A 576716-nucleotide genomic window follows, 5' to 3' on the forward strand; every position below is an offset into this window, starting at 1 on the left:
TTCATGAAGTTCCCCTTAGGTATAGCTCTCTAATAGGCTCGAAGGATCTATTTCTTTCTGGAGCTTATGGCCTATACTTCTCTCTGCTCCAAGGTTTCATGATCTCTAAAAGTTGTTTACTTGGTATGGATTTGGGGTGTCTCTAAACTCCTGAACTCTAGTCATATCAGTTGCTGATATTCTAGGGACACCGCAATCAATGGTGATGGGAACACTGGATTTTCTACCCTTGTAAAGATTGTTACTTGGCTGATGGTAGGAGAGAGGCCAGAGAGAGACCGACAGAGATGGAGAGAGAAACAGACAGACACAGTCAAGGAAAGAGATAGAGACACAGAGACAGAGACAGAATCAGGGAACCCTTCTCTCTCTACCCTTCAGCCCCAGGGCAATTGCCTCTCAGGAGTCTATCACTGCTTGAATTTGATTACCACTGGACTGATGGACTCTAATCTAGTTTGATGTTTTTATGCAAAGTCTAAAGAATGTATCTGATTCTTTCAGCTAATCATGAGACATTTGCTATGTGGTGTCCTCTGTCTTTATCCAAGGATCAAAGCGCTTTAGGCTCTTAAATTGGTAATGGCTTGTTCATACCTAATTTTCACTCTTGATAGATTTCAGCTGGGCTCTCTGGGACTTCTGTGACTAATTGGGGGCAGGGGTGGAAACCCACTCCTACATTTACAAATGAAGAAACTGAGGCCCAAACCGGTGACTTGCCAGAACTCTTGTCTTTTAGGCTATTGTTCTTTCCATTGTTCCATGTTGCTTTTTTATACTCAATAAACATTTTGTGATGCTGGTGCTAATGCTACCGATGGAGATCTATGGTCTTCCCAAAGCAGCAAGTTGTCATTGCTCATAAGATTTGGTTTCCAATAGCCTGGCTCTGGAATATATAAAATACTGGAATACATAAAATACACATACAGGCAAGAGCAGCCTCTGTCCTCAGGGCTACATTCACAAGATTCCTTCTGTCCACCAAGGATGCCCCAGTAGGGGTAGGAAGTTACAGTTGGATTATGGGGGAAAGAAAATTCCAAAGTTTTTCATTTTCTTCTTGTAGCCTCTCAAATCTGTACAGCAAAATGAGCTGAGAGTTACCTCATCAAAGCTCTGTCACTGACCAAATCCCTGCCCTTGGGAATATCACTGAAAAACCCCAGGCTTCAGTTTCCTCCTCTGTAAAATGATGGGAGTGGACAAGACTGTCTCTAAAGGCCCTCCCAGCTCTAAGCTTTATGACTCAAAATCACTCCTCTCAATGAAGGAAAAGGGGAAAAAAGGCCATCAAAGGGGGAAGGGCTTCACTCAGGGGAATGAGAAGAGGATTGAAAGTCTCCAGGTTACCCAGGATTGGAAAAAAAAATCAGCTGCAGATGAGAGGGAGAAACAGAGTGGGAAGAGGAGAACAGAAGCCCAAGCTCTGTTTGGATTGGCAGCTCATCATAAGGAAGCCTCACATTGAAAGTTTCTGTTGTGGCTGCTTGCCGCTGTTTACTCTGGTCAATTTGGTCATTTTTGAACTGACCCTTCCCAAACGAGATTGTCAGCGTTCAGCCAGCCTGAGACCAGGATTGTGCATTTGCCAAGGGTGTTTGGATCCTCCGTGGCTCTGGGCCTGGCAGAGTGCCAAGGGCTGCTGACCTTTCCTTCAGGGAAGTGGGGCAACAGCTATGCTACAAACTTGCTGACAGAGACGGGCTGGCTTCAAACCCAAACATCTTCCCCTCCCATGCCTCAGTGCAACAAGCAAGAGTGAAAAGAGATGCCAGAAGGTTTTCAGAGTGGGGGAAGGATCTAGCTGTTTCTCGTGCTTCAGATTATGGCCCTGTGGATGAAAAATTATTGCTACAGGGGAGGAGGCATTTCCCTGGCTAACAAAGACTTTTTTCTTTAAAAAAAAAAACAGAACACTTTTCATAGTGGATAAAGCTTCTCATTTAATGCAAGCTCAAAAGTATAGGTTTAATTATTCCCCATTTTCCTAAGGGTAGTGAGTATGCCCTTGAGTCTTCATTTCTCAAAATTCCTGGGACTATGAGCATCACTCATTGGGGAAATTTTGCTGTATTGTGTCTCCTACAGTGACTGGGATGCTCCCTAAGTGGTGATATTAACATACAATTATTATTATTAGTATAGCTAACAGAGGTTACCTATTTGATCCTTATAACAACTCTGGGAGGTAAGTACTATTATTATCCCCATTTTACAGACTATCTATTATGCAACCTAGAAGACTCCAATTTGAGGGAAAGGCTTTTCAAGGCAGAAGGTTTAAAAAAGAACCAACAGCATTTTTAGAGATGGAGTAGGTAGCCCAAACAAACAAAATAGAGACTAGCTAGGTGGGACAATGGATAGAATGCCTGGCCTGGAGTCAAGGAAGTCCTGAGCTCAAATTTGGCCTCAGATCCTAGCTGTGTCATCCTGGGCAAGTCACTTAACCCCATTTGCCTCAGTTTCCTCATATATAATGGAGGAAGAAACAGCAAACTATTCCAGTATTTTTTGCCGAGAAAACCCCAAGTGGAAGGGGGAAGTTGGGTAGCTCAGTGGATTGAAAGCCAGGCCTAGAGATGGGAGGTCCTAGGTTCAAATCTGACCTCAGACACTTCCCAGCTGTGTGACCCTGGGCAAGTCACTTGACCCCTATTGCCGAGCCCTTACCACTCTTCTTCCTTGGAGCTTGACTCTCCAAGACGGAAGGTAAGGGTTAAAAAAAAAAAAACCTAAGTGGGGTCTCAAAGAGTTGGAAACGACTGAAAAATGACTGAATATCAGAGAAAAGAACAGCTATAGTCAGAAAGAGGGATAATAGAAGGCTAAGTACGCAGCATAGCCACAATAACTCTGAATCCAGGAATTGTGGTTGGCCCCTGATTACTTCAGAAAGGAAGTAAGAGGGAACAGCCACTGAAACCTAAGAAGCTCTTATGAGAGGATCTCTAAGACCCAGCTGTCCCTGCACCCTCAGCATTTATCAACATTAATTGCAATAAGTGACCGTGTCCATTTCTCGCTATGATGAGGAATCAAAGGGGGTTTGATTAGATTATAACTACTTCCTGGAGGCATAGGAAATGACTTCCATTTATGTATAGATTTTACAATTCCTTTTTCTATTTGGCTCCTGTTATTTATATTGTTTCAGAATGCCTTTTCAATTTTAATGACTAGAAATAGAGATTCAATTGGATGAAGGCTCAGATCAGAAGTTGATTATTCAGATTAAATCAAGGTAGGGTAGGGGTAAGGTTTATAGGATGCTACGTTTGTGGGGAGCCTAGAGTCATGAGACCACAATGCCTGGATTAAAACGACCACAACCATACCCCTCTTCATGGTCCTGTTCTGTCTTCCCCTCTGACCACAGCCTTACCACTTTCCTAAATTCTTCTCCATCATCTGCTCCATCTCAGACAGCCCTTCTTTTTCCTCCTCCTGTAAGAAAACTCTCCACCAATCAAAGATAGGCTGGTTGCCCAAGTATTGTGGGCTACATATTCTGATGGATTTCTATCAGAATCATGTTCTCTTAGCCATGAACTTCATGAGAAATGATGTCCTTGGATCATGCCTGACTCATTCTCAACTATATCCATGTAATTATTTTGTGGTCAGGGGAAATAGCTATCTCTTTAGCATCTTTACCTAGATTACCCATTTTATTTGGACATTTGAGTACCTAAAGTCTTTCAAAAACCCAAGCATCAAGACAGGCAGCTAATCTATAAAAGTAATATGGTGGTTCAGTCCTTTCAGTTGTATCCAACTCTTTGTGACTCTATTTGGAGTTTTCTTGGCAGAGATCCTGGAGTAGTTCACCATCTACTTCTCCAGTTCATTTTATGGATGAAGAAACGGAGGCAAATGGGGTTAAGTTAACTTGCCCAGGGTCAGATTTGATCTCACAAAGATGAGTCTTCCTGACTCCAGGTGCAGCACTCTCACCACTGCACTACCTAGCTGCTCTCAAAAGTAATACGGAATACGAAGGACATGCAGCAGGATAGAATATCATTCACTGCAATAGTTTAGACTTGGTAAAGGAAGAGATTCAAGAACAACCACAGCCAACCAGTGACCTACAGGAAGAGTTACAATAAGATACTTGCAAACTCACAGAGATACTTTATTATGAAAAGATTCAGTATAATGAATAAATCTACTATAAAAAGAATAATGTTTGCATTGACTATTTTTCAAATGTATGCAAATGTTTTGGTGGTTAATAAAAATATAGATTTAACTAAAAGTGTTACTGTATCCAGACTGACTTGTCATCAAGCATTCCTTCCATCAGTGGATGCCAATAGCAAAACCAACATCTTGTGGGAGATTGAGGATATATATTTGATTTGAAGGAACCCTCATACTTGAAATGATTAATAACACTGTCCTAGACCTTATCCAGTTCATCCAACTAAAAAGAAATTGAATGACTTGTCCCAGGTCTATTGGCTAATTGGTCACAGAGAATCCTAGAACCAGTTTTCATGACTTCTACTCCAGAGAACTTTCTATTCCATCACTTTTTCCATTTAAAATTCAGCAAACATGTATCTATTAACCACTATATATCTACTCTAACTCTTTCTACTTTCTATGATCTACTACTATATCTACTACTTTCTACGATCTACTATATCTACTATAACTCAGCCAAGAGTAATTTTTGAATTTTTGAAGACCCAGAAAGCAGAAGGGCACAACCATTTATATAGCATCTACAATCAGGTAAGGGCTAAGCAAATGAGGTCAAGTGACTTGTCCAGGATCAAACAGCTAGGAAGTATCTGAGGCCAGATTTGAGTCCTCTCTGAATTCAGATATGACACTATCCACTGTGCTATCTAGTTGCCTTTTATAAGCATTTGTTTTATTACTTTATTTTATTTTTATTGCCATGCAAAACCCACTTCCATATTGGTCATTGTTGCAAGAGCAAAGTCATACATAACCAAAACTTCCAAATAAAACAATAAATATACTGATATGAAAGAGAACTCCAACAGTTCTTTCTCTGGAGGTGCATAGCATTCCCTGTCATAAGTCTTTCAGGATTATTCCAGATCATCACATTGCTGAGAGTAGTCAAGTTTTCACAGATAATCATCATCCAAAATTGCTGATATTGTGTATAATTTTCTCCTGGTTCTGCCTGTTTCACTCTGCATCAGTTCCTGAAGATCTTTCCAGCTTTTTTGAAATCAACTTGTTTATCATTTCTTAGAGCACAATAGTATTCCATCACCAACATGTACCACAATTTATTCAACCATTCCCCAATTGATGGGCATCCCCTCAATTTCCAATTCTTTGCTACCACAAAAAGAGCAGCTAGAAATATTTTTGTACAAGGAGGTCCTCATAAGCATTTTTAAAGCCCCTATTTTGTGGTAAGTACTGAGATAGAGATACAAAGACAAAAGTGGAATGATCTCTTCTATCAAGAAATTTGTATCCTACCAAGTGGATATAAGATAACCTTGGAGGGAGATTCTAGCTACTGAGGATGCAGAAAAAGTCCCAGTGCTAAAGAGAATGCTTGAGTTGAGTCTTGGAGGAAAGTGGGTTGGAGATGAGAAGGGAAAGCATTTCAGATGGGGGCAAAAGCCCAAAGACTTGTAGATGAAAGTTTGAATCTAGTGTATAAGGAACAGGAAACAGACCAGTATAGACAGAACATAGAGATCCTGAAAGGAGCAACATGGAAGAAAACTTGAAAGATAGGATCGGGACAGTCCATGCCATAAGTTTATATTTGATCTGAGAGAAAATGGTGAGCTGCTAGAGTTTATTGGCTGGGGAAGGAAAGGAGGAGAAGGTATAACCTTGTCATTCTAGAAGTTTGGGGGAAATCACTTTGGCAGTTGGCTGGAGAGTGGATTTTAGAAGGGGAAGAGACCGGAGACCAGAGTAACAAATGAGTATGTGTAATAACGTAGTAACAAATAATTATGTATAAAGTGCTTCACATACCTTATATGAGCTATTATTATTTTTATTATTATCCTAAAGCTCATGACAGAAACTATATCGATATTTCTTCATAATTTGAAACCACACAAGGCTTACTGCCAGGTCATGTATTTTTAATAAAATCACATTTAGTCATTGGTGAAACTAGAACTGCCTTTTCTTAAAGATGAAAGCCCTTTCGTACTTAAGGAAAGAAGTTGAGATTCATGTCCCTGTTTATTTTGCTCCTCACAGAGCATAGCCAGGACACAAACCCATCAGTGCAACTGTACCCTTCTCTGGGGTCACCCATCCATCCCAGCAAACAGAACAGTGGAAAAATAGAAAGAAGCAATTTCTTAGTAAATGTCTATTTTCCCCCAGGCAAAGACTATAAATGTAATTTATCTGTGGAGTACCTAGCCTGCAATAAATTCTCCGCCTAAAATCTGAAGCTTTAATGAGATGTGTTAGCCCTGAACCCTGTGGGAATTTCAGAATAACAGAGTACTGCTGTACAGCAAAACTTTTCATTCCTCTTTTTTCCATCTCATTCTCCCAGTCCCCCCCCCCACCCCCCAGCAGCTGTTACAAACCTTCTTTTCTCTCCTCAAATCTGATCCTCTCCTCTCTCTCAGTTAGGGCATTTAAAATGCCTGACAAGATTGAGGCCCCTCTCTGAACTCCTATATTTATCCCTTCTTAATTTTCTAGTGGCTTTCCTCTTTCTCTCATTCTTTCTTCCAGTCTCAGAGAATGAGATAGCTCTCCTCCTCCTGCTCCTCTTTTCTCCCCCCCCCCCAACAAGCTAACTTCGACCCTCTTTACCTTAGAACTCTCCTCCTCTTTCCTCTGTGACCTTGCTCCATCAATCATGTCTCCTCTCTCATTCATGCATGTTCAACATCTCCAGGGGAAAAAGTAGTGGATTTGTAGTCCAAAGATTTGCATTTGAATCCTAGCTCTGTGTGGCCTTGGGTAAATCATTTAAACTCTCTGGGCCTCAGTGTCCTCCTGTCAAAAATAATAGTGTTGGCCTAGAGCAAGCGGTTTTCATCTTTTTGTCTGTCATAAACTCCCTTGAAGTCTGGTAGATCTTATGGATCTTCTCTGAGAACAATTTTAGATGTATAAAATAAAATGCATAAAATTATAAAGAAAAGTAATCATATTGAAATATAGCTCTCTATATATCAATATATCTATCAGTCTATTTATTGATATGTCAGTTTATCTATCTAGCCATCTCTCTATCTATCTCTCTATTTATCCATCCCTCCATCCATCCCTCCATCCATCTCTCCATCCATCCATCCATCCATCCATCCATCCATCCATCTATCTATCTATCTATCTATCTATCTATCTATCTATCTATCTATCTATCTATCTATCTATCTATCTATCTATCTATCTTTCTTTCTATCTATCTTTCTATCTATCTTTCTATCTACCTATCTCTGGAAAGGTTTATTTTAGCTGCTTCCTGTACAGACTTGTTTTAAAATAAAATGCATTTGTTAGTGTTCTTTTTATTGTAGTTCTCTTATTGGCCGCCCTATGTCCAAAACAAGTAATTGCATGCAACAGACATACAAACGAAAAGGACCCAATAATAATTCTCTATAATTTGTTTTTGATAGACACAGGTTTTTTGTGATTTTTTTTAAAATCCTGTTTTTCAGACAGTTATATTGATACTTTTTTAAAGTGAGGTCAGTGTTGTCTTCCAAAATGTTAAAAAGCATTACTTACTTCTGCAAGGGATTTATGGTGTCAACACAAAGATGTGGAAAATCCATCCTGAGCCAGTTTAATCATATATAAATTCATATTTTGAAATTTTTATGCAAACTAATAAGTAGGTAGGTTCAACTTTAAAATTCTTTTAAAAGCATGTTCATTGTAATAAGAATTGTTATGTATTAATACTTCAGTTTTCAATAAAGACTGACTTGTGTTGCTTAAAATATATATGTATGTATATGTACATACATTTTTATGGAGAGACAGAGACAGACAGAGAGACAGAGACAGACAGAGACAGAGACAGAGAGAGAGGAGAGAAGGAGAGAGATTTTATCAAACTGTTCATCTGTCCCAGGTTGAGAACCCTTGGCTCTCTCAGAATTCAGATCTCTCTCAGGTATTAAGATAGTACTTCCATGCTTTCCTCTTCAAGCTACAAGAATGCTCCCTTCTTACTTAATCTTAAAAGACAAGCAATCAAACAACAACAACAAAACCCTTCCAGTCCAGTCCCGGGTGTGCTGGTAAATGTTTAACAAGTGGGGGGCGTTGGGGGTGGGGGTGCTAGGGGTGGATCGAGGAATGTACACAGGATGCCCTTTCAAGTGTGATCTGCATTATTAACGTTTTTGCTATCACTTTCTTCGGTCTAGGCAATTAAAGGAACAAATCAATGACTGATTTAGCCTTTGCTGATTTCTGAAGTGTAAATGTCCACACAGAAAACTGACCAGCTGGCTTTGCCAGCTGGTTGGAGCTGGTTCCAGCATAGCCCTTCTTTTAGGGATGGTGTCCCGACTTCAAGCTGTGGTTCCTTTCTCTTGTCTCCCAGGTGAAATGTGTGAGTTGCTCTCATTAGAAATTCGGATGACACATTATGGGCTCGCATATGCAAAATAAATTAAGCCTTGCTTGGCACTGTCCACATCCAGCCAAGCAACCCGGAAAATAGAGGGAGATATCTAGAGATCAATTGTAAAGTGAAAAGAGTGGATAAATTTAATTAGAGAATGAGAGTTCTTGTGAACTAGAATCATTACTTCTATGTGTCTTGTGGTTTCTGTAGTTGTATCTGATGTTTGCTGTCAGCTAAAATAAATAAAGCCTTCTCCCCACACTGAGGACAGAGAACCGTGTAGCCAGGGAAGTATGGTAAAGGAAATTGGCATGGATAGAGCTAATCATGGAATGATAGTGCTTGGGAAATGGCTTCTGTTTTCTTCTGTCTCTATTAGGGGGCAGCAAGAATGTATTTACCTCTAAATGAAGGCAGCCGAGCAGATTGTGTCCTTTTATTGTCTGGAGCATCACAAACCTACTCTAAATAAATTCAGCTTTGATCAGGAGCCCCCAACAGCTGAGCATATAGTACAGAAAACAGGTGTGCCAATGGGTTGGTCTATGGGAATCCAAGAACTGCCCCAAAGTCAAATGATTATGGATCTTGTTTCACAGCGGGATGAGGAGGATTATAGGTTTGCAGCTGAAGGGAACCTTAAAGGTCATCTAGTTTAACTTTCACTGAAGGTGAGGAAAAATTTACAGTGACTAGCAGAGATTATGTTTATGCTTCTGCAGCACTAACGCCTAAATTTGCCCAAGTGCAAGATGTCCTTGGTCCTGGAGGAAAAAAGAAAGGAGAGAAGGCATCTATATTCCTGAAGTTATGAAAGAGAATAGAATGCTTCTGAAATGAATGGAATAGAGAGGAAGGGAAAGGATGGGAAGAGCCAGAAGGGAATTTTTTATGACATCAATAGGCTGGAAACTAGAAAAAGGTGCCACATGTGAGAAAGAGAAGGACCATTGGCCATTTGAAGCTAAATGGCAAGTATAAAGATCTTGTAGAGAAGGAAGATCTATCACCTCTGAAAGGAGCCCCAAAGAATGATGACAAACCCACATATGCCATCTGGTGAGAGATCAGTCAGTAACTGCTAAAAGAAGAAGAAACAAGGAGTAGTGGTTGCTAGATTTCATACTGAAGGGTTCCCTGGCAGCCTTTTATGGGACTGAAATAAATCAAAGTTCTATCTTCCTAAGGCATATATTTGGAAAATGATGGAGAACTTCTGAGCAACAACAACCTACTTTTTCTGATCCACATGGATATAACATGTACTTTCACAAAGAAACTAGAAAACATTGTTGGACAAAAAATTAATAAAGAAATAAAATCCTGAAGACTTTAGGAATGTAGGTGGTATTTTTCACCCCTAATGATTAATTGCTGTAGGGAATTTAGAAGAGAAAGACAGATTTGGGAAATGAACAGCTGGTCAAGAAGATGGAGGGGGCAGCTGGGTGGCTTGGTAGATTGAGAGCCAAGCCTAGAGATGGGAGGTCTTAGGTTCAAATCTGACCTCAGCCACTTCCTAGCTGTGTGACCCTGGGCAAGTCACTTGACCCCCATTGCCTAGCCCTTACCACTCTTCTGCCTTGGAACCAATACACAGTATTGAGTCTAAGATGAAAGATAAGGGTTTTAAAAAAAGGAAGATGGAGGCTAAGTGATATTTGGGTTTCTGAAGAATGGCGTAAATTATTCAAATAAGGGACTGAAAATAAATACTTGGCTAAAGTCTTTAAACTGAAAAGAGAGGGAGAAAGAGCTCACATAGAATTGTCAAGTTTGGTACCATAAAGAATAGTAAATTTGACACTGAAAGAAAAATAGAAGATAGAATAAATACTTTATTGGAGACAGTATCCAAGAAAACAAAAAAAGAAAATAAAACTTATGTCTAAATGCAAATGTATAATATATGGGTAATTAAAAAGATAAAGTTGATCTCTAAAAATACAGACAAATTTAAACCCATAGGAATCACCTAGTAGTACTTTGGTGAAATTAGACTCAAATACTCAAAGGGATCTCTGATCTGACTGATATTAATTGATTGATAAGCAAACATTTATTTGGCATTTATTAAGTTCTAAGCTCTGGACTAAGCATTGAAGATATAAGGAAAGATGAAAACGCTGTCCCTGCCCTCAGGGAGTTTATACTCTAACTCAGGAGATGACATGCAATCAACTATGGATATATAAGATATATAATACAGAATATATTGAAGACAATCTGAAAAAGAAGGCACTAGTTGTAGGAGAATCAGGAAAAGCCTCCTGCAGAAGGTAGGATTGGGCTGAGTCTAGAAGGAAGCCAGGAAAGCTGCAAGGCAGAGGTGAAGAGGGAGAGCATTCCAGGCAGGAGGCATAGCCATTGCAAAGTCATAGAAAGAAGTTGTGTCATTGTCATTTTTGAGGAACAGTGGATTGATGCAGAGCAAATCGAAGAGAATAACATTTAAGAAAATCAGAAAAGTAGGAAGGGGCCAGACTGAGAAGGACTTTATTTTCTGTTCTGCCAAACAGAAGTCTTGATATTTGCTCTTTGAGGTAATAGAGCGACTAGAATTTACTGAGGAGAGTGCTTTAGGAAAAACCTTTGCAGCTGCATATTCCAAGCAGGTGATGACTTCCCCCATTGGAATGGGCAGATGAGAACAATTTACTCCAATGGCCATAAAGGCAACTGAAGCAGCTGCTATGGAACACTGAGAGCTTGATCAGATATCAAGGATGCCAATGTCATCCACAGCATCCTGGGCCATCACCAGCCATCTTGGTTTTGGTCTTGCCACTGGACTTCAGTGTCTCTGGAAGAGAGTGAAGCCAAAAATTTTGCACAACTCTGACTCACTTAAATCCAACTCATGTGCAAGTTAGGACATCACCCCATGATGTCATTAGTCCTCTTAAAAAATGAAAGACAAATTATGTCAAGATTGATGCCATTCAGTTCCTTCAATATGTTTAAACAGACCAGGACAGAGTTGTTCTAATTGCACCTATATCTTTTTAAAGTTTATTCTTTTATTTGTATTTTTTACATTAAAAAATAATACTTTAGTGATCTCAGAATACATAAAGAGCTGATTCAGGTACGAATCCCATCCTAGAGCACAGATATACATAAATCTTAAAGGACTTCAAGTCTATACCCTATGAGCATCATTTGAAAGAACTGGGGATGTTTATGCTGGAGAAGAAAAGATCTAGAGGTAGATTTAGACTTGGTGTCTGGAAAAGGTCCCCAGCCAGCAGATATATCTAAAAGGGCAATGGAATATCTCAATGATTCAGTCAGTCAATTAGCATTTATTAAGTACCTATTATATGCCAAGCATTGTACTAAGTCCTGGGTATAAAAAAAAGGCAAAAAATAGTCCCTGTCCTCAAGGAATTTATAATCTAATGGGAAAGGCAAGGAACAAGCAAATATATACAAACAAGCTATTTACAGGATAGAGAGGAAATAATTAATAAAGGAAAGTAGAATTAAGAAAGATTGGGAAAGATCCTAAAGAAGATGAGATTTTTGCTGGGACTTAAAGGTCTGGGCAATTTAATTTTTATTTCTTAAAATGTAATACTTAGGTTTGGGGGGATCCCAATATCTTAAATTTTTTTCTCTTCAATTTGCTTTTCCAGGTTGGTCTTTCTTGCTATGAGATATCTTATATTTCATTCTTTTTTTCCCCTATAAGTATTGGATCTTGTTTCCCAGCTCCTCATTGGAGGCCTTCAAGGAAAAGAATGATGACTATTTGTGAGGTATGTGTTAAAGACACAATTACCCAACATTTTGGTTTCAGAACCTCTTAAAAATTATCGAAGACCCCTAAAGAACTCTTTTTAATATCTATCATTACTTCCCATATTGGAAATTAAAACTGATAGATGAATTATTATTTCATTTAAAAATGACAATAAGGGGGGCAGCTGGGTAGCTCAGTTATTGAGAACCAGGCCTAGAGACTGGAGGTCCTAGGTTCAAATTTGACCTCAGCCACTTCCTAGCTGTGTGACCCTGGGCAAGTCACTTGACCCCCATTGCCTAGCCCTTACCACTCTTCTGCCTTGGAGCCAATACACAGTATTGACTCCAAGACAGAAGGTAAGGGTTTTAATAAAAATTTAAAAAAAATGACAATGAACCTATAACATTTCCCCTAAATAATGTTAGTGAAAAATATTTTCCAAAACAAAAAATATTGAGTGAGAAGAGTGTCACTGTTTTACCTATTTTTATAAATCTCTTTAATGTCTGGCTAAATAAATAACAGCTGGATCCCCAAATTTGCTTTTCCTTTCAATCTCTAGCAATATGTTGTTTTGGATGAAGTATTTAAAGAAAATCTGGCATGATAAATACGGAGTTGGAAAAGGGAAGAATATTTTAATCAGCAAAAAACTTCTTAGTTTTATCATGGAAATAGTTTTGGCCCAGGGACCCCTAGAGGACTATGCTTTGAGAAACACTGCTTTCATATATAGGTTGACTAGGTCACCATTGAGAACATTTTTATTACTTGAAGTTTGTGGTTTTCTGAGAGTTCTTCAGGTATATTCCCATTTTCTTGATAAGGAAACTGAGACCCATGATAAAAAAAAAAAGTTAGAAAATGGCAGAGGTAGCTTTGAACCTAGACCTTCTTGACTCCAAATTTCTCTTTTTACTATATTACTTCAGTCAACACTCTTTCCTCAAATCTGGCTGATAATCAATGAAGAGCCCACTGGAAGGAGCTTATAACCGATAGTAATAGAAAAATTCGACCTTTTAGGATTTTAAGGGAAGAAGTAGGCAGCTAACCTATGGAGGCCTGGCTAACTAAAGTGAGTAGAAACTGAGGAATTAACTCTTTCTAGAGACAGAGTGGACAGAAGAAGGAATCAGGAAGCAGATCACAAGCTTGCCTCCAAAGCCTAATAGTGTAGTGATGGAAGACTTCAACTCTCCAGAAATTTGTTCTCTTTTTTCTGTTCTCTCTCTCTCTCTCTCTCTCTCTCTCTCTCTCTCTCTCTCTCTCTCTCTCTCTCTCTCTCTCACTCTCTCTCCTTCTGGCTGTTTTGTCTGTCTTTTTATCTACCTATATATCAGATGTCTGTCTGTCTGTTTGACTGTCTAGATTCTCTGACTGGCTGTTTTTCTGTCTGTTTCTATGTCTTTCTCAGTCTCTCTCCAAATTATAATACCTAATAAACATGATCTTCTCTAAAGAAAAGAAATATCAAAGGTGACTGCTATTCTGGACTCGACCTTGATATATGGAGAGGAAATGATTGCTAAAGTAGAAATGATAAGAATTGGGGCTTTTCATGTCCAAAGGGTATTTTTGAAAGGAATACAATTTTCCTATGCCTCCTAAAAGCAAATAAAAAAGAAAAGATGGGGAAAATGGCTAAAAAGCTTCCCAAGAAAGTACAATTAGCCAAAACAGAAAATAAGCAAAAGAGAGGAATGCAAATATAATTTTAAAAATAATAGAGAGTAATCAATCAATAGGTATTTGTTTAGTTTTTACTGTATGCCAAGATGATACACAGCAAAAAGGAGTTTACATTCTAATACAGAAGGCAACACAGAGAAGTTCTGGTACATCTAACTGCACACAAAGCAGATATTATACAAGGTCCCCTTAGGGAAGAAGGCAGTAGTGTGGGGTAGGGGAAGGGGACCAGGAAAGGTCTCATGTGACAGCTGTTGTTTGAGCTGAGCCTTGAAGGAACCCAGAGATCCCAAGAAGTGAAGATGAGCAAGAAGAGTATTCCAGGCATAGGGGATAGGCGGTACAAAGGCGTAGAAATGACATAATGTGAGAGGAATTGGAGGGAGGCCAGTATGACCAGACTGGACAGTTTATAGAGGGAAGTAAATGCATAGGAAGACTAGAAAGTTAGGATAGGGCCAAGATGGATAAAAAAATTGTCTACCTCTGTGTCTTCATTTCATCCTTACTCATTCTCTCTGCAGCTTCTTACGGTTGGGCTTCTATTCCAACCATGCAATTGAATTGCTCTATCTAAGGTCACCAAAGAGACCTTATCACCAAATCCAGTGTCCTTTTTTGCAGATTTAATACTCAAACTCTTCCCCGCTTTTGTCAATGTAGAACACTGCCTCCTACTGGATGTTCTATCTTCCCTTGGTTTCAAAAACAACATGCTCATCTAGTTTTCCTACTAGGCTTTCCTTCTCTGTCTCTTTGCTGATTCCTTATCATTTTCCAAAGCGCCTAATGAGGATTTTCAAAGGAATTTCTACCTCTGCTCTTTCCTTTAGTAATATGATTTGTTCCCGTAGTTTTAATTACCACCTCGGTGTAGATGACTCTTAAATATATATTTCCAGTCCTGCCATCTCTTCTGAGATTCATCTGCCTAACAGACATCAATCATCAGGGCATTCTGGATAGAGATCTGGACTTGGAGTCAGGATGGCCTCCTAGGTTCAAATTCCACCTCTCATATCTGTGACTTATATGATCTTGGGCCAGCCTCTTCACCTCTATGACCTCAGGTCTATAAAATGAGAGGTGGTCTTGAAAGTCCCAAAAATCCTTTCTAGTTCTAAGAAAATGACTGACATTTTCTACTGGCTACTCAGCCATGAAGTTGACTAGTTCCTGTTTTCTCCTCCATCCCACCCTCAATTCAATCCTCTCCCTCCTTTGCCATATTTATCAGGGGTACTATTGACTTTGTCTTTCAAGTTCAAGGCCTTGATATTCTCTTTGATTCTTCCTTCTTTCTTTTCTTTTTTTTTAAACCCTTACCTTCTGTTGTAGAATCAATACTAGAGCAGTAAGGGCTAGGAAATTGGGGTTAAGTGACTTGCCCAGGGTCATAGAGTTAGGAAATGTCTGAGACCGTATTTGAACCCAAGTCTGGAACTCTATCCACTGTGCTACCTAATTGTCTTTCTCTTTCCTTTTATTCAGGGAAAAATAATTAAGTCAAGGAAAGTTAATTAAGAAGTGCTATAGAGTTCTGTCTCTGAAATGTGGCTTGCATCTATCCTTTCTTCTCTATTCCAGCTTCCATCTAGTAGTCTGGGTAGCTACAATAAGTAGAGAACAAATATGCAGCACAAAGATGAGTGATGTACTGGTTCCCATTCTTTAAGACTGTACTCTAATAATGACTTCCTCCACATCCCATAACCCTTTAAAGGAATTCAAATGATCAACACTGGAGAAAGGGGGAAGTATTATGAGGGCACAGAGGAAAACATTCACCTGCGAAATCATATCACGTATTAGATCAGCCCTGAATAATTCCCTAAGTTTGGATATTTTCATTCAGCTCTTGGTGCATTCCATTTAGCATTCGAGGTTGTTACCACTGGCTTATCACCATTTGATAATGAGTTTTCTTCTTTGGCCCATTTTTGATTCTCTTTGCACTAGCTAGCTAGAGTTTAGAATTCCTTTCAGACAATCTATTATACATTTGCCCTGTGACTGCCAGGATATTTCCCTACTCCAATGAGCAAGACCTTTTTACTTCTTAAAGTCTCCTTTCTTAGCATTTTTCCCTTTGGCTGCCATCTTGGAATTGTACTGAGTTAGGCACCTGGTCAGGGAAGGACTATGAAGGATGGAGAATGGGCTGGGCTGGTGACTTATTAAACTCTGTGGCTTCTTTATCCTCCACAAGACTCCTCATAAGGGGGTGCACTGGGTACTCAGCAGCTTTGTGGTGGGTATCGGTTTGTTCTTCCTCCCCCTTGCTTTCGGTTTAGCTCTTTCCTGTTAAGCTATGAGCAATTCTACCTAACCGCAGGCTCAGCCAAGACACAGTTGCGTGCAAACTGGATCCACTAAGGGGCAAATCCAGGGCATTGGGGTGGAAAGTGTTGATGCCAAAGTGGTTAACTTGAATAAAAAAGGACAGCAATGAAAACTCAGCCAGGAATCTGCAAGCCATAGCCAATTCAGTCTATTTTTCAGAGACCCAAAGGAAAAAGAGAGAAAACAAAGTTGAAACACTAGGATTAATAACAAGCACAAAGGCGTTCCAGTTCACATTTCAAATCAGTTCCAGTTGGCATTCAGCCGTGATAAAAGTTGGTGTCCATCGGTCCTTGTTTAAGTCAATGATAGTTCAAGTTTTCACTGGGAATTTGCCTTAAAATTACTTTTTTTTTTCAAGGCAATAGGAAAGTTTTGGGCTCAGGAAAGAATTCAAAATGAATGAGTCAAGTTCAATTCTGGTTCAAGAGAAATAAAAATGGTATTGGAGGTATGTAGAGTTCAAGCTGATTCAAGCTGAAGGGCCAAGTTCTACAAAAGATCTCAGGATTTAGAGTAGGGGAAGAACTTTAAAGATCTAGTCCATTTTCTCCTCCTTTATTTTACAGATAGAAAACTCAGGCCCAAAGAAATAAAGCGATTTGCCCATGGGAGTCACAACACATAAACCTGAATTTATATTTTGAAGAGTTCTACGAGAGTTATGATCCCTGATTTCATGTCAGGCAGGTCTAAGAAGCCATCAGCCTCTAATTAGAGTAAGCTGGTGAGGCAACTACGATGGGAACTTGGGAAGTCTGACTTCTCCTCTTGTTACCCTCCAGAGCACATTTCTCAGCTGGAGTAAAATGCCCATCCCCTCCGGAGCTCCTGTGCGGGGGTGTTGGGCTGTCGACATGGTGCCAGGCACATGATGCAATTTACAGAACAGGAAGAGGCTTTAGCTGAAGTGGGAAGAGGAGGACTCTGACTCTGACTCAAGAAAAACAGTGTGGGTTTTTTTGGTTGTCGTTTTATTTTGTTTTTAAAGAAAAGAAAACTTCAGAAAGGAATTGGGGTAAAAAGGGGGGGGGGGCTTAAGGAAAGTAAGCTGAACACTTTCCCATCCCTACTTACAAAAAGGGAAAATAAGCAATCTCAGGAAGAGAAAAATGGGGAGATCATTGGAACAGATACTTTGGATGAAAGGAGGAATTACCTTACAAAGAAATGTATGTCCCTCCTTGGTTGGACCTCTCTATTTTCTTTTTGGGGCAAAGAGCCTTCACCTGGGGTCCATACTTCATGGAGAGATCTCAAAGAGTTCATTTAGTTGGATGGGAAACAACAATTACATCTTTTTTTTTTTTCCAATAGCCTTTAATGGAAATTTAGCATTTACTTCAGTTATTTTAGAACATTATTCTGAGGAGGAGTCCCCAGGCTTCACCAGACTGCCAAATGGATCCATGACACATAAAAAATAGTTAAGGCAAAGGGAGATTAGTTATTCAACCCTTGATCATCTCAGTGACAATTAAGCTTTGAGCTGAGGATCTCAGAAAACGGAATGAAATTCTAGAAACACATTTGAGAACAAACATTTGATAAAAGCAACCAAAGAGGATGACATGTTATTCTCAGTACATATGTAGGTACACATTCTGATAGGTGCTCTGACAGCTGATATCTGACTTAGTAGGGTGAGCAAGTTCATATGTCAACAAGCAATTATTAAGGATTTACTCTATACCAGTCTTAGTGCTAAATAAAGGTGGATGAAGGAAAGGAAGCGATATTGAAAGGATTCAACTCAACGCTTCTCATTTTCTTTCTCCAAGCTTCATTCATTCAACTCAAAAGGATGGTTATTAGCTACATATATGTATATATGTACATAGACACACAAGTGTATGTATAGACACACATACATATATACATTTAGATATGTATTTTGCTTTATAAATTATGTTTATATTAAATATAGAATATACTGATACATGATAGACTATATGATGTAATATAATTTATATTACATATATTTTAATCAATGATTATTTATATTTTTATTTTTATGTCTTTATACATAAATATATAAATTTATAATGTATATAAATATATAAAATAAATATATTGATTCATATTTAATATTATATTGATATAACATTATATTGATATAACATTACATTAATAAATATTAAATAATAGTTGATCATAATAAATATATATTTAATGCAGTGATCATCTCCAGCCTGTGATTTGTGCTATTGGAAGGTGTCATTGACCTGACAAAACCCAAAGCTTGAAGTATATAAAAAGTGATTTCCTATAATGGGCTTTTTACTTTAGGCTGCCCACCCCAGAGCCCTTCCTTGACTTTATTCTCACATTCTATAACCCCACTCTGGATACAGACAAGTCACCTTTTGTTGGGGGGAAATCACTGTGGATAGTCAGCCAGGCTATAAAATGCATGCACATTTGCTGCCCTCTTCTGGAAATAATTATTTACTGCCTGAAGGGGAATTTAGTTGGTTCTTTCAATGGCTCATGCACTTGGGACAGTAACATGATCCCAAAGAGTAGCATCACTTTGAAACACTATTTATTTCGGAACTCAGGTGGACGGACAGCCCTGGCATATCATGAGCTTGTGCAGAAATCTGGAAATAAGTTGATTGTTACTAGTCCCACTATCGTTGTTGGTTTTTAGACATTTGTCTTGAATGGATGGATACCAGACTTTGATGGCACTGCATCAATATTTACGAAGTGTATAGTTCTAGAGCTGGAAGGAAACTCATAGTTCATCTAGTTTTTTAGACCTTTATTTGGGAGTTGAGGCTAAGAAAGGTTGTGTCTTGCCTAAAAGTCATACAGATAGGTTAAGTGGGAGAGCTGGGATTCAAAACCAAGTTCAATGACTCAAAATCCAGGCTTTCTTTTAAAAAAAATTTCAAGTAATAAATATTTCTTTTCTTTTTCCATTTTAATTACGTTTTTATTGTCATACAAAATATACTTCCATACTGGTCATTGTCGTAAGAGCAAACTCATACATAACCCAAACCCTCCAAATAAAATCATAAATACACTGATGTGAAAGATGATTCCACAGTTCTTTCTCTGGAGGTGGACAACATACCCCGTCATAATTCCTTCATGATTGTCCCAGATCATTGCATTGCAGAGAGGAGTCAAGTTTTCACAGATAATCATGGTACAATATTGCTGTTATTGTGTAGTATTTATTTTCTCTTCTTCCCACCCAATTAAAAGATTCAACACAGTAAATTTTGTTTTTCTTCTTCATTTTTATTCTCTGGCTTTGCTTTTTTAAGCATTTTCTTGAAAGCAACAGATTGTATTCTTTTATCCAACATGTTAATAATCTCTTTTGCTGGTCTAAAATTGTTTAATGCACTCATACAGAAAATTAGATTTAAATTTTCTTCCATTTATTTCTCATATTGCTTTTTTTACCCTGAATTAGAATATTTTTAGTTCCCCTTCCTCCTTAAACACAGCACTTTGTCTCATCAGTTATTTTTGCTTAATCTACTTAAAGATAACCCTATTCAAAGGCTTTTTTTTTTCTTTCATCTACAAGTCCCTCTCTCTCCTGTTTCTTACCCCTTTCCATAGTTTTGGAGTTATTTTGATTCTGTTTTATGTAAATAAGTTTATTAAGAAATGAAGGGAATGATGGGGAAGCAAAGGAGAAGGTTGATCATCTGATGATCATCTGCCCAAATACTTAACCCAATAAGTTCCTGTACTAAGCTTAACCTGTCTAAACTAAACTAAAGTTAACTAAGGATAAGTCCAAGCCCAGATTCTCACACAGAGTCCTTGGTGGGTCAGACTGCAGACATCCAGTTATAAAGTCCTTAGAAGATCCAGGAAAGGGAGAAATTCTCTACCAAAATCACTCTGTCCACCAGAATGACTGGAAACTTCCTCTCAACTCTTTCTTTTTTTTTTTTTCAAATTTAAACATTATTTTATTTGGTCAATTTCAAACATTATTCATTGAATACAAAAATCATTTTCTTTTCCTCCCTCCCCTCCTACCACCCCTCCCACCACCCCTCCCATAGCCAACAATCGCCAACACGCAATTCCACTGGGTATCACATATGTCCTTGTTCTAAACCTATTTCCATGTTGTTGGTATTTGTGCTAGGATGTTCATTTAGTCTCCATCCCCAATCATATCCCCTTGGATCCTGTCGTCAAGCAGTTGTCTTTCATTTTAATTCTTTTTAAAAAAACAAAGTATATGTATATAAGTCTTCAATCTTTTCCCCTCTTTCAGTAGATATTTGAAATCACCTTCTTCTACTTTAACTTCTGTTGCTTGTTAGGGGTTTTATTTGTCATTTTCTATACCTTTTTCTAAAAAGAATTTCTTTGCCTCACTCTTTTTATTCTTTCCTGTTTCATCTGTTCTTAAACTTGTAATCTTCCCTTCCTCCCAATCAAGCTTCCAACCTTATCATTCTACTGAAATTGCTCTCTAAAGTTAACTAAGATCACTTAGTAACTAAGCCTAGTGGTCTTTTCTCTATCTTCGTTTTCCTTGACCTCTATGAAGCCTGATACTGTTGTTTATCTCTCTTTGATATTCTCTTCTCTCTAGGTTTTCAGGAGACCATTCTCTTCTGGTTTTCTTCCCTATCTGATTGCTCCTTCTATCTCCTTTCTAGGATCCTCCTTCAGATCATACCCTCTAACCGAATATGTCCCAGAGGGTTCTGTTCTGGATCCTCATCTCTTCTCCATCTATAGAACTTTTTTTGCTATCACCTCCCACAAGATTTAATTATCATCCCTATGCAGATGATTCTTAAATCTACCTTTCCTGCCCTAATATCTCTGCTGACCTCTGATCTTGCAACTCCAACTACCTTTGAGACGTCTTGAATTGGATGTCCAGTAGACATCTTAAATTCAAATTTCCCAAATGGAACTCATTACCTTTCCCCTAAATTCTCCCCCATCCTCCTGCTTTATTTTAGAGGGCAAAAACCATCCCCCTGACCCTCAGGTTTACAACTAGGAGTCATTTTAGACTCTTTACTATCTATTATCTCCCTGTTTCTATTCCCTGTTCAATCTATTATCAAGACCTAATTGATATATGACTTCTGCAATATCTCTTGACTATGCCCTCTTCTCCCTTCTGACAGTGCCATTGCTCTGCTGCAGATCCTCATCACCGTCTACCTAGACTATTGCAATTGTCTGATCCTGTGTCTGCTTACTTCAAGTCTCTGCCCACTCCAAACCATCTTCCATTAAGCCACTAAAGTGATTTTCCTAAAGGTTGGGTTCAACCATATCACCTGCCCTACTCAATAAATTCTGCTCCCTATGATCTTAAGGAACAAATACAAAATGTTTTGTTTGGCATTCAAAGTCCTTCATCATCTATCCTCTTACCTTTCAGCTCTTCTTACATCTTACTCTCCAACAAATTCTCTTCAATCCAGTGACACTGGTTTCCTGGCTGTTCTACAAAGAAGACATTCCATTTCTCAGCTCCTGGTATTTTCTCTTGCTATCCCCCATGCCTGGAATGGTCCTTCTCCACTCCAACTACTGACCTCCTTGCTTCCTTTAAATTCCAACTCCAATCCTGCATTCCACAGGAATACTTTTCTATTCCCTCTTAATTCCAGGACCTTCCATCTCTTAATTATTTTCTCCTGTATATAGCTTGCTTTGAATAAACTTATTTGCATGTTGTCTTCCCCATTAGAATGTAAGAACCTAATACCATTACTGGGTTTGTATCTCAAAGAGATCAAAATTAAGAGGAAAGGACCTCTACTTTTATTTATTTTGTAGAGGCAAAGAATTGGAAATGGAGAAGGGTTGAAAAACTATTGTGCCATAATAAATGAAGAACAGGATGAGTTCAGAAAAACCTGGACAGATTTATATGGCCTGCAAAGTCAAGTGATGAGAACCAGAAGAACAGCATATACAGTAATGGAAATATTGTACCATGATCCACAGTGAAGGATTAAACTATTATCAGAAAAACAAGGTTCCTAGATAATTCTGAGGGATTTATGATTAAAAAAAAAAAAAAGCTATCTACAGCCAAGGAAAGGACTGTTGGAATCTGATTGCAGGTCAAAGCATGCCATTCTTCACTTTATTTCCTTCTTGAGCTTTTTATTATATATTGATATGTCTTCAGTCATTGCTGGGAGCCAAGTCCACACTTTCTGACATGGTCACATGTGGAAACCAAGGACTGCATGGCGGCCCCCAGGAAGGATGGAAACACCCACTCAAACCCCCCCCCCCCAGTGACTCTTATATTATTAACACCCCCTTATTATTGGAATTATGATTATTATTCTTACCCAACCCCAAGAAAAATAGATGAGAGCAAAATGCCTGCAGGGTTGAAATAGATGTCCCACTCAATCCCCCTAAAATATTGACAAAAGATTCTACTTACAAAATTAAACCTAAGGATTTATATGTACCCATTTAAATCATAGATGAGACCCCACACACACTTTCCTAGGTATAAAAATTCCTTTAAAAAACTATTTCTCCACCCCCATGACAAGCTTCCCTGACTCAGTATATTAATTGCCTTTCATGCAGAGGCTGGTATGTTCCACCTCACTGATTTGTTTTGTCAACTCTGTAGACAAGGTCAAAAATCTTGGATACCTTAGTGAAACATTAGAAAATGAAAGCCTGATATTGGAATACCTAAAACAAGGTTATGTTTTTTCTACCCTCTGACCATGCACTTGGCAACAGTGTTTTGTTGAATTATCTCCTTAGAAATCTGATTGATCATATGTTTGATTAAAGTAACAAATAATCACTCTTGGCTTAACTGCATGTCTGAACACCTCACAGGGTAATGAGAACTGACCTCTGGCTATCCTGCCTGTGATGAGGAAACATCCATCTTTTGTAAAGCTTTGTGTTTGTTGTTAGAATATATAGAAACAAGGTATGTAGAATAATTGTAGAATGTTAATCAAATGATTTGTTAAAAATTAATGTATGACTTATCCAATTATCTGTAAGGAAACATATAGGTTGAAAAATGAAGCTGTGTCAAGTAGATATGTAACCATGAGGGTATAAAAATAAAGCCAAGCCTGGGCCAATCCGAGTGGTTTTCTGTGAAGCCTGATGCCAGGTTGAAACGTTAACTATTTCCCATCCATTTCTTATCTGCCAAAGTGAAAACTCTTATAATTCCTGTAGGGCAAAGAGGTATTAGTGTTGTCCCGTTAAAAATCTTCAAGTTCTCGATCTTGTGATCCACTTCTGCTCCCTTCTCACCTCATGATCACTTTCATTCTTATTTGTCATGCAATCTCTCTGGATTCACCATTTCCCACCCTTCTGGATATTAACTTCCCCCACAAGCTCTAATTTTCCTTCTCCAGAGTCAGGATACAATCCATAGAGTCAAAAAAACTTTCTGAGAGGTAGTAGTGTCTCTGACCATCAAATCCCTACAGATTGTCTACCTTGTGAGGTCCCCATCTCTCATAAGAGAATATTACTTCCTCCTAATAGGAATGCTTCTTCAGTAGCATCTTTTCCAACCACTGAATTAAGATTTCTCCCTTTTCATGTCTCCTATTTCATTCTTTTTCTTTTTTTAATTAAAAAATTTTTCATTTTTAAATATTTTTCTATGTTTACATGATTCATTTTCTTTCCCTTCCTTCTTCTCTCCCCCTTCCAGAGCCAACAAACAATACCACTGGATTGTACAAATATTATCACTTGATACCTCTTTCTATATTATTCTTTTTTGCTATTTTTAAAGCCCAAACCCCAAATCACATACCCATATATGAGATGCCATATATTTTGCTTTTGTGTTTCTACTTCCATAGTTCTTTTTCTCAATGCAGTTAGCATTCAGTAACGTCCATTATGATTGTTCCACAATGTTTCACTTTCTGTGTACAATGTACTCTTGGTTCTGCTTATTTCACTCTGCATCAGTTCAATGAGGTTCTCACAGTTCATACAGAAATCACCCAGATCATCATTCCTTTACAGCACAACAGTATTCCATCACCATCAGATAACCACAATTTGTTCAGTCATTCCCCAATTGAGGGATAACCCTTCATTTTCCAGTTGTTTGCCACCACAGAGTGTGGTTGTGAATATTTTTGTACAAGTATTTTTTCTTATTATCTCTTTGGGGGGACAAACCGAGTAGTGGTATTGCTGGATCAAAGGGTTTGCATTCTTTTAAACCCCTTTGTGCATAATTCCATATTGCCTTCTAGAATGGCTGGATTAATTTACAACTCCACCAGCAATGTATATGTCCCAATTTTGCCACAACCCCTCCAAAATTTATTATTTTCCTTTACTGTCATATTGGTCAATCTGCTAGGTGTGAGGTGATATCTCAGCATTGTTTTGATTTGCATTTCTCTAATTATGTTTTAGAATACTTTTCATGTGTTTGATAGTTTTTATTTCTCTATCTGAAAACTGCCTAATCATGTCCCTTGACCATTTGTCAATTGGGGAATGGCTTGATTTTTTGTATGATTGACTTAGCTCCTTATAAATTTGAGAAATGAGACCTTTGTCAGAGGTTTTTGTTATAAAAAATTTTCCGCCAATTTGTTGCTTCCCTTCCAATTTTTGTTGCATTGGGTTGGTTTGTACAAAACTTTTTAAACTTAATATAATAAAAATTATTCATTTTATATTTTGTAGTATTTTCTACCTCTTGCTTGGTTTTAAATTCCTTCCTTTCCCATATATCTGACAAGTATGCTATTCTATGTTCACCTAATTTGTTTACGATTTCCCTCTTTATTTAAGTCATTTACCCATTCTGAGTTAATCGTGGTATAGGGTGTAAATCTTGTTTCATTCTTTCCTGTTGCCAACTCATCCATTCTCCCAGACTGTCTCCTTCCTGAAAAAATTAGTTTTTTCTTCATTGTTTATCATTTACTTGATTATGATGCATCACATATTCCCCTCTATTTTCTTGCCTCCCCTTTATGCACCCTTATTCTACAGTTTACTCTCATTAGATTTAGTCCATAGTGTCTCAGGTTTGATACTCCATCACTATTTCTCCAACTTCTTTAAGTTTTGCTTTTATCTACATTGCCATCTATGTTTCTAGAAAGAACTCTCTTTATGGTCCCTCTGTTGTTTTGTCTTTATTGATGTCCCAGTGATGTCTTCCTCTTAATGTTTTCCCTCTAACTGGAGATAAATCTCTCCCTAGAGATTTGTCTACTTGTACTTTCCTTGGCAACTATTTGTTGACCTTTCTTATGTTTTTATTGTCTGTGGTGTTTGCAAATTGCAAACATCTGGGTTTGTTTTGTTTTGTCAGGAATGTTTCAAATGCCTCTTATTGAATTTTTTTTTCACTGAAAACTATTTGTTGATTTTGCAGGGCAGAAGGGTCTGAGTTACATCTTGAAATTCTTTGATTTTCAAAATATATTATTCCATTCCCTTCTGTGATTTCTATTGGGAGCAGAATAATTTCATGTTATTTGAATTTCCTCCTCATTATATTTGGTCTTTCTCCTGCTCACTAATAAAAATTGTTGGTCATTGAAATTTATAGTCACTGTATCTTGGAATTTGCAACAAAGATTTGTGTATTTTCTTCTCTAAAGGTAATCTATGAATTCATTTGATTGGCATGCTGTATTCAGAAGTTCTGGATAGTTTTCTTATATTATTTCTTGCATTATGGTATTCAGGTTTTTTGACATGTTCTAGGAGGCCTCTGGTCATTAAATTGTCTACGAATCATTTTTGAGATCAGTGTATTTTGCTTGTGCAGAGATCATGTGTTCTTTTAATGTTAGTGCATTTTGCTTCTTCCATATTGTCATTTGTGTCAATATATTTGAATTCCTAACCAATTGTTCTCTCTTTTGCTTCTCTGGGGAAGATTTCTCACCCTGGGTTCAACTCATTCTATTTTGCTACTCAGGTCATAAATTCTGCCACTTATACCCTTTCAACATCTGCTTTCAAAATTATTTCTTTATTTCTTGAATCTTTTAGGAACCTTCTACCATGGTTCTGTGCTCTCTGAGAATTCATACTGTGGACCACTACAACCAGGATACGGTCTACCTTCCTATATCTCTCCTTCATCAGCAAGTGGGTGGGCAGATTTGGAGTTGGATGCTGTTGCCACAAAAATGGTGGAGTAATGGCAAGGACAGTATGTGTACTGAGTGGATTTCAGAGTACAAGCTGGTGGATTGGGTTGTGTGCCGTGACAGAGCATGGGAGCTGAGTGTGTTAGAAATTAGCCTTCTCTACTGTCAATTCATAATATTGTTATCCTAGCCTTTAGAGATAGCTACACTTCCACTGACTCTTTCTCACAATTCCTATTTTGGAAAGTTTTGTGAGTTCAGGGGGTTTTGTTGATCATATGACTCATATGTCCTCAGTTCAAGATAATAAATATTGTCAAGCAAAACCAATCCCCACATTGTCCATTCCCAAAAATACATGTTTAATTCTGTACCTGGAACTCTTCACCTCTCTTGTCAGGATATAGGTAAAGAGGTCTTCATCGGTCCTCTGAAATCATTTGGTCAATCCAGCCTCTTTCCATTGCTCTCCAGTGCTGTCAATATCTGAACGTTTTGTGCTTAAACCAAAACCTGCACTCATCGCCGACAGAGTTCCTTAATCATCTAGGGAGGCCAAACTGTCCAGGCAAGCACCCACGGCACCCTTCTCCCCATTAGAATCTGGATCTACCATCACCCGAGTTTTGTGAAGATCTGGGAAGGGCATTCTAATTGGAAGTTTGGGAATGGTCATTTCTTTGCTATAGAATTCCTTATGTCAACTTCAAGTCTCATGCCACCTTCTAGATAAAACCTTTTCTAATTCCTCTAGCTGCTAATTCCTTCTTCTTCCTAAATTATCTTAATTTGTTTTGCATATACTTACCTATGAACGCTTTTCTCCCTCATAAAACGTAAACTCTTTGAGGATGAAAATCCGTTTTCATTTTTCATATATTGTACCTCCCATAATACCTAGCCCATTGTAAGAACTTAATAAATGCTCAAAGATTGGTTTATTCCCCTTCAACCCAGTCCAACAAGCATTTATTTTGATCCTGGTTTTCTGTTAATATATGTATATTGGTGTTAGTCATTTTAGATTATAAATACCCCACACTGGGCTAATTTGATTAGAATCGCTCCACTTGAGTGACAGACATGAAAATAGACATTTGGATGATACAATTTTTAAAAAAGCAAACTCATCTGGCTCTTTTTAACTAGCAAGTTCCCAGACACCAGGCCTTTGCCACCAGGACCAATCCTAGGTAGATTTGGGGGGGAAGGATGGGAACCACACAACCTTGGGACACCATCCCCTTCTTCCTCTATGTCTCCTCATATACTGCTGAATGATAATGGAAGACTCTCTCTCTCTCTCCACACACACACACTCTCACTCACTCACTGGGTCTGGTAAGTTTGTTATCTCATCTCAGCTGAATCTTTGATACTGCATGATGATTATTTATTCTTCCCTATTGAATTCTTTTGCATTTTCCATTTGATTGGACAATTGCTAGCATCCTCTCAGCCCCTTAGGATTCTATGCTCTCATTCATATCTCTCCTTTTGAAAGCGAATCTCCTGTCACCTGAATATATAACTAGTGCAAACCGGCTTCCACAAATATATTGGCTGACAGCAGACAGTCCAATTTAGCCCGATTAAAATCATACCCCTCAACCTAATGGTCATCTTTGTTTTTTTTACATATCCAATGAAGGACAATGACAGTATTTATGATGTTATTCAGATGTACACGGTTTACAAAGTTATTACAAAACATTTTCCATTCAGTAAGTCACGGTAGATTTCACAAAAACATCCTCCTCTCCTGCATATGCTCTTCTCTCCAGGCTTTCCTGACTGTTCTCTTCCTATCTGACTGCTCTTTCTCCGTCTCCTTTATTAAATCTTCATTTAGGTCATCCCCATTAAGCCAAGGTGTCCCTCGTGGATTGGTCCTGGGCTTTCTTCTCTTCTCCCGTTATCTCGTTTGACCTCGTTAGTTCCCGTGGATCCGACACTCTCTGGGCAGCTGATTCCCAGTTCTCTATAGTCTCTCATGAGCTTGGGTCTCATCACCAACCGCCTTTTGGATCCTTCCAACTGAATGTCTCTCTGCCTCTCAAACACATGTTAAAAAGAAAGCGTTCTGGCCTCAAGACACTTCCCAGCTGGGGGACCCTGGGCAAGGTCCTCGGCTTCTCCTTCTCACCCCACCTAGTCAATAGTACCAAATTGTCATTTCTTTCTTCACATATGACATGACACAGCCACCACCTGATGACAGGCTTCCCAAACTCTCACTTGGACTATGACAACAGCAATTCTGACAATAACAGATCCTCTGCCCGGGCTCTGCCTCCTCCAATCCACTAGCAAAGCGATGTTCCTAGAGCATAGGTCTCGTCCTATGGTTGCACCCTCTCACTTCTGCATACTCAGCCAATTCCAGCCACTCCTCATTCCCTTCAGGATTGGCACGGAAAGCCCTCGACAACCTGGCCTGCATCTCCCCTTCCCTCCTCTCCCAGCTCCCTCCGTGTCTTTGCATTGCTTGCCGTGCAGACGTCCATGTTCTCTCATTTCTGCCTTTGGGTTTCTTGGGCTCCCAAGACCTGGACCAAACCTTCCCTTCTTTGTAGAAGTCCAGGCTCCTTTCCTAGCGGCCCCTGCCAGCCCCAGCTTCTCGTGCTCTCCCTGAGGTGACCTGCTGTGTCCTCCTGGTTACTTACACCCCGACTCTCACTAGAATGAGGTCTGGAGGGCCCGTGGTACATGCTGAACAAACGCTTGCTGACTCATGGGCAAGAACAAATCTTGAAAACATTTATAGCCTGGCCGAAACTTCCTGGGCTTTGGCTGCCTTCAAGAGCTTATGGCCCACACCGCCATGAGGCATCCGAAGACAACTGCAAGGGAAGGGACCATGACATCTTCTGCCCCGGTCCAAATGCAGCCAGGGTACTGTGAGGCTTTCCATTTTGTAGCTGGAAGGTTCCCAGAAAAGGGCAAATAGGACAGTGAAAGGAGGCAGCGGCGTGCCATAGAAAGAAGAGAGGATACCTGAAGACTCTGCCTGGAGAGAAGGGGATGCTCTGGGGGCCAGGAGGGAGGAATGGGAAACAGAATAGCTGCTTATAAGCATTCAAAGGGCCACTTAGGAGAGGGTTAGGTTTACTCTACTTTGTGCCAGAGGGGAAGAACTAGGACCAAAAAGGGCAGGCACAAGAACAGTTTTCATCTCAATGGCAGGGAAAACGTTCTGATCCTCAGAACTGTGAACGGGGAAGTGTTCTTTCCCCAGAGATGATGGCCCCATCACTTGAGGTCAAGGGGAGTCTGGAGAGCTGCTGGGTAGGCTAGCATGCCCGAGTCATACTTCTGACTTCTTTCTCTGTCGTCTTGCTATCATGACTGTGATTATAACTGACAAGGACATTACTTCCCTATTTCTATGGCAGGGGCCTAGGGTGAACATAAGCTCTTTTAGGACAAACGCACTTGTCTGGGGGAGGTATGGGAGAGGAGTGCTTGCAAGAAGTCTTGGGGTCACATAGAGATAGAGGGATTCGGGAAAAAGTTCCAGAAAGTCTGAGTACTGACAGCTATGATAAACAGAACCCATAAAGGACAGTTAGGCAGCTCAGTGGAAAGAGAGCCAAACCTAGAGACAGGAGGTCCTGGGTTCAAATTTAATCTCAAACACTTCCTAGCAGTGTGATCCTGAGAAAGTCACTTAAATCCCTATTGCCTAGCTCTTGGAACCAATACACAGTATTGATTCTAAGATAGAAGGTTTTTATAAAAAAAATTAAAATATACCAAAACCTAGTTTTCTGTTACTGGCATGTAGGATCAGAATTACTTCATAAGATCATTCTTATTTAGCACAGTGCCTGGGATACAGTGTGCACTTAATAAATACTTACTGAATTAAATTTAAATAACTTATAATTTTCCCATCTTAAAATTGTGGTAATTCCCTTTAATTTTCTTGCCCCCAAATCCAAAGTAGTGAAAGAGACATGAGTTAGTGTCAGCAAGACTTGGATTCAAGTTTCCAACACATACTGGCTATTGACTATGAACAAGTGACAAAATCTCTTAGGCCACTCTAAGACTATAAGCAGAACAATTGCCAATGTTACAGCAAGAGTGCCATAAGAGGGAGATTTGTTGCAGAAAGAGATCTATATGCCAATGAAATCAGAACTAAAGTCCCACCCCCCAAAGTAGAAATAAATCCTTAAAAAACAAAAACCTAATGTATGCTATATTTAAAATAAACTTAAGCCAGAAAAGGTTGGTATTTTCTTCCCCAGGCTAAACTGGGTGAGTTTTAACAGCAAAACACAAAACAAAAACACCTCAAAACATGTTAATGGGCATAGCAGTCATCATAATTTGACTGCAGATCATATGAGGTCAAGAGTTGCCATAGACTTATATTTTGTAGGGTTATATTAATGTTTAATGCCACAGTCAAACATTCATGGTTTTGAAATCACAAATATAGCAGTTCTCAAATTTTTTGGCACCAGAATCCTTTTATACTCGTCAAAATTACTGAGGACCTTCTACTTCCCAAAGAGCTTTTGCTTATGTAGCCAGTTATAAGGGTTATATCTATTAATGTTTACTGTGGAAGAAATTAAAACAATAGTATTATTAAAAGTTTTGTTCTCACAGACCTCTTGAAAAGGTCTTGGGGATATCCAAAGGGTCCATGAAAGAATGAGACAGCAGAGTAGTGAACTTTGATTTGGGGAGATAAATGAAAGAAATGGGGAGCTGATTACCCAAAGAAAGCAGACTGAGAGGTAGTATAGTATATTAGATGAGATGCTGAACATGGACTCAGGAAGATCTGGTTCAAGTCCCACCTCAAAAATTTACTAGCTATATGACATTGGGCAATCACTTAGGACCTCAGATTCCTGCAAAATTAAGAAGTTGGATATCTAGGCTTCTTAAGGTCCTTTCTAACTCTAAGTCTATGATCCTATGATTTTGGCAGGAGGAAGGAGGCTCAGCTGCTCTGCCTTGAGGGTAAGGGCAATTTTTTTGTCTCTTTTTATAACCCCAGAGGCCCCTAACATATAGTAGGCCCTTAAATGTTTACTGACAATTAATTTCAGTTTTGCCTTAAAACCTGTCCTGCTTGGGAATATTGTCCTTGAACTGGTCTCTGAGAGAACAAGTAGAGTTTTTAAAACTATTTTCTGTTAAATTTAGAAAACATCACAATGAGCATAAAATTAGAAATACTATAGTCTCAAAGAAATCATAAAATTGGAAGATGCTTTAATACTGCCTCTCACAATTCCCAAGAACTTAATATTATTAGATTGCAATCTTCTGGACAGCCAGGACTATCCATATCTTTGTGTTGCTCATACTTAATAATAACCTTGCAAATAACCCAGGCTATTGCATTGGTCTGAGGCAGTGATCTCTAAATATCTATCTAACATCTATATGCCTCAGTTGTATTGGTCTAGGGCAATGATATCTTAACTATATCTATACACACACCCTCTATTTCACTAGTATAGGGCAGTGGTTTCTAAAATATTCTGAGCACTCCTCTCAGTGTGTGTATCTACATATACATATTATAAGGATAATTTTAAGGTTGTGACCTAATCTAAATTAATTTGGTCACCAGAGAAAATCCCAAATAAAATACCCAAATCAGTTTGGAAATTTATGGTGATTTTAATTAATATAGAGGGAAGGAATTAAGGAGGAGAGAGAGAGAGGAGGGTATAGGATCTCTCCTGCCTGACCTGTGCCAGAGAGAGTTCAAAGATCTCTGCCATGAGGTCTTTGGAGAAGATTAGAGGCTTTTCTAAGAGGATAGTGTTTGGAAGGTAAAGGAAAAAAAGAATCAGCCTAAACTCTGAGAGAGATAAGTGAAGATGCCTCACCTGAACTAGGCTACTCAGCTTCTCCCAGTATAGTATCAAGGAAAACTCACCCCCAAAACCGGACAATAGCTGCCACCATGCCAAAATGCCGAAATGCTCAGCAAGCTGCCACCAGAGCCACCTCGCCGGTGAAAGAGCATGGAGAAAGGAAGTGAGGTGAAATATATAGATGGTTTTTACATCTTTCCTGCATCTCACATGTACCAATGGTAGCTTAAGCTTGCCTTAGGATAGCCCAGGGGTCTGTCAGTAGTTTCTGATTTGTCATTTGCTAGCACATGTCTGTCATAGGCCATCCTCCTAAATACTTAATCCGTAAGTATGGGTGTAGATATTCCTATTTTTGTAGACTAAGTAGGGTGGAGTAATCTAAAGTATACACATACACATATATGTCCCTATATTTATAAATTATATGATAATAATGTTCTTTACAAAGCACACAAAATAGAAACTTCTTAAGAAAGGTAAAATATGAGATCTCAGAGGCAATAGGGAACCACTTGAATTTTGAGTCATGAATGACAGTCAGATCTGAACTTTAGAAATACCAATTGGGCAGCATATGTGTAGAGGATGAACGGGGACAGGGAAATACTTGAGGCAGGAAAACCAATTGGCAGTCTATCACCATGAACCAGGGAATAGGCCGTGGGAGTCTGAGTGAAGATGGGATGGATGAGATTTTTTTGGAGGTAGCATCAACAAGACCAAGCAACTGACTGGGTGATAGCAAGTGAAATTTGGAGAACACCAAGACTGTAGATGGTGGCTAACAAAAAAAGGGAAGTTTGCAAAAAAGATGGGCTTTTAGAGAAAAAAAAATTGGGGGGTACAGATTAAAACCAACCCATACTCACTCATCCTGTGCAATCCACCCAAATTGTAAAAAAATAGGGGAAGCCAGGTAGCACAGTGGATGGAGTGCCTGGCCTGGAGTCAGGGAACACCTGGGTTCAAATCTGGACTCAGATATTTCCTAGCTGTGTGATCCCGGGCAAGTCACTTAACCTCCATTGCCTAGCCCTTGCCATTCTTGCTTTAGAATTAATACTAAGGCAGAATTAAGGATTTAAAAAAAAAGATGGATGAGCCAAGGGAAGGGTTAGGGTTCTAAGAAGAACATGAGTTTGCTGCTGGTGTATGTACCTGGGATAATTTAGGTTATAACCACCATCGAGAGGTGAAACCTTGGGAGTAGCTACCAGGGAAGTGGAAGAGTTGAAGAATGTTGGGTGATAATGAAGGGGCAATTGGGGTTACAAAGAGAAAAGCACCATGACTGATTTGTGGGAAGGGAAGAAGGCAACTGACATTCCAAACCTTGAAATGATTTATCCGTAGTGGCTCTTCCCAAAAGGATGAAGTTAACCTGCTCAAGCTGCATGCCAGATTGGGTGAACTGTGACTTGAACCCAGGTTTTAAATAGAAGTCAGTTCTCTATGCTGCTGCTGCTGCTGCTGTTCACAAAATGGATAGTTAATATTTGTAGAATGTCTTAAAACTTATTCTGTCTTGTCTCACTTGGCTACATAAGCTATTTGTCTTCCTAAAGACATTTGATTCTTTAACTGTAGGGAACAAGTGTAGATACATACAAGAAGCAATTTGGTGGAGTGGAAAGAAGACTGGCTTTGGAATAAAACTTGAGGTAGAGTCTAGCTCCAAGTAGACTCTTGTTAATGACTTAAGACTAGTCATCACATCCTGGTTTTTCTCAGGCAACTCCCTAGTAGTTGAGTTGATCTATTTGTGGAGCTAACTTAATTCCCAGCCCTGGAAATCACAATCTAGTAAGGGTATAACATTTGGATGAATGCTCAATAACGATTCTCTAGAAAAAAATACAGCCATGTTTAGTACCTTAGTACCCAAGGTGTTCAATAAATGTTCCTTAAAGAATGTGAAGTCTTGTTGGATATGAAAGTTATGTGCCTCAGTTCTTTGTGTGATCCTGGCTAATTCACAATCCTCTGGGCCAGAATGGGGGATTCTATTTGCCTCACCTACTTCACAGGGATATAATGAGGCTCAAATGAAGCAAAAGATACAAAGTCTGCTTTGCAAGCTTTAAAATGCTCTGGTTATTCATTAAAATTTAATCTCCAATTTTCTTTCATATCAATTTTTTAATAGCTGTCAGCATTCACAAAAATATCTTTCCTCTGACAACAGAAGTAGTATGGTAGAAACGTTTGAGTAACCACACTAACTGCCTCTAATTATATGAATTTAAGGCATGTAACTTGTGATACTGTAATCATAATATATTAAGTTCCTAATCAAAGGCAAGTTTTTGTGTGATCCTGGCTAATTCACAAAAAAAAGTCTTTGAGGGAAGGTACTGGGAGCATTTAACCTGCAAAAAACTTTAGGGGAAAAGATATGGTAGACTTAAGACTATAGAATTATAGCTGTTAAGGGACCTAATTCAACCCTCTCATTTGGCAGATAACGAAACTGAGACCCAGGAAGTTTACATGGCTTGGCCATGGGAGTGTTAAATGGTAATATCAAGATGGAAACACAGAAAGGTATAAGAAGGATTAGATTTCTTTTACTTGGCTTCAAAAACAGGAATTAAGAGGCAAAAGGGCAAACTGCAGAAAGGCAGATTTCACTTCAGTATAAGGAGAAAACTTCTGAATAATTAAGAGTTGTACAAACACGGAATTGGCTGCCTTAGGCAATGAGTAGTGCCTTCTCCATCCAAGGAAATACTTCAAATGGAAGTAGAATGACTGCTGGTTAAAGATAAATGAGGGTTGGTTAGGGGCATGGGTTAGAAAAGATGATCCTTGAGGTAATTTCTAATTCAGAGATTTTGTGATTGGAAAGGTGATGAAGTAGAGTTAGCATGGACTAATTAAAAACCTGGGTTCTAGTCCTAGCTCTGAAATCTTAGGAAAAAAACAATTTACTTTTCCCTTTAGTTTCTTTATCTATTCCTTCTACCTCTTAATACTCTACTCCTTCACCTTGGGAACATACTTCATTCCTTTCTGATAGATTGTAGTTACATTGATCATTCTATGGAGGTTCACAGGTTCCTCTACATAACGGGTTTGAGGTTTTTTTTGGTTTGAGCATTTTAATTAATTCTATTTCGCTCGTCTTCCAATCAGTGTCCTTCACCTGAAGACACTAGGTAAGAAGCCTCAAACTGAAAATCTCATCATCTCATTTTTTATTTCTCCAGATACTAATTTCCCAAATAAAAAACATTTTTCTTCTTATTCCTTTATCTGCTCAACAACATTTTCTTCTAAAATTTGAAACAAAAATGTACTCCACTGAGCTAACAGTATATATGGCAGAAGTATGGCTATGCAATATACTAGACACCAGGAAACTCCACAAGAAAAGGGAAAGATGTTCTTAGAAGTTTATTTCACTGCTGACCCTTAGGTGGCAGCATTTGACTCTCATCAAGCTGCCACACTATTAGAAAGCTATATTGGGTTTAATCTTCAGTCTTTCATAGACCTACATTCAGCTGTGTATAGAAACAAGATTTTGCGGGGGCTATTTCTATCTACAAAGGGTAAATTCTGACAACTCAAAAAAAATCACTGTCTTGATCTGAGGCCAGAATATTGAATGGCTGCTCCTAATACCAGGTTTTCTCAGAGAGTTCTAAGTAAATTAGGAGAGACAAATTAAATCTCTTTCTTTGTGTTATTATATGGGAAACTGATCCACTCCCAATTTTCAATGAAGAAACAGGGTTTGTACCTTGGATGATCCTTTGTAGTTAGAAAGTCACACCTACTGGATTTATTGAGCTAAAGTAATGCTAGTTAATCTTGTTCTACCTTTTCTCAAACAGTATTGATTCTGTGGGCAGGAAGTACTAGATAGACTGCATGAGATCTTTCCTCACCCTGTCTCTGTCCTTATGCACACACCAATTTCTCCATTTCAAAAATGCTAGTTCCAAAAGTAAAAGGAACTTTCTATCATCCCAGAAGTAGGAGAGACAAGAAAACCAAGTGCAGAAGAAAGAGCACACAGGTGGAAGAAAGAGTGGACATGAAGTCAGATTTCCTTCTATTAGCTATTAAAAAAATACAGTAAATGAGATTTCTATCCTTAGAAAGGTAACTTTCTCAGAAAGCACTCACAAACAGGAGGAACACTGATGAGAAATTCTGACAGACTTCCTTGGTTAAAAATATTTGTAATAAAACAGAAAAACTGAAACCAAAAATTGATTTCATACATATCTGAACATTTTCTATTTTCTAATCTAGATTATACTGAAAATGTTGGTCATGAAGCTTAAGACTGTTGATCAAAGCAACCTCTTTTGTCTTTGCCCCTCGCCCCTATCATAGAAATAATACATAGGGGGGGAAAAAATAAAAACTCAACAAATGGAAGCAAAAGAGGAACTCAAGTGGGTGCTGAGCCTCTAGCCATTAATTGTTTTCAGGTGCTAATACTCCTCCTGTGTCATACAAAAGCAGGATATTAAGGAAGAAAATGAAGAACTTCCCAAAATAGTTTAAATTTTATGTTTTAAGATTGCATTATAGAAAAGCCTAATACCTTCCTAATCAGGGAGGGGATACATCATAATTTCAAGGCATCTCAATTTAATATTCATTTAACCCCAAAGCAATTGTGCAATAAGCAAAATATTGGAAAAGGAAAACAACAAAAAGTTAACTTCTCATAGGGAAGTGAGGGTGGGGAGGTGGAGAAGACATTAATATATGTACAGAAATCAGCCTTCACATACAGGAGTCTTGCTTGAGTAGCCATTGAAGATTCAGATTCCAGAAAAAACCCAAACATTACCCACATGAGGAATGTTCATTGGTGCTCAACAGTTTCCATAAGGGCTGCCCTCTCTAAAAGTAGCAAGATGGTGCCAGTACAGGTTGGTTATTGTGAATCTCATTGATGGCTCCATTCCAGAAAGGAAATGCCTTAGTCAATGCTGCCTAAGGGTTCAGAACACAGGGAGGGGGCAAAGTCTACTGTTCCCTAACACATATGGTTTGCCACCCAGAGAAAGTCTTTAGTCCCCAATAAGTCTTTCTTTTAGAGGGTTATGCTTCACTAAATGAGGAGTGGCCTATGGCATTCAGGACACTTCCTTTCTTTCTAGGTCCCCGGAGTCACAAGTTGCATTTGAATCCTAATGCACAGCTCTGTGCGTTCAGCGTCCTGCAAACATACACCTGCCATGTTTCAGGCTCTCCCCTGCCAGGGATGGCATTAACCTGCTCAAAGCCACCAGAATCGTACATACACTATCAACATGATAAAAAACACAGCAACTGCTGCCAGTTTGGCGTAGGTGGAACGCATGTTCAAATACTTCGCATCCTGACGGTATTTCTTGGACAAACTGGACAAATTGTTGGCTTTGGAATCCAGTGCTGTCAAGAAGGAGAAATGGAATAAAACAAATTAGCTAAAGAGACCATTTGCCAAAATTCTTTTAGTTAAAAAAAAAAAAGCATATCCTCCCACCTCCTGTTCTATCTTGTTATAGGATTAATAAAGGAAATCCTTGCCATGAATAGCATGTACTCAACTGAGATTATCGCAGAGGATTCACATAATTTAGGAGTAAGAGGAAATTTGTACCCAGACGAGCTCCAAAGGTTCCTTCCAACTCTAAAATATATAAACTGGCTCTATGGCACGGGTCCTTAGAGTCTCTAAACTTGTCCTTGCTTTTTGGGTTTTTTAAACCCTTCTGTCTTAGAATCCATAGTAAGTATTGGTTCTGAGGCAGAAGAGTGGTATGGGCTAGGCAATGGGGTTTACGTGGCTTGCCCAGGGTCACATAGCTAGGAAATGTGTGATGCTACATTTGATGCCTATCTCCAGGCCTAGTGCTCTACCCACTGAGCCACCTAGCTGCTCCTAGGAATTTATTTTAAATGATTTTGATACCAGTATTTCAATTGAATTGGTTTCCTTTCTAATTCTACATACTTTATTTTATGCATTTAAAAAACATTATTCTGAGAAAGGGTTCAGAAGTTTCACCAGACTCCTATAGGGATCCATGACCCAGAAAATGGTATATAAACATCAATATATTAATATCTCCATATTAATTCTAATGGAAATAAACCCTGCAGGAAATGCTAACCTAGGACATTGCATTTTTCATTTCAAGAGTATGCTGAAACAAAACAGTGAAAAATATAAAGGAGATGCTACCAAAAGACCTTTTAGGTCCCTTTCCGATGATAATAATTTTTTTTAAACTTATGATAAATTTCCATTAACCAAAACCTGAATAGAACACAGATGAATGAGGAAGGGAAGGGAAAGTAAGACTATATACTAATCGTTGATCTTGATGATGGAGACAATACTGGGTCACTGTTAAGATCCTCAAGAACATTCTGAAACATCAAAGACTAAGTTATGTGCATTGCAATGATCACTGTTAGAAGAAAAAGGCCAATGGAGGCCAAGAGATGAAAGCAGGAATTTGTTAAGAAAACACCTGCCATTCTGAGTCCTGGGGCAGTACAGATTTAGTCCTGTCTCTTGCTCATGCTAGATCTAGAGTCCTGGGTGACAAAGATTCATGTTCAGAAAGAGGTGTCATTCTTACTGCCCATGCAACCCAAAGCAGGAAATAGACTAGACATTTCTAAAAGACTCTCCATGAAAAGGGCAGTAAAAAAAAAAAAAAACCTTTACTGGCCAACCCTTATTGAATCAAAAAATACAATGAATCTGAACCCTCTAAACATTTCTTTTAATTTGGATTTGATCACAAACTACTAATTCATGGCAAGGAGTGAGTGCACTAGACTATGATACCAACTACCAATCATCTTATCTTTCTGTCTTAGAATCAATACCAAGTATTGGTTCAAAGACAGAAGAACTAGTAAGGATTAGGCAATATGGGTTAAGTACTTGCCCAGGGTCACATAGCTAGAAAGTATCTGGGGCCACATTTGAACCCAGGACCTCCTGGCTCTCCATCCAGAGTCATCTAGCTACCCCCTGTCTATAGTGTTTTAAGATTTACATAATGCTTTCATCACAACTCTGTGAGGTAGGTGATTTAAGTCTTGCTAATCCCCATTTTAAAAAGAAAACTGAGGTTTAAAAGCAGTTAAGTGACTTATCCATTATCACTTAGGAGTAGGGTGGAATTCTTGACTGAAAGTCCAATACTCTATCCATTCTATCAGCTATAAGTTCTAGGAAATACTGAAATCTGACACTATGAAGCTCCATTGGGGCCTGGAAGGTACTCCCAAATTTTGGAAGGCTATACAAAAGAACAAAACAAACATGGGAACTATCAGGTTAGAAAGGTTTTAATGGACCTAGCCAAGGACTCTTATATCTGCTCCTCAAGATCCAGCTGTTCATAGATGATGAATTACTTTAGCAACAGTAATTCATGAAACTAAGGCATGGAAGAATTATAATGAGTTATATAAAATGATCTTTGGTATATATTACATATGTAATTATAGATGTACATGCCTCCCTTTTTAGGATACAAACAGAAGGAAAAGGCAAATAAGCATAGTGTCTGGCACATAATAAATGCCTGATTGGTGGCTTTGTGGAAAGATTGCCCATCCCAAAGGCTTTGAAAATTTGAAATCAACTAATTAACAAGCACTTATTAAATTCTTTTTTTTTTTTTAAACCCTTACCTTACGTCTTGGAATCAATACTGTGTATTGGTTCCAAGGCAGAAGAGCAGTAAGGGCTAGGCAATGGGGGTCAAGTGACTTGCCCAGGGTCACACAACTGGGAAGTGTCTGAGGTCAGATTTGAACCTAGGACCTCCCGTCTCTAGGCCTAGCTCTCAACACACTGAGCTACCCAGCTGCCCCCTCACTTATTAAATTCTTAAAGATAACTATTTGGTGTATTTTTTTATTATATTCCTTGAAAACTGATCATTTTCTCCCATGTTTGTATTTCTTTGTTGTCCACAGTCTTAAGCCTTAGGAGAATAGACTCAGTTTTTAAATCTAATTCCATTACTGACATAATTAGTATTCTTCAGCAATTCACTGAACTTCTTTCATAATAGTAAATTGTCAAGAAGGTGAAAATGAAGCTGTTTCAGGAAACTTTGTTTTATGGAAATCCTCATGCCTCACTCTAAGTCTAAATGACAACTATAATAGCATATGCTTAAATATCACCAATATTCCATTTGCTAAACTTTGTGGTGTCCTTCCTTATTGACAAGGGCTCCCATTTCATAACAAGAGAAATATTTTCTCAGCATCTTCAGGATTTTTTATGATTAATGGCTAAAATGTTTAGGAGAAAAAACCCTAGGTCAAAGTGGGCACAAGATTAGAAAGTGGGATTCAATCAGAACACTTGCATAGCATGAATGTTATCTCAGCTAATGCAGAAATAGCTTTTCTTAAAGAGTTCAAACTTATATCTCTTTAAAATTTTGCAAAATTTCATTTTTAAGATGGCTCTTTATAATTGTTGCTTATTTTTAGGAACTCTGGTGTTGAGAAGTTGGTTTTGCTTTAAAATGCTGCAATATATTAACTTTAATGTGAGCAAGAACATTGCAAGAACTTCTAAGTTAACTCATTAGATCTATGAGATAAGGCGAATAATGTAAGAATGATGTAAACTGGATAGGAAAAGTAAATGAAAAATGGCAGGCAATGGTACAAAGAACCTTAGAGTTGGGTGCCGAAGTATCTTGTCTCAGATGTGTATAGACTGTATGAAACACAAATGTTTCCTGAATAAAATATGAGTGTTTTCCAATATAATATATGAATGTTTCTGGGGAGAAACTCTAAATACTGAGAGGTTAATGTGTTAAAGAATCCCAAGATGATAGCCTTAACTGAACAACTTTAAATTAAACAAGAACAACCCTTTGTTGTATTAATGAAAATCAGTGAATAAAGAGTGCTGTAGAGTCAAATTACAAAATTGTTTACTTTATACATATTGTCTGGTTATAATTTTTTACCATTAAGAGTAATAAAAATAATTGCCAAATGAGACACCTAGTATAGAAAAGGCACTTCTGTGCCTGCTCAACACCTGTACTGATAAAAAACAAGATGCCATTCATCAAAAGATTAGAGATATAAATGTACTGATAAACTAGTATATAGTTGGAACTAAAAAGAAATCAAGCAGAGAAGCAGCAAGCTAACAGTCAGATCTTATTAAAAGCAGCAAAGATGTTTCTCAAGATTAATCCACATTTATGCCCCAAAGAGATCATAAGGAAAAAGACTTGAACAAAAATATTCATAGCTGCACTCTGTGGCAAAAAACTGGAAAAGGAGGGGAGGCCCTTCTATTGGGGAATGGCTGAACAAATTGTGGTATCTGTTGGTGATAGAATACTACTGTGCTCAAAGGAATAATGAACTGGAGGGATTCCATGTGAACTGGAACAACCTGGAGAACGTTGTACACAGAGACTGATACACTCTGGTACAATTGAATGTAATGGACTTCTACATTAGTGGAAATGCAGTGATCCTGAACAACTTGGAGGGTTCTATGAGAAAAAGCACTATCCACATCCAAAGAAAGAATTGTGGGAGCAGAAACACAGAAGAAAATCAACTGCTTGATCACATGGGCCGATGGATGTAGACTCTAAACAATCACTCTAGTGTAAATATCAATAATAAGGAACTAGGTCTTGTGGTGGCAAAAAAAATCAGAAAATGACAGGATGCGCTCCAATTGGGAAATGGCTGAACAAATTGTGGCATATGTTGGTGATGGAATACTATTGTGCTCAAAGGAATAATGAACTGGAGGAATTCCATGTGAACTGTTAAGACCTCCAGGAATTGATGCAAAGCAAAAGGAGCAGAACCAGGAGAACATTATACACAGAGACTGAATACTGTGGCACAATTGAATGTAATGAACTTCTCTACTAGCAACAATGCAATGATCGAGGACAATTCTGAGGGACTTATGAGAAAGAACCCTATCCACATTCAGATGAAGAACTGTGGGAGTAGAAAACACAGAAGAAAAACAAACTGCTTGATCACATGGGTTAATGGGGATATGCTTGGGGAGACAGACTCTAAACAATCACCCTAATGCAAATATGAATAATATGGAAATAGGTCTTGATCAGTGACACATGTAAAACCCAGTGGAACTGTGTGTCGGCTGGGCGGGGAGAGGAAAAAACATGAATCATGTAACCATGGGAAAATATTCTAAATTAATTAATTAAATAAAAATTTTCAATTAAAAAGATTAATCCACAGACTTTGGGGCTGAGAAAGAAGAGTTCCTAAGAGATGACATTTTATTGTAAAGATGCTCAATATAAAGTTCCTACGAAAATTATTTACAAATTATTCTTTTGAATATGCATATTACTTTTGTCTCTTGGGAGTCAGTAGAACTTTAGCTGGACCTTGAGAAATGGGTAAAATATAGATAGTACAAATAAAGGGGGAGTTACAGCATTAACTACAGTACAGAGATATGGACGAATGAAAGAAAGTAAGGAAACTGGTCTGGTTGGACCAATAAGTAGGTGCTAGAAAAAAGTGGGGGATGTGTTTGGAAGGTACCAGTACCAGAAATGTGGAGGATTTTGAATATCCAGTTAAGAAATTTGGACTTTATTCTGGAAACAACACAAAATCAGAGAAAATTTTGGGGCAGGAGAATGATATGAATCAAGTAGTCGTTGAAAAGTGTAGAATAACCCAAGGGCCTGAAGGACCTTTGAGAGATGACTTCAATAAGTCCTCAAAAGCATCCCTCTCTTCAATTTCTCTTAACTTAGGTGTATTTTTCACATTAAATACTGAAGGTCTTACGAAACTACTCCTGAAATGCATGAGCCCAATATATTTACTTATAGGGCTAAAGAAATATCAATTATTTTGGTAGCTTAATTCTACTACTAACCATGTAAATTAAGATTTTGATATGGAGCAAAAATAAAAAACCCAACTACTTATCTTTCTGAAATAAGAGTGTTCTATTAGAACTCTACTGCTCTTAGAACAAGAGTACCTGAGAGTGCTTCCCCTCGCTGTAAGACTTCTTCAATGTTAGCCACCATGATTCTCTGCACATCTTGTAATTCAGTGTTGATGGAGCCCAGGTTCCTCCGAGCACGGCTATCAATGTACAATTTTTTGGTTTTCTGAATGTAGGTATCTGGAAAGATGAAGCAAGTGGCCATTAATAAATAATTTCATGCGAGCTCACTGAATCCCTGAATCACTGAAGGCCCATATCATCCAGGGGATACAGGATGCCATTTTAGGGCATTTCTGAAGAAGCATTTGTAAAAATATCAAATATACTTGAGGAGAAACTGTCCCCTTGTTTGAACATCTAAAATGTTTGATGAACTGCACCTTCCCAAGAGAGAAGAGGTTGGAGGGAAAAGGGCTCTTATACAGTAATTTGCAGTGTAAAGGAATTCAAACAGGTTGATGGACCAAACTTCCCACTAGACAATGACAAGAAACTTTAAGACTTGGTTTAAGACAAAAATCCTACTTAATAGCTACCTCATCAGCCACTATTAATACCTGGTCTTAGAGATTACTGCATATAATATGGTTGAACATTAAAAACTGCAACAAAACAGAGGGACACAGAGAAACCAAAAAAATTGTAGCATGAATCTCTTCAAAGTAGGACTTTTCAAACTGTATTCTGTAAACTCTTAGTAGTCAATTATTCAAGTTTTAGGAGCATCTTCCACAAGTAACAATGAAAACTTAATTTTTGCCTGCACTATCACATTCAAATCCTGACCTAACATGAAAGAAGGCAATATGTGTATCATTTCAACTTTTAAAGCTGAAAGCTAAAATATTTTCTAATACCTCATCTCTCATATACACACACACATTTTTTTAAAGTTCAGAACTTGCAAGTTTAAATATAAAACACAAATTTTAAAAACAGAGGGAGGAAGGGAGAGAGAAAAAGAGAAAGAGAGAGAGAGAGAGAGAGAGAGAGAGAGAGAGAGAGTGAGTGAGTTGAGGCTAAATTGTTCCTTATTTATATAGAGCTGTATTTTTGTGTACAGATGAAATTTCAAAAACTAAGCTACACATTGCATAACTTTAGGATTAGCTAAGACTTTCTAATTATACAACACAGAATTTTTTTTTTACGTACTCATCATTTCTGAAAAAACAGGCTGACCCACTCCCCATTAAAATTTCCAGAGTTAATAGATGTCTCACACTTTAGGTAGTTCCTTTCTTCCTTATATTTTCAGAGAGACATACTGATGCAGGCCGGGTCAGAAGTTGGATGGATGCTTGACCCAATATGATGTACCATCTTGGGGAATGTTCCACTTATATCCCTAAAGCTGATGATTCCCTCATATCTAACAGGCAACGTGATTTCCATAATCTGGCATTGATGCTGCATCCATGTGCTATTCCTCTACATGTGGAGAACATTTTTTCATTTGTCTTTTTTAAGCAAGTTTTTCTTATATCTTTTTAAAATTTTTCTTTTCTCTTCAATTATATCTATTTTTCCCCCAACAGATAACAAGACAATGGATACTTCGTCATATAGGAGGACAATATCTGATATAGGCAGTCACTGATCTGAAACCATTTCTGGATCTGGATAAATCTTATTCTTAGTGAAGACTCACTGTGCCTAATTTAGCTCTTTGGAGAATGAGTTTAACATTAGGGCTCAGTCATGAATTAACTATCAGTACCATCTTTGTCTATATTCTACTATGACTGTGCCCTTTTGTGATAACTTCAGGAGTAAACACAGGCCAACATTTCTAGGGGAATAAGACCAAGAGATTTTTAAAAAATCATTTAGGCTTTTTCAAAAGAAAGAACACTGACTTTGCCCAATTATATGGCAATAAATACACCAATTTAGGTGACATGGATGAATATATACAAAAATACAAACTGCCTAGACTAACAGAAGAAGAAATAGAATTCTTAAATAATCCCATATCAGAAAATGAAATCCAACAAGCCATCAAAGAACTCCCTAAGAAAAAACCCCCAGGGCCTGATGGATTCACCAGTGAATTCTATCAAACATTCAGAGAACAGTTAATCCCAATACTATACAAACTATTTGACATAATAAGCAAAGAGGGAGTTCTACCAAACTCCTTTTACGACACAAACATGGTACTGATTCCAAAACCAGGCAGGTCAAAAACAGAGAAAGAAAACTATAGACCAATCTCCCTAATGAATATAGATGCAAAAATCTTAAATAGGATACTAGCAAAAAGACTCCAGCAAATGATCAGAAGGATCATCCACCATGATCAAGTAGGATTTATACCAGGGATGCAGGGCTGGTTCAATATTAGGAAAACCATCCACATAATTGACCACATCAACAAGCAAACCAACAAGAACCACATGATTATCTCAATAGATGCAGAAAAAGCCTTTGATAAAATACAACACCCATTCCTATTAAAAACACTAGAAAGCATAGGAATAGAAGGGTCATTCCTAAAAATAATAAACAGTATATATCTAAAACCATCAGCTAATATCATCTGCAATGGGGATAAACTAGACGCATTCCCAATAAGATCAGGAGTGAAACAAGGATACCCATTATCACCTCTACTATTTGACATTGTACTAGAAACACTAGCAGTAGCAATTAGGGAAGAAAAAGAAATTGAAGGCATCAAAATAGGCAAGGAGGAGACCAAGTTATCACTCTTTGCAGATGACATGATGGTCTACTTAAAGAATCCTAGAGATTCAACCAAAAAGCTAATTGAAATAATCAACAACTTTAGCAAAATTGCAGGATACAAAATAAACCCACATAAATCATCAGCTTTTCTATATATCTCCAACACAGCTCAGCAGCAAGAACTAGAAAGAGAAACCCCATTCAAAATCACCTTAGACAAAATAAAATACCTAGGAATCTACCTCCCAAGACAAACACAGGAACTATATGAACACAACTACAAAACACTCACCACACAACTAAAACTAGACTTGAGCAATTGGAAAAACATTAACTGCTCATGGATAGGACAAGCCAATATAATAAAAATGACCATCCTATCCAAACTTATTTATCTATTTAGTGCCATACCCATTGAACTACCAAAATACTTCTTCACTGATTTAGAAAAAAAACATAAAATTCATTTGGAAGAACAAAAGATCAAGGATATCCAGGGAAATAATGAAAAAAAACACATATGATGGGGGCCTTGCAGTCCCTGACCTAAAACTATATTACAAAGCAGCAGTCATCAAAACAATTTGGTACTGGCTAAGAAACAGAAAGGAAGATCAGTGGAATAGACTGGGGGAAAGCGACCTCAGCAAGACAGTATACGATAAACCCAAAGATCCCAGCTTTTGGGACAAAAATCCACTATTCGATAAAAACTGTTGGGAAAATTGGAAGACAGTGTGGGAGAGACTAGGAATAGATCAACACCTCACACCCTACACCAAGATAAATTCAAAATGGTTGAGTGACTTAAATATAAAGAAGGAAACCATAAGTAAATCGGGTAAACACAGAATAGTATACATGTCAGACCTTTGGGAGGGGAAAGACTTTAAAACCAAGCAAGTCATAGAAAGAATCACAAAATGTAAAATAAATAATTTTGACTACATCAAATTAAAAAGCTTTTGCACAAACAAAACCAATGTAACTAAAATCAGAAGGGAAACAACAAATTGGGAAAAAAATCCTCATAGAAACCTCTGACAAAGGTTTAATTACTCAAATTTATAAAGAGCTAAATCAATTGTACAAAAAATCAAGCCATTCTCCAATTGATAAATGGGCAAGGGACATGGATAGGCAGTTCTCAGATAAAGAAATTAAAACTATTAATAAGCACATGAAGAAGTGTTCTAAATCTCTTATAATCAGAGAGATGCAAATAAAAACAACTCTGAGGTATTACCTCACACCTAGCAGATTGGTTAACATAACAGCAAAGGAAATGAATGCTGGAGGGGATGTGGCAAAGTAGGGACATTAATTCATTGCTGGTGGAGTTGTGAACTGATCCAACCATTCTGGAGGGCAATTTGGAACTATGCCCAAAGGGCGACAAAAGAATATCTACCCTTTGATCCAGCCATAGCACTGCTGGGTCTGTACCCCAAAGAGATAATGGACAAAAAGACTTGTACAAAAATATTCATAGCTGCGCTCTTTGTGGTGGCCAAAAACTGGAAAACGAGGGGATGCCCAACAATTGGGGAATGGCTGAGCAAATTGTGGTATATGTTGGTGATGGAATACTATTGTGCTAAAAGGAATAATAAAGTGGAGGAATTCCATGGAGACTGGAACAACCTCCAGGAAGTGATGCAGAGCGAGAGGAGCAGAACCAGGAGAACATTGTACACAGAGACTAATACACTGTGGTATAATCAAACATAATGGACTTCTCCATTAGTGGCGGTGTAATGTCCCTGAACAATCTGCAGGGATCTAGGAGAAAAAAAAAAACACCATTCATAAGCAGAGGATAAACTGTGGGAGTAGAAACACCGAGGAAAAGCAACTGCCTGAATACAGTGGTTGAGGGGCCATGACAGAGGAGAGACTCTAAATGAACACTCTAATGCAAATATTATCAACATAGCAATGGGTTCAAATCAAGAAAACATGTAATGCCCAGTGGATTTACGCGTCGGCTATGGGGGGGTGGGGGGTGGGAGGAAAAGAAAATGATCTATGTCTTTAATGAATAATGCTTGGAAATGATCAAATAAAATATTAAAGAAAGAAAGAAAGAAAGAAAGAAAGAAAGAAAGAAAGAAAGAAAGAAAGAAAGAAAGAAAGAAAGAAAGAAAGAAAGAAAGAAAGAAAGAAAGAAAGAAAGAAAGAAAGAACACTGATTTCTTTTGAGGGACATAATGAAGAAAAATAATAAAGCCCTAAGCCTTAGAAAAATAGTAACACAGAACACTAATAAAGCAAAGAACCTGTTTTTGACTCATCAATAGCACAGTATGAGTTAAAGCTCTCACCAAATTCAATGAAGGAGTAGGGTCTGGAGACAGTGGGCACTTTCTTTCCATGTTGTTCATCAAATTCGGAGTGCAAATCTTCAAGGTAAGCAAATGCCAACTTTTTGGGGAAAGCAGCTTCACACAAAACCAGGTAACACACTCCCTGCTCAATAATGTAACTGGAAAAACAAGAAGTTAAAAAAAAAAGTAACCATATAGTAGTTTCTAGGAACCTTTTGAGTACTTAAGTTTAAGAGGGGTCTAACCTATACCTTCTTTAAGCTAGAGTCAGAAAGAAATTATAAACCATATGCTTTTTTGGCCAGGAAATAGACATTTTTCCATTAATTGGAAATATATCCCCAAAGCAGTAGTAACATATATGTATCCAGCATTTTATAATTTTAATAGTTTTACATATACTCTATTAAAATTCCATTTATCAGTAACACAATTCCACCACTTAACGTCTTTTAACATCTAAGACTATCCCTTGAGAATTATTTCTTGCAAATCCATCCATCCTATAATTACATTTATTGCATTCATATTTAAATCCCTCCCCACTACATCTGAAAATAGCAAAGTGAGCCTTTTAAAATATACCTAAAAACTGGAAGTCAACCCAACAGTGGAAAAAACTTGGGATCATTTAGTCCAACTACTACCCAAACAAGTCATCTTACTGTCTCAGTTCTAAAGCAAAAGAAAGTTTTGTGGATAAGCTAACATTTGAACTATGCCTTGAAAGAGGGAAAGGACGTCAGTGGGAGGACATGTGGATGGAATTCTTTTTAAATTCAAGTATGGTATGCATGACACAAAAGCAGAAAGACTTAGAAAAGGATGGAACAAAAGTGGAAAGGGACTTAACTTGTAGGCAAAGAAGTCAAACAGTGATGTAATAAAAAAAAGATCACTCACACTACAGTGAAAAGTCTATACTGAAAAAGTAGAGACTAGCAGCAGGGAGGCCAGTTAGGAAAGTAGTCTAACAGTGCACTTTGGCTATCTTTTTCCTCCTTCTGGTGGTCTTGAAAGGGCCATCTTCAACAGACATCTTCACTTCTTTTCCTTCACTCTCTTAACTTTATAAAGCCCAGCTTCACATACCTCATCATTCACTTGAAACTGTTCCCTCCAAAGTTACTAATGATCTCTCAAAAAATATGTTTGTTTTTATTTTTTTCATAAGGGAAGGAAGGAGGGAGGAATTAGAAAAAGTTCCAAAACATGTCTAATGTGCAACATTTGTGGACTTCTCTCCTCCATGAAGGAGCAGGCTGGAAGTGTCCTCATGTATCTTCCTTCAGGATATTGTTGATCCTTCTACTTTCACTGAATTTACTTTTTATTAGAGTGGGTATGACCATTCTTTCCTTTTATAATGTAATGATTGGGTATGTTGTTTTCTTGGCTCTGCTGACTTCACTCTATCCTTTCATATAGGTCTTTTCAATCTTCTCGCCATTCATTAGATTGATCATTTTCTTCAGAATAGTAATTCCATTATACTCATGCACCACAATTTGTTTATAACCATTCCTTAATTAATAGGAATATATTTTGTTTCCACATTTTTACTATCATAAAAAGTGCTGCTATGTATTGGTGACTATGGAGATTTTCTTCTACCAAAGACTTTCTTATCAATGACACTTCCACCCACCTCTTTAAAGAGTGATATGTTATGGGACTTTTTCCAATGTACTAATTCCTTCCTTCCATCCAGAATGCTATTTATTACACGAGATGGCTGTCTGGGAAGGGTACTGATAATGGTTTCTTAATTGACAAATTGAATGGTTTTTTCTCAACCCTCACCCTTCTTGGACTCTATAGTCTGAGATTATTCACTAACCTAGAGGCTTTTGTGACATTACTTTCTCTTGGTGCTCCTCCTATCTATGACCATTCCTTCTCAGTCTCCTTAGTTGGATCTTCATTCACTATCAAGCCAACTAAAAATAGCAGTCTCCTAAGGCTCTTTCCAGGGCCCCCTTCTTTTCTCTCTTTAGATTATTTCTCTTGGAGGTCTTATCAGCTCCCCATGGTATTACTATCTCTACACAGATGACTCTCAGATCTGCTAGTCCAGCCCTAACCTTTGTTCCAAACTCATGTTATATTTTAAACTGTCTCTAGAATCCAGTATTTGAATGTCAAACTTTCTATTTATTTAGTTCTGGTTATCTCATCAGGAATGCTTAAAAGTCCTCTATTTCATTGAAAATCCATTTTCTTCCTATAGCATTATACTCAATTTTGCACAGCAAGTTATTCTTGTCTGTAAGTCCCTGTTCTTTGCCTTCTAAAATATTAAATATTCAGACTTCCTTTTCATTACATTGCTAGCTGCCAGATCTTGTGTGATCCTGACTCACTCAAAATTACTTTAAAAATTCTTTCTTTCTGGCTACCTGCAGTATTTTCTCCTTGACCTGGGTGCTCTGGATTTTGGTTATAATATGTTCCTGGGAGTTTTCATTTTGGATTTCTTTTAGGAGGTGAGCAGAATATTCTTTTCATTTCTACTTTGCCTTCTGATTATAAAATAGCTGGATAGTTTTCCTTTACAATTCCCTGGAATATGCTGCTTAGGCTCTTTTTTTGTTCATGGGTTTCAGGTAGTTTAATGATTATTAAATTTTCTTTCCTTGATCTATTTTCCAGGTTAGTTGTTTTTCCAATGGAATGGTTCACATTTTCTTCTCCCTCCCCTTCCCCAGTCTTTTGGCTTTATTTTATTTTTTCTTATAGCTCCTGTTTGACCAATTCTGATTTTAAAATAGTTTTCTCCAGTAAGGTTTTATAACTCTTCCCAAGCTGTTAATTCTCTTTTCATATTTTTCTACCATAGCTTTCACTGGCTTTAACAAAGCATTTTTAGCTCCTTTTTAACTCTTCTAGGAATTTTTTTTTTAACTTTTGTCTCTCTGGCCTAAGTTTCTGTCCTTTTATATTCTGCTGCTGCTCTCACAGCTCAATCTGAGACCCTGATGTTGTAGAAAGGGTAAAAATGATGAGTTTAGTTTTGGTCAGTAACTGAATATGTGCTTTGGAATGTTGAAAATACATGAATGGAAGACCCTGGGGGCTGGAAACAAGGATTTGAGAGTCACTCATATAAAGTGGAAGAACAGCAAAATAAGACCAACATCAATCGATAGAGAAGACATCCCCTCAGGCCATCAGAGGTGGCCCATTTCTCGGGAAACCCAATTTTCAAAGATAGCCTCTCATCAGGGGTATCTCCTTTTACCTCACCAACAGCCATATTCCCCCTCTCCCTTCAACTCCTCCATTCCCTGTTACAAAACCTTCCTTGTCCCCTGTACCTCTTCTGTCCTCTACAATTCCCTTTAAATATTATAATGAAATATGATTTCATCAGAAATACATGCAAAGACCTTTATGAATTGGTCCAAAGTAAGCAAAAACAAGAGAATATATGTGACCAAAATAGTGAAAATAAAAAGGAAACTAAAAGGAAGTTGTGAATAATTATGATTCATCTTAATTCTGCAGAACAGATGATGAAATTCTCTTTCAGTAAAGAGATGGGGGCCATTGCATCCATTGGTTTTGCTTAACTATTTTTCTTTGTTACAAGGTAAGCCCAAATGGAACAAAGGAGGTATATCAGGAAATTATTCATATCAAAATAAAAGTCATCAATAATTTGTTTTTTTTTTAATGAAAGTGCATGAGCTCACTGAACAAGAAGACCAAGAAAAGGATCTAGGATACACACATATATAATGGATAAAAGAGGAGCCACCAAAGATTACAGAGACAGAACAGAGAAAAAGGGGGTGGGGGGAATCAATGTGCAATGCTACATAAGCTAAGAAAAGAGTACATAAAGCATATTAAGCATATAAAAAAGAGGGGGAAATGTGGCTGCCCTTAAAGAATACTCAGAGGTATAGAATAAAGCTTCCTACTTAATGAAGCAGACCACTGAATCTCAACTATAATCTGTTTCAGCACTGTTTATTTATGAACTTCTAAATTACTCAATTTAAAATACTGTTGGAATTCTCATTTATTCACTCCTAACCTTCAATCTTCCCATCCTGTTTTATCTACCTATTATATAAGGGATGAATTAGGAGGTGAAACTTAGTTAATTAGTCAGCAGTTCCAATATCTTATATCTGGCAAGGGGAGCATTTAAAACTGGATCTGTGAATTTATTATGCTATTCCTATTTCTCATTACTATAGATAATAAAGTTAGCTGTACATTTAACTACACTTTGTTCAAGTTCTCTCTGGTGTAGGGTTATCTTCATTTTATGCTAAAGGTTCTTAGCCTTTGATCAAAGTCAAGTACTAAACTGATGATACTTAAAGTCAGAACATGATTCTATTTAAGCTCTGTTCCGTTATCAATTTAGAAAATCACTGGCAATGACCAACACAAATTATACAACTGTTCACATTTGTACATAAAACAGCTTTGCTTTCTTTTTTTGTTTCTTTACCACTTCCCTTATCCTTTGCACATCCATTCTTTTGTCTTTGCTATCCATCTGCATACTTGTCATCTATCACCAGGACCACTGCAATAACATCCTAACCCATCTCCTCCCCTCTTCCCCAATTCAACATCTTCTGCCCAGCTGCAAAATTATTTCCAAAACAGATTTGTGATCATATGAATCTCCTGCCATGATTCCTTATTTTCTACTGGATGAACTCTAAACTCCTCAACCTGGCATTTAAAACCCTTTGCAATCTGGCTCACCACCATCTCCTTGACTTATTTATGAATAAGTTCTTCACACATTCTAGGTACCAAATAAACTAGACTACTAGTTGTTGGCCAACTTGCCATTCCTTCTCCCATCTCTCTGTTCTCCAAGTCTGGTGAACATATTACCCCTTTAGAAGGCATGGGAGAGGAAGGAGTTTCCTCCTCCTCATTTTCTCAGAATTCTGATCTTTCAAGAATTAGCTTAGGTGTCACTTCCTTCTTAAAGTCTTTTCTAAGTTTCCTAAGATTACACTGAATGTACTTATCCGTGGACATATTTACCTAATACAACAGCTTGTGGAGGGCCAAGCCTGTTTCATTTGTCTTTGTATGCCCAGTTCCCTGCATGTGATAGGGACTTAATAAATGTCTTTTGAAATTAATTGCCTTTTTCTCTTCTCAGGTAATTTGTGATGCTCCTCATCTCTTCCTTTCCTATATTTGATACAACATTTACTAAAAACTGGCAAATATGGATCAAATTTGCTTAAAGTTCTCCAATGAAGGTGCTACGAGTCAAGTTCTAAACATTTAGAGGCAGAGCAATTTCCATGGATGTCCTAGAAATTTGTTTGGTTTTTTTTTCTTTTCCTGGACCACAAATGTGTCATTCATGGCATTAAAGATAAGCTTGTTCTTAAAATGTCTCATTTACAAGTGTCACTGAGCAATGAAAGTTCTATTTTTTTAATAATTAAACAGTTCCAATTTAGGTGACATTTGCTACAGTTTTTATTTGCCTAGGTTCATTTTTAATAAATGAAAGATCCACAAATAGTTAAATGTTGCAAAAAGAGGTGAATTTGTTTATTGGGGGAGGGAGGGGAATAATTATTATTTTCTTCTTTGGAATAAGTTGCTGATCTTTAACATTCCTCACTAATATTCTAGCTCCCTTAAGTTCAGATGTTCCAATTAGATTCCACCAGTCTGGACAAATGTCCCCAAACTAGACTGCTGTACTTCATTCAAATGATCATAACAACTAAATTAGAGTCATACTCACTGAAAAGTCATGGCTCCTGCCTCCAAGGTACATCTTGTAGGAGACTGTTCGTTCAATTTGCGAAAAAGTTGCTTGGCCTGGCTCTGGTATTGTTGAAGGTCCCGACCAGACTGAAAGAGAAATTAAAAATTCACATAAGAACAACTTAATATAAAGCTGAATTATCAATAAGCTATCTCATAATCTGTCTTAGAAGAAACACTCTCAATGGAATTGTTCACTTCAAAATCAGAAATAGTAACTTACCTTTACAGAGATCTTTTTAATATTTGCAGAATGATTTACATTCGTTATGCTTTTAGAAAATGGAAAACATATTTCCATAGCATAAAAGAATATGGCCTAAGTGCACTGAAGAAAGTTTACATTAGCTCTCTACCAAAATCCAAATGGATATATTTTAACTATAGATAGTTTAGCAGTCTGACTTATACCATACTAGTCATAAAGTCTAAAAGTCAGAAAACACAGCTTCCAATCCAAGATCCAAAATTGGTCTGCTCTCTAGCTCATGTTCTTATAACCTAAATTCATTCATTTTATTTATTTATTTTGGTAGCCCTTGCTTTCTTCCTTAGTAATAACTCAGAAGGGCAAGGGCTAGGCAATGACTTGCTAGTGACATAGCTAGGAAGTAAATGAGGTCATATTTGAACCCAGGTCTTCCTGACTCCAGGCTTGGTTCTCTATCCACTGCCATGTAGTTGCTCCAAATTCATTCATATATAAGACGAGGAAAATAATCCTTTCAAATACACAAGTATAAATACCATGATTTGAAACATACCATGTTTTATACTTAGTCTACATATCATAGATCACAAATTGTATGACCTAGAGCTTTGGGGGCCCTTACAGCTCATTAATCCAACCCCCTCACTTTATAGATGAGGAAACTAAGGAAGGAAATGCCTTACTCAAGAACCCACAGATAAATAGCAGATCCTGGATGAATATGGGTCATTTTATTCCACAGACTACATATGACCCCATTCAAGATGAATGTTAATTATAACATTAATAAATTAGACTTATCAAAGGACAGTTCAGCATTATGACAGGAACCTCCCTCCATCTTACCCTTTTCATTTGCACTATCACAATCATAGGATGCCATGCAATTGATTTCCAGAGGTTTAGGGGGACACCCTGGGAACAATAAACTCAGGTGAGCCTGACATTCAGATGTAGAAGCTGGTAGGATTAAAAAAAAAAAGAGAGAGAGAGAGGGTTGGACTTAAGAAAATAAGAAAAAGCCATGTAAGAGAAATTGAAATTACATCTCACTAACCCTTTAGAACATACTTAGGTAAATAAGTGACTACGTGGAACTATTATATATAATTTAGTTATATTGTCAAAAAGCCTTTGCTCTGATTCCAGATGATTAATCATTTTATCATGTGACAGAACATATCTTGTCAGAGATAATTAGCTTAAATATAGGAAACATACTAAGATATCTTTCTAGTCAATGAATAATGATATTAAGGTTCCCTACAGAAGTGGTCCCCAAAGTGAAAGCCATACACTGAGGCTACAGGGATCATGATAGACTGATTCCAAGGGTTATATATGACAGCTGACCATGATATGGTGAGACATTGAATTCCACAGAGATAGATAATTGTAGGGCTTTCAATATTATAAACCTCAAAATTCCTTAGACTTATAAATGTTGGAAATTTCACCATTGGGATATTTCATACTTGGAAAATTTCTTACTGATAGTCTATTGGAATGGGAATCCCATTGGCATGGGAGGTTCCTTCTCTTCCCTTCTTAAGATTACTTTAGGACAGAGACCCTTTGCTGAACAATGGAAAGGACTTTGACCTATGCTTAAGCATAGAACAGGAATTTCTTTGAGTCTTGATTGATTTTAGAATTGATACAATGGAGATACTTGGAATAAATCTCCACCCTATTCAGTCCTAATAGGATTGAGTAAGGGTGGCAGCCTAGATCAAAATTTAATTATTCCAATCTCTACCATACTCAAGTTAACAGGATTTAGAAAGGGCTTTAGCAAAGGAGTAAAGATTTAATCATTTGAAAATATGACCTTCAACAGACATGTGCAAAAGCCAGAAACCTCTGGGCGGTCCTGGGTTAAGCGAGAGCCTCCATTGACAGGGAAATTGATGAAGAGTGATTGGTAGATGTGAGGACTGAGGGGAGGCAACTTGGATGGTGTCCTTAAAGATAGGAGGGTCTGGAGACTCGAGGAGGGGGTTGAGTTTTTGGTCGGTGTGGTTCCTGGGCTCTGGGGAAGCTTGCTCTGGAGGAAGCTGAAGGTGGGGGCCCCTGAGACTGTTTCTCCATTTTGGACACGTGAGTAATAGGGACTGATCTTTTTTCTTTGCCCCAGCTATCTAAGGGCTTGGGCCTTTTGGCCCAGCCTAAACAGAAGGGGTATTTAAGCCCTATTCCCTTCTCTCCCCTTTCTCTCTCTCTCTATATCTCTAATTCCTTTCTTACTCCTATTGTAATTAAACTCCAAAAAAGGCTGACGGCTGACTTGAGTTTTTCATTTAGGAATTACATAGCTGATTCCTTGGCGACCTTAAATTAATATATATCAGTCTTTTAAAGTGATTCCCTTGTTACAATATAGATCTCATTATAGAGTCTCCTCAAATCCCTTTCCAAACTTTCCTGCTACTCCTAAGGTACTGTCCTTCCAGTTAATTGGGTTTATAACTTCACTGTCACCTTTAACCTCTTAATCACCCCACATTGCTAATCAGAGGTCAAACCTTGATTGATTCTGCCTCCATATCTTAAACATCTATCCCCTTTACTCTACTTACACAACCACCACCTTACTTCACACCCTGTTCACCTTTCACCAGGACTATTTCAACAGTCTCTGTGCCTCAAGTCTCTCTTCATAGCTGCCATTATGATTTTCCTAAAGCACTATGATGTTCACAATGATGACCCTGAGTGATCAAGAAAAGCTCATGTTCTATGTATTCTACTTAAGAGAACAAGGAATTACAAGATGCTAAAATGTAATAACATCTACATTCAAAAATGGTTAACAGATAGCAATATTGTGGAATGATCAACCGCGATAGACTTAGCTATTATCAGCAATACAATGATCTACCTCCAGAGAAAGAACTGTTGGGAGTCGGATGAATGTCGATCAAAGCATACTATCTTTCACATCAGTATATTTATGGTTTTGTTTTGGGGTTTGGGTTTTATATGAGTGTGCTCTTACAACAATGTGGGAATGTGTTTTGCATGATAATGCATGTATGACTCAGTCCAAATTACTTACCGTCTCTGAGTAGGGGGAGGAAAGGAGACGGTTTGGATCTTATAATTTTGGAAAATGTTATATTGAAAATTATGATGTGTAACTGAGAAAATGAAATATCTTTGAATCAAAATGGACCGTATCCATCCAAATACTCTAGTGCAATTATCTAATTTTATAGACTACATTAAATCTCATGTTACTCTAAGATGGTAAGGAAATAAAAGCAACCCAAAGAGTATAATTTACAAAGCACTTTCCTCACAATAACCCAGTAAGACCAGTAATGCAAATATTAATAGAATTTTAAAGACAAGTAAGCTGAAATTAAGAGAGGAAGTACAGAGTGAACTATGCTTGGATTTAGTTATTACTATTAACAATTGGTATTAGTTCTTTACAATCTCTGTACAACCTCATTTGAAATTATGTTTTAATAGATTTGTATTTTCTCTTCACTGTTTGCATCTGCCTTTACTGACTTATCAAACTGAAAGGTTACATTCTTCTAGGGCAATGCACCAGGAGCCTTTTGTGACCCTTATTCCTCCTTCATGCATCTACAATCAGCTAAACAAGCTGGATGATGACATCTGGAAATGGTGAATAGAGAATTAAAATTTATAAATCATATTTTATCTAACAGTAGTTCCACCTTCACCAAATACCTTAGCAGAACTGCTCTATTTTAAAAGAAAGCTTGCAATGCACTGAGCTTAGTGAAGCAACATTTTCACAGGGGAATTAAAGCATGCCTATGATCAGAGATGCCAGGTGCTCCCTTGGAAGAACAAGGGAAACAAAAGATACCAATGAAAATTAAGTATCAAATTCTTGTTTTACAATACAAAAACAAGCAGGTTCAAAAATCTCATTGAATTGCACAGGCTTCCTCATATATTTTTTAAAATTTTGTTTAAAGGAATGTAATATTTTTGTTGTTTACATCTGTATATATGAATTACAGGAGCAAATGCAATCTCTCTTTTATGTTGCACAAATAATTTATGCCCTCTGAGGGTCATTTGTAGTTTTAAAATAACTTCTGGTCTTCTGATCAATTCAGTATTTAAGCACCCACCATGTGCCAAGCACTGTGCTAAGTGCTAGGGATACAAATACAATGAATGAACTACATTTCTTATTCCCATGAATATATTGCTTAGTTCTAGTCTAGAGGTCCTTGTTCTTGAGGATTCCTTTTATTATTTAATATTCTGGTTCATAGATTAAGCTCAAAAAGCCAGATTAGACAGTTGATATATCCTAATCTCCCAAGTTAAACTACTACTTTACAGATGCTGTTTATTTTCAAGCTTGAAGTACATGTAAGGACCTTACTATGCTAGTGTCCCTTAAAATATGCTATTCTTTATCTTATTTCCTATTGGCAGCATTGTGACAAAAAATCAAAATATGACTGCAGGTGGTATAATGGGGAAAAATGAGTTAAATTTTCAAAATATACTCTAAAACTAAATCAAGGGGCTTTAAAAAAGCTAATTAAGAAATGAACTTTATATTTATTATAAAGATGTTAATAGGCAGTACAAGGCTTTACTGCCTTGGATAATGAACAAGTAGCAGTATCAAATGCCATCTGCTGGCCTCAGAAGAGTATTTAGCTTATTCCATTCCATCTAAAGTTTCTGTTTACCCCACAAGGTGGCCAAAAGCCAGGAGTACCAAGAACATTCCTCTAAAAGCAATAAGTAGATGGTCAAAAACCAGTTTTTAAAAATTAAACTGTACTATGGATGATCTGTGCTTTGTTGCTCTCTCTTCTGCCTCAATTACCTTCTGCTCCACTCTTGGCTTATCTCCTCCCCAAACAAGCTAATTTAAGGGGAGGGAGGAACATAACTCAATTGAGGAGAGCAGGCTAGAAAAGAAGAGGTACCCAAAGAGATCTTTAAATAAAGGGTAACAGCAGCAAAAGGTCAGAGCAACACAATGAGAATGAATACAAAGCATCTCTTTGTGTCCATGACATCAAGGAGTTGATTATATAGCTTTGTCCTGGGCCCTCTACTGTTCTCTTTAAATTCTCATTCAGTGCATTAGACCATAAGGATTTAATTATCCTTTTAATGCTAATAATCTCCAGATCTATATATCCAGTCCTGGTCTCACTCCCAGTCTTTAGTCCCTCCCATCATGCATCTTGGGCATTTGTGACTGAATTTCCATAGGCATTCCCTATTTCTGTTTTGGGTACCACTATCCTTAGTCATTCTGAATTGCAACCTTGGAGTCATCCTCAACTCACTTTTACTCCCTAATGTAGTCAATCAATTCCTAAAGTTGTATTGATTTTTACCTCCACAGTATCTCTCACATCTATGCCCTTCTTCTCTAGTCATACACAACACCCTACAGTTCAAATCTTCAACATCTCTCACCCAATACTGCAATAGCCTCCTAACTAACCTCTCCCCTCTTCCATTCCATCTTCCACAAAACTACTAAAATGGCATTTCTAAAATACAGGTTTTTATCCTTCTGCTGAATAAACTCCAATGGCTCCCTATTATCTCTAGGGTAAAAAACAAACTTCCCCATGTGGCATTTAAAGCCCTCCACAACTTGGATCTAACAAACCTTTCCAGCCTCATTACCCCATTACTCCTCTTCACAAACTACAATTCAACCCAACTGGTCTCATATGGCCCCATTTCTGTGCCCCAGGTCTGGAATGCACTCTTTCTTCATTCTGTACAACCTGGTTTCCTTCAAGGGCCAACTTCTTTCTCCACAAGTTCTTTCCTAGTGATCCCAGTTCCTAGTGTCTCCTCTATCCCATTACTTTATGTATATTCTGCACATGTCTCATGTATGCATGCGGTCTCCAGGGAGTCTATTTTCTTTTTATCTTTATAATCTTGGTGATAAGCAGTCATTGGCAAATGGCAGGTTAACTGATTGAAATTTCTATTACCTACTTACAGAGGTTAGTTCTAACTTCAAACCAGAAATAATTTTTAAATGTCTCTGAACAAAATGGAAATAAATATTCACTATGAGAGAATGCATTCATACCTACCTCTGATTTTATTAAATGGGTCTGAGAAAAGTCCTAATAAGATTTAGTGTTCTGGAACACCTAAATTCAATTATACCAAACAAATATTTAAGTGCTCCGGCATTGGAGACACTAAGATGAAATAAGACATGAGCTCTAACCTTGAGAGCTTTATTACCCAATGAAGAAAAAAATATATCTACAAACAACTTATTATAAAAGAATAATGTGATAAGTGAAAAAAGATCCAAAGAGTTATGAGAAATCTGACCTTTCAATCTAAAGGGCTCAGGAAAGACTTCATGGATGAGGTCACACCTGAGCTGGATCTAGAAGGAAAGATTTTAATAGTTCTCTAGAAAGAGGGAAGAGTGTCTTTACACAGGAAAACAACAGTAACACAGGCACAGATTTAAGAAGATAAGAGGGTTAGATAGGCAGACCAGGAAGCATATAAGATTTATAGTAAGTTATATAGAAGAGTACTTTGATTCTATTACATTGCTGAGGATCAATATGAATCAGCTTAATTCTCAAATATCACATTCTGGATTTAGAAATGTCTTTTAGCATTGAAATAATTCCATTTTATTTAATAACTCATTTTAAAGATGAGAAAAATGAGCCCAGAGAAATTACCTAACAAACAAGGACAGATTAAAAGTCAGCCAAGCTAGGTCTTCTGACTCTATAGGCAGGGATCTTTCTACTATTTCATGACTTCAAAAAATAGGAAAGACACATAACTGTTCTAATCGTTAAGGGAAAAGTTTAACTATTATTAACTGATTTTATTCCTGTCAATTGTAATCCTTGACTCTGTGGCCTTTTCCAACATTCCTTCATCCATATCCATAAGAGATAGTTTCAATCATTTACGTTTTTTTTTTTAACATACTTCATCTTGAATTTTGGTTGCATCTAAAAAAGGACACAAGGAATTTCATTTATGTTGTCCTTTTCTATCTTTTATGTCAAAGCTAAATGGCCAATTTTAATAATTTGTTTCTCAAATATTATGCTAACTTTTTGGATAAATTCAAACACTTTCCATTATGCCTTAAACACTTTTGATTCCAATAAAATCAGCTAATTTAGAACTATCAACTTGCCATATACCTTCTGTTTCTTTTTCCTTAACTTGCCATTTCAAACCTTTAAAGTTTTCACCTGTACAACATATTTTTTCAGTTGTAAAATTAAAAATCAAAGTCCTATCTAAGAAATGTCTTTCAATAGGTGCCAACAGACCAAAGATGCTATTTCTGCCGGTAACTGAAAACATAATAATCTCAGGCCTGGTCTCTAGCTAGGTCCGATAGTACAGACTCTATAGCTCATCAAGGTCTTAAGGCTTGGTGAGAGAAACTGAGAGGAACAGATCTTTGGTCATTTAATCTTTTGATCTTTGATAAAGGTATTCAGCTAAGAACCTGAGTAGGTCACTCAACCTAGACTGGTTACTCCTGGCCACTTTTGTCTTAGAATTGATGCTAAGTAAGAAGGTATGGGTCTAAAAAAAAAGACAGAAAAAGGCAGATTTTTCTCAAAATAAGGAAAAGCATCCTAACAATTAGGAGTGTCCAAGAATCATCTTGGGAAATATGGGGTTCCCTCTCATTGGTTTTCTTTTCTTTTTTTAAACCTTACTTTCTTAGAGTGTTTTGTTTTGTTTTTTTAAACCCTTACCTTCCTTCTTAGAATCAAGATCTCCCAGCTCTAAGCCTGGCTTTCAATCCACTGAGCCACTTAGCTGCCCTCTCTCTCACTGGTTTTCAAAGGGAGGATAGATGACCTGTTCTGGCATTTAGTGAAGGCTTCCTATTCTGTTAAAGTCTTCACTGACCTCCAACACCACTCCCAACTCTCAGATTCCAATCTTCCAGAACTACAGAACCTACCAGGGCTTTGGCTGGAACAAATCTGAAGTCACCTCTACCACCAAAGTAAAGTCACTTAAGTGGAACTTAGAAGAAGTTCCCTGGCTATGGCAGGCACTCAGTCTGATGAACTGAGCTGAAGTCACAAGAAAAAATGTTATTTCTCTCATATTTGGGGATTTTATTCAGGTAAAGATTTAAACAAGTCAAACAAGAAATTAAATCTCATTCTTCAGTAACCTCATAAATTTATATGCCAAAACCTAATTCCCAAGAAGCTTAAAGTAACTCGAAAACATTTCTTCATCAACCACGTAATGATTCCAGCAAGCTGGGTCAAAGACTAGTGGCTGGTCCTACTTTACAGATAAGGGAGGGGAGGCGAAGAGAGGCGGTAACTCGTTCAGGGGTCAGACAGCGTGTCAAGGTTCTTCCGGGGATCTCTAACCAGGGCAAAGAGGTGCCTTCGAAATCAACACCATAAACTCTTGCTAAGCGGTGGATAGGCGCGGCCACGCCTCTGTCCCGCAGGAACCCAGTTCCCGGGGGTGTAACTACTTGTCCAGAAACCAATTGTAACATGTGCGCCCTGAGGACTCTTTCCTCCCCCGGGTGGCCTCTTCTACTCCCTGCCTCCACTCCCAAGACCCTGGGATGAGGACGGAGCCACGGCTTGGAGTTCTCGAAGGGAGTAGGGGGCGGGCTCGCACAATCCCCCCATACCTGCTCGTCCTCCTGCATGGAGGCCGCCAGCGGGAGCCCGTCCGCCACCCGGGCGATCATTGTCAGCAACACCATTTCTTCCAGTTACAGAGGAGCCAACGCCACCCCCTCCCGACAATAGCAGTCACGGTAGTCTTCTCAGCGTTTTCCGCTCCGCGACCGCTCAGCTCAGCTCTCTGCTCCGGGAGTTCCCTCTGCTTGCGTCTCCACCTCCCAGCTGAGGTGGCCGGAAACAGAAGCTCGGGAGATTTTTCTTACATTTCCGGTTCCTCCCTCGCCCGTAGTCCGGTCAGGAACAGCTACTTCCGGCGCACAGGTTCCTGTCTTTCCTTCCGGTCCTAGCGCGAATCCAACAAATCCCGCCCACTTCTCTTCTCCTGCCCCCAGGCCTTGTGGTACGGGCTGGACACCTAGATTGTAGTGTCGGTCTGGTCCCTCGAGAGGGAGAAAGGAGGCACAGAATCAGGTTTTCTGTTTTGAATGAGTTCAGTAAAGGAACTTGGAGGAAAGGAGCGACAAAAATCAGACTTTGAATAGGAAGGGACCCAATGGATCATCTTGCCCAGCCTTCTCCATACATAACGCTCCCAACCCCTCTACAATGCCCCTGACAGAGCCCAGAACTGTTCTAGTAAAGAGGAGCTGTTTTCCCATCAGTAAAAATGAGAGAGAAGCTCCATACAGCTATAAATCTATGATGCTATGGAAGCACTTTTCTTCAACTCTCTGAGGGAAGTAATGCAGTATGATTATTCCCATCTTACAAATGATAGAACAAAGTGAAATTAAATTACTTTTCCACTATCTCACATGCAAGTAAATTACAGAGCTAGGATGGACAGATTATAGATTTAAAACAGGAATGGGCCTTAATGATTATCAATTCCAATTCCTCATTTTACAAATGAAGAAACAGTGGTTCAAAAAGATGACTTAACCACAGTAATTCAGCTAGTAAATATTAAAGGAAAGATTTAAACCCAGATTTTATCAGGCTTTAAGCCCATTACTCTATTCACTATGCTACCTAGATTTCAGGTTTTTGGATTTCCAGATTCAATGCTCTATAAATCCTTCGAGTCTCAACTAAAGTCCCACATTCTACAAGAAACCTTTCCCATTCTCTTTAATCTTAGAGCCTTCCCTATGACACTACCTGATTTATCCTTTATATTTCTTATATGTACAAAATTGTCTGCATATTGCATACTCCAATAAACCCCTACTTGAGAGTAGAGATTGCTTTTGTCTTTATTTGAATCCCCATTGCTTAGCATAGTGCCTGGCACATAGTAGGTCATCTATCTGTAGCACATGATATATAAAAATAAATACCTATTTTCTATTGAGAACATGCTTTCTGGCATTAAAACTATTTGCCTTTAGAAAAATGAATATGAAAAATTGTCTCTTATACTCCTTTGTGATCTCAGAAGATCTCAGGTTTGTAGCATGAACCTATTGGAAGAGAGGAAGAATGAGATTTGTTAAAACTTCAGAGTGAGTAACTCTCCCCTTTGCTTCAATGCTCAGAAAAACCTATTTGAATTGGTTTAAAACTTGAGGAGGTCTTTTTGTTTTTCAGTTGTTTCAATTGTGCTCAACTCTTTATGACTCCATTTGGCAAAGACCTTGGAGTGGTTTGCCACTTCCTTCTCTAGCTCATTTTACAGATGAGGAAACTGAGGCAAAGTTAAGTAACTTGTCCAGGATCTCACAGCTAGTAAGTATCTGAGGACTGATTTGAACTCAGGTCTTCCTGACTCCAGAAATTGGAGGCCTGGCATTTTATTCACAGTACCACTTAGATGCTTATGTGATTTTATATGTCACTAAAATTATTATTATTTTTTTTTTAGAATTGGGTGGTAGATTCTGATTCTGTGATAAAGCCAGATATTTGGAGGGTTTTGATGGGTGATATCAGAGGGATTAGGTCTAACAAGATCATTTTCTTTCTAGATACTATGTTTTTTTTTGAACCAGGGATCTGCTCACTGCTCATGTTGGGTGGGGGGGGGGGTTGAGGTGACCTCCCCGGGGTTCGGGAAGAGTACCTTTTGCAAGGATGCAAGACTCGGAAACTTAGCTTAAAATAAAAAGAGAAATTTATCAATTTACAAGGCAATGTTGAATCTGGCATAGGTGGAAGACTGCCTCCTTGGTGGAACAGCATAGATGGAAAGCTGTTCCCAGATGACATCAATTCTGGAGTCTTTATGCTCTTTACAACAGTGAAGACGTGATTCTAGAGTGGTATGCACTGAGGCGTGGGCACGGGGGAGGTTTGCCTGGAGACATAAGGGGTGACCCTCAGAGTTTAGAGGACAGATGGATATCTGAGATACAACTTGATGATATCAAGGAGGTGTATCTCTGGGTCCATCTAAAGGCGATCCAAGGAGGAGAATTCTCTAAGGATCTTATAGAAGTTATCAGATGTTTGGGGTTAGGAGTCACAAGGATAGAAGGGAGCAAAGGAATTTCCCTGCGTATGGTTTGCCTCAAACACTTCTATCGTTTTGGGGGTACAATGCCCATGCCACTCAGACTTATTGAAAATTTGGCCTGTAGTAATACCACTTAGGATCTGAACTACTTGTAGCTAATGCCTCACTGCCCCTTGGTTTTTTGGGTTATTTTTTTCATATTAGGAGATAATAAGATTTTCCCAATACAGGTTTTGGTTCTGGAAAAACTTCAACATACTCAAGTTTGTGATTGAATTTTCTTTTAATTATTTTCAATTGAATTATATTCAAATTAATTATTTGACTTCTTGTGGTTATTTTCTGTTATGATTTATTGAGCTTCCACAGTGTATTAGGAATGAATGAAATTAAATGAATGAATGAAAAAGCATTTATTAAATATTTACTATGTGCTAGGTGCAATAGGGCCTGTCAAGCAAGCAAAGCAATCCCATCCCTTGAGGAATTTCTATTCTAGCAGTGCCATTGCTCTCAACTTTTGTTGTTCCTCAAACCCCTTTCAACAACAATGACAAAAATATGTTGTGAACGCCAAAGGTAATTTAATATACTACCCAAAAGGGGGCAGTTAGGCAGCTCAATAGATTGAGAGCCAAGCCTAGAGACAGGAGATCCTGGGTTCAAATCTAGCCTCAGATACTCCTAGCTGTGTGATCCTGAACAAGCCACTTAACTCCTATTGACTAGTCCTTACTGTTCTTCTGCCTTAGAACTGATAATCAGTATTAATTCTAGAACAAAAGGCAAATGGTTTTCTAGGGGAAAAAAAGAATTAAAAGAAACAATCTAGCAAAATATTATAATCTTACTATTATCTCCAAAACTCATATTAAATTAATTTTATAAATTTTGTTGGATATAAATAACATTTTAATGAAATAATGGGAAGATGCTTAACATAGCATTTTATATTTATCATATATAAAATAATTTGATGTTGTAAAATTGAGATTTGAACTCTGGACTTCAATCCCCACAAGCCCTTGCTCCACTTCCCCAAAATGCTTTGTAATTCCACAGAATTCTGAGGTGGGTGAGATGAGAAGGTATTTAAGCTGATTACAAAGGCTTTTGAGGGCTCTTTTGGACTTCCGTTTTGGAGCAGACTCATCTCTTTTCATAATGTAGGTGAGGTCTTGTCTAGGACTCTGGCCTGGGCACGTTTTCCTTATCCTGTATTTTCTTTAATCTTTAACCTTTAATAAACCTCTAAAAAATATAATACTTGCAGAGAGAAACTAATTTCTGCCTGCCTCAGTCTCTCCATATTCCTAAATTTTAACTGTTACAATGTTGAACTTCTAAATTTGAATAAAGATTTGCAATGTTTGATTTGATACTTGACAAATAAGTCTTAAATATGTTCCTGCATCATTTATTTCTGTATTTTGATTTCAAACAAGAATAAAGTGAAAATGCTTATTCACCCAAATATTTGATAGCAAGTGGTAGAAGAATTTCACAAACTCTCTTGCTAAGAGATGATTTTTTTAAATTTTAGCTACCTAACCAAATGATGTAAATAAACAGCTAGTTATAATATAAAATATTTACTTTTCTACTGGCAAATGAGAAGTGCTCTATTAAATGATAAATAAAAATGTACAACTAATCATTATAAAGAAAGAATCTCTTCAGTTATAATTTTCTTCTCTTCTATCTCTGGCATGCCAGCTATACTCTCACTGAAATTCTACTGAAACACTGATCAATTCTATCAACCAAGTTATTTGAAAATCTTCCAGATAGAAGAATAGAAAAAGATAGAAGATAAGTTTAAACCTCAAAATAGTCTTAATACTTCAGTGAAAGACAATATAATATTTATTTCTTCAGAATGTTTATGGTAGTCTGTGATGACTTGTATCTAATGATCATAGTTTTCAAACATTATGATGTTTACTCTGCAAAAACTTGAATGTTAGTAATATTTTCAACACATGATTAGATATAATTATAAACAGAGAGGAATATGGGATCTACTTTGGAGCAATGTACCAAATGTAAACAAGGATATATGCATGTGTCTGACCATCAGTTGGAAATTGGTTTGTGCTTGAATGTCAAACCCTTGTGGCAGTTTGGAAACAATTTAGTGACAGGTTGAGAAACTGCAAGACCATATTGCCCTTAATCAGAAGCAGTTAGAATTTGATGTAATTGCTGTATGGACACCAAAAATGTGTGCATGATCTTGGTGGTTTTAAATCACCGTAGAAACAAACCTATAATGCTTCAAATATGCACATACGTCCTATCATATATTTGTAAAATAACCAGGTGATTATTTATTATTAAGGTGCCACTAAAATTTTTTTAGAGCAAACCTTTTGGTCCACAGTCACGAATTACTAACTAGGAATTACTCTAATAGGTGAAGACAACCATCTAGAGGAACCATAGCCAAGGAGTAGTGTTTTGGAAGTGAAGTCAGATGATTAGAGTTAGAGTGTAATTGATTGACATATCCTTTCTAGGAATAGTAGCGTTGATTTGATTAATGCTTTCAGAGTGTTAGGCACTGTTTATAGAGAATTGAGTCAGGCAATCTGTTTAGGCTTGAGTGTCACTGCTTAAAAGTGCTACACATTTTGGAGATAGCATGGTGTAGAGGAAAGAGGACTTCATTGCGAGTTGGGAGTTTCAAGTCCTGGCTTTATTATTATTGCTCATATGAACTTGGATAAGTCACATTACACCTTTTTTTTTTAACAGCATTTAAGAAATCACTTAACTATGAAAAGCACAGTTTCAAGTTCAGAAGTTAGATCACAAGATGTTGAGAAGTAATGCGGTAAAGAAGAGTAGGCAGTGGGAGATAGATGAGTATTTTTAGGCACTTGGTAATAAAAGGGCAGAAAAATATTGGATAATAGTTTGAGTAATGGCAGGAACAAGATAGAGTTTCCTAAGGATGAGGTAGACTTGGTGGAGAAAGATTCATTAGTTAGGGGAAAAAAATGAAGATAAAGAATGATTAATTTGGTTAAGTTCCTAGAGAAGATGAGAGGATAGGATGGAGAGTAGAGGTAGAGAGATAAATCTAGATAGGGAAGAAGGCCATCATTTCCACATATATAGGAATAAAGCCTATTTTCTAGTCCAACCTTCATGTGAAGAGGAATTTCTCATACAAGATAGTCAACAATTGATCATTCAGGTTGTGCTTGAAGGCTTACAATGATGGAGAACTCACTACTTCCAGAGGCAATCCATTTTGTTTCCAGAAAGCTCTAACTGCTGGGGAGTTGTTCTCTAACACAACATGCTGAAATTTCTCTTCATCTTTAATTGTCCTTTCTGCTTTCTGGAAAAAAATGGAAAAGACTAGAAAAATTATAAAAACCTTTGACATAACTGTTCCTCAAATATTTTAGTCAATTGATAAGAATTTATTATGTTACCTACTATGTATTGGACAGGATGCTAAGCCCTGGGAATACAAAGGCAAAAGACAGTCCCTGTTGTAAGATTAAAAATTAATATCCAATACTCCAAGTATTATATTTTTATAAGATTTGTTACTAATAACTTGAAGTAGAGGAAAGTGATAGCCTTAGTAAAGAGAAGCTTCCCAGACCACACATGTGGGAGAAGAGAGGAGAGGGGGCAGAGTTACACAAACATCTTCAAAATGTAAAGACATAAAGTGGGGATGAAGGGAAAGGGATTCTGGGAAATGAAGTCCAGAGGTACAAAATTCTATTTACACACTGTCTTAGAGGAGCTTACAATAGAATGGAGAATTTGGATAGTATTAGTTGATCTTTCCCTAAGTCTTTTCTTTTTTAAGATTAAACCTATCTAATTCCTTTGAGCAATACTAGTGTGGCCTGGTCTCCAGATTTACTATTTTGCAGTAGAAAAGCAGTGATGCATTGGTAAAACAGTTAATCAGTAAAAAAAAAACAAAAAAAAACATTTCTTAAGTGCCTACTATATACCAGACATTGAGCTAGGCACTAGAAATACATAAAGAAATAAAAACCAGTCCCTGCTCTCAGGGAGCTCACAATGTAATTGGAGAGACAAGTAAATAGCTATTTAACAACAGGTTCTCAAAAAAAAAAAAAAACATACACAGGACACACAAATTCAATCTGCATTATTAACATTTCCCCCATCACTTTCTCAAGTCTACACAATCAACCAAACCAAAAAATCAAACCCTGCTTTATATCATTTGTCAATTTTATTTCTTTCCTTCTTTCTTTTTTCCTTCCTTCCTTTCTTTTCCTTTCTTTTCTTTTCTTTTCTTTTTTTTCTTTTCTTTTCTTTTCTTTTCTTTTCTTTTCTTTTCTTTTCTTTTCTTTTCTTTCTTTCTTTCTTTCTTTCTTTCTTTCTTTCTTTCTTTCTTTCTTTCTTTCTTTCTTTCTTTCTTTCTTTCTTTCTTTCTTTCTTTCTTTCTTTCTCTTCTCATACTTTCTCATTTTAATATTAGTTCTAAGACAGAAGAGTGGTTAAGGGCTAGGCAAATGAGGGTTAAAGTGACATGCTCAGGGTCACACAGCTAGGAAGGAAGTCTCGGGCCAGATTTGTAAGTCCTTGTGACTTCTGACTTCAAGTGTAACATTTTATCTGTTGTACCTCTCCTTTTCCTCCTTAGCCAATTTTTGAGGTATAAAAGCTCACACTGAAAATGTAACAATTAGCTTTCCCAAACTCAAACAAGCTGGTTCTAGCTGACCATTGATTCTACCCATCTTGACTCATTCTAATCTTTCAAGATCCTTCATAAATGAAAATAGCCAATTTTACTGATTCAAATCCTATCAATTTCACAGGTTCTCATTCAAAAGCTGGAGAATACAGAGAGAAAAAAAGGAATAATGGAAATATAGACAATTGATGGTCAATACTTGGGTATCTGCCTTGGTTCTGTAGCGCTCTCCTTTCCTTAAGAGGCTAAGGCCTAGGAAGCCTAGCCTTCACCAGGTTCTGTTAACATGCTTAGAACTACCTTGACATTTGCAAAACTAATCTGACCAGGGAACATTTTAGGGAATGAAAGATGTTGACACGGCTCAACATTTTTGTCTTTGAGTATGGGATTCCTCCAAGATATAGGGAATTTGGAACAAAACCAATGTAACCAAGATTAGAAGAGAAACCATGAACTGGGGGAAAAATTTATAACAAATTTCTCTGATAAAGGTCTCATTTCTCAAATATATAGAGAACTGGGCCAAATTTATAGGAATACAAATTATTCCCCCATTGATAAATGGTCAGAGGACATTGTCAATTTGTAATCTGGGGAACCCCAAAGTCTTTGTCAATTTGGGATCTAGGAACCCCAAGTTTAGTCAGCTTGAAAGCTGGAGACCCCAAGTTTATCCCTGTTCCTGTGAGAATTCACCTCAAAGGGAATCTCAGACTACCAATTTCAGATTGAATAATAGACCCTAAAATAAATGATAATCCCAGTTAGGTGGGGCTAAACAAATGCTAAGTACCCTTTCTGTTTTAGTAGTCTCCCCCTTTGTATCAGAGATCCCTTCCAAGAAGACCAGCCTCTGAGCAGGGACCATCCTTTTAGCACCCATTGACACCTTGGCCTCAGTTCCTTTCCCAAGTAGTTTAAACACTCCCACTTCTTTGTAACCATGGTAATGCCAATCAGTCACATTTCCCTGTGCCTCAGTTCCCCTAAAAGGTATATAAATTCCCCCAAATATTTTGTTCCTCAGAGCTATTATCTTGCTCCGTGATTTCTCCCAAGGGTTGGTACCCAGAGTAGCCAGAACCTTGGGCTCTGTGTGGATTTTAAGTGCGACTCTGTGTGAAGGCCTAAGGATTGTACCATACTCCTCTCCTGATTAAAGATGTGTTTTTTTCTGACTCTTTAATACTTCTATGTTTTTTCCAGTTTAACAATATGAATAAGCAGTTATCAGATGAAGAAATCAAAACTATCAATCTTGTAAAAATATTTTAAATCCCTCTTGATTAGAGAAATACAAATTAAAACAACTTTGAGGTACTAGTTCATATCTATCAGATTGGCCAATATTACAATAAAGGAAAGTAATAAATGTTGGAGGGGATGTGGCAAAATTAGAACACATTGCTGGTGGAGTTGTGAACTGATTCAATCATTCTGGAGGGCAATTTGGAATTATGCCCAAAGGGCTATAAAACTGCATGTCCTTTAATCCAGGAATACCAATACTAGGTCTGCATCCCTGAAAAATCAATAAAAAGAGAAAGGACCTACTTATACAAAAATATGTGTAACTGTTCTTTTTTTGAGGCAAAGAATTGGAAATTGAGGGGATATCCATCAATTGGGGAATGACTGAACACACATATGATAGTGATGGAATACTGTTATGAATAGGATGATTTAAGAAAGATCTTGAAAGACCTACATAAACTGCTGCAGAGTGAAATAAGCAGAACCAGGAGAACATTGTACACAGCAACAGCAATGTTGTGGAATGATCAACTGTGAAAGATTTCGCTACTCTCAACAATACAATGATCTAGGACAATTCTACTAGACTTATGACAAAGAATGCTTTCTACCTCCAGAGAAAGAACTGTTGGGAGTCAGAAGGAAGATCAAAGCATATGATTTTTCACTTCAGTTTATTTGGGTTTTCAGTTTTACATTATTATCTCTTATAAAAATGAGTAATATGGAAATATGTTTTGCATGTATAACCCAGATCCAAGTGCTTAACAGCTCTGGGCAGAGGGCAGGGAGGGATGGAGACAATTTGGATTATATAATTTGGGGGAAATTATGTGGAAATTTATTACATGTAATTAGTAAAATAAAATATATTTATAATTTTTAAAAAAGAGAATTTGAAGAAAACTTGGAACAAATTATGTCTATTTCAACACCCCTTCCCCAAATTGCCACATGTAATAATCATTTTTGAGAGAGATAGGGACTTCATAGGGAACTCCTAGATGAGGAACTCTCTTTACTATTCCAGGTGAGTACCTTCCCTTTAACTTATAGTCATAGAGAATTGCCTAGGGCACTAAGAAGTGAACTGACTTACCAGGGCACCATAGCCAGGGTAAGTCAGATACAAGACTTCAACCCAAGCCTTTTGGAATGTGAGGCTTAGCATTAACATTCATGAACAAAGCTCTGTATATCACACTGGGTGAAGCATCAGTGGTATCAGACTCAAGTAGGAACAGATCCCTGCTAGTCATCTAGTGACTCAGAAAACCACAAATGAACATTATCTCAGTTGTGTGGTATTTTGATTTATTTTGTCAAACATTTCCTAATTATATTTTAATCAGGTTTTGACTGATCTTGGGAGTTCTGAGGGTTCCTTGGGGTCTAGGAGCCAGGGGCTTGATGCTACTGCTGAAGAGCATCATAAAATGCACCTCCCCTACCATCACTTCTGCTTTCTCACCTCTCTCATGGACATTGTTCTTTTCCTCTCCTTGTACCTGCCTTAGCATCCTGCATACTTTGCTAGTGAACGGGGATTAATTTTCTCTCCTCTCTTAGCACCTTAGGAGCACACAGCCTCTTGTAACATTGATTAATTAATTGAATGAATGAAAACTCAATCTCTCTGCTTACTTTATTTTCGTAGCAAATGTTATCATGTGGAACTCTAAACTTCATTCACTTTTATTTACATATTGAATGATTCTAAAGCGTTTACTTCTTGCTTTAACCAAAAAAATAACAACAACAAACTTTCTTCTATTGCCTCCCTAGAGTTTGAGTGATACATTAAGGGAGTCAACCATTAGGAGACAGGCATGTCCTTGAGCAAGTCACATTTTTGTGTTAGCTGTACCCCAAACCTAGAAAGTTCTCCCTCCTCATTTCTGCAGATCAGTAGGAGGGGTTTCAAAAGGGAATGACTATGCTGCTACCTCACCTCAAAAGTCTATTGACTTTTGTAAGTCAATGTAAGTTTTGTAAGTAAGCATTTTTTAAAGCAACTACTATGGGTTGGGCACTGTATGCTAAGTTCTGGGGATTCAGAGAAAGGCCAAAAATAGTTCCTGCTCTCAAGGAGATCTAAGTCTAATGGAGGAGCCAACTTGCAAACAAGTCTGCACAGTTTAAATACAGGATAAGAAAAATTGACAATAACAAATAATTAACAGAGTAGAATTAAGAGGGGTTGGGAAAGGCTTCCTGTAGAAGATGGGATTTTAGTGGAGATTTGAAGAAAGCCAAGGAAACTAGGAGATAGAGATAAAGCAATCCAGACATGGGGAAGAGCCATTGAAAATGCCTAGTGGTGAGACACAGCTGTCTTATTTGTGTCACTGGATCAAAGAGTACATGATGAGAAATAAGATGTAAGAAGGCTGGAAAAGTGAGGAGTAAGGTTGGGGTATGAGGGACTTTTAAATACCAGAGGATTTTGTGTTCATTTCTGGAGGTAATAGGAAATCACTTGTGAAGAGAGAATTAGACTCTCTTGGTTTATTTTTAATGTAATCAATCAGCGACCTTTGATTGGTTCCTGTGAAGTGGGGGAGCAACAGAAAGTGATGTAGAGAAAACTGCTTTAAAAAGGCCAGCCTGAGCATTCATTCACTTACTCTGCACTGGTGAGCTAACCTGAAGGGAGAGTCTTCTTGGATACATTCTGCATTGGTGAGCCTGACTAAAGGGAGATTTGTGGAGGCAATCACTTTGTCCTAGACTTAACTGGAGCTTTCTACACTGGAGAGACTTGCTGGGTGAGTGACTTGGTCTGAAGGAAGAGGTTTACGTTGGTGGGATTCTGGCTGAAGAGGCCACTGGGACTTCCATGTGGAGGTCTGGACTTGAGGGAGCCCTTGCAGGGGGCTGAGCTGGAAATTCACCATAAAAAACAAGTAGTTCTTATGGTATCATAGATACCTTGAAAGTGTATATTTATTCCAACTTACCCAATACCCAAGAAACCAGGGTAGACAAAAATTAAAGACAAAGTTTTGGTTCTTCTCCATTGGACAACAGTCAAATGTGAACCATGATAGTTCAACCCAATTCTTTTATTCATTATAGGAGCAATTAATTAATTGTCTTTTTTTGCAGAATATTTGCCAAATACGAAGAGTACTGATCCAGGAGGTTGGAGATCTGGATCCTATTCCTGGTTTTGCCACTAACTAGCTCTGACTTAAGTCAAATCACTTATCTCTATAAATCTGTTTCTTCATGTGTAAAAGAGATTAGAGAAGATCGGTTCTCAGAACAGGGAATGCAGCTCTATCATTTCCTCTCTATACATTCTGAAGCTCTTTTGATCCTTGAATTAGCTTCTCTGTTGACTCAAGGTCCAGAGAGAATAGAAAAATATATAAAAGTTTGTTGAATTAATGTATTATGGTACAATGTAAAGAATGCTGAATTTGGAATCAGATGACTTGGATTCAATATTTGATATTACCTGTAAGAATTAGGGTCATTTCTGTCTTTCTGAGCTCATTTATAAAATGAAGAGTGGGCTAAATGAATTCTACCATCCCATCTAACTAGAAATCTTTGGTCCTCTGAATAAGAGCCTTAAAATATTTGTGTTGGTTTCATTTTACCCATTTATTGAAATTTTAGATTTAAAGTATGTCTGGTTTGTTTAGTGGCCAATTAGTTGTATGTTGCTATGTTCATTAGAGTGCTGGAATTTAAGTTAGAAAGACCTGAGCTCAAATAACACCTCTGAAACCCGTTAGTTATATGATCATAGATCATTCAAACTTTCTGAGACTCAGTTGTGGATGCACATAATACTCTGAGCTTGGAAGTAATTGTTTCCCTTAAGATCAACCTGCAAGTTCAAGTAGGGGTTGGAGCAAGGAGCATGTGGGTAACCCAGGTTTGATTCTTTTTTTTTTTTTAACCCTTACCCTCCATCTTAGAATCAATACTGTGTATTGGTTCCAAGGCAGAAGAATGGTGATGGCTAGGAAATGGGGGGTGAAGTGACTTGCCCTGGGTCTCACATTTAGGAACCAGGTTAGATTCTAGCTATTTAAAGTACTCCATAAAACTTTGAAGTGCCATATAAATGAGTTACTATGAGAAATGGAAGGTGTCCTGATATCAGGAGATTTCATAGTCAAGAGGAGGAGCTAGTAAAGATTGGTAGGAAAGAGTAGAATAGTTAGAAGAGATGGAAAAAGAGAAGTGAAGGTCCTGAGAAAAGAAGAAATTATAAGAAAGACCGGGCTAAAAGATATGGGGGTGGGGGTGCTGATTGGTCAGGTGTATGGGAAGAATTGCTAAGGTAGAACCTGGAGGAAAAGAAAGGGCACTGGTATTGAGAAAACCTTGTTCAGCGTGTGGATATTGGAGGGAATGAGACGTTAGAGTAGGTCCTCTATGGAGGATTCAGGGGAATATATAGAAGAGAGATGAGGAAATCTGGATGGGAAGGAGATGTGGAAGAGAATACACAAGCTGAGAGATCTGGAAAGATTATAACTAAGAAATAATGGCCAAGAAACAATTTAAAGGGGGGAAGACGCAGCTCTGAACCGACAATTCATCCCTTGTGCAGTCACATTGGAAGACAAGATGGTCTATACATCCAGAGGGTCACCTGAACTCCCATGACACAGCCAAAGGTCGCTCATACACCTAGCAGCTGAGAGGAGGCAGAGGAGAGATGGCAGGCAGGAGGGCATAAGGACAGTAGATACCAAGAGGAGGATTCCATTGCATTAGGACCCTGGAAGGAGTGACTTAGAAAAGGTTGAAAAAGTGCCAGACCATGGAGAGGCAGAAGCACCCTGTAATGATGACACGGCCATGTTGATGCCCCCCCTATTTGGGGTGTACCAGTATTCCATGCTAATCAGGGCTCAGGAAAGGAAAGGTGGGATCTTGCCCACACAGGTAGAATCGGATCTTCCAAGAGAGGAGATTTGGAGATGAATAGTTGGCAGAGGAGGATGTTGAAGGAAGACAAGACCTAAAAATGGGGGCGGGGCGTATTTTGGGGTTAAGGATGAAGTGAGGTTGGAGCGGTCGCGAGGAAAGAGGGAGGGGGCAGGGAGCTAGGTCTGGGCGGGGCAGATGGCAGAGGGAGGGATAAGAGAAGCTTGGGCTGGGCTGTCCAGGGCTGTACTATTGGGAGTCCAGCTTCGTCACTGGGAGCGGTAAGGTTTCCCTCAGGCTGCTGGCACTGTCCGGGAACCGCCCGTGCAGACAGGCAGGCCAAGGGTAGGGGACGCAGAGAGACCCGGGGTCCCCGTCCATGAAGAGGCCGAATAGAGGAGCTTGCTGCTGCTGCTGCCGGGCGTCCCGCCGAGCGCACTATGCTCCTTACTGCTCCGGGGACGGTGCCCCGGCCCCGGCCCCGGCATCGCATCCGCAGCGGGAGCGAGAGGTGAGAGCCCAGAACTGGAGCTGGGCGGCGGCCGCCGAGAAGGAAGAGGAGGCGGCGGCAGCGGCGGTGGCAGCTTTGGCTGCAGCTCCACAGCGGAAAAGGTGAGTGCTGTGGAACTGGGAAAGGAAGGCCAGGAGGCCGAGGGGCCCGAGGTTAGGGTGATGGCGCTAGGCTTGGGTAGTGATGGAGAGCTGGGTCCGCTCCCGGATGGGGATGGGGGCGCAGATTTGGAAGCGCCTCCAGAGAGAGGAGGAGAGGACGGACTGGTGGGAACAAGAGCGGAGGGATGATGAGCCAGGGGGAGATGCTGAGAGATGCTGAGCGCAGAGAAGGAGCGGCCGGGGGGAATCGGAGGAGATGTACGGGGTGGCAGGATTTGTGCAGGGTTTGACCCTGGGCAAGATTAGCCTCCGTCTTCAGCCTTCAGCTGATGAGCCTGGCAGGAGGGGCAAGGCTGAGGTTGAACAGAGGAGTGGAAAGATGCCCAGGGAAAAGACCGGCAAGGCAAGGTGGGGCACGTGGGATGGATGGGTGGAAAGTGTTGAAAGAGTGGGGCTTTCTCTTGCTTTCCTTCCCTTTTGGAATTTCTCCTTGGGATGACTGGGGTGAGAACAATAGTCCCCCTCGGGTACCGAGGCTTCTTTTCACCAGTGTCCGTGGGAAGAAGAGCAAATTGAGCTAGTGCCAAGACCGAGTCTGCTAGCTGGCAGGGAGACTGGTGCACAAAACGTACCAGCTAATCCTAACGCTTCTGTTGCTCTTTGTTCGAACGTGGGTTCTTGTTAGGCGGATCCCTTCTGTGGGCACCGATGGGGGTTCGAAGAAGAGCCCCTTTGCTTGTAGGGATTATTGCCTCTTGCTCACTAAGCATTTCTTTTTATTAAAAGGAATGCCACCTATTTCCGTTATCAACCAGGATAATTGACTTCTAGGCCCAGCTCTACCTTTAGCTATGCAAGCATGGACAAGTCACTTTCTTAATCTTGAAAAGTAAGAAGTTGGACTAGATAACCTCATCTGTCTTCCTGATCTAAATCTCTATGACTAAATATTTACTAGACACTTAACCCGTTCTCATTCCTTTGACCTTCTCAAAATCTGTGCAGCCCAATGTAGCCACAACACCCTAGTCTCTTTTATCCTTTACTTTGTACTTTTAAACAGTCATTGATGTCCTTTTTCCAAGTGAAAGAGCAGGGAGGCAGAAGGTTGGAGATTTGTTTGAAAAGACCCAAATGTATATTTAAAAAACCTTTCAATTTTTTACTAAGAAAGTATTACATGAAGCAAATGGATTTTAAAAAATTATCCAGTATACTTTCTTAGATGTCTTCTTCTTTTATTTACTTTTACATTAATTTAAAATTCTTTGAATGGGTTATAATTGAAAGCAAAAATTAATTGATAATGTGAAATATACACATTTCTGTTAACATGATTAATTACTGGAACCTTTTTAAAGATCTCAAGAAATTGATAGATAAAGATTCATGGAATCTGGCATCAAAAACTGGGGTTCTAATTCAAACTCTGCCACTAACAAACCTTAGGCAAGTCACTGCCTTTCTGGGTCTGTTTCCCTATCTGTAAAATTGGGGAGTTGGAACAGATGCTCTCCAAATTCCCTTTTCTTTTTAGCTCCTATCATGGGAGTCAGTGTGGATGGGGGGAAAGTGTGATGAGTTTAGAACTAGAGTATTTGAGTTCAAATCCTTTCTCCACCATTTAACCTCTGTGAGACCTTGGACAAATAAGTCACTGATCATCAGTTTCTTCATATGTAAAAGGAATAACGTTTAACTAAGTGAATATTTTATATATATGTATATATAATATTTTTCTGTCTTGGAATTAACATTAAGTATTGATTCCAAGACAGAAGATCTGTAAGGGCTAGGCAATTGGAGTTAAGTGACTTGCCTAGGGATAGTGTCTGAGGCCAAATATGAGCATAGGTCCTCCAGCTGCCCCTGTTGAGCTCTGTTAAATGACCTCTAATGTCCCTTCTGATTCTAAATAAACAATTCTTTGTCCTACTTTAGTTACTAATATTCCTAGTTCTTTTAGTAGCAAGTGCATGATAGAGCCATGCCCTCACCTATACATCTTATATTCTCCAATATGTCATTGCAAAGATAAAGCAGAGATTGAAATGATGATTTCTTCCTCAGCAGTTACTTTCTCCAACAAAATTTAAACATTTATGAAGTATTAAAATTTATTAAAGTATTAAAATTTATGAAGTATAGACATTTTTTCACATATATGAACCACAAATACATCTACAAAGAGATTAGTTGATATGATGATGGAACATCTAGAAGTTCAGCTCCCTCATTTTATAGGTGATGAAACTAAGATAAACAACACAGCTATGAATTGACTTTTTCAAGGGCACACTGATAGGACTAGAACTCATTCAATCAGTCTCTGAACATTTTATTAAGCAGTTACTATGTGCCTGGTGCTTGACTTCAAATCCAGTGTTTTTTTTAATGGATCCATTTGGTTTAATATCACAGGAAATCCATAAATAAAAGTTTTAGAGATTTCACTGAGGACAGTTATTCCATCCTCGAATTGAAATAAATCTTGAGAAATATGCACAGGACTATTAAAATCTAAATGTTTCCAAAATACAAAAAGGCATCCATTGTTTGTGCTTTTTTTTTAACCCTTACCTTGTTAGAATCAATACTAAATATGATTCTAAATCAGAAGAGTGGTTAAAGCTTAGACAGTTGGAGTTAAGTGACTTGCCCCCTGGGGTCATATAGCTAGACAGTATCTGAGATTTGAACTCAGGTCTTCTTGACTGGAACATGCCTTTTACTATTTAGTGAATCACTACTATAAGGGCTAGATGGCTCAGTGAATGGAACTCTGGGCCTGAAATCAAGAAGACCTAAATTCGGATTTGGCCACAGACACTTACTTGACCCTGGGCAAGTCACTTAACCTCTGTCTGTCTCCGTTTCCTCATCTGTTAAATAAGGATCATAATAGCATCTACCTCAAACTCATTGCCAGGATCAAGCGAAATAATATCTGTATAAGCCTGGTTCATAGTGGGCACTTGGAAAATGTTTGCTCTTTCTTTTTATTCTTTTTTTAAAAACCCTTACCTTCTGTTTTCGGATCAGTTCTATAACAGAAGAGTGGCAATCGTTAGGCAATCAGGATTATATTGGATGTAATCTGTGCCTGGGGTCACAGCTAGGAAGTGTCCGAGACCACATTCGAACCCAGGTTCTCCCCATTCCAGGCCTGATGCTCTATCTACTCTGCTTCCTTTGCCTCCTTCCTTTCTTCTTGAATTTTTAAATCTGGTTTTTAAAATGTTAATTATTACTAGTAAAAGGAAGAGCAATACAGATTATACTAACAGATTATTTAAAAATGTATATGAATATTTTGAATGATTATATGATATGTATAAGGAGCAGATTTACTTTTCTATTTATTAGGCTAGCATTAAAAAATCTTATTTCTTTATGGAACAGCTGATAGCCCGGCAGTCTCTAAGAGGAAGCCAGTGTAGGAGTAAAAATTTGACCTGAATAGTCCACAGATTTACACTTAGGGGGGAGGGAAAGTATCAAAGAATTCCATTCCCTTCAGACACTCTTGGATCTTCCCTGAGCCATGATTTGAGAAGGCATGTTGTTGAGAAGGGCTGCTCCTAGGAACCCCAATTGTATTGGTGACTTAAAGTGGACCAGATGGGAGCTGAAAGTCCATTTCTGGTCTCCAGCCAGAACCACATGTAAAATCATCAAATGTGAGAACAGGAGAAGGACCTCAGCCATCACTTAGCCCACTTGACCTTCTCATTTGACCAATGAGGCTATAAAGCTGAATGAACTACACTAGAATCACTCAGCTCATTTATTATTATAGGGTGAGGACTAGAACTTCATCTTCTTCCTAACTTTCTTCTCATTCTACCACCCGACCTACTGGGGCTTTTACTTTGGGCAAGTGGGTACCCCAGAGGACCTGCTGCATTCTTGTAAGACCACATTTCACAATGATTCATCTTCCCCAGCTTTCCATCTTCCAGAATATTTCCCTTCCCCTCCTTCCCCATTTTGTTCATAAAGAAGAAAGGAGAAAATATATTTCCTTCCTCTCTTTACAGAGAGAGGGCTCTATTGTTGTACATCGAATTGCATCGACTGCCAGACCCGTGTTAGTTTTACTGAACTGCCTTTTTTTGGGAGAAGGGGTTCTTTGTCACAATGGCTAGCTCACTGGATAGGATAATATAGAAAGATATTTGGGGGAGTGAAGATGATGTACAAAATGAAAGATACCAAAAATTTTTTTAAACTGGATTCTGGATTGATTTTTATTTTTTTAAGTTTGAGGAAAATGAGGAATTAGCTCCATCCACCTCAAAGGTTACCAGTTCTAGAATATTGAGTTCTATAACCTAAAACTACAGTTCTTAGATTTCTCTTTAAATTCTAGAGGTTAAAAAAGCAAGAACTCAAAAAACTCATTTCAAGGTCAAGCAGGGAAATTCGTGTTATATAAAAAGATAGATTCTGAAAGTATATATATATATAACCCCATTTTTCGTGACCCTGAAAAAGAAACATTGGATGACCTCTTTGTACATTCACCATAAAAGTTCAAGATAACAGTCATCACAGGAGTGTGCAAAAAAGTAGAAGGATGCTGCATTTTCAAATGAGTGAGAAAACGAGGGCATTTCATGCTTCGAGACAGAATCTGGGACTATGTTCAGACAAGAGACAAAGAAGTATAGTAAACCATTACACACATACACACACACACACACACATACACGCCCCCTCACAGAAGAGGGACCAAGCATGTGTGTGGAGCACATTTTCACACTTATTCGGAGGACACCTATTCCAACTCTGGCTCGGGGAAGCGGAACTAGAGAAAAAGATGAACAAAAATGATCACAATAAATGCCGCTGCACACAGGATGCAAACAGAAATGATAACATATTTTAGCAACATCTTAATTACCAAAAATATTGTTGCATATTCCATCTGTTGAAGTCCATATTGCTAGGTAAACCTTAACTCCCAAACCTCAAAGTATTCTGCTTTGAATTCATAACCTTAATATTAATGTCGAGAATCATTCCCAGCTGAATTGATTTTAGAAGGAAACAAACAAAAAAAATGACCTTGGTAGTGATTAAATGGACTTTCTTTGAAGAATATGCCTGGTGTGATGGGCAGAATGATTGAATGACACAGTGTTGCTTCTCATTCCTTTAATTTCATCATGAATTCAATGCAATTTAATTCAGCAAATGTATATTTGGTGCTCTTTTGGTGCTATTATGTGCCAGGCATTTGCTATGTGCTGGGGATACAGAGACCAAAATAAAATAATTACCTGCCCTTGAGAAGCTTACATTTTTCTAGGGGGAGTATATGTAGAGGTACACATATGCTTATATTTGTACATATATACACATGTGTAAAGATATGTAGGCACATATACTTATATGTATAGATACTATAAATATGTGTATACATATATAAATTGTATATGTGTTTGTGTGTATCTATTTACCCCTCTCTTGTTCTCTCGTTCTCTTTCCTCTCTTTTTTCTTTCTCTCTCTCTCTCTCTTTCTCCCTCCCTCCCTCCATCCATCCCTCTCTCTCTCTCTTTCTCGTTCTCTTTGTCTCTGTCTCTCTCTGTCTCTCTCTCTCTCTGTCTCTCTCTCTCTCTCTCTCTCTCTCTGTTTCTCTCTCCAATATATTTAGCCCAAGTCTTTTCCCTGAGCTTTAGACTTGTGTCACCAACTGTCCATCAGACATTTTGAACTGAATGTCTTTGTTTCAAACTCAACATGTCCAAAATTACTTCATTATTCTTTTCCCATAACCCACCAATCTTGTGTACTTTTCCATTTTCATCAAGGTCACCCATATCCATTTGGTTACTCAGGTTTGTTCCCTGTAATATATTACAAGATTTCTTGTTTTCACTTTATGACGGAAGGAAAAAGGGGTCAGTGGCAACAACTACTCTTTGATCTAATGACATTTGGCTTCCTTCCTGTTCCAAGAACAAGACACCCAGTCTTCTGGCTCTGGGCATTTTCTCTGGCTGAAACCATGCTTGGATTACTCTCAACCATGGCTACTAATTTCCATGGCTTCCATTAAGTCCCAACTAAAACCCCTTCTTCAACAGGAAGCCTTTCCCAACCCCCTTAATTCTAGTGCCTCCCCTCTTAATCGTTTTTTGGTTTATCCTCTAAATAGCTTATTTATACATATTTATTTGCTTTTTGTCTCCCCTTTTAGGTTGTGAACTCCTTGAGGGGATGGACTGTTTTTTACTTCCTTTTGTATCCTTAGTATGGTGCCTAGCACAGAGTTGGTATTTAATAAATGTTTATTGACTGACTGATATCTGCCCTCGGTTTTCTTGAAGGGGTTGGGGGGTGGACTTCTCAAATGCCATCAGACTGAGCCCACACCAATTATATTCTCCCCATTTTTAGGTACCAGTGACTTCATTTAATAGCTTGTTATCAATTAGCTTTTACAAAGGTATAGTTATTTGGAAGATATAACAAAATATAAACATTTCCTCCCAATACTTCAGGGGCAAGATCCCCCTATGGAAAGGGTGGAAGCATGGAATGACTCACTTATATGTAGTGGTATGTCTCTCCCATTGGGTAGGCTACTCCACCCACAGAAAGGCTTAACTTTGTGGCTACAGATAGCAGAAGAAATAATTTTTACTGAATCAAGCCACCCTCCCCAATTTTGTCCCAGAGTCCTTTGACAAGCAGTTCAGTCTACCCTTTTTTTTTTTTAAATCTTACCTTCCATCTTAGAATCAATATTGTGTATTGGTTCCTGTATAAATGGAGATTTTGAACCCTAGACTTCAATCCCCAGAAGTCCTTGGTATTTCCCAGAATTCCCTATAATCTCTCCTGAGTCTCCACGTTGGTGAGATCACAATTGGTATTTAACTGGCAGTAATGTCTCCCACGCTTCTTCTCTTCCTTTGCAATGATGTAGCAAGTAGAGTGGTAAGCTAAGTGTGGGGATTTTAAATGGGCTAATCAGCCATGGGCATGTGGTTTTTATTTTGTATCTTCTTTATTCCTTGATCTCTAATGAGCCTTACTAAATCTCATAAAATATAATATTTTTATTATTAGAGATATAATTTAATTTTTATATTCCAAGGCAGAAAAACAGTAAAGGCTAAGCAGTGGGAGTCAGGATCATAGGGAGAGTCTGAGGATACATTTGAACCCAGGATCTTCTATGTCTTGGTCTAGTTCTCAATTCACCAAGCTAGCTGCTCCCCCAGTTCTTCTTTTTAAGGAGTTATTCAGCTCAACAATTCAGAACAATTCCATCACTTTCAGTTCAACCCTCCTTTTAAAATCCTTACCCTCTGTCTTAGTATCAGTTCTAAGACAAAAGAGCAAGAAGGGCTAGATAATCAGGATCAAGTGACTTGCCTAGGGTCACACAGCTAAGAAGTATGTGAGGCCACATTTGAACCCAGGACCTTCCAGGCTTGGTGCTCTATCTATTGTGCTACTTTAGCTGCCCCTTGCCCACTTTCGTTGGAGTCTTCGGTTGTTAAGATTTGAGCAGAAACTCAGTGATCTAAAAGAAAGCTTCAACATTTGTTAAGGGGCGTCTGGGCCTGGAGTTTAAAAGATTCATTTTCCCCATGTTTAAGTCTGGCCTCAGACACTAGCTGTATGATATTGAACAGGTCACTTTAATTCTGCCTCAGTTTCCTCATCTGTCAAATGAGTCGGAGAAGGGAATGGCAAACCACTCTAGCATCTTTGCCAAGAAAACCCCAGATGAAGTCATAACATGTCAGATATGACTAAAATAACTGAATGATAAAAACCACCATGATTCCAGTTTGCCTCAATTTCCTCACCTGTCAAATGAGCCGGAGAAGGAAATGGCGAACCATTCCAGCATCTCTGCCAAGAAAGCCCCAAATGGGCTGATGAAGAGTTGGGTGTGATTGAAATTGACTCAATAACAACATTTGTGTTTAATAGCAAACTTAGGCAATCAGATTAAACCTTGGAATTTAAACTTCAAGTTACATGCCACCAGGACTACATCCAGAAGGACAGTGAGATTTGAATAAACCCTTTTAAAGAATTTTGCTTTCAAAAGCTGATTACTTAAAGGCAGCATCTCATTGGACTTAAAGTAATAATAATAATAGACATTTACATAGTACTTTAAGGTTTGTAAAGTACTTTATATATGTATATTTGATGTTCACAATATCCCTGTGAGAAAGTGATCATTAGGATCCTTACAATCATCACCACTTGATTATTGAGAGAATAAAAAATAAATAGCCCAGGGTGACTCAGCTAAGTCCTTTCTGACTTAAAGTCCTGGGCTCTATGGACTCCATCACACGACTATTGTTATGTCTGACTCTGTGACCCCATTTATTGTTTTCTTGGCAAAGATACTAGAGTGGTTTGCCATTTCCTTATCCAGCTCATTTTACAGATGAGGAAACTGAGGCAAACAGGATTAAGTGACTTCCCCAGGATCATCTAGCTAGTAAGTATCTGAGACTGGATTTAAACTCAGAAATATGAATTTTCATGACTCTAGACCCAGTGTTCTATCTACTGTGCCACCTAGGTCTGGGTTCAAATGCTTCCTCAATCAATAGCTGTGGGATCATGGGCAAATCACTTAAACTCTTATGTGCTTCAGTTCCCTATTCTGTAAAATGAGGGTGTGGGACAAAGTCTCTGAAGGTCACTCTCCAGTCTGAATCTATGAACCTTTCCAGGTAGATGTCATTTCTTAAAATAGTTGCCTTTTAATACTATTTTATTCTATTTTCATTTAAAAAAAAAATTTGTTCTCTTTTCTACAGTGTCATGGAAATACCCACAAATCAATCAGTGGTATCTTTTCCTAACATAGCTATAAAATAACTCATTGATCTTGGATTTGTCTAGTTGTTTTGGATGTCAACCAGACGTTTTGGATGTCGTCTGGATGGCTATCAAAATTCACAAGGGTTTCATAGACTCTATTGTGTTAGATTCTTCTGTTTTATAGTTACCAGGAGTTCACTGTCAGCCCAATGCAGGTTTTTAGTGTAAGGTAGCCCCGTCTTACAATTGGCCTGAATATTTGGATTTTCCTCAACCAGGAGTTTTCCCCAGAGGGAGATCCAGGAAGGTAGACAGTCTTATACTTGTGATCATTCAATTATCCCATCTTTTTGGGAGCTGGTCCCCAGAGCCCTGCATCAACCAAAAGCTCCCTGTATCTTTGCCTGTAGAACTTAATAAATATTCCCTGACAGTGGGCAAGTACTTAACCTCTTCAAGCCTCACCTTCCTCATCTGCAAAATGGGAATAATAAAACCTATAGTTTTCCTATTTCATAGGGTTATTGTGAGGTTCAAATAAAATGATTTACACATAATGGTCCTTTTCAAACCTTAAAGTGCTCTCTCTCTCTCTCTCTCTCTCTCTCTCTCTCTCTCTCTCTCTCTCTCTCTCTCTCTCTCTTTCTCTCTCTCACTCTCTCCTCTCTCTTTCCCGCTCTCTTTCTCTCTCTCTCACTCTTTCTCTTTCTCCCTCTCTCTCACTCTCTGCTCTCTCTCACTCTCTCTCTTTCTCTCTCTCTGCTCTCTCTCTCACTCTCTCTCTCCTCTCTCTCCTCTCTCTTTCTCTCTCTCACTCTCTCTCTTTCTCTCTCACTCTCTTTCTTTCTCTCTCTCACTCTCTGCTCTCTCTCACTCTCTCCTTTCTCTCCCTCCCTCTCTCTCTCTATATATATAGTAGGAGTAGTCTTCTCTCGGTAACCGAGGATGACGATTGTCTTTGTGCATTTTTGTGCACAAAGACATTTGTGCATGAAGATTTAAGTGGAAAAGTCGATGCACAGAGACAGCCCCACTCTCTCGGTGTTGGAAGCCTGGGTCCAGTGGCACGAAAATTTGTTACGTCTGGAGACTTCCTCAGCTTCACTGGATGGCTGTGTTGTCCTTTGTGCTCCAACATGCTCTAAGCACTCCACAGTGCCTTGCTGTATCGCCATCTCAGCCGTTGAACCTTCTTGTTGGTTTCTTCTGCCTGTTCCGCCGAAACAGTCTTCACATGCTGGGTGAGCAAAGCCCTGGTTCACCAGGGGTCCACGACGACCCGATGGCTACCCTCACAAGGGTTAGCTGGCCTGTCGAAGCCGTTGCCCAGGGTGTGGCTGCTGCCGCATACTAGCAGCTACTGGGAGCCACAAGTGAGAGCTGGGTGTCAGGTGAAGGTCAGAGGCTGGAGAGCTGCCCTAGAAGGGCATGACAAGCCCTCCATACCAAAGATATTACTCCTCCTTGAGCACCCCACACACACCCCTCTCTCTCTATATATATAATTATTATATTTCTCTCTATCACATAACAATAAGCCATTAAAAATCTGATATGTGCACTGTTTTTAAGGGATAGGGCAAGAAAAAAATAGGAAACAGCTCTGTCTTTTTCTATAGCCCCAGCGGTAGGGTTGGTAATCCAATGCAGAGAAGAAAATCCAAAAACCACCAGAGGGAGGCAGCAGTAAGCCAAATCTTGACCCTTTCTTCATTGATGATGTTGTGAGTTTCTACTCTGGATTATTGATAATTTGTCAAAGCTTGTACTAAAAGGAAGCATTTGTAAAGTGCTTTAAGCTTTGCAAAGCATGCTATGTATGTCAGGTGGCACAGTGAAGAGTGCTAGATTTGGACTCAGAAAGAACTGAATCCAAATTCTCTCTCAGACCCTTGGCTGTGTGCTTCTTAAATTTTCTTAGCTCCAGTTTCTTCATCTGTATAATAGGAATGATAACAATAGCACCTATTTCCCAGAGTTGTTGTGAGGATAAAGCAAGATCCTATTTGCAGAGTGCTTTTCAAATCTTAAAGCATTCTTATTATGTCAAGTCATATGCTAATTACAGGGGTACCTATTTGGTTTAGTGGATAGAGTTCCAGGCCTGGAGTCAAGAAGACTCATCTTCCTAATTTCAAATATAGCCTCAGACACTTCTTAGCTGTGTGATCCTGGGCAAGTCACTTAATCCTGTTGGCCTTGGTTTCCTCATCTGTAAAATGATCTGGAGGAAGAAATGGCAAACCACTCTACTATCTTTACCAAGAAAACCCCAAATGGGGTCATGAAGAGTGCAATAATGAAAATGCTCTTAACAATGACCCTAAGGGGTAGGTATCATTACAATGCCCATTTTATAAATGAGGAGACTGAGGCACAGAATTGTTGAGGGTGCCATAACTAGTGTCTGAGGCTGGAATCAAACTCAGATCTATGCAGACTCCAAGCCCAACACTCTGTCCCCTGGACCACAGAGCTGCCTATATTCTGGCATCTTCCCCTAGGCTGAACACCATCATAGTCAAGATTTCCAGATGGGTGTTCCTGAGTTTAAATATGACTTCAGAAACATCCTAGTTGTGTGACCCTGGGCAAGTCACTTAGTCCCAATTGCCTAGCCCTTACTGCTCTTTTGCCTTGGAACCAATACTTAGTATTGGATTCTAAGACATAAGGTAAGAGTTAAAAAAATGATAATGGAAATTTAGAGGAAAAAAGTAGGGATCACAATGTATTAGCATGGCCTCCTTGCTTCCTTTATTCATTGGGTTACTAAAATGGTAGAACAGGGAATCCATGCAGCTGTAGCTTCCCTAGATTTTAACAAACTGTTAAAGTCTCTAACGCTTGTGGGAAAGATGGAGAGAGATGAGAAATTTATTGTTTAGCATATTTCAGCCATATGACTCTTCATGACTCTTTTGGGGGATTTCTTGGAAGAGATGCTGGAGTGGTTCACCATTTCCTTCTTTATCTCATTGGACATACAAGGAAACTGAAGCAAACATGGTTCAGTGACTTGCTCAGGGTCACAGTTATTCAGTATCTGAGGCCAGATTTGAACTCAGGAAGATGAGTCCTCCTGAGTCCAGGTTCAGAGCACTGTCTAGCTGCCCATGAAATAGGAGATATGAGGACACAATTAGCTCTACCCAGGAATGGTTGAATGTGTGCAACCAAGATTAGTTATTAATGGCTCAATGTTAATGTACAAGTTAGTCTTCAATGGAGTACCCAAGTGATCTGGGTTATTTAACAACGTTGCCAATGACTTGGCTGAAGGTATTGATGAAATGCTTATTAAATTTGCAGATTATCAAAATAACTAACCTATTGGAAGATGGGTTCAGGAGCCTAGAAATCTTGGCATATTGGAGCATTTGGTATAAATCTTAGAAGATGAAATTCAATTTGTATAAAAATGGAGTCTTATTTTATTGTTGTCCAGTTGCTTTAGGCATTTGGGGTTTTCTTGAAGTGGTTTGCCATGTCCTTTTCCAACTCATTTTACCAATGAGTAAACTGAGGAAAATGGGGTTAAGTGACTTGTCCAGGATCACAAAGCTAGTAAATGTCTGAGACTGGATTTGAACCTGAGAAGATGAGTCTTCCTGACTCCAGGCTTGTTACTCTATCTGCTGCACCATTTAGCAGTCAAAAGAGTCTTATACTTGGATTTTTAAAAAAAAATCAGCTTTGACAAAATGGAGAGACATGGTTTGTTTGGAAAAGATCTCTGTGAGACACATTAAAAATGCCCTCTGCCCTCCAAGAAACAACTGAGGGCGTCTGAATGAATACTGAAACAGTGTATTTTCCTTTTCTTCCTTCCTTCCTTCCTTCCTTCCTTCCTTCCTTCCTTCCTTCCTTCCTTCCTTCCTTCCTTCCTTCCTTCCTTCCTTCCTTCCTTCCTTCCTTCCTTCCTTCCTTCCTTCCTTCCTTCCTTCCTTCCTTTCTTCCTTCCTTTCTTCCTTTCTTCTTTCTTTCTTTCTTTCTTTCTTTCTTTCTTTCTTTCTTTTCTTTCTTTCTTTCTTTCTTTCTTTCTTTCTTTCTTTCTTTCTTCTTTCTTTCTTTCTTTCTTTCTTTCTTTCTTTCTTTCTTTCTTTCTTTCTTTCTTTCTTTCTTTCTTTCTTTCCTCTCTTTCTTTCTTTCTTTCTTTCCTCTCTTTTCTTCTTTCTTTCTTTCTTTCTTTCTTTCTTTCTTTCTTTCTTTCTTTCTTTCTTTCTCTTCTTTCTTTCTTTCCTCTCTTTCTTTCTTTCCTCTCTTTCTTTCTTTCTTCTTTCTTCTTTTCTTTCTTTCTTTCTTCTCTTTCTTTCTCTTTCTTTCTTTCTTTCTTTCTTTCCTTTCTTTCTTTCTTTCTTTCTTTCTTCTTTCTTTCTCTTTCTTTCTTTCTTTCTTTCTTTCTTTCTTTCTTTCCTTTCTTTCTTTCTTCTTCTTCCTTCCTTCCTTCCTTCCTTCCTTCCTTCCTTTCTTCCTTCCTTCCTTTCTTTCTTTCTTTCTTCCTTTCTCTCCAACAAAAAAGACTAATATGGAAAACCATTTTGTATGATTACACATGTAAAATCCTTATCAGATTGCTTACTGTCTCAGGGAGGATGGACAGTAGGGAGGGATTGAGAAAGAAGAAAGGAGAGAATTTGAAACTTAAAACTCAAATAAAAGTGAATGTTAAAAGAGTTTTTACATGTAATAGGGGAAAAATAAAATACTATTTTAAAAAGATCTCTATGTTTTAGTTGGCTTTAAGTTCAGTATGAGTTAACAGTGTGACCTAGTAACCAAAAAAATTAATATACCTATATGCTGCATTAATAGATGAATAGTACCCAGAGGGAGCAAAGTACTATCCTGGGTTTCCTCTTCTATATAATGGGGACAAATGATCTGTAGTTGGGGGGAGTGTTGACAAATGTCTTTTTCCTTAACCCTTACTTTCACTCCTAGTGATAACTCTAGGATGGAAGAGTCATGGGAGTAGGCAATTGGAGTTAGGTGACTTGCTAAGGGTCACACAGCTAGAAGTATTTGAAGCTATATTTGAACCCAGGTCCTCACAACTCCAGGTCTAGCTCTCTATCCACTATACTACTTAGCTGGTCCTGATGAATGTTTAATTGTATTAATGTAATTAATGCCAATGAATGTCAGTAATATTTGAGGTAGAGAGGCCAATCAGAAGGCTATTGCAATAGTCTAGACATATGGGGGTGAGTGTCTACACCAGGATGGTGGTGGTGGTGCCAGATGAGAGAAGGGAGCATATAGGAGGAAATATAGGTAGATTTACAAGACTTACCAACTGATTGCATATTGGGGGGAGAGTGGAAAAAAGAGTGTGAAGAATTGAGGATACCTAGTTTGTGAGTCTTGATGACTGGGAGGATAGTGGAGCCCTTGATATTAATAGGGAAGTTTGGAAGGGGTAGGAGGAAAGCTAATGTGCTCCATTTTGGACATGTTGAATTTAAGATGCTTACTGTATCTCATCTAGTTCAATTTGTCCAAAAGGCAGTTGTAGATAAGTGACTGGAGCTTAAGATATTGATTAGGGCTGCATAGATATCCAGAGAAATCATTGAATCTATGGGAGTTGATGAGATCATCATGTAAAATAGTATAGAAAGGAAAAAGAAAAGGATCCAGCATAGAGCCTTGGAGACACCATAGGAACATGATCAGCAGACTTGCCCTAGATAAAGATGGAACAAAGGAGTGTTCAGTCAATGAGGAAAGGAACCAGGAGAGATCAGTGCCACAAACATTTAGAGAGAAGAAATTATTAAAGAGAAATATGTTCTAGCAATGTGATCTTGGGCAAGTCACTTAACCCCCATTTCCTAGCTCTTCCCACTCTTTTGCTTTGGAACCAATATAAAGCATTGATTCTAAGAGGGAAGGGAAAAACTTTAAAAAAAGTTGTGAAGAGGAAAAATCAATCAACAATAGTGTCAAAAGCTGCAGATAGGTCAAGAAGGAGGAGGATTAAGAGAACACCATTATATTTAGCAATTAAGAGATTACTGGTAACTCTGGAGATAGCAATTTCAATTAAATAATGAATTCAGACACCAGTTTGCAGAGTTAGGAAGAAAGTGAAATGAAAGGAAATAGAGTCATTGATTTTAGGTAGATTTCTCAAGGAGTTGATCCACAAAGGGAGGAGAAATATAGGATGTTAGCTAGCAGGGATGGTAGATCCAGTGAAAGTGTTTTAAAGATGAGGAGACATAGCTGTATTTGTAGGTAGCATGGTAGCAATCAGCAGGTAGGAAGAGATCTGTAAAAGGTGGAATGGGATCACATGCATTTAGAGAGGTTTGCCTTGGCAAGGAGAAGGGTCACGTCTTTATGTGAGATAGGGGGGCAGAAGATGGTGATCTGAGATGAAGGGAGAAAAGGGAGCTTCTGGCAAAGACCTCAATTTTCTTTTTCAAGCTTTCTCATGCCATGGAGGTTCTGGTCAGGGACTCACCAATTATGAGTTAGCCTGAGGGTCACATTATCCTAGGATGCCAGACAGATGTTGTTCAAGTTCCAGGGAGCAGAGCAAGGACCAGTGAATAAAAATTGTAAGGAAGCAAAGTTCAACTCAGTATAAGGGAGGAGTTTCTAATAATTAGAGCTAATAGTCATAGGATGGAAGGCCATGAAGTGATGCACACCTGGACACTGGAAATATTCGTTTCAATGATAGTGTGGAGGATAGGATAGCTCAAGAAGGGGTTGGATTGGGTGCATAATGAAGTTCCCATGTGGGGATAGGATTTTTAAATGGGTCAATGGAACTCACTATTTTACGGGATCCTCTAGTGATCATTTTGTAATACTTATAATTGTTTCCTAATTCACTGGTATATTTATCTAGCTGTTCATGTCTTTGTTTGCTTCAATCAGGTGTAAACTGTATTAAAAATAATTCCATACTTGTTCACCCTTTTTGTGTTCAGAAAGATCTATTATATTATAGTATTATAGTCACAGTGTGGAGAAGGGAGAAGGGAATAGTCAAAACTATTTCCCAATTCAGGCAGATTCTGTGTTGAGGATGGTATTAAATTTCAGGTCCCATATTTTAGGAAGAACACTGACAGTCTGGAAACTGTCAAGGGAAGGACCCAGGATACTGTGAGAACTGAATACAATGATGGTAGTGATGATGATGATAAAGATTTACAATTATTATCTCATTAGATCCTCATAATGACCCTGGAAGTTGGTACTATTATTATCTTCACTTTACAAATGAGAGAACTGAAGTAAGTGGAGATTAAGTGAATTGCCCAGGGTTGCTCAGCTAGTAAATGTCTGAGACTACATTTGAACTCGGGTCTTCCCGACTCTAGATCCATTGCTTTGTGTATTATGGTACTAACATAGGAGGGTTGGCTTAGAGGAATGATTTGATGTCTAGACTAGAAAAGACTTAGACCAGCTCCCTTCAAATGAAAGAAAGACTGGCATGGGCAAAGAAAGATTCTCCTTTTTCTCCTCTGCCTCTCTACGGGTTCTACCCATTGTTTCTAATTCTCTAGCTCTCTAGGGTCCAGGTCAACTTGATGTAAGGAAAATATTCCTAACGTTAGAGCTGAAAATAAAATGGTTTGCTCTGGAGGAGAATGAGCTCCAGATCACTGGAGGCATTCAGGGGGAAACTAGAAAAGACACTTTTTAGGGCTATAGGAAAAGAGATTACTATTCGGCAACAGGTTGGCTGGATGACCTTGATGACTCCTTCTAACCCTGTGATTCTGGGAAAAAGAAAACCTGCCAAGATCCATCATCCTTGTAGCTCTCTGGCCAGAATGGGAAAACCCTCAGGAGGTGCTGTCAAGGATGCAGCTGTTGTTGAACTTCTGATGGGGCCATGAGTGCTCTTTGCTGTGTGACCACTCAGGTGGTTTCAAGCACCACCTGATACATGACTTCCCTAGGGACACAAAGAACATAGCGGGATATAAATAGACACAGGAAAAGTCACTCAGGAAATACCAGACCTCCTCCACCATTCTCTGTCCCCTCACTGCCCCCACCACCCTGCCTTAACCAAGCTGCCCTGCCATAGAGGTCTCACCTGGCCCTAGTCCAGCATAATGACAATTTACTCTATAGTTTCTATAGTATAGCTCAGTAGTCTATATCTACATATAATATTATAAATAATTTATATATAAATATATTTAAAATAAATTATAAATAAAATATATTTAAAAATAAATAAATATATATATCATAGCATGCATTTTCTTTTAATTCTTCCTTTTGTCTTAGAATCAATACTATGTATTGGTTCCAAGGCAGAAGAGTGGTAAGGGCTAGGCAATGGGAGTTAAGTGACTTGCCCAGGGTCACACAGCTGGGCAGTATCTGAGGCCATCCTCCCATCTCTAGGCCTGGCTCTAAATCCACTGAGCCACCCAGATGCTCCCATCACAAACATTTATTCTTTGCTTGCAATGTGGAAGACACACTAAGATAAGTGTTGGAGCCACAAAGACAAAAAGTTACACACATTTATAAGAATAAGAGTCATTCCCCTGATGGATTACTTTTGAAAGCTACAAACCAGCATTTTTTTTCAAGAGTAGAAAGTCAAGCTATTTATAGTGACATGAAAAAAAAATGTTCCAAATCACTAATGATTAGAGAATTGAAAATTAAAGCAATTCTGAGGTTCTATTTAATCCCTAATGAATTGACAAAGTTGGCCAAGAAGAGAAAATGATGAATGCTGCAAGTTCTGTGGGAAATTGGGAATAATGATATACCTTTGGGCCAGCCTTTTTGGAAACAATTTGGACTTACCTCAAAGTTACTAAACTGTAGACGTTTTGACCTAGAGATACCACGGCTAACCCTACACGCTAAAGACATCAAACAAAGAGGGAAAGGGTCCTATAGGTATAAAATAGTTATAACTGATTTTTTTCTGTAGTGGCAGTTCAAAAGCAAAGGATTCCCATCAATTTGGGAATAGCTAAACAAATTTTGGTAGATAACTATAACAGAATATTACTCTGCTGTAGGGAATGATGAAGTACATGGTTTCAGAGAAGCTTGAGAAGACCTCTTTGAATGGATACAGAATGAAGTGAGCAATACCAGGAGAACAATTTATGCTAAAATATTAAAACTGTAAAAATGAAGTGATATGAAAGATTTATGAACTCTGATCAACTCTAAGCCCAGAGAACTAATGATGAATGCAACCCATTTCATTCTAGAGAGATGCGAGGGAGATTATGGGCTATTACATAGAATGAGAAACACATTTTTGGACATGGCCAATGTGGGAATCCATTATGCTTGACTATGCTTACGTGATACAAAGGTTTTGTATATTTTTAGTGGGGTGGGAAGATACGAGGAAAAAAACCCAAATACTTGATAACAACAACAAAAAAAAGAAGTCTAAAACCTAAAAAAAAAAGTAAGACACAGTCTTTGAACTCAAGGAGCTTACATTCTGCTGGGGTTCTGGGCCACTTCACTTAAGTATGTAGACTATAGGGAGCTTCAGAATGGGAGAAAAGTTGTTGAATGAATGAATGAATGAATGAATGAATGAAAAACCACTTATTAAGTTCTATGTAAAGACAAGAAAGCAAGTTGAGTGCTCCATTTTAAGAGAGGAAAACTATACACAGAGGAAGTGGTGGCCTGGAAAGGATGTTTTAGACTAGAAAGACACAGGGACAGTGAGTGGAAACATAAGTCAGTATGATGGGCCCTTTCCAGAAACAATAGTGTTGATTTGATTACTATTTTCAGAACGGGAGGAAATCATGACACATTATGCTTCTGAGGCAGGGAATATTGCAGAAGGTGTAATTGGAGCTTTTTGTTGACTAAATGTAGTGAGCTTTTACCCATCAGGACAGCATATTCCTCTGTTAGGAGTTCTAAAAAAGCAGGATATGGTTTCTGGGGGGGTAAGGAGGTGGCTTAATAGATAGAGCCAGGCCTAAAGTTGGGAGATCCTGTTTCAAATTCCTACACAATTTACTTGACCCTCATTGCCTAGCCCTTACTACTCTTCTGCCTTGGAACCAATATACAGTATTAATCCCAAGATGGAAAGAAAGAAAGAAAGAAAGAAAGAAAGAAAGAAAGAAGAGAGAGAGAGAGAGAGAGAGAGAGAGAGAGAGAGAGAGAGAGAGAGAGAGAGAGAGAGAGAGAGAGGGAGGGAGGGAGGGAGGGAGGGAGGGAAGGAGGGAGAGTAAAGGAAGGGAGGGAGGGAGGAAGGAAGGAAAGAAGAGGAAGGAAGGAAGGAAGAGAGAGAGAGGGAGGGAGAGTAAAGGGAGGGAGGGAGGAAGGAAGGAAGGAAGGAAGGAAGGAAGGAAGGAAGGAAGGAAGGAAGGAAGGAAGGAAGGAAGGAAGGAAGGAAGAGAAACAAAGGGAGGGGGGAAAGAAGGAAGGAAAGAAAGAAAGATATAGAAAGGACTTAATACTAAAATATTCCTAACTGGAACTATGTTCTCCTATACTATTATTAGATTGTAAACTCTGTAAAGGTAAGGACTATTTTTTGCATCTTTTAGTATCCCCAGGACATAGCACAAGATCTGGCACAGAGTAGGTGCTTAATAAATGGACATTGACTGATTCATTGATTACTACCTTGATTCCTAGAAAAAGTGGACTCACTGGTGGCTACAAAACATTTCTACCACCAAATTCACTTCTGGTTGGGGCATAGTCATAGGACAAGTTGCTCCCTTTCTTGCAGGAAGGGTCTTGGCTGCAAGTTCCCATCTGGCCAAGATCCAGCAGACCACTCTTCAGGCTGCTTTGTCACTGGACTTGGCTACTGCTACTGGTTTTAGTTGCTGAAGAGGACTCAATGTTTCTTCCAATCTTTTGAAGCCCATGAGATCATAACCTAGAACCTAGTCCATTCTGTTTTTAATACTCAGGAAAGAATGAAATGCAAAAAAAAAAGAAGAAAGAGAAATACCACGCATCATGATGTATAGGTGAAAGATGTATAGGAGAAAGGGCAACCATGGCATTACAAGCTCTCTTGCTACCTCTTCCCTGACCTAGAAGCCCACATAATTTTTTTTCTTTTTCCTTACATAAAAGCCACGAGGGAAAAGAGAAAAGGGAAAGAGGGAAAGAGAGAGACAGAGACAAACAAGCAGGCAGAGACAGAGATAGAGACAGACAGAGACAAAGAGAGGGGGGAGAGACAGAGATATACACAGAGAAAAAGACAGACATACAGAGACAAAGATAAAGACAGAGATAGAGTCAGACACAAAAAGACAGAAAGGGGGGACAGAGAGAGAGAGAGAGAGAGAGAGAGAGAGAGAGAGAGAGAGAGAGAGAGAGAGAGAGAGAGAGAGGGAGAGAGAGAAAGAGAGAGAGAGAGAGAAAGAGAGAGAGAATTTACCTATTTAAGCCTTTATTATGTCTATATTATAGGAGCCAATTGGAAAGTTTTTTGTACCAGTGTAGTAAGTTAACAGGAACCTGAGGATACCTGTGTGTGCTCTCCAATAGGGAGGGAAGGATCCTTTTACCAGAGGTAGTCACTCCAAGCCTCCACAGACTCGTTGAACATCCTCTAAGGACTGATGGTTTCATATTGGCCAATTTCCCCCCTAACCCTTCCCCATTACAGGTAATATTATAAAATCAAAAAGGGACAGGAGTTGAACTAATGCTCTTGCTAATCAATAACGGCTACCTTCATTTTTTTTTTTGGCTTAGTAGTCCAGCTTGTTTCGTTGTGCTAACATCATTCTTTTCCTCCTTGGCAGGGTGTTTGTGCTGCCTGGTCTTTCTGCCTTGGGGGGAGCTGACTCCCATTTGCAAAGGCAAAAATATCTGCATTTTGGCCACTAGCCCACAATATGGATGTTCCTTTATCTGCATCAGGGAATTGTTGGTCAACTAAGTACCTTCCTAGTGTCATCTATTTGGGAGAATTAAAAACTTGTGCCATTATCGTTTTTCCTTGCACCTTTTTCCAGATCTTGCTTTCTGCCCCTTTCAAAGGGCTAGCCTATACTAATGATCTTATTAATTATTGCCCCTGCCCTCTCTTCACCTTCAGATTTTCTCTGAACAGGGTAATCTAGTTTCCCTACGTTCATCTCTTGCTACCTGAGGTGTTCGAGGTCTTATCTTTTCCTTGCTCCACCCTCACTCTTGTATACAAGATCTCTAAACCCAACCTATTGACATCAGAAATAATAATGGTCAGTTTTGCTCCCACCGTCAGGTTTTGAAGCCTTGTTCCTTTTCCCCCCGGTGACCTTAGAATGGAAGGATGCTGGAGCACCTTTCTAGGTTCAGTCTTAGGAAGACGCATTTGCTCTGGTTTTGGCATTTAGCACAATATCTGGAAAATAGCGAGCCTCTACCAAATGCTAGTTTACTGACCAATCAATTGAAATTACTACCAGCCCAGATAGCCAGAGTCAAGAGAGCAGAAATGTGAAATGTGAGTTTGACATGACTGTGCCTCAAGAGATTGACATTTTTCAACTCACCCTATTCATCTAGTCTCAAGTCTCTCCTGCCTTCCAATGGACTCTCTTTTCCTCTCTTGTTTCTTGGATTCCTGGCATTCTTGATTTAAATGGTCAGAGGTGCCACAGGCCATGGTCACTCCTGATAGGACTGTACTTTTTGTCTGACTTCAAAGTGCCCAGGATTCGTATAGTTTTCCTATTTGCAAGTCCCCCTCTTTTCCCTGTCTCTTAAGCATTGATTCCATTTTACAGTCATATCTACTAAGGCCTTAAGATTCTTACACAGAGGATGCCCTGTTTAGCCATTTAAACACCCATTCAAGCACTTTTTAATATGCTCTCCTTCCCCCAGCCATTAGATGGCTTTTGCTCAAAGATATGCTGGTAAATATTTAACAGCCACCTCACTGGGGGATGTTAAGGGATGTACATATAACATATTTTTAAATTTAATCTGCATTATTGACATTTTCTTCATTTCTTTCTTTAGTTTAGACCAGGAGTAGGCAAACTATGGCCTGCCCATAGCCTGTTTTTATATGTCCTGTGAGCTAAGAAGGGCTTTTATATTTTTTAATTCAAAACCAAAAAATATCACCCCAAAACCGGCATTAGATTAGATGTGGTCAGGGTATAGTTTGCTAACTGCTACCCCTGCCTGGTCTAGATAATCCACAAAACCAGAGACCAAGCCCTGATTTGTAGAGTTTTCTAATTTCTGAGATGTACATGCTCCCACTGAAAATTTAGCAATCTGCTTTCACATGCCCATAAAAGCTGACTCCAACATACCATTGCTTTCAACTTGCTGAGTTGTCAAAGGCTGCCTTGCCTAGGGGAGCAAAAGCTACATTCCATTTCACCCGTCCTGGAAAAAAAGAAAAAGAAAAAGAAAAAGAAAGCTAAAACCCTATCAAACAGCTCTCCAGCAGGGGGACCCCCTCTTCCATCAGTAGAACTACCAAATCCCCATCCCATCTTCTGCCCATGGTAAAAGCCAACTTTGGCAGGTCTCTTGAAAACATCTGTAGAGACCCCTTAAAGATTGGTGCATTCTAGCTAGAATCTGCCTAGAACATGGTGGTGGAGACACTTGGAGACTCAGACAGCTGCAATACCATCAGAAGATAAAATGTGAGATTCTCAGATATTGTCTTAGAGTCAAGTATGTAGGCTGGGCTCTGCCTGAATTACTGTGGCATCCTTGAAGTCCTTCCTGTGAATTGACCATATGTTCTGGGAAGGTACCAAACCCAACTTCAGTATACAAGATGCCTTGAGTTGAGGAGAGGGAGACACACATACATAACAATTATCCCTTGGGGCACAACCTTTGGGAAGTTCAGGGCAACAGCAGTAAACATGGAAATGCTCTCATGAGGAAAGACCCCTTAGAATATCTGCCCCTTGAGTTAATTCAGTGGAGGGGAAGATAGGGCACCAGTATGGTGGGCAATCCTTAAACTTTACTCTCATTGGAATTGACTCAAAGAAGGAATGATATCCAAACTAAACTCTTAGAAATAGATATAGAAATAGACATAGAAAAAGAAATCTGTCTTACCCTCCAGGGAAGTAGGAGGGGAGGGAGAGACATGTAATTGGGAAAAAATAAAGTATTACTGAGAATATCTGCCCATCTGTGCCCTGCCCTGGGCACTGCAGGTTTATTTTTGTCAGTTCCTCCTACTAGAGATAAAATAACACTGTCCAGAGGCAAGAGAGTTGTGATAGGTCTTATGTTCACCAGCAATAGTAACCACCCTTTCTTCTCCTTAAATACCCATCTAAACACTGTGTCTGCCCCCCCCCCCATGACAGCACAGTTCATTGTAATACACACATTTCACCTGTTTCCTTCAGCTCCACTAACTCCACTCTGCATCACATTGAGACATAATACAATGGATCAGGGAGCACCAGACCCTCCCACAGCAGCACTACTCTTCTTCCTCCAAACCCACTCTTCTGAATTTACCTGCTAATTCACCAGCATCCTTCCAGTTATGCAGTATTTTTTAATCATAAAGATATTCTATTTTACCAATTGCATGTAAAAACAAATTTCCACATAAATTTTCCAAAGTTATATCATCCAAATTGTTTTCCTCCCTTCTTTCTCTACCTCCTACTGGACCTGGCAAGCAATTAGACCTGGATTATACATGTATTATCACACAAAACAGATTTCAGTTATCCAGTTTTATAATTGAGATATTATCATCAACTACTCACTCTCACTCATCCCAAGTATCCAATCAGTTACAAAATTCTGACCATTTTGATCTTCCACAATGCCTCTTCAATATTTTTTTCTTTTTTCATTGCTGATTTACATAGCCACTCTCCTATTCTTACTTGAACTACTGTGATAGCTTCTTAATTTCTTTCCCTGTCTCCAGTCTCAACCCATTCTACTCTGATCTGAACACAGCTACTAACATGTTTCTCCTAAATGAGAAGTTTGTCCAGCCCCCCATATTTAATAAACTTTGTGGGTTCTCTATTACTTCTAGGATCAAATATATATTTTTCTGTTTAACAGCTTCATATGCTCTCTCCTTTCTATGTCTCCAACCTTCTTACATTTAACTCCTCTCTATGAATTACTTTTTATTCCTCTTCCATTTTCCTTCCTCATCTCCCCCCATTTCCTGGTTTTTCTGTTTCCCTTCAAGTCCAAGCTAAAATCCAACCTTCTATATAGTCTTTTCTGAGCCCTCTTAATTCTAGTGCCTTCCCTCTATTAGTTATTTTCTTTTGATGCTGTTAATAGCTTGTCTGTTATAACACCTCTGGTATGAAGACTTGCTGAGCCCTTTTCAGGATTGCTCATCCACCTTTGGTGTCTGCCTGTCATCCAACTCTCACCTGGGGTTTCCAAGAAGTGAGCCCAGAAGCCACACTTCAATAAACCACCTAGGCAGGTGGGCTAAACCAGGTTGAAGGTAGCCTCCAATCTGTCAGTGCATTGGGGGGAGTCTACCCTGTGAAGACTTTCCCTGGTAGAATGGATAAATGAGAATGATTTGTTCTAATGGCCATGAAGGTGGTAGAAACAGCCACTGTGAAGTGCTTAGAGCTTGGTCAGACATCAAAGATGCCAAAGCCATGGGCTTTGTCTGAGGTCATTGCTGGTAATTATAACTTTTGTCCTGCCACTGGACTTTGATGATTTTGGGAGAGAGGGTAAGGCATTGATGACTTTGTGTAACTGCCTCACTTAAATCCAGTTCACAAACAAGTTGGTCCTTTGTGAGCTTAGGATGAACAACAGCTTATCTGAAGTAGCAACTAGGTGGTCCAAATGATATCTTGCTAGGCCTGGGTTCAAATCTGGCCTCAGATGTACACTAGCTGTGTGACCCTGGACAAGTCACTTAACCCTGTTTGCTTCAGTTTTCTCATCAGTAAAATGAATTGGAGAAGGAAATGACAAACCCACCCTAGTGTCTCTGCCAAGAAAACCCCAAATAGTGTCATGAAGAGTTGGACTAAAAATAACTTGTTTGTCCTTTTTCATTTGTTTTCTCTCCCCTTAGACAGTGAGCTCCTTGAGGACAGGGACTATCTTTAGCTTCTTTTTATATCACCAGCACTTAGCAAAATTGATTGAATCACATGATGTTCCATCTCCCATCTCTGTACATTTGCACTAACTGTTTCCCCTAATTCCCCAATACTCTTGATCCTTACTTCCACCTCTTGCTATTCATGACTCAGCTCAAACCCTTCCTTCTGGGGGAGACCTTTCCTCATCCCTCCCAGCTGCTATTGCCATTTCGTCCAAGGTTACTTCAAGGTTCTTATGTATGTGTATCCTGAATTCTATTCAATTTAATAAGTTCAAATAATTATAAATCTGAATATTATTGACTAACACAGCATCATTGGAGTAGCAGCTTTAAAACACAACCTACCTTCCACATTAGACTTTGTTTATTTCCCAGCTGCTTCCAAAATCTATCATTTGGGCTCTGATCTGTCCCCATATATTTATCTTGCCTTATATAGTAATGATGGTAGATGAAAGAAAATTAGACATAGTCTTTTAAGCAGTTCTAAGTGAATGCCCGTCACTTCCCTAGTCCATTCATTTGATGTCATCCCTCAAGAAAATATCCTCATTCAGGAAACAAAACTGATTGAGATCTGTAGGTACCCAAGTAGATTAAGGCTGCAGCAAACATTGGCGGATGTTGGGTGCGTTCGTCATTGCACCGATATTCTTAATGTACTATAACATTCAAGGAGTACATGATTGTAGATTCAGAGCTAGAAAGAGCCCAGACCTGCCTTTTGTTTAAAAAATTTTTTTTAAACCCTTAATTTCTGTCTTAGAATCAAGACAGAAGAGTGGGTGAAGACTAGGCAACAGGGTTAAGTGACTCACTCAGGATCGAAAAGCTAGGAAGTGTCTGAGGTCAGATTTGAACCTTCCAACTTCATGCCCAGCACTCATGCTATCTAGCTACCCCTTCGACCCTTTAATTTTTCAGAGGAAGAAATGGAATCTTAAAAGATTAGAGTGACTTGCTCCAAATCACACAAAAAAAGGCCTTAAGAGAGGAGGAGTTTATTAGAAAGAATCCTGTTTCTAGAACCAAGGGTTTGAGCTAGAATCTCTTCTCTGCCTCTTTCCACTTCTATGATTCTTCCCTGGGTTTCATGTCCATCGTGTATCAAAGCAGAGGTTGGGATCAGATGGCTTCTGAGATTTCTCTAAATTCTAGCTCTGGGATCCTCAGTGATAGAGCTGGAATTTAAACCTAGGTCTTTTAATTCCTATCTGTTATTCTTCCCACTGCATCAGGATATCTCTGTAGGTGAAAAAAAATGAGGAAGAGGAAATTTTCCTCTAAGGTGAAGCTGTTGTTTCTGTACCTTGCCTTTCTTTGGCCTTATAATACATTATTTCAAAAAGCCTTTCCCATTCCCCTTGGTACTGGGGCCTTTCCTTTATGATTATCCCCAATTTATCTTTTTTTTAAAAGTTTATTTATTTAATTAATTAATTTAGACTATTTTTTCATAGTTACATGAATCATATACTTTCCCTCCCCTCCTCCTACCCCCCTCCCATAGTTGACAAGCAATTCCACTGGATTTTACATATGCCCTTGATCAAGACTTATTTCCATATTATTAGTATTTGCACTAGGGTGATTGTTTAGAGTCTACATCCCCAATCATATCCCTATCGGTCCATTTGATCAAGTCCCCAATTTATCTTGTATGTATTTGGTTCCACTTTGGTTCCACAGTTGGATGGGGAGCCTCCTTGAGGGCAGGGACTGACTTTCCCTTTCATTGTATTTCTAACTACTCCTGAAACATGGTTGGTTTTTGGCTTTTGTACTTGAAGAGGACCAAAATGATGTCACTGGTGGTGTCTTTTGACTCGAGCATAAATTGGATTTCAGTGAGGCAGCGTTGCACAAAGTCATTGGCCTCACTCTCTCTTCCAGAGTCATCAAAGTCCAGTGGCAGGAAAAAAGTCAAGATGACATGGTGATGGCATGGAATGCAGTGGATGACCTTGGCACATAGTAGGAACTTAATGAATGTTTATTGACTGACTAGTTGACTGGCATGTAGTAGACTTGTTGACCTATTCTTTGAACTCATCATCCTTCCCTCACCCCAACATCACATTTTATATTTAGAGATCAAATCCAAAAAAGAGAATTCATGCAGTTATCTAAGTAATTCTTGTAACCCCTTGACTTCTCCCCCTTCTTTAGAATAATCATATACCAGCTTTATTTGCACTCATTCATTCACCTCCCCTATTTCCTTTTAGTAAATAAATAAGGGGCCAGATGAAAAAAGATCAGGGAATTATGTGGCTAATAAGTTTATACTGTCCCAGGGTAGAAAGGAATATACTTTTATCCCCTGGTAGTTCCTGATGCTATTAACATCTGAAGCATTAAGCCTCTAGAGAGGAGGCAAAGTCTGGAGAAAAAGAAAATCACATATATCCTCCTCAAAATTGGGAGGAATAGAATATGGAGAAAGGGAAGGAAGAATGTGCGATGTTGAAAATATGGCAATAAGAATTGGTCTCAGGCTTTTATTTTTTGTGAGAGTGGTTTATTTTTTTTTGTCTGTGCAAACACACATTAAATATTTATTTTGCCCAAGACAGTTTGCTTCTTCAGAATATCTTGTGTTGCTAAGAAGACTTGGCAGTGAGAAAAATTGGATGTAAGCCCCTAGATGTGATTTGCCTTTGTCCCTCCCTCCTCCTGACCCCCAGGACATATTGTTGTTGTTCAGGACCTCTGATTTCATGGATAAAGGGAGCTCCCAGTGTGAAAACCTGCCCAATTTAGCAATAACTTAGAGTCTTAAGAAAGTTGTCTAGGAGCCCCAAGAGGTTAAACCTTACCAAAGGTCATATAGGCAATATCTATCAGAGGCAAGACATGATTGACCCCAAATTGCCTCTTAGTTGGTAGTTATTTCGGAATTTTTTTTTCAATTAAATTGGGCTATCACCCTTGCTCAGCTTCTTTCTCAGCTGCCTCTTCTAATAGGGAAGTTGAGAAGCTGAGAAGTTAAACCAATGGAGTTAACAAAATAAAGCCCAGTTTAGAGTGGACCAGAGATTAGAACTTGACTTCTAGGGAGCATCTGGGTAGCTCAGTGGATTGAAAGCCAGGTCCTGAGTTCAAATCTAATCTCAGACACTTCCTAGCTGTGTGATTCCAGGCAAGTCACTTAACCTCTATTGCCTAACCCATACTACTCTTCTGCCTTGGAACCAATATACAGTTAAAAAAAAATAAAAAAGAATTTCAGACTTCTGACTTGCAAACCCTGGCCTTTGTCCATCCTTTTGTTTATAGAAAGCCCAGTTCAGTTAGTAATTGACTACAAGTTTAGTGACTCCCTGGAGATTCACTCAGGGGAGAGAAACACATCCTGCTCGACCAGGGAACATTTAAACTTATAATAAAAGTCCAGAATTTAGCAAACCTAGTATATGATGTGGCAGTGTTATTAGGAGATAGCTCTGCTCCACTCAAAATCCAATAGTCTCACTTAGCTCTTGAGTACCAGGGGAGCACTGAATGGAAAGTTTGGGATGTTTTCACTCCATGAAAGCACTGGTTTTATTACCCTGGAGTCAGTGTAATAGCCCATGGCCCATTACTGAAATGATGAGCTCACATATTGAGAAGGCTTCTCAATGACTCACTTTGGTGCCATCCCCCCAACCCCTACCCCGGTCTCCCTGGCAATATTAGAATCTAGTTCATGTCTCTCAAGACCCCATCCCGTACTGGCAATCAAGGATATTAAAGCATTGATGTAATACAGGCTTATTAAAAGACATGTAAAGAATAAAGAAGGAAGTATTTGTTAAGTGCCTATTTGCATTAAGTAACTACTACGTGCCAGGCAATGTGCAAAGCACTTTGCAAATATCATTTCATTTGATTCTTACAACAACGCTTCGATTCTTGTTCCCACTTTACAGTCGAGAAAATTGAGGTAGACAGAGGCAAGTGCATTAGGGTTTTTCCCCCCCGAATTGAACATGGGAGGGATAAAGGGGCAAATTCCCTTGAAACTATTCAAATTCTCTTGGCACTGATCCTTTCTGAACCTGCTTGTAATATACCCATATTCCTGTTCATTCATTCCACCAAACTTTCTGAGGCATTCTGTATCTACCAGGCATTAAAAAAATCTAGAATTCTGTATTCTCAGGGAGTTTATAAACTAGTAGAATCAATCAATCAATGAACATTTATTAAGCTCATATTATATGCCAGACACTGAGCTAGGTGCTTAGACACACATGTAAAGAATGACACAATCTGTGCTCGTAAGGGGGAAGACAAGCACATAAGCTAGATGCATAAACTGTAAAAAAAGGGAGAACTCCAAGGTTCCGAAGAGGAAAGGCAGAGGAGGAGAGGGCACTTCTAGCTTTGGGGAAGAGGTGGAGGTGGAAAATAAATTACTTTCTAGCAGAAGTTGCATTTGATTTCATATAACCAATGTTCTTAGTGGCTTCTTATTCTTTTTTAATACATAGTAACATATATTTGTATATGTTATATATTGTATATATTTATGTACACATCTACATAATCCATTTTCTCAGCAGTTTCTTAGTTCTTTCTTATTATGTATACATAGTAATATAGAATGAATTTGTTTGTTATATATAGTATATATTTATGTATATATGTATATATACACATACATAGATGTACATAGATTCACATATAATCAACTTTCTCAGCAGTTTTCTTGGAAAGGTGATTGATTCCTAATATAAGCGCGGGTTTATGAAAATCTAACTTTTTCAACACACCGCATGCTACTTCTTTGTTTTCTTGTTAATTTATCTTTCCACTGTTGTGATTCTTGATTCTTTTTCTTGGGCCAGACCATTTTTATAATTATTGCTTTCTAGTGTATTTTGAAATCTTTGTGCTAGTCCCCTTTTGTCATTCCTGCTTTTTCAGTTCTCAATCTTCTTGACTCTCTATTTTTCCATAAGAATTTTGTCATGACCATATCCAATTCTTTTGTTTAATTAGAATTTTGTACCCCAGGACTCCATTTCCCAGAATCCCACTTTTGTCCTCATGTTACATCCTTACATTTTGGAGATAAAGTTTCTGTAACCCCACCTCGAGGGCTTTCTTCTCCCACTAACATTATTGAGAAAACTTCTCTTCATTCAGGCTTTTACTTTCGTCATTCTATTTCCTCTACTTCAACTGATTATTAATAAATCTTATGAAATATAATACTTGGAGTTACTGGATATTAATTTAAATCTTACATTTTGAAACAACCAATTAATATTTAGTTAGGTATTTCATTGTTGTTGAGTTGTGTCTGACTCTCTGTGATCCCCTTTGGGGTTTTCTTGGCAGAGATACTGGAGTGGTTTTCCATTTTCTTCTCTAGCTCATTTGACAGGTAGGGAAACTGAGGCTAAGAGGATTAAGTGACATGCTCAGAGTCACATAGCTAGTTAAGTGTCTGAGATGGGATTTGAACTTAGGTCTACCTGACTTCAAGCTCAATGCTTGATGCAATATCTTGGAAACTATTATCAGTTTTACTATATTTGCTTGATCCAACTATAAATAAGAAATATCCCTCTAATTGTTAAGTTCTTCCTTGGTGTCTAAGTTACTTTGCACCTAAAGTCAGGATGTGAGAGTAATGTAAAGGGACTAGAAAACCTCACTTATAGACATGAGCAAACACATACTGGATCTGCATGGAAAACATGGGATAGTAAACTTTCTCTAAAGTTTAGAGTTTATGAAGGAACCATCCCAACACCAGAATTTCAGAGAAGAAGATGTAAGAGAGAAATAGAAAAAAGACAGAAAGTCTCAGTTTTTTGGGACTTCTAATAGATACAGAGATTATGCTCTCACCTTCTGAACCTTCTGGGAACTCAAGCATTGTTCACCATTCAATGAAGAGCTGTGAGTCACACGCAACAGTAATGACTTCTGATCCAAGTCTTACAATCAGGGAAGAAGCAGTTGGGATGGAAATTATGTAAACCCAGTGGGGAAGTGGTTACTTCCTTTTCTGTTGTTGTTGTTCAGTTGTTTCAGTCATGTCTGATCCTTTGTGACTCTGTTTGGGATTTTCTTGGCAAAGGAATGGTTTGCCATTTCCTTCGTGAGCTTATTTTACAGATAAGAAAATGGAGGCAACCAGAATTAAGGGACTTATCCAGGATCATACACTTAATAAGTGTCTGAGATCAGATTTTAATTCAGGTATTCCTGACTCTAAGCCTGGCACTCTTTCCACTGTGTCACCTAACTGTCCCCAGTGAATAGGTAGGATTCCATTAAATTCTAGGCCAAAATTTAGCCCAAAAGGATGGAAGATGGCAAGAATGAAAGTCTGAAGATTTAAAAAATGAAAATAGTACTTTTCTTAACCCCTACCTTCTGTCTTAGAATCTATATTAAATATTCTTTTTAAGTCAGAAGAATGGGAAGGGCTAGGCAATGGGGGTTGTGACTTGACCAAGGTCACATAGTTAGGTATATCTAAGGCCAAATTTGAATTCAGGACTTCCCATCTCTAGGCCCAGCTTTCTATCCACTATCCACTTAGCTGCCTCAAAAGTCAACATTTCTAATAAGGAGGAAAACACAAATCATTTGAAGAGCTTAATATGAATGCACAAGGAACTCATCAATTAATATTGATTTTTTAAAAAGACATGTATAGAAGATGTAAATAAGGGTGAACAATAACAATATTATGGTAATATCTACCAGTTTAAAGGTCTTATTATAGTAAAAATTAAAATTAATCTCAATAATAAAATATTATATTTTAAGAGATTTATTAATGATCATCAGAAGTAAAAGAATAAAAGGGTTACAAAATAAAAAAACCACGTGCACATGGCTAATCAACCTGTCCAAAATGCCCATGCTTACACACCACCTTGACAGGAAACCAAAGAAGCTTGAGTAGGACTGCCCACTGAATTTATCCCCTGTCTACAGGAAGTATGTAATGAAGGAGACAGTGGGCTCCTGGGAAATGTAGTTCTTTTTTTAGGGTAACAGATTTTCAATTATACACTATGTACCAGGCACTGTGCTAAGCACTTTACAATTATTATCTTATCTGATTAATAAAACACAGAAATTTGATGTAGGCTTGTTGGAATAACAATAGGAACATTAAAACTCAGACGGAAGTTGCATTTTACAAAGAAAGCTAACCAAAAGAATAAGATTTTATTTTAGTTATATTGGGGAAAAGGATAAAAGAAGGATAGGGTCACTGTTTAGTGCAGATGGAACAATGTTAACTTATGACAGGGAGAAGGAAGAACTACTTAATTCTTATTCTTTTTGTTTTCTTTGCCAAGGAGAATGTCCTTTGGATAGGAAAGGACAGAACAAAAATAGCTAATAGATATTATACATTAGTATAATAGCTAATAGATGTTTATATTGATACTCAGAAACATAAGAAAGAAGATGGTCAGGTCAAAACACATGGACCAAATGAACTACATCCTTATGTACTGAAAGAATAACTGATGTGACTGCTAAGGAACAGTCCATGATATCTGAAAGACCATGGAAAAGAGAAGAAGCACTGAGGGCTTGAAACAGGGTGAATATCCTGGTTTTCAAAAAATAAAGGAAAATGGAGTCTGCAAATTACAGCCTACTGATTTTGTCTTTGATTCCTATCAAAATTCAAGAACATACTATTTAAAGGATGGTTAGTGGAAATCAAGAATATGAAACTGCAATCCCAGAGAGTCAGCAAGGTTTTATCCAAGAACAGTTCATACTATACTAAATATGGAAATAAGAAATGAAAGAGTAAAAAGGAAAGGAAGTAACCAATTTTGTTTCTTTTTTTTTAATAGGTTTACAAGACTGGAAAATTGAAGGAATGCTGTATAGTTATCTTTTTATTAAAAATGCTTTTTATTAAAAGCATTTTATTTTTTTTAAACCCACACCTTCTGTCTTGTAATCAATACTGTGTATTGGTTCCAAGAGTGGTAGTGGTAGGTAGAAGAGTGGTAAGGGCTAGTCAATGGGGGTTAAGTGACTTGCCCAGGGTCACACAGCTGGGAAGTGTCTGAGGTCAGATTAGAACCCAGGACCTCCCATCTCTTGGCCTGGCTCTCAATCCATTGAGCTTCTCAGCTGCACTCAACAAAGCATTTTAGAAAAAGCATCTCATTATTTTCTTAAGAACAAGATGGGTAGATGTGGGCTAGGTACTAGTGTGGTTAAATGGATCAGAACCCACTGACTGGATTGTTCCAAAGAGTAACCGGAAATAATTTGACATCAACTTGGAAGAAGGTCTTCAATGGAATATTCTAGGGATCTGTGCTTGGTTTTGTGTTAAGTAATATTTTTACTGATGACTCAGATAAAGGCATAGAAGTCATCCTTCTCAGATGACACAAGTTAGATGGTATAGTTTGCACATTGGAACACAAAAGCAAGATCTAAGAGAATATGGACAGGCTAGATCATTAGGCATAATTGAATAAAATAAAATTCAATACTATATTATGTAAAATCCAGTACTGGGTTAAAAAATTATTCTACAAGATGAGGTAGACAGCAGTTTGTTTGGGAAAAAAAAGATCTGTGGTTTTTAGTGAGTCAACAGTGTGCTATGGCAGCCAGAGAGAGAAATTAATACAAACTTCGGCTATATTGAGGGATGTAGCTTCTAGGAATTCCAGGAATCAGATGATTCTATTATATTCTGCCTTTTTCAGAATCTAGAAGGAATATTTTGCTTAGTTCTGGAAACCATTTTTAGGAAGATCATCGATAAACTGGAAATTTCCAAAGGAGAGCAACCAGAAGTGAGAAGGACCTTAAATTCATGACCTATTAGGATAATTTGAAGGAACAGGAGATTATTAGGTAGAAAAAGACTCGAGGGGTATGATAACTGTCTTTAATGATTGGGAAAGCTGGCTTGCTCTGTTTGGCATCATAGGACAGAGTTGGGGACAGTGGGTGAAAGATGTCAAATTTAGGCTGAAGTAGAAAGTTCCTCACAATTAGAGCCATTCAAAAAACACTTCCTGGGGGGCAGCTGGGTAGCTCAGTGGATTGAGAACCAGGCCTAGAGATGGGAGGTCCTAGGTTCAAATCTGGCCTCAGACATTTCCCAGCTGTGTGACCCTGGGCAAGTCACTTGATCCCCATTGCCTAGCCCTTAACACTCTTCTGCCTTGGAGCCAATACACAGTATTGACTCCAAGATGGAAGGTAAGGGTGTAAAAAAAAAAAACACTTCCTAGCCTGGGCAACTTGTTTAATCCTGTTTGCCTCAGTTCCTCATCTTTACAATGGGTTGGAAAAGGAAATGGCAAACCACTCCAGTATCTTTGCCAGAAAACCCCAAATTGGGTCATGAAGTCAGACACGACTAAACAACAAAAATCAGTATGGGCTGACTTTTCAAGCAAAGGTGCTTTGACCATTGGTTGTGCATGTTGAACTGAGGACACTTTCAGTTATGGATTGGGTTCCTTCCAACTCTAAGATTCCATGATTCTGTGAGGGCACTGAGGAACGTCTACCATTAGCCACATGGCTCAGCAAGTACAGTCAGCTCAGGCTTCCAGAGTTAAAACCCTCAAAATCAAGGGGGAAAAGTAAAAAAGAATTATGTGACACATAGCAACGTCATTCTACATTTTATCTCTTTTTTGCCTTAATTTCCTCATCCACAAAATGGAGATTACAGGAGAAACTTTCTAAATTATTGATGACATGTTTGACAAACATAAGCACTGAAAAAATGATGGGGAAATCTTTTGGGACAAGGACAAGGTTTATATTCTCCAGAGCAAATTCTCTGGCTTCTGCCTTCAGACAACACAGTACATGATCACTTCTCAAATTATGGCCTGCCTGGCTCCAGCCTGTCCACAACCCAAGAACCCATAATTTGACCAGAAGTTAAAACAAAAATAGCACCATCTTTGGGTCTGGAATGGAAATATGGCTCTCACTTCCAAACCAGGGATACATTTTCTATCAGGCAGATGACCTTCAAGCTTCATCTAAGGACCTGCCAGAGATGGGGGAGAAGGCAGAACTTCCACATCTCAATCCACCTTAAAATATAGTATGGTCAATTTTTTTAAACTCCTGTCAAATAGATGTCACATCTTAATAGAGAGCAGCTTTTAGCTTCCATGTTCTTTCTTACAAGGGCTTCCTGCTATGCTGATGTTATAGGACCACACCTCAAATTTGGAAGCATTTAGTTAGACTTTGTCCCATCAATAGAGATATTTAAAACATTTCTAAATATTGAAAATTGGGGTATTTCTAGCTAAGATCTGGAAATGAGTGTATAAAAGGAGTAGGGGATATACTTTGCAGGATGTCAGAGTTGGAAGAGAACTCATAGGCCAGCTAATATGATCTGTACTTGATTGACAATACCCTCTTCAACATGCCCACCAAGTGGTTGGCCATCTAATCTTTGTGTGAAGACTGATTTTTAAAAAAATCCAAAATGTAGAAATTTACATTCTTCTCTGTCTCCAATCTATTTTCATATTATTCATTTTTTAAAGCATTATCATTTATGGGGGCAGCTGGGTAGCTCAGTGGATTGAGAGCCAGGTCTAGAGACAGGAAGTCCTATGTTCAAATCTGACCTCAGACACTTCCCAGTTGTGTAACCCTGGGCAAGTCACTTAACCCCCAATGCAGTTGGCCATCTAATCTTTGTGTGAAGACTGATTTTTTAAAAAATCCAAAATATAGAAATTTATATTCTTCTCTGTCTCAAACTTGTTTTAATATTATTAATTTTTTAAAAAGAGTAATCATTTATTGGGGCAGCTAGGTAGCTCAGTGGATTGAGAGCCAGGTCTAGAGATGGGAAGTCCTAGATTCAAATCTGGCCTCAGATATTTCCCAGCTGTGTGATCCTGGGAAAGTCACTTATCCCCCATTGTCTTGCCCTTACTGCTCTTCTGCCTTGGAACCAATACACAGTTTTGATTCCAAGATGGAAGGTAAGAGTTTAAAAAAAAAAAGAGTAATCCTTTAAAAACCTTAATACAGTAGAATAGTAGAGTAATAGTAGAATAGTAGAGTAGTAAAGTCTTAATACAGTAGAATCCAAGTTATTCTCCACTGAGGGGAAATGTGCTACCTCTAATTGTTAGGAAAAATTTTCTTATAGCAAGTTGAAATCCACCTCTTACAACTTCCATCTGGTTCTGCTTCAGAACAGATCTAATCTCTCTTGCATATAACAGCTCTTCAGATGAGTTAGAAGTCTTCTCTGGCTTATATACTCAGAATTTCATCAAAGAATTTTTCCGTCATGATTTAAAGATCCTTCATGATCCTGGTCACTCTTCACTTTGATTTTTAGAACTTATCAGTGTTCTCCTGAAAATATGATATCTAGAGTTGAACTCTGCATCCTCCCCTCCCCCCTGTGGACAAGAAGAGAGCCAAGTGCTACTGGCACTCCTTCATTTTGGATACTGATATAGCCCAAGATAACATTAACTTTTTTGGCTAGCATATCATACTGTTGTTGACGCATGCTGAACTTGCAGTCCATTGAAACTCTCAGATCTTTTTCAAGTAAAGAATTATCTAGCCGTGACTTCCCATCTTGTATTTGTAAAGTTGATTTTTTAAAATCTCAAGCATATAAAATAATAATTCTATATTTTTGTAGTTATGTGATTTTTTTGTAAATTACAAATTTTACTTTTTTTATTTAACTTTATCTTGTTAGATTCATTTAATTCATCTGTCTAGATCGGCAGGCAGGTAACTAGGAACTCTGCAGAATTAAGGGAAATGCATACATACACATGTATCGATACATATTTATGCATATTTGTATTTGTATATATGGGCACACATGTTCTACACAGCTTTAGGGAAGTGTGGCAAAAGGAGCTGTCATGTGAGGATGCTCAGCTACCTTCCTTATGAGTAATAGTAGGAATAGGATGTCAAGTGATCTGGGAGCATGGGAAGAATGTCTTAGTTTGGGGGTAAACTTGGTCTAGTCCATGATCAGGTCTGTTCTAAGTATAGGGGTTTCCCTGTAGTTGATCTCACAGACCATTTTGGTGGACTGGAGATCTCTAGTTAATCTCATTAAAATGTTTGGATGGGACCAGAGGCATAAAATAGTAGAAGCCTCCTTTCCAGATGGACACAGTTTAAGAGTCTGATGTCGTCATTTATACAACCTTGCAGGCTACATTTCTTTGACCTCCCAAGCTACTGTTTCTAGCAGGTTTTGCCCACTTCCTTCACACTCTACTCTACTAGAATGTAAATGTTTGAAGGGCAAGAACTATATCATTTTTTGCACTTATATTCTCAGTACTGAAATAGAACTGTGTTTTGCAATATAGTAGTAGTAGATACTTACTAACAAACTAACTAACTAACTAAACAAACTAACAAACAAATTAATGTATAGTCAATGATAAAGCAATGATATTGCTAAGTTTGGGTTTTCTAGGATTTTAGCTAAAAATAAAGTCATCATAGATGTGGAAACTCAAGAGTTAGAAGAGATTTTAGATGTCACCTAGTCCAACTCCTAAGCATATCATGAACACCCCAATATCCTAATGGAAGGGTTCTTAACCTGGTGCCCATAAATATGTTTCTACTTTTAAATTTAATTTAAAATTTAAAATATAAATGTAAATAACTATTTCAGGATAGCAAGATGGTACAATGATAAAGCATCAGGTTTAATGTCAAGAAGACCTGAGTTCAAATCCAGCCTCAGACTCTAGTAGTGTGATCCTAGGTAAGTCACAACCCTGTTTGCCTCAGTTTCCTCTAAAATTAGAGAAGGAAATGGCAAACTACTCCACTGTCTTTGCCAAGAAAACCCAAATGGAGTCACAAAGAATAAAATGACTAAACAATAAACATATTTCAATAGCAATTTAGATTTTGGTCAATTTTTTTACCAATTCATATTTGATAACTATATCATGGATTTCCTTAGTAATCCTTTGTATTTTATTTTATACATTTGCCAATATTCCTCTGAGAATTTTTTTACCAATATCATATTTGATAACTATATCATGGATTTCCTTAGTAATCCTTTGTATTTTATTTTATACATTTGCCAATATTCCTCTGAGAACAAGAAATATCACAAGAAATGTTAAGAATCCCTACTTTAATGTACAAATAATTCATCACTTAACAAGATACAATACATTCCATATTTGAATAAGTCTTATCATTTGGAAATTTAACCTTCTACTACCCTTCTTTATGAATTCTACCCATTCATCTTAGTTCTGTTTTGTGGATACAAACAAAACAAGTTAAACATCTCTTACAAAAAAGATTACGTCTCTCCTCATCCGTCCTCTAGAATAAACATTGTGAGTCCCTTTAAGTGGTGCTCACATGTTATGCTTTTTGGTCTGTAAATGACCCAATTTTATCACTTTAGCTGAAAGTCTTGTGTAGAAGAGATTATCATGGAAGAATGAGGCATTACCTAAAATGTCATTTGCAAATAACACAACTTTCCACTACAAAAAGAATGCCACCATGAAACAACAGACCTTCAGATCCTTCAGGACTCTATTTAATAATCACCCCTTCAAGCATGCAAATTGGGCTATGCACACTAATTAGCTACAGTCAATAGAGACACAGATTGAACAACCCTCTGAATCAAGGATACAGAGTTAGGAGTTTGGGCAATCTGAAATTCATATGGTTGAGGCCCCATCTGGAATCATTGACTCATTTATAGCTCTTTCATTAGAAGTAGATAAGGCTCTGAGCTAACTTGACCAGTGCTGAATCCAATGCTGGTGATCTGTTTGGCTCCTTTTACTGATTTGTTGGTCAAAATAATTGTAAAGCTTTAAATATATACATATATATATACATATATATATATATAAATTATCTTGTGATTATAGATATGCCTACTTCTATTCTTCCTGCTTTCCTTGGTATATAGTTTGTAGCTTGGTGGATGTACATAGATAGTTTCCCCTCTACAAACCAAATTGTTAAGCTATAATTATAAACTGTAATTATTGTAATTCTGAACTTCTTTGGAACTCGGCATTGTGCCTTTCTTCCCCCAAGAAATTTATTACTGGGAAATCTCATCTTGTGTTACAAGACTGAACCTGCCCAATACCCACATCTCATCAGTATCCTCTGCCCCTCTGATTGAACTCTCTGACCAGAGGGCAGAGCTATGGGCTCTAGAGTCTTTATTTAAGAGGGAGCTCAGCACAGTTCTCCTCATTTCCCATCACCTACATTGCTTCTGAAATTCTCTATCATGTACCTTCTTCCTCACTCTGCAGCTTCTTTTTGTGTGTTGTCTTCCTCTATTAGACTGTCAGCTAGTTGAGAGCAAGATTGTCTTTGTTTTTATTTGCATACCCAGGTTTAGTACAGTGCCTGGCACATAGTAGTGTTCAGTTGAATCTCTTCATGACTCCGTGGACCATGCTGTCTTTGGGGTTTTCTTGGCAAAGATACTGGGGTAGTTTGTCATTTCCTCCTCCAGGAGCTTAGACAAAAAGAGGATAAGAAATTAGTCTAGGGTCACACAGATAGTGAGAGTCTGAGACCAAATTTGAATTTAGGTTTTCCTTACTCCACACCCAGTATGCTATCCACTAAGCCACTTAGCTTCCTGAATCATAGTAGGCACTTAATAAATGCTGATTGAATGGATTATATTTATATATAGAGTGCCTTAAATTTTGAAAAGTAAAAAATAATTTCATGTATGTCCTGTGCAAGTATATATCTTTATTTTATAAGGTGAAGAACTTAATGTTCACTTAAGCTATTTATTCAGTGAATAAATGGTAGAACTGTGACATATCCAATTTTTTTTCCAGCAAGTCCGGTGTGTTTTCCAAGATGTTATATATACCAACCACTATGAATCACTATGACTGTGAAGGCTAGAATGTGGAAAATATTCTGAGTTCTAATTCTGTCTTATAGCCAGAATAAATTTATCTAGAGGTTTGAGTTTCTTATCAAATAGGGTCTAACTAAACTGACTCTCCTCCATTTCATGGGTGTATTAAAGCTTTACTAACCAAAATGGTCAGAAAGCATTCTGCTAATTTAGAAAGGAGAAGAAGAAATTATAAGTAATCCTATTAATAGAGAATAGATTCAACATTCAGTAAATATTATGCATCTATTTTACACTGTCCCTGGTTTGTGTATTATCTTTTTAACCCTTACCTTCTGTCTTAGAATAGATGTTAAGTATAGGTTCCAAGGTAGAAGAGTGGTAAGGGATAGGCAGTTGGAGTCAAGTGACTTGTCCAGGATCACATAGCTAGGAAGTATCTGAAGCGAAATCTGAATCCAGATTCTCCTGACTCTAGCCTTGGTGTTCTTCCACCATGATATCTAGCTACTCCTATCATTATATTTTTACATCTGGGAGCAATTAGGTGGTTCAGTGGATAGAGAGCCAGACCTGGAGACAAAAGGTCCTGGGTTAAAATTTGGCCTCAGACACTTCCTACTTCTGTGACTCCTTGGGCAAGTAGTATAACCCCAACTGCCTAGACCTTACAGCTCTTCTGCCTTGAAAGTGATACTTGTAATAATTCTAAAACTGAAAGTAAGGATTATTTAAAAAGGGGAAGAAGGGGGGAGTTCCTAGGTGGGAAAGCAACTAATAATGATGGTTAAATTCTGAGAATTTAGTGAATCGAGATCTTCTAACTGAAAGGCATTTTTGACCTTATAAATATTACTGAAACTTAGTGGTATAGGGGGTGGCTAGGTGGCTCAGTGGATTGAGAGCCAGGTATAAAGATGGGAGGTCCTGGGTTCAAATCTGACCTCAGCCACTTCCTAGCTATGTGACCCTGGGCAAGTCACACAAGCACACACACCTAGCCCTTACCAACCTTCTGTCTTGGTTCTGAGACAGAAGGTATGGATTTTTAAAAAAAGGAAACTTAGTGGTATAAAAATCTATAATTCTTATATAGTTCTGGGAATATATGCCTTATTCAAAATAATAATAAAAGCTGGCTTTTATTTAATATTTTAAGGTTTGCAAAGCACTTTACAAATATCTAATTTTATCCTCCCTGTTTTAATGATAAGGACTCTTAGGCAGATGGGTTAAATGACTGGCCCAGTTTCTGAGTGTCAGAGGGTGGATTTGAACTGAAGTCTTCCTGACTCCAGGCCAAGCATTCTAACTACCACGCCCCCTAGATACTTTTGTTTCAAAAGAAATAGGATAGGCAAAATGAGAGTAGAACCATACCACATGAGGAAGTCTAAGATCCAGAAGAGGAAATATTTAAGTAAAGATCACCAAAAGGCAGAAAAAAAGAGGTATTATTGTCTTCAGAGTATCCCATAGTCTCCCTTGTCAGAAACAGTAAATAGATGAGGACCTGGAAAGAGTTAACGAGGCTGACATAGTGCTGCCTAATAATATAGAGATAGCAGACTTCAATTATCTGGACATCTGCTGGATGCCCCTCTCCCTCCCCCACTCCTTGTTTTCCCTTTTTCTCTCCTCTCTTCTCTTTTTATCTCCCTCTCCATGCCTTAAAGCAGATCAGCAAATGATTTTTTAAAAAGCTTTTTAAAGTTTATTTATTTAATTAGTTAATTTTGAGTATTTTTCCATGGTTACAAAAATCATGTTCTTTCCCTCCCCTCCTCTCACCCCCTTTCCTGTAACCAATGAGCAATTCCACTGGGTTTTACATGTGTCATTGATCAAGACCTATTTCCATATTATTAGTATAGCAAATGATTTCTTGACTTCACCTTACTGATAATTTCATCCTTCAAAATGTGAGGGATCAGTTAGGGAAAGTTCTTTTTGGATCTTGTTCTGACCAACAAGGATATACAGGTTGCTGGGATGGAAGCCATGGGAATGTTGGAAGGAAATTACCTTTCCATCTTATAATTTGTGAAAAAGACACAAAAGCTGGTGATAATATGCCTCGATAAAGATGATATTGCTGCTAATAACATTCTAGATGAAGAGAAGATCTTCATGTATAGCCTATATCAGACTGTTCACCATCTGTGGGGGAGAGGGAGAGAATCTGAATTGTAAAATGTCAGAAAATTTCTAAAAACTGTTTCTTTATGAATGGAAAAAAGTAAACAAAAAATAAATGAAATAAAATTGAAAAATACCCCCCCCAACAAAGTCACCTTCTGCAAGAAAAAAAAAAGAGAAGAATTTTATGGGGTGGCTAAGTGACTCAGTGGACAGAGAGTCTGGAGATGGGAGGCTCTGTGTTCAAATGTGGCCTTAGACAATTCCTAGTTGTATGAACCTAGGCAAATCTCTTAACCTCAATTCTCTAGCCCTTGACCTACTATCTTGGAATTGATACTAAGACTGAAATTAAGGATTTTTTTTAAGGAGAGAGAGAGAGAGAGAGAGAGAGAGAGAGAGAGAGAGAGAGAGAGAGAGAGAGAGAGAGAGAGAGACAGAGAGAGAGAGAGAGAGAAAGAGAGAGAGACAGACAGAGACAGACAGACAGAGACAGAGACAGAGACAGACAGAGACAGACAGACAGAGACAGAGACAGAGACAGACAGACAGAGACAGACAGACAGAGAGAAGAGAGACAGACAGAGACAGAAAGAGAGACAGAGAGGAGGAGGGAGGGAGGGAGGGAAGGGTAGGAGGTAGGAAGAACTATTCCTTTAGAGAGAGAGAGAGAGAGACAGAGACAGAGACAGAGAGAGACAGAGAGTCAGAGACAGAGACAGACAGAGAGAAGAGAGACAGAGACAGAGACAGAAAGAGAGACAGAGAGGAAGGGAGAGAGGGAGAGGGAGGGAGAGGGAGAGAGATCTTTATAGTTCAAATGATTTTATTTCAGCCTGCTTGCCACACCTCTATCTGTACCTATTTCCAGAATCCAAGAACCTGCCACCCATGGTATACATGGGTTCATATTTCTCATTCTTTAGAGACAATATTTCCTGATCATGGAAAAGTATTAGGAATCCTGAGACCCTAGGATTTTGAATCTTAGCTCCAGTGATAGTATTGGAAGTATATGGATTCTTTGTTTTTTTTCCCCCCAATTACACAAACCATTTTTGACAATTGTTTTCTGACATTTTCCAATTCAGATTCCTTTCTCACTCCTATCAGGTGATAAATAGTCTGATACAGGTTATATTAGTGCTTTCATGCAATATATATTTTCATATTTCCCGTGCCATGGCAGAAGACATATTACACATACAATAAAAAACTCACAAAGGAAATAAAGTAAAAGATGGCATGCTTGATTTCATAGAGTTCTTTGGAGGGACTTATCTCCAGACCGGTTGCTAAAACAGAGTCAGAAGGGGTATTTCAAAATCAAAAAGAAGTTGTGGAGATTACAGTTGCTTCCTTTAGTGTTTGAAGGACTCTGGATTGGATTTCCCCAAGTGCAAGATAAACCAGATGGTTTTAAAACCAGGCTCAGAGATCTTAGTTGAAGAGACCTCAAAGTCCATTTTGATGAGGAAATGGTGCTCAGGAGGGTTGCCTCCATCATCACCACGCAAGCATTAGAGGCAGAATTTGGACCTAGCCTCTCCAAATCCAAATCAGTCCTAGACTTTGTTTTTGTTGTTGAATTGTGGCTGACTCTTTGTGACCTCATTTAGGGTGTTCTTGGTAAAGATACTGGAGTGATTTTCTTCAGTTCATTTTACAGATGAGAAAACTGAGCCTAACAGGGTTAAGTGACTTGCCCAGAGTCCCACAGCCTAAGACCAAATTTGAATTTCAGACCTGTTGCTCTACCCATTGCACCACATAGCTGCTCCTTAGACCTTTGCTGCCTCCCTTGAAACATGGCAGTTTCAGGATGAAAATAATGCCTCCAGTGATTATCTGAAGCATCCCCCTGGTATTCAGGTAGTGATTATTTATCCACCTCCCTGGCATTCACACTTAAGCCTTCCTGGAGGTATGGCTATGTCCCAGGGCAGTGCTGGCTGGCAGACTCTTGGGAGAACAAGGCATCCATCCTTCACGAGGGTTCCCTCACACCAGATTTCTTTCTTCCCCAGTGGCTCCCGCGGAGATGGTAAAGGAGGCGGATTGCTTTGTGGGGTGTTACTCATGAATCCTCTACCCTTCTGCCAACATCATCACTTCCAGCTGGAGAGAGGGAGGGGAAGGGGAGGAGGAGGATTCAGTGGACATGCAACCTGGGCAGATTCTGCCGTAAGCAAATTGCCTGCCGGGAGCTCCGCCTCCCCTCGTGGCTGACAGCTCAGCTGGTGCCGAGCAACTCGTGCCAGCCAGTCGTGTCTCAGCCTGGGAGCGTGTGTATGTGTGTGTGTTTGTGTGCGCGCACGGCCCACACTAGGACGCCGCGCTCAGTCCCAGCTCCCCAAACAGCTCCCGGCTCGGCTCATCTCGGCTCGCTCGCTCTGTGGGGCTTCCAAAGTAAAGCTTCCTGCCGAGAACAGTCCCTCCCTTGTGCCTGCCATGCAGTTAGAGACTGGCCACGTCGGATCGGTTTTCTGAATCAGAGAGAGAGCTGGGACTTTCCTCCGGTGGAGCAGGAGGAGCTGGGTTAGTAGAGTCTCCTGCCTTTAGCGCCCTAGATCCGTGGGCAATCCCTTCTCCTTCACCTCCTCCTCTTCTTCCCCCGCTGCTTCCTTTCTCCCATGAGAAGCTGCTCCCTGAGGACGAGAGAAAAGAGGCTGAAAGATGGAGCAGATGTGGACGAGGTAAGCGAACTGTTCCTGCCTCTTCTCTTAGCTCTCTCATTTCGCTGCCTAGACGCTGCCATTCTTTACAAAAGGACTTCTCTCTCCAAGTCTTGTGTCTTAAAGCTCACCTGGCTGCTGCTTATCTGATCGCTTCAGTCTTTCTTCTTCCCGCCTGTCATTTTGGGGCAGGTACATCATGAGCTTCTGTATTTCCTCTGTTTTGTCTGTTTCCTCTCCTGTTGATGCTCTGACCTTCCCAGGACGAAAGTTAAAAAAAAAAAAATAGCCATCCATCTTTGCCTTGAAGTTTATGTAAAGCTCTGTTCTTCAGCCAGGTTATGCCTATGAAGAATCTTCCCTGAAGATGCACAGCAGTTAGGAGCTTCTAGATAGGAACAGTTTTTGCTATCAGTTCTGGCTCTTTTCCCCTTCCCCACTTTCTTCTTGTTCTCCTCACCCCCTGCCATGAGCAGACATCAAGGCAGATGGCTGCCTGAATGGTACCCTGCTCTTTCATCTCCAGGGGCCGATCTAGCTCTTAGTATTTGGCAATAAGACAGATTGGGATATGAGAGAGAGAGAGACAGACAGAGAGAGAGACAGAGACAGAGACAGACAGACACAGAAAGATACAGAGACAGACAGAGACAGACAGAGACAGAGAGACAGACTTGTACCATCACATCAAGGTTTTGGTGACAGTAATAGTGGTCCAGTTTTCCCCCCTAGCCATAGCCCCAATTCATCTTTTGCTCAGAAGACTGTTAGAGAGAGTAATTTAATTCTGAAGATGTCCCAGGAAGTTATCTCCTATTTGTTCATACAATCCACATACTCTTTCCAAAAGCCCTGGAAATTCTTGCTTGACTCTCACTCTCCTACCCACACCTAAAACCCAGGGTAATTATTTCCAACCTAGAAGCAGCTAGATGGTGAATTGGATGAAGTGCTATCTTGGAATCAGGAAGCCTCACCTTCTTGAGTTCAAATCTGGCCTCAGGCATTTATTAGCCATGTGAATCTGGGCAGGTCACTTAACCTTGTGTGCCTCAGTTTCCTCATCTATAAAATGAACTGGAGAAGGAAATGATAAACCTCTCCAGTATCTTTTCCAAGAAAACCCCAAGTGGGGACATAAAGAGTCAAACGTGAATGAAAAAAACTAAACAAATTTCTTGCCTATCCCTTCTGTCTGTTCCTGAGAACTTTAAAGGGGAGAGAACAAGAAAATATTTATTTGCCTTAAGTGTTCAATTCAACAACTATGTATAAAGAACTTGCTATGTACATGGCCCAGTATTAGACGCTTGAGATATAAGGAATGGAGAAACCATCCGTGCCTGAGAAAACTTATTGGCTCAGGCAGAAGGATGAGAGAAGGAAGAAACTACCTTCCTGTAGGGTTCCTCTGACACTTGCCTATAGGATCAAATATAAACTCTTTTGTTTGGCTTTTTGAGCTCTTCACAACCTGGCCCCAATCTACCTTTCCAATTGTATTATACATTACCTTGCTTGCCATAGACTGTGGTCTAGCCAGACTGACTTCCTTGCTGTTCCTCACCTATGATAGTCCATTTCCTGACTCCATCCCTTTGTGTTGGTTGTCTCCTGCTTGGAATGCACTCAGAATCTCTGATTCTTAGAATCCCTCTTTTCCTTCAGAATTCAGTTCTAACACTAACTCGTATATGAAGACTTTCCTTATCTTAGTCCCTCCCCAGCTCTGAATACTCTACCAAATTACTTCGTGACATTTTGTAGATATTTTATATATGTTCCTTTCCCCCCCACCCCTTGCATTTGTTTTTAGAATTAATACTGTGTATTGATTCCAAGACAGAAAAGTGGAAAGAGCTGGGCTATGGGGGATAAGTGACTTGCCCAGGGTCACACAGCTAAGAAGCATCTGAAGCAAGATTTAACCCAAGGCTTCCTATCTCCACGCCTGGATCTCTATCTACTGAGTCACCTAGTTGCCCACATATGCTTCTAAATGTACATGTTGTCTCCCTCATGATAGGATGTGTTTCTTGAACTTATCAACTCTAAGATAGAAGGCAAGGTGTTTTTTTTTGTTATTTTTTATTTGAATTCATTTATTTAGTCAATTTAGAACATTATTCCTTGGTTACAACAATTACATTATTTCCCTCCCTCACCTCCACCCACCCTTCCCGCAGCCATAGCGCAATTCCACTGGGCATTACCTGTGTCCTTGATCAGAACCCATCTCCATGTTGTTGGTATTTGCATTAGGAAGTTCATTTAGGGTCTATATCCCCAGCCATATCCCCTCGACCCATGTATTCAAGCAGTTGTTTTTCTTCGGTGTTTCTACTCCCACAGTTCTTCCTCTGAATGTGGATAGTGGTTTTTCTTGTAGATTCCTCCAAGTTGTTCAGGATCACTGCATTGCCACTAATAGAGAAGTCCATTACATTTGATTGTACCACAGTGTATTGGTCTCTGTGTACAGTGTTTTCCTGATTCTGCTCCTTTCACTCTGAATCACTTCCTGGAAGTCGTCCCAGTTCCCATGGAATTCCTTTGAGCACAATAGTATTCCATCACCAACATGTACCACAATTTGTTCAGCCATTCCCCAATCTAAGGGCATCCCCTCATTTTCCAATTTTTTGCCACCACAAAGAGCTCAGCTAGGGCAAGGGTTTTTTTTTTTTTTTAAAGAAAGAAATCTAATGTTAAAAAAAAAAAGATTGAATTGAGAGGCAGCTGAAGGGTGGCTCAGTGGATAGAGAGTGAAATCTGGAGACAGGACATCCTGGGTTCCAATATGACCTGAGATTCTTCCTAGCTGTGACTCTAGGCAAGTCACTCAACTCTTATTGTCTATTCTTTACTGCCCTACTGCCCGAGAAGCAAAACTTACTATCTATTTTAAGATGGAAGATGAGGGTTAAAAAGAAGTTGGGGGGGGGGGGCAGCTGGGTAGCTCAGTGGATTGAGAACCAGGTCTAGAGATGGGAGGTCCTAGGTTCAAATCTGGCCTCAGACACTTCCTAGCTGTGTGACCCTGGACAAGTCACTTGACCCTCATTGCCTAGCCCTTACCACTCTTCTGCCTTGGAGCCAATACACAGTATTGACTCCAAGATGGAAGGTAAGGGTTTATTTAAAAAAAAAAAAAGAAGTTGGTTTTGGAGATGTTTTGATGATCCTTTCTATGGCATATTTAGGCATATAGCCCTGCCCAGGATCCTTAGAGCCACTCTGTTTCATTCTAGAGGGCAGCAATTTTAGACTTCCTGTTCATAGGATGGGAGGCAGCCTGAAGGTAGGTAGTTCCCCTGTCTTGTGGCTAATAAAATGTTCCTAACAGTAGATGCCTATGACTGAAATGCTGTTAGAGGAGCATCTTAGTCCGAGGATAACCCATGGACAGAGCTCTTTCAAATGGAACCTTAAAGCAATATCGACGAGATTATCTGTGAAAACTTGGCTACTCTCAGCCATGCAATGTTCTGGGACGATCTTGAAAGACCTGTGACGGGGAAAGCTGTCCACCTCCAGAGAAAGAACTGCTGGAATCCTTTCACGTCAGTGTGTTTGGGGCTTTAATTGGGGGTTTTGGTTATTTGTAAGTGTGTGTTTTGCATGTCAATAAAAATGACAAATAAAAAAATGAAAAGCAAAGTAACATTAAGGCAAAGCCCCGTAAAAAAACCTGATACTCATTTAAGCAACCTTACAAGCACTACAACCGGGTTGTAATTTGACTTGTTAAGTAAATAAAGTCCTAAAGGTTCTCTGAATTTCCCCCTCTGAATCCAGCAGCTCCCCAATGCCTTTCCCTAAACTACTGAGTAATGTCAGATGGCTGCATAACAGCCAAAATGAGAGAACAGCTAGGTGGCTCAGTGAATTGAGAGCCAGTCCTAGAGGGGAAGGTACTGGGTTCAAATTTCACCTCAGACACATTCTAGCTGTGTGATCTTGGGCAAGTCACTTAACCCCTATTATCTAGCCCTTACTGCTCTTCTGCTGATACATAATTTCAGTTCTAAGATAGAAGGTAAGGGCTTTGGTTTTGTTTTTTAAACAACCAAAAAGAAATGGGGCCGTTACTTAAGGGTTATTCATAATTCTCTTCCCCTTTTGGATGGAAACTTTGTGCTTGTTCCTAATCAGCAGAAAAGCTGAAGAGAAATCCAGTCTGAGACAAATCCTTTGTTTACTTAAAAATTTTGTCCCAGTCAAGTGACTGACACTATAAAGAGATGCCACTATTTGAAGTTCAGTGAGCAAAATTTCTAAATTTGTTCCATTGTTCCAACCTGTCACTTAATCATACATAAAAATGAATCGCTGCTTTAAAAAATGGGGGGGGGGAGGAGGGGGAGTGGAAGAGGAGGGCGGATGGAAATGCTTAATGTAGAATTACCAATTTAGTGCCTGAAGGAATCTCGGAGATCATCTAGTCTAGGTGTTTGTAATTTGTTTTGTTTCATGGACTGCTGTAATAGTCTAGTGATGCCAATAGACCCCTCCCCAAAATGATGTTTTTAAATGCATAAAACATGTTTCCAAAATAATTTTTTTAAACCCTTACCTTCCATCTTAGAATCAATCCTGTGTATTGGTTCCAAGACAGAAGAGTGGTAAGGGCTAGGCAATGGGGGTTAAGTGACTTGCCCAGGGTCACACAGCTGGGAAGTGTCTGAGGCCAGATTTGAACCTAGGACCTCCCGTCTCTAGACCTGGCTCTCAATCCACTGAACCACCCAGCTGCCCCCACAAATATTTTTTAAAGTTCACAATTCTAGGTCAAGAACATCTGATCTAGTCTAACCACTTGGTTTTACAGATGAAGCAACTGAGACTCAGTTGGTCTTAAGAGATCGACATTTACCATGTGTAGGACCTCAGTTTACCTCTTTTGAACTTAATTTCCTCATCTATTTAAACAGGAGGGGAATTCAACTAGAATATTTTTGAGGCTCTTTCCAACTTTAAAACAGTGGCCCAATGTTCAAGGTTAAGGTAATACAGGTAGTGAATAGATGAAGTGAGATTTGAACCCACCAATCCTGAGGGGCTAGATCTAGCATTTCTCTGCTTTCTTTTCTCCTCTCTGTAACCCAGCCCTCAGGGAGTAAAAAATGTCCACTTGCTATACTTAGATTGCATTCCACAGACATCTATTGGGAGTATATTTGTTTTTAACCTCCTCTAAATTAAACTACTAGCCTAAGAGAAGCAACAACTTGGCATTTTTTACTGGCTTCTCTTGAGTCATAATGCTGCGGTTAGAACTCAGTTATTAATAACAGGGTGGTAGAAGATGTCTGGAAATAGGGACTATAAATGAAGAAGGAAACCATTTGTCCATATTTATTGTACAACTAGAAGGGACACGAGAGGCCATCCAGCCTAGCCTTCTCATTTTACAAATGAAGAAAGTGAAGCTCACAGAGGCTAATGACTTGCTCAAGGTCACACAGTAAATGTCAGGTGTGGGATTTGAACCCAAAGCTTCTGACTCTTGAACCAACAGTCTTTCCCCTGTACCATGGTACTCTAGATTTGGTCATTGGTTGATTCTTTTCCTCAGTGTATAAATGGTTGCTCCTATTTCTTATTTTTTCTGTTTCAACAAAAAGCAGCTTTATAAGTTTCATTGGATGGATGAATTTAACAGTACTCTTAGAAGCAAACCCGCTATTACTAGGGTGTCCTGGACCAATAATTATTACCTTTTCATGTGTAAATGACTCTTTAGCCTTTCTCTAACATCATACATTAGTCAAGTATGGATATGTGATTATAATGGCTTTTGCAACATTCACTTTAATAAACAATTATTAACAGTCTATTCTGGAGCAGGTAGGTTGCTCAGAGGAGAGAGAGCCAGGCTCAGAGACAGAAGGTCCTGGGTTCAAATGTGGTCTCAGGTCCTTCTTAGCTGTGTGACCCTGGGCAAGTCACTTAAGCCCAATTGCCTAACCCTTACTTTTCTTGTCTTAGAATCAATACTTAGTAGGGTCACAATTGGCCCCTAACTAGATGACTTCTATGGTCTCTTCCATCTCCAAATTTGTGAGCATAGGAGCTTAATAGTGTTGTGGAGAAAATATTTTGTAAGTCTTAAAGTGCTATTTAATCTTCATTTGTTGTACGAAGGCTGAACTGAATCACAACCGTAGCTATATTTAGAGATTTTAAAAACAGAATTGAATGAAACTCTCTTGGGAAATAGGATAATAATAATAATAATAAACTCACTTTAAATAGAATTTCCAAATTCCAGATTTTGTGACTTGCATAAATTAAACATTGCATCCCTACTATGTCAGATAGGAGCAATTGAAGCTACGATCTGGAAGGGGTTTTAGTGATCATCTAGATCTACTTAAACCTAAATCAAAGCCTTTTTTTTTTTTTTAAAGACAAGGTCCTCCCTATGTTGCCCCAGCTACGATCTGGAAGGGGTTTTAGTGATCATCTAGATCTACTTAAACCTAAATCAAAGCCTTTTTTTTTTTTTTAAAGACGAGGTCCTCCCTATGTTGCCCCAGCTGGAAATAGAGTAGCCACTCTTAGGCTTGGACCCAATACAGATTGGTTGGTTTGACTCGCTCTGTTTCACATCTGGGGTGGCAGTGTGGTGGTACCCCGTTCTATGATCTCAGCATCTTGGTGCCAGCTCTGACCCTCCTGCACTCAGAACTCACAAACTCAAGCATTCGATCATCCATTGCCTCCTGGGAGATTATGGGCAATGCCACCCAGTCAGAAATCTGCTCTGAGATCCTTGACAAATAATTCTTTTGGCTAGCCTCTACTTGAAGGTCTCTGGCGCTGAGGAACCTACTATGCTTTTCATTCCACTTTTGAACATTTCTCATTGTCAGGAAGTTAATTATATAGAGTTGAGCTCGAGCTCTCTGTAACTCCCAGCCGTTACACAAAATTGCAGGATCTTGGGGTAGGCAGAACCATAGCGGCTACCTTATCCAATTTATACCTGACATCTAAGAGCCCCTTTATACAATTCAACAATAGCAGTCACTCAGTGGCTACTTCAGAACCTCTAACAAGGAGCAATTCCTCACCCCTTTGGTAGACCTTTACTTTGGCATAGCTCTAATTGTAAAAGACGTGGTTTTTTTTTAATCGTACAATTTATATTTTTGTAATAATTTTATTTTAATTGTATAATTATAACAGAAGTTTTTCTTTACTTCTAGCAAAAGTTGGCTCCTAGTTCTGTTCTTTGGGACCAAGAAGAACCAATCTATTCCTTTTTTTACATCATAGTTCTTCAGATACTATCATCAATTCCCCAAGTCTTCTCCTCACTTGATTAAACAGTCTCAGTTCCCCTCAACCAATTCTTATAAGGCATGATTTCCATTTCTCTTGTCATCATGGTCTCCTTCCTTTAGTTGCACTCCAGTTGGTCAAAGTTCTTTCTAAAATGTAGGCCCCAGGGGGAAACTGGATAGCTCAGTGGATTGAGAGCCAAGTCTAGAGATGGGAGGTCCTAGGTTTAAATCTAGCCTCAGACACTTCCTAGTTGTGTGACCCTGGGCAAGTCACTTAACCCCCATTGCCTAGCCTTTACCTCTCTTCTGCCTTGGAATCAATACATAGTATTGATTCTAAGAGGGAAGGGAAGGGTTAAAAAAATAAAATGTAGGACCCAGAATTAAATATAATGTGATTTGACCAGGGCATATTTTGAATAATGTCGCTATTCATTTGGGTTAAGATTCCTGTATCTTTTTTGTTTTCTGGCTGTTGTATCATTCTAGATTTCCTATTGACCTTGTGGTCCACTAAGATCTCCAGATTGGTTTTATGTGAACTATAAAGATAGAGCCAAATCTGCTCCATCTTGCACTGCCTTATAAGGCTTTTGTGAGATTCAAATGACATAGTCTATGTAAAGTGCTTAGCTTAGTGTGCTGCACTTAATAGATGCTCGTACCCTTCCTCCTTCCCTCTGGGACAATTGGTTTTTGATCCCAAATATAGATTCCTACACTTAATAATTTTATAAATTTGGCTCATCATTGTAATCTATCAGAAATTTTTGTATCTCAACTCATATCCAATGGGATGGCTATCTCTCATGGATTTGTTCTGTTTGTGATTTGCTAGACAAGTGTTGGAAACTTCATCTGAGTCACTGATAAAGATGTCAACATCAGGACAAGGACAGATCACTGTGGCATGTTGCAAAGAGACCTCCCTCCAGGTTGATATCCATAAATGGCTACTGTTTGCATCATCGGGTTATTTAACAATTCTGGACCAACAGAGAAGACATTCCCTTTGCTGTCATATACTCTCTAGTCTATTAAGGGGGAAAGATGCAAATATTAGACATAAGTGCATCAGAGCATTGCAAAACAACGTGCTATATAAGATTTGAATGGCCAACCAGGAAAATCAGCAAGGGTTTCAAAGATAACGTCATCAGGCAAGGAGCAAAGGGAAAGAAAGTTCAGGCATGGGGAGCTAGAAGTAAAAAATGTGGAAGGGGGAAGAGTGGAATCAAATCAAATTCAACAAGCGTATATTAATCTCTGGGCAAAATACTGGATGAGGTGCTCAGGAAATGAATAATAATGAATAAGAGTTCCTTCTAAAGATCTGGTAATTGACTAGGAGCTGGGAAGTGGCAAATTAGACATGCCCAAAGTGAGATCTGAACTGGAAACCCCAGAATCTGAGATACGTACAGAATATGAGGGACTCAGGAGCAAGGCTCAGGGGGGAACAAAGAGAGTAGAAGGCCAGGAGAATAAGATGGAAGAGACTTCAGAGCAGTCAACCCAGGGAGGAGTATAGAGCTATTTAATGTTATATATGCCAAGAATAGATAGCCCCTTCTTAGTCATTCATTCAGGTGTACTTCATATTTCTAACCTTTCTTCATACGAGTGAAGGCTTTCAAGAAGGGGTCAATAATGAAATTTCATATTATTTGTTAGACTAGGGGATGGATGCTCTTATCCCATTTTCCAGATAGTGAAATTGAAGCATTTAAGGGATAATTGAGTTCCCTAGCTCAATCAAGAAGTCAGAGGTTGTCATGGATTTAGAAACCACATCCTAGAGAGACAGTACTAGCATCAACTGGATTTGGCACTAACCTGGAAGTCCTATATTCAAATCCCACTAGTGTATGACTGACTATGGGCAGATCACTTAATCTCTGAGTCTCAGTGTTTTTAACTGTAGGATGAATACAATGCCTGCAATACTTCCCGAGGTTAATGTGTAGCTGAAATAAGATAATGTAGGTAAGAGGTGTGGCTTTGCACATTTTCAGAACATTATATAAAATATCAGCTATCTTTTGAGCGCAAGCCCAATGCTTTGACATAGAAGGAGCACATTTTCTCCAGAATTAGAAATTATAAAAATAGAATTAGTCAATAAACAAAAGGATCAGCAATGCAGGGAGAGAAGTAAAGTGGGAGATGAAGTGGTGTGGTGTAAAGAACTCACTTCTTAAGAATCAGGAAGGCCGGAGTTCAAATCTGGTCTCAGATATTTACGAATCGTGTGACTTTAGGTTAAGTCATGGAACGTTTGTCTGCCTTGGTTTCCTCAACTGTAAAATAGAGAAATAATACCAACTACTGCACAGGGTCCAGTATCAAATGAAATTATATTTTAAAGTGCTTAGCATATAGTAGCACTTAATAAATATTTATTCCCTTCCCTACCAAAGGAGGTAATTAGATAAATAAATAGAGATAAATAGAGAGAAAGCCTGGGCAACTCAATCTTCCCATGTCTTAGTTTACGTAAGTTAAGGAAAGGACTTATATATATTAAAATATTATGGAGATGAAAGATGTCATTGTTGTTATTATTTGGAGTATCTCATAATAACCAACATTTTTTGTTGTTCTTCTTGTGACCCCATGTGGGATTTTCTTGGCAAGGATAATGGAGGTAATTGTCATTTTCTTCTCAGGCTCATTTTACAGATGAAGAAACTGAGACCAACAGGGTTGAGTGACTTGCCTATGGTCACATAGCTAGTAAATGTCTAAGATTGTCATATTTGAACTCAGGACTTTCTGATTTCAGGCCTAAAACTCTCTCCACTACACCATCTAAGCAGCCCCAATGTTTACTTAGGGATTTAAGATTAGCAAATGGTTTATGTTATTATCTAATTATAGTTCCTCACAGGAATGATATAGAGTGGGCTGATATTTGATCTGTCCATCTCTCTCTTTCTCTCTCTCTTCTTCCTTCCCTCCTTCCCTCCTTCCCTCCTTCCTTTCTTCCTTCCCTCCTTCCCTCCTTCCTTTCTTCCTTCTTTCCTTCTTTCCTTCCTTCCCTCCTTCCCTCCTTCCCTCTTTCCCTCCTCCCTCCCTCCCTCCCTCCCTCCCTTCCTTCCTTCCTTCCTTCCTTCCTTCCTTCCTTCCTTCCTTCCTTCCTTCCTTCCTTCCTTCCTTCCTTCCTTCCTTCCTTCCTTCCTTCCTTCCTTCCTTCCTTCCTTCCTTCCTTCCTTCCTTCCTTCCTTCCTTCCTTCCTTTCTCCCTCCCCTCCTTCTTTCCTTCTCTCCTACCTTCTCCCCTCCCTGGCTTCTCCTCTCCCCTTCCCTTCCTTTCATCCTAGTAACAATTCTAAGATAAAAGGGCAAGAGCTTGGCAAATGAGGTTAAGTGACTTGCCCAGGGTCACACAGCTAGGAAGTGTTTGAGGTCAGATTTGAACCTGTGTTCGTTCTCCTGTCTCCAGTCCTGGCTCTATATCTATTGTGCCACCTTGCTGCCCCTTGTTCAAAGCTAGAAGAACTATTTCAGAAAACAGATTTGCTCATGGAAGGAGGAAGACATACCTGTTTTTACACATAGCTCACAGGGTTCATCTTAGGCAGCAAAGTGGAGAGAGTGATAGACTTGTAGTCATGAAGCCCTGAGTTCACATCCTGCTTTAGGCACTAGCTGGGTGGCACAGTGGCTAGAGTGCCAGCCTTGACACTAAGTGTGTCACTTAACCCTGTTTGTCTCAGTTTCCTCATTTATACAATGATCTGGAGAAGGGAATGGCAAACCACTCTAGTATCTCTGCCAAGAAAACCCCAAATAGGGTCAAAAAGAATCCGACATGAATGAAAAACCACTGAACAACAACACATGACCCTGGGCTAATCATCCTCTCTGGGTCTCAGTTTTCACATGTTTAAAATATAGTTGTGCTACAGGAGCAGGGAGGGAAGAGGGGAGGGAGACACATGAATCATGTAACCTTCTGTGTAGATTTGTTACTGGAATAAAATAAAGAAAATAGAAAATAAAATATAGTTGTGAGGATTGAATCAAATACTATAGTCATAACTGTAAAATGCTTTGTAAACTTTAGCTGCAGAAGTGTTGATTATCTTCACCGTCATCACCATCTTCTTGTGGGGAAAATAGTTTGCCTGCATCCTTGCCCTCCATCCCCCAGTTTTTAGTCCCACAGAATTCATTAAACTACCTCCATCCCTTGAACACAATATAACAGCACTTATAAAAGACAACAACATGCAGCAATTCATTTGGATTCTTCTTAAAAAGGTCTAACAGAAGAGGTGGAAAGCCTTAAAAGTATGATCTCTCTCCTCTCACCCGTTCCCCAAAGGGGATGTTGCAGGTAGGCATTGTTCTCCTCCCATTCCAGCTGTTAAAGATTGCCAACCCAGAAACCAGCCTCCCAGGGTAGTGCATTTGGCCCTTGGCACTGCCGGGGAATAGAGCGAGCTGAGTGAAGGGTGTAATTGCAGTCTGTGCTGCAGGAGAGTGCATTGTTAACATACTGGGGACAAGCTGGGAACACACTTGCTCATCAAGGCTAACAAATGAATCTGTCCCTGTATGAGCAGTCTTGACCAATTAAGTTCACAGGAGTTGGAATGACTGGTCTTGGGTCTGGAGCAATGGAAGCTCATTTTTATAGAAAGGTATATTCATACATAAACATTTTTACTCACATTGCTAGGAGCATTCATTTCCAATGAAATCCTTGCTCTCTGCAGCATTTGCTTCTGCCTCAGAGCATTGGGAAGGGTAATACTGTGATTTTTGTGCCAAAGAGGGGTACTTGGCACCACACAAAGCATAGAAGTTACAGTTGCCATCTCCTGGCACACTGTGTAGGAAAGCAGACAGGAGTATGAAGGAAGGAAAAACTCAGAAGGCTCCCTATTGATCCTTTTTCAGAAGGTTTGTCTTTGTTCCTCTATCTCCTGTGGTCACCAATTTAGATCTGAAAGGGACGTTAGAGATCATCTAGTTGAACCCCATCATTTTACAGCTCAGGAAACTGAGGCCCAACAAGGGAAATGTCCATCAATTTGAACTCAGATCCTCTGATTATGAATCCAGCATGTTTTCCATTTTACTACCCCATCTGATTTTTTATATTTTTAATGCCACATTTGTTTGTTTGCTACATGAAAATTCCTAAGTTTCTCCTTCCATCTCTCTCCTTCCCGAACTAGAGAAGGCATCATTTAACAAAACCAAAAATGTACACAGCGATCCTTTCCATGTCTTGGCAGGGAGGTAGGGGTGAAGCACCCCCTTGATTTGGAAAATGTGTATTATATTTTTTGGCTCTCCCTTTGTACCAGAAAAGAAGTTTGAATTTTTCTTTTTTCTCTTATGTGTTGTTTATAGTATTTTAATGTAAAATGTGGGCTAAATATTTGGTCAGAGGCAATATATAGGTCAATGATAACATTTCTAGCTTTTGTGTATCATCTACTGGCGTTCGCTTTTTTTTGCAAACTTTCACTTTTTTGCTTATTTTCTTATTTAAAAAATTTTTTTTTAATTTTATTTGGTCAATTTCAAACATTATTCCTTGGTTACAAAAATCATATTCTATTCCTCTCTTCCCTTCCCTCCCCCTGCCCTTCCCGTTACTTATTTTCACTAAAAAAAGAAATTGTGTATATTCATGGTATTGAAAGATAAAATATGTAGCTAGTATACAAACACTATACCTACACTTTATGTACTTTTGAGTTACTAAACTTTTTCCATGTTGTCTGCCAGCCTTCATATGTCCTCTTTGACTTCTGCAAAACTCTCCCAAAATTTTCATTTAATTTCTTATGCTGACCACGGATACGATGAAACCTCGATGGGGAAAGTTGTGCTGCAGAAGGGATACCTTTTATGTGAAACTGTCTTGCTTGTTTCCATTTGTCCTTTCTCTGGATGTGGGCACATGCAAGTTATTTTTCAAACAATATTTCTGTTGCTGTATATAATGTTCTTCTTGGTTCTGCTCATTTTACTCCTCATAATTCCATGAAGGTCATTCTTTTTCTTTTTGGAATTAACCTGCTCATCATATCTTATTCTGTGACAATCATATGCCACAATGTGGCCAGCCATTCCCCAACGGATGGACATCCCCTCGATTTCCAGTTCTTCGTCCCCACAAAGAGAGCTGCTGTAAACATTTTAGAACACATAGGTTCTTTTCCTTTTCCCCTAATCACTTTGTCCAATTCTTTATGACCCTGTGGACCATACTGTCCATGGGATTTTCTTGGCAAAGATACTGGAGTGGTTTGCCATTTCCTTCCCCAGCAGATTAAGGCAAGCAGAGGTTGAGTGACTTGCCCAGGGGCACACAGCTAGTAAGTGTCTGGGGTCAGATCTGAACTTGGGTCTTCCTGACTCCAGGCCCAATGTTCTATCCATTGCACTAACTAGTTGCCCCATTCTATCTGCTTGTCTTTTGGTAGAAATGTAATTGGTGACTAAAGGGTACAACCCACTCTTTTGACAGGTATTTAGTGACTTGAATGGCACACCACAGGAGAGGACCAGTGCTTGCCATTCTCTTTATCTACCATCAAAGTAATCATAGAATATCAAATGCCCTGGAGAGGGGTCCATCAAATCATCTTGTCAAGGAAATTTCCAATTGTGTGAATTGTAGAAGAGTTTATATTTGAGAGCAGGGATTGGTTAATTTCCATCTTCGTATCTCCATCACCTGGCAATAAATAGATAGTTTTAAAAAATGAATGAATGAAAACACATTTATTAAGTGCTTCTAGGAACACAGCACTGAGATAAGCATGGAGGATACAAACACAAAATTGAAGACAGCTCCTACCTTTTGATTATTTGCTCAAGACCAGGATTTAAGATTAAAACTCACCTCTAGGCACACAACACTCCTCCTGTTTTGAAACTCCAGAGTCTAGGATGGCAAAGAAGCCTCCATCAGTGGGTCACAATTTAGGAAAAATCCAGAGCGAGCAAGCAGATTGAACTGGAAAGTTATGAATAGAAATGGAAGCCCAGAAATTGGTCCCTGGGGGCACCTTTGCTCAAAATGTCTTTGTTTCTGAACAGGCGCTGCTTGTGAAAGCCCAGAATGCAGGAGCTCTCCAGGCCAAACTTTCACATAGTAAGAAAGTAGGCCACATTTCTCACACGGCTTCCAACCCTTGTACATTTATTTACATGGGCTTGAACTTGGAGATGAGCAGAGAAAAAAGCAAAACGAGATATTTTGGTATGGCAAAAACGATTTTTTTCCATTTCTGCTGAGACACAGACCAACAGTTTTTGACCCTTGTTGATATAAGCTCCCAGAAGATAAAGATTAAGGGATGGGTGTCTGAGGTGTCCCCAAGGTCTTAGGGCAATTTAAGGCTATTACAGCTTATTTAGGACTTCAGAGAATTTATAAATAAATAAGGAAACATTTAGGATGACAGACGCCTTTATTTTTATATTTATTGGATACCCATAGGCATAAACATTGGCTTGTGAGTATTTGGTAAATATTAAATCAAAGGAATCTGATGGTCTTCTTAAATACTTACCTTCTTCCTTATCTTCATGAGGAAAGACTTTTTTAGGGTTCTTATAATCATACACTGACTACTTAGATTTCAATTAGGAAATATAACCTAATAATTTGTTTCCCTGACCACTTTTTAAAAAGCTCTTACCTTCTGTCTTAGAATCAATATTAAGTATCAGTTTCAAGGCAGAAGAGTTAGACAATTTGAGGCTAAGTGACTTACCCAGGGTCATACAGCCAGGAACTACCTAAGGTCAGATGGAACCTAAAGACCCCCCCCCCCCATCTCCAGGCCTGGCTTTCTGTACCACCTAGTTGACTCCTGACTTATTTTTAAAGTATTATATATAATTAATCTAATTTTTGGATATTCCAAAACATCTAACTGAGGTGACCAAGTAGTAGAGTAGATACAGAGAATGGGCAAGTCACTTAACCTCTGCCTCAGTTTCCTCATCTGTAAAATGGGGATAATAAGAGCACCTATTTCCCAGGGATGTTGTGAGAATCAAATGATGTTATTTTAAGTGCTTAGCACAGGGCCTGGCACAATAGAAGGCACTATATAAATATTAGCTACTATTATCAATCAATAAAGATGTATTGGGGGCAGCTGGGTAGGTCAATGGATTGAGTGCCAGGCCTACAGATGGGAGGTCCTAGGTTCAAATCTGGTCTCAGATCCTTCCCAGCTGTGTGACCCTGGGCAAGTCCCTTAATCCCCATTGCCTAGCCCTTACCACTCTTCTGCCTTGGAACCAATACACAGTATTGATTCCAAGACAGAAGGTAAGGAGGAAGAAAGAAAGAAAGAAAGAAAGAAAGAAAGAAAGAAAGAAAGAAAGAAAGAAAGAAAGAAAGAAAGAAAGAAAGAAAGAAAGAAAGAAAGAAAGAAAGAAAGAAAGAAAGAAAGAAAGAAAGAAAGAAGAGAAAGAAAGAAAGAAAGAAAGGGAAGGAAGGAAGGAAGGAAGGAAGGAAGGAAGGAAGGAAGGAAGGAAGGAAGGAAGGAAGAGAAAGAAGGAAAGAAAGAAAGCATTATTATTAAGTGCCTACTATATGCCAAGCACTGTGCTAAATATTGGGGATACAAAAAGGCAAAAGGCAGTCCCTGCCCTCATGGAGCTCACAGCCCAAGGAAGGAGATAAAGGCAAACAAATATATGCAAATTAAACTATATGCAGGATATACAAACTATATATAGTTGTATAATTCAAGGTCTTTGTGTTAAGAGGAGATGGAGAAGGCTTCTTATAGCAGCTAGAATTTTAGTTTGGGTATTTTTTCTTTAACAACTCTGGGATCAAGTGACTTGCCTAGGGTCAAACAGGAAATGTCTGAGATCAGATTTGAACCCAGGTCACCTGATTCAAAGTACTCTATCCACTATGCTATTTAACTGCCCTTAGTTGGGTCTTAGAAGGAAGACAGGGAGGTCAATAGTGGGAAGAGAGGAAGAAAGAGAGAGAGCCAGAAAAAATGCCTAGAGCTAAAAATGGAATGCCTTGTTAGAGCAATACTCCAAGGTCACTTGGATAGCCAGGGTCATTGGATTGAAGAGTACATGGCAGGGGTATAAGATGAAAGAAACCTGGAAAAGTAGGAGGGGGCTTGATTATGAAGGTCTTTGAATGGCAAAAAGAATATATTGTATTTGATCCTGGAGGCAGTAAGAATCCTGGATGTATTGAGGGGGGGGGGGGGGTTATGATGGGATCTGAATTTTAGGAAAAGTATTTCAGTGAGTGAAGAGAAAATGGACCAGAGAGGGGAGAGCCTTGAGGCAGGCAGACCCACCAGCAGGCTATTTCAACACTCCCAGTGTGAGGTAATAAGGGCTTGCCCTAGAATGGGGACAGTGTCAGAGGGAAGAAGGGGGCATATTTGAGAGATGTTGCAAAGATGCAATGGTCCTTGGCAATAGCTTAGGTACGGGATTGGTGGTGGTAGTGGTGAGAGAGAGAAGAATCAAGGGTAACACCTAAGTTGTGATCCTGAGAGTGTTGGTTGCCTTCTAGAGTAACAGAGAAACTGTGGGGAAGGGGGGAGGGAAGAGGATTAGGGGGAACATAGGGAGTTTGGTTTGGGGCACATTGATTTTAAGATGTCTATTGGACATCCAGTTTGAGATGTCTGAAAGGCAGTAGGAGATATAGGATTGGAGGCCAGAAGAGAGACTGGAGCAGGAAAAGTAGATTGGTAAAATTATCAGCATAGTGATAATAATTAGATCCATGGGAGCTGATGAGATCACCAAGTGACGTATAGAGGGAAAAGAGAAGAGGGTTCAAGAGAGAACCCTGAGGGACAGTTATGGTTAGAGGGAGTGAGCTGGAGGGGAATCCAGCAAAGAAGAAAGAGAAAGAACAATCAGAGAACCAGGAGAGACTTCTGAAAACCTAGAGAAAAGAGAGTATCAAGGAAGAGAGGGTGGTCAACAGTGTCAAAGGCTGCAGAGAGGTCAAGGAGAATGAGGACTGAGAAAAGGCCATCAGATTTGGCCTTTAAGAGGTCTTCAGTAACTTTGGAGAGAACGTTTTGCTGGAAAGATAGGATTGGAAACCAGATTGTAAGGGGTTAAGAAGAAAGTAAAAGAAAATAGAAATATTTATTGTGGACAACCTTTTGGAGCTGTTTAGCTACAAAGGGCAGAAGAGATATAAGATAGTAGGGATGGAAGGACCAAGTGAGAATTTTTAGGATAAAAGATCTTTGTAGGCAGTAGGAAATGAGTCAGGAGAGAGGAAACGATAAAACATAAGTGAAAGAATGAGGATGATAGAGTGGACAATCTGTTAAAAGAGATGGGATGGAGTGGGATTGATTGAACAAGTAGAGAGGTTAGCTCTGGTAAGAAAGTTACCCCATCATGTGAGACAGGGATGAAGGAGGAGAAAGGGGCAGAAGATACCTGAGTGATGGGATAGGGAAGAAGGGAGAAGAGAGAGCTCACAACTGATGGTCTCATTTTTTTTCCTATAAAATAAGAGGCAAGGTTCTCCACTGAGAGGTTGGGGATGGGGAGCCATGAGAGGTTTTTGAAGAAGGATGAAAATGTTTGGAAGAACTACTGTGGAGAACGCAATAGTGACTTGATAAGAGAGGTATAAAGGGGGAGGGAAGACAGAGAGACAATTTGAATCATATAAAAGACTTATGTAGAAAATTGTAACAATATTTTTACAAATAGAGAGAGAGAGAGAGAGAGAGAGAGAGACAGACAGACAGACAGACAGATACACAGACACACAGACATACAGAGAGAGAATGATAGTAAAGTTGCTTAGCAGTAGTAAGGCCCCAGATGAGGTTGTATAAAACAGATTTGTAGGTGACCCAATCAGAATGCTTGTGATTTTCTTTACTTTTGTTCAGCAGCACATGTATAGGCACAAAGGTGATGAAGGATGGGAGGCTTGGATGGCTGAGATTTGACTGGGTATAACTGGCAATATGATAAGGGACTTAGGGATTCAAGGAAAGAAGACAGTGTATAGTTGAATTGGTTTACCAAGATGTCATGATGGGGAGAAGAGGAAAAAGAGTTGCTAGTTGAGGGGAGATAGCCTGGGAGAGAATGAATTGAAGGCTCAAGGTATGGCAAATCATGGTGCAGATAAAGAATACAAGGGAAGGCAGAGGGAGAGGTGAAAAGTCAATAGATTGTGGTTGGATAAGGGAGTTTCAGAATTTTAAAAAAAATGTTATTTTGTTAAATATTTACACATAAGGGTATTTACATATAGTAAGTTCTCACATGTAGAAAATTTTTAGATATTCATTTAAAATGTTTTTAGTTCCAAATTCTTTTCCTTTTTCCCTACCCCCCTCCTTAAAAAGGTGAGCGATTTGATATCAAGTATACATATGAAGTCATACAAAACATTTCCATAAAAGCCATGCTGCAAAAGGAGACAGTGATGAAAAAATAAAGTAAAAGGTATGCCTTGGTCTGCATTCATAGTTCAACAATTCTCTCTCTGAAGGTAGCTGGAATTCTTCATCACAGGTTCTTTGGAATTGGCTTAGATCAGAGGGGGCAGCTACGTCTTTCATAGTTTATTATCCTCACAATATTGCTGTTACTGTAAACAATGTTCTCATAGTTCTACTCACTGCATTTTCACATCAGTCTTCCCAGGCTTTTTAGGATTTCAGAATTATTGAATGTAGATGCCGAACATTTGTAGATGATGGCAAGTTGATAGATATGACCATATTTATGTGTGGCTGAAGTGGGGTGAAGAAGTCGTAGCTCATGGGAGGTGAATAGGTTGAACAACTGAGTGTTTAGGGTTTTTAAGGGAGAATCAATATAATATGTATGTTGAAGTCTTCTCTTATGAGGGCAGGAGTTGGGAAGAAGAGGAAAATTGTAAGCCCAGGTATCAAACTCACTGAGGAAGGAAGTGGGGATGACCAGCGGTCTATAGACAATAGCTACTGGGGTTTTGATTGGCTGGTAGAAGTGAATAGCAGGAACCTCAAAAGAAGAAAGGTTCCTGAGTGATAGAAGAAGGGGTAGAACTTGGAAGTGGCGATGGGGAGCAAAGAGTACTCCAACTCTTCCTCCTTGACCAGACCCAAGGAGAATGAACAAACATACAGCCAGCACTGGAAAAGGGTGGCCAGGGAGACTGTGTGTCATCAGGGGAAAGCCAGATTTCAATAAGAGCTAGAAGATAGAAATGAGAAAGTACTAGATTTAAGATGAAAATAAATTCCAGAGGCATTCCAGAGGGCACAGGGGAAGGGCTAGTGGAATTAGGTTGAAACTTTGAGGTAGGAGGGCTGGGAGGAATAGGAATGAGGAATCAAGTAGGAAGGAGTCATAGAAAGGGGTTTGGATGATGATTGACAAGAGTACAAAGTCACTGGGATTTGAAGGATGTGACCAAGTGTGAGAATGTTCATAATTGAATGGAAGGCACTACTCCTCTACCCTCAAAGGGCAGGCATAGCAAGAGATGGGAGCCCTGAATTTAAACTGGAGGTTCTTCACGTCTCCTTTGGGAAATTGGACTAGCAGCCAGAGATGGAAGATGCCTTATGCTGGTACAGATGGAAGTGGTTGCTTCGGGGCAGATAGAAGATGCTTGGCTCGGACCCTAGCAGCTTTTCTTCAGGGAACACACTGCACCCAGAATTATTATTATTAATTATTCCAAATAAGTTTGCTGAAACATGATCTAAGGAAGTAATAAATTATATTGATCTCTTTTCCCATTTTCCACCCTCACTCTCAAACCTGTGTGCAGCTTTGAGATGTGGAAGGCAGGCAAGAGAAAGAAAATGAATAGAGGTAAAGATGGAAAGATGAAGTGGGAGGGATACTCAGGGATGGTTTGCCCTCACTCAGAAGCAGATGGGTGGGCAGCTAAGGTAGCACAGTGGATAGAGTGCCAGGCCTGGAGTCAGGATCTAGATTCAAATATGATCTCAGACACTTGCTAGGATAAGTTACTTAACTCCAATTGCCTGATGGTAGCAGCAAAAAAAAAGGAGCAGGAAAAAAATGGACAAATGAACAACTGGACTATTCTTTCCACTCACACCCAGCCCCATAAAAGCAGGGATTCTGCAAGCAAATGAGCACCCACTTAAGTAGTTTTTCCTTTGAGAACTACAATGATGTCATATACTCCTGAGTTTTCAGAGCGTGCTCTTATAACTGACTGCATCAAAGGCCTTCAGTGGGTTGAGAAGTGTAGCCCCTGGGAGTCTTTGTTTGATATTAGTGGAAACATTAGGTCCAGAAGAAGGCAGATGAGTCTTGCTCTTTGCACTCATCAGACGACATATGAAGAATTGTCTTCAGCTCTGCAAACTACATTGTTAAATAGCAGTTTATCTGGAAGGAAAAACAGGGTTTTTGGTGGACTTACAGCTCAATGTCAATGGACAAAAAAAACTACCAAGCATTTTAAAGTATTTATTATGTGCCAGGAACTGTGCTAAGTACTGAGAACACAAATAAAGTCTTTCCTTCCACATCCCAACTTTCCCATGGCTTCAATATATCACAGTTCAGCATAAAAAATTAAAAGGCAATTTTGGGGGAGTTTTATAGAAACAGCAGACAATACAGAAAAAGTCTAGAAACTTTAAAATGCACACTGAACCAACAATTTACAATAAGGTACTGAAAACACCCCACAAAAGAAAAAGAAAAAAAATTCAGGCTTTTATTTGGTATGGAGAGAGAGCCAAAAAATGTTATGTAGATTTTCCAGATCATAGGGGTTGCCATGTTCCTTTACCCTGTGATGTGGAAGAGATAACTATATAAGGAAAAGAAATGTAGTCCATGCCCTCAAGAAGTTCACCCTATTTTGGGGAAAATAAGATTGTATGTGTGAGATATAGAAAGTATGAACTGAAAGTAATTTCAGAGAGAAGGCACTAGGAATTGGGTTGAGGAGAGGATGAGGAAATGACTACAGAAAGGAGGGCTTTGATCTGAACTTTGAAAGGATGAAAGAGATGAGGAGGAAGAACCTTCATAGCCAGTGAAAAGATATAGTTGTGATGTGGAATATCTTGTGCAAAAAGATTCCTGTTAATTTAAGACCAAGCAGGAGAGAGAGAACATTACAAAATGTAACATGAATTATTTTGATTATATCAAATTAAAAAGGTTTTGTACAAATAAAACTAATGCAATCAAAATTAGAAGGAAAGCAATAAATGGGGAAAAACTTTTATAGCAAAACTCTCTACCAAAGGTTTAATTTCCTAAATATATAAGGAACTAAGTCAAATTTACAAAAAAAATCAAGTCATTCTCCAATTGAAAAATGGTCAAGGGATATGAATAAGCAGTTTTCAGATGAAGAAATCAAAACTTTCAATAATCACATAAAAAAAGTGTTCTAAATCCCTCTTCATTAGAGAAATGAAAAGAAAAACAACTGTGAGGTACTACCTAACACTTAGCAGATTGGCCAATATGGCAGCAAAGGAAAATGATAGGTGCTGGAGGGGATGTGGCAGAATTGGGACACTAATACACTGCTAGTGAAATTGTGAATTAATGCAACCATTCTGGAGAGCAATTTAGAACTATGCACAAAGGGCTTTAAAAAGAATGAATGTCCTTTGATCCAGCCATAGCACTGCTGGGTTTGTATCCCAAAGAGATAATAAGGAAAAAGACTTGTACAAGAATATTCATAGCTGCGCTCTTTGTGGTGGCAAAAAATTGGAAAATGAGGAGATGCCCTTCAATTGGGGAATGGCTGAACAAATTGTGGCATCTGATGGTGATGGAATACTATTGTGCTGAAAGTAATAATGAACTGGAGGAATTCCATGGGGACTGGAATGACCTCCAGGAACTGATGCAGAGTGAAAAGAGCAGAACCAGGAGAACATTATACACAGAAACTGAAATTTGTGGCACAAAAATTTTCTACTAGTAGTAATGCTATGATCCAGGACAATCCAAAGGAACTTATGAGAAAGAAAGCCATCCATATCCAGAGAAAGAATTGTGGGAACAGAAACACAGAAAAAAAACATATGATCAATCATGTGGATTGATGGGGGATATGATTGGGGTTTTGGCATTAAATGATCACTCTATTGCAAATATGAAATGATATGGAAATAAGTTTTGAACAATGATACATGTATAACTCAGTGGAATTGCCTGTCAGAGAGAGGGGAAAGAAAAGGGGTGGAAAAAATCATTAATCATGTAACCATGGAAAAAATATTCTAAATTAATTAATTAATTTTTTAAAAGTTCCTGTCATTGTCAGTTGTATCTGATTCTTTGTGATCCCATTTAGGATTTTCTTGGAAAAGATATTAGTTTGTAATTTCCTTCTCTAGCTCCTTTTACAGATGGAGAAACTGAGGCAAAGAACTTTAAATGACTTGTCCATGGTCACACAGATAGTAAATGTCTGAGGCTGGATTTGAACTAAGGAAGATAAGTCTTCCTGACTCTAGAGCCAATGCTCTATCTCCTGTGCCATCTAAGTATAAGCAGACTAGAAAGGTTAGAAGGTGCTACCTTGTGAAAGACTTTAAAAATTAAAAGGTTTTACATTAGACCCTGGAGGAATAGAGTCAGGGGGGGGGAGGGGAAGGTGATGTTTTCAACTTTGACAGTCGAGTACAGGATGAATTGGATGTGTTGAAGTGGTCAATACACTAACCAGAACACTATTGAAATGGGCCAGGTGTGAGGTGATTATGTACTGTACCAGGATATATGGGAGATAGTGGTTTTTTTAATTAAGTTTATTTAATAAATTAATTTTGGATATTTTTCCATGGTTACATGATTCATGTTCTTTCTCTCTCCTCCTCCCACCCCTCCCACCCCTGTAGCCAATGAGCAATTCCACTGGGTTTTACATGTGTCATTGATCAAGACCCATTTCCATATTATAGATATTTACACTAGGGTGATTGCTTAGAGTCTACATCCCCAATCATATCCCCATCAGCATATGCGATCAAGCAAATGTTTTTCTTCCGTGTTTCTGCTCATGTGGGATATATTGTAAAGAAAGGAATGATAAGATTTGGCAATAGATTAGATATGTGTGTTATGAGTGAAGAGTTCAGATTGATGTCTAAATTTTAAGCCTGGGTAATTGGAAAATGGTACCCTAAACAGCAATAGAGAAGTTCAGAAGAGAATAAGGTTTTTAGGAAAAGGTGATTCTAGTTTTTTCATCTATGGACCATCCAATGCAAGATATCTAATAGTCAGTTGGTGATAAAAGAGGAACTTAGGAGAGAAGTTGGGGCTAGAAATGATCACTGATTCTATGGAAGCTGCTAAGAGCACCAGGCAAGAAAGACAAGGAAGAAAGGGCCACGACAGAGCCTTGGGGATCACCCATGATTAGTGAGCATGACTCCAGCAAAGAAGATCCAGCAAAGACAAAACAAAACCTGAAGAGTGGTCATATGGGGAGGAAGAGAATCAAGAGGTGCAAGTGTCACAAAAACATAGGTGGGAAGAGTATCAAGGAAAAGAAGGCATCAAAGGCTGCAGAGAGGTCAAGAAGGATGAGGTTTGGGAAGGTGCCATTAGATTGGACAATTAAGAATCAATGAGGAGCAGGTAGGTAACAATAGAGCACCAAACCTGGAGTCAGAAGGACATGGGTTCAAATCCAGCCTCAGATACTTCCTAGATATGTGATTCTGGGCAAGTCATTTAACCCCAATTGCCTAACTCTTGTTGCTCTTCTGTCTTAGAATTGATATTAAGACATAAAGTAAAGTTGAAAAAAAAAAGATGACTGGTAACTTGGGAGAGAGCACTTTCAGTCAAATTATGAGGTGAGAAGTTAGATCGTAGAGACTTTAGAATTGATTGAGAGGAAAGAAAGTGGAAGTATTGATTAGAGATGGCTTTCTCAAGTTTTTCCCTGAAGAGGATGAGAAATACAGGAATGATAGCTAATGAGGATGACTGGATCAAAAAAGTATGTTTTTAAAGAATGATGGATACGTGAATGTGTTGGAGAAGCAAGAGGGAATGTTGAGGGGATTGCCTTTGCAAGGGGAAGTGATATTTTATTTGACATGGGAGTGAAGGAGGAGACACTGGAGGAAGACAACTGAATGATGTAAAATCAAGAGATGGGGAGAAGAGGGAGCTCTTGGTGAATGGCCTCAATTTTTCAGTATAGTATGAGTCAAGATCCTCAGCTGAGATAGTGGAGGGAGGGAGTTGCCATGGAAACTTGAGTTGGAATGAAAAGGTTTAGAATAGCTACTATGGTCAGTGGGATTGCACATGAGTTAGAGGGTATGAAAGGATTATTTGGAGTTGAAATAGGTGGGTAGAATAATAGGCAATTAAATAAATAACTTAGAGCTAATTAACTATTTATTAAGCTAAGGGAAGGAAAGGAAGGGAATTGGGGAGATCTAAACTTAAACCCCAAAGTCAGTGTACTAAACCCACTAACTAATGATTTTCACTACCTACAAAGCTATCCAACTATAACTAATTAATTTACCCTTGGAAGTTACAGGAACAGGGTTCAGAAGAAGGTCTTACTGACAGTTGTCCTCAGGAATTTTGAGCATCTCGGTTGAAAATCACTCTTCAGGGGGCAGCTGGGATAAGCAGAATCTCAAGAAAAGCCACAGGAGAGGGAATATCTGGATCTCTAGGTCCACCCCAGAATAAACACACAGAAAACCCTTTTGGCTCTTCTGGCTGCTAGGAAAAGCAACAGCCTCACTCCCCAACATTCTGGAATCTTTCTGCTCTCAAGAACTTCCTACTTCTGCCTCATAGGACTTCCTCCTGCTTTGCAGCAAAGAGCTAAATCCTGTATTCTTCCAACAGGGGCAATGAGGTGACTTAGTGGATTTAGAGACAGGAGGTCCTGCTTTCAAATGTGGCCTCAGACACTTCCTAGCTGTGACCCTGGGCAAGTCACTTAACCCCTATTGCCAGTTCTTGCTTAGAGTTGATATTAAGCTTTTAGTTATTAATTGATTGATTTAATTGGTGTTCTCTTAGAATGGATGTGAAGATAGAAAGCAATGATTTTTTAAAAAAAAGACTTATGTGATGGTAGAATATTACCAAACTTGAGACAAAAATTATTAAAGTCAAGGTATTACACAGAATGCCATGACTCAGTGGTATTCTAATGCCCTAGAACAGAGGTGTCAAACATGCAGGGGAAAACACTCCAAAATAAAATGTAATTAAGAAATATTTATCAAATAAAGATACAATTAAACAGAGATAATATTAATAGATAGTTTTCTAAGGCAATATGCAACCAGCAGGGGCCATATAAAATTTAGTGGGTCTCATTTCTTCTATTTGAGTTGACACCATTGTTCTAGAAAAGCTTTAGAAAAAAAACAAAGATCAAGGTCCTTATGTTCCCATGGACCTATCTCAAATGGACTTGGCCATATTTTGTTTCTAATTTTCTTGGCTATGATAATAGTTTTTAAAAGTGTGTTGCTGAGGAATGATCTTACAAGGAATCATGCCAACAAGGAATACAATACAAAGAATGTTAAGAACCCCTGGGTAGAAGAAACTATTGTAGGGCATGGGAGACAGTATTAGATTCAATCAACAAATATTTGTTGAGCACGTGGTACATGCAAGGCATTTTGCTAGGTGAAATGGAAATCTAAAGAAGACTACGGCTATTCCCTCTGGAGCACCCTTCTTGGGGCTTCTTCCTTCCCCAGAGGATGGTTAACACCCTTGGGTTCAAAGATACCCTATTTGTCTGAACTAGTAAAATGAAAGCTCATGAACTCCCACTGGTAAGCTTACCTTTAGTAATCAACCAGTAGACATAATTGCATAGCTGCAAATGGCCATGGCAAAAGTGGGTGGTGAGGACAAAGAAATCCTCTCCTCTTGCCCAGAATGACTCATTTTTAGAGGCTGAGTTCTTTCTTGGCTGCCACTTCCTACTTCTACTAACTGACATGCTTGGCAAGCTGCATTGTTCAAGGTGACCAAGTGCATGACTAGTCTACGACCATCAAATGATGCGCTGCCCCTCCTGTTCCATCATATTTCATAATGAAGTAGTAGGGTGCGAATACCTTATTAACACGTCAATACTTCCTCTTCTTTTTTACTTCCCTTTTTCCTTTCTATGATTTCATCCATCTTTATTTCAACACCTTGTTACATCCTGGGAGAAGGAAAATTATTTAGTTGGGGATTTACTTTCTACCTCATCCCTTGCATTGAAGAAGTGTACATTCTCTCAGGGAAGCTAGAATCTGTATGTAGATATGTATTATATGAAAGGGAAGGGGAAATAAATGTACTATATGCCATTCTAGCACTGAGAAGGAAAAGTTAGATTTGGTTCTAAAATCAGGAAATAAAAGCTGATAGGAAGGATGGGATGGAAATTGGACTTGAACCTTGAAGAGAGGTTACAATTTCAAGAAGCAGGAATGGGTATTCCAGGCTGTAGATCAGGACAAATGAACATTATAATAAGAGCCAACTCTTTACCTGCTTTGTAACTGTGAAGTCGTCAGATTGCCATGCTCTGGCCTCTCTGAGTTAATATGGACCACCACAGACGTTAAAAGTCAATAAAATGTTACCACCTACAACGCAAATGGAAGTCTAAGGCCATCTCATTAAAACTAGCTTTCTTGGCTACTTGCAGGGCTTTCTTTTGCTGAAGAGGCAATTCAGAGTCACCATATTTAGAACACACACAGGAAAGAATCATCTATAGAAGCATCCACTGGGTCATAGGTCTAGAGCTGGAAGGGTTCCTTAGAGGCCCTCTTGTCCAAATCCCTCATTTTCCAGATCAGTAAACTAAATCTCAGACAAATAGCTTGACCTGTCCAAAGTTCCCATGGACAATAAGGAGCAAAGACTGGACTTGGTTCCAGGTCCAATGACTCCAGGTTTGGGTTTTTTGCCCCCATTGATTGATCCTGCATCCAGAAATTAGCTTGCTAGTGTCAGAAGATCCCAGGGTATTAGGCAACTTTGGGAGAAATTAAATTCAGTTTTTGTAGCATAGTGTAAGGATACTTTTAGTGTTTTGATTTAAAATCTAAATAAGTGGTCGCCAGGGGAAATTCCCAAATATGAAAAATACCCAAGTCAGCTGGGGGTTATAGAGATTTTAATTAACAAAGAGAGAAGGAATTAAGGAAAAAAAGGGAGAGAGAGAGAGAGAGAGAGAGAGAGAGAGAGAGAGAGAGAGAGTGAGTTAATCTAAACTGCTCTGGTTCAGGCTAAGCCAAGCAGTAGTTAAAGGCCTTGGCCAAAGTGGCCTCCCTGAGCCTAAGGGAAAGAGGAGTCAGTCTTATTACTCACCACAAGACCGTCTCCAAGCAATCTCCAGTCCTCCACTGAAACTCCTGAACTGAGTTCAGAATCTAACTCAATTCAACTCTGCACTGAATTTCTCAACTGATGTTTTACCCCTTCCTTTTAAAGAAATTTTCTCTTATGTCACTTACCCTAAATTTTCATGTCTACCAATCACAGTAGACGCTTTTTTCCAGGACTGCCTATTCTTCTCATCTTCTTTGGTTCTCACCTTCTCTGGTTAGATTATATCTTCTGAGTACTTCACATCTCTTTGTTAAGCTTGCCTTTTGTAAGTTACTTGACCTTTTTGTGATTAATTTAACCTTTACAGGTACTTAACACCTTTTTGTATTAGATCTAAAAATAGACTTAGCTTAACATTCTAGCATTACTATAAGGTATGAGTTAGGGACTTTCATTGTTCAATCAGGAGTTTACAACTTTATCTTCCCTTAAGGCACTGTCTGAGTAGGGTGGAGTAATTTCCAAATTCCCAATACATTCCTGATTCTTGTTAGACCAAGTATCTCCATTGTTACAATAAGAGAATAGCTAAACCAAATCTTCTAAGGTAAAGTCTGAGTAGTTTTTAAGATTCACAATAGATACAGGCAGCCTTTCTTGATGTTCTCATTATTTATTTTATTTTTATTATTAAATATTTATATTATTTATTAACATCACATTTATTTTTCTGTTTGTTACATTAAAGTTCCCAATATTCCCCCCTCCTTCCCCTTCCTGAATCATTTGACAAAAAACAAGTATATATAAAACTGTCTTGCTTGCTTCTATTTATCAATTCTTTCTCTGGAGATATATATCTACAATCCCTTCTTCAAAAAATATTTCTGTTGTTGTATATAACATTCCCTTGGTTCTTCTCATTTCACCCATCATAATTTCATGTAGGTCTTTATGGTGTTTTTTTTTTTAACCCTGGCCTTCCATCTTAGAATCAATACCATGTATTGGTTCCAAGGAAGAAGAACAGTAAGGGTTAGGCAGTCAGGGTTAAGTGACTTGCCCAGGGTCACACAGCTAGGAAGTGTTTGAGATCATATCTGAACCTAAGACCTCCCCCATCTCTAAGCCTGGCTCTCTATCTTCTGAGCCACCTAGCTTCCCCAGAGTTCAGATCTTGTTTCCTGGCATCTACTGCCTTTGTGACTTTGGGTCCTCTCCTTGCTTTAGTTAATTTTCTAATACTATAAATACAGAAAAAGTGCCAACTTATACAACTTATACTGGTGAAGGAGTTTCTTTGCCTGGATATTTTTCTTAGTGAAATTTTTGGCCTAAATCCTCTCCCTATTGTGTACATACCTATCTACATACTTTTGTTCCAAAGTTCCTGAGGGCAGAGATGTGTTTTCATTCCCCTTGTATTAGTGTCTAGCATATAGAAAGTGTTTAAACTTTATGTTCTGAGGTAGCTATGTTCAGCGTATAGAGAGCCAAGTCTGGAAATGGGAGGTCCTGAGTTTAAATCTGGCCACTAGACATCTCCTAGCTAGGTGACCCTGGACAAGTCACTTAACCTGAATTGCCTAGCCTTTAACACTCTTTTTGCTTGGAACAAATAAACAGTATTGATTGAATAGAAGATAAGAGTTTTAAAAAACAAATTTTATGTTCAGGTTCAAAAATCTTTCTCTCTCACTCTCCCTCCTTCTCCCTCCGCTGGGACACACACACACACACACACACACACACACACACACACACACACACACACACACGATATAAACATGTATAATTAAAGGAAAACAAATTTCCCCCATTGTTCATTCCAGAAAAAAAAATCCCCAATTTGCACCCTGAATCCTTCACTTCTCCATGTGGAAGTAGGTAGCATGTTTCATCATGAGTCCTCTAGAATTGTGGTTGGTCTTTGTGTTGTTCAGAAATTAGTTTTTGTTTAATTTAAAAGTAAGTGCTTATTAAATGCCTACCCAGCTAAAATGACCCAGTCTTGTTTATATCTTTCTTCCAATTTCCTTTCACCTTGTAGATCAGCAGAAAATTTTGCAAATCCTTTTTGCTAAGTCTCCCACCCCTCATTTTTCCCCCTTCCCTTAGGGAGCATTAAGTTCCTTCCCAATCTTGCTGAGCAACTGAGATAGCCCTACTCTCCCGGCACCAGGGAAGAGAAACATGAGCTGTTAATAGAGTTAAAGTGCTTTCCCCCTACTTCCCCTGAGGAATCACTGGTACCTCTGTTAACTTGACATCCATCTGCATTGACCTTTCTGCCCTACTATTTATTGATCGACAATGGGTAAGTTGCAAGTTAGGGCAGAGATAGAAGCAGAGGAGCATCCAATAGGACTGCTTTCTACTCAGATTGACCATATGTTCCACAGTTAGTCATTCTCTGTACAGATTCGCCCAATCTATAATGTATAATCTAAGATGAAGTGAATGAGTGAGGTCATGTCTGGAAAACAAGAAAGCTACTGAGCTCCTTGGAGAAAGGTCTAATGGATAGTTTGGTTAAATGTCCATTAGAATATGGAGTTGTACAATTTTAGAGCTGGAAATGTCCATCAACTATCTCTATCCCATCATTCTACAGAGAGGGAAACTGAGGCCAACAGAGTTGAAATAACCTGAGGCTCCAAAGCTACTTAATGACTCTCTTTCCTTCTTATACTCAAATTATGATGTTCCTGATATTCATGATGGGGTAGATATTTATGTGACTCTTGCTTCTAGAGGCATTGCATTCCTGGAAACTGGGTTATTAAAACCTGATTATGGTAAAGTGATTATCTTGACTTTTTAATGCTATCTTTGTTTTATCATCACTCAAAATGAATGGAGGACGAAAGGAGCACGAAGCAAATCCTAAAAGTAGGAAAAAGATGATACCCACAAATTATAGAAGATGATTCAGTAGTCTCCTTACCATCAAGTCCATTTGTGTGATTTTATTGTCTTAAAAAAAACAACCACCAAATAAAGGAAGTGTTTGCATATATAGAGTAGAGAATGAATCGCTATTATTTATATCTTGTTTTTCCTTTTAAGTACAAAATAAATGCAATATGTAACTTTCAAAGCTATCCTCCTTGCTTGTGCTTCTTTCTCTTCTGTTTTATGCATTTAAAAATATGCTTCAATGTCTGCTTTTTCTTCCTTTTGTCTTTTTTGGATGGGAGCAATCCTCTTCTACCAGCTCTCTTCTCCCTCCCAAATTCTCTCTCTCTCCCCATTAAACACTTTTGTCAAACTAGTCAATCTTGTACACTCTCAGAAATTTTTTTTTTCAAGGAAAATGCCTAATAGGTGATTAAAGGAGATGAAAGGGAGCAGAGGGACTAGATGAGCCCCAAACTGTATAAACTCTGACTTGCTTCTAGGGCCATTGTTCTTACTATGTCCCTGGCCTAGTAATTTTGGTTAAAGAGAAATGATGTTGCTATCTTTTTTTTAAATTAAAAAAATTTTTTTTATAACAATTACATGTAAAAATAAATTTCTACACCAAGTTTTCCAAAATTTTATGATCAAAGTTGTCTCCTTCCTTTCCCTTCCCCTGCCTAGAGCTGGCAAGTGATTTAACCTGGGTTATAAATGCATTATCTTGCAAACATATTTCCATATTGTTCAAGAAATGAAGTTTTTAGACTGAGTATACTCTCACCTGGATTCCCAGCTTCAGCATGGTGCCAAAACTAATTATAGATATCTAGTTAGATATGGCTGTATGTTTGTCTTGTGTGTAGGTATGTGTGTGTGTGTGCATATGTGTCCATAAGAAAAATTTATGGGAGCAGCTGGGTAGCTCAGTGGATTGAGAGCCAGGCCTAGAGATGGGAGGTCCTAGGTTCAAATCTGGCCTCAGACACTTCCCAGCTGTGTGACCCTGGGTAAGTCACTTAACCCCCATTGCCTAGCCCTTACTGCTCTTCTGCCTTAGATCCAATACACAGTATTTATTCTAAGACAGAAGGTAAGTTTAAAAAAAAGAAAAAGAAGAAAAGTTTATTAATTTTTCTAGCTGAAGTGTTGGTGTACTATGGAAAATGGCACATGAATACACCAAGGGTAGAGTTGTCCAACTTTTGGAAAACACTTTGGAAGTACCCTAGAATAATAATGAGACTCTTTTGCCCATCTCTGCCAGTATTGGGGGACATATCACTGACGAGGCCACAGAGAGAAAGAAAGATCTCATATAAACCAATATTTTCCTAGCACCAATTTTTTGAAAGAAAACTGAAAACAAAGCACTTGCCCATTGTTTGAAGTGTGGTTGAATTTCTTGTGATGGAATATTTTAGCAGCATCAGAAACAGAAAAGAGGAAGAATTTAGAGAAACCCTGGGAATGAGAATAATGTGATATAGGTTCTAGAGAATGGAAAAACCACTGAAAGATAGCCAAACTCAGACCAGTGTAAAGATGAATTTTGATGCCAGAAAACTAATGCCATGTACCTCCATCTTCTTGGTAAGAGACGTGGTAGCTACAGATGGATAATGAAACACACAATCATAGACCTCATAAATGCATCAATTGTTTTGCTTAACTGTAAGACAGGGTTATAAGTTAGAAGGCAGGATTCTATTGGGGGTGGTGCTGGATGCTGTTAACAATATTAAAAAACATCCACAAAATAATTAATAAAATAAAATTTTGATTTTAATACATTTTTATAGATTTATAAATAACTGTATAAATAAGTATATTAATTTTATAAATCATAAATTATAATAAATTTAATTTTAATTTTAAAAAGTACTTTATGAACCACAGAGAAGTATTTAATCATTCATTTCTCCTTACAGGGATTATTTTTTGGAGGATGATGGAGAAATGGTGCCCAGAACAAGTCATGTAGCAGGTAAGATGGTTATAAGCACTTACTTCTCAGTTCATTATGCCCTGGTTGTCCATACTTTGACATCAGCAGCAGCATTCATATTAGTCCCTTAAGGTTTGCAAAGTGCTTTACAAATATCTCATATTATCCACAAAACAACTCCACCAAAGTAGATGCTATTGTTCTCATTTTACAAATGAGGAAATTGAGGCAGACAAAGGTTAATTGACTTACCCAGGGTCACACAGCTAACAAGCATTTGAAGCTGGATTTGCACCCTGGTCGTCCTGACTCCATACAATTCCAATACTCTATCCACTTAAATAGAGGGCTGATTTTTCACACCTCATAGGTGCCCAGGAAAGGTTTGTTAAATGTTAATAAATCTCATTCCTAGAATACTTTAAGGCCATAATGTACTTTTCTCACAACTATCCTGAGTTTCAATGCAACAAATAATGAGGACCTACTATGTTCCAGGGCACAGGTTTAGTGACTGGGGAAATAAAGCTGCTTTTACTAAAGTTATTGATTCATTCAGCTTTGAAATTTCAGTTTATCTGTCTTACTTCTTAAAGTTACAATAAATATTAAGGATTAAGGACTCTTAATCCCTTTACCCCTCTCTCTTTCTCTCAGTGAGTGCCCTGTTTCTGTTCAACCCCAGGGATTAGAGTAGAGCTCCTTGGTTGTGGTCACAATTCCTTTGGCTTCTGGCCTTTTGCATGCCTCTGGAGGTCCAGGGTTCTCTAGGTAGGGTTAGCTGTGATGCAGCTCTGAGCAGTACAATTCCAGGAGACTTTCTATGAATGTGTGTCCACCTCCCCTTTAGTAGATCTGCCCAGTGTGTGGCTCTGAAAATGGTAGCCTCTGTCCTGTTAGTGCTGGGGTGATTCAATGTATTCCAATGAGCCCTACACATCCCTTATGCCTCACGTCTTATTTTCCTTAGGGACAATCATAGTATAATTGGATTTTTTAAATGCCTGAGTCAAATTCTAGAAATGGAATCCTTCTTGCCTTTTAATTAGCCCCCTTAGCTCTCCCCTCTTCCTCAGTTCTACCCTTCTTCTCTGTTCTCATCTGAGCTAGCCTCCTTCCCCAATCCCTCCTGCCCATGTCAGTCTAGCAGCAGGTATTGCATTGATGATGAACAGGCTGCACTCCCTTCAGGGTGCTTCTTAAAATAGCTGCTGCATGTTCAAGCACGTTCTCTGTGGGAGTGATATTGGCTGTGTCACTTCAGGTAAGTCGCTTACCTTCCCTGGGCCCCTCTTCCTCATTTGTAAAGTAAGGGGATTGGACGAAATTATCTTTAAGATCGCTTCCAGCTCTCACATGCTATGATTCAGCTACAATGAGAACGACTGGCTAGCTTCCAAATTAAAAACCCATTCCCCACCTCCACTAGAACGCCTTCTGACTCCAGATCCTAGCATTTATTTCCCTCCCTAATCTGGCTCCAAACCACATTTATAGCCCTACCTCATACTACTCATTCTTGGTGTACTCTAGAGTCAACTTGACCTATCCCGCTCCCACTCTATCTTCTTCCACCTTCAAGATATCATTCATGCTGTCCGCCATTTTTGACATGGATGCTTCACCATTGCCACTTCTAATTGCCTTTTAATAAAGTCCCATCCCTTCAGGTTCCAGTGATATGAAGAACATGTCCCATGTCCCTTGGGTTCCAATTTGTCTAACCATTGCCATGGGATCCTTCTTCCTTCTCTCTCTTCTCCTATTTCTCCTAGGAAGTAATTGGGTGATACAGTGGGTAGAACATTGAATCTCTAGTCAGGAAGACCTGTTTTCATATCAAGTCTCTTAACCTCTCTTTGCCTCAGTTTCTTAATCTATAAAATGGGAATTTTACCTGCCTCACAAGGCTGATGCAAGGATCCAGTGAATTAACACATGTATAATACTTTACAAACCTTTAAGGGCTATATAAATGTTAATTGTTGTTATATTGCTATTATTCTCTTTCTGTGTATCCCACTGTTCCTTGTATTATAATTTCCCACAGAATTACAGAATCACGGAGTGTCAGTGTTAGAGGGATCTCAATGATCATTTAGTCCAATCCTTACTTAAGCTGAATCTCATTTAGAACATATTTGACAAATACTCTCATTCAGGCTTTGCTCAAAGATTTCCAGTGAAAGGAATCTCACTTCTTCTGGAAGCAGTCCATTCCAGTTTGGGATGCCTCTGATCACTGAATTTTCTCTTGCCTAAAGCCTGAATTTCCCTTTCTGTAATCTTTATCCAATTGCACTCAGGTCTTCCTGACTCCAGTTCCAAAATTCTATCCAATTAAATAGTTGACTGATAGTCTTCTCCTGGTACCAGGTTTCTTCACATATTGTAGGTGCTCAGGAAAGGCTTGTTAAATGTTAATAGAGATCATTTTTATAATGAACATATACGCTTTTGTATATACATCTTTTTCCCATTATAGTGTAAGATGCTTTGAGAGCAGGGCTTATCTCCTCCCTAGCTAGTTGTATATTACTAGCATCTAGCACAGCTACTTGCCTAATTATTTAGGAAGGACTATAGATGCTTAATAAGCCTTCTTTTAATTGAATTCTTTATTGAATTGAGCTCTATTGTTAGGCTACAACTTTATAGTTTGACTTATCCTGGTGGGAACCTGATCCCAAATTATTTACCATTCTTTGACTTAGACAAAATGATCTGAGGACAATGGTTTTAAAAGACTGTGTCTTTTTGTTGTATAGTTGAAAGATCACTCCCTAAGCCTATGCTCCAAAGAGATCAAAGGGGGTAAAAAAGATCTTATATTTACAAAAATATTTATAGCTCCCTTTTTTGTGATAGCAAAGAACTAAGGGAAACGAAGGGGGTGCCCATCAATTGGGGAAAGATTGAACAAGTTTTGATATATAACAAAATGCTTTCACACCATAAGAAATAAAGATGATTTAAGAGAAATCTATGAAGACTCATATGAACTGAAGCAGTGAAATGAGCAGAACCAGGAAAGCATTTTAAATCATAATAATGACATTGTAAAAATAAAGTACTTTGAAATTCTTAAGAACTCTGATCAACTCTGATCAACCACGATTGCACAAGACAAATGATAAAGAATGCTACCCACTTATTGACAGTCTAAATTTACAGAATGAGTCACACATTCTTAGACATGGCCATATGGGGATTCATTTTCTATTTTCTTTCTTGAGGGAGGGAGAAATTGGGAGGAAGAGAAAAGAAATTCTTACTCATTGCAATAAAATAAATAAAATGAAATTTACTTTTTAAATTAAAATTTTAAAAACACAAAGAAAACTGGCTCTGGAGTCAGAGGATCAGAGTTTAAATCCCCTCTCTGATAGTTAATTGTGCATGACTTCGGGTAAGTCATTTATCTTTTAGGGGTTCCAATTTTGTCATTTGCAAGAAGAAGGGGCTGAAGTTGATACCTGTTCTAGGTCAATGATCCACTGAGGATCTTGATGATACTGTCCAAAAGCAATATTGAAGAGCCTCTGAAGACTGGAAGAGATGAAGCTTACCATTTACTTAGAGCTATTTGCATGATATCTTAGGCTATCCCATGTTCTTGGTTCCAAATACTCTGATGCTTTAACGAGCTGGAGTTCTGCAGACACCAAAGGGGCAAAAAAATCAATATGGACACCAACCCCAAATTGCTATTAATCATCCCTTTTTTGGGGGGGTTCTTTTTTCTTGGCAGCTTTTCTCAGTGAAACTAAAGAACGGGGTCCCCCTATGCAATCGCACTCCTGGAGAAGTTTTGAGAAGGGTCCTTTTGGGCAGACACATTCCTTGAGGGCATTTGAAAAGGCCCCATTGGGACAAACACAAGCCCTCAGGGACTTTGAGAAGGTAAGTGGTATGGGGTGGCCATTGCTATTCCTAAAGGAGGTGGTGGTATAATAGGAGAGTAGCACTCATAAAATAACCCTGGGGATAAAATCACACAAGAATAATTGGGAGGTTTCCTATAATCCCAAATCTTCTGGCATATAGATCAAGAGTTATATGCTGGGTGAGTTCTTTTAAAAAAAAGGTTTCTTTTGCTAAACTCGGGCAGGATTCTGGGTTCTGGGTTCATTCCCAGGTTATCAGGGCACTGAGGAAAGGCATATTCTTAGCCTGTGCTAGGTTCAAGTTTAAGTTCACCCCAGAGGAGTAAAGTTATTTCATGCCTTAACCTCCTTAACATCCTCTCAGGAATCTCCCAAAGTAGCCTGAAACTCACAAGAGTCCAGAAATCACACTGTCCCTTGGGTGCGAAGCCAGCTTGGGCTAGGAGCAGATGTTCCCACCATAACTGTATGTCCCCTAATCTCTAGATTAATCACAATAATTAGCATTTTATACTGCTTTAAGTGCAAAGTTTGCTTTACATGTGTTACCGTGGCTGATCCTCACAACCAGCCTGGGAGGCAGAGGCAGCTATTAGCTCTGTTTTACAAATCTCTTTCTGGAAAATGCCCAACGGTCATGCTAAATGATGGTACCATCTTCCTGTATATAGATCCTGAGAGGTTTGGGATTCCCTGGATCCTACATTTGCAAATGATTCTCAATGAAACAGGGATGGCTTGGGTTTGGGTGGACCCACAGAGTCATGTGAATTACATTTGCCTAGGTCTCAGTTCACACCTTCCCCTGCTTGACATTCTTTGGGGGCCAAGAGTGTTTCTCTCTAAAAACACTAACCTTCTTTCTGTCCTTTTTGATAAGGGTTACTATGGTAACTGCACAAGGCCTCTGGGAATTTTTGAGTGGGTTTTAAAGACTAGAACTGCAGGATTCTGTAGATCTGTTAGATGGTGGTGGTGAGTCGTGAGCTTTGTGTTTTGGTGGTGGAGGATAAACTGTAGACTTTAACTACTAGAACTTAGAGTCCTGAACAGCTGGGTGGTGGTGGTGGGTGGCAAACTAGGAGCTTTGCCAATATGGTGGACCTGTTCTTCCTCTCTCCCTCTCAGCCTTTGAGATCTGATATAGTGTGAAGAGGGAGATTAGGGCTATGTAGAGTTGTTTAACAGTTGTATCTCAAAAACACACTGCTAGCTCTTTTGTTTCTCTTTTGGCAAAGAGATGTTTGGAAGTTTAGCACCCAGAGCACCCCTTCCCTCATACATGGAGTGCTGGGAGAGCTACCTAGAAAAGGCTCAAGGGATTCTGTAGATCCACATCTGTTTAAAACCAGTTTATGAGCCCCCATCAATGTGTCTGCTTTTCCTCTGGTCAACAAGAAGACCAAATTAGCACAAAAGAAAGGCATTTAATGAAATAGCATAAGAAAATGTGCAATAGGACCCCCACCCCCATCATAAACCTATCCCACAAATAATATATGTGCTATGTAAGTGGAGATTAAGCATATATTGGGATCATACCAGAGGGAGAACATGCAAAGGAACTAAGGCACACATATGGAAGGACATTTCACTTTTTTGACACTGAGAAGGGGGGAATCCATTGGTATCTTTTGGTGATCATCATTCTACTCTCATCAAAACTATTCCCAGGGAATATGTTATCTCTGTGTCTCCCCTAGGTATGTTGCTCCTCTGATCTTGTGGTGATTGCTGGGCACATGGTCTCAGCTGAGGGCTATTCTGGTGACCACTGGATAGGTAGTTTCTGCTGAACACAGAACAAATCTCTGTTAGAAATACCTATCCAGGTTATAGCTAGATAATCTTTGGTTTAATATGCAAATGGATGACAAGCTAAGAAATCAAAGTAATTATTCTTTATTCACCTAGCCCTAGTCTTTGCTTTTAGAATGCATGTCTGCAGCAAAGTCTTATTACCCTGATGTTATACTTTGTCTGTTGAAAAAGAATTTCAGTGTCTCTAGGAAGATCACAGAATGAAAAGTTTTGAAATTCACCTTGAACTCATGACAAGAAGAAATGAGGGAAGAGAAGAAAAAACATCTTTTTTTTCTTTTTCAAACCCTTCCCTTCCCTTTTAGAATTAATATTGTGTATTGGATCTTAGACAGAAGAGTGGTAAGGGCTAGGCAATGAGGGTTAAGTGACTTGACCAACATCATACAGTTAGAAAGTGTCTGAGGTCACATTTGAACTAGGATCTCCCATCTCTAAGCCTGGCTCTCAATCCATTGAGCCACCCACCCAGCAGCCCCCTGAATTGCAGGTTTTATACATTTCAACACCAACTGATGGAATTAATGCTTATTTGGTCTCATTTAAAGAGTTTGATGACTCTCTTCTGAGGAAAATGCTTTATTTTAAGAGATTATAGTAACAGAGTAGCTACTTTAGGAGGTAAGGAAGGTGGTGAGGAAAGGTAGAGACTGAGAGAGTAGAGTATCAAAGGTAAGAGAGTGTAAGGTAAGAGTAAAATGATAAAAGGTAAGAGAGAGAGTGTAGGAGTTTTCAGAAATAGTTTTTATTTTGATTAATGACTAAGGAAGGGGTCGTTTGTTTGGAAAGTCATTGCCCTGTGTCTCCAGGGAACTGATATTACTTTACCCAGGGTCCACTTTGGTCATGTGACTTTACCCATGGTTCCCTCTGTTTGCCCACGTGGGGGGAAGGGGAAGGCAGTAAATTGCAATGCAAATGGAATGCTAACCATACATTAAACACTCTGGAGCAACTTGAGGTTACTTTTGTTCCTTCTGAGCAGACTCTAAAGGAGAACAGTGAGTGTGGACACTTGTCATTCTTTGAACTAGTCCTGTGTGCCTGGGAAACTGAACCCCCTGTGCTTGCTGTCCAGAGACCCCAACCAAGGAATTAGGTTATATCTAAAGATTGATGAGAGGATTTTTCTCATGACTGTGGATCTAAGCAACTCCTATGTCTTTTATGAAACGGAGCTCCATTCTAATCAAAGAATTATTGTTTCGGTGTTCTTTTGATTGTGCACAGTAACTTGGCAGGATTTGTGGGACGTTTCAGTCCACATCACTAACTTCTGTTGAGGCGGGCTTGTTGTTCTTGGGTTGCTGCTTCTACAGCTTGACCCTCAATCAAAAACTTCAATTAGAGGGCCTATTTGAGTAGGTCATCCCAAAAGGGAGTGGGGTACAGCTACTGTAGGGAAAATGCCAATGAGTATGATGAAAATATACTAAGTGCATTTGAAAATATCCAATATGCATTCTGGATATGGCTAAAGCATGACCTCACATGCATAATGGATATCATCTTACTTGCCTTCTCAGTGAGTGAGGAACAGACTGAAGGGAGAATTTGGAACTCAGAACTGAAAAAATTATTGTTAAAAAATTAAAAATAAAATAACATACATGCTGGGATTATTGCTAGCACAGTAGGAAGGGAAAAATTGGATCGAGGTAATGGAAGCAAATCAGTTAGCAAACATTTGTTAAGTACTTACTGTGAGCTAGGCACTATGCTAAGTGTTGGGAATCCAAATACACTAGTAATAATAATAATAATAATAATGATAGCATTTAAATAGCATTTACTACGTACTTGCCTGGAGGCAGATCATGGAGAGAATTGCCTGGAGTTGTGAAGACCTGAGTTCAAATCTGACCTCAGATACTTACTATGTGATCCTGAGCAAGTAATTTACCATCTGGTTGCCTCAGTTTCCTCTTCTGTAAAATGATCCAGAGAAATAAATGACAAACCACTCCACTAGCATTGTCAAAAAAAACCCAAATGGGATCATAGAGAGTTAGACACAACTGAACAACATGTACTTACAAAGCATTATGCAAAGCGCTTGACACATATTAGAGTTTCCATTCTAACGTGAAGGTGGTAGAGGAAGTCTGGAGAGCACAGTCCTTAAATGAAAGTTCCAGAAGGAGAGGCTCAGGGGTAGAGGGTACTCCCTGTGTGAGAATTCCAAGGCTGGAGTGAGATTCAGGATGAATGGGTTTCTGGGACATGATAGAGGAAATCTGAAATGCAATTTAGAGAGAAAGGAGGTAGAAGCAAGGGAGGAGATTGGATCTGTGGGAAGAAAGGGGACCTGCTAAGAGATCTGTTCTATGGCATGATGAGTTTCAGGGCCCACCTAATACCAGTAGTTCCAGCAGAGAATATTGGAATTTCAGAGACACTCTTGTTCCTTCTCTTCCATATTTGCTGAACCGATTGACCTGAAATCCAGGGGGCCAAGACTCTGATTCCACAATTAAAACATAAAAGCCTTAAAATGTAAATGCTGATTAATGCATCTACTGAGTGCTTCATAATGAATTATAAATCAGTCAATCAATAAGTTAAAGTGTAAATGGTTCATGTGTGAGTCTCCCTGGCTTTGAGAGATGATGAAAAAAATGGAAAGATATTGGGTATCTGATAAAAGGGGTAGTCTTCATATTCATTGTTTCCTTTGGCAAAGTAATATCCAATCTCCTTTAGGTCATATGTAGGTCTAACTGATCAGGGACAAATGAAAGCTTTGCATAGATTCCCACCCTGGGAAGGGGGAGAGAAAATATAAATTCTAAAATACTAGAAAACAATTGTCAAAAAATTGTTTCTATGTATAGCTGGGGGAAAAAAGAGGAAAAAGAAAATATCCTGTGATCACTGGCAAAAATTAGTATTGAAAGGAGACTACAAGGGAGGTGTGGAGGAAGAGAAAAAGAATTAAGCCTTTGTTACCGACATTTGATGGTAGTACATATGGAAAGGGCAGGAGAAAGATATGCAGACCAACAGAGGTATCATAGTATTTGGAGAAACAAGAAAAACTTAAAATTTTTGAGTACAAGAGAAAGGTAATTTTTGTTGTTTGTCCTTCATTTTTGAAGAGGACTAATGACATCATGGGTGATATCTTGAACATGAATTGGATTTACTCTTCCAGAATCATCCAAGTGCGATTCAAGATTGACTCTAGACAATTCTAGATGACTGGCAATGGCCAGGAATACAGTGGATGAACTTGGCATCTCTGATTTCTGACCAAACTCTAAGAGTTCCACATTACCTGCTTTAGCTGCCTTCATGGCCATTGGAACAATTTTTTCTCATTTGTCCATTTCACCAGGGGAAGTCTTCAGATGCTTAGCATAGACATCCCTTTAACTCACCAATGGGTTTGAAACCTAGTAGTTACCCTTAACCTGGTTTAGTCCATCTGCCTAGATGGTTTTACTGGAGTGTGGCTCTTGCACATGCTATAGTTCCTTGGAGCCACAGGTGAGAGTTGGGGGAAAGGTCGACCCCAAATTGTAGATGAGCAGCCCCGAAAAGGGCTCAGCAAGCCCTCATGCCAGAGGTGCTAGTTCTTCTAGAACATTCCATATACCTCACACTAGAAAAAAGTAGTATAGTCTAGTAGAAAGAGTCCTAGAATTCCATTCAGGAGATAGCTTGCATTGGAGTCATGATCCTGGGAGATACTTATCTTCTTTATTACTTTATTTTATTTATTTATTTATTATATATTTATTTATTTAAAATATATATATATTTATTTATTACTTTATTACTTTATTATTCAGGGCAAATGTCTTTTCTCCTCTGGCCTTCAGTTTTCTCATAATATAATATAATCTCAATATATTTTTTATTTTATAAATAATTTTATAAATATATATAAATTTATATTATATATTATATATGTCATATATAATATATATTATATATATTCTATAAAATTTTATAAATATATATTTATATAAATATAAAAGGAGGGAACATAATTAGATGATTTCTATGGTCTCTTCCAGATCTAACATTCTGTGATTCTAAATCTAGTAACAGTTCAAGATAACAGGAGAAAAGATATGTTAAGGAAAGTAGTAAGTAACTAATCTATTGCCAAAGGAATGATTCAGGAAATGATGTCTATAGTTCAGGGGCAGATGAGCATACCATATATTGGAACCATCTCAAAGGGCTTCATAGAGAAGGAAAGATACAAGTTGTTTCTTAAAAACGGGTTGAAGGGGCTACTGGGTGGCTCATTAGATTGAAAGCCAGGTTTAGAGAGAGGAGGTCCTGGGTTCAAGTTTGACCTCAGATACTCCCTAACTGTATAGCCCTGGGCAAGTCACTTAACCCCAATTGCCTAGCCCTTACCCCTCTTCACAATTTTTATTCCAAAACACAATATTTATTCCAAGATAGAAGGTAAGGGAGAAAGAAAGAGAGAGAGAGAGAAACAGAGAGAGGGAGGAAGGAAGGAAGGAAGGAAGGAAGGAAGGAAGGAAGGAAGGAAGGAAGGAAGGAAGGAAGGAAGGAAGGAAGGAAGGAAGGAAGGAAGGAAGGAAGGAAAAGGAAGAGGAAGAGGGAAAGGGAAAGGGAAAGGGAAAGGGAAAGGGAAAGGGAAAGGGAAAGAAAGAAAGGAGGGAGGGAGGGCAGCTAGATGGTTCATTGGATAAAGAGCCAGGCCTGGAGATGGGAGGTCCTCAGTTCAAATATGGAGGTCCTTCGTTTAAATGTGGCCTTAAACATTTCCTGTGTGATCCTGGGCAAGTCACTTAACCCCAGTTACCTAACCCTTACAGTTCTTCTGCCTTGGAACTGATATTTAGTATTGATTCTAAGACAAAAGATAAATGTCTTTAAAAAATAAAAAAGGCAGAGAAAAAGGATTTAATTTTGGTAGATGGGAATAAGCCAAAATATGGATGTAGGAAAGCAAAAAATATGTTGTGAGATCTGTGAGTAGAATAATATTTTCAAATTGGGGGTGTGGGATGGTGAGTGGAGTTTGAGGGGAGATACACTCCAGGTATGACCACAGGATCATAATAATATTTACATAAAGTTTTAAAGATTGCAAAATGCTTTGCATCAGTAATCTTACATGAGTCTCACAGTATCCTTGCACTGTAGTTATTACAGTTCAGTCTCTTCAGGTTTTGTTATTGTTGTTGTTGAGTCATTTTCAGTCATTTCAGACTCTTTGAGATGCCATTTAGGGTTTTCTAAGAAAAGGTACTGGATTTGAATTTCCAGCCTTCCCAACTCCAGACCCAGCTCACAGTAGTTAAGTGACAAACCAAAGTTTGAGAAGCAGAATTTGAATCCAGGCCTTTCTCCAGCGACCTCTAGCAGTCAATCCATTGCTCCAGGCTGTCATCTCATTCATTGTAGACTCAGAAGTTTAAATTCAAAAGGACCTCAGAGGTCCTTGGAGGTAAAAGGGTTAAATTACTTGTCCACAGCCATACAGATAGCAGATAACAGAGCAAAGATTTAGACCCAAACCTCTGCCTCTAGATAACCTCCAAGCTCCCTTCCAGCTCAGAAATTCTGATGCCATGACTTTGGCTTCAGCAAAGGGTTCTGGCAAAGAAAGCTGGAGACCTTGAATGCCAGGCTAAGGAGCTACCACCCTCTCTTGTAGGCAGTAGGAAATCACTGGAAGTTTTGTGCATGAATAAATCATAGTTGAATGATGAGTAATCTGGCAGAGACATTCAGAACACATTTTAGAGGGAATAAATCTTTTTCAATAAAAATAAAGAAACCAGACATGGATAGAGAAGGGCATGAGGCAATCAAACTTAGGAATCAGGCAGCGTCTATGGGAATGGAAGAGAAGATACGCACGGAGACAAGAAGCACTTTGAAGAATCATCAGGGCTCAGTGCTTAGCTGGGGGTGGGGATCAGTGGGGGCGAAATAGAAGTCAAAGGTGACTCGTGCTTGTGTGCCCGAGAGGGTGACAGTATAATTAATACATATAAAGAAGTCAGGAGGGAAAGCTAACTGTGTGTGGTGGGAAATATGGGACTAGAGCTAGAGAAAAAGGTCAAGACTTCAGATTTAAGAATAATCCACATAAATGGGATAATGGAAACTCTAGGAGTAGCTCCCTGTGCCCTCTAGGATCAAATACATACACCTGTGTGGCATTTAAAATTCATCACACAACCTGGCCCCCACTTATTTTCCTTTCTGTTCTTTTTTTTTTTAAACCCTTTCTGTCTTTGAATCACTGCTGTGCACTAAGGCAGATGAGTGGTAAGGGCTAGGCAATGGAGGTTAAGTGACTTGCTCAGGGTCACACAGCTAGGAAGAATCTGAGGCAAGATTTGAATCCAGGAATTCCCATCTTTAAGCTTGGCTCTCAAGCTCCAAACTATTTTCCAGTTTCTTAGTCTGTCTGCCTGCCTGTCTCCCCACTTTCTCCCTCCCCACTTTCTCTGTAGTCAAATTGGCCTTCCTGTATGTCTTCACTCATAACAACCTATCTCCCACCTCTGCCTTTGTATAAACTATTTCCCAACTCCTAAAATATCCTCTCTTTTTTCCTCTTCATTGTGAAGTTTTCTCCAAAGCTCAGTTCAAATGTTGCCTCCTAAAAGAGACCTGTCTTGATTCTCTTCTCTTCCTTTCCCCTGCCCTTAGTTCCCCACTGTAGGGACTGTGTCATTTTTTTTTCTTTGTATCTCCAGAATATAGTAGATACTTAATAAATGCTTGTAGTTTGATTGGTAAGATCAGTAGGGAGAATGGAGAATAAAGAGCAGAGGGGTAAAGACTCAAGAGGCAACTGGCAACAGATAGTAAGTTTTTATTAAGTATTTACTACTTACCAAGCCCAGTGCTAAGTGCCAGAGATAGAAATGCAAGAAAAAAAAGAAAACTAGTCCCTGTCTTCCAGGAGGTTACACTTCAATGGGGGATGAAAGCCCACAGAAGGGAGATGAAAAGTTGGGCAAAAAGGTAGCCATTGGGCAACGTGTCAAAGTTTGGGAAACTAAGAAAAAAAAGGATGACCTCTAGATCCCTCCTCAAAATGGAAGCCATGAACAGAACTCACCAATGAGAGACAAGGGTGAAGAGAAGGTTCCAGAGTGACAAGGTTGCAGGGACAGATGGATGCATAAGAAGGCCTCAGGGACTGAGGCAGTTGACATGTTGGCCAAGTCCATAAAGTCAGAAGCCAGCCAGGAAGGGAATGGCCACTGACTTGTGTCCACATCTGGGAGCTGAGAAGAAACAAAGAAGCAGCAGTCAGAGTGGTAGGAGAGGAAGAGAATTGCCTCAGAAGCCAAGGAAGAAGAATTAAAGAAGGTATATTGGAGAAAGCTCAGAAACGGTGTCTAATGCTACTGAGGAAGAGGAATATGGGAATTTTGGAGTCAGATTGAAAGTTCTCAAGGGTGTGTATGTGTGTGTGTGTGTGTGTGAGAGAGAGAGAGAGAGAGAGAGAGGGAGGGAGGGGTAGGAGGTAGAAAGAACTATTCCTTTACATTTGCCTCCTCCAGCAACCTTGATTTAAACACTTCCCTTTGGTTCCTCTCACTGCTTCCTGAAAGCCTCATTTGTTTACCTTCTTTTGAGATTTTGTTCACATAAAGCATTCCCTCAACCTGGAATGCACGCCCCTTTCTCTACCTACCTTCATGCCTCTACCTCCCCCACAATGTCTCCTTTATCCAAAAACCTCCATCAAAGACAGCTGCAAGTACATACTATTTATAGCCAGAAGCTGGGCTTACTCTGGCGGTCTGAGTTCAGCCACAGTGAGTCAGCCTGTTGGGAGCCTAACCCATCCTGGCAAACTTTTCCACTTGGACTATGGTTTAATTGTGTGTGTTTGGGAAATGTTACCATTCGGAGTGTTTTCCTCACCTCACCCTCTCCCATGGAAATTTTGGAAATTGGATGCCCAATTTTTCTGCACTGGATCTGGGTTACTTTATGATCGATTTTCAGGTTGGGTTCTCCGTGTTTTCTGGAGTGTCTCTGGAATTCAGTCATAAAAAAATTTCCAAGCATGATTTCACCAGAAAACAATTTGCATGTCCAAATCACAAAGGCCCCAAAGTCTCATTCCCCCTAGACTCTGACATTCGAAAAGTCAGTCAGTAACCAATGCTCCAAGGAGCCATCACTGATCTCTGAGCATGTTTCCTCTGTTGATTCAGATCAGAACCCCTCTGTGATGCAGTCAATGATGTGTGAGAGTTTCTGTGGCTGAAAAATTAATCATCCTCTGGCCTGGTGAGGAGTGTCCCCAAACTTAACTAGGCTGGCCCTTGCACAGTAGACATGCAGTTCAGCACAGACCCCCGTCCTCAAAACCTTTCCAATTTGGTGGGACCTGGAAGAATTTGTCCTCCATTGGCATGACCTTCTAGTAACCAGTCACTTTCCTACAATGATGACGCATTAGAGGAGGCTTTTAGTGGAGGATTAACCAGTAGAGAGGATGGAGCCTAAACATGGAATAGCCAAGTAGACGGTTCCCCCTCCCTTTTTTAAATGTACAAATCAGGGGCTTCCCTACACACTCAGATTATCCTCAAGATTTCCTGAGACTCTAATTTGTAATTGTAACTCTTGATCCAGAGGTCTCCAGATTTTAAAAAATCAAACAATTCTTTATAGATTTTTTTTAAAAATCTCTTACCTTTCATGGTTGAACAGAGAAAAGAAATACTTGAAATAATAGTGACTGACAACAAGCACAATGGCAAAACTCAGTCCTGAAGAGAAGAGCAGCAGAAAAGATGTTACACTTGTATAATTAGTTGCCAAATGAATGCTACACACTGTACATCCTTTAAGCTAACTAAAGTCAGAAAGGGCTCATTGGCCGGGTATGGGTAGGCAAGCATTCATGGATAGGTCTTGAAGTCGAATGCTTTGTAAAAAATATTTTTAAAAATTACAAATTAACTAGAATCGAGAAAGGCAAATGTTCAAACAAAATACTAAGTAAAATCCCTAATAAAACCATATCATCTAGACAGCATTTTAAGTAGAAAAGATAAATTTACAAAATAAAAACCAATACTAATTTATTTATGCCCAATCTCCTGTGTTTCACAGGTACATTTATACATTATTTTTTTGCTATTTTTTTATAGTCAGGAAGCAGGTAGGTGGCACGATGGTTATGGTAGGAGCCAAACTTAAGAAGTCCTGAGTTCAAATCCAGTCTCAGATACTATCTGTGTGACTTTGGATAAGTTACTTAACCCTGTTTACCTCAGTTCCTGAGGCAATGAGCTGGAGAAGCAAATGACAAACCACTCCAATATCCTTGCCAAGAAAACCCCAAATGGAGTTGCAGAAAGTCAGATCTGACTGGAAATGACACAACCACACAGTCATAGTCATTGTGTATGCCTCTTCTCATTTTACTGTTATATCCTTTTTCTATCACTTTGTATAAGGCTTTTTATTCTTCTTGGTTCACATTCTTATTTTTCATGCTTTAATAAGGCAATAATAATAATAGCTGGCCCATAAAAAAGCTTTAAAACCTTACAAAGTGTTGGCATGCATTTCTTCATTTATTATTTACAATAGCCTTATAAAAGAGATACAGCAAGCATTGAGATTTTCATTTTATGTTAATAACACTCTGACTCATCGAATATCTTATCCATGACCACTCATTGAAGATGTTTCAGAAGCAGGAGCTAAACCTAGGTCTAGCCTGACTCCAAATTCAATGCTTTTTTTTTTAATTATTCCATCAAACTACTTCTTATGACTCTTCTTGATAATCTTTCATTGTATTCTTATCTCACAATCTTTTATAATCATCCCCTAATCATTTGGACATAGACTATTTTTTTAAAAGTATTAAACAGCTATGAAGATTCATCTAAGGAAATTGGAATTACTAGGCCAAAATGTATGATTAATTATAGTATATATATGCATATATATGTGTATATATATATATATATATATATATAAACGTTGGTGATGGAATACTATTGTGCTAAAAGGAATAATAAAGTGGAGGAGTTCCATGGAGACTGGAACAACCTCCAGGAAGTGATGCAGAGCGAGAGGAGCAGAACCAGGAAAACATTGTACACAGAGATGGATACACTGTGGTACAATCGAATGTAATGGACTTTCTCCATTAGTGGCAATGCAGTGATCCAAGATGATTCTGAGGGACTTATAAAAAAGAATGCTATCAACACCCAAAAAACAAAACAAAACTGTGGGAGTAGAAACACCAGAAGAAAAATAACTGCCTGATCACATGGGTCGATGGGGATATGATTGGGGATGTAGACTCTAAATGATCATCCTAGTGCAATTATCAATAATATGGAAATAGGTCTTGATCAATGACACATGTAAAACCCAGTGGAATTGCTCATTGGCTACAGGGGTGGGAGGAGGAGAGGGAAAGAACATGAATCATGTAACCATGGAAAAATATCCAAAATTAATTAATACAATTAAAATAAAAATCACAGAGATAAGAAAAAAATTATGTAATATAGACAATATGTCACAGCTTCACCTCCAAAAAGCAGGCATTACTTTCAGTTCCAGCAACAATGTAAATAGAGTGCTATTTCTAAGGGAACCAGAAATATTCCCTAAATATTCCCACCAACATTAAGCCTTATTAATTTATTGCATTTCTTCCAGTTTGATGTATGTAATATGGTAGTGTCGCTTTCAGTTAAATATGACTTCTTGCGACTTTGTTTGGGGTTTTCTTGGCATATACTAGAATGGTTTGCCATTTCCTTCTTCAGCTCATTTGACAGATGAGGAAACTGAGGCAAGTGGGATCTCAATGCCTGGCTTAATTTTCACTTTTCTTATCCTCCCTTAATGGAAGTTGGTCTAAGCAGTCAACCTGAAACTATAGGAAACAGAGGCAGGAGATAGGAAGCAGAGTCAGAATCCCCTTTACCTTACTGAAGATTCTATACTCTCCCAGTCAATTGTTCAAGCACTCACTTCCTCTTAACTAAATCTTTTTTCTCACACATTAATCACATAACTCATTATTAATAATAATCATCAAAATATTTGACAGTTAGACTTTCCCAGCAAAGCCTAACTTTCCCTTCAATTCTGCTTCTAATGTTGTCTCAAGTCTACTCCATATCCTATTTTTGGTCTTTTAAATGTTATTCAGCTTGCCTGCATCCCTTCTTAAAATGTGATGGTCAATCAATTATCAAATCAATAAAAAAAGCCTAAGCAAAATAGTGAATAGAGCCTTAGACCCTGGAGTAAAAAAAGCCCAGATTCAAATTTGGTCCCAGATACTCACTAGATGTGTGCCTCTGGGCAAGTCATTTAACCTGTTTGCCTCAGTTTCCTCATCTGTCAGATGAGTTGGAGAAGGAAATAGAAAACCATTCTAGTATCTTTGTCAAGAAAACTTCCAACTGGGGTCACAAGTCAGATAGGATTGAAATGATTAAACAACAAAGCAATCAATTAATAAGATTTTATCAAGTGTGTCAGGGCCCTACCCTATGTGCTGGAGATACAAAGGCAAAAAGTGCCTTTGAAGAACTTACAGTTTTAGCAAGAAGAATCAACATGGGAATATATAAGAATATATATGTATAGGTGTGTGTATGCATCCATTGTATTTAATCTATTTTATATCTCCTTTTATTTACTCATGTTGACTCTTATATGTGCATGCATACTTAGATATACTTATACAGGAATATATTTCCATATATATGATAGATTAAATACAATGGAGTAGACATTGAAAGAGAGAGAAAAAGAGAGAAAGAAATGGAGAAAGGAGGGAGGAAGAAAAGAAAGAAAGAAAAAAGAAAAGGAAGGAAGGAAAGGAAGGAAGGAAGGAAGGAAGGAAGGAAGGAAGGAAGGAAGGAAGGAAGGAAGGAAGGAAGGAAGGAAGGAAGGAAGAAAAAGAAAGAAAGAAAGAAAGAAAGAAAGAAAGAAAGAAAGAAAGAAAGAAAGAAAGAAAGAAAGAAAAAGAAGGGAAGGAAGGAAGAAAAAGAAAGAAAGATAAAGGAAGGAAGAAAAAGAAAGAAAGATAAAGGAAGGAAGGAAGGAAGGAAGGAAGGAAGGAAGGAAGGAAGGAAGGAAGGAAGGAAGGAAGGAAGGAAGGAAGGAAGCGGGGGGGAGAGAGAGAGAGAGAGAAAGGAAGAAACTGCTAAGTATTGGGGACCGAAATACAAGCAAAGCAACAAAGCAAGGTAATGTTTATATTCACACAAAGACAACTATACATAAAGGAAAGATGGTAAAGTAGCACAGTGAAGTAGGAAGTGAGGAGGTTGGAAGAAAATCCAAAAGAGTGTTGAGTTCTAAGTGAAATGAACATGGTTAAGGCCCCTCATATATTCTAGGGACTCGACAATCAGGAAAGCAGCCTTCAGGACAGAGGTGCCTCCGGAGTTATTGTTAAAGAGATAGAGAAGAAGTCTGGACATGGATTGAGCCAGGAATTAAGTAAACATGGCTGGGGTCCCTTGTGGAATGGTAGCTTAGCTAAGAGCTGGGAGGATCAGAAACTAGAAAGGGAACACTTGAATGAACAGTCTTAAAGAAAACAAGAGATTCTGAGGGGAACAGTTGAGGATGGAGTATATTCTAGCTAGCAAGGGATATAGCCAGAGGAAAGGTCTGGAGACTAGAGGTGTGTGAGGAACAGTTGGAAGATGTTTGGCTATAACTTGGTATATGAGAAAGAGAATGAGAGATGTATAATCAAACTGGAAATGTACGATGAGATCAAGTTGTAAAGGGCTTTGCTTTCTTTAAATGACAGAGGAGCATAGATTCGATTCTAGAGATAATAGGGATTGTTGGAGTTTTATCAAATAGAGACATAATGTAGTCAAACCTGTGCTTTAGGAGAATCACCCTGGCTCCTGGTAGGGATGGAATGGCACGGAGAAAGAGATTAGTCAAGGAGACCAATTAGGAGGCTGTTTCAATAGTCCAGGCAACAGGTGATAAAGGCCTGGATTAGAATTATGGCTATGTAGGTGGAGAGAAGGAGGTGGTATGAGTGATGCTGTGGAGGTGGAAACAGGATTTGGCAATGGACCAGATATGTGGGGTGAGTGAGACGTCAAGGATAATGCTTTAAAATCTGGGTGACTGCAAAGATCAAGTTGTCCTCAACAGAAATAGAGTAAAGAGGTGGATTTCTGAGAAAAGTTAATGAGTTCTGTTTTAGATATGTTTTGTTTGAAATGCCTAATGGGAAGTTAGTGATGTAGGACGAGAGCTTGAGAGAGATACTAGGGCTGAATATATAGGTCTCAGTCATTGGCATAGAACAAACAAATGAAAATCATTTATTCAGTTCTGACTATGTTTCAGACACAGTACAAAATGCTGGGAATACAGCTTCCAGAGAGTTTCCATTCTAATAGGGGAAAATAAAAGATACAGGGGGAATGGCAACCTGAGAGATTGTTTTAGTCTAGGGATGGTGAATGGAAACATAAGGCAATTAACTGACATGTCCTTTCCAGAAAGGTTTGTGCTGGTTTGATTACTGTTCCCAGAGCAAGAGAAAGCAATGAGGAAGGGTCCTTGAGCTAGATATGGTGAGAATTTATTTTTTAATATACTGTATTATTTTTACATCAGGGTCCTGGATCATAAAGGCTATATTAGGGAGAATTCCTGAGCCAGGCCTCAAGCTCCATGCAGTCTATAGATTAGAACTAACCAAAACCAGACTGGACTGACTTGGGGAGGTGTTATATAGGTGCTGGAGGTCTTTAAGCGAAGACTAAATTACCACTTGTTGGAAGTGGTCTAGAGGGATTCTTTTTATTCAGGTATGGATTGGACTAAATGGTCCACAAGGTGTTTTTCTCTCCCAAATTCCATGGTTCTGTATGCTTTCTCCTAGTGGAGTGTAAATAGCTTGTCCTTGTTTTTATCTCCATCACCTGGCACAGTTCTTGCATGTGCTAGGTAGCTCATGGATCACTGATGTACTAGTCATATCCGGACAGTGATAGTATAGAAAAATCTATGACTATGAACTTTCTACCTATTTAATCTTTAAGACTAGGATTTCCCTTTATAAATTTAGTTGCTATGATATTTGGATTTTTAAGTATAATCTCTATTTCAGAAGCTCTCACAACCAGAAGGGCCCATCCCTTCACTTTGAGGGTTTTCTGAACCCTAACTTGAGATCTTCACCCAGGAAATTTAGGGAAAACACAACTTAGCACCCTACAGGGCTCTAACTCTCCTTGAAAGTATGCAAATACAAAATGACAGAAGGGACATTTCATTGAAAACTTAAAAGATAGCAAAGTAGAATTCATTTAAAAAAAAAGACATTCTCTAATGAGTAAGTAACCCTTTTCCCAAAGATTTATATCATCTCTTTTAATCTCAGTAATGGCTAGGCAGGTTCTTCCTTTGCTGTTCTTAATTGATATCAAAAGGCACAGATCTCCTAATAGTTTCTTACTGGCTTCAGTGATATCTTGTGCTTTCAATAATGGCTCCTTTTACAGTTCCAATAGCTCCCACCAGGAGGTGTCCGACACTGTTCTTCAGAAGTGGATCCTCCTCCAGATCTCAATGGCTCCCAATGGGTGGCAACAGACATTATGGTCCGTCAAGGCACTGGGGGCTACAGACCTCTCACCAAGGTTATTCTTCTTTGCTCAGCTATTATTACCTCTACTACTACCACTACCACCACCACCACACTACTACTACTAGTACTACTACTACTATTAGTACTATCACTAGTATTACTACTACCACCACTACTACTACCACATTTCTCTTCCCCCTCCCCCCTACTAGTACCACGAGTGCTATGAGTACTAGTGTCCTTATTTTACCAACCAGATAAGTATTACTACTACTACTACTACTACTACTACTACTACTACTACTACTACTACTACTACTACTACTACTACTACTACTGCCAGATCCACCACCACTACTATTGCTACTATTTCTACTACCACCATCCCCACCACCACCACCACCAGCACCATCACCACTGCTGCTGCTTCTCCTGCCACCACTGTTACTCCTACCACCACTGACCATACTCTCTTGCCTTGCAAAAGTTTACTGCTGGGAGGAAAAAACCTGCCAATAAAATTAGAACCTGTCATCATTAAGTTACTTTAGCAACCCATTCTAGATTTAACTGTGAAGTGTCCAAATCAAAAAACAGTCTTCCACCTTAAAATCCAGAAGAGGATTTCTCTCCTCAAAGAAACCCATCCTTATTTTTCAGGTTAGAGTACCCCAATTTCTTCTTAATTAAGTCCCAAACATATTAGCTGAGATGTTTAAAGACTTTAAAAATCTGTTTCCAGGCTTCCCTCCCATCCCAATAAACACACACAACTCTCCTTCATTAACTCTTTGTTTGATCCAAATTGGCCTACAAGTTTACTTAAAATTCCATTTTCCATCCATGAGCCTTTGCACATGTTTTCTCCCTTACCTAGAATGCCCTTTCTCCTTACCCCTCATTTTTAGTATACCTACATTTTTTTAGGTCTAAGCTAATTAGTCTTTCCAAATCCAACTAGTAGTTCTCTCTTCCTTCCCATCTTATCATATATTTACTTAACCCATTTATATACTATATACTATATACACTCATTTCCCCCTTTTCAGCCCCACCCCACCCCTATAGAAATTCTTGAGGACTGGAACTATTTTTCATTTTGTTTTTGTATCCTCATCATTCTTCACAGTGCCTTATATACAATAGAAATGTAATAATTGCTTTTGGATTTACTGGATTTGATAGGAAAAGGAAAGGGAAAAGCCTTCTGTTTTAATAGATGGAATAAGTTGGTGTGTTATGGGTCAATTTTTGCTCTGAATTGCAGAAACTCAGCAAATTATTTTCCTGGTCCGGGAGCACAGTGGAAAGAATGATGAACTTGGAAGTCAGAGGACCTGAGTTCAAATCCTGTCTCAGCCACTTACTATCTCCATGTGACCATGGGCAATTCACTTAGTCTCACCAGGCCTCAGTTTCTTCATTTGTATAAGGAGGGGTTTGGATTAAATGAGCTCCATGGCTCTCTCACATTCTAGATCTATATTCCCATGATCTGAAATATGGGCTATTTGACATATCCCAGTTCTGCTATTATTGTTTGTGACAAGAACTGATAAAAGTTCAGCTTAGAGCCTTTTTTTCTGTGCAGCCCACATGACTGCCACCCCCAGTATTACTTTCAGCACCACATCTATTTTTGGTGGCTAGAGAGGTTGTTGTTTATCTTTTGGGAGGTGTTTTTGTTTTATATAGTTCATAGGCATCTAATGTGATACCTTAATATTCTGGGACTGGGGGTGGTTGGTGGGGATATCATCTGAATCCTTCATAAGTTTCCCATGTGATGAAGCTGGCTAATGCAGGATTTATTTTTTGGACTGATGTAATGATTCTTCTGTTGTCTGTTCTATCATTAGTCCTGTTATTTCAAGAAAGAATTGTGAAGAAGATAAAATCCTTAGTGGGACAGTTATTGAGCTTTTGATGGGAAATTGGATATATTTGTGGTGTTTCTTGAATATTTTAAATACTGCTGGGATTTCAGGGATTAGATAGAGATTTTAGAAGGTTTAATGGAAGGAGCATAGCATCGGTCTCATCTCTGCCCCTAATTTATTCTACAACCCTGAGTAGGAAAATTTTTCTTAAGCACCGGCGGCTAACTGGGCTGGTCTTGCAGACAACAAGGTCCCCACCCAGTGACACATCTTTCCCTTTCCCAATACTCTTCTGGGGCTCTGCTACAAGCAAGCTGATTGAGATCTCTTTTACAATTGCCACTGGTTAGATAAATTATTGTGGATAATGATAATAATGATGAAAATAACAACAAGATAATAGCGAGCATTTGTAGAGTGTTTTAAGGTTTGAAAAGCACTTTGCAAGCATTATTTCATTTTATCCTCACACCAATGCTGGGGATGTGGGGGGAGCTGCTGCTTATCATTCCAATTTAACAGATGAGGAAACTTAGGCATACTGACCCCTACAGGCTGAGTACTGACTGGGAAAACCACATATTAACATTATCTATATTCTATTTTATTTCATTTATTTTGTTAAATATTTCCCAGTTACATTTTAACCTTCACTCAGGAATGTTGTCCCATCTTCTCAGTTGATTTGACACCTTTGTTCTAGGCGCCATCTGGGTTGGCATCAAAGCAAGTTGGTATGAAGAGGGTGATTCCAAACCTGGTAAATCTAAACAAAGAAAAACACTAGAGTTGTACAACTGGAAGTCATTTGGGTAGAGATGATAATTGCATACATGGGAGCTCATGAGATTATCAAGAGGGAGATATTATTGACTGTTTAGAATTAGATGGCATTGGGCAAATACCTTGCTGGGCCTCAATTTTCCTCCACTGTGAAATGAAGAGGTTGAACTAGATGGCTTTTAAGATTCTTTCTAGTTCTAGATCTATGAGCCTCTGGCAGAGTGTAGAGAAAAATAGGGAGATCCAGGTCAGGACCTTGGGGTATATCTATAATAATGGGACATGGCATGATGATATGGCAAAGAAGAATGAGAAAGATGGTCAAATGTGTTGGAGAAGAACCAAGAGAGAGAAGTTTCCTGAAAACCCGGAAAGAATGCTCGAGTGTCAATTGCTTCAGAGAGGCCAAGAAGTAGTATAAAAATGTAGAAAAGGCCACAATATCTCTAATCCCTACCTCACAATGTTGTCATAGAGTTTAAATAAGATAGCACACAGAGAATAGAGTGTAGAGAAGGGCAATGAGGCAGTGTAGTGGATAGACATTGGGCTTGCAATCAGGAAGACTCCTCTTCAAGAGTTCAAATCCAGCCTCAGGCACCTACTAGCTGTGTGAGCCTGGGCAAGTCACATAACTCTAAAACTGAGTTTGCTTCAGTTTTCACATCTACAAAATGAGCTAAAGGAGGAAATGGCAAACTCTTCTAGTATCTTTGCAAAAAAAACCCAAATGGGTCACAAAGAGTTAGACGTAACTAAAACAACTGAACAAAATACAGAGAGCACCTTTGCAACTCTTTAATTGATCCATAAGTGTTCTATTCCAAAAGCTAGAAAGGACAGTGTAGTGGCTGAGTTGAATATGCCATCAAAAATAGTTGTTCTTTTAAAAAGCTGATATGATCATCAGGCTATATCATGGGGTTATGACACCTAGCTGCTGGGCAACAATCCAGGTATTATCATCATTGGCCAATATTAGGAGCTATTTCCAGTTTGGAACTCCATAACTTAAGGGAGATGGAAAGATGAAATTAGGGAGGAAGCAAGAAATAGCCATAGATTGCTACAAAAAAGCCTGTGGGGGGTATGAGGTAAATATTTTAGACTTCTATTTTGTAAAGATAAATTGTGTTTCCCTTGTTTAAAAACTTATAATGACTCCCCATTGCTTGGAGAAACAGGTCCAAATTCTTTGTCGTGGCATTCAAGGCTATCCATAGAAAGAATCCATATTACCTCTCTGATTTTCTCTCTCTTTAGGCAGCACCTTCCACTAGAGCCATGCCAGTTGTAAAGATTAAAATTTAGGGGAGAAAGGGAGACTAAGGCAGGTAGAAATTAGTTTCTCTCTGCAAGGAGTATTATATTTTATGAGGTTTATTAAAGTTAAGGATTAAAAGAAAATACAGGATAAGAAAAAACACGTGTCTAGGCCAGAGGCCTAGACCTCACCTACATTATGGAAAGAGCTGTGTCTGCTCCAAAACAGAAGTCCAAAAAGAGCCAAGACCCACTATCAATAGGAAATTTTTCAAGTATGAAATTTCCCAATGGTGAAATTTTCAACATTTATAAGTCTAAGAAATTTTAAGGTTTACAATCCCCCCTGATGATCATTGGGAGACTAGTCTCCCCATTGATCATTTAACATAATCATGTTGTAGTTCTAAATTCACTTCTAACTAAAGATATATACAATATTCAATTTTCTAAGAGAAATTAGAATAGTGAGAGAGGAAATAGAAAAGAAAAGAAAGCAAAACCAATGTTTGCTAGGCGCATTGACAGAAAGCCAAGTTAGGGGCAGTCCCTTTTGGCATAAATGTGTACAGTTACAATAAATGTTCAATCAAAAGTTCAGTCCAATCAATCACATCCAAAGTTCATTCTTGATCTTCTTGATGAAGTGTAGGTTTTTGGCATCTTTCTGCAACAGTTCATTCTCTGGATATAAAAGTTTCAAGCTTCTTTCTTGAAGATCTTTTCTCGAACAAAATCAAAATCTTTGAATTTTTTATAACACAGTCTTCTCACCCTTTCCAGACCATGCCTCCAGGCTTTTCTCTCACTTTCCAATGCAAAAACCTTCTTGGGCTCCCTTTGCCTCTGTCCTGGCATTTAAGGCTCTCTACAAACTGACTCAGTATGCTCATACAGATCCCCCTCATGAATTAATGAATAGCATTAATCAAGCATTTATTTTGTGCCCACCTGAACCAGAAGGCAAAAGCCCCAGGAATGTTTCACTGGGGCCATACGACCTTGGGGGAGAGGGTCTTCCTTCCTGTTGCATAGTCTTATGAGACTGTTGATGAAGGAGTCATCTTGTTCCCTCAGATGCAAATGCAGAAAAGGCCACAGTGGGTGCTAAAGCAGGTCATTTTGAAGGCAGGAACAAATCTAGTTATTTAGCCAATGAAAAAAGGCTCCTTCTGTGTGCATGTTAGGACAATACAAAATGTCTGTACCTGCTCCAGTCCTGTGATTCTAACCCTCTAGTCCTCATACAGCTTCCTTCCAGCCTATCACATAAAGAGATACAATCTCAGGCAGTCTAGAAATGTACCAGGTCCACATTATTCATACAAAGTCCAACTCAAGAACCATCTCCTCCAGGAAGTCTTCCTTAAAAACTCCAGCCTTTATTGAAAGCTCCCTTCCATAGCACTTATAGCAATGTCAACCTTTTTCATTAGCACTTTCTACTTAGAAGTTATGCTAGTCATTTTGGTTCTTTATCCAATCCAAATGAACTAGAGCTGGAAAAGACCTCAGAGGTTGTCTACCTCTCATTTTGCAGAAAAGGAAACTGAGGATCCAGGAAGTATGAAATGATTTTTCCAAGGTCATAGCAATAATAGTAAGTTGTAGAGTCAACATTAAATATTATCTGTATAACTTAAATTTGTACACAAGTTAAACTCTCTTTTATCATTATAGTCTTTTAACTCATCATTGTTCAATTTTCAGTCATATCCAACACTTCATGACACCCTTTTTGAGTTTACTTGTTAAAGATACTTGCCATTTCCTTCTCTAGCTCATTTGGCAGTTAAGGAAACTGAGGCAAAGAGGGTTAAGTGACTTGTCCAACATCACACAGCTGGCAAATGTCTAGACCAGATTTGAACTCATGAATAGGAGTCTTACTGATTCTAAGCCCAATGATCTTTCCACTGCACTGCCTCGTTGCCCTTCTGTACACTCTAGTCTCTGTATACTATAGTGGTCTCCTTGCTGTTCCTCCCTGCTGATGTTCCATCTCCTTTCTCTGTCTTTTTATTAATAGTTCTTTATGCCTGGAATGTTCTCCTTCCTAATCTCTGACTCTTATAATCCTTGGCTTCCTTTCAGATCAACTCAAATGCTGCCTTCTTCTGCAGGAGTCCTTTTCCAGTTTCCCTTGCTCCTTGTGCCTTCCTTCCAAAGGCCACTTCTATGTATATGTTATCTCCTCTATTAGAATGTAAGCTCCTTGGGCGTAGCCGAGAGACTCAGTGGACTGAGAGCCAGGCCTAGAGATAGGAGGTTCTAGGTTCAAATCTTACCTCAGATACTTCCCAGCTGTGTGACCCTGGGCAAGTCACTTAACCCCCATTTCCTGGCCCTTACTGCTCTTCTGCCTTGGAACCAATACACAGTATTGATTCTAAGATGGAAGGTAAGGGTTTCAAAACAAAAAAGGAATGTAATTTCTTAAAGGCAGTAACTGGTTTGGGGGGGCGGGGGTTGCATCTTCATCTTAGCACAGTGCCCAGCACATTCTAAACCCCTAATAAATGCTCACTGGTTGATGAAAAATTGAGGAAATTAGTGTTTATGTGTATGTCTTGTGCCAACGAGATTGTTAGAGTCTAAAGGCAAGGACCATGTGATTTACCCATTTTAGTATCTTCTGAGATACCTTGCACAGTGCTGTTCCCATAGCTCCAAAATATACCAGAACGTAGTAGTTAGTGCTCCAAAAATACTTTTGAATGAATGCTTGAAGTTTGGGGAAGCAGTGTGGACTGAGGAGATGGTGTATGGGAGAGGCAAGATGGACTAAAGACTGACGATGAAAGATTTCATCTTCTTGAACCTGCTTTCCCACCCCAAACCCATGTGCTTGGCATCTTGTCAATGGGCTTGTCTTTCAGTCACCTTCACTGTTCTTGTGATGTGCTGTAAATAATACTTCCTGCTTAGGTCGCAGCTGTCATTCAAAGCCCTTAAGCTGCAGTATCTGGAGATGAGATCTTGGCTTCATTTGACAGGTGAGGGAGTTAAAGCATGGTGCCAGAGCGGGTGGGGCTGGCTGAAAGCTCGGCTCTCCTGGTTAATTGCTTCACGTGCCATTATTTTGTTTTGTGTCCTTTTCATTCCTTTCCCCAGAGAGGATCACTGGGCAATCTTCCCTTTGGGAGTTTGCGTAAATCGTAGACTTAAAAAGTCTGAAGGTTTGAAACCGAAAGAGAGAAAACAGCTCTTCTCTTCAAAATAAAAAGAGAAAACACAGCATTTAGAGAGCAATATTAGAACCATGGACTTAAAGCCAGAGAGTACCATAAAGACATTTTTGTCTACTACCCATGCTTTACTGATAATAGGATCATAGATTTAAAGTTGGAATCAGTCATTATGTATTTATTATACACCTACTATGTTCTAGGCACTGTCTTATGTGTAAGGCTCAAAAATAAGGTGAATCTGAGGGCATACAGGTAGCTCAGTGGATTGAGAGCCAGGCCTAGAGACAGGAGGTCCTGGGGTCAAATCTGGCCTCAGACACTTCCTAGCTGTGTGACCCTGGGCAAGTCACTTGACCCCCATTGCCTAGCCCTTACCACCCTTCTGCCTTAGAACCAATACTTGATTCTAAGACAGAAGGCAAGGGTTTACAACAAATGCAATGAATCCACATTCACAAGGAGTTTATATTCCAAAGGAAGTGGAGGGGGGTGGAGATAGCTTATATATAATATATGTAATTCATTATATATAATGTATAATATAAATATATAATATAAAGAGAATAAATACAAAGTAGTTATTATGCTTCAAACCTTTAACTTGATAGATCATACCTTTTGAGCTGGAAGAGACCTTAGAAGACATCTAGTCCAATCCCTTCATTTTACAGATTAGGAAACTGAGACCATAAAGGGGGAAGCAACTTGCCTTTGGCTGAGCCAAGAATTGAATTCAGGCTTTCTGACCACAGATTCAGTTCTCTTCCTGCCTCATTTTGGATCAGCCAAAGTTCAGATGTCCACTCTACTACTTACTACCTGCTTTACCTTGAGGCTAAGAAGTGGCTTTGCCTTTCTGGGTCGGTTCACCATTTGTAAAATGAGATGGTTTTATTAAACAGCAGATTTCTAAAGTCCCTTCTATTTCCACATGCTCTGATCTTATGATAGGTGATGAAAGGTCCCTAGGGAGCTGCCTCTGTGTGCATGTGTTTGTGTGTGTGTGTTACATATATTGATTTTTCTGAGGAAAGGCAGTGTGATCACAGAAGGAAATTGCAGTCTCTTCTGGATAATGAAATTTAGTAGTGGCCCTTTGAGAGAAAGCACGCATTTGACATATGGCCCCATGTTTAGCAGGCTCTCTTGCCCAGATCTCTTTTTTCCCTTTTTTACTGGGCATCCTCCTTTTGTTTATACTGCTCAGACCACTGTCCCCACCTCTCTCCTGCCCCTTCTCTATCCCACCCCCATTTTCTGATTTCCTGGAAGCTTCTGTGGTCCAGACCCCATTCTCTTCAGAGGAGCTGTTAATTGCCTACAGTTGGGCCAGTGGGGCTCTGGGAGGGTGACAGTCGATTCCTTGCCTGGGATCAGATAACAACACTTGTGTCTGAGTTCATGCAGCATGTTCTCCCTGTCAGAGATTCCACAAATATCTCCCCGAGGTAAAAAAGGAAAGCAAGCTGAACTCTGGCACCCAGTGTGAGCCGCTAAATCCCAAGCAGGGCTGTGGAGAAAGCAGGCAGCTCAGGAGCATGTGTCCATAGTGCCCTCGCCCCTCTTGCCGGCCCAGACCACCCCCCTTGCCGGCCAGCCTGTCTCCTTCCGTAACTTCCCATCTGGCTTGATTTATGCCACTGTCACTTTGACATGTTCCTCGGGTGAGCGGGGGGATTGGTGATGCTCCGCCACATGGGTTGCCCACCATGTCTAATGGATATCGTACTCTGTCCCAGCACCTCAATGACCTGAAGAAGGAGAATTTCAGTCTCAAGCTGCGCATCTACTTCCTCGAGGAGCGCATGCAACAGAAGTATGAGGCCAGCCAGGAAGACGTCTACAAAAGGGTGAGTGAAGTGGACCTGGGCCTTTCCTGCTGGAGGGGAAAATCCTGGCCAGAGCTTTGCATGGGGCCATGCATGGGAAGCACATTTCAAGGTGGGCTTACTTAGCCTCACCGTGCTTATTCTGGCTCTTTTCAGTTCTATTTGATCCATCAGGATCTGGAAGTCATAAAGGGGTGTGCGTGTGTGTGTGTGTGTGTGTGTGTGTGTGTGTGTGCGCGTGCGCATGCATGTGTATGTGTGTGACAGGTGAAGAAAGAAGGAAGAGAATTTGGTTCACTGTGAAATTCAGTGAAGATAAGACGAGTACGGAAATGATTATATAACTGAACACCTCACGTTTTGCAGTCAGTGACTTGGATAATTTTGGTGTTAGACAGACTGAATGGGTTGCTTCTGCCCAAAGAGGAAAAAGAAGCAGAATCATAGAATTTGAAAGTCCGAAGGGCCCTCACAGCCATGTAGTCCAAACGGTACATGGAAAGAATCTCCAGTATAACATACCTGACAGTCCAACCTCTTCTCAAATACCTCCCAAGAAGGGAAAACCATCACTTCCTGAGGCAGTCCATTTCATTCTAGAGCTCCTTCTCGCCCAAATTTGTCCCTTTGCAACTTTTCTGGGATGACGTGTCCCTTTCCCATCTTGGTTGAAGCAGTTCTCAGTTCTAGGTGGGAAGGGAAGTGTCCTCTGGCTAACAGACCTCCGAGGAGGTAGAAGAGAAGGTCACGGAAAAACCTTGACTTCAATGAACCTGAAATTTGGTTGGAGAAAAGGCGTGAGGGAGGGAGAAATCATGCTATAGGAGTCATGGAATGAAGGATGCTAGGAATGGCATTTAGGGCAAATTAAAAACTGGCATCTAGTAGGCAAATGGAGACCCAAGCAGTTATTCAGTGAATTCTACCAATGCCGGCAGCTAACTGGATAACTAACCCTCCCCGACTCCTTCTCCCCACCCTCAAGTTTTAGTCTGATCTCTCTGGGGTCAGCAAGCACGCATTGGATTTACTGGCTAGCTCTGCAAACTGTCCCCAGCTATTGGGGATATTGTGTGGCCAGAGTGTCTTGTTTGTTTGGAAGGGTTTTGAAATGAGGAGAGGAGACAGTCAGACGGGGATTAGGATTCCCTGCAAATAGAAAAGGACTTTTTGCCACTGATCCTGAATGTCACCAGAGGGTTCAAGTTCAATATAACCAAGTTAAGTTTCTGGAGTGTGTCGTCACATTGTATTTGTCTATCTGTTGAAAGGTTTCAGCGTTTCCTTCAATGGACCGTACACTCTTCATTCATAAGGATGGATTTCTTTTTGTCTTTGTGTTTTCAGCGCCTAGCATGGTGGTTTGTACATTTGGGGGGAATGGTATGGCCAGAGAAATCAATAAACCAGCATTTCTTAAGTGGCAACAGTGGGTGACGCACTCTACTATTTCTTGGGGATGGGAGGAATCCTACAGTCCCCACACTTAAAGTGCTTGCCTTTTATGGGGGAGATAACACGTATTCATGTAAGTAGATACAAAAGAAATACAAGGTAATAGAAGGAACAGGATTTGAACTGATACAATTTCGAAATTCTCGCTACCACTCTATAATTAGATGTATAAGGTAATATAGGGCGGTATGTGTTCCGATCCGGGTGGAGTGGGGAGGAACAGAAGAGGCTTCACGTGATTGGGGCAGAGGTAAGCCCAAGGGGTTAGCTAGACAGTCCATGCTAAGGCGTAGCAGTGGGAGGTATCACGTGGGAGAAGCAGCAGAAATCCAGCTAGTGTGACTGGATTTCAGTGTGCCTGTGAAGGAGCAGAGTGTCATAAAAAAGAGAAAGGTTGTTGGAGCTGAGTGGAGAAGAACTTTAAATGCCAGAAGAGCTTGCTTTTTAGGGCAGCTAGGTGGTGCAGTGAATAGAGCACCAGGTCTGTAGTCAGGAAGATTCATTTTCCTGAGCTCAAGTCCAGTCTCAGATTCTTGTTAGCTGTGTGATCCTGGGAGAGTCCCTTAACTTTGTTTGCCTCAGTTTTCTCATCTTTAAAATGATCTGGAAAAGGAAATGGCAAACCACTGCAGTATCTTCACCAATAAAAAGCCAAATGGGGGTGTGGGGGGAGGTGCAGCTGGGTAGCTCGGTAGCTCAGTGGGTTGAGAGCCAGGTCTAGAGACAGGAGGTCCTAGGTTTAAATCTGACCTCAGACACTTCCCAGCTGTGTGACCCTGGGCAAGTCACTTGACCCCCATTGCCTAGCCCTTACCACTCTTCTGCCTTGGAGCCAATACACAGTATTGGCTCCAAGACAGATGGTAAGGGTTTATATAAAAATAAATAAATAAATAAATAAGCCACACGGGGTCACCAAGAGTCAGATATGACTGAAAAACAAGGAGACCTTTGGAATTTATACCAAGCAATATGGCCAGGCTTAGACTTTAGTCATATCACTTTGGAAATTAATGTGCAACAGACATTTGAAGGGGGAGAGACTTGAGGCAACCAAACAGATAGGAGACTATTAAAATAATCCAAAGGAGAAGTGTTAAAGACTTGAACTATAGGGGTGACCCTGTGAGTAGAGAAGGATACAAGGAATATTGCAGAGGTAGACTGAACAAAATGTGGACATCAATTAAATATGTGTGGGGTGAGGGAGACAACCCTGAGATCCAGAGAGGCAGTTTTGCCTAATGGACAGAGCACTGGACTTAAATCAGAAAGACCAGGCTACAAATCCCACCTCACTGGCTGTGTGATCTTGGCTAAGTTGTTTAACCTTTTGAAGTCTCAGCTTCCTGAGCTAAAAGGGGGCTATTAATACCTATAGAATTTATTTGACAGGGTTGTTGTGAGGGTCAAATGAAGTGATATATGTAAAGTACTTTGCAAACCTTAAAAGCATCAAAATGGCAGCTGCTCCTATTTTTTCATTGATGAAGGAACTCTCAGTTTGGAAAGCCCCTCTGATGCAAATGAGCAATTCAGATGTAATCTGGGGTCTTAGAGAGCCATCTAGAATGTTTGCCAAATACTTATGAGATTGAATCGCAAGTAGATTTCTTAATTCTGCCATAGAATTGTGGGGACCCATCTCTGTTAGGCTCTGAAGAACCAAGACAGCATAGAGGAAGTGACCTAAATAATTTGGAAGGATGCAAGGCTTTAGCTTTTGAATTATTTGGACAATCAATTCCCTTTTCATGGCCAAGGACACTCCACCTTTGTTGGAAAGCAGTATATTTCCCCATTTTCTGGAAGTGTCTCCCCAGGGCATTGACATGCATTTTAGGAGCCTAATGGATTTGCACTTAATGAAATGACATGTCCCAAATAGCTTCTTTCTAAGATCTAGGAAGCATCCCTTCGTGTTGTCCGAATCCAACCCAAGTGCAATCCTGCCTTGGATTTGTATTACAGAGAGATGGACAAGGCAGTCACCAGCATGCTAACATTTGAAAACTGCCTCCATCTCCCCTATCCCAACACAACCCTGCTCCACACACAAATACTCTCCTCCCCCTTAGTCTAAAGGCAGCTAGAGTGCTAGGCCTGCAGTCAGAAAGACCTGAGTACAAATCCAGCCTCAGATACATTTTAGTGTGACCTTAGGCAAGTCACTGGGCCTTTGTTGTCTTAGTTTCCTCATTCATAAAATGGCAACAGTAATAGTATCTACCTCCCAGGTTTATTGTGAGGATCAAATGAGATAATTTAGCACAGTACCTGGCTTAATAAACTTGGTTCCCATCCCTCCCCAACTTTGACATCCCCATAGCCCCTTTGGGATAAGCTATTGCTAGTTAAGACTAGTGATATGTGTATGTGTACACACCCTTGTGTCTTTACACATACATGTTATATATGGTTATATGTTAGGCTATGTGTATATAACATGTACATATATGTGTATATGTATTATATATGTAACTATATATGGCATTATATATAATTATATATATATATAATTAAATCTATAAAATGCTCTTTCTAGAGTTTTTTACAATGCTGGGGTAGATACATGGCACAATGTCTAGAGTGCTGGGCCTGGAGTCAGGAAGACTCATTTTTCTAAGTTTAAATCTGACCTCAGATACTTACTAGCAGTGTGATCCTGGGCAAGTCACTTAATCCTGATTGCCTCAGTTTCCTCATTTGTAAAATGAGCTGGATAAAGAAATGGCAAACTATCCCAGCATCTTTGCCAAGAAAACCCTAAATGGGGTCACAAAGAGTCAGACACGATTGAAATGACTGAACAACAAAAATACACTACTATTCCTTTCTCATTATTTAATTTATTTTAAGTCAGAAGATGAAACATAAACAAATATCCAAACCAAAAACAAACTATATCCCTCCTGAAAACAGGTAAGCAGAAAAACAATGGAAAAGACCAAGACATGACACAGTGTAGTTTTACAGTTTACTGTTTGTCAAAAGAAAGGAAGATTGTGGGCCTTAACAACCTAATACTGTCATTGTCCATTTTATTTGACATGAAAAAAAAAATACTGCTGTTACATATTATGTAGTAGGACCAGCATATTAAGTTGTTTCTGTTAGATGGTAGGGGTTATGCATTAAGTTGCTTTTAGCTTAGATTATAGAGTTCCGTTGTAGAGATCTATATGCTGGTCTAATCCTCTTGTTTTACAAGAGGGGATACCGAGGTCCAGACAGCTAAGTGACTAAGTGATTCAGTGTTCCATAGCTAGTAAGTGGGAGACACAAGGATTCTGCTTTCCACTGTACTAGACTTCTTCTTGAAGGTAAATGAGTTTTTATCAAATTGGGCAATCGCAATGAGCCTTTATTGAGTGGCTGCTCAGCTCAGAATGCCATGCTTGGTGATAAATGAACCAGATGCAGGATCAGGTTGATGCCTTTGAGGAATGCACAACCAGAAAGTACCTATTAGGAGCAAAGTACTACTAGGGGAAAAGACCCCACCAAAAATCAAATGAACCCTCCCCTGAGGGCCCTTCCGTCCTGCTTAGATTGAATCAAATAGATTAAATGAGTATATAAATATCGATAAAGCAGAGAGGTGCCAGTAAAAATAGTTCCATCAGTTCATTGAATTTTTACAATAACCCACTAAAGTAATTACTTCAAGTGTTTTTATCAAGTGCCATCCCCTACAGGAGGCCTTTCCTGATTGCTCCTGATTCTAGTGCCCATTTCTAAATTAATTTGTATATATATATTTGTATTTGCTTATATGTGTATATGTTGCTTTCTCCCCATTAGGATATCCTTGATGGAAAACTCTTTGAGGATTGGGATGTTTCATTTTTGGTCTTGTATCCCAAACACTCTGCACATCCTAAGTGGTTAATAAATACTTGGTGATTAATTATCTTCATTGTACAGATGAAGAAACTGAGGCTCAGAGTCAAGGTTTAAACCTAGGTCTCTTTTTAAGGGCAGGTAGGTGGTTTTAATGGAGACAGCATCCAGCCCAGAGTCAGAAAGATTCATCTCCCTGAGTTCAAATTCGACCTCAGAAATTGATTAGTTGTGTGACCTGGGGCAAATCATTTAACTGTTTGCCTCAGTTTCCTCATTTGTAAAATGAGCTGGAGAAGGAAATGGCAAACCCCTCCAGTATCTTCACCAAGAAAACCTCAGATGGGGTTATAAAGAGTTGGACACAACTGAGAATGATTGAACAACAACAGCTCTTCCTGATACTTTCTGCTTCATTACAAGCACATAATGATGAAGCCATTATGAACTTAAATGCTCTCAGACAGATTTGTATTTTATATACTATGACATTTAAAACTGTGTCACCTATTATTTATTCAGGCTACCAACAATACATTTGCTGAAAAATGATCAAAATGTCAAGGCTGAATATTAGTGTCACACATGGATTTTCAGACCTCTTGTAATAATTATACAACTTCATCCCAAATTCATAAATAATTTGCAAATTGGTCTAGAATATGTGACAAAGCCCAATGGTGGAAGAAAAAGGCAGCTCCACAGGGGGGACCCCTGGGTAATCCAAAGAAATACAGATGCCTGGCAGAGGGAGATAGTCTAAAAAAAAAAAAACTTGCAAATATTCTGTAACGCCATTACAAATTCTGTGATGCCATCACAAATATTCCTAATGCCATTCAAACACACATATAAATAATATTCACTTTCCATTGTCATTTAACTCTAATACTTCAGGCTTGAATTTTTGTCCTCCAGATCAGAAGGTCACTTGAGAAGGGCATGAGAATGAGTTAAAGATATTGTAGGGGAAGTAATAGTTATAGTTTAAGGAACAAAATGGTTCCTGTAGGAGTCAGGAGACCTAGGTTCAGATCCTAGCCCTGCCATTTTCTTGTTATGACAAGAAACAAACTTACAAGTCACAGTTTCCTCATCCACAAATAGTATAAATAGCAGCAAGAAATTCTCAAAGACGACATAAGATGAAAATAGTCCATGTTGGTTTATGTTTTATTTCTTCGTATCCTAGCTCTTAACCCAGTGCCCACAAATAGTAAATACTTAATAAATCTTATTAATCATTTGATACACTAAAACACCAAAAGAAACACTGAACAATGTGCATATTTTAAATGAACGTGGACAAGACAATAGAACAAATATTTTCATAGCTTAAAAAAAGAACAACATAACATAAAATAATTTTGCTGATACATTAAAAAAAAAAGGAAATAGTCCATGTTGAAGTTGCAGAAAGACTTAGAAATTCAAATGGCCCTCTGACCTCATTGATATGGAAGTTCCCTCCCACAGCGCAGATTGCAATCCATTTGTGCATGCCCATCCAGGATGACCCTAGTCCAAAGGGTACCAGTGTACTCTGACCATCTGTCATTTCTCCCATGTGAGCTATTTCCTCTTTCTGTTATTCACTTCTTTTTTTGTTTTTGTTTTTGAAAATTTTAATTAGTCTATTCAGTTCTTTGTGGCCATCCTTCACTCTTTAAATTCTTTAAAAATCCCTGCTGGTTATATAGATATTGCTATTGTCCTCTGTATGCTGAGTTCTTCAGTTCTTCTGAGGCGGTGGTACTCCAGATCTCAATTTTATACAGCAATGCTGATAAAATGTTCATATTCAAAAGATGGACTTTTGCTGTTGCAGCAAGCATGTGGTCGGTCAGTACAAGTACTTTGCCATTCTCCAAAAGCACTCTTCTCCTTTTCAACTCTGAGTCCAGGTCATTTTCTAGATTCTTGTCTGCCCCAGATAAGCACATATATGTATATATGGTGTATCCCAAAAGTCTTAGTGCAGCTTTAAACTTTAATAACTCCAGAAGTAAAATGCTACAAACTTACAAAAGACATTTGAAAATATGTGTATTTAAAAATATGTGTATTTAAAATGCCTATGCTTCTTAACAGTGTAACCATTGTCTTGTACTAGGCATTTCGATAGTCCATTTTCAGACTTTCCAAAAACTTTAATTGGTTGCCACATCAATTGTTGCTCATCAGTGACTGAAAGGATTGCATTTGTAATCTTGGCCTTATGATCACCCAAGGAATGATGTTTTTAATGCATACAAGATAGTTTTAATGTGAACTCACAAGAAAAGATAAAACAGGTAAGCAAGAGGATCTTCTCTATTCATCCACTTGGTCCAAGAAAAGGTCCTTCAAAGAATTAAATCATTATTCAAAGTTCACAAAACTAATTAAGTATAAAAGAAATTTGAGTAACCTTTAGATGATGATATGATTTTAAAAAATAAACCCATAGCACCTATATTTCTAAAATTAATAAAGCTTAAAATTGGACTGTGGCTTTTGGGACACCCTGTATATACATCTATAGCTATCTATATCTATAACTGTGTCTATTATTGAACAGCCTCTGTAGAATGTCTGTTCAGATGAACACTGAAATCTGGGCCATAGAGAGTCTTCATTGGAGTTTTCCACTGGAACAGGCCAAACTCATTTGTATGATTACAAATCTCTTCAAAGAGGTTCTGGAATGTTTGGGGATTGGATTGTAATTAATACAATGTCATATAGAAACTGGAATATCTGGAGCACTTTCCATTTGGAAGGAATTCTTTTTCTTTAACCTAAACTCTGCTCTAAATCTCCATCATTGCAGCAAATACATCCCTGTTCTATGCTTACCTGTTCTGATCAAAGTCGTTGAATAGTTATTTCTATTGTTTCATCCCCCAAGGAATGTTGAATGATCTGATGATTTGATTTGGAGACACCTTGTTATAAGAAGCTGTAAGGTGATGTTTTGTTCTACCAAGTTCTGTGTATGTGTGTTTTAAAAACAATAAAGAAGATAAAGAAGGGAATCTTATATTCTTAATATCTATCATTCAATTGTGTGATAGAAACATTTTGGGAGGCAGTTATGTGGCTTAGTGCATTGAGAGCACGGAGAGGTCCTTGGTGCAAATTTGACACTTCTGACAAATCACTTTGACAAATTTGACAAATCAGACAGTTTTCCTAGCTGTGTGACCCTGGGGAAGTCATTTACCTCCCTCCCCCAGAATTGCCTAGCCCTTCCCACTCTTCTGCCTTGGAACCAATATACACTATTGATTCTAAGACAGAAGAAAAGAGTTTAAAATAAATAAGGAACATCTTTCTTTAAAACCTGCTTCTTTCCTACTGAAACCTTTAAGGTGTTGAACCCTAACATCCCCAACTCTGAATTCTTACAGAGGATAGACAAATAGCACTAAAGAGAACAAAGATAGAAAAAGCAGCTGGAGAGGATCATGTATGTGTGTGTGTGTGTGTACACATATGACTATATACCCACAAACAAATTCTATGGCTGTGTCTACTTTTATACACACAGATAAAGACACATTCAAGGAGGCAGGGAGGAAAACATGCACACTATAAATGATAAAACTGTGAAGACACTGAAGGACTGATTTAAAAGATATCTAATGGAAGGGAAGGTACCAAGACGAGGAAGTATTCTCATACTTTATTGATTAAAAGAAGTGGGATGAAGAAAGCATGAAGAAAAAATGGTGACTTGTGCAGAAGAAATCAAGACATACAGTTGGTGGAACTTATCTGACCATTCTGTAAAACAATTTGGAATTATGCACTTTTTTTTAAGTGACTAAATATTTATACCCTTTGACCCAGAGAAACCAATTCTAGGCAGATGTCTTCGAATCAAAAATAAAAAGTTCTTCATGTCTATGATTTGGCTTTTTAATATTTCTTAAATCATATACTACCTTCTCTTCATAATGCATGGTAACTTCTATCTTCTATCTCTCTTATCTTTTCTGTTATTTCCAGAGTACCCTGGGTTCCCTTTAATTTCACAGCCATTTAATGATTCTGAGAAGACTGCCTAGTCTATGCTTTCAACATGGGCAGCTGGTTAAATAAAACTTGACCAACTGTTTAAGGGAGGGAGAGAAGGGAAGAGGAGAGCAGCTTCATTTAATAAAATTAAGACTCATCAATTCAGATCCTACCAAATTAGAATTTAAAATATTTCTAAGGATTACTTTTGAGCAAAATGTTCAAAATAGGTTGTATATAAATCAAAATTTGAATGTTTATAAAATATCATACAAGTTAATTTGCCCGTTTTATTTGCGACTTTCCACTAGCTGATATAATATGCATATGACTTGAAAGTAGATTGTTGTAATTTATTTTTTAAAATTCTATACTTCTTTTAAAAAATAAATTCAGAGAAGATTCCCTCTTTCCAGATCTTTTATTTTTAACTAGACCTTATTGAGTTGCCATAGCAGCTCCTGGTCTCATCTCTCTCTCTCTCTCTCTCTCTCTCTCTCTCTCTCTCTCACACACACACACACACACACACAGGGAGGCACACAGCTCTTTAGAGAAACCAATGATCTGGTTAACTCCAGTCTAGTCTAAATTTAGCTCCTTAATCTAATTTCTGCCTAAAACAGGCGGGGCTTTGGCTTCTGATACCAAAGCTATAAATATAGCTCCCCATGCAGACATTTCCCTTTTGAGGGCATTCTCCTTGGGATTGCCATCCTCTGGGATGATCTGTATCCCACTTGGCTTTCACAAATTTGTTTTTGCCTAGTAGATTACTTAAGGTTAATTTGCTAATAGGAGTGTAATGATGCTCGTGCTACCTCACGGGATTGTTATGGGGCTAAAATTTGAAAAACAGTACTGCATTGAATAAATGTATGACTCCTGGTGGTGGCCATTATCATCATCATTGCAGTTGTTGTAGTAACTTCTTTTACAAGAAGACTGTATGAACCTCTCTTAAGTCTAGTGATTTCCCTCTGATAATTATTTCCCATTTATCTCATCGATAGCTTGTTATGGGGCTGCTGGTGATATAAAATGCAAAGCAAGGCCTGGACTCGGAAAGACATCTTCCTGAGTTCAAATCTGACCTCAGATACTTGCTAGCTGTGCGACCCTGGGCAATTCACGTAACCCTGTTTACCTCAGTTTCTGCCTCTGTAAAATGAGCTAAAGAAGAAAATGGTAAACTACTCCAGTATCTTTGCCAAGAAAAACCCCAAATGGAGTCACAAAGAATCAGACATGACTGAAATGACTAAACAATAACAATGGCTGGTTTGTTTACATGTTGTTTCTCCCATGAGATTATAAACATTTTAAGGGAAGGCACAATCTTTTGCCTCTTTTTGTATCCCCAACACTTAATAGTCTTTGGCACATAGTAGGCATTTCATAAAAATTTTTAAACCCTTACATTCTGCCTTAGAATTGATAGCAAGTATTGGTTCCTAGGCAGAAGTAAGGACTAGGCAGTTAGAGTTAAGTGATTTGCCCAGGGTTGCACAGCTAGGAAGTGCCTGAAGTCAAATTTGAACCCAAGACCTCCCATCTCCAGACCTAGATATCTATCTAATGAGCCACCTATCTGTCCCTTTCATAAATGTTTGCTAATTGCTTTTGATCAGTAATTTGTCAGATTTTGATGGAAGAAGAGAAGTAATGTTGTACAGTGGAAAGATGTGGGTTCCTAATCAACTATAAGCCCTTTGAGGGCAGATATTAATTTGTTTGAACCTTGTATTCCCAGTCCAGTCCTTGTACTTAGTTCACATTTGATAAATATTTATAGAAATGGAGTTAGTATATGTGTGACTTTGGGCAAATCATTTAACCACCTTGGACTTCAGTGTTCTCATCTGTAAAATGATCATAAAATAGTTACTGTTCCTCATAGGTTTATTGTGATGATAAAATGAAATAACATATATTAAAGTATAAAATAAAATATGTTACAATTGTTAATTACTGCATTAATTATCATTAATTCCCTTTCCAAAATATTCCAAGCACAGTGCTTCACATATAGTTGTTGCTATCACTGATTATCCTTTCTTTTTCAAAGAGGACCCAGGATATCATTGGGTGTGGCTGCTGTGCATGCAATAGATTCTTGGAGCCACAAGCAATTCAATCTTGGTTATACATGTATTACTACACAAAACACATTTCTATGTTATCCATTTTGGAAGTGAATAATCTTAAAAAGCCAAAACCCCAAAGCATATACTCAAATAAAAAAGTGATAAATCTTACGTTTTCATCTGCATTTCTACTCTAATAGTTCTTTCTCTGGAGGTGGATAGCACTCTTTTTTATAAGTCTCTCAGAATTGTCCTGGATCATTGTATTGTTGTTAGTAGCAAAGTCTATCACATTTGATTGTTCTAAATATTGTTGTTACTGTATACAATGTTTTATTGGTTCTGCTTATTTCACTCTGCATCAATTCCTGAAGGAATTCTGAAATCCTCCTGTTCATCATTCCTTATGGCCCAATAGTATTCCATCACCATCATAGACCACAATGTGTTCAGCCATTCCCCAAATGAGGGACTTCACCTCAGTTTCTAATTTGTTACCACCACAAAGAACAGCTATAAATATTTTTTCTACAAACAGGTCCTTTCCCATTTAAAAAAAAAAAACCTCTGTGGAATACAGACCTAGTAGTGGTATTGCTAGATCAAAAGGTATGCATTCTTTTGTAGTCCTTTGGGCATATCCAAATTGCCATCCAGAATGGTTGGATCAATTCCCAACTCTACCAGCAATACATTAATATCTCAATTTTTGCCACATCCCCTCCAACATTTATTACTTTTCTATAATATTGGCCAACCCGATAGATGTGAGATAGTACCCCAGAGTTGTTTTAATTTGCATTTCTCTAATCAAGAGGGATTTAGAACATTTTCCATATAATTATTGATCACATATTGCTGTTCTTTTAAAGAATGCAGTGGTACAAGAATATTCATAGCTGCACTCTTTGTGGTGGCCAAAAATTGGAAAATGAGGGGATGCCCTTCAATTGGGGAATGGCTGAACAAATTGTGGTATATGTTGGTGATGGAATACTATTGTGCTAAAAGGAATAATAAAGTGGAAGAATTCCATGGAGACTGGATCAACCTCCAGGAAGTGATGAAGAGCAAAAGGAGCAGAACCAGGAAAACATTGTACACAGAGACTGATGCACTGTGGTACAATCGAACGTAATGGACTTCTCCATTAGGGTCAATGCAATATCCCAGAACAACTTGCAGGGATCTAAAAAACACTATCCACAAGCAGAGGATAAACTGTGGGAGTAAAAACATCGATGAAAAGCAACTGCTTGACTACAGGGGCTGAGGGGAAATGACTGAGGAGAGACTCTAAATGAACACTCTAGTGCAAATACCAACAACATGGAAATGGGTTCGAATCAAGAACACATGTGAAACCCAGTGGAATCACGTGTCGGCTATGGGTGGGGGGGGGGAGAAAATGATCTTTGTCTCTAATGAATAATGCTTGGAAATGATCAAATAAAAAATTATTAAAAAAAAAAGAGTGCAGTGTAAGGAGAAGGGAACTTGAATGGTTCAGGTGTAGACTTTGGGACTTGCTATCTGCCTGACCTCTTTGGATCTATTTCCTCATCTCCAAGTGGAGAGGACTGGACTAGATGACCTCTAAGGTCCCTTTCAGATTTAGAGCCAGGCTCCCTAAACAAAAAATGATGAAAGCCTAAATCACCACCATATTTCTAATCTCCTGTTGCTGGAGTGAGATAATGAATAGAATAAGCTGCAAATACCCTCCCACTGGGTATAACCCACCCCCAGATAGATTGGCTTCTAAATATTTCTGGATTGCAGCTGTTCTTGTGAACAATTTTTGGGTGCTGACTTGACTAACTTCCTTGTTGTTGATTGTCTAATCTCATGTTTTCACACGCTTACTCAGTGTCATCTCACCCTACCCCAACCCCCATCCCCAAACTAAAACATGCCTGACCCTGGAATTTGTGAAATCAGCTGCTCTGCGGTAAATGTTCAGTCTCCAAACAGTAAACACAGCACCCTATTTTACCCTCTGTATTCACTGACCTGCTATTCTGAGAGTCTTTTGGATAACAGCCTGCTGCTATTTTGTGTTGAAAACTGAATTCGTAATATTCGCCACAGTGATAGCTTCAGTTATCATAAAGGCTCTGATAAAATTGTGGATACAAATGCTTAAATGGGTGAAAATATTGCAAAGTGACAGAAATCTAATGAGTAAAACCTCTGAACAAGACTGAGAATGCTTGCATTTATTTGTTGTCTATCTTTAAGCATTTTTCTTAGCTTCCTTGGACCTGATTTTTAATCTGTGAAATGGGTCAGTACTTTTCCCAGAGGAACTTTGAGTTTAAGGTTATCCCTATAGACAGGTTAAAAAAAAAAAAAAACCCTTACATGGTTACTACCTATTGGTTGTTATTGCCCCCTCAAAATTTGTATTGCCCTTTCCCATGATTCTGCCCTTTCTTTCCTTTAGTAGAAGTCATTCCTTCCTTCCTTTGGTTTCCCGTGTCATTCCGTTTTTGTCTGTCTCTCCATAGACAAAGTGGAATGAAAGGCTGAAAAATGATCTGGATAAATCTATGCATTGGAATCATTTAATTGGGATCATTTGGGCCAAACAAATCCTTGTGGTTTTTTTTTTTTTTTTAAATCAGGTTTGGGACCAGAATCATCCTGTTAATTGTCAAACTTTTCAGTTTGCTTCGGTCATATAAACAATGGAAAAAGATAGGAGGATTCACTCCTCCTCCCATTCTCCTGCTCCACCTTAACAGAAATGACTATTTGCTATTAAAAAGAAATTGGGAGTTTCACTTACCAAATTTCTTTTTTGGCCTACTGCCCGAATTCCTTTAGCTCTGGCTTGGTTTCTCTCAGCTCCTGGACAGGGAGGCATGTCGATTTGTGTGCTAAGCCTGTGTCAGAAGGCAGGAGGGTTGTGCAGTAAGACTAAATCCCCTTATGAGCTATCCAGAGGGGATGCCCAATGGCATTAGTTACTTGGAATGATCAGATTAAAATTAAAAACTTAAGTAGCATATACCATGGCAACTCTGGCTTTTCAGCCAAAATTTGTCCATGGACTCTCAAAGACTGTAAGTGCTTCTTATGCCCTAATGGACATTTACATTGACTATTATAAGAAACATTTATCAAGGGTCTCACTCTGTCAATGGCTTGGATCCTAATAGAAACTAATGTAATATATATCACCCATTCCATCCCAGTGAACAAAGCAGAGTCGTAGGCCTAAGTAGCTAGAGAAATGACAAAAAAAAAATATTGCTCATTTACCACTTTGATCATGTTTCTCCTCTGCTCAAAAAAATGTTAACAATTCCACCTTCCCTGTAGAACATAAACCTGATCCTAACATTCAAAGCCCTCCACAATCTGACTCTGATTACCTTTAGTCACACAATCAACCAGCTTTTACTGAGTCTCTACTATGTGCCAGGTACAGTGTTAAGTTCTGGAGCTACAAAGAAAGGCCAAAAAACAGTCAAGGAGCTCACAACGCTATAGAGATATAGCATGCAAACAGCTACATACAAACAAGAAGCAGACAGGATAAATTGGAGATTCGCTGAGAGGGAATAAGCTAATTATTATTTATGATAAAATTATTTATTATTATTTATGATAGTATAATATTATAGTCATATAGCATTCTATTATTATTTGTAAAATTAAGGGAAAGTGAGAAAGGTTTCCTTTTTAAAAAATATTTTATTTCCCCAAATTACACATAAATTTTTTGGCATTTATTTTCTTTAAAATTTTGAGTTCCAAATTCTCTCCTTCCTTTCTACCCTCCCTCCTTCCTTCCACCCCCCACCCCCTGCGTGAAAGTAAGCAATCTGATATAGATTTTACATGGGCAATCATGTAAAACATTTTTCCGTATTAAGTCATTTTGTGGAAGAGATCTGAGGAAAGTTTTTTATAGAAAGTGGGACTATCTGAGACTTGAAGGAAGCTGGGGAAGGCAGGATGGAGAGATAAGGAGAGATAGACTCCTAGGCATGGGTTACACCCATTGTAAACATTTGGAGCTGGGAAATAGTCTTGTGTTACTATGAGAAAACAATCTAATCTCATACTATTCCTGTCCGTAGTATGATGGGTTCATAGATTTAGCGTTGGAAGAGACCTTGGAGGACATCTAGTGAAATCTCTTCCATTTCATCAAACATTGAGGCTCAGAAAGATTAAGGGTCTGATTCAGGGTCTCATGACTAATGAGTAGGTGTCAGAGAAGGGATTTTAACCCAAGTCTCTATAGTTAGCACTCTCTCTACAGTGCCAGGCTGCCTTTCATGGAATCCATGTTCTGGCAAAGCATGCTTAGCCTCCTTACTCCTCAGCTCTCAGGGAACGGAGTGTGTGGTCTGGTCAGGAAGACGTGAGTTCAAATGTAGCCTCAGATATTTTCTAGCAAGCTGGCTATCTTCAGGCCTGGAGCTCTAATAAACACAATCTGACTTCTTCTCTTAACAACAGTTTGTTTATTAAAGATGATAATTAGGATTTTGGGGACGGATGGTGGGCTAGGATTTTCCCCATAGATTTTAAAATCTACCTGTTCCAGATCCCTCTGACCCCCAAGGCTTTCTTCAGTCTCCAGCAGAGCTGGAGCTACTCTATCTTCCTCTCTGTCTCTTTCCCAATAGTCCTATCTAACTGCCTAGTCTGTACCCACCAACAAAAAGTCTTTGATGAAGTTCAAATCTAGTAGTTGGATAAGGAAACTAGTGGCCAGGCTGGTCAAGTCACCAAAAGTTCAGGTTGATGTTAGCAGAGGTACATGAGCAGACTGAAGTAGTCAAGATGATAAGTGCAGTCTTCACAGGAGTTCAAAGATGTCTCTAAGGATGAAGGGATTGCTGGCTGGAGCTCACAGGGATGCAGGATCCAAATAATAGGAGATTAGAGATCTGGATTAGAGAGAGATCTAAATCCAACTGCTATGACAGTCTCAGTTCTCTCTCTCTCTCTCTCTCTCTCTCTCTCTCTCTCTCCTCTCCCTCTTTTCTTCTCTCTCCCTCTCCCTCTCCTCTCTCCCTCTCCCTCTCCTCTCTCCTCTCTCCCTCTCTCCTTTCTCCTTCTCCTTTCTCTCCTCTCTCCCTGTCTCCCTGTCTCCCCTTCCCTCCTTCTGGTTGTCTGTTAACTGTCCCAGAACACTCCCACAGAATTCTAAATTCTCCTCCTGCATTCTGCCCCTTGCCCTCCAAGCCAAATCTGCCTTTTCTGACTCTGCCACACATCACTGTTTCCTGCATTTCAATATTCCTGTCTTTCATATGAAACTAATTCATCCTTGATAACTGTTTAAGTAATATATGTAACTAGAAAGCTAGAAAGTCTAGTCCAAGTTGTTAATTAACTCTGATAGAAAAGGATGAGCTAGCTTAAGGGTTTCTTATGTTAAGTACACATCTTCCCTATCTCCTGTCTCTGAATAAAGATAACAGAAGCAATCCTAGAGTCAGCTGTAAAAGCAGGCCCAGTATGCACTTTTCTAGGACTCTACGTCAATGGAAGGGTCCTCAGATTTTAGCAGTCAGAGACAACTTTATGTATCTAAATTACTCCTTGTGAGTTATTGTCTGTTATAATATCAATAAGTCTTTTTCCTAAAATATTGTCTGAAGATTGTAGTGACACAATAAAGTGCTTGGACCTTGTATTAGAATTTATCAACTGAATATGTGGGTTTTGTTAATCAGTGATTTGTACCAACTGTCAAAATCCTGTAAAAAGAACTGTGAATATACACAATGTGTCTTTCATCATAGACTGGGATTGGTGATGACCCACTGACTCTATTTACCCATGAATGAAATCAGTTTTCAGCTCAGAATTATAGCCCAGAGGTTTCTTTATTTCTTACACTTGGGCAAGTCTCTTAATCTCTATTTGCCTTGATTTCCCCAACTATAAAATGGGGGTGATAATAATAGCAGCTGCCCCACAGGGTTGGCTTGGGGATCAAATGAGATAATAAATATAATACACTTAGTACAGGTGTCTGGCAAATAGTAGATAACTATATACTTACTCCTTTCTCTTTTCCCCTCTCATTCTCTTCCTGCCCTCATTCATCTTTTCCTTATCCTTTTTCTTTTCCTTCATGGCTCAATTCAGTTGCTTCCCCCTCCAGGAAACATTCTCCAAAACCCCAACTGAAAATGATTATTTTCCTCAAATTTCTTTAACCCTTTGCTCAGATGTCTCTTTTGCACTTAATAGACTTGGGTCTTTTCCATTGTTTGATCTCCTTGAAAGCAGATTGTGTCCTCAGGACCAATACAATGCTTTTTTATTGATTTTGCATATGTGTGTGTGTCTATAGATACACATATATATGTAGTATATATGATATATATATATAGAAGTAGATAAAGACACAGACAGATGGAGAGAGAGAGGGAGAGAGACAGACAGACAGACAGACATGATGGTAGAGGTTAGGGCAGAAAGAAGAAAGGACGGCATTCTCAGGTAATATATTTATTTTTTTAAAAATCACTCCAGATGCCTAATGTCAATACAGTTGATGTGACACAAAGCTATAGCCTTAACTAATGTCTACAAATTTTCCTAAGCCCTTGATGGCATTATATTTCCACATTCCCTTTGGCTTTGGAAAAAGTGGATTTTAATGATAAAGTATCTGAAACATTCTTAGTTAAAGGTACCTAAGGGTAGGGGCAGTTAGGTGGCTTAGTGAACAAAGAACCAGGCTTGGAGTTAGGAGGACCTGTGTTCAAATCTGAGGTCAATCACTTGCTATCTTTGTGACCCTAGGCAAGTCACTTAAACCCAGTTTGTCTAGCTCTTACTGTTCTTCTGCCTTGGAAATGATAATTAATATTGATTCTAAGACTGAAAGGTTTAAAAAAGGTACTTAAGGATACTTGTGGTGGTCACTTTTCAGGAAGCACCCGAGACTTGGACAAGAAACCAGGAAGTTCAAGTTTTTTATGTTTGATCTTAAATTTTCCAATGCCTGGAAATAGTTGGTATGTACAAAAGATCATCTGGAGTCATATTAGATGACAGCTGATCTGTGGACTCTTTAGGCCATCTCCCCAATAAATCTAGAAAGAACTGGTAAGAATAAGATAATAATAAATGGTAGGGGTGGGTGAAACTGGATTCAATTCAAAATCCCCCTTTAGTCAACCTGTTAACTATATAATTTGCTTCTATGCATATGGACCATGGTACTTTCTTCTGTTTAGCTGGCACCAATCCCATGAATGTTTGTGTTTCTTTGTATACATGGATCCTTATGCAGCTATAGAGAAATGGAGACAATCGGCTTACTAAATGCTTTGATGCTTTCTGTAGGATGGGAAATGCCACAGAGTGTAAAATAATCCTGGAAATGTTGGCCAATGGCAGAGAAATCTTTTGTTCCCAGGTAGCTGGAATTATAATTAGAATAGTCCTTAAAAGGAAGATCTGTGACTTTCTGTAAGCACCAGAAACAGTCCCCCCCCCCCACTCCAAATGAGGTCATCTTTTTTCCAGGAACATCTTGTTGCCTGTTTTTTTTTGGGGGGGGGAGACTTCTATACTAGCTGTGTGACTTTGGTCAAGTCTCTTAACCCTGTTTGCCTCAGTTTCCTCATCTGTAAAATGAGCCAGAGAAGGAAATGGCAAATTACTCCAGTGTCTTTACCAAGAAAACCCCAAATGGGGTCACAAAGAGTCAGATGTGACTGAAATAACTAGACAACAACAAAAATGTTTCTTTTGTATCTCATACAGTCTCAGGTTTGGAGGGTACCTCAAGAGAATCTAGTTAAACCTACACCTGAAAAAGAATTCCTTCTTGCTTAAATTTATGCCTGTAACTTTTCCAACCCACTGTTCTTAATTAGTTCTTTACTCTGGAACCAAACACGAGTCTGATCCTCCTTCGCCATGGCAGCCTTTCAAATATGTGAAGGTAGTTATTATGTCCCTCTGGTCTTCTCTTCTGCAGGCTGAGCATCCCCAGTTCTGCCTTTCCTAGGGCTTAGCATAGTTCTCTGAATAGGAGAGATGCTTAATAAATGCTTTATGGTGTCTGTTCTGAGATACCATATGTAATCACTTAACAAAACAGACAAATCTGAGCTTAAAATATTGTTATCATTGTTATTAATAAGATATTTCAAAAGATGAAGATGGCAACTAAACTAGAAAGCCTCATGCATGATTGGGCAGAGGGCATGAGCTCTTCAAACTCATGGAGAAATGACTGCCTTCTGGCTCTAGTCACAGGAGTGATTTAGCCCGTAAGCGCATCCTGTTTAATATGTCCCTTTTACAGTCCTAGAGGCAGAGCTGGAAGGCACTCAGAGGCCATCTGGTTCATTCCCTGCCTGAACAAGAATCCCCACCAAAAAAGAGGAGATTTGAGAAGCATCCTCCCCACTCCATTCATTGCTGCAGTGGAAGGTACATGGGCACATTTCACAGTGGAAGATATATTGCACATATTTTCAGACTTTATTGATTATTGATCAGTTTTGCTAATTTCCTCCCTTCTATTTCTTTAAAAATATTATTTGTTAGGGGCAGCGGGGTGGCTCAGTGGATTGAGAGCCGAGACTGGAACTCCTAGGTTCAAATCTGGCCTCAGACACTTCCTAGCTATGTGACCCAGGGCAAATCATTTAACCCCTATGCTTAGCCCTTACTGCTCTTCTGCTTTTGAACCAATACACAGTATTGATTCTAAGATGGGAGTTAAGGATTTTAAATATTAAAATTAAATAAATATAAATTAAATAAATTTAAATAAATATATATAATTTGTTGTATTGGATGGTCCTCAGGGACAAAGAGGAAAGAGGTATTGGAAAAATTTGGTGATAAAGAAGGAAAATATAATGATAAAAATTAAAAAAGAAAAAGAAAGAAAAAAATTAGAATATAAACTCTTTCAGGGCAGGGACCATTTCCCCTTTTTCATATATCCCCAAGTTTACTAGAGTAGGCACTTGGCAAATATTTGGTGATGAATTAGCACAATGCACAGAATAAAAGCCTAATAAAATGCTTGTTGAATGATTGGTGATTTAAAAGGGGCCTGGCCCAAACTGGACTAGGGCCAGTCCCTTCAAACATGAAAGTACAGCTGATCCAGCCTCTAAGAAGGCAACCTTCAGACAGGGTACATGCTGTCCTTTCAGGCGCTAAGTCATGATGAGGTGGCTCTTTGCCAGGCAACTTTAGAAGGGACCTTGGGCCTTACTGGGCAGTGACCATTCCAGTAATTTGGAAGCTGGGCTTGAAGGGGAGGGGTAATGAATGAAAGGCACAGGCTTAGAGCTCAAGGGTAAGTCATCCATCATAGATCAGAGGGCAAGCTTCCTTTTGCAGTCTTAGCAAATGGAAATCTATGTGGGAGAACCAAGGTAGGGGAAGAGAGGATTTCACTAGGAAGACCTTTCTGGATAACTGCAGAAAGAAAAGCTTTGGATCTGGAGAGAGACATGGTAGTTGGTGGGTGACAAGGTCTTTCCTAATCTCTTCATTAGACAGGGTCTGGAATGCCCTTTCTCTGCAGGTCCTAGGCAGCTGCCTCCCTCAAAAGGATGTAGGCTTTATGCCATAATGCCAAAGATATGTGAGTCCACATCAGGGATTTGCACTGGCTGGGGCCTCCCAGGAACATTGCTAAGATTGGGGTGGTAAATCGCTGGGGCTCAGAAGGACTTAGGGGGAAGTTCTAATGATAGGAAATACCAGGAGTACTACCTGTTCCTGAGATGTTGAGAGGGAAGAAATGGGGAATAAGAGATCTTTTTTTTTTCCCCTTGGAACTATGGTGATGGTTAAGACCACTAGAAATCTGCCCATATTAGCTTGCCTTGCCTAATATACTAATCTTGGATCATAGGGACAAGATGTCCCTTCCAGGTTAAGCTCATCCCCATCTACTGTCATCACCATGCTGCTAAGTCAAGACTTGACTTCTTGCCTCCCCTCTGATTAGAGGATTGGAGAGCAGCAAATTCCTCCCAGTGCCTTCCTTTATAGAGGGTAGAAACTGGACCTTTGAACTCACTCTGCATTTGCTCCTCTGCCTGGTTTCAACTTTATAGAGCCAGATACTCTCTTCCTCCTTCCTCTCATTGCCTGCCTCCTTTTTAGTGTTTTCTTCTCCCATTAGATTGTAAGCTCCTTGAGGACAGGAATTGTTTTTCTTTTTGTTAATTGTATCCCTGGCACTTAGCCAAGGAGTGCCTTGTATTCAGTAGGTACTAATAAATGTTGATTGGTTGGATTGGAATTGAGAGGGAGAAGTACAAGTCTGGAAAGGGAGTCTGATAAACTTGGGGCTACATACACATGAGGCAGCAGGTCCACAAATTAACAACTCCAGGACTAGAGAGGTGTTGATGAAAAATAATAATATAGGTCTCTATTTACAGGCTGTCTTTGAAATAAGCACACTTTAATATCTCATCTCTTACACGGTACCTGTTGGATCAACAGGTGTGGTAATACCAGCCTTAGCTGAAGTCCCCAAAGTTAAAAAGATCTCAGCATAACTTGTCAGAAGACATTTGGATATGGCCAGAGAGCTGGCCAGACAGCCAAGAAGATCTAGCTTGAGATTCTGCCTCCGATACAAAGAAGATGCTGAACTCTGTACCAATGAAATCATAAATGCCATTGCTACAAATTCCTGACTTTAAGGCCAGCTTTCGGAGATGAGAAAATTATAATAGCTCATGTTTATACAGCATTTTTTAAGGTTTGCAAAGATGTTATTATTGATTCTATTTTGCAGGAAACTGAGGTTCAGAGACTTGCCTAGGGTCAAACAGCTGAGGCAGGATTCAAACTTAAGAACTCCCAAGTCCAGCATCTGCTCACTGCCACTTTGTCTCCCCAGGGTGAAGCTTCACTGATCTCCCCAGAGGTAGTCAGGATTAGAATGACTATTCTGTCTCTTAAGGGAGATCTTTAAAATGGTGGGTTGGTAACTGGGAGCTTTGGCAGCTCGGTTAAAATTTGGGTTTGGAGGGTTAGGTTGAAAGAGGTTTCCCAGAGATCCTGTGTCTTTGATCTGGCATAGATTTGGCACGGATCAGGCTTGCAACTCCCCCTCACAGCTTCTGTGAGTCTCAGGGGATGGGATTCTAATTTTGGCACCTCAGCTGCCAGGCCCCTAATCTCTTCTCTCAACCAGCCTCCTCCTCCCTCAGCCCTCTACCACAGTACCCAGCACTCATTCTCAAGGGGCCCAAGATTCCCATAAGGCAGGGGTTTTTCAATTCTTTGTGAGCCTTGGACTGCTTTGGCAGTGAAGCCCATAGACCCCTTCTCAGGATAATATTTTAAATTAATAAAAGTAATAAATTATATATTATTAATAAAATTATATATTATATAATATCAAATATATGGATATATTAACTAGAGTATAGAGTATATTATACATAGTATATAACACATATGTGTTTTATATCGATAGGATTACAAAGGAAATATTCAAAGAGTTATTAAAAGAAAAAAGCAAGTTCGTAAACCCCAGATGAAGACCCTCTGCCCTAAAGGACTCAAATATTTAGGGAAATTGAGGACACTGGGTATAAACAAGGTGGTCAGAGCTGTACAGCTTTTGAGAAGACTTCTGGATTTTACAAAATGTTTTGTCAGTCTACAGACTACCCTCTTGGCTTTTTCACTCTTTTCCTCCTTCCCCCTCTAATCCCTTCTATATCTTCTTCACTTCCTACATCTTTTCTCTCCTCCACATACACCCTTGTACCCATGGATGGCAGCACCAGGTAGATAAATACACCTAGTCAGAAAGAATCCATTGGAATCTATTCAGGACTAGAACAAAGAAGAAACTTGTTTATTCCTCCCTGTTCTACCTTCGACTTAATACGTGCTTCCAAGTTATTTAGCTGTTCTAGCTAGGTTTTCAAGCCACAAAATGAGAATCAGCAAGCCTGGCTCTTTCTATCAAAGATGGCGGAGTGGTGTGGGGATAGCTGACCTTTTGCTTGGATCTCCAGGATTGTGGGAGGCCAAGCATTACTATTTGGCCCATATAGTTTTTTTCTTATACAAGAATGGAGAGACCTAATGAAATCTGTAAAGAAATGCTGGGCATTGTTTTTTGTTTTTAAATCTCAACAGAGAGGATGGCAAATAGGTGTCTTATCCAGAAAGAGGACATGGATGTTCCCCCATGTTATTGTCTGACAAACAGTAGGATTACACAGAATTCCCTTACCATGGGATTAGTTGTGGGAGAAAATTTAGGGATCTTTAAAGACATTTTTTAAAAAAAACCTTCTGTTTTGACATTACCTAGATTTTGTCTGTATTCTCCTTCCTGACCCATTCCAAAGAACCATCTCTTATTACAAAGAATTGAGAGAGAGACAGAGAGATCATACAGATAATTAGGTCATTGGAAAAATCAGACATTGTATGGACTTCAACAGTTTTGCTTGGGGGCAGCTAGGTGGCACAGTGGATAGAGTGCCAGGCCTGGATCATGAAAACTAATCTTCCTGAGTTCAAATCTGGTCTCAGACACTTACTATATGACCCTAGACAAGTCATTTAATTCTGCCTCTGTTTCCTTATCTGTAAAATGAGCTGGAGGAGGAAATGGCAAACTACTCTAGTCTTTGCCAAGAAAACCCCAAATGGGATCATGAAGAGTTGAACACAACTGAACAAAAACAATATTTCAGGAGGTTCGTTTAGGAATCTTGTGCTTCGGCTGGGTGTGCTGGATGTCTTAGGGAAATGTGCAACAGAATTATAATCATCTAGTCCAATTTAGGATCTCTGTTACCTTGTGACATCTTTTAACAGATTAAGGAGGAGGGCATGGAGTAAGAGTGCTTAACCTGGGGTCCATGAACATGGATGGGGAAAAATAATAACATCTTCATACTCACTAGTCTCTAGCTGAAATGAATGTAGGCAAGGAATGGGTCTAAAAGTTTTACCAGCTTTTGAAAGGGGTCCATGGCACAAAAAAAGGTTAAGAACCTCTGATTTAGAGGAAAGAAAACTTGACCTGCAGTTAAGAGAGGCCTGGGTCTGGGCAAGTTGTAATTTGCCAGAGCCTCAGTTTCCTAATCTATAAAATGGTAATAATAATAACATCTATCTTACTTGCTCATCAAGTTGGTGTAGCAACAAATGAGTTAATATATGTAAGGTACTTTACAAGTCTCAAAACTGTGAATGCCATCTATTATTATTCTCCAGAATATAAAGTTGGTCACTCTTTCAATTGCAAATGATGGGTGTGACTGAGATGTCTTAAATGACTTTTACTGTTCTGAATACATGAAAAGCCTCTGCTGTAAGAACACCTTCTATTTCACTGAAAGCCAGAGGGAACTAAAAATTTTAATTAGCCCTATGTCTTCCTAACTGAAAAAAATCTAATGTTCTCTTTTTGTGAGGCAGCGGGATAGCAAGGAGTGCCAGACCTAGAATTCCCAAGTTCAAATCTGATTTCAGATACTTATTAGCTGTGTGACCCTGGGCATGTCACTTAAATTTGTTTGCCTTAGTTTCTTCATCTATAAAATAAGCTGGAGAAGGAAATGGCAAATCATTCTAGTATCTTTGCCAAGAAAACACCAAATGGGATCAAAAAGAATTGGATACCACTGAAATGACTGAACAACAACCTCCTTTTATAACTGTGGAAACAGTCATGAATAGGAGAAGAAATTCTCTTGATATCAAAAACTGGGTTGAACCCTGATCAAACTCTTGTTATTTATAGTTCTGGGCCACAATTCAGATAAAACTCAGAAAGATAGCCAGAAGGAAAATGAGACATATGAGGAAAGATTGATGTAGCTGGGGTTATTTAGTCTGGGGAAGAGAAGGATGTGGGTTGAACCAAACACAATTTTCAGGTACATGGAAGATGATTATATTGTAGATGACCTTGGGCAAGTTAACCATTCCTTGGCCTTAGTTTCCTCTTTAAAGAATAGAAATTAGTACTTATAATTCCTGAGAACAAAACAAAAAACAGAATTTGAATGCAGGTTCTGTAATTACAAGTTCATTTCTGATTCTACTGAACTATATCTGCAAAACATCTTGACAATGTGAATAACATTACATGGTTATTTGTACTCAGCTTATTGCCCTTGTTTGCCTCAGTTTCTTCATTGCAAACTGAGCTAGAGAAGGAAATATCAAACTACTCCAGCATCTTTGCCAAGAAAATGGCAAATGGGGGCAAAATGACCCCACACGGGGTCAAGAAAAGTCAGACACAACTGAAATGACTGAACAACAACACAGTCAATACAGGAAAAAATGAGAAATATTTTCCAATATGGCTGGTTGGTTTTTCTATTTACCAATACTAGCTGTGTGATCCTAGATAAATCACTTACATGCTAGCTCCAGTTTCCTTATCTATAAATAAGGGAGAAAATCTGCTTCATTTCTCAAATATATAGAGAACTGAGTCAAATTTTTAAGAATACAAAGCATTTCTTAATTGATAAATGGTCAAAGAATATAAACAGACAATTCTCAGAGGAAGAAATTAAAACTATCTATAGTCATATGAAAACATACTTCAAATCACTGTTGATTAGAGAAATACAAATTAAAACAATTCTGAAATACCAGCTCACACCTATCAGATTGGTTAATATAACCAAAAAGAAAAACGATGAATGTTGGAAGGGATGTGGGAGATTTGGGACACTAATATATTGTTAGTAGAACTGGAAAATGATCCAACTATTCTTAAGAGCAACATGGAATCATGCCTGACGAGCTACAAAACTATGCAGACCCTTTGACCCAGCAATACCACTACTGGGTCTGTATTCCAAAGAGATCAAAGAGAGGGAGAAAGGACCTACAAAATTATTTTTAGCAGCTCTTTCTGTAGTGGCAAAGAATTGGAAACAGAAAGGATGTCCATCAATTGAAGAATGGCTGAACAAATTGTGTACATGATTATAAGAAGAAATGATGAATGGGATGACTTCAAAAAAACCCTGAAACACTTATATGAACTGATGCAAAGTGAACTGAAGAGAACCAGGAGAACATTGAATATAGAAACAAAAATTACATAGTAATCAACTGTGAAGGACTGAATCATTATCAGCAATGCAAGGTTCCAAGATAACCCCAAGAGACTCATTATGAAAAATGCTACCCACAGCCAAAGAAGGAACTGGCAGAGTCCGATTGCAGATGGAAGCATACTATTTTTCACTTTTTTCTTCATGAGTTTTCTTTATTGCGTGTGCAATATATATTTTCTGTCAGGAGCAATATGGAAATATGTATTGCATGACAGCACTGGTATAACCTATAGCAGACTATTTACTACTTTAGGGAGGAGGGAAGAAATATGAATTGTAAAATGTCAGATAAAAATTGTCACAATTGTTTCTACATGTGATTGGGGAATAAAAGAAGAAAAATGTGTCCACCTTGCAGAATTCCTAAGGGGAAAGTACTTGTAAATCTTGAAGGGCCATATAAATGCAAGCTATTATTATTATTAGTGGGTAGCAAGGTAGCGTAGTGGATAGAGTGCTGGTCCTGAAGTCAGGAAGACCTGAATTCAAATCTAGCCATAGATGCTTCCTAGCTATGTAACCTTGAGCAAGTTATTTAACTTCTGTTTGCTTCAATTTCCTCAACTGTAAAATGTGGATAATAATAGCAAGCATATCCCAGATTTGTTTGTCAAAATGAGATGTTTGTTAAGCACTTATTTCAGTGTGTGGTTATCTAGTAAATACTTATATAAATGTTAGTTATTATTATTATTAAAGTTGCTAAAGTGATATTCCTACAGCATAGGCCTAACCAAGTTACTTGGATGCTCAATAAACTTCAATGGCTCCTTGTTACCTCAAGAACAAATAAAGAGACTCCCCTAATGGACACTTAAAGCCTTTTACAACTTAGTTCCACCCTTCCTTTAAAGGTTTGTTCAGTCAAAGTAGCCTAATTTCTCTCCTTCATACATGGCATCCCATCTCTTCTCCTCATGCCTTTCAAGACTGTCTCCATGTTCACCTCCACATCTGAGAATCCCTAGTTTCCATAAAAACTCAGTCCAAGACCCTTTCGAAAGGATCCAGTGGGGCAGTGAGGTAGCTTAATGGGTAAGAGAGCCAGCCCTGGAGATAGGAAATCCTGGGTTCAAATCTGGTCTCACCCATTCTAGCTATGTGACTCTGGGCAAGCCATTTAACCTCCAATTGCCTAGCCCTTACCACTCTTCTGCCTTGGAACTGATGTTTAATATGAATTCTAAGACAGAAGGTAAGGGTTTTAAAAAAAGGAAGATGAAGGAGCCCTTCTAATCCTGATTCTTGGATCGGAAGAGATCTGGAGATCTGAAAAATTACGGGAGAGCCTGTGGCTACACAAGAAGTCTGAGTCCATTGGAATGGCCCCAGCCTCAATGGTGAAAGGCTCATCTGAACAATACTAGATTGAGCCCAGTCTGGCTTGTTTGTCAAAAGGGAGTCTCCAGTAGAATAAGGGATATTATTGCTGCTGAAGAATGTTCTGGGGGAGGGGAAGAGGGAGAGAGAGAACCATTCAGGTCATCTGTGTTTATATATGTGTGTATGTGTTCTGACTTCCCTCCCCTGGCATTGCCACCCTCAAGGGAGAAAATACTGGGACAACCATCAAGACTGTGCCTTGGTTGATCTAGGGAATGAATAGCTACACATTCTGGTAAAGATTTCAATTTCTAGTTATTGCTGTGAATAATGATAGAAGTCTCTATGAAACAGAGGCATCACAGTCTTATGAACGTCGAGCTTCTCTCAGCAAGACAAGAAAAATGAACAGAAAAACAAAATGGTAGGAAGTTCATTGATTGATTCATTCATTAAACACTCTGTGCTAGGCACTGTTGTTAAGAGAGAAAATGACAAACTCAATAGTGTTGCCCTCGAAGACCTTACAGTCTGCAGAATAAGTAACACTGGCCCAGGGTGGGGAGTGTAAATTAATCTGGAGAGAAAGGGAGTATTAACAATCAGGATAACTGAGAAAGGCTTCCCAGAGATGGCAGAAACTGAGCTGAGCTTTGTAGGCTTGTGAGGTTTCTTCTTATTAAAGCTGCTAAAGTGATATTCCTAAAGCACAGGTCCAACCAAGTCACTCTGATGCTTAATAAGCTTTAATAGCTACTTGTTACTTCAAGAACAAATACAGACTCTCCTTGTTTGCCTCAGTTTCCTCAAATGAACCAAAGAAGGAAATAGCAAACCACTCTAGTAACTTTGTCAAGAAAACCCCAAATGGGGTCATGAAGAGACAGACATAACTGAAACAATTCAATAATGATGTAATCTTCCAAAAGGCAGAGGTGAGGAAGGATATATACCAGGCACGGGGACTCTCCTCTGCTAAGTCAGAAGAAAGAGATGGAATGCTGGGGACTGGAAATAGCAAGCAAGATGTATTAGCTTCAAAGTGAGATGAATGATGAGGAAGCACCTGGAGGTGCAGTGGATAGAGAAAAGCACTGGACCTAGAATGAAGAAGAACCTGAGTTTAAATCCAGCTATATGATTCTAGGTAAATCACTTAACCCTCTGTCTGCCTCAGTTTCCTCATCTGTCAAATGGGGGTAATAATAGCACCACTCTCTAGAGTTGTTTTAAGAGAGAGAAGAATTGTAAAACACATAGCTCATGGCATGTAGTAGGCACTATTGGAATGTTTTTCCCCTTTTTCCTAATGTAAAACAACTCTGGAAAGGTAGTCTATAGCTAAACTATAAAGGGAATTTAGTGTCAAGTGGAGTTGTTTGAATGTTATCCTAAGAGAAATAGGGAACCACTCAAAATTCCTGAGCAAGAGAGTGATGGGATCAGACCTATGCATTGTATAGATTATGTTGGCAGATCTGTGGAGGACAAAAAGGAGAGACACTGGAAATAGAGATCAATAGGATGTATATTTTTCCTTTGACTTCTAGAGTCAGGGTAACCATGAATATAAGATTATTCCAGCCTCTCTTTTCCGACTTCCACTGCCCGAGCTTCTACTTTATTATTATTTCTTCATTTAACTTATCTATTTGTTTATATTTTAAACCCTTACTTTCTGTCTTAGTAACAATTACAAGAAAGAAGGCCAAGGGTTAGGCAAATGGAAATAAGTGACTAGGAGTCACACAGCTAGGAAGTATCTGAGGCTAGATTTGAACCCAGGTCTTCCTGACTCCAGTCCTGGCTCTCTATCCACTTCTAAGGGATAGATGAAATGAATTACTGAACTGTATCAAAATACATAAATGGGAGATTTTGAACCTTAGACTTCATTCCCCAGAAGTCCTTGGTATTTCCCAGAATTCCCTATAATCTCTCCTGAGTCTCCATGTTGGCAAGATCACATTACTGGTATTCAACTGGCAGTTAAATTTAATTTTAACTTTTACAAAAGGGAGTTTCCACACTAGGAATTTCCCCACATTGATGAAATCACAGGTCCTGCCTGAGAATATGAAGTTGGAATGATATCACAGAATAGATAGATATCTTCCCTCTGGTGTCTAGAGGTATGTGAGTTATTTAAGTAGAAGTGGGGGGCAGCTAATACTCCCTTTCTCTCCAGATTAATTAATAAACACTCACCCACCTGTGTCAGTGTTACTAATCCTGTAGACTGTAAGGCCTTCCAAGACAAGGCTATTGAGTTTGACATTTTTTCCTCTTATCAACAGTGCCTAGTACAGAGTGTTTAATGAATGAATAAATGAACTTTCTACCATTTTGTTCCAAGTTTCTTCAATTGGTCTTCATATGAAATATACTCAAGGGTCTTTACCTTGGTCGCCCTCCCCTGGACACTCTAGTTTATCAAAGTCTTCCTTAAAATCTGGTTTCCACAAGTGAACACAATTCTGTTGGAGACGTTTGATGGGGCAGAGTGCAGTGGGATGCTCACCTCCCTATTTCTGGAAACTTTGCCTCTAAATGAAGCTCAAGAAGATATTAGCTTTTTGTGGTTACCACTTCACGCTGAGTCACAGTTAAACTGAGTTTACCAGAAGCTCAACCCCTCCAGTCTTTTTTCAGAACAATCTGAAGATCTCCATCTGGGATTGGTGAAGCACTGGAAGGCTAGATGGTCTCTGAGGTCCCTTCCATGCAGCAGAACGCTGGTAAATGTTTGACAACTGGCTCTCCAGCAGAAAAAACAAATGTGCCCATGACACTTTTAACTTGAATCTGCATCATCGACATTTTCTCCATCACTTTATTAAATTTAGACAATCCACAAAACAATAAACCCAAGTTCTGATGTGTGTGCTATTTGCTGATTTTTGTTCAGTTGTTTCAGTCATTTCCAATGCTTTATGACCCTATTTGAAGCTTTCTTGGCAAATATACTGGAGTGGTTTGTCATTTCCTTCTCCACATCATTTTATAGATGAGGAAACTGAGGCAAACCAATGGTTTGCCCAGAGTCACCAAGCTAGTGTCTGAGGCTAGATTTGAGCTCAGGAAGATGAGTCTTCCTGGCTTCAAGCCTGGCACTGTGCCACCTAGCCACCCTATTTGCTGATTAGTGAGGTATAAATGATCACTCAGAAAGTTCAACAACTGGTTCCCATAAGCCTGTACAAGCTGTCTATAGCACACTTCTGCTCCCAGGTCTAAAGCTATGGTCTCCACCTGTTGGAATCTCTCTGCTTTGAAGGCTCATCTCTGGTGCCACCTTCCCTAACCTAATCCCCCTAGCTAAATGTGTCCATGCCCTCCTCATGTTGTCCTAGGCTTCTTTGCCTAGATTTTTCCTTTGCTCCTGCCACACTCAAACCTGTATTATGCTTCTCTAAAGATGTTGTAATTCCCCCAGTGAAATAGAAACTCCTTGAGGCCAGAGACCGTATGATTTTTATCTTTGTGTCATTAGTGTCTAGCGTGTAGTATGGGTATAGATAATTTATTAAATCTATATGTGTGGTGTGTATATACCCCTACAATGTATATAGTACATGCCACCATGATATATAGTGTATATATGTACTTCCAGAGAGATGGGGATATAGACATATAGAACTAGATTTTTTTTAACCCTTTTATAGGGTTTCCATCTTGGAGTCAATACTGTGTATTGGCTTGAAAATCTTCCTATATACTCTGCCCTGGTCAGACAATAAGTGGGATATTGTGCTAGTTCTGGGGGAGATATTTTAAAGGAGACTTGGGGGCACAGGGAGGAATCTGTACTCTGTTTTAAGCACAAGCCTGAAAGAAATAGTTTCTATTCATTTAGAGGCAATTGGGTGATGTAGTGAATAGAATGTTTGACCTGGAGTCAGGAAGACCCAAGTTTAAATCCATCCTCATGACATTGGGTAACACTTAACCTGTTTGCCTCAGTTTCTTCATCTGTAAAATGGAGAAAATAGCATCTCCCAGGATTGTCGAGAGAATCAAACGAGATAATATTTGTGAAGTGCTTACCACAGTTCCTGGTACAAAGAAGACAGTCTAAATGCCAGCTATTCTTTTTCTAATTATTATTATTATTATTATCCAGCTTATCTGTGTTGTGGAAGCAGCTTAAGCTCCCATGACAACTCTGCTTCTCTTTTTTGAAATATGACAACATTTTCCAATCTAATGCTTTTGAGCCCATTTGAAAGATTCTTATAAACATTGGTGCTTAGAGAAAGAATCAATGACAGACAGAGCCAGCTCACAGCTAGAAATTTCTGATTCACAAGTCATGTTCAGGTTGCAAATAATGATATTCTCAAAAAAAAATAGACAAAATTCAACATGACAAAAGAGAGTTAAATGGCTCCGTTTGTCTCCTCAAACAGAACAGCCATTCAATTTTTGGCATACCCATGGAAAATCATTATCCTAAAACCATTCAATCCATGCCTCTTTGGCCACTCTAAAGATGTCCCACTAGAGCTGCCAAACTCAAGTGATACAGTAAGGGGAGAGGGAAGCTAGCTAGCACTGTGGCTAGAGTGGTAGGCCTGGGGTCAAAATTGGATCAGATACTTCCTAGCTATGTGACCCTGGGCAAGTCACTTAATACCATCTTGCTGCTCTTCTGTCTTAGAATTGATACCAAGGCAGAAAGTAAGAGTGGTTTTTTTTTTATTTTATTAGATGAGAGATCGGGAGGGATGTAGGGAGAGGAGACAGAGAGAAGGGCCATGTTTGTACAAGGAATACATAACAAGACCTACTATGGAGAAATATTAGATATAGGGGAACACTTACTAACATATGTAATGTGATTTTCTTATATATATATACACATATAATAAAAATGTTTAAACCCTTACTTTCCATCTTAGAATCAATACTTTGTATTGGTTCAAAGGCAGAAGAGCAGTAAGGGTTAGGCAATGGGGGTTAAGTGACTTGCCCAGGGTCACACAGCTGGGAGGTGTCTGAGACCAGATTTGAGTCTCTAGGTCTGACTCTCAATCCACTGAGCTACCCAGCTACCCCCAAGTATAATAAATTTTAATTGATAAATTAAACACATAAGAGATTAACAACATTAAATGTAGTAATAATAAAGTACATTGTACATTTTTATATAGTATTATCCCCCACCTCCACTTTATCCATGGGGAATATGTTCTAAGACATCCACTTAATGCCTAAAACCGAGAGACAGTTCTCACTTCAACTTTTTTAAGCCCTTATCTTCTGTGTCTGAGTATTAGTTCTAAGATAGAAAAACAGCAAGGGTTAGGCAAATGGGGTTAAGTGACTTGCACAGGGTCACACAACTAAGAAGTATCTGAGACCACATTTGAACCCAGGTTCTCCTAAATCCAGACCTGGCACTTTACCCACTGTGATACCTAACTGCCTCCTCTTCCATTTAACTTTTAACACTTGATAACTTTACAGTGTAGTACTATGCTTTCTCTCTCAGCTCCTGCCTCTCTACATGGTGCTCCACAGCCCCTCAGCAATGCCACCCCCCCCAAATAACCCTTTAAATGAAAGCAGAAGAACTAAGCAGTAGAGAAACCTCTACCAGTGCCTGTGTCTGGTGTCAGAACTCTGAGCAGACAGAGAAGATCTTTGCACCACCTGGCAGCCCACCCATCAGCCCACCAGCACATCTGTCTTTAATCTGTCCAAACTCCATTTTGGCTTTGAATAGTGTAATGATTAGAATGGTTGGTCACCAAAAATTGTAATTAACCCTTAAGTCACAAGACTATTAATAGCTAGATTTATTAATAAGAAAAAGAAAGAGAAAAATATGGAAAGGAGGTAAAAAATTTCCTAGCCTAACAACTCAGTGTGTCTCCAAATCTTGGCCTCAGAAAATAATTCCCCGTTTCCTGCTTGGTTTCATCTTATAAATCCTTACTACACTCACTAGCTCTCTTCTATCACTCCCTAGGAACCAATCACAATTCTTCAATTAGCCTGGCACCACCCAGGGGGATAGACCCTGTGGGATCAATTCCCTAGTTGCTGATTGCCCCAAATTAAAAACAAATGTAAGGTCCAGAGAAAAAACTGTGGGAGTAGAAACATAGAAGAAAACCAACTGCTTGATCACATGGGTTGACAGAGATGATTGGGGATGTAGACTCTAGTGATCACCCTAATGCAAATAATAATGTGGAAATAGGTCTTGATTAATGACAAATGTAAAACTCAGTGGAATTACTCATTGGCTACAGGAGGGGAATGAGAAGGGAAAGAACATGAATAATGTAAACATGATTCTATTCTTTTTTAAATCACATTCTAAAGCAATTAATTAAATAAAAATTTTCAAAAAACAAAAACAAATGCAAGGGAAGTCTAAATCCCCGATTGATCAAATCAAAATTCAAATTCCCTTCTCACAACTCTTCTCTCCCCCACCCCACCCTTGCTGTGATTCTATTGGGAGACAAACATGTTGAAATTTCCTCAATTGAGGGTCTTGAGAGATTAACATGCTTAATCCCCCCAGTGAATCATTTAAAAAAACCAACGTGTGTATCTCTAAGGATTCTCCCACTAAAGGTATATAAAACATTGCCCTTTCTAAGAGAAAATTACAGCAACCTGGGAACAAGAGGGGAAAAAAAAACAAAAATTAGATGCATGACAAAAAGCCAATCGGGGGCATCCCCTTTGGTATAAGAATTTACCTTTAGAATAAATGTGTTCAATCTCCTTTAGTTCAGTTCATTCTAGATCTCTTGATGAAGTGTGTGGTTTCTATAGGCATCTCCATAGCACCCTCTTCAAAAAAATTCACCTTACCAATTTAAGGTGTTGGCAAGTCTCTTCTCCTAAAATTCCTCCAAAAGATTTTCAAACTCTGGATTTTAGGACAACTATACAATTAAAACCATAAACCATACAACCCCCACCCCACAAGGAGGGTGCCAACCAATACCAGGATCACCCAATAATAATAAAATTATAAGCAAAAAAGAACAAACTTGCAACAAGACCTTGGATCATTAACAAGGTCCAATTAAAATGATTTATGACCTAAAAACCTACAGGACAAATATAACAATACTGCATTTACCCAACAGCAGCCAGGACTACAGAAGATTGCCATACTATAAATGAGAAAAAGGGACTAGATTCCAATGTAAACAGGAAATATAATTCCCTGGCCTGATTTTACCTTTGATTTTAGGGATAGGGGAGCCAAAATGGCAGCCAAAGTAAGGTACTTTTCAGCATGTGGCACAGGGGAGTCCAGCAGTCTGACATTGTCAAATAGCTCCTTCCTCGAACCTAAAACAACTCCTCTGTCTTGGCACAGATACTTATCAATCTCACAGGGATTGTTTGTCTCCTTGACCTTGAGCTTCTTCGTACTGTACAGTGGCTCTTTTGTAATCCCTTCTTTTGAAATCAGACACAATTTTAATAAAAACCCCAAAATATTTAAAATAAATGGCAGGTTTCTTTAGTCTAAAACTTTTGGTTATGCATTGATATTAGGGTTAATGGATATTATAAGCTTATCCTTTAAAATAAAAAACACCAATACTGATTCCATGCAAACAAAAGGAAAGCAATAAAAATATTCAGGAATTCGCTGTGTCAGTCAAAACAGTGTCCAACTTGTCTATGGACTTCTATAATGGCATTATCTCCAGTCCAGGCATAGGAAAAGTGTACAAGTAAAGACAATAACAGGATATAGTTAATCAGTGTCAATAGAAGCTACCCATTTTACATGTGAGCAATGAATCCAGGAGTCTTTTTATCCTAATTTAATAGTTTTTGGAGTGATTAACAGTACTTAAAATGGACCTTTCCAGGCAGGCTGAATTCCACCAGTCCTCTGGAAGTTCTTTAAGTAAATCTTGTCTCCTGAGTAAAGGTCATGGAGTGAGAAGTCTAGAGGTCCTGCTTGTATTACAGCTCCAGATTCATGGAGTTCTTGCAATTTGATTTGGAAGTCCTGTATAAACAAAGCAATAGAAGTGTTCCCCCATAGTAATGATGTGTATGCAGGAGAAAAAGACTTAGACTGTATGGGGGGATGTCCAAAAAGCATCTCAAATGGTGAGATGTATAGATCTCCCCTGGGCCTGCTTTGAAGATAAAACAGAACTAGAGGGAGAACTTTAAACCATTTTAAGTGAGTTTCAGTGCAATTTTCTAATCATAGTCTTAAAGTCTCTATTCATTCTCTCAACTTGTCCTGAGCTCTGGGGATGATACAGTACATGGAATTTGGTGATTCCCAAACACGAATAAATCTGAGACAAAATAGAGTTGGTAAAATGAGTTCCTCTGTCTGAATCAATTCATGCTATCAGGCCAAAGTGAGGAATAATCTCTTTTAAAAGTTGTGACTTGAGTGCTAGGAAACTTCTGGCTATCTAGTCAGCTGATCCACTATGACTATACAAAATTTATAAAGTTCCAGTCTTAGGCACAGTAATAAAATCTATTTGTAAGTGCTCAAAAGGTGTGTAAGCCAGAGGATTCCCACCAAAAGCTTTGCCATGAAAGGCACATTGGTTACAGGCTTGACATGTGAACATAGCATATTTGGTGATAAAAAATTTATAGGTTGTTGGGATTTTCCTTCAGATGACACCCATACCACTGATCTATTTTGCTTTAAACCTTTGTTTCCATTTTTTTACTTCTTGTTCATTATAAGAGTGATAAATTTGATTAGCTACTAATTGCCAAAGTTAAAATCAATTCGGGTCCTTGTATGGCAACAAGCTTTGCTGCAGTATCTGCCTGGTGGTTTCCTCTAGAGATAGGGTCAGTTCCACCTGTATGGGCAGAACAATGAACTACAGCTAGGACTTCAGGTAGCTGTAGAGCAGAAAGAACTTCATTAATGATTTCTGCATTTGCAATACATTTTCCAGAAGAAGTTAACCCCCCCCCATTAGAGCCATAGCATACCCACTGTATGACATATTCCAAATGCATATGTAGAATTTGTGTAAATTGTTGCCTTTTTATCTTTAGCAATTATACAGGAATGTTTTAGAGCTATCAGTTCTGCACCTTCAGCACTTGTATTTGAGGGCAGTGAAGCTGACTACAGAGTGGCAAATTCTGTGACTATGGCAGTTCCAGTATAGAGCATATCATCCCTCATGAAATAAGAACCATCAGTGAATAAAACTAAAAATATGTTGTGTAAAGGAGTGTCCATGAGATTATCTCGAGGTTTTTCTGCCATGGGCACTAAAGATTCAGTTATGCAATGGTTCTCCTTAAACTGGAAAATCTGGAAGCAAGGTGGCAGGATTAAGTACTGTACAGCATTTCAAGGTAATAGTTTCATTGCCTAACAAGTTTACTTCATATCTGGAAAGTCTTTGATCAGAAAATGCCTGTGTTCTATGCCTTAACAATAAGGCTTCAACTTCATGTGGGCTCCCCAATACTAAATCAGCAGACTTAGTTACTAATAAAACTATATCAGCTACACCTCAAAGACTCCTGAAGCTACTGGCTCCAGCTAGACTGAATAATAAAGAAATGGATGCTAAACAGGTCCTAAAGTTTGAGTTAGAACAGTCAAAGCTATCCTTATTTGTGTACATACAAGGTAAGTGTTTTTTTGTAATCCGGAATGCCTATAGCAGGGGCAGTCAGAATAGCCTTTTTTAATTCTGAAAGAGCTGACAGGTGTTCCACCTCTAATCTAAGCTGTTCAGAGACTGAATTTTTTGTTAGAGCTATAAGGGGTTTGGTGATTTCTCCATAGCAAGAGATCCACTGTTTACAAAACCCTGTTGTTCTTAGAATTGCCCTCAACTGTTTTAGTGGAGGGGACAGTCAATTTCTGAACATCTTCAATGATTTTAGGGGAAATGAAGTGGGCACCAGCAGTTACAATAAACCCTAAATATTCTACTTTGGGGAGATACACTGAACCGTTGACTTTGAGACCTTATGGCCTCTCTTGTGTAGCTCTAAAATAAGATGCTTGCTATCTTCCTGGAATACTGTGGTATTTGGTGAGATAAAAAAAAAAACAGATAATCTGCAAATTGTATCAAACAGCTATTCTGAAATTTAATATTGTCTAAATCCTGTTTTAAAATATGTGATGACAACATGGGACTGTCCACGAACCCTTATGGCAGCCTGGACCAGGTACTTAGAACCTTTGCAGATTCCCATAGGCAAATATATTCCTGGAATTTTCATTAATATGGATTAAGAAGAATGCTGAGCACAGATATACCACAGTAAAATGTGGCTGTGTTGGGAATAGAGGAAATAATTGTGACTGGGTTGGGAACCACAGGATACCTTTTTATGACATGATTTACAGTCCTTAAATCCTGTACAAATCAATATACATGTTTTCCTGGGCCTGTTTTTAGCTTTTAACAGGTAGAATAGGTATATTATATTCAGATTTGCATGGAATTATTATTCTTTGCTTAATCAATGAATCTATCACTGGGGTAATTCCCTCAATTGGCTCTTTTGATAGGGGATACTGAGGAAGGAAAGGAGGTGGACCACCTTTTGTCTTAATTTGAACAGGAATAGCTAATTTGAGTAGGCCTACATTGGAAGAAGATATGGCCCAGAGAGACTCAGATATATCAGCTAGGATTTCAAAGTTGGGGGGCTCTTTCACCTCTTGACTGTCTAAAATAAATACAGAGAGCAAATTTAAGGATTCCTCAGGCAATTTTAGTGTTATAGAGCCATCTTGAGATCATGTTATTGTGACTAAGTTTGCATTAAAGATCTCTCCTTAACAGATTTAAAGGGGAACCAGGCATTAAAAGGAAAGAATGTTCTACTGTTAGGGGTCCCATAGACACCATTCAAGGGGAAAGCTTTGGGAGTCTTTAGAGGTATATACACCTCCTACATTTAAAGAGCCAATAGAATTGCATTCAGAATCAGGTTTACTCATCAAAACTGACCCGGAAGCTCCAGTGTCTAAGAGGTAATCATAATACATGTTTCCAACCTTTAGAGTTACATGAGGTACATTACTTGGGGTTGGGTGGGAAACTGACTGGGATAACTGACATTAAAACATCAGGGTCTAGGAAATCAAAGATTTTGCTCTGATTCCAGAGCCCTCCTCCCCACCATCAAAAAGATCCTTGGCTATTTCTCTGGGGTCCCCTACACATAGGGGGATTCCCACCCTGAGTATAGTATGGATGGGCCCCATTTGGGGTGTTTTGTTGTGTGTCTTGATTTGTCTTATTTGAATTACTATTTCTATACGAGTTTCTATTATTTTTAAAGCTTATAGTTCTAAATACTTGATTCTACTTCTTACAGTTCATCATTATGTGACCCCTTTTCTCACAAAAGTAACACATTACTGGTTGATTTGTGGATTCCTGCAAAGGGGCTATGGTCACTCCTTGATTTGCTTTTTCTTTTTCAATTTTTTTTAGTTAAAATTCTTATTTCCTTCCTTAATGCCTCCACTATGTCACTATTATCTTCATCTTTTTTTTTTCATGGCCAAAGACATAAACTACTACTCTTCTTAATTTCTCAAGATCCATATTAGCCCAGTTTGGGCAGTTAGTCTTAAAATAGTCCTTAACCACTTTACAACAGTTTTTTCCACAAACTGTCTTATTTGTCTGACATCCTTTTCTCTGGAAAGATCCAGGTCTATATCTACCTCCCATCTCAATAAGCCTATCCATAAACTGGCAGGGGCTTTCATCATATTTTTGTTTAACATTTTCAATTTTTGTCTATGTACCAGGCCTTTCAAAGCAAGTTCTCATTGCTTTTAGCAATGCCTCCATACCTTGACATAATGTAAGTAATCTCCTCCTACATTCGATTCCCATTTTGGGTCTTCCTTTGGTCAATCAATTGCTCCTCTTCCCTGAGCCTCATTAACAAGAGAAACAATTTTATTTCTTTCTCTTTCTGTAATAAAGGCTTGGAGCAAATTTTCCACATCAATCAATGTGGGATCATAAGTGTAGTAAATATTTTCCAGCTTTTTTATGACTACAGTGGGATCATCTTCAAAGGAAGGGGGTATTTGCCTTGTATCTCAATATCTTTTGGAGTGAAAGGCAAATGTTGTTTAATATTTGCAAAATATTCTTGTTTATTGTAAGTGGATACTTAGGGGGAATAGGCCTTTAATTGAATTATCTTAAATTTTTGTTTGGGTTGCAATGGAGTAGGTGAAGGGATCAGGAAGAGTAGTAGGGATAAGGGGAGAGGTAGTTTGGGTAGAGTGAGAGGTAATTTGAGCAGGATGAGAGATGCATTTTTCAAGGCATTTTATCCAAGTCTTGAGATCAATCAAGCTATATTTTTGTTGTTTTTTCTTGGGGAGGAATGAGTAAACTATTTGGTAAATTTGAAGGTATGCTATCAGTACAATTACACCCAGAAATGGTAATAAATGAAGACAATATAGAATCGAGACCTGTGTGAACTCTAATGCTCTTTGGAAACAGGAGCTGTTTGAGATAGGCAGGAATCTGCTCTTTCATTGTGTGGGCTATGATTTTCAGCACCATATTCAATCACCTATTTAGGTAGATAGGTAAAACCTTCAGGGTATAGCCCAAGTTTAGCTAAGAGTGTCACAGGTTTGGGGTATAAGCACAGGGTGTGGGATGTTGGGATTTTCCCCTTAGTAGGCTCTGAAAGCTTAAGGGAGGGTTAAGGGAACAGTTTTATTTATCTTTACAGTTGCTCTCCTTAAGTCCTCCACCTCCACCCTAAAGTCAATGCTAGAAGCACGTGGGTGCTGGGTATCCTTCCCCAAGGCAGGGAGTCAGAGAAGTGAAAGCGTTTCACCCCTACCCCCACCCCACCCTCCACCCCACATACACCAGATGAAACCCTGAGGGAGCTGACTGCTGCTTAAAAAAAAAAAACAACCCACGGGCTTACCAGGCAGCAGCAAGCACTCAGGTGTTCTTAGTTAAAGGGAAAAGATCTCACTTGCCTGTGCAGAACTCTCAGGGAATCAGCAGTAGTCAGGAGGCAACAGCAGCACAGCTTCCATAGAAGTGAAAGGGGCTTCCAAACTGCTCCACAGCACTAGACAACAGCTGTAGCCATGAGGCTAATCTGCTCCCTTGTCTATTCCAAACTGCTCTACCAACTTAAAGAGGAGTAAGAACTCCTAACTCTAGAATTTAGCTACTAACAAACCTACTCAAGAATAGCTTAGGGAGAGAAAAAGTACTGAAGAAAATGAGAGTACTCATTGTCCCATCTGGGTCACCAAAATTGTAATGATTAGAATGGGTGGTCACCAAAAACTGTAACTAACCCTTAAGCCACAAGGCTTTTAATAGCTAGATTTACTAATAAGAAAAAAAAATAAGAGAATAATATAGAAAAGAGGTGAAGAATTTCCTAGCCTAATATTCCAGAACCTAACAACTCAGTGTCTGTCTCCAAATCTTAGCTTCAGAAAATAAACCCCAGCTTCCTCCTGGGTCTCCTCTTATAAATCCTTACTATACCCACAAGCTTTCTTATATCACTCCCCAGGAACCAATCACAATTCCTCAATTAACCCACCCAGGGGAGCAGTGCCTGTGGGATCAATTCACTGGCTGCTGATTGACCTAAATTAAAAACAAACTGAAGGGAAGTCGAAATCCCTGATTGATCAAATCAAAATACAAATTCCCTTCTCAATAGGTATTGGGATTGTGTGCCAGCTCCTTTTATTAAAGAGGCAGGCCCCTTCCTGCTTTCCTTCTTTCCCTGGAATTCAAGGTTGACTATGGGAAACAGAAACCAAAGAAAACAAAACTGCAGATAAGGGAGGAGGAGGTGCTACTGTTGTTCCATTAACTGAAGCAATCAAAAAAGTTCTCTCTTTGTTTAGTCTGATCATCACCCTAATCCGGTTGAGGTCAACTGGTCGCTGCTCTAATTTCAGGGAGGAGTCTTTCCTGGAATGATCTGGAAAGAAGGAAGTGGGACACTGGGAACTAATAATTAAGGAAGGATTTATAACAGTTTCTCTTTTTGATTAGCCAAAAGACTTCAGATTGTTATAAATGGAAATACTTTAATATTTCAAAAAGGAGGAACAGAGCTGGTTTGGGGGCTTAGTCTGCTTCCACAACACAGACAAGCTGGACCATATCCAGGGGAGAGTAAACTGGGTGAGAGGACCATGGCTCCCTTAGGGATCTCCAAGACCCTTTCAGGGGTCAGAGAATGCAAAACTATTTTCCTATTTCTGAGATATTTTAGTTTACAAAACTGTAAATGTTGATAGATATATCCTATATAAACAAATTCTTTGAGGACCCTTGATATTTTTAATAGTTTAATGGAGTCCCAAGACCAAAAATTTGGAGAAATATTAGACGAATACAATATTCATGAAAGAATATATAATGTGCATGAAAGATAATATTGTGAAGTAAGGCTCAAAAAATATGTTGGAGTCATATCTCAGAGGACTTTAAATGCCAAGCCTAGGAATTTGTATTTTCTCTTAGGGGTCATAGGGAGCCCCTGAATAATTTTTGAGCAGGGGTGGGACATGATTGGACCATTGCTCTAATTTGAATATTAGCAACTTCTCTGAAACTCAGATTCTTCCTCTGTAAAATAAGGGAGCTGGATGAGGTAGCTTTCAAAGTGTCTTTGAATTATACACCTATGACCACACTGACACCCTCCCCTCCATGTATACATGCACACACACCACTCTTTATCACCCATTTCAAGTATTCCCTTTTGAATGCTATTCCAAACTCAAGGTATGTTGTTGGTGTGGGTCATCACCACTTCAAATTAAATAATTGAAGAGGAAATAAAGTGGTAACAGAGGGACCAGCCTCAAAACTATTATTGTAGATGAGTGGTGGTGAGGGTCCTAGTTAGGGGGATGGATAAAAGAGAGGCAGAATCAGCTGGATCTGGCAACTGACTGATTATATATAGGTTGAGAGTCAAGGATGAACATAATTTCAAACCTTCTTGACTTTGGATAGTCATACCCGCTACAAAAATGGGCAAGTTTGAAGGAGGGACACGGTTGGTGGTGGGGAAAGATAAGCTCATTTTTGGACTTGTTGAATTTGAGGTATTGGGAAGATCTCAACTCAGATATGGAAGCTTAGAGCAGAGATTAAGGTTAGGTAATTGAGTGATATTGGGGTGGGGAAGTAATGTCCCAATTCCTTTCCTCTAAACTAAGCTAGTTTTAATTTGAAAGATGACAAAACTATTACAAGCTAAGTGCTGGAGTACCCTTGTTGAATATTGATGCTGTTTTAGAGAGCTAAGTAAACTTCCTCTTAAATTGTTAGGAAGCTAGCTAGGTGGTACAGTGGATAGAGCAGTGGGCCTGGAGTCAGGAAGATGAGTTCAAATGCAGCTTCATTGTTCAGTTGTGTCCAACTCTTCATGATCTTATTTGGTTTCTTGGTTTGTTTGTTTTTTACAAAGATACTGGAGTCCTTTGCTATTTCCTTTTTCAGCTCATTTTATAGATGAGGAAACTAAGGCAAACAAGGTGAATTGACTTACCCAGTGTCACATAGGTAGTAAGTGGATGAGATCAGATTTGAATTCAAGAGGATGAGTCTTCCTGACTCCAGATCCAGCACTCTATCCACCATGTCACCTAGGTGCCCCAAAATAAAGCCTCAGACATTTACTGTGTGACCTTGGGCAAGTCACTTGGCTTCTGCTTGCCTCAGTTTCCTCATTTGTAAAGTGGGGATGGTAATAACAACACCTATCTCTCAAGGTTGCTGTGGGAATCAAATAAGATATTTGTTATATTTAACATAGTACCTGACTCTTAGTAGATGCTATGTAAATGTTGTCATTATTACTGGTCTCAAACTAGAGCTAAGGAGGTACTGATCTGAGTTAGCCTTATCTCTCCCACATATGAAAATTATGATTTACCTGAACCCTAGGAACAATTAAAGGATGAGCTCACTAAAGGAGAAAGAGCATCTCCTGACTGCTGAACCACCATCCCCTACCCTAATGCTTAGTCAATCAATATTTACCCAGTATGGGTTTGTACCCCAAAGAGGTAATAACAGAAAAGAAAAAATACAAAAATATTTATAACTGCGCTCTTTGTGGTGGCAAAAAAATGGAAAATGAGGGGCTGTCTTTGATTGGGGAATGGCTGAACAAATTGTGGTATATGTTAATGATGGAATACTATTGTGCTGAAAGGAATGATGAACTGGAGGATTCCATGTGAACTGGAAAGACCTCCAGGAATTGATGCAGAGTGAAAGGAGCAGAACCAGGAAAACATTGTACACAGAGACTGATACACTGTAGCACAATCGAATGTAATGGACTTCTCTACCAGCAGCAATGCAGTGATCCAGGACAATTTGGAGGGACTTATAAGAAAAAATGCTATCCACATCCAGAGAAAGAACTGTGGGAGTAGGAACACAGAAGAAAAACAACTGCTTGATCACATGGGTCAATGGAGATATGACTGGGGATGCAGACTCTAAGTGATCACTCTAATGCAAGTATCAATAATATGGAAATAGATCTTGATCAATGACACATGTAAACCCAGGGGAAGTGCACATTGGCTATGGGGGGGGAGGGGAGAGAAAGAACATGAATCATGTAATCATGGGAAAATCTTCTAAATTAAATAAAAAAAGTTTTTAAGAAAAAAATATTTACCTAATACCTTGTGTTCAGCATTGTTTTAGGCTTGTGTGTGTGTGTGTGTGTGTGTGTGTGTGTGTGATGAAAGTCATAAATTAGTCTCCATTCTCAAACTCAGTATTATTGAGAAGACCATCCAGCTGATCCTGCTTTAGATACTTACTACCAGTATCACCTTGGGCAACCTCCTTGAGCCTTGTACTCTTCCTCTGGTATGAAGGGGCTGGTAGCTTTCAAGTTCCCTTTAAGCTCCCCCACACCATCCTTCAGATCTGTACACATACACACATACCACCATCCATATCCCATTTCACATGCTCCCTTTTGAATGCTATTCCAAATTCAGGGTATATTGTGGGTATGGGTCATCACCCACCCAAACATTCACAAGCTCCCTTTAGTGATTTTCTTTTGCCAGACAACTAAAGAACACATTAGTTCAAAGTAAAAGCCATTTAATTAAATAACATCTAGCAAGGTAAATGATAAGGAAGATTCCCCCCCCCCCCAATATATATAACAATTTGTTTTCCTACAAGCTATAGTATCAACCTTGGAGAAGGAGACACAAATTGGCAACACATTTGACCAGGAAATATTTATCACAGGATACATGCAGAAGAAACACAATTAGCCAGTGATCATGTTTTAAGGGGCATAAAGAAAGAGAGCACATATGGTTAAAGTCATTTATTACTGGCAATGCAAAGCTGCCATGTTGTCCAGTGTCATTAGGAAAACCTGCTTTCTGTGTTATTTTGAGGTCAACTGCTCTGGCACAGTGTTACTATTGAGTTGCCCTCTGCTACCCTCTGCTGGAACTCCACTGTGGGGTATCTCTTCTGCTGGGGAAGGGCTCTGATCTTTAGCAATCAACCCAAGTTCTCTGTCAAAACCTATTGAAAACATGATCAAAAACAAAAATAAAACAGAACAACAGTGTAAGACCTCAGGCTAAAAATTAAATTAAGATCTTTCCAAAAGTTTCTTCTTCCTTCTAACTTGTTAATCTCACACTCCCTGACCCCAGTCTTCTCTCTGACTAGGGGTTAGAAAATTCTTTCCAACTCTTCTCATATCCTTGTTGCTATTGTTCTTTCTTCATTTTCTTTCTTTTTTTTTAACCCCTTACCTTCTGTTTTAGAATAGATATTAAGTATCTATTTCAAGGTATAAGAACAGTAAGGGTTAGGCAACTGAGGTCTATGTGACTTGCCCAGGGTCCCATGACTAGGAAGTATCTGAGATCAAATTTGAACCCAGGACCTCCTGTCTTCAGGCCTGGCTCTCCATCCACTGAGCCACCTAGCTGCCTCCTTCTCTCATCTTAGAAAGAGAACCAAGACATCATGGGGTGATGCTTTGACATGCCCACAAATTGGACTTAAGTCAGCCTTACTCTCTTCCAGAGTCATCCAAGTCCAGTGGACAAGACAAAAATCAGGACAACTGGCCCAGAATGCAGTGGATTACCTTGGTATCTTTGATGACTTCAATGTTGACTTAGAGTGACAGGTTTCTTTTAAAGTCCCATAATGCCCTTGGTTTCCATATAAATCAACCTCTATCAAGATTGAAAGGGCCAGGTGGAGCCAGATGAATTGTTGACCTTCACCCCAAATCCTTTGTCCTGCATTTCTATCTTTGTTTTGCATTCCTGCCAGCAATTCAGTCACTCCAAGTTCTTTTAGTCCTTAAATAACATAAGACCTGAGGACAGTACTTAATTAATTTCTAAATAAGTTATTTAAAAACTGAAGGTAAATGTAATAAAGTCAGAAAATGGTTAGGTCACTGGGGTGTGAAATGTTCTGAAACCCTTCATGCTGCCTCTTCCAGGCCATGCCACTCCCGCTAGAATTAGAATAAGGCTTTTGTGTGTTCCTGGCAAGTTTAGAAAATTGCTTTCTGTGTGTTCTTATTCACTAGAGGCATGAGCCCTCACTGTGGCACAAAATACATACCTAATAACTGGCTCAGGATGCAGTGGATGACTTTGGTGTCTTTGATGACTGCAGTGTTGACTTAGAGTGACAGGTTTCTTTTAAAGTCCCATGATGCCCTTTGTTTACACATAAATAGACCTCTCCCAAGACTGAAAGGACCAGGTGGAGGCAATTTTTTGTAGTATTGAGTTGCCAACATTTAGAAAAAGTAGGTTAAAAATCATTCTTAATTGTGGCTTCTTTCCCCTTCTTATTGTTCTGATGCTGATTCCTTCTTCACTCAGAACTTTCAGCTACTGTCAGTGATGGCAACAGAACAGTCTACATGTCATCAACTGTGTTCTAAGTTGGAAAATGACCAGGGTTTAAACAGGGAAAATATGGTGGGAAGGACACAGACAGGATAAAAAGAAATGGGAAAATGAGTGGAACAATTAAAGAGACAGAGGATAAGTCACTTCCTAGGCTTCATTTTCCTTATTTGCAAAATGACTAATTTGGATTAGACTGCTTTGAAGGTCCTTTCTGTCTCTCTAAATTTAAGGTGAGCGATGGAAACAAAGAACTACAATTTGGATAGCTCATTCAGATAGTTGCTTCCCATAAACATTAATAAGTCACATGACCTAGCCAACTTCACTCCTCAAAAGACTTCCCTGAGATTTGGTTCATCCATATTTCACCCCTTCCCACTAGAATTCTTGGGAATAAAGGCTGGATCTGTGATTTTACTGGTATAGGGATTTCCCAGATGAGGAAAAAATTTTTCATTTAAATTCCCATAGCTTCCATTTAGGGAAGCAATTAACTATGAAAAAGGAGCTATGGATCCTCACTAATTGTCAACCACAACACAGGCAAGCTAGTTTAGCTGAAGGAGTAAGGTACCCTGAGGGAAGATAGGCCATACTGGGCTCAAATCTGGCCTCAGATACCTACTAGCCTTTTGACCCTGGACAAATCATTTAACCCCTTTAGCCTCAGTTTCCTCATCTGTAGAATGGAGAAGGAAATGGCAAACTACGCTAGTATCTTTACCAAGAAAAACCCCAAATGAGATCACAAAGTTGGACACAACTGAAAAGCAAAAAATAAATGAACAACATATCCTATTTTTATTTTATTGACTATTTCCCAAGGGCATTTTAACCTTGTTTCCACCCTATTGAGAGGGCTGGTAGGTTCATGTTTGACACCTCTGGCTAAAAGTACTGAGGAGAAAAGACTTGTCAATGGATGCCACAGCCAGTATGTGTCAAACACTCACACAGAGGTCAGAAGAATCAATACGAGGAAGCTCTTGAGGTCTCTCTGAAGAACTTTGGTATCAGTTGTGAGACATGAGAAACACTGGCACAGGACTGCCCAGCATGGCATACTCCCATCAAAGAAGGTACTGTGCTCTAGCAGTAAAGTAGAATTGCAATAGCTCAAAAGAAATGTGAGATATGCACATTTAGAAATATTTACATCCCAAATGTTCATACAGAGCATTTCTTTCTGTTGGTTGGTTGGTTCATTTGGTCTTTGTAAAAACCCTCACCTTCCATTTTAGAATCAATACTATATATTGGTTCTAAGGCAGAAGAGTGGTGAGGGCTAGGCAGTGGGGATTAAGTGACTTGCTCAGGGTCATGCAGCTAGAAGATCCAAATTTGAACCCAAGACCTCCCATCTCAAGGCCTGGCTCTCTATTCACTGAGCTGTCCCCCGATAAGGGGTATTTGTGTCTGATGAACTATGGTAGAACCTTCCAAGCTCATATTGATCTGATTAACCACCTTAACATCATGATGTCATTTTGGTCCTATTTGAATATGAAAGAGAACCAACAAATTCAGCTCTTTCTGGCTCCGAAAGCACTTGTGAGTCTGACTTCAATACTGTAAAGATTAAAATTGATATCCAATAGACTAAGTATTATATTTTATGAAGTTTTATTAATAGTAACTAAAGTAAAAAAAAAAACTACCTGGGGGCAGCTGGGTGGCTCAGTGGATTGAGAACCATACCTAGAGATGGGAGGTCCTAGGTTCAAATCTGGCCTCAGCCACTTCCTACTTGTGTGACCCTGAGCAAGTCGCTTGACCCCCATTGCCTAGCCCTTACCACTCTTCTGCCTTGGAGTCAATACACAGTATTGACTCTAAGATGGAAGGTAAGGGTTTAAAAAAAAAAAAACTACCTAAAACCAGCCTGGTCAAGAGAGAAGAAAGGAAGAGGGAGGAGCTACAGAACATAAAGCAATAACTTGACCATGCAAACATGCACAAAGGGAAAAGCATTCTGGGTAATGTAGTTTTGAGGGTTCAAGATTTTCTAACTATACACTACATAGGGATATATATATTCATTCATTCATTCATTCATTTATTTATATAGAAATACATGGGCCCTGAGAAACCTTTCAGTGATCTAGGCAACTCTAAAACTATATGAGATGGAGAGATGGTACTGAGCTGTATTGGTTGAGGGGGTTTCCTCACCTGGGAGTGCCCTATGCCAGCGAAATCCCAGGTTCAGGCTTTATCCTCTGGCCCTTTCCTTCAGATCAGAATCTTCAGCTCCTCAGCCTGTTGAAGGAGAAGGTGATGGTATTCTCCATACTGCTTGACCTTGAAGAATATTCACTTCCCCCCTCCTCCACCCCAGCCAGGCATATCAAACTACCAGGGATGGAAGGAAGCCTTCTAGAAGTCGGGTGGGGGTGGATTAGAGGGAAGCTGCTAAAAGGAACAGAGCCTCCCCTCCCACCTATGTTCTCATTTGTGCTTGGCATACATCCTGGTGGAACAAGGAAAGAAAGAGGTATTTATTTGCCTTGTAGTTATTAAAATGCCCCTTTAACAGCCGGCAAAACTCAATTCATAATTCAAGGTCTGGCTGAACCAGGATGGGCTAACCATACCACAAGTCAAGTCCCAGCAGCTTTTAGACACGTGAGATGAAAGAGCAGAGCTGGCAAGGCTGGGTTCCATTAGAGGTCTGCGAATGACTCAAGCCATTAGCCTGTGCCAAGTGATTTCCCTTTTTTTTCCTTTTTGCCTCAGTTTAATGACCTTTCATCTTTAGTGGGATAAAATACCTCTTAGGAAGGGATCTTCAACTGTAAGTGCCAGTAAAGTCTTTTAAGAGTTTTAGATAAAAGATTCCGCTTATTTGTACACTGGTTATCCCAGCATCCCTCTTTTTATCTAGTTATTCATCTATTTATGCACCCAATTCAGCTGAGTGTTCTAGAGCCTTACTGGGTGTTGGCCTGAATAATTCAAAGATGCAAGACTCATCATAACCTCAAGGAGCTTACTAGGGACAACGTTCAATGAATGAGACACAAAGTTCTGTGGGAGCTGGAAGGAAGCCAGTGGAATAAAGAAGTCTTTCTCTAATAAAGTACTTTGTATATAGTAATGGGGTGGATAGAGTACTAGACACATGGAAGCAGGAAGACTCATCTTCATGAGTTCAAATCTGGCCTCAGATACTTAATAGCTATGTGACACCAGGCAAGTCATTTAACCTGTGTGCCTCAGTTTCCTCCTCTGTCAAATGGTCTGGAGAAGAACATGGCAAAGCACTCCAGTATCTTTGCCAAGAAAGCCCCAAATGGGGTTACAAAGAGTTGAACAAGGTTGAACATGATGAAACAGAAGTTCTATTAAACACTTTAGTGAGAAGTATTGTTGTGCAAATCACTTAAACTCTCTGTACCTCAGTTTTTTTCATCTTTAAAGCAATGTGGATAGATTCAATGACTTCTAAGAATGCTTTTAGTTCCAAATCTATAGTCCTGATTAAAAGGAAAAGCAAAGAGGGGGATGCCTATCAATTGGGGAATGACTAAACAAAATGTTGTGTGGTAATGTAATGGATTATTATCACATGACCATAACAGAAGACAATTTTAGAAAATCTTGGGTAATGTGGAATGCGTAGAACCAAGAGAACTATTTACCCAAGGATTTGGGTATTTACCCAATTATTTTTACCCAAATATTTACCCAATTACTGTAATAGTTAAAAGAGTATATGGCTTAAACTGTAATAATTAAAATAGTTGATGTTGTAAACTGTAGTGAGTTAAAATAGTGGAAGATATAAATTGTGATAGATATAAGAGAGGGTGAGTAAATTTGACCGCAGAAAATATGTTTCACTACAGTGTCTTGGTTTTTAAATCAAATATAAGGTGGTCACCAGGGAATATATTCCCAAATTATGAATATGCCCAAGTCAACTGGGTTTTATAGAGAATTTAATTAATAATACAATGAGTAATCAAAGAAAGAGAGAGAGAGAGAGAAAAGTATAAGTATGAAGGGCCTTAAGCCAACATGGCCTAGACCTGAGTCTTAAGAGAGAGAAATCAGTCAGTCAGTCTTTTATCACTCACCACAAGGTCTGTCTAAAGCAAGGATGTCTGGGGAACAGAGTCTCCCCAGAGGGAGTTCCAGCCAGAGTCAGCCTCCCAAGATCTCAAGAGATCTTCAAAGGGCCTCCTCCAAAAGGATCTATCTCCAAGGATCCAAGGATCTATCTCCAAGACTCTCAGGATCTCTTGCTCAAGAGATTCCTTTTCTTATATAGGGTTTTTTTTTCCTATGTCACCTCCCTTAAGTTCTTCCATCCCATCTACCAATCACCGTAGATGTTTTCTAAAAGACAGCCCATCTGAATTCAAGTTAAGTCGACTAATCCCCTCAATAAGTCTGAACCAGAGAAAACACAGCTGAGTAGACTAATCCCATCAAGAGAAAAACTGTCCGACCTTTATAGGTACCTAGCATCCCATTGTATCAATTCTAAAATCAGGCATGGCTCAAAGAACTCCTTGCCTTATTATAAGCATGGGTCCAAGTACTTTCATTGTTTAGCAAGGAGTTTTCTCCCCTAAAGCAGTCTTAAGTACGGTTGGAGTAGAGGTCCTCCCTTTTCTGATCCTGGCAAGTTCTCACATCAGAATGGGGAATGTTTCCAGTAGGGAATTGTTCCAATTGAGAATTCCCCATTGGGGAAAATTTTTAACATTCACAAGTCTGAGAAATTTCAAGATTTATATTACCCAATTTTACTATTTACCCAATTCTAAAAAACAACTTTGAAATATTTAAGAATTCTGGTCTTGAGGGGGCAGGTGGGTGGCTCAGTGAATTGAGAGTCAGACCCAGAGATGGGAGATCCTGGGTTCAAATTTGGCCTCAGACACTTCCTATCAGTGTGACCCTGGGCAAGTCACTTAACCCCCATTGCCTAGCCCTTACCACTCTTCTGCCTTGGAGCCAATACACAGTATTGGCTCCAAGATGGAGGGTAAGGGTTTAAGAAAAAAAAAAATTCTGATCTTGAGTATAGTGATCAATTCTGTCTCCAGACTAGCTATAATGAAGCATGTGTTTGTTACTTCCAGACAGAGAGGTGATGGACTCCAGATGTAGAAAGATATACATTTTTAGTCTCTGAGAGTAGATTCAGTTCTCTTGAATATGTTAATTTGTTACAAGGATTTTTTTGCTTTCCATTTTGGAGTGGGGTAGGGTGGGAAGACAAGTTAACAATAGAGAGGTTTGTTTTAAAAAAGAAGGCCCCTGAAACATTTCTTAAAGGGTACAGAAGAGAAAAGAAGGAAATTCAGAAGGAACTCTAGACAAGCGGAGAGTTTTGAAAGTAATATATGGAATTGATTATATATTTTAAAAAGTAGTATAGAATTGCTATTCATAGTTTTAGATTGAGTCCTCTTTTCTGGTTCTGTTCTCTGTCTATAGAGATGCTCTCTTGAGGTTTAAGTTCAGAATTTAAACATAAAATAAAATCTATGATCCTATAATCTAAACTCAAATCCCAATTGTTAACACTTGCCTAGGAACAAATAATTTAATTTCTGAGTCTGTTTTATCATCAGTTTGGACAATAATTCTTGTTTTGCCACCTCCCTGGGTTACTGGAAGGAAAGTATTTTGTAAATCTGAAAGCATTATAGAAATGTGAGTTATTATTAGCTACTCCTTTTTTCAGCCCTTTTGCTCCCCTTATTAGCTCGACTCTGGTATGTGGCTAGAGCTTCTGCTACCCTTGCTGTGTATCCATCCTGTCACAGCTGCGAGCAATGGGCTCCTTTCCCAGGAACCCTTTCCCAAGTCACTGCTTCCCTCTGGTGGCCCCAAGAAAGTCTTTGGCTTGAAACAACCCAGTGCTTACCCCTATGGAATCCTGCCAGTCCCAAAACCCTGACTGGGGTCCCAAGAAAGAGGAGCTACTAGAGCTTTGGGGGCAGGGGAACCACATGCTCCAAGTTGTCCATTAGGAAGATTATTCTGGAGTCAATTTTCAGGATGGATTAGAAGTCCAAGAGAGGAGATGGAGAGACCAGTTAGAGCTACTGCTTTAGTACCAGTGAATTACAATGGAGAATTAAGCTACAGTAGTGTCAGTGGGAATAAGAGAAGGGATGGAGGGAAGGAGGCAAGAGCTATTTCAAGGGTTGGGTAAAATTAATGAAAGAACTCAGAGCTGAATTTGGCCTTTTAAGTTGGAGTGACTGGGAGAATGATGGCATCATTAATGGACACCAGCAATCCAAGAACTATTTTTTTTTGTGTGGGGGCAGGGCAAGGTGAAGAGAATGAATACAGTTTTAGACGTGAAATTTGAGGTTCTAATGGGACATTTGAGGTAGACATGTCTATCGGGCAATTGGAAATGTAGTTCTGAAGTCTGGATTTGAAGTACAACACATGGCCCATAGTAGGTGCTTAATAATTGCTTGTTGATTGAGAGAAAGAGAGAGAGAGAGAGAGAGAGAGAGAGAGAGAGAGAGAGAGAGGAGGACCAAGGATAATCCATGGTTATTTTATTGTGGGAATCAAATGAGATAATAATTATAAAGCACTTAGCACAGTGCCTAGTGCTTAGTAAGTGCTATCAGCTGCTATTGTTGCTATTATTATTTCTGCTCCTCTGCGATGTTACATAAGATCTCTATTTCTATACCTTCTTTCAAAGGAGCACCAAGGATTCAGAAAATTTCCTGGGAACCTTAAATAGTAACTCAATTGGAGTAGCAGGCTGTGCAGTTTTTGCTCTGTAAGTCAAAGAGCATCATAAGAAATTCAAAGAGGATATTAAATAATTCCATTTACTTCTCTGTTACAAGGGAAGGCTCATTGGTTGCGGAGGGAGACAGGAAAGAGCTATATCTGGAAATGGCAATGATAAAACAACACAAGACACAATAAAATTTTTAAAAATGAAACCCTACAAATTCAACTCTTTAATTCAACAAATCTTTATTAAGCAACTGCTACAATAATTTTTGATGATTTATATTATGTTTAACGACTTTCTACGTGTTTTCCTCTCAGAAGCCATAGGTCATGGGTAGCATTTTATAGCTGAGGAAACAGAGACATACAGAGATAAAGCGATTTGTGTATAGTTACATAGCTAGTAAGTGGTAGCATTAGGACCCGAACCCCCATCTGATTTCAAGTCAGTGAACTTTCCAGCATTACATACTGTTTGGTATAGTGTTGTTCTGAAACTTCATTGCATCGAATATTATTTGAAATAAGTAGGCCAGTGGATTGAAAAGGAATACTTTGGTTATATTGTTGTTCAGTCACCTCAGTTGTATCCTACTCTTTGTGACTCCATTTGGAGTTTTCTTAGCAAAGAGTGGTTTGCCGTATCCTTCCGTAACTCATTTGACAGATGAGAAAACTGAGGCAAACAATTAAATGACTTGCCCAGTGTCATATAGTTAGTGAATGTCTGAGGTCAGATTTTATTGGTTATATAGATTAAAAAAAATAATAATTCCTTACTTACAATGTTCTCTCTCCTCTGTCCTCACCAAAATTCTCATCGTCCTTCAAAGTCCAGATTAAGCTTCATCACTTCCATGAAGTTTATTGTTTTTAAATGTCATGCTGGCTTTGAAAAGAAATCATATTTCAAAGGCAAAGTCTTAATATTTAATATTTTAATTTATACCTTGTTTTTAACATTTTCATTTATATTTTAAGATTAAAATATAAAAAATGAAGCTTTATTGCTGCTCTCTTTTTAACTTTAGAGCATAATGAGGACTTTGAGTTTGTAGGAAGAAAATTGGATTTATAAAATAAGGAAATTATTTGGATAACAAATTTAATAAAACTGTCATGAATATAAAAAGAAAGGAATTGGAGAAAATTGCTCAATGAAATGAAAACATTGACAAAATGATTCACTTTTACGCAAATAAAGCAAGAGTGAAAGGTAGTGGAAAATAAGGAAGATCTCGGTTCCAGCCTCAACTGTGAAGCAAAGTAGCTGTGGAAAATTGGGCAAGTTTGCTTCCAACCATCTCAAATAACTAAATTTCTAAGGCAGCGCTTTGCAGGAAGATTGTATGGACAGAGGGACTTTTCAATGGGATTTCATTGTACCAATGAAATCACAAATCAGGACCAAAATGATAAAAAACTGTTAGAATGATGGTTTCACATACAAACAATGAAAGTAACAATGAAATATATAAAGTAAATAAAAATATAAATAATAAAATTGAAGACAAGGAGAAGAATGGAAAAGAAAATGACACATACTATAATTACTTTATTAGACTAGAACAGGCAGTATATAAAATCATCAATACATTTTTCATTAAATCCTTACCTTCCATCTTAGAATCGAAATTATACATTGGTTCTAATGCAGAAGAGTGATAAGACTTAGGCAATGGGGTTAAGTGACTTGCCCAGGGTCACACAGCTGGGAAGTGTCTGAGGTCAGATTTGAACCTAGGACCTTCTGTCTCTAGGCCTGGTTTTCAATCCACTGAGCTACCCAACTGCCCCTCATAAATACATTTTTGACATTGATTATTTGTCACTTAGGGAAGCTAAGTGACTCAATGGATAGTGTGCTAGATCTGGAGTCAGAACGATGTATCTTCCTGAGGTCAAATCTAGCCTCTGACATGTACTAGTTGTGTGACCCTGGGCAATTCACTTAACCCCACTTGCCTCAGTTTCCTCATCTGTCAAATGAGCTGGAGAAGGAAATGGCTAATCACTCTGGTATCTCTGCCAGGAAAACCCCAAAAGGAGACACAAAGAATTAGACATGATTAGAAATGACTAAAGAACCACAAAATGTATCACTCAAAGGTGGTTGGTACATACATAAAATTCTGCAACAGCATGATTTAGAGTAAATGCTTCTGAGACACTCTTTGTAATAATTTTCAAAGATGAAAAATTTTTAAATGTTAGAGGTATTTCTTTTCTTTTGATCTCTTATGGTGTCAAATGCAAACAGAAATGGAGCTTTCTAATCGAAATGAACACAAAGATCCTAGCTGGCTATATTGACTTAAGTTTAAAATGTGATGTTATCTTGTTTTATTTATTTTGTTAAATATTTCCCAATTACATTTTAGTCTGGTTCTGTAGCCCTAGGGAGTGTGGCTGTGGCCCATCTATGAGTTATATGTTTGGTATCTCCAGTTTATTGAATATTGTGTGAGCTATTTCCAAGCATGAATTATTTCTTTATAGGAAGTGATGTTCAATGTAATTTTACATACAAATCATTTATCTAACATCTCATTGGAAATAAGAGACGGGGAACAAGTCCTGGGGTTCAGGTTGTGAGTTGGCATAGATGGGTAGACAATATAGCAAGAGAGCAGATGGTTTGGAACATGTCCCATGCAGCAAGGCTTCCCCTCATCCTTTGCAAGAAGCCTTGTATGCTAGTTACCTAATCCAAAACTGTGTCCTATTCGTGTCCTATTTTACAACAACATTGACAACTGATGGTACAGCCTCTGTGTGAACCCCTTCAGGGAGAGGAAAATCCATCTTAGTTTTGGACATCATAATTGGGCTAGTGAGTTCAGTGACTAGACCTTATGGGACTGCTGTCAAAAGATCCAACTTCAAGGATAGCCTCAGACTCTTACTTACTAGCTGTGTGACCTTGAACAAGTCAGGTAACCCTCATTTATCTCAATTTCCTTAGCTGTAAAATGGGGATCCTAACAGCACTTATTCCTAGGGTTAATGAGAAGATCGAACAAGATAATTTTAAGTGTCTAGTACAGAATAGGGGCTGTATAAATATTATCTCCCCTGTGGATTTGTACTGGCAGAATCAGAAAAGGAAGAAAGTGGCATTTGAGCTGAGTTTTGGAAGGGAACTACCAATTTCTTTTTTTTTTTTTAGGGTGCTTTATACGTATATTTTTTAAATTTAATTTTATTTTGTCAATTTAGAACATTATAAGAATCATGATAAGAATCAATATTCTTTCCCTCCCTCCCGTCCACCCACACTTCCCATAGCCAACACACAATTCCACTAGGAATTACCAATTTCAAGAAGCAAAAGTGACTGAAGAGTGAAACTAAGCAAGGGCAACATTTCCTAGGCAGAGGCAGGAGATGGAATATTGTATCTGGGAAATAGCAAGTGGTCCCAGTTTGGGTGAAATGCAGAATGGACAAGGAACTGGGAAGAGCCATCAGTCTGGAAAGATAGTCTGGAGCTGGGATGTGAAGGGCTCTAAACGTCAAACAGATTCATTTGTGTTTTATTTTGGAGACAGTCTTTGCTGAAGTTTCTGGAGTAAAATGGTGATCTTAAAGCACTATGTGAAGGGGCAGCTAGATAGCACAATGGATAGAGCATCAGGCCAAGCATCAAGAGGACCTGACTTCATATTTGACCCAAGTAACTTTCTAGTTTTGTGACCCTGGGCAAGCCACTGAACCCCCATTCCCTAGCCCTGGCCACTCATCTACCTTGGAACTAATATGATTCTAAAACAGAAGGTAAAGTTTTCAAAAAAATAGAAGAATTGATGATTTGGCCAAAGCAAAAGAGACCATTCTCTTAAAAAGACAATTGGGGTTAAGTGACTTGCCCAGGGTCACACAACTAGGACATGCCTGAGGTCAGATTTAAACCCAGGACCTCCCATCTCCAGGACTGGCTCTCTATCCACTGAGCTACCGAACTACCCCTCCTAATTACATTTTAATCTGGTTCAAGCAGGTCCTTGAACACCTCTGCCCTAGACTGTAATAAATAGCACTGTTGGTCATCTGCTGAGATAAAGAGTTTGGGCATCGTCCTCCCAGATTTCTTCTCATTCAGTTTCACTTCAGTCACTAAAGCTATTCCTCGGATGACAGAAAGATGCTTCTTTTCTAGTCTATAGAAAAGAATGTTCTTCACACACACATACACGCACATGTACACGCACACATACACATGCACACGCATGCCTTGCTTGCCTGAACACATGGAAGGCATGACAGAGAACTGACAAGCCTTTGTGACAGCCAATTTGGGATCTGCTTAAGCCAGTTAAACTGGGGGCGATCTCCATGTGAATGCATGCAGATGGAGTACGAATGTGCTCCTGAACAATAATGGAGTGACTTTATGCAGGAAGAGGCTAAAGAACTTGACACTGAATGCAGACGGATGTACACTTGCATGTCCATGTGATGGGGCTGAAATGACTTTGAACCCCTGTAGGGAGAAGACTTCCAAGTTTCATGGCTTGTTTTGTAGAGGGAAGGCTAGTCTGATAATCGTACAGGGGACTCATTAACCCTGTGGCCAGAGCTGGGATGAGAGGAAGACAAGGTCGACAGCCACTTAGAGTGTGAATTGTTATGGCACAAAGGAAGAGAGACTTTTTAAGGTACCCACTGAGCATGTGTGGAAATGCTTCTGTAAGAGGTAGCCAAGGATCCATGCCTCTGAAGTTCCCAGGACATTCCCTGGCATGGCTCCTAAAACGATGCAGCCTCTACTACACTACTATTACTTTTTATAAATGTGCAAAGTTTTAACATCTGAAAATCTTATACTCTTTGGTTCAGATGTATTTATTTTGTGCTGTCAATCTGCTGCAGGCTGTGCGTTGAATGTTGTGGGGGTTTTTAACCCTTACCTTCTGTCTTCATATCAGTCCATTTTTAAAAAACCTTGATCTTTTGTCTTAGAATCAATACTAAGGGGGGCAGCTGGGTAGCTCAGTGGATTGAGAACCAGGCCTAGAGACGGGAGGTCCTAGGTTCAAATCCAGCCTCAGCCACTTCCTAGCTGTGTGACCCTGGGCAAGTCACTTGACCCCCATTGCCTAGCCCTTACCACTCTTCTGCCTTGGAGCCAATACACAGTATTGACTCCAAGATGGAAGGTAAGGGTTTAAAAAAAAAAAGAATCAATACTAAGTATAGATTCCAAAGCAGAAGAGCGGTAAAGGCTAAGCAATGGGGTTAAGGGACTTGTCCAGGGTCACACAGCTAGGAAGTGTCTGAGTCCACATTTGAACCCCGGACCTCCCATCTCTATTCCTGGCTCTCAATCACCTAAGCACCTAGTGGCCCCCAATCAGTGCACTTTTGAGGAAAAAAAATGGCGGACTGAAAGCAGAGAAGGAGGATATGGAGGAAAGTCATGATCTCAACAGACATGTCAGATTTAGGGGACCCAGGCTGAGGAAAGCTCCACGGAAACATCAGCTCTTTCCCCAAATCTGCCCACAGCATGACTGCCTGCTAAATTTGAGCGCAGGTCCTTCCATCTCCAGACCTCTTATCACTGAGTTACCTGGCTGGCCCTTAGTATCAGTTCTAAGACAGAAAAGTGATAAGGGTTAGGCAATCAGAATGAAGTGACTTGTCCAGGGTTATACAGCCAGGAAGTCTATCCACTGAACCACTTAGTTGTACTGCTGAATATATTTTTAATACATTTCAGAAAATGCCCAAATATTCTCATGAAAACACATAGGATGCAATTGTAAATGTGTTTGAAGGAAAGGCAGTGGTGGAATGTTTAACCCTTGTCTAGCATTCAAAAATTCCTGTTCTTGGTTCTGTGGTCTCTCTGGTCTATAAAGACATTATAAAGACCATAAAAAGTGAATACTCCTCTTTCTTTTCCCTTTTCTCCCCCACCCCCACCCCTTGACTGCTGTATTTTTTTTCAAATGTTCTGTTATAACCAAGAGGAGTCCTTGGGTTGGTTGTTGTAAGTGGGAGAAGGGAGTGGGGTGGACAGTAGAGAAGGGGAAGACTAAACCTCCCTCCCTCCACCTCTACTTCCAGTCCTCTTATGGTCATTTAAAGGCAGGAATTCTTTCCACCCTGTGACATGTAAATATTTTTTTAATGCATAATTGAGGCTGGGAATTTCAGTTCTCCCTACTCAGGCTATGGCTGGTTTATGTGCTAGCTCAGCACATTTTCTAGAATTCACCCACCAGGACAAATTTAACCATGTGTAGACAGGCAGATGTTGTTGATGGGACTGAAATGTTGAACTAGAAGCTGGTTCCTGAGTTCGAGAACCACAGTCAGAGAGGTCTAATCTTGGGATTCCTTAGTCAAGTCACTCAATAATTTTTATTTCTCCCCTGCCTTGTTGAGGGTTTTAATCAGGTGAGAGTGGTCAAAATATAAGACTCGGTGCCTTTTGTATTTTTCTGTTTAAAGTCAAGTCTCTTCCACATGAGGGGACTGAGGACTGGCCTTTGGACAGCATTAGGAAGGTCCAGTTCTTTCTTTTCTTTAAATGTCAGTCTTCTCACCTAAAGGACTATTTCAAATGTTTTAAGGCCTCTTATATGGCAGAAAGACTAGACTTATTCAGAATGGTTCTCAAGACCAGTGAATAGATATCATAAGGATTCAGATTTTGGCTCAGTGTAAGGAGAAGCTTCCTAACTATTAGAACTGCCCTAAAATAGAATGGGCTAACTTGGGCATTTGTCAAAGATTCTGGAGGAAGCATTGATGCTTCGGAAAGGGGTTGGAGTAGAGGACATCTAGGAGGACTTCCAACTGAAAGATGCCATGATTCTACAATAGATGCTGATAACTTCCTTAGTGGACTTTGCATGGAGCAGTTCAGGACTTGGATGGACCTCTGATCCCAGTGATGAGGGCACTGCCTCCAGAGCTACAGATTGCAAGGCATCCAGGTCCACACATCTTGGGCTACCCTTGACCATATCCTCTTGTAAATCTCTGAAGGGAAGTCATGTTGGTGGCCTTCTTATAGTTCTCTTGAAATTTCATGGGTAAAAGGGAGAATGGAGGCCAAGTCTCCTCTTTGCCATATGACCATTCCCTAGCTATACTGAATGCCAAGAGTCCCAGATTTGGTAGTACCATTCGTGTGAAAATAGTACAAGTAGCCACACATACGAAAACCCAAGCACTATGTTACCTGCTGGGGAAACAAACAGAAACAAAAAGAAAGACAGATCCTGTTCTCAAGAAGCTTCCTAATGGGGCAAGGAAAATCATAAAAGACTAGATATAGTTTAACCCTTACTTTCCATCTTTGAATCAATACTAAGTATTGGTTCCAATATAGAAGAGAGGTAAGGACTAGAAAATAAGGGTTAAATGACTTGCCCAGGGTCACACAACTAGGAAGTTTCAGAGGTCAGATTTGAATCCAGGAACTTCCATCTCTAGATCTAACTCTCTATACTCTGAGCCACCTAACTTCCCCAAAGATTATATTCAATGAGGTACTACGTAATATAATAGGGAACTGAAAGTAGAGTGGGATTGGGGGATGTTGAAAGGGAGAAACCACCTTTGAGAGGGTACAGTGGCAAAGCATAGGTGGCCTGGATCTTTTCCTCCTTATCATAGGCTCATAGACCTGGGCTAAAAATTGATCCCTCCAGCTCCTTCATTTTATAGATGAGGAAATTGGTCTTGGAAAGGGTGACTTTGCCAAGGTCACCCTGGTAATGAGCATCATAAATGGTCCTCTGCTTGAAAAGTCTCTGATTCTTTCCACTAATCTATGCTGCTGTCCTCAAAATGCCTTTTTAAAAAATGTCTTTCCTCCCAAGTCTCTGTAGGTAATGTTGCTAAGTGTTGTATTATGAAGGCTTTTCCCAGCCTGTGGGTATCATGTCTAATCTGTGGCATTCGTGGCTCCTCTGCTGTGCTCTCTCGTGTCTGCTGATTCACATTCCTCTTATGTCTCATGATTTGGGGGAGGAAGAATTACTTCATTCTCTTTGAGAAGAATCTCCCAGGTCAATGCCGACTTTCCAACTTGCCTCCTCCACTTTGTACACATACCAGTTTATATGTAGATACCCAGAGATGTCCTTGCACACGTGTATAGTCACATTCATTAACACTCACATACACATCTTCTTTTAACATTTTCTTTTTTTTAAACCTTTATCTTCCATCTTAGAGTTAAAACTGTGCATTACTTCCAAGGCAGAAGAACAGAAAGGGCTAGGCAATGGGGCTTAAGTAGCTTGCCCAGAGTCACTCAGCAAGGAAGTTTCTGAAGTCAAATTTGAACCCAGGACCTCCCATCTCTAGACCTCTCTCATTCCACTAAACCACCTCGCTGTCACTCTTTTGACAATTTCTTAAATCGAGTCAGTCTGTTGTCAATAGATCTTGCCACAGTATACCTTGGTTTTGCTACTGTTTGAATGGAGGTTCACATATGTGAACATGTATCCACAATCTCCCCCTAACAGTATGACCAAGGTTACCTTGAATACTCTGATTCCCCTTTGAATAAAGCATCATTTGAAATACCATATCATTAAATGGTCATGTTTAATTTTTAATGGATGGATCCAACTGTCTGCTTCTATTTATAGAAAGGACAATATGATGCTGGTAGAAGAATGTACCTTGGGAAAAGGAGAGGATAATCTTTGTTTTTTAGAAGATATGGCTGAAATAGTTGGATTTGGGGATGATTGTATTTATTGGTCCAATGGAAATCTGTTTTCTTTGGAGCTGTCACATTTGTCAGAGGAAGAGAAAGGCAGTTAATAGATCTCAAAAAGGAACAGTGGTCTTCTGACTTCAACCAAAAGTTTGCCTTAAACCCAGCAATAGAGCAAGTTTTTCTTTTCTCCCTTTTGTGATTGCTCAAAGGCATAATAGCTAGCCCAGATCTGGCCCCAGGTGCACTTCATGTTATGATGATTCATTATTATTATTACTATTATCAACAACAACAATAATAGCTAATTTTTCATTGCACCTACTAAGTGCCAGGCAGCATGCTAAGTGCTTTACAGATATCTCGTTTGATTAAGTAAACCATGACCGAATTTCTGGTCTGAATATAGGCCACTCCTAAATGTAGGTCACATCTTGAAAATAAGCTTTCTTTGAAGAGAAAATAGGTCTGTACTCAAAAGCCATGCTGATTATGGGCCATAGTCAAGTTAATACAATCCAGATTTGGAGGGAAATGGTGCTTATTATATTTGAGCTAATGGAGTGTATGGGAATCCAGATTTATACAGATGGCAAATTAGGGGGTGATTATTTGCTTTCCAGAAGGCTTTGCTCTAGGATTGCTTTAAGTAGCAGGATTTCTTAGTGCTCTGAAAATATAATTCTCTTTGCAGACATTCCACAGAATAACAATATCCTGTTAAATATCATTGAGTTCATTTAAAAGATTACTTTAGATAAAAAGTAGATTTAAAAGGGGGGTGGGATTAGGGCGCAGATAGGTTGCACGGTGGATAGAGCACCAGGCCTGGAGTCAGGAGGACCTGGGTTCAATTTGGCCTCAGAAACTTCCTAGCAGGGTGACCCTAGACAAGTCACTTAACCCTATTTGCCTAGCCTTTACCCTTTTGTCTTAGAATTTTCTGTCTAAGACAGAAAGTGAGGTTTAAAAAAAATGGAGTGGGGGGGGCAGTTAGTCTCATGAGAAAAATGTTATAAATATCAAGAATCTGGTGTCTTTCCTTCAGGGTTTTGTGAACTTAGAGTTTGACATTGAGTAAATGAATGAACAAATGAAGCCCTGAAGATGCAAATACAAAATGGGACATTAATTGGTCCTTACTGAGCTTAAGTTCTAATGGGGAAGACAACAGATAAAGGAGATGCTGGCTAGTGTGGGATATTGGGGGTTTGAAAAGTTATCAGGCTAGCAATCCATATTGGCTGTAGTATCCTGGGAAAGTTGTTTAACCATTCAGTGCCCACAAGTAACTCTCTGAGACTCTAAATTGAAGAGCACACGTCTATGTCTGAACTTGGCTTCAGAAGTGTCCTGTCCCAGGAAAATCACAAATCTCATTTACCAAAAAGATTATTGGATCAAAATCTATTTAATCATTCTTTATGGCGAGTCACTAATTCATAGGTTGTTGCAATCCCATTCAGTGCTACCATGACAATCTTTAATGTATCATCAAAGCGATTATGGAATAACATTGTTCTAGACAAGGTTATACAGGGTAATGCTTTACATTTGTACATTTGTCTGCTCACAAGGCATCGTCATCTATTTTATCTCATGTCCTCGTTACAGTAACACTTCGGTGTCTTAGTAGATTATCTAGATGTGTGGACCTAGATTTAGGAAGACCTGAATTCAAATATGATCTCAGATAGTACTTACTAGCTAGGTGACCCTAGGCAAGTTACTTAACCACTGTCTGCCTCAATTTCCTTACTTGTAAATTGACATAAAATGAGCTAGAGAAGGAAATGGCAATCCACTCCAGTATCTTTGCCAAAAACACACACACACAAAAAAAAAAACACAACAAAAACCCAAATACAGTTACAAAGATGAGGAAACTGAGGCCATAAATATATTAAATACATAATATGCAACAAAGCTGGGAGTTTGAAAGTCATCTATATGATTCCAGCTCTCCATGCTGCCAACTTTTTGGGAGCTCATTTATTATGTAGATCAAGAGAACATATAGTCTACAATAATAACAATATTAGTGATGATGGTAACCAACAGGTCTCTTTCTTCCTTAATAGCATGAAGTTATTTGTAATCTTGGTGAATTAAAGAAAAACTTGGATCATGGATAAAGGATTGAGGAGATGTCCAAGGCCTTGATCCATTTACCTGTCCAGTGCAGGGTCAGGATTTTGAGGATCCAGGAGGCCCTATGCAAGAGTAGAGTCTGTAGAGAGCTTGGTTCCAGGATTAGAAATTGGATTACAGGCTGTAGCAACCAAGAATAAAGATTGTGAGGGAAATTTCCAAGCACTGAGTGATGGCTAATGTCTGTTTTCCTTTCAGAACATCGAACTGAAGGTGGAAGTAGAAAGCCTGAAGAGGGAGATCCAGGAAAAGCAGCAGGATCTGGATAAAACTTGGTGAGCTTTCTCTCAATGAATATCTGAGCTCTGGTTCTTCCTTCCCCCCCCCCCCATTCCCCCAGTGACTTCATACACTGCTACTGGTTTGCAGATGTTCACAAACAAAAACAAAAACAGCACAAGATCCCAAAGAACACCTGACTTATTCCCCTAACCCTTATTACACCAGTTACTATTGGGTGCTGTATCAATATGGCGGCATGATCCAATACAACCCAGTTCAGTAACAAAAAATTGTTACCTGCCTACTTTGTCAAGGTACCATGTTAGATTCTGCGGTTTTATTTAATCATTTTTGAGTCATATCCAACTCTTTGTGCACCATTTTGGAGATCTCTAGGGAAAGATACTGCAATGGCTTGCCATTTCTTTCTCCAGATCATTTTACAGATGAGGAAACTGAGATCAGCAGACTTAAGTGACTTGACCAGTGTCACACAACTAGAAAGGCCACATTTGAATTCAGGGGTGCCTTGTGTTCTATCTACTGGGCTACCTAGCAGAACTGATGATACAAAAATGAAAAATAATAGTCCATGACACTTCCTCACTCACCAAGTGTCAGTGGCTCCTATCTTTACATCAGTGGTTCTTAAATTTGAGGGGCCTAGAACCAAAAGTGATTAAGGACCTCCTCTCCATCCCCCAAAGAGCTTTTATGGGGGTTATAGCTTTAAATATCAACCCTATCAGAAATTAAAACACTTTAGTTTTGTTATGGAAGCAGTTTTGACTTTGTGGACTCCATGAAAGAGTCTTGGGTACTCTCAGAGATCTCTAGACCTTACTTTTGAGAACTGTGAATCTTAAAACTGCTCAGACTGTACCTTAGAAGATTTGGTTAAGCTATTCCCCATTTTAAACAATGGGGGTACTTAGTCAGGAATGTATTCAGAACTTTAAAATTACTCCACCCTGCTCAGACAATGCCTTAGAGGAAGATAAAGTTGTAAAATTCCTTACTGAACAATGAAAAGTCCCCAACTCATACTTATAGTGAAACAAAAAAACCCTAAGCTAGGTCTATTTTTAGATCTAATACAAAAGGGTGCTAAGTACCTATAAAGGTTAAATTAATTACTAAAAAGGTCAAGCAACTTACAAAAGGAAAGAGGTGTGAAGTTTTAGTCTACCCAGAGAAGGTGATAACAAAAGAAGATGTGAACTAAAAATGGACAGTCCTGGGGAAAAGGTCTACTGTGATTGGTAGATGTGAAAATTTAGGGGAGGTGACATAAGAGAAATTTCTCTTTAAAAGGAGCTGGCTCTCTCTGAACTTAGTTGGAAGTTTGGAGTTAGTTTGGAGGAGCTGGCTCTCTTAACTTGGTTGGAGTTTGGAGTTAGTTGGAGGAGCTGGGTCTCTGAACTCAGTTCAGGAGTTGAGGATTTCAGTGAAGGACTGGAGTTTTGCTTTAGGACTATCTTGTGGTGAGTGATTAAAGACTGACTAGTCTCTCTTAAGGCTCAGGCCTAGACCCTTCCTACTATTTCCTTTTACTCTCTCTCCCTTTCCTTAATTCCTTCATTTGTATTAATTAAAATCTCCATAAAACCCAGTTGACTTGGGTATTTTCATATTTGGCAATTTTTCCCATGGCGACCACTTATTTTTGATTTAAGTCAAGACACTAACATTTATCTTTACAGTTTTGGCAATTCATAGTCTTAAAAGCCGCATTTTTCGCGGTTACAGAACTTCTTTTTGAAACAAGAAAAAATTTCTCTTTGGGGTATTTAAATCCTGTCACTATCTGTTCCAAACATTGTTTTCTAGATTGAATTTACCTTATTCCTCCTTATGTACTATCTATAAAAAATATTCAATCTCTTGCTTCCCTGCCCAGAATGTTCTCCCTCTTCACTTCCATCCTTTAGAATCCCTGCCTTGGGAGGACTTGCCTGATGTCCCCTTCCCCTCAATCATCAGGACTCCACCTTCTCCTAAAATTCCTTTGTTTTTGCTAAAGATATATTTTGTAATTTATTTCTATGTGTGCACATTATTATTTCCCAGTAAAAGGTAAACCCATAGATGGGGTTCCTTTCCTCTTTCTCTCTCCCTCTCTGTGTCTTCCCTCTCTCCTCCCCCCTACCCCACATCAGCACCTATCACAGAGCCTTGCACATATGATTAGGTACTTAAGAAATGCTTATCAAATTGAATTGGCATTTGAATTGATATTTGAAGGAAAATCATGGCTATAAAAAGTGGAGATGAGGGAATCCTTATTATGATTCTCAGGTACTCCAAGATTCTGAAGATTCAAGAAAAATTCACTTATCCTCAGTAAAGAATCCTTTCTTTTTAAATAATTTTAATTGATATCTTTTGGCTTTTGCATCATTTAAATATCTCACCCAAAACTTGCTTTTCTGAGCACTGATATCTTTAATAAAAATTAAAAGTGGACTAATGCTTTTTGGAAAAATGTGTATTAATTGAAATAAAATAAGGGGTTTGGGGCTAGCATGGAAACTCAACTAACTCTAACTGTATTTTGAAAGGATTCCAGATAACCAAGTCAAGAAGTTAAAACACAAAGAAGCAAATTTATTTCCCAAGTTTTTCTCTTGAAGAGTCCTAATGCATTCCTTTGATTTTAACCCTAGGATTTTAGCAATTCTTCTATCCCCTAAAAAGGCATCTAGGTTGCCCAGTGGGTAGAGCACTGTACCTAGAATCAGGCAGAACTAAATTCAAATCTAGCTTCTGACATTTACTAGCTATATGACTTTGGACAAGTTACATAATCTTTGTTTGCCTCAGTTTTCTCATCTATAAAATGGGGATAATAATAGTACCTACTTCCAGGGTCATTGTGAGGATGAAGTGAAATAATAATTGTAAAGCACTTAGCACAGTGCCCAGCACAGAGTGCTATATAAATATTAGCTATGTTTAATATTGTTGTTATGACCTATAAAATAATAACATAATTACACCTATAATAATAACACCTCTCTCCCAAGGGTTTTTGTGAGGTTCAAATGAGACAGTATCTGGACTTGAACATAGTAGGTAATTAGTAAATTCTTGTTCCTTCTTTTCCCTCTCCAGTAGGTCCTCGATTGGCAAGGGAGTCTAGGAGGGACTGTTAAGTAGTTCCCTGAGAATAGGATGAATCTCTGCTGCTCTATAGTGGAGGGTAGTTAGTGGGCAAGAGGAGGCACCAGGTCCCTAATGAGCCTCTCAGCAGGGGCTGGAGCAGCCTTGAGCAGGGTCAGCTGCCAGCAGGGAGTCTTCTCTGGTTGCCTTGGATACAGCCCCCACCAACATGGAAACAGAGTTTCCATGGAGTCAGCATCTCTAGCCAATATCCCACAGCCTTGTAAGTGAGGACTTGGGTGGAAGTGGATTGTAGTTAAGGAATCATTTAGAACTTGGAATAAGAATCCAAATTGTAGTAAGGACCACTCAGCAACTGGCACTGAAAATGCTGACTCTCTTCCTTTCCTTCTCTCTTCCCTGAATCCCCTTAAGTTTGAGGGCAGCTGTCTGCCATCCAGAAATAAGTCAGTGGCACCTGATCTAATCACTCCAGGGCCTCTGGGCATTCCTGTGGACAACAGAGAAGGGTAGCTGTGCCAAAATCCTGAGCTCTGCTGGATAACATAGTTGCACTCCACCCAAAGAGAACTTTATAGAGCTCTGCATGGAGGCTGTATAGATTTCGAAGGGCAATCAGCTCTGGATTGTCTGCAGTCAGAAGCAGTAAGAATTCAAGTAACAAGATGGTGGGGTGGGGTTAGAAGGCAATAAGAAAGAAGATTCCAAGGGCAGAAATTTGTGAATTGGGGATCTTTCTTCCATCTTTCAGATAAAAAAAAAATCTTAACTTCTGTCTTAGAATCAATATCAAGCATTAGTTCTAAGGCAGAAGAGCAGTAAGGACTAGACAACTGTAGTTAAGTGACTTGTTCAGGGTCACACAGCTAGGAAGTATCTGAGGTCAGATATGTACCCAAGTCCTCCCAAATCCGGGTCTGGTACTCTATCCACTGTGCTTACCCATCTGCCTCTCAGATGTTTTCTAAAAGCCTCCTTTCCAGTGTTTCGTCTTGAACCCATTGTAACAGTGAAATTTCTGGGGAGATAAATGAAATCTGTATGATTTAATAAACAGTAGGGAATTTTTTAAAAGATTATCAGAGTGGAAATTGGAAAGAAATTTAACCTTGAAATCCTTTCCCTAGCCATGATCCATGAGGCAAATGGATCTCTGTCTTCCCAGCCAAAGTGACTTAAAATAACAAAAACAAACTTGATGGCTTCACGTACCAGCTCCATGAGACACGAGTGCCTCTCAGTGAGCCAGTCCGTCAGCCAACATACATGCAGGGCACTGTGCTAAGTGCTGAGAATATAAATACAAGGAAAAAGATATATAGACCTTGCCCTCAAGGAGCGTATAATCTAATGGGGAGGAGACAACACACAAAAGGAAGCTGGGGAAGGGGAAGACCAGAAACATACATATTTGACTTGGGGGCATAGTGGAAAAGTCAGCAAAGTAGTACAGAAAAGTGAGTGGTGAGGAGAGATTCTGATCAACCCATGTTATGTCATTCCAGGGCAGCAGCAGAGAATCTGACCACCCATAATGAAACTGAGCTCCGGCGCCATTATGAAGAGAGGCAGCAAGAGACTGAGCACGTGTACGAACTGCTGGAGAACAAGATACAGCTTCTGCAGGAGGTGAACATGAGCTCCAGAGCCCCCGACAAGAGACTTCTGACACACTCATGTATTCCTCTGTCTGCAGATAGGACAAATAGCCCTAAACATGGATATTTACACACACACACACACACACACACACACACACACACACACACACACACACACACCTGCATGTGTATATGCGTATCACCTCCTCCCCACCCCTGACCTTTCGTCTTGTCCTCATCCCAGGGTCCTTGGTTTTCAGACATGGTAAAAAGAACATGGCTCCTGGGGTCCAAAGACCTTGACTTGAGTCTTAGCTCTGCTGCCAAGTTCTGGGTTACTATGGGCAAATTGCTTAATCCTTCTGATTCCCAACTGTGAAATGGGAATATTTCTGTTTTCGATATCCATTCCCCACTGGGTTTTTGTAAGTTCTATATACATGTAGGCTTGTATGTAGTTCTGCATAGATTGGGGCAGCTAACTGATGCATCAGACGTGGGATCAGGAATACCTGGGCTCAAATGCAGTCTCATACACTCATTAGCTAGGTGACCTTGGGCAAGTCAATTAACCTCTGTTTACTTCAGTTTCTTCACCTGTAAGATGGGGCTAATAATAGCACCTACCTCTTAGGGTTGTTGTTAAGATCAAATGTGATAGTAATTGCCCATGCCTGGTAGATAGTAAGCTCTGTATGAAGTTAGCTGTAATCATTATTCTTTTTTTTTTAAACCCTTACCTTCCGTCTTGGAGTCAATACTGTGAATTGGCTCCAAGGCAGAAGAGCGGTAAGGGCCAGGCAATGGGGGTCAAGTGACTTGCCCAGGGTCACACAGCTGGGAAGTGTCTGAGGCCAGATTTGAACCCAGGACCTCCCATCTCTAGGCCTGGCTCTCAATCCACTGAGCTACCCAGCTGCCCCCCATAATCATTATTCTTAAATTGAACTGTAATTATTACTGTAAAACTGTAATAAATACTCTAATTATTATTATTATTAGCATTATTGTTCTTATTACAAATTTTTGAATATTTGAATAATTGGGCTATTATGAATGCAAGGCCTTAAAGGATCCTCCTTGAGATCTCAGTTTTTATTCTCTATGCAGGAAACCAAGCTTGCAAAGAATGAGGCTGAACGCATGGCAGCGCTGGTGGAGGCTGAGAAAGAATGCAACCTGGAATTAACTGAGAAACTGAAGGAGGTCACCAAAGATGGGGAAGAAATCCCAGGAATGAAGGCTCAGGATAATAACTACAGCACCACCCTGGCTCAGAAAGATAAGTAAGTGACTTGGGCCATCCTTTAACTTACCTACTCCCTTTGCATGGTCCTATTGATGACAGAACTCATTCCACTGAGGTTGATCCAAAGGAGGATTTAGGATATCATAGCAGTTTTCAAACAGTGTACCCTGGAGGTTCAGAGGTTATGCCACAAGATATCTGGGACTAGTCTCCCAACTCTCTCATAGTACCACCACCTTAAATATCCTATGGATTGCCATTCTTCGCAGCAAAGAACAGTACCGAGTTGCAAACTTTAAAATCTCTCATCTCCTATTGCCTTTCAGACATTTAGAAATGGATACCCAATAGATGTCTTAAACTCAATAAAGAACTTGATATTTCCCCCCTTAAATCCTACCCCTTTCCAATTATTGTAGAGGGCAACACCATGGATATACGTCCAGTATATCTACCGTATCCAAGCTGTTGCCAAGGTCTCTTGGTTTCACCTTTGTCACATCTCTTGAATACAGCCCCTTCTCTCCTCTGATGCTACGACCACCTTTATCATCTTGTGCCTGGACTATTGTAGCCTGAAAATGGGTCTGCCTGCCTTAGGTCTTGCTCTACTCCAATCCATCCTCCATTCAGCCACTAAAATGATTTTCCTAAGGTGTGGGTCTAATTGTATCACTCTCCTCAACTACTCAATAAACTCCAGTGGTTCTGTATCACTAGGATCCAATATAAAATGCTGTTTGGCATTCAAAGCCCTTCATAACCTAGCCCCCTCCCACCTTTCCAGTCTTCTTACACCTTACTTTCTCACCTGTGTTCTTCCATCTAGTGACAATGATCCCCTGAGTGTTCCATAAAAAAGATGCTCCTTCTCTCCATTCTGGTCATTTTCTCTGGCTATCCTCCATGCCTGGAATGTCCTTCCTTCTCAACTCTGCCTCCTGGCTTCCTTAAAGTCCCAACTAAAATCTCATCTTCTTCAGGAAGCCTTTCCTAGCTGCTTAGTTCTAAAGTTTTCCCTCTTAATTATTCCCTGTTTATCCCTTATATAGCTTGCTTTGTACATATTTGTTGTTTCCCCTATTAGATTGTGTAATTAGAGTGGAATAATTCCACTACTTAAGTGTAAGGACTGTCTTTTGCCTCTTTTTATACCTTTGCATATAGTAGGCACTTAATAAATGTTTTATGACTGACTGACCAGTCTCCCATGGTACTTTGTTCTGGGCTGGGACTGACTCAGGAGAGTCCCCTGGTAATTTAGGTTAGATAGTGGAACAAAGTGAGACCCTCATCAGTCATTCAGTGGTTAACGAAAGATTTCCTGAGTCAGAGCAGGGGAAGAATAGACAATACAAATATATATTAAAGGCACCATATTCAAGAGACATTAAGGGGGCAGCTGGGTGGCTCAGTGGATTGAGAGCCAGGCCCAGAGATGGGAGGTCCTAGGTTCAAATATGACCTCAGATACTTCCTAGGTAAGGGCTTTAATTGAGAGAGAGAGAGAGAGAGAGATTAAGACGGTAATATTGAACAGCCTTGGCAGTAGATTGACTGTTGTGATAGAGACATGAGAGAGAGAGGTTTTGCAGGACTTGTAGACCAAGATGCAAGGCTGAAGACCTAGCTGTCAATCAAGAGAAGATTCCAACAGAATGTTCCCAGGAAGGGCAGTTGGGGCTTTTGCTGGCCACACTGAGAAGAGAAACTGGATTTTTGGACTTGGTCTCTGTTTCTCTGGCTCTGAGCAGTTGAAGTTGACACTGAGAAAAAAAAAAACAAAAAACTTGGCTTTTGGACTTGGTCTCTGTTTCTCTGGCTCTGAGCAGTGGAAGCTGACCAGGGAGAGAAGCTTTTGAGTTGGTGGTCTATAAGAGAGTTGAGCTGGCCAGGAGAAAAGGAGAGATTTTGAACTTTGTTTCTGGGCTTAAGCTGAGAGACCTTACTGATTTGTGAAGAAGACGCAAGAAGATCTTGAAAAGCCATTGACCTCTATCTCCCTAACTGTCTCATAGTCACAGTTTGTGACTGGAATACTTCATCAAACCTTTCTAAAATTATCCCTATAGTCTAGGGAAATCCTCATCCCTCTTACCTCAGTTTCCCATCCTGTTATCCCAATAAACCCCCTGACTAAGAAAGCAACTGGAGTATCTTTATAGTTCACTCAGGAGGGAGGGAAGAAGCAAAGGCTTCAAGAAGATTTGGGAGGCAAGGGAGGAAAAAGGGAGAGGTTGGTTAAGGGAGGGAGTGAGGGAGGAAGGGGGTTAGGAAATAGATTGATCCATCAGCAATCAATAGGGATCAATAGGTAAACCCCAAAGTAGATCCCAGGGCATTCCCTTATTAGTACCCTGTGTACCAGCATTCCTGTGTAGTGGCATCCCTCAGCATTTCTCTGTTCTACCTCCATTACCAATAAGCAGCCTCAGGTTCCATTAGCAGCCCTCTCAAGTCACAGCCAGCCAGAGCATAACAGCCATAGCTGCAGTAACAGTTTCCCCCTCAGTTTACCTCTCTATTTCAAGTAGTAATAGTTACTTTCAGTTTACATCTTTTATTACACTGTGCAGGAGTGACAGAGTGAGGAGTCCAGGCTAACACCTATGTTGGAAGCCTGGGTAACTGGAAGAAGGTGGTACCCTGGATAGTAATAGGGATATCAGGAAGATGGGAAATTTTGGGGGGAAAGATAGTGAATTCAATTTTGAATTTTCCCTCTTCTGTCTCAATAATCTGGGCTTAGACCCTCTCTACCAAATCCATAAAACTCATTTACTCCTCTGCTCTCCATACCAAAACAAAGCTCACCTGTCCTGAGTCCCAACCTCTTTGCTGTTGTTCAATTGTGTCTTACTCTTTCATGGAAATGATACTGGAATAGTTTGCCATTTCTTTCCCTAGCTCATTTGATAGATGAGAAAACCGAGGTAAATAGAGTTTAGTGACTTGCCCAGGGTCACACAGCTAGTAAATGTCTGAGGCTGGATTTGAATTTGGAGAGATGAATCTTCCTGACTTCGGACCTAGTACTCTATCCACTGTTGCAAATAACTGCTCCAAACTAGTTCTCAGGTTTTTCTGAAGTAACTAACTTTCAGATAGTTTGATTCTGGGCACGAGAAGCCTTTATCTGACTAGGTGCACAGCAAACAAGGATTTCGATTTATGATTTAAGTTACTTCTTGGTTTCCAGGATTATGGCTCTCAATCAAAGGAGAGATTAATAAAATTTAAAATAAAAAGCCATTGAACTAATAAATTAGACAAGCAGCTGGTTTTATGAGAAAAAAAGAAAACAAATAAAATAGATAAACCACAGGAATGTGACTCTACTTGTTCACCAGCCTTTCAGTATACCCAGCTCTAGGTCATTTATTTACCTCACTTATCCAGGGGCCAGTATAGGCTTGACCAGAGGAGTAGGAAGTCTAAAAACTGGTTTATCTATACCAATGAGGATGATGCATTATATTTTGTATCTGAATCTTACTTTTTAGTTAAAAGAAAAGTTTTTACTTTCACGATCCTAGTTCATCATCATCATTCATCATCATCAAAACAAACCTGTAAAATAAATAAGGGAAGTATTTTGGTCCTCTTTTTATAGGAGGCAACATAGTAGAGTGAAAAGAGGACCAAACTTGATGGAAGGAGATGTGAATTCTGATCCCTAATCTTGTCACTGACTACTTTGGGCAAGTCATTCCCTCTCTGGGTCTCAGTATTGTCATCTGTAAAATGAAGGGTGTGGGCAGAGGTAATATAGCATATTAGTTAAAGCACTGGTTTTAGAGTCAGAAAGACCTGAGTCTGAATAATGCCTCAGTTGACTATTAGCTGTTTGACCTTGGGCAAATGTCACCCAGCCTTGGTTTCCTCATCTGTAAAATGGGTGTTGTCTTTGAAACACTGTAAAACACTGTAAACACTGTTAAAAAACATTGTTGTGAGGATTAATGAATGTATAAACCCTCTATTACAACAATTATCTTGTTTTAAGCCTAAGGGACAATCTAATGGCCATTGAATTCTATTTGATACCTTCCTCTTCAGTTTTAGGGAGATTATATAGATGAAAAGTTCTGAGTTCAGTCACGGTGACTTTTGAGCCTACCTGTAGGAACTTTTCTAACAATTAGGTAGAAGTTATTATATTACTTTCTGATTACATCTGTCTCTAGTTAACCCCATTCCTCTCTGGTTGGGGGCAAAATTCAGCTTGCTGAATGTTGATGAAATGAAACAATCTGATTATATTATAATTTCTGTGGGTAGGCAGGCAGTCATACTGCAGGGAGAGCTGGGGAAAGAGCTGTAACGTTTTCTTGGAACTTCTCTCAGCCTGGATCCTCTAAATCTGAGATGCTTGTTGAGAAGATGACTTTCTTCCATATCAGCCTTCTCTTCCACAGTTCAGTCCTCCATTTTCTCCTCAAAAGCACATTGAATAGGGGCAGCTAGGTGCTCAGTGGATTGAGAGCTGGGACCAGAGACAGGAGGTCCTGACTTCAAATCTGGGCTCAGATACTTCTCAGCTGTGTGACCTTGGACAAGTCACTTAACTACCATTGTCTAGCCTTTACCACTCTTCTGCCTTGGAACCAATATTCAGTACTGATTCCAAGATATAAGGTAAGGGCTTTTTAAAAGTACACTGAAGATACTGTTGTTTAAACCTTTTGGTTCTAAGATAGCTTCTTTTTTAAATATACAAGTTGATTGAATAGGAAGATGGCTTTGATTGAGTCAGGGTTTTATGGCTCTCCTTTAGGTTGTTTGAATCAATCCTACCAATGTTGACAAGGGCATCAGAGTTCAAATAAAGTGGTTTCCATGTTTTTAACCCAATGGAATTGCTTGTCAGCTCTGGGAGTGGGAGGGAAGAGGGGATATAACCTTGGAAAAATATTTAAAATGGAATTTAAAAATAAAATAAAATAAGGTGGTTTCATCCTCACTCTGGGGTAGCTAGGTGGTATAGCAAGAGTCCTGGGCCTGGAGTCGGGAAGACTCACCTTCCTAAGTTCAAATCTAGCCTTGGACACTTTCTAGCTGTGTGACCCTAGGCAAGTGCCTTAACTCTATTGGCCTCAGTTTTCTCATCTGTAAAGTGAGCTGGAGAAGGAAATGGCAAATATATGTGATGTGTATTTTCAGTCATGGCACAAGGAATAAGAAAATATATATTGTATGAAAGCATTGGTATAACCTACATCTGACTATTATCTTCTTCAGGGAGTTGGGAGAGGGAGGAATGAATTGCAAGATGTCATGAGACAATTGTCAAAAATTGTTTCTAAGTGTAATTGGATAAAAAAGAATAAAAAGGAAATGGCAAACCACTGCAGTATCTTGCTATGAAAACCCCAGATGGGGTCACGAAGAGTCTGACACAACTGAAAAAATAACTGGACAAAAACAAAACCTCACCTGTACAAATGAATGAATGAGGGGAAGCTAGGTGCTTCCGGTTTATCTTGCATGTAGCTTCTTTGAACCTATTCGTTTGCTTGTTGCATCCCCATTAGATTATAAACACCTTAAAGGCAAGGACTTTCTTTTGCCTCTTTTTATATCTTGGCACAGTGCCTGGCATATAGGAAGTGCTTAATATCCATCAATTAATAAAATAATTAATAGGTATTGACTGAAGCCTATGATTCCAGCTGAGGAAAATCATCTACAAGTAAGTTAGGTGACTTGTCTCAAGCCACAGAGCTAGTCGGCAGCAGAACTAGAAAGAAACTAGAATCTCCTGATGCCCTCCCCAGCCCGGGGCTCTTTTTGCCAGACTATTTGTTCTGTCTTTTGAGTTAGCTTTAAATCAAAGGTGATAATATTTCCATCATCGCCCTCATCATTATTGATATTCTTTCATTATTCCAGAAGGATTGATGAGCTAAGTGAATGCCTGGCTGCCCAAGAGAAGCTTGTTGAACAGCTGTCCAGAGAAAAGCAAGAACTTTTGCAGAATTTGGAAGAACTCAAGGGCATGGACATCCAGGTAAGACTCTGATTGCCTGCCTGGAAGATCATCTTCATCTTTTCTCTAACCCCAGTTCCTGGTCATTGGGACCATTTGGTGTCTGTATGCAGCCAATAGCCTTGCTCCACTATCTGAGATTCCTTACTTCATATAGTTCCTTAGTAAAATTGAATTGGATCAATTATTATTCAGTGGTGGAGCTGGAAAGAAGGCCTGGCTCTCTCTCCACTGAGTCACCTAGCAGTCCTTAAGGAGGAGTTCCTACCTTGTTCTGAGTAATGGTAGCCTCCTGAAGTGATTGCTTTGAAGGGAACATTCATTTAGATTAATAAACTGTGGCAGGTGGTTACAGAATTAGCCTAATGATCATATACATTCATTCTTTGCTTTTGGTAAATACTAAAATTCATGTTTCCATATTTAAAATGTTTCTTCAGACATCAATTCTTTCCAATGTCCACTATTTCAATTTCATTAGTATTTCCTCTACTGATACCGATTGCAATCAAGCAACAAGCAGGCACACCTTCTTTATGCCAGGCTCAGTGCTAGGCACTGAAGTTGCAAACACAGGGTTCCTTTCCCATAATAATTGTCCAGAGGAAAAGGGCTGCCTTCAGATGTAGTGGGCTTCCCCTTGCTGCAGGTCTTCAAGCAAGAATTGGATTATTATTTGTTGGTTAAGTTTTAGAAGGAATTGCTGATTAGCTATGAGCTGGGCTAAGAGCCTCTGATGACCCTCTGACTATGGATGTAGACTTGACAAAATATGGCTACAGACTGGATTTGTGTGATGATTCCAAAGTTGAAAACCTGACTGAAGAGAAGACTGTTGGCACCATCCACAGAAATAGGAGAGTTAGGAAGAGGGAAGGCATTGTGGGGAGAAAGACAACGAGCTGTGTTTTAGACATGATGAGTTTAAGATTCCTAAAAAGAAGGCAGTCTAATAGGTAGTTACTGATGAAGGACCGAAACTCAGGAGGGGAAACTAGGGCTGAATGTGTTGGTACGGGGACGGGCCTTCAGAGAGATGAACTGAACGTAGACAAAGCTAAGGGGATCAGTAAGGGAAGATGTGAGGAAAGTAGAGAAGAAGGTCCAAGCTAGAACTCTGGGAAACACCACACATGAGAGACAGGAGATGAGTGATTACCTACAAAAGAGACTGGGAAGGATTGATCTTAAAGGTAGGAAGAAAATAACTGAGCAGCATCCTAAAAACCTAAGGAAAAAGGAAATTTCTGGAAGGAAATGTGACAGAGAGGTAGGGAAGGAAGAGGCAAGACCACCAGGTTTGACAATTAAGATTGTTAATAATATTGCAGAGAAGAGTTTCAGTAAAAAAAAAATGAGGTAATTTTTAATTTAAAAAAAAAATTCCCAGTAAGGAATGGAAGAGAAGAAAAGGCAATTTATGTGGATAGTTTTTCCTAGGCCTTTGGCTGTACTTGGGAGGATGGTGCAGTCAAATGAAGGGTTTTTTGTTGTTGTTTTTATTTTTTCCAAGGCTGGGACAGATCTGGGAATATTTATAAGGCAGCAGGAAAAGAACCAGTAGGGAAGAAGAGACTGAAAAATTAGAGAGGTAGAATCAGGAAGTGGAGGAATAATATTGGCTTCAACAATAGAATTTAAGCACTTTGAGGAAAGACTCTTCATTGAGGGGTTTGGAGATTTTTTTTTTGTCTTTGGCTCTCTGGGATTCAGTGTCTGGAATATAATAGTAGACACTTAATAACTGTTTGTTGAAAGAATGCCTGACAACCACCACGCATTGACTCCCACTGGATGCTCATGCCTAGGCCCAGGAAAGAGTTCATAAGACTTTTGTAATTTATTTTGACAGAGCTCTTGGCTCATACTCTGTGTATCCTTATAATCTGATGATATTTCTCCCATTTTTCTTAACATTTAGAAGAACTTGGCATTAGAGAAACCCTTCTGAGGCATGGAGAATGAAATGCTCTCCTTCAATCCCATTCCCTGATTCTCTCCTTTGCTTCTGTGACTGGGAGGAGACTCACTCCCCATCTGCAGGCATTTTGAGTAGAGGAGTTTTATGGTGGCTTTTCCAAAGTAGTGTAAATATAGTTCAAACAGGTAATTAAAGCTTTCATGAAAGCCCCCAAGAATCTCATAAAAGCATGTTCCTCTCCCAAATACACCCCATGCCATGCCCCATCATGCTTGCACAGTGGAGACTACAGCCAAGAAGAGCAGAGGGAGGGATTTTAATTTACCTTCCCTAATTATAGACCATCCTGAGGAGATGCAATCAAGACAGTGGATTAGAAACTTGTTTTTTCTACTATAGCATTTTAGGGAAAATTATTCTCTTAGTTTAAACTATTCAATTGGGGGAGCTGTGACTGTGAGGAAAGTGAGCACCAAGATCTGGGGAAATTCCAAGGGTTTTTAGCCCTCATCTCTGATGATTATCTAGAAGGGAGAGCCAGTATAATTCATAAAATCAGCAGGCGATATTACAATGAAAACTGGGACCGGTGTTAATATCAGTACAGTTCTTATTCCTCGGTCCTGTACGGAAGGTAAATGCCACCTTAGGCCACTTGGTTGATTTCCCTAAAGGTCATTTCACATAGGAAAACACTCTTCTAGGAAAAAGTTCCCCTAGGGTCACTCACAAAGCTAGAATGTGTCAGAGGCAGGGCTCAAACCCTTGTACTCCCGACTCAGAAGCTGTATTTTCTGTTGTCCTTTAGTCACTTCACTTGTGTCTGACTCTTGGTGACCCCATTTGGGGTTTTCTTGGCAAAGATACTGGGGTGGTTTACCATTTTCTTCTCCAGCTCATTTGATCTGAGACCAACATGGTCAAGTGACTTGTCCAGGGTCTCACAACTGGTAAGTGTCAGGTAACTGGTAAGAACTCAGGTTTTCCTGAATCCAAGCCCAGTGCTATATCCTAAATCCAAGCCCAGTGCTATATACACTCCTACACCTATCCTCTATAGTCTAATACACATCATATTCTAGTAGTAGAATCTTTATAAAACAAATTCTCTCAAGTTCTAATTTTATCAACCCCTGGACTCCCTTGCTGCCACAGGACTTCTACCACGAGTTGGCAGCTGGGTTGCTAGAAATAAAGAGATTCTAGGGCACCTGCAGGAAAAGGTTAGAATTGCATAAGAGGATATTGATGGAATAACATTGTTCCATTTCCCCACCTTGCCATCCCACCCTACCCCGTCCTAGCCAGTTACTTCTTGTTCAGACCAAAGCACATGGATCTGAATTAAAAGAGACCCAGTGGCAGGTTCCATTTCAAATTCTCTAAGGGTCCCATTTGTATTAGGAGCGCCAGCTTGCCTCTCTCCTGCTCCCCTCTATTCTGTGGACACATATGGACTCAGCCTTGTCCTGTATCAACCTACAAAATCTCTTTTGCTAGGATACCATGTGCCTCAATAATGTGTGTAGAACATTTTGTTCCTCCAAAGTTGTGGGATGTTTTTGCTGATTATTAAGTTGATTTTTGGTAGCCAGCCCTCTCACAAAGCAGCAAAATGCCTCATCTTGACACAGCTTATTCATGGGTCCCAAGTCTGCCTTTAATGGGGTTGACAAGATTGGGACTTGAGAGGATTTGTTTTATAAACAAACAGGGACGTATGTGCTCTAGAAGTGGTTAGGGATAGGAGAGTAGTGACAGCCACACTTTCAGCAAGGACCATGAAGCATTCAATTCAATTCCAAATGAGTTGTGATCTAAACCAGGGAGGGTCAAAACCAGACAGGGAAGGTGCAAAGCTGTGGAAAGGGAGGTTCAACCAGCCTTATTGTTCTTTGCCATCTCGGTCTTTTGTGATTTTTATTGCAAGAGATGCACCCATAAGCAAGATGCATCAACAGGAGCTTTGACTGAATAAATGAAAAGTGCACCATGAGATCAGCAAAAGCAGAATATTAGTCAAGCAGCATCATTTCTGCTCTTACAAAGTAGTCATCACTCCTGACACTTTGTTTAGGCATGGTCTGGGCTCAAATATAAACAGTGCTGCCTATGCGACAAAGCATGCGATTTCCCAAAATAGCCCACATTCCCAGGTTGCCATGGAGAGATCTGACATGGAGCCTTAAGTCAAAAATATTCCACATGCTTGATGCAGAGACTGAACACGTCACAGGAATTAATGGCCCCAGGCAGCTCCAGGATGCTCACATATAAGGAGATTTCTCAGAGCCGCTTGGTGCAATCTCCTGCCAGCGTGGACACCTAGTAAATCTTCAGGCAGAGTTTCAGTTTACAGATCCTCGTCCAGCAGCCCTGTGTCCTAGACACCCTTTAGAAGTATGTCCATGACAGCCCTTATCGGTTAACGCAGAAGAATGCTGAAACTTCATAATCAGCCCTTTCACCCAGTTAAAAGGTGTGAGATTTATTTCCATCTCCTCCATCAAATATTGATAAGACACCTGCTTCTGGGTTCAAGGCTATGGGGTCTGCCCTGTGCTTACCTCTCCTCTCTAGTTCATCTTCTATCCAGATGCCAGAGCCTGACCTCTTCCCACTTTGAACTAATTTGTGCCTATTTTGTACATACTTACATGTGTACGTGTTGTCTGATCCAGTAGCATGTAAGTTTCTAATGTAAGAGAAGATCCTCCCTTGAAGGCAAGGACTGTTGTTTCATTTTTATCTTTATAGCTCTGGGATCTATCAGTGTTTGCAGCATAGTTGGTGTTCAATAAATGTTTGTTGTTTGATTGATTGGTAGTTGGGGAGTTAGATTAAGAAATAATTAATGAAGGAAGTATATTTTCCAAATATGTCCCAAAAGAGAGGCCCAGACAGTAATCAAGTGGGTAGGGGTGATGAAAAAGAATTCACAGAGAAGGTAGGACTTGAAAGTTGGAGTTAACAAGTGAGTAGGGGGCAGTTAGGTGGCTCATATGTATGGAGAATTAGGCCTGGAGATGGGGGACCCTGGATTCAAATCCAGCATCAGACACTTCCTAGTTATATGATCCTGGGGAAGTCACTTAGCCCTGTTTGCCTTGTCCTTGCCATTCCATCTTAGATTTGTGACTGTAAAGATAATTTTAGGGTTGTGACTTAAAATCTAAATTAATTGGTTTCCAGGGGGGAAAAAATCCTAAATAAAATACCCAAGCCAGTCTGGAAATTTATAGTAATTTTAATTCATATAGAGGGAAGGATTTTAAGGAGAAAGAGTGCCCCCTGTGCCAGGGGGAGTTCAAGATCTCCTCCGCTAGATCTCTGAAGGAGATTAGAGGCTTCTAAGAGGATGAAGTTTGGAAAGTAAAGGAGGGAAAACTCAGCTAGAAAACTCACCACTGAACCAGAAAATAGCTGTAGCCATGCCAAGATGCCAAAAGGCCCAGCACACTGCCACCAGCCACCTCTCCGCCACCAAAGGTACCAGAGAGAGGAAGTGACCCGAAATATATAGACCTTTTACTCCTGTGTCCTGTCATCTAAATTTTCATGTCTACCAATCATACCAGAGGCTTTTCTCCAGGACTGCCCATTCTTTAGTTCTCATCTTCTTTGATTAGATTATATCTTTTGAGTTACTTAACACTTCTTTGTTAAGTTCACCTTTTGTTAGTTACCTTTTTGTGATTAATTTACCCTTTATAATTACTTAACACCTTTTTGTATTAAGATCTTAAAATAGACTTAGCTTAAAGTTCTAGCTTCACTATAAAGTAAGAACTAAGTACCTTCATTGTTCAATCAGGAGATTACAATTTCATCTTCATAAAGTAAGATCTAAGTAGGGTGGAGTAATCTAAATTTCACATTACTGAGATAGAAAATAGGCATTTAATTAAAAAAAAAGGATAGGTAGGATTTTGGTGTGCAATGGAGGGATTGACAAGTAGGGTGTTCCAAACAAGGTCAATGATTTATGCAATAGTTTGGTTTTTTTGTTTTTGTTTTTTAAATCCTTACCTTCCATCTTAGAATCAATAGTGTGTACTGGTTCTAAGGCAGAAGATTGGTAAGGGCTAGGCAATGGGGGTTTAATGATTTGCCCAGGGTCACACAGCTAGGAAGTGTCTGAGGCCAGATTTGAACCCCCCAGTATCAATTTAAAAACATTAGGTAAAAGTTATTATTTTTTTTGCCAGCACACCAAGGCTCATGTCTATATCTCCTGGGGGAATTGGAGACCAGAAATGTTACTGATTATATCTGTCTGGAAGAATAAAAGCAGTTAGAGTAAAAATCTAGGGGATAAATCCAGTTATGAATTTAGTTGACCCCAGGCTTAATTTCAGGCTTGCATACCTGACCTCTTCTCTGAGGACCATATCCATAACAAGAGCCTGTGGTCTCTGACCTGGGCCTCTCCTAGTTTGGCACCAGCTCCATATTTATGCTGGACAGTTCTACTCTTTTTAAATGACAGATAACTCAAAACACAGTCTGTGCTAAACTCGAGTCTCCCTTTCCCCCCATACACTGGCTTCCTTTCTCATTACCCTCTTTCTGTTAGAGATAAGACCCTCTCTCAATCACCCAGTTAAATACTCTGGAGACATTTTAACTTCCCTCTTCCCCATGTCCTGAGTATTTCTTGCTTTAAAATGTTTGCCATATTTATTCCTTTCTCTCTACATACCCTACTGTCAAGCTAATCACCCTGTCATCATCTCAAGCACAAGCCTTTATGACTCTATTGCTGCTCTCTGACTCTTCAGATCTATTTCTTCACATTTGAACTTTTAGAATTCTAGCATAAATGGGCAAGCAGCTGGATGGTGCAGTAGGTGGAATGCTGGGCCTGGAGTTAGAAAATCCGGAATTTGAATCTGTTCTCAAATACTTCCTCTATGACTCTGGGCAAGTCATTTAACCTCTGTCTGCCTCAATATCCTCATCTGTAAAATGGGCATGATAATTGCACCTATCCTCATGCAAGGGGAAGTATAAAATGAAGTATTAAAGTATTTTTAAACCTTAAAGTGCTTTCTAATGACTGTTATGTTGTTATTATGATAACAATTGACTACTTCAATCTTGGAAGTGGCCCTAGAAAAATCGGTATCTATCTTTGACTCACCATGCTTACTCCCAGAGTTTCCTCTGTTGAAAAATCATCCAATGTAGCTTGTGCCTAGGTTTCCACAGATGTGGATGAGTGTTTCCATATCCCCTACAGGTATTTAAGATAACACATGCTCAGTTGGTACAGTTCTGAATGAATTAGTCACTGAGACAAGAGTTACCTTCTTCTTAACAAGATGCCAATGGGCATGTCTACAGCCTCTAGAGGGAAGAGCTTTCAAAAGTCCTAAACAAAGTCTCAGCAAGATCAAGAGCCAGCCCTAGAAGATGGGAGGTCCTAGGTTTGAATCTGATCTCAGACACTTCTCAGCTGTATGACCCTGGGCAAGTCACTTGACCCCTATTGCCCAGCCCTTACCACTTTTCTGCCTTGGAATCAATACACAGTGTTGTTTCCAAGATGGAAGGTAAGGGTTTAATAAAAAATAATTAAAAAAAAAAGGCTCTGCACATAGTAAACCTCAAGCTGACTGGGTTACTCCCCTGATCAATTTACATTAGCATCTATTGATTAAGAAAATAGATAATGACCAAGTGAGGACTGATACTTATATAGATATTAAGACCCTTTGCAATAATTTTTTCCCCTGGGAATTTTTGGTCTACAAGTTGAGTAAACTATAAGTAAACTAAACTGAGTTTAGTTTTAAAAAGGCATCTCAGGAATCTCAGGAATCCTTTATGCTCTTAAAAATTATAGATGAACTCTCCCAAATAATTTTTATGTAGTATTGAAAAAAAATTTAAATCTTTATCTTCTGTCTTAGAATCAATTCTTAGTATCAATTCTAAAGCAGAAGAGTGGTAAGGGCTTGGTAATTAGGGTTAAATGACTTGCCCAGGATCACACAGTTTAAAAATTAAAATTTAGGGGAAACTGAGGCAGGTAGAAATTAGTTTCTCTCTGCAAGGAGTATTATATTTTTATGAGGTTTATTAAAGGTTAAGGATTAAAGAAAATACAGAATAAGAAAGCACATGTCTAGGCCAGAGAGGCCTAGACAAGATAACCTCACATCATGAAAAAGACGTGTCTGCTCCAAAACGGAAGTCCAAAAGGGGCTGAGCCTATTCACAACCAGTTTTAAATACCCCATCTCACTCTCAGCCCAGGTGAGAATGCAGTGAGATTAGAGGGCATTCTGGGGAAGTGGAGCAAGGATTTCTGGGGATTGAAGTCCTGGATTTGTCTATTTTTACAACAGCCAAGATGGGTCTGGGAACAGATTTGAACCCTTATCTATTGAAATTTACAGTGTCAAATTAAAATGTCTTGGCATTATTATAAAAATAAGTTTGACTCACATGAAAGGGTCTTGGAGATCTCCAGCCTACACTTTGAGAACTGCTGGTCTAAAGAGATCACTAAAAAGACCTCTTTCTACCATTTACCATCTATTTGAAATTGGCAAATCCTCTAACCTTTATGAATGGGTTGGGGACAGTTAGAAGATTCTCTAGAACCTTCATCTGTAGAAAAATTGTAACCCAAGCGGGATCACTAGAGCTTTTTTCTGGGGTGCAAGTAGGCAGCTGACATCCAAGAGATATATCTCTTTCCTGCCACTATTGGCACTGTCATAACCTCCACATCCTTATGGGGCACTTGGGAGCTATCAGGTCAGATATTCCCCAGTGCAGCAAACAGGCACAGCTTCTACTGAGAATTGGCTTCCATTACTACAGGATCTCTCCACCTCTCCAACAGAATTTGCCCTAGGCTCAGAAGTGCTAGTCATTTGGGATAATAATAACTTATAAGACTGTTGGGAGGATCTAATGAGATAACATATGAGAAAACTCTTTGTAAACTGTAAAGTACTTCACAAATAAGGTATATAAATGCTTGGTGACTAGATTTTAATTATGTTTAATTATTTTATTTCTCACCCAATGTCTACTATATCTATCAATCTAGTTTCCCTTCATACTTGAGATAATCATTAGTACCAGTAATTTTATTCTGAATTATCTAAATGTTAAATAAGACCTTCAGTATCCTCCCAACAATATATCTTAATCTAGTTATAAATTAGACATCATTTTTAGGTTTTAAAAAATCTACGTAAGGTAGTAACAGGAAGAATCATGAAACTCTTAACTTGCTAATTGGGTCACTTGTAGAAATTTTTTTGTTGTTGTTGTTATACTCTAGGTGGTGAAGTATATAGGGTACCAGGCCTGTCCTGAGTTCTAATCTGACCCCAGATACTGACTAGCTTTATGACCCTGGACAAGTCACTTAAATCTGTTTGCCTCAGTTTCTCCACCTGTAAAATCAACTGGAGAAGAAAATGGCAAACCTCTCCAGTTTTTTTGGCCAATAAAACCCCAGGTGGGGTCATGAAGAGTTGGATATGACTGAGCAACAAATGTTGTCTTCCAAATTTTTAGTAATTGTAAAATAGATCCATTGAAATAGACCCATCAATTATATAATTATAATAGCCAACATCTATGTAGTACTTTAAAGGCAATATAAGTTCACCCATTCAATTGCAATTTTCTTAAGGGTAGAGACTGTCTTTTTTGTATTTTTATTCCCAGAGCTTAGAGCAGTGCCTAGTATAGAGTGGCGGGGCTGATATATGTTTGAGGACTGACTGACTAGAAAATTCACCCTTCTTGGGAGCTTGATTTTTGTCATCTATTTCTAGCCTATCACTATGGCAGCTAATGTATAGAGTAGTGGGCTTGGAATTGGGAAAACTCTCAAGATACTTCCTAGCTGTGTGACCCTGGGCAAGTCACTTTGTTGTGGGGTTCAGAGGTGAACCCCTGGGGTTTGGGAAGGGTACCTTTTGCAAGAATTCAAGACTCCAAAACTTGGCTTAAAAATAAAGAGAAATTTATTAATTTGGAAAGTAATGTTGAATCTGACCAGGAGGAAGCATAGGTGGAAGCCTGCCTCCTAGGTGGAACAGCATGGGTGGAAGAGCTGCTCCTCAGGAGGACAGCAAGACAGCATGAGTGGAGCAACCTGGAGGGTTGGCTCCCAGAAGGCCTCAGTTCTGGGGTTTTCATATTCTTTTACAGCAGTGAGGATATGACTCTGGGGCAAGGGGTTGGGGAGGAGGTTTACCCAAAGGCATGGAGGTGGCTCTCCTGATTTGGAGGACTCATGGATGAGGTGTGTCTCTTTGTCCATCTCATATCAATGGGAAAACCAAAGGGGGATGATCCTCTCCGGGTCAGATGTTTTGGGTTGGGAGCCAGAGGGTGTAAGGAAGCAAAGGAACTTCCCTGATGATAGTTTGCCTGAGTTTCTAGGGGTACAATGCCCACGCCAAGTTAACCCCCATTGCCTTGCCCTTACTGCTCTCCTGCCTTAGACCCAATACACACAGTATTGATTCTAAGACAGAAGGTAAGGGCTTGTTTGTTTGTTTTAAATGATCTGGAGAAGGAAGGGCAAACCCCTCCAGTGTCTTTACCAAGTAAATCCCAAAAGAGGTCAGGAAGAGTCAGACAACTGAAAGGACTTAGCAATAACAATAGGTTATCACCTGAGAGACAGTGTGTTGCCTAGTGGTTAGAGTCAGGTTCAAATCCCTCCAACTCATACTAGCTCTCTGACCTTGGAGAAGTCACTTCAGACCTCCCAGTGCTTCAAGGAATTTTCTGAGATTTATCTAAGTCATAAATCTCTTGGTGGAGGGAGTTCCCTGCTCTGATGAAATCACAAATCCTTATATTAGCCTAATGTTGGGTGACTCCCAGTGAAGATAGAAGGATCAACAAGCCAGAGGATCTACCAACTGGGAAGGCTGAGGTCTTTTTATAACATAATGACTTTGTTTCTACCAATAACATAGTCAAATGCCAGGAAAGTACTGAGTTTAGGTTCTGGCTCTACTCAAGTCACTTTAGCTTTAATTTGGTGTCAGTTTTCTTCTCTGTAAAATGGGAATTAGTAATATTTGTATCTGGGCAGCTAGGTGTTGAGGTAGATGGAGTGTCTGGCTGGAGTCAGGCAGACTTGAGTTCAAAGGTGGGCTCAGGCACTTACTAGCTGTGTGACCCTAGGTAAATCACTTCACTCTGTTTGCCTCAGTTTCCTCATCTGTCAAAAAAGCTGGAGAAGGAAACGGCCAACCATTCTAGTATCTTTGCCAAAGATCCCCAAATGGAGTTACAAAGAGGAAGAAATGATTGAAAAACAATTGAATAGCCACAGATATTAATGACACACTAGAAGTGTGTAAGTGAAAAAGTACTGGGTAGATATGAATGTTAATCAGTGAAATGCCCTTTTAAAAATAGGCCTTCTGACATATTGAAAATCCATGCTGTGGCCGGCTTTTCCCTAGACACCAGGGTTAAGGTGAGGTCTGGATACACCCTTCCATTCCTTCTCTCAGTCTGGGTGGATCAGGGTATACTCCCTATTTCACAGATAACAGCTGCATTTCTGAAGAATCTGGCTCAACACGCCCTGACTTGAAACTCCTACTACAGGGGGCTCACAACTATAATCACAGGACACTTAATTTTATCTTAATGTTAACCTGAAAATACCCAGAACCACCAAAGCAACAAGAGTTTAATCAGGATGAGGGAGACAAAGCTCTTATGGCCACCACACAGAGCCAAGCTCTGAGACTTGGGGAACACTTAGGAATACTCACCAAGAATGGGAATTCCCATCGAACTGAAGAACTTGGGGTCTCATCTATACTTTAGGGAGTATAGGAAAGGAAGGACAACTGACTGGCTGACATGGAGGCTAGGGAAAGAGGATAGAATACCAATAAGAGAAACTAAGCTAAGCTAAGACAAAAAGGGTACTTAAGAGTTATTTTCCGTCTGTGACTGAACCTACTAACAATCCTATTTGGGGGATCCAGGGGTGCTTGGGGGTTTCATAAAATAAGCTGATCTTGAGATATTTCTCCAAATTTCAGAGTTAAGAAAAAAGAATCTCCTTTATAATATATCTTACACTCATGGCCTTTGACTGAATTGCTTTGATTTCATGTCAGGGCCATTATATGTAGAATTAAATAACTTATTATATATAATTTTATATGTTATACTATATAATTATTATTAAAAAGGTATTATAATATAAAGGAAGGGAGAGAAAAAAGAAGAATTTATTAAATGCTTTCAATTTGCCTGGTACAAATTCAAGTAAAAAAAAAAAAGGCAGTCCCTGCCTTCAGGGAACTTACATTCTAAGGTGGGAAGACCAGTAATGAGAGAGAGAGAGAGAGAGAGATAAAGGTCACCTCTTCCTAGAGTTTGGTTTTGAAGCTTGGAAGTCAGGGAAAATTAGAAAGAGAATGAAGACTGAAAAGGCAGAGGCAGAAACAGGAAGGGAACCAAGTCTGGCCAGCCTCAGCCTCTCCACAAAATGGAGGCCCAAGGAAGAATTCCCCTTTGGAGGAAATGGAAGGACCTTGTGGAGGGGCATCCAGACTTTGAGGGAAGTTCCTGCATGAGACAGCAGCAGAAGAATGGTTTGGAAGTCCAGAACTCCATAGATAGAGGGCTAGAAGAGGAAGTCCCACAACCCAACCACCATACTCCTCAAAATGAAACAACCAGTTGGCTTTTTTTTCTTTAGTTGAATATGACAATAGCTTGGCATGAATATTTACATACCAGACTGAGACTCTTCGAAAACAGGTTATGCAATTTATTATAATTGCATTCAAACCCATGTTGGAGTCCAAAATTTGGGTGAGCAGAATTATGAAATTATCTGTCTTGAGAAATAAGGCGCCTTCTTGGGGAAGGCTGGTACAACTGGGGATCTACTTATTTGGGGATCTAAAATAAGTAATATAAAATTATATGAAATAAATTCTAATATCTTATTTCATTATACATATGGCTCTGACATGTCAAAGCAATTCAATCAGAGGCTCTCAAGTTATGAACCCTCTATGGTTTAAAGGAAAAAGCAATGAACTGAAGACAGGGGCTCAAACTCTTCACAGCTCCTTTACTAGTTGGGTGGTTTTTGACAATACACTCACTTCCTGTAGTCATCCTCTGTAAAATGGGAATCATAATAGTGACACTCCCTCTCTCCTGGGGTTGTGAAGAAAATGACCTTTAAAACAAAGCATCATATAATGTGAGAGATGATTAAACTGGATATGAGCTGCAGCAGTCACATCAGGTACAGGGTCTTGCTCATAAGACATACTTAAAAATAAATGAATGAATTAAAGTGATGTATGGATCAAACCATACATCCATCTTGAGCATAGGATCAGACATAGAAGGACAGAAGGAGGGGGCAGCTGGGTAGCTCAGTGGATTGAGAGCCAGGCCTAGAGACAGGAGGTCTTGGGTTCAAATCTAGCCTCTGACACTTCCCAGCTGTGTGACCCTGGGCAAGTCACTTGACCCCCATTGCATAGCCCTTATCACTCTTCTGCCTTGGAGCCAATACATAGTATTGACTCACTCCAAGACGGAAGGTAAGGGTTTTAAAAAAAAAAAGAAGAAAGGTAGAAGGAACCATCTAAAACAGTCCCCTTATTTTGCAATAGATGAAGCTGAGACCCAAAAGGTTTTAGTGATTTGCTCAAATATAGATAGTAAGTGTCAGAGGCAGATTTTTTTTTCATTCAAAGATATTTTATTTTCCTAATTACATGCAATAACAATTGTCTACACATGTTTTCTTGAAATTATAAGATCCAGATTGTCTTATTCTCTCCTTTTGCCCCCCTCACTTGGAGATGGTAAGCAATTTGAGCTGGGTTATGCATATATTATCATATTGTAAAAAAATACACATATAAAACCAAAACCCCAAATAAAACCATAAATATACTAAAGTGAAAAATCGTATGCTTTGATCTACATTCTGACTCCAATAGTTCTTTCTCTGGAGGTGAGCAGCATTCTTTATCAGAGGTAGAGGCAAGATTTTGAGCCTAACTCTCTATGCGAGGAGTTCTTAACTTTTGTGTGTGTGCCATGAACTCCTCTAGCAGTTTGGTAAAGTCTATGAACTCCTTCTCAGAAGAAAAGTTTTAAAAGTACAGAATAAAATATGTAGGATTACAAAGAAAATCAGATATAGGGCCATCCAAGTTCACGAACTACCATGAACCCCTCTGTTCTATTGCTAGAACCAGTTAATATCTCTACTGTTAAAAAACTGCTGCTACTTTGTTATTGTTGAGTTCTGTCTGCCTCTCCAATACCCTGTTTGTTTTTTTGTTTGTTTGTTTTGTTTTGTTTTGTTTTGTTTTTGGCAAAGATACTGAAGTGGTTTGCCATTTTCTTCTCCAGATCATTTTTACAGATGAGGAAACTGAGGCAGAGTTAAGTGACTTTGCCCAGGGTTGCATATAGGAACTATCTGAGTGCCAGATTTGAACTCACAAAGACAGGTCTCCCTATCCATTCCCAGTCTCTATTCACCTTGCTATCTAGCTGCCACTGGAACCTTAAAGACCATCTTATCTATCCTCTTCATCTTACAGACAGAATTCCAGAGAAGTGGCAGCTAGGTGGTGAAGTAGAGGCAGAAAGATTTGGGTTCAACTCTTGTACCAGATATTTAAACTTTCTGACCTTGGGCAAATCACAACTTCTGCCTCAGTTTTCTCTCATTTCTGTAAAATGGAGATAATAATAGTACCTACTTTGCAGTACTGTTATAAGCATCAAATGAGATAATGTACTTAGCACAATGCCTGGTGTGTAGGAGGGAATCAGTAAATGTTTGCTCCCTTTCCACTGAAGTAATAACTAAACCTGGGCAAGATTCAGACCCAAATTTTCAAGTTTTAGCCAAATCCAGGGTTTTTACCCTAAGCTTCTGGTAAAGGATCCCCTCTAAGCTTATTCTTTTTATTTTTTAAAACTCTTATCTCCTGTTTTAGTATCAGTTCCAAGGCAAAAGAGTAGTAAGGGCTGGGCATTTGAGGTTAAGTGACTTGCCTAAGGTCACACATCTAGGAAGTATCTGAGTCCATATTTGAAACAAGGTCCTCCTGACTCCAGACCTGGCTCGATCCTCTGAGCCACCTAACTGCCCCCTCTATGCTTCTTATAAAATTCCCTCTCCTCGGCACTGCTCCATCTTTCTTAGTCACTCTATTTGTGAAATAGCCAGCCCTAGGACTTTCTCCTTGCTGATCTGTCATCTTCCCAAGATATCTGCTTCTCAGAATTAGACCACATTACTGTCTTCAATGGCTTTCATGTTTCTTAATTTACTTTTTTTTAAAAAAACCTTTTTCCCTATCACTGAACCTTTAGCTACAGAGACTGGATTGTCTTCTGACTTCTCTTGGGCCCTGAGCCTGAGTAGTTCCCCGAGTTTCTAGATCACAGCAAGCAGATTGGTCTGGTACAACAGAAAGAGCAATTTGGCCTTTTTTAACTGTTTTTTTTTTTAATTAAAAATTTGGCTTTTTTAATGAAGAAATTTTAAATTAAAAGCCTCACCTTCTGTCTTAGAATCATTATAAGCATTGGTTCTAAGACTGAGATAGGTAAGGGTTAGGCAATGGGGGTTAAGTGACCTGCCCAGTGTCTCACAGCTAGGAAGTGTCTGAGACCATATTGGAACCCAGGACCTCCTTTCTCTAGACATGGATCTCAATTCACAGAGCCACTTAGGTGCCCCTAATTTGCATTTAAAATCAGAAGACCTGTTTTCAAGTCCTGCACCTACTGTTTTCTATCTTTATCATCTTGGGCAAATCTTCACCTTTCTCATGTATAAAATGAGGTTGAATTAGATGCTCATTTTCTTCTCTTCCCTTTCTGATTCTATGTTCTGCCACACCAAATTCTAAACGACCATTTCCACTTTCTACTCCAGCCTTGGTCTAGTATCCAGTTCCCTCTTCCCTTTCTTTGCTACAAACTGCTAACTATAGAGTGTTGTTTTGTTTTGTTTTTTAAACAAGGGAAAAGAGAATAAAAACATGGGGGTGGGTGGGAAATCCCAGGATAAGGTAATTAGAAAAGCATTAAAAAAAAAAACTACCGAGTGCCAGAATGAAAGGTGTCCAAGTTAATCTTTTAAAATTCCTGAGCCTAACTCAGACTTAATGGCCTCTAGATAATGAGTATCTCTGACTTCCTTCTGATCCCAAAAGAGAATGTCTTCTCCTCCAGAAGTCTCCTTGTTTCTAAAAGAGGATTTGCCTACTTGAGTGCCCTAGATTGGGCTCATTGGCCCATTCAGGGTTTTGTGACAAAACAATCAAATGTGATAAAGTATGTAAACGCTTTGTGTTTTTTTTATTTGAAAAATTACTTAATTAATTTAGAATATTTTTCCATGGTTACATGATTCATGTTCTTTCTCTCCCCTCCTCTTATCCCCCTCCCGTAGCCAATGAGCAATTCCACTGGGTTTTACATGTGTCATTGATCTTTGTGTTCTTTAAGGCTATATAAATGCTATTTAAAAAAAAAAATTCATTACGGACCCATTCTCATTCAATCAGAACTCTCCCTTGATTGCATGAAAGTTTTCTGTCGTGCTTTGCCCCTTTGCCAAATACTTGGAAACAGGCTATTTCCATTCGGGCAGTTTTCTAGTCCCATTGGGTTGCGTTACTTTTTTCAATCCCCACACTTCAGAAGTTCTCTGTTTTCCTTTTTCCTGGATAGTTTGTTCTGAGTAACATCAGGTGAGGTGGGAGGAGATTCCTGCACACTAGAAAGAGATCTCGAATCTATGGGGAGCGTTTCATGATGCGCATGCTGTCAGCTCTCTAAAATGATGCTTTGGCACAGACTGAGAAGAGGAGGGAGGGAAAGAAAGAGGAGGAGGAGGCGGAGGATGGCGCTGCCAGCTTGCATCAGGGTACGTGGCACTCGCTGTCCCTGCGGCCGGGAAGGAGGAGAAAGGGGAGGAGGTAGAGGAGGAGTTCTTTCTCTCCTCCCCCCGTCCCTTGCGCAGGAGGATTCACTAGCCGACTAACAGCTAACAGCTCCGAGAGAGTCGGCTTGCAGAATCGGGGGCCCTTCCTCTGCGGAGCCCCGAGCTAGCAAGGCACATCGGCCTCACCCCCAGCCTTCTCCGTGACCGTTGCCAAAGAGCCGTCTCCGAAGAGCGTTAAGAGAGGGACACCAGTCCCTTGGACTACAATTCCCAGAGGCGCTATGCGGTTCCCGCAGGCGCAGGAGTTGCTGGCGCCATCTTGAAATCTGATCCTCAATCTCTGAGCTGGAACGTTAGTGGAGGCTGCTGCGCCGGCGAAGGCTACATCGGCCCTGAGCGGAGGCGGTTGCGGTGGCTGCAGCTAGAAGAAGAAGAGATCAGGTCGCTGTGCCCGTGGCTAGATGGCCGAAGCCAGGATGATCGGTTCAGAAGGAGGCCGGCGCCGTGGTCGCTTGGCATCCCCTTAAGTCTCCCGCCGGTGGACGGTGGGGTCTGTGAGGGGCGGGGACGCGCGCTCCCTGCCAGTGGTACCCAGAGCGGAGCGTGCGCGCGCACTCGCGGGAGGACGCGCCCAGGTAGAGGTACAGGTGTGTGCCAGCCGGGAGAGCGGGGCACACGGGCATGGAATGCAGGCGATCGCGCCCCGAAGCCACCCCCAGTGATTGACCGCCTCCCATCCCACCTTATCCCATCCCATTTTGCTCCATCCTAACCCACCTGATCCCATCCCTTCTCATCATTTTTCACCCATCCTCCCTTATCACATCTTTACTCCATCCCACTCTACCTTATTTTCATCCCATCCCATACAATCCCAGCACAGCCAGGAGAAAAGATGAAGGAAATCTGCAGGATCTGTGCCCGAGAGCTTTGCGGCAACCAGCGTCGCTGGATTTTCCACACCACCACAAAGCTCAACCTCCAGGTGCTCTTGTCCCACGTACTGGGAAAGGATGTCTCTCGAGATGGCAAAGGAGAGTTTGCCTGCAGCAAGTGCGCTTTCATGCTGGACCGAATCTATCGCTTTGACACTGTCATCGCCAGGATTGAAGCCCTCTCCATTGAACGCTTACAAAAACTGCTGCTTGAGAAGGATCGCCTCAAATTCTGCATCGCCAGCATGTACAGGAAGAATAATGACGACCCCAGCACTGAGGCCAAAGTGGGGAATGGGACTGTGGATATTTCCAGTTTACCTGATGTCAGATATTCTGCACTACTTCAGGAAGATTTTGCATACTCTGGGTTTGAGTCCTGGGCGGAAAATGAGGACCAGACTCAAGACTTGCACAGCTGTCACACTTCTGAGGGCCCTGGAAACAGGCCCAGAAGGTGTAGAGGCTGTGCTGCTTTAAGGGTTGCTGATTCTGACTATGAAGCCATTTGTAAGGTACCTCGAAAGGTGGCCAGAAGCATCTCCGGTGGGCTTTCTACCAGGTGGTCCACCAGTATATGTACTGAAGAACCAGCCCTGTCAGAGGTTGGGCCATCAGACTTACCAAGCACAAAGGTACAAACAGATGGGGAAAGCATGGAGGAGGGGACCCCTGGTTCTTCTGTGGAATCTTTGGATGCTCCTGTACAGGCCAGCCTTTCACAACAAAAAGATGAGGAAACTGAGAGAAGCACTAAAGAACTCACAAAATGTGATTGCTGTTCAGATGATCAGACTACCCAGTACATGTGTGGTCACAAGCTGGAACTAGCCCTTAGCATGATTAAAGGTTTTGACTATAAGCCAATCCAGAGTCCCCGAGGGAGCAAGCTTCCTATACCAGTGAAATCCAGTCCACCTGGAAATAAGCTTGGCCATCTCATGGCAGATGGAACTAGTCCCAGTTTCTTAAACAGGCCTGTGAAACCCCTTTCCAAGACACCTGTGGGCTATTCCCTGGAGATATCTGACCTACAGGAGCTGTGGGATGATCTCTGTGAGGACTATTTGCCACTCCGGTTCCAGGTATATGATATGTAATACTCTAGTACTTCAGTTTTATCAGATTACACAGCTAGCTGGCTACAGACTTTCAGCATGGTATCTAATTAGTGGATATTCAAAGTTAAATAGTATTTCTAAGGTTTTTAAGGCATTCTAACTACATCTTTCCTTGACTTTTGTTCTCTCATTTCTCTTTTGCCACTTTTGTTTGTGGGTGTGTGTGTAGGTTAATCCATTGCTTTTTTCATTCTGTGTGCAGCATTAGTTCTCCCACCCCTCACCCCCCCCCCACTAATTTTTTTAGGCAAAAGATTGAGCCAAAACTATGTTCTTGGGGAAACTTGCCTTTAAGAAGGAAAGCAGCCTTTGCTCTAATACCAGCTCTTTCTTATTTTCCTCTTCCTCTTCTAACTTTTTAACTTGATTGTCAGCAGGAGGATTAGTTTTTTCTTTCCCCCAGACTAGCCTGGAACAGTAAATCTTTCTATGTTCAGGTGCTCCCAAAGAGACTGCAACAGATGGGAAGGTTTCAGGCAAATCCATTAATTAGTAAAGTGCTATCCCAGAAAAATGCTTTTGCTCATCTTCTGTCTTTATTGTAATTAATGGGATCATTTGAGGGCTCTTATTCAAGATGGTTTGTTTTATCCCCCCCTGAGTCTTTTTTTTTTTTAAGATCTTGGGGATTAAAATAAGATGTTACTTAAAGCATTTAGGCGAAAGCCACTCACAGCCATCAATCCCAGGTGCATCTATTATGGGTATATTTTCACCAAGCTGGGGTTTACATGCTTATCTTGTGGCAGAACTACACCAATTAGTGTTTTGATTTCACTTAATGACTTAAGAGAGGCAATTGGTTTTAATGCATCTGGTCTCAGAGAGTAGAGAGTTGCTGTTTTTTGTCTCTATAGAAACCATAAACACTAGATGCCTATAGTTTTCTTCAGTACTTTAGAAACTATCGTATTCAGCAACGACATAGGCACACACATTGTCAACTAGAGTGAATACTTAAGAATTATATTAGCGTGCTAGGAGCCAACAGAAGCAAGAACATGAACTTTATTGATTGAAAACTTAAAGCAACTCAGGGAAGCCAAATTAAAATTTTCCTAGTATCAGAATTGTATCCAAAGTAATATCTTCTCAGAAGAAAGAAGAAAAATATATACTGTACTTGTATATGAGAAAACTCTTTGGAAAAAATACATCAAATAACAAGATTTAGTACTATTTTTAATTTTCTTACATTTAAAAAAAAGTCCATTATTATGCTTAAAACCAGGATCTTTTTCTTTTATGCTTATTCTGTTTATATGCTTTTGGATGTAAATATTAATAATGATACTGTTTTGCTCATGTTTGTGTAGCACTTGATAGTTTATAGATATAGAGATAGGTTATTCAAATAATATTTCCTCCATTTTACATATAAGGGAGCTATGGCTTAGAGACATTTAGGAAGCATCCTTGCTGAATCTATGGTCATATCAGCCATCTCTTTGGCTAAGCATCATTGCAAATAAAGCTTAGTGTTTTCATGTCAATATTCTGTAGAAGTAATACTTGCCCAGGTGGAATGTTTCATTTCATAGATGGATAATAGGGCAGGAGAACAATGATTAAAAACAGCTCAACACAAAGTTTTGCTTTCACTTTCAATCAATCTGCTCGGTTTTTTGAGCTGGAAGATAGCATATGATCTAGTCTAACCCTTTTATTTTACAAATGAAGACACTGAATCCCCTAGAAAAATTGTGACTTACCCTAGGGTCACCTCTAAAAACTAGATCTTCCAGTTCCTAGCATCAAGCTTTTCCTTCTCTACTACATTGGCTGAAATATTTCCTTAAAGGTGTGAGAGGAATCTTAGAGTCCTTTCAGTATAACTAAAGCTACAGAAGAAAAGTGTTTTGGGGGGGTTCTGTAAATTAAAAATTGGTAGTATTAGACATGTTTTAATATATGTCTTCAGAATCACCTCTTGGCCCATATTTACCAAAGGTTCAGGATATGAAAAGCAATGTTTGAATACTTGGCCATTGTGGTTGACCTTCTTACTAGCTACCATCTCCTTAACTGAATCAGAATTTATAAGAATGTGAAAAGGATCTTAGAGATGATCTGGTCCAAATCTTCATTTTATAGATGAGAAGATAAATCAGATTGTTCCCAAGTCACATAGCTAAATTTCATAGCCAAGGGGGAATTTGGGGCTCAGGTTTCCTATTTCATTCACACCTCTGCTTAGACCACTGTATCATTGTGCCTCCCTATTGTTTGTAAGAGAGCATCATGGCCAAATGAAAGAGGAGAATTTTAGAAGCTAATTTATTATTCCCAAATTTGCAAAAAAATGGGAAATAGATTTTATCACAAGATAAGTGGCATTTATGGTATTATTCCTAAATAAAAATCACTTGGCTGTTATCCATTTTGGAAACTGGTTCTATTGTTGATTTTACTAGACGTCCTTAGCAAGAGTGCTATAGCTGAGTGGAACAGAGAAAGAGAGGCTGGGTTGGAGAGGCATTTCTCTTATTGACTTTTCTGGCCCCTTACACAAATAGGGCATTAGTGAGTAAAGAAAGACCTGTAAATTTTATTTTGCTAACACCTGCTTTAGAATTTGGAAAAAAAGACAAAAGAAATGGAATTTTCCCTTTGAGTCCTTTGTTTAATTCCACCCTTGCCAGGGGACTACCAGTCTTTGTTCATAAACACTGCTCTCAGGGAGTTTCTCTTCATAGCTGATTTTCTGTATTAAAAATATTATCCTAATGTTTCTACTCATCAATTCCTTTACTTTCTATGAATCAGTTCCATTCTTTCTGTTGTTTTCACCCAAGAATTCAAGGCTGTTAACATATTGAAGCCATATTTTATTCAGGGTCCTCTTTTCTTCTTTGTCTGATTTTGAACTAAGAAAGGCCCTGGGGATATGCTTTCTCCCCTAAACCTCTTCCAGGATGCTAGTACATCTGGCCCTTTTCCCATTTCAGATAACTACAGACTAGAGGAGATGTTTCTGATCTCTGCAGTAAACCTTGTAGTGACTGAACTGACTCTCTCCTTTGTTGGAGCAGTTGGCTTGTTACAATCTCCCTTTGGAAGTTGATAAGAGTCAAAAGGGCCATCCAGGAGTTCAGGACAAAAACTTTAATTTTCTACTACCATGTAATTGTTCATTTTCCATTCATCAATGGCCTGAATTGTAAATTACAGCACGAGATCTGAGCCTTATAATTTTGAGAACTTGAAGCAATGCCTAGCAAAGTACTGCTTAACTAGAAGAATCTGTGTAACATTAGTAATGTTGCAGCCTTTGCGTTGGATTGAATTGCTGGCGTTTTGCTAGCAACCAAGACAGGAAGTGGTTTTGCTTTCTAAAGCTGGAATAGTGATTCCACCTCTGGGTTAAGTGATTTCATTTAAAAATTGCATTATCACTCCAAAGGCATTTTAGCAACTCTGTAAATCTCAGAGTTTCTAAGTTTTGTTGAACCAAAGTATTGTAGATGGCAGATTTGCTAAAACTTTCATATCTCTCTCAAGTAATAAAAATTTGATCCTTGAACATATCGAAATAGTCATCAACATTATAAAAATACAAGTTCACGGGCCTTAAAAAAATTTCATAACCCTTTTTGTCTTAGAATTGATATTAAGTATCAGTTTCAAGGCAGAAGAGTGGTAAGAGCTAGGCAATTAGGAGGGGACTTGCCTTGAGTCTCACAGTTAGGCAATGACAGGGTAAGATTTGAATCCTGGATCTCCCTTCTCCTGGCTTGGCTCTCTATTCATGGAACCACTAACTGCCTCCAGCCCATTTTTAAAAAGGGGATAGAGAAGAATGGGACATTTTTCTGATACCTAGGGATTTAAAGCTTAAAGATATCTTCAATGTAAGATTTTTTTTTTTATCAGAGCTGTGAGTCATTGCCATGGGAACTCTCAATAAGAAATCTCTCTCTCAGTTCCAATGTAGTTTGTCACCTGTAGCTGCTCCAATTCCTTGACTTTTGAAATTAGTTCATTTCTAGCCTGAGTATAATGTGAATCACTGCTACAAATCTGATCTTTAGAGAGAACCATCTGGCCAAAAAGTTGCAAAATTAGCTTTTATGTTGCTTTCAGTAGAGAAGTGATTCCTTGTAATTCATGTTGTTACATTCTATTCTTTGTTAGTTATAGTTACTGGGGATAACAGAACAAATGCATTAGATCCTTCTTTCACAGCCCCAAACTCTTAATGGATGGGCTTGTGATTAAAATTCATGTTTTTACACCCACCATGCTTTTCACATCTTTTTTTTTTCTTTCTGGCTACATAGAAGAAAAGTTGAAAACAAATTAAGCCAAATCTGGCCTCAGACACTTCCTAGCTGTTTGCCCCCAGGGCAAGTCACTTAACCCCCATTGCCTATTCCATATTGCTCTTCTGTTTTAGAACCAAAACCAATTAGATTCTAAGATAGAAGGATTTTTCTTAAGGAAAAAAAAAAACCAGATTAAGCTTGTATGTTTCACTCTCATTTGTCTATAGAGACAGAGTTTTTATTGAATTGAGTTCAACTAGAAATCAGAAGGTATGGTTTATCTTCCCAAGTTTACTACAGATTTATCAGGTTACTTGCTGTTATGTCTTTTGTCTCCCTTTTCCCTATTTGCAACTGAAAGTGGTATTCTTTGGTCCTTACCTGATTTCCATAGGAGATTATGAACTACTTGGAGATGAAATATTTAACAAGAGGTTTTTTGTTTTTTGTTTTTAAACCCTTACATCTTAGAATCAATATTGGGTATTGGTTCCAAGGCAGAAGAATGGTAAGGGCTAGGCAATGGGGGTTAAGTGACTTGCCCAGGGTCACAAAGCTAAGAAGTATCTGAAGCCAGATTTGAACCTAGAGGATCTCCCATCTCTGGGTCTGACTCTCAATCCACTGAGCCACCCAACTGCCCCCTTAACAAGAGTTTCTTGATGGGAGCTTCCGAACTCTATAGTCCTGAGTCCCCTCTTCTTCCCCCAGTTTGTCTTTGTTGTCTTTAAAGTCAGAATATAAACTTAATATATCAAAGGATCAATGCTTATAGTCCATGAATGCCTGAGTTACTTTTGAAGACAACTATCAGCTAATATTTATTGAGTATCCATTAGCTGAATTAGCTCTGTGAAGTGGGATAGGCTTTAATTTATGCTTCAAGAATCTGAGTAGTTTTTTTTTCCTTTTTTTGAGTAGTTAATTGCTCTTAGGAAGGGGTTTATATTACTCTGGCAGTTTTATCTTGTGAAATTTGCATTTTACTTAATTTTTAAATTTTATTTTATTATAAAGATATTTTACCAATTACATGTAATTCCAAATTTCCACAAGTTTGCCAGTTATATGATCTAAAATTTTACTTGATTTTTTTTAGATAATTAATTATTCCATTAAACCCAAGACTTCCATTTTGAATTCATTTAACTCACTAAAACTGTGATCCTCTGATTTCTAAGTCCACTAAATCTTTTCTCCATGAGTAACAATACAGATGACTTGACTCTCACTAGGTTTTCCAGAATTTTGAGAACCTTAATCAGTCATGATTTATATCTTAACCCCTTTGAACATAAGTAAGTAGTTTATTAGCATTTCTACATACCCCTTATCGATAACTTCACTTTCACAATTGTGAACATAAGTGACATTTCAGACTTCCTATAATCTTCATTATCTTTCTAGTTTATATGTTATAAATCTGTCTTTTAAGTGGCACATTTTAAGGGACATACTTGATAGAAGGTAAAAGTAATACCTTGTCCTCACTATAAACACTATTCTGACAATTGTTCATTCATGACTTTTGAATTCATCATTACAAGAAAACAAACTAGTTTTTAGTCATCCTTAAAAAAAAACAAACAACTATTACGGGCAGCCTGGTGTCTCAAAGGATAAAGAACCAGGCATAAAATAGGAGGTCCTGGGTTCAAATCTGGACTCAGACACTTCCTAGCAGTGTGACCCTGAGCAAGTCATTTAACCCCAGTTGCCTAGCCCTTATAGCTCTTCTGTCCTGGAACTTATACTTAATATTGATCCTAAGATAGAAGGTAAGGGTTTAAGAAAGAAAAAGCTTATCAAACTCCAGACTAAGTTGATTTGATATAGTGATATCAAATCAGTGTCTCTGAAAAGGGACCATTTCTTTTCTAGCAATCTTGTGAAAAATAAGACCCAAGATAATTGTTAGAGTTTGATTTGACTGCTCTTTGACATTTTCATTTCTTTTAGAATATTATTGAAGAGCCACTCCAACAACAGGAACCGAATTCAGATGAGGCCACCATGACCCAACAATGTGTGTCTGATTCTCACTTGGCAGAACTTCAAGACAAAATTGAGCAATCAGAAACTGCCAACAAGGTATGGCTTCATCCTTAGTAAACTTGGATATACAGTGACTGAAGGCCAATAAATGTTGGATCCCCGTGAAACCTGAATATGCTTGTCGGGTTCAACTAATCATTTCTATGAGATCTGCCTAAGTAGTTTTCAGCTACTGGAGGATTTTTACTCCCTTTTCTTCTTAGGGAATACTTCCCCTGACCAAATTATTTTCTTTTCATCTTTATTTCTCTTGGGATTATAGTTTGTCCATAATTTTTTATGTTATTAAGGTCTATGCTTAGAACTAACATTTAACCTAAAATTCGGGGGGTTTCTTGGCTCTGGTTTGACTCTTTGTCTCCTTCTAAAGAAGGCAAGTACCTCCTATTTGTCCTGTCTACTTCTGCTGATTCACTTACAGGTTTACTGCATAGAGAAATAACAGGGGACTGGGCCCTTGGTCTCTATTTCCTGAGAATCTCAATGACATCCCAAGCTTTGGGAAAGACCATTTCTGACCATCAAATCTTTGTTCTTTGCCAAGTACAGATTCTACAAGAGAAACTGAATGAAATGAGCTGTCAACTAAAATCTGCCCAGGAAACATCACAGAGGCACGATTGTACCATTCAGAACCTTAGTCAATCTTTGAAAAGCAGGGAGAGCGAGGTAAGAGATTTCCTAAGGAATGGTCCTAACTTAATGATATCAAATCAGTATCTAGGAGGGACCCATTTCTAGTTAAAAGAAAATAAAACCCCCAAATAAAAATAAAACCCAAGATGGCTGTTAGAATTTGATTTGGCTGCTCTTGACAACAGTCTGGTTGTTTCTTCAGGGGCTCCTTACAGAATACTGCTCAGGCTGCCATTCTATAATCTGAGATTAGTCTAATTTTTTTTTTCATTTTGTTACCCATTAAGTCCTCTGCTTTTACTCAGACTGTCCTCCCCCCACCCTCTTTGCCTCTTGAATTCCTTCCTGTCATTTAAAGCTCAGCCAAATACCCCTTCCATCAAATCTGTCCTGAGCTACCCTAATTAATAATCCCTCCCTCTTGTTCTTAACTCCAGACTTTACATGCCATATTTCTAATAAGCTTATCTAGTATTCTGTGTGATTGATTTATATCTTGTATCTTCCATTTGGTTTTTCAAGTCCTTCAGAACCTGGCCCCTTTCCTACCTTTCTAGGCTCTTTATGCCTTCTTCCCACACCTACTCTTTGATCCAGTGTGATGCTGGCCTCCTGGCTCTTTCTTACATGAGACACTCAGTCTCTAGACTTCAGATATATTCACTGGCTGGTGCCTCGCATGTTCTCCTGCCTCAGCTCTGCCTCCTGGCTTCCCTAGCTTTCTTCAAGTCCCAGCTAAAATCCCATCTTCTACAGGGAAGATGTAGAAGTCTGTCCAGGCCTCCTTAATTCTGATGCCTTCCCTCTATTGATTATTTCCAGTTTATCCTGTCTGTAACTTGTTTGTACATAGTCTTTTGCATTTTTCTCCCCCATTATCCTGTGAGCTGCTTCTTCTTTTTATTTATTTATTTATTTTTATTTTAAACCCTTACCTTCCATCTTGGAGTCACTACTGTGTATTGGCTCCAAGGCAGAAGAGTGGTAAGGGCTAGGCAATGGGGGTCAAGGGACTTGGCCAGGGTCACACAGCTTCCTGTGAGCTTCTTGAGATCAGGCCAGGTCTTTTGCTTCTCTTTGTATTTAGCATTTAGCATAGTGCCCGGCACATAGTAGAAGTGCTAGATGACTGAGTAGCTTTATTTACCATTTCCTCTACTAGACTTTAAGCTTTATGAGCATAAGCCTTCTTACCTAAGCTTTTATCCCTCAACATCTATCATAGTTCCATATACCATGGGTTGTAAGAACTTTTAATTGAGTCTATTGAAGTGGGAAAGTATGTTTTCCTTCTCTAATTGTAGACACTGATTTTTCTTGTAGCAAGAAACAGAGCTAAATACCCTCCTGTCTTAGAATCAATACCGAGTATTGATTCCAAGGCAGGAGAGCATTAAGGACTAGACCCCAAAAAGGGTTAAGTGACTTGCCTAGGGTCAGGAAGTATCTGAGTCCAGATTTAACCCCAGGATCTCATGCCTCGAGGCCTGGCTCTCTATCCATTGAGCTGCGGTACTGCCCCTGTACTAAGTATTTTCTACCATGACAAAGACTTGGTTGTTCTTCACCATGGTCAGGGAGGTTGTAGGCCTCAGGTTTAGCTGCTCCTTTATAATCTTTCAGACTGAAGAGCTGTACCAAGTAATCGAAGGTCAGAACGAAACTATGGCCAAGCTTCAAGGCATGCTGCACCAAAGCCAGCTCGGACAGCTTCAGGTAAATGAGCATTACTTGGGCAGCCAGTTTACTGGCGCCATTTGCATTTTGTTGGTTTTCTAGCCCAGTCATTGGCTCAGGCCTCATTGTTAGATGTTTCTTTCCTCTTGTCAGACCCCAGAAGATGCCTCCCTAGCTCAGCAGCAGGTGGCCCTGCTGGAGCTCCAGAATGCCTTGTTCTGCAGCCAGCTGGAGGTTCAGAAGTTTCAGAGAGCAGCACAGCGGAAGGAGCGGCTCCTGGAAGATGCCAAGCGGAACCTTCAGTTCATTGAGGCTGCAGCTCTGCAGGTGGAGCAGCAGAAGGAAGCTGCATGGACGCACAATCAGGTAAATCATTAATCGGGCTGGGGCAGCAGGAATAAACTTTGCCCTCTGCCACGGCTTCCTAGGACTCAGTTTTGTTCTATTTGTGATTTATAAGCACCTTTGGCCCATCAACCTTGTCTTGGTAACTCAGAAAGCCTTTATTTGAGATTTCATAACTAGAGTCAACCAAGCAACAAACTTCTTGGTTGGAAAGTACCTTTGTCATGCTATTTTCCTAAGAGTCCACTATGTATGCATTTTAATTTGAAATCAAAACATATTTTGTAGCCTGAAGTTATTTTCTTGAGAATCTTAACCAAAATTAATTTTTTAAAAAATCCTTACCTTCTGGCTTAGAATTAATACTATGTACTGGTTCCAGGACAGAGGAGTGAAAAGGACGAGGCTATAGGGGTTAAGTGACTTACTCAGGGTCACACAGCTAGGAAATATCTGAGACCAAATTTAAACCCAGGACCTCCCATTTCCAGGCCTACCTCTATCCACTGAGCCACCTAGCTGCATCCCCCAATTAAGTTTTTTTAAAATAATATTTTATTTGATCATTTCCAAGCATTAATCATTAAAGACAAAGATCATTTTCTTTTCCTCCCCCCCCACCCCCATAGCCGACGCGTGATTCCACTGGGTGTCACATGTGTTCTTCATTCGAACCCATTTCCATGTTGTTAATATTTGTATTAGAGTTTCGTTTACAGTCTCTCCTCTGTCATGTCCCCTCAACCGCTGTAGTCAGGCAGTTGCTTTTCCTCGGTGTTTCTATTCCCATAGTTTATCCTATGCTTATGCATAGTGTTTTTTCTCCTAGATCCCTGCAGATTGTTCAGGGACATTACACCGCCCCTAATGGAGAAGTCCATTACGTTCGATTATACCACAGTGTATTAGTCTCTGTGTACAATGTTCTCCTGGTTCTACTCCTCTCGCTCTGCATCACTTCCTGGAGGTTGTTCCAGTCTCCATGGAATTCCTCCACTTTATTATTCCTTTTAGCACAATAGTATTCCATCACCAACATATACCACAATTTGCTCAGTCATTCCCCAATTGATGGGCATCCCCTTGTTTTCCAGTTTTTGGCCAAAACAAAGAGCGCAGCTATGAATATTCTTGTACAAGTCTTTTTGTCCATTATCTCTTTGGGGTACAGACCCAGCAGCCAATTAAGTTTTAAAGATGAAACATTTTGAAGATTTCTGCTGCAATTTATTCTAAAAAATGTTTCAACCTATATTTGAGCTCTGACAGAGGTCAGAAGACATGCAGAAATGTTAACTCAGAAAAACCTATTGAAACCAGAGTTAAGAGTCAGGGAGAGGGTTGTTTTTTTTTTTTAACCCTTTCTATTTTAGTAACAACTCTAAGGCAGAGGGCAAAGGGTAGGTAAATGGGGTTAAGTGACTTGCCCAGGGTCACATAACTCAGAAAAGTGTCCAAGGCCAAATTTGAACTCAAGTCCTCCCAACTCCAGGCCTGGCACACTAATCACTGAGCTGCCTAGTTGCCCCTCAGGGAGGGTTCTTACTTTTTTCATTAGTTCTTGGAAGGATATTGTTTTCTTGACCAGGTTTTATCAGAATATAGTTTAATCTTAAAATTTTAAATGGTCCGACCTAAAAATTTGAGAGCTATGTTGGGCTGGGTTAGTTAGTCCTCACCAGCTTTCTAGGAGGATTAGAGGAGTAAGCATCCTCATTTCACAAGCCTTTTGAGGATAAGAAATACATTGAAAGTTTTTGACAGATTCCCATTTCTGAGTTACCCAGATATTCGCTGCTAAACCTAAGCTTTGAGCTAGCCTGTGTGATTTGTTTCTTGCCTCATCATCATTGCCTGAGGGGGAGGCAGCCTTTCCGAGGTACATGATGGATCTTAACGAAGAGATATCTATCACCTCAGCCATCATTATCACCATCACAAAATCCTTCCTGGCTAGCTTTGCTTCAAGAGCAGCGCTTCCGGACTGATGCCGAGCTGTTGGCATCCAGTGTGGCATGTGCCGTGAAAACACTTTCCTTCACGCGGTCTGCACTTGAGCCAAATCAAACCTCAGTGCCTTCCTCATCCTCTCCTGGCCTGGAACACTCTCCTGCCCAGGAGTTCTCTATGGACATCCTATCCATCCTTTAGGGACCAGCTCAAATGCCACTTCCCACTGGCAGAAATCTCTTCCTTTCCCTTTTTTATTCCATCTTCCTTTTCTCATGATACTTTGTACGTTTCAGATGTATATTGTGTGCTATAGCTTTTGTGTATTATGTAGCTGCCATTTTGTATTTGAACACTCTAAAACATATATATTTGTATACATGTTTTATGGCATCTAATTGATTGTAAGCTCCCTTGGGGTAGGTGGCACAGTGGATAAAGCAGGCCTCGGGTCAGGAAAACCTGAGTTCAACTCTGGCCTTAGATGGGGGGGGGGGGGGGGGGGCACTGAACCAATGTCTGGCTCAACTCTGATTCTAATACTTACATTGCTCAATAATTGTACTAAAACTAACCTGTCCTCATTTGGCTTTTAATTTCTAAATGTTTGTAAAGCAGATCTTCTTTTGTGGGAAGGGACAAGGGGTGGGTGAGTCTTTTTGTAAGTATAAAATAAATGAACACATAATTGTATACAAAACTAAAAAAAAAACAAAACGTAAAATTGGGATAGTGGTAGTACCTCCCTCCAGAGCTATTGTAAGGATGGAATGAGAGAATATTTGTAAAGTGCTTAGCACAGGGCCTGGCACTTAGTAGGAGCTCGGTAAGTGATTAATCTTGCTCCCCTGAGGCCTAGCATACTGCCTCACATGTAGAAGACATGTAGGTGTTCATTCAGGGGAAATCTGACACTTTTGAGAAGCCAGCTTTCACTAGGGATGTGAGGGGAGATTTTGCTGACAAAGGTTCTGTGTTTGACTTCAGGAATTGCGAAGAACACTGCAGCAGCTACAGGAAGATTTGCGCAGTAGGACCAAGCAGCTTCACATGCTGGAAAGCACAAAGTACCGCGATTCCCAGGCCCAAGAGCAGAAGATTCAGTGTCTGACCTACAACCTGCATCAGAAAGACCAGCTTCTGCAGGTCAGAGGAGTCAAATGAACATTAGAGTTGGGTCATGGCCTTAAATTCCTCTTACTGATCACTGAGACTTCCGATTTCAGAGGCTTGTCACCCCTATTTGAGTTCTTCTATCTAGAACTCTGAATTGAGCTTGCCGCAAGCAGGTACTATCTGTAAACTAGGAGATCCAGGGCCTTCTCTTAAGAAGGTTGCCGGCCTGCTGAGGAAACACCACCAGCAGGCCTGGAAAAGCCTTAAGACTTCCACGGCCATGAGTTTTGGTAGCCAGGCCTGTGTACAATAGGTGACCCCTGGAAGAAGGAAGCCGCCTGGCCCACTACAGACTGGGAGTAGCTCCGCAGCTGATCACCTTAGAAAGAGCTTAGACAGGGCAGGGGGAGCTTGAGTAATTGCCCAGGTAACTTGGTCAGGATGGGCCAGGGTGGAACTTAAGCCCAAACCCATGACTGCCTGACATAGAGGCCAGCTCTGCCCTATGGCACATGGCATCTTCCAAATACAAATAAGAATTAGAGTAAGTAAACAGTGAAGGGGAAAGCAGGACCTGCGAATAAGTGCCATGTCTATAGATGTAGAAAAAGGTCTGATTCTGTCTGAAACGACTATTTTACATTAGAGGTCATCATATCCCATGCTAGGTTTGCCGTGACTGCTCATCACATGGCATGTTGCAGGGCTTCAGTAGATTTGTCCAGCCTAATATTCTGTTTGCAGACACAAGGGATGCTTTGGAGGAGAGCATGGGTGTTCCATGTGATTTAAATATCCAGAGCTTAGACATTAGAAAGTTAGGAGTATCTCCAAAACTTTTCTTCCTCGATGCATCTGTCTTCTAAGGCTGAAGCAATAAAATGCCTTGAACTTCATTAAAAAATTCAATTTCCAGACTGCAGAGCCACTAGGTAAATACAGGTAGAGTGGAAACAACCCTTGAGAATAGGATCGTCTAACCCGTGTAATATGAGGAACTTGATACTTCAGTTTCATGGGAAGTTGAGGTCCCAGGAGTTCTGGACTGCACGGAGCACACCAGGACCTGCCTGAGCAGTTCAGGAATAAGCGGAAAGCACCTGTCTGTGTTCTCTAGTCCTCAGTAGAGGAGGCTCTACTGATTGTCCATGGTGAAGATTGTGCCCACTTATTATCTTTCTACTCCCGGGTTTACCCCCTTTACCCCCGTAGGACCCAAGGTAAGTATAGGACAGCCTAATGTTTTCAGCCACTTTGGTCCCATCCTTTTGTTAGCAGGTCATTTTCCTCAGGCAGGTAGGTGATACTGTGGATAGAGCACCAGACCTGAAGTTGGGAAGACCTGAGTTCAAATCCAGCCTCAGATATTTCCTAGTGTGGGATCCAGACAAGCCAATTAACCCTGTTTATCTCAGTTTCCTCATCTCTAAAACAAGCAGGGCAAGGAAATGGCAAACCAATACAGTGCCTTTGCCAAGAAAACCCCAAATGGGGTTGCAAAGAGTTAGACATGACTGAAATGATTGAACAACAGCAGTTTTTTTAGGCTGCTGGTCTTCAAAGGGTTAGTTGGTATTATTACTAAGAATCAGGGAGAAAGAAATATAAGAGCCAATTTGCATCTCCTTGTAAAAGCTGAAGACTTATGGTATAACCTTGATCGTCTTGCTATCTTTGCCAACGAATAACTATGGAAAATTCTTTCTGGGTCTCACTAGGAATATCGAGAACTCATGCAACATCAGAACAACTCTGAGAAAAGCCTTGAGGCCAATGAAATGATGCTTGAGAAACTTCGACATCGAATCCAAGATAGAGATGTTGCTTTAGAGGTAAATCAGATGTAATTTGGTTCCATTTACAAGAAAGGCTGTGATGGAGAACTTCCTAACGACTGTGTAGAAGGTTTTTAATGTTGGGAGATGTAGAGTTAAGAAGGTGGCCCCCTCTTCCTCACTTCAGACATTACTGGGCACTGATTCTCATGGAGGTCCAGGATTTTTTCCTGAAACCTTCCACTTTTATATCATTTTTAAATCAGGTAACATTTTTGAAGTGCTTGGCATAGGGCTTCATAAGTGCTTATGTCCTTCCCCACTGTTTCCTGGCAGCGGGCCATCGATGAGAAATTTTGTGCCTTAGAAGAAAAGGAAAAAGAGCTACATCAACTTCATCTTGCTGTAAGAGAACGAGACCATGACTTAGAAAGACTCCGCTGTGTCTTATCTTCTAATGAAGCCACCATTCAGGTAGGCATCAAGCCCAGGCACTCCCTCAAAGATTTCCCCCTTCTGCTAATATAAAGCACTGCTCCTTGCCTCTAGTTTTTTTTATAATCAAAGCATTAGCCTTACCTGTTTCCCAGTCATATGAAGAACAAGGTAGTAGTCACTTGTCTTCTGGGAGGAACAAACTCTATGTTCTTCTGATGGCATGTTGTATGTGATAATACTGCATTGAAGCAGTCTACTAGTCTTGAGTTGGCTAAAATATTGACATTTAGTCTGTAATTTCCTCCCAGATGTTTGAGGCTTTAACATTTCAACTTCTTAAAAGACTTGTCATCCTTTGGGTTCCAGCCCACTTTCCTTCTCAAACCCTGGCTGCACATTATTGACATTTTATGCTTTCATCAGAATCTTAATCATTGGGGTTAAGAATTTCTGGTGCTATCAGTTCAAGCATTTGGGGTTAGAATGCAGAATTTTTCATCTTGAGAAAAAATGTGTGAAAAGTAGAACCCACCCTTAGCAAAAGCTGAATTTTGTTTACCATAAATTAAAGAAGAAATCTAACCTATAATTTTGTCATATCATTGAAAAACGACTCCTTGATTTCTGGCATTCACTTTCTTTCTATGGCCATAGAGTATGGAGAGTCTTCTGCAGGCTAAAGGCTTAGAACTGGAACAGTTATCAGTTACCTGCCAAAACCTTCAGTGGTTGGAAGAAGAAATGAAGAAGAAATTCAACCACTGGCAGAAGGAGCAAGAGGGCATCATCCAGCAGCTACAGACCTCTCTACATGACAGAAACAAGGAAGTGGAGGCAAGACTTTGTAGTTAGTGAGATCTTGGCAAACAGGCAGGCCATTTCTTGGGGTCTCCCATGATTCTGCCAGTGGTGTGTTAGGATGAAGTTGGTGAACTTATTTGTTGGTTTCTATCTATATCACTGAATGACTAGACATGTCACTGAATTTAGCCATGTCTGTATTCCTTCCTTCTGCCTAGAACGGGTGGGATGATAGTTTATCTCCTTTATAGGAGTAACATGAGAACTGATGATGACATCTGTATTTTTCATGGAACTGCTAGACAAAAGAACCACACACACACACACACACACACACACACACACATAGGCTATTGGGTACAGTGTGCATGTCCTTTTTTCTCATTTTAAAGCAATTTCTGCTCTCTTGGATGTTCATTAGCAGAAAATAAATAATCATTTTCTGCTAACTAACAATCAATAACTATTTCCCAGACTGATTTGTAAGTTGTCATTCTAAACATTCCTTATATAAATTCAACATATGATCTTCCTAATTCAAGTGGCCAGTAATTTCTGAATCTTCCATAGACCAGAAATCTACAAGCCTTTATAGCTGACCATCATAGAAGGGATAGATGAAGGAGGACACCACTGTCTTCCTCTCCTTTTCAAAATGTATTCTCTGACTTTTCCCTCAGGATCTTAGTGCAACATTGCTTTGCAAGCTAGGACCAGGGCAGAGTGAAGTTACTGAAGAGTTGTGCCTGCGTTTACAGCGGAAAGAAAGGATGCTGCAGGACCTTCTGAGTGACCGAAATAAGCAGGCTCTGCAGCATGAGATAGAGATTCAGGACCTGCTCCAGGCTATGAGCACCAGGGAGAAGGAGAGCCAAGTAAGGCCTGATCCAGACTCACCACATGGAGTGCACCATTCTCTCTGAATAGCTCAACATTATTATAAGATACTTATATACATAACCACTCATAACAAGCAGTATTTCCCTCCCTAGAGAGTCATTAATAATTTCTATGTGATTATAAAAATAAACTGAGATTATTCTGTCTGAAAGAATGAAACCAAAGTAGGAACCCAAGGATTCTCTAGAGATCATACTGAGGCATACACACACGGGTTATAAACTAAAGCCAAAGTAGTTATTGTCCAGATCCTCAAATAGCCCAAATCTCATGCTTCAGTGTTATGTGAAGTATCTTCTCTCCTCTTTTGAAGGTTCTGAGAAGGTCTTAGGTTCTTGTCCAAAAAAGAAAGGGAAAGCGATGGAAATTTCCACAGAGACTGGCTACTATAACTATTATAGATAGTTACATACTACAGAGTTACATACTCTCTCTATATATAAAATGTAGTTATATACTATATAGTTATATATTATGTAGTTATGTATACTATAACGTTACATACCATGTATATATTTCATATATTTTATATATACTATATAGTTACATAATATATATATACTATGTAGTTATATAGTTATATATACTAGTTATATACTACATAGATACTATATAGTTACAGACTGCATAGATACTGTGTAAGTTATATACACTATGTAGTTATGTGCTATAGTTATATATACTCTATATTCATATACATTATATATATATATATATACATACATGCATACTTGTTACTATAACTACTATGAGGACTAATGCATTGATTATAACCTGCTGGTTTTCCATTAACTTACAACTTGAGTAATTCTAATTCTAATTTTTTTTTAATGTATTGTTATCTTATATCTACATTATCTCCTTTCCTCAGCCTGTCCTAAGGAGTAATTCAATTTTAAATAATTTAAATAATGAATTAAATAAGTCAATTTAAATAAAAAACAATTTAACCAAAGTAACTAATCGCAGCCACATCTAACAGTCTGTGTATAAGGAAGAGAGAGAGAGAGAGAGAGAGAGAGAGAGAGAGAGAGAGAGAGGCATGTTTTCTTGTTTCTTCTTCAGAGCCAAACCTAGGTCATTATAATTTAATTTCTTCTTGGTGCTCCTAGAAAATAAAGATCATTTCTGTGGTTCATTCAGACTAGAAGCAATTCTCTGGCTTTTCCTTTAGTACCATTATCAGCTTTATAAAACCATGATGACCCAAACACAGACTGGCTTTTGTTGTGTTGTGCTTGTTAAGCTCTCCTGATCATTTGATCTGATGATTGATTTCTTCTGGATAGCCCTAGTACAAAGGAACATCTCTCCACTTAACTACAAGAAGAGTAACAAGCATCTCAATAGGAAATAAATGGTACTCACAAGAAGGATGAGCTTCCATACTCTTTCCCTTGATATTGGCTCAGCTTCCAGTAGTGAGCAGGCGTCCCTCTGGCTTCCCTTTTAATGCTGAAGTCAGTGTTCTCGGCTTGTTGGACAAGTTCACTCTTACAAGTAGGAGTCCCTGAGGGCCTCGTCAGCTTGCCTTTGAGCCAGAGAGATACAACTCCGATGGCCACATCTGGAGTTTCTTTCTAATGTTACGCTGTTGCATGTTCCTTTTATCAGGTGGCTGTGGGGAAGATGGTGCAGGCCCTGATGGAAAGAGGCACGGAGGTGCAGACCCTGCGCCAGATCATCGGAGGGAAAAACTTGGTAATAGTCCTTCCACACAGGGTTGTTTGTTGTGAGGATCAAACGGGATAGTAAACATGGAGCACTGGGGGGCCCTGAGGGCCTATCATGTTGTTCCATTGCCCCAGAGGGGCCACATTCACCAGCCGCCATCATGAGGAGCAGCCTGTCCAATGCTGCATTGCACCCCGACATTTCATATTCTTTTGGTTCATTTATTCCTAAATTGTGCTCCCAAGGATAAGAACACGTTAATCTTAGATTATGGCAAGTTCTTATGACTTTTCAAGGTCTAGATCAGTTTTTCTTGCTAATAATCTTTCCTATGGAGGATTTCATAGACACCAGATGTTTCCCAAACGCCCTTTCTTTCCTTCTTCTTAGCAATCGATTCAAGGAAACATCAAAGACGAACCCACTTCAGTGACTGCCAAAGGCAATGCCAGCACAACTGTGGCTCAGTCAGGCAAGTATCACCTATCACTGCCCCTTTCCTACAGCTATAATAATAGCACATTTGGCCAAGACCTTTCATTTCTTCGTTCTACCCGAATAGTCCACATGGAATCACTCCTTTCCACATTACCCCCAAATCTTCTTTTTCCTTTCAAGGAAGTACTTGTTAACAAGTTTTTACAAAAAAAAAAAAAATCTTTATCTTCTGCCTTAGAATTAACACTGTGCATTAATTCCAAGGCAGAAGAACAGTAAGAGCTAGGCAGTGGGGGTTAAGTGACTTTCCCAGGGTTACACAGCTAGGGAAGTGTTTGAGGTCACATTTGAACTCAGGACCTCCTGTCTCCAAGCCTGGCTATCTACTGAGCCTCCCAGCTGCCCCCTTAATAGTCATTTTAACTATTTCACTTTTTAAAAAAATTTTAGGGGTAGAGGACAGAAGGAATGCAAGTCACTTACCTCAGGATATATCCCCAAAGTTTCGAGCCTCTGAATTCCAAAGCCCATTAGAGACAGCTTTGATCCCATGCCTAGTGGGAGCAGAAATTTGTGTTACAATGCTCAATCTATCCTACAGTCCAGGCATTTTTTTTAATACAGAAAAGCTGCAAATATGAAGGGACATTTCAAGGATGACATCCAGTTAATTCCAGAACCAGAAAATTGCCATGTTGTATAATGTGGTATAGAGACAAGTCAGGTTATGGGTTTAGTGTAACAGGGCGTGATTTCACACTATTGGGTAGGCCAAAATTTTGTTTTTGACAATTTGTAATGTCTCACTGATTGACAATATTTGACTATCATGAAACACTTCAGATGAACTAGAAACAATGCTGGGTTTTCTTACCTGTCAGAGACCTAGAAAAATAATAGTGAATAGGCTGTGTTTATATTACTTATTTGAAAGATGGGCATAGACTTTTAGAGGTTGGTGGTTATTATAGGTTATTATACACTGGGATAAACAGCAAGGATTGAATATACTATGACAGGTTTTAATTGTGATTAAACCTCTATAAGTATTCTGTGTTTATTTATAGGAGTCATGGAGACAACTGCAGAACTGGAAAAGGAACTGATTCATGCCAAAGAGGAACTTGAACTCATAACAAGAAAAGAAAGAGAAAGTCGGGTAAGTATTGTGGGCAGCATTAATTTCCAAAGTACTTTTTTCAAAGCCTATTTGTTTGTTTTAGCACATTTGTCCCTTCAATCCAGGTATCCTAAGTTAGTTAGTTTGGGGAAAGGAAGGTAAACTGTATTACAAATTACCACCATGAGCCATTGCTTTTTTTTTAACCCTTACCTTCTACTTTAGAATCTATATTATGTATTGGTTCCAAGGCAGAAGAGTGGTAAGGGCTAGGCAACTGGGGTTAAGTGAATTTCCCAGGGTCACACAGCTGGGAAGTGTCTAAGGTCAGATTTGAACCCAGGACCTCCCATCTCTAAGCCTGAGCTATCTCTTTTTATACAGTTGGAATCATTAAAATTACTCAGTGATGATTGTTTCAAATATAAATCATTGTTTAAAAAATCAACATAAAGTAAAAAAATCATTTACAAAAATGAAGGACTTGGTAACTGTTTACCACCTATTATGATATTACTATGGCACAAGTTAAAAGTTGGAACTGTAGAGCAGAAATTAAATTATTTTTCATCTTTTTTTGGGAATAGCAACTTTTCCCTATTGGTTCATACTTCCATTTCAACAATTCAGTAAACAGCTATTGTTTTATTTGGTCCTCACAACCATGTGAAAATGGTCAGAGGGCAGCACGTTCTGCCAGCTGCCAGATATATAAGGACAAAAACCAAAAACATTTAATACCTTCATACTGCTTCTTTTACTGGGAGATATCACACAAGAAGAGAGAAGGAAATTAGAAATAATTAGAGGAGGGGGAGAGACCGCTAACAACTCAGGGATCAAGAAAAGCATCCTATAAGAAGCCAGCAGCACCTGAGCTGAGCTTGGAAAGAAGCTCAAGATTAAAAATGTTGTGGGCATGGGAGGCTGCCTTTGCAGTGATAGAATATTGAGTTATAGGAAATGAGATAGAAACCAGTTTGGTGTCAACATCCTGTGTAGGAACAGAAATAATGTGGAAAGTAAGCTGGTGCCATGTTGTGAAGGAATTTAAATGCCAGTGTAAGGAGCTGGCATTTTGGGTAAGTGAGCAGTAAGAAGCCACTAAAGGTTTTTGATCAGTAGTGATTCAAAATGTCCTTTTTAATTTTAATTTTAATTAATTAATTTATTTTTAAACCCTTACCTTCCGTCTTGGAGTCAATACTGTGTACTGGCTCCAAGGCAGAAGAGTGGTAAGGGCCTAGGCAATGGGGGTTAAATGACTTGCCCAGGGTCACATAGCTGGGAAGTGACTGAGTCAGATTTGAACCTAGGACCTCCTGTCTCTAGGCGTGGCTCTCAATCCACTGAGCTACCTAGCTGCCCCCTAAGATGTCTTTTTTAAGAAATACAAATTTTGACAGTTATGTAGAGATTAGATTGGAGAGGGGAGAGATTTTAGGCAGGGAGACCCCCAAAGAGACTATTATGATAGCCCAGGCAAGAAATGATGGGCTTTGAACTGGGATGACAGCTCTATGAGTGGAAGGAAGGAAACATATACACACGGTTTGGAAGTAGAATCATCATGACTTGGCAGTATTCAAGTAGAGATGGCCAATGGGCAATTAAAGGATATTGGGCTGAAGTTTAGCAGAAAAATAAGAATGTAAAGTGTAAAGACAAGCATGTGGGGAAGTGAATTTTGGGAAAAGACTGAGAGAACAATCAGGGTCCAGGGTGTGATGAACCATCACCCGAGGAGTTTATATTTGATACTAAGGAGAGTAAAGAGACTTTGGAATATGGGGATGGCATGTTCAAACTGATGCTTTAGGAAAGTCACTTTGGGAGATGAATGGAGACTAGTTTAGAGTTGGGGAAAATGTCAAGGTCTTTAGATCCACAACAGAGGTTACAGTCTATCTTTGCCCATTCATCCCGTGTTCTTGTCCATGACTCTTCCCATATATGTTCCATAGGCTCTTGAACATGTTAGAGCAATTATAGTTCTTTTTAATATTTCAGTACAGCAGAATATCATTTGTATTTCTTTCTTCTGCTTTGTTACTTTGACTTGCCTCCTTTTCCTTTTCTTTCTCTCTCTTTCTTTTAAACCTTTACTTTTCTGTCTTAGATTCAATACTGTGTATTGGTTTCAAGGCAGAAGAATGGTAAGGGCTAGGCAATGGGGTTTAAGTAACTTTCTCAGGGTCCAAGGTTAGATTTGAACCCTCCAGTCGCTAGGCCTGGCTCTCAATCCACTAAGCCACCTAGCTGCTGTCTCCCCCGTGCACCCCCACCCCCACCCCAACCTCAAGATCATCAGTCTTTGATCAGCTTTGTCACATCTTGAGCATAGGCTATCTTTTATAACATGTGATACCTTCTTCACCCAACATATATAGCTTTCTATTGCCTACCGGATAGCCAATAATTCTGATTCTTTCGAGGTCAATCAGTAGAATAATGGTATTAGAAATGGGTTTTTATATTAGGGCAGCTCTTGAGATCATTCAAAGCCCTACATAATTTAAAAATACCATCTAGCTTACATTTCCCCCTCTGTTCTGGGTCCAGCTTAGCTTTTTTGTCTACCTACATCTTTATGTAGTGTTACACAGCTGGATGGGGGTGACAGTGTGCTGACTGCAAACAAGAGCAACACCTCACTATTTCTAGGGAGGACTCTTCTGTCTGGACTTTGCCTGGGATATTCTTTGTGATGTAGACAAATGTCTTTAATGAGCCAATGTATCCCTTGGCTGATGGTGATAGAGGATCAGAAAGCAAAATTAGCCCCGTGCTTAGATCTACCAAAGAATCTCATATTATCTTAATGTATATCTGAGACACGCAATTAAGAAAAATCTTTTAAATTAGCACAGCAGAATCTGGTATTCCCTTTGTTCGTCGGGTGAATTAACACATGCTTTCCTATAGAAAATCACCTGTGGAGAACCTCCTTCCTTCTCATGTTTTGATCAAAGATAATCTCTAAATCTGGGCAGACTATTCTCATAGATTTTAGAGAAGTGAGAAAGTCATCAGGTAGGACTAGCATTGCTGATGGTTTCTTAGTTGCTGTTTTAGATAAGAATGCAGTCCCTGATCTATTCTTTCAGAAGTTTCTATTTGAATTATATTGAAAATTGGTTCCTTATTACCTTTAAAATTGTCACCTCAAACACTAATATTAATTTTTTTAAGCACTATTTGTTTTCCTTCTTCACTTGGCCCACCAAAGGCAGAGGCTGTGGAGTCTAGATATGGGGCTTCTGCTGTTAAGTCAGGAATTAGGTCTCTTCTTCCTTTTAGGACTCCACTTCCTCATCTGTAAAGTGAGAGAGGGCTGGTCTTCTGATTGCTTTCAACTCTAACCACATCCCTAGGGTAATAGGAAACTGTTGGAAAATGTTGCTCATTTTCCTACTTCAGTTCCACAAGCCATAAATTACCACATAAAATGAATAGTTCATGATGACTCAGAAGCTGTAAAAGGCAGATTGGGGTTGTTCATTACTTGGTATAGTTTTTTTCTTTTAATTTCCTAACCTTAGTAAAGGTCCTAGTTTTATGGAATGTTTTAGCTTTTTGTTGAAGTTCCACTAATGCTCAGCTAGCCTTTAAAGCCTTCCACCTATACCTGTTCCTCTCATTTTTTCCTTTTTGGAGAGTTTCATAAAAATATTTGCTAACAAATAATGCGGCTATTGTTTTTAAGTCTGTGTGGATGTGAAGTATTTAGAGAATGCTGATGTCATTCAACATTGCATTGTTGTAATCAGAGATGTTTTGAGTTTTGGCTGCCATATTTGCTGAGTGGGGTTGAAGGCTAACAGACCAGACAGACCATTTGAGAATGACACTACAGAGGATAACTGCCATGGTGTGCCCCTAAATGTCTGAGGCACTTCATTGACTGATGATGTGACAGCAGATGAAAAGGAGGGTGACCTGAAGGAAGCCATTAACAGTGGTCTTCCATTGTGATGTTGTGTGCCCTCAGCATAGACTGTGGCCACTATGCCCACTGACTCTGGAATGTTCTTCCTTACCAGATGGAACTCTCTGCTCTCCAATCTATGGTTGCTGTGCAGGAGGAAGAGCTGCAGGTTCAAGCTGCTGACATGGAGTCCCTCACCAGGAACATGCAAATAAAGGAAGATCTAATAAAGGTATGTGCAGGCTCTTGAGTTGGGTCAGGGAATAGTCAGAGCCCTAAACTTTATAATCACTTCAGCCTAACCCATTGCCATATTCCTTTGCTTTTGACACCACCTTTATCCAGAGCACTACTAGTCATGTACTTCACAGGGATCATAATTGTTGTTTTTTCCTTTATAATATGGACTTCCTCTCCTTTGGAGCCTCACATCCCCCTATGGGCAGAGAGGATACTGTTATAAGGGCAATGTACACTCCCATTCCTTCAGTTGATGCTGTTTTTTGGCTGCTAGGACCTGCAGATGCAGCTCGTGGATCCTGAAGATATCCCAGCTGTCCAGCGTCTGACCCAAGAAGTCTTACTCCTTCGGGAAAAAGTAGCCTCAGCAGAATCACAGGGTCAGGAAACAACAGAAAACCGCAGGCATGAGGTAGTGATTTCTCTTCTGATACTACTTCAGGAAAAGATGTGGTCCTGATAAATTATGAAGTAGCCAGCTTGTGCCATTTTCATTTGGTGGCAGTGAAGATACTTTGATCTAAATATCTTTGTTGATTCTCACCAAATTAGGGAGCCCTAAATGTGTAGGCCAACAGGATATACCAATGTGCTTTCTTGCTGGGCCTACTCATTTTTGCCTTCAGTCCAATAAGTGTTGCCACCAAGTAGGTAGGTAGACATAATGGGAGTTATAATTATCTTGGCCACCTTGTACTTTCTGGGAAGATGAAGAAAACCTTTTTCCCTTTTTTATGGGTTTGGGGGGGAGTGCCTTTTTTAAGGTTCAGAGTACTTGAGGAAAACATGAACTTTCTTACTTAATGTGTAACATATTAGAGGGACTGGAAATCATCGCACAGGATTCCCTGAAGGATTAAGGATTTTGAAGTCCAGAGAAGAGAAGACATGAAAGCCATGCTGGCTTTTAAGTATTTAAAGTGCTTAAAATAAATTAAAATTAAATTTTAATTTAATTTTAAATTAAATTAAATAATTTAAAATTAATTAAAATTAAAAAATAAAATTTAAATAAATAAAATTTAAATTATTTAAAGTAATGTGTAAAAAGAGTGTTGGACTTTGTTCTGCTTGGCAGGATGAAGAGCAGCACTAATAGCTGTCCAAAAGTGAATTTGGGCTGCCATTGGAATCAGTGGGTTTGTGTCACGGGATATCTGTTAGCAGAGGCTGCCTGACCATTTTTCCCATTGCTCAGGTAGTGATGAGATGAGATGATCTTCCAGCTCTGAAACTTCATTTCTTCCCTTGTTTCTCTCTCAGTTGATGCAGGTGTTGGAGGGGCTGGTGGAGGAGCGGAGCCGACTCAATGAAGCCCTACAAGCAGAGAAACATCTCTACAGCAACCTGGTGGAGTTCCACACACATCGCAGCGGGTAAGAGGGTAGGAGGGCTTCCCTATTCTTTTGGGAATCTCCACTGAGATGAAGTTCCATCTCTGTATCCCCAGTGGCAGACAAGGAAGAAAAGAAAGAAAAGGTACCTAATTTGGTCTCATAGTCTGCCCTATTCATGGGAGGAGTGAGACAATAAAGTGTCAGATATAATCATTCCTTTCTGATGATAATCATTGAACTGATATTGAGCAGGTTGCTAAATGCGCTTATTCCTGGGCTTCCTGTTTTCTTTATGTTTTGTCATTCTGTTGTGTTTTTTTTTCTTATTTTCTGTTCATTACACCACTTTCCCAATTTTCATCTTCTCCTTTTTCAGGAACTCCTGGGTAATTTTCTTTTTTTAGTTTATATTGTTTTCTTCCTTTTCTCCTTTTTTTAGGTGGAAGTAAAGCTTCTGATGGGAATACTTAAGACCATATAATAAAAATGGACCAAAAATGATTTGAAAACATTTTGCTCTTAGTAGTACTTAATTTTTGTTTTGAGTGTTTGAGAAAAACAACAACAACTTTGACTCTTCAGTTTCTTTGTGTCAGTAACATTTTCAGAGCTTGGCAGAATTTTCCCCAAAATTTTATAACCCATTTAGGAAAAGAAAAGTCTTTGAAGAAAGACCTCCTCTGGTCATGGTTTTCTTTCAGATTGTAATTCATTTTAATAAACCACATAGGAAGATTCTACCTAGTATTATGGGTTGTTAGGGAAGTTAAATATGTAATGGAAAATTGGAATTCAGGATAGCTAGGTGGCTCAGTGGATAGAGCACCAGACCTGAAGTTGGGAGGACCAGGGTTTAAATCTGGCCTCAGGCACTTCCCAGCTGTGTGACCCTGGGCAAGTCACTTAACCCTATTTGCCTAGCCCTTGCCCTTCTGTCTTAGAGTTGTTACTAACACAGAAGGAAAGAAAAAGAAAACTGGAATTCTTTTAAGATGATCAGAACTATGGGAAAAAGCAGGGAATTCTAGGAAACTCCTTTGTTGTGAATTTGGACTAAAACTTGCAATCAGAGGAGTAGATGCTGAAGGAGGACTACCAAACAACCAACAATTAACACTGATGCCCGAAGCAGGATGGATGCTTTCCTGATGTCCTAGATAGCTGTTGTTTTGGAAAACTGAGTGACTCGGGCTTCACTGAGAGTCTTTTGGTCTCATTGAAACCACTTTCTAATTCTTCTTCCTTTCTGTGTGGCATGTCAAATCAGCTCTGAGCGAGACCAAGCCCTGCAGGTGGAGTTGGAAGGAGCCCAGGTGCTACGCAGCCGGCTAGAGGAGGCGCTCGGAAGAAGCCTGGAGCGTCTAAGCAGGCTGGAGACACTGGCTGCCTTTGGAGGTGGGGAACAGGAGAGTGTGAGAGCTCACCACAAGCATGCCTTCTGAGCGTTGGCGGGTCAGACTGCAGCCCAGGATGGAAAACGATGTTTGCACTAACAGAGAGAGAGAGAGAAAGAAAGAGAGAAAGAGAGAGAGAGAGGAAAGAGAGCCTTGTCTGACCTGGACAGAGATTACTGGTGATTTACTAATGATAGAACTGTTGCAATTTAGAATCAACTCAGAAGCAAAACTCAGTTCTCTACACCTGTGTTCTCTTTTGTGTGTACCTATTTCTAATCTTGTGGTGGAGGTTACCAATGTATTTGCACATTTAATCCATTCCATTTTAGTTTATTCCCTCCCATTTTCATTCCCTCTTTTAGTCTCTCCCCTTACCTCCATCCCCTCTGTGGGCCAAATAAAGTTTTTTTTTCGCCCCTTTCCCCAAACTATTTTAAATGTTCTGCATCATGTCACAAATGCATGCGTGTGTATTATTATTTTTCCATCCAGAGGACTCTTGCTTTTGAAATGAAGACTGCTTTATGACAAGAATGTAATTGCAAAAAAACCCAAACAAACAGGTTCAGGGCCTGTGAAGATGACTTCCTTGAAAGAGCAGTAGCATCTTTTTCCAGGAGGAAATTTAAAAGAGGAGGGCACTTGCCTTTGGGAATGGAAAAGGTACCATTTGTGAAATAAGCTAAGGGCTATTAGTTCATCTTTGCTGCTTCAGGGCTGTCATGTATATGTAGGTTAGGTCCAGCTCAAGATCAAGCTTTCAATTCTTATTCATTGGGCCTTTTCAGTTTCCTGGATCAAGGACAAGCTGCTTTTTTTCCTCATGGGGTATTTCTAAAAAATCCCTGAAGTCCTTCAGGCCCAAAGTGTTTTACATATGAAATTCATCTCAGAATCAAGTTTCCTCCTCTTTTAAAACTTTCAAATGGTCGTGGTAGTGATAGGGACAGGAGGTGGTGCTAGCAAGAAAGCAACATTCCCAAATACTTAGGATTAGGGTCAGAACAACTTGGTGTAGACCCTTAGATTTGGCAATGGGGAAAGAGAGGTTGGATAAGACAGAACTTTCCTGGATGCTTCTCAGATAAGTGCAAATATATCTTTCCAGTTAAAAATGGATCCCGATCCTCAGAGAGCTTCAAAAAGTTATAACTAATTCACAAAACCAATGTCACCCCATTTTAAAAAAAAAAATCTTACCTTCTGCCTTAGAATCAATACAAGTTCCAAGGCAAAGGAGCTGTACAGGCTAGGCAACTGAGGTTAAATGACTTCCCTGAGGTTACACAGCTACAAAGTATCTGAAGTCAGATTCGAACCCAGGTCTTCCTGGCTCCAGGCTTGGCTCTTCATCCACTGAGCCACCTAGCTGCCCTTTTATCTCTTCCATTTGATGGGAGTTAGTCTCCCATAGGCATAGAAGCCATTACTGTCTCAGAGAAGCAGAATACATGTAAGGAAAGCTGCCCAACATGTACTTATTAATTACATTTTCAGTGTCTTAAGTGCTAAGAATGGAAACATTCTGAAGGATACCTTGAGGCATGTGGGTCTATCATTATGGCTTATTACTTCTTTTGACTTAACGGTTCCCAAGATTATATAGGCTTGGGAGTTAATAAAGACAGACATTTAAGCTTGTTTAGAGTAGGAGTCCTTGGAGTTTTTTGCCCAATAAAGATGATTAAACATCCTTTCTGACTTGGACAGGGCACAAAGATCTCTGTTTCTGACCATTTCACATGAATCTTTTTTTTCCCCTCCACATTCATATGTCCCACATGGCTGGAATGGCATTCTCAATTCCATCCAAGTTTCTGTAATGTTATCTGGGCATGTCACAGACCTATCGTCACTCTAACTGAAGTGATCAGGGAAAAAGGTGTTCCAATAGGAGAAACTACAGTAATGTTTAGACTGATAAAAAGTCCAATTTGCATCAGATCTTCTTCCTTCCATGGAATATGGAGGTTGACTAAGTCTTCTTTTGGGAGGGAAAAAGCCACTTGATGTAAGATAAAGAAAAAATCAAAAGAAACTCAGTAGACTAAACCCAAGGTTACTTCTTCCACTAGTCAGAAAGAATATTATTCGTAGGAGCCATGAAAATGGCAGACTTCTGCTGGCCAATCTGGAGAGTCAAGATAAGGAGGAAAGTTTCCCTGAAGTCCAAGGGGTCATAGACTTGTGACAGGTCCAAATCCATAACTCAGATACATTAAGGCCTCCTTATATTTTGGACTGTTTGTTCTGCTCCCATCATTTTCAGTCATCAAAATTGGAGGGTTTTTTCTTTTTTATGCTACTATAAAATGTGTACCAATGGATTATTGAGGTAGTTTGAGAAAAGAGCAAGTTATGATACTGATACGAATACTGAAAAGCTGCTTGGCTTCTGGGCATCACAAAATATTTTGGAAGTTGGGTGACTTGATGGCATTGACAAGGTAGATCCATGGAAAGAGGGTATTTTCAAAAGGACATGTTTGGAGTGTGAGCTTGGTAGCCTAGATGTAACCCAACACTAGCACTAACCTTTGTTTAGCTGATGTGGGACCTGAAGCCAGAGCCTGAAGGAGGTATGCTGGATTGGAGATTTTATGATAGTTTGGCATCTGTTCAGGGAACACAAATCTGCTAAACTTAGTTCACTAACCCAGAGAGAAGTGTTTGGATTGGACAGCACTCCTGTTAACCCTCTTCTCAGTGTAATCTGAGGCCACCATGATTTCAAGGGCATAGACAGTCTGGAACTCGATTTTCCAACAATAGCGTAATTCAGTATAAATTGTAGACTGAAGAAAAACCTTTTATTCAAGAAGAAAAATGTTTTTAGCCCTAGGACTGCTGGAGGAAGATGTTTTGTTAGAAATGAAGAGCACAAGTTAGGGAAAATCCATATTATACCATGTAAAATGGATTGTACATTGTACAGCGTGTTTCTCCCCCCCCCCCCCCCATTTCATCTCATTTACTCTTATTTACTTTGGAAAGTGCTCATTCTATGTTCTGAGTGCCACAGCTTAGAGATTTGGGGCCAACTCGATGGGCTTCCTAAGCCAGAGAATGTTTGAATTTAAAGAGGTCTTCAAGAGATTTATCATCTGTAAAGGAAGACTATCCCCATGGCGGGATTTTTTAAAATTGCATTTAAATTTTTCTCTTTTATTTGCTTTGCAAAACATACTCCCTCTTATTTTCTTTTGCAATTTTAAAATCCATATTGTTTAAATATGGCTGTCAGTATTTAAGCATTTCTCTGTTCAGCCCCTCTTTCCACACAACCTCTCCAGCTGTGTTTAAAAAAAAAATCACAATTGGGTGATGGTTGTGCCCTGGGCCAAGTATCCAGCAACCAATCAGTGTCCCAGGATTTATCTTTGCAAGGTATCCTTGAACCTCATTTTCCTTCTCCAACCAAATCTTTATTCAATTGTGATGTGCAATCTATTAATACTTTGCATTTCTTTTTTTTTTAAACCCATACCTTTGTCTTGGTATCAATTCTAAGACAGAAGAGGGGCAAGGACTAGGTGATTAAGTTTAAGTATCTTATCCAGGGTCACACAGCTAGGAAGTATCCAAAGCCAGATTTGAACCAACAGCCTCCCAATTCCAGACCTGGCACTGCTGCCTCTAATACTTTGCTTTTTCACAGAAAGAAGTGAACCTTTGATTCCATTCTTTCACTAGCCACCCACCTATAAAATGAAGAAACAAATGAATTATTTGTTTAAGATCCCCAAAGTATCAACTATCAAAAGAAAAAAAATTTAAGCTTATTTTTAAGCATTTTTTGAAATTCAGAAGAACTATTAAAGATGCAAAATCTTTAGTGTTTTTAGGTCAACTACAATTTATATGATATTACATATGTAACATCCATGATATATCACATTTCTCTGCCCTTGGTTTCTAGTTGCTGATTTTAAAAAATTAATTATACATTTCTTGCAAGTCCTCTACAGGTTTAAATATAGGTGAGCATCCATCCAGGAAAGCACAACATTGTCCAGTGTCTTATGCTAATATGCCCTATTCCTGCATCATGACTTACGTAATCTCTGTAAGAGTAGAAAAGAGAGACAGAGGCCTTGTCAGGTTATCAGAGAACACTATCTGAGGGGCTCTACTTCAGACCAGATCCAAGTTTTCTGTTTCATGAAAAGGATCACATAAAACATCTTTCTGCTTGTTAGTCAAAACATTGATATTCTTCAATAACTCCCCCTTGTTTTATTTTATTATTTTTTAAACCCTTACCTTCCGTCTTGGAGTCAAGCTCCAAGGCAAAAGAGTGGTAAGGGCTAGGCAATGGGGGTTAAGTGACTTGTCCAGGGTCACACAGCTGGGAAGTGTCTGAGGCCAGATTTGAACCCAGGATCTCCCATCTCTAGGCCTGACTCTCAATCCACTGAACCACTCAGCTGCCCCCTCCTCGTTTAAAAGAGATACAGTGAAGAGATTTAGGAATCTGACTTTCCTGAGCTTATGTGAGGGAAAGCTGGCCCCTTGTGGCAAGATGATGAACATTTTTTCCAGGCAGCCTAGCTTTTTGCAGAGAAAATCCTCCATTTGCCACAAAATGAAACAAACCTAAATGTTTTTTTAAAAATCAGCCCGTGCCAGAATGAATGAAAACAGCATTCTTATAAGTCAACGCTTCATTAAATAATTTGAATAGTACCAGTGAATGGCCCTTTCCCAGGGGTGGGTTAAATGAAAGCACATGGATGATTCTATCTTGCCATCCAGAGCAGGGGTATCAAAAACATGACCCCACAGTGCTCCTGAGTGAGGACCAAACTGGATCAAAATGGAATTGGATAGCATTTAACAGAATAAGTAAAATACAATAAGAAGCAGATCATATTTGTGTATGGTTTTCTAAGCCAACATGTGATTGTTGTGCTCTGCTTGGTGGCCCTGTTTCTATTAGAGTGACACCACTGACCTAGAGTGAGGGCTCAAGTGAGGATTTCTCCTTTAGTTGGATAATATATAATATGCAGCTACAGGGGTACTTTCCGTAGAACTTGGAGAAAGAAGCCCTAAGAGTATGAAATCAAATCAGGCATCCCTGTGATCTGAGAGCTACTGCACTGAGAGATGATCTATCTGGGTATAATGGTTTGAGTCTTCCGTTGAAATGTGTTTTCGAAATCCCATTCCCTAGACACTAGGGATGACTTTCTCAGAGCATTTCATTGTGGGTAGGGGACAGATGTGACCCTCTATGAGAAATGAACTGAGCGTAACTGAAGGTAAGTCCTCAACTCCCATTTAATCACATCAGCATTAAGCTGCAAGAGTGACTTTTTCCATACAACAAAGTGGCCTCTTTCTATTTTTGCCTTCAGGAAAGAATGCAGAGTGATGAAAAAAATTGACAGCGTGGAAGTAAAAATATCAATCTCATACCACATTTTAGTTGATGGATGAGATTGCAACGGGGACAATAAAAATAGAAAATGCCCATGGCTATAGAAATTTCCCAAACGAATCAACTGAAAATTAGGCTTTGTTCCCTTCTTTTACACGTACAAAATGGGATTCTAGAGATGAAAAGCTGTACATTCCACTGTTTTCTTTCTACTGTGTCTGAAATGCAAAGAGGGTAACATCAGGAATGACTACCTACAAATATTTGATTTCAACAAATAATGTCAAGAACAGGGATTTTAGCTGTATACCCCACTAACTGCATGAACAGGATCCACTCCACATTCCCTTTGACAGAAGGGAATTGTTCCGGCCAATGAATGTGAATGGCCATTGGTTGCCTTTCGTGTTTGCCTAAATGTGCAACACTTGCTTTTCTAATCATCCAATGTCTTTTGGTCTAACAAAAACTCTCAACCTTTCTCTTAATCTGTGAGTCTCAAAGGTGTGTTTGTATAATATGCAAAAGTGTGTTTGTATGAATTTGACTTTCCATCTCAGTTTCATCATTTGTGCTAGGAGCTTGTTGTTTCAGTAGCCTTTAACTTAAAACATTTTCCTGGGAATGTAGGATTGTTAAGAGAAAATGAAAGAATTTGATGCTTTTTCTGTGGAAGAAGGAAATGACTTTTCCCCCCTAATTAAATAAGCTTGTCTTTCTAGGAATTCCCTATCCTGCCCGTCCCCTCATTCCTCCTCCTAGCAAGTTGTATATTTATCTTATGTAAGCCAATTTTTTTTGTAGCTGTAGTGTTGTTGCCTGTTACATCCTCCATTTCAGAACATGTTATATTAGTCATTAGATTTTTCAGCAGCTTTAAGTGATGGATAAATGTTCTATTGGCTCAATAAAAGTCGACAAGGATTAATAGTAATGATTTGGTTTCATTCTGGTAGGAAAAGTTCAGTTGTTTTTTTCTTATAGGAGAACCAACCTTTTGAGTGACGCAATAAAATTCCAAGCTAAAAGTTTTTTAAAAGTAATAAATGGAGTGAGTCAATGACCTTTTTAGTTAAGGGAGAGGTAGAGAGGAACTGATATCCTCATCCTGGAGGACTTTTGTTCAAAAGCAATGATGGGAGGCAGCTGGGTAGCTCAGGGGATTGAGAGTCAGGCCTAGAGATGGGAGGTCCTAGGTTCAAATTTGGCCTCAGACACTTCCCAGCTGTGTGACCCTGGCCAAGTTACTTAACCCCCATTGCCTAGCCCTTACCAATCTTCTGCCTTGTATTGGTTCCAAGGCAGAAGGTAAGTGTTAAAAAAAAAAAAGCAGTGATGGAGAAGAAATCATGCTATGTCTCTTTCAGACAATTTGGAATGAGCATCCTCTTCTTGGAACCTTTGACTTCTCCTCTTCAGCTCCCCAGTGAAATGGATACAAAATAGGAAAAGATTGAGAGAATCTGGTATTAGGGAGTAGGACCTGCCTAAGAGAGAGCTTGGTGTAGCACAAAGAGTGCTGACTTGAAGTATTTCTTAAGCATCAGGCACTGTGCTAAGCTCTATGGATACAAAGAAAGGCAAAGGACAGTAGCCACAAGGAGTTCAAGTTGTCCGAGAAACAACATGCAAACGACTGTATAAATAAAATGCAGGATAAATTGGAAATAATCCACAGAAAAGGTACTAACATGAAGAGGGATCAGAAAAGGTATTTTATAGAAAGTGGGAGTTTGTCAAGGGCATGAAGGAATCCCAGGAGGCCAGGAGGCAGAGGGAGGAATGCTAGGGATGAGGGACAGGCAAGGAACATACCTGGAGTGGAAAAATGAAGTGTCTTGTGTGACAAACAACTAAGAGGCTGATGTCTCTAGATCCTAGGATGTGTTTGGGGTGAGTAAGGTGTAAGAAGACCAGAGTGATAGGAAGGGGCCAAGTTAAAAGCCAATCAGGATTTCATAGTTGACCCTGGAAGAAAGGTAATAGAGCCATCACTACACCTATGCTTTAGGATGGTCAGTTTGACAGTTAAAAGTCTGAAGCCCAGTTCTTACCACCTATGAAATCATTTCCCTTCTACGAGCTTTGGTTTCTTCTGCAAACAGATAATACTTGTTGTCCTGTGTTGTGCAGAACCTGCCCAATGTGCTGTATAAACATGAACTAGTCTATTTTGGGTTGCCGATACTGCCCGTGTCATCCTTTATAGAGAAGAGAGGCAATGAGCAGAGCCAGAAACCTGGGAGAAACTACAAACTAGCTGACTATGGTTTATTAAAGATTAAATTAGTTCAATTTCCTTTTTGGAAAAGTGATGATTTCTGGAGTGCTTCCTAGGATTTCAAGGCTCCTAAGGTTGTGAATGGTAATAAATGACCTAGTGTTAAAGAATAGCAGAGGAAGACTGTCTATCTGTCACCTAAGAAGTTCTTCAATAATTTACAGGCTCAGAAGGCCTCCAGGTTACTAGGGGAAGCAATTAAAGAGCCCGAGGAAATAACTGAGAAGCCAAAGGGACTTTTGAATAGCAGACACGTACCCCTCTCAGCTGCTCTAATAGCAGCATCACTGTGACTAGATAATGATACCAGCCTCTAGGTGGGGACATTTTGGAGCAACAGGAAGAAGCCCATTGTAGAAGGAGCATAAGACAGCTTCCTGCTATTTTGGCAGGGAATGGGAGCAGGCGAGCCTGCAATCAATTACTCTGGTTTAGATTAATCACTTGCAAAGCGTAGGAGGCTATGGAAAGGGGAGGTTCTTCTCACCTTTTGGACAGTAGCCAAAGTGTCAGATGAGAATAGAATTCAAATGGATCGTTCCGGAGATGTTCTGGAATAAGTGTAGTAATTCAGGAAGGGATACATCTTACTTTAAATTAGCCTAGAATCATCTAATGCCTCCTTAGTCTATTCTCCTTTTATAGAGCAGGAAACTTGAAGCTCAAATGACTTACCCAAGGTCACATAAACTTACACATCAAGGGTAGGATTTGAATCTAGATCTGGCTCCAAGGCTCTTTCCCCCATATTAAGTCAGTTCATAACAAAGGACCCCACCAACAGTCCTTAACTACCACTGGAGTGGGAAATAACCCTTACCCTCTTGGCTTCTTCATTGGTAGTCTAAAGTTTTGTTGTATTTAAAAAAACAAACAAACCTTACTTTCCATCTTAGCATCAATACTATGTAGTGGACCTAAGACAGAAGATTGGTAAGGGCTAGGAAGTGGGGGTTAAGTGACTTGCCCAGGGTCACATAGCTAGGAAGTATCTGAAGTCAAATTTGAACCCAGGACCTCCTATTTCTAAGCATGACTCTCCATCCATTGAACCAGCTAACTGTCCTTGGTCTAAAGTTTGTAAAGTATTCCCAAATGAAAGAGCCCTCAGAAACACATCATATAGGAAACTCAGTGCCCAGCAGAATTTGGGGAAAATGGCCTGGTACGTGATTCAAGGAGGATTTAATTGAAGAAATACCACAAAGTGCTTTTTTTTTTTTAATAAAATGGCCAAGTCAATAGAGCAACCCCAACACTTGGAGTTAAGATACATTAGAAGCTACAGTTCAAATGATGCTCAATCAGGCATTAATAAAGTGCCTACTCCAGGCCTAGAGACGGGAGGTCCTAGGTTCAAATCTGGCCTCAGCCACTTCCTAGCTGTGTGACCCTGGGCAAGTCACTTGACCCCCATTGCCTACCCTTACCACTCTTCTGCCTTGGAGCCAATACACAGTATTGACTCCAAGATGGAAGGTAAGGGTTTAAAAAAATAAATAAATAAAAAATAAAGTGCCTACTATGTGACAATAACTAGATACTTTCTCATACATCTCATTTACAAAGTATCTACTTGGGGAAACTTCATCTAGTCTTATTGATATACCAATAACCTTCTAACCTCTTTGTAAAACAAGGACGGAAAGGTGCAGCACCTTAGTAAACCAAGGTATTGACAAATGAAGAGACATAAAACAAGACTACTAATAGTCATCAAATCTAGAAGGCTCCTCTTTCCAGAGGAACTTTTGGACCCTAACTTAAGTCATTCTTGGAACTTTTCAGTAGATGCATCTCTTGACCTGGGGCAGCTAAGTAGCACAGTGGATAGAGTGCCAGATCTGGAGTCAGGAGGACTGGATCCAAAATTGACCTCAGATATTTCTTAGCTGTGTGACCCTGGGCAAGTCATTTAACCGCATTGCCTAGCCCTTGCTGTTTTTCTGCCTTGGAGTCCATACTTCAAGTTACCAATTTTAAGACAGAAGGACAGGATTTTAAAAAGAAAAGAAAGCACCAAAAGTAACTAGATCTTTTGTCCAAGTCATAATAATAGGATATTTTTGTATCATGCCTGAGACTTTTAAAAACTATTTTTCACATCACATCACTAACTCTAGATTTATGTCTGTAAACTTTGTATATTCAAGTCAGTGATGGAACAATAGGCTTCGAGAGATCCATAATTTCAGAAGCTCTGATCTTCTCTCTGCTGCTCCAGATAGCAACCCTTCCACACCTTCGGAGATGATCATTCTGACCTGGCAGTCAGCCTTCTCTAGATGAGTGAGCAGAACTCACCAAACCAAACTAGTCCTCCAAAGGTGACAGACAGACAGCCAACCCGTAACTAAAGTCTTTCCAGTCTGGGTTTGGACCTATTAGCTGGCACTTGTACTGTTCAGACTTAGCCTTCCAGATCATCTTCATCCAATGACCAGAAAACAGTTAGATTTTATAAAACAGGGGAAAAAATCCTAAAATAAGATCAAATAAACTCTATGGCCCACATTTTATGTATCTGCAGACCACTAAAGTTAATGCTTCACATATGTTATCTCGTGATTCTCACCAAAACTTGGTAAGGTAGATCTTATTTATTATAATCACTTTACAAATGAGGAAACTGAGCCCGGGAGAGGTCAAGTGATTTACTCAGGGTCACAGTAGATGTCTGGGGCAGGATTTGAATTCAGGTCTTCCTCAGTCCAAGTCTGGTACTCACCACTTAACTGGACCACACTTTTGAGAACCAGTTCCCTAGACCATAAAGCCATTCCCTTGGAAAAATAAAACCACCAATGTATCATGAGTAAAATCTGATCATAGGCTGTTTCTTTAGGCTTTAGTCTATTTCAAAGGGAAGAACAATTTAGATACTAAGAGCTTATTTTATTTTATTTTTTTAAACCCTTATCTTCTGTGTGTATTGGTTCTAAGACAGAAGAGTTATAAAGGCTAGGCAATGGGGGGGGGGGGGCGGTGTCAAGTGACTTACCCAGGATCACACAGCTAGGAAACATCTGAGGTCAGATTTGAACCTAGGACCTACTGTCCTTGGGTCTGGCTCTCAATCTACTGAGTCACCCAGGTGCCCCAGCTTATTTTATCCCTAGGCCATTTACCCTACAGCTTTAAGTTTTTAACTATTCTACACTTTTATGTATTCTTAAATTACTACAAATTAATTTTCTAAGAGGCATTAGATAATTTGCTACTTGAGAGAAGCTTAATGAAATTCTCAAAAAAGAGGTACATACTTTTTTTTAAAAAAAAACTCTTACATTCAATAATGGAATCAATACTATGTATTGGTTCCAAAGCAGAGGCTAGGCAGTGGGAGTTAAGTGACTTGCCCAGGGTCATATAGCTAGAAAGGGCCAGATTTGAGCCCAGGTATTCCCGACTCCAAGTCTGGCTCACTATCCACTGAGCCACCTAACTGCCCCCAAGAAGATTATGCTATTAGGAAGATAAAAGATGAATGAAGAGAAGAGTAGATAATATATGTATACACTCAAATGCACTTATTTTGTTCTCATGTTTTCTCCAAACTTCCTGTTTTTCAATTTTCCTCCATCCTTCTAAAAACGGTATATGGAGAGTTTTCCTCATTCGTGACTTGCTGTCAGCCAAAGACCAAAGAATCTTTAAGGCTGTGGGAGCAGAGATGTAATAAGTCATAAAATAGCCCAAATAATGGAGTTGGAACTAGGGAAAGAAGGACATCTCGGTTTCATTTTCATAGTCCAGAGGTAGGATAAATGTCTGTTACCATTGGGTGAACTAGAGAGGGCAGAGCAGGATTTAGGGATTTAGGAATCCAGAGACAAGCAGCCCATTCAGGCTGAGTTAGTTGAGTTTCTGTGGACGGGACGGAAGACAGAAGAGATTTCAGGAACAATTTTTCCCACCTACGATATGCCTGCCTCAACTTCCCTTATTTTGAATGGGGAATCTGCTCTTAGGAATATGGGGAGAAAAGATGCAGTTGGAACATTTACCTGACATGCAATCCTTGAATCTGAGCTCCTCCCATTACTCCAGCCACCAGATCAGCTCTATGGCTAGCCAAAGTTATAACAGGAGACCTTGTTTCAGCCATCCCTCTGCAAATGGAGTAGGCCAAGTCTCTTTATGAGAAAACTCAGTTCTGATTGGAACTGTTTTATGAGAAAGATGGAACAAAAAGGAAGCACTCCCCAGTGCTCAGGCATTCACTAGCAAAGCCCATTTTAATTAGGTTACAAAGCCCCTGAAGCAGAAAAGTTTGCCCCTCCCCAGAGATGATTCCAGTGAAATAAGTCAAGGCCTAATTTGCTGGAAAGAGCACTGGTGGACTTTCTGACTGTCTCATAACACAATGTGGTCTTATTTTTCATCCAAGTTTCTTTTTTCAATTAATATTCTAGGGGGCAACTGGGTGACTCAGTGGATTGAGAGTCAGGCCCAGAGATGGGAGGTCCTGGGTTCAAATCCAGCCTCAGACACTGCCCAGCTGTGTGACCCTGGGCAAGTCACTTTAACCCCCAATGCCTAGACCTTACTGTTCTTCTGCCTTAGAACCAATACCCAGTTTTGATTCTAAGACAGAAGGTAATTTTTTTTAATCAATTAATATTCTCTTTGCAGCTCTGACCATTAAGGGGGAAAAAGGAAATGGCCTTGTAATAAAATAGCTTCCTTCATTGGCCATGTCAAAGCAATGTGGTATTAAGCCCACTGAGACCCAGAAAAGCATAACTGGGATGGCCAAGAGAACCTAAGAAGGTTCTGCTCACAATACAGAGATATCATAGTCTATGTGTTGTAAGTGATGCTGGGCTGTGAGCCTTAGCATGAGGGGAATCCCTAGAAAAAGCCAAGTTTACTGCTGTTCAGTTCTTTGAAGTGACAGTTGGGAACAGCCATGGCATCAGGTGACAAGCCACTAGAGTGATGCTGTATATCCTTGTGGATCTCCTTATCTCTTAGTCACACTGAAGTTTTCCTCCAAAGATGTCCATGTTCAAAGGACCTTGTTCCCATTCCCCAGATGGAAAAGACAAGAGCAGCATATTTGTGAGACAGGATGCCAAAGGAAATGGTGATTTCAGCTTAATGAGGTACAAATAAGAGCTACTGTCATAATCCAGGGAAAGACACAGTTACCTTTTTGCCTAAATCTAAAGGCACCAACTACTGAATTTGTCATCAGACGACCAGATTATCATAGCTTGGTCCTCTAGCTTTGGTTTCCCCATCAGTCATCCGAAGGGGATTGTCAAAGGTCCTACCAACTCTGAATTCCATGGTCACTGGGGTTTCCTTTGCATTCTGCAGAGCCATGGGCATTTGTCATCATCGCTGGTCTGATCCAGAATAACTTACAAACCCTGAAAAACAGTTGGGAAGTCCAACTGTGACAGACTGGTGAAGGGAGACGTATCCTTCACAAAAGGCACAAGCAGTCTCCTGGAGCTTTTCTCCCAGAGGAGGCCCTGGGTTCCCTCGATGATGAGATAATAGACCAGGCTTGGAAAAGGGAAGAATTTTCCTACTTAGATTGTCTTTCATCTGGGGAATGAAAAGTCATGGAGGCAATTCTGAGGAAGTTTCCATTTTCCCAGGAGAAATTAGGATACTTGAAGATTTAAATCCAATGAAGACTTCAGTGGGGCTGGGGGAGGAGGAGGATTAAAGAGAGGTGGCATGATTGAGGCATGTACCATCCTTTCTGGGTAGATGTTTGAATGACCTTGACTTATCTCAGTTCCCTTCTTGGGTCTGGGCTCTCCTTGGGCTTTTTAGTAGCACAAGGTTTTTGGAGAAGGAATATATTTTTTATTTTAGTTTTAATTTTTCCATATTTACACGATTCATTTTCTTTCCCCCTGGCTCCCAGAGCTGACAAGCAATTCCATTGGGTTGTACAAATGTTGTCACTTGATACCTATTTCCCCATATTATTCATTTTTGCTATAGTGTGATTTTTTAAAACCTAAACTCCAAATTACATACCCATATATACATGTGATAAGTGATGTCTTTTGCATTTCTTCTCCCATAGTTCTTTCTCTCAATGTAGTTAGCATTCTTTCCCATAAGTCCTTCTGGGATGTCCTAGCTTGTTGCATTGCTTCTAGTAGCAAAGTCCATTACATTGGATCATTCCACAGTGTTTTGCTTTTTGTGTACAGTGTTCTCCTGGTTCTGCTCATTTCACTCTGCATCAGTTCATTGAGGTTCTTGGAGGAGGAGTCTTGAAAGAGTGGCTTTTGCTAACTATCTTTGGAGCATCGTTCCTTCAGATGACTAAATTCCCAAGAAAGTGGAAAAAATAGGAGAAATTGGGTTGATAGGTCCACGTTGGAGAACATTTACATCAACCAAGCCTAAAGAAGGAATCTTCCAAGTGGTTATAAGTAGGTAGTGTGTGGTCCCATTTTATTGATGGAGAAGTGAGGTTTTACAGTGAGACAACTACTGAGCTGGGAAGAAAACTCATGTTTTCTGACTCCTAGTCAGCAGCTGCTCCAATGGTGAGTGTCTAATCCTTTGAGCATCTATCTATTCAGCCAAGTCCAGGTTCAAGGACAGGCCTGTTTTTTTCATGACTTAGTAGTTCCACACCTGATGTCCTCAATGACCATGTAAATAAAGAGAACCAAAAGTTCCAGCAGATCAGCCTGAACATGTGACTTTTCACCTCTTCCCTCCACATGGTTTGTATTAGGTGGGGAATGGAGGAGGCAGACAATCAGAGACCAGCAACAAGAGGAATGTGAGCTTAGTTGCCACTTGGGGGGTCAGTTACCTTTTTGGTCCTTTCTTCCAGGCACAACTGTGGGTGAGGACACTGAGGATGCTAGCACTGAGTTCACTGACAGTATTGAAGAGGAAGCCACACACAGCAATATCCACCAGCAAGTAAGTCAGCGCCAGGTCCTGGGGTTCCCAGGGGGGGAGATAAACTACCCTTTGGGAGTCTGATGGTCTCCTGGGGCCCATGGCAGCTGAAAAGGCAACAACATATGAACATATGGACTGGAACCACCTGCCAGTATTTTCCCTCTCCCTTTGTCCTTTTTTAACCGATTCTCCCCGCTTACCTCTCCCTTCTCCATCCCTCCTCTCTGCACCAGTGGCTTCAAGAATTCTCTTACTTCTCACAGGACAGAGGCCCCTTTGGCCTCTTGTAGCCAAGGGGGCTTTGGGGAATCAAGCAGAATGTGGGACTTCTTCCTGAAGAGGTGCTCCTTGGGTAGCTCCGGGAGGCTATGTGCTACCTATTCAATGGAATCTGACAGACTGATTACTGACCAACCAGTGTCTCGTGGTTAGCAGATAGGAAGGCAAGAACACACCTTGGGGCCTATACTTTATTTAGTACTGTGTGGCAAAGGCAGATTCACCTCTGCTCACCAAACTGCCCTATCTGCAAATATGTGCCTTATGTCTATACTTGATGTGTCCAAGAATAAATGTCACATGCCAAACAAGGACCTAGGCCAAAGACAGTTCTCCTATAGCACTCACCACCAGACCAAGGGCACTTGCCTTCTTCTCCCATCCTTCACACACTGAATATCTCCTATGCCAGGCTTGGGCGTTATCCAGAGTAACTGCCCCAGGTTGTCAAGAGCCAGAGAATATGTTTTGAAGTCTCTTCTTTCCCTCAGATAGTGACTAAACTCCTCCTACCTGGGACATTCAGGGGGAAAACCCCCCCACAACAAAAGGTGGTTGTGATGGGGACAGGGTGGTGGTGGCGGCTTCCTGGGGCTGCTTCATTTCATGGATATTACCTGCCCTCTTACTAAGTCTGATCTCTTAAGGTGCTCATTTCACACGTATTGGCTTTGGAGATGGCCTTCTAGGAGATGACATGGAGAATAGGGGTCCCCCACTTCTCTGCTGAGGTTTCTTCACCTTCGACCATGGTTCTTTCTGTTGCTTGGTTATGTCCATCCTAGACCCTCTTCTTGAATTCCTGCATGAGACACCTTCCTTCCTTATACATGAAATGTCCCTATTGACCCCTCCAGAATACTAACCCATTTTCTGTCTTCAACTATGCCTATCGAGACCAGTCCTTTTGTTTTGTTTTGTCTTTTGTTGACTCTTTAAATCATGGGGTTAGGGGGCCCTACAAGATAAGTGAGAATTCCCATTATTAGGTTAGTCAGAGAGTCCCTGAATAGCATTCATTGGTAGGACAGTCTTAGAATTCACAGGAAATAAGGTTGGAAGGGGTGGGCTACTTGATCTAAATAAACCAACCTTAGGGGAGCTGGCCCAAAGCTAAGCAGGCATCCTAAGGGAGCCAATAGGTAGGTCATTTCCTCTTTGGTCTTCCTCTTCATAATATAGAGTGCTCTGACCCACTTTGAGAAAGTTAGTCTAATCCTATAAGTAAAATCTCTTGCTCTTTAGAATTTGTGTCTTCCTCCAACAGGTACCCACCCGCCCAAACCCCTGGGTGGATTGGGAAGGATTTATTAAATGATTGATTAGATCAGAGTCAGATCCATGAGATCAGAGACTGATCAAGAACCTGACTAGGTGGGCCTATTAATGAAGAGCCTCTTGAGCTACTGTTTATCACATCATGTTATTGACTTTCCATGAAACTCAGTGTGTATATAGCAGAAACCCAGGGATTATGAATCTTTGTAAAATCTCTTGGAAACTCAGTGATCTGTAGGAGATGATTTCCCCTGCTGACAATGCAATAAAGCTTGTTTTGACTTAACCTCATGGTGTCACAATGCTCCAAGATGTGTTCGTTTGCCTCTAGAGAAACAACCATTTGAAGCTGGGCCAATATTATCTTTAGTTTTGGCTTGGTTGCAGCCTTGGGTAATGGGCTTGATTCATGCTCCCAAGACCTCTTAGCTACCCCTAGGGCATTCCACTAACACGCTTCACTTTTTGCTACCTTTCAAGTCACCCACTACCTACAGCTTGCAGAATGCCACATCTGAGGCTCATTTCTTCCCATTTTGTCAGACTGCTTCCTCTTCACAAATGGACTCAAGATATATTAGGTAAATTTACTAGCTTTACACAAGTATCTGGTCTTGGGTCACAACATCAAAATAGAATTTGGGGGTACAAAAAGGACAATTTCCTTGTACTAAACTAGAATAATTAACTAAGACAGTTGTCCATCCTATTGGAGAAGAAATGATCCAGGATACAGTATTCAAGATCCAAAGAGAAAGGAAGTCAGAAGTTAGTGAGATAGAGAAAAGACAATTGAGGAAAGCAAAATTTTTAAACAAACATAGACCATTTAGTAAGGAAAGAGCCAGTGACGGGAACTGAGTTAGAGGGGTTCAAAAAGAAGAGGCCTGAAGGCTCATATGAAAACACAATACAATTGACCAGGCAGTGTAACAAGAAACCAAGATGCCTCAGAAACCAAAAAGGTATTAGAAAAGTTACAAAAACTAAGGTCAAGGAGGGAAAAAAAGGAGTATAAAGAAATTGTCCAGTCCTGGGACAAGAAAATTAGGCCAAAATTAGGAAGGTGTATATAGGAAATACACAAAAAGCAACTTCCCAAATTACATATATATACTTTTTTTTTTAAACCCTTACCTTCCATCTTGGAGTGAGTCAATACTGTGTATTAGCTCCAAGGCAGAAGAGTGGTAAGGGCTAGGCAATGGGGGTCAAGTGACTTGCCCAGGGTCACACAGCTGGGAAGTATCTGAGGCCAAATTTGAACCTAGGACCTCCCATCTCTAGGGCTGGCTCTCAATCCACTGAGCTACCCAGCTGCCCCCTCATACATACACTTTCAAAAGAGGGAAATAAGATATTTCTTCCTCCCACCTTTCCCCGGTGATTGTTTCTCAGTTGTTTTTTGTCCAACTCTTTGTGACCCATTTGGAGTTTTCTTGGCTTAGACACTGGAATGGTTTGCCATTTCCTTCTCTAGCTCATTTTACAGATGAGGAACTGAGGCAAACAGGGTTAAGTGATTTTCCTTTCAACCAATAAGTGTCTGAGGCCAGATTTGAACTCAGAAAGATGAATCTTGACTCCAGGCTCAGCACTCTATCTACTATGCTGCCTGGCTGTCCCCATTAGATTATAGCTACAATTTTTAATATATTCACTTTGACTATTTCAACAAATACTGAATTGACTAGACTCTGAGGGCTAATGGGAAAGTTAGAGGTCATCTGGTCTTATGTTTACCTGGATCATGAATTCTCTCTCAAATATTCTCCTTCATGGGATGATCTCCCAATAATAGGAAAATCGTCAGTACCTCCCAAGGCTATTTCTACCATTTTTCTCTAATTATTATGGATTTGTCAATTATGTTGAGCACTGTAACTTTCACCCACTGATTGTAGCTGTCCTATGTGGGACCAAGAAGGTCTCATCTTTCTTGGAGCTCCAATTCTTCAAATATTGGAAGAGAGTTATCTTGTTCTGCCCCATTCACCACCTCCAAGTTTCCTCTTGTTTTCCAGGCTAATTATACCCATTAGCCATTCTTCATAATGTGGCTTCAGAGACAGATGCACTCCCTATCCTAGTCTTCTTCCTCTGGACTTACTACATTTTGCCAATTTCTCTTCTCAAATGGAACTCATATAACTAAAAACTATATTCCATATGTATACATTTGATCAGCACAAATACCAAAAAGGCTATTGCTTCACTCTTCTAGACATTGTATTTTTGTTAATAAAGTCAAAGATCTGTCTGGTTTTATTTGTAACCACATCATACAGTTGATTCATGTTGAATTTTCAGTCTACTACAATCGTCCAGATCTTTTCTTGGTAAACTGCTCTTTAATCATATTTCCTGATTCTATTATTATATGGTTAGTTGTTGTTTTTTTAATCTATGGGGGCTGTTAAATATACCCCTATTCATTGTTCCCTCTTAAATTTAGTATAAAATGAGTCCTACTTTTAATAAAAGAATAAAAAGCCAAACCTAGAATAAATTATATATAAAAATAACTATTACTTAAATCAGTAATACCTAATGGAATTAACTTTGGAGTAGTGTTCAAACACTAACTAACCCTTATCTCAAGGAAACCATAGAGAACAGACAAAATTCCCAAGGATCAAAGAAAAAGTAAATGAGTTCAAAAGAAGAAAGAAAAAGACGGTACTTGTTATTAATTTCGATACCAAACATTGTATCTATTATGTATAAAACAGTGTTATTAAATCCTATAGATACAGAAAATGATTGCTGCTCTTTAGGAACTTACATTCCACCAAGAGATGCAACATATTAAAAGAAAATGTAGGAGGTAACAAGTGGACAGTGCACAGTGGACAGAGCTCCAAGCTTGGAGTCAGGAGGACCTGGGTTCAAATGTGACCTCAGATACTTCCTAGCTATGTGACTCTGGGCAAGTCATTTCACTCTGATTGCCTAGCCCTTTTCCATCTGTCTTAGAGTTGTTATTAGGGCAAGAGGGTAAGGGTTTAAAAACAAAACAGAACAAAACAAAAAGCAAACAGAATAATTTTGGAAAGGAGAGGACTCTATCAGAAAATAAGTCAATGCATATTTATTAAGTGTTTAGTATGTTTCTAGACATTAGTGAGAGGGGGGAGTGTACAAAAAGAGGCAAAGGTCTCTCCCCTCAAAGTGCTCACAATCTAATGGGATAAACAACAAGAAAACAAATAAGTACAAAGCAAGAAGCTAAATACAGGATAAACAGGAAAGGGAAATATTTGAGAGGAAAGACACTAGGATAAAGAAGGGTTGAGAAAGGCTTTCGGTAGATGATGAGATTTTAGCTGGGACTTAAAGGAAATCAGAGAATGCAGGAGGCAGAGACAAGGAAGGGGAGTATTGCAGACATGGAGGACAGCCAGCAACAATTGCCAGAACTGAGAGATGTAGTGCTTTACCTTATTAACTAAGGGCATGAGAAAAGGCTTCCAGAAAACAGGGCAACTGAATTGAGCCTTGGAGAAAGCTCTAGCTTATGTGGAGCAGAGTGAGAAGGCATTGATGTGGCACATGGAATGCTAAGTTAAGTGGGCCAGTTTAGCAGCAATGTAGAATGCGTAAAGGGGACAGCAATTAGAAATAAGTCTGAAAAGGTAGATGAGAACCAGTGGGCTTTTTCATACTCAGCCAGTAACTTTATTTTGATCTTAAGGACAGTAGAGACATTGAAAATTCTTGTTCTGGAGAGTAACGAGTAGATTTTTACAATTACTAATCTTGGATTCTTTTGGCAACTGGATCATGCCAATGCATGAGGCTTGAAACAGGGAGATTAATTGAGAGCCTATTGCAAGTCCAAGCAAGAAATGATGAGAATTTGAACTAGGATAGTGGTATATTTATTATTGGTCAGACTAGGACAAATGAAGGAGGCAATTGATGAGGGAAAGTGGAAAAGAGGGGCAGCGAGGTAGCAAGTGGATAGAATGCTAAGGCCTGGAGTTGGGAGGACCTGGGTTCAAAACTGGTCTTAGACTTTCCCTAGCAGTGTGACCCTGGGCAAGTCACTTAACTCCAACTGCCTAGCCCTTATTGCTCTTTTGCCTCAAAATGGATATGTAAGACAAAAATAAGTACGCATGGGAAATATCAAGAATGACTCTTAAACATACCCTCAACATAAATATAAAGATGTTTTGAGGAGGAAGGAACTGGTTTATGGGAGAAGATAAGAAGTTCCATTTTTGGACATCCTGAATATCAACCAGATGCTTATCCCATCAGTGATATCCAGCAGGCAGTTAGACCTAAGAGAGTGGAACTCAGAAGAGGGGTGGAGATGGGATATGTAGATGTAAAAGTCATAAATGGAGCAATGAGAATTGAACTCAAGCTGATCACTGACAGAAAGTGTAGAGAGAAAAGAGGAAGTCCGGTTTGGAGTATCGAGAGTTATCCAAACTTAGAGGATAGAAGATGGATAATAATGAAACAGAGGAAGTGAAGAGGCGTTATCAGAGAGGGTTAACAAGAGGGCAGCATCATAGTTATAATGCCAAAGTTCTAGGGAGGAGGCACTGTTTAACAGGGTCAAAACCTGACAGTTTTTAAAGAAGGAATATTGAAAGGCAAAGAGCCTAACGGATAAGCTGTTAACACTGAAGAGACCATTTTCATTCAAATGGTAGTCAGAAGCAAGTTTAAAAATGAATGGTGTGAAGAAGTAGCAACAATGAGTTCAGAATACTTTTTTAAGGAATTTAGCTATAAAGAGGAGAAGAGATATAGAGTGATAGCTTCAGGGGTTGGCAGGATCAAGCCTATTTTGCTTTGTAGACCCTAAAACACTTGGTATACTTGAATATAATCAGTTTAACAAGTACTTACAGTTTACAGGATAAGGGAAGGCAGATGACCTGAGTTCAGATTTTGCCTCTGCAGCTTACTCTCTTTGACAAGTCTATACCTCAATTTCTTAATTTGTAGAATGAGGGGATTGGTCTAAATGGTCTCCAAGGTCCCTTCCTCTCAAGTATTTTGTCCCTTTTATACATAAGAAAATAGGCTTAAATGGCTTGCCTAAGATACCATGGCCAAATAAGTATAGGAAGCTGGAATTTAGTTTATTTCTCCTGATTTCATGTCCAACGCTTTTATGACATACTAGCAGCCTCTCTGGGATGAGTAGAAGGGGTATGCTAGAGCTGGCTTGGACCCAACCCAATTGTTAAATTTATTGTGAACATTTATACCTTGGAATTTTGCAAAGGAAATTGCAAATGCTACACATCAGAGGCTGGTTTTTTGTTTGACTGGTTGCTTAGAAAATGCCCTATAAGAGATAAAGGGATTTGGTTTTTCAGATTGGAAGGTTGGAAATTTAAGTGTGATTTGATTCATCTCATCTAAAGAATATGAAGATTTTTTAGGAGGATGTTCATAGATCCTAGATATGGAATTGATCTTTAAAATGATCCAGTTTACTTCCTAGCTGTGTGACCTGGGCAAGTCACTTAACCCCATTTGCCTAGTCCTTACAACTCTTGTGTCTTGAAATCAATACTTAGTATTGATACTAAGAAGGAAGGTGAGAGATTAAAAAGAAACCTAGTTCAACACATCATCTTATGGACAAGGAAATTAGGAACAGCTCATATAGATTTGAAATTAATCCATCAGTAGTAGTGATGGCAAACCTTTTAGAGATAGAGTGCCAGGACCTGCCTACATCCACCACCCCCAAGACTGTGTGCCACGATCCTCCCCACCACCAAGTACTAGGCCTCACCACCCCAAACTTTACCCCACACAGGAGAGAGAAAGCACTCTAATTGGGCTGCTGGGCAGGGGGTGGGGTAAAGTGAGGAATGTCCTCAGGGAGTATAGAGTGGGGGAGGGGAGTGGCCAGAGTGCTCTGCTCCCCTCCATCTCTGCTGCCTATGAATCACCCACTTTGCCCTCTGTGGTCTCCCAGTGGGCTGCTGGGAAGGGGGGGGGTGAAGTGAAAAAAATGTCAGGCACGCTGGAGAGGGGGGAAGGGAGCAGCTCTGCCCAAGTCCCTCAAACTTTCTTGTAATGAACTCTGGGTAGGGGGAGAGAGAGAGGGCAGCTGGGTGCCCACAGAGGGCACTCTGCATGCCATCTTTGGCACCCATTTCATAGGTTCACCATCATAGATCTGTTCTATATATCACATACTATAATAGCCACAGAAGTTACTAAAAGGATATCTAATCATTTTCCCCTGGTAGCTTGTAGCTTCACTCCATTCACCTGCCAGGAAGTAAGGTGTGGTTCCTTTCAGTTTAAACATTCTGATTCTATGATTCTATGACTTCAGTTCATTCCTTTATCTGCCCAAGTTTTCCCTCCCTATCTCTTTTGTTATATCATCAAGGATCGTGGGATTATTTTTGCTTTGACAGACTTTTAATTACTTTGTGTACTGATGACATACGAGCAGTACTATTCCTCTTTTCTTTCTCTTGTTTGGAAGTCACTCTAGGTGGACTTTCAAACAATGAGAACAAGAGAATCATGGTATCCTCACATCTCAATCTCAACCTCAGCCCAACCTCTCTCCCCCTTAAAAAAAATTGCTTTAGTCTTTATCATCTATTTCCACTGGTCCTAGCTCCACTAGAAGCTTCTAGCACAGGATAGTAATCATTCTCAAGTGATCTATCCAATAGCCGCATCTCTCCTTTTTCCTCTGGTATGTCATTCTCCTACCCCACAAGGTCCATTCAATGCCCTTATGTGCTGCCATCCCAATGGGCCAGGGAAATTCTGGACAAGAGAGAAAATGCCATGGGGTCTGAGTACTCCTTCCCCCGCTTTGGTCTGTGGATATTCTCCCCTTGGGGAATCTAACCAATTTAAACCTCAATTTCTTTTCAGTACGTCAAAGAGGCTTCAGGGAAAAGCCTAGGGACCGAGGAGCCCCAACATTCTAGTCTTCCTCCTTCCCCAACCCAAGGAGATAAAAACAGTGGCCTTCAGGAGGAAGTACTCTGCCTGAAGGTGGAGATCCAACAGCACCTGGAACAGAAGAGAAAAGCCGAAGGGGAGCTGAAGGATCTGAAAGCCCAGATTGAGGAAGCAGGATTCTCCTCTGTTTCCCATATCAGGTCAGAATTATATAAACTGGAAAAGAGGAATTCTTCCAAGCTAGAGCCACGATACCCAAAAGGCTTTCTCTGCCCCAGCTGGGAGAGACATTGGGTACAGCAGGAAAAGCACTGGCCTTGACTGTTGGGAGACAATAGATTCTAAGAAGAAGGGCACCCAAGTATATAATAAGCACCTTCTATGTGCCAAATGCTATGCTAAGTGCTTAACATATCTCATTTGATCTTCCCAGTGATGCTTAGAGAGATCCCTTTTGTGGTTGAGGAAACAGAGGCAGGCAGAGGTTAATAAATTATTATTTTCTACAGTTTGGATAGAAAACTAGTTATGGAATAGAGATCAAGATATCATAGAAAATGGAGTGCTGGGCTTGGAGTCCTATGTTTAGAAACTTAGAAGTGGAAGGGATCTTCCTCAGAGGTCTTCTAGTCTATCCCCCAAACCTATTTTACAGATGAGGAAACTGAGGCACGTAAAATCTAAGGAACTTGCCAAGGCCACAAAAGTAGTAAGGGTCCAAGATGGACTTTGAAGCTAAGTCTTCCTGATTCCAAGTCCATTAAACCATTTACCTGTGTAAGATGATGCTAATTGATGTATACCATGGTATATAATGGGATAGAAAGAGCTGGTTTCAGAATCAGAAAGACATGGATTCAAGACCCAACTCTAACATTGACTAGCTGTGTGACCCTGGGAAAGTCAATTGACTTTATAAGACTATAAATTGCCACCAAGTTGGTGACTGGAATCCAGAGAGGCTGTTTTCACATTGATGTAATCATGGAGCTGGATAAATGTCTATTTGATAGAGAGCTGTCCTTGAAGCCGAGAAGACCCGACCTTAAATGGCAACTCTGACATCTACTAACTGTTGGAACCATGGTAGCCTTAGTACTCTAGACAAATCTTTTAGAAGTTTCAGAAGAAGTCAACCTGTACTGGTAGAAGAAATTTTTTTTACCTGGGAGTTCTCTATATCAGTGAAATCAGAAATTCTCTCTCTCTCTCTCTCTCTCCCTCTCTCTCTCTCTCTCTCTCTCTCTCTCTCTCTCTCTCTCTCTCTCTCTCTCCCCCCCCTCTCACTCTCTCTCCCCCTTTCCCCTCTCCCTCCCCCCCTTCCCCCTCTCTTTTTTTTTCTCCCTCTGACTCTTTCTCTCTGTGTCTCTAACTGTCTGTCTACCTTAGAGAATAGAAGAAGCAGAGAAGGCTAAGTCCAAATAATTTTGCTATACATTGCCTTGATAAAATGTTGAATGGAAGAGAAAGAACCATAATGCATTAGAAAAAAATTGATTTCTTTGGAATGTTCTATGAATTTTACTGACATATTTTTTCTTGGCCTCAGTCATCATCCCATTGGAAAAAAAAACACTCCTTGTCTATTATTAAAAGACCCCTTAAATTCATGGGAATGAATTCATCCCAAACAAGAACATTCTTGCTTTTTGACCCACAAGAGAAATAAAATAGTTATTTGCAAGAGTTCAAATGTTCTTGGCTCCTCGGGACCTGAGATATAAAATTGCACGTTGTAGGAAAAAACCTGAAAAAAGAGTCAGAAGACTGTGGTCTAGTCCTGGCTCCATCACTCACTAGCTGTTTGTGGACCCCTCTGAGCCTTGGTTTCCTCGTCCCCATGAAGAAAGGAAGTCATCCTAGGTCCCTTCCAGAACAAAACTTCTGGTTTACACAATTTTATTTGTTAAGGGGTATATCAGAAATGTTGTCAGCATGCTGAACCTGGTGCCATGTGTCTGTGTGTGCATCCCATAGGAATACCTTGCTGAGTCTGTGCTTGGAGAATGCTGAGCTAAAGGAGCAGATGGGAGAAGCAATGTCTGAAGCATGGGAAATGGAGGAAGACAAGGAGAAGGAAGAAGGGCTGGTGGAGGATGCCAGACAGGATCTGAAAGAAGACAGCCTGTGTGCTGAGGTCAGAAAGCTGCACGGAAAGCTACGGAATGCCAATACCATCATTAACCTCCTCAAAGAACAACTAGCACTGAACAGCAAAGAAGGAGACAATAAGTTGAATCCACAGCTCATCACCCGCCTGGCCAAGGAGATCGACCAGCTGAAGGCGGAAGCTGTTTGGCCTCCTGGGAAGCATCAAGAAGATGAAGAGTCGAAGAGGTCCTATTCCAGACCCCAGACCCTCGACGTTGTGTCTATCCTTGATTTACAATCCAAGGATAGTCACCAGGTAAGTGTGGGCTTCAGGGAGAGAATCCTGAATGTGGAGTCAGTGTAGCTGTCTTTAGCTAGATAGCCAGGTGAAGTGGGATGTAGGAAGTATCATCCCCTGTAGCCTCCAAAGCCTGAAGAAATAGTTAATGATCACTACATTCTTCTCTAGTAGCTACCCTTCCACTCCCCACTAATTGTCCTGTCTTCCTCAAGCCTGACTTTTTTCCCTTTTTTCCCCTTTCCTCTTCTAATATATAGCTAATATTTATATAGCACCTACTATGTACCAGGCACTGTGATAAGAGATGGTATAATTATTCTTATTTGAAGTTCACAGCAACCCTGGGGGGTAAGTGCTATTACTATCCCATTTTACAGATGAGGAAACTGAGGCAAGCAGAAGTTAAGGGTCTTGTCCTAAATTACACAGATAACAAATGTCTAAGGCTAGTTTTGAACTCAGGTCTTTCTGACATCAGGCCCAGGGCTCTTTCCACTATACTACCTACCTACAATAATGAGTAGCTATCCAGTCTGGGCTTGAAAACTAGATTCAGAGAGCTCAGAAAGAAATCTAATTATTTGGAAACTTTTTCTTTACCGTAAGCCTAAATCTCCCAAGTGTTATTATCTTTCTTAAATATTACCAACTACCATTCCAGTCCTTGAAGACAGTGAATAGGCTCCTGCTAAATCTCTTCTCTTTTCCAGATTAAATACGATTCCTTTTATTGAGTCTCCTTTTGAAAGTTTCTCATTTTTGGCTCTCTCAGGTAGACATCCAAACTCAACTCAACAGCAGTGGGCCATCATCAGAATCTAATCTCCAGGGGCCAACTCACCAGCTCCGCTCCCAGTTGGAACAGTGTAGACAACGCTACCAAGACCTCCAAGAGAAACTGCTGGTGTCAGAAGCTACAGTCCAAGTCCAGGCCAACCAGCTAGAGCAATACCGAGCCCTGTTTCGTAAGTCCTGAGTCAAAGGTCATCAAGCTAATGAATTGTGCAGTATGTTAGATATCTCTGAAGTGTTTAAAATACTTTATAGACTAAAAGAATCTTTTAAATTAATTCAGTCCTTCTCATATTTCTGGAAAGTGGAAAGGGAAGGGTATTTTTAAAAAACCTTTATAAAGATTTTATTTTACCTATTACATGTCACAACAATTTGGAAAGGGATATTTTTGCCCTCACTTTGCAGATAGAGAAACTAAGGCACAGTGGATGTGAAGTGACTTTATCCAGTTTGTATCCTAAGTAGAACTAGAGTTAAATCCAAACTTTTGGATTTCTGATATAGTCCTTAGGCCACACTATTCCTCTCTAAAAGAAAACTGATCTCACTGTTTTTCTCCTTTTCACCCATATTCCAATCCACTGTATTGTTCTCTACAAACTGATATCGTGATCGCTGGTCTAAATAATTTGAGATTTTCAATTAGATCCTAAATTTAGTTCTCCTCATTCATCCTCAGAGGTGAAAGTTAACACAAGAACCTAAAAAATACATAGATCTGAGCAGAAGTAAACATGAACTTTCAATAACACAGGGCTCATCACCAGAATACCTTATGTGGCTACAACATGCTTTTTATGTATGTTCTAGCTCATTTGAGCAACTCCACGGGGCAGATTGTGTAAGTAGGGAGGAGACACCAATTTTTTCAGATAAAAAAACAGAGATTCAGAGCAGTGAAGTGACTTTCCTGCTGTTAGATAGTGAGTAAATGGCAGAGTCTTCATTCAACCCCAGGTCTTCCAATTTCAAGCCTGGTACTCTTTCTACCACCCTGTGGAGGAGTGGAGTCCACCAGTGATGGATGGAGCAGGAGTCAGTTCTTTTGTTAGAGTCTAAGCCATGTGTCATGCTCCAGAAATGACATGCCCACTCAGTGCATGACAGTGATATTTTAAGACTAAAGGGGTATAGGGGCTGTGACAGATACAACCATTCTCTCTTCTTGGCTAGGTGAGCCGGGGGTGAAACAGGACAGCAAGCAGATACAGGTGGACCTCCAAGACTTGGGATACGAGACATGTGGCCGAAGTGAGAATGAGGCTGAGCGAGAAGAAACCACCAGCCCTGGTAAAAAAAAAAAAAAGATGGGTACAGGAAGGGGTGTCTCCTCATCTTTCATGAAACATCCTCCTGCCCCTGTACTCCTTAGCTCCCAATATCCTGGTCTTCTGGGACCAAAGTCAAGTGATCCCTTCCTAGTTATGACTTTGGAAGAATATAGGTATAAGTATTATTATCCCTATATTACATCTGAGCAAACTCAGGTTAAGAGGTGGAGTGACTTGACCAGGGTCACCCAGCTATTAAGTATCAGACTGATTCTAAGGTGACACTAGTATACTTTCTCCTTGAAGGCGGTAGATCTTAATGTGGGACAGGGAAATTGCTGACAAGACACTAGGCAAGTCTCATATTTTTAGACTTTCCTAAGAACAGCAGGATAAGTGGTTAGCCAGGGACCAAAATCTCTATAATCCAAATTATTTCAAAGACTCAAAAGTTCCTCTATGTTAGTCCCTGATAAATATGTTTTTGCCTGCTATTTTATTTTGATTCTAGGAAATCAATTGGTTGGGTATTTTGGGTCTTTCCCATTGGCAGCATGAAAACCTTGATGGTAGGAATATAAGAAACTAACAAATAGTAAGGCTCTCATCACATCCCCCTTTCCATGATGTGGATATCTTCTATTTTTACAGCACCTACATTTTCCAATATATACCTTTTCTCTTTTCCCACTCCCAGAGCCATCATGTATGACCAAAAAAAAAAAATTCAAGGAAAAAAACCATTTCAACAAAACTAATCAACATATTAAAAAAGTCTCTCTCTCTCTCTGTCTCTCTCTGTCTCTGTCTCTCTCTGTCTCTCCCCCCCTCTCTCTCCCCCCCTTTGTCTCTGTCTCTCTCCCTCTCTGTCTCTCTCTCTGTCTCTCTCTGTCTCTCTCCCCCCCCTCTCTCTGTCTCTGTCTCTCTCCCTCTCTGTCTCTCTCTGTCTCTCTGTCTCTCTCTGTCTCTCTGTCTCTCTCTCTCTCTTTCTGTCTCTGTCTCCCTTTCTCTCTCTGTCTCTCTCTTCCTTCCTCCCTCCCTCCCCCCATCCTTACTTTCTGTCTCAGAATCAGTTTAAGTATCAATTTCAAGGCAGAAGAGCAGGAAAGGATAGATAATTGGTGTCAAGTGACTTATCCAAGGTTGCACAGCTAGGAAGTATCTGAGGCCAAATTTGAAATCAAGCTTTCCAGACTCCAATCCTGGTTCTCAATCCACTGAACTACCCAGCCTGCCCCATTCACATAGCTCTCCAGGCCCTTCCATGTGTAGTTCCTCACACACAAGATTCTTCATCTTTCATCTCTGTGCCTTACAGGGAACTATCTCCCATCCTAGAGTGCTCTTTCCTCTGGCCTTCTTCCCCCTGGGTACCACTTCTACAGGAGGCCTTTGCCTGTCTCATCAACTATTAATGCTTTCCCTTCTAAGACTACCTTTTATTTTCTCACTTTTAAAGTAATATTTTTATCTCTTTTAATTACATATAAAAATTTTAACATTTTTGGGGTAAATTTTGATTCCAAATTCTCTTCTTCCCTCCCACCCTCCCTGAGATAGTAAGTGATCTGATATAACAACCATGCAAACATTTTACTATATTAGTCATTTTGTGGCAGGGATTTCAAATATAAAATGAAAAAAGTTAAGTACATTATGTTTTGGTCAGCATCTTCAGCCTTTTATTTTCTCTTGTAATAATACAATACTTAACATTTTTTATTTGGCAATTTTATCTTCCCAACTATAATTTCAACATATGTTTTCTGAAATTATAAGATCCAAATTGTCTCCCTCCCTCCTTCCCCTCCCCCCTCTCTGAGAAGGTAAGCAATTTGATCTGGGTGGTACACACATCATCATGTACAACATACTTCCATATTGGTCATCGTTGTAAGAGAATACTCGTATAAAGCCAAAACACCAAAATAAAAACTCAAATAAACTAAAGTGAAAAATCAAATGCTTTGATCTGCATCTGACTCCAACAGTTCTTTCTCTGGAGGTGGAGAGCATTCTTTATCCTAAGACCTTCAGAATTGTCCTTGCTTATTGTGTTGCTGAGTAGCTCAGTTTATCGCAATTGATCATCATACAAGACCAATAATATAATATTGCATGCACTGATTTATAGAAATATTTTCTTACTCACTAGAATGGGAGTTCCTTAAGGGCATGAACTGTCTGGGCTTTTGATTTTTATTTCCAGAGCCCAGCACAATACTCAGCTCTTTGGAAGTACAAGTACTTAATAAATCCCTGGTGATGGATCAATTAATTGGTTGGTTGCAAGCCTGACCCTTCACTGTTCATGAGAAAACTGAGACTTAGGTCAAGTGACTTGCTACCAGTTGCTCATACCTTTCCCTCTATGACTCTGTGTTCTCTGAATCCATATTGTATATATGTCTTCTCACCTACTGGCATGGAAGTGCCAAGAGGGCAGAGACTGTTGGCTTTTTCTTAGTCCTTCCTGAGCTTTAACATAGTGGAGAAATATGATAAAAATGCTTTTTGGTTGGTTGGTTGATTGACAATCTAACCCCCTCCTTCTATAGTTAAGGAAACTGAAACCAGGGTGGTTATGTGACTTGATTAAAGCCTTATAGGTAGTCAGTAACAGGCAGAATTTGAGCTCAGTTCATCTGAAGCCACAATTTCTGCTGGAGCCCATTTCAGGATTCCCTTGTTATTACACGTCTTTCTTGGACTCCTTTCCCAACTGTCATCCCAGTGGCAAGAGCAGCAAGTATTGGTCTTGACTTGTCCCCGGGGTCTCTGTCTCCTTCCAATGATTCTGCCCAGGAAAATCTCTATTTTAGTTTAGGCTTATGGTATAGGGTTGTTGTGGGTAAATTGAGCAAATTTTAATTTTACTTATTATATGTATTTTACTTATTTTTAAAGATACTGGAATGGTTTGCCCTTTCCTTCTCTAGCTCATTTTACAAATGAGGAAACTGAGGCAAATAATAGGGTTAAGTGACTTGCCCAGGGTCGCAAAGTTAGTTTCTGAGATCAGATCTGAACTCATGAGGGGAGTCTTCCTTATTTTTATAGACTATAAAATGCTATATAAGTATAACTTATTATCACTGTTATCATCAGATGCTCATTAAAGCTTTCCATACATTGAAGCTCCCACCCTCTTTTGTCTTTCACAGAATGCGAAGAACATGATGTCTTCAGTGAGGCCAGACTCAATGAGGGACGACACTCTCAGTACAATTTTCTGGGGTCAGCACTGACGAGTTCCCCTCTAAAGAGGCCATTGGGAAAACAGATGGATTTCTTGGAATATGGAAAATCAGAGGACATTGCCGTCCTCCAGCAGCACATCCGAGACCTGAAGGCAAGACTGCAGAATTCAGACAAGGTTATCCAGAATCTCAAGTGCCGGGTGCGATCTTTCTCTGTCACCAGTGACTACGCCTCTAGCCTGGAGAGGCCCCGAAAAATGAAGCTCAGGGATGGTGACCTCACATCCTCCCCATCCCACAGCCTCACGGATGAGGATGAAGGGTGGCAGTCTGACGGGATGGGGGTCTTCTGCCCACCTGAGATGCAGGCCAGAAAAGATTTGGAGAAACTCATCCAGAGGGTGTCCCTGTTGGAGGCCCAGCTTCCCAAATCTCAGGTTGAAGGGAAGCTGGCAGAAGAGCTAAGATCAGCTACCTGGCCAGGGTAAGAGGAAAAGCAATTTCCGTTGGGCAGAGCCAGAGGGAAGCTGAGATTGAGTTATAAATGCAATTACAGAGTTAGAGTTGAAAAGGACTTCAGAGGTCATCTCATCCAACCACCTTCTCATTTTATAGAGGGTCTAGAGAAAGGGAAGGGACCAGGATTTGGAATCCAGGTCATCCGATTCCAGCCATACTGTTCTCTTCACTGCAATACTCTCTGAGATTATAAATGATGGATTAGTACCTACCCAAAGAGGTTTTTGAGATATAGAGGAGGGATGAAAAGAGGGATCTTGCTCACCACTAAATAACTTCTTTCTGGCCCATGGACTCATGTTTTTGTTCTTTTGCTTTTTAAAATATATATATATTTCATTTATGTTATTAGATATTTTCCAATTAAATGGGAAGAAATTTATATTCATTAAAATTTTAATTTCCAATTCTTTTTCCTCACTCTCACCCCTTCCCCATCCATTGAGAATGAAAGCAATATGATAGCGATTGTACACATGGAGTCATGCAAAACATTTCAGTATTAGCTATTGGTTTCTATGCATTTCCTCCTATGACAATTCCATCTTCTTTCAGTGGAATGTAAGTTCTAGGCCTTGGAAGTAGTGGGAATTTAATAAATATCGGCCAAATGGACTCTGTCTCATTCACCTTCCAAGAGGGACCCCTCAAGACATCTATCTGTGAATTCCTAGGGCCATGTTGTTTATCATCCCTTTCTTCCCCACACATAACACTATTGTTCTTTATATAGTTTTATATTCATTCCCTCTATAAACCCAGTATTTACCTATGGGGTATGATAGAGAATATATATATATCTGGGAGAGAAAAGGCAATTAAAATCCATTTGTGTTCCTTTTATAATTCTAATAGAGAGGGAAATTAGGTTTTCTTTGTGGAAACAGAAAGATGGTTAAATGAGGAGGAATTTTTATGTATAGAATCATAGATTGAGAACTAGAAGGAGCCTTAGAGGCCATTAAATCCAACCTCCTCATTTTACAGATATGGACACTGAGTCTTAGGGGTTGAGTAAATTGCCTAGGGTCATACAGCAATGAAGAATTTGAATTCAGATCTTCCCAACTCCAAGTCCATCATTCTATCTCCTTCTACAACATGCTGTTTCTTGATGTGCTGGCAAGGGAAGTTATTTGTGAGGCAGCAATATGTATATATTTATATTTTTTGCTCAAAATATATTTTGCTCAAAAATATATATACACATATATAATTATACTTTATTAGATCAGTAAAATATAATTTACATATTATAATTATTCCTATATGAATATATTAATTGATATACTTTATATTAATCTCATTTATTATTTGTATATTTTTAGAATGTATAATTTTATACATGCATACACATAATGTATGAGTTTGTATATGTATACACATGATATATAATTTATACATACACATATGTAATATATGCTTTTATATATGTATACACACATTTTATACATCTATCTATAAAAACTGGTTACATAAATTATAATGGATAGAGCAGTGGACTTAGATTTTGGAAGTCAGGGTTTCAATCTTACCTCAGGCATTTAGTAGCTTAGTATGACTAAAGCAAGTCATTTTCCCTCATAAAGCCTCAATTTCCTTATCTATAAAATAAAATAACTATTTTAAATAATTTAATAACATTTTATTTTTAAAAATGAAAATATAAATAAAAGTAAATATAAATAAACATATTTATATTTAAATATAAGTAGATATATAATATCTATATTATATAAATAAATAGTAAATAATAAATAAAATAAAATAAATAATAGTAATATAATAATAAAATAAATAAATAATAAATAAAAGTAAGAAATATAATAAATAACTATTTCTTACACAGGATTGTTGATGGGAAAGTGTTCTTGTAAACCTTCAAGTGCTACTACTCATGAATAAGTTAGTATTTTTTTAAGCCTTACTTTCTGTCTTAGAATCAATACTAAGAATTGGTTGTGAGGCAGAAGAGTGGTAAGGGAAAGGAAATTGGGGTTAAGTGACGTGTCCAGTCACACAGCTGGGAAATAAGTTGGTATTCAAGTGTAAAGGGAGTCGCTGTGCCTCCTCTCCCCCAACCCCTACTTCATAAGAAAATACAGGGTGCTTGGTCGTTGTTAGGAGACATTGGAGAGGCACCTTCCCTTTGAGGGTGAGCCTACCCAACGATCTAGTAAGAATCCCTTTGCCTGGGGACTTTCCTTTTTTTCATTGTTATCCTTCGATTGTGTTGTCATGGCTGATTTCTCAAAATTCAGTCTGAGAGAGAAAGGGGCTCCCCATGGGGGCTTTCAAATGGTCTTCCAGAGTCCCTAGAAATAGCAAAAAGCTCTCTTTTCACTTTTGTTCTCCATTCTCCATCCCCTGCACATCAGGAAATACGACTCCTTGATCCAGGCTCAGGCCCGAGAGCTGTCACACCTGCGCCAGAAGATTCGGGAAGGGAGAGGTGTATGCCATATCCTCAGCCAGCACCTCAGGGACACCGTTAAGTCTTTTGAGGACCTGCTTCGAGGCACGGACATCGACTACTACCTGGGACAGAGCTTCCGGGAGCAGCTAGCTCAGGGGAGCCAGTTAGCAGAAAGACTCACCAACAAGCTCAACACCAGTAAGTCATCCCATGGGCCTCTACAAGAGCTACTTAGTCCACTTCATCCCACCCCATCCCAGTGTAGGTGTGCCTCCTGGATAGACTTTTTTTTTTTTGGTACCTGCTAGGTTCTGCTAGGTTCCTTTACTTGTGTCCAAGGGAGCCAACTGGGAGAAAAGGCTCCACCAATTAGAGCAAGGCAAGCATTTAGTAATGCGCCAGAAACAGGGCATTATACAAACACAAGGAAAAACACAGTCCCTGCCCTTGAGGAGCTTCCAATCCCAGTGGGTGAAGATAGCCCTTAAATGGGAGCTGTTGAAGAGAAGGGTGCAGGTGTAGGAAATGGAATAGAGAAAGGAAAGTAGTAGAAGATGTCTTGTGGGTTGAGTTAGGAATGAAGCCTACAGTGGAAGGCTGGAGCCTCCTCTTTAAGATGGAAGTTCCAAGAGGAACCAGTCAACCAGAAGAAAGAGGCTGGAAGGGGTAGAGTAATTACCCTCTAATGTAAGTAGTCCAGGGGTCTAGAGGGAGCTTCCAGGGTGAACATGGAGAGTAATGATCTGGGTCCTCCAGGAGTGGTCAGATGATGGAGGAGAGGAGCAGGAAGGAGACGCAATACTAGGGAAGATTTGGGGAGAGGGGAAATAAATGCCACCGAAGCTTAGTTCCTCAGTGCAACTCAACAAACATTTATGAACTCTATTATGGGCAAGGCACTGTGTTAAATATGTGGGGAAGACCATATAAGAATGACCTAATAAGCCCTGCCCTCAAGTTGGGAGTTTATATTTTCTAAAAGAGTGGAGGGAGGATGCCACCTTATTCTCCCAAATTGTAAAGTATATTATAAATATAGTTATCCCTTTCATATCTCTACTTTCCCCTTTGAAGTTTTATTATATCATGGATTAGCATAAGAAATTAAATGAGAAATTCAGAGGAGTTTTGCAGGTGATACAGAAAAATGTTTAGAAACTCAGAAATGCATACTTAACCTAAAATTTACAATTGGGTACTATAAACATCTCATAAAAGAAAAAAAAATTCATACTTTTTCTCCAATATGAAGGGAGGGTCAAAATATTTTATGTGGATTTTCCAAATCAAGGGTGGGTGGGTGGGTGGAGGACAAAGGGATACCATGCCCCTAACCCTTATGATGTGAAAGGGATAACTTTATAAAGAGGCATATGATTATTGTTAATGGTAGCAGTACCTGACTGATTCTTTAAGGACTGGCTTTATTTTATTAAAGTGAATTTCAGTGATAAGCAACCAAGAACAAATAAGATGGGCTTGGGAATGTAGGGGGAGTCAGATATAGATTTGCATAAGAGTCAGAAATATAATTGGGATGGGGGGGGGTCTGATCTACCAGTTTCAGTAAACACAGTTATGATTGTAATACTCTTAGGGGGAGCAATGTGTCTGAGACCAGGCCAATGGCAGGACTTTGAAGCTTTGGAATTCCTTAGGAGGATTTTTTTGTCCTTGTCCTCACTGTTATAACTGCTCTGGGACTTAAAGGAAGACTTTGCAAAGAATTAAAGTAGAGCGATTCAAAGCCTCCAGGCTTTTATTTGGCATGTTTCAACTCACACAAGAAAGTTTACATGGTTTATCTTGAGATACTTGGGGTGTGGAGACAGACATCAAAGGAAGGCTACTAGGTCAATACCTTTACTCCCCCTCCCCAAACAAGGGCAGTGCCTGATGCCTCTGAAATCAGGGCAGCTGACATCCATAAAGGGACACAGGGGAAGTGATACAAGGATACAGGAGAAAGGAGATACACAGGCATGTAACCAAAGCCTCAGACACAATGATCTTCAGGATGTGGGAGGAACGAATCCAGACTGATCCTTAGAGAGGTCATCCCTTGGATTTGGTGAATCATTACACTAAACTCTCACCATTCCTTCCCTTAAATAGGTGAGAATCCTAAGCCATCCCTCTAATAATCTGAGCAGCTCAGTTCCAAAGCTAGGTGTTATTGGGAAAGATGGGATCATCTGATTGACTGGGAAACTGGAAGTTTTCTAAGTATTCCAGAAAAGTGGGGAGTGGGAGAGTGCAAGGAAGAGAAGAAGGAAAACAGAGAACAGTATCCACCTTTCTGGGCTCTGAAAACCAGCAAGGATTTTGGTTGCTACCTAGTCCTTTAGAGTTGGGAAGGAAGCAAGAAGTAACCTCTCATCCAGTTGAAACTCTGCCTACTAGAACAATCTTCTGAAAATAAATATACTTGGCCTGCTCCCCTAAAGACTATCAAACAATGGAGAGAGAATGAATATGTGTTGGGAGATGACCTGCCCTAAGTACCTCCAGTCCCTATCCAAGCTACAGGGGAATCTCTTCTTCCAAGTAGTCCCCCATCATTTTTTTCATTTTTTATTGTCATGAAAAACACACTTCCATATTGGTCATTGTTGTAATAACACTCATACATAACCAAAATCCCGTAGTAAAACCAAAGATGTACTGATGTGAAAGACAACTCCAGCTAGCCCCCATTATTTACTTGCATGTAGAAGGGTGAATTTTTTCCATTTCTAATTAGACCAATCTGGATTTTGTTTCCAGAGGATCGAGAGAAGATGGATGATCAATCAAGTCATGAGCTACTGGCCCTCAGGTAAATTTATTTATTTATTTATTTATTTTTAAACCCTTATCTTCCATCTTGGAGTCAATACTGTGTATTGGCTCCAAGGCAGAAGAGTGGTAAGGGCTAGGCAATGGGGGTTAAGTGACTTGCCCAGGGTCACACAGCTGGGAAGCGTCTGAAGCCAGATTTGAACCTAGGACCTCCCGTCTCTAGGCCTGGCTCTCCATCCACTGAACCACCCAGCTGCCCCTGTCCCCTCAGGTAAATTGAAACTAATCTTGAAAGATAGGTTGTCAATGGAGAACCTTTTTTTTTTTTGAAGTAAACAGATGAGAGGGTCATAAGGGAGAATGTAGAGGGATTCTGTTTCCTACAGTAATTAAAAATGACTGAAACAAGAAATTATATGATATGCTTACAACCTGTATCATCTTACCTGCCTTCTTGGGGAGAAGGAAGGGGAAAAAAAGAATGAGACATAGATTTGTGGACATAGCTAATGTGAGAATATTTTTCTCTTGGATAAGCATATACTATATAATTTATTTCATATTTATAATAAATTATATGTATGATATTTACATATTATGTTATATATTAACAAATGGTAACCAAAAAGTCTAAAAAAAGAGTCTATTCTTCATACATAAAGGCATTTTCCTTTGTGTAGAAAGCTTGTCTTTTTTTCCTTCTTTATTTTGACACCATCATATTTGTTCTCATTTGCCTGTTAATTTTCCAAGATTAGTAACCTAGCATGGGTCAGACTTTAAGATCAACCAACCAGGTGTCGAACCCCAGGAGATTTTAGACAAAGAAGACACATGATGGAGCCTTGGAAAGAAGCACTTATCATAGCTTTAGAGTTGGAAAGATCCCTAGAGATGATCTTGCTCAATAACCCTCATTCTACAGCGAGGACACACAGACCCACAGAAGTTGGTTGCCTGGCCCAAATTCTCACCGATGGTAAAATATCACTCCACTACAGTAGTGGTGGGTTGCAGATGACCATGCTTTCATCTTCTTTGTTCCCTTGTCACTAGGCTCAGCAAAGAACTACAAGAGAAGGAGAAAGTGATTGAAGCCCTGCAGTCCAAACTCAACGCTAGATCCCTAACTCCCTCCAGCAGCCATGCCCTCTCAGACTCCCATCGATCTCCCAGCAGCACCTCTTTCCTATCAGAGGACATGGAAGGCAGCTCAGATATGGATGTGGCCAGCGAGTATACCCAGTATGAAGATGACTGTGCAGACAAAGCTTCACCCAACCTCCCAGGTAAGCCTCAAAGCTTTGGGTTTTATAGAGGGAATTATAATAATCACTGAACTTCTCATCACCAAACCAGCATGGTGCTGTTGAGTTTCAGGCTCATGTTCCATATTGCCGTGTTCTCTGTTCACAAAGTTCACCTCAAAATCCTGCTTCCATCTTTTAAATGCATGCTATGGCTCACCAGGGGGCAGTTGGTTGCTGTTGAGAAGACAGTGTGTCTGGATCATTGTGAATTCACTATCACGACTGGTAACCATGACACAGAATATCACACCATGCTCATTTGGCGGGGGCACTGCATGGCCTCATCCTCATATCAAAAGCTAGCAATTGCATCGATCCTTTCATCATTATGCTCTCCTTAAGCAGTGAATTTCCATCTCACCTGTGCCAACCTTGCTATTAAGAGTTCCCAAACAATTTGCTCCCCAGGTATCTTTGATCACCCAAAGCTTTCAACAGCCTCTCTCACTGCTTTTTGGTATGACCATTACTAAGGGCTCTTGGCTCTGAGATTATCATTTCATATGGGACGGCTTCTCCATTGAAGCATCTCCCTTCCAAATATAGATCCTATTTCCAAGTCAGTGGATATGAATCCATCAGGTTGGTTTGCTCTGTTCACTAGGGGTGAAACTCTGGCCCTGGTATTTCCTGGGAAAACAGTCAAAATTGCACTGCTCTGTATAACATGAAAACTTCTCTTTCACTCATGGGTTTTGTAGACTCCATCCATCATTCGGGTAAAAGTGCAGCTCCTTCATCTAACCCATCCTCTACCACTACATCCCATGGGGCTAAGAAGGAATCCAGCAGCATCCCCGCAACCATGCCATCTTCTCAGAAACCCCCCAAGGAGGCCAGCCAGGCACATACAGGTATGCACCAGTCCATATAGGTATAGGACAGCAGCCGCCTAAAGGGACAAGCAGGACATCAGAAAATTGATCCTTGCCCCAAGACTTCATTCAGTTGTACCTGTTCGAATTTGCCTTCCTCCCTCTTGTTGGATGATGGTTAAGGGTTCAGATGGGCTCAATCTTTTTATGGAAAATTCCAAGGGATAGCCATAATAATTCTATGGCTGTATTGGAATGTTGAGTTAATTTTACAGAAAATGAAGGACATCTATTTGTTTAGATTTGGAGTCTTATTGTTATCCTGAGACTTCTCTGTTAATGACATTTTTTATACCATTTATTTTGACCTCTCCCTAATTCTTTTTTGGGTTATAGTGGTGATATGTGCCTCGTTGTTAAATTGTTTTCTTAAGATAGGTATACATGCAACACACACACACACACACATACACATGCACATTTTTAAACCCTTACCTTCTGTATTAGAATCAGTACTGTGTAGTGGTTCCAAGAGGATAAAGGCTAGGCAATGAGGGTCAAGTGACTTGCCCAGGGTCACATAATTAGGAAGCATCTGAGGACAGATTTGAACCCTGGACCTCCTATCTCTAGGTCTGGCTCTTAATCCATTGAGCCACCCAGCTGCCCCCTATCTCACTTATATTTTTCATGAGGACCCTAAGTCCCAGAGAGTTGAAAATAGCTACTTTATTCATCATTTGTATTTTATGTTCTTGGTTTCTACCAACAGACCACTGAAACTTGAGCTTACATCATTGATCTAAACATTTAGAAAGTTCTTAGTTCAACCAGAGACCTATAGATAATGAGGAAAAGAGGAAACTTTGTTTTTCACCTCTTAGCTTTTCTCATTCTTAGCTTCCTAGTTTCCTTTCATCCTGGGAAGCTGAGGTGTTGTCCTGAAAAAGAAGGATATCCTTAGAGACAGATCTGAGTTCAAATCTTCACTCTGACACCAGTTATGTGATCTTGGTCAGATTACCTAACTTTTCTGTATCTTAATTTCCTCCCATGTAAAATGAAGATGATAAATCTTAGAAAGAAAGCTCTTTGTAAATGTTAAAGTACTATGTAAATTTGAACTATTTTTCACATTCCTGTTTCCAAAATGGGATTTGACTTTTGCAGTACCCCAAGAATTTGGTCGGAGTTTACTTCCTACCCCACCTTCCAAGTCTGCCTGTCTTTCATTTGAAGGGGGGAAAGTTCCCCTTTAGGCAAGAGGACTGCAGTGTTTGTGTCTGTAGGAGATCCTTAGGAAGAAGCCCAGAACTGGGGCTTCATTACCCTTAAGCAGCAGGGTACTGGACATCTAAGTGACTTCTCTCAAGTCAGATCATTTAAATCAAATATGAATGGGGCAGCAGTGGATAGAGCACTAGGCCTGGAATCAGGAGGACTTGGGGTCAATCTGGCCTCAGATACTTCCTAGCTTTGTGACCCTGGGCAAGTCACTTGACCCCCATTGCCTAACCCTTTCTGTTCTTCTGTCTTAAAATTGATACCGAGTCAGAAAAGAAGGGCTTTAGAATGTATAGATATAATAAACCCTCTTGCTCTGTTCAAGGCACTCTTTAGTGCTATGAGACTTTTAAAGATAAAACAGAGGAAAAATTAGAAAGCCAAGACTTCAATCTTAGTACTTGAATGTTTCCTTATTGAATGTTTGGTAAGAGTAATACCAGCATTTTTGGATGACATGAAAATGACACATCCCCGGCTTTAGGGACACAGATGGATCAAAGCATTTACAGATGGAAAGGACTTTAGAGAGTCCACATCTTGTTCAAACTGCCTCATCCTACAGCTAAGGGAATTGAGAGCCCCATCCAAACAACTTGCTTGGGATGCCATTGGTAGTGAATAACAGCTTTGGGATGCATATACACTCACCTCCTCTGACTCTAAATCCATCCCTTTTTTCATTCACTACCTTTTCAACTCAGTATTTAGCAAGCATCCTCCTGAGAACAGATTCTGGAGTGCTGCCCCATTGCTTCAGATAGATGTTAGGGAAGGATCGCTTTGCTTTTATCAAGCCAGATGCTTCATTTCATGGTAACCCAGACTATATCTCAAAAGGAAGTTCTGTGGGGGATAAAAAGAGGAAAGCCAGAAAAGTGATGGACTTCCCAGGAGGTGAGAAGTCACCTTTTGCCTTTTCAGAAAATGCCATGCCTCATTCTACAGTTGTCTGGAAGTGGTCATCTTCTCTCTCTCTCTCTCTCTCTCTCTCTCTCTCTCTCTCTCTCTCTCTCTCTCTCTCTCTCTCTCTCTCTCTCTCCCCCCTCCCCCCCTCTCTCTCTCCTTTCTCTTTCTCCCTCTCTTCCTTTCTATTTCCCTCTGTCTGTCTGTCTCCATTTGTTCTCATATTCTTCCTCTAATGATTTTCCTCCCTTTCTCTCCATCTCTCTATTTTGTCTTTGTTTGTTTCCAGGCCTTTATTTTAACTCCATGCCCAAGCCGGTTGGCCTTCGCCAGCCTCCATTTTCCTCAACCCCCTCCATCTTTCTGCCTTTTGGCCCCCCTCCCCCTTCTGCTCCTCCCCTCCTTGGCTGCTGTGGAACATCGGTGTTCTCCTTGGCAGAGGCTCAGCAGGAGTTGCAGATGCTACAGAAGCAGTTGGGAGAAAGTGAGAGACTCCCAGTGGATTTGTCTCCTCTCTGTGGCATGTGGCTCTGCATGGCTTTCAGTGAACTTTGTGGCTTAAAAAAAAAAAAGATATTTGCAGACTTTGAAGCAGAAGCAGATTGGGGGCAGCTCTGCTTGCTTGGTACATAGAGAAATTCATTCAACTGCAGTTGGCTGAACGTATGCGTGTGTGTGTGCATTGTACGCAAAGGGTATTCCTGAGGCATTAGGCATGGTCCGTTGTCCAGAGTTGTATATGAATTGAAGTGCAACAAGGAATCGAATGCACCAGACTTTACCATGAGGGAAGACTTCCCTTCCTTCTAACTTGGTTTGGGCTGTAGAATCTTCAGATGAGACCCTGGAGATGACAGGGGAGAAGCAGGCTTACTTATGGCCCCTTCATATTTATACTGACCCCCTTAACTGCAAAATGCCTATTAGCAGTGTAGTCTTATCCTGAGAACATCAGGGAGACAAACTAAGAAGGTAGAGGGCAACTCTTCTCTTCCCCCACCATAGAAGCTGATAATGACTAGTCTGGTCTGATCTCCTACTGAGCGGGTGAATGACAGATCTCCAGAGGCCAGAAGAATGGGGTGCAGGATTTATGGGGTGAAATACTATGTATTGTACCTTCTAGAATGGTTCTTTTTTTTTAATAAACTCTTCTATCTTGGAATCAATACTGTGTATTGGTTCCAAGGCAGAAGGGCTAAAGGGCTAGGCAGTGGGGACCAACAGCTAAGAAGTGTTTGAGACCAGAGTCAAACCCAGCTCTAAGCCTAGCTCTCAATTCACTGAGTCATCCAGCTTTCCCTCTAGGATGGTTCCTTTATTTCACAGAGTTCCATACACACACACCCTAGATCTCTGGCTACTTATCTTTCAGGAGAAGTCTTTGGTATCTGGGTTGGATGAATCTTCTTTGAAAGGTCTATTTTGTAGGGCCATCTATAGCCAAAACAATTTTAAAATAAACAAACAACCCTTTTTTGAATGTTTCTGACTCTGGGAGCATTTTCTCTAGGAAGAAACTAAATGGACTTGAAAATACACAAACCCAGGGAGAGGGGTTGGAGTGATGGGGCTACAGGTTACTGAGTGGAAGGATCGGTCAGTATCAGAGAGACCTTTTGCCCAGAATCCACAGCCAAGGCTCCCAATGAATGATCGTGAAAAGATGAATGGGCCAGACTGGATGTGTGTAGAGTCAGGCACGTTTGGATTTTCTCCCCTGCTGTTTTTCAAGTTTGTTCTCAGCATGAGGCTACATAGCTAACTCTCTACACTAGCCCATTTGGGGCAGTTCGTAGACTAATAAAAGTTCAGTGGAACATGAGGAACCCGAGTAACCCAAGCTAGCCAGCACAGCTTGATAGTTTGAAATCCAGCTGAGCAAAGTCATTTTTCCCAGAAGAGACAGAGATTAGGAAATCTATTACCAAGAAAATAATGAAGAATAGGAGAAGCATTCCTCTGCCATACCTGGCTTAGGTTCAAGTACAATTCTACCCAGAGCGTGAAGTCTGAATGAGGCAAATTCTACAGCCCCCTTCCAGAGATGCCATGTAGTTTCCTCTCTTTCTTAAGACTAGACAAAGGTGCCAAATGCAGGCTTGGAAGCAGAGGATCTAGAAGTGAGAATTGCCAGAAAACAATCTCTTCTCATACCCAAATTGAATAGATTCTCCTACCTTTTGTAGAATCATACAATCTTGGAACTGGAAGGGTCAAAGTTATCTGGTCCTTTCATCTCCACTCCTTTCTTCCTTCTCCAGTTCTTTTTCGCTTCTGGTCAGCTTGACCTGATCCAAATGAAAAGATGGAAAATTAAAAGGGGACCCCCTGACACAGCCCTGTAAGGAAGGAAGCCTGAAGAGGAGCTAGACATTCCTACCTTGGGCTAAACAGGAAGAATGTTTGGCAGCTGCTCTTTGAACCACTTGTTTCCTAGTTTCTTTGGGCTAGAGCATTAGTACCAGATTGTCCCAGAAGCAGACATAATGAACTCCCATTTTGTCTTTGGGTGCATTGTCCTGGAAGAATGACTGTTGCTCAGTGTGGCTCTTTCTCTGCTCCAGAAATCATATATGCTTAACATTGTGGTTTGCATGGCAGCTTCTCTGGTCATTGAAGACTTGATGTACAGTGTTCACAGAGACTTATCTGTGTGGGTGTCAATAAGTCCTTAAAGCACATGAGTGTTTGTATGTGCTCAGGGCTTTCTGGCAAGGGAAGCGTGGGATATATGTCCATAACAAGTGCTCTTACTAATATATTCAGATGTTTCCATGATTGTGATTGAAAAGTCTGTCCACTGCCTCTAGTTTTGATCTTTGTCTTATCCCTTTCAGCCCCTATTCCCAGAGACCCTAAACAACACTGATTGGGTATTCTTTAAATCATGGAAAAGAAGGAACTGTATAAGTGGGATGGAATGGTTATTGAGGACCAAAAGGGAAGCTCCCTGAGCCCTCTAAGGATCCTGAGTGGGCTGAAGGCAGAAACAATGGCATCCTTTTAAAATTCCCAAGCAGGGTGACAAATGGTTTATGCCAAGAGGGGAGTGTTCTTATTCATATATTCACACTTTCCATAACTGTGGCATAAGTGGAATGGATGGTGATTGAGGACCAAAGGGAAGTTCAGTGAGCCCTCTGAGTACAGCAAGTGCTTAAATGTTTGTGGCCTTGATGGCTGCCTGGAAGGAAGCAGAGTCAACTGAATTTTCCCTGAGGTCCAGCCTCCCCAGCTTGGCTTTTCTGCCAAGGGAGATGTCAGAGAGGACAATGGGAAGGGCCCTATCAGAGGACACTTAGAGGTCATCTACTCCAACTTCCCACCCAATGTAAGAAGTCCCTGAGGCTTGAATTCTTTATATCAGAGCTAGATGATGTCTGCTTTAATAGTGGCTCATTATGTTCCTTGTGAAACACTTGGCTCTGGCTCACTGCTCACCTGGAGCCTCTGGATAGAAATGAGCCCAAATTTAGAGGCTGAGTAAGAACCCATGCTTACAAGTGAAGAACAGCCCAGCAGCATCATTCTCATCCAGGTTGTCCACTTTATGTCCTCTGCCTTCTCCCACAGTCCCAATGCAGAACTTTGAAAAATTAGCCAGATGGCTACTGTTCCAGGCTCTGCCCTCTCGTCCCAAGGTTCACAAATAAATTTGGAAGTCCTAGGACTTTCATACTAAGCCCACTGGAACACATCCCAGATCTCAAGCTTTCAGGAGCATGGAGCATGGGAGCCCTCTCCCCACTTCTCACTCCCTCAGACTCCAATGCTTGTCCCTGACGTGAAAGCTACAACAGTCAGCAGCATTCTAGCCAAAGTCATTTCTGAATTTTCTGCTGTAGAATGGGATGGAGTGTGGGGATGGAGGGAATGAAGCTCCTACCTGGCTGATCTTTGGTATCAATGTCACCTGGTGCAGAGGTCACTTAATCCTTGAATATCCCACTTTGGTCTCCATTCATTTCCTATAGCAATATCCAACCATCGTCCTATTGACTCTCCTCTGGCCCCATCTTTCCCCTTTTCTTTGCCTTGTTTTATTTTATTTTATTTTACAAATGTATTTTTTCTGTTCAGGTATCAGTCCTCCCACTCCTGCCATGACAGCCCCATTGCCTAGCAACCTTGCTGAAGTCGGTTCTCCCCACTGCCTGCACACCCCTCACCGTACTTCCCAGTCCCATCCTCTGGGGATCTCTGCAGAACTTTGCAGGTCAGCAGACTCAGGACTCGTCAGCAACAGTGGCCTTTGGGAACCGATTAGACCTCAGAAGGGCAGTGCTTTGGGAGACCTGTCCTCAAACTCCTCAGTGTGCCAACCTCAATCCAAACTTACAGGTAATGTATAATTAGAAATGTTTCCCTAAACTACATTTCCCAGGAGCCCACTGACTTCCTGGTATTACATACTTCCTGTAGACAGGGGATAAATTCAATGGGCATTCCTGCTCTGCCCTCTTTGGCTTCCTGTCTTGATGGTGGCAAGGGGTTGTTGGGTTTTTTTTTTAACATACTGATTAGCCACAGGCATATGGCTGGGGTTTTGTTGTTAACTTTTTATTTCTTTACTTCTAATGATTGATCATTTAATAAATATCTTAAAACATAATATTTTAGTATTGCACATTAATTTTAATTTTTATAGTAACTCGTGTTTGAAAGCTCACAATTGCTAGATTGGGGCGGGGGAGAGATTTAGAACTATCACTTTTTTTTTTTAAACCCTTACCTTCCATCTTGGAGTCAATACTATGTATTTGCTCCAAGGCAGAAGAGTGGTAAGGGCTAGGCAATGGGGGTCAAGTGACTTGCCCAGGGTCACACAGCTGGGAAGTGTCTGAGGCCAGATTTGAACCTAGGACCTTCCGTCTCTAGACCTGGCTCTCAATTCACGGAGCTACCCAGCTGCCCCCAGAACTATCACTTTTGAGATCCAGGCCTAGAGATGGGAGGTCCTAGGTTCAAATCTGGTCTCAGATACTTCCTAGCTGGGTTACAGGGAGGCTGAGTGAGAGCCCATATTTAGAAGTGAAGAATAGCTCAGCAGCATCATTCTCATCCCTGCATTGCCTAGCCCTTACCACTCTTCTGCCTTGGAACCAATGCACAGTACTGATTCTAAGACAGAAGGTAAGGGTTTAAGAAAGAAAAAAGAAATAAATACCACTCTTACTTCAGAGATAGATGAAGGAAGAGCTCTCAGAATCATTCAATAAGCACTCACTTCATTCTTCATCATTCCCTCCTTTCCAGTGTGCTCTGGGAAAGGATCAGCCATCAGGAGAGAATGGCAGTGTTCGCTTCTCTTCTAAGAACACTGCTATTTTAAGCCTTCTCTTAAATTTTTGAATGGTAGGTTTTGTTCCATGTTACAAGACAAGAGTCAGCAGATGTGGGAAGGATGGTTTTTGTTTTGTTTTTTACAAGTGGGACTCACGCTTTCCTTAGTACCTGAGATCCCACAATACAGGGTAGCCTCCTCTTTTGCCTTCAGAAGCCAATCTAAGTTCCATTCACAGAATCTTGGAACTTCATAGTTAAACCTCCAAAGTATAGATTGTCTTTACAAAATCCCACCAAGTAGTTACTTCTAGCCTCTGACTGAAGGAAGACCTCCAGCGAAGGGAGAACCTACAACTTCCCCAAATCGGCCCATTTAATTTCAGGTCAACTGTTAGGTTGTTGGAGCCTTATATATCGTGTCCAATTCTGCCTCCCTGGAGCTCTATTTTACCATCCAGGGTCAAGCAGAATAAGTCTAATTCCTTTTCTCTATGATAGTACTTCTGATATTTGAAGGCAGTCACCATCCCCTTATGCCCTCCCCATCACCATCTTCTCCAGGCTAAATATCCTTAGTCCTTTCAGCTGATGCTCTTAGGGCATAGTTTTAAGTCTTTTCCTTTTTCTGGTTGCCCTCCTGTGGACATGATTGTGGAACACAAGACTCCAGATCTGGTTTGACCAGGGTGGTTCATCATCAAGCTACCACCTTCCTCATTCTCAAAATAGAGCAACCTACAGTGACATTAGCCTTTTGAGTTGCTGAGTCATACGTAGTGCCTTCTTTTGAGCTGATGGTCGACTAAAAAAACCCCAAGATCCCTTTTCACTCAAACTGTTTTATAGCTCTAATAGTTTCCTCGTCCTTGTATGTATTGTTAATTTTTTGTAACACAAGTGCAAGACTTTACATCTGTCCTTACTAAGTTGTCTTTTATTGGCTTTAGTTCATTGTTCCAAAGTCTTGAGATTTTTTTAATTAAAAATTTTTTTCTTTTTTTTAAGTTCTTACCTTGCATCTCAGAATCATTGTTCCAATGTCTTGAGATATTTTTTTAATTTAAAATTTTTTTCTTTTTTTTTTGAGCTCTTACCTTGCATCTTAGAATCATTGTTCTAACGTCTTGAGATTTTTTTAATTAAATTTTTTTCTTTTTTTTTTTAACTCTTAACTTGCATCTTAGAATCAGTACCATGAAAACTGGTTTCAAGGCAGAAGAGCAGTGAAGGCTAGGCAATGAAGGTTAAGTGACTTGCCCAGGGTCACCCAGTGAAGAAGTATCTGAGGGAAGATTTGAACCCAGGACCTCCCACCTCCAGGCTTGGCTCCCAAATTACTGGGCCATCTACCTAACTCAGGACTTTTGTTAGCTAGAGTTGTCTCCTTTTCCCATCTTCCCTTTAACAAAGCTAACTCTACCAGTTACTAAGTTTTCAGTGTGAGCCTTTATACCTTGGAAATCAGTACATGCTATCATTTATTTGGGAGATTTGGACCCATCTGCATATTTGGTAAACATGTCATCTAGATTTTCATTCAAATTATTGGAAAAAATCAATTTACTCTGTGAATATTTATTATAAAAATGTCAGGCAGTATATGTTCCCATCATTGCTCTCAAGCAGAAAATCTTGCCTAGAAACCAGAAAATGGACTAAATGGTTTTTCCAAGCTTCTAATGGGCCCCAAAGCCCCCCTTTTTTATTGTTTGCTATATTCTTGCCCTGTGTCAAATTGTCTCCTTTTTCCATAGATGTAAATCTCTAGTGATAATTCAACTTGGTTGTCTGAGGCTCTGAGGGGATGAGATCAGGAGGGATGAAATTGTAGCAGGAGGGTTATATAGGTATTGGAAACAACCTGAGCCCCAGCACTTAGCACAGTTTCTGGCATTTATATCATCTGCACTTAATCATTGTGTGTTGAATAACTTGACTAATAGTAGCCAGACTATGCCCTTCATTTTCCTTCCTGTTTCCCTTCCCTGGTGGTGGGATACCTTTTAGGGGCTGATTTGCTGGAGGAACATCTCAGTGAGATCCGGAACTTGCGCCAGCGACTTGAGGAATCCATCTGCATCAATGACCGCCTTCGAGAGCAGCTGGAGGACAGGATCTCCTCTGCCACAAGGGCCAACGGTAAGAAAAATTCAGATCAACCCTGTTCCAATCAAATTCTGGGCATGACTGATTAGCCATTTCAAAATCTCCATGCTTAGCATACCATCTCCACCATGCTGTATGCAAGCCCAAGAAAGAGAACCCAAGAGGACCATCTACTCATTAATATCCTCTGTCTACAGGAAGTCAGTGGACTCTTGGGAAATGTAGTTTTTTAGAGTAACAGATTTTCAGTTACACACATGTCCATCATCTTCACAACAACTTTGTGAAAAAGGCAGGATGGATATTATTATTCCTATTATACAAATGAGGGAACTGAGGTTTGGAGAGAGTCAGCATCAGATTTCAGGGTTTTTTTGACTCTAGGGTAGGTTTTTCTGGGGTTTTTTTGTTTGTTTGTTTTGTTTGTTTTTTTGGTATTATTACTATTATTATTATCCCATTCTCCTTAATGAAGTTAGCTTGTCTGGGCAGTACAAATGTGTCTAAGGTGATTCCACCCCACCCCGATCCCTCATCTATCTAACTCTACCAGTTACTAAGTTTTTAGTGTGAACCTTTATACCTTAGAAATCAGTACGTGCTATAATTTATCTGGGAGATTTGATCCCATCTGCATATTTTTATTTTTTAATTACTAAGTCATTATCTGCCATATCCTTGCCATAATCTGTCTTTATATGATATGCCTGGTTATTGTCCCAATCACTGTATTCAAGGAGAGAGCTTGGTCAGACATTGAAGGTGCCAAAGTCATCCACTGCACCCCAGGCCATCCTGACTGTTGTCTTGCCACTGGACTTTGATAACTGAAAGAGAGAGAGTGAGACTGATGACTTTGTGCCACTGTCTTGCTTAAATATAACTCAAAAGCAACTCAAGATTCCTTATGTCGTCTTTGGTCTTCTTCAAAACAATGAAAGCTGAGCAACAATATTATCCCTTTCACTGCCCTGGTCATGCTTTTCTGGAGATGCTCCAGGTGACCAATATCCTTTTTTTTTAACCTTTACCTTCTGCCTCAGTATCAATTCTAAGACAGGAGAGCAGCAAGGGTTAGACAACAGGGGTTAAGTGACTTGCCCAGAGGTACATAGCTAAAAGCATGTGAAAGGTCAGATCTAAACCCAGGTCCTCTCTATCCACTGTACTACCTAGCCTTCCCCCAATATTCTTTCTAAAATATTTCACCCAGAACAATTCACCAGATTAAATCTGAATGGAAGAAGAACCCATTGTAGTTACTTATTCCCTCCTTGTTCCATGCATTCACTTTCATGGAATCTTCCTCTACCCAGTCTTTCTGTAAATTCTCCACAGGAGATGTATCCAAGGTCTCCAAAGACCTTCCTTTTTTATATTTTGTAAATACTATATACTACTTTGGCTAAATAAAGGCTACTTTTATATTTTGTAAATCCTAGTGCCATCTTGAGGCTATCTGTTATTGCTCCCTCTTCCTGCATGGCTGGCTCGCTTCTGTTTCGGGTCATAACACCCTTGATAAAGATATCTTTGGACCTACTCGTTGCTGCAAATTTGTTTGTTTGTTTTTTTGTCTGGACTTGTGATTGCACAGGAATGGGGAATTCCCTGGTGTGGAAACTCCCTCCACTGATGTAGAGAGAGATGTAATCAGAATTTTCTGGAGCGTTAAGAAGTGAAGTTGGATTGTTCATGGCTAGTATGTGTTAGACTAGGCAGCCTTTGCACTAAGGTCTCTTTGACTCAAAGCTTGGCTCCTTTATCCCTTTTGTACTTTTTTTGGGGGGGGGGGGGAGGGGGTCAGGAACCAAAGCTTGAAAGGTCTAAGAGAGAGAGGAGACAGATAAAAAGAAACACTACTTCCTCTCTTGGATAGAGCTACACAAGGGAAGATGAGAGATTTGATCAAGTTCCAGAGCTGAAAGGAGGAAATCCCCTTCAGTCTCTGGTTTCTGGTTTCTTTCCTTGATAGATATTATCCTGATCCCCCTATAAGGCACATTAGATGAATAAGATGTTCAGTTTCTTCTGGATTAATAAGATCTATTTATTCTTTTTAGTATTTAGGAATGGTAGGTTTAGGGTAGAGGGAAAATTAGGAAATCCCCAATTTCTACTTAACCTAAATTGGGGTTGAGGGCTTAGCTCTGGGGAGATTGTGGAGTCAGGCTGTTGTATTTTCCTGATATAGAAAGATGTACAGCTATTGAAGAGGTCAATTGAAAATCTTCTTGGGTATATAGTCTCTTATCTTCCCCAAAGGGAAAAAGTCTCTATCCACTACTGAGGAAGGATGGCTAATCTGATTTTCTTCATATAGATGAGGGATCACAACAGGTTGAGCTCAGCAAGATGCTCCTTTTTCTTCAAGTTCAAAAGAGAGAACCCTCTCTCCAACTGCTGATCTCCTTTTCTTGGCTAGAGGTTCTAGCCCCATCCCCCATTGACATCAGAATTCCATTCTCTTCCTGCATTCTTCCTGTTCTTCTCAGCAACGAATAATCTGCTACTTCCCCACCTGCCTCTTAGGGCCAGTCAATTCACATCTACCATGAACCTTGCTTTTGGTCTTGGGGGTCACCTATGATTTTAGGACTTCTGAGATCTTATTTTCCATGATATTTGTAGCTGTTATAGAGCATCCCTGGGGAAGTACTGGTGTTAAAAGATGGACCTTTGAAGGAAGACACAACTTAGGATCATTGAAAGCTCCACACAGCCTCTCAAATATGAATTAATCTTCTTTCATCCTTATAGTCCTTTTTTTAAAGCCTTATTTTCTGTCTTGGAATTAATATTGAGTATGACATAATCTAACGCTTCAATATGGGCAAGATTATGGCATCTACTTCATCCATTTTTCCCTTCTCAGTTATTAGGCTAATCTTTTTTGAATGGTCATATAATCTCATTGAGGAGCTAAAGGACACATTAGCTTTTTTGGTTGTCATGTCATTGATTCATACTAAGCTTGAAGCTCTCCAAAATTCCCAGTTCTTTTCCATATTAACGTTACCAAAAAACCAACTACCTTACTTTCTTAGTAACACTCTAAAACAAGGACAAGGGCTAGGCAAACAAGATAAAGTGACTTGCCTAGAGTCACACAATTTAGGAAGTATCTGAGGCCAGATCTGAACCTGGGTCTTCCTGACTCCATGACTGGCACTCTATCTACTGAGTCAACTAGCTGCCCCTCCATATTAACGTGTCTGGCCATACCTCCTCATCCTATTGATTTTTTAAATCCCAAAGTAAGATTTTTCATTCATCTATGTTAAATTTCATTTGATTTGTTTTGAGTTATCCTTCTAACCTTTTCAAATCAGCACCTGCTTCTTAGAGTTGTTGTGAAGGTCAAACGGAATATTTGTAAGACACTTAGTCCAGTACTAGGCACAATGGGGCTCAATAAATGCTTGTTCTCGTTCCTTTTTTTCCCCCTTGAATCCTGACTCTCATCCAATATGTTCCCTATTCCTCTTACCTTTGAACCATCTGCAAACTGGATAAGCATGCTTTTTATTACTTCAGTGGCAATCCAGGTCATAGATAAAAATAATGACTGCCACAGAGCCAAAGACAAATCCCTAAAGTACTCTACCAGATACTTCCTTCTGATGGATATGTATCTCTGCCCTTTCGTCTATCATTCAATCCATTTGGAATCTATCTATTTGCAATTTCAACTGCCCTATCCTTCCTCATCCCTTTCTGCAGGATGCTTCCCAAAAAATCTAGGTATGTTTTGTTTAACGAATTTCCCAAATCTACCAGCCAAATGCCCTGTCAAAAAAAAAATGGGGGAGACAGAAGGGGAAGGCAACTAGGTGGCACAGTGGCTAGAGCACCAGGCCTGGAGTCCAAAGGACCCAGGCTCAAATCTGGCCTCAAATACTTCCTAGATGTGTGACCTTGGGCAAAACACTTAACCCAACTGGCCTACCCCTGCCCTTCTGTCTTAGGGTTGCTACTCAGATAGAAGGGAAGGAATTAAAAAAAAATGGATGGATGGAACTTTTGCTAGAGTGGAGTAGAACCACTAGGGACCAGGAATGAATGGGTCCTGGATGCTGGGGAGCTATAGCCCATCTAAACTGTCTGACGCCTCATTCCTGTAACAGGCTCCTCCTCCAGCCTTTATGTACCAGGTCTGGAGTCCATGCCTCAGCTGTGCAATGAGAACAGAATCCTTCGGGAAGAAAACCAAAACCTGCAGGCTCAGCTGAGCCACCTCTCCAAAGGTAAGTGGGCAAGATCCCAGGCCTGCTTCCGTGGGTCCATGCTGCTCAGAATTCTCACAGGGATTCTGGATCTGGGCTGCTGCCATCAGAGAAGGTCCTTGGGTATCAGGAGGATACAAGGGCCAACATTTCAGGCACCATACAGCAGTCAAGCTGCATCCTAGCTGGACCCTGGGCCAGGGAGAGGAGGCAGTGTGTCATGATACAAAGAACAGCCAGACTTAGCAACAAAAGGTTGCAAGTCCTGACGTTGTAATTTCTTTACTTCTCTAAGCCCTGGATTTTTATCTGCACCTACAAAATGAAGAGCATTAAAATGAATATTTGCCCTACTCAGTGTTGTTGTGAATATCAAATAACGAATAATAGGGTCCTGGACTCAAATCTGACTTCAGATACTTCCTAGCTACGTGACTCTGGACAAGTCACTTAACCCTCATTGCTTAGCCTTTACTTCTCTTCTGCCTTGGAATATATATATATATATGTATAAGATGGAAAGTAAGGGTTTTTTAAAATAATTAAATTTTCATTTAATTAAAATTAAGTTTAAATTTTAAATTTAATAATAGGTCACATTTATATAGTACTTTAAAGTTTGCCAAAACATTTTAACTTGTTATTTTTATTGAAAAAAAATTTTTAATTATCCTTTTAACTCTTACCTTCTGTCTTAATATTGGTTCTAAAACTGAAGAGTGGTAATGACTAGGCGATTGGGGTTAAATGACTCGCCCAGGATCTCACAGATAGGAAATGTATAAAGCCAGATTTGAACAGAGAGACTCCTGCCTCTAGCTACTAGCCTTTTCAGTGTGTCTTCTCAGACTTACTGTCTAGAAAAGTTTCCCAGAGAAAACAAGCACATCTTTCCAGTGCCCAGACACTAAGCTGAGTGCCCAGGTGCTCCTCTGTTTTTTATTAAGGAAGTCGAAGTCACACCAGTACTGTCAGAATTGTCTCATTGCCCTCTGGTGGAGTCCGGTGCTGCTCAGTTCTTAATGTCCAACTTCCCCTTATCTCAGTTGGCCGCAGACAGGTATCCCTTCTCCATCATGGGGTGACAATCTGGAAAATCAGTGTCAATTTTGGGGCTTTTGCATTCTTTTCACAAACAACATTTTCCTTATTTGAACTTTAAATAAAAAATTGTGTATATTTACGGTATTAAAAGATAAAACATGTTGCTATTATTATACAGTGCTATATGTATATTTTCTTCATTTCTGGTTCCTAAACTTTTTCTGTATTGTCTGTTGACCTTCTCGTGTCATTGGCGGCTTCCATAAAACTCCCAGAACATTCTCATTTAATTTCTCTGATGTATGGAAATGGCGACCGGGAAGGGATCCATGTGGAGGGGATCCCTGTCTATGGTGGCAGGACTCCTTTCTTCCTCGCCACGGTTGGGGACTTTCCAGGGGATCTGGGCATCTCAGGGTCAGAAACACTATTCCTTCCTCTTCTTTGCCGCCCCATCAGAGCATTCTAGGGAGCTGGAGCGTCTGAGGGAGGCTCTGCTGGCCTCCCGAACCCAACTTCAAGAGCTCAAGCTGGAGCTGGACAGACAGAAGGCAGAACGGCGACAGACAGCAGAGGACTTGAAGGAGAAGCAGCAGGAGATCCTACAGTTCCGGGAGGAGCGACTCTCCCTTCAGGAAAAGAACAGCAGGTGAGAGAGGTAGTGTGGCTCTCTGTAGCATCTCTTCTGGAAGTAAGACTGGCTAGACAGAACTTTAGTGATTCCTTTAGGAGACCCGGCTTCCTTCCCTGGTTCTGTTCTTGCTTCCACATGAAACCTGACATCAAGAGTGTGTTGGAAGCCATCTGGACCAACTCAGGGAGATAATCTTTTTTTTTTAATTTTTTAACTTTTTATTTTTAAAAATAAAAGTATAATATATATAACATAACAATATAATATATAATATAATATTATAATATAATACAATATAATATAATATATGATATAACATTATAATATAATACAATGCAATATAATATAATATATAACATAACATTACAATATAATATAATACAATATAATATAATATATAACATAACATTATAATATAATATATAACATAACATTATAATATAATATAATATATAACATAATCTAACATAATACAACATAATCTAATATAACATAACATTATAATATAATATAATACTTAACGTAATATAATACAACATAATATAACATTATAATATATTATATAATATTAAATATATATATATACACATATATATATATGTTTACTTTTTTAAACCCTTACCTTCTATCGTAGAATCAATAGTATTGGTTCCAAGGTAGAAGGGGCATTAAGGGCTAGGCAATAGGGGTTCAGTGACTTGCCCAGAGTCACACAGCTAGGAAGTATTTGAGGCCAAATTTGAATACAAGACCTTTCATCTCTGGGTCTGGCTCTCAATCCACTAAGTCACCTAATTGCCCATTGTTTTTTAAACCCCCAAACAGAAAAGCAGCAAGGGCACTAGGCAATCAGGGTTAAGTGACTTGCCCAGGGTCACAGCTAGGAAATGTCTGAGGATAGATTTGAATCTAGGTCTCATGGACCTAATTGTTAGATTTTCAATGTGAGACTTCACACCTCAAACCTCAGAAATCAGCAAATGATGCAAATCAAGGTTTGATTAATTGTTTGGACCTACAAAAGTGATGGAGAAAATGTTATTAATGTGGGTTAAACTTAGAAGTCTGTCATGTACTTTTTTTCCCCAGTCAGTTGTTAAACATTTACCATCTTACTCTTGCCCTAAATGCATGAGAGACTCTCTCAAGAACCCCCTTCTCTTTGAAGGGATGGTGTAATGAGGCCCCATTACTCCATTGATAATAGTAATAGCTAACATTTATATAACATTTTAAAATTTGAAAAGTGCTTTACATGAGTTGTCATATTTAATCCTCATACTAATTAACTTTACAAAGACAGTTAGGTGGCACATTAGAGAGGACACCAGGCTTGGAATTCAAAAGATCTGAGTTCAAATCCTGCCTCAGATATTTCTTAGCTATGTGTCACATAACCTCTGTTTACCTCAGTTTCCTCACCTATAAAATGGGGATGATATAGCATCTACCTCCCAGGGTTGTTATGAAGGTCAAATGAGATCATAATTGTACAGCTCTTGACCCATTGCCTGGCACACAGTATATAAATGTTAGGCATTATCATATCTCATTTAATCCTCACTATCCTGGGAAATAAGCTACAAATGAAACTGAGATTTTGTGGTGAAGTGACTTGTCCAGGGTCACACAGCAAGTGCTGAACTTGTTACTCCAAGCCTCTGCCTACCATCAGCCTCTGCTCCCCAATAGATGCAGTTCTATTAAGAGCCCATTAATGTGCTCATGGGTGTCCAGCGCATCTTTCTTCCTGGGATACAGAAAGCTCTCCTATTAGCTGTTCTCCTCCCCCTACAGCAGTCCTGGACCAGCCTAAGGCGCCTGCCTCTAGAGAGCATCACTAGGTCGGAATTGTGGTACCCTGCTGCAGATGTTCATGCCTCCTGCCTTTTCTCCCCTCAGGCTCCAGCACAAAATGATCCTCCTTCAGCAGCAGTGCGAGGAGAACCAGCGGCTCTTCCAGTCTCTCCAGTCTGAGCTGCAAGTCTACGAAACGTTGTATGGGAGCTCCAAGCAGGTGCTGAAGGGTAAGCCCCTTCCCCGCACTGCCTCCTGCCCCAGAAGCCTTCCTTCTTGGAGAATACCAGAAGAGATGGGTGGGCTTTGACAGGGAGGAGTGGACAAGAGGAGGGCCATTTTCAGACACAGATCCCAGGGATGGGCTGTGTGTGGTGTCACTGGGGTCTTGTCAAGTAGCCCAAACTCTGCAGCTTATCTTTCTTATAAGCTTATAAGCTTACACAGTAGTTTGGTCTAGAGCCCAGGAAAGCTGGGAGAATTTTTATCTGCCACACAGATAATATAATAATTCTTTCTCTTTTTTTAAAACCCTTATCTTCTATCTTAGAATCAATTCTATGTGTTGGTTCCAAGGCAAAAGAGCAGTAAGGGCAAGGCAATGGGGGTTAAGCAACTTGCCCAGAGTCACCCAGCAAGGGAAGTATTTGAAGTCAAATTTGAACCCAGGACCTACCATCTCTAGGCCTGGCCCTCAATCCACTGAGCTACCTAGCTTCCCCCCCCCGCTTTCTTTTAGAAAACAAAACAAAACATCAACCCTTCACCTTCTGGCTTAGTATCAGTTTGAAGACAGAAGAGTGGTAAGGGCTAGGCAATCAAGGTTAAGTGACTTGCCTAGGGTCACATAGCTAGGAAGTATCTGAGGTCAGACTTGAACCCAAGTCTTTCCAAATCCAAACCTGGTACTCTATCCACTGTGTCACCCAACTGCCTCAACAATATAATATTTCAATATTACAGTAGAATGTGTTCTTTGTAGAGGGAGAGGACTTCCTAAACATGGACTCATTGACTCTAGACAAATTAAATCTCTATCACTTTCAACAAGGCAAAATCGAATAGGGGCAAATTAAAATCCTAGATATAGTTTCAAAAAAATCAATTGTTTTAAGTATAAGGTGAGGGTAGACTTACCTTGAGAGCAGTTCAAATGAAAAAGGTGTAGGGGGTTTGGTTGAAACAATATTAATATGGGTCACATTGTGTGTGGCCTTATTATTCTTCCTCAGCTATCATTTGGGGTTCTGTGGCAGCTAGGTAGCACAGTGGATATAGCATGAGGTCTGGAGTTGGAAGGACCTGGGTTCAAATCTGGCCTTAAATGCTTCCTACGTGTGTGACCTTGGGCAAGTCACTTAACCCTAATTGCAGAGCCCTTGACACTCTTCTATCTTAGAATTGATGCCAAACCAGAAGGTAAGGGTCTGAAAAAGTAAAGAAAATGGGTTTAGACTTTGTCTTCTTGATATCAAAGGATAGAATTAGGAGCAATGGAGGGAAACTGAAGGAGGCAGCTTTGATGGTAGGGGAAAACTTCCTAACTGAGTTCTCCAAAGGCAGAGTGGGCTGCATGGAAAAAGGAAGGGGTTTCCTCTCCCTGGATTCTGTCAAGCAGAGGTTACCTGGCCACTTGATGCATGAATGATGTGAAGGGGACTTTTACTCAGGTGTGAGCCACTGACATCCCTTCCAACTCAATACATCTCATGCAGCAGTGAAAAATTTAATGGGAGAGATAGACCAGATTATGAAAGGTCTTCATATCTAGTCTTGGGGAGGTGAGGAAACCTCTGGAAGGTTATTGATAAGGGAAGAGACATTTAACAAATATTGATTGATTCAATTCAACAAACATATATCGAGGGTTTGCTATGCAATGTACTAGACCTTGGGGATTCAACTAGGAAAAATGGTCCTGCTCTGAAGGATTAGTTTGTAGCCTAGGAGAGGGAGAAGATGTATACAAATTAGAATCTAAGTATGTGGGAGAAGTCAAGCAGAGAGGGATGAAAGGATGGGGAGGAAGAGACTAGATGTAGCTGGGGGAATAAGGGAAGCCTTCACAGAGGTGTATGGGAGAAGTGAAGCAGAGAGGGATGAAAGGATGGGGAGGAAGAGACCAGACATAGCTGGGGGAATAAGGGAAAGTTTCACAGAGGAGGATTTCAAGATGCCAAGATGTGGAAGCAATCCATCCAGACAAGGAGGGATGCCTCTTCCAATGTATATACCTAGAAGAGGTATGTGATCATAGCCAGAAGGGCAAGTTCAAATCAACAGGAATAAAAACAGTATCTAGGAAGCAGTGTGAAATAAGGTGGCACTGGTTGGTTAAGTCAGATTGTGGAGGACTTTGAATGCTAAGATAAGGAGTTTTGCTTTATGTCCTGTAAGCAATGGGGAACCACTAAATTTTTTTGAACAGGGATGTGAAAAGATCAGACCTGCCTAAAGGGGGAAAATGCTAAGAATAATGGTTTTGAGATCATCTCTAATTTATCCTGTATATGTCACATATATAGTTTACTCCTCCATTTGTTTGCAAACCCCATGGAGCATAAGGATTGTAGATTTGTCTTTCTTTGTGTCCTCAGCACCTAGCTTGATACCTATCCCAGAGTATATGCTTAATAAATGCAGACTGACTTTTAGGAATCTTAGCCTGGTCAAAGTATCCAAGCTTATATTGAAGAAAGGAGAGACTGGAGGCAGGAGTAACACTGCGGTAATGTGGGAAGAAGATGATGAGCTCTTGGCCAAAAGCAGCAACAGGAACAATTCAGAAGAAGGAGTAGAAGTGAGATATCTCAAAGAAAGAATGAATAGTACTTAGTGATAGCTTTCCTAGAAGAAGGGAAAGAGAGGAGTGATGGATATAAAGGTGATGCCATAATTTCAAGACAGACTAGTGCCAACATTGTGAGAGGTGACAAAGTAGAAAAGAGGAGGGGGGAGCCAGTCTGGAAGAATGGAGGAAGGGGGAGAGTTCTGTCATGAGGGAGTGACTCCACATGAAGTTCCCAGATCAATGCCATCAAAATTGTCCCTCAATTTTTCAGCTTACAGCTGGGATATCTATCGCCAAGGGCCTCTGAGCAGTGACTTGAGCACCCTTGTGGCGGAGGTTCGAGCCCTTCGAAGTCAACTAGAATATAGCATCCAAGTGAACAATTCCTTGAGGCAACAGCTGGAGCAGCAGCTGGATGGCAGTTCTGGGAAAACCACCCTTGGTCCTTCCTGTGTGACCCAGGGTTTCCCAGCCACTAATCCTGGGAACAAGTGGCAATTCTTCCAAGGTAGGGAAAAAATCTCACATAGATATGGGAATGGGGAGTTGGGGATGATAAGGTGGAGTGGTTTTCAAAAAGAGGGTGGAGACTTTCTGTGGTAGAGACTTCCAAATTAAGACCTAATGGCTGTAGAATGTCATCATCATCATCATCCATATGGAAGGAGATGGTTTTATGTCATTTTCCTGTGTCTCATCTGTACCAATGATGGCTTAGCTTGACTTAGGACAGACCAGGGGTTTGTCCAATGTTTCTGCACATGTCTGTTGAAGGCCATTTTCTCAGATACTTAATCCTTTAGTATGGTGCAGGCATTCCTGACCTTGTTAAACTAAGTAGGGTGGAGAAATGTAGAGTTCCCAAGACTTGATTCTGTTAGACCAACTATCTCCATTGTTACTAATCAGGAAATAGCTAAATCAGATCTTCTAAAGTATGGTCTGAGTAGGGTGGAGTAGTTCACAGAAGTGTCTGAGGCCACTTTTGAACCCAAGACCTCCTTTATCTCCTGTCCTGATTCTCAAAACACAGAGTCACCTAGCTGCCCTTATAATAGTATTATAATATAATTATTTGATACTTAATGACAATATTGCTAAGCATAGGCAGGGCAGTGTTGTTTCAGATACTTTACACATAAAGTAACTAAGGTTAGAGCAGTAGTGAGTTTTCCAAGATCAATTTCTAGCTAATAAAGTATAACATCAGGACTATGATAGCTGATGTCAAATCTCTAACTCACCCCCCCCCCCAAAGTGGTATACGTAAAGTGGCCTACAGTCCGTTCTTATAATCATCTGATTTCATTGTCTATATTTTTTTGTCTATAGACAATGACTCCCACAGTATATTCTATTTGTTCATTAGATTTTAGCCTTCTAAGTTAAGGTGTTTTCAATACTGTCAACCTGGTTTGGAGGTTGTTAAAAGATAGGGAATGAAGAAGGCAAAATGGTTTATTGTTCAATGTATAACCCAGGTGTAATAGCTTGGAGTTCCGGGAGTGGGGAGGAAAGAAGGGAGGGAGACAATTTGGATCTGTAACTTTGGAAAAATTATGTGGAAATGTGTTATTAATATATTATATTATCATCACATGTAATATAGAAATTAATATTAATATATTATATTAATCACCATCAGATATACTATAGAATTAATATTAATATATTATATTATCATCATATGTAATATAGAAATTACTATTGATGCATTATATTATCATATGTAATATAGAATTAATATTAATATATTATCATCATATGTAATATAGAAGTAATACATAATATTAATTAAGAGATAATATCGAATTACACTATATTAATATGTAAAGGGTTTGTTGTTCAGACTGCCTGCTCTGGTCTAATTTTGTACTGTTGATAGTATCTCCCAGTATGATATTGGGATGTTTCCTACAATGCAGTGAATATAACCAACATGTCATCTTCAACAAAGGACTTGATTGGGGGTGGGGGGCTAGGTGACTCAGTGGATTGAAAGCTAGGCCTAACAATGGGAAGTCCTGGGTTCAAATGTGGTCTTTGATACTTCCTAGCTGTGTGACCCTGAGCAAGTCACTTAACCACCTTTGCCTAATCCTTATTCAGCCTTGAAACAAATACCCAGTATTGATTCTAAGACAGAAAGCAAGGGTTTAAAAAAATTAATTTAAAAAATTGTTTTTCATCAGCTGACTCCAAATTCAGTACTCTCTCCTCTATACTAGCTCATCAGCCCCTGTTTAAATCTAGGTTGGGACTTCGGTCATTTTCTTTTGCCAGAGAGGTCATTTTAAACAAGCAAAAGAGGGAGTTGTAGTTGTCTAGAGCCTCTCAATTAGCTGGGATCCAGAAAGATATGGAGATTCTTTGGGGATCAGTGTCCAGTCTTAAGTGAGGTTTGCATGGCCAAAGAGCCAGGGTGGCCACTTGACCTCTCGCCTTCTCTTTATACACATTCTCATTTTTCAATAAAACAACAGACCAGTTGCTGTTCTGGAGGGATTGGAGCCAGAATTCATACATGCATGACCCAGAGACAGTCCCGAGGGAAGTCTGGCCTCTAAAGAGAGGGGGTCAAGCTCTTTCTTATTGCCTTTGACTTAAAAAAAAACTGTTAACTTCTGTTATCTATACTATATATTTATATTATTTTATATATATATATATGTATATATATATATATATATATATAATCTATACTAAATTGGTTCCTGGGGTTAGATGTCATAACTCTTTTTCTTAGTGAAATGCCAACTTGACCTGAAGAGTTGGAGATATATAATAGCAATCTTAAATGAGATGGAATGGTCTCTCTCTTTTTTCTTAAACTCTTACCTTCCATCTTGGAATCAATACTGTGTATTGGTTCCAAGGCAGAAGAGTGATAAGGGCTTGGCAATGGGGGGTAAGTGACTTGCCCAGGGTCACACAGCTAGGAAGTGTCTGAGGCCAGATTTTTATCCAGGATGTCCCATCTCCAGCCCTGGCTCTCATCCACTGAGCCATGCAGCTGCCCTTGCCTTTGGCTCTTTATGTCCCCTATCTTGGAGCCCTTGGATAAATCGCTTTAAAACTTAGATTTGACTTATGTTGAGGGTCTAACCAAAAAGAAGAGGAAAGGTACTCAGGGTACAAAATATGTAAGCTACAGGACAGAAATTTATTTCCATTATTACAGAAGAAATGCTTAAAACATAAAAGATACAAGGTATTGACAAAAGTTAAAACGTCACCAACCTATACGTCCCAGGAGGCTGATACTTGAAACATTTTTTAAAAATAGCAACATGTTCTTTAGTTATTGTGTCCATTTGCATGTTAATGAGACACTTCTATGCTCATATAAACCTGAGGACAAGAATTTACACAAAAGTTCAAGTCTGTGTCTCCTCCAGGACCTAAAAACTGTGTTTCCTTCATGAGATGGTTTCTAGTTGCCAGCACAGAAGTTTTGAAATCTGGTATTACACTGTTGTTCTTTTATGGACTCTGCATTGAGTTTATGACTTACCTTTGCTCCCTTACTAGATTATAAATTCCATGAAGAAATAGACAATGGATTATACTGTCCCTCAAGTCTTGACATTGTGTATTCATTCCACATAATTCACGTTCAAGAAAAGCTACAAGAACTTAACTACTTAATTAAAACTTTAGATGTTCAGATATATATTTTTTAAACCTTACCATCCATCTTAGAACCAATACTAAGTATTGGTTCCAAGGCAGAAGTGTGGTTAAGAGCTAGACAGTGGAAGTTAAATGACTTGCCCAGGATCACACATCTAGGGAGTATCTAAACGAGTACAGATTTGAACTTGGGACCTCCTGTCTTCAGGCTTGGCTCTCTAGCCACTGTGCCACCTACCTTCCCCCTAGATATTTAGATTTTGCAGCATGCTTTTGACCTTTAGGGTCCACAAAACAAAAACCATTTGGGAATTAGGATCCTTCAGTTTGCATTGTGGAGGGAGAATTCTCAAGATATGGGAACCTTAGTTCATGTGAGCTTCCTCCAAGAAGGGTCTTTACTCTCACTTGAACCATCCTGAGCCATTCTATGCCCATTGAGCCTTGTGATGTTCTATGAGTTTCTTAGAGAAGGTCCGGGAGCAGGATACTTAGACCATTAAAGCACTGCATACTTAGGCTGTTGAATTGCCATTTTATCTTCACCTTGTCTCTGCAATCTCTGAACAACTCCCTCAAGGTCATAGCATAGCTTAGCCTCATTCTCCTGACTGTGGGCACCTTTGCTGAGAAGAGTATAAATGTAGAAATTCTTTTTCTCTCCAATTGAGGAATCCATGAAATCCTGGATTCTTCAATCCATGAGGTTGTTGCTAAGGCTGAATATGACTATTCAGGAACTGGATCCCAGGGAAATAAATGCAAACAGGAGGCCAGGGGGCCTGGGGTCCAGGATCAGGTTTGCCTATGCACATCAAAGATGCCCTGTTGGAGAAGATGCCATCCGTTCTTCCCCCATCAGAAGTCCAAAAGAGGAGTTCCTAAATGCACAACAAATAGGGAAAGAGAGAGAGAACACCAGAGGGTGAAGTCGCTCCTTTTAGATCCACCATTCCTGGCTCTGTGGTCATCTTTTTTGATGCAGCCCCTCTTCTCCTAATGCCTTCGTGAAGACCAAAAGATTGCTTTGAAATCCTTCATCACCGACCATACGTGTCATTGAAAGTGACCCTAGGAGCTCAGCTCAGCTCAGCTCCACATATGCTCCAATGGGATTTCTGTCCATGCTTGAGGTCCTGACCATCCTCATTACACCTGTGTCTCCTGCCTGGAGAGGCATGCTGACTAATAAGCAGGCACATGGAGGTCATGAGCTCAGCCTTATTCTCAAAAGGGAAAGACTCCTTTCCACCTCCTCTAATGGTGAATTTCTAATGTTTATTCCAACTTTCCCTAGGTCGCATTCCTCATTTTCTACTATTTCCCCATGCTTGCCAACTGTCTTTCCAGCTCTCAGAGGATCTGTTTCCTGATTTCCCCTTGATTGTGTTTTTTCTCTTGGGAAGACATAAGAGCTGTCATGTTTGATTCTGCCCTCTCCTACTGCGCACTCATCCCCCCTTTTCTTGTCTGCTAGGAAGTAGCTGCGTTGTTTCTGCTTCAGCTCACATATCGTAGAGTGCCTTTGTAGGAGGCTGGACTTCACACCATTTCAAAACCAGCAAATAGCTCCCTGTTCCCTTTGTTATATATACACTCCAAAGATACTTCTGGAATGCCATGCTCTCTGTCCAAAAGATCTTCATCAGTCTCCCATTTCCTATCCATCAAGGAGACTCTTTCTCCCCATTCTTCTACACACACACACACACACACACACACACACACACACACACACACACACTCATACACATCTACCTGCCCATCCATCCATCCATCCATCCATCCATCCATCCATATCTCTCTCTCCCCTCTTTCTCTATCTCTATCTATCTATCTATCTATCTATCTATCTATCTATCTATCTATCTCTATCTGTGTATCAGTCTGCCTGTCTGATGGTCTGTCTATCTATTTACCTGTCTGCCCAACTGTATCTCTTTCTTTCTTCCTTTCTTCCTTCCTTCCTCTCTCTGTCTTTCTTTTTCTTTCTTTCTTTCTTCCTTTCTTCCTTTCTTCCTTCTTTCCTTTCTCTTCCTTCCTTCTTCCCTCTTTCTCTTTCTTTCTCTCTTTCTCCCTCTCTCCCCTTCTTCCTTCCTTCTTTCCTTCCTTCCTTCTTTCCTTTTCTTTTCTTTTCTTTCTCTCTTTTTAAAGAAAGTAACTAGTTTCCAGTCTCTCCTAGTAGTCTAGGAACTCTCCTCTAAAGGAGGCTTTCACAATTATCATATGTATATATGGAGACGGGGGAAGAGAGAGAGAGAGAGAGAGAGAGAGAGAGAGAGAGAGAGAGAGAGAGAGAGAGAGAGAGAGAGAGAGAGAGAGAGAGAGAGAGAGAGAGAGAGAGATATGGAGGGAGGAAGGAAGGGAGGGAGGGAGGGAGAGAGAGATGGAGGGAGGGAGGGGGAGAGAGAGATGGAGGGAGGGACGGGGAGAGAGAGGAGAGAGAAGAGAAAGAGAGAGAGAGAGAGAGAGAGAGAGAGAGAGAGAGAGAGAGAGAGAGAGAGAGAGAGAGAGAGAGTCCAAAAATCAAAAATCCTTTCTAGTTTTGGGGGTCTACCCTAAGACACATTAGGCTTCTTGCAGTAGAATGGGTTAGCTCTAGATCTCTCTCTGTATCTCTGTCTCTATATGTCTCTCACTCTCTCTCTTCTCTTTGTGTCTCTATCTCCCTCTTCCCCCCATGGACACACCTACGTGTATAGAGGATGTGTGACTAATGAATTGCACTGGGTTAAGAGGCACTTTCTAGAATTACTGATGGCTGTGGTTGTCTTTTTGGTGCAGATTCAATTTCTTCTCCTCCAGTTCGGGATGTTGGCATGAATATTCCAACTTCAATCTTCTCCTCAGCCCCATCCAGTGCTCTTGACCCAGAGCACTCCCCATTCCAGAAAACAAAAGGTAAAAATATGGCAACCAAAGAACTGCATGATAGCTAGTAGGAATGTTATGGTTGTAGTCACTAGTCACCGCCTGACTATCTGGGTGTTGGTGCCTGCACTGCAATGTACTCCTATGCTTAAAGTCCTGCCTGCCATTGTTGTTGCCCAAACACTGCCTGATAAAGATTTTCCACCTTTATGGTTTTGTTTCCTTTTTCTGCCTCTCTTTCAGGATTACCAGAAGTTTTCTGCATTTTGCAAGTTTTCCCATTTTTTCTCCCAGTGTGAACCACTAAATCCATTCATCAGTTAAACTACCTTCATCAGTGCAAATCAGCAATTTATCTGCAATTCTTAGAGTTATCTGAGGCACTGAGAAGGTTGCATTACTTGTTTAGGGTCTTGTGACTGTGATGTGTCAAAAAACATCAGGGCTTCTTGATTCTAAAACTACCTTTCTTCTTTTTTTTTCCCAAACCCATATCTTTGGAGTCAATACTGTTTTGGTTCCAAAGCAGAAGAACGGGAAGGGCTAGGCAATGGGGACTTAGTGAGTTGCAGGGTCACATAGGTCGGAAGTATCTGAGGCTAGACTTGAACCCAAGAACTCCCATCTCTAGGTCTGGCTCTCAATCCACTGAGCCACCTCGCTGCCCCCTAAAACAAGCCTTCTAATCACTATTCCACACTGCCCTTCCATATGTAGGAGAACTTAAGATTATCAAGATTCTTCATTTTTACATTTTTTGCTCCTAAATTCTATTTGTATATAGACATACATATAAATATTTTATTTTCCCCAATTACACCTAAAAACAATTTCTCATTGTTTATTACACCTTGTATTTGTTCACCAAGTATAATTATAACTGAGGATCAATTACATATTTACACAACTCCCCTCTGCACTATGTATCATGTACACACATTTGCCCAATTCATCTCTTTTGCCATCTGTATTTTCAAAGGAATCATGTTTACTTTTTCTAGAATATTTCTATGTTTGACACCTCCTCTCCACCTTTCTTGGACCATGGGAACCAAAATTAGCATATTTGGTCTTTCTGTGAGCTGGAAGATCCTATTCAAAGTAAAAACAGATTTCATTTGAGCTCTCATTTCGCACAGTAGACAGAAGGACGAGCTCTTCATTCTTCCTCTCTAGCTCAATCAGACTAACTAGGGCTACCAAGTCTGAGTTGTTCCTCCGACGGGCCAGGAAACTCTGAATCCCAGATGGACTGATGGGGGAAGGACAAAGAGAACATTGTTCCCATTCCCAGACTCACCATTCTGCGCCCCAGCCGCTCTCCCTAACCAAACCAATGCAAACCTCAGACTATGTGCTGGAGCCCCCACTAGCTTAAGATTTAACCAGGAGATTAACCAGGGGACTCCTAGGGAGTCTACAATAATCCACCACATATTATCTGGGGAACAGACTGTTGTTGCTTCAGCATAGATTACAACAGGAAAAGAGTGCCATGGAAGACAGAAAATTGGAGTTCTTCTCCTAGCCCTTGATCTGGCAAATCTCTATATGAAATTGGGCAAGTTTCTTTCTTTCTCTGGGCCTCAGTTTCCCCTCAGCTAAAATAAAGTTCATTCCAGCTCTGAGTCTCCAGGCTCCACTCTTAAACATGAGAGTTGGGTAAGTTTAATGCCCTAAAACAGCCTGTGCTTTTCAAGGGCTAATGACCACATAATAATGCCTGTAACCTAGACTTTTTCCAGCCTTGAAGAGTATGTTCCTGCTATGTGATAATATTTGTGTATATTTCTCATACACAGCTTAGAGGGGAGCTGTGTGTCTGTGATAACAGGACATGGGACAATAATTGTGTAATTATGTAATATATAGTGGCCGGGGAAATTGCATGTATGTCTATAAGTCTGTAATGCTCCCTCTCTCTGTCTCCCTCTCCTTTTCTCTCTCTTTCTCTGTCCTTCTCTCCCTCTCTCTCCCCCCTCTCTCCCTCTCTCTCCTCTTTCTCTCCCTCTCTGTCTCCCTCTCCTTTTCTCTCTCTTTCTCTGTCCTTCTCTCCCTCTCTCTCCCCCCTCTCACCCTCTCTCTCCCCCCTCTCTCTCCCTCTCTCTTCCTCTCTCTCCTCCTTCTCTCCCTCTCTGTCTCCCTCTCCTTTTCTCTCTCTCTTTCTCTGTCCTTCTCTCCCTCTCTCTCCCCCCTTTCTCCCTCTCTTCCTCTCTCTCTCTCTCTCTCTCTCTCTCTCTCTCTCTCTCTCTCTCTCTCTCTCTCTCTCATTGCAAAGATTTCATTTTCTCCTTTGTTTTTAATTGGGGGTTAGCAATATTGATACATGAGAGAGGAGAGAGAGAAATACAATACAGAAGGGAATTATATATGTGTGTGGAAATGGTGTACAACTTGGGAATTATGTATATAGCTTTAGCATACAGCACACAGGGTTATTGTAAATATACAACACAGAAGAGAATTGTGTATGAGAGCCATAATATACAGTGGGGAGATTGTTGGGGTTTTTTTAAGACCTTTACCTTCCATCTTGAAATGAAAAGTAAAAGAATTTGATTTTAAACCTTTACCTTCTGTCTTAGAATCAATAATGTATATTGTTACCAAGGCAGGAGAGCAGTAAGGGCCAGGGAATGGGGGTTAAGTGACTTGCTCGGGGTCACCCAGCTAGAAAGTGTCTGAAGCCAGATTTGAACCCAGGATCTCCTGTTACCAAGCCTGGCTTTCAATATATTGAGCCACCTAAGAAGAGGTATTGAAGAAGAAGATGTTCACAAATTTAGCATAAACTGTCTCAGTATACGGCTCCTGGTTCTGAACATTCCCAGAGATTATCTTTCCAGATGCGCGATCCGTTCCCTGGTCTTGTGATCTCTTAAACTAAAGTCCTGGGTGATTACTGGATGATGGATGGCTAAACTTGGAATTGTGCTTTTCAGAACTGGGTTTGGATGTGTCCCCGGGAAGGAAGAGCCCTCCTGTGCTGGAGGGGGATGCTCCTGATGGTTCATTTGCCAACAAGCATGGCCGCCATGTGATTGGCCACATCGATGACTATAGCGCCCTGAAGCAGCAGATTCTGGAGGGGAAAGTTCTGGTCCACAAGATGGTGTCTCTCATGCAGGTTACCCTTAACCCACCTGCCCTGGAAGCTCAAGGCACTGAGGTAATCGATCTTTGGCTCTCAGAACCCCTCTTTTCTCATCCCTTTCTCCTCACCTCAACGGGCGATCCTCCTCTCTCATTTCCCAACATTTCTTCTTTTTCTCTAGGCTCCCTGGTATCTGCCAGTTCCTCTGTTGTCTTCTCTTAGTCATTCCTTGGTTCGGCTGTCTCAGTGTCAGACCATTCACTCACTTTCTAGCTCCTGTTTGGAGCGTATGAACTCTGTTGTTTGAAGTGTAGAAGTCCTCCTATTTTCTCACCTTGCTCCTTCCACTGCCTTAAGTCCCCAAAGAAGAGAGCCTCCTAAAAAGCAGCAAACATGTTTCCTTGGGGCTGGGTAAGGGGCACAAGGGACAGGGTATAATAAATTAACACTAGGGCAATCTGGATGTGTGTACATCCTTAAAGGTATTGGTAAGTTCATTCTGAGCACACAGAGTGGAGAATCAGAGAGGAATCCTGGGATCTTCACCTAGAGATGGAGTGGTGGAAGGTTCACAGAGAAGATAAGGCTTCAAAAAAATCTCCTGGGGGCAGCAAGGTGGCTCCATGGATTAAGAGCCAGATCTAGAGATGGGAGGTGTTATAAGCTATATATGCCTCTGTGTTCAGTCCCAGTTCCTGGGAGTTCTGAGTGGAATCTTGATTTGTCGCATCGCATTCAGCTTGCCCTGATTAAATCCTTTACTACAGGGGGCAGCTGGGTGGCTCTGGATGGAGAGCCAGGCCTAGAGATGGGAGGTCCTGGGTTCAAATGTGAATTCAGACACTTCCCAGCTGTATGACACTGAGCAAGTCACTTGACCCCCATTGCCTAGCCCTTACCACTCTTCTGCCTTGGAGCCAATACACAGTATTGATTCTAAGATGGAAGGTGAGGGCTTAAAAAAAAAATCCTTTACTATAAAGGTCCTCAGGTTCAAATATTTCAGATAATTCCTAGCTGTGTGATCCTGGGCAAGTGACAACCCCCAATGTCCAGCCCTTTTGGCTCTTCTGCCTTGGAACTAATACACAGTATTGACTCCAAGATGGAAGGTAAGGGATTTTTTAAAAATCATTAAGTTATTAAAATTAAATTCTTGTATTATTTATTGATTATATTAATTAATTTAATTAATATGAATCAATTATATTATTTATTATATATTAAAATTAAATCATTAAAAATCATGATGAGAGAGATTTTTGATGGGCTGGAGGTTAAGGGTGTTTTAGGCGCTAGTGCTGCCTTGAACAAAGACAATAATAAAAATCAGATGAATTAAAAGATTATAATGAGATTCTTAACTTGGAATATCTGATATCCAAATGTGATAGAAAAGTTGGGTATAGATAAGAGTCACAGAAAGATGGGTAGTTAGTTCTCTTTTGACTTCTGTCCAGATTTTGTATGCAGAGCACTTTATGGCACTAAATGAAGAGGTTCTCTAAGTAGGAATGAGTAGATTTTTGCATTATCCATTTATGTTCAGGCCCAATTCAGTTGTTTTTTGGCAAATATACTGGATTGGTTTACCATTTCCTTCTCCTGCTCATTTTACAGTGAGGAAACTAAGTCCAACAGGGTTAAATGACTTGCCTAGGGTCATTCAGCTTGTAAGTGTTGAGGTCAGATTTGAACTCAGGAAGATGAGTCTTCCTGACTCTGGGCCACATACTCTCTCCACTAAGCCACCCAGCTGCCTCAATATGACTAGTGAATATTAATGCAAAAAATTGGAACCAAAAACTAGCACTAAGTCTATAGTAAAATATTCAAAAAAGTTGTTCACTAAAAACAATTGTGTTTCTATTAGAAATGCAAGGGAAGTTTAGCAGTAGGAAACCAATGAACATGATTATAATTCTATACCACAAATAACTGAAAACCTACATAATGCATATTTGACTTTGTCTCCATTTGTTTGATTCTTGGGAAGACTTGATAAATGCCTAGTGGTGATAATGACAAAATGCACCAAAGTATTTGTAAGTTTTTGGATTCTCCTAAAAATGGAGTCACTAATACTAGCTAAACCGGTTTTTTTGTGGTTGTGCTTTATTTAAAAAAAAAAAAAGCAAGAATGGGATAAAAAGCCCCATCTTTGGCACAATTCACAAGATGGCGGAAGAGTTGTTTTTATCCTAACTCTTTAGACCTAACCACTGGAAATGGAGAAAAAGAAGATGCATCACCTACCCTAATTTAACCTTCCAGAAGCAGAGAAGACAGAAAGAGGACAGGACATAGTCTTCTGAAATGACACTGCAGAGCTGAGCTGTTTAAAGCTTCTGCTCAGCTTCCATCTCTCCAGGCTCAGCACTAACCACCTCCTTGACTTTGGCTTGAGTGTCAAGCCCTGGCTATGGCCACAGCCTCTTCCCCTCCCAGGAGTAACCCCGGGAGAAGCCCCTCAGTCCCTGAAGAGGAGGCATGCTTGGTGGAAAGGGGGTTACCACAGTGAAGAGCATTTGGGGACGATGGAGCCCTGTGGAGCCCCTGGAGGGGAAAGGACATCCATGGCTGTGGGAAAGAAGCTGTCCCTCACAGCCACCAACTCGAGGAGTTTGAGGATGCCCACCCAGCCTTGGGCTTTTGTGCAGGAGAAAATAGGGGCGTACTGCCATGGAATAGAGAAGGGCCAAACAGCAAGGAGGAAAGCCTGAAATAAGCAATAGGAATATTAGGGAAAAAACCAAAATGGCAAAAAGTCCATTTAGAAAGATGGAGTATAAGCCTAGCTCCCAAACATAAATAACCCCCAAATGGGACTCAGACAGAAGGAATCATGGGTTGGAATTTTTTAAAAGACCTCAATACAATGATCAAATATTATGCTTGAAACAAAACAGCTAACCACCCCCCCCCCATAATAAAGAAGACAAGATTTTAAAAATTTGAAATTTATTATATGTAATTGATAAAAAAAATTTTTTTTAATTTTTGATGCTTCCCCAGAGATTATGGAACTGAACAACAACAAAAAAACCCTTTTATTGGAATACATATGATCCTATTACCAAGACTAGGGTAGGATAAAGCAGTGAAGGAGAAGTATGGACCAATAAAACTAGTGAACATTGATGCAAACATTTTCAATAAAAATCCAGCAATAAGATTACAGCAAAATATTTTTAAAAATTTATTCACAAGGATAGCTGGCTCAGTGGATTGGGAGTCAGATCTAGAGTTGGGAAGTCCTGGGTTCAAATGTGGCCCCAGACATTTCCTAGCTGTGAGACCCTGGGTAAGTCACTTAACCCCCTTTGCCTGGCCTTTCCCAGTCTTCTGCCTGGCAACTAATACACAGTATTGATTCTAAAATGGAAGGAAAGGGTTTAAAAATAAAAGTTATTCACTACAAACAAGATGTCTTTCTACTAGAAATACAAAAGTGGCTTAACATTAAGAAACCAATGAACATAATTACATTAGACAGAAAAAGCACCTGATTTATATCAATAGATAGAGGGGAAAAAAGCCTTGGGAAAAAATAAAGTGTCTTCTTATGCTAAAAATCTTTAAAAGCAGTCTTTAAAACTGATGAAAATATATTATATATATGTGTGTGTGTATAAAAAATATTAAAATCTTGCAATGGAGAAGCATTGGCTTTTCTAATAAATACAGGAATAAAGCATAGGCTTTTTATTATTTGATGTAGTTTTAGAAATTCTAATGATTATCAAAAAGACATTAAAAATAAGGGCACAAATACACAAATATTAGTAGAGAAGATATGCTTTTTAATTTGTTAATTTTAATTTTATTTATTTATAAATAAATTCTATTTGTAGACCATATGATAATTTACTCAAAGACTTAAGCGAATCAATAAGTTAACTAAGGTGATTAGTAGCTTAGTAAGATATTAAAATACAAATTAAATCTACTCCTCTTCTGCATTTGTATGTAGCGATAATTAAAAAACAGAAGGAATTGATAGAAAAATCCTAAATCCAAAATTATTACAAAGTGAACAAAATATTTTGGAGTCAATCTAATAACACACACACACAATTACAAACCACACTTTACAAAAATAAGGAAAAATTTAAATAACTGGAGAGATTCACTGCTTTATGATTGAGCTTCATCAACCTAATAAGATGTACAGTACTGTTTGAATTAAATTATAGACTTAGTGCCATGCCAATCAATCTACCAAAATGTTATTTTATAATAACATATTGATAACATATAATAAGAATAATTATATAGAGAGATTATAATAAATAGAAAAAATAATTAAATTTACATTGAGAAACAAAAAAGTTAAAATCTCAAGAGAAATCGTAGGAAATATTGGGTACATTGAAGGAACTGTACTCTAGATTTCCTAGAATTATCATCCAAGTTATTTGTTTAGAAATGTAGATCAGTAGAATATAAGCAAGTCTCTGAAACAAACCCAATTGTTCAGTGTTCAGTGACCTTAGGAACACAAATTTTTTGGCAAGGACTCCGTATTAGACATGAACTGCCAGGAAAACTGGAGAGTACTTCAGCAAACAATAGGTTTAGACCATCATCCAATACCACATAGCACAGTAAGTTAACAAATTGGTACATAACCTAAATATAAAAGATATCATTAAAAAAATTAGAGGAAAATAGAAATAGATAACCTTCATGACTATGGCTGGGGGCAAATTATTAATCAAATAATGGAGAGAGGGGATCATAAAAGAGGCCATTTTTATTATGTAAAATTAAAAAGCTTTTGCGCAAAAAAATCCAATGCAATTAGGATAAGCAAAAAGCTGTCACCTGGGGAAGGGGGGGAATCTCTGTATCAAATATCTGCTAAAGTCTGATATCCAAATGTATAAGGAAATGGCAGACATATGACCAAAGACCATTCTTCAATATATAAGTATTGAAAGATATGAAGAGTTTTCAAAAGAAGAACTGAAAACTATAATAACCATATGACAAGGTGTTTGAATGACTAATAAGAAAAATACAATTTTAAAGCAACTCTAGGGTTTTACCTCACATCTATCCAATTATAAATGGTGGCCAAAAAAAATGGAAATAGACCACAGGAAGATTGGTACACTGACACTGTTGGTACAAATTGGTCCAACCATTCTGAATATCCATTTGGAATTTTATGAGAAAAGTAACTAAACCATTTACCCTTTTTATCCCAAAACTCTCACTACTGGAGCTATTACCCTAAGAAGATTAAAGACCAAAAATACACTATTGTGCTAGTCATAATAGCATTTTTTAATCTCAGCAAAGATCTGAAATGGGTGTCCATTAGTTGGGAATTGTTGAATAAACTGTGACATATGAATATAATGGAATATTTTTGAGCCATGACCACAAGATATTCAGAGAAATATGGGAAGACCTATATGAACTGATGGATTAAATTAAATTAATTACTAAATTAATTAAACAGAAACAGAACCAAGAAAGTAACAGAAAAGACTACAATATATAAATTCAAAATGAAAATGAAATTCCAAACACTGTAGTTATAATGAACAGGAAAGGAAGGAAGGAAGGAAGGAAGGAAGGAAAGAACTTGGTCATTATAAATGTTATGTAGCTGTGGTATGATGGCTTGAGCGGAGGAATATACTTGCCCAAGCTAGGTGGCATAGAGATTCAACTTTGTGGACAAATCTAAGTTGTTGGTCAAGTAGGTGACCAGCCTGGAACAAAACCTGGCGTTTCTGAATTGATGGTCACTATAAACCTTGAGGCAGGTACATAACTCATCTTCACTGACCGCTTTTAAGGAGAAGAAGGGAGCAATTATGTCCTGAGGCAGCCTGAGCCTCAGGAGCCAGAGAAGAGGATAGGGAAGCAGAAGGGAGGGAAATTGAGAGAAAGAAATGACATGGGGACTAATGAAAGAGACATATCTAGAGAACAAAAATATAAAAATAAAAATAATTTTATTTTTAAAATATTTATTATATTTTAAATTTTTCTTTATTTTTACAAAGATTTCATCTGATCTTTACAAACAGCCCTGTGAGGTATATTACTCTTCATTGTGCAGGTGAAGAAACTGAGTCAAATAGTAGTGGTTAAGCGATTAGCCCAGAGTTGCACAGCTAGTAAATGCCTGGGGACAAATTTGAACTCAGGTCTTCCTGAGACCCCAGTCTCAGTGCTCTACCCCCTGCTCTTACCAGCTGCCTCTGAGAATAGAGGGAAATCTTCAATAGAAGTAGAGAGCTAGAAGCAAATGAGTCTTGTATGCCTGGGAAGTCATTAATCAAGGTTACCCAATCAGAAAAGGATTTCAGGGATCCAAGAGATTCTAATCTCTGGTTTTCCTCCACTGGCAGCCAGGACCTTGCCATGGAGCACATGGTCAAGTCTTCGAAGCATGTTTGTCTTCTCCCCTTTTCTAGACTCTTGCCTCTGGAAGGATCCACCAGCTTCGGGGCAGCACCAGCACACTGCACCAGATTTTGGAGGAATCTGCCTCTCTCCTCACCATGTTCTGGAGAGCAGCCCTACCCAGTGCCCACAGCCGCCCTGCACAGCAGGGAAAAGTGGTAAGAGATGGGAGGGATGGGGCTAGTGTTTCAGGGCAGATGGAGGTATTCTCCCAAGAGAAGCTGCGGGTGAGCAACAGGAGCTCTCTTAGGAGAGAGAATGTGAACGTGCAAAAATAACCTGAGATAAGACTTTCTGGTTTATGTTCTCCATGTGAATTTCTTCTTCCCTTGGGATGATGAGCTCCTCAACCAGAGAAGCAGAAAGGGTTCGAGACACAGGAACTCTGAAATGACACACTCCTGGAGATATTCAAACGTGCTACTGTTTTCCCCATTGGAGTTTTCTAGAGGAAAAACCAAATATAAGCTAACTGTTCACTTTCTCTTCATTAATGATAATAATGGCCAACACTTAGAGAGAGCTTTAATGTTTGCAGAACATTATTATCTCATTTGATTCCTCAGAGTAACCCAGGGGGGCATCCTGGGTTATTATATATATATATCACATCCATTTTGAAAATGAGGAAACTGAGGCAGACAGTTAAATAACTTAGCCAAGGTCTCACAGCTATTAAGTATCTGATCACAGACTCGAACCCAGGTCTTTCTGACAACAGATTCAGCATCTAATCCCCATACCAGTTAGCCACCATTAAATTCTTCAACTCTAGCCATCCCCTAGGAGTCTTGACATAATTATAAATTGGCTGTTAAGTCATAGGGCTTCCCAGGTACAGACATTGGGAGTCCAGGATGTCTTCAGAACCTTAGAACTGGGGTTAGGTCTGAGAAAGTGATGGTCATTCCAAGGGATCTTCTCTGGGCTCAATCCTGGCTTTCAGGGTTTCTTAACCTGGGGAGGGGGTTCGTGGACATATTTTTCTTTTTTTCTTTTATTTTCTCTTTAATTTTCTCCATGGTTACATGATTCTTATTGTCTCCCTCCCTCCTTCCCACCCCATTCCCAGAGTTGACGAACAATTCCACTGAGTTATACCTGTATTATCACTCAGAATCTATTTCCATATTATTCATTTTTTGTAATAGAATAATCTTTGAAAACCAAACCCCCAAATCACATACCCAAACAAACAAATGACAAATCATATTTTCTTCTCTGCATTTCCGCTCCCACAGTTCTTTCTCTAGACGTGGATAGCATTCTTTCTCATTAGTTCCTCAGAATTTAGTGGATGTATTTCAAGAGATCCACGAACTTGGATAGAAAAATAATTACAACTTTATTTCCACCATTTTCTTCCTGAAATTTAGCATGCCCTTCAGTTAGGATTGTAGGTAACATTACATTTGGAGAAAGGAATTCATCAGCTTCACCAGACTGCCGGAGGGATCCATGCTATAGCAAGATAAGAGACCCCCCTAGAAAATCTCTAGATCAATTCCAGTGCCCCTTTCTCCTCCTTGTAGGGTGTAGATATTGTCTTGTTGGCCTCAATCCAGCTGTGGGATAGTTCACATCAGCCTCAAAGACTGCTTGTTTTTAAGGGATTTGACAAATTTTGATCAGCCTCCCCCCCACTCCATCTACTCTCCCTGCTGAATACATTAACAAATATTTAATGAATGCCTGTTCTTCGTATAATGGCATCATAACCATGCAAACGATGCCAAAGAACCCTGGTAATTGCAAAATAGAAAAAGATTATAGGTTGTGTTGTTTTTTTTTTTAATTAAAATTCTGACATGTCTTATTTCATTCAGGCTTCCAGCTCCCAGTGTGTCTGCTTTAGATACATTAACTTCCCATGCCTGTGAGATGCTCTCTCTAGAACCAGGCTTTCTTTGGAAAGCAGGAGGGGTTTGGTGGCTCTAATGGAGGGAAGCCACCCCAGTATTATAGCCTCGCTTTGGGCTTTCGAGGCTGCACAGCCTGTGGTACTTCAGACATTCTAGCCCCTGACAAAGAACCTCATCTTTTATTTAGGAGGAGTCGATGAAAGGAGAAATTCTAGAGCTGAAAACCAAATTGTCCGAGCAAGAGAATCTCCTGCAGAGTACTAATGAACGCTTAAAGACAACCAACCGGCTGAAGGAGAGCATGGAGCAGTTCATCATTAACCAATGTAGGTGTCCCAGCCAGCACTGCTCTGGAGATCAGGGGCTCGGGTTGCAGAAGGAAGGAGGAAAAAGAGAAGCTGTTTATACATGTCCCCATTGCGTGAATGTGTTCAGGGATGGAGCTTTCCTGATATCATAACTCCTGTGTCTAATCAATTTACAAGCATTTACTATATGTCAGGCACTATGCTAGACACCGGGAATACAGAGATAGAAATAAATGTCCCTGCCCTCGGGGAGCTTACATTCTATTGTAAAAAATAACCTGTAAATATAATAGATTAATAATATATACAAGGTAGAGAGAAGATAGTCCAGCAGGGGTAGCACCAGCAGCTGGGCAAGGGGTCAATAGAGGGAGGTGGAGAGGATCAGGATAAGCCCCTTGTAGAAAGAGATGTTTGAGTTGCGTGAGGTTTGATGTAAGACAGGGTTCTAAGAAAAGTAGGCAAAAAGAATCCGAGTATAGAGAAAACTGTGCAAGAGCACAAAGAAGAGACAAATTGGGTGACAGGAGCGGTAATGTCTGGTTGAATACTGTGTGAAGAGGAAAATTTATGTGATAAGTGTTACAAGGGAATCACTTTAAAAGACTGATATATATTAATTTAAGGTCGCCAAGGAATTCAGCTATGTAATTCCTAAATGAAAAACTCAAGTCAGCCGTCAGCCTTTTTTGGAGTTTAATTACAATAGGAGCAAGAAAGGAATTAGAGATAGAGAGAGAGAGAAAGGGAGAGAAGGGAATAGGGCTTAAATACCCCTTCTGTTTAGGCTGGGCCAAATGGCCCAAGCCCTTAGATAGCTGGGGCAAAGAAAAGAGATCAGTCCCTATCACTCATGTGACCAAAATGGAGAAACAGTCTCAGAGGCCCCCACCTTCAGCTTCCTTCAGCGCAAGCTTCTCCACCGCAATCACCCCGACCAAACTCCTCCACCCCCCTCAAGTCTCCAGACCCTCCTATCTTTCAGGAAACCATCCAAGTTCCTCCTCTCAGTTCTCCCATCTACCAATCACTGTTCATCAATTTCCCTGTGCCAATGGAGGCTCTAGCTTAACCCAGGACCGCCCAGAGGTTTCTGGCTTTTGCACATGTCTGTTGAAGGTCCTATTTTCAAATGATTAAATCTTTGATCTAGGCTGCAGCCCTTACTCAGTCCTGTTAGGACTGAATAGGGTGGAGATTTATTCCAAGTATCTCCATTGTATCAATTCTAAAATCAATCATGATTCAAAGAAATTCCTGTTCTATGCTTAAGCATAGGTCAAAGTCCTTTCCATTGTTCAGCAAAAGGTTTCTGTCCTAAAGTAATCTTAAGAAGGGAAGAGAAGGAACCTCCCATGCCAATGGGGTTCTCATTCCAATAGACTATCAGTGAGAAATTTTCCAAGTATGAAATATCCCAATGGTGAAATTTCCAACATTTATAAGTCTAAGGAATTTTGAGGTTTACATAAGACTGGAAACTGTAGATTGAAACCAGGAGGAAAAGAACTTTAAATATCAGAAGAATTTGTCTTCAGTTCTATGAGCCACAGGAGCTTCTTGATTGGGGATATCATTTTGGGAGCTGGTTGTAAGATAGATCAGAGAAGGGAGAACCTGGAAGTAAGAAGAACCCAATAGGAGGCTATTATAATTGTCTAAGCAAAAGGTAATGATATTTGAAATGAGCACCAGGGAGGGACTTGAGCTTCTTCACCAGGGGAGTGATGGGAATACCATTTGGGGAGCTGGTTGTAAGGTAGATCAGAGAAGGGAGAGAAGAGAGGCTTTGTAGTTGTCTAAGCAAGAGGTAATGATGCTTGAAACTAAGAAAATGGTCATGTAAATGGAGTGAAAGGGGCAAGTGCTGTAGAAATGGAAGAAGTAGACTTGCCAAAATCTATCATCTGATTGGGAATGAGGAATGAAGAGTCAAGTGTGGCACTGAGGTTGTGAACCTGGATGACTTAGAAAGATGGTCAGGTAGCTTCAAGAGAACTAGGGAAGTCGGGAAAAGAGGGGTAGATTGTTGTGAAAACATATCGAGTTCCATTTTGGACATGTTGAGTTTGAGATGCCTGTAGGACATCCAGTTTAAAGTGTATAGTGGGTAGTTGTTGTTGTAGGACTGGATTTCAGTAGCTATATTATTGTTTTTGTTTAATGGATTAGTATCCAACTCTTTGTTAACCTCATTTGGATCTTTCTTGGCAAAGATACTGGAATGCTTCTCCAGCTTGTTTTCTGATGAGGAAGCTGAGGTGAACAGGGTTAAGTGATGTTCTTAGGGATACACAGCTAGTGAATATCTGAGGTAGGATTTGAACTCAGGTCCTCCTGACTCAAGAGTGGGCTCCCGAATGTGCCATCTAGCTGTACTGGAACCGTATAGAGATATGGAAATCGTCTCTGTAGAGATGATAACTGAATCCATGGGAGCTAATGAGTTCATTTAGAGAGTAAAGAGAAGGAAGAGGAGAGGATCTAAGACTGATCTTTTAAGTTTATCCACTGTTAGGGAATGGAATGTAGATGGAGAGCCAGCAGAGGAGACACAGAAAAAGTAGCCAGACAGCAAGAGAAACAAGAGAGCAGTATCATCATGAAAACCCAAAGAGGACAAATGATCTCAGAAAAGACTGATGCTACAGAAAGGTCAAGAAAGATGAGGACTGAGAAAAAGTCATTGAATATATCAATTAAGAGATCACTGGTAACTTTGGAGAGTGCAATTTCAGTGGAGCGATTAGGTTAGAATCCAGGTTGCAAAGGATTAAGGAGTGAGAAAAGAGGAAGTAGAGGCAAGGTGTATAGAGTGGAGTTTTTCCCTTCTAGGAGCTGGCTATGAAAAGAGAAAATATAGGGTGATAGATTGAGAGGAAGCTGGGTGAGAGGTATTTTTGGGGAGAGGGTTGTGTCAAGTAAAGTTGGGGTTTTTCTTGTTTGTTTTTGATAGGAGAGACTTGGTTGAATGGGTAGGCAATAAAGGAGGATAGGGACAGATTACAGATTAGAAAAATGGGATAATTCCCAGAAGAGATAGGAAAGGATTTGATGAAGGCTATAGGTAGAAGAGTTGTACTTTATGAAAAGTCATGTCTTCATCAAAGACTTGAATAAAGAAAGAAATAAGGGAATACATCAGGGGGTTTTGATATGTAGAGGCAAATGGCCTCTCTTATTAGTGAAGTTGAGGCATGATCGTCTGCTGAGAAGGTGAAGAAGGAAAGGTGTTGTGGGAGGCTAAGGAAGAGAAATTTGGAAGAGCCTCTATGGGGAGAGAGTTCTTAGAATGCAGAATTGATCAGGGAAGAATAAAAAGATTGCTTTGCAGCAGCAAGGTCCCACGTGAGATCTGAAAGCAATAAAATGGACCTAGCCAAGAAGGTTTCTTGACTTTCTGAAGCACCCACCATTCAGCAGTAGAATTGGATGAAGTGGGCAATGTGGATAATCCAGGGTTGGGGAAAAGCCAGGGGAGAACAGTGATAGGAGAGAAGGGCAAGGGATTCTGAAGAATAGAAATTATGAATGAGAAACTGAATTGAGCAAGCAAGGTAAACAGAGGAGTTGGCTTACCAATCTATATACCCTGTATGCTAAGTATGTTAAGCCAAGAGTCATTTCATGACTAGACTCTTCTGATTTTGGCCTTCTTATCATTCCAGTGACTAGGACACATGATGTTTTGAAGAAGGCAAGGACAAATCTTGAGGTAAGAGAATGACAGTGGGCAGCTCTATCAGCTAATCATGGAACTCACTACCACCTCATCCATCACCCTTTATACTTGTAACCAGGTGGTGACCGATTTAGCTTTGAAGGAGACCACAACCCATCACCACTCTTAATCATCATGGCGGGACCAATGTTCCATTTTCCATTTCTTTATCTCCTGTGTGTCCTCCCTTACTTTATTCATCTCACTCATGCTCTTCTCTGTTCTTCATTTCCACCATCACGTTTTACTTTAAGCTCAATATCTGAAGAAATGCAATTCAGTTCCAACTGGAGGAGCCAGGGATGTAAGCAACCATGGCTGTGTGGCAGCCACAGGGAGAAGGGAGGGAGGGAGCTAAACATCCGGATCATTGTGACTCTTTTCTTTGAGACTTTGACTGATGCTTGTCCAGCTTGGCGGGTGAGAACTGGAGGGGTGGGTACAGATTATGCAGACTACCTATGGTGAATAAGCCTCAAGAAGGAAGGGAGGGAGAGGCAGAGAGGCCAGAATCTCTGAAAGGTCTGTCCTATATAATAGCTTCATTGGCAAACAGCTTTCATATCAGTTTTATTTTGTTTTTGTTTGTTTTTTTTCCCATTTCTTCTACTTTAACTCTGAATAGTAAAAAGTTGTGATGACGAGAACAAAGCAGAAGGCACAAAAGATAACATTATCTGGGTCTCATGCTTTTTTCCCCCTTTACTGTTACTTAGAATCAATATTGTGTATTGATTTCAAGACAGAAGAGAAAAGGAAGGGCTAGGCAATGGAGGTCAGATTTGAAACCAGAACCTCCTATCTCTAAGTCAGGCTCTTAATCCACTGAGCTACTTAGCTGCCCCCTCTCCTGTTCTTTTAATCTTATCCTTTAAGGAGGAACAATCTTTCTATCAATTTCTTCATGACAAATTTTGAATGGGATCTCTATTTTGAAGAGTAATCTCTTATGATAGTACATGAAACCTAAAACAGGGAGTAGCTTAAGGAAAAGAATTTTATATACACACACATGCTATTGTAGCAAAAGGCACAGTGAGGATAACTGGGAGAAGATCCTTCTCCAATTAGCAATTTGAAGCCTCTTTTAAAAGTAGAGAATTACTTTAAAATATTCATGTATCCAGATGGCCAAAGTATTGCCAATCCAACTCCTGGGAAGATAACTCTAAGGAGCTGCAGGTGGTAATCTGGTGAAGGGAAGACTACCTTCAGAAGGTGGGATAGGGAATGACTCAGTTCTTTTTCTTGCTAACTTCCCTTCTTTCTTTCTTGGACAATCCCTTTCCCTCCTGAGCCTCTTCAGAAGAATACTTCCAAGATTAATTCTATAAAGCTTCATCCCTCTCCTAGCAAAGGTAACAGCCTCTCACGTTTGGTTTTTTCCAGCTTGCTTCCTCTCTGTTGTGATCAGTCTTTTGGGGTAGAGTGGTAAGAATACTTGACTGGCAGTTGGGAGACCTGAGTTCTAATCCCACCTCCATCACTAGCTATACATCTAGGGTGCAAAACATTCAGCTTCTCAACTCATTCTTCATCTGCAAAATAACGGGGTTTTATTCAGTGGTCTCCAAGGTCATTTCAAACTCTCCAAGTTCATGATTTTCTATGGCTCTTCCAAAGAGGGAAGAAAAGTTGTTCTCACCAATGTGGTTGGCATGGCTAGGTCTTCTTTTTCTCCCCAGCAGGGTTTTCTTCTCAGTTTGAACCTTAGATGCTAATTGCCCTTCTCCTTGAACAGCATGAAAAACTCTCATTTTGCTCCAAATAGAGATACTAATCAGGGTTCTTGCTGCTGAGGAATGGGAGTAATTGCATCATGGCAGAAAGGAAGCCTGGTGGGGAGCTGGGCAATGGTTTATAGATCTGGCACTGCCCCTAACTAGCTGCAGGCTCAACACTTGCCTTCAACAACTGCAAAATGTTAGGGCTGGGCAACAGTGGAGTTGCTTTTCAGCTTTGAAATATGCTTCTGTGGATTCTAACTTTGCAGGGGCTTTTGCAAGTGGGGACCCAACTTCTTTCCCTGTTGGTACTTCCCATACTTGAGCTTATTCCCATCTGGCTGATACTTTTAATATGAATATAATCTCTCTCCCAGTGGTTGTCCTTGGCTTCTGCTAACCTGTTAATTTGGTTCTGACTCCAACCAACCATGGCCTTCATGGTAATCCTGGCTTAATGACTTCCTTGGTTTTGTCTTATTTCTACCCACAGGTTAGCTCCCAAAGAGTTCTGCCATACACCCAAGTTATGTGACCCCTGTCTTCTAGGAGCCAGGCAGAAAGCGAAGCCACCAGGGATCCCTGAAGCAGCAGGACGGACATGCCTGCCCTCAAATTTTCCAAATGCCTAATCATTGAGGAGCATCCAGATCCCAATTTTGGAAGCGTACTGTGGGGTTCAGAGGACCTGGAAGCAGGAGGCAGAGTTACCTCGCTGGGGGTGCGTGGAAATGAAGCGATCCAACAATTCAGTATTATTGCCATTTTGGCAGGGCCCACCTGACTCTGGGCAAAATGTAGAAACTTAGTTATGGGTGTAGAACCTAAAATGCTGCTTTTTAACTTAGCCTTGGGGCATCTGGATCTGATCTCAAGAGAGTAGAAAGCCTAGCTGTCTGCTGCACAAGCTTCTCTCTTCAGTACCTATCCTTTAAATGAGTAAACTCAGGGGAAATACAGCCATTCTCCCCATGAATGGGTAGCAGCATGGCCCACAGACATTGGACTAATTCCTTAGGGAAGCTCACAGCTCAGTGCCACTCTAAAAAAAGTGTATTTTTACAACATGCATGAGCAGTTGCAAAGGATGGTTGAAGGACTGACCTCATCCCCTGGTGCTCACCATTCACAAGTCTTCCTTTGCCTGGTGTGGCCTCTTTTGGATCATTCATGAGGGATGGATCCATGGGAAAATGACATGAAAGGAATATCCAGAATTTAAGTTTCTCACCTGGAAGGATCACCACAGTGATTTGTCTACTTTTGCTCTGGCAGAGGAAAAATGAGACCTTGAGAGATTAAGCCAGATTGTACCCTTCACCTTGGAACAGTGACCCGATGAAGCAATTGAATTCCTGGACTGTTTGTTTCTTACCTTCCATATCTGATGATTTTTTCCTCTATTTTGTGATATCCAAGTTTCACTTGACTTGGTTTATGCAACAGAATGGTTTTAACTTACTGTTCCCTTGGTTTAATCCACATTTCTCCCTCTAGAGAACCAGGAATAGCTGACCAGACTCTTTCCAGTGGCATGGCTCCACAATCAGAGAACAATGCCCATTCTTAAGTGGAATGCAAGAAGACCCACACTGTGGTTGAAGCCATCGTTATCTGTGGCATCCCAGTGCTTGTAGGATATGTGTGTGTATATATGCTGCCACAGTAATGTTTTAAGACAGCTGGGGATGGAGGAGGGCAGTGGCAGGAGGGAGATGTCCCATTCTTCTTACTAGGCTGTCTTGCATCCAAGGGGAGCACAGACTGTGTGTAAGAAATAAAAATTTTTTCTTCACTGAGCTTTTGTTTCCCACTGAATTGGACATCAGCTCCATATGGAACCCAAGCCTCCTTTCTTGAATTTGCTCATTTTGTAACATTAAAGCCCCTTAACCCTAAATTTTAGGGCAGTACCTCAACTACAGGTCTGACATGGTGAACTAGGTTTCAAGAATCTGCTACTTGCTTGGGAATCTTCCTATCATTAAGTCTTATAGATATGTCCGCATGTCCGTTGAAAAATGTAAAACAAAACAGCCACCATTTCCCCCAGTCATAGGAAGGGACCCATCAGCTTCAGCAGCACACTTACTTGATGATAATCATTGGTTTTTCCAATATGGTGCACCCTGAGGCAGCGTGGTGCCACATGAACTTAGCCCACACTGCTGCTTCACATGACAATGGGGGCGATGGAGGGGGTCCTGGACTTGGGATTTTCATCAGGGTGGGCAATTCCTGGAGAGGCACCCCTTCTACCAATGGAGATCAACATCGATTCTGAAGAGTTCAAGTGACTTCTGAGGGTCCTACAGCCAGAATGGGATGGAGGTCAGACTTGAACTCAGTTGTCTCTTTGCTCTATGGAATTAAGTGTTCAAATGTGGTCAGTGTGTAAGTAGTTTCCATTTCACTATGGAGAGATGCTGAGCACACCCTATTGCCTTCAGTTGTGTGCCCAGCTTTGGAGTCTTTTCAGGCAGTGGTGGAATGAGCAGGTAAGGGTGCTAAGAACATGTGTTTATTAGGCAGGAATGACCAGAGCAGTGAAGTGGGAGGTCATGTCTTCATGCTGATGTCTCTTGACAACTCATCATGCTCTATTCCTGAACCGTTCCAACTCTCAGACTGCCGGGGTTGGTGAGCCTTGATGATATGTCAATAATGGAAGGAGACCCACAATACTTATGTTGTACAATCATTTTATTTAAGAGTTACATTCAGGGGAAAAGGAATAATGTGTACTAAAGATATCACACAATGCATCCAGGGTTAGCATCAGGGAAAACCGAGCTCTTCCTTGAACAGCACATCTTGAGGAATATTCAAGGTGAACTCTATTCCTTGGCAATATTAAGGGACAAAAAGCACCAGTTAAAGGAGGGGTCATCCCATCTACGACAGGTTTGCCCCTTCCCCCCGCCCAGAATGTGTAAGACATGACACTGCCTTCATTCAAAACATTCCAACACATCAGTTAGCCTCCTGCTCTCAGAAAATGTAATGAGCCCTTTTCAAGGGCCCAGGCAAAGATCATGACCATTCCAAAGACCAGCATTCCTGCTTTGGGCACTCTGAAACAACATACCAGTCAGGCCAAGTGCCTGCTGAGAGGAAGCAAGAACATGTAGACTTAACACTCAATGTAACTGCCCTTCACGAGTTATCCTTTTGGAGATAAACAGAATTGACTGTTCAGCACTTGTCTCAGCTTTCATTCCTAGGAATACCTCTATGTTAGCCAGGGTTCTTTGGGGTACAGTGATACCACTTAATGTCAGAGAAATGAAAATGGAACTTAAGATTTGGCCATCGGACTAAAGGGAAGATCTCCAAGTGAAACAAAACCTTGTCAGAAAATAACATCTCCTCCATCTCGGGCAGCAAACTAGGACAGCTACTGAATTCAGTTCAACTTATAAAACATTTAAAAGGGGCTGCTCAGGTCTGAAGGCCCAAATCAGAGTTCTGGAAGCTCTTTCAGGACTCCCCGAGGACTTTGGGCTCCAAAAGGTCTCTTGTCTTAGAGGATCCGTCCCTTGCAGCCTTGAATTGTGTAACTGTCTGCTCTGACCCATCAACACATGCTATTTTGATACTGTGAATAACTAGTCAGTAGCAGCTGATAAACAATGGCAGGGACTTGGCTCTCAAGATAGAAATAAGAATAAACGAGGGACCAATGACCTCCTCAGACTCAGATACCTGGTTTTTGTCCAGTCAGGCCCCTGAAGATAGATTCAGAGAATGTGCTAGAACACGGCACACTTCATAAAGACCCATGCCATTGAACGTCATTTCAGCTATCATTTCCCCAAGGAAAAGATGGCCACAAGGGGCTTCCTCGATGAACGTATTCATTTCATTCCCCAAACCCTTTCCAAAGGCAAATCTCAACTCGGCAGCAGCATGAAGTAAGAAATGGGTGTTAGTTACCACTGCTTCATGGTAAACGAGTCTCCAAGGAGGAAATCTGGGAATGACGAGGAGTCGAGAGAATAACCAGGCCCTAAGAAGCAGGCCTCTTTCCCAAGTTTTCATCTGGAAACGTCTAACTTCTTTCCATAGTGGAGAATAGAACCCACTTCCTGTCTTGGTGTCCCTGGGCTGGATGCGGCCATAGAGGCCCATCACGTTTCATCAAACTCCACACAACCCTCTACTTGTCTTGCCTGCTGGCCTTATGGCTTAAAATTAAAAGTCTGTTTCCAGTGATGCTGGAATTGAGTGACCATGTCCTTAGGAGAGGAGTATCTGTAGGGACCCCCAATTGAATGCCCACACAATGGGAGAGGATCACCCGCTTGATTTTCAGACGGAAGGCCAGGTTTCTAAGCTGGGCCACAGTTTTCTGTGCCCTTAGGAGGATGAGGCAAACACTCTCTCCCTCCTCCTTTCCCCCACTCTTGTACACCTTGTTGAGGTCCTTTTACAGCGTCCTTCCTCCTTCAAGGACAATCCATTCTGCTAACGTGCCAGCTTTCCCTCAGTCCTGAGAATTAGAAAAGTGAAAGGAAGCTTGCCTGCCTTTGCCCTCCTTTCTGAACTTTCACCCCAATGTCTAAAGCAGAAGATAAAGTGATCACTTAAACCCCTGTAAAAGCTTCCAAAATCACCCCTTCCTCCCAGACAGCCAAAACGATTTCTGTGGGGGCTTCTCAGATTAGGTCGAGTGGAGAAGGGAGCGAGGCCTGGAACAGGTCATCCCTCACCCTCCCCACCAAAGCCACCGCAATGAGCTGGCTCCCTTCGTCTTCTGGCTGAGACTTGCCCAAGGCCTGGTCCTCCAGGCATCACCCGTGACAGACGGCTGCCACAACCCTGGGGCTCTGGCCTGAGGAGACATGAGCATTCCCTTCCCCGCCTAACCCCACTACCACAGGGCCGTGTATGGGATGAAAATGTCAGGGCATGACTAGAGATCATCAGAGACAACAACTTGGTTCAATCCTGTCACAACAAATAACCCTGCACGAGGCCTCGACGTGTCACAAAAAGACCCGAGTCTCTACCTGTGATTCACTCAATTTATGTAATATTTTATCAAACAAAATTTGAACGTGCAGGGCGAGTTGGCCTATTTAAAACACCACCACTGCCACCACGCAGGGCAATGGGTATCTGGGCCCAAAGAAGGTTCTCCATGCAAGATTTCTGGGGCAAAGGGGGAGGTTTTCCAGTGTCCAAAGCAGCATAAATGAAGCTCCATGGTTAGGGGGGGTCCTTAATGACTTTCATTCATTCCCCCCATTCCGGGGGCATCCCTGTCCCCTGCCCCATCAAGCTAAGATGGTGCCTGGCCAGGATACTGAGGACCATCGGGGCACCCACCCAGGACAACAGTTCTTTTCCAATCTCAGCTTAGGACAAGCAGGAGGTAGCCAAGGGGACCTGCTGGTATCCTGTAAGGGTGGCGGAATCCATCTTAAGCAGTCTGGGAGCCCCTGAGCCAGTAATAGGGTTAGCCAGTTCTGGATATATGACCTGCATTTAATCTGTAAATAAGGAAGGATTATGAATATTTACCAAATTATAATCCTCAACACTAGCGATCAATTTGGCTCCATGATTTCTGCTAAGCCAAAGTCAAGTTACTTTTAAAATTATATGGAACAAAAAAGAAATCTTATAAAGAGTTCAGTACCGGAGTTGAGAGGATCTGGGTTCAAATGTGGCTTCAAACACTTCCTGGATGTGTGACCCTGGGCAAGCCACTTAACCCCAATGGTCTGACCTTTACCACTCTTCTGCCTTAGCATCAATACTTAATATCAAGGGGGTAGCTCAGTGGATTGAGAGTCAGGCCTAGAGACTGGAGGTCCTAGGTTCAAATCTGGCCTCAGACACTTCCCAGCTGTGTGACCCTGGGCAAGTCACTTGACCCCCATTACCTAGGCCTTACCAATCTTCTGCCTCGGAACCAATACACAGTATTGACTCCAAGACGGAAGGTAAGGGTTTAAAAAACAAACAAAAAACTTAATATCAATTCTAAGATAGAAGGCCAGAGTTTAAAAGAAAAAAGTTCAGTGCAGGCTTAGATGATCTGAGGAACCAGGGGCGCCATCTTGTTTCTTAGCTTCAAGTCAAGAGTCTTGGGGAGGGGGGAAGGGGAATTCCCTTCTCTACCCACAGAAGCCAGAATGAACTTCCAGAGCAACATGTCAAGAGTGGGTCAGAAGGGTGGATGGAAGGATTAGGAAGATGTGGGTTCAAATCCCACTTTTGATCCTTATTAGCTTTGTGACCATGGGGCAAGCCACTTAATTACTCTTAGACTCAGTTTCCTCCTCTTCAAAATGAGAAAAATAACTTCCATTGTACCTTAGAGTTATTAGGGTTCAAAGGGATCAGGTATGTAACATGCTCTGTAAACTTCAAAGCGCCTCAGAAATGTTAATTATCATCACACCACACCATCCACTCTCTATACATAGAACATGTGTTACACACACACACACACACACACACACACATATGCACACGTGCGCGGTGGCATTTTTTCATAGCGGAGGGCCGGCCAAAAGGGGAGTCTTCGGGAGGTGAGTCTTTCTGGTGATGGGGCGGCTAAGGGAGCCGCGCCATTGGTAGAAGCCTCACCACACCCAGCACAGGGTCCAAAGGGAACGGCTGCTTCTGGACAGGAGCTGGGGAAGGGCCTGGGAAGGATAGAGGGCGGCGTGGGGGGAGCCTCCCTCTGGGCACCTCTAGGAAACGTCCACTTAATCGAGGCCAGCTTCCACAGAGATGAAAGGGATCCCGCAGGAGCGCAAGCTCCTGGGATGGGGCTCTGTGCCAGACCGCGGTCCTGCCCATGAAGCGTCCCACGGAGGTCGGGGAAATGGCGCTAAGCAGTGTCACTTCTGCTCCCCCGGCCTTCGCAAGGCCCCCACAGGCCTTGCTGCAGAAAGACGGGGCAGCAGCCGGGTTCTGTCGCCCGGAGATCCTGTCTCTATGATACATACGCACACGAGTCCACACTTTTCTCTTAAAAAATAACCACACACGACTCGCCAGGCTCTGCTGCGGTCCGATGCGGGAACACGAGGGCCCGTTCAGAGGAGGCTCCGAATCCCAGAGGCCGGCCTCCGAGCTCCAGACAGGTCTGGATTCTAAGCCAAGCCTGGGATTCAGTCCCCGTGTGCGGGGCGGCGTGGCAGGGCCCTTCAGATGGGCTTGTACAGCAGCGTCGTGACGTACTTCTTCTTGTAGCGATGTGTGGCGCTGAGGACCATCACGCTGTCCTGAAAGAGACGCAGACCCTGATCCCGAGCTCAGCTCCGCCCGGGGCCGGGATGGAGCCTTGGCCGGAGGCTGCTCTGCGGGAGACAGCTGTGCCGCTGGAGGAAGGCTAAAGGCCAACATGGCCTCCTGCCAAAAAGCCTCCCCAGAGCTCAGCCTTTGCTCATTGGGGAGAAATAAGGACTAGAGGGAAACCCAAGGGAACCAAACCCCCAAATCTTCCCCCACAGAAGTGAGCTAACTTTCACTCCAAAGGTCAAAAGCAGAAAAGAACTTGGGAGTGAGGCAGGAGGGGAGGAAGGTGGCTTCTTGGGCGGGCCTGGCCCACAGGGGCAAAGATTCTGCAACAACCACCAGCACGGGGCGGTCAGGAGAGGCAAACCAAGCGTCAGCCACACAATATACCTTTCATAAATGCTTGCTTTCTAGGGGCCGTGAGGAAGCTCAGGGGTTAGTGCACCAAGGCTGGAGCAGGAGGTCCTGGGTTCAAATTTGGCCCCAGACACTTCCTCGCTTACACCTTGGGCAAGTCACCCAACCCCCACTGCCTGCCCTTACTGCTCTTCTGCCCTGAAATCAATACATAATATACCTTTCTAGATCCTTACCTTCCACCTTGGAATTCATATTGTGTCTGAGGAAGTGCATGGGGCCACCTCCCATCTTGGCCCTGGCTCTCCACTGGGCCACCTTGCTGCCCCCTCCTTTTCTTTTACCCGTAACTCTTGAAGACTGAGGGGGGCTAGAAGAGAGCTGGGCTCTCCTACCGGAACCTGCCCCCCCCCACCCCCAACCTGGATCAGCACTGGCTAAGTACGGGCTCACACGCTGGCTACCCCTGCTCAGTTCCCGCTCTTCCAGCAGAGGACGGCCCCGCCCCTCTGTCCCGCCGCCCAGTGCGGGCACTTCCTTCCTTGGCTCTCTGGGGTGATGCCGGGGCTCACAGGCAGCCGAAAGGGGCACTTTGCCTTAGCGAAGCTCGGACACTAACAAAGTAGAAGGGTGAGCGGAAGGCGGAGCCTCCAGGGAGGGTCCCCGCAGCTAGGGGGAGGGGTGGGGGGATGGGGGGAGGTAGGCAGGGTGGGGGAGGGTGGGTAGGAAGCACCGGGAGCCTCTTCTCCTGGGAGGATCCCACAGACTTGCTGCAAAGAGCTGGGCAAAAAGGCCGGGGAAGACCGCCTTCTCCGGCCGCCATCTTCCTGTCTCTCGTGCCCCCCCCTCATTCTGGGGATCCCCCGGGCTGTCACTCACCTTGATGGACAGCGCGTACAAGTGATTGAGCATGACGTGGTTGGGTTCAGGGAGCAGGGCCGGGTCACACTGGAGAAGGGAAAGAAAACGCCAGAGTCTAACAGGAAGCCAATAAACCGCTGGGCCTGCTCTTCCTCACAGGCCAGAACTTGTATCTGGGGGGCCGCCAGGGGGCCCAGGGCAGAGAGAGCCAGGCCTGAAGGGGAGGCCCTGGATTCAAATTTGACCCCCCAGGCGTCTTAGCCGAGTGACCCGGGAGCCACTTAACTGGGAGCAAGCTTCTGCCTCGGAATCCATTCCTGTAACACTTACAAGTATTATAAAAAAGCCATGAGCTCAGAGCAAAAACCTTAAGCCTTAAGACGAACTGAATCCTTCCGAAAAGGCGACATTCAGATGTCAGGAGGCGCGCTGATCTGGCTTTGGGTGACTAGTTCTCCGAGGGTGGACACGGCTTGGGCTTCTTTAATTGCCCTCCAAAACGGACACAATAAAATGGCACCTGCTGAATGGTGGCCCCAGAAAGCCAATAGTCTGGGCCTAATTATATTAAAACCAAGGGAATGCTCCATGAAGGCACCACCCTCCGCTGGGGGAGGGGCCTGGGACCCCTGCTGCCTCAGATCCCGGAAGTTGTGTGTCTTTTGGAGCTCCGGCCATTTAGGTATAAGTGACTTTTACAAGGCAGAAACCTTAGAGGGCGGCGGTTGAGGTGACACTCACCGAAATATTGGTGTCCTTGTTGAGAATCACCTGGAGGAGGTGAGGAGGGAGGATGGGCGGGGATTTAAAGCGCTCCTCTGATCGAAAGACATACATTTCCTGACCGTAAAGCCCCGGAGGAGAGCTGGACAGGTCTGAAAGAAATGTTCCCAATTAGAGAAGACGATGGAAAACCGGAGAAGATGACCTTGTGGAAATTTGGTCAAGCTAATGCTTTCCCAGCAACAGTCACTTATTCTGGGATTCGGGAGAGGCCTTTAAAGCCAAGGGAAAGAGTCCCACTCACAGGTGACTAAGATCCTCCCCTCAGCCCACCCCAAGGATGGCCATTTGGTCTCAGATACTAAGCTGCCATCTTGGCTCCGCCCCCTTGCTTGAAGACCTCTACCAATGGGATCTGTTTGTCTGACTTTATGTCAGCAAATGAAAATGCTATTTAGCAAGTTGTTTTTTTTTAAGATAATTTATTTTGCCAATGGTACATCATAACAAATTTCCACCTAAGTTTTCCAAAGTGGTACGTTCCAAATTGTCTCCCTGTCTCCCTTCCTCCCTTCCCTCTCCCCTCCCAGAGCAGGCAAGCTATTTGATCTGGGTTAGATGGCAAGTTTATTTTTAAAATTAAAGATAAATACAATTAAATTTGCATGTAAACATTTGTCAAGGATGTCTGAACATCCTGTGAAAAAAGTGGAGACGTTGAAATTCAGCCAGCGTTAGGAATCCCTGACCTAGTCCAAGCTTAGAAAATAAATAACCCTCATTTAGCATGCTGGATTAGAGGATCAAAACCTCTGGCCTTAATGAGCTAGACATTAAATGGGTGACCTATTAAGAGTACACACAAGTATACCCATGGGGTGACTTGGCCATTTCAAATCCCTTGGCCACTAGCTAATTGCTTCTTCTAAGTCAGGGGTACTATGAGGCAAAAGGCTAGGCAAAAGTCTTAAGTGGAAGGCAGGGGGAAAGGTACTAAAAGAATCATTATGGTCAATGTGTAACATTGCGCATGTGTATCTGAATGTTGTACATTTAAATTCTTTTACTTTTGGGGGCAGCTAAGTGACTCAGTGAGCTGAGAGCCAGGCCTTGAGATGGTAGGTCCTGGGTTCAAATATGGCTTCATATACTTCCTAGCTGTGTGACCCTGGGCAAGTCACTTGTATTCCCATTGCCTAGCCCTTACTGCTCTTCTGCCTAGGAACCAATACACAGTATTGATTCTAAAGCAAAAGATAAGGATTTAAAGTAAAATTCTTTTACTTTTACTATCCCCTTCAATCTTAAATTTTTTTTCTAGGCATTCATTTGTATTTTACAAATGAAAAGAAATAAGAGATCATAGAGCTGGTCCGTTACAGCAGTATCACCATTCCCAGGAGGATGTTCTTTTCACTGTCACCATTAATTAATAAAAGGAAAAAAGAAGCTAAAGAAATAGGAAACTGGCTAACAGGGAAACAAAGCTATAAAGATCAAAGAAGGAGCACACAGAGGAGGTGTATTGGCAGACAGTATATGTGGTGGCCACAGTAAATAACAATTTAATGACCAGGATATAGTAAGATTCTGGAATAAGATAAAGCATTACATAAGATCTGAAGAAAGTAGATTTTTAGGCAGCCACAGTTCTTCAGATCTTCATTTTCCAACTTTACAAAAGAAAACCTACAGCACATTAATTATTTACATTTTTATACGTCTCCACTTCCATTATTTGTGAACTCTGAAATTTCCTGATCTGAGCACTAGCCTTGGGTCGGTTATGCAGCCCCAATGAGATCATCTTCTATAGGCAGCACTCTCTCCCAAAGGGCTTCTTCCCTCCTGCCCACAAATGGTCTCCTCTCCTCCATTCTTAACAACACCCTAACTCCATCTGTCCCCAGCTAGAAAGTATCTGAGGCCACATTTGAACCCAGGACTCCTCAGTCTCCAGATCTGGCTCTCTACCACTTAGCCTTCTCAATGCCCCCCCCCCCCCCCCAACTCTTTGTCCTCTCCTAAGTTACTGATGATCTCTTAATTGCTGGATCTAATGGCCTTTTCTCAGTCAGCCTCGTTCTGCCCTCTTCACTCTGTTGACCATTCTCTCCAGGTTTTCAGGACACTGCTCTGCCGGTTCCCCACTAACCCCGAGGAGAGCCAGCAGAGCAGCCCGAGGCTCTCCAGTCCGGCCAGCCCTTCTCCCTTTAAGCTCCTCTGCCTGAGAATCTCCCGAGGAGTCCATGATCGCCTCTGCAGGTGCTCCCCAGCTCTTCTCTCTGACCTGCAGGTCCTTACCCCTCTCTGCCTCCTGGCTAGCATGGCCCCTCATCCCTGATCCCTGCAGCAAGCAGTATGCCGCTGGGACCTCTGATTCCTCTCCCCTCACCTGTCAGGCTGCTCTTCCTGTGGGGCAGGCCTGACCCTGTCACTGCCCTACTACAGAAGCTCCTGGGACTCCCCATCACCTCCATGGCAGCCCTGGCTGCTCCCTGTCCTGACTCCGGCTGTCCCTGGAACCTGGGACATTCTCCTTGCCCACCCACCCCCCTTCTGCAGGAAGCCTTTCCCAATACCCCTTTAAGTGGGTGTCTTCCTGCTCAGATTTTCTCTAGCTCTTCCTGGGTGAGCCTCGTCACCTTCCCTGTCAGACCGTGGGCTCCTTGAGTCCTTGGTGCTTAGCACAGGACTGACAATTACCGGGAGCTTCATGAACTCTGGTTGGCTGCCCACTGATTCTTTTTTGTGAATATCTGATCAATTACACCACTGGAGTGCCTGAGTCAGGGCTCTTCAGAGGTGGCAGATTTAGGGGCACAAAGAAACATGTATTTGTACACAACCAATGAGAAATCTGCTTTTATGGTGCACATCTTTCAGGATTGCACCACATTGTTTACCCATCCCTCTTCTCCTAGGACATCTGGCCTGTATTCAGTTCTCTACTGTATTCTGCCCTCCAAATCTGCAACCTATCAAATAAATTCAGAGGAAAATCTTAGCTCTTTTCCTTTAAGGACATTTCTTAAAATTTCCAAATTTAATTGGAAATTTTCTAAAGATAAAAAGCACACAACTTTTCTTCCCTTTTTCTTTTTTCTATACTAGTCCCCATCAACCACCAGTAAGTTGAAGTAATTCCTGATAGAGCTGGAGAGATCAGTAAGATCTGGAGCCTGAGGGGCTCCCCCTAAACCTTCCTCTCTGGGCCTCTGTATGGCTGAATCTAGCAGGAGAAGAGCACATAGGCATGAGTGGTCTAAGCAAGTTATGCTTGGACAGAAACAGAAAAAAAGCTGACGGGAAATGTTCCAAATGCTTACAGCTAAAGGATCAAGAAAGTATCAAAAGAAATTTCTGTTGTACAAAGAAATAAGGCAATAGAGCTCTTAGGAAGTTATGTATGTTTTAATGTCGATTCTATAAGTAAGATCAAAACAAATATTACCTCGGCATGAAGTCTCTGAACTCTCCATAGAATCTAACTTCAAAGCATCAAATACCTCAAAATCAGACTTTTTGACGTGGATCAGGTTGTTAATAGTGCCAAGCTGGCTGGTAACAACAGGCTGAAAAAAAAAAGAAAAATGAAAAGTGGAATGAAGTCCTTTTCCAAATCCCCCTTCTTTTTGCTGAAAATGCTCATATCTCATTTTTCTTTTTCACTAAGAAACAAAACTCAAGAACACTCGGGTCAGATCAAAAATCCACAACACTGCAACCCACCAAAAAGAATCCCACACCACAAACCCCAGGATATCTCATTCAAAAAGTATACCTTTCCCCAGGCCTAGAGACGAGAAATTCTAGTGTCAAATCTGGCCTCAGACATTTCTTAGCTATGTGACCTTGTGCAAGTCACTTGACCCCCCCCCCCCCACCTGACCTTTACAACTCTTCTGTCTTTAAACCAATACCTAGCACTGATCCTAAGAGAGAAGGTATGGTTTTTAAAAAAGTTTTCCCTTTCTTTCAGCCCTGACAATATTTAAGATACGAAAGGACTGAATTTAACTTGACACTTATTAAGCATCTGCTACAATAACTAAAGACACACTTAGTGGCTAAGTTTTGGAGACCAACAGGAATTAACAATAAATAAGCTTTGTTCTTTGCTCTACAAGAACTTATAGTCTACAAGAGAGATGAGGATACATGTAAATAGTTAACAATAATAAACAATAACAAAACATTCAATTTGATTTGAGGTGTCCAACTGTCCACAAGGCATGTAGCTTGTACTGAAAGAAAATTTCTTTTCAATTTTTCACCAGGTTCTTATGACTCTAAATCACTATTCTTTGATAGAAAGAGGAAATTTAGAATTAGCTAAATTAAATGAGCTGCCCATAATCACACAGCGAATAATATCAGAGCCAAGAAGTAAAGTCTTCTGACTCAGTTCCACTGGCCTCTTCTCACTGGTGCTAAGAATTAGGAATGTGCTTAGTAAAAAAATGTGTCTGGTCCTAGAAATAGTCAGAGATGTGAGAGATCACTTCATGCAAGGAGAATCAAGGAAGGTTTCGAGGAAAAAGTTGCAGTTGACTAAATTTTGAAGGAGACAAGGAATTTCAACAGCTGGAAATATGGAGAAGGCTGTGGGAAAGAGCCTTCCAAGAACAGGCCACTTTCTCAGCAAAGTGAGAAAAGGTAGGGCATGTTTGGAACCACTGATAAATAGTCCAATTTGGCTACAGTGAGGAGGATGAAGACAGCAAAAGGCTGGGAAAACAGATCATAGAAGGCCTTGAATATCAGGATAAATTTGGGCTTTATTCAGTGGACCATGAGGAGCTGTCAAAGACAGTGACTGTTGTTTTTTAATAAAAAAAAGCTTTGTTTCCCCAAAGACTATTACAGTTCTTTGTACACACCAAGGCACTTAGAAAGTGGTTTGTTTTTTTTTAATTGAAAACAATTGAGGAGAGAAGAGACATGATCAATCTTCAAGTATGCAACTAATCTAATCTGGTAATTCTGGGCAGGATAGATTGAAAGGTTGGTACACTAAAGAAAACAATATCAGTTAGTAAACTGTTATGACAATCTGACAGTAAAAGGCAGGGAGAGCCTGGTCTGGAGATGGGGCAACAAGAATGGAAGGATGAGGGTGACATGAAAGGTATTCCAAAAAAGGCTTGCTTACCTCTGATGGATCATGGACCCACTGGCCATCCACGAAAAACTTGTACTGGTGCTCACCCTCAGGGAGGTCCAAAATGGCAACAAAATCATTGTGGCTATAAGGAGATAGAGGACAGGAAGAGACTGAGTCACTCTACCAATGGGATCCCAAAGCTGGACGAACTTTGCTGTTTTCAGAGCTAAGACTGTTCTTTCCCTCCTCAAATATTCCTAAAAAGCTCCACCAATATATCTGTTTTGCCCCTGCATTCTGCGTCAACAATTTAAGGATCTGTGATTTGTATTATTATACTCCCTTCACTGAAACAGAATGAAGACCCTCTATGACTCATGAGAAGGTCTTCAAGAGACTAGCAGGGGCTGAACAATCCAGGACTATGAAGCCATTGGGTATAAGAGTCCCCCCAAATCCTCCCCAGCTCTCACACTTGATCTCCTTGTGGCAGGTGTTGTCATTTTCCATCTTTGCATCCCCAAATATCTTACAGTTGCCATCTAATGATTTGTTGGAATGGTGTGTTGGGTTGGCATAAGGGCTAATTTTAGGAACACAGAAATAATGTGGGGTAGGAGAAAGAGCACTGGACTCTGCTCCCATGAAAACATCCATGACTTGAGGTCCTTCATCCTCTATTCTATTATGACCATGTAATATTTACATGAATAATTGTTACCTATTTGGAATTAATTCTGTTCTAATATATATATATATAAGGTCCCTCTCCAGCACTAATTCTACATATGAGTCATTGAAAATGTGTTTGCCCTAACACATTTATGCTCTTTATAATATTTACTTATCCTTTATAGTTAACAAAGAAGCTTCAGGAACAACATCTCATTTTATACTTACAACTACCCATCGGGGTAGATAAGGTAGCTATCATCACTGTCATCATCATTATTTTACAGATGAAGAAAGTAAAGCCTAGAGGGGCAAATGTCTTAGCCCAAGTTCTACCCACTAGTGAGAAGTACCACCAGAAATCAAACTAATTCTCTACCTAGCACTCTTTCCATTCTACCATATTTAAACAAACACACACAGATCCCAACACACTACTATACTGAAATCTTACAAGATTTGGGGTAGTACAGCCTTCAGAATAACAAGAATCCACCCTTCACAGAAGCAGAGAATTTTATAGCTGGAAGGAACCTCAGTTTCCCCAAAAGAATCTCTACTCTGGCATACTGGAGAGAGGTCATCCAACCTCTGCCCGAAACTCTCATAGTTAAAAGGCATTTTCTGATTTCAGGTCGTTATTGATTCTTTTTCCACCCGTTATTCTTGTTTTCTGTCTTTTGGAGCCAATGGAACAAGTCTAATGTCTCTTCCATATGACAGTCTGCCAAGTACTTTGGGACAGAGTGGTCTTTTCTTGGATTCCATCAAATGGGTTTAGCTACCAAAAATTTCCAGTGGACCTCAGTTTGTGGTCTCAAAGTCCGAGATTCTTTGGCCCATTAATGTTATAAATAATAGCTGTGGTACAATAACTTGGCTTGCACATTACTAAGGCACAAAAATAATGTGGATATAATGTGGCCACAGAACTAATCACTTTATGGATGATGCTCAGAAGTTATAGAGATCTAATTCCATCATTCTTCTTGGGTAGGAAGAATGTTCCCAGTTCGACACCCTAGGGACCCACTAAAAAATACCTATTTTTACCTCTTAATGAGTGGAATTTTGGCACTCCAATTGTTGAAGGAACCAGAGATGAAGACTTCCTTGCCTCCCTCAGACCATCGGATGACTGTGGGACGGGCTTGTTGCATTGGCTTCACAGAGTCCTCCAAATCCTGCTGCCATGACACAAACTCTTTGTCTCCAGAGAGCTGTAAGAAAAAATATCAACATCATAACTGGAATCAATCACAGCACAAGTTTCTTTTTCTTTCTTCCTTTTTTTTTTAATGTTAAAACTTTTCAAAACTCTTTAAACCTGTTTTAAAAACAACTCTTTAAGACAGAAGGGCAAGTGCTGGGCAAATCAGGTTAAGTGACTTGCCCAGGGTCACACAGCTGGGATCTATCTGAGGCCAAGTTTGAACCCAGAATCTCCCATTTCCAGGCCTATGCACTCTATCGACTGAGCCATCTTGCTGCCCCCCACAATAGCTAAAGTTTAACCAGAATCCAATAAACAAACTAGTACAAATTTCCTTAGTCGAAGTAGAGACTAGCTTATAGTATATAAACAGCGTTGGTGACTACAGGCAAATCATTCTGCCTTTTCAGAGCAGCAACCTCTTTCTCTATAAAATGAGTCTCTAGATAAATCAGATAGCTGAAGAATGCTATAACTACACTGAGTTCCTCTGCTGAAATTAGGAAGTTTTGTTGCTATTTTTAACATATAGCCATGCCCAACAATTGCCTTAAAGGACACTATGATGGTGATGGGATCTTTTTTTTTAAGTCATTATTAAGTCAGTCTTACAGGTATCTGATAAGCAAATATGGACAACTTTCCATTTTTAATTATAATAAAAGGTCAACAAATAATTCATAAATCAAGTTTAATTAGTAGTTTTCAATTACAGAAAAGAAATCAGGAAGGGATGTGTTTATGAATAATCACCAAAGTAGATAATCAATTTTCACAAATTTGGAGGGAGTTGCATAAGGCCTTATTTATTCTGCTCAGTCTCCTCTACATGAATTAATTTAGAGTGGATGGGTGGAAAGCTCTGGAGACTTGGGATACCAGCAGTGATGCTGCCTGAACAGCTCCCTTTAACCAAGGCAGTGCCAAACTCCCTGATGTTTACAGAAGACCAAAAGAATTACTCATTTGGTTCTTTCTACCACTGTCCTCTACCCACCCTAGAGGGAGAAAACAAACAAAAAAAATCTTCAAAGCTCACTTAAGTTAAAAAAAAGAAAGAAAGAAAGAAAACCTGGCAATGATCACCACCACAACCAAAAAATCTAGTTTTTTTCATGTAGTATTTTTTCCCCAAACATCTGAAGTGATTCTAGTTCTCAAAGCTACTCTAGAAGGCAATTTATGGGAGAAAATAAAACACAAAAGAAAACAAAATCAGAATAATACACACACTGAGAATGACTATATTTTTTAAGATATCACGAAAGCCTCCTCGGCACACAAAAGAAAAACAGATTGGGAGAGGAAAGATAATAAGATGTTATTAGAATTTCAGGTCTAAATAGTTTTTCCCATTATCAAAATGTAAACAGTTCTACACTTGCCCTATTATTTTAGATTTTATTTCTCATTCCACTTACTTTCATTAAGATTGTAATTAAATTTGTTACAAAATGTTTTATGAGACATACAGATAGTTAACACTGAAAAAGACTCAAAATTATTTCCCCAATGTTATACATTGAGAATGCTGGGCCTGGAGTTGGGAAGACCTGAGTTCAAACCCAGCCTCAGGTACTTACTAGCTACGTGACTCTGGGCAAGTCTCTTAACCCTGCTGGCTCACTTCCTCATCTGTAAAATGAGCCGGAGAAGGAAATAGCTAACCTAGCTAACCACACCAGTATCTCTGCCAAGAAAACTCCAAACGGGGTCATGAAGGGTCAGACACAATTGAATAAGACTAAATAACAACAGCATATATTGAGACAGCTGGAAGGGAAGAAAAAAAATCAAAGAACACTAAAGCTTCTGGGAAAGAAAAGCCAAAGAACCCTAAATCTCCACTAGAGCAAGCAGTTCTTATCAGATGAGGCCACAAAGACTCAATGCCATGCACCTGCAGCTTCTGTGAGATGCCAGCCTTGGGGAGGCGAGTCCCATGGAGCTGACCAAAGCAGAAGAGGGCTATGGTTGGCCAGGATGGGAGCAGAATTTGATCCTAGGGATCTAGGATTTGATCTTCATCAGTATATTGACTGAAATTGATTGCCTCTTTTTTTTTTTAATCTTTACCTTCCATCTTAAAAATCAATATTAAGTATGGGTTCCAAGGCAGAAGAATGATAAGGGCTAGGCAATGGGGGTTAAGTGACTTGCCCAGGGTCACACAGTTAGGAAGTGTCTAAATCCAAATTTGAACCTAGGACCTCCCATCTCTAGACCTGGCTCTCAATCCACTGAGCCCCTACTACTTCTTAAAAAAAAAAAAGATATTAACAGCTATCAAAACATATACAGATGACTATAAAGAAAATGAACTTAAAAAAATCTTTATCCTCTGTCTTGAAGAGGACTGAGAGGCAGAAAGACCTAATAGCCTGGTATTTAATTTAAGCACAGCTCAGACCTCTTTGGCGGTGCCCTGGGCAAGCTGACTTTTTAATGCTTTAGATATTCTCTAAGATAGAGGGAGAAGAAAAAGGGAGAGAGAGACAGAGAGGGAGAGAGAGATCCTTTTGCCAGTCTAGGGAAGCCAGTGGACCCCTTCATCAGAATAATGTTATACATTTAGAATACCCAGAATCAAGGGGGCAGCTGGGTGGCTCAGTCGATTGAGAGTCAAGCCCAGGCTCACAGTATTGATTCCAAGACAGAAGGTAAGGGTTCAAATAAAATTTAAAAATGTAAAAAAAAAAAGGATGAATACCCAGAATTAAAAGGGAAATAAATTATATTGAAATTATCAGAAAAACAAATTTTAAACCATGGTCACAGAATCTAGGTTAAGAATTTCTGCCATAAAACTCTGTTTGCAAAGCAGGTGTTGACCCAAATGGATGGGGGCAGTCTTGCCAACCCCCACCTCAGTGAGATCCCAGGTCCAGGTTCCAACCCTACTGAGGACCTGAAAGAGGTAATGAGAGAAAGAGACACATTTCAAGAGCCCCAAGTCCCTGGACAGCACCCCTGATCTTTGTTCAGTTCATTGGGCAGATGGGAAAAGGCTCCTTTTTGCTGGACCTTACAATGGGTGCTTGTTTATCTAACCTAAATGGCATCCAACTTTTATAACCTGGGGGAGCTGTCTTACCCTGGGCAGTGAGCTCTCTGGAGAGGCTGTTCTCTCTAGCAAAGCAAATAACAGTGAAGGGATCAACTCCTGAGTCATCATTCTAGGAAATGGGGGAAAAGTAGCACAGAGCAAATGATTTGAGACGATTCTCCATGTTTTAACTGAGAAAGTGGCTTAGCTAACAGAAGGGGTTATGAAGAAGAGGAAAGAGAAAATAAACCACCAGAATCCATTTCTAGTACCATTTCTCTTTACCTCCCAAACTAAGATCCTTTCAAAGTAAACGAATGGTAGAAATAAGAAATGCTGTGTCACTGGTGGATTGAATTACAAACTTGGTTGGTAGGAAGAGAAGGACTAGGCACAGCCCTATCTCCTTAAAAAGCAGACACAAATACCACCTCTCATTTTATTTTTAATCCACCCAGTCAGTCCAGAGCAGATTAAAGGTGAAGGCTCTAAAAGGGACAAATTAAAAGCTTTAGGGTGCATCATTATTAGCTCGCTCTGGTCCTATAGAAAAGCACTACATTTCTCAACATCAGTAAGGCTCCAGGTGTTGTCTCCTGAATTCTCCTGGGAGGCTTTCCTTAGGAATTCTGGAAACACCTCCAAATGCCGGGGAGCTCAAGTCTTGTGACACTAGGAAGATGGGGGGGAGAATCTATTTAATTCAAGAATTTGCTGCATAAGTCTCATACAGTCTTTTCTCTTCTATTCTTACACCCAAAGCAACCAGTTTGGGAGCAACTCCCCTCTTCGATGTCTACTCTTCTAAAATAAAAGCCATCCAGAGCAAATCCAACATGGGCTATCATTTTGTAAACAAGTGATAATAGCAGTTCAAAGAACTAGAGAAAAAGGGAGACAAATCTGCAAAACCAAACCAAAGGTGGCATGGGAAGTCAGACGTCCAGATGTTTTAGAGAAAAGCAATTGTAAGAAACTGCCAGGCAGAATTAAGAGCTGACAGGATTATAAATTTAGAGCCAGAAGAGGACTTAGAGGATGTGGAATCCAACCTCCTCATTTTACATAGGATAAAACAGAGGCACAGAGACTTGTCCAAGGTCACACAGCTTGTGTCTGAGGCAGAATTTGAATCCTGTCTCCAAGCCCAGAAAGGAACATGCAAACATTGGGGCAATGAAGTGGTTAAATGGACAGATATGGGAAATCCTGGATTCAAATGCGCCCCCAGACATTTTCTGGCTGTGTGATACTGGGCAAGTCACCTAACCCCGACAGCCTAGCCCTCATTGCTCTTCTGCTTTGGAACTGATACTCAGTATCGGTTCTAAGACAGAAAGTAAGGGTTTAAAAACACACACACATTAGGAAGCCAAGGATTCTTGGTCACATATCCAGTCTAAGCCACTTTAACAATGTGTCCAACACACTGTGTTAAGTGGCACAATGGATAGAGGACCTGACCTGGAGTCCGGAAGCCCTGAATTCAAATGTGACCTCAGACATTTTCTAATTCTGTAAACTTGGGGGGAGGGGGTGCTGCAGGGGTGAGGAATTGTGTCATTATTTTCACTAACCTCCAACTGAAATTCAGCATTTCCTTCAATTAGTTAAAAACATTCTTTTCAGACAAGGAGTCCATAGGCTTGCCCTGGGAAGGAGGTTTGTTAACACACACAAATGAGATTAAGGATCCCTGATTTGGAGAGAGAATTCTAATTTCCCATAGTTTTTCCTTGCAAGTCATCCTCAGCTCCTCCTTTGGGCTCAGTTCACATAGCCTTCCAATCTGACACCAAGTCACCAAACAAGTCACTTAACCCTGTTTGCCCGAGTTTCCTCATCTGTAAAAGGAGCTGGAGAAGGAAATGGCAAACCCACTCCAGTACCTCTGCCAAGAAAATCCCAAATGGGGTCAGGAAGAGTCAGATGTGACTGAAATGAATGAACAACAACAACCAACAGACTAAAAACCTGGAAAAGACGAGCAACCCAACCAACAGCAGAGACCCATCTTTTTGGTGCTTCTGTCCCCAAATCAGGGGCAGCCTACAGAGGGATCCCCTTCTAGAAAAGCAAAACCAAAAACCTACACACCACATTTTCTTTCCTCGAGTCCACGAAGCCTCATTAAATACCTACAGTGATGACAAGGTTGGGATGCCATTTAGCTCAGGCCCTGGTAAAGAATCCCTTACCAATAAGCATCGCAGGCAATTCCTTCATTCCTCTCCAGATTTTCTCTTCAGTTAGCACAGTGCCTGGCACAGATTTTCCTTACAGGCATCCTTCTCCTGTTATTCCTAGTTTGTGGTCCTGGGGCCAAGTAGAACAGATCTAATCCTTTTCTACACGACTGTCCTTCAGAATACCTGAAAGCAGTCTCATGACCCCACTGAAGTCTTTTCTTCTTCAGGCTAAAATACTTCACATGCCGAAGCCAAAGACTATCCTTCTGAACATTCTTTAGCTTCATGAGATCATAAGAAGCCACCACATCCAACCCCCTATTTTTACCGATGAAGAGACTGAGGTCATTTCTGTGCCTGGAGTCATGTGTCTGAAGTAGGTAGAATTTGCACCCAGGTCTACTTGGCCCCAAATGCCCTACCCAACCCAATAGGTTGTCTTATCACAGGTCTTCCTACACTGTGGTTCTCAGAATGTTATACAATATTCTAATATATGAGCTGGCAAGGAAAGAATACATGGAAACTATTATGGCCTTAATCCTATAAAGTCTCAATGTAGATTATGCTTTTTTTTTTTTTTTAAGGCTCTGGAGCAATGTTCTCATATTGAGTTTGGGGTCCCCAAGGGTTTTTCCAGATGAAAAAAATCAATGCTCCCCCTGCTCTTACCTGCGAAGTCAGTCATTGTTGAAAGATCTGAAGGTCCTAGACATCCCCCCAACCCTACTGACATGGAGAGATTTCAGAAGATCTATAAACTTTGGGGGGGGGGGGGAGGATGGGAGGGGAAATGCATCCTTATTTTCATTAATCTCCAATTGAAATCCAGCATTTTCTTTCATTATTTAAAAACATTTTTCAGCCAAGAAATCCATAGGCTTGCTCTGGGTACAGGGTTTGTTAACACAGAGAAATAAGGTTAAGAACCCCTGGTTTAGGGAGAAAGTTCTCATTTTTTTTGCAGTTTTTCCTTGCATTGCACCCAGTCACCCATGCTCCCAAGTCATCCTCAGCTCCTTACACTCCCTCCACTAATCCATCCAAGATGTTGCCAATCTCCTCTGACAAAACCACCATCTGGTTCATCAGCTCAAGCCTGGACTATCCCAAGAGCCAGCTGTCTGCACTACCTAACTTTTCCCCCTCAATCCACAGCCAAAGTGATCTTCCTAAGGCCCTCCCCTACCTAGTAAAATACTCTCTTTTCTCTTTGTAAGGAAACAAATAAAACTTAAAAAAAATACTCCTTATTACTTGCAGGATTAAATGTAAATATATATGTGTGTGTGTATATATATACATATATATATGTACATACATATTTATTTATTTATTTATTTATTTTCCTATTTGGATTGTAAACCCCTTCATAGCCTGGCCTTTCCCATCTTTCCAGTCTTCTTACACTTCCTTTCTACCTATTCTGTGATCTGGTGGAACCGACCTCCTTGCAATCCCTGGATCATGATACTCCCATCTTCCAGACTCAAACACCTGGAATACCGTCCCTCCTTGTTTTTACCATCTGGCTTCCTTCAGGATTCAGTTCAAATCCTACCTTCGGCAAAAGGCTTTCCCCCCTCCTCTAATTTGACTCCCATTTACTTTATATATCCGGTCTGTACACAGCCTTTTACAAGCTCTCTTCCAACAGAATGGATGTTCCTTGAGGGCAAGGCTTGGTTGGGGTGCTCAGGGGCCCCTCCCCGCACTTGGACCATCCCACAAAAAAAGACTTAAGACGTTCTGGTAGTTCTGGCTTCAGACACTTCCTAGCGGTGTGACCATGGGCAAATCACTTAAACCCTATCGTCTAGCCCTTACCACTCTTCTGCCTTGGAACCAGTACACAATATAGATTCTAAGACGAAAAGTAAGGGTTAAAAAAGGAAAAAAAAAAAGACATGCTGGTTGAGGTGACAACCTTCCTCCCAGCATTGCTCAAGATGCATTCCAGCCTGCCTCTTCTTCCTCCTAGAACCCTGCAGCACAAATCTAATCCATTTTCCCCGCATGACATCTCTACAAACCTGAAGAGGGCACAGCCCAAAGTGTTCTCCTGCAATTGACCTGACGAGAAATTGACTAGATGAAGAACTGACCAAACGAGAAACTAACTGACCTCCAAGGGTTGGATCAAGGCTGAGAAAGGGCGGAGATGGGCTGGGGATGGAGAGGGGATGAAGGGGATGAAGGAGATGAAGGGACCCCCACCCCAACCCCCACCGCCGGGCTATGCGCACCTTGGAGTCGGGCACGCTGAAGACGCTCGGGTCGTCCGTGCTGCCCACCATGATCTTGTGCGGATGCTCCTTGCCGTGCGGCTGCCCACCCGCGCCATCGGCTCGATGGGACTTGGAGCCGTGCCGCTCCCCAGGCACCCGCTCGCTGGTGGTATTACCCATGGCGGATCAGCAGGGGGGGATCCTCAGCGGGGGGTCGCGCGTGTTGTTCTCCTCCTCCTCCTCCCCAGCCGCCGCTGCCCCTCCCCGGGGTTCTTCAGGTCGCCGCCTCCTCCTTCTCTGGGGAAGACGGCGAGCAGGAGACCGGGATCCCCAGCCTTCCTCCTACTGCTCTCCGAGAATTCCCCAGGACATCCGCCCCCACCGCCGAGGATGCAGTCCCTATCGGCTCAGCAGCGGAGCGCTCTCCTCCCAGTGGGAGGGGAGAGGGAGGGCAGAAAGAAGAGGGAGGGAAGCGGACGCGCGTGCGCAGACGTGGTTGTTCTCGGGAGAATAGGGGCTCAATAAAGTTATTGAAACGTAAGGCGCAGCTGTTCGCATTTCCTCCTAAAATGGCTAGGAGGTTGCCGAGGGACCGCCCTGTTTCGGCTTCCCTCCCTCCCCCGCTTGTAACCCGCTACTACCTTGAGAGGTGCTGAAGCAATCTCCCCTAGCGTGGCCCTGGGGGGAGGGAGGAGGCACTCCGCCCGGGAGCCTCGTCGTCCGAGTGTGAAGGGAAGTAGAAGCCGAACCCAAACGAGAACCATAGCATCCTGCCCGCCCCTTACACGGATGAAGAAACTGAGGCCCAGAAAGCGGCGTGGGGTGGAATCGGGGGGAGAAGTGACTTGTAATTATTTCAGCCCCTATTGTAGGCTGGGCGACGTCAGCGGCATTTGTTCCCTATTTTCAATTTTTGATTTTCAATATCTTGCTTAAATAATTCAGGGAATATCTTGTTAACTGTAGTATCTCCCCTCCCCCCTTTTTATTTCATTAGCTATTTCCCAATTATATATATATTTTTAAAGTTTTAACATGCCATTAAAAAAGTTGAGTTCTAAATTGTCTCCCACCCCATGAGAAGGCAAGAAATATGGTACCGATTATACCTGTGAAGTCATGCAAGACGTTTCTTCTATATCAGACCAGCTGTTGCTGCTGCAAAAAAGGAGACATTAAATTTTTAAAAGTCTACTTCAGTCTGCACTTAGAGTTCATCAGTTCTTTCTCTGGAGGGAGATAGCATTTTGCATCATGGGACCTTCGGAATTGTCTTGGATCATTATATTGATTAGAGTAGTCACATCTTATTTTTTCTTCTTTTTAATCCTTACTTTTCTATCTTAGTATCCATTGTCAACATGGAAATCTAGAGATCCCCAGTTTATTTAGTTTGAGTGTAGAAACCCCAGGTTTTGACCTTGTCTCAGGAGAGGTTTCCCCCTGAGGGAAGGTCCCTCTTCACCAGACAGTGAACTTCCTGGTAGTCTGGGTGGGAACAGCTAATCCCATCCAATATTAAGCATCCCTTTTGTCCCAATGGTTTCTCCCCGTAGGCTAAGGTCCATGACCTAGGTGACCCAGTCCTAGGCTGAGTCTTTCCCTTTTGTGTCCATTGTAGGGCCCCAGCCCCTCACTATTATTCCTGTCTGGAACTCTTCATTTTCCTTTCTTACCATTGTAAAGTCAATCAACTGTCCCTCTAATCCTAACCCCCCAGGTCATCTAGAGCGGTATATAGGTTCCCCAAGTTCTTTTGCTCCTCGGAGTCCATCCTGAGTCGGTGGCACTCCCAGGGGCTGGTGACCAGAGCGTCTTGACTCTGTGCAGTCATGGAAAGCAGCTCTGTTGTCGTATTAGTAGCGCTAACCCCTTTTCCCGAGTAATTTTTGACTATTTAATAGTTCTATGTTTTTTATAGTTGACACCATTTAAAACAGAAGTGCTCTAAGGACTGGGCAATCGAAGTTTGCATTTTGCATTTTGGATTTTTTTAATTGCATTCTTTTATAGACTACATTTTGCATTTGTATTTTGAATTTTATTATTGGTTTTGTTTTTGCAAATGTTTGCATTTTGATTTTGATCTATGTAGCTGCTTATTGTAATTCCCTTTCCTTTCTTTCCCTGGTTGAATTCCCTGCCTGAGGTAGTAGTAAGGAGTAGAATGTAGATAAGGTTAGGTGAAGGATTGTTTGTTATTTTGGGTAAGTATACCAGAGTAGGTTTGCAGAAAAGGGGATTTAAGTTTTGTTGGTGAGCAAATGTCAAATCTTTTCCCCAAAAATGTTGACTTTGCTCAGAGGGTGGAATGCTATGGTAAATGGGTTTTAAGTATAGGGAGAGGTTGGTTTGCAGAAGTGGGTCTGACCGCATGCCAGGAACTCTGAGACTGGAGATTCTAGAGTCTGGAAGGAGGATTTGAAGGAGCACCGACCAACTGAAGCGGCTTCCTGTTTTGGAGGTAAGAGGAGAGAGAGGGAAGTGGAGCTCTGCTGATTCTGGATACCTAGACTAGCAGTGAGAGAAGGGAAACCTTTGGACTTTTCTTGGGAGTACCTATCCTCACAAGAAGGAAGACATCTAAGAAGATCTTTTGTAATATCAACCTGATAGAGAATCTTGTAGTGAAGAGGCAGCTGTTGGTTTGAGGTTTGAGGCCTGAGGCCAACCGCTGGACTTGGCCCAGCTGGATTGACTCAGATATCTAGTCATTCTTGCTTCATCTTGGAGAACTTATCTCTTGAGAAACCAACCAGGGAGGATTTTATCGAGTCAGTTAGATGTAGACAGGGCTTGGAAAATTAGCCAGAGACAGGAAGGGAAGCATCAAGGAAAACGAAGGCTTCCCCATGCTGGGAACATAGAGGAAGAGGGAAGTGAGAAATTGTAGTAGTTAGGGCAACTTCATTCTTTAATCCTCTTCCTATCCTTTTATTTTATTAATAAATCTTTTACCTTTTATGCCAACAACTGCTTGGAGGCCTGGTGTGCATACTGGCCCCAGTAGGTAAGAGCCCATCGGCATTACTTCACTGAGGGGAACTGAGATATCTCATACACCTCAGTGCACCCTATTATTTCAATTCAATACTCAGGATCACATGGCTAGGAGTTGTCTAAGATCAGATTTGAACCCAGGTCCTCCTGATTCCATGCTTGGCAGCACTCTGTCCATTGTGCCACCCAGTAGCTAAATCTTTCATAGTTGATCTTCATTCTGATATTGCTGTCACTATATACAATATTCTCCTGGTTCTGCTCACTTCACTTTTATGCAGTATATTTCATTCATTTTCTTCTTGTTTATGATAAATTCTGATCAGACTGTGAAGAGTCAATGGTCTGGGCACCAACAGCTAGCCCTGGAATGGATCCTACTTTGATGATAAGCTTTCTTGTCTGTTGAAATGTTTGTGCTGTACCTACCAATTTTGAAGTAGGAGTTGGTGATGTAAAAGTTTGAGGCTTATGTAAAAATTACATGACTTTGGACTTTCTCAGAGCCATATTTGACCATATATGTCTCCCCTTTCTCATCTTTGCATTAATCAAGTATCAGAGTTGATTTGATTTAATCCAAAGGTGGAAAAGGGTGAGAAAGGGTAGATATATATGGTCAAATAGTTTTAAAAGAAAAAAAACTGAAAAAATCCAAAAGACTTGTAGATTTTGCAGAATCCACAAGCTTCTGCATCACCAGCTCTTGTTTCAAAATTGGTGGGTTCGGGATATGGCAAGTATCAAATTGCATAGTAAAGAATGAAACTCTCCATTTCAACAGACAAGAAAATGTGTAAGGTCTTCTAAGTTCTTCATGGGAAAAAAGAAATGATTGATATTGATACAATTTCATCCAGAAGTTAAACAATGTAAATTAATTCCCATAAGAAAGGAATCCAGAAAATGTCTTATTCAACAAACATCTGACTTATTTGCCAGAGATGCCTGTCAAAGACAATACCAGGTTAGAATGTAAACACTGTAAAAAGATCACCAAAAAATTATAGCTGTTTATAGTGAAAAGCCAGAGAAGATCAAAGCATCTAGAAAGCTTGGCAAGGTATCTAACTAAACAAAGTCATCCCAATGGAATTCAAGAATAAGAAGAATGAAGACTACAAATAGAAGAAAAAAAGGGAAAGGTTAACAAAAAAAATCATTTCAACAAACTTCTTTAAGGCTAATGGAATCACTGTGCTCCTGAGGTAGAAATAGTATTAAAGAAAACAAAACACAGGAAAAGCAGTTGGATTTGACCAAGTAAATTTCTTCTGGAGATTATAGAATTCTGAAGATATTAAGAGACTAATTAAGTATTGGAAAGAGGAAAAGATACCAAAGTATAGAAAGAAATGATGGAGAGAACGTCAATGACTATCACCATATGTAGTTTCTCACTTATCTATATTAAATTTTTATGGCATTCATCTGCACTAATTGAGGTGATCCTTGATAATGATATTTATAGGGAATAAATAGGTGTTATAAAGTAATATTCACTAGTGGACATAATTAACAACAATCTTGAAATTGAAAGATATGGAATACAAGATTCCATTGTACTCATGGCCATCACATCATGATGTCATTGATCCTTTGAAATGCAAGGTGAACAACCATGCTGCTAAGACAAATTGCCCAGATATTGAGTAAAGCTATTGTACAAGAAGGCCATAGAATTAAAAAAAAAAATCAAAAGCCATCAAGCTCTAAGTGTGTGTATATAACAAGAGAAGTTTAATGGAAATCAAAATAAAATTTGTATTGAAAAACAAGTTAATAGGATTGTCAAGGATAGGAGGGAAATCCTCAAATTTAAATGTATTCACAAATACAAAATACAAGGTTCATTGTATATAGATTTACTTTTTTTTTTAGCAGCATTCCTTAAGTTTTACAGGAAAAGAATGATGATTACCATCTAATTTGTAGTGCTGAACAAAATGTGGCCTGACTGATTACACATTTGAATATCCTAAGATTGGTAATTAGATTCCAAAAAGTAGAAATAATTTAATCACTAAAAACTTTATGGTGAGATGTTTCTACATTCTTTGTTTTTATTGTACTAGTAAGTTCATAGGTATATAACAGGGACTATATATCATATTTAATTGCTTCAAAGAATTGAAGGTATTCATGAGAAATATAGACTTAATGGGCTCTAAATTAACACTTTTTCTGATTCCCCTTCCCACTAGTTAATTTCTTGGTAAGTACAGGCCTACAGTGAGGAAGTCTTGAATGAAAATCTAGTCTCAGACATTTCCTACCTGTTTGACCCTAGACAAGTCACACTTCACCCTGTTTGCCTCAGTTTCCTTATCTATACAATGAGCTGGAGAAGAGAATGGCAACTCTAGTAGCTTTGCCAAGAAAATCCCAAATGAAGTCAGGAAGAGTCAGACATGACCAAAATGACCAAACAACAAACGTAACATTTTCAAACTCGGAGTAGGAGTACTGCCATTTATTTTTAGCTTGTGCTCACATTATTAGCATTATCTTTCATAGTGTTTCTTTTTAGGAATCTTCAAGGCAAGCCACTTTAAGGGGAGGATTCCTTTAGTTAAAGCTAGATAACAAATTCCATTAATCTACTTAGCCAGGCACATAAACTGCTTTATATAACAATCCTCTGAATACAAATAAATGAATGTTAATCTCTGTATTGTAGAATTCTCTTTCCTCAGGATAACCCAGGACATATGGCCCAAGACTGTCAACATATGGGATTAATGAAGGCATCAGTTTCAATCTACATATTCATATTAGTAAAATCTAATTTCTTTTCTTTAGGTAAAGTATAAACAGAAGTTCTGTTTTCTTTCAGCATACTAATGGATTCTCTTTTATACCCCAAAGGGTGTGCACACTTCACTTTAGAAGCCATTGCCCTAGGTGGTCATAGTTTTCCAGTTCTGTTTCTGTTTCTTCCCTCAGGCTATCACTTTTTCCAGCTATTCCTAGTCTCCTTTGCCTCCAGATGACAGCCCAACTTCATATATGGTTTGGGCAAAAACCTGAGACCAGCCTCACCTGGTGAATTTGGGGGGATAGATTGAGGGGTGTTCTGTGGCAGGTGTTTTCCTCACAGCAACTCAAACCTTTTTTTTCTTTCTTTCTTTCTTTTAAATAGTTCTGTTCTGGATAATTCTATCTTCTGGGTGTTTCCTCAATGCTTTTGGATGGGGCATTTGACTTCTCTTTGGTGCTCTCCCCTCTTCCCTTCCTTTTTCTTTCTGGGCTGGCTCAATCATCCAACCTGTCCTCTTTTTGACAGGTTCCCAGTAAATATTGTTACAATTCACTCTCTCAGGGTCCTAGGGAATACCTCCCACCCTGGTGTGAAGGAGCTAGACTTCTACTCACAAATGGAACTCCTGAACTATGCCCAAAGGGTGCTAAAAGACTGCCCTTTGATCCAGCAATAGCACTGCTGGGTTTATACCCCAAAGAGATCATAGGGAAAAAGACTTGTATAAGAATATTCATAGCCTCGCTGTTTGTGATGGCAAAAAGTTGGAAAATTAAGGGATGCCCTCCAATTGGGGAATGGCTGAACAAATTGTGATATATGTTGGTGATGGAATAGTATTGTGCTCAAAGGAATACTGAACTGGAGGAATTCCATGTGAACTGGAATGACCTCCAGGAAAGGTAGAGTTAAAGGAGCAGAACCAGGAGAACATTGTATACAGAGACTGATATTCTACTATTCTACTAGCAGCAATACAATAATCCAGGGCAATCCTGAGGGACCTATGAGAAAGAACACTCTCCACATCCAGAGGAAGAACTGTGGGAAAAGAAACACAGAAGAAAAACAACTGCTTGATCACATTGATATGATTGGGGATGTAGACTCTAAATGATCACCCTGGTGCAAATATCAATAATATGGAAATAGGTCTTGATCAACAACACATGAAAAACCCAGTGGAATGGCTCATTGGCTATGGGAAGGGGGTAGGAAAGAACATGATTCATGTAACCATGGAAAAATATTCTAAATTAAATAAGAAAGAAAGAAAAAATAAAACAAATGGAGCTCCTGAGCCCCCACTGATATATTTCCTGTTTAACAAATCAGTCAAAATGAGCTCAAGTAACTTGAAAACACTAAATAAAAGGCAAAATAAAACTTAATACTTTACCTCTAAACTAAGGTCAAATTCTACAATCAATATAAAAGTACCCATTGTGAAGATTGGATTTGGCTCTCCCCTGATTGCAACAATGAAGGTACTTAGCTCTTCCTTGATTATGAAGATTAAATTATAATCCCCTGTCTATTTTTAGATTTCAATCCCCAAACTGTCAACACAGTACTTAAAGTTGAGTATGGAGATCTACCCTTTTTGGATTTTAGCCACAAAAAGGTGTGAACACCCATTTCGTACATTGAGTGGGAGGTCTGTGACCCACATATGAAAGAGTGGGCAGTCCTGGAGTAGAGCGTCGGCTGTGATTGGTAAACATAAAATTTAGGGGAAGTGACACAAGAGAAAAAGTTCTTTAAAAGTGGAAACAGAGACGGAGTGAAGACAGACTTGAAGGGAGTCACTTGGAGTGAAGTCACTTGGAGTTGAAGCTGATAAAAGAATCTTCTGATTGAACTGACAACATGGTGAGTGTAAAGGCTGACTTCCTTCCTTTCCCTTTCTGGAGGCCTGAGCCTCCAGGAAAGGCCCATCTTGAGACTCCTTTCCTTTGACTGAGGCCTTAGAATTTCTACCAGGCTCAGAGGAAGCCAGAGCTCTCTCTCTCTCTCTCTCACTCCCCTTTTCTCTCTTCCTTAATATCTTCCCTTTATTGGAAAAATAAACTACCTTAAATTCCATTTTACTTTAATAATTCATTTTTGGAATTTAGAAATCAAATCCCTAGTGACCAATTAAATATTCAGTCCAACTATAAAAACTAACATCATGGAGGGGAGGGAGTAGATATGCTTACAGAACCATAGAGAGAAGCTCTGTGTATATGGAACACCTATGCCTGCAGCAGTTTACAACTCTGGACTTTTTATATGGCTCTAACAGCCTTTACTAAAGATAATCTACACAAAAATTCACCAGTGGCTGGGCCATTTTCTTTTCAGATTTAAAGTTTTGATTGTTCAGTCATATTTGGAATTTTCTTGATGTAGATACTACAATGGTTTTCTCCATTTATTTATTTATTCTCCATCATTATTTATTTGGAGATTATATATCTCCATTATTCTCCATCATATTTATTTCTCCAGCTCATGTCAATAAGGAAACTGAGGCAACAAGGGGTTGAATGACTTGTTCTGAGTCAAACAGCTATTAAGCACCTGAGGCTAAATTTGAACTCATATCTTCCTGTCTACAATTCCAATACTGTTATCCACAAATCTACCTAGAAATCTCAGGTATTTTAAGATTTTCAAAGTACTTTACCTATGCCATCTCATTTTATCTTCCCAACAACCCTGGAAGTGAGATGCTCTTTTTATCCTTACTTGACTGAGGAAGAGAGAGGCCAAAGTGATTTGCCCAAGGTCATAAAGCTCCTGGTATTTGAGGCAAGATTTGAATTCAGGGATTTCTCACTCCAAGTCCACCACTGCACCTATCAGATGCCTGATAGACCTCCAGAAAAGAAAATTCCATCTCTCAGTGTGTCAGTACTTTCTCTGCAATTCATCATCACTTAACTTCCCAGCATAGCAAGTGTGTTTCAAAGACAAAACTTGAACCTGAATCTTCCTGGCTCTGAGACAAACCCTTTTACCAACTGCATCACATTACAGCTCCTAGAAGATTAATACGTTGTTTAAAAACTAAGCATTTGTTGCTTTAAAAAACAAAAACAAAACCAAACTGTGTCATATATGGAAACTCTCATATAGGCACATTAGAAGATTAGACAACAGAATTTCCTAGCTAAAAAATTTCAATGGATTTTGAAATTTTTGTATTGATACTAGATAAAATAGGGTACATAGTGTTTTTAACATCTTTCTCTCATACTTAAACATTTTTATTCTGATGCAACTTATATAACTTGTACATAATATAGTAGCACAGGCATAAAATTCAAAAATAAATGTACATATATTGGGAGTGCATGCTAAACTTTATTTTACTATTGGGATGTGTGCTATTTGGAAAAATTGGAGATGTTGTCTTAGAGGCATTTAGATAAGGACAAAAAGTCCCTAACACCTTCATGAGCCTGGAGAGCATCATTGAATTATAACAATCAGCTAACTAATGGTCATAATACTGGCCCCAAGTCAGCAAGACATACAGTATCTCTGCCAAGCTCTGGCCTCTGGAATTCTGTGTTTGTGTGTGTGTGTAGGATTTTTTAAAATGGTTTTCCTAGATAGTTGAATATTTGAAAAAGAAAAATGTATTTAATAAAATGGATTTATTATTAAAAAGTTATTGTCATATATATTTAAACTGATTTAAATGTAAATACAATATTCAAAAGTCAGGAAATGAGTAACGAATTTTAAACAAAATTTTAATTTAATACCTATTATATACAGATTGTGTGCTTGGACTGATAAGCAATTCAGAAAAGCCTTGGTTACTTTACAAGAGTTTCTAATCGGTAAAGATTTTCCTTAGGAAAGGCTAAAATAAAAATTTTAAACTGCTACATTACAAGATCATAAATCCACAGCTGAAAGAACAATGCTTGGCATATAGTAGGTGTTTAATAAATGCTTGATGACTGACAACCAATTGGAAGAGACCTCAAATTATTTAACCCAATGCCCCCAAACCCTCATTTTTCAGCTAAGCACTTGGAAGTCTAGAAGGGAAAGTTTAAGGACTTGTTTAGAGACAGACATATGGATAGGAAAGTGCAGGTATCCTTTCCACATCATGACTTTTCCCATTGTGGTTTTGATATATCGAAGAATTTCATAAGAAATTAAATGGGAATTTTTGGGGAGCTTTTGCAGAAGCTACAGACAACACACGCAGGCCAGCAAACAACAAAGAAAAAGTTTAGACATGCAGAATATGTATATATATATATTGTACTAGTGGGAAATCGGGAACCAAAGTCTTAACAGGTAATTGAGGGAGAGGGAACAGATAAAGTGGAATACCACTTCTCTCTCCCCCTAAGCAGAGCTGACTGGAAAATGGAGTTAGATCTGACCAGAGCTGAAGGGTAAGAGAAGAATCCCCCTCAATCTCTTTTCCTGTAGTTAATTGTATCTATGATTCCCCTTTTATTTTTTGTTATTTTTTAAAATTTTATTTAATTAGATGATTTAGAATAATTTTCCATGGTTACAAGACTCATTCATGTTCCTTCCCTCCCTTCCCCCTAACCCCCTCTCATATCTGATGCATAATTCCACTAGGTTTAACATGTGACATCAATCAAGACCCATTTCCTTATTATTAATATTTGCACTAGGGTGATCTTTTAGAGTCTACTTTCTCAGCCATAGCCCCACTGACCCATGTGATCAAGCAATTGTTTTTCTTCTGTTTCTTTTCCCACAGTTCTTCCTTTGGATGTGGATAGGGTTCTTTCTCATATGTCCCTCAGAATTGTCCTGGATCATTGCATTGCTACTAGTAGAGAAGTCCATTACATTGGATTTTACCACAGTGTATCAGTCTCTGTGTACAATGTTCTCCTGGTTCTGTCCTTTCACTCTGCATATGATTCCCCTTTTAGTATATTTAAGATGCCTGAGTTCTCAGTAAGTTGAAAATATCTATTTATTAGATAAAGGGGTTGGGTAAAATAAATTAGGAAAGGGGAAATAGGAAGTCCTTGAATTATCTTCCTTCTGTAGTCTTCTTTAGGGGTTTGATGCTCAAGGCTAGGGACTAAGGCCCAGATGATCTTAGTATCTTAGTAAGTTCAAGATGATGGGTTTTCTTGACACAGAGATGTCTTTGAGGGATAGGCTATTGCCTTCCCTAAAGGGAAATAGTCCTATCCAAACACTGACAGATGATGTCTGGATCTTTTTTTATTCAACAAGGGATTTGAAGCTAGGTAGCCTCAGTGAGGATTTTGCTCCTTCCCTCTTCAATTCAAAAGGGAAGAACTGCCCTCCAACTGCTTAGAGATCCTTTTCTTAGCTGGAGGTTCCATTCCCATCCTCCATTGGCAGCTAGAGTTCTAGCTCCTCTTTCCATGAGATATCACTGCAGTCCAGTTCTTTCAATTTCAGCATTCCTCTCTTCCACATATATATTATTGTATAATATCAACATACTTTATCATTCAGTACCATAAATAGACACAATTTTTAAGAGTTAAAATAAATAAAAAGTTAAAATTCACAGAAAGAATAGGAAAGCCAGCAATTAACACACAAAGGCTAGAAATGTAGAGATATCTTAACATTGCCCTACATATAGTCTATGACCAAATACTTCCCCCAGACTTTATAATAAGTCAGTATTATAAACCCCCCATAAAAGAAGAAGAAAAACTCTTCCCTGATATGAAGGGAGTGCTGAAAATTTTGCGCAGTTTATCTAGACTTTGGGGGCACTGCAGCCCTAACCCCCAAAATGTGGAAGGGATATTAGAGTATTAGACTTTGCTACCATAAGTCCATTTATGTAACTATATGTATGTATCATCAACGATGTGTCAGAAATTTTCAGGGCACAAAGATCTCAAGCACAAAAAGGACTCCCCCCCTTCCCATCTCTCTCTCTCTCTCTCTCTCTCTCTCTCTCTCTCTCTCTCTCTCTCTCTCTCTCTCCCTCTTCCTCCTCCCTCCCTTTTTTCTCTCTCTCTCCATCCTTCCCCCTCCCTCCCTCTCTCTCTTCCTCCCTCTGTTTCACTATGCTTCTCTCCGTCACTCTCTGTCTCTGTGTCCACCTCTGATTGTCTCTTTCTCCCAATCTGTCTCCCTCTCTCTGTCTCTGTCTCTGTCTCCCTCCCTCCCTCCTTTATCTTCCATCTTAGAATCAGTATTATGTATTGGTTCCAAGGTAGAAGAGCAATAAGGGCTAGGCAATGGATTAAGTAACTTGCCCAGGGTCACACAGCTAGGAAGTATCTGAAGCCACATTTTAGCCCAGGGCCTCCCCATCTCTAGACCTGGCTCTCAATCCAATGAGCCACCTAGCTGCACCCCCCCTCCCTGAAAATTACTACTAATTCTAAAACAGAAGGTAAGAGTTAAAAGGGATCAGGCTTCATTGGTAGGAGTTTTCCTTTGTTTCCCCAGCTTGGCTGATTGCTGAAACTATTCATACTAAATTCAACAAAACAAAGTCAGAATAATGAAATCATGGGGCCTATCCCTATCCATAGCCAAACACTTCTGCTGGGAACTTGCTGCCTGATTTTGTTTGTTTGCTTGTTTATTCATTCATTTATTTATTTGTTTGTTTATTTTTATCTATTAAGGGAGAGGAATTTTGGCCACAATCAGTCAACAAGCATTTATTAAGCCTCATCATTTGCCAGTTAATGTACCAAGCTGAGGATACAAAGAAAAGTAAAAGACAGTCTTTACCCTTGAGGAGCTCCCAGTCTAATAGGGGAGGCAACAAACTAAACAACTATATACAAACAAGTTATATACAAAATAAATATAAAAGGATTAATAGAGAGAAGGCACTAGGATTAAGAAGGATTTAGGGCAGCTGGGTGGCTCAGCGGATGGAGAGCCAGGACTAAAGACTGGAAATACTGGGTTCAAATCTGGCCTCAGACACTTCCTAGCTGTGTGACCCTGGGCAAGTCACTTAACTCCCATGGTCTATCCCTTATTGCTCTTCTGCCTTCAGACTAGTACTTAGTATGAATTCTAAGAAAAATGTAAAAAACAAAACAATAGAGCAGAATACTCTAGAAGTGGTTCAATAAGAGCAATGTCACCCTCCTATTCTTTGAAGCTTTGTCTGTATTAAAGTGACCCAAGTTTAGATGAGCATTTTTGCCTTCCATATCAAACTGCCTAGTCATAATGAACTACTGAGGCTCTAAGATCATTTTCTGACAAATTACTGTTCGACTCTGCCTCCTGTACTAAAACTTAGTTTTTTAACTCAGGCACAAGACTTTACATTTATAATCCCTATTGAATTTTATCTTATGAAAATGTCATTTCATCTAACTCATGTATAAAGCTTTACATGTTATCCCTATTGAATTTTATCATACTGTAACTAACCTATCAAGATTTCAGACAGTTAAATGGTACAGTAGATACAGCACCAAGCCTGGAATCATAAAGACCTGAGTTGAAATTCAGCCTCAGATGTCTATTAGCTGTGTGACCCTGGGCGAGTCATTTAACCCCATTTGCCTTAATTTCCTCATCTGTAAAATGAGCTGGAGAAGGAAATGGCAAAACGCTCCAGTATATTTTTCAAAAAGTCCCCAAATGAAGTCAGACATGACTGAAATGACTAAATGACAATAACAACAATATCAAGGTTTCTGTGGATCTTGCCTCCATCATGAAGCTTTGTATCATCTGTAGATTTGATGAACATTCATTTCATCTTTGTCTTTATCCAAGTCACTGATAAAACTATTCAACAAAGATGTGGGAAAATGGGGATTCTAATACATTGTTGGTGGAACTATGAATGGATCCAACCATTTCAGAGAGTTTGGAATTGGAATTGGAATTGTCCAATGAGTTATAAAACTGTATACCCTTTGCTGAGTCTGTTTCCCAAAGAGATCAGGGGAAAAGGGAAAGAAAGAGAAAGAATGTTCCAAAATATTTATAGCAGCTCTCTTTGTGGTGGCAAAAAAATGGAAATGGAGGAGATGGCCATCAATTGGGGAATGGCTAAACAAATTGTGGTATATGATTGAGATGGAATACTATTGTGCCATAAAAAAACGATGAACAGATACATTTTTTTTAAAACTTGGAAAGAACTACATGAGATGATGAAGAATGAAATGAAATGAACAGAACCAAGAGAATATTATATACAGCCAGAGATTTAATATCTGAAGAACTTGTGAATGTTCACCTCCAGAGAATGAACTGAAAAATGGAGACATGAAAGGCATAATCTATATATACATATCTGTTTGCTGGATGATGACTTCTATGTGGTGAGAGGAGGACAGGACTGAGATACCTGGAAATAAATTCTATTGATAAAATTTTCAAAAATTAAAAGATATATTCAACAGGACAAATTCCTTGGACTCTCTACTGGAGACCTCTTGCCAAAGTGACAATGAACTATTAATCATCCCTCTTAAAGTGTGATCTATCAATCAGCTTCAAATCCATTTAATTACATTATTATCTAGTTCATGTTAATATTTTTGACTCCTATATCCCTTCTCGGGAAACCTAGGAAAATCAACATGTAGACTGAAATCAATTCCCCATTTACAAGTATTTAGTTCATAGACACTACAAGTAAAAGTTTTATTGAAAAAGGGGGGGAGGGGAGAGGATGACACAGAAGCCTAGGAATGAGTAAATCTTGATTTCAAATAGTTACATAAAATTAACTTAAAATCCTATCTATGAAGGTTGTTCCACTAGATGGTTTCTAGTGTGACTCTCTGCTGCCCTCTCTTGTCTACCTACCACTCCTACTGATTTCTCTAGTTGGCAAGGTTCCTTTAGCCTTTGCTCCCAGCTCTTGCTCTGTGAAACAGTAGTTTATTGCCCTAGGAGGGCCAAAAGAATGCTTTGCTTTCTAAGGTGGTCAACAGACAGAATTCTCCTTGTCATTGGGTTTGGAACCTCCCAAGTTCTTTTTGTCCACTAGGAGATATTCCTTGGGCAAGACCAAGGACCTTCTCTCCTTGGTGCTGCCATCTTGCCCAGGGGTAGGGTTCTCTAGCTTCTGGAGAGTTCCTTGTCCCATCGTAAACTTCAGATTCAGATAAGGTGAGAGGAGGGGGACCAGTAGATGTTTAGCAACTGGTTTTCCTCCATTCCTAATGTAGCTGATGCGCTTGTAAGTTCAATTTGTATTTTTGGACATTTTCTCCATCACTTTCTCAAGTCTGGACAACCAACAAAATAATAAACCAAGCTCTGATGTATAGCAACTTCATATTTGTGGAGCATAAATATTCTTGCTCATAGTTTAAAAATCAACTTTTGCTAGGGACCTGGTGGAGGAGGTGACCACAAAACTTGTGTCCTTTTATCCTCTGTCACCTAGTGTTGGTATTCCAGAATCATAAAACATAAAACGTTATGAGAAGACTTCAAGGTTACATAGCTGGTAGCATAATCTGGATTTGAACTCAAAACCGGCATGCTTTCTGCTAAACCATAGAATCCCTCACTATACTAGTCCTGGCCTGTATGGGTCCCTGTGTTCATTTGGGCTATTTGTGCCCAATCTGTGGTAGAGCCTTCCAAGCTCATACTAGTCAGGTTAGCCACTATCACCCCAATATAGTGATGCCATTTTTGTCCTCTTTGTCCCTGTGTATATAATAAATCTCCTAAGTTATTCTACTTTGCCTTCACAACAGATCAGAACATATGCCTATAACTCCTGGCAAAGTTCAGGCACAGGAGTACATATATCTCTGTGTAAAGGCTGCTTCCCTATTGCATATAAGCTTGCATATGTCTCCTCCATCCTCGAAAAACCCTCACTTAATGTCTCCATCCCCTCTAGCTTTTATAAAAATTAAATTATATTTCTAATAATAAAATATTATATTTTATGAGGTTTATTAAGGATTATTAGAAATCAAGGAATAAAGAAGATACAAAATTAAAACCATGTGCCCATGGCTGATTAGTCCATTTAAAATCCCCGCACTTAGCTTACCACTATACTTGCTACATCATTGCAAAAGGAAGAGAGAATGCGAGGCATTACTGCGATTTAAATACCAATTGTGATCTCTCCAACATGGAGACTCAGGAGAGATTATAGGGAATTCTGGGAAATAACAAGAAATTCTGGGAAATACCAAGGACTTCTGGGGAATGAAGTCTAGGGTTCAAAATCTCCATTTATACACTTTTATATGGCTCTTTTTATAAACCCTTTAAGAAACTGCCTGCAACTGATGCCTCCACCTCCTTTCTTCTCAGTCTCCTGACTTCTTCTGATCTCATCATTCAACTTGAAATCATTCTTTCCAAAGTGACCAAACCACATGGCCTTTTGTCAGTCCTTATCCTTGTCCAGCTCCCTTCAGAGTTTGACACTTGATCATCTTCTTCTTGATACACTCTTCTTTCAAGTTCTTCATCTCTCCTGGTTCTTCTCTTTTTGTCCAGATCGTGCCTACTAACCATGGATGCCTCCCAAGACTCTGTTCTAGGTCCTCTTCTCCCTCCATATTATAAGCTTTGAGATCTCAGGTCCCATGTCTATCACGTCTATGCAGATGTTTTTTAGATCTATTTATCCAGCCCTAGATTTTTAGACTCATATCTCCAGTTGATTATTGGACCTTTAAATCTGGATGTCCTTAGACATTTTACACTCAACAGGTCTAAAAATAAATTTATTATTTCTCTTCTTCCCCCCAAACCATTGACTCCTCATTCTCTTATCCCACATACCCAACCTGTTGCCAAGTCTTCTTTTTATTCCCTAACTTTAAAAAACCCAAACCATTTATTTTTTTATTTTTTCCCCTTTTTTTAAAAAATTATATTTTATTTGATCATTTCCAAGCATTATTCGTTAAAGACATAGATCATTTTCTTTTCCTCCCCCCACCCCCCATAGCCGATGCGTAAATCCACTGGGCATTACATGTTTTCTTGATTTGAACCCATTGCTTTGTTGATAATATTTGCATTAGAGTGTTCATTTAGAGTCTCTCCTCTGTCATGTCCCCTCAACCGCTGTATTCAGGCAGTTGTTTTTCCTCGGTGTTTCCACTCCCATAGTTTATCCTTTGCTTATGAATAGTGTTTTCTCCTAGATCCCTGCAAATTGTTCAGGGACATTACACCGCCATTAATGGAGACGTCCATCACCTTCGATTGTACCACAATGTATCAGTCTCTGTGTACAATGTTCTCGTGGTTCTGCTCCTCTCGCTCTGCATCACTTCCTGGAGGTTGTTCCAGCCTCCATGGAATTCCTCCACTTTATTATTCCTTTTAGCACAATAGTATTCCATCACCAACATATACCACAATTTGTTCAGCCATTCCCCAATTGATGGGCATCCCCTCGTTTTCCAGTTTTTGGCCACCACAAAGAGCGCAGCTATGAATATTCTTGTACAAGTCTTTTTGTCCATTATCTCTTTGGGGTACAGACCCAGCAGTGCTATGGCTGGATCAAAGGGTAGATATTCTTTTGTCGCCCTTTGGGCATAGTTCCAAATTGCCCTCCAGAATGGTTGGATCAGTTCACAACTCCACCAGCAATGAATTAATGTCCCCACTTTGCCACATCCCCGCCAGCATTCATTACTTTCCTTTGCTGTTATGTTAGCCAATCTGCTAGGTGTGAGGTGATACCTCAGAGTTGTTTTGATTTGCATCTCTCTGATTATAAGAGATGTAGAGCACTTCTTCATGTGCTTATTAATAGTTTTGATTTCTTTATCTGAGAACTGCCTATCCATGTCCCTTGCCCATTTATCAATTGGAGAATGGCTTGATTTTTTGTACAATTGATTTAGCTCTTTATAAATATGAGTAATTAAACCTTTGTCAGAGGTTTCTATGAAGATTTTTTCCCAATTTGTTATTTCCCTTCTGATTTTAGTTACATTGGTTTTGTTTGTACAAAAGCTTTTTAGTTTGATGTAGTCAAAATTATTTATTTTACATTTTGTGATTCTTTCTATGTCTTGCTTGGTTTTAAAGCCTTTCCCCTCCCAAAGTTCTGACATGTATACTATTCTGTGTTTACCCAATTTACTTATGGTTTCCTTCTTTATGTTTAAGTCACTCACCCATTTTGAGTTTATCTTGGTGTAGGGTGTGAGGTGTTGATCTATTCCTAGTCTCTCCCACACTGTCTTCCAATTTTCCCAGCAGTTTTTATCGAATAGTGAATTTTTGTCCCAAAAGCTGGGATCTTTGGGTTTATCGTATACTGTCTTGCTGAGGTCGCTTTCCCCCAGTCTATTCCACTGATCTTCCTTTCTGTTTCTTAGCCAGTACCAAGTTGTTTTGATGACTGCTGCTTTGTAATATAGTTTAAGGTCAGGGACTGCAAGGCCCCCATCACATGTGTTTTTTTTTCATTATTTCCCTGGATATCTTTGATCTTTTGTTCTTCCAAATGAACTTTGTTATGGTTTTTTCTAAATCAGTGAAGAAGTATTTTGGTAGTTCAATGGGTATGGCACTAAATAGATAAATAAGTTTGGGTAGGATGGTCATTTTTATTATATTGGCTCGTCCTATCCATGAGCAGTTAATGTTTTTCCAATTGCTCAAGTCTAGTTTTAGTTGTGTGGAGAGTGTTTTGTAGTTGTGTTCATATAGTTCCTGTGTTTGTCTCGGGAGGTAGATTCCTAGGTATTTTATTTTGTCTAAGGTGATTTTGAATGGGATTTCTCTTTCTAGTTCTTGCTGCTGAGCTGTGTTGGAGATATATAGAAAAGCTGATGACTTATGTGGGTTTATTTTGTATCCTGCAACTTTGCTAAAGTTGTTGATTATTTCAATTAGCTTTTTGGTTGAATCTCTAGGATTCTTTAAGTAGACCATCATGTCATCTGCAAAGAGTGATAACTTGGTCTCCTCCTTGCCTATTTTGATGCCTTCAATTTCTTTTTCTTCGCTAATTGCTACTGCTAGTGTTTCTAGTACAATGTCAAATAGTAGAGGTGATAATAGGCATCCTTGCCAAACCATTTATTTTTAACATTATTTTAAACAATTTTTGAATTTTTCATTTTCTGCCTTATTTTAGCCCTCACCTTACCCATTGAGAAGGCAGGCTATGTGATACTCATTATATGTGTGAAGTCATACAAAACATATTTCCATGTTAGCCATGCTACAAAAGAAAAAGAAACTGAAAAAGGTATTCTTTAGTCTGCACTGGGTTCACCAGTTCTCTCTCTCGAGGTAGATAGCATTTTTTCATCATAAGTTCTTTAGAATTATTTTAGATCATCATTGAAGACCTGTTGAGCAAAAAGAACAAAGCCTTTATGGAGTGGCAAAATAACCCAAACTCTGCTCCTAAAAAGGACAGATTCAAGTCTCTCCAAGCCACGGTGCAGTGTGAGATCAGGAAGACGCAAGACCGATGATGGGAAAAAAAAGGCAGAAGAAATCCAGCGTTTTGCTGATACAAAAAACTACAAACAATTTTTCAGTGCCCTCAAGACTGTCTATGGGCCATTAAAACCCACCACCACTCCCTTGCTATCCTCTAACGGTGACACTGTCATAAAAGATAAAAAGGGCATCAGCAACAGGTGGAAAGAACACTTCAGTCAGCTTCTCAACGACCCTCTTCAGTCGACCAAAGCGCCCTTGACCAGATCCCCCAAAACCGCATCATTGAACAACTTGACGTCCCTCCTTCAATAGAGGAAGTCCAAAAAGCGCAAATGAGTGCAGGCAAGGCACCCGGTAAAGACGGGATCCCAACCGAGGTGTACAAGGCCTTAAAGGGAAAGGTGCTCCAGGCATTCCACATAGTGCTGACCAGCATATGGGAAGAGGAAGACATGCCCCCAGAACTCAGAGATGCCTCCATCGTAGCCCTGTACAAGAACAAAGGCTCACGAGCAGCCTGTGACAACTACAGAGGCATCTCACTACTCTCCACTGCTGGAAAGATCCTCGCCCGTGTTATACTCAACAGACTCCTGTCATCTGTTTCAGAGCAGAACCTGCCTGAATCACAATGTGGCGTCCGACCAGATCACAGCACCATCGACATGGTCTTCATGGTGAGGCAAATGCAGGAAAAATGCCTTGAGCAGAACCTGAGTCTCTACATTGTCTTCATAGACCTGACAAAGGCGTTCGACACAGTGAACAGGGATGCATTGTGGGTGATCCTCAGCAAGCTCGGTTGCCCAGCAAAATTTGTCAAACTGATCCAGCTCTTTCATGTCGACATGACAGGGGAAGTCCTATCTGGTGGTGCATCTCCAATGGCATGAAACATTTATTTTTTCTATATCTTCTCCAGAATTTGTCGTTTTCCTTTTCTAACATGTTGGCCAATCTGAAAGATGTGAAGTGGTATTTCAGAGTTGTTTTAATTCGCTTTTCTCTAACCAGTAGTGAGTTAGAGCACTTTTATATGACTATTGATAACTTTGATTTCTTTGTCTGAAAAATGTCTATACATATAATTTGATTATTTATCAACTGAGGAATGGCTTTTATTTTTACATATTTGGCTCAATTCCTTATACATCTGGGAAATGAGGGCTTTATTCCAGAGAATTACTATGAATTACCCCCCCCCCCCCCATCCCTTGTCAACACGGAAATCTAGAAATCCCCAGTTTATTTAGTTTGGGGGTAGAAACCCCAGATTTTGACCTTGTCACAGGAGAGGTTTCCCCCTGAGGGAAGGTCCCACTTTACCAGACAAATGACATCCACTTCAGCTTTGGTGCAGTGGGTAGTGCATCAGTCTCATAAGTTGAAGGTCCGGAGTTCAATCCTCAGAAGGAGGATGTGATATACTGGGAGAGGTTTCTGGAGACAAAAGAGCTACTTGACTTTGGATGGGATCTGCCTCCCACCTGAAGTGGATGTCTATTGTCTGGTGAAGTGGGACCCTCCCTCAGTGAGAGGAAATCTCCTGTGACAAGGTCAAAAGCTGGGGTTTCTACCCCCAAACTAAATAAACTGGGGATTTCTAGATTTCCACGTTGACACCCTCTTTCCTCCTAATTTTGACTGTATTGGTTTTGTTTGTGCAAAAACCATTTAATTTCATGTAATCTAAATTATCCATTTTACTTCCTATGATCTTATCTTGTGTAGTCATAAACTCTTCTCTTACTCATAGATTTGATAAGCAAAGAGTGATGGTTTTGTTTCCTTCTTGCCTATTTTTATTTCTTAAATTTCTTTTGCTTGCCTTGTTGCAGCTAGCATTTCTAGTACAATATAGAATAATAGCGGTGATAAAGGATATTTTTACATTACCTCTGATCTTACTGGAAAGACTTCCCATTTACCTCCATTACAAATACTGCTTGCTCTTGGTTTTAGACAGACATTACTTATCATTTTAAGAAAAGTTTTATTTATTCCGATGTTTTCTAGTGGTTTTAATAGGAATGGCTATTTGCATTTTGTCAAAAGCTTTTTTTGCATCTATTGAGATAATCAAGATTTTTGTTGTTTTTGTAATTGAAATGGTTAATTATGCTTACAGTTTTCCTAATATTGAACCAGGCCTGTTTTTCCTAGTATAAATCCCACCTAGTCATGTGATATATTGCTGTACCCTCCTTGATAGTATTTTATTTAAAATTTTTGCATCAATATTCATTAGGGAAATTAATCTATAGGTTTTTTTTCTCTGTTTTTTTTTCTCCCTGGTTTAGGTATCAAAACTATATTTATGTCGAAGAAGAAATTTAGTACAACTTTATCTATTTTTCATATAGTTTATATAGTATTAGAATTAACTGTTTTTAAATTTTTTGATAGAATTCACTTGTAAATCCATCTGGTCCTGATTTTTTTTTCTTACGGAGCTCATTTACTTGTGGATTTCTCAATTTCTTTTTTAATATAGGATTAATTAAATATTTTATTTTCTGTTCTGTTAAACTGGCCAATTATATTGTTTATAAATATTCATCATTGTCTGTTTTAATGGAATATAATTGGGCAAAATAGCTCCTAATAATTGCTTTGATTTCATCGCCATTGGTAGTGTATTCTCCCTTTTCATTTTTAATACTGGTAATTTGTTTTCTTCTTTCTTTGTAAAAATCAAATTAACCAATTGTTTATTGATTTTTTAATGCTTTTTCACCATGAAACCAGCTCTTAGTTTTATTTATTAGCTTGTTGCCACATTTTGTTGATTTTACCAGGGTGGTGGCCGTGTCAGAGAAGAGAAGGGGCCATATAGTAGATGTAGCATACCAGCTATATTAGCATCTTGAAAATAGGATTGGTGTATTGATATTGTATCTTATGTGTTCATGATCATGTTACTTATTGATTATTGTATTTCCTACTCTTCAGTCCAAAGGTCAAAAGAGTTCCTGAGTGGGACATTGTTTCCCCGGGGCCCTGGCTTACACATTGTTAGACCACATTCCTTACCAAGTCACAAGCTTGATTAGCCTCCTCCTCTTTGATTATGTGATTGTCAATTCAACCAATGTTAAAACTATGCCATGTTGAATGTTCGTTAGTTACCTCCCACTCCACATTCCTAAACTCTCTAATAAAAGTTTGAGGGCACGTGTAGAGCCCTCTCTCAGTTCCATCAGAGGGGCAAGCATGATGGAGCCCATATTTTTTAACTCCTTGTCTCTGAGTCTTTATTCCTTTGTCTCTCTCTTTCTCTTCTCTATCCATTTTCCCTCAGTTTCCAATCTCCTTCTCAGGTGTCCACCCATGAGAATTTTAAGATGTAACTACAGGAGGTTACAGTAGAGATAATTCAAAGATAAGAAAAAAGTGAAAGAGCCATGAGAAAATCGATAAACAATTGGTTAATTTGATTTTTACAAAGAAAGAAGAAAACAAATTATGATTTTCCTAGAACATTGATCCAATCATGTCAGCTTTCTTCCCCTGCTCTATAAACTCTGTTGACTCCCTAACACCTCCAGTATCAAATATAAAAATCTTTTTATTTGCCATTTAAATCCCTTCATAATTTGGTCCCCCTTTACCTTTCCACTACTCTTACACTTTATTTTCCTCCCCATGTTTTTTTTTAAACCCTTATCTTAAAACTTTACCAATATTATATATTGGCCCCAATGTAGAAGAACAGTAAGGGCTAGGCAATGGGGATTAAGTGACTTGCCCAAGGTCACACAGGTAGGAAGTGTCTGAGTCCATATTTGAACCCAGGACCTCCCATTTGTAGGCCTGAGCCACCCAATCACTCCCCTGTCCCCTCTACATACCCTTGATACAGTGACACTGGCATCCTTTGTAGTTCCTTGAACAAGACTTTATGTGGGGAGCTGAGGGGTTAAATTCCCCCAAACTCTCCCTCCTCTTCTCCTTAAGAGGTCCAGAAGAGGACACAGTTGCAGAGAAGAGAATAACGAACCTTGATAAAGATATGAAGGCAGGTAGCAATTCCCTCCCTGGCTCCAGATTCCAGGCTCTAGTCAAAATTATTTTTTGTTGACCATTTGATTCCCATAATGAGCTAGTTTGGTAGTGTGAAGATGGAATTGACTCTCCCCTTGCCTACTTTTAATTTTAATCAACCAAAAGCAAAGCCACCTCTACTTAATGTTAAGTAGGGAAAGTTCACAAACCATGTACTAAAGTGATATACACCTGCAGAAATGACTGACAGCCCCTTGGGCAGTGCTAAGCAAATTTAAAAGATTGCAATTGGTCCCCATAAAGTGGAAGAAGGGATAGGAAGTGACGTTAAAAAGGGACTATAAAAGATGATGAACTTCCTGTCCAAGAGGGTTTTGGCCTGAATCTTGGGCTTGGAGGATCTTGGACTGGGACTGAGGCTTGGAGCTACGACTTGGGTCTTTGTCCTGAATTTTCAGGTTGGAGGATCTTCTTCTTTGGGTCTTTGTGCTCTTTAGTCTTTGGCCTGAATCTTCAGCATAAAGGACCTGGGGCTGGAGACTTGAGCTGCTTCTGGTCAGACTGCTCTTAGATCTTCCCTTTTGGACTGGGATTGCAGCTTTGAGCAAGAGATTGAGTGAGTGAAAAGAGCTATCCCTCCTTTCCTGGCTTCTATAAAGATTAGCACTGGAGAGGCCTCCTTCTCCAAGGAGGTCATGTGGGGGCAACCCTTGCTTAATTTAACACCAAGTCCTCTGGCTGAGGGGTTAAGGAGTCTTGTGTGGGTTGAGCCAGAGATTAGAGCAATATTTAGTGTGATAAGTTAGACTTCTTACTCTACCCTCTTTTACATTTCTCTACTTTCACTCTTTCCCTTTTTTTTTGTAAATAAAGCTGCTAAAAAGTCATTTTGACTTGAGCTGTATTAATTTTAAAATTGGCAACCAAATTCTCTTATATTTAGTCCAACCACAAATGTAATCCCTGCAATTCAGAAGATAAATACACATTTTGCACAGCAATTGACAGAAGATTAATGGAGGAGAAACATGATGGAATAAACCAGGACTGTTAGAAGCCTGCTGGCGTTGTGTCTTCTTTAATCCTTCGTTAAATCTCCTGCTCCTGTTTCCTCAGTGGAATTCTTATTGGACACGCCAGACCACATTTAACTGCAATAAATTGAAATAACTTTACATTTCTCAACTTCAATTCATAGAATGCTCTTCCCCCATGCCCTTGTCTCTTTCTCTTGGCTTTACTAGCATCCTTCAAGTTTCAGAAATGGGGAGGGAGTTGAGTTGGGGTGACCCATCAGCTTCTTTAAGAAATCTTTCCCTGGCTCCTTTAATACTAGTGCTTTCTCTCTTGAAATTGCCTCCTATTTATCCTGTCTATACCATCTCAAAGTAGTTGTTTGCTTCCTCATTAGAATGTCATCCCCTTGATGGCAAGATTGTTTGTGTGCCTTCCGGTGCATCCCTGGCTTTTAGTGAGCACTGAATGCTCACTGAATGACTACTCCTAACATAATCCATCAGTTCAAAAGCCAAAGTATACTAAACGATTCCCCATTAACTCAGACAACTGGGTAGGATTATTCAAATTATCAAGGGAGTCAACATATTTAGCTAGCAGTTGACCAAATATGGCATCTGTGCTTCTCAGTAGTACAAGAGTACACAATGCCTCCTTTGCTGTTCATTGAACAAGACTTTCTATTTCTCAAGCTCCATGCCTGGAATGCTCTTCCTCCTGTCCTTATCTCTTTCTCTTGGCTTTGTGAGCATCCTTCAAGTCCCTTTCTGGGAAAAGAAGGCATTGCATCCTGCTTAAGGACAGACTAATATGTACTCTGTGATTAGGTCCTCTCCAGAACTGAACGATCCTAGAGTGAGTCAAAGTTGAAAGGAATCCCAGTTGGTATAAACCAAAGGGTCAGAGCTACTTCAGAGTGGCACTATGTGGTCAGAGAATGTAGGTTCAGATCTCTGTCTCAGGCACCTTACTACCCTAATGTCCCTTTGCAAATAACAACCCTTCAGAATATCCGTTTCCTCATCTGTAAAATAGACTGGATGGTTTCTGAGGTTCCTGCCTGCTCTAAATATATAATCCCATGAGTTGAGAACAGCAAATTGGTGAGATTCAGGGAGGTTAATCCTGAATCATAAGGCAAGTTTGGGGAGAGGGAGGATGGAGATGACTCACTGTCTAACTCAATCTGTTTCTCCAAAGCTTCAGTCTTTCATGGCAGCTGTATTTCTCATTTTCCCCATCTCCTTCCCCACCTTTGTGGTCTCATTCCCTTTCTAAATTAATAATTTATTCTACGTGATATTAGGACCACTAGTAGCTCAATGGATAGAGCACTAGTGGGTAGAAGTTGATAACAACCCCCCCCACCACCATTTTGATGTGATCTAATGAAGCATGTTCTAACCATAAAAGCTGTCCAAAGTAGAGTAGGTGGCCTTGAAAGAAATAAGCTCCCTATCATTAGAGGCCTTCAAGAAGAGGGAGGCTGGGTAACCACTTGCAGGGGATATTGTACAGTTTTGTGTTCAGGTATGGGCTAGGCTTGAGTTCTCTCCAACTCTGAGATTCAGTGATTGAACTTTTCTCTAACACACATAGCATCACTCTTTGTTATCTGTGTATGTGTCTGAGATCCATGATGATAATGATGGTGTACTTCCAACTGTGTACTTCTCTCTAGCTCCTGACACCATGTTCTGTAACCAGCAGGTGTTGAATAAACATTTGTTGAATAGGATTTTATAGATGGGAAGGGGAAGAGTAGAGATTAAGTATTTCTATAGTACCTACTATGTTCCAAGCATTGTGCTAATGCTTTACAATTATTATTTAATTTTATCCTTACAACAACCTTGAGAGGTAGGTGCTATTATTATCCCCATTTTACAGTTCAACAAGTGAGGCAAATATAGGTTAACTGACTTCCCCAGAATCACACAACTAGTAAATATGTAAAGCCAAATTTGAACCCAGGTCTTTTGGACTCCAGGCTCACAACTGGAAACACTTGTACTTCCTGGGTGCCTCAGTATCCCAATTCCACTTAGCTGCTGGAAGGAGTTTGAGATCTAAAATTATTCCCCAAAAGGAACAAAAGTACCCAAAACTTCACAGTCATTTATTTATAAAGTTTAGAGGGTAAAAAACACACAGATCAAATATCTGGTATATTTTATTCACAAAGGAAATTATAGTCAGTTCCAAAACAAAATCAATACATGTACTCACATTTCAAGTCTAATCAAACATGATATAATTAGGTAGATAGAAAAGCCCTTTAGATGACTAATTTAAGCCATATTGATCTGATGAACAGATCATATTAATATGCATTAGTCTTGCCATTACAAAAGTGTGAAAGTTTCATCTATGATTAAAATATCTTTGTTGACATTATAAGTACTTGTTACATAATTTTTATTTATACCTTGGGTTGGGTGAATTCTAGGAAGTGTGTGGTCCCCTTTTCTCAGAACAGAATGAGTTTATAGCCCTATAACAGTGTTGGCAAAGTATCAGCATGTTCCCCCTCTTCCCAGCACTCAAGGACATTTTTTTGGCATGCCTGGCCTCTCTGTCCAGCTGCCACTTCTGCTTTGTGGGGTAATGTGGCAGGCTCACAGGCAGCTTCAAGTTGCAGTTTGGGCACATGAACTCGAAAACGTTCACCAACGCTGTACTAGAAGAATCTGCCCTTCCTTTAAGGAAGTCATTCTCAAACCTTTTGGTCTTGGGATCTATTTACACTTTAAAATATTGTGGATTCTGTGAATTTTAAAATTAATATGTAATAACTAAGTATTATATTTAAAAATTTTTATTAATAATAACTAGGGCAAAAGAACTGCCTGAATTCACCCTGGTTGCAGGTCCAAAAAGAGCAAAGAGGAAGGAGTTACAGCCACTTAAACACAATCATAAAAAAATGCAGGGACGCAGGAAAAGGTAATTTTGGGAAATACCAAGGGATTTCTGGGGGATGAAGTCCAAAGGCTCAAAATCTCCATTTATACATACTATTGGGAAACCAGTTTCCCCAAAAGGATCATGGAAACATAATGCACTTCTGTTTATGTGGGAGATACATACATCTCTATATATTGTATATACAGATATATGTACATGTACATTTATTGCATATTTCTAATTTCTAATATAGTAAATTTCTAACAATAAACTGCAAGATTTTATATACATACATGTGTATGTATGTATATGTGTGTCTATATGTCACTATTTACCATCTTTGACATTAAAAAGTCTTAGTTTATTAGAAAAATCATTTTGATCAGGAAGATGCCCTAAATGGGTTTGGGGACCTTCAGAGTTCCCCAGATCAATGTTCACACGTTGAAGTATTTCTCCTTTGGAGGAAATCCTTAGAAAATTCTGGGTGGTGGTCAAAGCAGGAATGGTGTTATCTCCCTTGGGTTATTAGCACATGCTAATCAGGCTAATTTACTTACTAAAAGAGAGCTCCTTAAATGGAGAAGAAACAGAGCAGGTGCAGTTCGTCTCCTAATTCCATAAAAAGGCTTCCTTGAAGATTACACAAGGGAGGTAACTGAGAAATCCTATAAAAGACTTTAGAAGGACTGTGGAAGAGGCAGCATCTTTAAATGTCAGGTCAGCTCTGATTAGGAGGAAGTTGTACCTCTGATGTTCAGTAATCACCTCTTCGGCACCAGCAAAGAGTGTGGTTTATTTAACCAGTCCAGTGTTGGGCACTGAGCCCAGATATTATATAACATTGCACAAGAGTTGTTGCAAACAAAAATTGCCTCATGATGGGATGTAGAAGGAACTCCTTTCTCAAAGGAGGACCATGTATTTTTTTTAACCCTTATTTTCTCTCTTGGTAACAACTCTAAGAAAGGCAAGGGCTAAGCAATCGGGGTCAAGTGACTTGCCCAGGGTCACACAGCTAAGGCGTATCTGAGGCCAGATTTGAACCCAAGTTCTCTGGACTCCAGGTCTGGCTCTCTATTCACTGTGTCACCTAGTTGCCCTCAGGCCCATGTATCTTTAAAAGATCAGTTATCTCCTAAGGGAGGGAGAGAGAAACCAGCTCACCAATGAGAATTTGTGCCTAATGATGATGGCAGGGCTGGTACAAATCTGGCACATTTATACCTCACTCCTCTATTGGTGAGACCACAGGGGACAACTGGGTCAGAATAGAGGAGAAGTAAAGAAAAGCCTTAAATTTTCCTCTGCCCTGGCTAATTCTAATCACAGAATGGCTTTCATTTTTATCCTGATTACATACAACCTATTTTATTTATTTTTATATTATTAATATGTATAATGCAAAAAATAGATATATAGCTATTCGCCTGAGCTAGTTTGTCCTAGTCTATCATTAAGGAGAAAAAGGTCTAATCGTGATCAGTGAAAAGTTTGTGGCAAAATCTCAGGGATGTCAGCACTTCCGGATGAAACTGCTATCTCAACGAATTCGCCGAGACAGATCACAGCTCCTTCCCTTTCATGGTCACATCTGCTCCATGGGACAATTATTGGCTGTCTCTCCATGGACACGTCCCTTTACTTGAGCTCCATCAACTACCCACGCCCCCCAGTTCTGTCTAGAGAAAGTGGTCCTGCTCCAGAGCTTTGGGTCAAATACAGAATCTGGTGAGCGAAAAGAATAAAAAGAACCGAACCAATGAAAATTGGGAATAATTGGAAAGAGAAACCCAGAGTTGAAGAGTGGAGAAAAATTTCACAATTTTCTTTCTTGGCAATGAGAAGGCACCTTTGGATCCAGTCCCCCCATTAAAACTGTAGCAAAAGCTAAAAATAAGCCAATACAATGGAAATGAAGACTACGGCCAGCATACATTTGCCAATCATCATCATGGAGGAGCTGTGCTTATTTTCCCCAATCACCCTTGTCTTCATTGGTTTCTGGATACGGTCGTTCACCGTGAGGATGGCCTTTCGGGCGCCATCCCACTTCCCGGGGCCCTGCACGCGATACTGCAGCGGGGTACAAGGTCCAATGAACATATGATATGCCAGTTTGGGATCAGTGAAGGCCAGCTTGAGCAGGTTGGGCCTCGCCCCCACCAGCTCAGCGAGCTCCTCCATGTATTCGACAAAGTCTGTCTGGATGGTATGGCGTGGGCTATCCACGTATCTGTAGGAAGGAAGACAAAAGCAGGGGCCCTTCATTAGTTCAGCCAGTCAGTGACCCTCGAGTGAGCTCAGCACTGTGCTTAGACTTACTGGGAGACCGAGGGGGGATCCCACCTCTAGGAGCCCCCATCCTCTCTGGGAGACGAGACCAAGACAGGAAACAGAAAAGGGTATGTAGACTGCATATAACTCAATACTAAAGGCGCTCTAGCAATTACAGAAAGGGGAGTGAGCTGCGGGCTTGCCTGAATAGCTGGGCGATGCTTTAACTATGTCCCAGGGCTTCCTGCTGTAGTTTGAGCCCAGAATACCCCTCCCCGCCTTTTCTCTGCCTAATTTCTAGTTCTTTCAAGGCTCAGCTTAAACCCTCTTTTCTCTGACATGTTTGCTGCCCTGACCCAGGGAGAAGCGATTTCCCCCCTCTGAGCCAATATTGCATTTGTCTGTCTCATTGCTTATTCATTCATAGTCTATCTTGTACCAGGCATTGATGGGCAAGCCTGATCATTTTTCTATTCACCAACTAGTCCGTCAGTAAGCATTTAAAAAAAAATCCTTCCTTTTTGTCTTAGAATCGATACTAAATGTAAGGCAGACAGTGGTGAAGGGCCCCAAGGAGCCACCAGAATTTAGTGAATAGGGACGTGACACAATTGGACCTAGAGCCTGAATGGAGGGCCCCTTGGAGCAGGGAAAGAACTCAAGGCAGGCAGACCCACCAGCAGGCTTTGGCTATAGTCTAGGGGAGGAGGGCCTTGCACTAGAGGGGCAGCTGGGCCAGAGAGACAGGTAAGGCACACATAAAAGAGAGATGTTAGAAAATGGACAGGGAGAGTTAGGAGCCTGGGGAACTGGAGAGATGGGGGGCTAGGAACAGTGCAGGGAAGATGCAGGACGTCCCTCTCTGAGATGCCCCAGAGGCAGCTGGAGATTTAAGGCTGGCTGCCACCCATTCTCCCTTGGGCTAGAGGAAAGTAGTGTCAGTTACAGGGCTGAGTGCCTGCTCAGTTAGACCTTCTGGACTCTGCAGTAATAGGGGAGTCCCAGCCTGCCCATACCTTGAGGCATGGCTTACTCTCACATGTGGTCTGCCCATGAGCAAGACCAGTGCCAGAGGCATGAATGAAGAGATTTGTACATCTGCCCTTCTAGGCTCCTTTTATCCCCTTCCTGCCTTGGATGTTTCTATCTGAACTGAGCAATATTGTTCCAAGCAAAACATAACTGCAACTAAATGCTTCATTTGTTCTTTTCCCTCTTGCCCCTGTTCATGGATCTCAGTTACAGAATTTGAGAAACTTCCCCAACCTATCTCCTTTATCCCTACTCAGTTTGCTGGTAATTATACCAGACCTTTCTTGGTGTTACTGCTGCTGAAACCTGTTATTCTCTCTCTCTCTCTCTCTCTCTCTCTCCTCCTCCTCCTCCTCCTCGCTCTTCCTCTCTCTTCCTTTCTTTTCCTCTCTCTCTTCCTCTTTTTCTCTCTCTCCCTCTCTTTTATCCCCTCTCTCCTCCTTGCTCTTCCTCTCTCTTCCTTTCTTTTCCTCTCTCTCTTCCTCTTTTTCTCTCTCTCCCTCTCTTTTATCCCCTCTCTCCTCCTTGCTCTTCCTCTCTCTTCCTTTCTTTTCCTCTCTCTCTTCCTCTTTTTCTCTCTTTCCCTCTCTTTTCCTCTCACTCCCCCTTGCTCTTCCTCTCTCTTTTCCTTTCTCTTTCTCTCTCTCCCCCCTCTTCTTCTCTTTCTCTCTCTGTTTTTCTCTCTCTTTCTCCCTTCCTTCCTCTCTCTGTCTTTCTCTCCCTCTATTTCTGTCTCTGACTCCTTCTCTCCCTCTGTCTCTCCCTCTTTCTGTCTCTCTCTTTCTCCCTCTTTCTATCTCTGTATATCTCTCACTTTTTATCTCTCTCTTAAAAAAACCAAGCCCTTACTTTCCATCTTAGAATCAACACTAAGTATTGATTCCAAGGCGGAAGAGTGGTAAGGGCTAGGCAACTGGGGTTAAGTGACTTGCCCAGGGTCACCCAGCTAGGAAGTGTCTGAAGTCCAAATTTGAACCCAGGACCTCCTGTCTCCAGGCCTGGCTCTCTATCCTTTGATAGCTGCCCCATTTTATCTCTACATTAAGAACAACAAGAGTGATCAGGACAACATTCTGGTCTACATCAGGGGCCAATTAAATATTGCTACTGTCAGATCTACGTTACATAGGCATGAAATGACAACGTCTGCTAGACTCAAAAAATGTGAGCATTGGAAGGGTCCTTAGAGGTCCTTTTGTCCAAGCTCCTAATTTTAAAGACGAGGAAACTAAGATCTAGAAAAATTGTGACTTGCTTAAGTTCTGCGAGCCAGGAAGAGGCAAAGGTGGGATTTTAACATTTCTTACCTTTTGGCCATTGCTTCTTTTGTTGCAGTGATTTCTTCCATCATTTCACTTTGTGAAGGCAAGGTCTTTAGTCCTAAATCACAAATGAATAAATCAGGCTTTGCACAGTTATCTGAGGCATGATTATTGCTAATTGAAACAAACAGATCTCAGACCCCAAAAGGTCAGTTTCCCATTCCAGATGAAGAGGTCAACAAGTCCTCTACTGCACACTGCATGCCCCCAGCATAAGAATATGGCAGCCATGGTTCTCCACCTCAAAGAGTTTATCCTGTGAGAGTTTAGACTTGAACCCAAGTCATTCCATCTCGATTTTCATGGGGCTTCTATGAAAGTTAAAATTATAACAGTGTTTAACTGGAAACAGTTTCCTGTACCCCATAGCTGTCCTGTGTGCAGGTGTTTCTTTCTAGAGTTTAATTGCTTGTAGTATGTACCATCTATAAACTGCTTTAATTATTTGTACCATATATCATTTTGTCTTGGAATTGATACTAAGAATCAGTTCCAAGGCAGAAGAGTGATCAAGGCTAGGCAACTTGGGTTAAGTGACTTGCCCAGGGTCACACAGTTAGGAAGTGTCTTGAGGCCAGCTTTGAACCCAGGACCTCCCATCTGTGGTCTCTCTAGCTGCCCCTTATCATATTTTTTAAGTGGATTTTTTTGAACTGTGGGTTTATTTTTCCTGTACTTCCCAGGAATTCCTGTACCTAGGGAGTCAGGTGGCAGAGGCCATAGAGTGCTGGAAGGGAGTTCGACCTGAGTTCATTCCCTGCTTTGCACACAATAGCTGTGTGACCCCTCTGAGCCTCAGTTTCCTCATCTGTAAAATGAAGATAACAATGACACCTACTTCCAGGGTTGTTATGGGGCTTATGCTATTTGTAAAGTGCATTGTAAACCTATATCAATGCTGGTTATTGGTATTATCTTCCAAGGGAAGCCATTCAGAGTACAGTAAGTATTTCCCTTGATTTTTGTTGTTCTATATGATAGAAACCCTGCAGGAAAATTGAGGTGAGTTTGTATCAGAGATAGCTCATATTTATTCAGCCAGTGACTGTGTCTCAAGGGTTTTTCCCCTGAAGGGCCACAAATACTCTACTCAATGGACTTTGCCACAGAAGAACCCCAAGGAGTTACTTGGTCCTTTGAAGCTAGGCAGCATAATGAATGGGATGCTGAACTGAGTGTCAGGAAGACCTGAATTCAAATCCAGCCTCACATACTAACTAGCTATATGATCCTGGGCAAGTCACTTAACCTTTGCCTCAATTTCCTCAACTGTAACATGGGGATAGTATTAGTATCTACTTTTTAGGGTGGTTGAGAGAATCAAGGGAGGTAATAATTGTAGGCACTTTGCGCAGTAAGCATGACAGAAATGTTTATTCTTTTCTCATTTCCTCTTTACCTTAGACAAGCCTAGACTTAAGCAGGAGTCATTTCTTGAACGTACCTAGATAAATGGTCATCTCTCTTTTCCTTCAAGGCATCTCAGTGGACTTGACTTTGGGGCAGATTGGGTTTTTCCTTACGTTGAACAAGAATTAGCTAAATCTCACACATGGCATCTGACATCATTGTGGGGGAAAGATGCCAACTTCCACATTCTCTCCCTACCTCTCCTTCCCTCGCTCTGCTGGGTCCACCGAGCCATGATCCCCCTTCATGGAACTTTCCATTTCGGAAAGGTAACCTAGACTGGAGGCATCCTTCCTCCCAAGATCGTGGTGAGGAAAGCTCTCAACTACCCTTAAATGTCAACTGCCTTATTTGGTTTCAAGAGGAAATGTAAAGAAGCAAAACCATCTCCCTTTTAAGAGTCTACCTGATAACAATGGGGCTTTATGTAAGCTTGAAAAGGAGACCAGTTAGAACCAGGGTCTAAACCCAGATCTTAAGGAGAAGGACAAGCCTTGCCTTCTAAAACCTCTTTCAGGTGAAGGGCCAAAGGGGACTTCACAGGCCATGCATTGTGGAGATGAACAGAGTCCCCAAGACCAAGGGGGCAAAGTCAGGAAAAGATCAAGAGGATTCTAAAGCACTTTGTCTTTGAACCCACATTTCTGGGTAATGTACCGTGTAGATTTTATCCCTCAGCTATTCCTGCATGAACACATTCACAGTAGCCACACTGGAAATGTCAATTTATGACTCAATTGGTCAACAAATCTTTGTTAAGCAACAACTGTGTCAGTTGTTGCTTAACAAAGATTTGTTGGTTCTGGGGATACAATGAGTTTTCTTTCTTATCCAGGAAAGCCACACACAGCCTGAAGATGCTACTTTTATGGTTTATTTATAAGCAATAAACCCCCCAAAAGCCTCTCTCCCCCAGCCTACCCCCAAACACATTCCATCAGAACTTATCTTTTGTTGTCGATGGCTCACACATACATACACATATATGTACATGCATAGAGATACATACATGTGTATATATACACACATATAAATACATTATATGTGGATTAATTAAAATAAATTAAAATTTTAATTTAAAGAACTTTAAACATTCCAAGCAAGATGATTCTAAGCAATAAATGATACCATTTTTGTTAAAGTGGCTAAACAAGAATGGCCGTGGGTTCTTAAGAAATCAAGCAGGGGTATCAGGTCCCAATTATGTGGAGTTTTGCAGTTTCCCAAGTGCTTTGCTTATATTTATCCCATTAAAGAAGTAGTAAAATAATGCACCTATTTTGTAAGTGAGGAAACTGAGGCCAAGGAATTCGTGGTCCACCCAAGGTCGCAAGGCTAGTGAATGTCCGGCCAGAGGCCTTGTGGATTGCTGGTAATGAATTCACAGTTATGGCAGAAGAACTTTCAGTCTGATCCTTGTGTTAAGCCAAGCTGCTTCCCTGGGTGAGAGATTTTCTCTCTCCCACTTGCTTTTTTATTTTGATTTCCAAATTGCTTTGTGGTGTGGCTTCTTACCAGCTTCCCCATCCTCCTGAGGCAGCTGCATTTCCTTTTACATGACTGAGTATTATGGAAGGCTAAAACTGGGTTGGAGATACTCAGAAGAAAATTTCCTTTTAGAGGATAGAGTATCATAGCTTCACTTGCTTATAGAATCACTGGTGTTGAGGACCTTGGCCTCTTCTCTAGTATCTCAGGCTCATGTGTAGACTTCATTTGTGTTTAGACATTTTCCTTCTTCCTATCAACAATTCAGTTTATCTTAGAGGTTAAGTTCCAGATAATCAAGCTAAAAATCTATTTTAAATTGGGCTGGTTCCAACCAAGGTGCTCTTAACCCATTTTTGTATCATGGACCCCTTTCACAATCTAGTGAAGCAAGACTTCTCAGAAAAATGTTTTCTTTTTTTTTAAACTCTTACTTTCTGTCCTAGTAATAACTCTTAAGACAGAAGGGCAAGGAATAAGCAAATGGGGTTAAATAACTTGCCTGAGGTCACAAAGTTAGGAAGAGCTTGAGATCACATTTGAACCCAGGCCTTTTCTACTCCAGGTCTGATGCTCTATCCACTCTGTTACCTAGCTGCCTCCACAATAATTGAAGGAATGCTAAATTTGTTAGATGTTAGTGAAAATAACATACAATACAGTTTTCAAGGTCATAGATCCCCTGAAATCTAACTGCAGTCCATGAAGCCCAGGTTAAAGCCCTCTATTTTAACATAAGATTCTCCTCTTATATCAACCCATCTAGAAAAAGTAGACTTTTCACAGGAAATTGGCTTCCCGATCTATGCCATTAATGGGGAAATGATCCATCATGATTCCAGTGCTGGTAAATTTAGGAGAATAATAGGAATCTTGGAAGTGTCCCGATTCCTTTCCTACTGCCTACTACATTTTTGTGTGCCTTCATGAACAATTTCATGAATGGATGGGAGAAGGAGGAGAAGGCTTTTCCTACATATTCCTTCCAAGACCTGTTCCAACCCCAATTAGGGGTTGTTATGGTAGAAGAACTCAGCGTCTAGTAGGGAATCTGTCGGTGATGAACCTTTGTGAATTTAGCTAGGCTGGCTCCCAGAAACCAGACAGTCTGTCTCCAGGTCCATACAAAAAGGCTTTCTAGCATTATAATATCTATCCCAGCTTGGGCCCTCTCTGGCAAAGCCTTTGAGAACCTGGGTCCACCTTCATGCCATGATGAGACATGGTCTTCATGCTCATAACACTTTGTGATCATCCATTTTTTTTTAAACCCTTACCTTCCATCTTGGAGTCAATACTGTGTATTGGCTCCAAGGCAGAAGAGTGGTAAGGGCTAGGCAATGGGGGTTAAGTGACTTGCCCAGGGTCACACAGCTGGGAAGTGTCTGAGGCCAGATTTGAACCTAGGACCTCCCGTCTCTAGGCCTGGCTCTCAATCCACTGAGCTACCCAGCTGCCTGATCATCCATTTTTAATGAAACCCACAAAAGCATTATCTCAATAAATGACTTAAGGAAGCATGGTTCATACAATGATAATGATTGTGGTGAATATACTAATCATAAATGAAGAGAAGAAGTGTTATAAAGAGGAAAAATAAAGCCCAGAGAGGCAAATTTATTGGAGATTTGTTCTTGGCTTAACCAGGTTTCATTCTGTATTTGAAGAAAGCCTCTACTTTGCCTTTATATGGCAATAACACTGGTTAAATGATATAGATTTGCTTTTCAAGAATGTGATGAGATATAACCACCTAAGCCAGGTCATTATTCTCTTGGGGGTTGATGAAGTTAAAAAAAAAAAGGCTTGATAATAGTATTTCATTATGATTGTTTTCCTTTGTAATCCTATGTATTTTGTTATATGTATTTAAAAAACATTTATTCTGAGAAGGCTTTGCCAGACTATCAAAAGGGTCTATGATACAAAAAAAATGGTTAAGGATTCTTGGTCTAAGCAGTCAATAATCACATAGCTTTTAGCTGCTTAAAGGAAGAGTCTGAAATATAATTAAATTTAAATAATTTTTTGATGTTTCCCCAAACTATTGCAACAAATTGGTATAATAAAATTCCTTCCCACTTACCCTTAAAAACTTGTGTGGCCCAGCGGCCCTGGAGTTCTGAAATAGGCATGATGGCTCCAAGAGGCTGGATTAAGCCAATAATAGCAAGTGTTGGTTTCTCCAAGTTAGGAGGAAATACCTTCCTATACAGGGAAACCTTGTTCTTTACCACTCTGACAGAATCTTCAAGGAAGGGGAAGTCAAAGCTATAGCCCGTAGCAAAGACAACAGCATCAATGTTATCTTCTCTTGTGCCATCTTCAAAGATGGCGGCTGTCTCTGTGAATTCCTTTACATTTCCCTTGACTCGCACTCGGCCAGAAATAATTCTGTTGGGTAGGTCATCGTTGACTGTTGGGTGCTGACTCAGAGCTCTATGTGGAGGTGACAAGAAGAAGGAAGAAAAAAGAAAGGAAAAAAGGGGAGAGAGAACATGAGAAAGAAAGATTTTTTAGTACCAGGGAGATGAGAATTTGTTTGAGTTGACAGGGTTTCAATAACATTCCAGTGCTTCTCCAGGCATATAGGGGCAACGTGTGCTAATCTGGTATATGTTTGTCTGTTCAGTAAGTGTGACATAAATGAGAACTTCATGGTAGAAAATATGGAGCCCCTGAATAGCCTAAAAAACTAAAGATAAGAGGAGAAAAGTAATAGGAAGACTGGAAAAGAAACAGTCTTGGAGGCAGTGTTAGCTAGAGTGTAGGACTAACCTGGGTTTGAATATCACCTCAGACACTTATCAACTGTGTGATATAGGCAAACCATTTAATCTCTTAATTTCCTTATCTATAAATGAGGATAATAATACTTGCATTACCCTTCTATCAAGGTCAATGTGAGGAAAGTGATTTGGAAACCTTAAAAACATTATATAATGTTCTACGTGGAAGGTAGGCTGATATGATTTGAGTCAGGCTCCAAAAGATCAGCTGTACAAAATTGCATGTTGGGAAGATATGACTTAGAAGACATGTATTATGGGAAAAGCCTGGGGGTTTTCATAGACTGCAGTAATGTGAGTCAACTGAGCTACCAAAATACATACACTCTCGCACACACACATAGAGCTAGAGTTAATGTGGTTTGGGGTTGCATAAACTGAAATAGAACATTCAGAAACAAAGAAGCGATAGGCCCACATCCAGGGTGTTCTATTCAGTTATGTGTACTTTAGTGGGAGAGGGCACTGACAAGATGGGTTACTTATTACCTTCTGCTGTTTACTTTTACCTGGGCGGAACAGATAGTCTGATTATTCTACTTCTAGACTACTGGGAATACCTTTTTTTAATTCTATCTACTCAACTTCTATTCTCCTGCTTCAAACACTAGGAACATACCTGTGCTTGGGCTTCAGGCCATACATTTCATGGTCAAACCTTGCATTCATCTGTTTTTCCAGAAGTGAACTCAGAATAGATATGCTTAAGAACTTTGAGATATGGTTTTTAAGCCGAGAATAGAAGACAATATCAAAAGGATATCCATTATTCCCTACACGATTCAGTACCCATGCACCTCTCCTAGTGCTGAGGAAGACCTGGAAGAAGAGAACAACAGTTTTATGAAGTCCCTGCTCAGAGGTAGTCAATGACTCCCAATTGTCTAATGAATAAAAGTCCAAACCTCTTTGTTTGATATTCAAGACCCAACAGTCCACCTCCAATCCATCCATCCATCCATCCATCCATTGATCCATTCATCCATATTTTTAGCTATTCATATTTCCAAACTTTCCATTTCAGCCATTGTGTTTAACTCATTGTTCTCATATCACAAACTCTACCTCCTTGATTTAATTCATCCCCTCTCTTCTTCTTAGAATCTTCTCTTCACTTCTCTCTGCCTATGCAAACCCTGTTAAGATACAACTCAACTCTCTCCTGCATGAAGTCTTCCCAGACCATTCATTGTAGCCCACAATAACTTCTCCTTCTGAATTAAGTGCCAAAGCATTTATTTTCTTTATCACTCATATGGGTATTGAACATGTATTTCATTGTAACATCTCTTATATTGTTGTTTTGAATGATTATCTTTTGTACAAATATATTCACATTTTATTTTCCCAACTAGACTGAAGGTCTTGGAGAGCAGAAAATTATATCTTAGATTATGAATCTTCTATATCATTTCAATGGGATCCTTGTGGCATGGAGATATTTTTAAATACTTTAACAGACTCATCCCACTCGCTGCAGTGGCTCTTTCAAACTTTTAGAGCCCTCCTTAAACTTCCCATTGATTCCCCTTCCTTCGCCTGAGATCTTATCTGAGAATTTTATTTTACAGAAAATTTGAAGCCATTTGTCAAGAGCTCCCTCTTTATCTCATCTCTCAGATAATTGCCACCACTATCTCTTCTCTCACTCCTGTCTTACATGATGAAGACATGATCTTTCTTCTTGTTAAGAAAAATCTCTCCAATGTGCACAAGTGATCCCATGTTCTCCTTCCTCCATCATTTCAACTCTCACTCATCTTCAAAGTTTCTTTGGCTACTGCCTACTTCCCTACTGCTTACAAACATACATATGGTTCTCCCATTCTCAAAAACCCTCCATTAGATCCATCCATCCTCTCTAACCATTATTCTACACCTCTTCTTCCCTTTGGTGGCTAAACTCCTTAGGAAGGTCATCTCTCACACTATCTTCTTAACTCTTAGCAGTCTGTCTTTGGATGTCATCTTTCAACTGAAACCACTCTTTCCAAAGTAACTCAAACTTCCAGGTAAACATGGGGCAGCTTAGTTGCAGGAATATACCTCTCCTCAACACTTACCGATATAGACTAGCTCAAAAGGTCAAAAAAAACTGAATTCATATGAATGAAGGGACTCCACAGGAGGGTGCAGCATTGAAAGTATGTGGGATTTGGGCATTTCCACACTATAAGAGGGAGAAATAGCTTCCACCAAAATGTGAGTTGATCTACCCTACCCTCCCCCACCCCACCTACAGAGCCAGAGTCAGAGCCATCAATGAGTGAGCCAGGGGCACCTCTAGGTCCTTGGCAGATGACTAAGCTTTGACCCTGGATAATTTTTATGGAGGAAAAATCCAGACTACAGAGGAAATAGCAGAAAAGGACCTTCAAATAAATGCATCCAAACCTTCCAAAAATAATGGAAATTGGCCACAAGCTCTTAAAGAATTTAAATTGGAGCTTATAAAAAAGATGGAAGAATATTGGCAAGAAAAGTGGGAAATAGTTCAAAAAGAAAATAACAGTTTAAAAGACAGGAACTCCCAATTGGAGAAAGCAGCCCAGAAATCAAATGAAATGATAAATAGAGACCAAAATTAAACAGCTGGAAGCCATGAAAAGCAGGATAGACCAAAGGGAAAATCAAAAGATGATGGTGGAAAACCAGTCTTTAAAGACCAGAATTGGGCAATTAGAAGCCAATGATCTCCCAAAGTAACTTAAGATCTCTTGATGACCAGATATCATGGCCTTCTCTTAATCCTCATTCTTTTTGACCTCGCTGTAGCCTTTGACAGTCAGTCTTCTACTTCTCTTTGATACTCTCTGTGATCCAATGACACTGGCCTCATTGTCATCCTTCATAGAAAATACTCCATCTCCTGACACAACATATTTTCACACCATTACATTCCCTCATTCTGATGCTCGAAGAGGCAGTGCTGGTAATATTTTCCCTCTTTACATCTCCAAACTCTTAGCTTCCTTCAAGTCCTTCAACATAAAATTCTACTTCTACAGGAACCCATTCCTGGTCCTCTTTTAAATGAAATTTTATTTTCAATTACTTGTAGAAACAATTTTTAACAATCGTTTTCTGACATTTGTGATTCAGATCTCTGTGCCCCCACCCCCATCTGTGCCTTCAGCTAGAATGTAAGGCATTATCATTGACTTGATGTTACCTGGTTCCCAAATATTGTCTCCATTCACAAGTGACAGCTGATTTTGACGGCTTGATGAACCAAGTTTTCCCCTTTTCTGTGTGATGCTGGGTTGGGATTAAACAGAGCAAATAATTCACTGACTCAAACCTGTTTGGCTGTGTGGCTGATCTCCACAGCAAGATCTCCTCCAGAATTCCCAATGCCAATCACAATGACACGTTTTCCAGCAAATCCCTGTGGGTCCTTATAGTCCCGGCTGTGAAAGTATTGACCTCTGAACTTCTCTATCCCTGAGGACCAAAGGCAGAGTGATTCCATGGAGAAAGGTAGAGACTAGCTTAAATTTGTTTGATAACAGCTCCCTTATGTGGAACCATTTGCACATTCCTTCTAGCTCTGCCTTCCGTTCGCCTCAGCCCAGAGCTGTCATAAATAAGTTACTTAAACTTTGATTTGTCTTCTGTGGGAATCTGTCTAGCCCCAGCTTTTTTTTTTTTACTTTATCCCTTAAGTCCCTTTTGCCTTTTTTAATTCCTTTTCCCCTGGATCTTCTGAAACATCTTGCCTGAGGCCAGAGAGGGATCAATCAATATTTCCTTTTGACAGAGGAACTTTTTTTTTCCTTCAGAGCTGAAAAATTCCAAATTTCTTCTACAGTCCCACAAAGATATATTCATGACCATTACATGTTCAAAAAGATTTGGTACAGTGTGAAACAGAGCTGGAATTCAAGTCAGAAGACTTAGGTTCAAACACATTGCTCTTTTACGGACTACTTTGTGACCTTTGGCATTTTATGGGATCTAGTTATCTCTATGATTCCTTCTCATTCTAAATCTTTTGATATCTCAAAGCCCTGATATCTCAGCAGCTACAAAGGCAACTCTTTAGCATCTTCTCATTACTTTTGGTCTCCAAAAATGTTAAGGTAAGAGTGAGATAATAAAAATTGGCTGCTTATCTTCCTTGTTATTTTGATAGCTAAATCTTTGACAATGGTCCTTTCTCCAAGATAAAAATACAGAATATCAGGGCAAACTGCAGCCTCCTTTCTGGCCACAATTCTCTCAGATCCAAATATTGTAATATATATGGAAAGCGCAAGGTTCTTTCTTCTTGGATAACGTACCTGGGAAGCACTCAAGAGGCATGTGAGCATTGGTATGATGACCAGTGCATACCATGACTCCATCAAAGACATTCACTTCTTGTTTGCCATTAGATTCGGTGACTATGTCCCACTGGCCTGAAGTGGCAAAATCAGGTCGCTTCTTCACACTGCATACCATAGTCTGGAAAGAAATGGGCTAGATGCTGTAAACTGGTGGTTAGATTTCTAATCTAAGAAAGGATGAATATTCATTCAATCCCAATGTTAGATTTCTTATTCTTGAGCCCAGAGTTATCCTTAGTGCAGTAGGAAACCTTAAAGGGAGAGCTTGATTTTTGAAGGACTCTTCCAATAAGAACTATCTCCCAGAGAGGAGCTAGAACATCATTTCTCACTCTGATGAATGTTTTTCTTCTCTAAGGTCAAAGTGAGATAATTTCCATAAGGGAAGTTAGGTAAATTCTAAAAGTACTAATCTACTGGCTCAGTTACTAGGAAGGGTAGACTAATGTTGTTTCTTATTCCTTCCTTTCCCACTTGCTGTTTTTAAAAATTATTTTTATTTTCAAAGGATTTACTGATGACTCATTTTTCCCCTCAGTACTGTCATTTCCAGATATATTAAACCTTCACTTATATAGTTAATTTTTCCTTGTTAAAAAAGAGATTTAAGAAAAATTAGCTGATAGGGATCATGCATGATGGCATTCATGATTTCAAATCATTGTATCTATCTACCATGATTTGTTTAGTCATGTTATTATAAAACTGCTACTATGAAGATTTTGGCACATATTAAGACTTTTCTTTCTTTGATTCCTTGTAGAATACATTTAATGGTAGAATCTCTAGATGAAAGGCCATGAGTTGTTTTTCAATATGGCTGGGCAAGTTCCCAGCTTCAACAATAATTTATCAGTGTGCCTGTTCTCCTTCAGTTCCTCTAAACTATTCCTATTAATTTTTTGTGTGCCAAATTGCTAGTTTTGGAGGAACATTTAAGAGTTGTTTTCAGCTGCACTTCTTTTTAGGACTTTGGAGCATATTTTCATAAAGTTGTTGAAAGTTAGAAATTCTTTTGAAAACTTTTTACATATAATATCAAATTGATTGCTTTTGATGGGGGGGAGGGAATGAGAATTTGGAATGCAAAGGTTTTAAAAAGTTAAAATTGCTTTTACATGTAATTGGAAAAATATTAATTAGAACATAAAAACCACTCATGTTGTTTGACCATTTATCTACTGGGGAATAGCTCTAGTTTTTATATATGTATATTAATTCCCTATATATTTTGATAATAGAACTTTACCAGAGATAACTGATCTAAAGATTCTTTTCCAAATTATGGCTTCCTTTTCTGTCTCAGCTAGATTACTTTTATTGGTGTATAAGCTTTTAAACTTTTATATAGTTGAAATCATCTATTTTCTATTTTGGGATCATCCCTCTTTCTTATTTGCTTAAGAATTCTCTCTCTCATCCTAGCTGGGAAAAGTAAGTTTTTTGATATCTTAAATGATATATTCTTTTCTATTTAGGACTTAGACCCATTTGGAAGTTATGGTAGTGTATGATATAGGATGCTTTTGAACTTATTTTCTAGCAAAATGCTTTCTAATTTTCCTGGTTAAAAAATGGATCTTATTAAAAAAATAGGTCTATCTCCAAATAGTTTTTGTTCTTGACTTTACTGAATACTGAGCTACTGAATTAGTTTTGAATTATTTCTACCTACTCTATTCTACTGATTTACTTTTCTATTTTTAAACTTGAACTAAGTAATATATATTTTTTAAACCCTTATCTTCTGTTTTGGAATCAATACTGTGTATTGGTTCCAAGGCAGAAGAATGGTAAGGGCTAGGCAATGGGGGTTAAGTGACTTGCCCAGGGTCACACAGCTGGGAAGTGTCTGAGGCCAGATTTAAACCTAGGACCTCCCATCTCTAGGTCTGGCTCTCAATCCACTGAGCTACCCAGCTGCCCCCTGAACTAAGTAATGTTAATGATTAATGCTTTATAATATTGTTTGAGGTCTAAAAGTTCACATTCAATCCTATTGTTTTTTTAATTGATATTTTAAACCTTTTGATCTTCTAAATCATTGCCATAGCATTAAATATATAAATTAATTTAGATTATTTCAGTATTTTTATTATATTGGCACGGTTCCTACCATGAACAAAGAAGATTCCTCTAATTATATGCCTTTATTTCTATAAAGGATGTTATGTAATTGACTTAAATAAAAGTTATGTATACCCTCATAAGTGGACTTTCAATTAACATTTATGCTTTTTATAGTCATTTCAAATTAGAATTCTATTTTTATAATTTCTTCCTGGATTTTGTTATTATAATGTAGAAATACTGATGACATTAGTGAATATATTTTGTATTCTGCTACTTCATGGAAGCTATTTATTGTTTAAATTAGTTTATTTGCTGATTGCATGGCATTTCTATTGTATCATCTGTCAGAATAATTTTATCTTCCTTTTCCTGATATTAATGCCTTAAATTTTTTTTATCTTATTATTGCTAGCATTCCTAGGGCTATATCAAATAGTAACAACAAAAGGAGAGCATGCTTGCTTTATCCTGATACTTATTAGGAACACTTCAAGTATTTATCCATAAAAATAATTCTAGCTCATGCTTCAGGTATACTTTTTAAAAATCATATTAAAAAAGGGCCCCTTAATTCTTATGTTTCTTAGGGGTTTTAGTATAAATGAATATTGTACTTATCAAAAATTGTTTTTAATCACCTATGGATATAATTATGTTGTGATTTTTAACATGCTAATAGTTTTCCTAATATTGAATCATCTTTAGATTCTGATAGAAATTCAACTTGAACATAATAACTAACTTTTTGATCTCCCTTACTCCCTCCATGGTCCACTGAAAACATTCTTGAATGTCTTGGGTTGGGGAAGCAGTTAGTCTTCTTTATGATCTTTTATCTGAGGGCTAACTGGTTTTCTGGGGGTCATCAAGCCATGATGTTTTGACAAAGTCACTCATGGAAACTGGGAGGTCACAAAGTGGCTCCTAGGAAGGATGGAGACTTCCACTCAGCTAACATCCCTTACTATTAGAAATGCTGTGATCTTTGTTCTCTCCCTAGTTTCAGAAATAATATGAGAGCAAAATACTTGCAGGATTAATATTAATGTTCCACATTATCCCAGAATATCACCAAAAGATCACACCTATGAAATCAAACCTAAAAGACTCTTATAGGTTAACTTCTAAGAGAGTTGTACTCAAAATTCCTCACCCAGTGTGCAAGCCTGGAACAAATTCTCCTAAGCCAGCATATCAATCACCCTACTGAGATGCTAGTACACCATACCTCAGTGATTTGATTTACCAACTAAAATCCATCTTGGAAACTCCCCATGGGACACTAGAAAAAATGATTAGCCTCATATTAAAAACTCGGCAACAGTGTTTGTTGATTGTTTTTCTAAGAACTACTGATTATCTATTTTATTAAAAGTAGCAAATGATTTTCTTTGATTGTCCACAAGCCCAAGCACATTACAGGTTAATGAGAAAACTGACCTCTAGCTATGCCGCCTGTGACAAAATCATTTATCTTTTGCAAAAGCTTTGTGTAGGTTGTCAGAATCAATAGTAACAATATAAGTATATAGAATCATCACAAAATGTTAATCAATTTTTTAAGAGTTAATGTATCACTTATCCAATTATCTGCTTTGAACATGTATGTTGCATAATGTAGCTATGTGCCAAGAAAAAATGGAGGGGTATAAAAATAAACAAAACTCTGGGCCAGACAGAGAAGTTCTGTGCAAAGCCTGACCCAGGCTGACACTCTCAACTGTCTTCCCATCACTCATTTCCACCTTTGCCACCACACCTAGTAGAGGACATCTGAAGCCATGGACAGGGCGGGTCTTGGAGACCACGGCACTGGTTAATGAAAATGTTCATATCCTTTTATTTTTATGATACTCTACTTGTATCAGTTTAACATACTCAGAAGTTCCCCATATATCCTCTCTCACAACATAAATTCATAGATCCTGGTATATATCACTAGTATAAAGGTATTTTCTTCTAAAATGTGGAAGGAAATTCAGGGAATAATATATTTTATTTAGTCAAGTCCTTATCTCTTAGAAATGCTCAGATTCATGGGCATCTATGAGACCACCCCATCCCATATATATTTTAAGAAAGAGACCACCCCATCTCATCTACATTTTAAGAAAGATACCAGCGGGCAGCTAGGTAGCTCAGTGGATTGAGAGCCAGGCCTAGAGACAAGAGTCGTGGCCTCAGACACTTCCTAGCTGTGTGACCATGGGCAAGTCACTTAACCCCCATTGCCTAGCCCTTAGCACTCTTCTGCCTTGGAACCAATAAGCAGTATTGATTCCAAGACAGAAGGTAAGGGTTTAAAAAAAAAAGAGAGACCATTCCATCTCATTTAAGATTGCTATTATATATTTCCAACTCTTCAGGTCAAGTTGACATTTCATTAATAAAAAGAGTTATGACATCCAACCCCAGGAAACATCCAGCCAGATGGGCAATTAGTATTCTGATTTGGTATTTTTAGGTCAAAATGTAATAGAAGAAGATGAGAGGGAGGAATCAGTGGGAAAGTAATTGACTTAATCTGGAAACTTACTGGAAACCATAAAAATAATATTCTATTTTACTAATGTTCAACAATAAGAAGCAGCATGAAAAAGAGGAAAACATACTAGGCCAGGAGTCAAAAGAATAGAGTTTTATTCACAATTATTCCAGACTTGCTGTCTGATCTTGGAGAAGTTACTTAATCTCTCCATGTTTCAGAATATATTTCACAGATGAAGAAATTCATTCCTAATCTATGTACTTCACAACATTATTGTGAAGATCAAATGAGATAAAAATAAGTAACTATGCCTTAAAATACTATATTATGGAAACAGAAGGCATTGTTATTATTGGTATTTGCAGAGTCTTAAAACTACATTCCCAAAATAACAAATTATTCTCTCACTGATGGAGAGAAGACCTTTTCCCTCCCTCTATAGTCTCCTGATAGTGTCAAGTCCTGAAGGGTGAATATACCAAGAAAATTATGTTAGAAAGATTAGAAGGGCACCCTTTCCTTTCTTTCTGTTTTATGAGAACAGAGAGCTACAGAGGAAATTAGGAAAATATCATAGCAAGTGCTGACTGATGTATCCTTGGAAGTTATAGTTATCCTATAAAAACACTTGCAAATGTTATGTAATCACAAGCAGACAGATACAACATTTCCTACCTTGAAACGAATATACTTTATGAGGTCAAATTCCTTGGCATACATCCTGAAGTACTCCATGATTTGAGAATTGTGCATAAAGTTGGGAAAATCATCAGGGATGGGATAGTCACTGAAACACATCATTTCTTTGGAGGTATTAATGATCACAGATTTGTAAATGCTGGCCCTTCCTTCTTCTGGATTCTCCTGCAGTAAAAATGAAACACATACAACATCCTTAGATTTGATTATTGGAGTTCTCTATAGTTAGTGGAGATGTCATCTTTCCTGAATGGTCAATGACACTAGGGAACAAATAATGGTCAGATAGATCAAACATTGGGATCCATGGCTGTATAAATATAGGTAAGTGTCCTGTTTTGTCCTTAGTCTATCCAAATATTGCACTTAAAAGTGGACCAAGTGGAGGAAAGGGCAGTAAGAAGAAAGGAATGATTCTCTCCTTCAGATGAGGAATTTTATAAAGGTTAACGAGTTGATGCCTATAAACTAAATTGAATTTCTTGAGAAATAGCTGTTACACCAGCATCCTTTTAATCAACAAATTATTTTAATCAACAAATTATTAAGCAGCTTCTATCTATCACATCCTCTGCTTTAGCCTGGGGATACAATGACAAAAATGGATTTGCTTCTGCCTTCAAGGAGTCTTCTTTCTATGAGGGGAGATGACATATATATCTACAGGTATGTATATGATATACACTGTAGTTTGGGAAAGAAGTTCAATAGCTCTCCATAATCTGAAATAATTATCCTTTCCAGTCTCAGCATATATCCCCCTCTGTGAATGCCATATTTGAATCAAATTTAACTATTTTACCCTGAAGATGTCCTCTGCTTTCCTGACTGTGCCTTTGATCACACTGTTTCCTATGTATGGAAGGTCTTTTCTTGCTCTGTATAACTGCTGAATTCCTTCCCATCTTTTAAAGGCCAATATAAGTATCGCCTTGACTATGAAGCTTAACAACAAAGATCTCCTTTGAGTAAAAAGTATCCAAAAGTCTCACCTCGTAATTTGTTATACAATTCATTAAGGCACTTATTTATTGTATGTTACAGTTATCAATATTCTTTAAATTTTTTTTTAGTTATCTATCTTCTGATGCTTCATGGCAGCATGGGAGGCAACCAACTCTGGGTTCTTAAAGTCTATGCCAGCAGAACATGAGTTCAGATGGGTCTTACCAAGCTAGAAAGACTTTCTGAAAATGTCTGTCTGTTATCAGAGGGCCAGACTACTAGCAAGGTTCAGAGAGACTCATGATCAATTTGCCTATAAGATGGTGTTTGGTCCCACCAACTTACACAGACCAGTTACAATCTGTGTCACAGAACCTCAAAAGAATCTCAGAATAAGAGAGAACTTAAAAGTTTATCTGGTTTAGGGGGCAGTTGGGTGGCTCAATTGATTGAGAGCCAGGCCTCGAAGTCTGAGGTTCAAATCTGGTCTCAGAACTTTCTAGCTGCATCAGTTAGGAACATTCCACAGACAATGCAAGTTCCTAAAGTTGCATTTTTACAGATGAGGAAACTGAGAGCCTCTGAGAGGCTGTGATTTATCGAAGGGTGGAAATTATCTAAGAAAACCAAGTTTCTGGATGTCAGTTTTTTGTTGTTGTATTTTTTTAAACCCTTGCCTGATCACTTAGAATAAATACTATGTATTGGTTCTAAGGTAGAAGAATGCTAAGGGTTAGGCAATGGGCCCAGGGTCACCCAGCTAGGAAATGTCCTAAGTCACATTTGAACCCAGAACCTCTTTCTCTGGTTCTGACTCTCAATCTACTGAGCCACCTAGTTGCCCCCTGGACTTCAAGTTTATCACTCTTCCTCAATAAAATTTTTTTTTAATTTAAATTTTTAAAATTTAAGTATTTTTCCATGGTTACATGATTTATGTTCTCTCCCTCCTCTTTTCCCCTCCCGTCCTCCCAGAGCTGATAAGCATCTCATTTCTTATCTTATCCTAGTATCTATTGATTTATTTGCTTATTCCTTCCTTCATTTATTTTACTCTGTATTTTCTACTAAAAGAAAAGGAATCACAAATCAAATCACAGTAGAATTGAATGCAATATGGTTCAACCAGGACAGAGTCCTATCATTTCCCTTTTACTGTGTCTTTCAATGCATGCCTAAAAATGAATTAGTTCTTTTAGCTGCCAAGTCACACTGGTGACTCCAAATGACCTTACAATCCATTAAACCTCCATTCCTCCCCAATCCTTTTGCCACAAACTTCTGCCTAGTTGCAGCTCTCTACCTTTACTTGTGAAGCTCATTTTTTTAACCCCACAGCAGGATTGTACATTTATCCCTTCTAAACATCGTCTTATATGATTCACTCCATCAATCTAGCTTTTCTTCCTGTATCCTGACTTTGTCAGTTAGTTTTACTGTTTGGCTTTAAGCTGGCTGAAATTTGAGAAGTGTGGCATTTAGGCTGTTCCTGCCTCTAATCATTAATAACAGTTTTGAACTGCACAGGGTCAAGGGCAGCTTCCTGGGACTCTACATTAGAAACTTCACTCCAAGAAGAGATCATTCCATTAATGAATGACTATGCTTTTGGTCCAGTCATTCTGAGTTCTCAATCTACCCAACTAGACTATCATTTAGTCCATTCTATTGTGCCCCTAAGGACAGCTTGAAAGCCTGCAATCTCAAGCTCTGAGCTTACACAGAAATGAACACCCACTCCCTCATAGAACACTAAGCACAGTTCCTAAATGTCTGCTATTATTAATGGAAGTTTGAAAAGCTTTTGCCTTCTCTACCCTTTCCCCAGGTCCCGATAATAGCACCGTGATACTGGGGCTGTCTGCTCATCCCATTTCTCCCACCCCATTCTCTCTTTTTCTTTATCTGTGATACATACTCTTGAAATATTCTCTCTCTGTTATTCCCTCAAGTTTGTTTCTATTAATTACTAATCGAAAGAACTCTTTTCTTTCTAAGAAACTGAGTTATTGGAAGGAGGTTGTAGCTAGACCAGGAGAGGGAGGCACTAGCTGGCCCTGTGCTCTAGATGTCCCTCTCCCAGGAATCTCTGCAAGTGAAGAAAAGGAAACTGAGAGATGTCATTTTACATATACGTATGCTGGGGCATTAGGGGGTAGGTGAGCAGGGAAAGGAATCTGGGTGTTCATGTCCTCTGGGGCAAAACTTTTTACCTGAAGTTGTTTTCCAAGTGAAAAAGTTATAGTACTGAAGAAGCTATATGGTACAGTGGATAGACTGTAGGACATTCTATGTCAGAGACATGCATTCAAATCCTGATTCAGACATCTACTAGTATTGTGACACCATACAAGTCACTTGGCATTTCTCAGTCTCAGTTACTTTATCTGTGAAAATCAAATATGTATGTAAAGTAGTTTGCAAATCATAAAATGCTAGATGTCTTCTTCCTCCTCTTCCTACAGGACTGGAGAGGTAAGTTCATATAACACTGGAGGACCCAACTGCTGAAATTGCTTCTATCAAGCAGATGAATATCATATGTACCAGGAAATCTGGAACAACATTGGTAAATGGTCTTTTATCATCTCTCATCTGGCTGCTTTCTTGGACTTCATGATCTTCAGAAAAGGAAGTCAGGAAAGACTTGTGAACAATTAGAACTCGTCAAAAGGAAGTTTGTCTTGAGAGGTAGTGAGTTCCCTTTCCTTAGAGGTCTTCAGGTGGAGCAGGGTTCTTAATTTTTCTGGACCCTTTGTCAGTCTAGTGAAGCCTATGGACCCCTTCTCAGAATCATGTTTTTAAATGTATATAAGAGAATACATAGGATTGTAAGGGAAGCCAATTTGCTGAAAAGCAGTTTTCAAAGTATTAATAATCACTGACATTCTTTTTTCCTAGAGTGGAGGTAGTTGGCTTGCCACAATTTTTATCATGCTTTTATTGTAATGTTTTAATTACATTTTTATATATTATATATATAATTATAATAGCCACCTTTCAGCCTGATATCTGAAGCATTACAAATGGCCTCTTGCTGGGAGTCATCAGGCCATGATGCCTTGATAAAGTCACATGTAGTAGCTAAGGAGGCCACAGAGTGGCCCTTGGCAAGATGTGATAGCCCACTCAGTCCCCCTTACATGACCTCTCTCATCAATATCCCTTACCTATGGAATTGACATGATCATTATTCCCCCTAGTCTCAGAAGGAATAATGCAAGAGAAAAATATCTGTACCCTAATTCCCTAAAACATCACCAAAAGATCAGACCCTCAAATCTAATCCCAAAAGACTACCATGGGTTAACTTTTACTTAGGTACACAATTCCCAGTAAAACTGCAGCTACAAGCCAAGCTCAGAACTTTCCCACTAACAGAAACTTATTCTCATGAAGCCAGCATACAAATCAATCATAAAGGCCCATATAAAATGTACAGGTACACTAAGCTTCAACATACCTCAGTGACTTGACTTTACAAATCAGTAACTCGCCAGTGGGAAACTCCCTATTAAAACCTTGAAAAATGACCATTCCAATATTAAATCTGAATTGTGTTCCCAGTACCTTTCAACCTCAATGATATGATTGTTGAATTGTCTTTTAAGAACTTTTGATTGATTATTTCCTTTTATTAAAAGTAATAAGTAATTTTCCTTGATTGTTTGTAAACTTAAAACTTCTCACAGGGTAATGAGAAAATTAAGCCACCTGTGACGAAATCATTTATCTTGTGTAGAACCTTTATTCTGTCAAGAATCTGTAATCACAATACAAGAATATAGAATGTTAATCAAGTGATTTGTTAAAAGTTAATGTATCACTTTTCCAATTATTTCTATTTAGACATGTATGTTAGGTAATGTATCTGTGTGCCAAGCAAATGGGTATAAAAATAAACATCAAGTCGGGGATGGCGGAGCAGCTATCAGATGCAAAGCAGTCCCATGGCCATAATGATAAAGCTGTCTTCCGTTTGTTATTTTTTTGTTCGACACCTGGTGGGAACTCCTGGAGTCGTGAGTGAGGCTGGACCTTGCCCGTGACAGCCTCTTACTTATTTCCCCTGGGAAAATTGAGGTAGAAGCCCTAGGGTCATGGGATGACTTCATGAACAGATAATCACTACTTTTGACTCCTTGGTGGGAATATCGACCTAGCTGGTTAACTGGCCCTGTTAAGTTCCTGTATCCATTGAAGGGAGTTGAAGTACTTCCAAAGAACCTCTATCAAGGGATCTTCCCTGCCAACCTATCTGAGTAAATGATTGGGAATTAGCCAATTTTCCTTGGGCAAATGATTCTTTTTTTTTTTTGCCTTTTCCTCCACTTTATTTCATACTCCCACCACACCACCACAATATTGACTTCTTGATTTAAACTAAAAACCATTAGGGGTTCTGGAAAGGTATATGTATTGGGAGGGAGGGGAAATGATGTCAGAGCCTGAGATGTTGGGGGGAGGGGAGGAGACATGTCAGCGGATGGTCTTGACAGGGCTCTTAAAGTTACTGGCTGCCTGAAGCTGCAGTTGATAGGCCATAGGGTGGATCTTGAAGCCATACAGCCTGAGCACAAAGTGGTTGGCAGGCTGTTTGGGCCTGTACTCAGGATGCACCATGAAGAGCATGTGGGTATAGCCAGTGCCAAAGTAAGCACCATCTGTGTGGTGCTGCCTGGACAACTTGGGGGTGTAAACATCCATGCACTTGGGGCAGTACAGCTTCACCATGGCCTCACTTGATATGTCCGATAGTCCAATGGGCAACATGGACTGGCTTTCACAATATACACGGGGACAATAGCCAAAGTCTCCCTGCTGGTATTTTTCTGTGGCGATGCCATGGTTTGTGAGGATGTAGAGGGCCTGAATCAGTCCATATAGCATCTCAGCTGCCTACTCGATCAGGTCACTCTGGTTGGGGTTGTCCTTAAACTTCTCATCAGGTTCCAAGTTGAGGATCATGTCTAGTGCCTGCCTATAGTGGGGAACCTGTTCATTGAGCCCTGTGAGGTTGACTTGTCCTGAATATAGTCTTCATCTACCTCACAGAAGAATTCATTGCCACGAAGCCCACAGAACCATGAGATCCAAGATACTTCCTCTGAGCTACTCATCTTTACATCAGCGGGCTGGGGCTGGGGAAGGAGAGGGAGAAGTTGCTCCCAGGGGTGGTGGCGACAGCAGCAAATCTGTGCAGCGAAGGCTGCGGACCTGACTGTGGCCACAGATGATTCTTTAAGGGAGCTATAGCAGGTTTTATTCCATAGTGGAGAACAAAAGGGTCCTTTTAGCCAAAGGACCCAAGCATGCTATGGTTCATGGGGTCACAACGAGTCTGACAACAAATGAACAAATAAACAACCCAAAAATACAATGCGGCAGTGGTAGCACCTACCACTGCATTACCCCTGGGATACCAGGTACCACAGCACCCAGATAAAGAGAGCATTTTGAGGATTAAGGAAATGGGCAGTTTACCTGAAACCTCCAGAGTCCTCCGATGTCATCGGTCCTTTCAAAGCAGATTGGTTCAAGGCCTTCTTCCAGGCAACATTTGATAGAGCTGAGCCCACTCACACCTGCTCCAATCACGGCAATTCTCTTCTTCGACATTTTCTCTGGAGAGAGTCACTGGGGAAGGGTTCCACCTATCAAAGGGAATGGGAGAAAGGAATCCCTGAGCACAGCAGAGAAGCAGAGAATCTTGGCATTAAGGGGACAAACCTAGCAGATTTATAGCATCTTAGAGTGGAAGGAAAACTAGAATACTCCCCTGGCCCACAAATTCCCATCTACACCAGCTATCAGAGCCTGTTCAGCAGCTATCCATTTTGTCATTCAAACATGTGCAGAGACCAGAGTTGTCTCAGGAAAAGCAGATGTTGTGCTCTTCCTGTTTCAGATTATTATCCCCATTATCAGATACTAAGGAGGCCAACAGATTTGAGAGTTAGTCTTTGGTATGCAGGTTCTTTCTATGGTAGATGAGAGAAGCTGGGTTGTGGGGACATGGGTCCAGAAAGCCTCTGAGCTTACCTCTTCTCTAGTCCTGTCTTACTCAGCTCTCTGAGCTCTGGCACTCACTGTTGTTAACAAAGAAGAATGCAACTCCAAGGCCAATATCAGAAAAAATCTGGGGAGGAGCACCCTTGCCCCACCTCCCTAATGATTCTGCCCACTTTCTCAGAGCAGGCTGGGTGATTAAATTATTCCCTCCCACCCCAGCTGGAACAAAAATTCCAAGCAGAGAAAAACATTGTTTTTCATTTGGTTTTGGACTAGACCTATAATTTCACTGGCCTGAGGAAGTCCTGGTGAAGAAATGCAGAGTTTAGAGAAGGAAGTGGTCACACCCATAGTAGATACATGTAGAGGCATGATCTGAACCAACCACTATATCAGATTGATGATCATCTCTGGGGGTGGGGATAAGAGGAATGATGACAGGGAAAGAATTTGGAACTCAAAAATTTTTAAAGGATATTAAAAATTGTTTTTATGTGTAATGGGGGAAAAAAGAAAACATATTAAAAAATGATAGAGACAGAGCTGGAAGGGATTTTAGAGACCATCTTATTTTACCAATGAGGTCCAGAGAGGGTAAAGTTAAGGGAGTTGTGCAATGTCGCACAGTTAGCAGCAGAGCTGAAATTTGAATCCAGGATCTCTGCTTCCAGATTTGGCACAACTTTCACTGAATCCCTCTTTTTCCTTAGCTTTCCCTCTCTGTATGCTTTTCTTCCTCTGCCTCCTCCCTCTCCTTTCCCTTGTAGGCACCCAAAATTTCTTGTATCTCTTTATTGTATCTCTTTCTATCTTGTGAGTCTTCTCTCTAGGGAAAAATATAACTGAATTAAAAACATTTTTGCACCTTATTATGACAAGTTTGCCAGATTTTCTAGGAGTATTTGCTTTTTAGCCTTTTTTTCCCCCTTCTAATTATACAAAGAAAAGCTTCGTCTGTTTAAGGGAATGTATCAGCCAGGAAGGCCTCTTCTTGGGACCTCTGAAATGATACTAGTTAGGCAATAGCCAGACAATGAAATCCTTTAAAACTCTCAGCCTGTTTTCTCTCATCTGTAAAATGAAGGGATTAGTGCCTCAAACTGTAAAAGTGGTAAGACTGGTGAATTCCCAAATCAGCTTTGTTGTTTGTGTGGATAGTGCCTGATGTAGGTGTCCAATCAACACTTAGATTGCAGATTGATAGAAAATATAGATTTCTATCATATAAAATGTAAGATTGAAAAGTTAGCTGCTTCTTAGTCTAGAATCAAGAAGTAAATTTGTCCAAAAAGTGCAAACCAGATTTCTAACCAAGCCTAGAACATTTTGCTTAAGATTTTTCTGTGGAAATCTGGGATTCCTTATGACACATTTATAGAATCACAAAATTTAAGTTGGCAGAAATGACATTAGTCAGTCATCTAGCCCAACCCATACCCAGGAAAAATCTCTACTATGACATACTCAACAAAAGATCATCTAGTATTTGCTTAGGGATCTATAATGAAGAACATTCCAGTATCTTCCCTTAGGTAGCCCATTCCAGTTATAGAAAGTTGTTAGTTACACACACACACACACACACACACACACACACACTCACTCTCTCTCTCCCCCCTCCTCTCTCTCTTTCCTTCCCTCCTTTCTTTCTCTCTCTCTCTCTCTCTCTCTCTCTCTCTCTCTCTCTCTCTCTCTCTCTCTCTCTCTCTCTCTCAATTTGCCTCATTGAGATTTCTACCCATTACTTCTATTCTATTGCTCTCCTTGGCTTTTAAAGTGCTTCATCCTCTGGCCCCTTCCAATCTTTACTGTTACCCTTATACACTTATATACCAACTTATTGTTCCTTACATACAATGCTCCATCTTCAGTCTCTTTTCCTTAGCACTGGCTGTCTCCCCCCCTCCCCCTCCCCATGCCTGGAATGCTCTTTCCTCACTCCTGTCTCTTATAATTCCTGGCTTTCTTTAAGACTCAGCTCAGCTTTTTGTAGGAAACTTTTCCTAGTTGACCCTAGTGCTAATGCCCTCCCCTCTAAGTTTACCTTGGAGCTTCTTTGTGTGTATCATGTGTAGACTTGTATGTGTTCATGTTGTTGCCCCCATAGTATAGTCAACTCTTTTGGGGTAGGGTGGATGGTATGTAGGTGTGGAGGCATTTTTACTTTTTCTTTGTGGCTTTAGTGTATAGTATATTGTTGTTGTTCAGTCATGTTCAACTATGTGACCCCATGGACTTTGTCCACTGGTTTTTCTTGGCAAAGATATGGGAGTAGTGTGCCATTTCTTTCTCCAGTCTGTGTCTGTTTTATGGAAGAGGAACCTGAGGAAAATGGGAATTAAATAGCTTTCACAGGGTCACACAACTAATCAGTGTCTGAGGATGGATTTGAAACTCATGAACTTTTTCCAACTCTGAATCTGGTGCTCATTCACTGAGTCACCAGATGCCCAAATAGTAAGTGTGTAATAAGTGCTTTCTGATTGATTAATTGTGTACCAGCTTTAGAGCTAGGAAGCCTTAAGATCAAGTTCTGCCCATAAAAGCATAAGCTATGCAGCCATAGACAAATCACTCAGTGCCCCCAAGCAATTATCCCAAACTTGAATTTACAGGAGTTTTCAAACATGTTTTTCACAAATTAAAACAAATTAAAAACAAACAAGCAAACCATAACTATTCTCCCTCCAAAGAACCCCAAATTTTCTTCAATGACCTGTGACATTATTGAGAGAGGGACTTCCTTCACCCAAACAGATAGCAACATTTCTCCAATGTGACTAACGGTCTTTAGGAGTTATTGTCATAAAAAAAATTCAACATGTCTCAGTTGTCCTGGATGTCAACAATCTCCTGGAGCTTAGCTGGAGTGGTCCTGGGATGACACCGTCAGTCACAGAGCCCTGCTGGAAGTTTTTTCCAGAATTTCCAGAATTTAAGGTCAGTTGGGAATAGCATTTGGAAGCCAAAGTCATCTCAGTGATAACACTAGGGATTTAGGTATACATCCTTTTGTACCATTGTTGATTATAGATAATGATAATAGTTTTGAGATGAAAGAGGCATGTCTCCAGGTTTTAGTACCAAATCTCCAATATGGAAGAATCACACAATTGCTTTCATCAATTATTTTAGTAGTTCTGATGTACATTGTGGATATGTTACCAAAATAAGAAAAAATAATTTGTTTTAAAGTATGACAAAATTGCAAAGGTACTTACTAATAAAACTCTTGGCTTTTTAAATGTAGGGTGGGAAACTGAGCAGCCTGTTAAAATCTTGGCTTACACAATGAAGTTGTCCTTCATTATGTGAGTCAGAACCTTCTGAAGTACTTTACAAGGTAAGCAATTGATTATGCTGTTGTTCCCAGCAACCAAAATGCTTATTGATCAGAAACAACCACATTCTTTATCAAGTTAAACTATTGTTAGATTTGGCATAAAATTAAATACCCAGAGATGTTCATCTGAAAATTTGAAAAATTCAGCTTCCTGTTTTTTGGTAAGGTGAGTAGCATGCATCTTACTTAATTATTTTAAAAGATTTGATGGTAGTGGTTTTGCCATAGTTATGCTGGTGAAATAAAAGAAAGGTAAGACCCAAACAAAGAGTTTGGAAATCACTGGACCATAAGATTCCCCCAGGTCCCATCTAACTCTCACATTCTGGGTCTGATCAGGTTTGACCTCAAAATCAAAGCTGCATATCTGAAATCGGGCTGTCTTTCCTTGCCCTCTGCTCTCTTTCTTTTCTTCTGCATCTCTCTCTCTTTTCATTCTCTCTTTTTCTTTGCTCATTATATTTTTGCTTGCTTGCCAATGGCACCCATAAGTATTATCGAACCCTCTCGAGATCCTGTGGGTTAAGGCTTATACTTACCCTGCTCTGCAGTTCCTCTGTGCCTTTCTGGATTCAGTTGGCCAAAGCAGGGGATTTTAGGAAACAGCCCTGACTACCCTTTGACTCCAAATAATCTTTACCCAACATCATCTGATTATTACTCCAGAGAAATAGCACTTACTCAAAGGTTATTATGTTTGTCAGTTACCTATTAAAAAAGTATTTTCTATGCAAATAACTCCAATGTCCATTGATCTCATTCAATCTAACAATCATTTACAAAGGACCTACAATGTAGAAGGCACAGTGCTAGGCATGCAAAGGCAATAAAATAAAATAAAATACAAAACCAAACCCAAAACAGTTCCTATTCTCTAAGAGCTTAAAGTCTCTCTCATATCTGGAGAGACATAATATGTAGGCAAAATAAGCATATCCATGTGAGGAGCTCTAACAACTAGGTGCACCAGGAAAGGGTTCCAGAGAGAAAGATGGAGGAAGCCACAGATTCTAAGCAATGGAGTTGAGTAGTAGGAAGTCCCCCTTTCCATGCATGGAGGACAGTTTTTGCAAAGGGCCCAGAGGAAGGAGATGGCCAATAGCAAGCAGCCAAATTTGGAGAAACAGAAATCTACCATCTACATTGAAAAGGATCCTCCCAGGTGTTGCCTCCTCCAAGTATAATGGGAGCTCCTTAAGAACAGGGATTGTCTTAGTACATAATAATAATAATAGCAGTAGCTAATATTAAATGGCACTTACAATAACTATCTTATTTGATACAACAACCCTGGGAAGTAGGTGCTATTTTACCTGAGGCAGAGGTTAAGTGACTTGCCTAGGGTCACACAGCTAGGAAGTATCTGAGGCTAGATTTGAACTCAGGTTTGCCAAACTCAAGCTCTATCTACTGTGCCCCCTAGTTGTTCCTTGCATATCTTTCGACACCACCTCCCAGAGCAGAGTAGTGCTTACATGGGGAAAACTTCAGTGGGAAACAAGTTAGTAGAAGGGTAACAATGTGGAATTAGGAGAAAACCAGAATTCACAATCAAATGTCATTTTTTGTCATTTAAATACAAATATAAAATGTAATCCACAGTAAAACATAAATGGCAAGTGATAAGACTCTAAATAATATTGTTCCTAGATGCATTTTGTCTTTAATGGGGATAGGAGTCTAAAGTACAGGAATGATAGCAGTAGAATTTCAGACAGCAAGGAGAAGCTACATTTGGGGGGCAACAAGACCTTTCCCAAATCCACATGCAATCACCCTCCCCCCCCACCAGGCGGCTTTACCTGCATGTAAGGATGCCTCTGACTGTGTATTTCTCACTTCCCCTAACAATCTGACAATCTGCTTACTGTCCATTTACTTAATGAAATTTTTCTTAAATTGTTTTCATATAACACACACACACACACACACACACACACACACACACACACACACACACACACACACACATAGAGTTTTATAGGTTCTGTTATCCACATGGAATGTATTTTGGAAAAAAACTCACTCCAAGCCTGAGATCTGAGTTTATTTCTTAACTCTCCCACTAGTGGGTACAGATTCAGTCACTTACTAGCCATTTACACTCAGCCATTTCCTAGCCATTGGGCATAGCTGTGCCTTTAATCCAGATAGAGTATGAAGAACAAATCAAGATGCTGCTAGAATGAATGGAAAATATACTTTTTGTCACCTGGGGTAAACACTTGACTTTTTGCTTGTCTGGAGCTTTAGTTATGTCATAGGCTCCTGAGTTGTGAGGATCAAATAAATAACACACAATCCTTATTCTAATCAGGCAGCTTTTCTTGATGTTTCTTGAATTTATTCCTGTTTCCATGCCCTTGCTCATGCGGATAACCCTATACAAAATACCTGTCTGGTCATCTGATTTTATCCACTTTAAGTTCCAATAAAAGTCCCACTCTTTCAAGATTTCTCAAGTTACTCTAATAAAAGTGATCTCTTTTTTCTCTGAGCAATTACTGTATTTATAGTCAGACACAGTTTTGCCCTTTATTGTTGGGTAATCGCCATGTTATTTTGTCTTCCCCAAAACTGCGAGGGCAGTCTTTCTGAGAGACATCTCCTAAAATGCATAGCAGACTGCCAAACTTGTAGCAGCTATTCAGTAAATATTTGGTGACTGGTTACTGTAAGAGAAAGCACATTCAAAATGAAAGTCAAAAGATCTACATTGGCGAGGCATCTCAACCACTTAACACCAGTATCATGGTGGGCAAAGTCTCAAACTTTCTCATCTTTTATTATGGTCACATCATATAGATATGGTATCTCTAGGGTTGTTGTTGAGTTGTTCAGTCACGTCTGACTCTTTATGACTCCATGGATCATACCATATCAGGCACTTCTATCTTCTACTATTTCTCAAAGTCTATCCAAGCTCATGCCTGTTGCTTCCATGACCCTATCTATAGATCTCATCCCCTGACATCCCCTTTTCTTTTTGCCTTCAATTGTTTCCAGCATCAGGTCTTTTCCAGTGAGGGACAGAGATATGGGTAGATGTGCAGTGAAGAAGATTAAGCCTCAGACTGCTTTGGGAGGCTCCTGGACACATTCTCCCTTTTATTTGTTCATGCAGCTATGTAGGAGAGGGTCCCAAGTTTGTGAACAGATTGTGGCCCATGACATTCCTAAGGGTGGTCTAGACCGGGTTAAAATATAATTGGGAAATATTTAACAAAATAAAGAAAAGTACAATAAAACACAGATAACATTTATTACATTTTAAAGGTAAGTCACTATTTGGCCCCCAGAGATCCTTATTTTGATTTAATGGCCTCTTTTTCTTTTTTTTTTTAAACCTTTCCCTTCTGTTTTAGAATCAATATTAAATTTTGGCTCCAAGGCAGAAGACTGGTAAGTGCTAGGCAATGGGGGTTAAGTGACTTGCCCAGGGTCATGTAGCTAGGAAGTATCTGAGGCCAGCTTTGAACCCAGGACTTCTTGTCTCCAGGCCTGAAACACTGTTTAGATGAGCTTTGAGCTACCTGCATATCCCTAGCTCCAAGTGCACTGGGAACAGAGATGGTTGTGAAAAAAAGGCTGATCTCTATGATATCATGACCCAGACCTTGGGAAAAGCTGAAGTGGGGGTTGGGTACACAAGCTTTATCCCAGAAAGGCTTTGGCTCTTTGGGAGGGAAGGGGGCTAGGAATTAAATGGAATGTACTTTAAGTCTGTGTTTGGTAAGAAGAATATTCCTGCTTTATCAGACTTATTTAGTGTTTCCCAGAAAGTTGGATCCCATTAGAGACAGTCCTATAATCAGAGTTATGCCAAAAGAGAAACCATATCCCATATTTATTTCCCTTTTTTAATAAGCCTGAATGAAAAAGGTTAGCTGAAATGCTACTGACTGAGAGGAAGCTACCATTTTAGCCTAAAAGGATGCAAATTGGAACTGCCAGTCTCAGCTTAACAAGATCTAGGGACTGGAGTGACTACTTTTGTGAGTTTGTAGACATTGGAGCTGGTTAGTTATCTTTACTTTGTCATCAGAGGACTTTCAGTCTGACTCACACACTCCCCAAGATATTACATAACTAGTCTGATAAAACACTTAAAAATTAATAGTCTTATTGTGCTCAAAGAAATAATGAACTGGAAGAATTCCATGGGAACTGAAGCAACCTCCAGGCAGTGATGCAGAGTGAAAGGAGCAGAACCAGGAGAGCATTATACACAGAGACTGAATACTGTGGTATAATCGAATGAAATAGACTTCTCTACTAGCAGCCATACAATGACCCAGGACAATTCTGAGGGAATTGTGAGAAAGGACACTATCCATATCCAGAGAAAGAACTGTGGGAGTAGAAACACACAAGAAAAACAACTGCTTGATTACATGGGTTGAGGGGATATGAATGGGAATATAGACCCTAAATGAACATCCCAGTGCAAACACCAACAGCATGGAAATAGGTTCTGATCAAGGTCACATGTAATACCCAGTGGAATTGCAAGTTGGCCATGGGAAGGGTGGGGGAAGGGGAGGGAGGAATAGAATATGATTTTTGTAACCACAGAATAATGTTTGAAATTGACCAAATAAAAAAAAATTAAAAAAAACTTAATACTCTTGCAGTTAGGTGGCTCAGTGGACAGAGAGCCAGCCCTGGAGATGGAAGGTTTGGGGTTCAAATTTGAACTCAGACACTTCCTAGCTGGGTGTCCCTGAGTAAGTCACTTAACCCCTATTGCCTAGTCCTTACTACAGTTCTGAGGAAAGATGGATAAATGAACCATAAATCTAGGAGTTAATAATGCATTAAGGCAATGAATTAAATAATCTGCCTGGAAGAACAAATTTACACCCCTAGGAAAGAGACAGAGATCTCAGAATTACCCAAGAGGGAGGAGAGCTAAGAGTTGATACTTGACTGGTGCTCAAAGCTCTAAGATCCTGGTAGAAAGAAATAAGAAGGCCCTTAGCACCTAATATTGGGCAAACCAGGTTTCAGGTGCAATGAAAGTAGATTAAAGTGGATTTCTAATTCATTTTGCTTATCCATTTTTGGGTGCATTTTTATATAAGTTCCTGAAATTGTCTCCTTTCTTGGATTTTGATTCTTTGACTTTAGGGTGCCCCTTCAGCTTGGCCATTAAATGGAGTCTTTTTTTTTCTTCCCTTTTCTTTGCATTTAAATCCTTCTTCATTATATTTTCAGACTCCAGTAAGATATACTCTCCCCCACCCCTTACCTTCAGTTTTAGAATTGATAGTATCAGTGCCAAGGCAGAAGAGCAACAAGGCCTAACTAATTGGGGTTAAGTGACTAATCCAGGGTCATACAGCTAGGACATATCCAAGGTCAAACTGAGCTACCTACTTGCTCCAATAAGATACATTCTTATCTTCAACAAAGTCCAGGAATCAGTTATTTTAAACTATGGTCCAAATGGCCATAAACTTGTTTCCACATTGTTGTTGTTGAGTTGTTTTTCAGTTGTGTATGACTCTTCATGACCCCATTTGGGGTATTCTTGGCAGAGATAGTGCAGTGGTCTGCCATTTCCTTTTAGCTCATTTTACAGATGAGAAAACTAAGACAAATAGAGGTAAGAGTCTTGCTTAGGGTCACATAATTATTAAGTGTCTGAGACCAGATTTGAGTTCAGGAAGGTGAGTCTTCTTGACTCTGGGCCTAGGACTCCATCCATTGTACCACCTAGCTGCCTTTGTTTTCACACACTATTTTCTCTTCTCAAGTTCATTCCCCAAATCTGCCTTTACCTGATAAGCAGCAGTGACGAAATGTCACCTTTTCCCTTAAGGTGGTCTTCAGTTGCTTTATAACTTTCAGCACTATTGCAAATGATTCCTTTAGGCAATACCCTAATTGGGATCACTGAGATTTGGTAAGAAAGGATTTAGGAGTAGAATTTTGCTAAAACTGGGTGTATACTTTGTTCAAAGGGAACAGAAGAAATAAATGGGGACAGCAGTAAGAGCAATGTGAAATCAGGAGATCTACTGGAGGTGACTCAAAGACTAGTGGAGGGAAGCAGAGGGGGTGAGGATGGGGGCGGCTGAAATAACTAACAGTCCATTGCTTTAGCCTACTCAGTGAAGGAAGATGCCACATTTCTGGTATGTGGGAGGAACATGTCGAAGAGGAAGGAATGGGAGACCCAGAAGAATCAAAGGTTGAGGCAGGAGAAAACAATTCTACATCTTGGAGGAGATGCCCTGGTGAGTCCTTAAAAGACATGGCTATACAAGTCTGAAACAAGGTGGGAAAAGTTGTTGGGATCAAGGGGATTGAGGAATGATATGGCCAGGTCATCATCGATGATCTCAACAGATATACCAAAGTGCCTAAGGATAGTGGCGGGGGAGAGGGTGGAGAGGGAGTCAGGAGCTTGATGTCATTGAGAAAATTGGTAGAGCAATATGGAGGTCTTCAGATGATGCCACTAGTGTGTTTTAAAGTTCTGAATTAATGTTCTTACCTTGAAAAGGCTTTGATTTTTTAATTTGCATGTAGGCCAACTTCTGCATTGGAGCTAAAAAAAGCCACATACAAACATATGCAGAGCGAATTTTCTATTATTCTTGCTCATGGGAGGGAAGGAAAAGAGAACCTATTACATGCCAGGCACTGTGATAAGCATATTTTACAAATATTGTCTCATTTGATCCTCTCAAAAAGCCTCCAATGTAGGTGCTGTTATTATCCTCATTTTACAACTGGGGAAACTGAGACAAAGAGGGTTTTTTGTTTTGTTTTGTTTTTTAGCGACTTGAGCAGGGTTGCACAACTAATAAAAATCTTTTCTAAGGCAGGATTTTAACTCAGGTCTTCAGGACTTTGGACTTAGCACTCCATCCATTGTGCCACCACCTCTAATGTTCCTCAAGGGGTTGAGAAGTGGAATAAATAATCCAAAGGGGCAATTAAACACTAAAAAAAATTATACAAGAATATTTTTATTGTTTTTACATTTGAATATAGCTATCTAATATTCTGGGAATTTGTAATTCTTGTACACTATGAAAATATTAATCAAATCACTGTAAAAGGGCAGAAATTGGGAGAAATTGGAGAAAGCTTCATATCTTTCCTGCCGATTCAAATCCTTTCTTATTTTCTAATTCTTGCCATAAAAAGATGACAGATGTATAATAGCTGTTTAAACCAAGATTGACCACACACTTTTTCTGGAATAAAAACACATTCTGTTCCATGATCCTTGGTTGGATAAAGAGCTTGTTTCTATTAACCAAGCAGAGGAAACATCTGCTAGATACAAGCAGATACATGCCCTGGATTTGGAGAGAGCAGATTCAAAGCATTCTGAGAGGAGGTAGGTTTCCAAAGTAAGATTCTGCAAAGGAAATTGGCCCAAGAAAGAAGGGAAGTTCTTTAGATATATGAGATATAAACAGAAAAAAAATTCCTGAAAGAAGAAAAAGGGGGAGCCATCTAAAAAGATGGAGTGGGTCAGATGCCAGAAGAACCCATTAACCAATTTAGATTGTAAAAACACTGAGAGGAGCTGGAATTAGGGCCAAGTGAAGGAGGAGGAATACAAAAGAGTGGCATAGATCCAGTAGGGACAGGAGGGCTAAAGCTTAGAATAAGTTGAGTATGGTGATAAATGCTAAGGGGATTTTAGTGGACCACAATGAATGAATGAATGAATGAATGAATGAATGAATGAATGAATGAAAAGAGATCTATTAAGTACTTACTACATGCCAGGTACTATGTATGCTAAGTGATAGGGATATAAATGGAAGCAAGCAAGACAATTTTTGGCTCTCAAGTGACATATTCATTCTAATAGAGAAAGAGAATATACAGAAGAAAGTGATGGCCAGGGAAATCAGAGGGAATGGTGATTAGAGTCATAAGGCAAGTGACTGACCTGTCCTTTCTGGAAATGGTACTCCTGATTTGATTAAAGTTTTTAGAGCTAGCTGATGGTAAATCGAAAGTAAAAGACAGTAGGAAAAATAAACTAAATAGAAACAATAAGCTGTTCCATGTCCTAAAGCATCAGCTAAAAGTCAGAGCAATTAAAGACAACTTTTTCTTGATGATCAATTGATCCTTTAGAAAGGGAAAGAAATATTGATGAGTATTGCTATTCAGGTCCTGGAATAGATGGAAAACTTGAAAAGCAGTTCCTAATTTCTCAATGTTCCCAACAGATTAGGAGGGAATGTGTCAAAGGCTGAACATGCACTTCTGGTTTGAGGAGATCAAATTGCAGAGCAGTGAGAATGGGCAGATATGACCTATAACATAGAATATTAAAAGAACATTTAGTTTAAGAGAAATGGGAGGTTCTTAAGAATGAAACTGGCTACACAGTTGTAATTGGGTGTGATGGGTAGAGAGAAAAAAGGAGGATTCTAAAGAGGCTGACACAGTCACAGAGGGAACTAACTCACGAAGTTAGGACTTTAAAAATTAAATTATTTTATTTTTTCTCAATTATATGTTAACACAAATTTTTAACATTTAAACAATCTTGTCCAATATAATTTCTCTCCCTATTCCTCTCCCTGCTCCTTGAGAAATCAAGCAATTTGATATAGATTATATATGTGTAGTCATGCAAAACACTTCTATATTAGCCATGTTGCAAAGGAAAACATGGACCAAAAAACCCCTCTAAGAATAATAAAGAAAAAATTTTAAAAAGTATAATTCAACCTGCATTTAGATTCCATCATGAACTCAAATTTTAAAGGGGCATGTATCAGAGATGGAAGTAAAGATAAAATCATAGGATCATAGGTCTGGAGCTGGTAGAGACCTCTGAGATCAATTTGTCTAACCTCCTCATTTTATAGGGGAAGAAACTGAGGTCCAGGGATGTTATTTGCTCAGTCACACAGGTAGTAAGTGTCAGAGGCAGGATTTTAACCCAGGACCTTCCCACTATACAAGGTTCTTTAAGAAAAACATCGGGAAGGCTATTGCCCAATATGATCTTAGGTTTTTAACAGGTAACCAACAATAGCAATTCTTTTTCCCATCACACTCCAGATTCAGTCACTTCCTGGTCTTGTTTAATTTCTGCCACAACCTCTCTGACCTCCCTTCTTTCCACTCTTACAGCTAACACTCTAATATAGACCTTTTTCACTTTTCAGTCCTTTATTCTATTATTCTATCTTCTATTGTAGGTATCAAAATGGCAGCTGTGGGGGCATACTGCCTGCAAAATTTCCAAGTATAGTCTGAATCAGATTAAAATGCAATTAGGAAATATTTAACAATATAAATAAAAATACAATACAACACAGATAATGCTAATTTCTATTTTTTTAAAATTTCTTTTCAAGTTTGTCACCACTGTCTTAAATAGCTGTCAAGTTGATATTCCTAAAGCCTAGGTCTGACCATTGTCTCTAGAATAAAATACACTTCTTTTTGACATTTAAGGCCTTTCATAATCTAGCTCCAATCTATCTTTTCAAGTTGATTATTATTGTTATCCATAATAATATTAACAAGGACATTTATATATTACTTTAAGGTTTGCAAAGGGCTTTCCATATGTTACCTCATTTTATTACTAATTTCTTCCCTCAAGAGTGCTACCTTATAACCAATCTGCCCACCTCCATTCCTGACATTATACCTTATGCTTCCTATCTTTTGCTTAGGCTGTGCTCGATGCCTAAAACAATCTACTTTTCCTACTCATCTTTGCCTCTTAAAATCCCCTTCACATTCTTCAAATCTCAGTTCAAGGTTGCACCAATTACATAAGGTCTTTTTTTTTTTTTTGGAATCCTCTCAGCTGTCAGTGCACCCCTGCCAAATTACTTTATATCTATTTTATATTTAGTTATCTGTATACCTGTTGTTTCTCTTTTGTCGAATGTAAGCTATTTGAGGTGTGAATTTCAAAACTACTCAACCCTGTTCAAACCATTCTTTAGAGGATGGGATTTGACTATTTCCTGATCAATAACAATGGAGATACTTGGAATGACAGAATCAGGTCTTGGAAACTACAATCTCCACCCTACTCAGGGTAATAGGATTTAGGAAGGGCTGCAGCAAAGCTCAAGATTTAATTATTTGAGAATATGACTTTCAACAGACCTGTGCAAAGGGGACAGATCTCTGGGTGGTCCTGGGTTAAGCTAGAGCCACCATTGGCACTTTTTACTCTACCTTCTCACCGTCCCTTTTTAACAGCTAACTCGGCTTAAAGACACAGGGGAGACACAGGAAGTGAGGTAGAGGACAGCTGAGGAGTCTGGGGACTTCCTGTGTGGAGGAAGGAGGTTGTTGGAGGCTGGTGGCTTGGAGTGGAGGCCCTGAGACTGTTTCTCCATTTTGGTCACGTGAGTGATAGGGACTGATCTCTTTTCTTTGCCTCGGCTATCCAAGGCCTTGGGCCTTTGGCCCAACCTAAGCAGAGGGGGTATTTAAGCCCTATTCCCTTCTCTCCCCTTTCTCTCTCTCTCTCTCTCTCTCTCCCTCTCTCTCTCTCTCTCTCTCTCTCTCTCTCTCTCTCTCTCTCTCTCTCTCTCTCTCTAATACCTTTCTTCCTCCTGTTAGTAATAAAAAAACTCCATAAAAGGTTGACTGCTGACTTGAGTTTTTATTTAGGAATTACATAGCTGAATTCCTTGGCGACCTTAAATTAATATATATCAGTCTTTTAAAGTGATTTCCATATCACAGAGGGCAGGTAAGTTTTCCTTAATACATTCTTGCTGAATTTTGGGGAAAAAGGCCAAGTTGAAGAAACCTGGGTTTAGAGTCAAAGAACTTGAATTCAAATCCTTAACTCAAACCTTCTGCAAATAATTTCCCAAGTCTTTGCTCTAGCTTCTTGTTGTTGTTCAATCACAACCAACTCCTTGTGAATCCATTTGGAGTTTTCTCTGCAAAGATACCTCAATTATCTGCCATTTCCTCCTCCAGTACATTTACAGACGAGGAACTGAGGCCAACAGGGTTAAATGACTCACCCAAAGTCACTCTGAACTCCAGAAGGTGAGTCTTGATGTCCGGTACTCTATGTGCTTTACTATCTAGCTGCACTAAGCTTTATCTTCCTCCTCTCCAAAATGAATGGACTGAACTAGGTGGTTGCTATTAAAGTCTGTCTAGCTTTCAATCTAACAACAAATATTTATTAAAGTACTAAGCAGTATGAATTATATTAATGAGTGATATTAATTAATATAATTAATGATATGAATATAAACAATATGACCCTGTAAATAAATTATCTAGTTCAAACCACTCAGAATATGTATATATGAACAATGACCTGCACATACATATTTATGTGTATGTATATATATATGTAGACATTTAATAGGCCAAAGAAGTTAACAATTTGTCAGAAGTCATATAATACTTTAACTGAAGAAACAGAGGAATACAAAAGCATGAGCAGTTGTGAGATTTAAAATAGTGAAGCCCATAAACTGTAGTGAGTTAAAATGGTGGAAGATATAAATTGTGATAGATATAAGAGAGGGTGAGTAAATTTGACCACAGAAAATGTTTCACTACAGTGTCTTGGTTTTTAAATCAAATATAAGGTGGTCGCCAGGGAAATATTCCCAATTATTCAAATACCCAAGTCAACTGGGTTTTATAGAGATTTTAATTAACAATACAATGAGTAATCAAAGAAAGAGAGAGAGAGTAAGAAAGGAATAAGTATGAAGGGCCTCAAGCCAATATGGCCTAGACCTGAGTCTTAAGAGAGAAATCAGTCAGTTTTTTAACACTCACCACAAGGTCTGATTAAACAAGGATTCTAGTAACACCAGGCTAGCTCCATCTCAGCTGACTTCACCAGAGAGCCTTCCAGCCAGAGACTGTTCCAAAAGGCCTCTCTCAAGAGATTCTTCCCAAGCGGTCCTCATCAGAGATCCTCCAAAAGGCTTTCTCCAAAAGGATATATCTCCAAAAGGATATATTCAAAGGATATATCCCTTCAAGAGATTCTGCTTTTTCTTATATAGGGGTTTTTCTCTCATGTCACCTCCCCTAAGTCCCTACATCTACCAATCACTGTAGACGCTTTCCAAAGGACTGCCCATCTGAATTCCTGCTAAGTCGACAAATCTCCTCAGTAAGTCTGAATCAGAAAAAATGCTGCTGTGTCGACCAAGATCCTCAGTAAGTCTGAACGAGAGAAAACACAGCTGAGTCAACTAATCTCATCAAGAGAAAACTTGCCGGACCCTTTTAGGTACCTAGCATCCCATTGTATCAATTCTAAAAACAGGCCTGGCTCAAAGAACTCCTTGCCTTATTATAAGCATGGGTCCAAGTACTTTCTTTATTTAGCAATGAGTTTTCTCCCCTAAAGCAGTCTTAAGTACGGGTGGAGTAGAGGTCCTCCCATTTCTGATCCTGGCAAGTTCTCACATCAAAATGGGAAATGTTTCTTAGTAGGGAATTTGTTCCAATTAAGAATTCCCTGATGGGGAAATTTTTAACATTCACAAGTCTGAGAGATTTCAAGATTTACACAGTTCTACAACATGTGTCAGAAGTAGAAAAGTTCACAATGAACTAAGGCTGATGAGGAAAGCTAAGGATAGGGGACAACTAGGTTGCATAATAGAAAGCCAGAGGACAAGGGTTTAAAAAAAAAACTAAGGACAGAGGATTGTTTTTTTTTTTTTAAGCTATACTGAGGAAAAGAAAAGACTCAAGAATGTTTAGAAAAACTGCTCAGCTGGATGGGATAACAATTGATAACAGAAAGATGGAATAGTAGCTGAATGTCTCTTATTTTATCTGTTTCTTTTCTTTTTTTTCCAACCCTTACCTTGAGAACCAATGGTTCTCAGGCAGAAGAGTGGTAAGGGCTAGGCAATGGGGATTAAGTGACTTGCCCAGGGTCACACAGCTAGGAAGTGTCTGAGGCCAGGTTTGAACCTAGGACCTCCTGTCTCTGGGCCTGGCTCTCAAACCACTGAGCCATCCAGATGCCCCCTTTATCTGTTTTCTTAGTCAAACAGAATGATGTTTAGATTGGAAAAGACAGACCAAAAATGAATTAGGAATTGATTCCCAAAATAACCTAGAAGGCAGGATAAAAACACATAGTGGGCCAAGATGAATTTAAGACCTATTACTGAGCCAATGTCAATCACCTCTAAAAAATCAGAGAATGGGACAGATACCACAGAAATGAAGAAGGACAAATGTTTCAGTTCCTATACATCCCATTCCAAAAGGGAGAGAATGTAGTATATAAACTATAGAAGAGTAAACTTGACATAGACTCCTAGAAGTTTTGGAATATATTATATACTGTTCAAGATACATTTTGTCATTGGGAAATTTCTGGGTGTTGCATCTGAATGGAAGGATGATTCACAGGAACTCCTTGAGTAGTGTCACAAAACTAGAGAAAAAATCAAGAAAGGATAAGGACTGAGAAAAGACCATTATATCTGGCAATTGACAACTTTGAGGAAAGTGATTTCAACTCAATGATGAGCTTGGAAGCCAGACTGCAGAGGGCTTACATTTAGGGAACACTCAATGTAGATGTCTTTTTCAAGGTTAGCTGCAAAAGGGGAAGAGATAAAAGACGATAGGACTGGAAGGAGAGACAGAGAGACAGAGAAATAGACAATTGGAGGAAGGATGATAGTGTGAGTAATCTGGGCAAGGAAGGAGCTATAGAATCAAGGATACATTTAGATTATATAAACAAGCAATTACATGAAAAAGCAAATTACAAAGGTAAGCCTATACACATTGTTCCTGCCTACAATCAGTTTCCTAGCTTGTTTATCATGTTTTTGGCCTTCAATCTTGGGAATCTTTATGTGTAGTTTAAGGTTTTAGGAATGTCATGATATTTACTCTGATCTTAGGGCTATTTCTAGCAGTGGTAGAAGGGAGAATATTTACCCTTCAATAGCACCTGGAAAACTGAATTGATTCAGGAAACAGATACATGCCAAGAGCTACAATGTCTTCTTATGTAATACAGGGGCAATTTATCCCATTTATCCTCCCTTTCTCTCTCTCTCTCTCTCTCTCTCTCTCTCTCTCTCTCTCTCTCTCTCTCTCTCTCTCTCTCTTTCTCCCCCCCCCCTTTCTGTTTGCATGTTGTATCCACAATTATTTCTTTTAAATATTCATCCATATTACCTAGATTGGAATATTTATTGTCATATAATTGGGCAAAATAGTTTTTAATGATTGCCTTAATTTCCTTTTCACTGGAGGTGAGGTCTCCCTTTTCATCTATGATACTGTTAATTTGGTTTTCTTCTTTCCTTTTTTCTAAAATTAGACTGATCAGTACTTTGTCTATTTTTTTTTCCAAAATACCAGCTTCTAGTCTTATTTATTAGTTCAATAGTTCTTTCACTTTCAATTTTATTAATTTCTCCCTTAATTTTTAGGATCTCTAATTTAGTTTTCTTCTGGGAATTTTTAATTTGTTTGCTTTCAAGTTTTTTCATTTGCATTTTCAATTCATTGACCGCTGTCCTCCCTAATTTGTTAATATATGAACTCAAGGATATAAATTTTCACCTGAGTACTACTTTGACTGAATCCCATAGATTTTGAAAGGATGTCTCATCATTGTCATTTTTTTCAATTAAATTATTAATTGTTTCTATGATTTGTTCTCTAACTGATTTTGGAGAATCATATTATTTAATTTCCAATTAATTTTTTATTTGGCTCTCCATGTACCCTTACTGATTATTATTTTTATTGCATTATGATCTGAAAAGGTTGCATTTATTATTTCTGCTTTTCTGCATTTGTTTGACATGTTTTTATGACCTAGTACATGGTCAATCTTTGTGAATGTACCATGTGCTGCTGAAAAGAAGGTGTATTCCTTTTTGTCCCTATTTATTTTTCTCCATATATCTATTAACTCTAATTTTTCTAATATTTCATTCACACCTCTTACCTCTTTCTTGTTTATTTTTTTAATTTGATTTATCTAAATATGATATTTGTAGGTTCAGGTCTCCCACTAGTACAGTTTTACTATCTATTTCCTCCTTCAATTCCACTAATTTCTCCTTTAGAAATTTGGATGCTATACCATTTGGTGCATACATGTTGATTACTGATATTTCCTCATTGTCTATACTACCTTTTATCAGGACTTGGTTACCTTCCCTATCCCTTTTAATCAGATCTATTTTTACTTTGGCTTTGTCAGATATTATGATTGCAACTCCTGCCTTCTTTCTATCAGTTGAGACCCAATAGGTTTTGCTCCAACCTTTAATTCTAACCTTGTGAGTGTCTACACACCTCAGGTGTGTTTCTTGTAGACAACATATGGTAGGATTTTGGATTCTAATCCATTCTATTTGTTCTTGTTTTATGGGTGAATTCATCCCATTCATGTTCAAAGTTATGATTGTCACTTGTGTATTCCCCAGCATTTTGATATCCTCTCCTAGTTCTGTCCTTTCTTCTTTTGCTATATCCTTTTAAACCAGTGGTTTGCCTTTAATCAATCCCCCTAATCCCCTCCCTTAATATTCTTCCCTTTATGGCTCCTCCCTTTTTGTCCCCTTATTTTTTTAGGGTCTGTTAAGTTCCCTCTCCCCTCTCTTTCCTTCCCTTTTTGTATTCCCTCCCTACCATCCTTAGTTTCCCCTTCACACTTTTCCTGTAGGATAAGATAGAATTCAAGACCCCAATGGATCTAGATGCTTTTCCCTCTCAGAATTGATTTCACTGAGAGTAAGGTTTAAGTATTACCTATTAGCACTCTCTTCCTTTCCTTCTTATAAGAGTATTCTTCCCTTCCCCTGCCCATATATATCTTTGTGTGATAAAGATTATCCTATTTATTTTATTTCTTCAAGTATCTCTTGGTGCCATCTTCGATTCCCCCCTTTTTCTTTTTTTTTGTATATTATCTTATAGCACTTATTAACCCAATCTCTTCCTGTGAATGATTCTTCTAATTATTATAATAGTGAATATAATTTTTGAGAGTTACAAATAACATTTTCCCCATGTATTAATATAAATAATTTGATTTTATTGAAGCTCTTAAAGAAGAAAGTTGGAATAAAAAAAAAAACATTTCCCCCCTTTTCCCTCTTTCTTATTTACCTTTTCATGTTTCTCTCGATCTTTGTGTTTGGATATCAAACTTTCCACTTAGTTCTGGTCTTTTCTTTACAAATACTTGGAAATCTTCTATTCTGTTGAATGCCCATACTTTCCCCTGGCAGTATATAGTCAGTTTTGATGGATAGGTGATCCTTGGTTGAAGAGCCAATTCTCTTGCCTTTCTGAATATCATATCACAAGCCTTGAGGTCCTTTAGTGTGGAAGCTGCCAGATCTTGTGGTGTTCCTTGGTATCTGAATTGTCTCTTTTTGGTTTCTTGTAGTATTTTCTTGTTAGCTTGAAAGCTCTTGAATTTGGCAATTACATTCCTGGGAGTTGTCTTTTGAGGATTTAGTGTAGAGGGTGTTCTATGAACTCTTTCAATGTCTATTTTGCCCCCTTGTTCAAGAACTTCAGGGCAGTTTTCTTGGATAGTTTCTTGTAGTATGATGTCAAGATTTCTGTTTTTTTTTCTGGCTTTTCAGGTAGACCAATGATTCTCAAATTGTCTCTCCATGATCTGTTTTCCTGCTCTGTCATCTTCTCAGTGAGATATTTTATGTTTTCTTCTATTTTTGTCAGTCTTTTGACCTTGCTTTATTAATTCTTGCTGTTTTGCAAGATCATTGTCTTCCAATTGTCTAATTCTGGATTTTGAAGACTGGTTTTCCTTTTTGGTTTGGTCTATCCTGTTTTTCGGGGCTTCCAGCTGTTTCTCCAATTGGGAGTTCTTGTCCTTTAAACTGTTATTTTGTCTTTGAACTATTTCCCACTTTTCTTGCCAGAAGACTTCCATCTTTTTGATAAGTTCCAATTTAAATTCTTCAAGAGCTTGTGGACAATTTCCATTTTTTGGAAGGTTTTGGTGCATTTATTTGAATTTCCATTGTAGCCTGGGTTTTTACTCCTTAAAAATTTTCCAGGGTCAACCCTTTTTCTTGTTTTTCTTGGTGGTGGGAAGTTGTTCCTGGGCACTATTTGCCATCACTGTGGAGGTTTTTCCTTCCCTTTTTAGTCATAAATCTGAGTGAGATGGGCAGCCTTTCTGTGTATGGACTGAAGGAGCATGGATTTTGCCTGAGGCCAGCTCTCGAATCTCTACAGCTTTTGCTGTTTGCTGCCCTTCTCTGTGCTATCATCCTACAAGCACCCATGGTCTATGCTCTTCAGCCTGCTGGGGTTTCAGGTCTAGCTGCTCTCAGGGGTACAACCTCAGTGGTCTTAGTCAGCTGCCAAGGACCTAGAGGTGCCCCTCACTCATTCACTGATTATAGCATATGCTGGCTCTGACTCCGGCTCCGTAGTTTTTTTTGGTCTTTTGAGGTAGTCTATATTGGTAGATGCTGAGGAGAGGAAGAGTCCTGTGTCTAGACTGCCATCATGTTTACCTGGAAGTCTGTATCCACAATTAGACTGAGCTCCTTGAGAGGAGCATATTTATTTCTTTGCCTTTCTTTGTATGCTCAGTGCTTGACATAATGCCTGGCACATAGCAGATGCTTAATAAGTGCTAGATGAATAACAGTTGTACAGGAAAACCCAAGGGCACATTTGTTTGTTGCTGAGCAAAAGCAAAGGTTAGGGGGGAAAAATCCCATACTAACTGTGCCATTGAACAAATGCCCGAGGCTAGCTAGGTGGTATAGTGGATAAAGCACTGGGCTTGGAAATGGGAAGTCTAATCTTTTTTATTTCAGATCTGGTCTAGGCACTTCCTAGCTGTGTGACCCTGTCTAAATCTGTTCCTCATCTGTAAAATGAGCTAAAGAAGGAAATGGAAAACCACTACAGTATCTCTGCTGTGAAAACTCCAAAATAAGGTCCTAAAAAGTTGGAAACAACTGAACAACATAAACAACATAAACAACAGGTGGCTAAACAATTCTTTTTAAAAAAATATAAACAAAAGGTAAATAAAGAAATGGACAAATTTTTTTTTTTAAGGGGGAAGGAGAAGCTAGGGGGCTTATTGGATAGAGCATCAGGCCTGGGGATGGGAGGTCCTGGGTTCAAATCTAGCCTCAAACATTTCCTAGCTGTGTGACCCTGGGCAAGTCACTTAACTCCAGTTCCCTAGCTTTTTCCCCTTTTTCTTAGAGTTGCTACTAAGACATCCTAATTTTTTTTAAATGACTGATACCATACATCCCATTTCCCCCCTTATCTGCCTTTATATTGCCTTATCAGTTCTTTCTTATCTCCCTTCATCAGGTAATGGAGTGGCCAATAGTCAAAAGACCTGGGTCCTAGTTTTGATCACCACATAAGGCAGATTATTCAAACTCTCTAGGTCTCAGTTTCTTCATGTATAAAATGAAAGGGTTGTCAAAAGTAATTAAGTTGTATATTCCTTTAGACACAGTGATACTACTACTATTGGGCAAATATCCCAAGAAGACCAAGGCCAGAGGAAAAGGACCCATATGTACAAACATGTTTATTGAAGCATTTTTGGTAGTAGAGAAATATTGGAAACAAAATAGCTTTCCATTAATTGAAGAATGCTAAATAGTCTGGGACATAGGAATATAATACTATTGTATCATAAAAAATATTAAATATTACACATTGGGGAAACTTGGCAAAATTTGTAGGAACTTATGCAAAGTTCAATGAGACAATTCAAGAGAACAAATTACATAATATAATGATGAAAAGAAAAAGGAGGAAGATGAGAAGGAAATGGAGAAGGAAGGAAGGAAAGAAAAAAGAAAGGAAGAAGGAAGGAACTTTAAAAAACAACTTAGCACTCTGATCAAAACAGTAAAGGATAGTGATTTCAAAAAACTGATAATGAAACAAATCTGCCACTTCTTCATAAAGAGGTGATGGACTAGACATGCAGAAATACACATACATTTCAAAATTATTGGTTTGTTTTTCTGGACTATATATATTTGTACATAAATGCACAGCCTATTCTAGAAAGTGGAATTTTACTAGGGAAAGGGTAGGTTAATAATAGTGTAAGATATACTTCCCAAGCCCCAAGAATATCAAGAAAAGTTTTCTTAAATGCACAGAAGAAAAAAAATTCAGGCAAAAATCTTAACTTGTTAAATCTAATATACTTCTTCAAAAGCAAATTGTATATGAAAAACCTTTATAAAATCTTACATAATCCTCCTTTTTTGTATTTTGAAATGCTTGTATTTGTTGATAAAATTCATAATAACTAAATGAAATAAAATGAAAGGTTTGGTTAGCTTTTGAAAACTGGCTTCATGGATTCACTATGATGACAATTTCTAAATTCAAAAGCTGAATAAACTAGGTCATAGGACTATAATACTATAAAACTATTCTTTAAATGGAATAGTTTTCAAGATAAAAGTCCCTACCCCCATAAAACTGTCCATATTTCAATAAAATTTATAGCTAATTTCAAAGAAAATAGTAGGAGGAAAGGAATTAGTATTATCCTACCTCTGGGAAAGGGTAAAGAAAACAGTACATGAATGTATGTAAATATTTTCTTTAGCTAGAGGTTTTAATTAGGTTATTATACATACACACACACACACATATATCATTGCATATATATATGTATATATCATTGCAGAGATGGCTAAAGGAGCTACCTAAAGCAGGCCCACTATACAGCTTGAGACTCTTGATATTTTTCCCCCTCTCTATATGGATTTTCAAATTGGTGACCAAGTCTAAATAAAAAATTTCCACAAAACTAGAGGTATACAACCATCCTGGGGAAGACTATTCAAGGTACTGTTAACAACTCCTACTGCTATTAGGGTTGAAGGAAAAGACTCTTGGATCCACTGGTCTCATGTTAAAACTATATTGATTTGTTTGTGTCTTCCTCGCTTGTTGTACAAAGCAGGTTTGGTGCCCTCATTATTCAGTCCTGTTATTCAGGCTAATTCTACCTAGGCTAACACTATTTTAGGCTTGCTTGTTTTTCTAGAGTTTGACAACATTATGACAGACTGAGAACCTTTGAAGACACTATCATTTCTGAACTGTGGCCTTGTTGATTTTACCTAACATCCTTTGGCCCTGACCAATGCCCTTAAACACCAGTGCTTCAACACAGTATTCAGGTGAACAGCTACCAACTTTGACATCACCTGGAAGACCCTTGTACAATTTTTTTAGTGACCACTGTCTCTAAATTTATCGTGTTGTACCACTTTGATATAGACATGATTTGCAAACTCTTCCCTAGTTGCATTTGACATCTTTGTGTATCAGTAAAGGAGTGCCCCTTTAGAGTTGTTTCTCATACACTGTACCCTATATTCTTTTTAACTGTATCAGCCTATTCTTTGGTCTGGGTCCAAAGGTGGGCAATGGGGGGGAATTGTAAAAAGAAATTGGTTAAGCTGTTTTAATCAGGATATATTCATTGTTTTATTAATATTTTGAGTGTGTATAATTTCTTCATGTAATCCTATTTGATGGCCAATATATAATAAGTTATAATCATAATAGAATTAATGATAAGGAATATCCCCAATTATTAACTGAATAATTAACAATGACAACCAGGAATTGATAATCATATTATGAGTATAAATCACAAAGAAAATCCTTTGAAATGTCTTAGTAAGATATTCTTGCCAAGGGGAGCTGTGAGCATGTGTCCACCATCCTAAAATGTGTCTGGATAGTATGATATTTTAGTTAGCTTTGAAGCCACTGGAAGTGACTTTGGTTTTTACAATATATGGAATTATTCATTACTTTATAAAATATAGTTTTAAAAAAGAGATCTTCCCTGGTCACCTCTTCTGAGAAGAGATGTTCAGAAGATCACTTCCCTTTTAACAGAGATAGAGTGGGGAATCTGTGTAATTTGACTCTCAATATACAGGTTGATACATTAGCACTGGGTCTTTGGTCAGGCTGGAATGGGCCAGGACCTGACATTTTGTAATATACAACTTTCTACAATAAATGTCAGTATGGCTCAGCTAATTCCTTCATAATATTTAAAATTATTTTTTTCCATTTTCCTCCAATGACATAGATGGTATCCCATCCATACTTTGGCATCTTGTATGATTCTTATGCAGATCCTCTCATAAGTTAACATTAGGAATTTGTCTACTCAAGATGATGAGTGCCTCCTTTTTCTTCTCTTGACAGCATGAGCACCCAGGCTGTTCACATCTATTTGCCTAGCTTTCCCAGGGGAAATATTATGGCCATTCTAGGTAGCACATTTTAGGAAAGTCTTTGATAAGTTGGATAGCATCTAGAAGAGCATAACCAGGAAGTTGAAGGGCCTTGAAGCTATATGGAAGTTGAAGAGAGTCAGACTAGGTTCACAATGAAAATTTCCTAGTGATTTTCTATCATTATGAAAAAGTAGAATGCATTATCTTGGGAGGTAGTAGATTTCTTTTCACTTGAGGCCTTTGAGTGAAGGCAAATTCACTATTTGCCAGGGACATAGCATAAAGGATTCCCAGGCAGGCATGGGTTGAACTCTAAAAAATGGTATATTAATATATATTTGAAATATAAATCTTATTAATTTTAATATAATTTCTTAAAATGTTATATTTGTAAGCTTAAAGATTATTTTATATTCATTTTATAGTACGTGGGTGCCTTCAGGTATCTAATTATCATTTAGTTGGTTTTCAGTCATGCCTGACTCTTCTTGAACCCATTTAGTATTTTCTTGGCAAAGATACTGGAGTGGTTTTGCCATTTCCTTGCCCAGCTTATAGATGAAGAAACTGAGGCTAACAGGATTAAGTGAGTTACTCAGGATTACATATCTAATAAGTATCTGAGGCCAGATTTGAACTTAGGAAGATGAATCTTCCTGACTCCAGGCCTTGTGCTCTAACCATTAATTTGATCAGTAACATATCAACAAATCACCCCCTTCTGTATGCTGCAATCCAGCCAAAGTGAACTTTTATGTTTTCATACACAATATCCCATCTCCCATTGCTATTCTTTTGCATTAGGTGTCCCTTATGCCTGAAATGAACTCTCTCCTCACTTCTACTTTAGAGAGTCCTTTTTCCTTTCTTCAAGACACACTTATGCATGAAATCTTTCCTGGCTGCCAAAGCTGTTAGTACCCTCCCTCCCAAAGTATGCTATGTTTTACTATGTTCTATTTATTTGTGTTTATTCCACTCTAAACCTATCTAAAACTCAATTCACTTTATATTTTTCTGTTCATATGTAAGTATATATAAAATATATGCATATACTTTATTAAAAAAAACCCTTACCTTTTGTCTTAAAATCAATACTAAGTATGGTTCTAAGGCAGAAAATCAGTAAGGGCTAGGTATTTAGATTTAGGTGACTTGCCCAGGATCACCCAACTAGGAAGTGTTTGAGACCCAGGACCTCCTATCTCTAGGCCTAGTTCTCTATCCATTGAACTACCTGTCTCTACACTTTAGTCCTCCCCTCCTTCATCCCCACGGAGGCTTATTTAACCAACAAAGCACAAACTCTGGTAGACATCATAAAAGTGGAAAGGCTTTAGAGTACTGGTCCAGCCATACTATTTGAGAAGCAGCCCAAGCCAGGTTCAGAGGGGCTAGTTCACAGTTGATGAATTTCTCCAGCTGTAGTAGTGCCTAGTGACTATTCAGGTAACAAAAAGTAGAGTAATCTGTATTGGTAGAAAAAGTCCCCCCCCCCCCCAAAATCAATGAAATCATGAATTTGTGAAGCATCAAACCATCACTGATACTCCACAGAGCCCCTTTCATATTCTTAAACTGAACCAGAAGCTACGGACTGTGGATTCTTGGTAAATTCAAGAGTGTCTCTTGTCTCTTTCCTGTCTTGTGAGCCTGCTGGTCTTTTTCTTCATTCAGCTCTTATCTTGATCTACTATTTTGTTACTCAGAACTTCTCTGTACTGTGCATATTAAAAAAAACAACATAAAAGTCTTTGGAATATCTTCCTCTCAGTCTCTTACTCTGTATTCCTATTATCAGCACCCTAGCATTCACTCATGCCTGAGATAATACATCAGCCTTCCAAAGGATTTAGCCTTTTCCCTTGGCAAGTTATCACAGAATCACAACCTTGAAATGGTCACAGAGGTCATCTAGTTCATCCACTTTATTTAGAAAAAGTTCCTCTATGATATCCCATAAAAGTGATTTTCTAGACTTCACTCAAATAGGGGAAGGGTAATTCATTACTTCTCAAGATAGCTCATTTCACTCTTGGATAATTGTAGTTCAGGGATTCTTAGAACTTTTTTTTATGATAGACCCCTTTGGCAGTCTAATGAAAACTATGAACCACTTCTCAGAATAATCATACATAAAATAAAGTACATGAAATTACAAAGAAAATACAAATTACAAAGATAATTTTAATATAATTAAAGCTATCAAAATGTTCACACACACACACACACACACACACACACACCAAACCAATGTTCAACCATAGTAACCACAGGTTAAGAACCTCTGCTCTCTATTTGCTTGTAAGTTTTAACTTAATTCAAACTAAAATCTGGTTGAGTATAACTATACTCATGGGACTTAGTTTGATCATTACCTAAATAAAAAAGAACAAGTGTTATACTTTTTCCAAAAGGCAACTCCAAATACTTGAATCCAGTTATTGTGCCCCTTCCTTCCAAATCTTCTCTTCTCTAGGCTAATCCTTATATAATATGATCTCCAGGCCCTTCTTCTGATGTAATCTGATCACGGTAAAGCATGGCAGGATGGCTGCCATTTTAAGCACTTTACCTTAGGCAAGGCAGCCTAGTGCTATTTGCTAAACAGATTATTTATGCTACATGTCTGATCTAAAACCTCCCAAGGCTCTTCCTAACTGCCAGAAAAGGCCCATAATCCCAAGTCTGGCACAAAAACTCCTCCATATGTTGGCTCCATCCTCCTTATTGATCCTTGCCTTCTGCTATTTCCAAATACACACAATCTATTCCTGCCAAGCTGCCTTGTTCCCTCCTTCTGGACCACACTATACCCATTCCATTTTCTATGCCTGGGCATGTGCATGTCTGGTGTATCTTTGTTCCTTTGATGACTTATCCAAAACCTACTCTTCCTTCAGGACCCAACTCAAATGATATCTTCTTTGGGATGAATGATCTTCTTGATCAACCTAGCTTATTATCACCTTTCTTTGAATTTATATGGCATTTATTATCCACATTGCTTTTTTGGGTATTTAATCATATGTTATCCATGTGATCTTGGGCAAGTTACCTAACCTTTGCCTCAATTTTCTCTTTAAAATGGGGATAATAATAGCACCTTCCTTCTAGGTGTGTGTGTGTTTATGGAGAGAGAAAGGCAAGGAAACAACAACTCTGTTGTCCCTGAAATGTTAGGAAAACTAAATGACAGTGTTACCCAGCACACTGGGCACACTGGGTACTTTCCCTATGGGGTCCTTCTGAGATGATATAGAAAAAAGTCATGTAGGGATACCAAGGTGTTAAATTCCCCTGAATTGTTCCCCTCCCTTTCTTGTACTCCAGAGGAGGCCAGGTAGGGGGCACAACTGCAGAGAAAAACAGGTTTGGGAAAGACCCTGGGGTAGGTCTCTTACTCCAGATGTTCCTGGCAGAAGAAAAATAATTCCCAGCCATCCTTGCTTATCATTTAATTCTCATGCTAGCTAGGTTTGATTTTCATGCTAGCCGCTAGCCAGAAAAATATATACATCTGCTGCTGAAGATGCTGAGGAGAGAGGTGTGGAATAAAGCATGCAGTGCTAAATCTGCCAGAGTGTCTGCCTTTCTTTCACCCATTCACCTATCCTGTCCCCTGCCCAAAAGGGACCCCCAGTTGTGACAGGGTCACACACAAGACAAAAGGGCACATGGATTGGGTATTCTCTGAATCAATGGAGACAGTATATTAATATCAGTGAGGTTACAGATTTACCAATGTGTCAAACCTATAAGCATTTATTGCAATTAAAATTATATGCTTTACATATACTTTATAGGAAAACACAGATGAAAATCTCATAGGATAGGGCAGTCATGGATGGAATGCAATTGACATTGGAGGAGGCAGTATTCACACCAAGACCACAGATTTAGGAAAGTGAGAAAATAATTACAGATAATTTTGCATTCCTGATAACTAGGATTTTAGGTATTTGCCACAGAGGAAACAACATGTATCAGTGGTCTTCAGGTCTCCTGAGTCTCCCTAGGAAATCTCTAGCAGCTCAGCAGTCATTCAAAGACTTAAATGTCAAAGAATCTGCATGTCCAAGAAACAATCTAATGCTTGCTCTGAAGCAGCTCACTTTCTAATGGGGGTGACAACACGTACAGAAGGATTCTGCTACAAGTCAGATGGACCAGTGCATCCATCGGCCTGGAGGGGTGATATCAAAGCAGATATTATTTCCACTAATGAAACCACATCAGTTTCTGGTGTTGAACAGCTGGACAAGACTTTGGTGGCAAGAATTTTTTACTGAGCTGTGGCAATGACACCTGCAGCAGCCAGGCTGTGTCTCCCCAGGGGTGGCTTCCTAGGATGAAATCTGAGGCCATTGGGCTGGAAACATTCCCAAGGCCCTTGAGGGCTCTTGAGCTCAGGATGCCAGCCTTCCCCCAAGGCAATGACAGTTGTTTGTTATGCCTGGCAAATACAGCCTCCTGTCTCTTCCTCAGAATGCCTTGCTGGTTTGCCTGCTTAGTGAAGGTCAGTTGGTTGGCAATTGTTAGAGATGGCTGAACTCTCCAGATGATGGTCATAAGGATTGAGCTGAAAGTAGTAATAGTGATCTAGATAGTGGGGGCTCCCATTGCCTCTTTCTCTATTGTTGGCTGTTGGTTAGCCGTTGTTGCTAGTGGTGATGAGGAAGGGAGTCCCCTTTCTATAGTGCTTTCTCCCCTCATTATGACCATAGGAATGAGCTGGAAAATAGCTATTCCCAAGACTCTTGGGTTCAAAGGTCTGGGAGAGAAGATGGTGGTCAAAGTGGTAGTAGTGGCTAGACTTGCATGGCACATGTAATTTTCTTGTCTTTTTCTTAGGCGTGTGTGTTTGTGTGTGTATGTGTATGCAAGTGTACTTTTCTACTAGTTTGGCTTTCCTCCCATATGTGTAGCACTTATTGGGCTCCTTCTTCTCAGGAATTGCTTCCCTAGATGAAGACCATGAGGGTTGGGCTGTGATGAGGGTGTGGGAGATGCTGTCACATGTATATACATACACTCTTGCTTCTATCTCATCTAATATAAAACAACCAACCAAATTAAAGTATTTTTTAATGGGGGCTACTTGAGGATAGAACATTGTATGAGACATCTATTATTATTATTATTATTATTATTATTATTATTATTATTATTATTATTATTAAACCCTTACCTTCCAACTTGGAATCAATACTGTGTACTGATTCCAGGCAGAAGAGTGGTCAGGGTTAGGCAAAGGGGGTTTAAGTGACTTGCCCAGGGTCACACAGCTGGGAAGTGTATGAGGTTAGATTTGAACCTAGGACCTCCCATCTCTAGGCCTGGCTCTCAATCCACTGAGCTAGCCAGCTGCCCCCTGGAACCTTCTATTTAGAGCTAAAGAGGACCTTAGCAATCATTAATTCCCTCTTTTGACAGCAAAAAGAAAATAAGAGCCTCAAGAGATGAAGAGATTTACCCAGGAAGAACAGAGTAAGTAGCAAAGATGAATTTGAATGAAGGTCCTCTGATCCCAAATCTATCACTTGTTCCAGTAAGTCTGGTAATCTCAAAGATAATGGAAGAAGGCAACTTTAGTAAAAGAAAAAAAAATCTGAGCATCACCCATAGGTGCATATTTTGTTGTTATTTAGTCATTTCAGTCATGTCTGACTCTTTATGACTCCATTTGGGATTTTATTGGTGAAGATACTGGAGTGTCTTGCCATTTCCTTCTCCAGTCCATTTTACAGATGAGGAAACTGGCAAACAGAGTTAAGTGACTTGCTCAGGGTCACATAGCTAGTGAGTGTCTGAAGCCAGAAATGAACTCATAAAAATGAGTTTACTTGACTTGAGGCCCTATACTATATATCCACAATGCCATCTGGCTGCCTCATGTCCATATTTTCTTATTTTGAATTATGTACTCTTTCTATTGTGCTAATAATGTATGTGTATAAAATGCATACAAAAATATAATTTTAAAAAGAGTGAGACAAAGATGAAATAATATTTGAACAGAGTATCAGTTGGAAGCCACTGTTGTTTACTGAACAGGGGAGTGACATGGTGAGACCTGTGCTGAAGGAAAATTAATTTAGCAACTTTGTGGACAATGGACTGGTAAGGAAGCTGAGAAGGAGCCCACTGCAATAGTTGTAGCTCTGGGTAGAAAGAAGGGTTCAGATTTAAGATATGTCTTGGGGGACTTCCAGGTAAGCACGGCAGCAGTCTAGACGCTGGACATTTCCTCTCCCCAGCACACACCGACAAAGACTACCTCAAAAGATCTTAAAAATCATTTTCAGAAGAATGGAGAAACTGTACAGTAGGACACAGCATTGAAGGTACGTGGGATTTGGGCATTTCCACACTCTAAGAGGGTAAAAAAGGTCCCACCCAAATGCGAACCGATCCACCCTCCCCCTACCCCACCCACGGAGCCAGAGCCAGAGCCAGAGCCAGCGCACGCCAGAACCAGCAAGTGATCGAGGAGCACCTCTAGGTCCTTGGGAGCTGATTAGGACTGCCGGGGACCTACCCCTGAAAGCAGCTAGACCAGAAACCCAGGTGGGCAGGGGAGCGCAGACCTTGGGAGCCTCTGGGAAGGTGGCACAGAGAAGAGCTGCAAAGGACTCCAGAGATTCGAGAGCTTGCCTCAGGCAAAATCCTTGCACCTTAACTCCATACACAGAGAACCTGCCTACCTCACTCATATTTCTGACTTAAAAGGTAAAACATCCTTGGTGATGGCTAATTGTGCACAGGAGCCTCAAAATCCTTAAAAAAAAAAAGACAGTGACCCTCGAGAATTTTTACAGAGGAAAAACCCAGGCTACAGAGGAAATACAGGACGAAATTCAAACAAAGGCAAAACCTTCTAAAAAAAAAACAGAAATTGTCCCCAAGCCCTGGAAGAATCTCAGTTGGAGCTTATCAAAAAGATGGAAGCTTTCTGGCAAGAGAAGTGGGAAATGGTTAAAAAAAATTGAAGAAATTATAGCTGAATACCAAAAGATTAAAGCAGAAAACCAGGCCTTAAGGACCAGAATTGAACTACTGGAAACCAATGATCTTGCTAAACAGCAAGAATTAATAAAGCAAGGTCAAAAGACTGACAAAATAGAAGAAAACATAAAATATCTCACTGACAAGGTGACAGATCAGGAAAAGCGAGGAAGGAGAGACAATTTGAGAATCATTGGTCTACCTGAAAAGCTAGAAATAAAGAGAAACCTTGACACCATACTACAAGAAATCATCCAAGAAAACTGCCCTGAAGTTCTTGAACAAAGGGGCAAAATAGACATTGAAAGAGTTCATAGAACACCCGCTACACTAAATCCCCCCCAAAAGATATGTCTTGGGGGCAGAAAAGACAAAATTTATTAGATATGTACATGTGGAAGCTAGAGGATGCAGTTGCTAGAGTGCTGGGCTTGGGGTCAGGATGGTTCCTCTTCCTGAATTCAAATCTGGTCTGAGATACCTTCTATCTGGGTGACCCTAGGCAAGTCATCTTACCCTGTTTGGCTCAGTTTACTCACCTGTAAAAGGAGCTGGAGAAGAAAATGGCTAACCAGTTTTTTGCCAAGAAAACTTCAAATGGGGTTATGCGGAGTTATATGTGACTGAAAGACTAAAAATAAGATATATAGTGATATATATATATATATATATATATATATTGATATATATATATATTGATATATATTGATATATATATGATATATAGGGTGGAAGAGAGTGTGAAGTAGGGGATGAAACCAAGGCTATTAATTTAGGTGACCAGGTGGTACCCTTGACAATCTTGACAATGATAGTAAAGTTTAGAAGAGATGTGGGTTTGAAGGAGGGAAGAAATAATGCAGTGGGATCTGAGATGAATTTCACTATCTGTTCATGCCTGCTCATCCTGTACCCCTCGATCTATCACATCTAAAAGGAAAGAAGGATCAGCATCTGTCCAGGAATGTAGCCTGTGCTGAGAGGAGCCTACTGAATCTAGGATGTGATCTGCCTAGCAGGGATTAGATGTGCTCAAGAGGGGCATCTAGTAGTATTTCCCAAAGGCACCAAACAGTCACTGCTGTTGATTACTGATAGCATATAGTTTATAACTGCTGTGATCCTAAGATAGTTGGCAGCTTGCATAGTGGGGATTGGGGGCATAAGATAGGAAAGAAATGTTCAGGGAAGAAGAAAGATATGACTACGGGAGATAAGCCCCACAATTTACTACTGTGGGAAGGGCAGGATGCAATTCATTTTCCTACCCTCTCAATGGTTCTTCACATATTCCATGAAGTCAGGCTATGGCCCTCACTTTGCCTATCACTGTCCAATTCCAAAGTATCCATGATGAAAAATGCTATCTATCTTCAAAAAGAGATGAACTCTAAGTATGAACTGAAGCAGACTTTTTTCACTTTTCCACAGATTTTTTAAAAATTGTCACAGGGAAAATATTAAAGTTTTAAGGTTAACAAAGCACTTCACATAAATTGTCAGTCCCATTTAATCTATGGGTTCTTTTTATCTTGTTTTGGGGCCTAGTACCTTCTGTCCACAGAACAACAAAAAAAAACACTCTTGAAACACACCATTGTTTTAAAAAGGAAGAGTAAGAGGCAGCTACATTTCTCAGTGGATAAAAAACTAGGCCTAGAGATGAATTCCTGGGATCTAACCTGCTGTGTGATCCTGGGTAAGTCACTTCACCCCAACTGTCTAGACCATAATGCTCTTCTGCCTTGGAAGTGATATTTGGTATTGATTCTAAGTCAGAAAGAAAGGTGTTTTTTTTGGTATTGGTTCTAAGGCAGAAGAGCGATAAGGGCTAGGTAATGGGGTGTAAGGGACTTGCCCAGGGCCACACAGCTCGTTAGTGTCTGAGGTCATATTTGAACCCAGGACCTCCTGTCTCTGGGCCTGACTCTCAATCCATTGAGCCAACTAGCTACTTCAGGTTTGTTTTTGTTTTTTTTTTAAAGAAGAATAATTTATTTTTATATGTGTGGGTTTCTAAATTCATGATATTATATGGTCAGGTCACATTTAGAGTACTGTGTCCTATTTGTCCCATTTTAGAAAGGACACTGGTGAGTTGGAGCATGTTCAGGTGAAGGCAAATAAGATGGCGAGGGGATTCAAAACCATATGTATCAAAACAAATATTGGATTAAGGAACTAAATGATCATTTATGGGCTGTGTTGTAGCAAAGATTCTTGTTCAGGTACAAATTGAACTGGAGGAGTTAAGTGAAGTCTCCTTTCAACTTTAAAACTGTGATTTCATGGCCTAGAAATACTTAGATTAAACAGAAGACCTGGGAGAGATGGGAGGGAACATTATTATCATCATCTTTAAATATTATGGGTCTTTTTGTTTCACCCTAGTAGGCAGAACTAGGGTGGAAATCAAAGGGAGAGAGATTGTATCCTGCTCTTGGGGGAAAGCTTCCTAACAATTAGAATTCTCCAAAAGTCTAATGGGTTGCCTCAAGTGGCAACTGTATTATCTATCTGTTTATATTAAACCATTTGGACTTTATTATAACTGTCCATGATCTGATCTTGTTCACTAATTGCTTTATAAGTGTATTTGGTCTGCCTGTCTGTGCTATAAGCTCTCAGTAGGCAAAACCATTCTTTATACATTTTTGCTCCTCAGTACATTGTATTATGTCTAGCACCATGCTAGCTATAATATCCATCAACTGAAATCAATATGTGACCATTTATAACATAAATAGAAGACAAACACATAACAATAATAAAAATACCAGGTTTGGAAAATGTTCTTTTTGCTTAAAGTACGATGGTTTGAGCAGTGTTTCTGGGAATCCCTGGAAGTTCCCAACATTCTTTCAGAAAATGTGTTGGGAGGTCAAACTATTTTCATAATAATACGAAGATAGGGGCAGATGGTAGCACAGAGGATAGATAGAGCACCAGACCTGGAGTTGAGGATCTGGGTTTAAATCTGGTCTCAGACATTTCCTAGCTGTGTGACCCTAGGCAAGTCACTTAACTTCAGTTGGCTAGCCCTTGCCGCTCTTCTGTCTTAGAATTAAAACCAAGGATTAAAATAAAATACTAAGACATTTTCATTTCTAATACAGTAAATATGGACAGAAAAACTCATAAATCTGGCCTCAGACACTTACAAGCTGTGTGCTTCTGAGCAAGTCACTAAACCCTTTTTGCCTTAAGTTGCCTCATCTGTAAAATGAACTGGAGAAGGAAATGGCAAAACATTCGGGCATCTTTGCTAAGAAAACTCCAAATGGGGTCACAAAAAATCGAACATTTTCAAGCTTTTTGGTCTCAGGTCCCTTTACACCCTCAAAAATATAGGACTCTCTTCTCCCCTTGCCCTCCCCCCCCCCCCCCGCCCCTGTCCCCTTTGTTTGCATGGGTTATTCGTGTTTATATAGAATCATACTGCCAACAGTCTCTCTCTAACTTAGCTGACTAACTCATCGCAAGGATTTCATCAATCAGAATGTCCCACGACTTTTAGACACTTTAGACACTTTCGGGGGCGGGGAGGAGGAGGGAAACACCACAAAAAAAGGAATAATACCTATTTTGCGCCAATGCCACCCCGGTTTTCTTTTCGAAACTTTCGAGCGGCAAGTGGCGGCAGTCCCTGTTTTAGATGATGCACTAAATTCATTTCTGATGTTTCAGTAATGGTTGGCCGGTGGGTGACCTTGATGCCAAGGTAAAGGAGTTAGCTCACCATCCTCCACTATATACGTGGCGATCAACCACCCCTGTTAGCACCCGCCATAAGCAAAGACCAGTCGGAGAAGCCTCCGCAGCAAGCGAGACACAGCCTCTAGCGCGCACGGCAGCGAGAGCTGCTCGCCTCCGAACGTTCAGAGTATCCCCCACGAAGTACCTGAATCAAGATTTACTCAGGATTGGCATCCGTTCCTGCAGCGGACAACACCAATCAGCGGCTGCAAGCTACCAACCAATCAGAAGCCTGGGTATCTTCTTCCTTGGGGGGAGGGGACGGAAAAAAGTCATCAGGGAGTAGTACAACGCAGGGGGGAAAGGGAGGGGCAGAGGGAGGGAGAGCCCTTAAAGACAACCAATGGAGAGCCGCGTCACTGTCCGAGCAGCCAATGATCGTGCATTTGCCAAAGGCCGCCAATCTGGGACTTGATTTTGCGTCCTCGCAGTTTCTTCTTTCTTGGAAAGTTTCCCGGGGATCCTGAGGACGAAATGTCCGCGTTTTTACGGGCTCTACAGAATAAACTCCCACCCAAAGCAGCAGCGGGGGCTCGAGTTGAGGAGGAGGATTTGAGGAAATGGGGTCTGACAGGTCAGTGTAGCCGGGGCTCACGTGGCTCCCGGGAACCTCCAATTTGTAGCCACTTTACTCCCGCATGGAAATCTCGCGTTATTTGTAACTGATCAACTATACCTGTAGCTGCTGTAGCTCCCGGGAGTAGAGCGCTTTCTTTGAAATTGTCTACCGTGGTGGAGTTGGCTGGGGAAAAACCCCAGACCTGAAGTTTGCACGTGATGATTTGGGATGGGGGGAAGATAAAAAAACTAGTTTTGGAGCTGAATGTCCATGCTTACTTAATCTGCTGGACATCAACCTTCATGGCTGGGGGAGTTTGAAGGAGGGAAATGAGGGAGTCAAAGGGGGAAATGTGTCCCACGTCCCCCAAAGCGGAGGAAGGCTTTTCGTGGGATGGAGACTTTGGAGCAGCATTAAGAAGTCATTTTAAGAATGACCTCGTTTTTTGAGTAGATGGAAAACTGCCATGGGCGGGGTCCAGTCTCACTGGCGACTCCAGGGGTTCCCGACAGGTGGCAAAGGTTCCGTCAAAAAAATAACAAAGGGAAGATTACAGCCTTGGGACTGCTTTGCATCCGATAGCTGCTCAGCCATCCCCATGCCTGGTTTTTATTTTTATACCCATTTTCTTGGCACACAGATACATTACCTAACACACATGTTCAAAGAGAGATAATTGGAAAAGTGATATATTAACTTTTAACAAATCACTTGATTAACATTCTATATTTATATTGTGATTACAGACAGCATACAAGATAAATGGTTTTGTCACAGGTGGCTTAATTTTATTATTACCCTGTTACATGTATGGGGTGCTCAGGGAGGGGTAGTATATCTGGTATGGAGGGCTTGTGGTGCTCTCTTAGGGCAGCTCTCCAGCCTCTGACCCTCACCTGAAACCCAGCTCTCCCTTGTGGCTCCTAGTAGCTGCTAGCATGCGGCAGCGGCCACACCCCAGGCACTGGCTTCCACAGGCCTGCTAAACCTTGTGAGGGTAACCGTTGGTTCCTAGACCCCTGGTGAACCAAGGCTTTGCTCACCCAGCATGTGAAGACTGCTTTGGCTGAACAGTTGGAAGAAACCAATAAGAAGGTTCAATGGCTGAGATGGCGATGCAGCAAAGCAATGTGGAGTGCTTAGGGCGTGTTGGAGCACAAAAGGCAACACGGCCATCCAATGCAGCTGAGGAAGTCTCCAGGTGTAATGATTTTTGTGTCACTGGACCCAGGCTGCTAATGCTGAGAGAGTGGGACTGTCTCTGTGCATCGACTTTTCCACTTAAATCTCCATGCACAAGTGCCTTTGTGCACACTCATCTATATACCATATATGAAAACGCACAAAGACAATCGTCTTCCTCAGTTACCGAGAGACTACTACTACTACTACTATCATTGAGGTTGAGGGGTACTGGGAACACAATTCAGATTTAATATTAGACTGGTCATTTTGCAGGGTTCACTAGGGAGTTTCCCACTGAGTCACTGGTTTGTGAAGTCGAGTCACTGAGGCATATTGAAGCTTGATGTACTTATCGTATGGGCCTGTATGATTGATTTGTGTGCTGGCTTCATGAGAATAGGTTTCTGTGAGTGGGAAAGTTTTGGGCTTGGCTTGTAACTGCGGTTTTGCTGGGAATTATGTACCTAAGTAAAAGTTAACCCATGATAGTCTTTTTGGGATTGGGTTTGAGGGTCTGATCTTTTGGTGATGCTTTGGGGAATTAGGGTACAGGTGTTTTGCTCTTGCGTTATTCTTTTTGAGACTAGGGGGAATAGTAATCATGTCAAGAGGCATTGGTGAGAGAGGTCATGCAAAGGGGGACTGAGTAGGCAATCACATCTTGCCAAGGGCCACTTTTTGGCCTCCTTAGCTACCACGTGTGACACTGTCAAGGCTCCCAGCAGAAAACCACCTGCCTGCTCTGGGTTTATTCACTGATCCAGGTTCTCCTCACAAGAATTTTCATTCATTTTCTTGAGTGGAAGGGGAGCAGAGTTTAGAAAACATTCAAGCTTAATTTGGAGTGCAACTGTGGTTCTTGAGTCACCTTAGTTTTCCACAAATGCTTATTTTTGTTATGTGGAACTGGAGAATGGTTTGGGAGGTCAATACTGTGTATCTCTGGTCCTAACTGATAAGCTATCGTGTTTGACTCTTGGTGATCCCATTTTGGTTTTTTTTTGGGGGGGGGGAGGGGGCAAAGGTACTGGTGTGGTTTGCCATTTCCTACTCCAGCATATTTTGATAGATGAGGAAATGAGACAGAATGAAGTGACTTGCCCAGGGTCACACAGCTAGTAAGTGTCAGGCCAGATTTGAATTACTGACTCCAGGCTGGGTGCTCTATTCTATGACCTAGCTGCCCAAAGCATTAGCCAGCGGCTAGCCAAGCAGCCCTTGCCACATACCAGGGAGGAATACAGGTGGGGATAAGGGTGAGCTTTGCTGCTCTTTAACCAAGTGACAAGTTTGCTGACTAAGCCCTAATGACCTCCCTTTCTCCTCACTATCTTATATTAAACTATCTTGTATTTATTTTGCATATATTTATACACACACACACACACACACATATATGTTGACTTCCTCAATAGAAAGTAAACTGAGAGCAGAAACTGTTTTTGTCTTTGTGTCCTCAGGATTACTCTAAAACCTGTAACCTAATAGACCCTTAATCAAATATTTGCTCTATTGATTTTTTAAAAAGTTGATAATCTCATCTACCTAACAATTGTTGATCAAAGAGACCTTTAAAAATGTAGTTGATGCATATTTAATAGATTTTTGTTGATATCTTTTTCTGTCACCTAGATTTTCCCCTGTTCTCACCCTTCCTTCCAACCCAATCCCTTCTAGAGAGTCATTCTTATAAGAGAAGCTTATTTATTTATTTATTTATTTTGAAGACAAGAGAAAAAACTCAGCAAATCAGTATTTCCTTCTGTCTGTCTACCTACCTATTCAATGTTCTACATAGTGTTAGGGTGCAGAGATTGGACAGGTTCTAATTCTCTTTGGGCCCAAGCTTATTCTTTGTAACTTTGACATGTTAATTCCCAATTGTTTTGTGTCTCTTTATTTACTGTCATTGTGTGTCTTGTCTTCCATTCCCAGATTATTTCACTTTGCTGCAATGCGTGTAAATTTATGCTTCTCTGGATTCATTGTGATTATTGTTTCTTTCTTGCTAATATTCCATTACATTCATGAACCACAATTTATTTAGCTAATCTCAGGTTAAGAACATACCTTTGTTTCCAGTTTTTTATTACAACCAAAGAATTCTGATAAGAATATTTTGGGTTAGATCAGTGTTTTTTTGATTATTGGTGTGGGAAGGTGTGCTATCTGTAGCCTGAATAGAATAGGTGCTTTAGTGTTTGTTGATTTAATGTCAGTCAGTAAGCATTTATTAAATTCCATCTGTGTGTTAGACACTGGGGATACAAAAGGATGAAAGTCACTCAAGAAATTCGCCAAAGTAATAGGGGAGACAATGAGTAAATAGATATGTTCAGATAAGCTATGTACAAGATAAAAAAGAAATAATCAACAGAGGGAAGGTCGTAGAATTAAGAGGGATTGGGAAAGATTTCCTGTAGAAGAGGTGGTATTTTAAATGTAATTTGTTGGTTGTATCTCTTCTGTGCCTGTGTTCTAACTTGGAGTTAGGAAACTTGGATTTGAGTCTTGACTTTACAGGCTTTGTGACCTTGGGCAAGGCATAAGAACATATCTGTCTTCTATAACAGGAATAATGATATTCCTCTCCATTCCCCCTACTCAATATATTTCACAGTCTTGCTTTGAAGATAAAATGAGATACAGGCTGTGAAAATACTTTGTAAACTATATAAAACAACACAAATGTACACTTGTGTGAGGATAGTTACATATGATGGTAATTCTATATGCTTCAGTAGATACATTATCTCATTGAAGTGGGGATTCTTTTCATTGATTCATGTCCCTGCTTCTGATTCTATAAAATTCTGTTTTCTACTCTCAATGCTGAATGGAAGAAACCAATAAGAAGGTTCAATGGCTGAGATGGCGATGCAGCAAAGCACTGTGGAGTGCTTAGGGCGTGTTGGAGCACAAAAGACAACACGGCCATCCAATGCAGCTGAGGAAGTCTCCAGGTGTAACAATTTTTCATGCCACCGGACCCAGGCTTCCAACGCCGAGAGAATGGGACTGTCTCTGTGCACCGACTTTTCCACTTAAATCTCCTTCACGCACAAGTGTCTTTGTGCACACTCATCTATACACCATAGATGAAAATGCACAAAGACAATCGTCATCCTTGGTTACCGAGAGACTCCTCCTCCTCCTCCTCTCTATGCTGGAGACCTTCTCCTAGACCTTTAAAACAAAAAACAAAAAAAACATTTCATGGACACCAGGGCAATCTTTGGACCATTTACTTCTTTTCCTTTGTTCTTGGGGCATCATCATATATATCAGGACATCGTTTTAGTCAGTTATCAAGTTCCCATGTTGGGCAGTGTCACAATGAGGGTATATGAAAAGTCACTAAGGCTTAGTAGTAACCCAAAGTAGGGTTTCAGAGTCAACCTGGGATTCATAGACACTTAAAAGCCCCTTGCTTTAGTCTCCTGGAATCTGCCCCTGCTAATTCCTCTATAGCCTGGCTTCACTGCTCCATTATATTTACTCCAGTTGGGGGGTGGGGATGGGAGAGAAATAAAAAGAGAAATTTCAAAACAGCAAATTGGATTGTTTTCTTTTTTTTACAGATTACTCCAATAGAATATTTTTTATTTTCCTTTTTTTTTTTAATCAAAAGGAGAATATTGTAAGAACTGCTTCAAATTAGGTTTGGGAAATTGTGGTAGTGCTGGGAATTTGTGGTTTATTTATTTATGTTTTCCTTCTTCCCCATTACCACAGAGAATTGAGTGCAGCCTATACTGTAATTTTTATTTTCATTAAAAACAAATTTTCTGGGAAGATTTTTTTTTGAGATTTGGCATAGGGTTTTTTTCCCTCATGTCAGTGGACCAGCTTTCATTAGATGGTTGCTTTTAAGCAAGAAAGCATCCATGGCCCTTGTGTTTATGAATTTGTGTTTCTATACCACTTTCCCTCCTAGGAGATTTTGTGAAGGCAAGGATGGAGTCTTTTTCTCCCTTTCAAAAAAATCTCATTTTTAATCTTTTCTTTTTATATAATTTTATTTCTGAATGTGTCCCTCCTCCATCAGCCACCCAATGAGTCAACTCTTAGAACAAAGACTTAAGAAGCAAGAGAAAAAAAATTCAGCAAAAGTAACCAATATTTTAGCTGTATCTGATTATGTATACAACATTGTAACTTTATGGTTCTCTACTTTTGCAGAGAAGAGGAGATACATTTCCTTGTTTTTTCTCTAGAAGAAAGTTTGCTCATTTTGATCCATAGTATTCAGTTTATTTTTTTTTCCTTTCCAGTTTTTTTTTGTGTGAATATTGCTTTAGGGATAATCTTATTTATCTTCCTGACTCTGAGCTTTGTATACCACTATGTGGTGAAATGGATCAGGAGGAGTTTGAGAAATAACCTGGGTTCCTTCCTGCCTGTAAATGAGTATGGAAGTACTGAGTTACCTTTTTTAAGCCTTAGATGAAATGATGAATAAAATGTTCTTTTAATATCCCAGGATTTAGGGCTGGATGGAACCTTAGAGGCCTGCCAGCCTAACCTCTTAATTTTGTAGATGAGAAAAACTGAGGCACTTTGAATATTAAAGGCTTAAATTATTGTCATTTCCCAACAAATAATAGAGCCACTTTTTCCGTGGATTGGGAAGCTGAGATTTTTGGCTGGTTTCTGCAATTTTCTGCTGTCATGTCACAGGAATATTCAAGAAAACTAGTTGTTCATCTTGTACTTTTATTTATAGGGATTCATTTGCGCTCCTATCAGCTGGCTGGAGTCAACTGGCTGGTGCAGCGTTTTCAACTTCAACATGGCTGCATTCTTGGTGATGAAATGGGCCTGGGTAAGACATGCCAGGTAAGCATCTGTGGATAAATCACGAGATAGTTCTGTTTTTAAAACTTGAGAGTCCAAACTTACAAAGTGACATCAAATCATACGGGTTCTATACTAGCATTAACAAATAATCACGTACTAGAGAAATGGTGGTAGAAGCCTAGAATTTTAGAGCTGGAATGGAGGCAATTAAGTGGTTCAGTGGATAGAGCACAGGGACTGGAGTCAGAAAGACCTGAGTTCAAATTCAGTTTCAAACATTTACTAGCTGTGTGATCCAGTGCATGTCACTTAACTTCTGTTTGCCTTAATCTCCCGGAGAAGGAAATGACAAACCAGCTCAGTATCTTTGCCAAGAAAATCCCATGGACAATATTGGTGTGCTATGGTCTATGGGATTAGAAAGAGTCAGGCACAACTGAATAACAATAACAACAACTGTCTCTGTTACATAGAGGCTTTGGAAAAGTCATTTAATCTCAATCTCATTCCATCATCTGCAGTTAAAAAGTTGGAATTAGTGCCTCTAAGGCTCCTTCTTCAACACACTATGATTTTGTATACAAAGATTTGAGACTAAGGATGCTTTGCCAATTTCTTAGTCACAAGGATGAGTTTCTACTGAGCCATCTCCACTGTCTTATGGCCGGTGACTCATTGGGTGATTGTGAGCTAGGCTTAGGGTTTCAGCCTGTGGCCCCAGCACGGAATTTTTTATTTTATAGATGAGAAAAACTGAGGTTCTGGCACTTTGAAAATTAAATGCTTAAAATAATAATAATTCCTCAACAAATGATAGAGCTACTTGTTCCTTGGATTGGGAAACTGGGATTTTTGGCTAGGTTCTGCAATTTTCTGCTGTCATGTCACAGGAATAGTCAGTAAAACTAGTTCATCTTCTGCTTGATTATAAATCTTGTCTACAAGGTATCCCTGATCATCTAACCTTTTTAAACACTGGTCTAAGTGGCTGGGATAGACCAAAAGCTACTTAACAAATTAAATTAATTAAGATCTTTTCCTGAGGATTTTCTACAAATAGAAGGGGCCATTTCAGAGCCCATCTCTGGCTTATTCCCAGAACCTTCTTTCTTTATTTCCAAAGTCTTGCTTTCCTTCTGTTTGCCTAACTTTCCAGACGCAAGGTTTTAAAAGCCTTTCCCTATTGATCTCTCTCTAATGTTGGATGCTGTATTATCTTTCCTTTCGTGTACCTTAGTATTTCTTAACCTGGAATCCCTGTTGTTGCTTTTTAAACTAATTTGATAGTTAAAGTGTTTTAATAGAATGGATTTCCTTTGTGATCCTTTGTATTTTATTTTTAGCAGTTAACAACATTATTCTGAGAAGGAGATCCATAGACTTCACCAGACTGCCAGAGGCGTCTGTTGCACAGAAAAAAAAAATTAGGACACTCTAGTGTGTTCTGTTATTTCTCTATGAATGGAGGGAACTGACCTTTTACAGCTCAGTAGCATCAATGAATCATTTTCTATTTCCCTCACATTATCATTATTAACTATATTCCCTAAGAAAATGTCTTTGTGCAACAAAGTTTTTTTTTAAACATTATTTTATTTGGTCATTTTCATACATTGTTCATTGGAAACAGATCATTTTCTTTTCCTCCCCCCCAACCCCCCGCCACCCCTTCCCTAGCTGACGCGCGATTCGTCTGGCAACAAAGTTTTTTTTGAGGGGGGAACCTATATTCCCAAACATGTTCCTTATGAGCTCTTGCTTTGGCAGCTCTTCCCAAAATGCAGGCTATCCCCAAAATCTCATTGCAGCTTGTAGAGAGAACATTGCAGATGCCTAGTTGAGGGACCAGGCATCTCCCCCAAGACTTTGGGAATACTTCATTTACTATTTTTTTTCCCCTTGACTTTGCTTTGTGTTTGCTCTCTAAACCAGGCATCAGCATCATTTTCATATAACTTTGTCATGCTAGGAAGAGACAGAGGAGAAGGATGATACCATGTATTTCCCATGATGCCCCTGCCATTTGAGTAGAGGTGGAAGCAGCTACTTAGAACCTAAAATAACTGGAACAAGCTGAACTTGTCACTGTTGAGTGTTGACAATTGGTGTGTTGTTGGATGAGGACCTGGGCAGGATGATTTACTCTCTGTCAGGTCCTGGGGTGGCTACCCTGATTTTAAAAGCCTCCTGGCTTCTTCAGACCAGGAACGTACCTTTGTCTTTTGACTATACCCAGGGCATTTGCTCAGGAAGCTTGATGTGTGACATTTCTGTGAGAGAACATAATCAAGTATTGGTCATGGGAGCCTGGTAGAGACAGGATAGAGCTGTTTCCTTTTTCTTCCCCCCATTCTAGACCATTGCTCTTCTGATTTACTTGACTGGAAGTTTAAAGAAGAAAGGACCATTTATGATTCTTTGTCCACTCTCTGTCCTGAGCAACTGGAAAGAAGAGATGGAGAGGTAAGTGCTATGGTTTTGCTATGTTGATATTTGACTCAGTTGCAAAAGGAACAGTGACCTTTTGTTGTTTTATTTTATTTTATTTTTTATTTTTTAAAACTCTTTCCTTCCATCTTGGAATCATTCAATACTGTGTATTGGTTCCAAGGCAGAAGAGCTGTAAGGGCTAAGCAATGGGGGTCAAATGACTTGCCCAGGGTCACACAGCTGGGAAGTGTCTGAGGCCAGATTTGAACCTAGGACCTCCGGTCTCTAGGCCTGGCTCACAATCCACTGAGCTACCCAGCTCCCCCCATCCCCCTTTTGTTGTTTTAAATGTGTTCTCTTGAGGCTTTTTCCTGGGTGATAGGAACACACCAAAAATCTGCAGTCAGCAAAAACTGTGGTTTAGTGTATAGTGATTTTGTCATAGGATGGCAATGCAGATAGAGAAGAGGGGAAAGGAAGAATGTGTGATGTGTTGTTGGTTTAGGATTTAAAAATGGACATTAGTTTTCTCATTTGGCTAATCTGGTCATTTTGCTGAAACCAGAGAATAGCCAGTGGGATGGGGCTGGAGGTGGAAGGGAGCTGCCAGTGTCTGGCCTCTGACCCTCCTAGATTTGTGACTCAGCCTCTTAGTTATTCATGGACTTGCCCTGATGGTAAACCATATTCTTAATCTCAGGTTCTTTTCTTTAAGATGGCAGCAACTGGGGCTCAGTGGATTGAGAGCCAGGCCTAGAGATGGGAGGTTCAAATCTGTCCTCAGCCCCTTCCTAGCTGTGTGACCCTGGGCAGGTCACTTGACCCCCATTGCCTAGCTCTTACCGCTCTTCTGCCTTGGAATCAAGACTTAGTATCAATTCTAAGACAGAAGGTAAGGGCTTAAAAAAAATGGCAGTAACCATGCCCCACATCTGTACTATCTTCAAAGAGCCAGAGCAGCCTGAAGCCCTTCTGTTATCTTGGGGCTTAGACACCAAGAAGTACCACTGGCTTTGGATGCCTCTGAGCAGGGATGCTCTCTCCTCCAGCACAGCCCTCCTGTGGCACCTAAATCTTGGACTCTTGCTTTGTCCCCTTCTTGGATTTAGATTTGCTCCGGGCCTTTCCTGCAAAGTATACACGGGTGACAAGGAGGAGAGAGCTCACCTCCAGCAAGATCTCAGAATGGATGCTTCTTTTCATGTGCTCCTGAGCACCTATGAGGTACCATCTGTTCCCTACACTAAACTGACCTTCCTTCTCCCCAGGGGACACGGGGATCCAATGAGAAGGGACCGACTCTTAGGCTAGCCAGCCTCTTCTGAACTGGTCCTTTCTAACCAGCGGCGGACCTTTCCAGCACCTTTTCCTCAGACATGGAGTTCTCCCCAAAGCCAGGAGACCTCCATGAAAGGAATGGCCAGTGAGGCTGAGAGGAGGAGAGAACCCAGGATCTCCCTGTGCCCTTTGTGTCTCACCATGATGGTCTTTTCCTCCTACACCCAGGGTAACTGGTGGGTGACCTCAGTAGCTGCAGGGCGGCCTCAGAGTGTCCCATGTGGGCACAGATTTAGAGCGGGGAGCCCCCAGTGTCATCCAGTCCAACCCCCTCTCATTTCATAGCTGAGCAAACATTGATCCACAAGCGGTGAGCGCCCAGGGCCGGATTAGAACCTGGGTTTTCTGATTGTCTCCCTACCCCACCATGCTTTACAATCATTGGAGCAGAAGAAGGGACAAGTCTTATCAAGCAAGCTTTCTAGCAGACCATGCAGAAGCAAGCTGGCATTACTATGATATGATTATTGCAGTTCTGAAAGTACATGCAATAAATGACTCCCACCCTGTAGTTCAGCCTTGTGGCAAAGGAATGGAAGGAGCATTTGGTGTATTATGTGCAGACAAAATAAATGCCTTAGGAGCATTGGAGGTGTGAGGTCCTCCCTTCACTGGGCTGTCATACTAGCAGGACCACAGAAACCAGTCATCCTGGGAGTTGGGTTAGCCCCTGGTTGTCTCCATGGGATGCTAAAGATTATACTAACTAGGGGGAGCAGCTGTTCAGTGTATCAAGAGCCAGGCCTGGAATTAGGAAGTTTGGGGTTCAAATTTGATCTCAGATGCTTCCTAGCTGTGTGACCCTGGGCAAGTCACTTAACCCCCATTGCCTAGACAGTACCTCTCTTCTGCCTTAGAACCAATACATAGTATTGATTCTAAGATGGAAGATAAAAGGAAAGAAAAGGTTATGCTGATTGATTTAGTGGAAGTAGACATTAAATCTTGCCCTCATTTGCCAGGTAACTTTGTGTAGGCCTCTGCCCTGGTGGTGCTCAGTTTTACAGTGATCTTCATTAAAGGTCTCTGGTTGGAAATCTTTATTACTACCTCCCTGGCCAGAACTTTTCTGTAACCACTGAGTGAATTAATCAGTACATTACTCAGGGGTATTAAACACAAACAGAAACAAACTACATTTAGACTTAGAAAACCACAAATTAACATTATCTTTGTCATATTGTTTGTTCATTTTGTTAATTATTTCCCAATTATATTCTAAACTGGTTTCCTTTGGGGAGTTTTGCAGAGCAGGGCTCCAAGTTTGACCCCATCTGCTGTACGTTATTAGAAAAGTTTCTTTAGAGTTTCCTGAAACCCTGAGGTAAAAACAAGTATCATAGAGGGGGTGACCCTCGCTGTCTCATTCCCAGGAAGCCTTTTTTTTATAGACTTTACATAACATACTTTATTTACTTTTTCAGATTTGCCTGAAAGATGCAGCATTTCTAAAAACGTGAGTAAACAGCAATACTTCCAAAGTCTACATTAGCTGATATGTTAGTGATATGCCCTTTAATACCCCTTCTCCGTTTTTAAAAGCATTTTGCCCCATATAATTGTAGTTTGCATCCTTTTCCCCAGAAGTCCCATTGGGATCTCAAACTCAGCGCGTCCAAAACAGGTCTTGCCCTTAGATAATAAAAATCTCTTGGAATGGATATTTTTTCAGGCTGAATACCTGAGGAACAATAAAGAAAATCTGTTGCAAGGATTCAGAAAGAATTTGGAACTAGTTCATGAATTGCGCCCTCACTACCAGTGAATTTTGTTCTCTTTTTAGAAGATAAGGACTAAATTAAAATAACCTACATTCAGGCCTATCAGCCTCTAAAGTGCAGTGAAAAGAGGGTGAAATGACTTCCTATGTTCTATCCAATAAGCCACACTGTTCTTGAAAGGCAGTGTTACATATTGGATAGAACATGGGAAGTCATTTAACATCTCTGAGCCTCAGGTTCATAATCTGTCAAATGGGGATAATTTCATGATCTATTTCTTTGGGTTATTATCATTACAGACCTTAAGACACTGTGTAAGTGTGACTTATTATTTTAATTTTTGACATATTGTTAATGTTTGCTGATCATAACTTGCCAAACCTCAATCCTAGATTACTGCCACCACCTTCTTCCATTGCTCTTATTGACTTGCTGGATAAAAAAAAAATCAGGTATGCTGCATAACAGTAATAATAATAAAACTCCTTGAGAGAGCCAAATAACAGCAAAAACATCAACAGTAACCATAGCTAGCATTTAAATAGCGCTTTAAGGTTTGTAAAACCCTTTACAGATGTGTATCATTTTGTCCTCACAGCCATCCTGTAGTGAAGTACAATTATCTCCATTTTGCAGATGAGCAAACCTGAGGCAGACAGATGAATTGCTCAGGGTTAATAATTGTCTGTGGCTAGTTTGAACTCAGAACTTACTGATTCCCAGACCAGCCCTCTTACCTACTGTGTCACCTAGCTGCTTCCACTTCCTCTCTCCTCTTTTATACCCTCTGCAGGCTGGCTTCTGACCTTTGAAACTGCTCTGTCCAGGGTACCAGTTGTCAGATCTAATAGCCTTTTCTCCATCCTTCACCTTCTTGACCTTCTCCAGCCTTGGATATTGAATATTTCCTTTTTACTTTTCCATGACATTGTTCTCTCCTGGTTTTCCTTTTACCTTCTACTGGATGTCCCATTGAGATCTCAAACTCGGTGTGTCCAAAGCAGAACTCATTATTATTCTCCACAAATTCTGTCCTGTTCTGAGCTTCATTCCTTTGGCATTCATGGCTCGTAGCCTTGGAACCATCGACAACTCTTCATTCATTCTCCACATTTCAAATCTGGCCAAATCTTGTTCTTTCTGCCTCATGGCATCTCTCGTCTACTTCCCCTCCCCTCCACTCACACAGCCAACACCTTAGTATCTCCACTTGCCTGGACTGTTGCGATCTCTCTCTAATTGGGCTCTTTGTCTTAATTCTAGTCCAACCTCCAAAGGCATTTTCCCCAACTACATGACTCAGCATGTTATAGCATATTCACCTACTAAAGTGTAAAGACTAATCTCTTTCCAGCCTTTTTACCTTTCATTGCTGCCTTTTAAAAACTCTTATGTTCTGTCTTAGAATGGATACCAAGGCAAAACAGTGGTAAGGGTGTCATGTGTAATGGGGGTCAAATGACTTGCCCAGGGTCACTCAGCTAGGAAGTGTCTAAGGCCAGATTTGAACCCAGGATCTCCTATCTCTACGCCTGACTTTCTATCCACCTAAACTGCTAGCCCTTCATTGCCTTCTATTTACTTTACAACCCAGCTTTACTGTCTTACTTGCTGCCTCTCACATCTGACACCTTATCTCCGTCTCCATGCATGTCCCTCATGCCTAGGATGCTTTCCCTCCTCCCTTCTACCTCTTGGCCTCCTTCAAGACTCAGCTTAAACCTACTTTCCATAGGAGGCCTTTTCTGACTCCCCTTTTCCCCCATCCCTCCCTGCTTTTGCCTAATCCTTATATATCTCGTATGTATGTGTGTGGTTATTTACATGATGCCTCCTCCAGTAGAACAGGAGCTCCCCGAAGACAGAGACCACCCTTGCCTTTATATGCTGCTTGCCTTTCCAGTATCCCCTTGCCCAGAGCACTGTAACACTTAATAAATGCTCGTTGGTTGATTGACATGATTGCCTTGTCATGTTCTCGTATGTGTTGTCAGGCCATAATACTGGTAACAGTGTCAGTGGGTCTTCCTTTAGGAATCCAGGGCAAAGAGATCTGTTGCCATTGTTTCCTTTGCTGCCATGTCTCACTTGTTCATACAAGAGCAGCTTGCACATGGGAAGCCCTTTTCAGTAGATCATCCTCTCACAGAAATCTGGCCTTTACCTCAACATTGGCCCCTTCTCCATCATTTTCCTTGCTAGCATGGACCCTTCTGGACCCCACTCCTCCCTCTGGCCCTCGGCGTCCTCTCCTCCTTTGACATCCACACTGTCCATCTGTGACATTTGGTTTGAATCCTCATCCCAGGGAACTGCTGGCCTCTGGAGGATTCTCCCTTCTTTCATCAAGTGTCCAGGTCCCGGCTTTCTTCAACCCTGTCCCCGTGACCAGGAATTTAGGTCTTCACACGAGTGCCCCCAGACACCTTGGAACCTTTCTGCTTCCATCACTCACCAACTTCCAGGACTTTTGACTTCACCTTTACTCCGGCTGCTGCCAGGGATGGCTGTTCCTTAGCTCTCACCATCACCTCTAACTGCTTCTCCTGTCCCCTCTGAGCAGTCTCTTGTTCCCCCTAACATCCAGCCTCATGCCTCCCCCCAAACTATTCTCAGTTCTCTGTAACTTCTTGCCCCTCCAGTGTGCCCCTGTTCTCCCATTCGTCACCCTTCTGGCCTCATTTTCATCTTCTCAGTCTTGATGCCACAGTTCAACTCAACCCATGACTGCTTTTGCTGTCATGTCCTAGTGCTAGCCCACCAGGTTGAGGGTCGTCCATGGGCCACAGACCCGTCAGTGAGTTAGTGGTGCGCCCCAAACATTCCCCTGTTGGAATGGGCAGGTGAGAATGGTGGGTTCCAGTGGCCAGGAAGGCGGCTGGAACAAGTCGTCATCTTGGACCATCACCAGCTCTGACTTGCTTTGCCACTGGATTTTGGTGACTCTGGTAGAGTGAGGCTGATGACTCTTTGCAATCCGCCTCATTTCATGGACAGTTCAGGCACAAGTTAAGACATCACCCTGTGATTGGTCCTCTTTGGTCCTCTTTGAAAATGAAGGACAGATGGCAGTAGTCATGCCCTAACAAACCCTGATCCTTTTCTTCCTTTTGACACTGCTGAAACGAAGACATGAGACTGTGGCCTACTACAGATCCATATGGTGCCAGTTACTGTGGCCTGGCCGGACTTTTGTCTTCTATAATTCTTCCACAATAAAAATTTTTTAAAGCCCATCCCACTTCTGTTAGTGGCTATTCCAGACCTTTTCTTTGCTCCTTAAACCTCCATTGCCTCCTCCATCATACTCCTTCTTAGTATATACCCTCCCTTATTGGAAAAATTAAGACCATCTGCTCCATGATCCCTATTCCTGTCACCTCTCCTCATCATCACCCATGACCTACGGTTCTCCTCTGAGTCTAAGGAAGAGGAAGTTCTCACCAAACCCATCTCTTTGACTTGCGCCTTGAGTTTCATCCTCTTCTGTCACTTCATCAGTCATTTCCTTTTTCTCAGCTTCAGTCTCTCATTATCTAGTGGTTTTCCCTCTGCTAGCTACAAACATGCTTTGGTTTATTCTGTCCTCTAAAAAAAACAAGTCCCAAAACTTTACTAGATGCCCTCATTGCCTCAAGCTACCATCCAAAGGCCTAATTCCTAGAAAGAATCGTGAATTTGTTCCCACTGCTTCTTTGCCCCCTCACTCACTTCTTAATTTCTTGCATTTGAGTTTCTGTGCCAGTCTCTCATCTTGAGTTGTTCATTCTGAGACTACAAGTGATCTCTCCTGATTGCTAAATCCAGTGGGCTTTTCTCTATGCTCATCTATTTGATCTCTCTAACTTTTAATATTGTTGACCAGCCTGTCCATCTAAGGCCCCGTCTTGTGCCCTTTTCTCTCTCTTTAGACTCAGTCTTTTGGATAATTCACCAGCTCTCTTGGATTTAAGTATCACCATTATACAATAGACTTCCAAATTATATCCTATCCCTAATCTGTCTTCTGAATTCCAGTCATGTACTATCATCTCCTCCTGGGTGCGCCATCTTCTCTCAAACTCAGTATGTCCATTGCTTTCCCCCCTTAGCTCACTCCTCCAAATGTCTTTATTTTTATTGAAGATACTCATGGTCACTCATGCTCATGACCTTGGAATTATCCCCGTCCCTTATCACCTAGACTGCTGCATTAGATACCCAATTGATCTTTTTGCATCAATAAGTTTCTTCTGCATACAAACATACACATATGCACTTTGTGTGTGTGTATATGTTTATATACACACAATACCTATATATTTATATGCACACACATGTATGTATACTTGTGTGCAAATAGAAAAATATACATTAAAAATATGTACACACACATATCTGTACGTATATGACCAAGGCACTCCCCAATTCCCATTTCATTGTCACACACTCTGTGGATCAGCCTGACTGCCTTTCTTGCCGTCACTTACATAGAGAACCTCATCCATCGGGGGGAGGGGGGGCTAGAAGGCACTCACTCCCTTCTCTCCTTCACTCCTCAGAATCCCCTAGCAGAGTTCAGCATGAGGCCTTTTCCTCATCGCTCTGGCTGCATCTAGGATCCCCCAATTACCTTGTATTTATTTTGTACATACTTAAACGTAGACAATAGAATATAAGCCCTTTGAAGCCAGGGTTTGTTAAGTTTTTGCCATTGTATCCTCAGCATTTTGTGCCAGAAAGTCATTTCTAGTTGGTTAGTTGATTGATATCCAGTCACTTACCAAGTCTTGATTATACCTCGAACATCACTTGCATCTTTCCTCATTTTTCCAACCACATATTGGCTAGCTTGTGTTGGACCGTTGTGACCTCTTGTCTGGATGATTGCAGTATCCTCCTAATTCATTGCTCTGCTTCCAAGCTCTCTAATCCAACCTCTTCCTAGCTGCCAAAATAAACTTGCTGAAGGGCTAGTGTGGCTTCCTTGTTCAATATCTCCACTGGCTGGCCGAGATCTTCCAAGATAAATGTTAAAATCTCGAGTTCAGTATTTAAAGTTGCCCTTAATCTGCCTCTCAGCCACCTGTACAGTTTATTTCACTCTTCGTTTGGCTAAATCTACATTCTAGACACTACAGACTACTGCCTGTTCCCCAAAGCTGACTCTGTCTCTCACTTCTATGTTTGTACGCTGCATTCTCCATGCTTGGACTTCACAGCTTCTCATTCTCACCTCCCAGAATTCTTGTTTCCCCTTTAAGGTTCTACTCACATGCTGTGGAATTTATTTGTAGATATTTAATGTAACAAATAATGCATCCAAAGACTTTTAAAATGTACATTCTGTCCTAGAATTTCATAAATCTCTTGTGACCTTTTTAATAATCTGAATCGACCAGGATCTAGGACATATGTAACAATAAGAAGACCTAGGTTCAAGTTGTGACTCTTTTTCTCCCCCCTCATCTCCCCTTAGTCCTCAGTCATACACATACACACTCAGACAGGCGACTGCCTGACTAGACAACATCACACACACACGTTTCATTTATGTCTTTGGTTTTTCCCTGTCTGCTACTATGCTTCTTTATATATGTTGTATCCTTCTAGAAAAAGTTGAGCTCCTTGAGGGCAGCTCATGTCCCTAATGCCCACCTTCTGCCACGTACAGAATTGTTGAATGGACTCTATCTGGTCCCAGCCTTGACTTATTATCATCATAGATTCCTCCTGGCACATCTGTGTAATGGAATGAATGCTGCTCTTCCTGACTAGATTGTATCTGTCCTTCCTCTTCTCTTCCTACCAAGCCATTGATTCCTGTCTTGGCTTCTCCCTTTCTCATAGAGCAGGTCTTGGATCCGTTTGGCCTTAAGTTCTTTTACCTTTTTTTGTCGTCTTGCTTCTCTGTTTTTTCTGCTTATCAGTGACTCCCTATGCTGCCCTCCTCACCTCCATCGTGTCTGGTGCATATCCCAGCACTCCCCCAATGAAGTGCTTTCTAAAGTACACTATATATTGATCTGTTGATTGCCAGATCTAGTTTTGTGAATCTGATGTGTTAAGTGTAGTCTAGTGATAATGAGCATCCCTACATTTTGTCCTCCTGGGAGTGATGAGTCATAGGTTTTTAGTGCTGGATGAGACTTGTGAGGTCCCAGGGAGTGTCATAGGGTCTCATAAAGACCAATAAAAGTTTTTGAGGAAAATAATATAACAAATAATGTGTCCAAAAGATTTTTGGATAGAACTCTTAAAAATGTACATTCTATCCTAGAACGCATTTTATAAATCTCTTGTGGCCCTTTCTAATAATCCGTGAATCAACCAGGGTCTAGGACATTCTTAACAATATGAAGGCCTAGGTTCAAGTTGTGATGTATTTTACTCTGTAATTACCTTGATGACCCTCTGTTTCCCCTGCTATAAAATGAGGATGATTTGCAAATCTTAAAGCACTTTACAGATGTGAATAATGATGATGATGATTTGTTAGAGAAAGTCTAAAAAGCAAGTATATTCCCTGTCATCTTCCTCCATTGCTTAAAGAAAGATGAAAGACTCATAGGCCTGGTCCTCCACAAATTTGTCCTATCTGTCCAATTTCAGCCTATTGTCAAGGCTGCTCTTCAGTTCTTCTGTTCAGATCATGTTGATTCATTAGTATACTTCCAGCAGTGGGGACTCCTACCCTCTTTCCTCCATCACTCCACTATCGACTTCATCTTTTACTTTATTGGGAGAAGAGAGACCATTTATTATGAACTCCCTTTTATTCTTTTCTTTTTTATTCGTGGACACAACTTACCTTTGTCTTAAAGGAAAAGACTTCCCATAGGACTGTTTTTGATAACAGATTGTTGAGTTGACCCTAAAATCTAAGTCGTTGTGGCAACTCCTCAATCTGTTTTCCTAAAATGGTGTCGAAACCACCCATTTTAGGCTTAAACACATACTGCTCTGCATTGTTCCTTTATCAGTTTGTGTATTTGCCTTATTTCCCCTACTAGAATGTAAGTTTCTGGAAGGCAAGGATGACTTCTTACCCATCTTCTCTTGGAGGTTTCCTACTTTCCAACAGATGGAGGCACCAAGAAGCCCTTGTTAAATAAAGGAATGAATGAATGAAGTCATTGATCTGCTTTTGGTCCATTTATGTTAGAACTGGCCCATTGTTAGTCCTTTAGCTGCATTTCTGTGGCTGGGATATAAGTTAATTAGCACAAACACACCAGATGGTGATCTGTATTTGGATTAAACAGAGATGTAACATTAATTTTCCTCTCACAGTTTCTCTTGGAGCGTTCTGGTTGTGGATGAAGCCCACAGATTGAAAAACCAGAGCTCGCTGCTGCACAAAACACTCTCAGAGGTAAACACAGGATGGTCTTTCTTAGTTCTTCCAGCTTTTGCTTCCTTCCATTTTAGTTTACGTTCACATGGGATATGTCAGAAAAGAGACCAGATCATTTGATTCGTCTAATTTCTACAGGATCAGATCAATAATTTCCAAGTGACAAGATGGGTCTTTATATATAATATGGCTTATCTTTGCTCCTTGGAAGAAAAAACAAAAGTTTAGTAAACTATGCTTAGGGTGCTTAGTCTTTCAAGTAACTGAGGATCTCAAGTCTGCCCCAAAGGAAATGGACTAGACTCCCAATTGGGAATGAGATGGAGGATTGATTTCCCAAACAAAGGCTCCAAAGCTGCATGATTTATGTAAAGAAGTTCTAGAGTTGAGCCTCAGGAGCTAATGATGCTTGAAACTTTGGCTATATCTTTCTCCCAAGAGGAATGTGTTTTGGTCCCTAGTTCAGAAGTCCCTTGACCAGAAAAATTTCAGTGAGGTAGTTTTGCTGGGTGGGAATTAATTTCTCCTGAGTTTTTGGATCTCTAACTTTGGTCAGATTTAATAATGGGGAGGGAATTTTCCCATTTCTTTCCACCCCCTTTTTGCTCCATTGCCATCATGGCAGTGATGATTGTCCTTCAACATACCCTTGTTGGTTCATACCTAGAGTTATCTCCAAATGGAACTGAATTCCTTGGGAAATGGTGGGTTCAGTGGATTCCCCCTCACTGGAGACCTTCAAGCAGAGCCTGGATGTGCTGTAGGAGGCTCACTTCTTCAGATAGGGGTTTGATTAGCTGGCCTCAGAGATCACTTCCAATTCAGAGATTCTCTGCTTTGCTAGCACTTAACGTAATTTAAAATTCTATTATGTAACCTATCAGCTGCTTCATTCCTGAGCCACAAATTTATATTCTTTTTACAAATACTCTGTAAATAGCTCACCTTCTAGGAAGGAGGTAGTTTTCTCTGGTCTGGGGCAAGTGAAACATTAAGTATTCAAATCAGACAGTAATTTTATTGACTCCCTGCAGACCATCCAAGGCAGGCTCAATGCGTCCTTCATGTAGTCTTCTGTTGGGTCTCAGGAGCTTTATTTGGGGCAGATAGAGTACCCCCTGAATGCTTCCTTCCAGTGGCTGCCCACATGACCTGTCATTCCTGCCCATCAAGAGACAGCACCCACCTACCACTTTATTTTCACTGTGTTTTCTGTGGCTTTATTCCAGTCTGCCCTTTCCCGTTTTTGGTTTTTATTTATATTTTTTTTGCCAATTTCACAGTTTATGTGAAAGAAGAAGAGCCTTTTATGGCTTATATTATTCTGCATAACTTGTGTTCTATTTCTCATATCTTTACCATATTCTTTATCTTATTTCTCTCCTTGGATATCTGTGAAGATTAAAATTAACTCTTCCCTGATTATGAAGATTAAAATTGTAACCCCTGCCTATTTTGTAGATTTAGTCACCAAAGGTGTAAACACCCTACTTAATCATTAAGTGGGAGGTAAGTGACACACATGTACAATAGTGGGTGACAAATCAGAATTAAACTAACTTCCCCTGGGCAGTCTTAAAGCAAAGCTTCAACTGTGATTGGTAGACATAAAATTAGGGGAGGACACAGGAAGTGATGCAAAAGAAGCATCTTTAAAAGGAGCTGTCACTTCCTGTGAGGGACAGTTCTCCTTGGAAGTGGAGACTGGAGACAATGCTTTTTTCTTTGGAGTGGAGGCTGAACCCGAGACCCTGTTCCTGGTGAGGTTCTCTAAAATTTCTTCCTTTGAACTGACCCATGGTGAGACTTACCTCTTGAGAGAGACTTAGATATCTTACCTTATCCATTCTCTGATTTTCTTACTTCACGCTTTCTACATTTTGTAAATGAATTGTAAATAAATCTCTTTGGAATAAATTAAATTCCTGGTGACCATACTCTTAAATAATTCAGTCCAATCCTTTTAAAACTAACCCTTTCCCCTCCCCTTACATATCCTACAACATCCTGGACATAGACTTTCTCTTGCCCCAGGCCCATCTTGTAATGACCCTGGATGAATCCTCACCTCTTAGTCACCCTGTGGTTGAGCTGATTTGGAGACTTGGACTTTGTTCTCAGAGCCCATCACTATCAGTGCTAGACTGTCAGGGTATCCAACGGGGTGCCTACCTTATGCAACTACGTTCAGTTGTTTTTCAGTCATGTCTGACTCTTTGTGATCTCCATTTAGAGTTTTCTTGGCAAAGATACCAGAGTAGTTTGCCATTTCTTCTCCAACTTATTTTAAAGATGAGGAACTGAGGCAAATGGGGTAAAGTGACTTGCCCAGGGTCATACTACTAATAAGTGTCTGAGCCTGGATTTGAGCTGAAGATAAGCCTTCCTAATTCCAAGCCCAGTGCTCTATCCACTGTGCTGCCTATAGCATCCAGTGCTTTCTGATCTTTGCTCTGGAGAATTTATGAGGATTGCCTGAAGTGCCAAGTCTGAATTAATGAAAAGTGATTGACCGGTGATAACTAAACAACTAATGCTTGTTTTTAAATTATGTGATCATTTGAACCGCTAACCGTGCCTTAACTTGAGATCCTCCTGAGCTAACTTTAAGGAACAGGATAAGATTTTGTAATTAACTTTAAGGATAAGACTTTGTAATTAACAGCCCGCAGTTTCTTGCAAACAACTTAAATGCCAAAGTCATTAAAGGCAGTGTGTTGTTTAGCAGGTTAAACATAGCCTCTATAATTTTGTTCACTCAGTTGTAATATAGCATGACTAAATGGCTTTTTGTTTAGCCTAGCTTTGTGGGTACCTTATTATGCTCATCTCTGCTCCAGAGTCTGCTCCTCAGCTTGCAGGTCTAAAAATTCAATGTGGTTATTTCAACCAGGGGTGATAAATGATGTCAGTAAATTGAGATATACTAAGCAGACAAACAAGAAACCAATTTGGGAACTCTGGTGCCTATTTATTGATTTATAGTAGGAGAGGTTTAGGGACTGTCCTTCTGTATAAGGAAACTATGACCTTCCCACTGAGTAGGGCCATGCTAGAGACCAAATTATAGAACAGAAATGTCTTTGGTAAATGTTGAGTCAGAATAAAATGAGTTTTACTCACCACGTGTCAGTTCAAAGGAAGAGATTCAGAACAGCCTCACCAGTGTGGAAGAGGCATGCATGCAGCAAGACAAGAAACTGGAGATTGATCTTCTGACAGTCAAATGAATATTCCATTTGGAACATGACTGGGAAACAGTTGGAGGCAAGAGCCAACTGCTTGACTGGATTTGAAGGTCTTTGGGCTTGCTGATTGACCTGAAGGAAGAAGCTGATTTTATCTCTGGGACTTGGGATAATCAAGTTGGAGGTGGCCTGGCTGATTTGAAGGCAGAAGAAGAGGGACAATAGTCCCTATATCTCTCTCTGACTGGCTCTGTTTCATACTAGTGACTGAATTGCCATTTCTCTCAATATCCTCCAACCTAACACTCACTGTAGAGAATAGGGATATCCCACCCATTTTGTCTTCCTCAAATAAACCCCTTGTTTGACAAAGAAGATTAAGAACTATTTCACTGAAACCTCACAGTCACACTAAGTGACTTGAGGGAGACTGAAGAAGGGGAGAGGGGAGGCTGAAAGGCTTCTGAAGAGGGAGGTACGAAAGGGAGGAGGTTGGGCAAAAAGAAGTTAACTATCTGATCCATTACTTATCTAGTATCCATCAAATATACCCTCCAAAGAGCATCTATTACACCAGGAACAGGGTCTTGGGTCCAGCCTCCACTCCAGAGAATGAAGAACTGTTTCCAGTCTCCACTTCCAAGAATGAAGTTGAAAGCTTTCTTTTTCCCCCCCCCCCCCCAAGCTGTTAGTCTAATGAATTGTCCTTCTTTACTTCAGGGATATTACTGTCTGAATAATTAGGAATGATTGTTGAGAAGTAGAATATATTCTTTTCCTGACAGTATTCCACAGCTCCTGGCAAATTCTGCTTCCCAGCTTTATTTCTAGACTCTGGGAAGATCACCTCCTTTCTGTTGGAGTTAGAGTTTTGACTCAAGGAAAATCACTTGATTTTTATGTGCTTCAGCTTTTTAGAGGTGAGGGGGATGGTGGGGGGACAGTGGGAAAGAATCAAACCCTTGGGGGTTTTGTTTTGGTTGTTGTTTTTAATTAAGACATTATTTTCTTTAAACCCTAACACTGTCTTTGAATCGATACTGAATATTGATTCCAAGGCAGAAGAGTGGTAAGGGCTAGACAATTCGGGTTAAGTGACTTGTCCATAGTCATATAGTTAGGAAGTGTCTGAGGGCAGATTTGAACCTAGGATTTCCCTATATCTTGCTCTATATATCTTGTCTCTATATCTTGCTCACAATCCACTGAGCCATCCATCTGATCTTGTTATTTCACCTCCCCACCCTTGCCTCCTCAGTAAACTCCAGTGGTTTCCTGTTATCTCTAGGATCAAATATAAAATTCTCTTTGATCTTTATAACCCTTTGCAGCCTGGCCCATTCTTGTCTTTCCAGCCTTTTAATATTTAGCCCATCTCCACAAATTCCAGCCCCATTACACCAGCATATTCGCTATTCCTTATCTAGGACTCTCCATCTCTGATCATCTTTGAACTTGGCTGTTTCCTATGCCTGGGACACTTCCTCCCCTCTGCTTTGTGGCTGCACTGGCTTCCCTCAAGACTCAGCTCAGATCCCATGTTTTTAGGAGGCCTTTCCTGGAACCCCAGCTGCTCGTTCCTTTTCTCAGAGATTGTCTCCTGTCTGTTCTGTGTCTGTCTTGTATTGCTGGTTCTTTGTCTCTTCCATTAGAATGGGAGTTCCTTGAGGGCAGGGACTATCCTTGTCTTTTCTTGGGTCTCCATTGTTTAGCACAGTGCTTGGTACATAGTAATTACCTAGTGTGTGACCTGGGGAAAGTCATTTAACCTCAGTGTTCTCATCTGGCAAATGGGAATGATAATACTCAACCTTAGCAGTTTGATAGTGTAAAGATTAAAATTAATATCCAATATTCCAATTATTATATTTAATAATATTTATTAAATATTTATCTTGAAAAACCAAGAGCCCCTCCTCCCTCCTCCACATGGATCCAGAGAGAGCCCTGGGGGGGAGGGGGGGCAGAAAGTAGAAACTCAAAACTCCCTCCACTTAAGGTGATGCACAAACAGGAAAAGGAAAAGGGGATTGTGGGAAATGTAGTCTCTAGGGTTCAAGATTCTAAATCAATACAATAGAAGGAGAAAAATCTTATAAAACCTTAGAACACTGTGGAAGTGTGAGTTTTTATTCCATCAGTAGTCATCGTAATAGTCCCCCTTTTCAGCATACTTTCTGAACCTGGTGTGATTTTAAAGTTTACCACTTACTTTGTTGTTTAGTTATTTTTCAGTGGTGTCTGACCCTTTGAGACCCTTTTTGGAGTTTTCTTGCAAAGATACTGGAGTGCTTGCCATTTCTTTATTAGCTCATTTTACAGATGAGGAAACTTGAGACAAACTGGGTTAAGTGGTTTGCCCAGGTCACACAGCTAGGAAGTGTTTGAGGCCAGATTTGAACTCAGGTTGTCTTGTCTTCAGGTCTCCTACCTTTCCACTGTGCCATCAGATGGATGACTCTTGGGTTACAGCAGTGAATTGCTGCCAAATCATTCTTTACACAGCAGGCTATCTTGTCTCTGAGAGAGTTTTGAAGACAGAATCCGATCATCCATGTAGTGTAGATTTAGATTCTTTTTTAAATTTTATTTTATTAAAAACTTACCTTCCTTCTTGGAGTCAATACTATGTATTGGCTCCAAGGCAGAAGAATGGTAAGGGCTAGGCAATGGAGATTAAGTGACTTGCCCAGGGTCACACAGCTGGGAAGTGTCTGAGGCCAGATTTGAACCCAGGACCTCCCATCTCTAGGCCTGGCTCTCAATCCACTGAGCTACCCAGCTGCCCCCTAGTGTAGATTCTTCTGAGCACCAATCATAAATGATGCCACTTATCCAGCCATTTCTCCTAGCTTTTGCTTCCGCTGTCACTTCATGGAGCTGCCATTTTTAAGCTCTGCTTTGCATGAGGCCTGCTTGTGCTATTTGGTGTTGGCAGCTTAATTTCAGGCTTTGTTGGGTAATTGTTTTTCTTCTCCTTGCTTAGATTTCTGTTGACTTCAGCCTCTTGTTGACTGGCACCCCTATCCAAAACAGCCTTCAGGAGCTCTACTCCCTCCTGAGTTTTGTGGAATCGAGTCTCTTCCCAAAAGACCAGCTGGAAGATTTCATTCAGTGCTTCCGGGATGTTGAGAAAGAAACTGATTCAGGCAAGTTTTTTCCCTTATCCCTTCCAAAACCACCTCTAAGAGGCATGAAGTGCCTTAGCAATTTAGGTGTTCTTTACTACTCATCACTAGGGGATCTTATCCTGGGGCCTGTGAACTTGTTTTGTGTGTGTTGATTTTGATAACCATATTTCACTAGAATTGGTTGCCTATATATTATTTTCTACATAACAATACGATTCTGAAAAGGGATCCCTAGCCTTCACCGGATTGCCAAAGGGGGCCATGACTCAAAAAAAGGCTAAGAACCCTGACTTTGAGAGTTCAGAGCAATAGCTAGAGGCAAGCCAAGCAACCCTTGCCACCTTTGGGACAGAGGGAATGCAGGTGGCAAGAATGGTGAGCCCGGCTGCTCAGTAATCTCCTAGAGACACCCTTTTCTTGTATTTATTCTATAGTAGCCTCTGTGTGTTCACATTGTCTTCCCTGCTAGGACTCAAGCTCCTTGAGGGCAGCAGTTGTTTCATTCCTGTCTTTGGGCCCCCAGTGCTTTGCACAGAGCCTGGCTCTTGGTAGGCACTAAAGAATTGATGGTTAATTGATTGATTGAAGGAGAAGAGAATTGTTAACCAAGAGAAACTTTCTCCAGGATGATCTGGAGAGCCCAAGGGTCATAACAGCAACTGCCTTGCCTATCACAGCACTATTCTGAAGGCAAAATGAAAACAATATTAACAAATGCAATTTTTTTTTACCTCCCTAAAGTCTTTATAAGATGCTCAGTGTATTATCAAGGGCATCTTTGATGAAAATATGAGAAGGGAACAGGAAGACTCTCACAAGGAATTCTGTGCAGTAGAATACATCTTCATAGATCCACAGTTGATGGATTTGGAAGTCTGAAGGGCTCTGCAGAAATAAGTGTATGACTAACCATATCACTTTCCTCATGTAGAATGAGAATAATAATCACATCTCCCAGAACTGGAAAAGAGGACCTGAGATATCATCTAGTCTGAAGCCTTCATCTTACAGATGAGGAAACGGAGGCCCATAGAAGGGGAGACTAAAATGAAATAAAATATCTAAAATGCTTCATCAACCTTTGAACTCATAGGAAAGCTGCCCTGTAAAAGTGAGGTCAGTCCTACCCACCTGACTTTGGAGGGAACAATGAGAGTTGGGGGTGGATCTCCTCAGGGCAGTTTTTAGTTCAATATTAGGAAGAACTTAATAATTCACAGACTCTCGGACTTGGAAGGGACCTCAGGGGCCATCTAGTCCAGCCCACTCCTGAACAAGGATCCCTGCTTCAACATAGTGAACAAGGGGCTTGTGTAACAATTCTAGATGGATAACCTGTCAGTCAAAGATAAAATACACATAGATAGGAGAAGCCAAGATTGAAACGGGCCTGTGGCCCTGGAGACGTCCTCCCAATTCAGAGAACCTGGGGAATAAATACAGCAGAGGACTGAGCTGGGCAGATGTGGCGGGGGACAGGGATGGACGGAGGCAGCCAGGGTGACCGAGGGCCAGATGTGCTTGCTGAACACAAGCAGGAGAAGAGGGCTGAAGGAGAGCTCCTCAATCACCTTTGTTTCGTGATCCCCTTGAGCATTCTGGTGACCCCCACGGATCCCCTTCTCTGAATGGTGTTTTTAAATGCATAAAACAAAACACAGGATTGAAGGGAAACCAGTTCTAGTGAAACAGTCGCCAGATTCAATGTTTTTAAGCCACAGGAAGCAGCCCAGGCCATTGACCCTGTCAGAGGGGCATTTCCTGGCTTCTTCAGCTCCCATGTAACATTTAATTTGAACATCTTTCTGCCTGTTTTTCATGTGTTGAGCACCAGAGGGCGCGCCTAGCATTACACAGGAGAGCCCCGGCGTCGGCTACTCCTGCTGCTTGTGGGCGAGTGGTTATGAGGGCCTGATGAGGCTGAGCCTGGCTCTCCTCCCCTTGATTCCGCTGCCGTCTCTCTGTGAGCCTGGACAAATGACTGCTTGTCCCCATTTGTCTGCTTAGCAGTCTTATAATGAGGCAGCCCAGGGGCAGCGAAGGGGCTCCGTGGATGGAGAGCCAGGCCTGGCGACAGGACGTCCTGGGCTCTAATCTGTTAGTCCACAGACACGTTCTCCCCTGCCTGGGATCCCGAGGAGAGAGGCTGGGAGAGGAAGGCCGCCAGTGGGCCGGGCCGGGCCGGGCTGGGCTTAGGTCATCCCAGGGGCCTTCACAGAATTCTCATTAGCAGGAGGGCTACAGAAAGGCCTCTGAGAAGTTGCGAGGAGGAGCTCGAAGGAGGGGGAGACCCAACCGACCGGCAGACGGTGGTCCTGCATGCCTGGAGGCGTGGGCACAGAGCTCGCCTAGCACATGGCTCTGTGGGCCTTGCACTTTCCAGCACACTCACGGGGGGTGTTTGAACTTTCCTCACGCAGCGGCGGAACTGCATCAGCTCCTGAAGCCCTTTCTGCTCAGGCGGGTAAAGGCCGAAGTGGCCGCAGAGCTCCCCAGGAAGACCGAGGTGGTCCTCTACCATGGCATGTCGGCCCTGCAGAAGAAGTACTACAAGGCCCTTCTGATGAAGGACCTAGGTAACCGAGGGGGGAAGAGTTCTATTGCATCGGCGCCATTCATCGTAACTGCCGCCACTTATAGCACGATTGAGAACTGCTTCACACAGAGCCTCTCATGTTGTCCCCACGGCCACTGCCGACACAACCGTAATGATTCCACGTTCATATAGCATATGATAATTATAGTACATATCATTGTCTCTAATATGTAATTAATAATAGTAATGCGAGCTAACAGCTAGCACTTACACAGCACCTACTGTGTAGGTAAGGTGCAGGTCCAGTGTTTTTACATGTTTGTTACGTGCTTTAAAAATAGATCTCCTTTCATTCTCATGACAACCTTAGGAGGTAAATGCTATTGTTATCCTCATTTTTAGATTATTTATTTGAGGATTATCATCTTCATTTGAGGAAAGTGAGGGAAGCAGAAATTAAGTGACTTGTCCAGGGTCACACAACTAAGTATCTGAGGTTGGATTTGAACTCTGGTCATTCTATCCGTAGGCCCAGTGCTCTATTTACTGTGCCTTTATGAAGAATAGGCATGAAATAAAGTGCTTAGAATTCAGATTAACTTTCAAGTATTACATTTGGCATAGTCGAGGTTTTCTTCACTACCATCATTGTCATGATCATCATCATTCTTGGTGAATTTTTTTCTTTCGCCCAACTTTATTATCTCTTTCTGCCTATGATGGGAATACTAGGATGGAAGTCACAATTTTTAATATGCTCTCTTTTATCTAAAAACTTTCTGACCTCTTATGGCCCATCAGAAGTTTTATAGACTACAAAAATTCTTGTCTAATTGGGTTCCCTGTTTAGTAGACTAATTAGAGTGGGGGCTTTTTCTCAACCTAATTATTCATCTTACATTCATTTGACTCATTGTTCTACCATCGTTTGACAGGAGTTTACTGATTCTGATTGAATTTGGAACAGTGTAAGAGGGCATCAGAAGACAACTTAAGATCAAGTGAAGGTTTAGTCTGCCATCTTGAAACTGCCAGATGGGCAGTTTTTCCTGTAGTTCATTTAACATAGAGACATTCTAAATAGATGTATGATACTATAATAAACAAGGCCTCCAGCTCACTGGTCTCTTTATTTCAGATGCATTTGAAAATGAAACAGCCAAGAAAGTGAAGCTTCAGAATATCTTATCACAGCTCAGGAAGTGTGTGGGCCACCCTTATCTGTTTGATGGTAAGAGAATGCCTCTGTTTCTCTTAATATTGTTTATCAATCAACATTTAGCAGTTTGTATGGGGAGGGGTCCTATCAATTTATGCAAACCTCCTCTTTGATGTCTCAGAACCACAGATCTAACCTTGATTCCTGAGTTGAGGAGGGTTATTTCTTTGTCCAGCTTACTCAAAGTTGTGGTTAGAAGCAAGATGAGCTACCCTTGTAACTTGGCAGCCCAAAGAGCTCATGTCATTTTAAGTTTCCTTAAAAGAAGTGTAACATCTGCAAAGAAAGAGGGAATCATTTTCTTATAGTCTGCTCAGAGTGAGATCACATGTGAGTGTATTGTGTTCAATTCTGGGTGCTAGAGTTTAGGAAGGTCTCTTGGCCCCTCTTCCTAGGCTGGAGCATGGGGCTGGAACTTCATTTTCTTAAGTCCTATTTTCTGAGGAAACATCTGATAGGAGAGAAAGAGTCAATAGCAGTCCTTATTAGGACTTGACATTTTTTGTCTCCTTACCTCACTCTTGCATCTACAGTCTTCCTAACTTTTATCTTGCCGTTGGACTTGGATGACTGGAAGAGCGAGTGAGGCTGATGACTTTGTACAACTGCTTCACTTAAATCCAGTTTATGTTTGAGTCAAGACATCACCCATGATGACATTGATCCTCTTTGAACAACACTTTCATACTACCCTTTTGGCTACCTAATCCCCCCCTCCACCTCCTCATGATGTCCTGTTACAGTCATCCATGTGCTAAAATTATCTTCATGTACTTAAGTGAATAATATATATTTTGGATGCAAGAAAGCCCTTATTTCAAACCAAAGAATACAAAAAATTGAAAGGGTTTATAGTTAACAATCAAAAAACTACTTCCCTCTCTGGAGTTCTTCAGACCCACATTCCCTTCAGAGACTTCAGTAGTCTTCTAGAGTCTTATGGCCAACCTGGGCTTTGGACTCCCTCTTTTTATGTCAGGAGCTCCAATAGAATGTAAGTGATTCTTTTTATGTTTATATCCTCTGTGCCCAGCACATTGCTTTTACATTGTTGGCCCCAAATAAATGCTTGTTAATTACTTCCCTGTCCACTTCCTGTATTTCCTTCAGCAAATCTGGACCACCAAGAAGAAAAGAATTCTGAATTAATTCACATTGAAGTGTGCATGACTGATGAGATCCTTCTAATCCTTAGAGAGATATTTGTTTATTAAAAGAGACCACTTGGTAATCCAGATAAATCCCCAAATGAAAGGCTTTTTGTCAATGGGATGTTTGTGAGTGGTATTTTGAGAGGAAAGGTTTAGCCATCTGGGTTCCTATAGAGCCAGAGATTCTTAATTTTTTGTTGGACCCCTTCTCTTAGAATGATGCTTATATTTATATTCAGAAGTGGAGGAAATGCTAAATTTCAGTTAAAAATGGGTAAAAATGAAGAACTTTTTTTCCATCAAAGTCCACAAATTCCATAAAACTCCTTAGATTCATTCAAGGAGTCCTGGGCCCCAGGTTAAGAACCCTGAGGGGTGGGTTATGGTAATCTAAGAATACTCAGACCACAGAAAACTTTGCATACTATCCTATAGAGTCCTTAAGTAGAATCTAATCTCCATCCTGTGGCATTTAAAAGAGTGGATGCCTTAAACTGTTATATTTAAAATGGTTGTCTGCCATAAATGGTGGCAGTTAAAGAGTTAATGCCTTAAACTGTAAGAGTTAAAATGGTTGAGGTTGTAAACTGTAGTGAGTAAAATAGTGGAAGATATGAATTATAGAGATATAAGAGTGGGTGAGTAAATTGTGAACGTAGAAAATATGTTTTCACTACAGTGTCTTGTTTTAAATCAAATATAAAGTGGTCGCCAGGGAATTATTCCCAATTATGAATATACCCAAGTCAACTGGGTTTTATAGAGAATTTAATTAATAATACAATGAGGAATCAAAAGAAAGAGAGAGAGAGAGAGAGAGAGGTATAAGTATGAAGGGCCTTAAGCCAACATGGCTTAAGAGAGAGAGAATCAGTCAGTCTTTTATCACTCACCATAAGATCTGTTCAAGTGAGGATTCTGGGGGACAGAGTCTCCCCAGAGGGAGTTCCAGCCAGAGTCAGCCCCCCTTGAAAGACCTCCTTAGAGCTTGTTTCTCAAGAGCCTGTGTATCTCCAGACCTCCCCTCAACAGTTTCTCCTTTTTCTTATATATCGGGTTTTCTCCTATGTCACCTCCCCTAAGTCCCTACATCTACCAATCACAGTAGATGTTTTTCAAAGGACAGACCATTCTTAGTTCACAAGAAGGTGTGAACTTTTGAGTAATTCACAGCTGAGTAGATTAGAATCTCTGAGTAAGTTTCTCACCTTTTTGTCCTGGCAAGTTTACAAGTTGCCTGACCTTTAATAGGTACTTAGCACCCCTTTGTAATAATTCTAAAAAATACGCATGGCTTAAAGAACTTTTTGCCTCATTATAAGTATGGGTTTAAGTACTTTCACTGTTTAGCAAGGAGTTCTCTCCCCTAAAGCAGTCCTAAGTACCGGTGGAGTAGAGGTCCTCCCATTTCTGATCCAAGTAGAGTTCTCACATTTTAGATGGGGAATGTTCCCAGTAGGGAATTGTTCCAGTGGAGAATTCCCCAATGGGGAAATTTTTAACATTCACAAGTCTGAGAAATTTTAGGATTCACAATCCCCCCCTGATGATCATTTGGGGGAGTCTCCCCATTGATCATTTAACATAATCATCTTGTAATCCTAAATGCACTTCTAACTATACATATATACAATACAATATTCAATTTTCTAAGAGGAAATTAGAGTAGTAAGGGAGAAATAGAAAAGAAAGCAAAACCAATATTTTGCTGGGCGCATTGACAGAAAGCCAAATTAGGGGCAGTCCCTTTTGGCATAAATGTGTACATTTACAATAAATGTTCAATCAAAGTTCAGTTCAATCAACCATATCCAAAGTTCATCCTTGATCTTCTTGATGAAGTGTAGGTTTTCCGGTATCTTTCTGCAACAATTCATTCTCTGGATTTAGTAGTTTCAAGCTTCTTTCTTGAAGATATTTTCTCGAACAAAATCAAAGTCTTGGATTTTTATAAAAATACAATCTCAAACAAAAAATCAAAGATTATTGGATTTTAAATTAAAATACAATACAATCCTTGCCAGGAAAGGCTTCATTGCTCTCTTTAGAAGTGTAGCTGGCAACAGCACAAAGGGTTCATTCAGACTGGCACTGGTTTGGCACTCAGGACGATCTTTAGTTCACCTCACGGAAAGGATGCAGGACCACAACCAGGACTATGTATACCCACTTTGGGGTCACAACTTCCATCACAGCTACTTTTCTATTCCAGGTGTTGAGCCAGAGCCTTTTGAGATTGGAGACCACCTGATTGAAGCCAGTGGGAAACTTCACCTTCTGGATAAACTGTTGTCATTCTTGTATACCAGGTATCCAACCTCTGCCATGAAACCTCTCCTGGCCCAGCCATCCTTCAGTGATCTTTCCCTTCCCTAACACACTGTCTGCCTTTGGACCCTGGGGTCCTCTGATCTCTGATGGAGGCATCCTGTGGTGCCTGGACACCCTGAGCTTGGGAAATCTCTCCCTTGCACCCCTGCCTTTTCTGATGCTATTTTACTTTTTAAAAAATCATTTCTTTCTGTCTTAGAATTAATACTGAGTATCTGTTCTAAGGCAGAAGTGCCAGTAGGGGGCTAGGCACTTGGGGTTAAGTGACTTGCCCAGGGTCACTCAGCTGGGAAGTGTCTGAGGCCCAGTACCTTTAGGTCTGATACAGTTTCACTTTCACATCAGCCATCTTCTTCCTAGCTCACTGAGCTCTGCCACTCACTCCCCAAGGTTTATGATGTCCCCAAACCTCCAGTCTTCAGTTGTCTCCTGAAGTTGGAAAAGGCAGCTAGGAGACCCAATGGATAGTGTGCTTGAGCTTGAAGTCAGGAAGACCTGAGTTCAAATTTGACCTCAGACACTTTCTTTGTGACTCTGGGAAAATCACTTAACCTCTGTCTGCCTGTAACAGGTAAAATTAGTTTCTCTGCTAGAAGTATTATATTTTATGAGGTTTATTAAAGATTAAGAATTTAAGAAAATACAAGTAAGAAAGCACGTGCCTAGGAGGGCCAAAGGCCCATTCAATTTCACTTATGTCATGAGAGACGCATCTGCTTGGAAGCAGAAGTAGGAAGAGGGCTCAGTAGGCTTTTACAGCCAGTTAAATAGAAATTTTGATCTCACCCAGGTGGAAATCTCAGTGAGATTAGAGGGCATCTCGGGAACTAGAGCAAGGATTTCTGGGGATTGAAGTCCAGGGTTCAAATCTCCAGTTTTACACTGCCTCAGGTTCCTCAATAGTAAAATGGGGATAACCCTACTGTGTAGGGTGAGGATCAAATGAGATAACAATTGTAAAGTACTTAGAGCAGTAACTGGCACATAGTAGGCTCTCTGTAAATGTTAGCTATTATTTTTATATAACCCTGCTCCCCAGTGATAGCAAACTAACATTTGATGCAGACACATTTTCAAAGTACTGGTTTATATCTCTCTCTCCTACCCAGAGTCTCCTTGCTGCATGGGGAATTTACCCTTTGTCATTGTCTTCGTTTTGCTTTATTGAGACCTTTTGGGTTTTTATGTCATCCCCAATATCCTCCCACTTCAGATCCTTCCTTTTAATATTTACAAGCAACTACCAAAACCAAACAACAAAGCAACTTTTTGAAAGTACATACAAAGTTCTCATCCCCCCACCTGCCCCAAGGGGAAGGAAGTAGACTTTATAGTCTGTTTTCCAAGGCCTTTAGTGTAATCATTTTATATATAAGTTTCCTGCTTCTATTTTATTCCCTCTTCATCAATTCACATATCTAATTATGTTTTGCCAGTCTTATTTGTCATTTATTACATAATAATAGTCTATTAGAGCAATGAGGTGGCACAATGGATAGAGTGCTGGGCCTGCAGTCAAACCTGAGTTCAAATATGGCTCAGACACTGAATAGCTGTGTGACCCTACTCTTTGCCTTAGTTTCCTCATCTGTAAAATAAAATGAAGAAGGAAATGGTAAACTGCTCCAGTATCTTTGCCACAAAAACCCCAAATTGGGCCCTGAAGAGTCAGATATGACTGAAAATGACTGAACAACAACAATATTCTTTTACATTCATATACCATCATTTGTGTAGCTATTTTATAGTTGATGAATTCCTACTTCATTCTAGGGTTTTTTTTTTTCACTACCATAAAAACCACTGTTAGGAATATTTTGATAGACTCAGGGCCTTTCTCTCCGTCTTTGACCTTTTATGATGCTTTTGAAAGAAGATTTATTGCAGCACTCCCTTAGGGGAACATCCAGTTGGATAGGAATTTGGTGGTTTATATCATTAATCAACAAATCATCAATAAACCTTGACTCTGTGCCGGGTACCTTGCCAGGTGCTGAAGATCAAAAGAGGTGAAAAGGGTAATTGTGACACAAGAGGCAAAGATTCTTAGTTTACTCCTAGTCTGGAATACCAATTATAGGTTAATGAGTCATTATTCTTGCCCAACTTCTGAACAGGCTTGACTTTCACATTAACTTAGTTTTAATTCCTTTGCTGTGGATTTGGTGGGTCCAGGCTGCCATTTCTCAGCTCTTCCAAGTCAGTTTCTTTGGTCTTCAGTCATGGGCTATGGGAGCCTCCTATCTCTAGGAGGAATTCATTCCTTATGTGGAAAAGATGGAAATTACCCCTGGGATGCTGTGTTTCTATTATAGATGTGTGTGAGAGGGAGCTGGGAGAATGGGGTGCCTTACATACACCCAGGTCTTTGGGAAAGTGAGTTAAGGGAGTTCAGAGGAAGGAGTAGATTTCCATGGGCTGACGTTAGACAAAAGTAGTCCACTCCATAGGGATGAGAGGCTGTGAAGACCAAGACCCTAACTCTATAGTGGTGGTTCTGGTGAGGAAGAAGCAGCCAAGATGTCCAGAGAAACTGATGGGGCCACACAGGGAGCACTCTGACAAACTCAGAATCTAAAGAGATTCTAAAAATGGAAGCAAGAGAACATGTACCTGAAAGTGAATACAAAGGCATGCCAAGAAAGGAGCGAGGCAGCTGAGTGGATGGAGAGCTAGGCCCAGGGATGGGAGGTCCTGGGTTCAAATGTGGACCTCCCCCCTCCCGTGTGACTCTGGACAAATCACTTAAAGCCTGACCCTTACCTGTCTTTCTGCCTTGGAACCAATGCAAAGTATTAATTCTAAGAAAGGAAGGTAAAGATTAAAATTTTTTTTTTAATTAAAAAATAAAAGAGTGGCAAGGTCCTAGAGTCTGAGAGAAACTCATCCAGAATGAATAGAACCCTCTCCCCCCCCCCCCTCCCCCTCCAGTGTTCAGGATGACAAGAAGATTGTAAATGGGTGAATGGAAGGAGAGAAGTAGGGGAGAGGAAAAGGTCTTTCCCTGCCTGGGATGAGATGATGATAATGGAGCAGGAGAAATGGCTCCACACTCAGTTTGCTACTGAGGAGAAAGAATAACAATCATTTATTAGCATATATTTATTATGTACCTGGTGGGTGCCAGTCAGCATTCTGGGGGCTGAGGACAAATACAAGAAGTGAAACAAGCAGGGGCAGCTGGGTAGCTCAGTGGATTGAGCCAGGTCTAGAGATGGGAGGTCCTAGGTTCAAATCTGGCCTCAGATACTTCCCAGCTGTGTGACCCTGGGCAAGTCACTTGACCCCCATTGCCTAGCCCTTACCACTCTTCTGCCTTGGAGCCAATACATAGTATGGATTCTAAGACGGAAGGTAAGGGCTTAAAAAAAAAAAAGTGAAACAATCCCTATCTGCAGTGAGCTTTAAAGGAGATTGTGTGTGTGTGTCGCTACTTCTGCATGCACATATGTATAGATACAGCATAGAATGTGAATAAAAACAAAAAATCAAAATAGAATGTGACACATGCATTCAGAGAAATTAAATGCAAGGTGTCTGGGCCCTTGCTGTCGGGGGATCAGGACAGGTTAGCTTCTGTTACTGTCTTTCTCCTGACGTCCTTGGGGACAGTGTGGATGTGGGACAGGCAGGTAGATGTGGAAGAAGTGGAACTCCTAACAGTGGTGAGGAATAAGGTGTCCTCAGGGAGAAAGCTCTGGAAGGCAGCTGGACCCTTGTTCTTAGCCTGTTCTCCAGTTTTACCTTGGACTTGGATGGAAGTATAAATAGCATTCCTATTAAATGTGTGGATTCCACAAACCCCTGAGGGATAACTAATCTATTAGACAACAGACTTGAAATTCAAATAGATTTTGACAGGTTAGAGCAGGGGTTTTAGCCATTGGTGAAACTAAATAGCAACAAATACACAGCCCTGCTCTTGGAAAAAAAAATCTATTGCATCCCAAGGAGATGGAGGAGACAAAGGGGTTTGCATAGAGGGGAATCTCTTGCAAGCCCCACGTGACACCAAAAAGCCTGCCGCCAGTGAGGGTGCACCTCCTGAGGCAGTGACCTGGGTCCAGTCCAGCATCTAGAGGCCATTTGTCCTGGTCAGGCCCCCTTTTCATGTCTAGGCACTGGGCCTTAAGAAGGACTTTGAGAGGTTTCAGGAGGCCAATTTGGACAGGAAGGAGACTGAAAAAAGTGTCATAGGAGGATTTTTAAAGTAATTGGAGATTTTGGAAGTTCAGAGAAGCCAGTAGGCAAAGGATTTGTTTTCTGTTCTTTACAGGGTTCTTACAGAGAAGGGGAGAAGCTTGACTCTCATTCTACTTGGCCCTTTTGAGGGCAGCATCAGGATCACAGGAAGGAAGTTCTGGGGAAGCAGATTTTGACTCAATATGTGGGAAAAGCCATGCTAGGTTTTAGGATTCTGTTATGGTGGAATATGCTTCCTTGATGTGAATTCTCTGCCTCTGGAGAAGGGAAGGGAAGAAGCATTTCTTTGGTATCTGCTGGGAGCCAGGCACTATAGTAAGCACTTTACAGATATTTTCCCATTGGACCCTCCCAACCACCCCTGGAGTGAGGGACTCTTATAATCTATCTCTGTTTAGTCAAAGAAACCAAGACACACAGCAGTGGTGGTGGCGTAGGGTCACCCGTCAAGGAAGTGTCTGAGTCAGGGTTTGAACTCAGGCCTCCCTGACTCCAGGCCTTGTGTTCTGGGCCACTGAGAGACTAGAAATCTTCAAGCAGATGTTGGGGCCTCGCCTGTTCTTTGACTCCATTATCCTTAGCTAGAATATTGTTTCATTTCTTTCTTCTATTTTTAGTCGCTCATTTAATAAACACTTTAGACTGTTTTTCTATTTGAAGAGCATCATGCTAGACGCAGAAAGACATAAAACATTTAGCTAAATAGGTGTATAGACCCAAACCCAGGTAATTATCATAGAAAATATGAAATAAGTATCCCAGAGAAGCACAGAAAACTCCAGAGTGGAATGGATTCAGAAAAGAAAGCTGCCTCTTGGAGGTGGGATTTGAGTTGGACTTGAAAGAATGGGTTGGAATTCTGTAAGGGAAGGGGAAGACGGCATGTCTCCTGGCAGGGGGAACAGTGTGCACAAGGCACAGAGGTGGGGAAGTACAGGCATGTTGGTGGGCAGAACGTCCAGTTTTCTGGATTGTAAGGTACACAACTAGGAAATGGGAGGCATTGGCTCCTGGGTCCCACAGTAGGAAGCCTCTGAAGGTTGTGAGTCAGAGAAGTGCAGTTGGTACATCTTTGTATAAGGGAGGATCCTGGTAAAGGTATCAGAAGAGCAGTGGGATGCTTTGCAGACAGAGGCCCAGCCACATAATCAGAGTCCATCCATGGGGCCCCAGGGGCACATTTTGGGCTCTGTTATTAAATGGCTAACATGGAAGGCTATCATCTACTAGTTTACTGATTCACTATTTTACTACATGTAAAATCTATACCAGACTGCTTACTCATGTCAGGGAGCTGGGAGGGGGTGGAGGAAGGAGGGCAAGAATTTGGCTCAAATTAAAAAAAAAAAATTAAAAATTTGTTTTTTCATGTAATTGAGGAAAATAAAAAATATTTTTAAAAAAAGAGGCCTGAAGGAAAGACCTTGGATCTGAGGGTTGGGATGTCTTCAGTCACTTTAAACCAATAGGAGGGACAAGCCAGATTTCTTTCTTTCTTTTTTTAAAACCTAACCCTCAGTCTGAGAATCGATATTGGTTCCAAGGCAGAAGAGTGGGCAGGGCTAGGCAAGGGGGGTTAAGGGACTTGCTCAGGGTCATACAGCTAGGAAGTGCCTCGGCCCATTTTTGAACCCAGGACCTCCCATCTCTAGTCCTGACTCTCAGGAACCTGGGGAGACGAGAGGCATCAGGGTTAGACATTTTCAGACCTCCCCAGAGCGCTGCTCCTCTGGGAAATGACAGGAAGGCCTTCTCCCTCTTCCCTCAGACACCACCGGGTTTTGCTGTTCTCCCAGATGACCCACATGCTGGACATCCTTCAGGACTACATGGATTACAGAGGTAACTTCCCTCGGCCTCACACTCGCTCCGAGTCTGGGTGGGCTCCTCATGGGATCAAGGGGGGAAGGGGTGTAAACCAACACCGGTGCGGAGGAGAAGGTGCCTGCAGGGGGCGCTGTCTGAGCCCTCCTTTCTTGAATTCAATATGGGTCATAACCTCGAATAAGTGATTGAAAGAAAAGGGGAGCTTGGAGAGAAGGAGGTGCTGTTAAAGGGAGACTGTGGGAAGGCTTCAACTCCTTAGCCCGTCAGCAGCGGCCCTGGGCGTTCCGGTCTCTTTCAGGGGCAGTCTGCTGCCCCGAATTCCGGGGTACCTGCAGGGCGTCCTTCACGCCCCAGTATGCCAGTCTCTCCGTTCGGGAAGTCTGAATACAGACTTGTCCCACTGGGCCGTCCCGGGTGGGAGTTAAAATCCGGAGGAGCCCATGCCGGAAGCAGAAGCCTACAGTGGTTGGTGGGCCTCGAGGACCCCAACGACAAACACGAGGATTACAAATGATCTTGGAATTCTTTCTGGACCTCAGTATCAGATCCCGGCCCCCCAACCTGCCTTCCTGGGCTCTGCCCTTCCTCACGTTCTTCCGCTTGGATCTAGCTACCTCGTTTCTACTTCCGGTGCCCTTTCCCTTTCTCGGCTTTCCTGACTCCGCATCCTCAGCCCTTAGTTGTGGCTTGTCCAGCAGCCACCAGCTCACTCTTCCTCGGGCACTGCAGGGACCTCCTGACTACGGAAAGGGATTGAGCTTGTGTTTAGCAAGGCGCCTGGCCCCTCCTCCGCTTTACCCTAACTCACTCATCCACCTGCTCCTCCCTCCTCTCCCCCCGCCTCCCAGGCGCCCCCTACTGGCCAGGCGGAGCTGGTACACGGTCAGAGAGCGGACTGCATCCCTGGACCGCACTGCGGGCAGGGCTGTACCAGCGCCCTTGATTGGGTCCTGAAGCTGAGGCTCCTGCGGAGCCCCCGGGGCATTTCAACACCGCCCCAGGGCAGAAACTGCAGAGGGGATCCCCACAGACTTCAGGGTGAAGTACTATCCTTGGAACGCAGTAAGGCTGCTCCGTTAGAATCGACACTCGCCAATCCTTTTCTGTAGGTGGCAGAAAATCATGGAGTCAGAATTCCTGTGCCAAGAAGAAGGGAAAGACTCTTCCTCGTTAGTAACAGTGTTGATGAGAGAGGTGGGGCAGCAGGGCTAAGTTGTAAAGGAACCAGTAGCAAAGTCGGATAGTGTATGGAGTGATAGGCTTGGAGTCAGGAAGACCTGAGTTCAAATCTTGCCTCAGATACTTATGAACTGTGAGACTCTGGACAGGTCACTTAACCTCTGTCTGCCTCAGTTTCCTCATCTATCAAATGGGATAATGGGATAATGGGATAATTACACCTACCAGGGTCATTGGGAGAATCAAATGAGGTAAGATTTGTAAAATGCTTTGTAAGCCTTTAAGTGCCATATACATGTTAGCTGTCATCATCATCATCTTTGTCCTCTCTGGCCATTTCTTAATTTTATGAGTTAACAGTATAATTGGAATCGTTCGTCCATCCTTCAACAAACTGTTTCCTCTGGGGAAGGTACTTTTAGCCCTGAGCCTAGCAAATTGCCTCAATCAGAGTAACATCAGAAGAACAATCAATATGGTACAGATGGCACTTTTATACAGTAGTCAGTGTCCTTAGAAGTTGTGCATAAATTAAAGTTTTATTAATTATTTTAAAAACTGGAACAGTTCACCATGCTCGATCCCTTTGTGAATTAAAGTATCCATTTACGGAGTGACTCATGGCCCCCCTCTATTTTTTTTTAATCCGGATTTGGAATGATGTTGGGATGTACCTGTGTAAATAAGTAAAAGGAGGAAGTTTCAAGACTGCCTTCATTTTTTGCTATTTCTTCAAAGAGTTCTTTAAAAGGTTTTTATTTTTTCCTGTTTTCTTTCTGAAAAGGCTACAGCTATGAGCGTTTGGATGGGTCAGTGAGAGGAGAAGAAAGACATCTTGCTATTAAGAACTTTGGACAGCAGCCCATATTTGTTTTTCTCCTGAGCACCAAGGCAGGTAAAGCACACAGGAATTGAAATCCATTGATTACCACCTAGCCTCCTTGCTCCTTAGCCACAGACCCCCAGCCAGCTGTCTCACACACAGGTGTGTGTGATGGGGGGAGCTGTGTGAATAATTGTGAATAGGTCAGTGCTGATCACTTATCACTACTGGAAAAACAAGCATTTTTTGCTACTGATGTTGGGTCAACACCTTCATCTTCATATCAAATAGAATGTAAGTTCTTTGAGGGCAGAGACTATTTCCCTTTTGCCTTTTGTAAAAATTAAATTAGTCCCTAGTAATAGAAATATTATATTTTATGAGGTTTATTAAGGATTATTAGAAATCAAGGAATAAAGAAAATACAAACAAGAAAACCACATGCCTAGGGCTAATTAGCCCATTCAAAACCCCCACGCTTAGCTTACTCACTACATCCTTGCAAATGGAAGAGTAGAGAGCCGAGTGTGAGGCAGAGAGCCAGTTAAATACAAATTGTGATCTCGCCCAGGTGGAGACTCAGGTGAGATTATAGGGAATTCTGGGAAATACCAAGGACTTCTGGGGATTGAAGTCTAGGGTTCAAATCTCCATTTTACACTTTGTGTTCCCAGCACCTAGAATATATATACATATCTTTGTATATACAAATATATAGCCCAGTACATAATAGATGCTTAATCAATGTTTATGGACTGATTGATTATAACATTTAATAATTATTACTAATGATTAAATATTAGTTATGCTCATAATGCCTGAAATTAAATCAAAAGAGAAGGTCTTTCCAACTGCATCTAGGCATGATACAGATGAGAATGTAGCTCCAGAGATGGATAAGACAGAATCCATTGACTAGGAGCCAAAGCCATTCTGAAGCACTAATTGTACTCCTGCCATCACTTTTTAACCTTAGGTTGGCAGTTTTCAGTATTTAAAAGGCTTAAATTCTTTTCTCGAAATTTAGTTCTACTATAGCAGTGTCGATAGTCCACATTCCTATTAAAAGAAGAAGAAACTTTATCCATATGGCGCAAGCTTTTTAAAGGCATTAACTATCAGGCACATAATTACAAGGTAGTGTGTCCATCCTTTAAACAAACCTTCACTTCACTATAGTGTTCCTTCAGGTTATTGTCCCATATCTTTTCTCCCTTTCACTAGAGACTACCAGAAACTACTAGACTCACTACAAGAAGAAACAGCTAGAAAAGCTGGCTAACCATTGTTTCCACCTTCTCACTTCTGCTTCTTTTCATCCTCTTGTACTATGGCCTCCATCCCCACCATTCCACTCTCCCAAGTCACTATGATTTCTTTACTACTAAATTCAATGGGCTGGGAACAGCTAAGTAGGGAGAGCCCCAGACCCAAAGATGGGAGATCCTGGGTTCAATGTGGCCTAAGGCACTTCCTAGCTATATGACTCTGGAAGAATCACTTGATCCCCATTGCCTAGCCCGTACTGCTCTTGTGCCTTGGAACTGATACTTAGCATTTGATTCAAAGACAGAAGGTAAAAGTTAAAAAAAAAATTCAGTGGTCTGTTCTCAGTCCTCATCCTTCATGACCTCATTGCAGTGTTTAGCTCTGTTGGCCTTTCTCTTCCTCCTGGTTACTCTCTCTTCTTTGGGTTTTCATGACAGTATTCTATTCTTTTTCCACTCATCTAGCAGACCCCTTTGCAGTATCCTGAACCCTATTCTCTCTCACCCTCTTGTTCCATCATTTCAGTTTATCATTCTCCCTGGACTTAACCACCATCTCTGGGCTGGTGGCTCTCAGGAAGCTCTCTTCTGTCTCCTGATATCTAGCAGGAGCTTTATTTACCTACTTACACAGACGCTTCTACCTGGATATCACCTAGGCATCCATGGATGGGGACATGTCCTCATTAGATCTCATCTTTCCTCACTCTTCCTTCCCTCTACCCCCTGTTTTTGTTCTGGGCCCCACCATCCTTCTAGTCACTCAGCTTTGCAATCTTTGAGTCACCCTTAACTCTTCTTTCCTTCACTGTCTCTTCCCACTACTTATATCAGCCAGTCTTGTTCGTTCTACCACACGCACATCTCTCAAATCCACCCTCTTCTCTCCATTCATTTGGCTGCCACCGTAGTTCAAGACCATTGCAGTGACCTCCTAATTGGTCTTCCTGCATCCCATTCTTCCCCTCTCTAATTCGTCTTCCAAACAAATTGCCAAATGGATATTCTGAAAGTCAGACTGTGTTACTCTGTACTCAAAATTCAAGTGGTCCTCTCATTCTCCAGTCAAGTAAGACTTCTCTCATAGGTATTTAAATCCCTTCATTTAAATCCCTGTCTCTGGTCTGTTTCTAGGCTGATCACACTTTACCCGTACTCATACACTCTGCTTTCCAGACAACATGGACTCTGCCATTTCCTGTACAACACATTTCATTTCCTACTTCAGTTCACCAGCCTCTCACACTTAGAATGCCCTCCAGCTTTATCTCAGTGGTCACTCCTTCAAGAGGCCTTTCCTGATTTCTTTCCTTACCCTTTTAATTTATTTTTTAAACCCTTACCTTCCATCTTGGAATCAATATTAAGTACTGGTTCCAAGGCAGAAGAGTGGTAAGGGCTAGGCAAAGGGGGCTAAGTGACTTGCCCAGGGTCACACAGGAAGTGTCTAAGGTGAGAGTTGAACCCAGGATCCCCCATCTCTAGGCCTGGCTCTCAATCCACTGAGCCACCTAGCTTGCCCCCTGATTAATTTTTTTCTAATCCAGAAAAAAGTAATTTTCCACTTTCTTCTTAAAGAAGAAGGTAACATCTTTCCTCCCATCTAGCTGGAAACTACTTATTACTGTGTTTAGTGTGAAATTTAAATAAAACAGTTCTTTCCTTAACTTATAGGCATACTCTCATTGTTAAATTTCCAGACTGTTTTCTGAAAGAACTGTTCTCCTCTACCATGGACCACTTTCAACAAAACTTAAATAAGGATTTTTTAGAAAATGTATATTTCAAGTGGTTTCCTGCCACTGGCCTAGGATAGATCGGACACTTCACTTCTGCTCCTTCCCTTTTTCCCCTTCATCTTGGCACAGGGGAGACAGTAGCAGCTCAGTCAGCATTCTGGAGCCTCCTAAGCCCCAGAGTGGAGATGGTGGTGTCAGTGTGAAAGATGGACCGGCTGCTCGCGCTGTGTTTTCACTTTATTAACCTGCCTCACTGCTGCCTTGTCCCATTCCTTTTTGTCACTCATCACACTTGTGCTTCTATTTTTTAGGTGGAGTGGGCATGAATCTGACTGCTGCAGACACAGTTATTTTTGTGGACAGCGACTTTAACCCTCAAAATGACTTGCAGGCGATTGCCAGGGCTCACAGGATTGGCCAGAAAAAGTGAGGAATCTGAATGACAGTCATGTCCCTCTGAAGCCCTTTCCCCTTCCCTTGGTTTTGGATTCTCCAGCTGATAGCTTGATTGTCATTCTCCTTAGGGAGGTAGAAGGAGTGAGGATGAGGTGGGCAAAGGCAGGCCTAGAAACAAAGACTCAACTCTCCCATTGACTCCCTGAGTGATTTCATTTACCTAGGTTTCTGGGAAAAGAAGAAATCAAATGATAAAACCTCTGTCTATAGGAACCTCCAGAAATATCCATTCCCAGATAAGCTCCATTAAATAAATGATGTTCTATGATCGTATGGACTGTTAAAAATAGTTCACCATTTGGTGGACACAGATGAGAAGAAATTCCAAAATTGAAGAACCTCTACAACATCCCTTGGCCTGTGTGAAATAAATGTGTAGGTAAAATAAATTCAAGATGGAAAGCATAGACCAACAAGAGTTCAAGCCTTAGAAAATGTTTGTTCCCCTCCCCCCCAGCAGTAATTTTACTCAGAATAGGCCTTTTATTTCCTTTTAGAAATGTTAGCCTTAAATGCTTTTTGCTTTTGCTTATAATCTTTTCACAAGAAACACTTCTCATCTGTGCCCTTCACAGGTCTGTGAAGATTATTCGACTTATTGGCCGAGATACAGTGGAAGAAGTAATCTATAGGAGAGCAGCGTCCAAGCTGCGGCTCACCAGTGCCATCATAGAGGGTGGTCACTTGACTCTGGGAGCACAGAAAACTCCAGCAGCCTCAGATCTGCAGGTAGTAATCCTTCAGATTAGAAGTTGATGTTAAGTGCCAGTAACCCCTTTGGGTGAGGGTGCAGAGGAAAAGGCCAGGGCAGAATCAATCCTCCCTCCCAAAGGATGATCACCAAAAGACTCTCCTTTTAGCCTAAGGATTCTTAACCTGCAGTCTCTGCATGTTAATTTTTTTTTTTAAATTTCTATCTTCTGTCTTAGAATCAATACCAAGTATCAGTTCCAAGGTGGAAGCGCTAAAAGGACTGGACAATTGGGGTTAAATGAGTTGCCCAGAGTCACATAGCTAGGAAGTTTCTGAGACTGATAGCTTATCTGCCCTTCTGTTGGGGGTGGAGGGAGCATAAAGATTGAGGATGAGGTGGGTAAAGGCAGGCCTAGAAACAAAGGCCCAATGTTCCTGTTGGCTCCCTGAATTATTTTATTTTTCCAGGTTTCTGTAACAAGAAGAAATCCAATAATAGACTTATGTCTTTGGGAACCTCCAGAAATATCCATTTGAACCCAGGACCTCCCATCTCCAGGCCTGGCTGTCTATCCATTGAACCACCTAGCCTACTCCCCTTTTTCTGAATTTGTTTTAAAATATATTTTTGCTGACTATTTCAATATCCATTGTTTTCCTTTGTAGTCTCATGTATTTTATCTAGTGCATTTAAAAACATTATTTTGAAAAAGGATCCATAGACTTCATCAGGCTCTCAAGGAGCTCTGTGACACAAAAAAGTTAACCTCTGTTCTAGCATCTTTAGCCAATATTTTATTTTATGCAATTTAATGGATTAAAACATGACCTGAGAATTGTTTGGGAGATAAGAACTGTTCAAGATACCATATAAGAAATACAGAATCCAAAACAAATTCATAACTCTTGGGACTGGGAAACAGATGGAAAGTTTTAAGGTGACTTTCTCTAGAGAGATGGGAAGAGAACAAACATCATGGTTTTATATTTAGATGAGCAAGTAGAGAATTAGCAGAGTGATGGCACTGAAAGGTAAACCCTTTTCTGGTCAGGCCAGCTTGCTGCATCCTCTAGCTGAGCATTTCATGAGGAAGCATGAATGTTAACATTACATTTTATGGATGAAGAAACTGAAGCCCCAACAATATCATCTTAGTTTTATTGGTTGGACTGAATATTTTATTAGTGGTCGCTAGGGATTTAATTTCTAAATCCCAAAATGAATTATTCAAGTAAATGGAATTTAGTAGTAGTTTATTTTACAATAGAGGGAAGATATTGAGGAAGAAAGAAAAGGGGAGAGAGAGCCCCAGCTTCCTCTGAACCGGTTAGAAATTCTAAGGCACCAGGCAGGGGAAAGGAGTCCCAAGTCAATGGGCCTTTCTCAGAGGTTCACACCTCCAGAAAGGGCAATGAACAAAGTCAGCTTTTACACTCACCACAGTGACGATCTAAAAGGAAAGCACTCTGAGGTCTCTTGCACGAGCTCCTCCAGGGGTCCAGTTCCACAGCCAAGTGTCTTCACTCCAAGCCCAAGTGACTGTCCTCCAGTCCAACTCCGAGTGACTGAATCGATCCTGTGTGTCCCTGTTTCCACTATTTAAAGACCTGTTTCTCTTATGTCACCTCCCCTAAATTTTACATCTACCAATAACAGCAGATGCTCCTCTCCAGGATTGCCCTCTCAATGTATGAAATGGGTGTTCATACCTTTTTTGTGGTTAGTTCACACATTTTTGTAGTTAGTTCATACCTTTTTGTGGTTAAAATGGATAGATCTACTTTAAGTACTGGGTTTACACTTTGGGGATTAAAATCTAAAAATAGACAAGAGATTACAATTTAATCTTCACAATCAAGGAAGAGCTAAATACTTTCATTGTTACAATCAGGGGAGAGCCAAATCCAATCTTCACAATCATATGGTGATTCAAAGGCAGAACCACCTGGCAAATGAGACACAGTCTCATGAGATTTGGGACAGGACAAGCACCTGAGCATAGATCCACCACTCTAGAACCAGGATGTGACTACTACTAGAACAATCTACCAAAGTAATCAGGTTTCTCACTAAGTAACAGCCTGTTAGTTGTTGGCCTAAGTGCTACAGTGTGGGTTCTCTGTTAAACCATGCTTCCATTTTTGGTTGGAGGCAGTGCCTTGGTTTCTCAGTGTGTAAAAGGGCAATTGATTTAGCAAATACATTGTAGTCACATAATATTCAAGCATTGTATAGGATACAGAGGTGTGTCAGGTATGGGCTTTACCATCATAGATTTCAATCTTGGAGGAGATTGGACAGTATCGTTTCTACTATATCATGCATTGTTCCTTTACCAGTTTTTTTTTCATTATCTCTTTATAAGCAACTTCACTCTTCTGGTGCTCCGTTCTCTCCTTTTTAAAATAAGGGGACTGGATCTTTGGGACTAGTGTTTTCTTGCTAACATTTTTATATAACATGTATAGGCCGATAGCTACTCTGATCTCCCATTTCCACCTCTGTCTCTTAGGCCTTCGGTCCTCAGCATTTAAACCAATGAGAACCACCCTCCTGAGGCTATAGGGGGTGAAATAGTTCAGAAAAGGACATTTAGATGTTTGTTGGTGTTGGATATAATTTTAAGTGAAGAATCAATGACCTAAATCAGTGCTATCACTCGCAAATAGAAATAGGGGCCACAAAACTGTACATAAGGATCCCAGTGGGCTACAGGATTGACATAGAAAACCACATATATTTGTATTATCTATGTTTTATTGTTTTTTTATTCATTTGGTTAAATTTCTCAAGTACATTTTAGTCTGCCTAGGGCCACACTGGGAGTATTGTGGGCCATTTTTGACATATTGGGATGAAGTGGTCTCTATAAGGTCCTTTTAGTTCTTCTATTCCTTGGTTCTTTTATTTTTAGCAGCCACCATCCAAAGTATGAATGGCAAATTGTTATCCCCATTTCACAGATAAGGAAATTGAAGCTCAGACATCCCCAAAGTTTCTGCCTAGTTCGTGACAAAGCCTAAGCTGTCACCCAGGCAGTATGACTTGGTCTGGGCTTGTTTCCACCACATCTCGATATTGGAGCAAAGGCTTGAGGGCACAGTATGAAGTGGGAAGTGTCAGCTGTGCCTCCTGGCAAACCATCATTAGTTACCTTCCTGTGTACCTGTTTACAGTGATAACCACTTGTTCTTTTTATTTGCTTTCTCCATAAAAGTTGAGTGAGATCCTCAAGTTTGGCTTGGACAAACTGCTCTCTTCTGAAGGAAGCACCATGGAAGAGATTGACTTGGAGGGCATTCTTGGAGAAAGCAAGGATGGCAAGTGGATTGCAGATGCCTTACTTGCTTCGGAAGAAGAAAGCAAAGAGGAAGAGGCCGAGAGTAAGTCCTAGGGTGAAACGGGAGCAGATTGTATCACTCTGAACCCAGGAGCACAAGCCTAGATCTCAGGGCTACATGGGGGCAGGGGGGGTGTAGATATGACTGAAAGGGAACAGGATATGAGATGCTCTGTTATGACTTAAATGCAGCTCTGAAACATTTACACTTCCATAGAAATGACTTGCCTGCTCCCAGCTCTGAATTTTGGTGTGTGCTCATCTCCAGAAAATCTTTTTCTTACAGAACTAGAAAGCACCATCTAGTCCCAACTCATCAGCAGCATCCCCATAAGTGGCCCTCCAGACTTCATGTAAGAGGGGAAACTTCTACTTCCTGAGGCAGCCCATTCCCGTTGAACAGCTCTGGCTATTAGGCATGTTTCCTGGCCATAGTGGAATGGGTTGCCTTGGGTATATATAGTTCATCATCACTGAGTATCTTTAGAGGGAAGCTGAATGGGTTTTATAGGGGGAAGTCTGCTTGGGTGTATGAGGGACTAGATGGCTTCAGAGCTATCTTCCATCTGCTAAGTTCTGAGCCCACGAATGGTGCCTAGTGACATTCCAGCAATAAACACTTTCTTGGGCTGTATTAGGAAGTGCCGATGCATGCTGCTAAGGACACATCTAGGATATTGGGCCCAGGTCTAGAAAGCACATTTTAGGAGGGTTGTTGGCATACTGGGGAATTTCTCAAATGAGGCTATTCAAAAATCAGGTCATGGAAGAGATGGCTAAATGTGATTATCCTCTTAAAAAGATGGAGCTGTGATATCTGTCTTCAGATATTTAAAGGGTTGTGGCGTGAAAAAGGGATTAGAGTCGTCCTTTGTAGCTCCAGAGGACATAATGGGTACAAGTGACCGTTGTTTGTTGTTTAATCATTTTTAGTTGTGTCCAACTCTTTGTGACCCCTTTTGGGATTTTCTTGGCAGAGGTACTGGAATGGTTTGCCATTTCCTACTCCAGCTCATTTGACTGATGAGAAAACTGCAGCAAAACAGGGTGAAGTGCCTTACCTAAGGTCATACAGCTAACAAGTGTCTAAGGCCAGATCTGAGCTCTGGAAGATGAGTCTTCTTGACTCCCGACACAGCACTCTCGGCTCAATGGCACCATGTAGCTCCTCTTAAGTTCCAGAGAGGCAGATTTTGACTCAAATAAGGAACAATTTTCTAACAATTAGAGCTGTCTGAAAATAGCAGGGTGGGTCTTCTTCAGGGTTAGTGCATCCCCCTTAACTTGCAAGTGTTCAAGCACAGGCAGGATTGGCCATTGGAGGGAATATTTTATTACCGACTCATACACTGGGCAAGGGAATTGGAATGGATATCCTTTGGGGAGATTTGAGCATAATAGTAAATAGTATTTTTTTTTACTTTCATTGAACCACGTTCCTCATCTTGTTTATTCAGGTATGCATCACTGAACATTATGCCAGACAAAGGGCTGTTTAATATTTGTATAATCTTATAAATTACAAAAAATAGAAAAATATCTTTTCCAAGTTCATTTGCCGTTGGCTCTTTGAAGGCTGAAAAGCCCATGGTGGCTATCTTCCAGAGGGAACAGGTCAGAAATTGGATTTGTTGATGGAGGAGTTCTTCCACCAGGACATATGGAGACCTTCTCTAACCTACGAGAAAGGTTGTAGGGAGTAGCCTCCTTGGCAGCTAAGGGTCCTGTCCCTGCTCATGTAGTTAGCGTCCCAGACAAGGCTCTGAACCCAAGTTGAGGCTTCCTTGCTTCCAGGCTCATTATTCCAACCATTTACAACACTGCCACTTGCTTAACCCACAATGTACGGCTAAATCACTATACATTTGCAACAAAAATTGTGGGAACAATATGGTTCTGCCCAGTGTAGGGTGCATGCTTGTAACCACTGCTCCAGGAAAGGTCAAGGCTGGTGGATCACTTGAGCTCAGAGCTACAGTTGGGCTAAGCTAATTTTTTGGGTGTCCACACCAAGTCATCTATGTGGCAGAGTCAAGAAGACCTGAGTTCAAATCTTGCCTCGGATACTTACTAGCTGGGTGGCCCTGGGTAAGTCATTTAACCCTGTTTGCCTCAGTTTCCTCATCAGTAAAATGAGCCAGAGAAAGACATAGCAAGATGTTCCAGTATCTCTGCCAAGAAAAATCTCAAATGAGGTCATGAAGAATTGAGCGTGAGTGAAAATAACTGAACAATAGGAACGCAAAGTTAGGTACCAGTATAGTGAGTCCTGGGCAATTGGGGACCACTAAGGCTCCCAGAGGAGGGGGAACCCACACAAGTCAGAAACGCAGGTCAGACTTCCATGCCCCTTGGGTGGGATTGGTCTAGCGAGTAGGCTCTGCACTTCCAGCGTGGGCAAGATCGGAGAACCCAGGGTAAAGAAAAATAGTTATGATAGAACTAATTACATAAAACAAAAATAATTAAATTTAATAAGATATGTTTCTTTATTTTATCTTGATTTAGAAGAAACCAATTTACAAGTTGGGAGAACTGTCTGCCCATGTGAACTCTATGCAGGCCACATTGGACGCTCTGCTGCCCTTCATATTTTCACTTCTTGACGGGGAGCTTTATTGATAGTTCCTGCGCTGATTTAATTAGAGGGTGCCAATTAGAACTACAGCGCGTCGAGCTTGCTTACAAGTGTGAAGCAGTTCCTCTCTTGGGAATGAAAGTGTTTTGCTTTCTTAGTCCTTGGAGAAAACATACTTAGAGCTGATTCGAGTGGCTGTGGGTTCAATGGAGCATTCATTCACTCGGTAAACTGTATCATTAAACCTCATCTATTCTAGAATCATTGCTCCTCAGCCTTGGTTCTCCTGTGGAAAGCACACAGGCCTCTCGCCAGACACAGTTTTTGGGTTATGAGAGAGTGCTGGGGCAGCTAGGTGGTCTGGAATTAGGAGGACCTGGGTTCCAATGTGGCCTCAAATACTCAGCTAGCTGAATGACCCTGGGCAAGTCACCTTGCCTTTCGCTGCCTCAGTTTCATCCTCTGTAATGAGAATAATAATAGAGCCTACCTTCCAAGGTTTTTGGGAGGATCAAATGAGATACTGTTTGAAAAGTGCTTTGGAAGTCTTACATCACTCTTTTTGTTGTTTGATTGTTTTTCAATTGTCTGACTCTTTGTGGCCCCCTTTGGGGTGTTCTTGGCAAAGATGCTGGAGTGGTTGGCTATATCCTTTTCTGGCTCATTTGACAGATAAGGAAGCTGGGGCAAATAGGGTAAAGTGACTCGCCCAGGGTCACCCAGCGAGGACGTATCTGAGGACATGAGCTTTCCTGACTCCAGACCAGCACTCTATCCACTGCACCACCCAGCTGCCCAGAATTGCTCTATAGAAGCTAATTATTATCTGAAAATCTCTAAAGTGCTTTTCAAATAGAAAGCATTATCTTTATCACTTTTAGTAGTATCATCCTTTCCTGGTCTCTGCATTCTGCCTTGGGAATCTCTCATTTTCTCCTTTTTTCCCTTTAAAAAATCCTTTCCTTCCAGCTTAGAATCAATACTGTGTATTGGTTTTAAGGCAAAAAGAGTGGTAAGGGCTAGGCAATGGGGTTCACACAGCTAGGAAGTAGCCCCCATTTTCTCTTTAGATTTATTACTGAATCCTCTAATTTTGTCGGAGGAAGAACCCTGCCGCACCCCCTTTAGAGAGCTCTAGTCCAGACCATTAAAGTAACAGAAGGGCCAATCTTGCTCCCCAGTGAACTTTGCAACACAACCGTGCACTGCCTTGTGGATCTTGATATCCCTGAGATTCGAGCAATTATTTGTCGAATGAATGATCCTCGGAGTCTCAGAGGAGCCCAGAAATCCATCCAAATTCCCATAGTGAGTCTGGTGGGCTGGAGAGGAAAACACTGACCTTCTGAGTCCTGATCCTGCCTATCCTGTGCAGCTCCATTAGGAAGCCAGATTCTTCCCTCACCTCCCCATTCCCTGTCCTAGCTCTGAAGGGAAATTAAGCTGTGTTTCTTTTGTTTCTGGCTTTTCTCCATTTATGGTTTTTGTTTGCTTTTTACAGGTCATATGTATTTATATGAAGGTAAAGATTATTCTAAAGAGCCGAGTCAAGAAGACAGAAAATCCTTTGAGCAACTGGTGGATCTTCAGAAAACCCTTCTGGAGGAGAGGCATCAGGAGGGGAGGGCGCTCCGCAATAAAGGAAGCGTGAGTCACTTCTGCCTCTGAAAAGGGTGAAGTCTTTGAAGCCACAGCTTAGAAGGAGGAAGAGAGAATTCTGAACATTGAGAATGGAGTGGGCAGACAGGTTTTAGCACTAACATATCCATAGGAGAGAAATGAATTCTCTTTATTTAAATGATTCACACCACAGAACACTTCATTTTCCTGGGAGGTCAGAGTTCCAATGATCCCAGTGCTCTAGAACATAGTGAAAAAAAAAAGTGCAAAACCCCTCCAAGGACTGAAGTTGCTATCATAAAAACTTTTAACCCCCCCACCCTCCATCCCTGAACTTTCCTCTGTAAGTTAAGCCCCCAACCCTCCCCAGAGGCTGTCCACTTTTACTTTTCATACCATTCTAAAAAAGGTTGCTATTAAATTTCCCAGCCCACAACAATTAGAAAGGAATAAGGGTTGAAGAAGAACACTGATCATTTTGAAAAGCAGCAGCTGATAGCAGGATAAAAGATATTTAAAAAATAGACACAAAATGAAAGAAACCATATTTTGATGCCCTGTAGCACAGGAGCTGTTCAGCCTTTATTATTATTATTTTTAAAAATCCTTACTTTCTCCCTTAGAATCAATACTGTGTATTGGTTCCAAGGTAAAGGTCAAATGACTTACCCAAGGTCACAAAGCTAGGAAGTTTCTGAGGCCAGATTTGAACCCAGGACCTCCTGTCTTTAGGCCTGATTCTCCTGAGTCACCTCGCTGCCGCCAGTATTCCTTCATTATAATTGATGAGCAGAGCCATGCTATTGATTCATCAATAAAAGCTTACTTTCTATTCAGTAACTTTAAAAAGTCAAGAAACAGTATAATATGTTACAGAAATTTTTCAATAAAAGTAGTTAAAATTAAAAGGTTCAGGGTGTTAAAGGGTAAGCTTCAGTCATCTAGAAAATCCCCTTATATTAAATGCCTCATTACTCAATGATGTGAGATCAATGAGGTATTGCTGCACCATCTTTGCTAGTGTTCCGGCTGAATTTCACATTTTGTATAGAGAGAATCCCCTTGGCCAATCTTCTCCCCACCCCTTCCCCCTCAGCACCCCAGAAACCCCACCACCATAGCCAGGCCTTCCTCCTTTTTGCCATAATTGGGATACCCGTCTGTCACAACATGTATGATAGAGTTAATACCATCTGGGATCTCTGATCCTTCCTTCCGTGTGCTGCAAAATGTTTGTCCTGTTCTTCTGAGTCAGTCATAGCATTTAGATAAGGGGGCTTCTGAGGGGGTCTGGGGCATCTGGCAGGGATTGGGGCGGGCTCCCTCCATGGTAAATACCAAGTAATTTGTTTTTGTCTTCATTTCCAGGTTCTCGTCCCAGGACTTCTGGAAGGGCCTACCAAAAGAAAGCGCATCTTGAGCCAGGAAGAACTGGAGGAGAGACGAAAGAAAAGACAAGAGGCAGCAGCCAAGAGAGCGAGGTTGAAAGAGGAGAAGAAGAGACAACAGGAAGAGGCAGAGCATAAGAAAAAGTATGCAGGGGTCTCTCAACAGACTCAGAGTCACGTCTGCCAGACTCTGATCTTAGAAAGAGGGAGTGCTGTGATGCTGAAAATGACTTGTAGAGGACAAAACATGCAGATAATTTTAGCTTCTGTCCTACTTGGGGAAGAGAGATTGCATTAAAAGACACGAAAGCAGGAACATCATATTTAGCTCAGGGCTTCCGATGGTAGAAAAATTTGCCAAGAGTCCGGATTCTGTTGTAGTCACCCAAGAGTAAATGACTGGGCTATTTGTTCCAATTTTAAAGGTGCAGGAAACTTCTGTGATGCTTTGGGGCTCCATTGGTAGTAGGAGAAATGATTTCTTAAAGGTTGAGCCAAAAATAACTATCAGAATCCAGTCAGCTTCAGCAAAACAGCCTGAGCACTCGGGGGCTACTCGGTGCATCCTGCTGAAACAGACAGATTTAAAGATTGAGTTGTAATTTCCTGACAAAAAAGAAGTGAAGAAATTGATATAAACAGCCTTTTCTTCAGGTATGTTTTTAAAGCCCAATGAGAACCAGAGACAGTAGGTACCATCTAAAGATGAATCATGTGGCCATTAGACATATCAGTATTATTTCTTCTTTTCCTTCCTTACAGGCAAGCAATAAGGCACATCCTTTAAAGGTTTTTAGAATTGTCAGACTGCATTTGTGTTTGGCATTTATTATTGGTGGAAGAAGTGTGAAACAGACCCAAAGGGGAAAACATGTCAGGGATTTAATTTACTCTTTTCTTTCATGGATTTGTTTTAGGATGGCGTGGTGGGAGTCAAACAATTACCAGTCATCCTGCCTGCCCTCTGAGGAAAGTGAAACAGATGAAGCTGAGGAAGGAAATGATGAGAATGATGGTGAATTCAGTTATGAAGATCAAGACCTGACCTCCATCAAGTATGTTAGTGGGGATGTCACCCATCCCCAGGCAGGAGCAGAGGATGCCATCATTGTTCACTGCGTAGGTATGAAAAAGTAGGGGTGTGTCTGTGTGTGTGTGTGTGGGGGTGAGGGTAGGAGTACTCCCCCATTTCTTTATCAGACAAAAAACTAGTGAAGAGAGAGAGAAAGTGATTCTGGGTAGACCCTGATCCAAGAGGAAGGATGCCAAGTCTCCACTTCCAGCTATTGGCTCAATTTGTCATTTGGAGATTGCATCACACGCCTGTTGTTTAGCCTTTGTCCTCTACCAAGTGGGGAGAAAAATGTAAAAAATTACACTTGTTGGGTGAGTAAAGAAATGGAGCCTATTTTGGGAACTTTGGGCATGCCCTGCTTGTCAGCTTGAATTATTACAACGTCTTTTCCCACATCTGTTTCTACCTACTTGCAGCCCCATAACTGGGAAAGGGGGTGTCTATTTAGACAATGATTAAATAAGAATATAAGGTTAGATTACCAAAAGCCTATCCAAATACCTCTTGTTAGTTTGGAATTGACCCAACTTGACCTTCTGGAAAGAAATCATGTGTCTTTTCAACAGTCCTAGGTTAACTTTTCTGACTGAAGGCAACTATTGGTGTTTTAATCATGCATTTCTTACTAATTACTATTAATAACAGTTAATCATTGTAATCACAAAATAATTTTCAGGAGTTGACAAGAATTTATTAATTGCTATGTAATTAGTCAATTACTAAGTTGTTAAGCCCCCCCTTTTTTAAACCCTTACCTTCTGTCTTGTAACAAATTCTAAGTATTGGTTCCAAGGAAGAAGGGTGTTAAGGGGTAGGTGCCCAGGGTCACACAGCTAGGAAGTGTCTGAGGTCAGATCTGAACCCAGGGCCCCCTGACTCCAGGCCTGGTTCTCTATCCATTGAACCACACAGCTGCCCCTAATTACCTTTTCTTGACCATGGACAGCACAGGGAAATAGAAGCCTTTACGGGATGCCATCGTAGTCTTTCACAAAGGCATGTTGTCATGCCTTTCACAAAGGAATTTTGAAGTGCTGGTTTCCAGCCATATCTGGCAAAAGCCCAAGTCTAAATGGTGGGTTGGAAACATCCATAGGAGATCATGCCTGTCTTTGGAAGGGAAGGGCATTCTTACTTTGAGCCCATTAGAAACAAAGTGATGTTTATGGTGGATTTGACTTCATATTCCATTAATGGCGATGCATTTTCTTTTATCTACCAGATGATTCTGGACGATGGGGCAGAGGCGGTTTGTTCACAGCCTTAGAAATTCGGTCAGCTGAACCAAGGAAAATATATGAACTTGCAGGGAAGATGAAGGGTGAGGACCAAAGGGAAAAGAACGAGGAACACAGTAAAGTCCCCCACGGGAGACCGTGTACTTCTTACTCACGGTGGAACCTTGGGCCCCTGCATCACTGTGTCCTCAGCTGTAAAATGGGGATGGTCATGCCTGTTCTACTTATTTTCACAAGGCTCTCATGAAATTTTGAATCAGGATAGATTTGAAAATGCTCTGAAAAGCCTAAAGAACTATATAAATGAAGAAGTATGAGGTAGAGCATTCAATTGGGACGGGTCTTAAATTCCAGGCTAAGGAGTTTGGGCTTTAATCGGTAGGCAATGGTGATTCATTTTGTTCAGAAGATTTCTACGGGTGAACCTGTGCATAAGAAAAATGAACTTGGCAGTGATTCAAAGGGTGGATTGATGTACAAAAGAGACTAGAGTCAGGGAGTCCCAATTAGGATTCTGTTGCATTAGTTTTAGGCAGATGGTCATTGACATTGGCAAGTGAATGAATATGAGGAGAGAGATAGAGGGGGAGAGGGGTGAGTCAAAGATAACACCAAGGTTTCAGGCATGTGGGATAGGGTGAATGCAAGGTAGTCAACAAGAGAAGCAGATTTGGGGGAAAAGAGAACAATTTCAGTTTTGGACAGGCCACGGCTGGGGCACCAGCAAGAAATCCAGGGACACATGCCCAGCCACTGATTGAAACTGGCTCTGGAGAGTTTGTTTTCAGAGACACCGATTTGGGAGTCCTGTATATAGAGATGATCAGTGCCCAGGGGAGATTCTCAGAGGTGTAAAGACCTTTGGGGGGGGGAAGGAGTCACCTTAGGATAGGACCTCTAAGAATGTTTTCTGTGTGGAAATGTTGGGAAAAGAAGGCAAGACCAGCTTTCTGCAGGCACTGCCGGGGATACAGGAAAGCACAGGGGATGGTCCCTTGGAACCAGGCCAGTTCAGGAGTCAAGACCCGTGAAAAAAAAAAGCTAAATTACCCCCCAAAGAAGGTTTTTCAATTGCAAGCTAGGAGACATTATTCACTGTAGGCCAGAGTGGTCAGGAAAGATGGGGCCTTTGGGGTGGGCAGTGAGGGAGGAAATGTTTTCGGCATAAGCCATGACGGAGAAATGAGAGAATGTGAACGTGAGCAGAGCAGTCGGGCTGGTTCCAAATGAAGCATGTTGGGGAGTGGGAGATAACTGGGGGGTAAGTTTGACCCAGACTGGGGAGGGCCTTGGATGCTAACCCGAGGACTGTGAATTTTGTCCCATCCTGAGTGAGTGGCACTGTTATACGCAGAGCAAAGGGCTGACGTGAAAGCAGTCTTCAAGCAGCGGTGTCCGACTCCAAAAGGCCTGCTATTGGCTTAGAAAACCATAAAGGAGCAGCATCTGTGTGAGGATGTCTTTTTACTTCTTGTGTGGGACGTGTCCCAGCTACATTTTCATGTGGTCGAAGCTGTGCTGGATGTCTTGGCATGAGCCTCACCTCTGCTGTCAGACATTTATATGGTGTGGATTATGGGCGGCGGCACCGGTGAAAGGGAGCCAACTCAGGAGAGTGTGGCAGCAATGGGAGGGGTGAGGCAGGGGATGAGCGTCCGGACCGGAGGCGGCAGTGGGACAAAGAAGGCGGGGGATGCAGGAGATTTTGAAAGACGACAGAACATCACTCGGGCACTTTGAGGCTTTGAAGGTGCTAAGATTGAAGGAAGAATCAAATGTTCTGGGACTTTAAGCATAGTACTGTTTCCTATTCGAATGGGTATTTCTTCATTGAATTTAATGTTCTCTGGTTTATTTCTTACTCTTCTCCATCACAGATCTGAGTCTGGGAGGAGTCCTTCTATTCCCTATTGATGACAAGGAGTCTAGGAACAAAGGACAGGACTTGGTCAGTAGCCCGTCATCTCTAACTTTGTAATGTTGGAGCCCATTATAGAGGACTGGGAGATTTCGAAGACTTAATAAAACATACTGTCAGAGCTTGGATTAAGTTTAAACTATTAAAATTTAAAGTGCTATTGAGAAATGTTATTTTCCAACCAGAGTAATGAATGCCAACCCAATTCTCCTCTTTGTCTTAGCAATTCTTAGAATTGCCTCAGCAATTCATGGAAAAGGCTGACCCATTCCATCCCTGCTACACTAAGATTCTAACCCTTAAGCCTTAAATGAACAGTTCTCTCTCATTCATTATTTGAGGTCCTCTGATGTATTTTTAATTGTCTATTTATCTCACTCGAGGACCTTTGAGTATAGTCTCACCTGACTCATTTAAAGAAACTTTAAACGAGTTTTTATTTATTTGGGCAATCACTTGGTCAGTAAACATTGATTAAACACCTGCTCTGTGCCAAGCACTGTTCTGATTCTGCCTTTAATAGTTATCCTGAAAAAGGGAGGGGAATCTTGTGATTGATCTCAAAGCAAGATAATTGAAGAAAGATGGCGGCAGGGGTGAAGTAACTGCAGATGTGGAAGGCAGCGAATGACAGAATTCAGAACATCCAGAGGAGACCAAACCAAGATGGCTTCAGGGAGTGTGTTTACATCCCCTTACTGGTGCTGACTGTGGGCTTTTCTCTCTAGTTGGCATTGATTGTGGCTCAGCACCGGGATCGCTCCAATGCCTTGTCTGGCATCAAGATGGCAGCACTGGAGGAGGGTTTAAAAAAGATATCTTTAGCAGCAAAGAAGAGGAAGGGTAAGTGTGTTTATGGCATTTCTATGAGTGTTTTAAGGATATTGATATTTCTGTTCTCTAAGTAAGGCAGACTCAGATGAAGCCCTGCTCATCCTTTGTGTTAGAGTTGATCCCTGGGCCAGGGAACAAGCAGACGCAGACATGCCTGATGTTAATGCCAAAGTGCTTTCATGCTCGTTATCTTGTAAAAGCCTCACAGCAGCCCTTCCAAATACTTTTGTCCCTGTTTTACAGAGGAGAAGACTGAGGCTCACAGGTCAAGTAGGTGCTAAAGGTCACATGTAGAATTAGTGGCAAAGCCAAAATTCAAATCTAGAGCTCCTGATTCTGCCCTAGTTTTTTGTTTTTTTCCCCCTTGCAGACCCCTGCCTCTTAAAGTAATTTTTATATGTTCAAACAAATCTAGAAACTTTAACCCACTCTATCCCCATTTCATGAAATGAGGCGCAATGTTGAGGTAGTAGGGTGAGTTTTCTGTAACTCACTTGGAGATCCTGGGACCATTAACTTCTTTTAGTGTTATTTTAGTGTTATTTTGACCACCAAAAAAGCATATAGAATTACCATAATGTAGATATTAAGCCTGACAGGCAAATCTTTGAAGCAAACTCTTGAACTAATTAAATCTGGCTTCTGTTAGATGTGTCTCTCACAGTTGGTTGAGTTGATTGACTCCTGAGGAAATCACTCTATCTTAGTTACCATCTCCAATTCTATATCTAGTAGTATGTTGGGTGCCTCTAGACTTATTTCCAGGTTCCGAGAGGCCACCTTGGAGCCAGTAAAACTGGATGATTTCTTCCATTAAATTCCCTTCCAGAATTCCAGAATCAGTAAAGTCAGCTCTTCATAGGCACAAATGACGTACACTCACCAATCACGTCAATGTCTGTCTACAGGAAACCAGAAAGTGACTCTTGTAGTGTGGGTTTTTTATAATCTCTGGCTTAGATAGCCTGTCCATTAGTCAACTATGGATACATTGATTATTCAGATTTATTTGTTCTTTTATAGCGAGTGTCCATCTTCCACGCATTGGCCATGCTACTAAAGGGTTTAACTGGTATGGTACAGAGCGTCTCATACGGAAATATTTAGCAGCAAAAGGCATCTCGACTTCTGTGTATCCTTTCTTTTACTTTGTCATTATAAATACTTGTTCTTCAGGGACAAAAAAAAGCGTTATCCAGTTGACAAACGTAATGCAAATTATTTCTATTGAGAGAGATGATATATTATGCATATTTGTTAAAAAGTCAGCAAAAATTATAAATTGTGTCAGTGTCTAAACAATGCCCTACAAATTCAAATTGAATTTTAAATACTTTACAGATTGAGCCATTTGTGGTCCATCTATAGACCTCATTCCTGCTGAGTCTTTCTGTGATTTCTAGCAGCTGAGCTGGTCACTCAGAGACAGCAGCAGTTTCAAGGTAGAAAATCATACATGTGAAGATGCTGTGGTTATATCAGAATTTAATCTTGGGCCCAATCTTAGCCTGCCACACAGATCTTCTCCTTATTCTTCAGAGAGAGAAACCAGAAGGCATCTTCTGACTTGGAACTATGTGGGTGGGATGTAAATACACTCAGGCATACCTTGGGCATACACAAACCAAAGGCAGGGCTGGCAATGGGCAGAGAGATGGGGCTCAGTGGATGGGGACTTAAGCCAGCCATCATCATTTGATCTATCTTGGACTTCAGTGATTTGGGCACATGAATGTTATTTTTACAAGATGTAAAGTAGGCAGAATAAGTTTTATATTGGAGGGAAAAAAACCAACAAAACATTAAACCAACTGGTTATAGTTAAAAGTGTAAGGAATTAAGTCAGCATCTGATATTCACGTCTGTGATTAAAAACTGGCACTCTAATGGCTGGGGTGAAATTCCTGCTAAATATCATTGTGGTTGAGAGGCCATAATTCGTTCCCTCAGTCAGTATTATGAAGGAGCAGGGAGTTTTCTCCAACTATTGTCTAAATAACAATGAGTTTTTTTTTCTAACTACTTCATAGATTCAGAGTACACATCCCTTTACTTAAGATAGTTCAACCACAAGAAAACTTAGCAAAGAAACCCATGCACTTCTCAGCTCATTCCATTATAACATGTATTTAACTTCTAACAAAATGATTTGGGTGAACAGGGTATCTATATTATGGGATTATGGGTCTGAGTAGTTTCTTCATGCGAGATCACAACTCTTCCATAACTTAGGAAATCATCTCCAAGAGTTGCTACTTCCAAAAAATTTGTCACCCAATGACCATCCTTGTGATGAGTTTTCCCAAACTTTGATTGGTCCTCAGATAATGGACATACATGTTCTCAGTGGACTTGTCCTCTAGTCCTTTTCAGCTTGTTAACATTTGCCAAAACTTGAAGTCTTTTGGCAAAAGGTACAAGAACCTGTGGTTACTGGCATGCCACAATAAGTCATCAGAATGCAGTTTAATACATAATAATAGTATTACTGATAAAAAATGTCAGTAATAATTATGTTAAATTAAAAGGAGACTGAAGAAGAGCTACCTTTTTGGAGAGAATTCCAGAATTTTATACCTAAAACAGTGGTTAGTTTTGTTTATTCTTCTGTTATATTTTTCTTTGACATTTCTTCCTTGACAACCTTTATCAGATATTACTTTCCTAGGAATAAAGCCCTTTCTACTTACTCACAACCAGCTTCATCGACCACAAGACCTATGACACCATGACATCCTATGGTCTCTTTCTGAAAAGAACAGTAAGACAGGCCAACACTTGTCCAGAGCTGCTGAAAAATTTCCAGAAGAATCAAAATTAAACCATTGAAATATTTTATATGTGAATTATAAATTCTGATTTTGTTTTTGTAAGTCAGAAGTATCAGAGGAAATAATGCAGGCAATTTGTTAGGGGCCCACAGTCAACACTCCAGTTCATAAACATTTGCACATAATAATAATTCTGCTTCTTTAAAGTTGTCCTTGGTTTTTTTTTTCCACTCCCCTTTCTGGCCTTTTTCCTATCACTATAATTTTCTGAGAGAGATAAAAGTAGAGAAAAAAGTTGAAGGTAAAGGAGAGACACAGCATTTTATGGCTTCCTCTACTTCTTTGCAAGGCATTGTGTGTGCTTAGGTGATGCCAGCACAAACCTTTACCTCTGCAGTTACTTTCAGTCACCAGACATCCCCAAATGATCAGGTATCCAATAACCACTATGGTCTATCTTAATTCTATGTTTTTGTAAAGGGCATGAGAGCCACAGAAGCTAATGTGAACTTGTGTTTTACCAAAAGGGGTAGACAGATCCAGAAAGGTAATGGTCCTGCTGTACTCTGCTCTGGTGAGACCACATCTGGAGTTGTAGAAAGATTCCTGTTTAGGTACAGGTTGGACTAAGTGGTCTATAGGGTTCTTTGCAAATCTGAGATTCTGTGAAAAACTGTAAAGTGAGAAAAGAGATTGAGCCAGGGGTACAACACCAAGAAGCAGGAATATGAGGTAAGGTTGGCCTGCTCTGCCTTGCACCTTTCCATTGTTATTAAGTGCCTCCTTGAGGCAAAGGTCCAGAGAATTTTGTATGACCTTTGCTCACTGCAGTAGAAAGGAATATATTTACTCCAACCTAAATATTGAGGGATTTCCCTAGAGGAGTTTCAGTAACAGAGATGGTGGTGAGTGTTGATGAATAAAATATATGACGTTCGGGGCCTTTGTTCTCTACTGACCTGGCATAGTTATGAGCCTGACCAGCAAAAGATCTGGAAATATAATGATTAGCCCTAGGCATGTTAGCAGTATCTCATAAAAGAGCAGTAAAATGCCCTTTAAGAAGAAACCAGTAGCCAAAGATGGGTCCAGGAGACTCTAAACTCATCTAAGAAGAAGGACCTGCGAGAGCTCTGTGGAGAACCAGGAGGCAGAGAGGGGACAACAGTAAGGCAGGAATATAGAGCCTGGAATAGGGTTCCAGATAGGATGCAGCCTTTGTAGCAAGAACTGTTCAGGAAGTGTTCCCTCATTTGGGCATTTCCATGCTATAAGGGGATGAAATAGCTCCCACCAAAAAGCAAGCTGATCAACCTTCCCCTACCCCACCTATGGAGTCAGAGTCAGAGCCAGCTCGCTAGAATTAGCGAGCAAGCAATGGGTACCTCTAGGTCCTTGGCAGCTGACTAAGACCACCAGGGACCTACCTCTGAGAGCAGCTAGACTTGAGACCCCAGCAGGCTGAAGAGTACGGACTTTGGGCCTGGAGATAGAACAGAATGGGGTGACAAACAGTAGAAGCAGTGGAGACTCAAGAGGGCCTCAGGCAAAAACCTCGCTCCTTAGCTCCATACACAGAGAGCCTGCCCTCTTTACTCAGATTTCTGACTGGAAAGGGAAGGAAAAACCAGCATAATGATGGCAAACAATGCTTAGAAAATACAACTTCCAACCACCAAGAAGAACAAGAAGAAGGCATTGACCCTGGATAATTTTTATGGAGAAAAAATCTAGACTACAGAGGAAACAGCAGAGGATGACAAACAAGCATCCAAGCCTTAAAAAAAAGATGGAGGGGGCAGCTGGGTAGCTCAGTGGATTGAGAGCCAGGCCTAGAGATGGGAGGTCCTAGGTTCAAATCTGGCCTCAAACATGTTCCAGCTGTGTGACCCTGGGCAAGTCACTTAACCCTCATTGCCTAGCCCTTACCACTCTTCTGCCTTGGAGCCAATACACAATATTGAATCCAAGATGGAAGGTAAGGGTTTAAAAAAAATGGAATTGGCCACAAGATCTTGAAGAATTTAAATCTGAGATTTTGAGAAAGGTGGAAGAGATTTGGCAAGAAAAGTGGGAAACAGTTCAAAAAGAAAAGAGTCTAAAAGACAGGAACTCCCAATTGGAGAAAGAAGCCCCAAAATCAAATGAAATGATAAATAAATTGGAGACCAAAATTAAACAGCTGGAAGCCATGAAAAGCAGGATAGACCAAATCGAAAAGGAATATCAAAAGGAAATGTTCCTTCCCCCAATATGGGAGGGAGACCATAGAGATTATGCTGGATAAGGAGCTCAAGTCCTGTTTGTGTAACTGCACACAAAACACCTCACATTAAACCTGGGGTAGGTTGGTATCCAGAACTTGGAGCTTGAGCCACATTGTCACTTACATGAAAGTGGATGACCTACCCCTGATCCCAAGATCCCTGTCAAGATGGGGTTTAAGGAATCCTCCACTCTCCACTTCTGGGAGCTATTGCAATTCTGTCCTGAGTGACTACTCTCCATCATCAGTAAGCCAGGACCAGAGGCAGAGCCTAAGCTAGAATGGCCTAGGCTGAGAATGGCCTCTTGGCGATGGATTTGAGTGTTTCTTCCCTCCCTATTTGCCCCATTTCTGACCTGCCCTGAAATCTACTGCTATTATGCCCTGAATCAATTCTGCAGTTCTATTACAACCTGAACCTGAACCTCTCCCATACTTCACCAAACCATGGAAGATGTACAATAATGACTCCACCCTCCATAATCATGAAACGCCTCAGTCCCAGACCTTCCATCACCAGGACTAGAGTCTCTGTCATTCCTTTTTTGGAATCTAACCTGAATGTAGAACCTCTAGTACAGACCTCCTGCCATTAAGACTTCATTCAGGGGGAAGGTAGGTGGGGTCAGTGGATAGAAAGCCAGTCCTGGAGATTGGAGGTCCTGGGTTCAAATCTGACCTCAACACTTCCTAGATTTGTGATGCGTAAGTCACTTAACCCCAATTGCCTGACTTGCTGCTCTTCTAACTTAGAATTTATACAGAAGGTTAGGGTTTGAAAAAAAAGACTTCATTTAGGAGTTGGGCCTCTGGCATGGAACCCCCTTCCCCCAACAAAGCACATGGTCTGTATTAAGGAAATCTTATTGTGTGTGATTCCCTCATGATCTTGAGATGAGTTCTGTCAAGAGAATAGGGACAATTGTCTGTTCACATCTATAGGAACTGATGAAAATGGGAACTAATAACATTGCTCCAAAGGGTCCCAGGGAGAGAAGAGTTTAGAGAGAGAAGATGAGAAAGCCCAGGTTAGAACCTAGGGACTATTCCTTTCATTCCCCTCACTCCCAACTCAGGGTCAGGAGGAGTGGTGGGCATTGTCCTCACTCCCCACCGATGCTCACAGACCATTCTCCTATTCCTATTCCTCAATAAATGCTCACTTTTGAAGTCTATCATCCTCTCCCCATCCTCACTGCTGTGACCTACAGCCCTCCAGTCTGTTCTTCAGTCATTTTCTTCCTTTTTTGCCACATCTCCTAATGTTAACCTTGGGGTCTTCAGTATTCATGTAGATTATTTCTAATGTTTTAAACACACAGTGTCTCAAAGCCAATGACCCTTTCCATCCCCTTTCAGATGTACATCTCTATGGTCATAAAATGGACCACATTGCCTTATAAAATTGCCTAAGCTTCAGGGTCCTTTGAAATTCCATAATGGCCACAATCTCTGATCCTTCCACCTCTCTTTTCTTTCCTTCAAAAAACCTGCCTTTTGCTCTCATCATAACCTCTGGTCCCGATTCTTCTGGTCCATCTGTCCTGTTCTGGCTTCACTTGTTCCATTGTCTGCCACTTAAAGGATTCATTAGCCACTCTCTAAGAATCCCTTATCAACTAGGATCATTGTCTATCCCTGGGCTGATCAGCCTACACTCAAGATAACTCCCACTATGGGATTCTTCTGAAAAATCACAAAGTCCTGCTGATTTCACCCAATTAGGAGTTTTTTGCTGCATCCTCTCAGCTACGGCCTCTGTGCAGCTTGCTATTCCTCTATTCTTACTGACTCCCTAGTTGGTTTTCCGTAATGACTGTCCCAAACCTTTTTCCTTTCTTCTCAAGTCCCTTGGTATAATACGTACTTTTTTCTTTTCTTTTTAAGGAATTCAAATCACATACACTTAGCCATCCTTGCGAGGTTGGGATTTTTAATCTCTGTTTTATAGACCAAAAAAAACTAGGGTAGATTACTAGAGCTTTGTCCCTGCTACTGCTGAACTTGGAGAGTACTAAATTTAAAGGGCCAAAAGCCATGCTTTCCCCTGGCAGGCGAGGGCAATGGCTCTATGTCCATACATACGTGGGTAAAGGTAGGAATGTCAATACTCCCAGTTCCCCTGACAAGTTCATGTGGTTGCTTGCCATAGTCATTACTCCTAGGATTCTGGATGAGGGTTCCATTGCCTCTTTACATTTGCTTGTTGCTAGTCCAACATCCTTGGCTGCCTTTTATTCAAGATGAAGATTAGAGAGGACACGGGATAGTAGGTGATCTCCAAACCTTTAAACCTCCATGCTAGAATGTATTAGGTATCTGAGTGGAGGGCAGGGGAGGAAGGTAGTAAAGGAAGGAAAGGAGGCAGTAGGGCAGAAAGGACAGAGTTGTACCCCTAACAAGAGGTAAATTCAAGTATGGAGTTTCAGTCATCTGTCATGGTGCCCTCCCCCTCTTGATGAAAGGCAGACTTGAATTTAGTGTATGTGGGGAGCCCAAGACCTGAGGGCCTCGTGGATCAAAGGTACTGTGTGTACCACCTATTCCTGTGTAATGGGTAAAGGAGGGGAAAGTGGGAAAAGGATATGTTGGTGATGTGAGATGAGGAAGAGAGAAGAAGACAGCTTATGGTGAATAGCCTTGATTTTTTCAGGTAAGTTTGAGGCCAGGTTCTCAGCTAAGAGCACTATGTATAGAGATCCACATAATTACAGTGACAATTATTTCAAGTGAGACAAAATATGTAAAGCATTTTGTAAACCTTAACGCACTATATGAATGCCTATCACTATCTCATTTCCCTGAAAAGCAGAGACAGAATGGATAAAAACCAAGTAGGAGGAAGGGTGGTCCCCCAGAGATAAAGCATACAACTGGGTGCCATGGTGGCTTGACCAAAGGCTTTTAATCAGAACAGGAAGGAGCATACATTTGGCATTAAGGACATAGCCACCCATCCCTTCCAGCCATTTTCATTGCAGTGAAACATACTGGAAGGGCAAGAGGAGGTGGTGGATGCCAGAGGCCACATAGCAGTAGCCTTACCTACCATCAAAAGAAAGAAGGAAAGACGGGTACCACGTTCTCTCCCAATACCTTTCTCCTTTGAGGCTCTAGACTGGACACTCAGCCTAACTTTAATGCCTCCTAATTAGTAAAAATAGTTATTTGAGGTAATAAGCTATCAGGTGGTCTGTTGAGTGAGCTCCTCCTCTTTAGTAGCAGCTTAGGTCTTCAGGGTCACTCTCTCTGAACTAGTCCCCAAAATACCTTTCCTGCCACCTATTACATCAGTCTAGACTGTGTTAGTCCTAGGATCTGAGCCCAGTCCAAGATGGCACTCCCTTCTGTCTATGCTCTTCAGGGAAATGGCATATAATAACAACATCAATAATGGTAGACATTTATCTAGTGCCTTAAGGTTTACGAGGAGCTTTAATGTATTTTATTTCACTTGGTATAATTGTCAGGATCTCTCCCATACTTTAATGCTCTTAGTTGAGAATCTGTCATCATATTTCCCTGAAAAAAAATTGAGACTGTTCACCATAATCTCTTGTTTCTCCCCTCCTCTTCTTCTTACATCACCTGGATATCCTTTTCCCACTTTTTCCTCCTTGGTTCATTACATACAAAGAAGGTAGTCCTTCTCCCCCAGGTTCAGCTTTCTGCATTCACAACTGATCCCATCCAATCCCTTCTCCAGCAAATTGCCCTCTTTGTTATTCCCACTCCCACTTATTTTCAATCTCTTATCTAGTGGCTGCTTCCTGACTGCCTATAGACCCAGCCATATCTCCCCCATCCTTAAAAACAACACACAACAACAAAACCACTAGATCTCATCCCATATCTCTTCTGTCAGTTAGAGCTAATCTCCTAGAGAAGCCTGTCTATCCCTGATGCCTCTAGTTCCTTTCCTCTCATTTCCTCATCTGCAGTCTGGCTTCCAGTCTTACCACTCAACTGAAATTACTCTTTCCAGAGTTACCAAAGATCTCTTAATTCTAATGACCTTTTTTCTGTCCTCATCCTTCCTGATCTCTATGCATCATGTGACACTATCAGTTACCCTGTTCTCCTTTATATTCTCTTCTCTCTGTTTTTGTTGCACCATTCTCCTGCTTTTCCTACCTGTCTGACTGTTCCTTCTCAGTCTCTCTTCAAAAAAACCCTTACCTTCCATCTTGGAATCAATACTTAATATTGGTTCCAAAGCACTAGAGTAGTAAGGACCAGACAATGGAGGTTAAGTGACTTGCCCAGGGTCACACAGTTAAGAAGTATCTGAGGCCAGATTTGAATCTATGACTTACCATCTGTAGGTCTGACTATCCACTGAACCACCTTGCTGCCCCATTTCTCAGTCTCTTTTGCTGGATCTTCATCAAAATCACACCCATTAACTTTGGATGTTTGACAAGGCTCTTCCCTGGACCTTGTTTCACTCAATTATCAGATCAGCTCCCATGATTTCAACTATCATCTCCATGCAGATGATTTTCAGATTTATTTGTCTACACCCTCCTGTCTGTTAAACTGGAAAAAACGCACAACTATTAAATAGTGAGAAAAGCCACTCTTTAATTAAGGAAAGGGGTGCTGTGCTTTCCTCAAGGTTTCCATGCAGAGCCCCAAGACTCTTGTTGCTCTGGCCACTGACCCCTGGGAGAGTCAACCATGCTAAATGACAACTCAGAGAGACAAAGGAAATTGGGGGATTTATATACCATTTGGGGAACCTAAGGACAGGGAAAGATGACTGACTTTACCATGGCTACAAGGAAATGGAAGTGTTCAAACTAAACTGACAGGCGTGGGAAAGAAACCATAGCCAGAGGTTAGGGTGTTAGGGAACGGGCTATTTAGGATGGACACTGAAAGGATGGTCCCTGCCCTGATGTGGGTCTTCTTGGGAAAGGGTCTCTCATACAATGGGAGAAGCTACTAGGGCAAAAGGATACTCATCATTTGATTAAAATCTGTTAACTCCACCTAGCTAGGTCCGTTAACTATCTTAAGGTCTATTATTCAGTCTGAAACTGCTAGTCTGCAATTCCCTTCAGGTGGATTCTCAGGGGCACCAAGCTTTGGGGTCTCCATCTTTCAAGCTGACTAAACTTGGGGTTCTCTTAGATTCCACGTGGATGTGTCTTTTGAAAGGGCATCTAGATGACACTGTGGGTAGAGCCATTAGGTCAAGAAGAATTATCTCCCTGTGTTAAAATCTGACCTTAAACACTTACTAGCCTTGTGGCCCTGGGCAAGTCATTTAACCCTATTTGCCTCTCTTTTCTAATCTATAAAATAAGCTGGAAAATTAAATGGAAAACTACTTCAGTATCTTTGCCAAGAAAACCCCAAATAGGGTCACAAAGTCAAACTAAAAACAACTGAACAACAACTGTCCCCTAATCTCCAACCATAAATCTGCAACTGCCTATTGGACATCCTGAACTGGACACCTTGAAGATAGCTTAAACTCAATAATACTGTGGAGGGCACCACCAGCCTTCCAGTTACTGGGGCCCACAACCCAGTGTCTTCATTGACACCTTCTTTTCTCTCACACCCCACATATCCCATCTCTAGTCTGTTGCACGGCCTGTCGAAATAGATCAGACCTTTGAAACTTCTCTCCTATGGCTCCCTTCTCTCCTTTCCTCTGACCATAATACCACCACCTGACCCAGATCTTGATTGCCTCCTACTTGGACTACTGCAAGAGCCTGTGTGTTGGCTTCCCTGCTTCAAGGCTAACCACTCCACCCCATCCTCATTTTCCTAAATTGAGAGTTGGATCATGACTTGGAGCCATTGTAAAGCCAATCAATCATACTCCCCATCCTTAGTTCCCTAAGAGGTATACAAGTCCTCAAGTTCCATAGTTCTTTGGAGAATCATCTTGCCCTTGATTCTCTCAGAGATACTGTTCCCAGAGTCCCAGAGCCCTTGGCTCTGGGTAGTGGTGGGATATTGAGCATTATCTCTTTTTGATTAAAGACTGGATTTTACTGACTACTTTGGTGGTTCTGTATTTTTTCCAAGTTGACCAACCCCACTGCTTCCCAATTCCCTTCTGTCATGCCACTGGACTTTAATGAATCTGGAAGAGAGAGTGAAGGTGGCAACTTTGTTCAACTCAGCCTCACTCAAATCCAACTCTTGCTCAACTCAAGACATCATCCTCAAGACATCACCGGTCCTTTTTGAAAATGAAGGGACAAACAACATTGCTTCTGGGATCAAATGGGAAGTCCACATAGTGTTTCTCCTCATTAAAACTGTGAACCCCTTGAGAACAAAAACTGTTTTTGTAAAAATTTTAAAACCTCACCTTCCATCTTAAAATTAATATTTGTTATTAGTTCCAAGACAGAAGAGTGGTAACAGCTAAACAAGGAGAGTTAAATGATTTGCCTGGGGTAACACAACTAAGTATCTGAAATCAGATTTGAACCCAGGACTTCCCATCTCGAGGGCTGGTTTGAGAATCTACTGATGCCACAAAGACTGTCTTTTACCTTTCTTCTTATCCCCAGCCCTTATGCCTGGGACATTTTCAGTCATTTCAATTGTGCCCCACTCTTCATGACCCCATTTGGGGTTTTCTTCACAAAGATACTGGAGTGGTTTACCATTTCCTTCTCCAGCTCATTTTACAGATGAAGAAACTGAGGCAAACTGGGTAAAGTGACTTCCCTAGGCTCACACTAGTAGCAAATGTCTGGGACCACATTTGAACTGAAAAAGCTGAGTCTTCCTGACTCTAGGTGTTCTCTAGGCATCACCTAACTGTCCCTGGGCTGTCACAGGTGCTTCATGAAATCGCTGCTGATTGATTGACAGGACTAGTCACTGAGAGCAGCGGAAGGCGTTGGGATGATTCCTCCTTCTCATGCCCTTCCATCCTATATCCTGCTGGCTTGGGGGTGCCTCTGTGGTAGGCAGTCGTTCAAGAAGCAAGCACGTTTTAAAGCACAAGACTCCAAGAGCCAGAAACGCTGCCAAACGTGTGTGGATTTTAATAGCCCATTTTCATTAGCCTTATGTGAAATCACCTGTCTCTGTGTTGTTACCCAACTTAATTGTCAATTATGATGATTAAGTGTAGCTTTCACCGTGATCACTGGTAATCATTAGTATTATCTCTGTAGCTGAATGTAGGAAAATAAATTCAAAACAGAAAAAAATGATGCCAAGTCAAATATTATGACAGCAATGAACAATGAGACATTGTCCTTATATAGAAGAGACCAAACACAACTGTTTTCTGGCTCTGACCCTCTGGTTCTGGAATGGGGAGTTTTGGGGTGGGCTGAAACAATGGAAGGAGCACGATGTTAAGACTCTGGAGACCCAGGTTCTAGTCCCACCTACTACTCATAGAATCTTGAAACTTGCAGTATTGTGGCATAATACCCTGCCTGCCTTGGATACTTCCTAACTGGGTTACCCTGAACGAGTCACTTAACCCCCATTGCCTAGCCCTTACTGCTCTTCTACTTTGGAACCAATACACAGTATCGATTTTAAGATTGAAGGTAAGAGATTAAAAAATTTACTCTGACCAACTAGACTCAGAGGACAAGGATTCAAATCCTTTCTCTGATGCTTATTCCCCAGGCCTCAGTTTCTCCATCTGTAAAATGAGGAAGTTGGGAACAGAGTAGATAACTTCTTAAGTCTCTTCAAACTCTAAATATATGACCATGGGACAAGCTAATCTCTTTAAACTTCAGTTTTCTTGTCTTTTAAATGGAAGCAATAATAAGTGGCCTTTGGGGACCAACACTGCCCTCAAGATGGAAGAGTTGGCTTATCCTCTTGACTAGAAGGATTTTGTTGGGACGACTCAGCCTCCTGATTTATAGAAATAAGCCAGAATCACTAAACAGGTTGTATTGTGAAAGATTTTCTTCACTTTCCCCCTTTAGACCAAAAGGTATGTGTCTAGATTTCAAATGATTTGGTGCAATGTCTGGATCTACTGTGAATGACTGACTGACTGACTGATCCTCCTTTGTTTCTAGTTTGTTGCTGTATGTTCTGGAAGGTGTCAACAACTCCTTGTAGTTAAGCTGTTCTAATGGTCTGAAGCATATCAGTCGAGAAGATCCATGATGCAGAGGAGACAATAGTCAAAAAAATAACCATTTATAAAACTCACAATCTAAGAGGTTTATCTAAAAAGGCAGAACTCGACATAGAGGGACTTCCGGTCAAGATGGCGGCTTAGAGAAAGCTAAAGTTCAGATCTCCGGAAAACCCTTCCCGACCGATCTCAAACTATAAGCTCCTAAGGTGCCGAAATTCAAAACGATCAACAGCACAGACCCTGGGAATCCTCCTCCTGGACCTGGACCTGGATCAGAAGGTACGGCCCCCCTCAAAAGCCAGAACCCGAGATCACTTGGACCTAAGGGGTAGGAGCGCAGAGTCCAAGGCTCCAGGAAGCCGCAGCCCCGCCCCGCTCAGAGAGCAGGGTCATCGGAAACAACAACAACCCTCAGGGCCTTCTATCCGAGTCCCAGTGAAAGTCACTGCCCTCGGAGCTCCCCTGCTATCCAAGTCTCAGTGAAAGTCCCTGCCCTCGGAGCTCCGGGAAGCCTCAGCCCATCCCCCCGCAGGCCGACGAAACAGCCTCACGGCCAGCTATTCTGAAGGCAACTTCTGGAAAGCAACCCGACCCAGAGAGCCGGGGGAGAGTGTGACCCCCCTGGCCCGACCCTTCCACTCCAGTTCCAGTGAGGCATACTCAATTTAACCCAGGGAAACCTCATAGAACCAACAATCTGCCCAGGACTAAAGCCTCTGAACACCAGACAGAGATAAAAAGGCAGAATTCATTAATGCCTTGCTGGTAGAGTTGTGAATTTATCCAACCATTCTGGAGGGCAATTTGGAACTATGCCCAAAGGGTACTAAAAGACTGTTTGCCCTTTGATTCAGCCATAGCACTGCTGAGTTTATAGCCCAAAGGGATAATGAGGAAAAAGGCTTGTACAAAAATATTCATAGCTGTGCTCTTTGTGGTGGCAAAAAATTGGAAAATGAGGGGATGCCCTTCAATTGGGGAATGGCTGAACAAATTGTGGTATATGTTGGTGATGGAATACTATTGTGCTAAAAGGAATAATAAAGTGGAGGAATTCCATGGAGACTGGAACGACCTCCAGGAAGTGATGCAGAGTGAGAGGAGCAGAACCAGGAGAACATTGTACACAGAGACGGATACACTGTGGTACAATCAAATGTAATGGACTTCTCCACTAGCAGCAATGCAATGATTCAGGACAATTCTGAGGGACTTATGAGAAAGATGCTATCCACATCCAGAGGAAGAACTGTGGGAGCAAAAATGCAGAAGAAAAACAACTGCTTGATCACATGGGTCAATGGGGATATGATTGGGGATATAGACTCTAAATGATCACCTTAATGCAAATATCAATAATAATATGGAAATAGGTCTTAATCAATGACACATGTAAAACCCAGTGGAATTGCTCATTGGCTATGGGCAAGGGAGGGAGGAGAGGCAGGAAAGAACATGATTCATGTAACTATGGAAAAATATTCTAAATTAAATAAAAATTTTCAAACAAATAGAAATAAATAAAAATGCACAACTCAAAGCAGAACTTATTATCTATGACTGCCTTTCTTCTCATTTCATTATTTGATTTGTTTAGTCAACATGGTTTCCAGGCTCGGTGACATCCTTGATGCTTGTCTCCCTCACTCCCATCTTCATATTCCATCCATTTCCAAGTCTTATAGATGCTAGCTAATTCTACTCTATCTCCTCTCTAATCCATCCTTCCCACATCTGCTGATTTAATATTCCTAAAACATAAGTTTGACTATGTCACACTTCTGCTCAAAAACTAACAGGGGATCCCTACTACCTTTAGGACAAAATATAATCTCCTCTGCCTAAAATTTAAAGCCTAGCACAATCTGACAGTAACCCTCCTTTCCAGATGTATGTCATGTGATTCCCATTCACACACTCTGCATTCCCATCAAAATGGCCTAATTGCTATTCCTTGAATTTTTGTTGAATATTCTACTCTTTATAATTATCACCATTGCACAGAAATACCAGAGACCACTTGGATAGAAGGAAAAATTAAAGGAGTTCAGGAGAGATCACAAGCCTGTCGTGGAGGTATGATATTATAGTTAAGGAGGACTTGACCTATAGGGATATCTCCTGAAGTTACTCTGAAAAAAAAATCTGATAGATTAAAAAAAAACAACTTAGTGTTGTCATTATTTAAAAAGTAGTAGTGACAAATTTAGGTAACATAATCTGGACCTGATTCTGAACAAAGAGGAAGTAATTACTGAAGCAGAAATGATGGGAACCATGGGTGAAATTTACCATTCTGCCTTAACATTTGTAAATAGAGGACTAGAAAGTAGACATTATCTGACATGCCCCCTAGAAAGAAATGTGGGATGTACCCTAATAAAGTCAGTGGCAAACAATGAAAGGACAATAACACTGACTGACTGACCCACCTAAGTTTCAAGTTGGTTGCTGAATACTCTGGGAGGTGTCAACAACTCCATGTAGATCAGCTGTTCTAATGGTCTGAAGCATATCAGCAGAGAAGAGCAATGATGCAAAGGAGACAATAGTCAAAAAAATAGCCATTCACGAAACCTACAATCTAAGAGGTTTATCAAACTCAACACCTGTAGTCCCTCAGGAAGAAGAGAGGCTACAGTGGAATGGCTGATGAAGCAAGAGGAGAGAATAAAAGGGAGAAATTTCAATTCAATTCAGTGGTGGGAGGTAGTTTCACTGAAGAATGCTTCAATGGAGGGAGAGAGGGATTCTCTAATAGATGGGACCCTTGCATAATCTGCAGGGATTTGATGCTTAGACAGACCACTACCTCAGAGTCTTGTTCCTTTAATGGATAACATCCTGCTTCAAAAAAAGAGGAATCGACTCCTGCAGGTAACTGACATCAAGAGGAATGGAGTAGGGATCCAGAGAGGAGATTTCATTGCAAATGGGAGGAAATGTTCATTGGGAAGGTAGAAGTTAGTAATGAACTATACAATTAAGGACACAGAAAATTTTCTACAATGGAGTAATATTGCTTTCTTTTTAACCCCTTCCAGGAATTGATCCAAGAGTAAAGCACAATAGGGAAAAAAAAGGAAAAGAAGGTGAAATCTATAAAACAATAACTCAGAAACTGCTTAGAAGAGAGAACTTAAAATATAAACTTTAATTCCATGAGGAATAGAGATGAAAGAATAAACACAAATCAGGGCCAGGAGTCAAAGAATAAAAGTATAGAATCAATACAAAGGGAAGAGAAATAATAAAGAGAATGAGGGAAAGAAGTCTCTTTTTTTAGTTTTTAGGATAATGGTACAGAAAATGAAAATTTTGGATCAATGAATAAAATAAGGTGAAATGGAGAAAGGAGGGGGAGATTCAATTATCCATTTAACTGATATTAAAAAAGTGGAAGAATTTGATAACTAGATAAAAGAAAGGGAAAAAAGAGCTGCTAAGTTAAGCAAAACTCCAAAACTGGAGAAAAGAGTGATAACCTAGAGGAATAGAACGCCTGAGGGACAGGGAAAGAGAGCCAATGGGAATAGGCTTGCCTTAAAACAGGTTAAGGAAAAATAAGGAGGTGAGTTCTATCTTTACAGAGGAAGAGGGAGAGAAAGAGAAAAACCTCTAATTTAAGAAAAGCCCTAATTTTAGAAACACATGGAGAAAACTATAAACCTAACTTGCATAACTTTAAAGGTGAATCAATTAAACAATTCACTAAAATGATTAAGTGAAAGATTGTATATGAAACAAAGCCCCACTATCCATTGCCAATAGGAAATATACTTAAAAAAGCAAAAACGTACATAGAATAAGAAAGAAGCACTGCACAAAATCTACTATACAATAGATGAATACAAAAATATAGGAGTTTTAACCATGCAATCAGACAAATCAGAAACAAAAATCACAATATAAAAAGAAACAAACTTCATTATACTGAAAAGAACCATAGATGACAAACCAATATCAATATTAAAAACATGTACTTCAAGTGTCTTGGCATCTAAATTCATAAAGGAAAAAAAAAGAATTACTAGAAAACAGTAATGCAATAATAGCAACATATTTTAATATCTCTCTGTTTGGATAAACCTAGCAGATAAACAAAAGGAAAATTGTAGAATTGAATATATTTTAAAAAATACATTTGTATAAAAAAGTAGTGGTAAAAGATGTATGGTAACTTCTAAATGGGACTACTAAAAATGTACATATTTCTCAGTACTAAACAGAACATTTACAAAAGCTGAGCATATAGCAGGGCTCAAAAATATTTTTAAAAGTATAAAAAGTCAAAAATATTAAACATATCTTTTATAGGCCACATGTAATAAAAATAGTAATCAGTTCAGAGAGCACAAACAAAAGACATGGATCCAGATGTAGACTTAACAATGTCATTCTTAGTAATGAGTGGCAAAGAACAAATCATATAAACAAATCATGGTTATATGAAAGAAAATGTTGCAACAATATACCAGCATTTTGGGGATGCAAATGAAGCAGTCCTCAGGAGAAAAATTATAGCCATGGAAACATTAAAAAAAATAGAAAAGGAGAGGATTAGTGAACTGAATATGCATTTTTAAAAATTACAAAGTTAACCAAAAAATAATAAATAAGCTC

The 576716-nt window shown here is 40.1% G+C and overlaps 5 protein-coding genes, 3 long non-coding RNA genes and 1 pseudogene across 35 annotated transcripts; 2 read left to right on the forward strand and 7 right to left on the reverse strand.

Moving 5' to 3' along the window:
* Window positions 1–35505: 35505 nt before the first annotated feature.
* On the reverse strand, window positions 35506–63269 carry SEC22B (SEC22 homolog B, vesicle trafficking protein). Its single transcript, XM_001363090.5, has 5 exons — window positions 62973–63269; window positions 54077–54186; window positions 48328–48488; window positions 43343–43489; window positions 35506–37725 (listed from the first exon to the last, which is right to left on the reverse strand). The coding sequence occupies exons 1-5, from the start codon at window positions 63045–63047 to the stop codon at window positions 37571–37573; spliced, it is 648 nt and encodes a 215-aa protein (XP_001363127.1). The 5' UTR covers window positions 63048–63269; the 3' UTR covers window positions 35506–37570.
* Window positions 63270–76063: 12794 nt separating this feature from the next.
* Window positions 76064–388696, forward strand: LOC100617812 (myomegalin). 25 transcript variants are annotated; one of them, XM_056819272.1, is made up of 47 exons: window positions 76064–76886; window positions 153869–153924; window positions 157637–157788; window positions 183043–183153; window positions 247639–247715; window positions 252291–252414; window positions 253497–253672; window positions 259528–259645; window positions 284788–284919; window positions 285433–285552; window positions 287143–287235; window positions 287350–287562; window positions 290479–290637; window positions 292326–292439; window positions 292719–292856; window positions 293475–293654; window positions 294302–294496; window positions 296136–296222; window positions 296586–296667; window positions 297701–297792; window positions 301797–301913; window positions 302196–302333; window positions 303185–303297; window positions 304526–304653; window positions 319140–319231; window positions 327653–327882; window positions 329660–330089; window positions 330847–331039; window positions 332043–332159; window positions 335305–335824; window positions 338238–338473; window positions 341042–341093; window positions 342113–342345; window positions 343068–343220; window positions 345661–345855; window positions 349455–349715; window positions 352668–352799; window positions 356894–357013; window positions 358496–358685; window positions 360573–360697; window positions 363530–363766; window positions 369676–369792; window positions 372705–372931; window positions 379294–379440; window positions 381332–381470; window positions 385121–385167; window positions 387391–388696. In XM_056819272.1, the coding sequence occupies exons 1-47, from the start codon at window positions 76654–76656 to the stop codon at window positions 387430–387432; spliced, it is 7383 nt and encodes a 2460-aa protein (XP_056675250.1). In that variant the 5' UTR covers window positions 76064–76653; the 3' UTR covers window positions 387433–388696. The 25 variants fall into 25 exon arrangements, with proteins under 25 accessions (XP_056675250.1, XP_007485382.2, XP_056675262.1 ...); XM_007485320.3 differs by having other exon boundaries at window positions 76250–76886; window positions 387447–388696; XM_056819273.1 differs by having other exon boundaries at window positions 76521–76886; window positions 259531–259645.
* On the reverse strand, window positions 178214–224708 carry LOC130457518 (uncharacterized). Its single transcript, XR_008916785.1, has 2 exons — window positions 183655–224708; window positions 178214–181324 (listed from the first exon to the last, which is right to left on the reverse strand). It is a non-coding gene; the product is annotated as an uncharacterized LOC130457518 (long non-coding RNA).
* LOC130457519 (uncharacterized) lies at window positions 305842–327200 on the reverse strand. The gene is made up of 2 exons (XR_008916786.1): window positions 319414–327200; window positions 305842–319317 (listed from the first exon to the last, which is right to left on the reverse strand). It is a non-coding gene; the product is annotated as an uncharacterized LOC130457519 (long non-coding RNA).
* Window positions 341694–342608, reverse strand: LOC107651013 (uncharacterized). Its single transcript, XR_008916784.1, has 2 exons — window positions 342398–342608; window positions 341694–342125 (listed from the first exon to the last, which is right to left on the reverse strand). It is a non-coding gene; the product is annotated as an uncharacterized LOC107651013 (long non-coding RNA).
* Window positions 388697–389582: 886 nt separating the features above from the next.
* Window positions 389583–411009, reverse strand: PRKAB2 (protein kinase AMP-activated non-catalytic subunit beta 2). Its single transcript, XM_056819293.1, has 7 exons — window positions 410569–411009; window positions 402928–403094; window positions 401251–401344; window positions 399550–399670; window positions 396114–396247; window positions 395391–395459; window positions 389583–394141 (listed from the first exon to the last, which is right to left on the reverse strand). The coding sequence occupies exons 1-7, from the start codon at window positions 410728–410730 to the stop codon at window positions 394064–394066; spliced, it is 825 nt and encodes a 274-aa protein (XP_056675271.1). The 5' UTR covers window positions 410731–411009; the 3' UTR covers window positions 389583–394063.
* A 25868-nt stretch (window positions 411010–436877) lies between these two features.
* FMO5 (flavin containing dimethylaniline monoxygenase 5) lies at window positions 436878–500153 on the reverse strand. Of its 3 annotated transcripts, none has more exons than XM_007485325.2 (9): window positions 499999–500153; window positions 463965–464134; window positions 457512–457700; window positions 452231–452393; window positions 451249–451391; window positions 448567–448766; window positions 447245–447597; window positions 442246–442318; window positions 436878–439865 (listed from the first exon to the last, which is right to left on the reverse strand). In XM_007485325.2, the coding sequence occupies exons 2-9, from the start codon at window positions 464097–464099 to the stop codon at window positions 439520–439522; spliced, it is 1602 nt and encodes a 533-aa protein (XP_007485387.2). In that variant the 5' UTR covers window positions 464100–464134; window positions 499999–500153; the 3' UTR covers window positions 436878–439519. The 3 variants fall into 3 exon arrangements, with proteins under 3 accessions (XP_007485387.2, XP_007485386.2, XP_001363206.2); XM_007485324.3 differs by lacking the exon at window positions 499999–500153 and adding an exon at window positions 468375–468530; XM_001363169.5 differs by lacking the exon at window positions 499999–500153 and adding an exon at window positions 464523–464661.
* Window positions 457707–463957, reverse strand: LOC130457520 (casein kinase II subunit beta-like; annotated as a pseudogene).
* Window positions 500154–500295: 142 nt separating the features above from the next.
* On the forward strand, window positions 500296–561935 carry CHD1L (chromodomain helicase DNA binding protein 1 like). Of its 2 annotated transcripts, XM_007485321.2 has the most exons (23): window positions 500296–500427; window positions 506324–506436; window positions 508754–508860; window positions 509937–510051; window positions 511590–511621; window positions 519159–519240; window positions 525397–525559; window positions 527962–528117; window positions 529216–529308; window positions 532660–532756; window positions 538750–538823; window positions 540772–540882; window positions 544129–544243; window positions 544849–545002; window positions 548185–548350; window positions 552387–552532; window positions 553874–554037; window positions 554811–555016; window positions 556191–556289; window positions 558084–558154; window positions 558853–558967; window positions 559982–560090; window positions 561612–561935. In XM_007485321.2, the coding sequence occupies exons 1-23, from the start codon at window positions 500328–500330 to the stop codon at window positions 561688–561690; spliced, it is 2667 nt and encodes an 888-aa protein (XP_007485383.1). In that variant the 5' UTR covers window positions 500296–500327; the 3' UTR covers window positions 561691–561935. The 2 variants fall into 2 exon arrangements, with proteins under 2 accessions (XP_007485383.1, XP_007485385.1); XM_007485323.3 differs by lacking the exons at window positions 500296–500427; window positions 506324–506436; window positions 508754–508860; ... (1 more) ...; window positions 511590–511621; window positions 519159–519240 and adding an exon at window positions 523145–523330.
* The last annotated feature ends 14781 nt before the right edge of the window (window positions 561936–576716 follow it).

This window comes from Monodelphis domestica, chromosome 2 (genome assembly GCF_027887165.1).
Source record: "Monodelphis domestica isolate mMonDom1 chromosome 2, mMonDom1.pri, whole genome shotgun sequence".
Classification (NCBI taxonomy): Eukaryota; Metazoa; Chordata; class Mammalia; order Didelphimorphia; family Didelphidae; genus Monodelphis; species Monodelphis domestica.

What these genes read in the sequence shown, in the direction of transcription:
- SEC22B (XM_001363090.5), bottom strand. Translation starts at nt 63,047, where the DNA reads ATGGTGTTGCTGACAATGATCGCCCGGGTGGCGGACGGGCTCCCGCTG. An exon ending in CCATGCAGGAGGACGAGCAG is followed by an intron (nt 54,187 to 62,972) that starts GTATGGGGGGAT and finishes TTTCTCTTTCAG; the next exon opens with TCTGGTCGGGACCTTCAACA. An exon ending in CTACTCCTTCATTGAATTTG is followed by an intron (nt 43,490 to 48,327) that starts GTGAGAGCTTTA and finishes TCATCTTTCCAG; the next exon opens with ATACCTACATTCAGAAAACC.
- LOC100617812 (XM_007485307.3), top strand. Translation starts at nt 277,403, where the DNA reads ATGAAGGAAATCTGCAGGATCTGTGCCCGAGAGCTTTGCGGCAACCAG. An exon ending in TAAAGGAAGATCTAATAAAG is followed by an intron (nt 301,914 to 302,195) that starts GTATGTGCAGGC and finishes TTTGGCTGCTAG; the next exon opens with GACCTGCAGATGCAGCTCGT. An exon ending in AATCCAAGGATAGTCACCAG is followed by an intron (nt 330,090 to 330,846) that starts GTAAGTGTGGGC and finishes TGGCTCTCTCAG; the next exon opens with GTAGACATCCAAACTCAACT.
- PRKAB2 (XM_056819293.1), bottom strand. Translation starts at nt 410,730, where the DNA reads ATGGGTAATACCACCAGCGAGCGGGTGCCTGGGGAGCGGCACGGCTCC. An exon ending in AAAATTCCACTCATTAAGAG is followed by an intron (nt 401,345 to 402,927) that starts GTAAAAATAGGT and finishes ATCTCCTTATAG; the next exon opens with CCACAATGATTTTGTTGCCA. An exon ending in ACAAGGACACCAATATTTCG is followed by an intron (nt 395,460 to 396,113) that starts GTGAGTGTCACC and finishes TCCCTTCTCCAG; the next exon opens with TGTGACCCGGCCCTGCTCCC.
- FMO5 (XM_007485325.2), bottom strand. Translation starts at nt 464,099, where the DNA reads ATGTCGAAGAAGAGAATTGCCGTGATTGGAGCAGGTGTGAGTGGGCTC. An exon ending in GGCCTGAAGCCCAAGCACAG is followed by an intron (nt 447,598 to 448,566) that starts GTATGTTCCTAG and finishes ACCTCCACATAG; the next exon opens with AGCTCTGAGTCAGCACCCAA. An exon ending in AAAGAAGCAATGGCCAAAAG is followed by an intron (nt 439,866 to 442,245) that starts GTAAGAAATGTT and finishes TCCTTCCTACAG; the next exon opens with ATACGTGGATAGCCCACGCC.
- CHD1L (XM_007485321.2), top strand. Translation starts at nt 500,328, where the DNA reads ATGTCCGCGTTTTTACGGGCTCTACAGAATAAACTCCCACCCAAAGCA. An exon ending in TGCTCCTGAGCACCTATGAG is followed by an intron (nt 510,052 to 511,589) that starts GTACCATCTGTT and finishes TTACTTTTTCAG; the next exon opens with ATTTGCCTGAAAGATGCAGC. An exon ending in TGAGAAAGAAACTGATTCAG is followed by an intron (nt 525,560 to 527,961) that starts GCAAGTTTTTTC and finishes TTCCTCACGCAG; the next exon opens with CGGCGGAACTGCATCAGCTC.